This window comes from Bubalus bubalis, chromosome 19, assembly GCF_019923935.1.
Source record: "Bubalus bubalis isolate 160015118507 breed Murrah chromosome 19, NDDB_SH_1, whole genome shotgun sequence".
NCBI classification, from domain to species: domain Eukaryota; kingdom Metazoa; phylum Chordata; class Mammalia; order Artiodactyla; family Bovidae; genus Bubalus; species Bubalus bubalis.
The window spans coordinates 28,928,491-29,505,206 of NC_059175.1; the positions used below are offsets into that span (position 1 = coordinate 28,928,491).

The 576,716-nt window shown below is 37.1% G+C and overlaps 1 protein-coding gene, 1 non-coding gene and 1 pseudogene across 2 annotated transcripts; all 3 read left to right on the plus strand.

Annotated features, from left to right (window-relative positions):
- Nucleotides 1-5,698: 5,698 nt before the first annotated feature.
- Nucleotides 5,699-6,612, plus strand: LOC102409674 (annotated as a pseudogene).
- Nucleotides 6,613-29,455: 22,843 nt separating this feature from the next.
- HCN1 (hyperpolarization activated cyclic nucleotide gated potassium channel 1) lies at nucleotides 29,456-465,176 on the plus strand. Its single transcript, XM_006067715.4, has 8 exons — nucleotides 29,456-29,998; nucleotides 83,409-83,832; nucleotides 265,374-265,535; nucleotides 341,594-341,812; nucleotides 387,264-387,410; nucleotides 409,286-409,526; nucleotides 457,892-458,056; nucleotides 461,586-465,176. The coding sequence occupies exons 1-8, from the start codon at nucleotides 29,592-29,594 to the stop codon at nucleotides 462,452-462,454; spliced, it is 2,634 nt and encodes an 877-aa protein (XP_006067777.1). The 5' UTR covers nucleotides 29,456-29,591; the 3' UTR covers nucleotides 462,455-465,176.
- On the plus strand, nucleotides 316,512-316,614 carry LOC112580735. The gene has a single exon (XR_003105073.1). It is a non-coding gene; the product is annotated as a U6 spliceosomal RNA (small nuclear RNA).
- Nucleotides 465,177-576,716: the final 111,540 nt, after the last annotated feature.

The window sequence follows — 576,716 nt, forward strand, 5'->3', positions numbered from 1 at the left end:
CTTCTCAATTTGAGAGGATGCTTTTGAGATGTATACAAAGGTAAAGATGACTCAATAACTGTTAACTATCAGTAAACACTCTAGGGTGTAGCCCTAGATGGCATTATTCCAGATTTCCTTTACTCTAGCACAAATCATTTAAATTTTTCATAACCCAGTCTCCTCATCCACAAAATACAGAAGTTGCCCTAGACTGGTAGTGTTCAAGTCATGGTCTTTGGAGCCCTAAATTTCACAGAATGGGTTGGGGCTGCCTCAGGACACTGGGGTTTTGGGCACCCTCCCTTCACCAAGGAAATCTTAAATCTGTCTGGCTGTAAATCAAGATTTTCTATAAAATTTAATCTGAAAAATAAGTTCTACTTTAGAAAACAAGCTGCAGATCCCTGTACAAGATTCCCAAAGAAAGGCAATGCCAAAGAATGTTCAAACTACTGCACATCTGCACTCATTTCACATGCTAGCAAAGTAATGCTCAAAATCTTCCAAGCCAGGCTTCAACAGTATATGAACTGTGAACTTCCAGATGTTCAAGCTGGATTGAGAAAAGGCAGAGGAACCATAGATCAAATTGGCAACATCTGTTGGATCATCAAAAAAGCATGAGAGTTCCAGAAAAACATCTATTTCTGCTTTATTGACTATGTCAAAAACTTTGTGTGGATCACAGCAAACTGGAAAATTCTTCAAGAGATGGGAATACCAGACCACCTGATTTGCCTCCTGATAAATCTGTATGCAGGTCAAAAAGCAACAGTTAGAACTGGACATGGAACAACAGACTGGTTCCAAATCAGGAAAGGAATATGACAAGGCTATATATTGTCACCCTGCTTATTTAACATATATGCAGAATACATCATGCAAAATGCCGGCCTGGATGAAGCACAAGCTGGAATCAAGATTGCCGCCGGGAGAAATATCAATAACCTCAGATATGCAGATGACACCACTCTTATGGCAGAAAGCAAAGAAGAACTAAAGAGCCTCCTGATGAAAGTAAAGAGGAGACTGAAAAGTTGGCTTAAAACTCAACATTCAGAAAACTAAGATCATGGCATCTGGCCCCATCATTTCAATGCAAATAGATGGGGAAACAATGGAAGCAGTGTGAGACTTCATTTTGGGGGGCTCCAAAATCACTGCAGATGGTGACTGCAGCCATGAAATTAGGACACTTGCTCCTTGGAAGAAAAGTTATGACCAACCTAGACAGCATATTAAAAAGCAGAGACATTCCTTTGCCAACAAAGGTCCATCTAGTCAAGGCTATGGTTTTTCCAGTAGTCATGTATGGATGTGAGAGCTGGACTATAAAGAAAGCTGAGCACTGAAGAATTGATGCTTTTGAACTGTGGTGTTGGAGAAGACTCTTGAGAGTCCCTTGGACTGCAAGGAGATCCAACCAGTCCATCCTAAAGGAAATCAGTCTTGGGTGTTCATTGGAAGGACTGATGCTAAAGCTGAAACTCCAATATTTTGGCCACCTCATGCGAAGAGTTGACTCATTGGAAAAGACTCTGATGCTGGGAGGGATTGGGGGCAGGAGGAGAAGGGGATGACAGAGGATGAGATGGCTGGATGGCATCAGTGTGATAGGTATGAACTTGATTAAGCTTCAGGAGTTGGTGATGGACAGGGAGGCCTGGCATGCTGCGATTCATGGGGTCGCAAAGAGTCGGACACGACTGAGTGACTGAACTGTACAAGATTCTCTCTGGTTCTTCCTTGCTCTCTAGGTTATGATTTGCCGAGATTTCAGAGAGAGATACTGGTAAGGTCCCAAAATAAAATCCTATATCAGAACTAAGAGTCTAGATTTTTTTATTGTACCTTTAGAATTGTAAAATGAAGGATTTTGTTTGTTTGCTTTTTCATTTTGGTTTTTATATAACAGGAAAAAAATAGTGGTTCATGTGCTCTCCCCTTCAAATCATTGGTAATCCCAGAGGCTGACCCTGATTCTCTATACTGAGTCATCATATATCAGAACCCTCTTCTCCAACTCTAAGATAAACCAATCTCAAGTCTGCCCATAACTTAGGTTGACACTCCTTTCTGCACTTCCCTTTCATCAGTGTGACCCCCAAGTCTGTGCCCAGCTTTTCTCAATTTTTTTTGTTTGATTCTTCAAAGACTGGTTTGGAAGTTAAAAAACTCAGCATGATTCCTTCCTTGCTTATTTTTTTTCTTTTTGTCATTCCTTTGTAACAATCCTACTTCTCTTTGAAGCAGCTTAGATGGTACTGATGAACTAAAGAACTGGAGAAAAGAAAATAATAAAAATGTATATTTCAAACTAATTTTTCACCATATCAGTGGCAACCTGGAGACTGCATTCTAGGTCAGAAAACAGGATTAGCAAAGCAGAGTTTCAATGTAGCCTATTGATTTTTATTTGCTTAATAAACAGACACCTTGCTGTCCTCTGACAGCATCAGATGAATAATGCATGGCTCTTGTCCTTGTGGATCTAACAATCCAGGATACTTTAGATACCACACAAAAGGTGTGCTTGGGGTAGAATGGTACTTCTGAGACACAGCACTTTATCTGGGCTTCTTGAAAAGCATGTTGACGGTAAGAACACTAAAGCCGTGTCTTGAAAGTTGAGAAAGATTTTGTCAGGTTAAGAAAGGAGAAAGGGCATTTCACCTCGAAGGAGTGGCAAGAAAAGAATACATAGGATGAAAGAATGCTCTGGGCCAGTAACTAAGAGCAGCTTTGTATGATTTGAACCGAAAATACGATCTGAACAGAAAATACGATCCAAGAACAAGGGGGTAGCTTATGTGCTCATGATTTTTGACCAAGAAAGGTTTGGAGTGAAAATTACATAGCTGGATTTGTTTTTCAGGTAGTTTATCTGATTGTGTTAAAAATGAACTCCTGGAAGCAAAACTAAAGCCCTGGCAGAGCTGTTATCGGTGTGAACTGGAAAAGGGCTAAGGGGAGATGGAAAGGAGGGGAGAGATTTGAGGAAGAAACTGAATTGGCAAGAGTCCAGAGAGGGTCTAGGAATTGCACAGGCTCTCAGGGGTGCCATTCCCTGCCCCCATCACCACTACTGGCAAGAATGAATTAGAGGCCTTAGCTTTTCTCCTTGCAGGAAGTCCCCCCCACCTCCCCCCCACCGGCTTGCCCTCTCCCAGCACTGCTCGCGTCACCACCATTATCTCTGTTGACACCATCAGTAAAAATCTCATTATGCCCTTTATCCCCATTTACATCAGTCACCACCAGAAGCTCAGGGACTCCCAGGTCATTCTTCATCCCTAGACTCTAATCCCCATCTGGCTCTTTGAGCAGTGAGCCACTCCTCTTCCTTCTGGCACTCTCTGTGCTCTTTCCCCAAGACTAATTTTTTCTCCAAGCATTTCTGACATATTGTATATTTTACGTACTTATTTGATTGTCCCACTTCCTCATCCCCCCTCAACCCTCCACCGGTGCACACACCAGCATGTAAGCTTTACGACGACATCAATTTTTGTCTATTTATTTGTGTTTCTTTCTCCAGTATTTAGGACAGAATCAGGCACAATAAACATCTGTGGAGTGAGCAGATTTAAAAGGAAAAATATAACGAGGTTTGTCTATCAATTGTACTTCCAGGGTAGGGAAAAGAGACCAGTTGGGACTGATTTCAGGTTTTTGGCTTGGATGACCTATATATAATTTTAAACATTTGCTAAAATCAAAAGTAGTTTTCTTCTATATACTGTAATAATTTTGGCTTCTTTAATTTTGCTTGGAGAGCATTCCTGTATCACTGTGTAAACACTGTGTATTTTATTTGTTGCAACTGTTGAAATTTATGTATTTATTTTTTTGCAAAACATCACAGAAATTTAAGCATCACTATTTTCAGTACAATAGTCTAAAGAAATGATTTCCTAGTACCATCTTCCAAAAATGTAGAAATCATTATTTGTGTGTTATGTATCAGGGCAAAGCTATGAAGATAAATCTGTCTAAACAGTGCCTGGAACACTGGCATCAGAAAAGATGAATAAAATGAAGGAGGAGGGAAAGAGGCTTGGGGTTGGGAAAAAAAAAAGTGAAGAGATTTTCTCTGGACATTTCTGAGGAAAGAATAGAGGGCAACAGAGGGCAGCAGACAGATATGGAAGCACAAAACAGTTAACAAGAGGTACTAAACTTTGCCTCAGCCAGGGATAAAAGATCCATATTCTGAGCCATATTTCATGCTATTATTTTATTATTCCTTAAGAAATTACTTCATACATGAATTTTTAAAAAATCCCTCTAATGCCCTTCAACACCATTTACACACTGAATTTTACACTATACAAATGACCCAAACATACATATATACAATTTCTATGAAAGAGTTTACAGTTCAACTCCTGACTCATTTTGATCACTGCAGAAGCATTACATATAACTATGAATGACTCCATGGGATTCTCCAGGCAAGAATACAGGAGTGGGCAACCTTTCTCTTCTCCAGGAGATCTTCCCAATGCAGGAATCAAACCCAGATCTCCTGCATTGCAGGCAGATTCTTTACCTGCTGATTCACCAGGGAAGCCCAAGAAAACTGGAGTGGGCAGCCATTACTTCTCCAGGGGATCTTCCCGAGCCAGGGATCAAACCCAAGTCTCCTGTATTGCAGGCAGTTTCTTTACCATCTGAGCCACCAGGGAAGCTCTTGGATGACTAGCAGCGTGGAAAGATTTTAAAAATATATAGCCAGTTAGGAAAGGAAGCTAAATGGAAAAGTGAAAATGGAGCTCTCATTTATTGTCACACACGATGTTTATATAACTTAGATATATTCTCATTTGATTATGGGAAATTGTATTTCCCCAATTTTACAAGTGAGGACAAAGAATAAAGTTACTCAGCTGTAAGCAGAGGGAATGGAAATCTAACCCATGCAAATGGATTGTTCTTTGCATATATTGTGTACAATATCTCAAAAGAAAAAAATAAGTTCTGTGTATGAAGTTCTGGAAGTCTCGTACAAAATGAAGAACATGACCATCACATTTGGATTGCCAGCCCGCCCACGCTTTGTGGGCATTTATAAAATTCTACTAAATTTGGCTCAGAGGCAATGCACAAGCTACAAAGAAGTGGTTGTTTTGTGAGTGTTTTGGGGAAAGAAGGAGAGAAAGCAAGAATGCATGGTGGGAGTGCAGACAAAGAGCAGCTTCTTAGTGAGCAGTGGTGACTAAGAAAGACTTCAAGCTTAGAAAAAGAGTGGGAGAAACACAGCAATTTACAGGCCTAACCTTAAGTATAATAAAATGTAAAGACTAGGAGTTTCCACTCCATTTATTGTGCACAGATATTCTAAAAACATTGTTTCATATTAGTGTACATGCTTCTTATTCAGCGGCAACAACATATTTATCCACAGCCTAAAATTAAAGAAGGAAAAAATTTTCATTCAAAAAGCACTTTTCCACTGAAAAAAAATAGTGGATAAATCACATAGGTATACCATTTCAGAGACTGGAATGACGCCTTTCAGATGTGCAAGAAAGACATTATGAATCCTATTCTTCCATTATACTGTAAATTTAAAAGACTGACCTGCTTGTTATCTATTTTTGGCAAGGCATAGATCCGAGTCACCTTGTGAGCTTCCCGATGCTGCCCGATGGCGATATGCCCACGTGTGGAGTCAGAGATCTGGAGGGAGGTGCCAAGCTGGGGGGATGCTGCCATGCCTAAAGCACCAAAAGAAAATGGGTAGGGCAAGAAAAAAGTCATCTATCCTATAAGAGAAGTCCTCAAACAAGAAAAAATAAAAAGGAAAAATTGAAGAATGAAAGGCATTGTGCCTTAACCTTATTGGTAAAAACTACACTGGTTTCAAAGTCATCTTGATCCCAAAAAAGTAGGATATTGAAAGAGAGATGCTTGTAAATTAATTGAAAGGTATTTGCAACAATACAGCAGTGAGCTGGAGTGAATTGAGGTGCAGAATAGCATCAAGGAAATGACAGGGCCATGAGCACTGTGCCTGGGAGGTATTCATCAAGCAGACCCTGGAGGAGGATTGGGCACTGTACCAAGGCTGCTTGTTGTTGTTTAGTCGCTAAGTCATGTCTGACTCTTTGCAACTCCATGGACTGTAGCCCGCCAGCCTCCTCTGTCCATGGAATTCTCTAGGCAAGAATACTGGAGTGAGCTGCCATTTCCTTCTCCAGGGGATCTTCCTGACCCAGGGATGGAACAGAGGCTCCTGCACTGGCAGGCAGATTCTTTACTGCTGAACCTATGGCCTCCAGATTCCAGACATTTTAAATGCAGATAATCTGAAAACTGTTAGGGAATGGGATTTTGATCTGAGGAGTATTCTTACCTGGAGATTTCTAAGGACAGTACAGTCCATGGGGTTGCAAAGAGTTGGACATGACTGAGCAACTAACACTTTCACTTTCAAAATGAGAAAAATCTGTGCTAATGATGCAGTGCCCATGAGATGCAAGAAGAAAGCTGTTAAAGCTATAGACAGGAATTCAGGGGGAACTGGAACTGAAAGATGAGTCAGTTGACACAGATGAGGAAATGACGGCAGTGACCTTATTGTCTTTACTTGAGTTGAAAATAAATAATTTGAGAACTTCTAATTAAATGAATTTTGATGGTGATAAAGAATTGTCTTGATACATGAATTTGCTGTTTAGTTTATTCTCTTATTTTCAGTTTCAAAAACAAGGTTATAATTTTTACTCAAAAATGAATGTTGGTTTTCATTGACATCAATTTATTATAATAGGTGGAAGTGCTTTGCAAAATCCATTTAATCTGGATTTCTGGAGCTGGGAGAACAATATGAGAGCAAAACATGTTACAATTTTTTCTTCATGTTTACTTACAATCACCTAATCTCACATATTGGGGCATAGGCAGGAACTGTTTTGCTAGAAGGTTAATGTGGGTATTTCTTGAGTGATCAGTGATGTTAGAAAAATTTCCTTTGATCCCTAGGCTGCAAAGATCCCCTGAAGAAGGAAATGGCAACTTACTCTAGTATTCTTGCCTGGAAAATTCCATGGACAGAGAAGACTGGCAGGTTACATTCATGGGGTCACAGAGTTGGACATGACTTAGCAACTAAACAAAAACAAGAGAATAGAGTAATTTACAACTTAAAGATATCAATCATTGGATAAATGCCAGAAACAAGAGATACTAAGGCAAAGGCAGGCTTCTGCAGTGGAAGATGTAGAGAAAGTTTCATGAATAAATATAGCAAAGAGTCAGACACGACTGAGTGACTAACACTTTTTTATGGTTTGAAATGACCTGGTTCTTTTGTGATTGTTATGAGAAGCTCAAAAGCATCTAAAGCATTATTTTTTTTTAATGAATGGGAAGTAAGAAATGGAAATGGTTATTTTCCTGTAACATAGTAGTAGTGTACTGTGGTAAAAGTGGGGGTATTAAATACCATAAAGTAGATTTATTTCTAAAGACCAGAAATTAACAATACAAGAATGTTCAAACAAGCTTTGTAAAAAAAAAAAAATTTTTTTCTTTCCTTTCCCTATGTACCACATCTTTCATTCTATGAATTAATGAGAAACATGGAGATGATGAAGGACAGGAGTATACGTAAAAGGAGACTTTCATTCTGCATTTAATGTTTAATCTAGAAAAGAAAGGGCGAGTAAGTGTTTTATTGTTTGATACCTATAACCAAGCAGTAGTCCTCCCACTGTGATAATTTAAAAAAAAAAAGGTATATAAGGACTTATCTGGGCTTAGAGAAGCATAATGCCGTGGTCGATTGCATGTGTGCCAAGTTGCTTCAGTCATGCCTGACTCTTTGCAATCCTTTGGACTGTAGCCTGCCAGGCTCCTCTGTCCATTGGATTCTCCAGGCAAGAATACTGGAGTAGGTTGCCATGCCCCCCTCCAGGGGATCTCCCTAGGGAGTCTCTTATGTCTCCTAGCACCATAGCTAGGTCCCACTAGTGCCACCTGGGAAGCACCGTGGTCCATCAGTAATAGTCAAAGACATGGCTGAAAGGAGTTACTGGTTTTTGGCTAAGTATTTGCCACTCTGGCCTAGCACATTGCTGGTGTTTAACAACTTGAAAATTTCATGGGGCGATCAGCTTTCTACTCATCCAAAACAGGGTTTGAAAAAAAAAAATCACTTTTTAGATTTTGTTATATTGCTGACTACTAGTTTTCATGTTGTCTATAAAGACTATGATTTTGGTGATGAGCAAATGAAAAAAACAAACAGAGGATAATGATCTATCCTACTCGTCCTCTGGGATTTCTCTCCTTTTCCTCTTATGTCCCCCACCCTCCACATCTTCTTTGGTCTCTCTTCCTATCTGGATGGCATTATTTTAAAAATGTTCTTTGAAGCAGCTAAATTTGAACTGATATATGCAGCATAGCAGTTCCAAGTTTACCAGCAAACAGTCGGCAGGAAGCTACCCTGCAGAAGTGCACTTCGGGTTACTGGCACCCTCTGGGTTTTGGAAGGCTGCCTTTTCTTTTTCCTTGGTTAAATGATGCCACTTGGAAAGACAAATACCACTATAATTCCTGTTGAGTTGGGAGACCAGCCTTCATCTAGCACACTATGATTTCATGAAAGCATAAATCAGGCTCACATGATAAATCTCTGAGTCAGCTGTTCCTACTTTTGTATTGAATCTAATTAGAAGCATGAAACAAATGCTCGTCACACATTCTGTCTTACTGAAAAATAAAAAAATAAATACCAAGACAAAGACTTGGAAGATATGGCAATTGGAACGACAATAGGTAATTTTATCCAGAAGGGCCTCAGTCAGCTATCTAACATCCAGGAAATCAATTTAGCTAAAAGCAGATGAAATAGGCTAGTCATGTTCAATGCTAAAGGATTCAAATTAGTATCGTGAAAAGCTGTTAGGATAGATGGCTGTCAAATAAATCACAGATGCATCTAATGTCACAGGTATGCTAAGATAATAGCTCTCTGATTAGTGTTTTTCTCAGTTCATGATACAAATGAGCATTGAAAATGCTTCTGTGTAATGAAAATTATGTCAGAACACAGGGAAATATGCAGTCACAAAGTGCAACCGATTGCTTTGGAAGTATGAAGACTTCTTTAAATTGGACCAAGGAAAGAAAATATTCACTAGACTAACAGTTGGGTGGGCTTCCCACGTGGTTCAGTGGTAAAGAATCCAACTGCCAATACAGGAGCCACAGGTTCGATCCCTGAGTCAGGAATATCCCTGGAAAAGGAAATGGCAACCAACTCTGGTATTCTTGTCTGGGAAATCCCATGCACAGAGAAGTCTGGAGGGCTCTAATCCAAGGAATTGCAAAAGAGTTGGACACAACTTAGAGACTAAACAGTAATGACAGTTGGGTACCATGTGCTGGGGACTATGGTGATTTATTCCATCAGGGAGATTATAACTGGCACAGCAGCTAGGGCTGGCATCACCACACCTGGTTTAGCTTATTAGCTTACAAAGACCACCTCCTGTTCTCTAAGACCTGTTCTTTTTCTGCACTGGATAAACTTGAGAGGAAATTGGGATACTTATGAATCAACAGCCCTGCATCTTTCAAGTCTTAATTAGTGGCACAGAATCCTATGACCCTCCCCAAAATAGGACACTTTTTAATTTAAATATTTTATTGGGAGAAGAACTTCTAAAGATCTAGATTTGACCCTTCCTACCCAAATAGCTTATTTTATAGGTCAGGAATCTACTAAGATGCTCCTGCCTCTTGCCTAGGAGGTCTAATTCTAGCCAACCAGGTAATTAAAACACACATTGGATCCTTCATGAATGAATACTTTAACAAATAAAAGGGGCACTAAATTTTTTTAATACTTGATTTTCTGAGTATTTACTTATTAATTTACAAATTTATTATATTGGGCTTCCCTGGTTGCTCAGATGGTAAAGAATCTGCCTGCAATGCAGGAAATCTGGGTCCCATTCCTAGATCAGGAAGATCCCCTAGAGAAGGAAATGGTTACCCACTCCAGTATCCTTGGCTGCAGAATTCCATGGACAGAAAAGCCTGGTTGGCTAGTCCATGGGGTCAGCAAGGAGTCGGATATGACTGAGCAACTAACTTTCACTTTATTATATTGCTGAGCTTATAGTTCTTTTCAAATACTTTAAAAAAATACAATCATTTGTAAAATTTTAAAATAGCATATCTGTATATAGTACAAAATACTTCTGCCAACTATATGAATTTTAAAAATAAGTAGAGCAATAATTATTTGGGGAGGATTTTATCAATTTGATATGTAAGTGTGTGTGTGTGTGTGTGTGTGTGTGCACTCAGTTACTCAGTTGTGTCTGACTTTCTGGCCCTCCAGTCAAAAATAATGGAGTGGAGTGCCCTTTCCTTCTCCAGGGAATTTTCCCCACCCAGGGATTGAACCTGCATCTCTTGTGTCTCCTACGTTGACAGGCAGGTTCTTCACCACTAGCGCCACCTGATATGTAAATACTTCTCAAATATTTTTGAAAGTTCTATATTTTAACCATGCCAGCGTATCATTTTCACTTAATATTTCACAAGCTGAAACTCATTAATTCTGTCTGTACTTATGACTTACTTATGTTTAATTATTTTTATGTTTTTAATGTCTTGTTTCATCTAATTTTAGATGCTACAGCACCACAAAACCTCTCAATTTAATTCCATTTGTATTCACCATCACATTCATAACAAAAAATGTTGCATCTTATTACTCTGACTTCACCAAGTGCAGCTGGTGGTTTCCTGCATCTTGCAGTTCCTGTATGGTCCGAGGTGCACTGCCCAGTACAAGTGACTGTTGATAGCAGCATCATGGCCTGCTTCTTCTACTCTCACCAGAGATTGGAAGGTGTTTGATGTTCCTAGTCTCTCATGTCTAAGTAAACTTCTTTTATCAGTGAATACCTTCATGCTGTCCCTGAAAGGGAGGTGTCAGACGCATCATCTCTGAAACGTGCTGGGGTAAAGGGGCACATCATTCCAGGTCATCTGGCAGATTCAACCATGCACTACAGTAAGAACTCGCTGCACGTTTCACATGATAATAGACGAGACAGATCTAACACACACTTCCTGACCGACTCAGATGAAACTATTCATAATGTGCTCCATACTGCAAAGTGAAAAATTCAAGACGCATCCTGAATCTAAGAGCACGCTGGGGCAATAGGTGTGAACCATTATCTTTGGCCAACAGAAAATTCGGCAACAGTTAGGAGCTGGGAATTATCACATTCATGTTTCCATTGTGCCTACTGTCATATGGACTTGCTTTAAACCTCCCTTTACCAACTTTTCAGGGGAAAATCCATGTTTGGTGGGGCCTAAAGTTTATATGATACAAAGGTTGTTCAGTTGCTAAGTTGTGTATGGCTCTTTGTGACCCCGTGGGCTGCAGCATGCCAGGCTTCCTTGTCCTTCACTATCTCCTGGAGTTTGCTCAGACTCATGGCCATTGAGTTGCTGATGCCATCCAACCATCTCATCCTCTGTTGCCCCCTTCTTCTCCTGCCCTCAGTCTTTCCCAGCATCAGAGTCTTTTCCAATATGTCAGCTCTTTGCATCAGGTGGCCAAAGTATCGGAGATTCAGCTTCATCATCAGTCCTTCCAAAGAGTATTCAGGGTTGATTTCCTTTAGGATGGACTGGTTGGATCTCCTTGCAATTCAAGGGACTCTCAAGAGTCTTCTCCAGCACCACAAGTCAAAAGCACGAGTTCTTGAGCACTCAGCCTTTTTTATGGCTCAATTCTCCCATCCATGACTACTGGAAAAACCATAGCTTTGAATATACAGACCTTGTCAGTAAAGTGATGTCTCTGCTTTTTAATATGCTGTCTAGGTTTGTCATCACTGGAGAAGGGAATGGCAAACCGCTCTAGTATTCTTGCCTTGAGAACTCTGTGAACAATATGAAAAGACAATATAAACAGCCTTCTTAAAAGAAGATGAAAATACTTTATGTTTACAAATTTTAAAATATTGTGACTCATTGCTGGGGGTCCTCCCAAGGCTGGGTCAGGTAAGGGCCCTGAAACTTGTCAAGATCATGGTAAATCTGTGATCCTTTTGCTACCTTCAACCTCAGGCTGACCAAGTGACACTATGGGGTGTCTAAATCCCCAAGAACTGGGTTTGCTTGGAGATGATGGGCACAAGAGAAGAACAGGGGTCAGTGAAAGACAAAGTAGAAAAATAAGAAGAGGACCATTTTGTGAATAAGGGAGAAAACAAGCTAGCTGAAAAACCAAGAAGATCAAATCTCAAACTATCTAGTTAGCTCCATAATTTAGTCCTTCCTTAAATGGATGCTTTCTCACCTCCATTCAAGGACCTCAAGGTCTGGGAATTAGCTGATGTCTGGGAATCCTATGTGACTCTATTGTGCTGGCTTAAATCAGTTCTCTGTTTTGCAGACCTATAGTTGTGCTCCGGTAACCAAGATTCTTGCACACTGGAACTGTGGAAAGTAAGGACTGAAGATGACCCTCTTCTCACTCACCCTCCTGTGATGCTGGGATTTTAACCTGTGAGGAAGGGTAGGCACTCCACTCATGCTGGAACCTCTGACAGAGCATGCCAGAAAGTCCTGGGGTGTAAAAACATCTGCAAAGTAGCACACGCTGCTGCTACTAGAAACACGGTCAGTGTCACAGTGAAGAACCATTGCATGTGATGGTGACAGGAATGGGAAACATAGAAATGTGCTTCTTTTCTCCTTCCAGATTTCTAGTCCTTCTGGTAAACAGCCTACCTGCAATGCAGGAGATTACGTTCGATCCTGGGTCAGGAAGGCACCCTGGAGTGGGAAACGGCAACCCGCTCCAGTATTTTTGCCTAAAGACCTCCACGGCTAAGGCCATAGTGCCACAAATCATCCTACATGACTGAGCGAATGAGCACACACAGACACATACATCCTCCCTTTTGAGAGACTCTACCAGTGATTCAGCTGGCAAAAGAGAAATGAGTTTTGTGGAATCCCAGATATAAGCAAAGAAGGGCCAGTTTATATCTAGTAACAATGGCGTAATGATGAACACATCATCAATAATAGACATATATAATTGTTCAAGAATTATTTTATTCCTCTGCATATATTCTTTAATACTTACCAACCCCACTCCAGTACTCTTGCCTGGAAAATCACATGGATGGAGGAGCCTGGTAGGCTGCAGTCCATGGGGTCGCTAAGAGTCGGACACGACTGAGCGACTTCACTTTCACTTTTCACTTTCATGCATTGGAGAAGGAAATGGCAAACCCACTCCAGTGTTCTTGCCTGGAGAATCCCAGGAACCTGGGAGCCCGTTGGGCTGCCGTCTATGGGGTCACACAGAGTCGGACACAACTGAAGCAACTTAGCAGCAGCAGCAGAGATTAGAGTGGTGAACAAAATGAACTGAATCTCTGTCTTCATGGAGTTTATACTCTAGTGGGGAGAGGCCCAAAACAGCAATTTTGACAAATAAAAATAACATTTCAAATAAGGGTTGTGAAAACAACAAAATAGAAACTCCACATGCTATTTATATTGTGTCATAGCAAACCTAGTTACTTGGTAATCTGGTGGCTTGCTCTCAATAGGCAACTGGTTCCAAGTGGGCACAAGTGACCACTTAATTAGCTATTTGGCCACTTCACCTGGTACTGTGAGGTTCTTGATTCCATTACAAGGATATGAATGGAGTTCTGTTGCTTTTAGTTCTATCTCAGCCATTTAATCAGTTTCAAATATCTCTCTGTTGATTGTGTCTTTACCTATCCAGGCTGCTATGGTAAAACACAGTTCTCCATTTATGGATTCAACTGACTGCAAATGATTTGGGTCTGCACTTGGCAGAGTCAGAGGATGTGGGAACCCTGCATAAGGAGAGTCATTTTATATAAAGCATCCTTGGATGTTCAAGCTGGTTTTAGAAAAGGTAGAGGAACAAGAGATCAAATTGTCAACATCTGTTGGATCATTGAAAAAGAAAGGGAATTCCAGAAAAACATCTACTTCTGCTTTATTGACTGCGCCAAAGCCTATGACTGTGTGGATCACAACAATTAGTGGAAAATTCTGAAAGAGATGGGAATACCAGACCACCTGACCTACCTCTTGAGAAACCTGTATGCAGGTCAGGAGACAACAGTTAGAACAGGACATGGAACAACAGAATGGTTTCAAATAGGAAAAGGAGTACATCAAGGCTGTATATTGTCACCCTGCTTATTTAACTTATATGCAGAGGACACCATAAGAAGCACTGGGCTGGATGAAGCACAAGCTGGAATCAAGATTGCCGGAGGAATATCAATAACCTCAGATATGCAGATGACACCACCCTTATGGGAGAAAGTGAAGAGGAACTAAAGAGCCTCTTGATGAAAGTGAAAGAGGAGAATGAAAAAGTTGGCTTAAAGCTCAACATTCAGAAAACTAAGATCATGGCATCTGGTCCCATCACTTCATGGCAGATAGTTGGGGAAGCAGTGGAAACAGTGGCAGACTTTAATTTTGGGGGCTCCAAAATCACTGAAGATGGTGACTGCAGCCATGAAATTTAAAAGACGCTTACTCCTTGGAAGAAAGGTTATGACCAACCTAAACAATATATTAAAAAGCAGAGACATTACTTTCCCAATAAAGGTCTGTATCGTCAAGGCTATGGTTTTTCCAGTGGTCATCTATGGATGTGAGAGTTGGACTATAAAGAAAGCTGAGTGCCGAAGAACTGATGCTTTTGAACTGTGGTGTTGGAGAAGACTCTTAAGAGTCCCTTGGATTGCAAGGAGATCCAACAAGTCCATGCTAAAGGAGATCAGTCCTGGGTGTTCATTGGAAGGACTGATGCCGGAACTGAAACTCCAAAACTTTGGCCACCTGAAGCGAAAAACTGACTCATTGGAAAAGACCCTGATGCTGGGAAAGATTGAAGGTGGGAGGAGAAGGGGGCGACAAAGGATGGGATGGTTGGATGGTATCACTGACTTAATGGACATGAGTTTGAGTATACTCTGGGAGTTGGTGATGGACAGGGAGGCCTGGCGTGCTGCAGTCCATGGGGCTGGAAAGAGTCGGACACGACTGAGCAACTGAATTGAATGAACTGATCCTTGTATTCTGTTATCCACATGGGAAGGGGGAGTGATCTGGACTACTGTGCCATGAACCCCAAGTGTTGACTATACCACTGTATACTGTGTATATTCCAGTTGATAAAGAAGATATTTCTTTCTTACTATTGGAGAAAGATCACTGGGAATCCAAGATCAGGATGCAAGCACAGTAGGGTTCTGGTGAAGACCCTCTTTCAGGCTGAAGACTGCTGACTTCTTGGCTGTGACTGCCTATGGCAGAGAGGTCTAGGGAGTTATATGAGTCAGTATAGATTACGAGGTGTCCTTTGTTCTCTCTCCTCCTTTAGAAGGCACACATTCCATTTATGGGGTTTGCCCTCATGAACTAGTCACCTCCCGAAGACCACTTCCTAATTCCATTACCATGGGATTAGGATTTCAACACGTGAATTTTGGGGAATACAAACATTCAAACCAAGAAATTTCTATTTTCACCCCATTCTGGCACCCACTTCTGGCACTACTCATCGTTTGTATCAAGATAATTGGTTACAAGTCACAGAAACTAGAGCTTTCCAGGTGGCACTAGTGTTAAAAACTCACCTGCCAATGCAGGAGACATAAGAGATATGGGTTCAGTCCCTGGGTTGGGAAGATCCCCTGGAGGAGAGCATAGCAACCCACTTCAGTATTCTTGCCTGGAGAATCCCATGTACACAGGAACCTGGCAGACTGCTGTCCAAAGGGTCCCAAAGAGTTGGACATGACTGAAGTGACTTAGCAGGCATGCATAGAAGCTAACTTTATCATAAAGAAAATCCTATAAGATTGAAAAGAAAGCTGAAGAAATTAGTTGAAGAGTACAGAAACCAAGTATATCCAGGGTATTTTGAGACAGGAAGAGCTTAAAAGTCTCATTCATTTGCCATTGCTGGAATACGTAGGCAAAATCTTGTGTATTTTTTTCTGTCCTTATGGCATACTGCTTGGGATTCAAAAATTTCAAGAGAGAAAGAGCCCAGGTCATGTGTTCTTCCTTTGAAAGTTCTGGAATGGTGAGAAGAGAGATTTGTCTCTTAAACAGCTCTGCCTTATTTTATATTTCATGGGGGAAGTAAGAGAAACAATGCAGTGTACCACCAAGATCCCTCATAATTAGGGAGGCCACTTCTCAAAATGAAACTGGAAAGTTGATAGTGATGAGAATTGGATGCCAAGAAGTAGAAAAAAAAAAAAAATATTCACAGAAGTCAACTTCACCATTTAGCTGCTGTCTCCCATTAGTCCAAATAGGCTAGAGCTGACTTGATATTGAGGCTTCCCTGGTGATTCAGTGGTAAAGAACCCACCTGCCAAAGAAGGAAACACAGAAAATGCAAGATTGATCCTTGGTCTGGGAAGATCCCCTGGAGAAGGAGATAGCAACCCACTCTAGTATTCTTGCCTGGAAAATTCCACAGACAGGGAGCCTGACAGGCTACAGTCCATGGAGTTGCAAATGAGTCAGACATGACTTAGCTGCTGAACAACAATGAAAGACTTGATATTACTTTAGAATTCATTCACGATAATTCAAAGAAGAGTTTTGCTATCGTCTTAATTAAGTAAGATAATTAAAGATCAGAATTGCTATGCTCTTCTATTTGTCCCAGATTTTTCTTATACAGGAGGAGTAGGGGATGGCAGAGGATGAGATGGTTGGGTGGCATCACTGACTCGATGGACATGAGTTTGAGTAAGCTCTGGGAGTTGGTGATGGATAGGGAGGCCTGGCGTGCTACAGTCCATGGGGTCACAAAGAGTTGGACTTGACTGAGTGACTGAACTGTGTAACTCTTTGTACGAAGTTGGGTAAGGGTACAGCTGTACAACAGGAACTAACACTGACTCAGAATCACTGCATCCTTCATCACAGTTTTAGTGTTTTAGGTTTATGACACTTGCTTCTTTCCTTATAATGAGTTTCCCTATGAAGCTTCTCAGTCTTCAGAAAAGCAGTCTGATGGTGACTCATTCACCAACTTTCCATGCACTGCTTACTAACCCTGCCAATTTCTAACCAAAGTCAACAGACAGAAATAAAAATTATTTTTCCTTAATTCAAAATCCATAGTACTAATTACTTCAGTTGAAATTATAGGGCCAGTACTCAGGTTGCCTCAAGCTACTTCAGGCCCTGGTACTCTGTGAATCTGTGAGTTTCTGACTCTTTGGACCACCCTTGGAATGATTACTTCATTTTATTTCCAAGGCTTGCTATTCCTGAGAAGTTTGGTCAAGCAATGGTCCAGGATGAGTGACTTGGTATGTACCATAAGGCTGCTGATGAATAAACACCTTTCATTCATTTACTACATATTTTAAGACCTCAGTATAATGTACTATTAATTCCTTCAACTTCTAACATATGCTGTAATAAGCTGCCAGCTTCTATTTTTACAGAAAAATATAACTTTTCAAGATATTATTCATAAATAGTACTTTCTTTCTCAAATTCTACTTAGTGTCTGTGTAATAATATACTAATATTTCTTCTCCTTTTTTCTAGAAAAAAATATCATTAAATCTAAAGTTTAGAGTCAGTTTTCCTTTGTATTAAGTCATCTGAATTGTTTTCAATTATAATACTGACTTAATAATTTTATTGCTATTATATTATTTGGCATACAATGATCCTGGATCTGTAATGGATATTTCCACAGAAAATACAGATGATAGTAGAGCAGTAGTCTGCGAATTTTCTTCCACCTGGTAAGAGGATCTTAAGCCTTTAGTCAGTTGTGTTAAAAATAAGAATGTAATAATTGCTGCTAAGTTGCTTCAGTCATGTCCGACTCTGTGCGACCCCATAGACGGCAGCCCACCAGGCTCCCCCATCCCTGGGATTCTCCAGGCAAGAACACTGGAGTGGGTTGCCATTTCCTCCTCCAATGCATGAAAGTGAAAAGTCAAAGTGAAATCGCTCAGTCATGTCTGACTCCTAGCGACCCCATGGACTGCAGCCTACCAGGCTCCTCTGTCCATGGGATTTTCCAGGCAAAGTACTGGAGTGGGGTGCCATTGCCTTCTCCAATGTAATAATTATGCAGCTACTAATACATAATTAATTGTATTTGGTTATAAACTTCTTACCATGAAGGGAGAAAATAAGTCTATTACTTCATTTTTTTTCTAAAATAATTTATTGAATAACTATAGGTGCCAGTCAATTGTTCTAAACACTGGGGAGGGGACACAGCAGTTAATAAAGCCTATAGACTCACATTCTGATTGGAGAGACAGGCAATCAATAAATAAAGAAGTGAAATATTGAGCGTGTCATTTGGTGTCAAGATCAGAGCAGAAAAATAAGGCAAGAAAGAGATAGGAAAAAGCAGTAAAGGTTGCCTTTTATGTAAAATGTTCAGGGAGGATTTACTGAGAAGATCACCTCAAGCAAACACCTATTTCTGGTGTGAGAAAAACACTGCAGGCAGAAGGAACAGCATCTGCCAGTCCTGAGGCAGAAGTGTGCCTGGAAGTTCGAAGAAAAGTAAGGACATTTGTGAACCAATCAGTTGTTCCATACGGGGTTCTAACTGGTGCTTCTTGACCTGCATATAGGTTTCTCAGGAGACAGGTAAGATGGCCTGATATTCCCATCTTTTTAAGAGCTTTCCACAGTTTATTATGATGCACACAGTCAAAAGCTTTGGCATAGTCGATGAAACAGAGGTAGATATTTTTCTGGAACTCCCTAGCTTTCTCTATGATCCAGCCAATGGTGGCAATTTGATCTCTGGTTCCTCTTCCTTTTCTAAACCCAGCTTGGACATCTGAAAGTTCTTGGTTCCCATAATGCTGAAGCCTAGTATGTAAGATTTTAAGCATGACCTTACTAGCATGGGAGATGATTGCAATTGTCTAATGGTTAACACATTCTTTAGTACTACCCTTCTTGGGAATTGGGATAAGGATTGACGCTTTAGGAGAAACATCAAAGACCACAGATATGTGGATGATACCATTCTAATGGCAGAAAGTGAAGAAGAACTAAAGAGCCTCTTGATGAGGGTGAAGGAGGAGAGTGAAAGAGCCTGTTTAAAACTAAATACCAAAAAGACTAAGATCATAGCATCCAGTCCCATTACTTCATGGCAAAAGAGGGGGAAAAGGTGGAAGTAGTGACAGATTTCCTCTTCTTGGGCTCTAAAATCACTGCAGATGGTGACTGCGGCCATGAAATCAGAAGACGTTTTCTTCTTGGCAGGAAAGCTATGACAAACATAGTGTATTGAAAAGCAGAAACAATATTCTGATGACCAAAGTTTGTATAATCGAGGCTATGGTTTTCCCAGTGGTCTTGTATGATTGTGAGAGCTGGACTGTAAAGAAGGTAGAGTGCTGAAGAATTGATGCCTTCGAACTATAATTCTGGAGAAGACTCCTGAGAGCCCCTTGGACAGCAAGGAGATCAAAGCAGTCAATCTTAAGGGAAATAAATCCTGAATAGTCATTGGAAGGACTGATGCTGAAGCTGAAACTCCAGTATTTTGGTCATCTGATATGCACAGCTGACTCATTGGAAAAGTCCCCGATGCTGGGAAAGATTGAGGGCAGAAAGAGAAGAGGGCGTTAGAGGATGAGATGAGTGGATGGCCTCACCAATGCAATAGAATTTGCATTGGCGAACTTGGGCAAACCTTAGGAGATGGTGAGGTACCGGAAGGCCTGGTGTACTGCAGTCTATGGGGTCACAAAGAGTCAGACATGACTAGGCAGCTGAACAACATCAAGGACATTTGTGAGGGTGTCCCAGGTGGCTCAGTGGTAAAGAATCCACCTGGCAATGCAGGAGACATAGGAGATGCAGGTTTGATCCTTGAGTAGGGAAGATATCCTGGAACAGGAAATGGTAACAGAGGAGCATTCCATGGACAGAGGAGCCTGGTAGACTGCAGTCCATGGTGTTGCAAAGAATTGGCCACGACTAAGCATCCAGGTGCCCAAGGAGATTTGTGTGGCTGTAGCCGAGTTTGAGGGAGGGGATGGTGGCAATGGGGTCAGAGAGGTGACAGGGCTTAGGAGGCCACTGTCAACGCTGTGACTTTTACTGGGAGAGTCATCCCCTGAGAGGATTGGGATTAGAGGGATGACCTGGCCTGGCTTCTGTAGTGAACGACTCACCCTGGCTGCAGAGTCTGAATTTAAATTATAGACTCAAAGTAGTGAGAAGAGGTCTGCTTCAGAATGTAGAGAAAATAAGAATTGTTGACAAATTGGATATAAGGTGGATGTGAAACAGATATCAATGATAAAATCGATTTTAAAAATCTGAACAGAATTTAATGTAGAATGTATAAATTTATAGCTGATGTTTCACAAAGATTGTTAACAAAAGCCAACACAGGTTAAGAAATTTTTACAAAAACAATTGTTGCTGAATAATATTATTAGAGGATATTATTATGCATGTGTGTGCACGCATGCTAAGTCTCTTCAGTCATGTCTGACTCTTTGCGACCCTGTGGACAGTAACCTACCAGGCTTCTATGCCCATTGGATTCTCCAGGCAAGAATATTGGAGTGGGTTGCCATGCCCTCCTCCAGAGGATCTTCCTGACCCAGGGATCAAACCTGAGTCTCTTAAATCTTCTGCATTGGCAAGTGGGTTCCTTACTATTATAGCTACATGTGAAGACCCATATTATATATATATATATATTATAATAATATATATATATAATTATTAACTCTCTCTATATATATAATATATATATAATATATATATAGAGAGAGAGTTAATAATTTCACATATACACATAATAAAACTAAACAATTTTGATGAATATGGAGACAAAAGTATAGGCTAATGGATCTATGAATCCTCTGGTGTGGGAACCAGATGCCAACTCTCAGAATTCCCTCACAGTCCAATGGTTAGCACTCTGGGTTTCCACTGCAGGAGCATGGGTTGAGTAACTAAGATCCTGCACACCAAAAAAAAAAAAGACAGTTGCTAACTCTGATTAAGCAATTTGAAAGAAATTGTTAGACATATAATAGGAAGTTTCCCTGGTGGCTCAGCAGTAAAGAATCCACGTGTAATGCAGGATACGTGGCAGGAGCCACAGATTCCTGGGTCAGGAAGATCCCCTGGAGGAGGAAATGGCAACCTGCTCCAGTATTCTCTCCTGGTAAATCCCATGACAGAGGAGCCTAGTGGACTATAGTCCACGGGGTCGCAGAGTTGGATACAACTGGGTAACTGAACAGCAACAAGAACAGGAAGCCTAACCAGCCAAGATCCTGGCAAGAAAAAGGTGGCACATTCAGCAGATTTCATTGAATATATTTAATGAGAGAGCACATGGCAAGCAGAGATATGGGCAGAGTTACAGAGACCCACAAGGATGGTGGAGCAGCCACATGGGAACTAAAACAGCAGGAAAGCATCCCTGCTCCTAAAGTGGTAATTATTATTAACAAGCTATAGCCACTGAGAAGGCAGTAGGAGATGCGGCCACAGAATAAATCTGCCTAGGACAGCACCATGGTAAGGAAGGAACATGGCATAAGAGGAAGTTTTCTCCTCTTGCCTTCTGCTTTCTAGTTGTTCCTCCTATTTGTCTTGAAAGGTTAACATATATGGCATCCTGGTGATGAGCTGGCCATGAGTACCAGCCTCTGGGGCATAGAGAGATAAGAAGGGGACAGAGATCAAATCTGGAGGGAAAATAAAGAAGATACAACACAGAGTTTCATATAATTTAAATAAGATCTGGAAAGTGTAACCTGAAAGAGGGCAGCTCTGTGGAATTCCTATAGGAGAATCTACGGATTGCATCTCTTCCTTGTTATTGTAGAAAACAGCTCCAACTGCTCACTTTCTCTTAGTCTGTGTTTAGCAGCTCAGATTCTGGGGGAATAATATCCATGACATGGCTTGAGTCAAGCACCTACAGTTATGATGGGAGGAAGGAGTAGCAGGGTCCTGTGTCTGGAGCCTAATCCTAACCATGTGAAATTTGCAAAGAGATCCAATTCAAAGAAAGGGATTATAGACAAAGAAAGTCAGTAGAAGGCTCTCTTGCAATATTAAAATATTTATAACCAATACTTTTTTTTTTTTTTTTTTACCAAAAAAGAAGTTACTCTAAATGAACACCAAAATTTCAGAATACTGGCATATTGGTTAATTCATTTCTCAATTCCAATAAGATCAAAGATTTGTCCTTTTGTGGGATTCTTTACCCTCTTTTTTTCCAGCTAAAACTTTATCCTTAATTCTAAGTAATGTCTTTTAAAATAAAAATCTTTTGCTTACAATAATCTTAAGAAGAGGGCACATGAGTGGGATAGTGTAGAAATTGCCACCATTGGGATGTGAGGGGTGAGGGACAAAATAGGTAATAAAACCTCAAAATGTAGGTTTGCTAGAGACAAGAGTCACAAAAATTAACCTTCTTTAACCCACTTCTGCATTCTAATGAATTCAGAGGCAAAAACAATAGTAGTCTCATTTATAATAATATGCAACTTCATATCCAGACTTCCTCTGAAATTTCTTGCTAAAGAGGTGGAGAAAGTCAGCTCTGAGACTCAATTTGATCAATGGCCTCTTTGTTAGTGAGAGTACCACCTCCTCTCTCTCAGACAATGGGTCATGAGGACTGGCCTTGGAAATGAAAGGTTAAAAGAAAATACTTTAAAAAGGGAAGCAAAATCCATCAATTCAGCCATGGCAAATAATTAACCCCATTTTGTCTTGTTCATTTACTGGCTTATTCATTCATCTGGTGATGAGACAGTTAAAAAATTTTAAAGCTAAGATCTGTCTATCTATCATTTATCTATGTATTATTAAGATAAGAAGTGCATCATTTCAGCTAGGGGCGTGGGCAGCATTGGAGTTAGATGGACCATGATCAAGAGGGATCTCTGTCACATACAAGAAACGTCAAATTTTTATGTGATTAAAATCTTTGAACAAAGTAGGATGGAAGGAAATCACCTCAACATAATAAAAACCATGTATGAAAAACCTATAGAAAACATCATGTCAATGGGGAAAGACTGAAAGTTTTTCCTCCAAGATCAAGAACAAGACAAGGATGCCTGCTTTTACCACGTGTATTTAACGTAGTACTTTTGTTTTGTTTGGATAAAATTTGGCTATTAATTCATTTTATATATCACTATGCATTTCATGCTATAAGGATGATCACAGCCGGCTACACTTATCAATTTGTATCTTTTACCCAGAGTATGAGCAATATAACACCAGCTTACTCTGGGCTGGGCCATATGCAATGTGCTTTACAGATATCTATCTCACTTGAAGTACATAAGGCAAAGAATGTCTCCATTTTCTTACATGATAGGATGGACAGCTTGCTCACGTAAAAATGCCTCTTCTTCAATTGAAATGATGTGAGTTTTTTCCTTCATTTTGTTACTGTGAGGTATTACAGTGAATGATTTTTGTGTGGTGAGAGCTTCACTCAGGAATAAATCCCACTTGACCAGTGTATAACGCCTTTAAAATGCTGCTGAATTTATTATTTTATTAATGATTCAATTGTCTTACTAGTTATATATCTATTCAGATCTTTTGTTTCTTTGTATTTTAGAGTTGGTAGATTTTGGATTTCTAAGAATTTGTCCATTTCACTCAGGTTTCCAATTTGGTGATGTACAATTGTTCTTAGCACTCTCATAATCCTTTTTATATCTGCAGAATCAGTAGTAATGCAATATCCCCATTTTAATTTTTGATTTTAATAATTTACTTTTTTCTCTTTTATTCTTAGTCCATCTAGATAAAGGTTTGTTAGTTTTGTGATCTTTTCAAGTAACTAACTTTTTAAAAAAATTTATTTATTTTAATTGGAGGCTAATTACTTTACAATATTGTAGTGGTTTTGCCATACATTGACATGAATCAGCCATGGGTGTACATGTGTTCCCCATCCTGAACCCCCATCCCACCTCCCTCCCCATCCCATCCCTCTGGGTCATCCCAGTGCACCAGCCCTGAGCACCCTGTCTCATGTATTAACTTTTGATTTCATTTATATTCATTTATATTGATTTCATTTATATTCTCTATTGTTTTTCATTCTCTATTTCATTTACCTCTGCTCTAATCTTTATTATTTCCTTCGTTCTGCTAACTCTTGAGTTTTGTTTTTCTATTTCTAGTTTCTTACTTTGTAAAGTTAGGTTGTTGATTTGAGATATCTCTTATTTTTTAATGTAAACATTTGTGGCTATAAATTCCCCCCTTTTTGTTGTTGTTCAGTCACTCAGTCCTGTCTGACTCTTTGCGACCCCATGGGCTGCAGCACACCAGGCTCCTCTGTCCTTCCTTAACTCCTAGAGTTTGCTCAAATTCGTGTCCATTGAGTTGGTGATGCTATTTAGCCATCTCATCCTCTGCTGCCCCCTTCTCCTTTTGTCTTCAATTTCCCAGCATCAAGGTCTTTTCTAGTGAGTTAACTCTTTGCATCTGGTGGCCTAAGTACTGGCACTTTGATCATGTCCCATAATTTCTGGCATGCTGTATTTTTGTTTCCACTCATCTTAAGTATTTTCTAAGTCTTTTTGTGATTTATTCTTTGATCCATTGGTTGTTTCAGAGTGGGTTTTTTAATTTCCACAAATTTAGGAATTGTTTCAATTTTCATTATTGATTTTTAATGGCATCGCACTGTGTTCAGTTAAGACTATGCATGATGTCTATCTTTTAAAATCTACGGAGGCTTAATTTGTGGAGTAGCATGTGGTGTGTCCTGGAAAACATCCTCTGTGCACCTGAGAAGAATGCGTATGCTATTGTTGTAGCAAATGTTCTGTACACGTCCGTTAGATCTGATTAGTTTATTGTGTTATGCCATCTGTTTTCTTACTTATCTTCTGGTTGTTCTATCCATTGTTAGGAGCAGAGCATTGAGGACCCCACCTATTATTTGTGGAACTGTCCACTTCTCCTTTCAATTCTGTCAGTTTTTGCTTCGTATATGTGTGCATATATGCATACGTGGATGTGCAATCACAATATATATTGATGGTTTGTCATGAAGTGTGCATTTATAATTGTTTGTCTCTTTGCTGTACTGTACGTTCTATTAAAATACAATGTCATTTTTTGTCTTGTAACTTTTCTATTTAAAGTCTATCTTGTCTGATATTAATATAAAATGTAGCTCTTTTGGCTACAATTGCATGGAATATCTTTTTCCATCGTTTCACCTTTGATAAATTTTCCTTGTTTACTTTGTATCAACTTTTAAAATTCTGTTTATTCTAAATCCTATTATCAATCGTGATGGCTATGCAGTTGATTTTGATGGCTTTTTAGGGAAGCAATATTATCAACTGAAAATACTATGCATTATAGATGTACTGAAACTGAGTGCCTTGTTCTAACTTTAATAGTGCCAGTGTTTCACATTAAGCATGATACTGGTGTTTGCTTTCCAAACAGGTATTCAAGTTTGCCTGCACATAAGACAGAGAGGCTGTGAGATTGCCTTTGGACCTCTATTGTTTTCACTGTTCCTTACCATTGCTTTCAACAGAGGAAGATCTGACTTTACTTCCTTACATGTGAAATGTGTATTGATCATATTCCTTTATTTTAACAAGAGGACTAAAATGTTTTATCCCTTAAATCTTTAAATTACACTGAGATTTTTCCAATATGTTGTCAAACTTCATGTTGCCCATCTATCTTATTCTGGTCTCATTTCACAAGTGCTTGCATCTGCTGCATGGAGATTTTATTTTAGTTTCTTATCAATCTTTGGCTGTTGCCTGCAACTTGATCTCAAGCAGAGTATTAAAGGAAACACGGAACATTTAAAAAAGATGCATGATACTTGTATTTCCTGAACAATACTCATTTAACTACTGATGGTACATTCTCTGAAATGAGTTCATAATTGATACTCTCTGATGAGACCTCAGAAATCAGATTCCTTTGAAATACATGACACTCTGACATCATCAACATCTAATGACATGGAGTGAAACATGATAGTAGTCTTACTTTTAAGATGACTGAAAAAAAGGAAAAGCACTCTAACTGAGCCCTATGGATTTCAGCCTGAGATGGTTTATCATGAACAGACATGATGGTTTTTTCATGACAGACATGGAAACATGCTGAGGAAAGGTTCAAAATTCAGGTCTGTTCTGTATATGATACACATGTTTCTGGATTGATTAGAGGAAGGATAGGATGATGTGAAAAGAAGGGGAAAATGCTTTTTAGTCACTAAGTCATATCCAACTCTTTTGCAACCCTATGGACTGTAGTATTCCCAGGCTCCTCTGTCCATGGGATTTCTCAGGCTAGACTACTGCAGTGGGTTGCCATTTCCTTCCACAGGAGATCTTCTTGACCCAGGGACAGAACCTGTGTCTCCTGAGTCTCCTGCATTGGCAGGTAGATTCTTTACTATTCAGTTCAGTTCAGATGCTCAGTGGTGTCTGACTCTTTGAGACTCCATGGACTGCAGCACACCAGGCTTACCTGTCCATCACCAACTCCCGGAGCTTACTCTTTACCATTAGGAAAGTAAAATATGGGCCTGAGGCTGGAGAGTGGGAAGAGGGAGAAGAGCAGAGACTAACTTGCTGTGATTTCCTCAAGATCACTCTGAGCGAATAATCAGTCCTTAATATCTTCCTTGGTCAAACACTTCTCTAATTCATTCAATGAACTGAAAAATAGAACAATTAAATAATGAAAGAAATCTGTGTTAGCCACAGAAGTTTCATGATTGAGTCACATTCTAAACACATTTGGTAATTCTGTTGCTGATTGCTTTCGTTCTTTCATAGCTTTCACTCTGTCCTAATCTTTCTGCAATTTCTCTCTCTTTTTTGAGTAAGCTTTTTGTCAGTCCACATTATAAATGACTCTAAGACAACAATCTGAAGGAAAATGGAGAAACTTGACTTTTTCTATTGTTGGTAACTTTGCTAATGAGTGAATATAATATGCATATTCTCTAAATTTTAAAAAATAGTATTCTTTTTGAAAATTTAAATGAATGAAGAGTGGCCTAAAAGCTATACTTGGAACAACCAATGAATAATTTTTGACTGTATTTAAACACTTCTTTGTTCTATTTTGAAAATTTATTTTTCAGTAATTTTGTCATATTAGCTTAGTTCAGACATTGAAACAGAAAAAATTTTGGCAAAAATAACTGCCTTGATCATAGTTAAGATTAAGTCAAAAAAGAACAAAAAGAAGGATTGGCTTGAAGAAAAGAGAAAGTGACTTAAACTCAGTTAGCATAACATTTTGGTTGGTGTATTTTTAAATTATTATAAAATTTATGTTAAAATATACATTGTCACACTCATGACTGAAAATAGAGGGACTGGAGAAGCCTGCAGGATGGGAGAAAAGTAGGGAACATCTTCAATAAAGAGAAGCTGCCTGAGTAATCGGGCCTTTCTTCGGAAGAACTGTGCTTTAGGCAGAGTTGGTTTTTATCCATCTCCTTGGTTTCCTTCTTCCCTCAGCACCTGGTATCCTTACCTGACCTCCTGGGTTTTCAGAGTCCCTACTCTGATAAATCAGAGCACTATATTGTTCCCATTTTCCTTATTTCTTACCATTGGAATTTGGCCACCTATACTTATTTCTTAAGGTTCTGGGTTTTGATTAGCTAAAAACAGATGGTGTCTGAGTCAGGGTGGAGTGTGCTGAACAAGGAGATGCAGTATAGACTATGGTAAGTAGAATGGAAAGGGGAACTGTACAGAATTAGAGCACAGCTAGGCCTAAGGGAGTCTCATTTCTGCTTCTCTCTTCTTTTCCCTTCTGTTCTCTGCTTCCTTTTTCAGTCTCTGTTAACCCTGCATGAGGGCTTCTAGTTGCCTTCCTCTGTCTTTATCCCTGCCTCTCCTATTCTCAATTGGCTTCCTCCCTGTTCAGTTCCTCCCCGCACCCCTCCCCCCCCCCCCAGGAAAACACTGTAACTGGCCCTAGTCATTTTTCGTGCTAAGTCACTGGTTGCCAGCTTGTTGTAGATTTCCTCCCTGAGATGCCCACTCCTCTCATTCTGAAAAGTGGCTGTCGCCAACAGGACCCATGAGATCAAGGACTCCTGGCAGGGCAGGGATTCCTTTACTGAGGCTGCTGGCAGGGAGGCAATGCGTATAACTGGAACAGATGTTTTGGGACATTTGGGAGTCCTAAAGCTCTTCAGACTTTGGGGCTGCCCTGCTGAGTGACTGGTGAGTTTGGCAGCACATCTTGCATCCTTCAGCTAATCCAGTGGGTTTGGAAGACACCAAGGGAATACGAGGAATCTCAGAATGCTTTCTTCAGCATCAGCAGCAAGCTGTAAGTTTCACTTGAGAATACTTTCCCCATCTGAAAGGGTCATTACATTCTGTCTAGATTCCAAGGCATCTTGGCTTTCTCGTGAGGCATCATTGAACACTGACCAACACGCAAGCCTCTTAGTATGTTCTATTGATTATATAACTTGAAAAGTTAGGTCAGCTCTGGTGAGGTTTCCCTAACACACTTTTCTCTCAGTATTGGCTGCTGGAAGACCAGCGAATTGATGTGAGTGGCCTTGGGAAGGAAGAAATCCCATCTTCTGCATATGAAGCTCCAGAGAAAAATCAAGGATAAGTGTAAGGAGGTCAGCTGTCTGTCCCTAGGTGCAGAGCTTCATCTGCAAAGCCCCAGCTGATTACCCTGGGTTACAAAGAACCTAGTCTCTTTCCTTGTCTGCCTCTCTCCTTCAACTACACACACACAAACACACACACATACACATACATGCACAATTTCCTGTACTCATGAAATTTAGCATCTAATGTCAGCCGTTACTTTCTAATGCACAACTAGCTGTACGCTGAATTTTCTGCTTGCAGAGCCACCCTTTCCCCCTTTCCTGATCTGTAACATCATTCAAATAGGAGTTCAATGTGACAAGGTCTCAAGGAGTTCAAGGATGTTTGTGTCTTTCAGATGAATATATATCCGCTGGCTCAGTCTTTCTCTCACTCTCTCTTTGCCTCTCTCCTTCTTTTCGTGCAAACATACACCGAGTCTCTCACAACATGTACAAATGAATGTCTCCGAGGGCTCCCGAGTTCAATGTCACGCTGAGCAGAAGTGGAACGAGAGTGGAGCGACAGCGTGTCGCGTGCGGGCGGGTAGAGTCCTTCTCCGGCCAGCAGAGGGCAGCCGAGCGGAGGCGCTGGCGCGCGAGGGCTGAGCCGAGCCTCGCCTCGCTCGGGCAGCCTCAGCCTGAGCACCAGCCGCGCCGGAGCCCGGAGCGCAGCCACTGAGGGCAGCGGCGGCGGCGGGAGCGAGGCGCGCAGCAAGCAGCGGCGCGGGCGGGAAGCAGAAGCCGCCGCCGCCGCCGCCGCCGCCGCGACGGGCAGCCGGGCTCGGCGGCCGCCGGATCGGGCCCCTGCCCCCTTCGCCTCGTGTCCCCGGCGCCGGGCGGCCGGCGAGTCTGGAGCCCGCGCCGTCGCCGGCCCCGTCCCCCGGGCATGGAAGGAGGCGGCAAGCCCAACTCCTCGTCCAACAGCCGGGACGATGGCAACAGCGTCTTCCCCACCAAGGCGCCCGCGACGGGCGCGGGGCCGGCCGCGGCCGAGAAGCGCCTTGGCACCCCGCCGGGGGGCAGCGGGACCAGCGCGAAGGAGCACGGCAACTCCGTGTGCTTCAAGGTGGACGGCGGCGGCGGCGGCGGCGAGGAATCGGCCGGGGGCTTCGAGGACGCCGAGGGGCCCCGGCGGCAGTACGGCTTCATGCAGCGGCAGTTCACCTCCATGCTGCAGCCCGGGGTCAACAAATTCTCCCTCCGCATGTTCGGGAGCCAGAAGGCGGTGGAGAAGGAGCAGGAAAGGGTTAAAACTGCAGGCTTCTGGATTATCCACCCTTACAGTGATTTCAGGTGAGGACTCGCGCTCGCCGCCCCACCCTCCCTTCCGGGCGCGCCCTCCTTCGCGCTCCCGGCTCCTGGGAGAGGTCGCCCCGGGACTGGCGGGGAGGGGGCGCCCGGCCGGCCGCGGGAGGAGCCGCCGTGGCTTCTTCCCGGGCGGCAGGCTCGACTCTTCTACAACTAGTTTCCACCCAGGAGGGGGTTGACTGATGAGTTCCTGTTGCCCGGGGAACCCCGGGGAAGGTTCTCCTCCTTTGCCTCGGGAACTTTGGGGCCAGATCGGGGAAGAAGGCCGTGGTGACCCCCGGATGCGAGGATGCTAAGTTGTGCAGGGAAACTTTCACTTCGGAGAGATGAGAGTGTAAGAAAGTGGCCAGAAAGTCGTTGGGGGTGCCACCTTCCCTCGCGCTGTTCCCCCAAGAAGTGGGTCCCTCCCAAAGGGGCAAAAGGCGCTCCTGAGTTTGGGGAGAGGATGAGGCGACCCGAGACAGTGACTCACGGGTCCTGGCCGGTCCAGCCTCTCTCGCCCATAGGGGGTGTTAATCTGTTTCTCATCCGCTTATAGGCACTGGGGATCCTCAGTGCCTTTCTTCAGGATAGTGGCTGGCAGGCGGAGGAAGGGTAATTTGCGCTTGGATTGCCCCTGACTTGAGATTTCAGTGGAGCTGCGCTGCCTGGTGGGGCAGGAGCCTGACAGGAAGCCTCGAGTTCCCGAAAAGGAGACAGGGGGCGTTTTCAGAGCCCCCTTCCTGAAACAGAGGGGCACCCTTTCTTGACCTTGGCTACTAGTCTATTTCAAAAATCTCTTTCCCATTTCCCAACTCGGGGAACAAGGGCAGGAGAGCTGTCAGCTGTCAGGGAAACTCTGCTTCGGTGAATTAACGTTAAGACATTTCCTGATCTTATTTGTCGCCCAAGTTTTCATTGGGTTATAAGCGTGTTTAGAGATTATCAAATGAAGGTCGTGAAGTAGATCCTCTTATTAGTGTACGAACACCCTGCGGTCACGTTATATTAGCGCCTGAGGAAAGCTGAGCTTTTAATTAAACAACAAAACCCAGTAAGCAAAAGCCAAGAGTGGCATTTATGTATGTAGATATGTATATATGTATCCATTTACTGCTGAAATCGTTCGGAAAAGAAAAAGAAGAAAAAGAATGTGGTGCAAACTAAGCAATTTTTATAGGCGGCTGTTAAACAGCAAACAAATACAGCAATAAAAAGCAGCATTACTTTGAGTTGCTTGTAGAAACTAAGGGACAGTTGCCTTCAACTCCACGCCTTGATGGGAGCTGTCCAGAGTTCTGAATAACATTTGGTGGAAAACCCATACTTCTGCTGCACAAAGCCGTGGAAAAACCGTCTTCACCTTCTCTGAGATATACGTAAAAATACATATAGTCTCAGAAATAAGTAACCATGTTATTTATGCATAGGATGAATGTACTTTAGGAAGTGTAGAATGTTAAGGTTCTTATATGGAAAAACACATAACAAATTCCAAAGGAGGGCTTATAAAACATAACAACATTTATAGTGTATGGAAAATTAAGAGTTTGATTGAAAAAATGTTCATATTAAAATAATCTACTAAATAATCAAACACATGTCCTCCAGTAGGCTAATACTTATAGAAGCAAACTATGAATGACCTTATTCTAAGGTATATAACATTGTCATATTCTTTAGAATTTTAAGTTGAAATCTGATGTAGAATACTGTTTCTACTTCAGTCTTAAGTGGAAATATATTTCAACCCATATTGTTATTTCTTCATGAAAGAATGTTACAGAAACTGCCTTTAGTCTTAATAACAAAACTAAGCATGGTCTTTCCAGAAATATATGTAGTTCAATATCTACTTGCAAATAAAATGCTATGTTCTGTTTGTTTAATTTTGCACTCAATTAAATGGTTAATTATGATACTTTTATTTCTCAAGCAGTGTGAAAATAGACTACACTTTTTCAAAATGGTGGCATATAATAAAACTTTCATCATTTATTAGATAAAAAACATAGGGCCACCTTTCAGGAATTGGTATAGTGTGCCAGAATCTTTTGAATGAATGAAATTCATGAAATTAAAGATTCTCCACATTTTCCTAAGTAAGTCATATGAGACAGGGTATCTCTTTAAAACAAACCAATTAAATTTGTTACTAAACAGGAGGAAGAAATGGAAATCAGATGATAGTTTGACTTTATCATGCATTTGAAAGAAATGAGAGATGATTAAAAAGTGAGTTAATACTCTAAACAAACTGCTGTGGAACAGTTTGGAACATTTGATTTTCCCTTGCATAACTGGAAAAAGAAAATGGTAGAGGTAAATATTATAATTTAGATTTTTAACTGGAAGGAATCTAAAAAAAATTGATTTTAAAACTCACAATTACTATATATGCTGGTCTTATCAATAAAACAACAAACTAAGGAAGAAATGTAAATACTTGCTTGCATATTTTAAGTCATAATTATTTTATTGATGTCTTTATATCATTTCACCTCCAATGATAAAGTTTCTTAAAAATCTGTAATATGTCAGGATAATGTAATGAAAAAAACAAAAATAAAAAGCATAATTCAGTTAGCATTTTTCTTTTTCTTAAGGAAAAGCACTGTGGGAATAATCAGCAAAATACAGAAATGTTATAGTCATGAGCTGTTCACCTCAGACCTTTTCCTGATGAAGACACTTTAGGGGAAGTGCTTTGCTATTTTCCTACAATGCCAAAGTTAAATTCAATAGTAATTTAGTGACTGAGAAAGTGAGACTTATGAATATCTTTCCATGGAGAATGGGAGAGATACCAGAAATTAAAGATACTCAGTTTTTTTTTGGTTTTTCTTTTAACCCGCTTCACCATTCTAAGCCTTCACAGATCCAGGGAAGTTTCGTCAGTCAGTTCTTTGGTCCTGCACTGCTGAGTGTAGCATGAGCCCGCACTCCAGGACCTGTCAGGACTTTGACACTGCAGCTGGTGATCTAGTCCCTTCCCAGGATGATTGATTTCCAGGGCTGGCTCCCTTCTTCCCTCAGGCTGCGGGTCTGTGCTCCCATTGAGAGTCCAGAGACCCAGCTCCTACAGGCGCTCTCACCCGCCTGGGCCCAGGAGTGCTGTTGCTGTGTCTGGCGAGTAGTTTTCTCTGCCTCCGGTGTAAGTAGGGCAGAGGCACTGTATTTCCCTTTCTTCTCAGGGGAGGATGATGTTAGAAATCTTCAGGGACTAAAGAGGACTCAAATACCATCAATACTGTTGGAAATAACTGGGTGGGAGCTAGAGAATTCAGTTAAAAAAAAAAAGTATGTTTTTGTTTATACCATGGTATAGAATCACCCTAACTTCACCCAAATTAGGGAAAACATGGTTAAAAAATAAAATCACCCTGATTTTTGTGTAGTGAGGACTTGGTTTCCGTCTTCTTGAGTTTCGTGTGAATAGCGCATACAAACAAATAATTTGAAGGTTAAACATGATTTTGAGGTTACTAACAGTGATTGTATATTTATTAGCTAAAACTTTACTTTTCATTCACTTAATAAAAAAGTGGTCCTGGGCAAGCATTGTAATTTCATAGCCAGTCCATTTATGATATAATCATTCAAATGCATTGAAAGAATAGCTAGGGGACTCGTGGATGGTCGCTATTACTTGAGTAATTTGCCTTAGAAGAATTTATCAACAGATTATTTGTCAGTTCAAGAATTCTGACAGTATTTTGTTGGATCATGCTTACATAAGTGCCTTTTTAAAAAAATAACGCTCCCATTCCATATATACTGCCAGGAAACATCTTGCCTCTGGTAAGGGAGGAGATTTTATATCTTGACTCATTATTTCTTCCACTGTGTTTCATCAATTAGTGTGAATGACTGTGAAAAGCTTATTGTGTGGTAAGTACACAAGGACTCTAGAGACCAGAGTCACTTCCTGAAGATACTGCCATATCTGGCCTTGCCTCTCTGCTTCAGGCTACATCCACAACTGTGCTGATGTCAGAGGTCACTGATGTGTTCATTAGAGAAGGGAGGCTTCCTCTGTATAACAGTTAGTCCGAGAGAGACTGCTTGTTTCTAGGAGCTTCTCCCAGGAAAACAATTCAACCTTCTGGGGTTTAAGGACTAATTAGCCTACTGTTATGTTATCTTTGTGCAGAATGCACTGCATTTTCCTCAGCAATGTTCCTTTTATTTACTTTCTGTATCAACACAGCCAAAATTAACCATAGGAATTTATTTTTTTCCTCTGTTAGGTGAACCTTTTTATATCTTATACATTCAATTAAGTTCTTCATAGTGGCTCTAGCAACTGGTCAGCCCAATTATAGTGAAACTATTTGAAAAAATGTGGAGGTATGAATTTATTCAGTTACGTTTTCTTAGTATACATGTAAGTTATAAAACTTTAAATTTTGATAAATAGTTCACTATTTAATTGCATTTAATAGATATAGTGATCGGAGAAGGCAGTGGCACCCCACTCCAGTACTCTTGCCTGGAAAATCCCATGGATGGAGGAGCCTGGTGGGCTGCAGTCCATGGGGTCGCTGAGGGTCGGACACGACTGAGCGATTTCACTTTCACTTTTCACTTTCATGCATTGGAGAAGGAAATGGCAACCCACTCCAGTGTTCTTGCCTGGAGAATCCCTGCTGTCTATGGGGTCGCACAGAGTCCGACACTACTGAAGTGACTTAGCAGATATAGTGATTATACTATTAAAATATTACAAGATATTTTCCATTTTTTCCTGAGCAACTTTGCCTTTAAACCTACTTTGAGGGTTTATTATGTAAATTGAGAGTCAGGCAGAAGCACTTTTACCAATTCACATTTTATTATGTGGGCTTGTATTGATGAACTTGCATCTTGAATAATAAGGAAAGAATTTCAAATGCACTGGAACCATATATTACTTACCATTGTTATGATAGGCTCATTGAACAGAATTTAAACTATATCTGCTTGATCAAAAACCACAAACCAAAACAACACCAACACCAGGAAACAATTTAAATAGTATTTGTAATTTTGCATTATTTCACTCAATGAACCTGTGTCCCCAAGTGAGTATGAGGCAAGCAAGATAAATCTGTGACTTGGATGTGATCTTTTTTGCCATCTCAAGTGTAATTCTTATGTTTAACAGATTATTCACTTGTGCTCACTCGTGCTTAGTCCCTCAGTCCTCTCTGACTCTTTGCAACTCCATGGACTGTAGCCTGCCAGGCTCCTTTGCAGATGGGATTTTTTCCCAGGCAAGAATACTGGAGTGTGTTGCCAGGGGATCTTCCCAACCCAGGAATTAAACCTGTGTCTCCTGCAGCTCCTGCATTGCAGATGGATTCTTTACCTGCTGAGCCCATTTACTTCCTTACTTGGAGACAAAAATTGGACTTAGGATGAAGACTTTCAAATAGAGTTTCTTATAGGTATAATGCAAAATGATGGTAGACCATCAGCACTGCAGAAAGAGTATTGAACAAGTTCAGGGTCTGTGACAAATTTTCATTTCATCATTTTGAGTATAGAAGTAGCAAGCTATGAATTAGGCTGACACAATATATTTTAGGAGGAGAGTTAGTGGTGATGAAGAAAAAGTATGCATGCACTAGAATAAAAAACTATACTTACACTAAGTACTTCAAAAATTAATTTGTGTGTGTGTGTGAAGGTATCTTGATGTACAAATTAGCATTATTTTCCCAGAAGAGAAAAATCAGGGGAAAATGGTGATGCTCCTTGGTTCACTTGGAGTTGTCTATGTTTTTGCAAAATAAACCTCTTGGCTGTGTTAATTCTGTATGTGTGTACGTGCGCGTGCCCACATAAGCAAGCAAGAGAGAAACTGTTCAAGGGACATTTGTATATAAGCACATCTAATACATGCTCATTTATCAGACATACCTCACCCAAGTATGAGTGATAAAAATTGATTTCATGACCCTTTTCAAGTTTATTTGATAAGTTCCTGGTAATATTATGTTTCATTTAATAACGACCACTCGGTTAAAGCAAAGTATCAAAATTATGCATGCCTCAGATTTACAATTTAACAATCTTATTTACATAGACCTGTTTTTATTTTCAAGATGTTATAGCTCTAAAGAAGTAAGGCTAATTAAATCTAAAATAGAGTGGATTTATGTGTAAATATGACTGATTCATTTTGCTGTACAGCAGAAACTACCACAATATTGTAAAGCAACTATACTCCGATAAAAATTAATTAAAGAAGTAAGGCTAATCACACACACACAGAGTTAGCAACTGTTTACAAATTTTGTATGTTCAGGTTTCATTAAGTATTTCACTATTATCAGCAGTGCTGCAGTGAACAGCTTTGTCCAGTAGTCTTCATTATATTCTGTACATACTGATCTTATCAAGTAATACTGCTACCAACTAAGACTCTTCTTAAAATTTTAAGTGACATGGATACAGCACTGTTGATGTTCTTGTTTAGATATTCACAGGCAGTTTTAGGACAGAAAGTCAGAATTTGTCCTCCATTCTGTTCATCACAGAGTACTTGGAGTGGCAAGAATGATCTTATGCCATGTTATCTTATGTCTAATGAAGTTATCACTACTTAAAATCCTTTGAGGGCTTCCCATTACTCTTGAATATATTTGACAAATGAGCTACAAGATTGCATAATTTCAATTTATCTGGGCAACCTCGTCACACACCATTCGCTCCCTCACTGTCCTCAGCCACCTGGGTAAGTTTTCAGCTCCCAGAACCAGCTGAGTTCTCTCCTGCCATAGATTTTGATGTGACATTTAACCCCATTGCCTGAAATTCTCTTTTCACTTTAAGTCATTCTGCATTATAACAGTTTCTCTTCTCATGTGGATTTCAGTTTAATCACTGTGATCACATTCAACACCTCCCCCCTCCACTTTGTTTTTCTATCTGGGCTTTTTGTTTCATCAGAATTTATACTTCATGTATGTTTTGCTACTAGAATTTAAGCTCCCTCACTTCATCAGTATTATTTCATTTTATATTCCTCATGCCATAAGAATGCATGTAGTAGACATTTTTCCTGCTAAGCTTTCTCAGATACTTCAGTTTTTAACAAGTTTTTAAGATATTATTTATCTACCATACAGTTTACTCATTTAAAGGGAATGATTGAATGTTTCTAATATGTTCACAGAATTGTGCAGCCATTACCACAATCAATTCTAGAAAATTTTTATCACTCTAAGAAGGAATGCTGTATCCATTAGCACTCAATTCTCTTCTTTCCTTCCCTTCCTCCCCCAACACAGCTCTATCTAACCACTAATCTACCTTCTGCCTCTATAGATTTTTTTTTTTCTTATTTTGGAAATCTCATATCAATGGAATCATATAATATAGAATTTTTGTTAGCATAATGTTTTCATGTTTTATCCGTGCTATAGCATATTTCAGTTCTTTATTTATTCTGGTATGGATATACCAAATTTTGGATTTCCCTGGTGGCTCAGATGGTAAAGAATCTACCTGAGTGCAAGAGGTCTCCTGGAGAAGGAAATGGCTACTCACTCTAGTATACTTGCATGGAGAATCCCCATGGACAGAGGAGCCTGGTAGGCTACAGTGCATGGGATTGCAAAGAGCTGGACACAACACACACACGTACACTAAATTTTACTGATTCATCAGTTGATGGATACCTCAGTTTTTGGTCGTTGTAATTACTGCTGGTCTGAATGCTATTGCACAGTTTGTGTGTATGTGTGTGTGTGTGTGTGTGTGTGCAGAGATGCATTTCTGTTTGTCTTAGAAGTGAAATTTCTGGCCCAGTTTATTTAAAAAAAAATATTGAATGAATGCACAGTTCAACCAGGGTGTGCCTCATTTATTCTTTACATTAATAAATTCAGTTAAAGAAATCTCTTTCTTTTCCTACAGCAATACTTGGCATCCTTTCCCTGTTATCACCTGTAAGTACATGTCCCAGCTGTTGCATTTTCCTGCCCACTTTAGAGAGGACTAAATGAAAGTGAAAGGAGGTTAAGCACCATGAGCCTGGTGACATGGATGGATGATGAGAACTGGGCCAGGAGTTTAGCTGTCTGGAATCTTTTTTTTTTTTTTTTTTAATAACCTTTATTTTTCAGCAAATATGTTGTATTTTTTTGTTTGTTTGTTTGTTTGTTTGACTGTGTGACATGTGGATTCTTAGTTCCCTGAACAAGGGTAGAACCCATGCTGAAGTGAAAATGTAGACTCTTAACCACTGGATCACCAGGGAAGTCCCGGTTTGGAATCTTGATTCTGTCATTCCAGCTCTTTTACCTCAAAGAAACAAGGCTGCCAGTATAAATAATTCTCCGTATCTGCAGGAAAACATTATGTTAAACCTAATCATTTATTCTCCCTCCTTCTTGAAACCATCCCAAAATAATATGAAAAAAAAAAAAAAAACACACAAAGAAACACAGACAACTAGAAGAAAAAGGAGAAAGCAGAGAACAAGGGATCTGGAAACATTTTGGGAAAAAGAAAGAAAGCTAATGAAGTTACTTCGTTAACACTTACCCAATCTTTCACCACTGAACCCCAGAAGTGTTCAGGACATGAAATGACCCGTTAAGAAATAATTTCCAGGAAAACCAGTCTGAAACCAGGAGGATTAATTAAGGGTCTCCTTAGTGAATGCAGAACTCTTAATCCTAATATAGAAGGCTTTGTTGTGCTTGGTTAATTCTCCCCAGCCAGTAAACAGGAAAATTACCTTTATGGAAGATACTTCAAGGTCTTCCAGTAAAATTTCTTATTTATTACCTAATGACCTTGCAGAAAGCCTTAAATTTGTATACAAGACTGTATGTATATTTTGGTACTAAATCATCTAATATCTAAAAGAAAAAGATTATGAGACTTTTAAGAAACATCTTCATCATAAAATAGAAAAACTAAGTCAAACAGCAAAAGAAAGTCCCAAGAACAGAGAAGCATTTGGGATAAGGGGAAACTCAACATTACTTTAAAATACTCTAAAAATCATACCTTTAGCAAGGTATTTTATCTGTACAGTAAGAACAATATGCTATGAAGAGAATAGCCAGAATGTAATAAGTTGGCACATAAAGTCTAGCAAACCCCTCATAATTAGGGCCAAAAGAAAAAGAATAGAAAATATAAGCAAAAATAAAGGCTAATATATAAGATCAAACTTTATAAAAGGAGTTGCAGGATGAGAACATAGAGTGAAAATGGACATATGGAATTAACAGAGACATTTTAAATAAAATTTTCCAGGTGGCAGGATGTGAAATAGCATTTCTGAGAAACTCACAGAGTGCTCAGCACCATGAAAGGAAAAGACCCCACCAAGGGTCATCACACACCTTAGAATTCCTCTGAATCAGAGAAAAAAAGCAAAAAAGCAAGAACAACAAACGAAACCCTAAAACTTTCCAAAGAGAAAGTTACAAACTTATAGTATTTCTCAAGAAGTGAGAAAATACTGTAAGCTAACTGACAGTGTGATAAAGTCTACAAAATTGTGAGAGAAAGTGACCTCTAAAAAATTGTAAACCCTTCATAATCAGTTCAGTTCAGGCTCTCAGTCATGTCCGACTCTTTGCGACCCCATGAATCACAGCATGCCTGGCCTCACTGTCCATCACCAACTCCCGGAGTTCACTCAAACTCACATCCATCAAGTCGGTGATGCCATCCAGCCATCTCATCCTCTGTCATCCCCTTCTCCTCCTGCCCCCAATCCCTCCCAGCATCAGAGTCTTTTCCAATGAGTCAACTCTTCGCATCAGGTAGCCAAAGAACTGGAGTTTCAGCCTCAGCATCAGTCCTTCCAAAGAAATCCCAGGACTGATCTCCCTTAGAATGGACTGGTTGGATCTCCTTGCAGTTCAAGGGACTCTCAAGAGTCTTCTCCAACACCACAGTTCAAAAGCATCAATTCTTCGGCACTCAGCTTTCTTCACAGTCCAACTCTCACATCCATACATGACTACTGGAAAAACCATAGCCTTGACTAGACAGACCTTTGTTGGCAAAGTAATGTCTCTGCTTTTCAATATGCCATCTAGGCTGGTCATAACTTTTCTTCCAAGGAGTAAGCATCTTTTAATTTCATGGCTGCAGTCACCATCTGCAGTGATTTTGGAGCCCCCAAAAATAAAGTCTGATACTGTTTCCACTGTTTCCGCATCTATTTCCCATGAAGTGATGGGACCAGATGCCATGATCTTCGTTTTCTGAATGTTGAGCTTTAAGCCAACTTTTTCACTCTCCTCTTTCACTTTCAAAAAGTAAATAGGCTTTTTAGTTCCTTTTCACTTTCTGCCATAAGGGTGGTGTCATCTGCATATCTGAGGTTATTGATATTTCTCCCGGCAATCTTGATTCCAGCTTGTGCTTCTTCCAGCCCAGCGTTTCTCATGATATACTCTGCGTATAAGTTAAATAAGCAGGGTGACAATATATAGCCTTGATGTACTTCTTTTCCTATTTGGAACCAGTCTGTTGTTCCATATCCAGTTCTAACTGTTGCTTCCTGACCTGCATATAGGTTTCTCAAGAGGCAGGTCAGGTGGTCTGGTATTCCCATCTCTTTCAGAATTTTCCAGTTTATTGTGATCCACACAGTCAAAGGCTTTGGCATAATAGGAAGATTTAATAAAACCAATCAGAATTCAAGAACTCTAATGTTAATCACCCATGTATTCTTTCTTACAAAGTTACTGAATGATGTGTTCCAGTAAAACAAAGAATCACATCAAAATAGTATGAAAACAAAAGATGGGATATGGAATCTGACAGAGAAGAACGTTGAAAGAAAGTCCCAGGAGTTCTGAGTAACTGGGTGGTCTTGAAGGAAACCAGTAAACAGGGGCCAGAAAGCAGAGGCCCCTGGACAAAGGCTTTCAAGGGAGAGAAAAACGGTAATCAGCATTTGAAAAGCAATGTTACTAGGCAGATCCTTTGGAACAAGGTATCTATGAGTTTCATAGGAATACTTATGGGGTATGTTGAATATGAACCCCTCTGCCAATGCAGGAGACATGAGAGACACGGGTTTGATCCCTGTATCCAGAAGATCCCCTGGAGGAGGGCATGACAACCCACTCCAGTATTCTTGCCTGGAGAATTCCATGGACAGAGGAGCCAGGTGGGCTACAGTTCATAGAGTAGGACACGACTGAAGGGACTTAGCAGTCACTTAATACAAGCAAATAAACAAAAGACCTTTATCAACTCCAGGAAGAAAGTGTTAGCTGCTCAGTCGTGTCCGACTCTTTGTGATCCCGTGGGCTGTAGCCCACCAGGCTCCTCTGTCCATGGATTCTCCAGGCAAGAATACTGCAGTGGATAGCCATGTATTTAAAAGAAAAAAAAATTACATTACTTGGATCAGCAATAAATAACAGTTACCTGGCCATTGTAAAGTAAATAAGGATGATTTACACAAAGATTATGGTCCTGTTATTCTGGAAGGAAAGAGAAAGGTAGGTGAAGGTTGGATGTTCTAAGAAAGCTGAATGATTGAGAATGAGCAGGGTTTAAAGTTGATGTATCAGTTTCTTTTTGAAATTTAATGTCTTTTTGAATTTAATGTCAGAAGAAATAATTAGGATGTTTAAATTAAGGAAGTGGGTGTGTAGAGTGAAAGGAAGGGAGTTTATAATCCTCTTATAATCCTTTAATACTATTTTAATTGTTAAAAAAAGATTATGGATATGTTTTGAGGTGACATAGTTTTGTTAAGAACACAGATTCTGGAGCCAGCCTGTTTGGGTTAGAATCCGAATTCCACCACCTCAGTATCTGGGCCTCAGTTTCCTTAGTTATAAAAATGAGGAAAAAAGTATTGGGTTGTTGGGAAGATACATATTTTTGTGTTATGACTGTATAGTGTCTAGATGTAGTGGCTCAGAAAGGAAAGAATCTGCCTGCAATGCGGGGGACCTGGGTTCATTCCCTGGGTTGGGAAGATCCTCCTGGAGGAGACTGCAGTATTCTTGCCTGGAGAATCCCCATGGACAGAGGAGCCTGGCGGGCTACAGTCCATGGGGTTGCAAAGAGTTGGAACGACTGAGTGACTAAGCACAGATATGTAGTGCTTAGTCGTAGTATCCTCTGCTTCTTAATGCTGTGTGTTAGCTATTAGGAAAGTAAAATTGAAATGGAATTAAGAAGTGTGAACTATTTGAGAAAGGAGAATACTAAGTACATGCTTGTCAGTCTTCAAAATTCCTCCAGTGGATGTGTCTGTGAAGGGAGGGTCGTGTAAAGGATGTGCTGTTCTGCTTTCTTTTATCTTCAGGGAAGACTGGGCAGCAGAAACCCCGATGTGCGGTGGCAGTTTTTGTGTGTGCTCTGTGAAATAAGTTCACTCATGAGAGAATGAGCATTGAAGAACTTCTAATACAGCTTCTATCCGCAAAATTTTTTAGATATAATAGTATTATCTTCTAAGTTACTACAGAATGCTACAGTGTTTAACACTTAGAAATGGCTTTTGGGGAAAATTCTAATGGCATTGAGTTGTATACTCCTTCCCATTATTCTTTATTTTCATCAGGAAATGGCATAAACCATCTGGGGTCTTATTTCAAATCAGTTAAATGTTATCTATGAGCCAAATAATATGATTCATAACTTGCTAAATTCTTTCATTTTTCTTTTAATTGTCATTTTTTTTCCTTTGGAGTATAATTGATATACAATATTATATTAGTTGCAGGTGTACCATATAATGAGTCAATATATTTATTCATTATAAAATGATCATTATGATTAGTCTAGTTATCATCTGTCACTATACAAATGTATTGCAATATTATTAGTTATATTTCCCATGCTGTATATTATATCCTCATGATTTATTTTGTAACTGGAAGTTTGCACCTCTTAATCCCTGTCACTTTATTATTTATTGTCCAATTTAATAGCCTGTGGAAAATGGTTATTTAGAAATATAGTTTAAGAAAAAAATCTTTTTTACATCATTTTTCAGCAGATGTCACTTATTGCCCTTGCAGAATGTGTTAGCCTTCTTGTTTTTTTAAAAGAGTATATTTTATTAAAAATTGTGCAATCTTGATTGTTTGAGAGACATGAGCAGAGATTGAGAAAACGACTATCAAGGGTTATATGAATATACTTATTGGGAGAATGAGTATTCCTTTTTTCTGTAGAAGACTCATTAATTGTTTAAATAGTTTTTTTTTTTTTTTTTTTTTAAGGTTTTTTGTTCTGAGCATAAAATTTGGTATTTGTCTTGGAAAATCATGTAAGTAAATTAGGATGAAGATTAGAAACATATTGTCCAGGTTTTAGATGCATTTTTAAAATATATAAAATAGCAGAGATATAAAATAGCAATTACCTAGTTATGGTTGTACACATATTGAATAATATAAATAACCCCCAAATCCTATGAACTTCATTACTGTTTATATTAATTGTTCCTTGACTAACCATTTATGTTAGTGACGCTTAGAGTTCAGGCTCAGAGAATACTTTATGAATCAAATGAAATCTGTGGATTCTCTGCCTAGAAAAGTACATATATTCTCAAAATTTTTGACTGTAATTTTAAGAAGTTTTTGATTCCCTTCAGGCACATTTATTTTTGGACCCCAAGTTAAGGCTTCTTGAAGTATTTAATATTTTAACACAGATGTATGATACTAGAAACAATGCATGGAAGACACAGGGAGATAGAGTTTTGCTTGGACATTTAATCGTTAGAGCTACAGTTAGAAAAATTTGCCTTGAGAGGGACAGAATTCCATCAGCCAAGTTAGTTTTGAGGCTAGATGTGGCGCTATTGTTGAAGAACCCGTCTGCCAATGCAGGAGACATAAGAGACAGTGTTTGACTCCTGGGTCGGGAAGATCCTGGAGGAGGGCATGGCAACCCACTCCAGCATTCTTGCCTGGAGCATCCCAGAGACAGAGGGGTCTGGAGGGCCACAGTCCATGGGGTCGCAAAGTGTTGGACATGACTGAGTGCCTTAGCACGCACACACCTTGTCCACAGGGATTGAGCAAAGATCATTCTGTTGTTGGGTCAGTCAGTATAATCAGGCACAGAATTATATTTAGGGTGAGAAGAGGCTAAATTATTTTTTTGCAGATATGTTTATCTGCCTTAAAGAGCTTAAAGAACCAACTGATAAATGATAGAATTATCTGCAAAATTCACTGAGAATTTATTATAAGACAAATATATTTAAAAATATCAGTAACATTCCTATATATTAACAACTCTGAGGATAGTTAATAGAAAAATCAATGCCTATGAAAACCAAAAATACAAACTATATATAAAAAATGAGTTTTACAATAAATACTATTAATTGACAAAAATAATTGAGTAAAATCCATTGTTACCAGTTTATAGCAAAATTAAATCCAAATAGGTTAAACTTTATTAAAGGTAAAATAATTTAAATCAGAGTTCCTAAAAAATATTAGCAAATTATTTACTAATGTTGCTTTGGGGGAGAGCTTTCTAGCATATGGCTCCAAAGACCGTGTAAATTGTTGCAACTTTTCTAAATGTCAGTTTGACACTATATAAAAAGTTTTTGAAAATTTATAGGCCAGTGTGTTATTTTATAAAAAAAAAATATGATACATGTAAATACATGTATATAAGAATGATTCCTATAAATATTTTTCATAATAATAGAATTATAAACAAATATAACCTGAGTAAAATTTCAACCCTATTTTATACCCCTTGTTATCAGTTTTCCTCCGTATCTCTGCCTTGCCTTTTCTTCATAGTACTTCACATAATTTATTTATGCTAAATGTTTTGTTTACTTCATTTTATTATCAACCCTTATCTATAATTTAAGCCTGACTTAGGATGAGGGTTTTTTATTGCTTTAACCATTTTATTCTGAGGATACATGTGTGTGTGACACAAAGTACATGCTTAATAAATATGAATGAATGAAGAAATTCTAGGAACACTATGCTTAGTTTTAGTTTTTGTACATAATTTCCAACAACCAAATGGTATTTTCCCCTATATTTGCTACAAAAACACTGACTATTTTAATTTAGCATGGATATCTTAATCTGATATACAGAAACATATATTTAGAAATAAGATTTTATGTCACTTAATATAATACATACTTGTATTAATTCTGTTTGCTGTGATGCTTATTTTTATGTTGTTTAAAAGAATTTTGGGAATATATATTGTGGATCTTGGGGATAGCTCTTGTTTCACAGACTTATAAAACTATTTAAATGTCATTGCCTTTGGAATCAATGTTATCTTCATCGAAATAGATTTGAAAATACATTTCTCTGGGCAGTGACATTAAGGAAGAATGGCACATTTACTTTCCTGTATATATCTTTTTTTTTTTTTTTTTTTTGCTTTTGCCAAATTGTACTGCTTGGTATAACAGTAGTAAGCATTTCATTTCAAGCCCAGTTGTATAGACATAGAAAATTAGTACTATCTATGCTAAGTCACTTCAGTCGTGTCCGACTCTGTGTGATCCCGTAGATGGCAGCCCACCAGGCTCCCCCGTCCCTGGGATTCTCCAAGCAAGAACAGTGGAGTGGGTTGCCATTTCCTTCTCCAATGCGTGAAAGTGAAAAGTGAAAGTGAAGTCGTTCAGTCGTGCCTGACTCTTAGCGACCCCATGGACTGCAGCCTACCAGGCTCCTCAATCCATGGGATTTTCCAGGGAAGAGTACTGGAGTGGGGTGCCATTGCCTTCTCCGAGTACTATCTATAGCTATACCTAATAAAGGTTGAGTCAATGTTTTCAAAGAGGATTAATTTTGAATTTTAACTCTGTGGTAAATAGATACTTTTTTTGTGTGTTTGACAAACACAAAACACAAATTCAAGCAAAAATTCCTGATAAAGCACTAGTAAATTGGTTCTTGTATAGTTAATGGAAAGGAGATCATAGATCCTGATACAAGAAAATTGAAGTTGACATAATTTTGAGAAGGAGAGGGAACCTGAATCTTAGAAGACACTGATAGTTTGGTTTTTGCACATCGAGAGTGAAATGAAAAAAAACCTCTGACAACTTTCACAGCAAAACTGCCCCCATGAACCTAAAAGATAAGTAATTGGGACTGACCTGTGTGACAGCCGCAAGACTTGTGTTTTATAAACCTCCATGTAGGTCAAAGAAAGGAAGTAATGGGAAGCAAGGTCATCTGTTAGACCTGAGAGCAGATGACCCTTCCATATAACCCCCAAGTATTTGCTGGAAGAGTAGCTGAAACTCAGATGAGATTTGCAAAATCCAGTAGCAGGAAGTCTGCAGTTATTTGAAGAGGAGAAATGATGTCCCAGGTTTGGGGCAGGAAATGTAGGTTAAGGGCCTGGAACAACTGAAAGCCTCAGATAGTAGAGAAATTGTCAGAGAGAACCAGGATAATATAAAAAAGTATTTAAGAGTCAGCTTGTAGAAGCCAAATGGGCTTCAGAAAGCATAAGAATTTCAATGAATTCAAGCTTATTAGATGTTTAAATTTAAGTTCATAATAATGTAAGAAATCATTACCTACTGAAACTCTGCTGCTGCTAAGTTGCTTCAGTCGTGTCCGACTCTGTGCGACCCCATAGACGGCAGCCCACCAGGCTCCCCCATCCCTGGGATTCTCCAGGCAAGAACACTGGAGTGGGTTGCCATTTCCTTCTCCAATGCATGAAAGTGAAAAGGGAAAGTGAAGTCGCTCAGTCGTGTCCGACTCCTAGCGACCCCATGGACTGCAGCCCACCAGGCTCCTCCATCCATGGGATTTTCCAGGCAAGAGTACTGGAGTGGGGTGCCATTGCCTTCTCCAAGGGACCCAATTCATTACCTTGAAACCTAAGTTGAATAAAAGGAAAGAATCAAACACTGACCCTGCTTTTCCTCAGTTATCTGAACCAATGTATAACCAAATTAGTAGAGGAGGAAAAGATTGTTCTTATAAAATCATTAATGCTAATAAATGAAAAGCTAATGATACATTTAGAAATTCATGGTTTTACATTCCCAGTCAGTGAATACATCTAGATGTTTTATCAGTAGGTATCAAATACAAAGGGTGGGGGAAGGTGCTGAACTTTCACCTGGAGCATGTAATCAGCAAAATCCAGTGTTAGACAACTGACACGTCTGTATTAAGAACGGGATGGAGGGGAATTTCTAAATTAAGAGACATTCTGAAAATGGAGGCTTGGGCAGAGCAAAGTATACAGTCTAGGCATGTACAATTGTGATGAAATTATAGAAGGAAGCAACAAGTGAAAGGAAGCAGAGCTGTTATTTTGGAGGGTGGGAGGGGCCTGTGATTGGGACCCTGAACATGGATGGATGAGCTTCTTGGGTGGGTCGAAAAGTTTTATTTCATGTCCTGGGTGGTGATTTCAAGGTTTGGCTTATGATAAGTCACTGTTTTCTCCAGTTTTCTATATCTGTTTTGTTTTATAATAAAGAATGAAAGGAAAAAAGGTAAGAGGTCTTAATTTTCAAAAAGAAAGGTCAGGATATAATGAAAAGAAGTTGACTGTTACTGTTTATCTCTCTGTTTTACTCACAGACCTGTTTTGTATTTGCAACAAAACCCTAATAATGCTAAGGCAAAGCAATGGGATCCAACTTTATGGTAGGAAAATGACCCAGACATAATCTCAGAAAAGTCAGAACCTTTTAACTTGATTTGAGGAGATATTCAACCTCTTTGCAACTACTCTGTAAAATTCAAGAAAATAATATCTATACCCTTATGAATGTTATGATAATAATATGTGAAAAATGCCTGACACATAGCCCATGTGTGATAAATATTAAATTTCCTTTTACTTTCTTTTGTTATCCTGTTAATATTATATAGGTACAAATATATAAATTATAGTGGTTTTTCTAAAACACATGAGCTCACACAGTAAAGATTTATTGAAAGCTGAGTATGTTTTCAAGGACTATTAAGTATTCTAGAGGCAAAAAAGAATGACGCTAAGTCATAGCCTTTGAGAAGATTTTTGTCTGGTAAAAAGACAGTGTATACATAAGGATGTAATTTTAATGGAAGGAAAGAATGCCAGTAGAAAAATTGTATAAAATAGTATACCAGTGGAGAAAATCATGATGCCTTAATTCCATAATATTTAATCATCAGCTAAATTTTAGAATTTTTTCACTGTTTATTTCTCAGATTTCTTTTTGGTAAGCCATTACAAATAATCAATAGTTTTGCTTTTTTTTTTTTTTCCTATAAAAGGAATTACCCTGGTGGGGTAAAATCCTCTCAAATTTGTAACAATTAAATCTTTATTAGTTCATTGTTACACTGTTGTATTCCAAAAAGCATAACATATTTTCAGGTTTGTCTTAAAAGTCAGGCAAGTCAAGAATTATTTCAGAACTGTGTGCTTAAAAGAGAGAAAAATTCATTTGGAATGTAGCAAAGGGGTTTATTTATTGACTGTGGACTGCCTCTGTATCTCTTTCCTATGTAAAAATAAAGCTAATGGCTATCCTTCTGTATTAACAAATCATGTTGGAAAGAGAGAGAGAAGCTCTTAACCTACTTTCCTATCTTCAATTTTTAACTTTATCATGCTTGTTAATTGCCTGGGTGTCCTTTAACCATCTATTTCCATGATTCTTTCCCAGAGGCTTGGTTTAATTTTAAAAGTGCAGTGTATTCAGCCCTAATTATGTGAGAGTTCACTGTAGGCAAACAGCAAGAGATAGTAATGACCAAAATGTCTTCTTAAATCAGTGCCAGGATACCACAAGCACAAAGAAGTAAACATTTCATGACTAGGAAATACAATTATATAAGGTAATACTTAGAAGCAAGTAATGTTTGAAAATAGGATTTCTTCTTAGAAACATCACTGTGATGTTTTAAATATATAATTTTGTAGTTTTATACATTTTATTTCTCTTATCAAGTATTTAAACAAGCTGAACACTCACACAGTCTCACATTCTTTTCATAATCAATAAGTTTGTTGTTCAATTACTATGTCATGTCTGACTCTTAGCAACCACGTGGACTGCAGCACACCAGGCTCCTCTGTCCTCCACTGTCTCCCATCTCCCAGAGTTTGCTCAAATTCATGTCCACTGAGTTGGTGATCCTGTCTAACCATCTCATCCTCTGCTGCCGCCTTCTCTTTTTGCCTTCAGTCCTTCCCCTCATCATGAGTCAGCTCTTCTCAACAAGTGGCCAAAGTATTGAAGCTTCAGCAACAGTCCTTCCAATGAATCTTCAGGGTTGATTTCCTTTAGAATTGACTGGTTTGATCTTCTTGCAGTCCAAGGGACTCTCAAGAGTCTTCTCTAGCACCACAATCAAATAACTAGACCTCTACTTTATCTGAATTAGAATAAAGTTCACAAAATATGCAATCTGTGTGCCTAGAAATACCATCCATTGTTTTCTTTAGAAAGCATGCTATTATGTTGACTTAAATGTCCAGAGTAAATCAAGAAATTAAGCATTATCTGTCACTGTTCTTTTTACATTAACTTAGTTCACTTTTCACTTTCATGCATTGGAGAAGGAAATGGCAACCCACTCCAGTGTTCTTGCCTGGAGAATCCCAGGGACAGGGAAGCCTGGTGGTCTGCCATCTATGGGGGGGTCGCACTGAGTTGGACACGACTGAAGTGACTTAGCAGTAGCAGTGGAGGTGAGATTATTGTTGAAATGTTTTAACTGGTCACATATGGGAAAAGTGTTTTATTCTATGAATCATGGTCAAAACGCAGACGTATCTGCCAAGTTAAAATTGTGGGCCACAGTTGTAAACGTCTTTATATATATTATCTCACTGAGTCCTTAGAACAGCCCAACAGGTACTATTTGTGTCATTCTAGAGTTTAGAAAACCAGATTATAGAGAGGGTAAGTGGTCAGTTTCTAAATGGAGAAGCTGGGATTTGAACCCAAGGATCTGTGTGAGAGCTTAGGATATTAACCACTGTCCTTTGTCCCAGAAGAATTCAGTCATATCCTGAGCCAGTGATTCAGCCTTTTTTCTCTGACTTTATTAAAAAAAAATGTACTGTTAGAATTTATATATTCTTTTTCTGGCTATAGGAATCTTAGTTATTTAGCAGATAGTCTTGAGTGGGAAATGTTCCCTTAACAGCCAAAGATTGGCTGCAGTTTTCTGAGAGCTTCATTTCTAGTTCATCATGTTGAATTAGATCCTTTGTGTCAATACCTAATTATTTCAGAAGCTCATTTATTTTTCTAAGAAGCTAAATATTTGACAGTAAAGAGTTAAGGATAAATCTTGAAAATTGAAATGTTCTTATCCAGGCAGGCAAATAAAATGGAAATAAAACTATAATGATTCTTTCGACTCTACTTAAGTTTAATACTCCAGAAAATATAACAACCAGTGAAATCAATTCTACTTCCTAAAATTTCCTTCTAATTTCCTTTCATTATGTTTATTTGCCTTCTTTTAAATTAGTGCTTATATACCAAAATGAACAGACTATTCAAGTGGAAATAGCAACAAAGAGCTGTACTAGTAAAGAAGGCATTGAGGTGTTTGGGAATAGAAAGAAGCTATAAAACTTTAGTTACAGATAATCTTGAAGAGATATAGTTATTACACTAAAAGGTCAATGTTTGCCATTAGATTGCTGTCTACCACCATATAAATGTTATATATTAGATAGCTTACAAATTGGAGTTCATTAGGATAATAATGGACTACAATTGCTTGGGAAAATTTAAGAGGGTTTTTATTAGGCTTTGAGTCTACTGAAAAAAAAGGCAACTAATAAAGGCAAGGAGCAATGTGTAAGGTTTTAGGTGACTGATTCCCAAGAAATTCCCCTGAACTATAGTTCTGCTGTGGGCTTCCCAGGTGGTGCTAGTCTGTCAATGCAGGAGATGTAAGAGACATGGGTTCGATCCCTGTGTCAGGAGGGAGGAGGGCATGGCAATCCACTCCAGTATTCTTGCCTGCAGAATCCCATGGGCAGAGGAACCTGGCAGGCTACAGTCCATAGTGTCACACAGAGTTGGACACGACTGCAACAACTTACACTCCAGTACTCTTGCCTGGAAAATCCCATGGATGGAGGAGCCTGGTAGGCTGCAGTCCATGGGTTCGTTAAGAGTCGGACATGACTGAGTGACTTCACTTTCCCTTTTCACTTTCATGCATTGGAGAAGGAAATGGCAACCCACTCCAGTGTTCTTGCCTGGAGAATCCCAGGGACAGGGGAGCCTGGTGGGCTGCCATCTATGGAGTCGCACAGAGTTGGACACGACTGATGCGACTTAGCAGCAGCAGCAGCAACTTAGCACATATTCATGCATAGTCCTCCTGTATGTCAGAAATAATTTCTTGAGGTTTCCTGAAGTCTGATTAACAGGATAGTCCATCTAATGGAGTCATTGTTTCCAAAAACAGCTATTTCATAACTCACCATTACTTACTGAAGAGCTATAGCAGTAACCTGAGAAACTAAATCCCTGACAGAATTAGAACTAAAAAGAGAGTTACTGGAGAATTAGGAAAAAACTCCCTCTGAAGCTTATCTGTTTAAAAATATAAGTAATTTTAAATTTTTGGAAAAATGAGATGTGATATTATCACCAATCATCAAGATCGGAATTTCATGGATAATAATGGATATTCAAAAATGTTTCATCATTTGTCCTCCCTAAGTAAATTTAGATTATTTGTCTGTAAGAAACGTTTAAACTTTTAAATAACACAAAACAAAAGAAACCCTTGATTTACCAATTTAAACAACACAAAACAAAGCAAACCTGCAGTTTACCACTTACCTTTACAGACTTTTATAACATTGATTTATACTTACTCTCTCCCACTTGTTCATCGTTACTCGACCCTGCATTACCTGGGTTTCCATTTGAGCAGTGCACTGAGAAACCAACCAACAACCAAATAGCAAATCTTGTAAATGTCATTCAACCTCCTTGTTTCTAAATCTAGTGAACACTTTCCAGACCTCATTTAACTTCAGCCCTTATTGGCACTTGACCCTCCTTCTTGACTTCTCTGACCCTTCTCTCCTCTGATTGTCTTCCTACATCTCTGCCTTGTGCTTCTGCAGAGCCCTGTCAGCCTCTAGCTCTTTCACCCTTAGCTTAAATGTTACTGAGTCTAAAGGTCTAGCTTCAAAGCTCCTTCTCTCCTCTCTGTACATGTTTTCCTTGGGAAATGTTATCCATTGCCCTGTTCTGAACTACTGCTGCCTATATGCTAATGATTCTCTTGATGTAGTCCAGCCTAGAGTGTATTCCATAGCATCAGACCACATACCCAACTGCCTCTTTGATTTATTATGTTACCTTTGACCTGTTGGCCAAAAATGTTTTTCAGCTTATGTTTCCTTATGGATGCAGGATTAACAGTTACGCTTAACCCTGAATCTCATTATTATTCAGGGTTCCTACTTGTTCTTCCCTGGCACTCAGCCTCTGGTGCACTGGTGTGCATCTCGGCATGCATACACACATACACACATGACTCACCATGCCTTACTTATTCTACCTCCTAAATATCTCCTGAGTATGCCTACCACTACCATGGGTCACGTCCTCCTCCCTTATTTTTCTATTGTGATTCATCCATTGGCTTTTAGTGTGGCTCCACTTCTGTCTTCCAAACCAATATCATGTTGTACCTACTACATTTTGCTTCTTGCTCAGCATACATAGAATGGTCTTTCACGTCTCTATATTTTTTTCACATTTTCCCAACTATTTAACACGTGTCTAAGGACAAAATTAAAATTAAAAGCTAAATAGACAACTTATCTCGTTATCTATTCTTTGGAGTTAGGCAGAAAAATAGTGCCGGGTTAAACTAGATATAATAAACCAGAGACAGACAGGCAATGAAATTCAAGAAGCAGGGGTCTGAAGAAATTCTCTGAAACCCCACAGCTCTGCAGTTCAATTTATACTGATTTGCTAATCACCTAGGATGTGCCAGCCACTAAGCTAGACCCAGGATAGAGCAGTGAAGAAGGAGACATCACACTTGCCTTTTCTGAGCTTACAATCTTGTGTGAAAGACTTGCATTGAATGAGTTGAGATGATCACTGTAACAAACTACAGGGTAATATATGGAAGTATAGAGCTAAGGGTTTAGTCTAATCCAGAGGGTTAGGAAAAGCCTTCATGAAAATGTGACAACTGAGCTTAGAATTCAAAGACAGATGGGACTTAGTGAGGTAAACCAGTAGTTTCAGGCGTAAATGAGGATAGAACTAAAAGCCCGATAAATGACGTGTAAAGAAATAACTGCTGGTAATATTTTGAGTTATTTCCCATCAGTATTGTTTGGATAGATAAGATAAAAAAGTTGATAGCTAATATTTAAGTACCTCTGAAGCCTCATACTGCATATTTATTTCATTGGTAATGTGTCATTACAGCCTTTGCCCATTTTTTCTAGCGGTGGGGGTTTAGTCACTATGCTGTGTCCAACTCTTGCGACCACATGGACTGTAGCCCGCTGGGCTTCTCTGTCCATAGGATTTTCTAGGCAAGGATACTGGAGTTGGTTGTCATTTCTTTTCCAGGGGAATATTCCTGAGCCAGGGATTGAACCTCGGTCTCCTAAATTGCAGGCGGATTCTTTACTGACTGAGCTACCAGGGAAGTATTTGAATATACTCTCATTCAAGGTTCAGATTTCCCACAAATCTTTCAACACATAAATGACCATTCCTTTACTCTGCATTCTCTTAGAATTTATTTATAATTCATATTTCATTATCTTGAGACTGAATGCATTTTCTGGTTATTTTAGTCATTCTATTCTTTCCTTTTTTTTTTTTTTTAATTCCTTCCAGAGCATTTATGTCTTCCACATTTTCTTATTAGTTTTGTTCGCTCTCCTACCATTTATCTGAATAACCAGAGTGTCTTGTTCTAAAACATAATCCAAACATATCTTAACTGCAAACATGTTTCTCTTATCGAGAAACAGATATCAAAAATATTTTAATAGTGCAGTTATGGTTTTACTTTATTTTATTTAATGACCTCTAATGTATCTGATTGATGAATAAAACTATATAGGTTTATATAGATTTGCTTGTGTTTGTGTGTTTTTCTAGAGCAAATTATACCCTGTATTACTCTTTATGTAACGATAAGATGTGTATTATTATGTTATGTGGCAGCCTGGATAGGAGGGGAGTGTGGGGGAGAATAGATACATGTATATGTATGACTGAATTCTTTTGCTATTCACCAGAAACTAATACAAGATTGTTAATTGGCTATACTGCAATACAAAATAAAAAGTTAAAAGAATGTGGTTTTTCTGAAGATTTCATAGACAATCTGACTAATATTCCTGATAATAAGCCGATTAGCCTGGAAAAAGTTAAGTAACTAAATGTATTAATATATGAGAGTTTGAAATAAAGTGATACCTCAAGAAACACATCTTCTGGGCATAGAGCTTGTGCATCAAGTCCAGCCAGGTTAAGATCCTCACACTTTCACATTCATGCACGTGCATATTTTATAAAACATGTGAAGCATAGAACCACACACACAGCTGCAGTAGAGAGCTCTCTGTCTTGGTCTATTTTGGGACCAACATGGCAGAGTCTGGGCAAGTCGTGAACTATAAATAATGTGTCTTTTTCAACAGCATTTTCCCTTTTTACTCTTGAGCCTCTTTCCCATTAAAACAGAATGTCTCTGACATCAACTATTACTAATGATGTTGAGTTTTAAGTGTATGAACACTGATGTGACTTTATCCTATTTTTGTAGTTATATATTTTAATCTAATGGTACACTAGAAATTGTTCACAGTGAAAAGAAATAAGCAAATTACTTGGATGTGGGTGAATGATAGGACCTGCACAGAGATGACCCTTAAATCATGTTAGGCTTACTTGGCTCTTCCTGAAGGTAAAGCTGATTTAATGCTTTGGACTGATCCAGGGAAAGGTCAGAAAGTACAGTTGAGTATAACAAATGGGGCTGAGGTTGGAGAACATAAATTTATAGTGCCATCCTGGACATGGTTGTCTGGATTTTCTCTAACAATTCAGCATCTCTTTGTATACATAGAGAATTCAGATTGTAGCCTAGATCCACATTTGGGTTTGGATGGTGGATGTGTTTGAATGATCGACGGTGACTCAGTGGGCTAGAGAATGAATACTGGAAGTGAGTATTCTAGTATTCACAAGCTCTAGTTTGGGAGTTCAGTTCTGTTCAGTAGCTCATTTGTGTCTGACTCTTTGCAACCCCATGGACTGCAGCACACCAGGCCTTCCTGTCCATTACCTACTCCTGGAGCTTATTCAAACTCATGTCCATTGAGTTGGTTATGCCACCAGGGAAGTCCGAAAGGTAATACTAAATTAATTCTAAGCAGTGGAAGAGGACACAAACGTTAACTTATATCTAATAAAAATGCATTACTGTTAGTCCTGGTATGTCACAAAATAAGTATTCTCTATTTCATCCTTACAAAACTTTGTTAAAGTTCATAATGTAAGCTTGACATAAAATAATGAACAAATATGGTAAATTATGTAGATAGAAAATACTCTGAAGAAATATATTCTTTGTAGGATCTATATTTTCATCTTCTTATTCATTATTCTTTTATTGAACAGTGTTAATAATTGCCTTCTCAGAGAGTCCTGTGGCATTTAAAAAATATAGGCCTTTAAGTTCTCATCATGAAATAGTTATAAATAATTAGATTCTAACTGGAGATACTAAAGATTTTTGAGTATGTATCCCAAGGAACTAATTTTCATAATCAAAATGAGCAGCTTAATTTAAGGAACATTTGTGTATGTGTACAGACTAAAAGTCAATGAAAATTAACATCATATTTAAATTGCAAGCATAACTATCTTATGGAAAGCTTCATATAATACCTCAAAGGTTTTTAATTATAATTGAAATATACTAGTTTGTTGTTTCATCAAAGAGAAGAACAGTGTGGTACCCTATACGTTAAAAGAAATATAACTTAAAAAGTGAAAATAAATAATGGGAAGTGACTTGGGGGAATGTATTTGTTCATACTTGGAATTATGAGTAATGAAATAAAAGCTAGTACTTGAATGATTCAGCTGTGCCTTTCTTGTGGTGGAAAGCATAAGGTCGAATTTGTGACGGTTGCTTAGGAGTCTATTTTAGAATGTCTTATCAGTTGATTGTAGCTATAGAAAACTTTATTTGAAGACAAACACATTTCTCTATCACCTCTAACCCCCGACTTGCGACGCTGATATAAGCGAAGAATCGAGCTACTGGAAAAATCCTCTAATGACTAGGGTTGTCTGGTGGAATTTAAAAAGATAATCTAAAGAGCTCCCGGCAGCCAAAGATGGAACAAATTGAACAACTAAATAAATAAAGTAGTAGTGAATTATAACCCCAAGTGTAAAATAAGTGTTCATGAGTCAATACTGATGTAAATAAATAACTGAATCAATACATAAGTGGAGAAGAGACAAATCTCTCTGTCAAAGAGTTCCAAATAATTTATGTATCTCCTTACCCCTTAAGGAAGTACACTGTTCCTGCTTATTCCTTAATTGTGGGCTGTTAGTTCTTTCACAGTGAGAGTGAAAACAGGAGTAAATTTACCGTTGAGAAATGTGACCAATGTGACTAGCTAGGTGATCAAGATTAATATAAATAAGTTATGTTGCTAGTTATGTGCTCTTGACATACTCTCTTCTTTCTCCAGACTCATGATTACATTCTAATCATGAGAAAAACATCAGACAAATCTAATTTTGAGGCCTATTTTATAAAATATATGACTTGTACTTCCCTAAAATATCAAAGTCATCAAAGTCCAGAATAGTCTGAGAAACTTTCACAACCAAGAGCAGCTGAGACATAAGTAAGCTATAATGTAGAATCCTGGATAGGACCCTGGAACAGAAAAACGACATTAGGTAAATAATAGGGGTCTCTGAATAAATTGGAGACTTTGAGTAATTGTAATATATCAGTATTGATTCATTCCTTATGACCAATTTTAAGGTGTAAAAATAGGGGAAATTGGACATTGGGTAAAAGAGATCTCTGTACTATCTTTATATTTTTTAAACTTTATAATTATTTGAAACACATATTTGTTTGAAAAAAGACAATCAAAACAGCTTCTTAACAACCAGAAGTTCATAGAACATAAGAAGAGCTACAAGCCTCTCAAAAAAAAAAAAATGCTCTTTTGCATAACATTTTTCTTTTTTTTTTTTGGTGATACCGTTTGTAGTTTTAAATTGTTTGCTGTGACAACTTTCTGTTCCAGACACTTATACCAAAAGCAGATACTTTTAGACAGAATAAATCCACTTACTCTGGTCAGATATTTTGACTTATGTCCCTTAACCAGTTTTTAATTACTTTATGAAATTCATTTCTGTTGTTCCAAACTGGGTTGATAAGATATTTACTTATTATATCCGCAAGTGAATGCTAGTGATCTGCCTGTGATTACTAATCATACACTTAGTTTAGAGAAGTGTCCTGTGAAAAACCCACTGTGACCAGTCAGGCTTACTGAACTTCTAGCTTTTGAGGTTTATTTTCATGATGTTAATAATAACATTAAAAAAAAAAAACACATATCGAATTCTGAACACGCGTATACTATAACATTAGCATTTTCTCTGCAGATACACTAACAACTAAGGTAGTCTTTGTGCACAATAGATAATGTGGTTTGATAGGTCACTCAGATGTAGTTTGAGGCTTGTGATGCAAACCTTGTGATCCACAGTTCTTTGGCATTTTGTGACTGGTCAAGTGGATTCCAATAGTCAAAGCAGTTTATCCAAATAGATGCAGTATTGGATGACATCTATCCCATAGCAATCTTTAACTCTTTCTCTCCCCTTGTCCCATTTCCCCATGACATTTTTGAAATTCAGGAGAAAAATAATTTTAAAATATAGGCTTTAATTAGAATATATTAACTCAGTGTAAACATGTTTCTTATATAGTTTATATATTGTAAACTAAGAAAAAAATGTACTATCTCTTCAGTCAGATTTAATGACTTTGCAGAAAGAAAATTCTTAAATGTAACAATAGCAGGTTCTCTGCTCCCTCTGACTCATTTATATTAGTGGTAACTCAGAACTGAGACCACGCCAGTCTCATAGAGACGCAATCTTAATATTTAACTAATGTGTATAGTGGAACATTTCATTCCAAGCTTTACTACTGAAGGTGAATATATTGAATTGAATAATTATGTGACAATTGGAATTGATTCCACCTTCATAGTTATTTTTTTCTATGTGGTAATTATCAGATAATAATCAAAATTTACTCAACATACAAATGCGGGAGTTATATATAAAATCATGTACTAGGTACTGAAATATATTCAAAGACTTAGATATGATATATAGTATTATATAATTTGATTATATGACTTCAAATGTAATTTAGGGTAATTACACTTCTTGTGTCATGCATATGTATGTGTTACTTACTCTTGTAAAGTGAGATTTAAGAATATTTATTTGAACCTATTTTGTCATATGTTATTCACTTGGCATTTTTCCAATGATAACTGATTTTTTTTTTGGAGGAGACTCCTTATTGATAAATGCATTGTAATTAATTACCTTGTAGAAATTTGTAATTATATAGGTTGCTCATATCCTTTGAAAAATATACATTAAAAGGAGGATTTAATCATTTTCTAAAAAAAAAAAAAAATGAGATGTTTTTCGCCAGTAGATAAATCCTGAGGTAACAGAGTTTATGCTTGACATAGATCAAACAGAAATTTGCAGATTATTACTGTATTAATTATAGAGGTTTCCTTGGATTTCAGTAGTGTAAGAACCTGAGAGTTTACTAAAGTATTCCTATTCAAATGCATCATCCAGAATTATATTCCGATGGAAGATGATTCCCTGTTAGTGGCCTCCATCTACATCTCTTAAGGAAAATGCACTGCCATGTGTATAAGCTCCTTTGGGAGTAATATTTTAAGGAAGCCAAAGAAGCCCAGGGCCTGCACTAGGAATTAAAATTCTCTCCTCGATTCTGTGGTTTAACTCAAAAATATATAGGATGTGTTATATTTAGAATGTTTCAATTAACTTTCTTTTTTCAGGAAGAAAATAAACTTCAATAAAGCATAATTTGAAGATTCAGGGTTTTGGTTTTTTTTTTTTTGGCTATGTTCTTAAATTTGCCTTTCCTCCTTTTGCTTCAATCTGTGTGGACTGAATATATCACATTGATGACTCAAAGCAAATTTCTTCCCCTGTGGTCTATATCCCATTTTTATCCCTCATTGACAACTTCATTTCCTGTATATTTACTTTTCATATTAATTTTTAAAATTAATGGATTCTATACAATCAACTTTCAAGTATAATTAGATTTCTCCTAGTCTTGGAAAACAGTGAACAAACATACACTACCCCTCACTCCAATCACAGAGGGAGGTATCGCTCTTTATCTAGATAAGGAAAAGAATGAACAATTTGTAATTTGTTCTTCATAATATCTTTCTGCCATTACTTTTGTATTGGTCTTTGCATGAATAATCCAAAAATTTCTTCTCCCTCTCTCTCTTTCTCAAATCTTGTGCCTCATTCCTTGTGCATACTTCCTAGTTTTTTCTGTGCTTCTCGATCTTGAATTTTCTGCTCTCTATCCTTAACCTAATCTCTATTCATTTCCCCTACACTCACTATACATCCTCCCTACTCACATGATGCCTAAACCAGCACCTCTACTCCTGACCCCAGTCTTACTCTATACGTGAAATTTTTTTTTTCCAATTGAAATAGAATATTTTTACCAGAGTATTCTTTCAGCCTCCTTAAAATGAATATGTCCACATCTTACCATAAAACTAGATCGCCCCAATTGCTCATTTCTGTAGCTTTCCAGGTGGTGGTAGTGGTAAAGAACCCATCTGCCAATGCAGGAGACATGAGACATGGGTTCGATCCCTAGGTCAGGAAGATCACCTGAAGAAGGCCATAGCAACCCACTCCAGTATTCTTATCTGGAGAATGTCATGGACAGAGGAGCCTGGTGGGCTACAATCCATAGAGTCACAAAAAGTCGAACACAACTGAAGCAACTTAGCATGCACGTACCTATTATCATATTTATTCATTGTTCTCTGGCTGGAAATATTAGAATCAGCTTCCCTTTCCATCTTTCCTTCCATTTTTTACACTCTGTATTGGCAAAAAGCAGAACTTTCCCCCCTTTTCCTTTATTCCCACTGTCTTCAACCAAGTCAAACTCTCATCATCCTCATCACCTCATAATACCATTGTTGTTGTTCAGTCACCTAGTCGTGCCCAACTCTTTGCGACCCCATGGATTGCAGCATGCCAGGCCTCCCTGTCCCTCACCATCTCCCGGAGTTTGCCCAAGATTGTGTTCATTGCATCAGTGATGCTGTCCAGCCATCTCTCCCTCTGACATCCTTTTTTCCCTCTGCCCTCAATCTTTCCCAGCATCAGGGACTTTTCCAATGAGTCGTCTGTTTGCGTCAGATGGTCAAATACTGGAACTTCAGCTTCAGCATCAGTCCTTCCAGTGAATATTCAGGGTTGATCTCCCTTAAGATTGACTGGTTTGATCTCCTTGCTGTCCAAGGGACTCTCAGGAGTCTTAGCACCATAGTTTGAAGACATCAATTCTTTGGCATTCTGCCTTCTTTACAGTCCAGCTCTCACTACCATACATGACCACTGGGAAGACCATAGCCTTGACCAAATAGATCTTTGTTGGCAGAGTAATGTCTCTGCTTTTCAATACACTGTCTAGGTTTGTCCTCACTTTCCTGCCAAGAAGCAATTATCTTCTGATTTCATGGCTGCAGTCACTGTGCACAGTGATTTTGGAGCCCAAGAAGAGGAAATCGGTCACAACTTTCACCTTTCCCCCTCCTATTTGCCATGCAGTAATGGGGCTGGATGCCATGATCTTAGTTTTTTTTCATACTTAGTTTTAAGCAAGCTCTTTTACTCTTCTCCTTCATCCTCATCAAAAGGCTCTTCAGTTCCTCTTCACTTTCTGCAATTAGAGTGGTATCATCTGCATTTCTCAGGTTGTTGACCTTTCTCCCACCTGTCCTGATTCCAGCTTGTAACTCATCCAGCCTGACATTTCTCATGATTTGCATAGCATATAGGTTAAGCAAAAAGGTGACAGCAGACAGCCCTGTTGTACTCATTTGTTCCATACAGGGTTCTAACTGTTGCTTCTTGACCCACATACAGGTTCTTAGGAGACAGGTAAGATGGTCTGGTATTCCCATCTCTCTAAGAGTTTTCCACAGTTTGTCATGATCCACACAAAGACTTTAGCATAGTCAATGAAAAAGAGATAGATGTTTCTCTGAAATTCCCTTGCTTTCTCTGTAGTCCATCAAATGTTTGCAATTTGATCTCTAGCTCTTCTTCCTTTTCTAAACCCAGCTTGGACATCTGGAAGTTCTTGATTTGAATAATGCTAAAGCCTAGCATGCAAGTTTTCAAGCATGACCTTACTAGCATGGGAGGTGAATGTGATTGTTTGGTGGTTAGCACATTATTTGTTAGAGCTAGGGAAAGTACACTGACTGAAACCACCCATCCTGGCCAGGCACCATAGTAACCGTTTGCATGAGTTGTTTTATGACAGGAGGTCCTGGTAAGGAACGCGGAACTAATAAGCCACCACCAACAGGAAGAGTTCAGGAAAGGTCAAAAGGAGACACCAGAAGTCCGACTACCTCCCAGAATCCTCCTCTCTGGCCTCCACCTTGGCTGAACAAGGTGTGCACCACCAGGAAGGACTCTGAGTCAGAATGATTGGCTAAGGACAACCCGGAAACTAATCCCATCACCATAAAACCGGTGGCAGAGCTGTTCTCCTGGGTTCCTTTACCTTACTGCTCTACACCCGGGTGCCCTTTCCCAATAAAATCTCTTGCTTTATCAGCACATGTGTGTCCTTGGACAATTCATTTCTGAGTGTTAGACAAGAGCCGAGTTTCGGGCCCTGGAAGGGGTCCCCTTCTTGTAACAAATGGCGACTTTGGCGGGGACTCTTATTCAGTGCGACTGACATCCCGACCACTCGGGGTACTCAGGTGGGCAGCTTGCCTGCCAATGGACCAGACCCAGCAGCCACAACTGGGACCCTTTTGTCCCTAGTCTCCTCCTGATGCGGACAACTGGCCAGAGTGTCCCGACCAGTAAGGAACAAGAGACTTTATTGACCTCTCTCTCCTCCAATCTCTCTTTCCTCTCCTTAACCCTTCTTATTCTTCCCCTTTTATCTAGTCCACCGGTCCTGGACATAGAAATCTGGTCGAAGAGCCTCAGCCTGAGCTGAGGATTGGAGACTAATCACCTACTCTTGTCAGAGAATTCAAATTCTGGTTTTGTTCTGGTTGGGATTTGGGACAAGGAGTGACCTGTTCTAGTCCTGTGGCCACTGCTGGGTCTTCCAGATTTGCTGAAATAATGAGTGCAAAATCTTGATGGCATCATCCTTTAGGGATTTGAATAATTCTGCTGGAATTTCATCATATCCCCTAGCATTACTAACAGTAGTGCTCCCTTGACTTCATACTCCAAATTGTCAGGCTCTGGGTGACTAACCACACCATCATATTAATCCAGTACTACATAGTAATACCATATCTTCCTTCTAACTGAACTGTTTTCCATTCCAATTTATCATTTACATTGCTTTCAAAGCAATTTTGCAAAAGAAAAGCTCATATTTCATTATGCCATTTAGTTATTCAAGAATTTCCAAATTGTTTTATTGTATTGCACATTGACTCCAGATTCTTTCAGCTACTTTTAAATTGCTTTCTAATGGCTCCATTGTATGTTCAGTTTAGTTCAGTTCAGTTGCTCAGTCGTGTCCGACTCTTTTCGACCCCATGAATCACAGCACGCCAGGCCTCCCTGTCCATCACCAACTCCCGGAGTTCACTCAGACTCAACGTCCATCGAGTCCGTGATGCCATCCAGCCATCTCATCCTCTGCCATATGTATTTCTCTCTAATTCCAACTTCTTTCCAGGCTTTACTCTTCGGCTTTGCAAGGGTTGTTTTCTGCCCAGTCTTTCAAATATTTCCACTCTTCTACCATAGTAGCATATTTTATTTCCCCTGCCCCTTTGATTTTGCCTGTCCAAATCCCATCTGTCAGATCTAGCTTCATCAACTCCTTCTTTCTCCCTTCCAGCCTGGTGTGTTCCATTTTTTGTCTTCAAATAAATTTTTAGGAATTCATCACACAAAGTGTTAGTCACTTAGTCATGGCCGACTCTTTGCAACCCCATGACTGTAGCCCACCAGGCTCCTCTGTCCATGGAATTTTCCAGGCAAGAATACTAGAGTGGGTAGCCATTCCCTTCTGCAGGGGATCTTCCCAACCCAGGGATCAAACCCAGATTTGACCTGCAGACAGATTCTTCACCGTCTAAGCCGCCAGTAGTAGTTATTGGCTGAGTCTAGAAAAATCAGCCAGCTGTTAAGGTCAGTTATTCAGTTATTCTTACTCATTTCTTCACTCGTTTTACTTCTGTGTTTATGAATCTTCAACTGGCATCACTGCCCATGAGCCTGTTGTTGGATGAAGAACTAATCTGTGCACATGAAGATGAATGTAGTCTTTATACACACTTACTGTGCAAACAACATTAAAACTTTGGAAATGTTTAGATGATGAATAGGCACATTTTCAAGATTTTTCTGATACCATAGCCATTGAAGTGTCTGTAGTGTCACATGTAAGAAATGATGAAATTTCAGACCAAGTATTTTATGCACAGTTTTTAATAATTTGCAAAGTCAGGCTTCTGCAGTTTGAGTGCAGGTTTTTCAGTGAAGACAGTGATTCTTCTTAACTCTTCTATATGGGCAGAGAATAGTATTAATAACCAAAACTGCATCCATTCATTTTGATGCCACCTACATCCTAATTGTCCATTCTAAAGGAGATCAGTCCTGGGTGTTCATTGGAAGGACTGATGCTAAAGCTGAAACTCCAATACTTTGGCCACCTCATGTGAAGAGTTGACTCATTGGAAAAGACTCTGATGCTGAGAGGGATTGGGGGCAGGAGGAGAAGGGGACAACAGAGGATGAGATGGCTGGATGGTACCACTGACTCAATGCATATGAGTTTGAGTGAACTCTGGGAGTTGGTGATGGACAGGGAGGCCTGGCGTGCTGTGATTTCATGGGGTCGCAAATAGTCGGACACGACTGAGTGACTGAACTGAACTGAACATCCTAATTGACAAGACTTGCCTGCTAATTCATTAATTTACTCGTTCATCAATACAACAAATATATTTGATCACCTATTCTTCCAAGGATAAGTCAAATTCTGAAGTTATAGTCTCTGTATTTACTTCCTTTGGCCTTTCCTAATTCATTTCTTTTTCCATCTGAAATGTTCTCTTTAGCCCTGACATAGTCTTCACCTATCAAATCCCTGAGTCAGCTAAATGTCACTTCTCTGCAGCTTCTTCCAGTCCCCTGAACTAACTAAAGTACTTTCTCTTTCTGAGAATTTCCAGAGTGGCTTTGTTTATATTCTGTTAATTGTCATCCAAATTGATCATGTTGTATCTTGTTTATTAGTGACTTTCATTCATCTTATACTTGTTATGATTCCTTGCAAAGTATAAGACATCACAATTTTTACTGAATTGAAATAAGATTTAGTTGAAGTCAAAATATTCCACTACTAATACTAAATATTTCACACTGATCATTGTGATTATTACTACATGATTACTTGACTTTTTTTGGCTTATATTATTGAAATCTAGCCTAATGACAGACTTATGTAAATATGTATTTATTCCTAAAACTGAATCATATAAAATATTCAGTTTTCAGTTTAGAAAAACTTTCCTGTCACAATGGTGCAAGTAAGTGGCAGAGAAATATATTAGTTGTAAAGATTTGTAAAGAGATGTAAGAACTGAAGTTAGCTCTCTGTGGTTAGTCACTCCATCATTCTTGGAAAGATGTCCCTTTGTACTCTCCATGCCAAACACTACTTCCTTTCAGAGATTCCATCGCAGCCTCATTTACTGGTTCATATTCTTATTGCCCAAGAAGGGACTTGGCTCATGACCATCACTTTGGCTGTTTCCTCCTTCCTGTCAAAATGTCCTCTGTAAAGACTCATATTCTCCCATGGTTGCTGTTTCAAATCCACATAAAGATTCTTAAAGTTGTTTCCCCAGCTCTGACACCCCTTCTGAGTTCTAGAATATTACAGTTCCTGTCTTCTGTCATGTAAATATTAACCATACTCAACTCATTATCTCTAAAACTGATCTTATAATCTTTCCCACCTCTACTATCCAAGTTTTCATGTTGTCATTTTCTAGTTTCTCTGACATAAGATGCATAAGTTTCTCTGGCATATTTGACTCCTTCAACTTCCTTCTCCACAAATCCAGTCATATTTTATTTTTCTCTTACAAGGATTGTTTACTCTGCCTTTTTTTCTTAATTTATTTTTCATTGAAATATAGCTGATTTACAATGTTAATTTCTCCTATACAACAAAGTGACTCAGTTTATACACATACCTACATCCTTTTATATTCTTTTCCATTATGGTTATCCCAGGATATTGAATATAGTTCCCTATTCTATACAATAGGACCTTATTGTTTATCCATTCTATGAAATTGAAAGTGAAAGTCGCTCATTCGGATTACTGGTCCACATTGCAGGTGGATTCTTTACTAGCTGAGCCACAAGGGAAGCCCAAGAATACTGGAGTGGGTAGCCTGTCCCTTCTGCAGTGGATCTTCCCGACCCAGGAATCCAACCGGGGTTTCCTACATCACCGGCAGATTCTTTACCAACTGAGCTATCATAATAGTTTTTGTTTACCAACCCCAATCTCCCAGTCTTTCTTTCCTCCACTCCACTACTCTTTGTTTTCTTCTCTCCCTTTCCCACTTAGTTTTTATATTAAATTTCTTGAAGATGGCTTCAATTCTCTCAGTTCCTTGCTCTGATACAGAGATGAGTCCTAAAAATTCTTAGAGTTGAGAAGACTGTTGGTTCCCATCTAGGTTTACTTTCTATAGGGGAGAAGATAGAGACCCATCAGTTCAGTTCAGTTCAGTCGCTCGGTCGTGTCCGACTCTGCAACCCCATGAATTGCAGCACGCCAGGCCTCCCTGTCCATCACCAACTCCCAGAGTTCACTCAACCTCACGTCCATTGAGTCAGTGATGCCATCCAGCCATCTCATCCTCTGTTGTCCCCTTTTCCTCCTGCCCCCAATCCCTCTCAGCATCAGAGTCTTTTCCAATGAGTCAACTCTTTGCATGTGGTGGCCAAAGTACTGCAGTTTCAGCTTTAGCATCATTCCTTCCAAAGAACACCCAGGGCTGATCTCCTTCAGAATGGACTGGTTGGATCTCCTTGCAGTCCAAGGGACTCTCAAGAGTCTTCTCCAACACCACAGTTCAAAAGCATCAATTCTTCGGCACTCAGCTTTCTTCACAGTCCAACTCTCACATCCATACATGACTACTGGAAAAACCATAGCCTTGACTAGATGAACCTTTGTTGGTAAAGTAATGTCTCTGCTTTTCAATATGCTATCTAGGTTGGTCATAACTTTCCTTCCAAGGAGTAAGCATCTTTTAATTTCATGGCTGCAATCACCATCTGCAGTGATTTTGGAGCCCCCAAAAATAAAGTCTGACACTGTTTCCACATCTACTTCCCATGAAGTGATGGGACCAGATGCCATGATCTTCATTTTCTGAATGTTGAGCTTTAAGCCAACTTTTTCACTCTCCTCTTTCACTTTCATCAAGAGGCTTTTTAGTTCCTCTTCGCTTTCTGCCATAAGGGAGATGCCATCTGCATTTCTGAGGTTATTGATATTTCTCTCAGCAATCTTGATTCCAGCTTGTGCTTCTTCCAGCCCGGCGTTTCTCATGATGTATTCTGCATAAAAGTTAAATAAGCAGAGTGACAATATACAGCCTTGATGTACTCCTTTTCTTATTTGGAACCAGTCTGTTGTTCCATGTCCCCCATAGTGAGGGGATTTTTCTCAAGACTATAAGTGTGAGATAATATCAGATATCAGAATTTCAGCATTTCTGCATCCAATCTAGTCTTCTTTCTGATTGGATTATTCTTATAGGCTTATTCTTAAGTAGTTTTTTTTTTTCTTAGCACCAATAAATTTGTCTTGATCAATAATAAAAATACCACTGACAAGATAACAGACTACTATTTTTAGCTTAAAGACATAACTGTTATTATTCTATACATTTATTTTAAAAGAGCAGTTAGGTTGCAAAATATTAAAGCAAAAAAAACGAACATTATGCTTATTAAATAAGACTTCTGTTTCTCAATAGAATGCTTACCTGTCTACTAGTATCCATAAAAGTAGGAATTTAAGAAATGGATATTTAAGACTAATTTATGACTCTGCTCTCTAGGGTGCATTTTCAGTAGGACATATTTGGGATGGAGCCAGAGAGAAATACATAATTTTCCATTTGTGTCTATCTATTTTGATAATACTAACTATTTTTCAGTAAGTCATTCCTATGCTATAAGGAAAATTGTGCTATGGCTATGGCATAAACGATACTGTTTTTAGGTTTTCCAAAAAATTCCAAAAAAAATAACCATAAGTTGGGGCATTTTAAGTACTAGTACAGTATCAAACTTGCTGAAAAAAATATTAGACTGGTGTCCTCAACAAATTTACACTATATTAAATTGTAAAACACATATAGAAAAAAAAAAAAAACATGTCCAATATCAACATGAAACTTTTTACACGTTATCAACCTGAACATTCTAGAATTCTCTGAATTGTATTAGTAACTTGATGAAATTCTAGGAACTAACACTAGTAAGGGGAATCACCATTACAGTACTATTTTGTTAGCTTTCAAATTGGCTGTCAAACTACTAGGACACTGTAGGAGTTTGTCAGACGATAGCCATTTCCCTATTGCTATGAAACAACTTAGTATTCATGAAGTAATTTCACAATAATCATTTTCATTGTATTTACTCCACAGTTCTGTGGGACATACATAAAATGTTTTATTTGTTCTACATTTACAGATGAGAAATCTGAAACAAAATGGTATGTGTCTTAACCAAGATCACATGGCTAGTTGGAGGCATCTGAAGCTTGAAGCCAGATTTTCTGATAACTAACACAAGTTTCTTTGAGTCTTACATCATGCCTTTTTGGAAAACCCAATAGTTTTTAATGTGAATGGGTTTGTCTTTCTAAAATGGCATACGTTTTTAAGAGGGTTCAGGATGGGGAACACGTGTATACCTGTGGTGGATTCATGTTGATATATGGCAAAACCAATACAATATTGTAAAGTTAAATAATAAAATTAAAAAAAAGAAAAAAAATTCTTTTAAAATCTGATCTATAGTTTCTACTCAAAGGAGAAATAGTATGACAAATTTATATCATTTGTCTTATACTATAGTATAAGAAACAAAGTGTTTTCCCTTCGGTGTTTGTTTTACCACAAGCAATATGAGAATGGTAAGTTTCCACTCACTAGAAACCATCATAGATCTCTGGATGGGTTGAAGACCAAACAATCCTTGGGTTTTGATCTCAAGCCACTTGGATGCCTCAGGGGCCCAAGGTGTTTGAAAAATATTCTTCCAAGCACAACACACTTTCTTGTTTTGCCCTCTGTGACTGATTTCTTGGAAGCTGTTGGGGTTTGTGAGACCAGTCACTATGAGTTTCATGGCTCCTCCTCTATGCTCTCACTCTACTGTTTAAACTAAGTCCTTCTTCACTTTAAAAAATGTGTGGAATCTGTTCACATTTCTTCAGAGTTTTAATTTAGTCCAGCTTTGTGTATTCAGCTTTTTTAAGTCTTTCCTCACAAGGAAGGTTTTCATTTCTTTAATTTTCTTTTCCCCTTATTCTCTTTTGGATATCTTCTAGTTTGTCCATGTTTTCCTGATATTAAGAATGAAATATTCAAGGAACAGATACTTGTAGACTGAAATTCCGATACTGTGCCTTTATTTCTTAAAGCCCTGAGTATTCATGCATCATTTATTCAGTAGATCTTTAGAGAAATCACTCTAATTGCAGGCATTGAATTAGACAATGGGCACCCAGTGGAAAGGAGAAACAGATGTGGTTCCTGACCATGGCACATCCATTGTAGTTGGAGAAATAGACCTTAAAAAATTGTCCCTATACACATAAAAAATACAAAGCATTTTTTTCTGTGTGAAAGAAAAGCAAAGGTACTTAAGGATTGTATGCCTGGGGCACCTGGCCATGCCTGGAGGTAATTTCTTTATTCAGTCCATGAATGCTTCTCTAGGGCTTACTGCCTGCACTGCACTGTTGCAGATTTTCTTTAAATATATTAGAAGAATACATGATCCTTACCTTCCAAAAAAATATCAAAAGATGGCTTGTGAGAGTTTATGCCCACCCATATAAATGATTTTTGCAATCTTGTATGATGTGTGAGTAAGTCTCTTTGGGATATATTGTTATTTTTTTTGACCCATAATTAATTAAAAACAGTGTGCTGGCTAAGGAAATAGTTTTACTTTAAATTCCTCTTAAATCCCTTTCCCACATTGAAAACTTGCCCCCCTACTTCCAATCCGTAAAGGTATTTTGGAGATGCTATTGCTTGCTCTTAGATTAGGGTTAATACATTCAGCATATTAAAAAGCAGAGACATTACTTTGCCGACAAAGCTCTGTTGAGTCAAGGCTATGGTTTTTCCAGTGGTCATGTATGGATGTGAGAGTTGGACTATAAAGAAAGCTGAGCACAGAAGACTGATGCTTTTGAACTGGGATGTTGAAGAAGACTCTTGAGAGTCCCTTGGACTGCAGGGAGATCCAACCAGTCCATCCTAAAGGAGATCAGTCCTGCGTGTTCATTGGAAGGACTGCTGTTGAAGCTGAAACTCCAATAGTTTGGCCACCTGATGTGAAGAGTTGACTTATTTGAAAAGAGCCTGATGCTGGGAAAGATTGAAGGTGGGAGAAGAAGGGGATGACAGAGGATGAGATGGTTGGATGGCATCACTGACTTGATGGACATGAGTTTGGGTAAACTCCAGGAGTTGGTGATGGACAGGGAGGCCTGGCGTGCTGCAGTCCATGGGGTTGCAGAGTCGGACACGACTAAGCGACTGAACTGAACTGAAATGAAGGTTCATGTGCCACACAAGTAGAAGAAAAAGAAGAGAGACTGGCTTAGAGAATTTAGGACTGGGCTGGAGGAATTGCTGGTCCATTTGAGGATGGAAAAGATTAAGAAGAGAAATAAGGTGCTGAAGTGTATACCAGGCACTTGCAGGGAGGAACTAGGCAGAAGAAATCAAGAAAAGGACGCACGGAGGATTAGTAATTAGATTAGCTTGTCTAAAGCTCCGTGATCAGGTTGAGGATTAGTGAAAGAAAAGGTCAGAAACAGGTAGAAATGTAAATTAAGACATTTATACAAATTTTAAACTGCCAACAGTTTTGGCATGATTTAATTCTCATAAAACTATTCTATAGGTTAATATTTTCTTTTAATCTTTATATTGTCATATAGACCATATGGGTTTTGAAATAAAGACTTTGAATTAGTAATTGCAAAACACAACAAAATAATTATTCCTAGAATTGCTATCTTTGATGCATATATAAGATCAGTTCTTGAATCTTCAGTTTTTATTTTTCAGTTATCTCTCTGACACCAAGACAAGTCTGAGGTTTTATTTCTTTACAAGTTTCTTGTTTTGTATTTGCTTTTTAGCTGTTGAAGAAACTATAAACACCCAACCTATCACTTCTACCTGAAGGTGGAAGCCATGTCTTTTAAAGTGAACTGAAATGTGCAAAATGTACAAATCACAAAATCTTCTTGCAGAATTTAGTAAATTTTGAATAAGTGTAACATTTTCCTTCAAGTCACTGGGCTACAGAAAAAGCATACATGTATCTTCAACATGTTAATGGTATTCAATTATCTGCCGAGCAACCTCCTATTGCTTCTTTTTGAAGGGAAAAAAAAAAAAAAGGTTTGGTAAGTACCATTGAATGAAGAAGGGTGAGGTGAATGGAGAAAGGCCAAACATTTCTAGGTACAACTATGCAGAAAAGTACATATGTGAGTTGTTGGTGGGGACTGAAGTGGATTGGGGTGTATTTCATTCGCATACTTTGTAGGTGACTGAAATTTCTCATTAACCTGGCAATTCTGCTTAATATTTGTCCCAGTGTTTGTGTGAGTTGCCCAGACTATTAAAGAAATTTGGTCTTCAATTCTTAAGTATTCCACAACAAATGCTACTCTGCCCACACACCCTGATTACTTGTTACAGACCTGGCAGCATATGCTCCTGGTAGAAGTATTTTCTTCCTCAACACATCACTCCTTCTGCTCCTCAGATAACATGCAGCTGGAAGTGGGTGAAAATCTCAATGCAATTCAAGTAGGAAATAACATCTTTTAGTATCATTGTTTTAGGGAAAAATGTCAACTAAATGGAAGTATTACTCCTATTTATCCACGTAGAACCTAGAATCTGTGGAAATCAATCTTTACCTTCAGAAGTTGACTGTTAAATAAATGGATATTATTTTTTAAAGTATTTTGAGGAAAAAAATATGGTATTATACAATTTATAACTATAAACAGAACTTAGCATTTTTTAATTGAGCTTTGATTTGATCACATTCTTGGCTATCCTTGATCATGATCTTTCATTTTAACTGGGAAAGCCAAGTTTTAAAATTTATGAAGAGAAAACACTTGGTACTGCCTTGGAGCTAAAGCATTAACTAAGGGATTAAATACATCACCAGGCCTTTTAACTTTTCCATGGCATTTATTCCCTTGATCTCCCTTTTTGGTAACTATTTCTCTTGGCATTCCTGTGGCAAAGCTGGCAACTGCCTAGTGTCAGCCTAGAGAATGGTTTTGTTGCTCAATAAACGTTTGAGGTATAGTGCAGATGTCACCACCCTTATGGCCAAAAGTGAAGAAGAACTAAAGAGCCTCATGATGAAGGTGAAAGAGGAGAGGGAAAAAGTTGGCTTAAAACTCAACATTCAGAAAACTAAGATCATGGCATCTGGTCCCATCACTTCATGGCAAATAGATGGGGAAACAATGGCTGACTTTATTTTTCTGGGCTCCAAAATCACTGCAGATGGTGACTGCAGCCATGAAATTAAAAGACGCTTACTCCTTGGAGGGAAAGTTATGACCAACCTAGATAGCATATTGAAAAGCAGAGACATTACTTTGCCAACAAAGGTCTGTCTAGTCAAGGCTATGGTTTTTCCAGTGGTCACATATGGATATGAGAGTTGGACTCTAAAGAAAGCTGAGCACCGAAGAATTGATGCTTTTGAACTGTGATGTTGGAGAAGACTCTTGAGAGTCCCTTGGGTTGCAAGGAGATCCAACCAGTCCATCCTAAAGGAGATCAGTCCTGGGTGTTCATTGGAAGGACTGATGTTGAAGCTGAAACTCCAATTCTTTGGCCATCTGATGCGAAGAGCTGAGTCATTTGAAAAGAGCCTGATGCTGGAAAAGATTGAAGGCAGGAGGAGAAGGGGACGACAGAGGATTAGATAGTTGGATGGCATCACCGACTCAATGGACATGAGTTTGGGTAGGCTCCGGGAGTTGGTGATGGACAGGGAGGGCTGGTGTGCTGCAGTTCAAGAGGTTGCAAAGAATCGGATATGACTGAGTGGCTGAACTGAACTGAACTGAACTGTCTAGGCCAGACAAGTTTTTGCAGTTGTGTAGGGAAGGTATAAACTAACTGACTCTGTGAACCCTGCCCACTTCTCCTTCCCCCAAGGAAGACTTGATCATTCTCTCCTTTGTGTGCCTTAATAAGGCTTTTTCTAAGTCTGTTTTAGAAACACTATTGATTGTCTTTCCTAGTCCTTATTTTCTTGAGGACTGTGGTTGTGCCTAATTCTCTTTGTATGCATAAGGACAAGCTCAGGAAGCAGAATGTATGTGTTCATAAATTAATGTTTGTGCCACGAGTAAAAGGCAACCTCAGGAAGTCCTCAGCAAATGCTGTTTTTGAGTTTCTTTAATAATTGTAGTTTCTTTAAACAGATGAACAATGATTTTTCTCTTTTGAAAACCCATAGTACCTGCAGTGTACTATTTATGACCAGGTCTTAAATTCTCTTCTAGTCTTATTTAATAAGTACAAGTTTTCCTTTTTCCATTAAGTTGGAAGTTCTTAAGTATAGAATTTTTATGTCATTTATGTTTCCATTTCTCAGACTGTATCTTCCTGCTATGTGGAAGATATTTTTTGGAATTAGTATAATGTATTTGGAGAAAATATTTGCTTGGTACTAAATTTGACTCTAGTTTTCCAAGTGTTTTTTACCTATAGAGCTTCTGATCTGACTTTGCTTTATACACTAGTGAGGTATCTTTGTAGGCCAAGGTGAAAAGAGTTTGAAACAGGTAATCTCAAAGCTCTTTTATTTGATGTGTGCTACTGGACATAGGGACAGATGAGCTGTCATGTTGATTCCCTGGGGATGTAGCTAAGCTCTCAATGGCTTCTGCATTGAAAGGCACAAAAACCAAAGCCCATATCCAGAGCACCACAGTCTGCTCCCTGTTAGGGCTTACACTTCTTGTGAAAACAATTTTGTTCTCATTTCACATGGTGACTGATAAGGACAGGTGAATGTGTGGCTATATTGTGAGAAAGCATTTTTTTTTTTAATGCCACTTAAAATCCTTGAATCATTTATTCAGGCTTTGAATATTGTAGAAGGAGTGTAAACATGGGAATTGGTCATGGGTTCAAAGCCGTTTTTTCATTTACTGCTACATGAATTTAAGAAAGATCTTTCTCTGGATGAGATTGTTTCTTCTTGTTAAATTTAAATTATGCTGCCCATGTCTCTGGTTGTTTTGAGTATCAAAATAAATTTTGTAGTCAAAATTGTTTACAAAATGCCTGTTATCTAATGAATATTACTTACACATCAGTGCCTTTATGTTCTTTCTTTTTCAAAATTCAGTGAGGTATTATTATACGTAAAAATGAGAATCATCTGCATATTCCAACACATCCATAAAGTGGAGACATTTTGCAGCATTCCAGACACAATAATGTGCTTGGATATTCATTCTGAACCTTAAATCACATCCTCAAACTGGAGCAATAATGCAAAAAATCTACATGGCATCAGCAGGTTAGAGTGAACAAAGAAGATGAAGGCTTACCAAGATCTACTGAGCAATGAGAAACATGGGGGAAGTGACTTGCGTTATCAGCAACGAGAGAGACGAATGACCTGAAAATAGGCAGTGTGATGAGAAGATTATGTTAGCAATGAGGGAAGAATTATTTTGGAGTGGAAACTCCAAATCTGAATACACCTTAAGTTAGCCATGCATTTAGACAGGGAGAAATCAGTCACCTTTCTTCTTTTCAAAATTTCAGATTGGTCAGATGAAAGTGTATCATCAAATATAAAGCCCTTCACAACTGATAGTCGTTTAACTGAGCTTCAAAATAAAGTTGTGTTCATTGTCTATGTCATGGGATGATCCATCAGTGTGATCACCTAATGGTCTTTAGTCTGTCCCTGGAGACAGTTAAAGAACAGACTCAACTTAGTGAATCTTATACTGGAATAAATGGTACTAGAATACATTTTGGTTGACATGACTCCTGACAATATTTTTGCTTTCCTTAAAGAATTAAATGCTGAGAATCAAAGAGAGTAAAATTTTTATTGATTAAAAAAATACTAAGAAGCTAAGAAATAGTTTTAAATTAGACTTTTTAAGGGACTCTAAAAAAGAGTAGGAGCTATTTTATACATTTTATACTCACCTTTTATACATTTAGGATTTTTGTTTTTATGTAATATCTATATGTCATCATAAAGACAATACCACAGCATAGGATTACTTAATTCTCAGGGAGTTCTTCATTCTATAACTTCTGATGAAAGCTATAGACTTATAGAAATGTATTTCATATGGGAAATTTAAGGATAAGCAGATGTTTTGGTTCAGAGGAATAAAAGTTGTAGCCTTCATTTGAAGTAAATTTGAATAACATGAAAGTATCCTTGAATTACATCTTTTATTCCTGTTTTTTATTTTTTTATTTTATTTTATTTTTTTTTTTATTCCTGTTTTTTAAAGCAAGAAAATATGTGTAAAAATATGACATACCACTCAAGAAGAAGTAAAAAATAAATACATAGCTATTAATTTCCAAACCATACAAAAGAACAAGTAATCATGTGCATTTTAATTAAAATCTTACAATATTGTAATAAACACTCTAAGATAAATTGGATTTATTTGAAATTTGATCATTGGGAAATCTGAAACATATTTGCTAGGCAATTTAAGAGTAAAGAAAACTGGCATAGAGTTTGGCTTGGAATAAGCATGAAAGCAGTATTTTCAGACATCTTTTTTTAAATGGTCTTTATCAAATTATTGCTGACATCTCATTATGGTGTGATATTGAGTATTCACTCGTCGGTGCCCTCAAATGCTGGAATTCACAGAGAACTTGAGATAGGGGTTTGGGGAAGGAAGAAGACAAAATTCCAGCTCATCTGGGAATGGAATAAAAGAAGGTAATCTGAAGAAACTGGTATTTAAGCTGACCATTAACGTAGAGGTAGGGTGTGGGTTTTGGGAAAAGAAAATCCCAGACACTTGTTTGGCAATGGCAAAGACAGAGTCTGAAAAACAGTCTTTTTCTTAAGTTTATTTAATTGTTTATTTAATAATTGCTTTACAATGTTGTATTGGTTTCTACTGTACAATAGTGTTAACCAGCTATAAGTATACATAGCAGCTTCCCACTAGCTATCTGTTTTACACATGGGATTGTATATATACATGTCAGTGCTACTCTCAGCCCATCCTACCCTCTCCTTCCCCCACTGTGAATTTAGTTGAGGATCATCTGTGTACAAAAAGATAAGCTTCCAGACACAGGATTGGTGCATACTCTAGAGGATTTTGAATGATTACATTTCATTTTGCAAGCAATAGGAAAAGTCTGGTAGATATAAATAGGAAGTAATTTCCTGGGGCAGGTAGAAACAGAAAAATTAGTAAGCAGAATAATGATATAATATAAACTTCATAGAGAATGATGGCATTGGAACAAAGTGAAAAGCTGAATATGAAAACTATTGTATTAGAAGGAATGTAAGTCTGGGCAAATGACCAAAGGCCAGAATTGGGATTACAGAGGGATCAAGGATAATTTAAAAATTTTCTGCTTAGTGGCTGGCTAACAGAAAAAAAAAGAAGCTATGCTACAATAAGCAGACATAATATCAGGAGAATTATCTTAAGGCTGTAAGGTTCATTGGTTTGGATTTCAGTCTTTGAGATGGCTGTTCCACTGGGATACTCAGAGGCCGCTAATTATGCAGGATGTAATTAGAAATGCATCAGTTTATCTCAGAGGTTAAGGCCAGTGATAACCATTCACAGTACCATATCAGGTGAGCATGTGTGGCTGATGAGACCAATGAGAGAGTGAATAGAGGGATGAAATATGGGCTGACCTTGTCTTATAGAATGCCCACTTTATTGGTGGAAAAAGGGATGTCAGGTAAAGCTTGAGGAAAGTTAATTTCTGCTAATATATAAAAATGAGTGAAGAATTATGAAAATGCCGAGTCATAGAAACTGAAGGTTTCGGGGGAGGAGTGAACAGAATTTTAAAATGCCACAAATGAGAGTATATGGACCAATATAAGGCTATTATTGAAGAGTTTACTCTGGCTTAGAGGGTAAACCATCTGCCTGCAATGCAGGAGACCTGGGTTCGATCCCTGGGTTGGGAAGATCCCCTGGAGAAGGAAATGGCAACCCACTCCAGTATTCTTGCCTGGAAAATCCCATGGACAGAGGAGCCTTGTAGGCTATAGTCCATGGGGCCGCAAAGAGTCGGACACGACTGAGCGACTTCACTTTAACTTCACTTTAAGGCTATTATGGAAGAAAATTAACACACAAAGAAAAAACTGCAGTTTCAGAGGAAGGGGGAAGCAGAACAAACATGTTTACTTTTTCCTGGCCTGGGACAAATCCAATACCTTCTTAGGGATTAAATTTCTGTCCCTTTAGCTCATTTTAATAAATAAGATTAGCTAAAACATAATGTACCTCCCACCATACTCAAGTTCTTATTGGGTAAATTGTTGTTTACTGGAAAGCATTTGTCTTCAAATACGGTTTAAATTAATTTTATCCATAAGTTAAGCTAAACTTTCCTACAAATTGGGATATTTACTGTACTGAGAAAGCTAGTGTATTTTCACTTCAAATACCTATATTTGTCTGTGTTTTCTGATACCTTCATTCCCCACCCCGTTTAGACATGAATTTGTCCCTGTGAAACAACAAGGCATTAGACCCCATAATAGGGCTGACTTGGAAAATTTCTTTGCAAGGCTTAGGATAGGCATGTGTCCTACAAAATATTAACCCCAGTGTGAATATTCTGTGTGTAAGTAATGAGATTTGTAAGGTGACAAAGAATGTCCAGGAACTTGTCAGATCAAAGCTCAGGTATTGGCTGCTAAGACTTGGTGGGGTGAATTGCCACTGATAGTACTAGGAAGGAGACATAGCATTTAAGAGAAGACATCATGTTATTCAAGATATATATGCCCAATAATTAGGCTGTTAATTGGACTTCTGAAAATTGAATCCGTTTTAAATAAAATTTGAAATGTAATTGCAAAGACTGTTTTATAAAAAAGTAAATCCATCTGGACCTTTGTTTATTTATTTGTTTAGGTTGATAAACCTAGTAAGTTGGTTTACAAGTGTATGCCTAATTTATGTTTGACATCTAAAGATATAATTGTTAGGAGTGACTTTTAAGTGTGAGTAGGGGGACTAGTTTATCGTATCAACTGACTTCAACCATAGGTAAAAGAGATGTTGCTCAGTTGCTAAGTCATATCTGACTCCTTGCAACCACATGGACTGCAGCATGCCAGGCTTTCCTGTCCTTCACTATCTCCTAGAGTTGTTCAAATTCATATTCATTGAGTCGGTGATGCCTTCTAACCATCTTATTCTCTGTCACCCCCTTCTCCTCCTGCCCTCAATCTTTCCCAGCATCAGGGATCAGGAAAAGAACCAGCATCAGAGTCTTTTTCAATGAAAAAAGATGCGGCTGTTCGCATCAGGTTGTCAAAGTATTGAAGCTTCAGCTTCAACATCAGTCCTTCCAATGAATATTCAGGGTTGATTTCCTTTAGGATTGACTACTTTGATTTCTTTGCTGTCCAAGGGACTCTCAAAAGTTTTCTCCAGCACCTCAATTCAAAAACAGCAATTCTTTGGCACTCAGCCAAAGAATCATGGTCCAACTCTCATGTCCGTACAAGACTACTGGAAAAACCATATAGCTATGTGTACATCTGGTACCATTTGCAGGGTTTAACCAGAAGTTTTTTTCCTAAATGCTTACAGGGGGAAATTGATTAACATAAAAATAATTTTTTATGAATATCATTTATTAGTAATTAAAGTGATCATAGCTTTTAGTGATATATTAATTATTATTGAAATACCATTTTTAGTTTGTGAATTTTATCTACATTTAGTGTAAGGCAAAAATTATTACCTAGGTTACTATTATATTGTAATTATCAAGATTTGGTTTTCTGGTGAGTGTTGGATTTATAAGAAAGTTAGTTTTCTATATCACAAGTTCTATAGACTTTGCATAATGATTTTTATGCAGTCCTCCTGGCAGAGAAACTCTGAGAATAGGAGAAAATTGAAGGTCACAACAGTTAAATACCCTGCCCCAAACCATACAGCTAATGCTGCTGCTGCTGCTGCTAAGTCACATTAGTCTTGTCTGACTCTGTGCGACCCCATAGACGGCAGCCCACCAGGCTCCGCCGTCCCTGGGATTCTCCAGGCAAGAACACTGGAGTGGTTGCCATTTCCTTCTCCAATGCATGAAAGTGAGAAGTGAAAGTGAAGTCGCTCAGTCGTGTCCATCTCTTCCCGACCCCATGGACTGTAGCCTACCAGGCTCCTCTGTCCATGTCCATGGGATTTTCCAGGCAAGAGTACTGGAGTGGGTTGCCATTGCCTCCTCCGACAGCTAACGCTGCTAGGATTTGAACCCTAGACTACCTTCAAAGTCTAATCATTATCTTTGACAACTACTGTCTCTAAGAGCAGGATGAATAAGAGAGGGTTTTATAACATTCAAAACCAGATGTCAAATCCAAAACTGTTTGCTTGTAGGCTGTCTGAACTAAGAATATATTTTTAATCTCTTAGTTTTCTGTTTATTTTAATGTGTCCTGTATTATAAAAGTCCTCAATCAATAAAATCTAGAGTTATATAATATAAAAGATATAGTAAACATGTTAGTTGCCCAATCATGTCCAGCTCTTTGTGACCCCATGGACTGTAGCCTGCCAGGCTCCTCTGTCCATGGGATTATCCAGGCAAGAGCACTGGAGTGGGTTGCTGTGCCCTTCTCCAGGGGATCTTCCTGACCCAGGGATCAAGCCCGTGTCTCTTCTGTCTTCCGAATTGGCAAGTGGGTTTTTTACCGCTAGTGTCACCTGAGAAGCCCAAAAGGTATATTAGGAAAGTATTTACTACATTAATGACCTTAGACTTATTAAAAAAAGGATTTCTTTAAATATCTTCATGAAGTGTATGTTTCTACTTAAAATTTAATTAATATATCTTCTTAGCGTTTGCTGTCCTGGATACTGTCTGCATTAGTGCAGAAGTTAAACAGAAGACAAAATAGTTTTTTTTTAACTTTTTATTTCATATCAGGGACTAGCCAGTTAACAGTGTTTTGTTAGTTTCATATGAACAGCAAAGGGACTGAGCCATACATATATATGCATGTAAGGATAGGATAGTTTTGAACTTCAAATAATTAGTAACAAGAGCAAAAATGAAATAAGAAACATACTGAAAATAAATGTTCTGGGGGTTGTAAAGAAAAAAAAAAAAGCCTAAAAATTAATTGCCAGAACAGGACTTGAAGGACAGGTAAAATGCTGATAGGAAAAGGAACTCGTAGAATGGAAGTGACCATATCTCCTATATATGTACCTAGGTTATGATGATGGCAATTAAAAGTAAGTACTATCTTGCTTGAGTCATGAGGTACTTACCATAAAATGTTAAAGAAGAGATAAGAAGGGAGGAGGAAGCTATATTAGGGAGTGCCTTGGTGTTTTTACCTAAATGAGAGAGTCCATGTTGGTTTTTCACCTGTATGTTACATGTTAGATGGTTGCTCTGGAACTTGTGGGTTGAATTGATCGGATAACATAGACAGGAGACTTTTTGAGATATTCTAAGCAAAAGCTAGCTTTGCCTGAAGTCGAGACACAACAATGGGTATGCAAAAAGGGGGAAGGTAGGAAAGACAATTCTGTAATAAAATGTACAAGACATAGAAATTGAGTTAAGGGGAAAAGAAACTTTCAAAGCAAAGAGTTAAGAAGAGAAACTCATGGCCAGAGAGGTGTGTCTCATGAGGTCAGTTTTCAGGAACATCTTCATTGCTGTTTTTTAAAGCAACTTCTAGAGTGAGTGATAACTATATTTTCCTTGCTAGCTAAGGAATGAATCCATGTTAACCAAAGAAGTGTTATATTATGCAAAGTCTAAAGAATTGTGTTTATGACTGCAAAATAGGGTCAATGATACTTTAAAAGGAAATTATAAGGTTTAATCGAGCATCATATTGATATTGAGATATCTAATGGCTTCAGTCCTTACTAAGCACCACTAATAAAAAGCCACAGTGTGGTAAACATTATTGCTATAATAAAGAGTGGATGACACTTTATCCTTTTCATTTCTGTTGACTAAGAAGGGTAGAATATGATTTTCCCTTAAAAAAAAAAGCAGAAATATAAGCATGTTTTTAAAAATGAGTACTTTTCAAAAGGCTCCTGACTCCTCTCCCAAAATTGGATTTCTTTCGGTAAGCAAGGAAAGGTAAATGAATACTAAGTATAACTCCAGCATTGTGTGCCACAGCTTGTTATATGCTAGCATCTGTGATTTGCATATAGTACATAAAAAAACAACAACATTTGGTTCTATAATAATCTTTATTTTACAGATAAGAAAATTTAGGGTTAGATAATTTAAGTAACTTCTCTCTGAATTAAACAGTTGGTGAGAATTTCTGGTTGAAGACAGCTGCAGTGGGAATGGTAAAGGGCAAATGGATGAATTCAACTTACATTTACATGTTAGAACCAAATAGCCTTGGTAATTGATTGAATAATGAAATTGAGTAGATTTTTGGCCAGGGGTTACCTAGGCTGGTTCCAGCTATCTAGGATGGTTCCAAATGAGGTATAACATTGTACCATTTTCTGGCATAGGAAACATCTGAGGGATATTTGTGGGAGGGAAGGTGATGAGATTGAGCTTGGGTGTGTTGTCTGACATGAGTATGAGATATGCAAGGGGGTAGATTTAATTAGACTGTTGATTATTAGGATTGGGAGGCTTAGAAGACAGGAATGGACTGGAGATAGTCATTTTGTAGTCATCAGTTATGAATTAATCATGAAAGACATGGATGAGTGTATAATATTGCCCAAAGAGCATGTGTAGAATAGAAGATAAAAGGGCTATGTGTGACACCCAAGGGAACAGCAGCCTTTCAGGGAAAAGCAGAGTGGAGCCCTGAGAAGAGATGATAAGGGTCCAGTAAAGTGAAAATCCTCAGGGCACACATGATTTCATTTTAGAGTTCAGTGATGTCACTTTTTTGTGAAACATCTGTTACAGTATTGCATGTTATCTACATCTCTCCTCTGTCCTTAGTGTATTAAATGGCATATTTTGCATTTCCATTAGGAAAGGAAAAAAAAAAAAAGAGAGAAAGAATTTCGTTGTAATTACCAGTGCATGTTATATGATTGACATTTTGTATTTGTATACTTATCCATAAATCTATAGGTAAGTTATGACAGAAAAACTGGTGAAATCTTCAAAATGAGAAACATTAATCTTTTATATAATTCTGAGGTGAGAGTAGAAACAAGGGCAGAGTGAGACTATTATAGTTCTTTCTTGTACTACTACTTTTAACCAGAGTCACTCATAATTAGGAATGATAATAACTTTGAAAGGTTCATGCAAATGTATGCCTTAAAAAAATGTAGCCCAAATAGTCTAAGTAGGAGAACTAATATAAAATAAAAATGTCTTGGTTAACAGAAATGTCTGTCATGAAAATTTATACAATTTTTGTAAAAAATAACTGCTCAGAGACTACATCTTCAACCAGAATGCAGTAGCCCATGTTTCTGTAGACTGTTTTATGACCATAGAGTTGTATTAGTTGATTTGTTTCTTTACTTTTACAAGTCTTTACTGTAACAAGTGTGGTCTATTACCTAGCCTAATTACAGTGTCAATAGACTTTAAAGAAATCAAATGAAAGCAATATTAAAATAATCTTTGATGAATTTGTCATATATTGATAAATCTTAACTCTATGTTAGTACAATATTAACCTGGAATAAACTTCCTAATTTTAATATAAGGTGGGATAAGAATGTTTCAAAAGGTAGCTAATAATCACAGCTATGTTGAAAATGAAATCAGAAATTTTAAACAAATAATTGTTTGGAAAAATAGTGGTAATCTATTTAAAGTAGCTGTTCAATTAAGCAGTGTTAAAAGTGCAGATTTTAAGTAGATTCTGATTTCAAACCTAGTGTCTGTTCAAATATTTTTAGCCTCAGAACAGAATTAATAATGTTTTCTCTTTTCAAATTAAGAAAAATAGAGCATAAATATTTGGAGTGCTGTGAAGCTGTGGCAGTTCTAGAATTTGTGATTTACCTAATCTGTAGTTATAAATTTGCAGTACCATAGTTTTTATGTGCCCTATTTATTACTGTTTATTCTAATCTATGATTGAAGATTTTATATATAAAATACTTCAAAGTACCTCCAAAGAGTCTTTTAAAGTAGTTCTTTATAATATAGATCTCCCTGTTTTCATCCATATTGTAACTATAAAGGGAGTTTATTTTTACTTCTTTATGAGATAAATGGGGGTATGGGTCTTCATGAACTTATTTCTATAACTTCATCTCAAATAATTGTTAGAATTCTATAGTCACACTGCCTTGCTTTAGGAATATATTTATTTTACTTAGATTTAACTTTATGGCCATTGAAAGAGCTATCTTGTTTACAAAATGAGCAGTTTGTTCATTTATTTAACTTTGTGCTTGTGCTCAGTCATGTCTGACTCCGTAATAATTTTTATGGTGGTGGTGGGGGAGGGGGAGGACTGATTATTGTCTACGTCTTAAAATATGATTTCTTTTATTTATTGTAGGTTTTATTGGGATTTAATAATGCTTATAATGATGGTTGGAAATCTGGTCATCATACCAGTTGGAATCACATTCTTTACAGAACAGACAACAACACCATGGATTATTTTCAATGTGGCTTCAGATACAGTTTTCCTTTTGGACTTGATCATGAATTTCAGGACTGGGACTGTCAATGAAGACAGTTCTGAAATCATCCTGGACCCTAAAGTGATCAAGATGAATTATTTAAAAAGCTGGTTTGTGGTTGACTTCATCTCATCAATCCCAGTGGATTATATCTTTCTCATTGTAGAAAAAGGAATGGATTCGGAAGTTTACAAGACAGCCAGGGCACTTCGCATTGTGAGGTTTACAAAAATTCTCAGTCTCTTGCGTTTATTACGACTTTCAAGGTTAATTAGATACATACATCAGTGGGAAGAGGTAAGACATATCTTTTCCTTTATATAAAGTTTCTATATCATGAGATTTTAAACTTTAGTGGTTTTAAAATGAACAGCTATGCTATGTATAATGAGTTTTATGAAGTTCAAAAAGAAAAATTTCATTTTTTTTCTTTTTGGTACATAGTGATACATTTGCAACTTAAAAGATATGGTCGAAAATTGAATTTGAGTAAAGTGAAGAAGTTCGCGATTGTAAGGCAGTTGTCTTATGCCACTTCAGTCTTTTCAAAAGCAAATATACTTTAATCAGCAAATATTTATCTTAACCAGTGGCCGAGTGCTCCTTCACTATGGGAGGTTGTTTTTATATACCATGTAATATTAATTTGTTTTATCTAACACATCAAGTGCCATCTTTGACAAAATTGTAGGGTCCGATTGCTAGTTTGTATCATTAGTTCTGTGAAATAATGTGGAATATGTTTCCTCATTTTGAAATTTCAGAGAATCATGCTTGAAGAAAAAAGATTGTTTTGCGTATTTCCAACTTGTATATATAAAGACATTTTAGTGTAATAATTTTACTCATTTGTTATTCTTAGTGTTATGGTTATTTATTGTAGATTCTCCCTACTAGATCATTTCATAATACTGAAAAGCAGCATATCCTGAAGGGAAATTATTACATAGAAAACACAAATAATACAGTGAATAAAAACAGTGAATCTGGCCAATGTTCTGCTGAATAGGGCATCCATTGTTCTTAGGCAGTGGGTGGGACTTGAAAGGGCTTAGAAACTGGGTGGGACCTGAAAGGGCTTTGGAAACTGGAGTTTCTAAACATGTGAGTCAAATGTCCCATCACCAAGCAAAGGAGGTTAAGTCCCTAATTTCACAGTCTGCATATTAGTTTTTTGATTTTCTTTTCCTTCTAAACACACCTTAAAAATTAATTATAACCTGAACTTTATTGTCTGCGTAAAAATAAGGGTCAAAAAGGCCTCCAGAGTGACTAAACCTGCACTAAAGAAAGCAGCACATTGACTAGGCATTAATCGCCACTTTACTAGCTACAGAACTGCTTTTCAGGATGAATTATATGTTGGAATTTAGGTTTAACAAGTCATAAAGTGAAACTCCTGTGAACATTAGCTCTGCTTTCTGTGGGACTCTGGCAGTGTTTTGTGTGTGGTTGTTGATGGCATTTTGGTTCCTAGGATTTCAGGAAATGACATGCAGCAATAAAAGCCAGTATTAGACACTGCTAAAAGGCATAAAAATGGATACGAATTACATTTAAAATTAGATGAAGCTCATTTGATAAACTGGATTCATCTTGTAATGTATCTCTATGTAGCACATTCCATCTAACATGTAATAAATGTTTGGTTCTCAAACATTATTATGCTAATGTTAATATCAAAGCAAGGTAATTATTGATAAAATAGATAATATTTATTGATGGCTTATTATATGTCAAGTAATATATTTGATTCTTTACATGGATTAGTTCATCCAAGCTTCCTAACTTGCTCAGATTCACAGAGTAGTAGATAGAACTGGGATTCTGGCCTTGGCAATCTGACTCCAGATCCCAAGTTCTTAATCACAAAACTATACAGCTTCTCACTATAACATATATTCTTTTAGTGATAAATGATTTAATATTATACCATTTTATATGTATAATAAAATACGTGGGAAACTTTTCTTAACTGAGCTTTGTGGTCCAAGCAATGTATGATTTGAATATTTGCCTCTTAAAACATGGTCATAAAATTATTTTAATGAGTAGCCTGTGAGAAGAAAAGTCACTGATATAAATAGCCAGACAATTAAAAATACAGTGGACAATGTGACTATTTTCAGTGTCTTGTAGTTTGAACCCAATTACCCTAGAGAATGGCAGAAGGATGAACAGATGGCTTTCTATCAGATAAAATGGCAGGCTACGTAGTCATAGAAGAGCACGCTCCTGGACACTGTTGTCCTCTGGTTCCTGGCAGCGGTCAGAGGCACTTAGGTGTGTGTAACTCGATGGTGTTCTACAGATGCCATGATAGAATTCAAGAGCATTGGCTCATTGCCATCGTCACTGTAAAATGAAATGTAATATGCCATTACAGACATTTGGTAACCAAACCCATTCAGGCTCGAGTTGTGAGTTGGCATAATCTTACTTATAAATAAATGACATTGATAGTAAATGAACCATAAGCTCACTTCATGAAGAATGTTTTCTTGATTATATGATAGCCCCATATAATATCACATATATCATGGATATTTAATATCTGTTTGTAATACTGTTAGAGGAAAAAAACAGTAGTAATTAACCCCAAATTTATTACGGATTTATTATTTCGTGATTGCATTACCTGCATGATTGAAACCAAAGTCACCAAAAAAACGTGAATGGTTCCAAATTAGTATATCTCTACCTAAGTTTTATAAATGCCACCAGGATGTGTTTACAAGTAGAAACACAACAAGTAATCAGGTTTCTCTCTGAGCATTTGGAATAAGAGTACAGAGGAAGATGTGGGTTCACCCACATGTCTTTGAGTTCTGAGCGTTTTAGTACCAAGCTGGCTCATGCTAAATTCAGCAAATTTGGGGAAGTAATGTGTGAAGTCTGGAAGCTGCCACAGTTCTAAATGAATCATTCCCAAGGAAAGCGGCTGCCTTCTATAGGAAACTGCTTCCATCTTCAATGAAAAATTTCCCCCCCAGGTCTGAAGTAGTTCAACTGAAAAGCAACAAGAAGTTCCAAAGCCAGATAAATTCAAGAAATATTGTGAATGAAATAGAGAAATGTCAAATTTTAGCCCTTATGTTACTAGCCTGCTAAACTTAAACATAGTGGCTAATACTGAAGGAAAGAGCTGATTTGGCCAACAAATTTATGAAACATGGTGTTAGGGAGCATGGGGAGTTGTCTTCCAGAAGCAATGATAAGATCAATAGCTTTAGGATGCAAAATTAAAGCTCTCTGACACTGTACTGAAACTTTATATGTATGGCCATGTGAGGTGAAGATCTGGGGTGATTGTTTAGATAAATCAGATCAGAAAATTCCTTTTCCTATAATCTCCAGAAAATGGAATCTCTCTCAGTTTTGTATTTGGACTTAAAAAAAGCATCCCTTAATTCAGCATTGTTGTTATTGTTGTGAAGTCAGTGACCCAGTCCAGAGTGCTGGTTTGCAACCTATCACAGAAAGATCTCATTCTCTGTGATCCTCCTAAAAGAGACATATGGTGAGGAAATCCTCAGAAATTAAATGGAATGTTATTAACAATTTTGACATTCACCAGCCACTGAAGAGATAAAGGGTAGATTAAGAGCTTAGTAAATAGGAAATTATTTGGTTAGTAAAGGTGAAGAGTTCTAGGAACCTTGAATGTTACAGCTGCTGATCCCTGTTGTTTTATCAAAGGCAGATGATCCTTGAAATGATTAGATATTTTGGAAACAATAATTGAAAAGAGAAATATTAGTCTGCAATGGTTATCTGTTTGTAGGATTCAATGTCATAGAAAGTACAAATTCTTCATGGGCAGTATAATACAGGTATGGTAAACACGTGAAACTCCTGTAATAACTATGGCTTTGGAATACATACTTATAATATATATATTTTTTATTCCTCATTTACTATCCTCTCAACCATTTGGGTGTAGATTTTAGACCTATCACAAGCAACATGCCTATTTTGAGGCAAGAAAGAGGGCTGTGGTTCTGATTTTCATGTATGTCTACAGACATTTCAGATGAATAATGTGTCTGGAATATTGCAATGCTCTTATAGCAATCAGTATTAGATTTTTATGTTGGCTTAGAGGCAGATATATATACAAATTATGTTTAACAACAGGGCATTAATAAGGAAATGTATTCCACAGGGAGCTAATACAGACTGCAGTTTCTGTCTTTCATAATTTTAGCATTCTAATTGGTATAGATTAGAAACTAACTCTTGTTATAATTATGCCATGCATATTATAACTACTTCCATTTTTTAGACAGCACATAGAATTCTAAGACTTGCCATAAGCAAACATTATTGTTTTGATAAGCCTTCCCTCTGCTAGAATCCAGGGAGGCTCCCTGTTTGTGGTATCAGATCTGTGTTTCTTTGCTTGCCTTCAAGGCTCTCAACGAACCATTTCCCCATCTCACCACTGTCACTTCTTATTTGCACCAAACAGCTCTTTTCTGTTTGATTTTTAGTTTTATAATGCTTCTGGCAGAGAATGGATTTTTTTTTTTTCCTGCATCTGCTAATTTTGCATGTGTCACAGCTCAGGTTTGGAAAGCCTTCCTTTTCCGAAGGATTATTCATTATTCATTTAATGCTCAAACACCTCTGAAAATATTCTACATTGAGGGACTATGCTATAATGGTCAGTACTTTTACTTTGAACAGTTCTACTATCTCTGCTTGCATTTGTTCATGCTCATAGTCTGGTTGTAAATTCTCCTGTATGCATTTCTTTTCTTTACCTGGGCATAAATGTCTGTAGGGAACATCAGTGTCAACTTTTTGCCCTTGAATCTCCTTGTACCATAGTCCAGAGTTCTAAACACAATCGGTTGTCCAGGCACTCCTATCCGCTGAACACATGGCAGTCCTCCATGGTCTAAATCCATTAAATAATTGCAAAGGAAAATTAATTCTTCCCTCCCAAGCATATACTGAGTGCTTCTATATGCAGATGCTACACATGAGAATACAAAGCATACCCCAGCTTTGTAGGAAAAAGAGACATGTGAGAAAATAATCACAGATGGTGTGGTAAGTGATGGCATAAAAGAGGGAATGAACAATTACAGCTTATTTTTTTGCAGAAGAAAGCTTCAGGGATACTCACAAGTGAGTTTTGAAGCTGGAGCCTAGATTACCAAGATGAGAAACATGGGACAGAGGAGTGCAGTCAGTGAGACATGAAGCATAAGCAGTCAGCACAGTTCTGCATCTCCAGAATCTGGGTTGCAAAGGCAGTGAGTTTGGAGGTATAGGCAGGAATTTGTGCTGAGGACTGACTCAACCAGTAAGGTGTCAGTGAAGCTTTAGAGGCAGGGAGTTTGCATTTTAAAATGCTGCAGATTGAAGAGGATTGGAGACAACTGAGGATAGAACTAATAATATCAGTTAAGAAAGAGATTTATCACACAGTTGCATTTTTATATATAGCCAGCATCAGGCAGGATGCTTTTTAGATATTTAAAAGGAGGTTTATCTTTGCCAAATATTCTTGCCATTGAAATATTTATATCAAATAAAATATGATAAGACCTTATATGAGTTGTAATGTTCTACAATTTAAGTATTAATATTTGATATAGTTAATAATCATTAATAATATATTAACAGTGTGTTTATATAATTTTATTATTGATACAATGATACTTGAGATTTTTATTTCATACCACCAGAAACATGGTGGTGTAAAATGGACCTTATGCTCAAAATTAGCACTTATGGATGTTTATTCAATACATACCTTCTATTTCCTATTTATTCTAGGGAGAAATACTCAAAGTGACTTACTTATGCCTACAACCTTAAATTCTAATATTTTAATCTTAGCAAATGAGATACATGGAAATTATTTGAAATATTTAAATTTATGTATGCCTATAATATTTATAAATATAGATTCATTATGTCATCTTTCTCAGATTAGTGCATCAACTAACAAAAACATTATTGTGTTTGTGTGAGTTGCCAAACATTTTTTGCAGGCATATATTGATTCTGCTGAAGACCACTAGGTGTCCTCTATTGGTTGTTTTACTTCAGGGTTCTATATTTGGAAATACCAAACTATCTTCTCTTGAAATTATTCATTTATACACTCTTAGAATCACCTAATTGCTTGTCTATTTATGTTTAGCTAAAATGCATGGCAGTGGATATTCACATATGTAAAGATGATTTCTCTGTATTTATACTTTCTCCTCAGGTTAAAGAAAGAGTTTGTTTGTTCTCTAAAAATAATTCTTTATTTCAAGAGAATTGTTTTCAACATTGCCATATATTTTTTAAGAGGATATTTTAGCAGATCCTCTGGAGTTCTAAAGTACTGTATGATGAGTTCTATTTGGATAGGCAGTATTATTAAGTCTAGACAATTAAAAAGAAGTTGACGAAGTATGTGTTGGTGTATGTATATGTGTTAGGGGTGAGATATATACTTTTATGAATGCTTTTTGGCTAGAACCCTGAAGCTAATATGTATAATACTGATGCTTTTGATATGGAAATATCAGTTTAATGCTAAAATATAAGATCAATTTTGAAATGTCCAGGGTCCTATTTTAAGATTAAAATATCAGAATTTCTTAATGCCCCATCATTGCCCAATCTGTGTTCCCATTTTGCATGTGTTTATATGCTCCCATTGCTATATGTTGATAACTAGACTTGTAACCCAAACTTCCAAATTATGTATCCCTAAGCTTCAAAATTTACATGACATTGCTATAAAAATATCTCACGAGCTCCTCAAGCTCAGTATGTCCATTTCTGCTTCAGGTCTCTTCCTTCTCTCATTTCTTGTTACTCAATTCAGAAATCCAAGAAGTATCCCTGACTTCTCTGCTTTCAGTCTCCATAGTTAACAGTAACCAAGTTCTACTGGTTCTGCTTCTTGGAATGTGGTCTGAATTCTAATATTCCTTCAGTCAGTCCTCTCTGTCACCATCCTAGTCCAAGCCAACATCAGTCATTTCTTATTTGCATTTTCATAGTAGAGTCATTACTAGGTTTAAAAATCCTCTCTTGCTTGTCCTCCACGGGCCTCAAAAGTGATATTTTTGAAGAACAAATTTTACCATATCTTCCACCTGCTGAAAATATTTCCATGACATTTTGTTATCACAAGGACAAATTCCATAATTCAGGATCCTTTGAAATCTGAGTCTTCCCCACATCAGCCTGGAAAATTACTTTCTCATTAATTTTTAATTAGGCTGAACATATTTATGTTTATCATATATGCTTTTTTAAGGCCTTTACAAGTGTTGTTCACTTTTTCTAGAACTTTGTTCCTTTGGCCAACCCCAGTTCATCCACCACATTTTGTTCCTTTGACTTCGGCTTTAACTTAAGATACCCTAGGGTGGAATTAGTGAATCTCTCAGGCAGTGTTAGTTCCATCTGTAATGTGCTGGCATACCCCTATGCTTTTTGCTTTGTAACATTCTTCACCTTTGTAATTTCTCTTAAACCTTGCCTTCCCAACTATATATTAAACTCCAGAAGGGCAGAAACCATAGACTTCCTGTGTTTTTAGCTGCTGGCTCCATGTCTGGAAAATAATGGGGCACAAGAGTACTTACTAAATGAGTTAAATTATGACCTCAAGAAAATTTCAATTCAGCAAATGTAAACAAGCATAAGAAAAACAGTAGAGTGTCTTAAATCTAAAATTGGAGATTTTTATAGTATAGAAGAAAAACAAAACCAAAGATGTGCTATGAGTGTGATAGAGGGTAGAGGAGAAGCTCTAAATTAAATAAGGCATCCTGATAAAATTGGCCACTTTGAAAACCCAGCTTGAAAGTGTATGTCCTTCCAAGTGGGATAGGCCTGGGAAATATTCCAAGAGAATTGAGAAATTGTGGATAAATTCAATCTAGCTCATCATTTATGGGGATAATAATGATTTTCTGCTCCGTCTCTCAGAAGGGCTTTGAGGTTCAAATGATATGTTACTGTTGAACATACTTAGAGACTCTAAGGTTTATAGAAATGTGCATTATTGTTATCATAAAAGTCCCCACTAGTTTAAAACAAGTAAAATTTCAACAGAGAGTTCAGTAGTGTGCTTACTGCTTTTCCAAGTACTGGAAGCACTATAAATACTATTATGCATTATTTCTTTCCAATATATACCTAGTAAAAATTTGCAGCAGTAAATGAATCAGGCTAATTTAGGACAAAGCATATTCAGCCTTTCATTTCTCCAGAATTTCTGGAGAACTGTCTCAGTTTTCTGTTTCACTGTGTATGTCGACACAGCATGTATTACTTCTACTGCTATTTTAGACTCATCTGGGTGCTGTTAGAGTGCAAACTGGGATGTGGTTGTTTCCTGAGTAGTGGATCCAAAATTTGTAATGTGATTCTGTTTTAAACTGGAATTCTAGTTCAACTGCCAGAGTGTTTCATAAAAACACCTTGCTGTAGATTGTGTTACTTTAATTATCTGGGTAATGATCTTAGCTGAACAGGTCACTTTGCTTAGCCTTGTATTCTGTGATGCACGTATCTACAAAAGGGGAGATGTGAAGAGACATGACATAATAGGAAAATGGTACAGTGAAACCCGAGAAGATTTTGTTGTTTCAAATAATGAGGCAAAATTAAGCTGATCTCTAAAGGGAATGTTAAATGTAATTATCTACTCATAGATGGAAAACATGTGCTTTTTATTGTCAGTTTCTGACAAGTCAGTCTTTTGCTTTAGTCAGATACAATGTCAAAGTGTTTTTTATTAATTGGAAATATTTTAGAAAACAAAGTTGTGCTCGCATTATGTCAAAAGTAGTAGTTGATTCAGATTTCACTGGACAAACCATAGTATTGAAATATACGAGAAATTGTCACAGAAAGTCACCTTTATAAGATATTATTACTGTGTTATGAAGACTCCAGAATAAATAAAATTAGAGCCCTTGAATTGTACTGAGCAATGGATGAGCAAGACCTACTTTGACTTTTCTTTCTAACTTGCTGATGTGCGCACTTTAGATTTTGTGTTAGAGAAGTCATGTCTTAGTGTGAAAGGGAAATACATTTGGTTGGTTATGTAATTCTGGTGGCTATTTTGAGTTAAGTCTGCCATTTAGGCCATATTAAAAAAAAAAAAAAGATAAAATCTTTTTCTTATTACATCTTAAAGGGAAAGTAAACATTGAGTAAGGATTCTAGAAACTAGTCCCAGGATTTGTATTATTTAAAGCAGTTGTGAAGGAAAAAAATACTAGCTATTTTGAGATAATCATTATCTGTCAAGAGTGGTGGACTCCAAATGGTTTCCATTAAGGTTGGTGATGCTTCCCTGGTGGCTCAGACAGTAAAGCATCTGCCTGCAATGCGGGAGACCAGGGTTCTTTCCCTGGGTTGGGGAGATCCCCTGGAGAAGGAAATGGCACCCCCTCCAGTACTCTTACCTGGAAAATCCCATGGATGGAGGAGCCTGGTGGGCTACAGTCCATGCGGTAGCAAAGAGTCGGACACGACTGAGCGACTTCACATCATCATTATCACGGTTGGTCATCGGTGGGAATATTTGCAATGATATGCTGATTATTTCAATGTGGTGCATTTTTCGTTGTTACTGGTGTGGGATATGAACTGGGTGAACATATGAAACAAAAGAAATTCAGCTAAATGGAAAGGAAAATCAAGATTACCTTGCACAAGTTGTTTCTAGACACTTATATCAGGGGAAAAAAATGAGGACGAAAGCTTCTACTTAGGTCATATGGTTGTTTTAATCATCAAAAAGAAAATTCATGTGAAAATTCTTTGTAAACTCTAAAACTGAAAGTGTAAAGAGAATAGTAATGTACTATATAATTAGACAGTCAAATTACTTTACTATTTTTTTTCACAAACTCTCCTAAAAAAAAAAGAAATTCCTATCCTCCTCAATATTTGACATCATACCAGAGTGTAAGGGGGAAATTTGAATTGTGATAGTGTGTAAAATCTAATATAGATAGACTGAGAATCCAAGAGTTGTTAATTCCCTAATAATATCTAATCGAAGTGTTTGGGGAGTCAACTAATTTTGTGGAGGTTCTGTACTCTTTTTAGTATGGGAAGCAGTTCTTCACTGTGTAAAAATATTAATCTCTTGATACGGATATGTTCAGAGCAATTCCTTCCAACTGATTGACACTGAATCACAATCATTCAAGTTCAAAGATTTTAATAATACTGTGAAATTAAAAATGCTTCTCCATTTTTATTCAATATGAAATACAAACTTAGATAGTCCTTAATCTGGTGGAGGATTATCTCTCCCCTTCTCCCTGGCATGTTTGCTGGAGAAGCAGAATAATTTTTTAACGACAATAATTAGTTGTTGTGCAGTCACTAGGTCATATCCAACTCTGCAATCCTATGGACTGCAGAATGTCAGGCTCCCCTGTATTTGTTAGAAAAGAGTTTTTGAAGAACTTCTGCCAATAGAGTTATAATATATATATATATTAGAATAATACTAGAATGTGAATGGGTTCAAAAGTTATATGTGTATTTATTACTGTGACATGCAAAGCCAAGTTATGTATAGTGAACTCTGCAAGTTTTAAGTGACTAGTTTTCTGTTTCCAGACATACTTTGGGAATTGTGACATTAATGACTAAAATTTAACCATTGGGGAATGATTCATTTTTGTTCCTTCAAGAATATTTTATAGAACTTCAAATAAGTAGTTTAAGCCACTACCAGGTAATATTTTAGTAGGCTCTTGGTTGTTAGGTAGTGAGAAAAATTCTCAAGTAGTTGAGTAATTCTTAAAAAAAAAAATAGGTGTATGAATATGAGTTTTGCAACTTGAATGAGAGGTGCATTTGCATGAGAGGGGTTCTGCTTCATGTGAGAAGTTTAGTTGGGATGCAGGGGAGAAAGACAACAGAAAGTGATTGAAAAAAAACACAGTTTTGCTGAAGTCTTTCCTTGTTGCCAATTACCAGTTTTTGCCTCGTGTTGGAGATAAATGTGTTAATGTTTCCAAGTCTTATTGCTGGGAATTTTACCAACTAAATCTTCCATCCCTCTTTCCATTTAGTTGAATTGTTATTTCTGATGTTCCAAAAATCTCTTGTGTCTTGAAATTAGAAGATGACTATGTGGTTTCAGATGAAAAGATTTTTAGCTAGCACATGTCCTAGAAAAATTCTACTGTTTTTGAAAGAATTCTGCTTAGTAGCACATTTCTTAAGTGTATGATTCTGTACTTCCAATTAAATATTGTGAGTGTAATCACATACTAACCATTCGAACAAAAAATAAGAGACTACGTAATTAAATGCTTTGCTGATTACTCATTTGTGAACTTCATATCTTTATATTGTTATCAGATGTAGTATGTAATATAAATCAATTGGCTACCAACCAGATGCTGAGTACTGTACTACATACAGGAATACAAAAATGGATAATCAATGACTTTTGCTAAATAAGATTTTGTAATCTAGTGGAAGAATTAGAAAAGGAAATAAACAGTTGTAACATATCTATTCGAAATTGTTGAATGGGATATTCTGAGTAAAATTGTAAGACTACATCTCAGGCACAAAGAACTCCACAGTCAATTCACTAAGTCTGCTAAAGGAGCAGGAGTGGGGAGTGTTGGTGTCTGAGTTAGATATTTATCCTCCTTTGATTAATAAGTAGAAATAAAGCTGTAAAATGCCATGCCATTTAAAATTTGTTGAGTTTTACAAGCAGTAAAAGCAATTTTATGTATTAATAAAGTAATATCAATACTGTGTTGAGATTGCAAAATTACTTCCCATTACTGGACTATGAAACATTTTCATAACATTCAAACTGTACACATTTATGAAAGATTTATAAATGTAAAGAACTTTTTAGGAAGCAGAAAAAACATTATAGTTAAATTTCATACATAGCATTATAAACTCTGTAATTAGTGAGAGAATTTGACAGGAAGAACCTAGTTTCTCACTCGTTTACTCTCTTGTTCTCTTTTCTATAGTATGGATGCTTTTGCACAGACTCCTAACCAGAAAATGTTAATTTGCAAGACCAAACATATCAAAATTAATTTTTTTTACTCCATATGGATCTTCAGATGATAATATATTTTATTCATTTATTTTATTTGATGTGGAGAGGAAATGCTTCAGGTTAAAAATACAATTTAAATGTGATAAAATTTCACAGCTATTTATAAATATTTTATCCCAAATTATGCTGCTAACAGTTTCTTAAAGGAAAGAAACATAATAATTTCCTCACAGTTCAGTCATATAAGCATGTTATCATTAGCAAAAAACAATCAAGATGTCCTCAGATTTGGAAGAGGATTTCCTTAAAAGTGTTTCCCTCATGCTCTGAGATTTTAGAAATCATATTCAGTATTACTCAGTGTGTGGTCTCTGAGTTATTAATGGTTTTATGGAGACAAAATTTTTTCTTTTAATGTTGAGATGTTATCACTTGGCCCTAGATATCTTAGCAGCTTCTTATAGGGTCTTAATGGAGAATTCAATGATTCGCCTCAAAGTGATATATATATATATTACTTTCTATGACTCTTTGGCCAAAATCTGTCACATAACCTCACCTAGCCACCAGCAGTCAAGAAGAGCAATCTTACTATGCACTTGGGAGGCAATGAGCTGGAGCTATTTGCATATTAGTATTACTTAAGGAGTCGGAATAGCTTAGAGATAGAGACAGAGTTGTCTGGAATGGATCACTAAGTTGGCCTATTGCATATAAACTTGGATCTGTTATATTAAAAATAAAATTATGAGTCTACTTGATCATCCAATGTTTTCCTTTCAACAATATTTCTGGTCTTAGATAAACAACCTTTTAGGTAGTGAATAATGCCATTATGGAGAAAACATGTTGTGTGGTCACTCACCTACAGCCAGCCATCCTGGAGTGTGAAGTCAAGTGAGCATTAGGAAGCATTACTATGAACAAAGCTAGTGGAGGAGATGGAATTCCAGCTGAGCTATTTCAAATCCTAAAAGATGATGCTGTTAAAGTGCTGCACTCAGTATGTCAGCAAATTTGGAAAACTCAACAGTGGCCACAAGACTTGAAAAGGTCAGTTTTCATTCCAATCCCAAAGAAAAGCAATGCCAAAAAATGTTCCAAATACTGTACAGCTGCGCTCATTTCACATGCTAGCCAGGTTATGCTCAAAATCCTTCAAGCTAGGCTTTAGCAGTACTTGATCTGGAGAACTTCCAGATGTAAATAGGATTGTTATGTCCTCTTAATGAATTACTCTCTTGAGCACCATAAAATAACCCTTTTTTTCTCTGATATATACTTTGACATTAATATAGCTATTCCATCTTTATATGATTAATATTTGTATGGTATATATTTTTCCATGTTTTATTTTCAATCTGTTTTTACTTTAAAGTGACTGTTTTGTGTACAATTTTGAATCTTACTTTTTTTTTTATTTTCACATCTGACAACCTCTAACATTTAATTTAAACTATTTACATGTAATGTAAATCCTATAGTTGAGTTTAAGTATACCATTTTGATATTTGTTTTCTGTTTATCTCATATGTATTTCCTGGGATTCTCCAGAAAAGAGTACTGGAGTGGGTTGCTGTTTCCTTCTTCAGGGGATTTTCTTGACCCAGGGATGGAACCTGTGTCTCTTAAGTTTCCTGCATTGGCAGGCAGGTTCTTTCCCATTAGTACTCATGCCTGGAGAATCCCATGGACAGAGGAGCTTGGTGGGATATGGTCCATAAGCTTGCAAAGAGTCATCCTTCTTCCATCATTAACAGTATGTTTTTATGGATATAGGTAGAAATGTGCATACACATTTTGTGCCTCTATGTAGAAAAACAAATGATGAACTCCTCTGAAAAGTTAAAGTATATGAGACTTCATCCCTGCAATTATTATAGATTTATCCATTAACAATTGGTTTGGTTACTTTCTTCTAGAGTAGCAGATCTTCTTGAGCATTAAACTTCTCCTAACAAAGTATTATGGACATTTTCAAAGGTACAAATTTGAAAGAATTTCACAGTGACTACTAACAATATTCACTACCTAGATTCTTTAACATCTTAGTACATTTTCTGTACCACATGTTTATTCTTTTATTCATATACCATTTTTTTTCTTTTGATATATTTCAAAGGTAACTGCAAACCCGTTTTTCACAGTCTTCTTCCTCCAAATATTTTAGTATGCATCAAATGCTCCATCTTTAAGCTCTCAATTTTGTACATGTACTACAACATATAGAATGCTTTTTCTGATATAGTATAGTTTATAGCATAACAAAAGTAAAAATGATCAGATAATGAAAATAAAATTGTGAACATTAAGTAACCTTAAAAAGTTCAAATACGCGTTTTAGTAACAATGGTTCCACCATGATTATGTTTATCCAACAATCATACTTTTAATGCCTTTAGTTTCTTTAACCTTTAGTGATTTTTATGATTAAATTAGTGAGATTGTCTTTAGATTGGAACATATTCTTAGTATCCTTTTGGTCTTGGTTATTTCCCCTCTGGAAAGAAGAGGTTAAATTGGGTGATCTTGAATATCTTTTTTAGGCCTGGAATTCCCTGACACTCATACATCTCCCAACTCCTCAGATGCACCCTGCTATGATTTGTGAAAGCAAATAATTTGAAGATTTTTCAAACTAGTATTCTTTATGGCTGTATTCAAAATGTGTTTAGTTGGAGGACCAAGAAAATGATTTTCTACTAGTAAACATTTATTGCTTGCTTATTAACACATTTCTATTCATCAAATATGTTTACAAAAATGCAGAAAAAACTTTTGTGACTTTTCTATAGCTTAAAAAAATGTGCTTTTCTTTTTGTGACTTTTTTCAAAGTAGGTGATTTCTTGAGAGCATGTGAAAGGTTCACAGTGTAGAAAATAAAACACTAGTAGTAATAAATAGGGCTTCCCTAGTAGCTCAGCTGATAAAGAATCCACCTGCAATGAGGAAGACCCTGGTTCGATTCCTGGGTTGGTAAGATCCCCTGGAGAAGGGATAGGCTACCCGCTCCAGTATTCTCGGGCTTCCCTGATGACTCAAGACAGTAAAGAATCCATTCACAATCTGGGAGACCTGGGTTCAATCCATGGGTAGGGAAGAGCCTCTGGAGGAGGGCATGGCAACCTACTCCAGTATTCTTGCCTAGAGAATCCCTATGGACAGAGGAGTCTGGCAGGCTACAGTCCATGGGGTCTCAGAAAGTCAGACATGACTGAGTGACTAAGCAAAACACACGGCACAGTAACAAATATTCTCAGCAAGTAGTGCCATGGCCTCTGTTATTCAAGTGTGAGCTTTCGGTGGTCTGCAAGCACATGTGTGCCATATATAAAGTAGTCACTTATGCTAGAAAGACACTAACCTGTTCAGTTTTTGTTGTTGTTTATTTAACAAGTTCAAGTTGAGTCCCTATCTTAAAACAGTATAGGGCCAACTTTTATTTCATTCAATCAAGTAAAAAATTAAGTTTGAAAACACAAGTTGTCTGACATTTTATTGCATATTTATGCCAACAGGGTTCTAGTGCTTCTTATTGACTGAAGTGTCCAAGAAATTGCTACTTTGCCCATTCTCTGTTGTAATGTGACAACCCATATATTATTCTTTTTTCCTCAGTACTTTTATAGGTTCTATAAATAAAATGTGATATACTTAGATAAAGGTATTTAAAATTTTACAAATAAACAGAATACTACTTTGGCTATAAATGGTTTATAAAACCAAGGAATGATAATACTTTCAGGAAATATTACATTTGGCCTTATGTTATGACCTTAATATGTACACATACTCTTGGGAAATGGAAATCAGGAAATTATAATACCTTCTTTGCCGCTCAAAGTAAATGTAATTTTTCTTTTACCTATAGTTACACATTATATTCACATTATATATATATATATGTGTGTGTATATATATATATACACATTATATTCACAGATAAAAGTATACATGAAAGACTATATCTGTCTTGACTGTGCACCCTAAAACTGGTGGTTCTAGATTTTATTTCATAGACAATCTATTTTTTCTCAGAGCTTGCATGTGGTAAAAAGTAGTCATGTTAGTTTTTATTTTGACAATAAGTCACTTAAAAAATCTACAATCTACTATTATTACAATTTCTCATTACACTATAAATATAAGAAGCCATGATAAATAGTTGGCAAAAAATTCTTGCTTCCTCAGGTCAGTGAAAATTGTCACCATGGCTCCTCTTGGTCCACAGAGGAGCCTTTGGAGTGATGGCTCAGTCTAAAGTGAATCATCAAGAGGATAAGAGACAACTTTATGCATCCTTTTCACATGATGGAAACAATCATATGCAATAATATCCCAATTATTCTGGGAAAGAAATGACACATGTGTAACTTAGTAAGAGAAGACATTCCTTCTAGTGACTTGGAATAATAAATGGCTGATTTTGCAGGTTCTACATTTCAATGTCAGTTACCAAAAAGAAACCTGTCATTTAGACAGGAAGAATAAGATGAAATAAGAATTACTAGAATTACAGAATTGTATTCCTCTTGCCTGAAGGCACAGTCATCCTATTTAGCATCAGTTTTTAAGCATTTGACTTTGAGAAATCTATTTGAAGTAGAAGTGTAGGCAAATAGATAGACCCTGTTTGTCATTTATGCACATATATATGTTATATGCATACATGTCATATGACATATATAAGCATATATTTATATATGGTGTACATAGTAATGTCTTTGGTGATAGGTTGTTTTAACTTTCTTTTCCAAATTGGATCTTGTAACTCCTCTGAGTCCTCTGATTAAAACCTTCCAGTGACTTTATTAGAATAAAGTCTGAATATGCCTTACCATGATCTCCAGCACCTTGCATGATCTGACCCCCTGCTTCTCTCTCCAAAATTAGCTTGTATCACTTTCTCCTTTAAAAACTTCGCTGGTGGCCCAGATGGTAAAGCGTCTGCCTACAATGAGGGAGACCCAGGTTTGATCCCTGTGTTGGGAAGATCCTCTGGAGAAGGGAATGGCAACCCACTCCAGTATTCTTGCCTGGAAAATCCAATGGATGGAGGAGCGTGGTAGGCTATAGTCCATGGGGTCGCAAAGAATTGGACACAACTGAGAGATTTCACTTTCTTTCTTTTCTTTATACTCTCTCCTTTGCAGACTGTTCACTGGCTTCATTAGACTTCTTCTTGAAGCTGGATCCTTCATTAGGAATTTTTGTATTGGTTGTATTCTCTGCCTTCCTAAACAACTTGAACGTTATCTTTTCGGAGTGATATTTTGTGAACACATTTAGCTCAAGATGTTATTCCTCTATATTCACCTTCACAATATTGTGGATCTTTGCTTCTTGGCACTTAGAATGGTTTTGTTGGGACTTCCCTGGTGGTCCAGTGGCTAGGACTCCATGCTCCCAATGCAGAGGACCCAGGTCCCATCCCTGGTTAGATCCCACATGCCCAACTAAAAAGGATCCCGCATGCTGCAGTGAAAATTGAAGATCCTGTGTGCTGCAACTAAGGCCTGGTGCAGCCAAAAAAAAAAGAATGGTTTTATGTGTTTCATGACTTATTGCTCTGTGTGTCTCCACCAGGATGTTAGTTGAGAGTATAAACTTCAGCTTTCTCTGTTGGTGTTGAATTCCCAGTGCTTCAGTAGTTACTGGTATACAGAGAACACAGTAGAGATTGTTGAAGGATATTTCATGAGAGCAATCACTACTGATGGTAGTATTGAAATGATTTCCACATCAATATTCAGAACTGCTGGTCTAGACGGTCATGTAATTATTTTCAACAAAGAAGCATTATTAGATGTTTATTTGCAACTGGCATGAATAGTCTTTCACAATTATCATAAAATTAATAAATGATAACAGTGTCATGTGGCTGATGTACATGATTGTGTTGAAATTCTGTTTCGCTTCTTTTGAGATATGTAACTTTGCTAAGTTTTCATTTCCCAATCTACACAGTAGGAATAATAGATAACTCATGGGAGCATTGTAAATATTGAATATAATACATCTGTCATCTCACATGACAGTACGATACGCTATTAGACCAAGCATTTCCATGAGAGAAAAATCAAGGATGATATTTTAGCCCAGAACCTGATGACTCAGAAAACAGATTTTGTGTTAATACTTCCTTATCATCTAAGAGCATGACAGGTTTCTAGCAGAAAGAGGCCTCCTTCCTCCAGGACTGACTCATAGCCTCATCACCACAGTCTGCCTGAAACGTCATCCAGACTAATGCCAGTATATCCTGGATCCCAGTTTGCCTCTGCAAATGCAAGAATTCTCAGATTACCACATTTTCCCCACCCCATATGTTTCCATGCATGTACTACCCTAACTTCCTCTTGCAACTCTCTCCAACCCCATCTCCGGTACTGTCCACTGGGCCATAGGTATCTAACTCTGTCAACAAAATTCCTCTGTTCACTTTTTGTTTTCTCAAACTGAAACCTAATTTTCACTTGAAGACACTGTTTCTCCTGTAGCCCATGCAAGTGGTGATTTTTCTCTTTTCTTCTGCTTATTCTTGGTCCCTGCAAGTGAGAGAGGGTGTTGATCCTTCTCAGTCACACCCCACTCCCCTCCCTCTAGCCAGCTGCTTACTTGACTCCTCTTGCTCACCATATCCATATCCAATCCACTGAGTCTATTTCAAAATAGATCTGGAATGTGACCATTTCTGAACCATTTCCACCTTTACCATTCTGTTTCAAGCTATCCTCATCTCCCACTGGAGTTATTGAAACACCTCCTAAATGTTTTCTTTATTTCTATCCTTGCATCCTTTGGGCTAATTTTTCATATCGCTGTCAGTACATTCTTTTGAAAGCCTAAGCAAACCATGTGACTTCACAGCTCCAAACAATGTAGTGGTTTTCAGTCCCATGAAGAGGCCCATGAGGTCCTGCTATATTGTCTGACTCCTTGACTAGCCCCTGTAATCTCATCTTTTATTGGAAGGCTCTTTTTACATCCTTCTAGCCACACAGTCGGAGAAGGCAATGGCGCCCCACTCCAGTACTCTTGCCTGGAAAATCCCATGGACGGAGGAGCCTGGTAGGTTGCAGTCCATGGGGTCGCTAAGAGTCGGACAGGACTGAGCAACTTCACTTTCACTTTTCACTTTCATGCATTGGAGAAGGAAATGGCAACCCATTCCAGTGTTCTTGCCTGGAGAATCCCAGGCATGGGGGAGCCGGGTGGGCTGCTGTCTATGGGGTCGTACAGAGTCGGACACGACTAAAGCGACTTAGCAGCAGCAGCCACACAGTACCCCTTCAATATCTAGAACTTTGCCAAGAATATCCTTCGTAGCTTTTGGACCAGCTCTTTCCTCTATCTAGAAAGCTCTTTAACCAGATAAGTCTCTTGTTTTTACTTCTTTCAGGTCTCTACTCAAGTTATGGGTAGAAGGTCAAGTTATGAGTGAGCTCTTTTGACTACTGTATATAAAGCATCAGTCTTCTGCTCTGTTCTTTATCCATCCTGATCTAATTTTTATACATAAAACTTATTACAACTCCCTGTATTATATATTTATTTACTTCACTTCCCCTAAAATGAAAGCTCTAGGAGAAAGGAGACTTTGTTTTTGCACTTATTATTTTGTCCTCTTCACCTAGAGTGATTTTTAGGATCTAGTTGATTTATATTCATTATTTGTTGAATGAATGTTTAAACTGTCTCATTACTCTTCTGAATTAAAGAGGATGGGATTCTTCATTTTCATCACTAGGAGATGTTTCTCCTACTTACAAAGAATAGCTAACTTTACCAAGTTCTAATGAAATAACAGAGGATGGGCAGAAAATGAATATAGATATAATATCATAGTAGTTAAGATGAAAGTTTCTTGAAAATTTCGTATTTAACTCAAGAAAAGGACATTATATAACCTATTTATTAGAGCTTGGAGGTTTATAAATGGCTGTAATCTTAGAGGAGAGTTAGACATAAAGAGGCAACGTGAACTCGTCCAGGATAATGGAACTAATCAGTTGTCAGGCCGGGGTTGCATCTCTGCCTCATTATTTTCTATTCAGAATCCATTCACTCAACAGTGAATATTCACTGAGCTACTGAGGGTATACTGTGGTCAAGGAAACAGACAAAGATCTCCTCTGATGGATCTTAAAGTAGCAAAGGAGATTAATGTTAAAAATATTGAAGTTAAACACGTACATTCTTGGACCCTGTATTGTGAAGGAGGCAGCATTTAAAAAGTGATACATTTATGAGGAGACTGACCCAGTCTGAAGGATAAAGTGACCCTTCCCTGGGTAAGTGTAATCATGAAAGGAATGGACTTTTGAGTGATGAGGAGGAGCTAGCAAGAGGCAGAAGAACTGACTGTTTTTCTGGCAAAAAGATCAGACCCCTGTTCCTGGAAGAGGCAGGAAGGAGCACAGTGGTGTCACCTGATGGTGGAAAGGCTTAGGTGACCTTTGATAGTGCTAGACTCCTGATTCTGTATTATATTAACTGCTTATTAAAGCATAATAGCCATTGACAAATATATAGCCTTATATACAATTAACCACAAATAAAGCATTCCTTTGCCTTCTCTTTTCATTTTAGGAATGAGTTTGCCATTAGCTGAAAAGTTCACCTCTCCAATTGTTTGTGTTGATGGACTTATTTTCACTTCCTTATTCTTTCTTTCAAAGAGCCCTCTCCTGACAATCTAGTTCTTTGTAGCTCATCTTTTCTCATCTGCTGGTTTCCTATTTTTATTGCTGAGTCATCCAATCAAGCTTAATTGTCTCTCTCTCTACAGCTGGCTCTGTCTTTTGGAGAAAAAATTCTGCTCCAGGTGCACTTTTTAAAATTAGGGAAGTATGAGTGTCTAAATATGGACACAGCTAGTTTAATGGTGAATTCTGAAGCTATGGAAGATGATTAGGATCTTTTACCTTCATCATGGTGACCAATAAGATGTTGAACTCTCCTATCACAATCTACACATCACACCCACTAATATTTTTTAAAAATTCCTTCTACATGATTTTTATTTGTTGCTTGATGAGTTCTTTCCTTTTCAGAAATTTTAGATTAACTCAAAATTATTACACATTTTTTCCCCCCAAAGAAAATGTGGTTTAAAATAATAATAATACAGCTAAACTAAGAAATTACATTTTGGAAATAATGAAAAATCATTTGAATTTCCTCTTTGTTATCCATGACACAAAATTTCTAAGTAAATCCATTATTTAAATGTTGAAAGGGAGATGATTTAACCTACTTAAGAAAAAGGCTTATAAGACCTACCATATGGAAGTCTTGGATGAATAATAAGAAAAATATGAAGTTAAGACATTTGTAATGTTTCTAAAATACTTTGTTCCATGTTATTGAACATAAGAAATAATTTATTCTAGTATACTATATTGATCTTCTAAAATTTGCCCTAATTAGTGAACTATACTAATTGGTAAAAGAAACATCTGATCAGTTTATCAGATATTAATGTTTAAATATTTATATTAGGTTAACCTGTTTACAAAATTCCACTTATATTGTCCCAGATAATACATTTTTACCTATGTAGATCAAATTAAAGATTCAGATTATTTGATACTTTATGTTTCATGGGGGCTCAGCATCTATACTTACATGATATTCAAAATGTTTTCAAAAAACTTCATTTACCAGAGATTTCATTTTCCCTTTATTCATATTTTAGCTATACACATAACTCTTTCTCAGTTAACTTACATTCTAAATTTGATTTGTGGGGCTAAAATTGATGGGAAGATAGAGAGAAAACAAATTATTAATAGGGTGTATAGATATCATGCTAGCACTTCACATATGTTATATTAAATAATCCACACAGTAATTACAAAGGTAGGTATTATTTATCCTTTTCACAAGTGAGGAAACTCAGTTTCAGAGAAACTGAGAGGAAATCAGTGAAATTGTTCTTTAAATGAAAAGTGTTTGATGATATACATATTGTCAGTTTGCTAAGTATATTAATACTATGTTGAGATTTCCATTTTCTATCCATTACAGTGAAACAGAACACCTTACTGTGATAGTAAGAGTACTACAGAAAAATAAAATTTAATTCGGTAAGATAATCTGAGGTAAAATAAGGCAAACATGAGGAATTGGGGACTTCTATTTTCAGCTTTGTCGCTATCTCATTAAATGAACTCAGAAAAGCATTTAAGCTTTTGAAGCCTGACTTTCCACTTCTGAAGAAAAAAAATAAGTAGAACAATTATGAGATTTATCTAACAAAGCTTTTCCGAAGATTAAACTGTGTGAATGTCCTATTCCTGGAATAAAGAGTACTAGAAACTAGAGCTCTTTGCATATCTTTATAATGAGCTCAAATCACCCTTAATGTTTAGAGAATTTTTTTCCTAATCATAAGGGAAACAGACATTTTTTGTACTTTTCCCAGGGTTTTTCCACGACTCAGAATGATCCTTTGGATAAGAAGAAAATTGCTGAAGAGCCTAATTTCTAGTCTGCTTGTGTTTTTAACCAACTGTGTGACCTTGATTAAGTCATTTAAACTCTGAAACCTCAGGTTACTTATTCAAATAATCAGGGATGGGTTATCTAGTTCAACTTTAAATAACATCAGTGTATTTCAGTCTTCCAGAATAATGCTTGGCACATAATCAGTTCAGTTCCATTCAATTGCTCAGTCCTGTCCAACTCTTTGTGACCCCATGAATCACAGCACGCCAGGCCTCCCTGTCCATCACCAACTCCAGGAGTTCACTCAGACTCACGTCCATTGAGTCAGTGATACCATCCAGCCATCTCATCCTCTGTCATCCCCTTCTCCTCCTGCCCCCAATCCGTCCCAGCATCAGAGTCTTTTCCAATGAGTCAACTCTTCGCATGAGGTGGCCAAAGTACTGGAGTTTCAGCTTTAGCATCATTCCTTCCAAAGAAATCCCAGGACTGATCTCCTTTAGAATGGACTGGTTGGATCTCCTTGCAGTCCAAGGGACTCTCAAAAGTTTTCTCCAATACCACAGTTCAAAAGCTGGCACATAATAGAAGCTCAATAAATAGTAGGTGGAATGAATGAGTGAATGAATGGCTTTGGTATAATAACCAGGCAAATATGTCTTGTTTGATTTGCTCACATAATTTAGTCCCTTAATGTTCCCAATATTTGTGTTCTGATGCCAGTTATTTCTTTAAAGTTTCTTTTGAAGTAATTTTAGATTTACAGAAAAATTGTAAAGATAGTGGACAGAGTTGCTATATCCCTTTCACACAGATTTCCCTAATGTTAAAATTTAACACAACTATGGTACATTTATTAAAAATGAGAAATTAGTTTTGGTGCATTGTACATTGGTATGGCACTGTTAATTAAACTACAGGCTTTATTTTGATTGCACCAGGTTTTCTGTTCATGTTTTTTTCATATTCTAGGATTCTGAGATACCACATTCCATTTAGTCATCATGTCTCCTTAGAGAAATGTAATTTTCTTCAGTCTTTTCTTGTTTTTCATGACCCTGATACTTTGAAGAATTGTTATTTAATCGATGTCAAGTCTGACTCTTTTATGACCCCGTGGACTGTAGCCTGCCAGGCTCCTCTGTCCATGGGATTCTCCAGGCAAGAATACTGGAATGGGTTGCCATTACTTTCTGCAGGGGATCTTCCAGACCTCACCCATGTCTCCTGTGTTGGCAGGCAGATTCCTTACCACTGAGCCACCTGGGGAGCCCCACTTTGAAAAGTACTGGTAACTATTTTGCAGAATCTTTTTTCTGAAGTTGTCTCATAATTAGACTTGAGTAAAGAGAGGGTATCAGTGAAGTGAAATGTTCTCTACATCTTTTAGGGGTATATGACATCATCATGACCTATCACTGGTGGTGTTGACCTTAATCATGTGACTAAGGTACTATTTGCCAAGTTTGTCCAGTGTAAAGCTAGTATTTTACCTTTCCATACTGTTTTTTAGAAGCAAGACCCTAAGTACAGCCCATACTCAAGGGGAAAGAGAGAGATTTTTGCCACCTGGAGGGAAGGATATGGAATATTGAAGATTCTGTGGAAATGAGTTAAAATCATCCTGATAATTAATAGTATTTAAGGGGAAATAGCTTTAGGTGTGACTAGCTTGTTTACTTAGAGTTTGTTTCACTTATTTTTATCAGCCTTTAGTGGAGCTTGGTTGCAGCAGCTATTACTGTGGTGTTCTAATGCAATTTTGTCTATATTTATTATATTTGAAATTATTCTATAAGGACAATTTGCCTATTCTTCTCTACTTATTTATTTAATCACTTGTTTATATCAGTATAGTCTCATGAGTATGTATTTTATTCTTTGGGCTTTCATCCAATGCTTATTTTTGGTTATTGTTGTTGTTCAGATTGTTCCAGCTGTAGTCAGCTCTTTTGGAGTGGCTTCTGTATCCTTTCGAGATACCCTAACCATGTTTTCCCCAACATTGCTTTCTGACATTACTAGATGCTATGGATTCATCTTGTATTTCCTTTCTCTAGCCTTTGAATCTGTAATTTCTCCAACGAGCTCTAGTTGTTTTATTGAAATGCTATTTAGAAATTAAGATCTGAGCCTCAGTTGGGCTCATTGCCACCAAAGTATCATGGCTTCTAGTCCATTTTAGCAGTCAGACCATAGAAGCAGTTTTAATCCAGATGTGTCTTTATATGAAAACACTTCTTTGGATGCTTGGTTTCTACCACTTTTCATTACACCTGTTACTTGAAGACTTTAATATGATTGATTATAGATTCCCTATGTTTTTCTACTAATTAAATATTTTAAAAAATAAAGTAAATATCAGCAAGAGTAAGATTTCAAAGTCATGACTCCCAAAATTGTATGCTGACTCACTTCTGGGTTTCAGATTTATGTGTCCAGCCCCTTGTTGGGTGTTTTTACTTGAAAATCTACATGGTATCTTAAATTCAGTATGATGAAAGGTGCATTCTTCACACATCCTCTAAGCTAACTGTCTCGTTTTTATATATCTTAATGGCAGCCATCTAAGTTAGACTCTTCATCATCTCACTTAATCTAATCAATGACTAAGTCCTGCTGATCCTACTTTCTCAATATAATCAAGGTCCTTTCCTTCCGCCTGTCTCCCTTCCTCTCTTCTCCTCCTAATATTGTTCTAGCTCAGAAATTCATTGCCTTTCACTAGGTGAATTGTACCTGTTCCCTAACTGGTCTTGTTTATATAACCTTTTTCCTATATTTATTCTTCTCCTGGCTCTAGCAAAACTCTTATCATGTTACTTCTCTGCTTGTTGTTGTTTAGTTGCTCAGTTGTGTCTGACTCTTTTGAGACCCTATGGACTGTTAGCCTGCCAGGCTTCTCTGTCCATGAAATTTTCCAGGCAAGAATATGGAGTGGGTAGCCATTTCCTTCTCCAGGAGATCTTGACCTAGAGATTAAACCTGTGTTTCCTGTATTCGAAGGAGGATTCTTTGCTGCTGAACTAACAGGAAAGCCCACTTCTCTGCTTAAATCCTCTCAAATGAGTCTTAAATGAAATTTATTTACTGAAATAAGTCCAGCTCCTTAAAATATACAAAGTGTTCTAAACCTCATTGTTCCCAGTCACTGAATGCTTAACATTCAGGTAGTGACTTCTGTTTCTTTGTGACTTTGTGCTTTTTGCCAGTTGCATTCTCTGGGTAAGAAGAATGCCTCCCTGTCTCTTCCTTTAGCACCAGTCCCTACCCCTCATGACAACACACACAAGGCACACACGAGGCATACTCCTCATCAAAATTCCTTCTCTGACTTCATTTTTTGGGTGGCTGAGTGGATTTTCAGTGCAATTATTGCTCCCTGCATTTTTATCATTATTGTTATTATTGTTAGCTTAAAAATGCCAAGCAATATGCTTACCTGCTTTATCTTTTTCATCTTTCTTTAATTATTGTATCATAATTCCCCATCTGTTTCTACCTTCTCTAGTGGAGTGAGCACCTGAAGAATGCACCAGACCTTCCCTTTGTTTTAGCATCAGTGATGAGCACCGTTTCTGGTGGATGGTAGGTCTGTAGTATCTTTTGGAGTGAATGGATGAGTAGGCTGGAGCAGACTGGTGTGGAAGGAGGACAATTATAGTCTTCTTAGAATGTCCTTTCTTGAATTCTATTTCTAGAAATTCATTATGTTTGCTACTAAGATGGTATGGATGAGAACTAGTACAAAAACCAGCGCTAGTTGTTCCTTCAGTTCAGTTCAGTTCAGTCGCTCAGTCGTGTCCGACTCTTTGCGACCCCATGAATCGCAGCACGCCAGGCTTCCCTGTCCATCACCAACTGCTGGAGTTCACTCAGACTCACGTCCATCGAGTCAGTGATGCCGTCCAGCCATCTCATCCTCTGTCGTCCCCTTCTCCTCCTGCCCCCAATCCCTCCCAGCATCAGAGTCTTTTCCAATGAGTCAACTCTTTGCACGAGGTGGCCAAAGTACTGGAGTTTCAGCTTTAGCATCATTCCTTCCAAAGAAATCCCAGGGCTGATCTCCTTCAGAATGGACTTGTTGCATCATCTTGCTTAGTGAATATTTAAAATACTTTTAAACTTGTTACCTGCATTTTCTCAATTAACCTTCACAAAAAAACCCGTACAATGGCTTTTCTTTCCAGTTTTACAAGTGAGGAAATTAAGGCGGTGGCAGAGTTTGTTAGAACATCTTGGGTTCATACACCACTTTTTCTATTCTGCCTATAAGGTGGGCAATGAAATGTCAAGGCTGAGTTCTCACCAGTGAAATGCAAGTGAAAATAATGCACTTCATTTTTAAGCTTGGCACAGAAAACCTTCCCACACTCTCTTCCATTCTCCTTTCCTTTTTCTGGCTTGAGCCATGGTCTCTGCTTCGTGGAAGACAGTGGAACCACACAATGGAAGGAGCCTGAATCCCACAATTTTCTGTCTGGAGTAGACACTTGTTAATGAGAAACACCCTTTGGCTTTCAATGAGCATTGTTAACTTATATTTTGTTAGAAACCCTAGATTTAAAATTTAGTGGTTATCACAGAGACTATCATCAGCTATGCAGAGGTGAAAAGTGGTTATTTAACTTGTGTCATGTTCGTTGTCAAGCTACTGTTAAATATCAGTAGATATATTATTTAAGAAGAGGAGACTGTGGTGTGGAGTCTGACTCTCATAATTCCTGGCTATGTAAAGTGATAGAAGTTATTTAAAATCACTACAGTACCCTTATGCATTATCATCATAACATTTTTATGAGGAATAAGGTGAGGTAGTGTATATGAAAATTCTTTGAAATTTGTACAGACAAGCAAAAGCTAAGAGTTCAGCAACACCACAGTAGTTTTATAAAAGATGTTAAAGGGATTTATTTAAGCAGAAAAAACCACTACTAGAATATGAAAATTATGATAAAAAATGTCTTGTTGGTTAAAGGCGAATGTGTAGTAATCATGGTAAATAAGCCACATAAAAAGCTAGTAGGAAGGTTAAAAGACAAAAGTTACAACCTATACCTCAGAAATACAGAGAATCATAAGAGTTGCGATGTACAGTCATACACCAGTAAAATGGATGTAGAAATCGATGTAGAAGAAGTGGATGAATCCATACATATGTACAATCACTGAAGATTGAGCCAGAAATAAATAGAAAATATGAACAGACTAATTACCAGAAATGAAATTGAATCAGTAATAAGACAACTCCCAACAAATGGAAATTGTAAAACTCAAATGTTAATTGTAGTTATATATGTTGTGCACAAATGTTTGTTTCCCTACATTTAAAAACAGCATTATCTCATCTGTTTATTGATTTTATTTCTCATTTTTATTGAGCTATAATTGACATACAGTTCTGTATAAGTTTGTGATAGACTACATAATGACTTGACATAAATAAATTGTAAAACAATTGCCAAAATAAATTTAGTTAACATTCATCTCCTCATATAGTTAATCCCCTCAATTTTTTTAACCTGTGATGAAAACTTTTAGAAGTTGCTCCCTTAGTAACTTTCACCATCCTGCTGGGTAGGTTACAGTATCTAGGGTCACAAGTAGTCAGACATGACTAATGTGACTTAGCATACACATACATACAAACATGCTGTGTTAACTAGAATCATCATCTTACATATTATATTCCTAGAACCTTATCTTATAACAGAAAGTTTGTACCTTTTGTACCTTTTGATCACCTTCATTCAATTCCCCTACTCACAGCCCCCTCCCCCTGACAGTGAGAACCACTGATCTCATCTCTTTTCATGTTTTTTTTTTAATTCCACATATATGAGGTCGTACCGTATTTCTCTTTCTCTATCTGACTTACTTCACTTAGCATAATGCTCTCAAAATCCATCCATTTCGACACAAATGGCAGCATTTTCTTCTTTTTTAATAGCTGAATAGTATACACATACACAATTACAGGGACACACACACACACATACACACTCAGGATGTTTCCATGTCTTGGTCATTATAAGTGAGGCTGCAGTGAACTTGGAGGGTACAGATATCTCTTCAACATAGTAAATTTGTTTCCTTTGGATATATACTCAGCTTTGGAACTTCTGAATCATGTGACAATTTCAGTTTTAATTTTTTTGGGGAACCTCCATACTGTTTTCCACAGTGGCTGTACCAGTTTGTTTTTGGCACACAAATCCCATGTGCTGTAATTCATCCTAGTTTAACAGTTGTTTTGCATATTAAGGGTTAACTAACCTTTTAAAAGCAATTTTGATTATATTTTAGAATAGCATTGATAGCTCCTGTTTCCAGCAATGATCATGAATATTTGCTATTTAAATTACTACAAATAAAAGGACTGAAAGAGGCAATGCAAACACCTTGATATTAGTTAAATTTTGCACATTCTGTGTGAAGATGACTGTTGGGGATGAAGTGAGATCATTTGGAATGCGTAATGGAAATAATATAACACAGAAAATTGAAAATCCAAACCATATGGGCACGACTGCAATTCTTGAATGGTGCCCATTATATGTACTGGATTTTAGTGCTTTAGTTTCTTACCTGTTTTTGTCTAGCTCATTTAGTACTAAAAGGGAAATAGCCAAAGTAAACAAGGAGAAGAAAAACAGGAGACATATTTAGGTACTGATTGAGTAATCAGCCCTTAAATAATTGAGAGATGATTAGATTTGAAAGGCTTATCAATAGCAAGAAACCTTAAGGTAACCTTAAACCTCTGACCATTGTAAGCAGAAGGAGGTGATCTAGTTCAAATTTCCCCTTTCTCTCCTTCATCTCCTTGGCAGCTTTTGTGGCTGAATGTCATGGCCATGCCCATGCCCTCAGCATTAAAAAAAAAAACAAAAACAGGATAATCCTAGCTTGTTTTAAGACATTTATTTTACAAACAGATTTATATTTTCTTCATGAATGTTTATCACTGATTTTATCAAAATAATGGATTTATATTTCTCTAGGAAACTAAGAGATAGGTGGATAAATAGTTATATATGACGCTATGACATGAATAAATGAGAGAAATGCCTTAGGGCAGAAATGAAAATATGGAGTTTTTTTTTTTTTTTTTTTTTTTGATCTTCAAACTAAGACATTGAGAGAGGGATATTTGGAAATGGCAGTTTGGGCTCATTGAGTATTCCTGATTATAAATGAGCAGGAGATACCTATTGCTAGTATCCATCTAAGCTATAGGGGGAAAAAACATGATGTGGTATGCCATTAGTACATTTTCTCCTGCCTGCTCTACTTGAGAACAATAAACCTGTGTCCAAACAACTAAAAATACATTACTGGAACATTTTAATACAATAATCATATTTCCTTACACTTGGATTTGGTGGGCCCATAGATATTATATTATCCACAATACCCTGGATCATACTTGAGAAAATTTCTGCCAGAGTGCAAAACTTGCTAATTTGCTGCTGCTGCTGCTGCTAAGTAACTTCAGTCGTGTCCGATGCTGTGCGACCCCATAGATGGCAGCCCATCAGGCTCCACCATCCCTGGGATTCTCCAGGCAAGAACACTGGAGTGGGTTGCCATTTCCTTCTCCAATGCATGAAAGTGAGAAGTGAAAGTGAAGTTGCTCAGTCGTGTCCGACTCTTAGCGACCCCATGGACTGCAGCCCACCAGGCTTCTTCATCCATGGGATTTTCCAGGCAAGAGTACTAGAGTGGGGTGCCATTGTGATATAGCAGGAGTTCCCCACCCCCACAACCAAGGAATTAGAAGGTAAAATTAAATCACATCAAGTAATGGATTCTTCTACCAAACATTATTTGTCTTTCTAAATAATTAACTACTTGAAAATAATCATTAGGGCTAGTGGCCAACTGAAAATAGCCTAAAATAAAAATATGCATCTATCAACATTTTATTTCTTTCTCTTTTTTTTTTTCTGGAACATACTCAGTGTATAAAGCTAAGTACCCCTCTGTTTTCCAAGGTCATATGCATTTAGCCTATTAAAACAGAATAAGGCAAAGGTAATGTAATCAAGAAATGGCTATTATAATTGTCAATAACATTAACTGGTGCCTATTGGGTTTGAAACATGCAATCTCTGCATTCAGTGTTCATCAATGTTGGAATATTAGTAAATACACACAAACAAAGAAGTGTAAAAACTCACAAAATAACTTGACACAAATCAATAGAGTGCAAATTATACATACTTAGGTCTCTGAAAACAAATATTTATTTGGGTTACATCATAGTATTTAGAATTATATAAACTATAGTTATTGAAAATGAGAAGTATAAAATTATTTAAATTTTAATAAATATGTGTTAACTTCAATTATGATTGTAGTATCCTTTAAGCTCTGCACTGGAAATGAAATTGTTATAATACACACAGCCTGCCTTCAAGAGGCTTATAGCTCATTCAGTCAGAAACTTAGAACAATGTCTTTTATAGGCTAAAAGGTAAATAAGTATATTACTGGTGCAGATAACAGTTGCTATTAAAGATTGGAAGTCACTGACCATCAAAGATTAGTTCCTAAAGGAGTCAGGGCTTGATCTACTACATGAAAATAAAAACGTTATTTAGATAAAAGAGAGGAGACTGAGAAAAATAAGTCAAAACACCAGAAATAATACAGTGATATTTAATTATGAGAAGATTAATAACTGCAATTAATTGTGAGTGTAGTAATAGAGTTTGCTAGTTACATGTCAAAGGTTTTTAATCTGAGAATAAGCTTCAAGTAAAATTCTGAAAAAATTATTTAAGAATGTTGACCATACACATAAATATTTATAGGAAGTACTTCAGATCCATAATTTTTGCCAGCTTCATAAAGGGGTCTAACTTTCCTTAAAGGATGAAAACCTCTGCTCTGTGCTCAGACCTCTCTTCTACATGGGAAGAAAGGGACCTTTTCATAATTAAATTTTAGTGACAAAACTAAGGTAACAATCCTAAAATATTCATTGTATTTTTTGGTCATCTTCTACAAGTTATATTTTATCATTAAATGGAGCCAAAAAATGCCAGCTTATTGAACAGAAATACTTCTCTAGATAAAAACAGTCTTAAAGAATATAACAATTATTCTTATAGTAATTGTTTTATAGACACATACCAGTCCATCCTAAAGGAAATCAGTCCTGAGTATTCATTGGAAGGACTGATGCTGAAGCTGAAACTCCAATACTTTGGCCACCTGATGGGAAGAACTGACTCATTTGAAAAGACCCTAATGCTGGAAAGGACGGATGGCGGAAGGAGAAGCAGACAACAGAGGATGAGATGGTTGGATGGCATTACAGACTCAATGGACATAAGTTTGAGTAAACTCTGGGAGTTGATGATGGACAGGGAGGCCTGGCGTGCTTTAGTCCATGGGGTCACAAAGAGCTGGACATGACTGAGCGACTGAACTGAACAGAACTGGTTTTTTATCTATGCAGAAGTAAATTAATTATTACAAAACAAAGTAGGCATGCAATTTAAAGAATATTCCAAGTTCCCTATTCATCTAGCATTCTTTTTATTCCCCATTAAGTTGTTAAACTAATTATGTTTTATGAAAGTACAAATTAATATCTTAATTAATGAAAAGTAGATTATTAAAGTAGTAACATAAAATTTTAAAGCATGTTTTATCATAAGAAGCTTGGAGTTAGAACTTATATTGTGTGTGCATGCTAAGTCACTAAGTCTTGTCTGACTCTTTGTGACCCCATGAAATTCAGCCTTCCAGGCTCCTCTGTCCATAGGATTTACCAGGCAAGAATACTGGAGTGGGTTGCCATTTCGTTCTCCAGTATATGTTGCTGACCTAGGAATCGAACCTGTGTCTCCTGCATTGACAGGCAGATTCTTTACCACCGAACAATTTGGGAAGCCTAGAACATATATTAGTCAATATATATGTGTGTCTGTGTATCAGTTTATCTTTTTGAAATAGAATGAATAAAATTGAAATGGACTTTCAGCCTTCATTTCAGAATAAAGAGCCAACATATATTCCAGTATCACATTTCATATTTAATCTATTCTTTGGACATTCACAATTATATTGCTATGTATATTCATGATTTTATATTTTCACAGATAGTTTCATAGGGAGATAATTCCTTTAGTGTTCCTTATTATATATTTCCTACATTCTCAGGGTTATTTGCTGCCAGAATATCAAACACATTTAAGAAAAGGAAGAGTTCAAGCTATAGAGACCAATCACTGGAGAGGACATTTCTATCTGCAAGTCATGGCTCCTTTTATTATGTCCTCTGCACCACCATCAAATCTTCCTATAACCCAGGCCTTATCCTCTTACTTCCTTATTGACTCCTTTCCTGACTCCCCATCTTCTGCAGGATGAAATTCTGACTTTTTAGCATCATATACAAGACTCTTTTTGATCAGACCTCAAGTTTCATTGGAGGAAACTTGTGCTGCCACCTCCTGTCAGAGTCTTTTTATTCAAGTTTCACCCATTACTCTCTGTTTCTCAAAAGAGTCATGGCATTTCACTATCCCTCTCAGATGGAGTTACTTAGCTCTTCCTCTCTGCTCCTTTTCCAAAGTGCAATATTAAGACTGTGTGGTTAAATTTTGTTTACAGGTTTCTCCCTATCACTAAAGGATCTCAGAGGGTACAGGCTCCATTATTTACCGAGGCATGCCCTGGAACTGGTATATAGTGTGACACAGACAGGGACTCCATCATCATTCACCAAATGCATTCTTACCAGCCTAGCTAGAAATGATATTGAACTGAATATAATTATGTAGAAGATAATTTTATATTTTATAAATTATATAATATATAGTATTTATAATGTGTATGTAGTTCCTTTTTAATATGTTGAATTAATTATATGGGGGATATCTATCTAGTGCTGAACCAGTTTATTTCTGGAATAAATTCAATTTGCTCTTGATATCTTAGGCTTTTTTTAAGTTTATTTTGGTTTGCTATTACTTTGCTTAGTATATTCGCAGCTATTCGATATTTGAAGCTTCTTTTCTCAAAATGATCTTCTCAAGTTTTGTGATCAAGATTACAGAAACCACATAAACTAGGCTACCTGTTTTGTTCTGTTACCTTTAAAAAGTTGGTTTAATTGAATATGTATTTTCCTTGAATGTTTAGTGCAGCTTCCCTTTAGGTATCTGACCCTGAGATATTTTTTGACAATATTTTTTAATAATGATTCAGTTTTCAAATTGTTATTCAAGTTTTCTGTTTCTACTTAAATCACTTCTGGTCATTTATAATTATTTTCCAAAATACGACTTTACCTAAGTTTTTAAGTGTGAGGGCATATAGTTGCTAATAAGTCATTTCATACAATCATTTTAATATCTGTTCTCAATCATTGCATTTTTTCTTCCTACTTTCTTTGGTTTTATTCTGTTTATTTTTTGACAAGTTAGATGCTTAGTTCATTAATTTTTTGTTTTTTTTTTCCGAATATATAAAGTATATACATGCATATATGCACACACACACATCTAAGTACCACTTTAGTAAATCTGACAAGTTTCATATGTAGAGTTTTCATTATTGCCTAGTTTTACATTTATTATCTGGAGATAAAGATTATCTTCAGTTTTTAGATTATTCATAGAGTCATTCCCAAGAACTTATTTTATTTCCCTTTTTGCAGCTGTTTTAATATCTTTTAAAACTTTGTTGCTCCTGGATTTTAGTCCATCTTTTTTTCCTTTATATCCCCTCCCCCCATTCACTACTACATAACTAATCATTTAATCATTTTACCTGATTTTATTCTAAACCCAGGCCTTTGTGGGATGGGTTTTATTCTGATTTGTCAACTGGAAATGCGACTCTTGTACTGTATTTTGGGATATCCGCATCTCCAATCCAGCTGTCACCTGCTAAAGACTTAGCGACTAAACAACAATAGAGGAGGCCTGGACTTCCTCTCAACTCACCCACCTTTTTCACTAAGTATATACAGTCCTTTCAGACATATTCTAGGCCAGCAGGGTGTAGCTTAATTCCTCAGGATGAATTCCAGCTCCTATGTTTGCCATTGTGAAATCATATTTTATTATTGTTCCTTTCTTTTAATTATTTTTCCTTTTTCATCAGATTGTGTGTGTGTGTGTGTGTGTATGTATATGTGTATATATATATATGTATATATATATATATATATATGTATATATATATATATGGCTTCCCAGGTGGCTCTGTGGTAAAGATCCACCTGCCAATGCAGCAGACACAGGGCAATGCACGTTCAATCCTTGTGGTGGTAAGATCTCCGGGAGGAGGAAATGGCAGCCCTATTCAGTATCCTTGCCTGGATGATCCCATGGACAGAGGAGCCTGGTGGGCTATGGACGCATAGGGTCACAAACAGTCAGACACAACTGACTGAGCATATACTCACATACATACATGTGTATATCACCAGCCCCTGCTCCACATATAATCTATATTAAGTGCGGTTTCTCTGTTCATGCACTTTGTCATATTTTCCAAAACAAAAGTCAGTTTGTTCTATTTCTATATTTCATTAGCTTAAAACAAATGAAAATTTATTAAGGTATAGCTAGTGAGTCAGTTTTTCTGGCAATGGATGCTTAAATTGTGGAAGAGTAGTGGTGTATTTTACTGTGGGACCGTAACTGGAAGGACTGGCTGACTTACCACTTCTAACTTTGCCTTCATAAGAATTTGAGGCAAAAGTTTTATATTAAAAATTAAAGCACATTAAGCTAATTTTTCTCATCAATGATTATCTGTGAATTTGATTTTACTTCTTATAATTTTCATTGTTCACACACAAGTTAGAAATGTGAACTGTGCTCTTTCCTTGAATGTATTGATTTCTCTCTTTTAAAAAATTTTTCAAAAAACTTTTCTGTAATCTTCACAGGTGAATTTAATTCTTTTTTTTTGAAATTTTATTCACTTTTAAAATAATATTACAAGAGTGATGCAGCTATCTTATTTTCTTAAAAGGTTAGCAGAAACCATAAATATGCTAAGTAAAAATCTTCATACTTTAAATTGTATACATCAATGTATACAATTAAGATATAATTAATATGTATACATTAATGTATAGAACACATTAATTTATACATTAATTAACAATAACAACTATTAATTAATATATACCTTCCCAGATTCTGTATTGATGCAATCATTACAAATATAAAAGCTTTATACAATCTGTGCATTTAAAAAGTTCACCATACTGCCATATTATTCTGAAACTAGTTTTATTCAATTAAATATATGCTGTATATCTTTTCATACTAATCCTAATATTTTAAATAATGACACAATTGTTTTCTGTTTCTATACAATATAATTGATTCTTAACTAAGGGATAATTAGATTGATTTCATTTCATTCTATTAGTAATAATGTTATAGAAAATATTCTCATACACAGTTCATTGATAAGTTCTACAATTATTTTTTAGAGAAGTTCTAGAAGAAGAATTACTGAGTTAAAGTCATAAGTGTTTTCAATTTTGAAGATATACATTTCAAATGAGATATAAAATCACTAAATGTTTGGTTATAGTCACAGACAAATAGAGGTACCTATTTCACTTCAACCATTTGCACATCTCAAGCATCTGTCTCAAATATATGCCAACCGATAGGCAAATATTTACCTTGCTTTTATTGGCTGTTTGATTTAGATTACATACTTACCTGGTAAGATAGCATGTTCTTTTCATTTTCAATAGCTTTTGATAAGCCTTAAATGTAAAAAGTTTCAATATTCATGTTCACTTTTTATTTCTATGAAAATATAGCAGAAAATAAATCAGAAAATACAGTAATGCAAAATAAAGTTTTATATATTTGTTGGGACACAGCTAACTCCCTTCATTTTTCTGTCCAACTCAGTGACATAGTATTGCTTGATATATTGTAATTAAAGTAAATTGCTGTCTAGATGCAGGCTTTGGGTAATTTGCTGATTATAAAGCTATAGCCTCTTTGCCCGTATTTGTGAATTATGAAAGTTATTGATATTTTGAAGTGTTTTTGGTTTTATTGTTATTGCTTTTACAAGTATTCTGTAAATATCTGGGAAGATTGTCCACTTACATTTACTTACCAGTTCTTAATGTTAAAGCATTCATTAACTCAAATGTATCATTTTTTAAAAATTTGATATATTTAGCTTCTGTGAACATATGACATGCAATTTCTGTCCCTTTATTATTAATACGTTTTGAAAGGTCATTTATCAGCAGACCACGGAACACTATAATAGATATTTTGTCACCTATGTGACTGGCTCACTAATTTCTTACAATCCCACTATTTATTGATAGGACCTCTTTAGTGTGTCAAAAGCACAGATTTTTTTCCTAATGTTCCTGACTTGAGTGTTGAATAATGACATTACTAGCACAGTGGATAAGAATGTGTCATTGCCAGCCAGACTGAATGTGTCGGAACCTTGGCTCTCCCACTAGCTGGCAGTGCCATCTCAGATGGGCAACATCCTTATCTCCTGTGAGTAATGGCATCTGTGAAATGGGAGCAAGGGTAATCTCTTCCTTATTTTGTTGTTATGAAGAGGAAGAAAGAAAGGAAGGAAGGAAGGGAGAGATGGAAGGAGGTAATTTGATTAAACCACTTAGAAAAGTATTGATAGATTGTTTGTAACATTCTATTGTTATTCATTTGATTCCATATATATATATATATATATAGTATAAATAGATCACTCCATATAAGTTTTGAATTCATTTCAATGTTGTGAATGATTATTTTAGGGCCCAGGCCTTGTGGTTTTCCCTGAACCCTAAAGCAATCATTCACAACAATATTGAAATAAATTCAAAATTTTAAAGTATTTTAGATTTCTGGAGCTGGCATTCCTTGGTTTTCAAGTGTGAGATAGTTTTAAAACTTGTTTTAATAGAAAAATCTGTAAGAAAAATAGCTCAGGGAAGGAAAATAGCTCCAAAATATTTGTTTGAAGAGTCTCCAAAATAAATCATTTACCAAAAATGAGAAACAAAGAACACACTGTACTTAAAAATCTGAGTGGGTAGGAGGTCTGTTTTTATGTCATCCATGTAGAATATTGGCAGGTGCTGGAACCTTAACAAAGGTGAGGTGCATAAAAGAAGATAATCCCAGGGTGAGTGTGGTATCTGGGAGGCACAAAATTGGCTTTCTTCATCATATTATAGTTGACAGTTGAATATATACTATTGATATAGCATATTAGCACAAAAGAGCCAAAATCAAAGAAACACCTGTTATAATACTGAAACTTCAATCAAAGTAGCGTTATTACATGCAAAACAAAACAAAACACCCTGTGCTGTGCTTAGTTGCTCAGTCCTGTCTGACTCTTTGTGATCACATGAACTGTAACTCACCAGTCTCCTCTGTTTATGGGGATTCTCCAGGAGAAAATACTGGAGTGGATTGCCATGCCCTCCTCCATGGGAATCTTCTCAACCAAGGGATCAAACCCAGGTCTCCCGCATTGCTGGCAGATTCTTTACAATCTGAGCCACCAGGGAAGCCCAAGAATACCAGCATGGGTAATCTATCCCTTCTCTAGGGGAGCTTCCCAACCCAGAAATCAAACTGGGGTCTCCTTCATTGCAGGCAGATTCTTTACCAATTGAGATACCAGGGAAGCCCCTCCACCCCAACCAGTTAAAAAAAAAGAAAAACAGAAAAACAGCTATACTAAAATACATCCTTTCCCCTTTAAGAAAAAATAATTATATAAAATTGTTTTCAGCAATTATTTTTTAAACCATGTATAGATGGGATCTTAATGTTTCATTCCACTCATTGCTTTCCCCAGTCTAAGTCAGACTCTGTCTTATTGGCAGAGTGAGAGAGAGAGAGAGAGAGGTGATATTGATCACTATGGCTATCTGTCCTAGGTCACTTTAGTTGTGTCTGACTCTGTGCTACACTATGGACTCTAGTCCTCCAGGCTCCTCTGTTGATGGGATTCTCCAGACAAGAATACTGGAGTGGGTTGCATGCCCTCCTTCAAAGGATCATCTCGACCCATGGATCGAACTTGTGTCTCTTACGCCTCCTGCATTGGCAGATGTGTTCTTTACCTCTCGTGCCATCTGAGAAGCCCCGACTATGGCTATCTATACTGTCTCCAAAAACTTTTACCTGAAATTATCCAGAAATGATGACAATAAATGTTTTATTTTTACATTATCAGAATAGCAATCTTAATTATCCACTTCTTTAAACATGTAGCAACAATCCAAAAGTGATTTTGGAAAATGAAAAGACCATTCAATAACAAACATAATATTTATTGCAGTGATAAAAAGGAAAACCAGAGACCATTTATTTTCTTTAAAAAGGCTTAGCTTTGTAGCTTCAAGCAGTAACTAATATCAAAAGTTTGTCATACAACTAGTCATATTTTAAAAATCCATATTGGCAGTGTTTAATAATTGGCTAGGTTTCATTTTGTCTTTTGCTATTCCTTTGGGCATGGTCCTCCACAATCGATTACCACTTTAATGGTAGTAGAGATTTTGTTGGCAAGGCTTTCAGCTGTAAATTGCATGCAGGAAGCTGTATATCTGTTTTTCTCTCATAATAAATTCGATCATTTAATGGTATATTTAGAATCCATTTAAACGTTCTATACAGAGAACATAAAATAATTGTTACATTAAAAAACTACCTGGAAGATGTGTTGTTACTGACTTGCATCCAGTATTCATCTGTAAGAAGCAAGATTACATCATGTTTTAAATACTTTTCTAGGCCAAATTGTCTTGTTCATGTTTATTGTTGCATAACATTTTATGATTTTTTATATATTGTATTCAGAATATTACTGGAAACAAATTAGTAATTATTCTAGACATGAAAGTATCTATGAAAAAGTGTCTGCTTGAAAAGATACCTGAAAACAGATAATTGGTTCAAAAATATATTTTTGCAACACTAGAAAAGGAAATGGACTGAGAATACATCAGATACTGTGACAATATGGATTTATCGTTTATTATATTATCAGTTATGTGTCCCTGTCTTCCTAAACTTATGAAAGGATGAGAGGTAGGAACCCTGCACCACCTATGGAAAATGGTTAGTCAAGATCCATCCAAACAGATTTTTAAAATTCCTCTCTTTTCTGTATAACCACTTTGACTATTTTCCTCCACTGAGTTGGACAGATGTTTGTGTTGATATTTGTGGGCACTGATTGCCTCTAAACAATAGGAAAAAAGAGCTTAAACATGCATCTACTTTCAGTGATTGTTAATGAGAATAGAAATGAAATCTGATCACAACACATCCAAGCTTTTTGTGCCACTGTGCCAAAGCTGTGTGTATGTGTATTTGCCAGTAATGTAATGAACACTCAGAGAGAGTGCTTCTCAGACACTTGAATCTGAAGAGAGGATTATGAAGTTATAAATACATGTTCTATCTTAATCACAGGAGAAAGAAAGAGAAACTCTGGCACTGTTTTCCCAGTCAGCAATCACAAAAGTATTCAATAAGCAGCAGCCAGAATTTTTTAACCATTTTAGATAAATAGAAATCGAGGAAGACAAATGTATTAGTTCACTTGGGCTACCCTACAAAATGTCATGGAATTGAAGTCTTATACAACAGAACTTTTATTTTTTCATGGTTCTGGAGTCTAAAAGTCCATGGTCAAAGCATGCGCAGGCTTGGTGTCCTTTGAGGCCTTTCTCCTTGGTTTGCACGTGACCACCGTGTTGTGTTTCCTCACACGTCCTTGCCTCTGGGCGCTTGCTTCCCCCATGTCACTGTCTGTCTAGATTTCCTCTTCCTATAGCAGGACACCAGTCATATTGGATTAGAACCCACCCTATGGCCTAATTTTAACTTAATTTACTTTTAAAGGGCTTACCTGGTGCTTCAGCAGTAAAGAATCCACCTGCAATGCAGGAGACATGGGTTCGATCCCTGGTTCAGGAAGATCCCCTGGAGAAACAAATGACAACCCTCTCCAGTATTCTTGCCTGGGAAATCCCATGGACAGAAGAGCCTGGGGGTTTCAGTCCACAGGGTCACAAAGCGTTGGACACGACTTAGCAACTAAACAACAACAGTAACAACGACCTTTTAAAGACCCTAACCCCAAATACAATTGCATTCTGAGAAACTGGGGTTTAGGACTTGAACTCATGAGTTTTGGGAGAACAGAAATAAGCCCATGATAACACACATCCCATTCCTTCTTACTTTCTATTTGAAAAATATAGATGCATTATCAGAACATGTAGATAAAGGGTTTTCTTTTCATTTTATACAAAAATATCAGGCAGTATTAAGAATCCATGGATATTATAACTAAATAACTGCAATTCTACCACCATTTTTAAAAAGTTGCCTAGCAGCCAAAATAGATACCATGAAATCCATGTGCAAAAGATCATCTGCTTGACTCAGGAACATATTTTAGGCTCCAACACAGATCTGATTTATTTTTAATTTATACATATTTGTAAGAGAAATGATAATCTGGTTTCCTGGAATTGTAGCATCAGAAAGGGATTAATTAGGGTGAGAAGAAAGTTGATTTTCACTGTCATCTCCCAGCTGCTGATTTTACAAGTGAGAAATGCAGGCTCCAAAGGTCAGTGGCAGAATCCACGTTAAACTTGCCTTGAGTCATGTCCAACTCTGTGCAACCCCATGGACTGTAGCCCATCAGGCTCCTCTGTCCATGGGATTCTCCAGGCAAGAATACTGGAGTGGGTAGCCATTGTCTTCTCCAGGGGATCTTCCTGACCAGGGATCAAACCTGGGTCTCCTGCATTACAGGCAGATTCCTTAACGCCTGAGCCACCAGAGAAGTCCCAAGAATACTGGAGTGGGTAGACATCTCCTTCTCCAGGGGATCATCTTCTGACCCAGGGATCGAACGTGGGTCTCCTGCATTGCAGGAAAACTCTTAACCTGTCTTACTGGCTGCATATCTAGAACTCTCAGATGAGCTGCTTGCCAATTTGGAATTGGATTCCATCATCTCAGGTTCTAGAAGTTACTCCTTATTGAAAAAGACCGCTGAGATTACCTACCCAGAGTGGAACAGAGACTTCATTACATTTTTTTTTTTCCTGAACCATAGAAAAGAAATCTCAATGAGATTAAGTCAAATGCCATAGAGATATTTGACAAAGGTCAGACACTTACCCATCACCCAGGATGGACTAATCCACATGACTCCTTCCCTGCTCTAATTCCCAGAAGTGTTATTCATTTTTACCTCTTTCTGATCAGGGGACAGATATTAGAAATATTAAATAGGGAAAATAACTCTCTTTTGACAACCCTGTACCCATTTCCCATGCCCTTTATTATTTGTGTTATCTATTTAACAATAGGAGAGAAGTGAAGTACTTCAACTTTATTTTTCTGCTTCTTCCCATTTTGCTTTCCAGTCTTGCTTTTCTTTGCAGACAGAAATTTAGGCTATTTAAAGTATTTTTAAATATAATTTCCCTGTGAAGTGTTTCCTAACTTCTCTAACCCACAGAGCTCTTTTCTAGAGTCCTAAGTAATACCCTCTGGCTGGAACCGTTCACTTGGCACTAATCTTGGGTGCTGTGGGCCATTTTCCTTAAACGGACTGCAGACCTCTTGGCAGCAGGAAGTCTGTTCAATATCCCTATGAATTTGCTGTTTCTCAGGTCAAGAACTGGCAACAGAGTGCATCCTGTCTCCTCCAACTGTTTCCAGTCTGATAACTTCAAAGCAAGATGCCGTTAAGACCTCTTCTTTTGGAGCCAACCTGTAGATTTTTGGTAGGATCTGCTAATGGATATTATCATTTTTTAGTATAATATTAGATGGAGAAGAACATTTCCATAAGCTTTCAGTTTCTTATAGTTACTAAAACATTTCATCATAAATGAGAATTCCAATGATTCTACATTAGTCATTAATTTTATTGAAACATACCACAATTTTAAGAATGCGATTTACATATCTGATCCAGGGTATATAGAATTTTGGGTAAGAGAGGGGAGAATAGGACAAATATTTTTGGTTCAATTAAAAATTTTTGCCAAGAACTCACCTGTTTCTTATAGCTGTTGTGTTGATGTCAAAGGGGGAAACATCACACACACACACACACACACACACACACACACACACACAAATGGGTGAAGCGAGAGTGAGAAAGGGAGAGACAAAGACTGCATGATGGAAAATTGTTCTTATAACTCTTACTATTTTTACACAGCAAATCAGAGTACTTACTCAATCTGTCCTTCTTGTAAAATGACATGGCCACACAATCTAAACAAATTACAGTAACTACCTTTGCCAGCATGATGTTTCTTGTCTCTGTCCTGAAGCCAGTAGGTGTTGAGTTGTGAGCAGGCCTGGACAAATGGTAATGATCTAATTATCATTTCTAATAAGCTTATTGTTTCTGTGTGTCCTTTATTAGAGAGACAAGGAAGTTCCATGTTAAGTTCTGCAGTGGATTCAGTCTCACGTTTGTTTCAGTAAAATAAATAACACAGAAAATAAGAAAGTTTTAAAAAATAAAAAGTAATACTGTGCAGCTTGCCCACAGAGTCTACTCCCCCACTGATACCTGTTGCCCCCATGGAAACCATTATTATAATCTAAAATATTACAAAACATTTTTTCCCAACGGTGATAAAGCAACTTACTATAATTTTTCTAAGAATGATCAGATACCAGAGGAACTTCAAACTGTCCTAAACTGCACATATAAAAGATTTGTCTTTTGTTTTAAATGGAACTTAAGCAGTTTTTATCTGAGCCCCTAAGCAGTAACTTTCTCTTTTAAGATAAAGAAACAAATCATTAGCAGCCAAGCAGATCGAAGTACTATGTACTTTGATGGAAATTTTAAACACCTTTTCTGTTTCTAGCACTTTCTTATTTTAAATATTTTTCTGATTTTATTTTGGATGACTCAAAAGTTCCAGAGTTATTCTAATTTAGTTTATCCAGTCAGCAACTTTTCCTTCAATATTAATTCTCTTACAAATTATGGACTCCCCTCCATGAAAAAAATAATGTGCATAACAGAACATAGAACTGTGCACGAAGTTTTATAAGACTCATGGGCAACTTCAACCCCAGCTAGGGGTTTTTGTTTAAAAACTGTCTCTATATGGTCATTTGACAGGGAGAAAACACAGCTTCACCCTGCTGGTCCATGTTCTAATCCCTTGTTCTGAAAAATTAGCAGCTGGAGTTTAAGGCATTGATGTGTTTCATGTCTGTCTCCATGTGTACTGCTGACCCACGCATGACTGTGTACATAAACTATTTGTTCTTGATACTCCTATTTGGTCAGCTGAATTTCTCTTGAATAGGTAGTCAGATTGAATGAGTTGTTTACAGTTTGCAATCTCTATAAGGCATTGCCACACTGTATAGTTCCTATGATATGGCAACTTAGAATAGCTAATAATTTTGATCACCTACTATAGGCAAGGCTCTTTTTGTGCACTGTCTTATTTAATTCTCAGTAACCTCAATCAGGCAAATGCCATAATTATCCATAAGACACTGAGACACGGAATGGCTTTTAGTTGTTTGTTGATTATTTAAGTGTTTCAAATGGAGTCAAATAAAAACTAAAATTACCTGACTTATTCAGTGATAGAACCAGAATAAGATGCTGGACTAAAGGATCTCAAAGTGTATACTCATTCCACAAAGTTGTACTTTAAACACATCTTGAGAGTTACACAATGATTTGTTGAAGTTTAAATGTGGAATAATCAAGAGGTAAGCATATTTGATTTAACATAATTATATAAAACAATTAAAGCTCCATAGGATGTTTGGACATCTCTTTCTTAAGTTATATATCACTTTAATTATCCTTACAGCCCCCAACTAGACCAGAACATGAGTGAACTAACCAGGTTTGGTAATGTTGAATTTTTCCTTATGCCTAACTGGTCCTGGCAGCTAGGATGTTAGAAGGCTTCTGGCTTTTAGCTTTTATAAGTTTGGATTTATCTGCATTTATCTGCCTTTTGGACTCTATTATTAAAGCAAATCCTCCCCTCTCCCCACTATTATAGGCCTGTTTTGTCATTTGCATTTCTCTCCCAGGATAAACTCATTCCACATTTATAACTTAACATAATCAATTCCTGCATATATATTTCACCTCCAGTTTCTCCCCTGAGCACCAATTCCAGATTATTTTCAGATGTTTTAACTTAGGCATTCTACAGGCCAGAATTTCTAGGTAACTTTCCTGCCCATTTCTAATTCCATTCTCTACACCTTCACTGATGTGACTTCTAGCCTTCTGTCATTATTCAAACCAGAGAAGACAGCCAGGCAGCAGGGGGTAAAAGTGAGGTTTTCTGAGGGTGAGAGAGATGATGAATGAGATTAATGTAAGAATATATCTCTAATATGCAGTTGGAGTAAAGAGATGAATTTTGTATTAGATAAAGCTATGCTGCTGCTACTGCTAAGTCGCTTCAGTCATGTCCGACTCTGTGCGACCCCAAAGACGGCAGCCCACCAGGCTCCCCCATCCCTGGGATTCTCCAGGCTAGAACACTGGAGTGGGTTGCCATTTCCTTCTCCAATGCATGAAAATGAAGAGTGAAAGTGAAGTCGCTCAGTCGTGTCCAACTCTTAGCGACCCCATGGACTGCAGCCTACCAGGCTCTTCTGCCCATGGGATTTTCCAGGCAAGAGTACTGGAGTGGGGTGCCATTGCCTTCTCCGAGATAAAGCTATAGGCTAGAGAAATAGAGAATGTATGTATGGAATGTGTATCTATTTATATTTTATTTATCCCTACCTAGTTTCTTTACCTTCTTTCTTTTCTTTTCTTCCTTTCTCCTTTCCTTTCCTTCCCCTCTGTCTTTCTCTCTTCTTGCCTCCATCCCTCTCTCTGTGTCAGACTCCCTTGTAGCATTGCTAACGATGGGGTTTCATTGCCTAAAAGTCAGCTAATGCTACAGCTAGAATTTGCCTTAGCAATCATTCATCTGCTGATTTTGCCTTTCAGTTGAGAAAACTAGGACCCAGAAAAGTTAGGCAATGGTCCACATTTTTTTGAGCTAGTTTCCAGGGTTCCTCATGTTCAATAGACAAGTCAGGAATGCCTCAGTGGGCTGGTTTGACTAGAATTCCTATTATCTGTGACTGATTGACTGATTCAGTAAAACTGATGCCTTTTCTTTCATCTCAAAGAGAGGATGCCAGAAGCAGCAATTTATCTGAATTCAAAATAACAGAATCATACATCATGACATCTTGATGCATTGTTGGCTACTTGAAAGTGAAGAAGGTGCATCATTATCCAACAGCAGAGGAAACACGTTTTTTCTGAGTCTTGGGATGCTGAGGCACTTGGGGAGAGAGGCATAATGTCACTTTCCTTTCCCTAAAGGAAGCTGTTTAGTACCAGATACTCTTATTAGAGTTCCCTGAGAACTCTGCAAGTGTTAATATACTTCCCAAAGTGTCTGGCTCAGGATCAGGGCAGAACCAAGATACTCTAAATTTAGGGAAAATTAGGGAATGATAATAAAAATGGGATTCCCTGGTGGCTCAGTGTTCACGAATCTGCCTGCCAATGCAAGAGGCACAGATTTGATCCCTGGGTAGAGAAGACCCCCCTGGAGAAGGAAATGGCAACCCATTCCTGTATTCTTGCCTTTTGAGAAAGGACTGGGAAATCCCACAGACAGAGGAGTCCAGGGCTTACAAAAGAGTTGAAGATGACTTAGCAACTAAACAACAACAATAAGAAATATCTATACCTCTTGTAGCCTTTTAGAAAGCCTAGAATACATTTGTTTTGCTCCTCTTCATCTTTGTGTTGGCAGTAGCAAGGTTAAATGAGGTTTCTTGCCTGACTGTTAAATGTGTGGGTATTCCCATTGGAGCTCTGCCCAGGTGTTACAGAGATTTACCAGCTTTACTGTCTTGCTAAATATGGCTCACAGTCAGGGAGAAGTAAGTTTGCCATGAGGAGACTGAACTTGTGGTTTGCCAATAAGTACATTGCACACTGCGTCCTATATGTCATATATGTGTGTGTAGGTCTATGTCTTAGTCTGGCTGTCTCTACTCACATTTGTGTGTGTGTGTATGTGTGTAAGGGCTAATAAAGTCATTATTCTGAAAATAAGAAAAGGATGTATTTTTTTGTTTGGTAATCCAAAGGTTTGAGGTAAAAATCTATTATTTTAAAACTAACTTGCTGAAAATTAAACAAAGTGATTTTGTTAAATAATATTTAAAATAAAAACATTAGGGTATTTTAAGATGCCTTTTATCTCCTTACAATTTCCAAAATTTAAATAGTTTGATTGATGATATATTTTTTAAAGAAGTAGCCTGAATTTTCAGACAATGCCTAAATGAAGGTATCTCTTAGAGAAACAAGAGGAGAAGGCAATGGCACCCCACTCCAGTACTCTTGCCTGGAAAATCCCATGGACGGAGGAGCCTGGTGGGCTGCTCTCCATGGGCTCTCTAGGAGTCGGACACGACTGAGTGACTTCACTTTCACTTTTCACTTTCACGCATTGGAGAAGGAAATGGCAACCCACTCCAGTGTTCTTGCCTGGAGAATCCCAGGGACGGGGGAGCCTGGTGGGCTGCCATCTTTGGGGTCGCACAGAGTCAGACACGACTGAAGACTTAGCAGCAGCAGCAGCAGCAGAGAAACAAGAAAATTCTCCTTGTTTCTAAATCTTCAGTAACCTTTCTTTTGCACTTACATGGAGCTCTCCAGCTCCATGTCTACCTAGGATGGTTTGTAAAGTCTTATTTTATGAAATGCAAATACAGATTCCTCTAAGGTATTAGAAAATAATTGATTGCTTGAATTTGTATAGTTTTACTAAACCTAGCTACTGCTGCTGCTGCTAAGTCTCTTCAGTCGTGTCTGACTCTGTGCGACCCCATAGACGGCAGCCCATCAGGCTCCCCCATCCCTGGGATTCTCCAGGCAAGAACACTGGAGTGGGTTGCCATTTCCTTCTCCAATGCAAGAAAGTGAAAAGTGAAAGGGAAGTCACTCAGTTGTGTCCGACTCTTAGCAACCCCATGGACTGCAGCCTACCAGGCTCCTCCGTCCATGGGATTTTCCAGGCAAGAGTACTGGAGTGGAGTGCCATTGCCTTCTCCGACTAAACCTAGCTACATTTCTTTAAATCCATTTATATGTACTGAGTGAAGTAGAAGAAAATTAACAACAAAAAACACAATCAAAAAAAAATTCCACTCCTGAAAAAGAAAAGTTTCTAAGCAAAACCAAACATTAACATCTAGAAAATATGATATAATAAATAAAATGTATAAATAAAATGTATTAAAGCCATTGAAATGTGTGAAAAGAAGATTACATAGACAATTGAAAATGAACATTTAATTGAAATCCTCTATTATTTTTTTCTCTAAGATATTTTTGGCTCCTGTGAAAAATGAAAGATTATGCTAATAATTTAAATCAGTCAAATGATGACTGCCATTGATATTCTATGATCTGTCTCATTTGTGAAGTATTTTCAGTTATTTCATTTCCACTTAAGGATTCCTTCATTCTTTTATTTATTTATTTATTTTTTTAATGGAATAATTTTTAATTTTATTTTATTTTTAAACTTTACATAACTGTATTAGTTTTGCCAAATATCAAAATGAATCCGCCACAGGTATACATGTGTTCCCCATCCTGAACCCTCCTCCCTCCTCCCTCCCCATTCCATCCCTCTGGGTCGTCCCAGTGCACCAGCCCCAAGCATCCAGTATCGTGCATCGAACCTGGACTGGCAACTCATTTCATACATGATATTTTACATGTTTCAATGCCATTCTCCCAAATCTGCCCACCCTCTCCCTCTCCCACAGAGTCCATAAGACTGTTCTATACATCAGTGTCTCTTTTGCTGTCTCGTACACAGGGTTATTGTTACCATCTTTCTAAATTCCATATATATGCGTTAGTATACTGTATTGGTGTTTTTCTTTCTGGCTTACTTCACATAAGGCATTCTTTTATTTTTATAAATCCTAAACACTTTAAGATTTTAAAAGTTAAATATTTAAAAAGTATTTGGGTCCCTGTTCACAATGTATTATTTTACTTAATATGGCAGGAAATTTGACTAATGTATTTCAAAGGATGATTCCCTGGAGGAGGAAATGGCAACCCACTCCAGTATTCTTGCCTGGAGAATCCCATGGACAGAAGAGCCTGGTGGGCTATAACACATCAGGTCACAAAGGCTTGGACACGACTGAAGCAACTTAGCATACAGGTTAGTACAATCATGCATAATGGCCTGCCTCATAGAATCCTGTTCCTCTGCCTGTTTTTGGATATAGAAAGGTACAAAAGCTTAAACTAGCCTCCCAGGCAGACAGTGAGTTCTTCTGGAGGGAGTGACCTCTGAGATGAATCTGTAAGGATGAATAGGAAGTAGTCAATAGATAAAAGGCTTGAAAACGGAATCCCGGGCCTTTTCTTATTGTTTGAATGACTGATGGGAGTTGAGGGGAATGGGACTGATATCTGCAGACCAGGGCTGAGTATCTAGCCATCTTGCAAATGCAGCACAATTTAAAAATGGGGTTAACATACACTGCTTTTTAGTAAAATAATTGCTGTGCAAATCAAGAAGAGATTATATAACATTTGGTTTGGAACTTAAACAAGTATTGTTCAGTATCACACAAAATCACTCCACTCAGTGTTTGAGTGACCAGTGCAACAAATCTGACTGAGTGTGCAGTTGTATTGGTGATTCTACGTGTGGGGCAAAGGTTTAACTAGTGTTCTAGTGTAGTCTTGCCTGTGCATAAATGCACATTATTCCATTAATCTTGTAATGTATAGAGTTACCGTGTTAGTCACTCCATTGTGTCCGACTCTTTGTGAGCCCTCCAGCCTGCCAGTCTCCTCCATCCAAGGAATTCTTCAGGCACGAATACTGGAGTGGGTTGCCATTTCCTTCTCCAGGGGATCTTCCCAACCCAGGGACTGAACCTGGGTCTCCTCCCTTGCAGGCAGATTTTTTTACTGTCTGAGCCACCAGGGAAGCCCATCCTACATATTAACCTATAAAGGACTATGTATTTTAAAATATATGTGTATAGGTAGGTTAAATACTCTATTCCTTTCAATTGTAAGTTATAAAAATGATGCTAATATTTCTTACAAATAGAGGTGTTGATTTTATGGATTTGAAAGTCACTGAGCTATAACCATTTTGAAAATATAATGGGAAGACTGTAGTTAACTTTGGCTGTCGATGGCCAGTGGAATTGAAATGTCTGTTTTTTTTTTTCTTTCTTTTGATTTTGAAATTTATTTTTAAAATATAAAAGATTCCAAAAGGTTTACCAAGATATTCTGCTACAAATAGCAAAAGCGTGTAAGCTTAGGAGATCAGATATGTTTATTGATGTATTTTCTGGTAATTGTGCTAAAGGAAATCAACCCTGAATATTCATTGGAAAGAATGACACTGAAGCTCCAATATTTTGGCCACCTGATGGGAAGAGTTGACTCACTGGAAAAGACCCAAATGCTGGGAAAGATTAAAGGCAAAAAGAGGAGGGGCGGCAAAGGATGAGATGGTTAGATAGCATTGCTGACTCGATGGACATGAATTTGAGCAAAGTCTGGGAGATACTGGACCACAGAGAAGCTTGGCCATTCTGTAGTCCATGGGGTCACAAAGAGTCAGACACAACTAAACGACTAAACAACTGTGCTGACCTGTGTATTACCTCTGTTTTGCTGTTGTAACAGGTTACCACCAATTTAGTGGCTTATAGGAGCAACAAATATCATAGTTCTGTAGATCAGAAGTCTGATGTGGGCTTACTGAGTCAATATCAAGGTGTTGACAGGCTGTTTTTTTGTTTGTTTTTTTTTCTGGAGACTCCAGGGGAGAATTTGTTTCTTTGCCTTTCAGGTTACTGAAGGCTGCCTGAATTCCCTGGCTTGTGGTTCTCTAGCATTTTCAAAGCAGTGGAGTGTTGCATCCTTCTCAGTTTGAATTGTTTTGGTATAACTCCCTAGTCACATCTCTGTCTAACTCTCTTCTTCTGGCCTCTTCCACTTTTAAGGATCCCTGTGATTACATTAGGCCTGTCTGGGTAGTCTAGTATAGTCTTCGTATTATAAGATCCACTGATTAATAGCCATCCTACAAAGTTAATTCTCCTTTAACATTGTAACCTAATATATCCATAGTTCCAGAAATTTGGACATGGGAATCTTTTCAAGGCCATTATTCAGCCTTTCATACCTTTCACGTCATTGTGTGGATTGAATCCTTAAACTGTCAGCAGGACCCTGGCTTTAGCTAGGATAGTTAGTTAGTTCAGTTGCTCAGTCGTGTCTGACTCTTTGCGACCCCATGAATCGCAGCACACCAGGCCTCCCTGTCCATCATCAACTCCCGGAGTTCACTCAAACTCACGTCCATTGAGTTGGTGATGCCATCCAGCCATCTCATCCTCTGTCGTCCCCTTCTCCTCCTGTCCCCAATCCCTCCCAGCATCAGAGTCTTTTCCAATGAGTCAACTCTTCGCATGAGGTGGCCAAAGTATTGGAGTTTCAGCTTTAGCATCATTCCTTCCAAAGAATACCTTTCAAGTAATATTTCAGAGGAATGTGGTCATAAAGACTACCTACTCTTCTGACTACTAGCATATGTACATTTTATCCAAAAGGCAAACTGTCAACCTATAGAGGCACACTGAATGTGTGCTTGTGTGCTAAGTAGCTGAGTTGTGTCTGACTCTTCGCAGTCCCACAGACTATAGCTCGCCAGGCTCCTCTGTCCATGAAATTCTCCAAGCAAGAATATTGGAGTGGGTTGCCATGCCCTCCTCCAGGGAATCTTCCTGACCCAGAGACTGAACCTGCATCTCTTACGTCTCCTGAATTGGCAACTGGGTTCTTTAGCACTAGTGCCACCTGGGGGGCCCATGGAGGTACATTATCTCAGATACATTAATTCTTTACCAAAATGAGAAATTCTCTCACTTATTCTACCTGTAGCTGCACTGTTTTAAAAACAAAAACCATCATGTTTCCTTTCTCTCTTGTCTATATATATATGTCAGCAATTATTTTGAATTTATCATTCAGGTTGATGTGATATACCTTTCCTTCCTCCAAAATATGAAAATATTTTATTTTTCTTTCTGTATCTGATATCTAAACCTTGACCTGTAATATGAAAAATTAAAACCTCATTTGTAAATCAACACTTATTTAACTTCTTTCTTTTGGAGTGTGTACTCCTTTTGTCTTAATTGAGTATTCTTCACAGCTAAATTCTCCTCTTGATGAATTTATTCTTTGTTAATTTTTTTTTTCAGAATTTCTGAGGGACCCTGGCAGGTACTTGTAGGAGATAGAAGCATGATCAAAAGGAGGAAGGGAAGGTGTGTTCTTCCCTTCCTGTGTGTTCCTTGAGACAGGACATGGGAGCTTGTCTGAGTTGGTGTTAATGGGACCCAACTTATGAGATAGTATACAACCTAGAACTTGGTGACTGTAGGAAAAATATGACGTTGTACCCCACAGCTTGGTATAGAGGGAAAAAAAAGACTGACCCAAATCAGCTATGAGGAGTTTATTTGACCATCACAGCATTTCTGTTTTTCATTTGTCAACTTTGAGGAGTAGGCTCATTTTTTAGGATATCTTCAAGTTTTAGAATTAGTGACTTCATGCTTTATTTCTTCTCTGTTTATTTAGTAGTTCTCTGTATATTGACTTGGAGAAGAAAATGGCAACCCACTCCAGTATTCTTACCTGAAGAACTCCATGGGCAGAGGAGCCTGGTAGGCTACAGCCCAAGAGATGGTAAAGAGTTGGACACAACTTAGTGCCCAAAAAACAACATATAAACATACATATATATATATACACACACATATATTTATATGTAATATACAAATAATAAAGCTTGGCTTAAAGATTTCCTTTTTGATATGATAGGCTACTTTAGGAAGTTTAAAGTCATGAAATAACAGTGATTACATCTGCAGAAAATCAGTTGTGCATACTAATTAGCCCTGAATGGCAACAGAGTATAGTGGACATGTAACTCAAATGTTATTTTTATTTTGTGTATCTTTCCTTCCATCTCAGAATAAAAAAGAAATCGAATTTCCTCTTTTCACTAGAACAAAGCTAGCATGCATGAATCTCAATCCTATTGTTTTTATCTGTGTGGCATTGGCTAAGTTATTTTATTCATCTGTGCCTCCATATTCTCATCTATGAAATGGGGATATTAATAGTTTACCTTGTAGAGTACTGGGAGAATTTAATTGAATTAGTACATGAAAAGAACTTAGAACACTGCCTGTTTAGAAAAGCAAATACCTCAGTACTGATGAAATGTTATGATTCAGGACTCAGGCAGTCTCAAAAATTGGCTTAGAGACAATTTAGAGACAATTGTCTTGTAAGTGACACTTACAAGACAGTGTGGCACTGTAGAATGTTTCCCTCACCGCCTCCCACTCTTATCTAATGCTTCCCAGAAACACTGGAATAAATTGTGAACACACTGAAGTAGCGTTGACTACTAGGTGCATTCTCCTTTCTTTTTTCTCTATGGCAAGGACGGAGAAGGCAATGGCACCCTACTCCAGTACTCTTGCCTAGAAAGTGGACGGAGGAGCCTGGTGGGCTGCAGTCCATGGGGTCACTAAGAGTCAGACACGACTGAGTGACTTCCCTTTCACTCTTCACTTTCATGCATTGGAGAAGGAAATGGCAACCCACTCCAGTGTTCTTGCCTGGAGAATCTCAGGGGCGTGGGAGCCTGGTGGGCTGCCGTCTATGGGGTCGCACAGAGTCAGACACGACTGAAGCGACTTAGCAGCAGCAGCAGCATCAGCAAGGAAGGAACAATATGTACTGTGTGTGAGGTCAAACAGCTTCAGCTATTTTACTGACGAGCTTGAATCTAAAGTCAATTTATATCCATTGCCAAGATGAGACCACCTAATCACTGCCTGGAAGGCTCTCAGAGCCTGGTGTTGACGTCTCTGATGTACTTGCACGAGCCCTCTAAGACAGGTGTGCTGTATTAATCTGGGCTTCCTTTAGAACCTGTTTATCCCATTTGGATTCTCAGGACACAGTGGTGAGTCATAAAAGGACAACAGGGAAAAAACAGTAACAGTCAAAACAACCAAATCTTCCCTTACCACATTTGAGAGAGGAGTCCTTCCTACCAGGGGTTTAAGTCTGTTTAACTCTACTGTAACCAACCAGAGTATGCAATGTTTGTGCATCTCTTCACTTCAATGAGTTACAAACATTATGTTCCAGTACCGTGAGTTTGAGATGGAATATAAAAGAGCAGCTGCACCATTCCAACCAGGCTGATCCCTGGTCAGTGTGACTTTGAGGATTTCTAACATTTGATGTCAATCCAGAAAACAATATTTTTTTCTTAATTTCTAAGTTTTTTTTCCCTTCAAATTCATTTCAAAGGGCAGATACATTTCTTCATATTTCTAAGGAAATTAGATCTCAGACATAAAGATGAAAATACTTCATAAATAAGGTGTACATTGTCAGAAAGTTTTTTTATAAAGCTTATTTTATAATTTGCATATTAGTTGTCAATATAAATTTTAATATAACTAGAAAGTTATATTAATTATATTTTAAATGACTTTTTCTCCACATGAAGATTGGTTACTTAAGGACTGGAAGCAAAAGCTTTCGTAAAATTGAGCATTATTTATCTTATAAATAATCATTATAATAGAATGCTAGGCCTATAGTTCTATAGTTTCAACATTTTTATGTGACTATATTTAAAATTATAAGATGTTTTACAAATCAAATAAACAGTAATTTGTGAAGTTAGTTTTAGGTACATTTAACCAAATGCAGTATGATACAGCATAGCTAATTTCGCATCTTGACATTTTAAAATTATATCTAAGCCCCAAGGCCCAGTACAGATGTTACCTTGTTTATTAAACTTTCTGGATGGTCCCAGGCAGAAGAATTTCATCTTCCTCTGACCTCTAGCAATTCTTTCGTGTACCATTTATGTTGCTATGATTTCTATGTGTGTTTTTTCCATATAATAGATTGCAGTAACATTGAAAGGAAGAGTAATTTATTCACTTTATTTATCTTCCACAACACTATAATTAAAATATATTATTGTTAACAATATTGGTCAACTAACTGTCTTTGAAATTAGAGTACCTGTCAGTAAACAGTTGAGTGATACTCCAACCTAGTCAAAATACAGATGTAGGTTCAGGGTAAGAATACAATGTCAGTTATTCATCTGGTACAAAGACACCTAAAAACATGACTTGTAACATTAAGAATACTTCAGTTTTAAATACAAGAATAAATGCCTTAGTATATTTCCTTAGGAGTGGTGAGGTGAAGCATTAGGTTCAATGTGATTCAAGAATCTGGAGGATGGACTAATTGAGGAGTTTGGAAGAATTTATGTAAATCTTTTTCAGCTGTAAAAGCTATGTATTCTCATGGCATCATAAATAGGAAACAGTCATTTGGGTCATTTAATGGCATTTTCAAATGGAATATTACATTTAATGATCAGTGTAAGCTGTACCATTGAGTGTGTCCTATTGAGCATCTACTGAAATTTAAGTAATACTTATACATTTTAATATTATAGAAGAAGATCTTAAAAATATTTCTTATACCTTTGTTGTTCAGAAGCCTCATTAAATGGTTTTTAAAATCGCAAATTCTAAAAACATTTCCTATAAATACATTTTTTTTTTTCGCAGAAACTTCACTTGATAGTTCTTAAAACATGACTCAGAATGTAATTTCCCAAGGCTAAATGTTAGCAGTCAGAAAAATAGACATGTTAAATCAATCATCTTAACATTTTTCAGTCCACATAGATTTTTTCTGAAAAAGACTATAGTGAATGGAATGACACTTGGGGAGCAATTTGCAAGCCTATTTCTGGAAAGCAGTATTCCTCTTAGTAGCTTACAAAATGACATTTTTCCTCTTCTATTGGTTTTAGTTCTATGACATGATGAGCAAATTTATAAACAAAATATAAAGGAAGTTCACAGATAATGCCAGCAATGGGATTTTGGTAGTAGAATATGCATCACCCTGATGAGATAATACCTTTATCTTTCTGGGACTTTAGTTACAGGAAGGCTTTCTTAATGATGTCCAGATTTTTTAACTGAAATGCATGGGTGATTGTGTACAATACTAAGTTGTAAGAGGAGAGGAAGGAGAAATAGATTTGGGAGAAAATGACTTTAATTTTAAATGTTTTGAAGCTGAGGTTTTGTTGGGAAATGTGAATAAAAACCTTTATTTGCAGTCACAATTACATACACAGCAATTTTCGAAAGCTAATGAACCCCTATCATCAAACTCTTAAGCATGAGTTTCTGTGTGCCGAAATATTTTGCCCAACATGCCATAGCAATTGTTAATGCAGATGTTTACTCAAATATCCTTTTCATATAGACCTTTCCTGACCTCTTTTTATTAAAAAAAAAAGACAGCCCTTTTCTTTATCTCTACACTCCCTATTCTACTTTTCTGCATTTTTCTCCATATAACTAATCACTGTTTGACATTTTGTATATTGCACTTTTTAAAAATCTCTTCCTCAACCCACATCATTATATTGTCCCTTCACAAAGGCAGTGACTTGAGTTCAGTGCTACATCCTGAGCAGCTAGATTTGTGCCAGACACATAACACATGCTCATCTTTTTGCTGAATGAGTAAATAAATTCTGAGTCAATTATTAGTTCTTGAAATTCTTTATAAATACTCTTTACATGTGGTAAGACTATTTCACCATTAAAAGTGAATAAACATGTTTCTCCAATTAAACAATATGATTATATCACCCTCAATGTTGGCTATACATCAGTTTAAATGCAACAGTTGTACATAACCCAATACAAAAATGACAGGCCAAGTTTTTTGTGAGAAATATTTGCAGATGTATTCCAAATGAATGACTCCTTGATGTAGGCCTGAGTACCCTCCATAGGGCTCACAAAGAGTCAGACATGACTGAGCGAGTAAGCATGCACAAGACTACCTCAGATAAGCAGAAGACACCACTCTAATGTAGAAAGTGAAGAGGAACTACAGAGCTTCTTGATGAGGGTGAAAGAGGAGAGTGAAAAAACTGATTTAGAACTCAACATTCAGAAAACCAAGATCATGGCATCTGGTCCCATCACTTCATGGCAAATAGATAGGGAAACAGTGGAAGCAGTGACAGATTTTATTTTCTTGGCCTCCCAAATCACTGCGGATGGTGACTGCAGCCATCAAATGAAAAGATGCTTACTCCTTGGAAGAAAAGCCATGACAAAACTAGATTGCATATCCAAAAGCAGAGACATCAGTTTGCTGACAAAGGTCTGTCTAGTCAAAGCTATGTTTTTTCCAGTAGTCATGTACAGATGTGAGAGTTGGCCCATAAAAAAGTCTGAGCTGAAGAATTGATGGTTTTGAATTGTGGTGTTGGAGAAGACACTTGAGAGTCCCTTGGACAGTAAGGAGATCAAGCCAGTCAATCCAAAAGGAAATCAACCCTGAATATTCATTGGAAGGACTGTTGCTGGAGCTCCAATACTTTGGTTACTTAATATGAAGAGCTGATTCATTGGAAAAGACCCTGATGCTGGGAAAGATTGAAGGCAGGAAGAGAAGGGAGCGGTAGAGAATGAGATAGTTGATGGCATCACTGACTGAATGGATGTGAGTTTGAGCACACTCTGGGAGACAGTGAAGGACAGGGAAGCCCAGTGTGCTGTAGTTCATAGGCTCACAAAGAGTCACACAGGCACACAGGACTTAGTGACTGAGCAACATGAATAGACTGTAAGATATCCAAATTCATTCTCTTTAAATATATTGAGCACTCTTGACAGAACAAAGTTTTAAGGCCAAGGACTGGACTAAATATATAGATACCATTGGGAGAATATTAAGAGACAATGGAAAGTCCTTCCAAGTCTTTCATAATTCCTGTAATTTGTTGTTTAGATACTCCATTCCTCTCAGTTAAGGTCTGATTTAAAGTACCTTGTTGGAAAGGAAGTGCCTCTTGAAGAGTGTGTCTTTATTCCTTAGCCTTCAATATTAGTTAGTTATCAAAACAATGTATAGAGTGAGGAACATTTGACTGAAAGATATCAATGGATGTCATCTCTACAGGGGAATGGAAGGGAGAGTGGAAGATATGTCACTGCTTAAGCAGGCTTCTCTGGTCTGGTTGGCTCAAATGCCACAGTGCCCAAAGAAGAATGCATTTATTTCTAAATGCATCTGAAAGCATGCCTGTCTTATCTTAGGATATATCTAGTATGCTGCTACTGCTGCTAAGTTGCTTCAGTCGTGTCCAACTCTGTGCGACCCCATAGACGGCAGCCCACCAGGCACCCCCGTCCCTGAGATTCTCCAGGCAAGAACACTGAACTGGGTTGCCATTTCCTTCTCCAATGCGTGAAAGTGAAAAGTGAAAGTGAAGTCACTCAGTCGTGTCCGACTCCTAGTGACCCAGTGGACTGCAGCCCACCAGGCTCCTCGGTCCATGGGATTTTCCAGGCAAGAGTACGGGAGTGGGGTGCCATTGCCTTCTCCGAGGACAGGCATAGAATTTATTAAATCCGTGACTCAAAGTCTTCATCACAAATCCAAGTTTTTTTATGTCATCTCTCAGTCTTACCATCTTTAGTGTGTCTGGTTTGGTCTTCATTCCAGCTTGCCTTAGAGCACAAAATGGTAGAGAAATTACAGATAATATAATTCCCAGAAGAAGAGAGAAAACTAGCTTCTCTGGTTCTCTTTACAGAATCTAGAGATATTTTCAAAAAGCACCCATGAAAAGTTTCTCAAATGCACAATTTTATACCAGTTACTGGCAAGGGGAATGAGTACCAGATTTGTTTGCTAATCTGGATTCATATGAATGCAATGAGGACCTCTGTATGCATCAGTAGAATCAACTTCTCTATGTGCTTAGGAAACACTGAGAAATTGGTTGTAATTGGACAACCAATTGTGCCTGCTATAGGAAGCAAGAGGCACTAGAACTCAGGACTGTTTAATTGAATGTGTTGATAAGGACCAAACTGAAAGATGAAATAGACAAATAGCCCTCTGCTCTATTTTCTTCAACAATACAAGTAGAGCAGATATTTAGATATCAAGTGAGCAAGGTTGCCTATAACCCTCATCAGTATTATAATTATAATTCCAAGAGTATTAAAATCTGAGCGTGAGAGAAGAGGATGTTTGCTACAAGGACAAATTATTACACAAGAATTTGAAATAGCCTTAGTGGTTTTTTAGATATTAAATTTCTTTGTACATTTATGCTAGAAACAGTAAATAATTCTAGGATAAAGGTAATAAAACCCTCGAAGACTTAGTCTCCAATTTGTCTTTGGATTTCTGAAAGTTTTACTCTTTTTACAATGGAAGCAGTAATAATGTCAGGTATTTGGGGTTTTTATTTGTTTCATTTTATTTTGCTTACAGCTGGGTCAGTTCAGCTATCTAGTTTATAGTTTAGATTGGATAGGATGTAGGCAAAAGAGTTAGTTGAATGATCTAAGTAATGCTTCAGACATCTGGTGTGGAAGATATTTGGTCTGCTGATTTCTGTAACTTCTATGTAAACCAAGATAACAACAATAGATTGCCTTATCTCTATTTTAATTTTTGCTTCTCTAAAGTTTCTATAAAGAGCTAGTATGCCGATGAAAAGACTATTACTGAAATTCTTTTAATAATAGATTAACCTTCCTGCCAAACATAGACATAAGATGAAAAATGATTATGTCAGTGGATTCTATGCTCTCGATGACATAGAATCTAGGAAAATGTAAAAGAAAGAAACACAAGCAGAGACTGCAGAAGAATATGTCAGCTTTAAAAATGCAATAAACATTGCTTGGGGGTAGGGAAATGGAGAAAGGGAGAGGGTGAGAATGGAGGGAGGGAAAGAATTATTAGATTGAATTAAACATGGATAAAACATGATTATGGTTACATAATTAAAAATAAAATATAATTTTGATAATTTAAAATAATGATAGAACTTTAATTTGTACAAACCACTGCAGGTGGTGATTGCAGCCATGAAATTAAAAGATGCTTACTCCTTGGAAGGAAAGTTATGACCAACCTAGATAGCATATTGAAAAGCAGAGACATTACTTTGCCAACAAATGTCCATCTACTCAAGGCTATGGTTTTTCCACTAGTCAGGTATGAATGTGAGAGTTGGACTGTGAAGAAAGCTGAGCGCCAAAGAATTGATGCTTGTGAACTGTGGTGTTGGAGAAGACTCTTGAGAGTCCCTTGGACTGCAAGGAGATCCAACCAGTCCATTCTGAAGGAGATCAGCCCTAGGATTTCTTTGGAGGAAATGATGCTAAAGCTGAAACTCCAGTACTTTGGCCACCTCGTGCAAAGAGTTGACTCATTGGAAAAGACTCTGATGCTGGGAGGGATTAGGGGCAGGAGGAGAAGGGGACGACAGAGGATGAAATGGCTGGATGGCATCATGGACTCTATGGATGTCAGTTTGGGTGAACTGCAGGGGTTTGTGATGGACAGGGAGGCCTGGCGTGCTACGATTCATGGGGTCGCAAAGAGTCGGACACAACTGAGCGACTGAACTGAACTGAACTGAATACTTTATTGCACAACTTTAGATAATTCATTTGACAAGCACTGAAAATTCCTTACTTCAGTCAATGGGTTGCTACTAGTCAAATCTCTCTGGAAGATTTGGTAGTTAAAAGCAATATTACCATCAAGTTATATGAATCAGTCATCCTCTGTGTCTTAAGAATAAAATATACTCTTGTAAGAAGATATGCTTTATTTTTGGCCCAAAAGCAAATAATTAACAATAAAAGGTCTATATAACCGACTTGAAAAAAATATAAACTAAAATTGTACTTGTTATTCTTAAGCTTTCATTGACAGTAGTAAGACATTAGATATAATCTTATATCAGTGTAAAAACTGAATATTTTAATTTTATAAGAACAGACAAAAAGACTGAAATTTAGACAAATCACAGAATACTGAAGAACTTTATAGTGAGTAGTTTTTATTCTGTTGTAAAATATTAACAACCAAGACAAAAACATGATACTTAATGAAAAAAATAAATTAAATGTAAGGGTTAATATGGTGAAAAGTTATACACTGAAGTTTCAATTTGTAAAGCCACATAAACTTGAGGTTTCACATGTCAAACAGACTGAACTGTATATAACAGTCTTACCAGCATCTCTGAATTTCCAAAGCATCAATCTATCTTTCCACATGGGCAAACACTTCAGAATTACATAATTTAAAAGTCAAGCTACTTTTTCAAAAACAGTGTTTTGAATAAAAATTCTTTATATAGGACAACCAAAAAATCTTTGTCCTAATTCCTCTAAGGTTTTAAAGCACACTTTAAAACTTAATGAGGATTTTAACTTTTTTGTTGTTTTGCATACCAATTTAGTGAATAGTAGAGTACTTACTGGATTTGTTTTAAATAATAAGAATGGAATAATTACTAACAATTAATATATACTTACTCTGTGTACTTCTAAAAATTTTATACACTACACATATTAAATAATTTCTCACAATAACTGAGCACTGGACACTATTAGTGTAGTGTGCCTGTTAAATGATGAAGAAACTGAGGCATGGAGGGGTCATTCTAGACTAGTACTATTCTGGTTCAAAAGTAGTTTAAGGAAAAAAGTCTCTAAAATGATTTTTTTCTATGTACAATTAAAATGACAGTAATAAGCAGACTTGTAGAGATAACAATAACCCTGGCTATATGTGACTGTAGTGGAAAGAAAGATATGTCAGCTATTAGGATAATGCTGGTTTTAAGTCTTTACTGACAGTATAATTTTGGACAACTCTTTTAGTGAGCATTTAGGTACCATAATCATTTTTTGATAATTTATTAAAGTAATATAGAGATGATATAGGTATAAACACATAGGGTTATTGTATGCAAGCAAGTGGAACAGGCTTTTAAGAATCATGCCAAGAAGGCTGAATCCAGAATCCAGTTTTGTTTTAAAAACATGTCAGCTCAGTTCAGTTCAGTCGCTCAGTCGTGTCCAACTCTTTGCGACCCCATGAATCGCAGCACGCCAGGTCTCCCTGTCCATCACCAACTCCCGGAGTTCTCTCAGACTCATGTCCATCAAGTCAGTGATGCCATCCAGCCATCTCATTCTCTCTCGTCCCCTTCTCCTCCTGCCCCAATCCCTCCCAGCATCAGGGTCTTTTCCAATGAGTCAACTCTTCACATGAGGTGGCCAAAGTACTGGAGTTTCAGCTTTAGCATCATTCCTTCCAAAGAAATCCCAGGCTGATCTCCAAATGTCTGCTTCAGTGGAGTTCAGAGTTAGAACTTCGTTTTACCCTCAGCTGGTTGAGTCTTGTTTAGTCAATATTTCCCACAAAACACTTTTCCAAATCAATTATTTTGAGAAGTGGTGTTGTTTTGTGTCATCATGCTTTTTGCACTTTTTTTTCTTTTTTATTGCCTAAAATAAATGCTCTCTTCTCCCTTTAATTTTTAATTATTAATTAATATTTAAGATTTAGTTCTACATTCCAATGCTTGGTTCTGAGGCCAGCTCAGAGTTACCTGGCTCCCTCCTCGCCCAGCTCTTTCCCTTCTGTGGATATTCATCACAGTACTTTCACCTTGCAAGACTGTTTTATTACCAGATCTCTTCACCTTTATGTGAGAAAGGAACCTTCTTTATTTGACTGAATAAATTTTGAAGAAGAAAGGGAAAGAGAAAGGGAAAGGGAAAACCAAGAGAGAAAAACCAAAAAAGAGGAAGAAATTTTTGTAAGGCAGGCAGATGAGTGTTACCTGAGTATGCTCAGTCCTGTCCAACTCTTTGTGACCCCATGGACTGTAGCCTGCCAGGCTCCACTGTCCAAGGAATTTTCCAGGCAAGAATACTGGAGCAGGTTGCTATTCCTCCTCCAGGTTGATTTTCCTGACTCAGGAATTGAACCCATGTTTCCTGCATCTCTTGTATTGGCAGGTGGATTCTTGCACCATTACGCCACCTGGGAAAACCAGAATTACATTTCAACTCAAAATGTCTTAATCCATTTAATGCAATTATCTTAACTTGATTGTCTTAATTCTTTTGTATGCTGTGCATAATTTCTAAAGCAATTAAGTGACATTACCTTATGAATTAAAACATAGTATCAGTACCACAGCTTTCTTATCCATTCATCTGATGATGGACATCTAGGTTGCTTCCATGCCCTAGCTATTGTAAACAGTGCTTTGATGAACATTGGGGTACATGTGTCTCTTTCAATTCTGGTTCCCTTGGTGTGTATGTCCAGCAGTCTATTGTACAGAGTGAAGTAAGTCAGAAAGAAAAACACCAATATAGTATAATAACACACATATATGGAATTTAGAAAGTTGGTAACGATGACCCTATATGTGAGACAGCAAAAGAGACACAGATGTAAAGAACAGACTTTTGGACTCTGTGGGAGAAGGCGAGGGTGGGACGATTTGAGAGAATAGCATTGAAACATGTATATTATCATATGTGAAATAGATAGCCAGTCCAGGTTTGATGCATGACACAGGGCGCTCAGGGCCAGTGTTCTGGGACAACCCTGAGGGATGGGATGGGGAGGGAGATGGGAGGCAGTTTCAGGATGAGGGATATGTGTACACCTATGGCTGACTCATGTGAATGTATGGCAAAAACCACTACAATATTGTAAAGTAATTAGCCTCCAGTTAAAATAAATTAATTTTATATATATATATATATATATATATATATATATATATATATAGTATCAAATCCTGGAACATTTCATGAGCTTCAAGAGGACAAATCTTCAGTAGTAACTCAATTCCCCTGGAGGGTATGTCCAAATTCTTTGTTATTCTTGACCTGCATCAGAGAAATAACAATGAGGAGACAGATTGACCATTTTACTATTGGTGTGTATGGCTAAACACAATTTTGATGTGTCCTTATTCAAAGGGTGTCTGCTTTTGTAAAGCTCCTATTAGTTGCACAGTAAACTACCTGAGAGTTCTTGCTCAGGCATTTACTGTCATAGGGAGAAACCTACCCCAGAGTACAGAAGGCTCGATCTTACAGAAAGCCATTATGATGGGAAAATTACACTTAAGCATAGAGCCTGTAGTCAAAAGAATCCTTTATTTTAGTCTGCCTCTGTATTCTGCTTATTTATTCTTATTTTTTTGGGGGGGGGTATATTATCAATTTCTACCTTCTGATTACTGATTTGAATTGTGTCAGTAAATACTTTTTTTAATTCTGGATTTTGATTTGTAAATTTGTGGTTGTCCTTTATGACACAATTTAAAATTTAAAATTAAAATTTAAAAACACAATGCAAAATTTAATATTGCAATTAAAGATATATGGAAATATAACGACTTCCTTGTATAAGTAGAAAAATTCTCTGTATACTGAAGTATCAAAGTACCTAGTAGCAGAAAATTGTTGAATGATGAAAACTGAGCATTTGAATATTAACTTTTTCAGTTCAGTTCAGTTCAGTCATGTTTGACTCTTTGCGACCCCATGGACCACAGCATGCCAGGACTCCCTGTCCATCACCAACTCCTGGAGTCTACCCAAACTCATGTCCATTGAGTTGGTGATGCCATCCAACCATCTCATCCTCCGTCATCCCCTTCTCCTCCTGTCTTCAATCTTTCCCAGCATTGCGGTCTTTTCAAATGAGTCAGCACTTCACATCAGGTGGCCAAAGTATTGGAGTTTCAGCTTCATCATTAGTCCTTCCAATGAACACTCAGAACTGATCTCCTTTAGGATGTACTGGTTGGACCTCCTTGCAGTCCAAGGGACTCTCAAGAGTCTTCTCCAACACCACAGTTCAAAAGTATCAATTCTTTGGTGCTCAGCTTTCTTTAGAGTCCAACTCTCACATCCATACATGACTACTGGAAAAACCATAGCCTTGACTAGATGGACCTGTGTTGACAAAGTAGTCTCTGCTTTTTAATATGCTGTCTAGGTTGGTCATAACTTTCCTTCCAAGAGCAAGCTTCTTTTAATTTCATGGCTATAGTCACCATCTGCAGTGATTTTGGAGCCCCCCCCAAAATAAAGACAGCTACTATTTCCACTATTTCCCTATCTATTTGACATGAAGTGATGGGACCAGATGCCATGATCTTGGTTTTCTGAATGTTGAGTCTTAAGCCAACTTTTTCATCTCTCTCTTTCAGTTTCATCAAGAGACTCTTTAGTTCTTCTTTACTTTCTGCCATAAGGGTGGTGTCATCTGCATATCTGAGGTTATTGAGATTTCTCCCAGCAATCTTGATTCCAGCTTGTGATTCATCCAGCCCAGCATTTCTCATGATGTACTCTGCATATAATTTAAATAATCAGGATGACAATATACAGCCTTGACGTACTCCTTTCCAGATTTGGAACCAGTTTGTTGTTCCATGTCCAGTTCTAACTGTTGCTTCCTGACCTGCATACAGATGAACTTTTTAGACTTTGTAAATATGGGAGAGTAATGGCAAGGGAATTATTGTTTAAAATAATCGCCTTCCCCAAATTATTAGGCCTATTTCATTCTTGAAAAAGATGTGCATAGGTACAGAGGTCATAAAAGGAGGGTCATACATGTGTAGGATTAAGGAGGTATTATACTGATAGGTGAGCTTCCCTGGTGGCTCAGATGGTAAAGTGTCTGCTCACAATGAGGGAGACCTGGGTTTGATCCCTGGGTCAGGAAGATCCCGTGGAGAAGGAAATGACAACTCCAGTACTCTTGCCTGGAAAATTCCATGGACTGAGGAGCCTGATAGGCTACAGTCCATGGGGTCGCAAAGAGTCAGTCACGACTGAGCAACTTCACATTCATTCATACTGATTGGTGGTAATAGAATGTCAGATTAGGAGGGATGCAGAAAAATTATAGAAATTCAATTGTTAGGATGATATAATCAACACTGGCATCTGTTGGCAAGAGAATAATATTGACCTGTTATGAGAACTTTTCGATTTAATAGAACCACAGTGAAATAGCAGCATTCAGGTTCTGCTGCTTATCCACAGCTCATTCCACACCATATCAAGTTATGCCAAGGATGCAATTCAATTGTATTTTGTTGCCAGTATGAGAATTCTGGCAGTAATTCTTCAAAGTAATTTTGTCTCAAGGCTTTAGATCCTGTTTAATTGACACAATCCTTAAATTTAGTGATCTTATAAAATAGAATGCTTATTATTTTTATGACTTAACAATCTTATAATAAGTTGATTCCTTTACATGTAAAATATTACTTCTCAAGGAAAGTGTCTTCTGCATTACAACATTGTTTAGAGATGATGCAAGAGGCATAATTATACATGCAAATATATTCTACGGAGAAAATCATATCTTATTTGGGTTGATTTTGTGAGGTCACCAAGGGTACAGAATGAATATGCCCTGGAAAAGATGTCACTCAGTGATGACACTTCCTCCATTCATTATTTCCATTGGTTTCTCAGATTAAAAAAAAAATCTATAATGAATTTGATAACATCCCCCAAATAGAACATTAGTTAATGTAGCATAGGATTCAAGGGATCAAAGAAGAAAATATCTATTCTGTGTATCATAACTCATGAGTTTGTTTTTCACTTCTGTTGGGTTGATCCTTAAATATGACAGTTCAATTTTAATTTATGTTTTCATTGTCTCCCCCCCACCCACCCCTAACCCGGTATCTTCTTCTCATGATGAATTTCAGTTCAATTTTCTTTGACTACAATACACACAAGATTCTTCTGACAAGATAATTACTCTGGGCTATTTTATAAAGTATTTTTAGTTTACAGGGCAGAGAAAGAAAGGAAGCTTTTAACAGATACAAATGTGTAGCTCCAGTGTGCCTTACAAATCCCTTTATGATTTTCTCCTGCTGTCTTGCTTTCCTTTCCCTCTGAAACAGATTAATACCAGATGTAACTCAAGCTGCCACCTGTCTCTTGTTTATTTGAGATGATTCCTTTTTATCATCTCATATTCCTTCCTACCAATAATTATAGAAGGCTTGTTTTAAAATCATATTGTGACATATAATCCTTTATAAAGAATAAAAATAATGCTTGGGATATTTATTATAAAATGAGACTTAAAGGAATGTATAGTCAGACTTAATTAATTGCTATTTTAAGAATATACCATTAAAACAGCAGAGAAAAATATTGACCTTTTTAAATGTGAACATGACACTTAGTAGAACAGACTTTTGGAGTTGGAGGTAACCATTTCCTGTGGTTGCGCCTGCGCTAAATTTCCTTGTTCAGATTACTTATACTGAGTGGGAGATACATTTGTGAGATACCAGAATGGGATTAATCATTAAAAATGGCAGTGTGGAGCAGAATGAAGCAGAATTAACTGAGTGTTTAACCTTTGATTAATTAATTAACAAATTACCTCCTGTCAGATAAGAAGAGTTTTACTACATATATAAGTGAGTCTGAGGACCCAACTGGTCAATGGTGAGTTTGATACTTTCTCCTAGGTTCCTTATGTGTTTGTACAATTACAACTAAAAAGTTGCTCTAACCCAGAGGCAAAGATGGAAGAACCCCTAATACCAAATAAAAACTAAACTAACCTAGGCAGATATTGGAACAAAATTTATAGAAACTAGGAAAAAAACCTATATAGTTAACTTAAAGGACTACAGTTTTGAAGAGACCTGAATTAAAATCTCCCTTTCTGTTACTCCAGAGCTATATATTCTTTGTCTGTCTCCTCCCCTTTCTGAGATTCAGCTATTCATGTATAAAACAGAAATCAGAAGGCTTACCTTGAAGGATTATTGGTAGGATTCGAGATAATGTTTATAAGAAACCTCATAAAAAGTGCCTGGCATAATAGAAGTGTTCATAAACAATCATCGTAAGTTTCCTTAAAATTGTGAGTAATTTTGTCAGACTTTTGTTTATGAATTTATGTGAAAAGTCACTGGAATTTTTGCAGGATTAATTTATATGCTCTTCTGATTTAAGAATTCTTAAATCTGGCTCCTGGGCTTCCCAGGTGGCTCTAGGGGTAAAGAACCCACCTGCCAGTGCAGGAGATGTAAGAGATGCAAGTTCAGTCCCTTGACTGGGAAGATCGCCTGGAGGAGGGCATGGCAACCCACGTCAGCATTCTTGCCTGGAGAGTCCCATGGACAGAGAAAGCTGGTGGGCTACAGTCCGTAGGGTTGCAAAGAGTAGAACACGACTGAAGCGACTTAGCCTGAAGTTTGGCTTCTTAAAAATGTAGGAATTCTTTTGTTTGTAAATTTTATATTATTTTCATCATATGTTCAACTGATAAGTGCAGTGATGTAGGGATTTTATTACATATCATAAATTTACTACATGAATTCACTATATAAAAAATAAATCTATGTATGTTAAATTATTTAGCCTAGGTTGATTAAAGGAGTTTAAGGAAAAGGCATCAAAATATATAATTTTATTCCTATGAATTTTTCTCTATGAGCTAAACTGTTACAGTACAGTGTTCTGTATTATGCTATAATACAGTATATTCTCTTCTTCAAGTTCTAGTTTTATTAATGCATGATCCATCACATACCTTATGCTGCTGCTGCTAAGTCGCTTCGGTTGTGTTCGACTCTGTGCGACCCCGTAGACAGCAGCCCACCAGGCTCGCCCGTCCCTGGGATTCTCCAGGCAAGAACACTGGAGTAGGCTGCCATTTCCTTCTCCAATGCATGAAAGTGAAAAGTGAAAGTGAAGTCACTCAGTCGTGTCTGACTCTTAGCGACCTCATGGACTGCAGCCTTCCAGGCTCCCCGGTCCATGGGATTTTCCAGGCAAGAGTTCTGGAGTGGGGTACCATTGCCTTCTATGACATACCTTATAGCTCAGTTGATAAAGAATCCGCCTGCACTGCAGGAGACCCCAGTTCGATTCCTGGGTCGGGAAGATCCACTGGAAAAGGGATAGGCTACCCACTCCAGTATTCTCCGTCTTCCCTTGTGACTCAAGCTGATAAAGAATCCACCTGCAATATGGGAGACCTGGGTTTCATCTCTGGGTTGGGAATATCCCCTGCAGAAGGGAACAGCTACGCACTCCAGTATTCTGGCCTGGAGAATTCCATGGACTGTATAGTCCATGGGGTCGCAAAGAGTCAGACACCACTGAGCAAGTTTCACAGGCAAATTACTGTTACCTTTTATTATTATTATTTATCCATCCAAAAAACAAAATGTCACCAGTAGTGTTAAGATATCATTAAATTTATATGAAGTGTGATCAACACAAGAGTGTGTTTCATTTCATAAGCTATTCTTACTCTGAGGGAATCTGTAGGAAGGAAATGTGATCATTCTCCTTTTGATCTTTCTATTACTTTCATTTTGACATTTCTCAGTTAATATTTTAAATCACAGGCTTTATTTCAAAGCAATTACCTTTTGACTTTTTTTTTAAACTAAGATACTCATTCATAGCTTCTGCTTATGATGTGTGAATACGTGTGTGTGTGTGTGTGTGTAAGTGTAAAATTTGCTTAAATTTTAAGTCAACAGACTTTTCTGGGACTTTTTTATCTGATATCCTTCTGCTGTTGGATAGTCAGAGAAAGCAGTTTGGGAAACACACTCTGATAGATTAAGAAGCTATGACATGTGTACATACAGAGATAATAAGAAAACAAAACCACAAAAGGTGTGTTATTGGGTATATTTTAATACATTTGTGATATTAACTAACCATCTGGAGTTAGTGTCAGACTTCATAGGTTTAAGAACATGAAACCCAAGAAGCCTTCTGTAACTTCAGATGTCAGTCACAAATTTGGGCCCCCTTAGTTCACAAATACCTGTGACCAACTGGCCACAAGTCCAGGGGTTTCCATGATGCCCCCAAGATTTGATAATTCATTAGGATGACTAATAGAATTCATGAAAGCACTATGCTTATGATTACAATTTTATGACAAAGGATGAAAATCAGGTACAGCTAAATGAAGAAACACAAAGGAGAAAGTCTGAGTGTGTCCCAAACAAAGAGGTTTCCTCTGCATCTTCATGGAATCAGGTAGCATCACCCTTAGGTACATTGATGTAGTCACCTACCAGTAAGTTTTGGTGTTCAAAGTTTTTACTGAGTTTCATCAGGTAGACCTGAATGATTAAAATCCTGAATCATTGCCGATATGATTGAACTTAATTTTCAGCCTCCCCTTTCCTCCCTGGGGGTCAGACTGGCTTAAATTCCCCATCCTTTTTATCACCTGATTCATCTTTCTGATGATTGGTTCCAGTCCTGAGAAATAGCCTTAGAATAAACTCAAGTGTGATCCAACGTGCTCATAAATAACAAAGACACTCATATCACTTGGGTTCCCTCCCAGGAACCTGGGACAAAAGCCAGTCGATTCTTTATTTTACAATAGTGAAGAATCTGATATTAATTATAGAAGTATATATATATATATAAAATCTTGGTAATACGCCTATTATTTTCTTTACTTCCTGCTAGAGGTCTGGTTTACAAAATATACTAGCCTTTGAGAATGACTTTAGAAATTGACCTGAGTGTTATTATGGTATTAAATGTTTTGCTAATATGCCTTCTAAATTTCATTTGCTTTTTGTTTAAAATCAGTTGGAAAATTTAATCAAATAACTTGACAGATTATATACCAAAAATCTCATTTGAAAGCTTTCAGTTAGAAATAATTAAAGATAAACTTGCAAAGAGGAACGTCTTAAGATTTTCTATAAAATCAAGTAAACTAAACAAATTAAATGAAGATAGCTCAAAAGCCTTGGAATATCTTGCATTGTGGGAATAAATTTGAATGAAATTTATTTGTTTACTTAGATTATTTTTTTCATACCAGAGTGAAATGAAAATGGGAGGGTTTAAATTTTTGTAAAATACATATTTGGTGAACACTCAAAAAATCATGAACAGACAAATGATTTGTTTTCTCTTTTAAAAATATTTGTTGAAGAAAGGGCACTCTGAGTAGAAGCAGAGAGATAGGACTTGCAGAAATATTTGGGCTGAAAGAGTTATACATTTTTGATATGAAAAACTCAGAATATTCTAAAGTTATCAGAACTTTTTATGAGCTTAACAGGTTCCTTAAGCACCTGTAAAAGCACTTCTTTTCTCAGTTAAAATGCCTGTAGTCTATTGAGAAAGGTTAATGAAAAGTATAAGCACTTTTTTTCATGAAATGAATCCTTGAAGAAAAAATATAAAAAACAATATGACTATTAAAAAACAAACTCTTCAGAGTAATATTTAGATATTCAATATGAGGCTCAGATACAGAAATTAATTAGAGTATGTAAATATACTAAGAATTATTATTCTACTTTGTTTTTTTTCTGTTAGACATTTTAGTTTCTTCATTAATATACATGCATTTTTATTTGTTGGGCTTCCCAGGTGGCACTAGTGGTAAAAAAACCCGCCTGCCAATGCAGGAGACTTGAGATATGGTTTTAGTCTCTGGGTTGGGAAGATCCCCAGGGGAAGGAAATAGCAACCCTCTCCAGTATTCTTGCCGGGAGAATCTCATTTTATTTGCTAGAAATAATTTTAGTTTTGAAAACAATTTGGTAGGATTATTTTTAGTTCCATCAATATAATAAAACTAATCTATTGCCAGTATGTAAATATTTCAAAAATAGATAATTTTCATTGTTTTTATAGTTCACTTTCAGTTTTCAATTAAATTTTTATTTTTATTTTTTTTTGGTTTGGAAAAAAGATTTCATGGTTCTCCTACCTATAAATGCATGTTTGCAATCACCTACATAATGGTTGGTTATTAAATATAATTATTTATAAATTATAGGCATTCATTTTACCTAATATATTTTAATATGACAGTGTTTCTGTGGCATGATTATTGTGATTATGAACTCAACAGATTTTTATTGAAATAACTTAGTCCCTTCTATCAAGCAATAGTTCTAACAGCGATTTTTCTATCTTACTGTAGATTATTTGTTCAAGTGTATTATGAAAAAAGAATGTCTTTTACCTATAAGGTTATATCACTTTTGATCTTTTAAACATGTTGCATTTATCTTTCATTTCAGCAATCACTGAAACATAATGTAATTTGGAAATGGTCTCTTGGTAGATATTTTAAAAAAGATTGTTATACAATTATCAGGAAAAGATTATCATTGGTATCGTGATGGTGCCATTATCCTGCTTGATTTTTCCAGGTGGTAAGGCTAGAATACAGATTATTTGGTTTTGTTTTATTTAAAAGTTGGTCACTCAGTCATTTTAGAAAGAAATTGAGGCCCCTGAAAAGAGAACCCACTTATTTTTCTTAATTGTGTCAGATTCTCAATAGGTGTTCAAAATTTAGACTGAGTAGAGTACCAGAGGTACCCCGGAAGATTGTTCTCTGGACCCAGTTCAAATTCAGGGCCAGTGTTCCAAAGATCCTATAGCGATAAGGTAGGTGCCATGAACAACTCCAGATGGTTTTTTCAAAATTAAAATTTTCATGTGGCCCCTTTCCTAAATTTGGATACAAGAAGCGCTATGAACACATTTGTATGTTTGTGTTATTTTTGGTTGAGACCATAGACTGAGTGGATATTAAGCATTGAACACATGGAAACATAAATTCTGGAATAAAATCATGCACTTACGTAGCAGTTACTAGGCACTTAAGTATATTTTACTTTTGCTATATTATGCTAGGGCAGCTGGAACAAATACCACAAACTAGATGACTTAAATAACAGAAATTGGTTTTCTTACAGTTCTGGAGACTATGGTTTGTTTCTTCTTGAAACTCTCCTTGGCTTGTGGATCACCAAATTTCCCTTTGTCTACACATAGCCTTCCCTCTGGTGTTCTAACTTCTCTTCTTATAAGTCATATTGGAATAGGGCCCACACTAATAACCTCATTTTAACTTAATTACCTCTTTAATGATTTTATCACCAAATGCAGTTATATTCTGAGCTATTGGAGACTAGGACTGAAATATATGAATTTTGACATGCACAATTCAGTCTATAGCATGTATCAACTCAACTAGTCTCGTAACAACTGTATAAAATAGGCATCATTAGTATATTTGATTTATTGAGGCAGAACCCATGGCACAAGAAGGTTGAGTAGCTTGCTTAAGGTCACATGGTTAGTAACTGAAAGGAGCAGGGCTTTGAATTCTAGGCCATCTGTCTCTAGAGTCTGTGCTCTTAATGACTATAGAGTATTGCAGAGGGTCAACCCTGATAAATTCAGGTACTGCACTTAATGAAAAATTATATCCAGTGTTATTTTCCCAATATTACTTCATCCATGTGGTAATTTTATAAATCATATTAAAGTGGGAGTTTTCTTTGTGTTATCACTTCCAATATTATGCAAATATACATGAAATCATAGGCATAATATTTCAGTTTCTTACTAAGGAATTAGCATAATAATAAATAACAGTAATAAATAGAAAGTCCTATATTCCTGACTCAGTAGCAATGATAAGGTATTTCAAGCAATTTGCAAGAAGTATGCAATAGATTAAAACTTTTGTTAAGGTAGAACAAGTAGAGAAAGTCAGCAACACAAAAAATCTGGTTAGTTGATAGTAAAAGATTTAAAAGCTGCAATTCTTTCCTGTTGAAAAATTCAAGTGGTTCCATGAGGACCTTGGAGAATTTGGGCTTCTAGATCACTGTGGATTATACTGAAGTAACAGAATGAAATTGAAAAGGCAAATTAAGAATGAAAAAACAAAAAATCCTCAAATACTGGAAATGAACATTAGGAGACTGCAGTCCATGGAGTCGCTAAGAGTCGGACACAACTGAGCAACTTCACTTTCACTTTTCACTTTCATGCATTGGAGAAGGAAATGGCAACTCACTCCAATGTTCTTGCCTGGAGAATCCCAGGGATGGGGGAGCCTGGTGGGCTGCCATCTCTGGGGTCGCACAGAGTCGGACATGACTGAAGCAACTTAGCAGCAGCAGCAGCAGCAGAACATCTCTGGTGGATATGGGGTTTGATTCTAAATGTGATTTCGCCTCTCCAACCATCTTGGTGGGGCTTCTACTTTGCCCTTTGGACATGGGGTATCTTTTTTTGGTGGGATCCAACATTCTCCTGTTGATGGTTGTTCAGCAGCAAGTTGTAATTTTGGAGTTCTCGTAGGAGAAGATGAGCAGATGTCATTCTACTCTGCCATCTGTAGCAATGTGGGAAGAAGTGCCAATAGCAGGACTCAAACAGGGAGGACTCTCCACACAGAAAGGAAGGGAACCTCTGCAGAGCAGTGAAACCATTGTGCCCCACATGGCCTTGTAGGTCCTGCCAAGAAGGAGACAGTTTCCAAATGCTGGAAATAAGTCTGTTTCAGATCAGATCAGATCAGATCAGTCCCTCAGTCGTGTCTGACTCTCTGCGACCCCATAAATCGCAGCACGCCAGGCCTCCCTGTCCATCATCAACTTCTGGAGTTCACCCAGACTCATGTCCATCGAGTCAGTGATGCCATTCAGCCATCTCATCCTCTGTCGTCCCCTTCTCCTCCTGCCCCAAATCCCTCCCAGCATCAGAGTCTTTTCCAATGAGTCAGCTCTTCGCATGAGGTGGCCAAAGTACTGGAGTTTCAGCTTTAGCATCATTCCTTCCAAAGAAATCCCAGGGCTGATCTCCTTCAGAATGGACTGGTTGGATCTCCTTGCAGTCCAAGGGACTCTCAAGAGTCTACTCCAACACCACAGTTCAAAAACATCAATTCTTTGGTGCTCAGCCTTCTTCACAGTCCAACTCTCACATCCATACATGACCACAGGAAAAACCATAGCCTTGACTAGACGAACCTTTGTTGGCAAAGTAATGTCTCTGCTTTTGATTATGCTATCTAGGTTGGTCATAACTTTCCTTCCAAGGAGTAAGTGTCTTTTAATTTCATGGCTGCAGTCACAATCTGCAGTGATTTTGGAGCCCCCCAAAATAAAGTCTGACACTGTTTCCAGTGTTTCCCCATCTATTTCCCATGAAGTGATGGGACCAGATGCCATGATCTTCGTTTTCTGAATGTTGAGCTTTAAGCCAACTTTTTCACACTCCACTTTCACTTTCATCAAGAGGCTTTTGAGTTCCTCTTCACTTTCTGCCATAAGGGTGGTGTCATCTGCATATCTGAGGTTATTGATATTTCTCCCGGCAATCTTGATTCCAGGTTGTGCTTCATCCACTCCAGCATTTCTCATGATGTACTCTGCATATAAGTTAAATAAACAGGGTGACAATATACAGCCTTGACGAATTCTTTTTCCTATTTGGAACCAGTCTGTTGTTCCATGTCCAGTTCTAACTGTTGCTTCCTGACCTGCATACAAATTTCTCAAGAGGCAGATCAGGTGGTCTGGTATTCCCATCTCTTTCAGAATTTTCCACAGTTTGTTGTGATCCACACAGTCAAAGGCTTTGGCATAGTCAATAAAGCAGAAGTAGATGTTTTTCTGGAACTCTCTTGCTTTTTCCATGATCCAGCGGACGTTGGCAGTTTGATCTCTGGTTCCTCTGCCTTTTCTAAAACCAGCTTGAACATCAGGAAGTTCATGGTTCACATATTGCTGAAGCCTGGCTTGGAGAATTTTGAGCATTACTTTACTAGTGTGTGAGATGAGTGCAATTGTGTGGTAGTTTGAGCATTCTTTGGCATTGCCTTTCTTTGTGATTGGAATGAAAACTGACCTTCTCTAGTCCTGTTTACTAGTGATTAAAGAAATAGAACATGACTCATAGTATGAATTGCTATAGTAGGAGAAGAGAAAGAATTCCAAAGTCTGAATCAAATAAGTAAATATTAGTTTTAGTTACATGATTATACCAATGTTTGTGAAGTTTTTTGTTGTCTCTTTAAGAAAAAAAAATGAGAATTTCAGAATTTCTTAAGTGACTCAGGTGAACATTTTGCAAGATTTTTAAAGGATACTAATTGTGAAGATTTAAAAGGATAGAATTGGTTATTTCAAACAGAGTGTTTTAACTTGGAAGCTTTACCTTAGGGACACTTTGAAGGAGGCTCATCAAAAGAATTATAAAAATTAAAAAATAATTATTATTGAAAAGAAATCTCTTATCTATATTTCACGCCTGAGCTTCAGCTCCATCTCCGAGCCTCCATTAGATTCAGAGAAAAGAATGATATGTTCATGTACATATTATTAAGAAGAGTTAAACATTTTGTCAGACCAAGGATTGCGTTTTAAGACAAGTTGACCTTAGCAAATGCACATTGATAAGTCCGCAGTTTATTAGCTCCTTGCCCAGTGTTACTGATCTATTTGACTTTATGCCAGTTGCTTTCAGGATTGTTCTGAATCCCCACAAAGTGTATTAGACTGTTGTGTGTCCAGCTAAATAGCATTTGTTTATTGTGTTAACCTGGTTTTACGATCTGTAGGAAATAATCAATCTGGTAACCATGGACTGAGACCCTTCCTCTAGATTAAGCCTGAACTTCATTAAGTTCAAAGACTGTGTGTAAGAGAGTATTGCATTTGATTAAAAGGAAACTTCTGTATTAAATTTTATTAATATTGTGAAAAAACAGAACATTAAAATTGAAAGGAAACCTAGAGGTCTTCCAGTGCAACCTTCCTCCTAACTTGAAAACCCCCTTTACAAATTCTCTGATGTCTAATTTTGTATACTCACTGCTGGGGAGTCACAATTTCATGAGGATTGCCTATTCCACATTTCGGTGGGCCTGTGTGTTAAGTAAGCAACAGCTTCTTATTTAGTCCTCCAAAGTTGCAAACTTCTTGCCCTATCAAGACTGTGCTAGGCTTGGTTGCTATGAGCTATGAGTCAGATGGAGTAGGAAAAGTTGAAATTCAGGATAGTCCATGTGTCTAGGGAAAGGGCTGAGACCAGGTCAGGCATCCTATAACTAACATGGATATTTGGGTCTAGTAAGAATTTGAGGTAGATGGGAAAAAGCAGAGGTATCAACTACAGTGAATGAATAGAAGTGACAGAATATATCACTCTTGCATTCTTTTTTTTAACCTTTTATTTTGTATTGGAGTATAACTGATCAACAATGTTGTGCTAGTTTCAGATGGATAACAAAAGGACTCAGCCCACGTGGCTCAATGCTAAGCAATCCACCTTACTGGTAATGCAGGAGACACAGAAGGCATGGGTTTTATCCCTGGAAGATAAGATCCTGGAGTAGGAAGATCCAGGGGATCTTCCCAGATCTTGGGAAGATCCCTTGGAGTAGGAAATAGCAACCCATTCCAGTATTCTTGCCAGGAAAATCCCATGGACAGAAGAGCCTGGTGGGCTGCAGACCATGGAATCGCAAAGTCAGACATGACTGAGCAACTGAGCACTACTCTATTCTCCCCCAAACTCTCCTCCCATCCAGTGTACCACATAACATTGAGCAGAATTCCGTGTGTTATATAGTAGGTCCTTGTTGGTTATTCATTTTCAATATAGCAGTGTGTACATGTCTATCCCAAACTCCTATCTACTCCTTGCTCCCATCTTTCCCCAATGGAAATAATTTTTTAAGCCTATGAATCTGTTTCTGTTTTGTAAATACATTCTTTTGTATTATTTCTTTTTTGCGTCTGCATATAAGTGATGTTAGATGATATTTCTCCTTTGTCATTCTTAAAGATAGGATAGTTGCAGTGTACTTTCAGGTATATCTTTGACTGGGATTAATTTTATCATTCTTATGTGATCTTCTTTTAAGATCATATCCCAACATGTATGCCACCATCTGCTGTTAAGAGAAGCTACATTTGCTGTGCTTTCCACTTTTCATATACATTATATCATGTAGAATGCATTAAACCTTGAAATGAACCCAACCCACCTCTCTTTAATTTCTATTCATAGATACTAATTATGAAGACAGACCTGTAAAACTTTGCAATTAGTTTTACAGAAAAAGTTATTTACGACACTTGTTAATGCATTAATGCAGACTTTATTCAGGAGGACTGCCACCATAGGAATAAGGCCTATTGAAGTGAGATTTTGCAGTAGAGGAGAGAGATGGAGCTCAATTCCTAATAAGATGAGGACTTATTGGGGAATATAGCAAAAGATTAGTTTGGAGGGTCAGTAGATGAAAAATTACTAAGAGGAAACATTAAAATAGGCCTGACGGGAATCTTGTTGAAGACAGGTGGGGGTAATGAGACACCATCTGGAGGTGTTGGAAGATGGGGACTTTGATCAGATACCAAAGGTGGTCAGATATCGAAGGTGGGAATTCTGGATAACTTGATTTAGTAGGATTTTTGCTGAAGTTGGACAATGAGAAAAGGAACACGCAGGTCCAAAAGTAAGGGCCTACTTGAGAAAAAAGTTCAGAGACTCCGCACTAGGATTTGGTCAACAAGAAAATCTTTTTCATTTGTCATCGTGACCTTCCTGAGATTTTACTTTTGTCAGATAAATGAGTAGATGAGGAAAACATAGCATGTTTCTAAACTTTTCAAATCCTTCTCCGTGTCTTTGTAAGCGCTTACCTTCAATTCCTCCTTAAAGGAAAGATCTCATGAATAAAAACTGTTTTGGACATGGCATTTCCAATGAAATTAAATGCAATTATATCTTTGTCATAGAAATCTGCACTGTTTGTTCAAGGAGCATATTTCAAGGCTCTTACTTGATTATATTTAAGGGTAGAAATACTTAAGTAGTATAAAATACTGTGGACAGGGTAGTTTTCTTGGTTGCAAGGTTGCAAGATGTAACTACACTCCAAAGAACACTTCCAACTGCCAGGTAAAATAAAATGCTGTGAATATTTGTTGACTACTATATTTCTAAAATACTTATTTTATTATTTATTTATTTGGCTGTGCCAGGTTTTAGTTGTGGCACATGGCACTTTGATCTTTGTTGAGGCATGCAGGATTTTTAGTTGCAGCCTGAGGGATCTTTAGTTACAGCACACAGATCTTTGTTGCAACACGCAGAATATCAGTGGCTAAGACTCCTCACTCCCAAAGCAGAGGGCTCGGGTTCTATCCCTACCTGATCAGAGAACTAGATCCCACATGCTGCAGCTAAGAGTTCACAAACTGCTACCACTGTTTTTCTTTGTTTTGTTGGTTCAGTGCTGCTTTTTCTAAAGCTGAACTGTGTCAATGACAACAGCATAATAAATTCTCGGTTGCTAAGGGGAGTATGGCTCAAACATTAAAGTGGGAATGCACCACTGTGGAAGTTAATGGAGAAGTCAGATATAATGAAGCCTTTGCAGTTCTTCAGAGAAATGTGATAGATTTCACTAAAGATGTTATTAATAGAACAGCCTTTCCCTCGGCTGAAGCTCAGATGCAGAATTTCAGAAGGAATCTGCTTCTGTTAACCACCATCTTGTTCATGGATTTCTCTTGAAGAATGTAAGATGCTCTTGAGGTGTAATTAAAATTTGTGCAAAAGTGTCAGAGAGCAAGTTAGTGATCACTATGTATATATTCTAAATTTATTTTGGAATTCGAACATATTCTAATGTACAATTAATACCTTTATCCTTCTTAATCTGTTACCCTTTTGGCTACTTCTGTATGATAAAATTACTTCCCAAACATAGCCAGTTGTTATGCTTTATACATAATTGAGAAATAGTCCTTTCTTAAAAATTTTTCTCTACTAATTTCCAAATTATTTTTTATTATATTTCTTTTTTTTTTCCATCACCATTCTGGTCTTTAATGAAAGAGGTATTATTATAAATTCTTGATGGCATTGCTTAGAGTCCTCTTCCAGTTACTAAGCTGCATGGGCCAAAAAGCAAAAGATAATTGCCAGAAATAAGTATTACCACTGAGATGCATATAAGGTGAATGTTCTTTAGTAATGACATTTCATATCATGATGTTGTGGTCAGTGGTTGCCCTCTTTTGGAAAATTAAGATAACTTTTACCCATTTCCAGCTTTCTACTACATTCTAATTCTTGATGATTGTTCAGAGGTAACATTTAGTTGTGACATCTGAGAGTTCTATTAGTACCTTCGGATATTATTCTTTTTTATCTAGACTTGAATTTATATCCATTTCCTTTCATGGAATAAAAAAATTGTAATCAAGATTTTACTAAAAATTGGTGGTAGCATTTTGTTGTGTGTTTGATATGAATTAGATGTGTAATAGTAATAGCATGATACAGTTTTCACCATTTGCTTATAGATTAGTTGTTCATTATTGTTCACTAGCTATTTCTTCATCACAATAACCAACCAGGCATTTAACCAGAAAATTATGACAGTTAGACATGCATGTCACAGAATGCAAAGTGACTTCCCCAAATTTAGGCTAGTGAAGAAGATAGATATAATGGCTATTATAGAATGCTAGTGTGTATCAGAGTTTTGCTTAAGAATAGGGATAATGAGTTGCCATTTTGTGAATTATTAAGATCTGTATGCCAAAGATGATGTAATTTAGTTTTCTGTGCATTGCTTTCAAATGTAGTTTGATTCCTTTTTTCTTTTTCTAACAAATGCAAAAGCCATAGAAATAAAAATTAGCTGCAGCTGTGATTTTATGAATGGTTTCCTAGAAACCACATTGAAGGAAACTTCAATCCACAAATGAGTTTTTTACTGCTCTTCTAAGCACGTGCAGATGGGAGGTTGTGAATTCAAAGTACATTAAGTATATCTTTTGAAGATGATGGTCACATTTTTCAAGTTCAATGTAATGTTTAAATAAAGCTTTGGAAATCCTTATGGAATGAATAAATGTTAAGTGTTTTAGCAATGGATGCTTTCTATTAAAATGAAAAGCTCATTTAATACACTATTTACTTGTTTTTTAAAGAATAAAGCAAACTGTTATTGGTTTTTTTACCTCATTCACGCAAGCTACTAAGTCTCATATTATCTCTTAATGATGCATGATGATCATAACTTATTTCTTTGGTTAAATCTAGTCTTATAAAATTTATTTATAAAAATTGTATTGTTTAAATTTTTACTCTATGCAGGGGATAGTTATTTAGTAGTCTTTATGTAAAATCAAAATAATCCAGAAAACATGCTTTTTTAAGTTTATAAAGTTCTTGGGAAGATAAGAGATGCATATCAGTAGATTGATGATAGACTAGACAATTCTAAAACCATTTATTAAGTATATGATTTTTGAATGCTGGAGAAAGATAAAAGGAGATGCATATGACACCATACTATGTGAACATATCATTCAAAAAACCCAGTTTTTTTCTTTGAGAACATTTCTATTCTGTTTGAGCAAAAAAATAGAAAATGTATTATGTCTAAAATACAGTTAGGCAAAGCTTCTTTTACAAAGTTTCTTTTTTTTAACTTTTAATTTTATATTGGAGTATAGTTGATTTATGATATGGTGTTAGTTTCTGGTATACAAAGTGATTCAGTTATATATATGCATACACCTATTTTTTTTTCCATATTCATATTCTTTTCCCACATAGGTTATTGCAGAATATTGAGTAGAATTCCCTGTGCTATACAGTAGGTCCTTGTTGATTATTTTATATATAGTAGTGTGTATATGTTTATCCTAACCTAAGAATTCTCCCCCTACCTTTTCTCTTTGGTAACCATAAGTTTATTTTCTGAGTCTAGGAGTCTGTTTTATAGAATTTCTTTGGACAAGATAGTGAGATATGTGGAAATGATTGATAAAATATTGGATTCACATAATGTATCAACTTGAAAGACAATTTCTTTGCTTTAAAAAAAATTTGAAAGACAATTTCTGGAGTCTTTTCTGTGTCCTCCCTGTCAAAATATTTTGTAATTTCTTTGATGAAGACATTAAATATTTATTTACCAAATTTGTAGATGAAGATACTTGACATATTAAAAAATGGCTTGACATAAGAATCAGGACCTCAAACATTGCAGCAACCAATAATGATCCATCAACTCAAATCAGATAGATTTTAATAAACAGGGATGTATTTTCTGTACCATTGTTCAGCACATACTCAAAATATTAAAATATAATCAATGTAGATATATTCATATATACGAATGTGAAACCATATGAAGAATACTCAGTAAACAGTAAGTTCTGCCTGAATTTTCAGCCTGACAGAGTAGCTGCTAAGTCACTTCAGTCGTATCCAACTCTGTGTGACCCCATAGATGGCAGCCCACCAGGCTCCCCCGTCCCTAGGATTCTCCAGGCAAGAACACTGGAGTGGGTTGCCATTTCCTTCTCCAATGCAGGAAAGTGAAAAGTGAAAGTGAAGTCACTCAGTCCTGTCCGACCCTCAGCAACCCCATGGACTGCAGTCTTCCAGGCTCCTCCATCCATGGGATTTTCCAGGCAGGAGTGCTGGAGTGGGGTGCGATTGCCTTCTCCAACAGAGTAGGGAAACTGCTAATTTGATCTCAATAAACCTGCTTTCATGAATGTATACTCTCACTAGTATATTTTGTCTATTCTATGGTTTATATTGTTCCTGTAGTATCAATAACTAACTCATATCAACATGTAGAAGCCAGAAATTCACCATCCCAAATTTTCCACTTTTCTACTCTTACTATTCTGGAAGCTCCTTCTTTCTCATTTACTTATACAGGAAGCTTAGGAGTCAGCTTCCATTTTTGTTGTCCCTTCATATGATTATTCAGTGGGTCCAGTGTATTCTGTCAATACAATTGGAGTTATATAAAGCTGATTTGGAAGTGAGCAAAAATAATGATATTCATTCATTCATTCATTTGTTTACTCATTCTTTCCTTATCTAAAAATTGAAAAAATGGTTACCAAATACAAGCTATAAAACGGTATTTTCAATGGTGTGTATCCCCAGTAAAGAGATTAAAAATGTTAACAGAACTGGAATAAAGTGTAGAAATTTTAAGTGACAAGATATATATATATATATGTATATATATATGAAAAGTGAAAGTGAAGTCACTCAGTCGTGTTGGACTCTTTGTGACCCCATGGGCGGTAGCCTGCTCCAGGCTCCTCCGTCAATGGGATTTTCTAGGCAAAAGTACTGGAGTGGGTAAAATGATAATAACAGTTTAAATGATTTCTAGAGCAAGACATTCGTTTATCATTAGCTAGAAAAGTAACACACTTCCATAGAATTTTCCCCAATGTTTTCTTCTGAGTTTAAAACAATACCTGTCTTTTAATAGAGTCTTTGTAAAAAGTACTTTTTGCTTTGGGATACATCAGTTTTGATTGTCATTTTTTTTAAATTTTGAAATGGTTTCTTATTAATTTACCAGATATAGTGTAATCAACAATCATTCTGTTTTTCCTTACAGGAATAAGAAGAATCTAAAATTAGAAGAGTATTATTACTCTTCAGAGAAATATGTCACGTAGCAACTTTGGTGACTATTTAAAATGTAGTCATATTTGGCTTTTGTTAAAAACATCATGATACTTTAGAATCAAGTTAATTTAATTTGTGCCACAAAACCAGTTGGACTGGAGTTATTTTACTTAGATACAGGTTGAGATAAAAAACAATTATAATGCAAAGACACAAGGATAAGAAAGTTTGTATTTTTTTATTGTACACATTCTTACTCAATCAAGCATATCCTGAAAACACAGCCCAGCTCTCTTCAGTTTGGAACAAGTCTCCAGTTGCCTGAACATACACTGTACTCTAAATGGCCAGAACATTTTTTTTTGGAAGTGATGCTCTTCATATGTCAGTGTAATAGCTTCTCCCAACTTCATCAAGATCTGATTTCAGCTAAGCTCTGTTGAAAACACAAGCCTAACAAAAACAGCAGAAATTCTGTCAGTGAAGAATACACAGGACAGCTCTGAGCTCTCCAGTGCCTTTGCCTTGCTTATCGCTTGTCACAGTTCCTAGCTGAGTTTATTAGGGGCGCCTAGGTGCGCTTCTCCCCTCTGTCGGCACAGCACTAGTCATCAAAATAACACCTCAGAGAGAAAGCACAGCGGTGTCCCCAACGAACTGATAATCTGAAAAAAGTCTTTTTTTTTTAAACTTCTTTTTCCCTTGGCTAAAAAAACCATTAAAACTACATCAACAGATACTGTAAGAAGAAAAGATATGCCCTCAAAAAAAAAAATTCCAACATGCAACAGAGTCAGATATTGGGATATGATGTGATCTATGTACCCTAGGCTAAAATACAAAGAAAGGCATTAATCAACTTATGGGAAGGTATTTAGCAAAATGAATTTAGGCCATTATGAATAGTGCAGAACAAAATTGGTTATATTTCACAGTAACTGGTTATTTTAACATTGCCTATGTGTAGATTTAATCTTCAGAGTTCTAGTCTCCATGTGAATAATTAGGGAGGAAAAGATGAAACTGTATTCTATAATCAAACATACTAATTATTTTTTTTTTATCAATTAAGACTATCCATGTTCTTGCTAAAGTAAGGAAAAATTTGTGTTAAACCATAAAACTTTGATGACAATTTCTCATGGTTCTGCATATTTATGTTCAGGGTTATGAAACAGTAATACTCAGGAAAAGAATTAATTTTCATGACTTACCTGGCTCTTCAATAGAAAATATTTATTTTAAACTTCTTTGAAATTTCATGTTAAATGTGTTAATTTATTATAATATAGTTTGCAAAATGTCCACATTGTACCATTCTTTAAATAATACTGATAAATATCTAGGTATCCACATAAGCTTAAGAAATAGAACCATGTCATCAACTTTGAAGACCCTCTGCAATTGTATTATCTGTAATTTTATAGCCTGCAATTGTTTTACCATTTAATTGGAGGTAGCCTTTATCTTAAACTAGATTTCATATATGATCTTACTTTTCTTTGTATGTTTTTCCTCTGTCTTTTTCTTTTCTCATTCTCTATCTCTTATACACATACCTCCTATATTCTATTTCAAGCTTCAATAAATGCAGTGGTATTTATTGAACATTAAGTAATCCTTCTTTGGTAATTCGAACTCCTGTACCCTATAAGTGCTATCAGTCTATCAGTTAAGGTTTTATGGTACTGATGAAGTAGAGGGCTTCCCAGGTGGCGCTAGTGGTAAAGAACTTGCCTGCCGAGGCAGGAGATGTAAGCGATGCAGGTTCGATCCCTGGGTTGGGAAGATCCTCTGGAAGAGGAAATGGCAAACCACTACCATATTCTTGCATGGAGAATCCTCATGGACAGAGGAACCTGGCGGGCTATGGTTCATAGAGTTGCAAAGTGTTGGATATGACTGAAGTGACTTAGCACCTTGAGGTAGAAAATGTGGAAGAGTTTTGATTAAATGTGATTTGAACTTAAGGGCATACTATTTCTTCATTGGTATTTGACTAAACCTCTAATTTGTATTCCATTTTTAGTTATCTGCCTCTTTCACTTGAATTAATATAAATTAACTCCTTTTGATTATGGATAATTAAGGCTTAAACATCCTATGCTTCTTTGATATTTTTTGTCTACAAGTGTGTATATGTTCAGTTCAGTCGCTCAGTCCTGTCTGACTCCACGACCCCATGAATCACAGCATGCCAGTATATGTTACAATGTGTCAATTCAGGAGTCCATTTATTGTTTCACAGCTATAACTGTTCAATAAAGAGACTGAAAACTATTTATAATATAGTTATTCATTTTTATTCTGTATTTCAATTTAAATTTTGTAAATTCTGTACACTTTATCCTTCATTTATATATTACTGAGCTTCTCCCCAGTGAAAAATAAGACAAGAAGATAAGCCACACAGAATTCCTTTTTAAAAATATCTGTTTTATTTTAAAAAATTAGCATTGTGATGTTAAATTAACATAACATCATGCAAATTTTGCAGTCCTATTGAGCATTATATATGTTTTATGCTGTTGTTTAACCCACTTTCTATTGGGTATGACAGGCAAAAAAACAAGTAAAATAAAGTGTGAAAATGTAATGGTTTTAAATTCAGATTCAATGAGAGAATACAGCTGCCCTATTTAGCCAAGTCTAAAGGATCAATGAAGATGTCTTTAAGGGAAAAAACATCAAACTGATTTGAAGATTTCTAGACTAAAGCAGGGATGGGGTTGGGTGTTCTAGGCATGTGCAGAGATGGGCTGACCCTAGTCAGCAAATGGGAAGTCACATTCGGGACAGCTTGAGGGCAGAGCATAGAGGATGCCACTAGGTCATAGCTCGGGAGATCTGGTGATAGACTATTGCTGTGCAGTCATTCAGTTGTGTCTGACTCTTTGTGACCCCACAGACTGCAGCACACCAAGCTTCCCTGCCTTTCACTATCTCCCAGAGCTTGAACAGACTCATGTCCATTGAGTCAATGATTCCATCCAACCATCTCATCCTCTCTTGTCCCCTTGTCTTCCTGCTTTCAATCTTTCCCAGCATCAGAGTCTTTTCCAATGAGTCAGTTTTTCTCATCAGGTGGCCATAGTACTGGAGCTTCTGCTTCAGCATCTGTCTTTCCAGTAAATATTCAGGGTTGATTTCCTTTTGGAGTGACTGATTTGATCTCCTTGCAGTCCAAGGGACTCTCAAGAGTCTTCTCCAACACCACAGTTAAAAGCATCAATTCTTTGGCACTCAGCTTTCTTTGGTCCAACTTTCTTCTGGTCCAACTCTCATATCCATACATGACTGCTGGAAAAACCATAGCTTTGACTACACAGGGCTTTGTTGGCAAAGTAATGTCTCTGCTTTTTAATATGCTGTCTAGGTTGGTCATAGCTTTTCTTCCAAGGAGCAAGTGTCTTTTAACTTCATGGCTGCAGTCATCGTCTGCAGTGATTTTGGAGCCCCCCCAAAATAAATTCTGTCTCTGTATCCACTGTTTCCTCATCTATTTGCCATGAAGTGATGGGACTGGATGCCATGATCTTAGTTTTTTGAATGTTGCATTTCAAGCTAGCTTTTTCACTCTCCTCTTTCACTTTCATCAAGAGGCTTTTTAGTTACTCTTCACTTTCTGCCATAAGGGTGATGTCATCTGCATATCTGAGGTTATTGATATTTCTCCCGGCAATCTTGATTCCAGCTTGTGCTTCACCCAGCCAGGAATTTTGCATGATGTACTCTATATATAAGTTAAATAAGCAAAGTGACAATGTGCAGCCTTGATATACTCTTTTCCCGATTTGGAACCAGTATGTTGTTCCATGTTCAGTTCTAATTGTAGCTTCTTGACCTGCATGCAGGTTTCCCAGGAGGCAGGTAAAATAGCGTGGTACTCCCAGCCCGTTAAGAATTTTCCACAGTTTGTTGTGATCCACACAGTCAAAGGCTTTAGTGTAGTCAAAGAAAGAAGTAGACATTTTTCTGAAATTCTCTTGCTTTTGCTGTGACCCAAGAAATGTAGGCAATTTAACCTCTGATTTGTCTGCCTTTTCTAAGTCTAGCTTGTATGTCTGAAAGTGATAGATAGGTTTAGATAATCAAGAAGTTATTGCATGTTGTGCAGAATTAACAAAGCACTTATGGAATCTTTATCAATACAGCGTGCCACTGCCATCAATTACTTATATAGATTCATTTGTATAACAGACATTTTGTAGCAATATATGTGGATCACAGCCTATAGGTTTTATTCAATTTGTAATAGAGCATTATTTTAGACTTTATCCTCTTAGATTAACAATTTTTTTCTTCATGGATCTAATGAAGTAATTGTGGTATGCACTAACTAAAGTATGTTAACAAAAAATTATGTGTTTCATCAGAGCAAATCAGTGATATACATAATTGCTTTAGGGTTCTAATTATGTTTTATTATATTGAAAGGAGACCAATAGTTGGAATGAATTTTATTACTTCATGTAATAGGCATATATATAGTTTCCTTTCTGAATCTTAAGATCATGTGAGGTTAGAAATGACTACTAGAACTGAAAGGTAAAATACAGAGTGAAATATTTTCATCAAGCAGAACATATCAGTCAGATTACTGCCATTAGTATATGTAGAGTTTGAACAGCTTGATAAGAGAAAATAAAAACACCAGTAGCAAAATTTGTAAAATAAAAGCTGAAAAGTAAAGTGAAAATGTTAGTTGCTCAGTCATGTCTGACTTTTTGTGACATTATGGCTTGTAGCCCCAGACTCCTGTGTCCATGGGATTCTCTAAGGAAGAATACTGGCGAGAATTTCCATGCCTTCCTCAAGGGGATCTTCCCAAAAGAGATCAAACCCAGGTCTCTTAAATTGCCTTCATTGGCAAGAGGTTTCTTTACTGCTAGGGCCACCTATAGAAATTAAAAACACATGGTAAATTATGAAAACAGAATAATAAAAAAATCCAATAAAATAGTGACATTGCACATTTCACTATTTTAACAAATATGAAAATCATAGCAAAGATGAGATACTTTTTTGGGATAAATTCATCCTCATGCATTTTTTTGTTGTTGTATATGTTGGAAAGAACTCCTTCCCCAGTGACTCAGTGGTAAAGAATCTGCCTGCCAGTGCAGGAGACATGGACGAGTTCAGTCCAGGAAGATCTCTTAGAGAAGTAAACGGCAACCTACTCCAGTATTCTTGCCTGAAAAACCCCATGGACAGAGGAGCCTGGAGGGCTAAAGTCCATGAGGTCACAAAGAGTCAAACACAAATTAGTGACTGAACAACAACAACTCCAGGTTTAGCCCCTTCTTAAAATTGTTTCTGAGGACATTTAATAACCTTGATTTTCTTTGTTTCTTCAAATTGCTACATGAAGATTTTAAATTTGTGTGTGTGTCTGTTTTCTCTAAGTACTATGTCATTTTATTTACATTGACATTAAAGTATTACCTGACTTAGTGATATCAATTTGGTACTGCATTTTTAACCTTTGCTTTTTCAAAATTATCCACTGAATATTGCATATGTAGTAGATAAATTCAGACTAAGCCTTTTTATTGGGCATTTAGAACGAAGCATTGGATAGCAGATCATGGTGCTGCCGCTTGCCTCCTATGTAACTGAACAAATGATTAGATTCATGAAGCTTACCTTCTAAATAAGCAATATTGTGATAGATTTTATCTCATAGGGTTGTTGGATAAATTATAATTGATTTGTGGAGCATCTTAGGTATTTTCTTCCTAGTAATTATTTAATACATGGTTATTATTGTTATTATTAATGGAGTTACTATTTTTGATTTTATAATAAATAAAATAAAATATTACTTCATGGAAACTAGTAAATTATTATTTCCAACATGAGGAAACTCAGTGGTTACTGTTAAAGTGTGAATTCACTACTTCTAAATGCAGTTAAGATAAGACTTGGAATGACAAGGTCACTTCCATTTAGTTCATTTGGACAGACCAAGCCCCACCAAGAATTAACACTTTATGCTGTTAAATGAACATAGTGTTCATTTAACTGTTAACTACAGTATTTTTATACTCCTTCCCAGGTAAGCATAATTTAACTGTGTAATTTGATTTTTACTAATACTGCATAGGGGAATTAAAGTATAAACTCTAGCAGGACTATTGATTATTCAATGGCATTATTCAGTAGTTCTATTTTCGTATCACAGCTGAAGGAAGGTATCTTGACTATTTCAATGGTCTTTTGACCTTAGAATCTTTTACAAAGTTCAATTCAGTCACTCGGTCATGTCGGACTCTTTGCGATCCCATGGACTGCAGCACACCAGGCTTCCCTGTACCAACTCCTGGAGCTTACTCAAACTCATGTCCACTGAGTCAGCGAAGCCATCCAACCATCTCATCCTCTGTCATCCCCTTCAGTTCAGTTTAGTTCAGTTCAGTTCAGTCGCTCAGTCATTTCTGAGTCTCTGCGACCCCATGGAGTGCAGCATGCCAGGCCTCCCTGTCCATCACCAACTCCTGGAGTTTACTTAAACTCATGTCCATTGAGTTGGTGATGCCATCCAACCATCTCATTCTCTGTCATCCCCTTCTCCTCCTGCCTTCAAACTTTCCCAGCATCAGGCTATTTTTGAATGAGTCAGTTCTTTGCATCAGGTGGCCAAAGTATTGGAGTTTCAGGTTCAGCATCAGTCCTTCCAATGAATATTCAGGACTGATTTCCTTTAGGATGGACTGGTTGGATCTACATGAAGTTCAAGGGACTCTCAAGAGTCTTCTCCAACACTGCAGTTCAAAAGCATCAATTCTTCACACTCAGCTTTCTTTATAGTCCAACTCTCACATCCATATGTGACTACTGGAAAAACTATAGCTTTGATTCGATGGACATTTGTCAGCAAAGTAATGTCTTTGCTTTTTAAAATGCTGTCTAGGTTGGTCATAACTTTCCTTCCAAGGAGTAAGCATCATTTAATTTCATGGCTGCAATCACCATCTGCAGTGATCTTGGAGCCCCCCCGAAATAAAGTCTGCCACTGTATCCACTGTTTCCCCATCTATTTCCCATGAAGTGATGGGACCGGATGCCATGATCTTCATTTTCTGAATGTTGAGCTTTAAGCCAACTTTTTCCCTCTCCTCTTTCACTTTCATCAAGAGGCTCATTAGTTCTTCTTCGCTTTCTGCCATAAGGATGGGGTCCTCTGCGTATCAGAGGTTATTGTATTTCTCCCGGCAATCTTGATTCCAGCTTGTGCTTCATCCAGCCCAGTGTTTCTCATGATGTACTCTGTGTATAATTTAAATAAGCAGGGTGACAATATACAGCCTTGAAGTACTCCTTTTCCTATTTGGAACCAGTCTGTTGTTCCATGTCCAGTTCTAACTGTTGCTTCTTGACCTGCATATAGATTTCTCACGAGGCAGGTAAAGTGGTCTGGTATTCCCATCTCTTTCAGAATTTTCTACAGTTTGTTGTGATCCACACAGTCAAAGGCTTTGGCATAGTCAATAAAGCAGAAATAGATGTTTTTCTGGAACTCTCTTGCTTTTTCTATGAGCCAACCAGTGTTGGCAATTTGACCTCTGGTTCCTCTGCCTTTTCTAAATCCAGCCTGAACATCTGGAAATTTCATGGTTCATACTGTTGAAGCCTGGCTTGGAGAATTTTGAGCATTACTTTGCTAGCATGTGAGATGAGTGCAATTGTGTGGTAGTTTGAATATTCTTTGGCATTGCCTTTCTTTGAGATTGGAATTCAAACTCACCTTTTCCACTCCTGTGGCCACTGCTGAGTTTACTAAATTTGCTGGCATATGAGTGCAGCACTTTCACAGCATCATCTTTTAGGATTTGAAATAGCTCAGCTGGAATTCCATCACCTCCACTAGCTTTTTTTTATAGTGATGCTTCCTAAGGCCCACTTGACTTCGCATTCCAGGATGTCTGGCTTTAGGTGATCACACCATTGTTTTTATCTGGGTCATGAAGATCTTTTTTGTATAGTTCTTCTGTGTATTCTTGCCACCTCTTCTTGATATCTTCTGCTTCTGTTAGGTCCATACCATTTCTGTCCTTTATTGTGCCCATCTTTGCATGAAATATTCCTTTGGTATCTCTAATTTTCTTGAAGAGATCTCTAGTCTTTCACATTCTATTTTTTTCCTCTATTTCTTTGCATTGATTGCTGAGGAAGGCTTTCTTGTCTCTCCTTCCTATTCTTTGGAACTGCATTCAAATGGGTATATCTTTCCTTGCCTCCTTTGCCTTTCAAGTCTTTTCTTTTCTCAGCTATTGTAAGGCCTCCTTTGACAACCATTTTGCATTTGTGCATTTCATTTTCTTGGGAGTGGTCTTGATCAATGCCTCCTGTACAATGTCAAAGTTACAAAGATAGTGCTACTATTTAGAGCTGACATTTCCAGTTTTGTAGCTGATTATTGGAGAAGGCGATGGCACCCCACTCCAGTACTCTTGCCTGGAAAATCCCATGGACGGAGGAGCCTGGTAGGCTGCAGTCCATGGGGTCGCTAAGAGTCAAATACGACTGAGCGACTTCACTTTGACTTTTCACTTTCATGCATTGGAGAAGGAAATGGCAACCCACTCCAGTGTTCTTGCCTAGGGAATCACAGGGATGGGGGAGCCTGGTGGGCTGCCATCTATGGGGTTACACAGAGTCAGACATGACTGAAGTGACTTAGCAGCAGCAGCAGCTGATTATTGGTACATTGTTTACATGATTATCTTCAAATGGCCAAGAGCACAAAGGGCAAGAGGTGAAAAGGCAAGAAACATAGGAAGAAACCAAAACATTCAGGTTTAAAAGGAAGGAGGTGGGAAGGAACCAAGGGACCAAGGGATCTCATGGTACTTTAATTCAATAAAACAAACAGCAATGAAATGCCAATGTTTTGTCAATAAATCATGTTCCAACATATTTGACAAATGTATTCAGAGAGGGATACTGTTCATGTCACTTATTGATAATATCCTTCTGTCTGAATTGGCCACATGAGTATTAAGACAGCAATTTAAAATAATAGTGAAGCTTGCATCATTTGGTAAAACTTCAACAAATAAGAAGCCTAAAATCTGGGGAAAATATCTCTTTAATTGTTTGGAAGTGCTAGAGGTTAGTAAGAGACAGGATCTACTTTTAAAAGACAGAAATTGCACTTTAGGAGATTTTTACATTTGTTGTTTTTTTATGCCTCAGGATATTCTACCCTAATAGAGCCTTCAGAACAGAAACTGCAACTTGATGAGCCTCAGCTGTCCAGAGACAGAATTTGGGACTAAAAGTGAAGCTATAAATGTAAAGGGAAATCCTCAAAGGGAGATATTTCTTTAGAAGAGATAAAACACCCAAATCTTAGTACAAACTCTACCTAAAACCTTGTCTAACTTATAAATTATTCATGTTGTTTAAGAAAAAGCAGCAGTTAGTACCTGAAAAAATGATTGGGGATTTAGCTCCTGTCAGCCTCAGGGAAGGTTTAAGTTCAGATAAGTTGACTATTTTGTGGGGGAAAAAAAAATAGATTTTCAAAATAATGTAACAAAATCCAGATTTTCTTCAACTTATCATTTTATACACTCAGCATATAAACAAAACTCAGTCAACTTGAAGAAACAGGAAAATGAGAATCAAGAATATAAGCAGTTAGAAGACCATGACTGATACTGGCAAGATTAAGTTGTTTCAATTAGTTGATAAAATTTCAGAGCAGCTATTACATTTTCAAGAACTTAAAGAAAAATAAGCACATAATGAATGGATACCAGATGGTATTTTATAAAATAACATGGAAATTCTAAAGCTTGAAATTCATTAGCCACAATGAAAAAACAAACAAACAAACAAACAAACAAAAAAACCCCACTGGTTAGGCTTAACAGAAAATTGGAGGAGGTGACAGAAACAAATTGTCAGTTAACTTGAAGATGGAATTTATCGAATCTGAAGAACACACACAAAAAAAAAAATTGAAGAAAAATTGACAGAGACTTACAAACAATTCTTGTGGTATAACATAGTGTTATTGGAATTCCAGAATAAAATGAGACAATAATTATGGCAAGAGAAAAACTAAAGAAATAATGGCTGAAAATTTCCCCAAGGACATCAATTTACAGATCCAAGAAATGCAGTGAACGCCAAGAGTGATGAATACAAAGAAAGAAAACCACATCTTGGGCACATCATAGTCAAACTGCTGAAATACAAAGTTAAAATTTTTTTAATTATGTAGGGAATATGATAAATAAGAAACAAAAATAACTGTCAATCAGAATTCTGTGTACGGAGATCTCTCCTTCAGAAATGAATATTAATGAACAATTTTTGATAGATAAAAACAGAGAATTCATCATTCAGCTGTCTGTACTATAAGATATTAAAAAGTAAGTTCTTAAATCTAAAGGGAAATGGCACCAGATGGAAACCAAATCTACAAGGAGTAAGACTACCAGATGCAATCAATGTATATACATATATATTCATATTGCAGACTGTATATTTTCAATTTTAACACGAAAAAGTTGATGATGGAAATGCTTTAATTTTAAAATTTTAATATTTAATGTAAAACAATGAGATTCATTGAATTATACGTAACATTTTTGAATGATCAGTTTTGCTTCCCTATTTTCTGTCTCATTAGGGAGTTAAGATATTTGTATCCATAGTATGGATGAGGGCCAAACAAGGCTCTTAAGTTTGTACTGAATAGTCTGCTGTTTCATATGTTAATGTGAACATCATTTTTTGTGTAAACATCATTCATCTTTTTGTTTTAGGTTAAGATTATTTTCTTTATTCATAGTGTTGCTTGGTTTGTGTTCTTTTACACAAAGGGCATGATGCTTTTGTGTTCTGTTTTGTAGTACATGGTTTAGTTTCACAGCAGGTAAATTGTGGCACTGAACAGAACATGTATATTTCCTTTTGAAAAGATGGGATTGCTAGGTCTTAGTGTTTTAATAGCTTTCAAGTCAAGCATATAATTTATGTATGTGTATGTTAAAATATGCATTTATGCTTAAAATGGGTTTTCACATTTTGAATTTTACACTTTGGAAGAAATGTTTAATTTAGACTGATACCTTTCCTTCTCTTTGCTCTGAAAAGAAACCATGTGTTACTAACCATTAAAATGGGCTATTTAGTAAATTAATTCAAAGCATAAGATTAGTTCTGTAATTTCCAAAATCATTCTTCCCAACTAACTTTGGCAAACTAATTGATGCATGCATGTGGAGCCTGATTCTTGCTTTTTTTTCTTGCTTAGAAAAGCCTCACATCTCCACCCATATCTCCATCTTCCTTAACTCCTGTCAATGTCTTATATATTTTATTTCTTTCCCCTTTTTTGGAGCATCTCAGGACTGCCCTAAAATTTCAAGCAGAAGCAAACCCCTGGAAAGCACACCAGTTTCATCTGGAGTCATTGATTTATTACTTCCTATATTTAAATAAGCATCTCAGAACATACGATGTGTTGGGGTCCTTTAATGGACCGGAACCTGGTGGTCCGGAGTTGACGATAAGAAAGTAAAGAAGAGAATTGGCTCATATTCCTTGGTTTACACAGAAAGCCAATAAAGCCCCTGCATGGGGCTTGCTCTCTTCATGAAGGCCTCAGGCGCCCTCTCGATGGGGTGAAGGTGCAGAGAGCCTTCTCGAGAGGGTCTTAGAAGCCCAGGCAGGAAAGTGAACTCAGAGAGCCTCTACACTCCAGGGGAATCAGCCTGAAAAAGAGGGAGAGGGAGAGAGAGAGAGAGAGAGAGAGACAGAGAGAGAGAGAGACACGGGGACCAGAGCTCTGATGGAGCGAAGGTGTTTTATTCATCATTGTGTACATATTTATACTGTCTTACAAGATAGCTATTTTCAGCAGAGATAAAATCAAAACTTACAAGTTATCAAGAAAACATGAGGTCATCCATATGAAAGAGAGAGTTGTAAATAACCACTTTTATCATATGGTTCATAAAAAGGAAGAGGATACTTATCACCATATAGAAAAACTGACAAAGGAAATGCCTGGATTCCTCAGTCCCGGGAGAGGCTTGCCTCTCCTCTTAATTCCTGAATATTCAGGAATTAATAAGGAACAGAGAATTCCTGACAGATCCAAAACAGCACACAGGAAGCCTCCTGTTAAATGCTTCCTGACACGATGTACATATTTGCTAGTAATTCATAGGTGGGCTGAGAGCTAAAATCTCTGCTCAGTAGAACTGAATCTTCTTATAAATTTCACACTTTTAGACAGTGCATCTTAAAAGGATGCTAGCATTTTATCACTGCTTCTTCTCTCTTTTCCCCTCCGCTGGTCACTTAGCAGATGGCTTCAAGCCGACAGAACTGCGAGCTCCACAGCCATTAATAACTCTATTGTCAGCACTCTTTATTTTCTGAGGAATCCTGTAGTTTGCACAGTACACAATGGCCCTTGGAGTGGTGAGTAGGAGCTGAATTCTAGATTGGGTTCTGTTCCCCAAGTTTTATTCACTTGGCAAGCTGCCCAAAGGGAAGGCTTTTTTGTTTCTTCTACATCTACTGGTCGGGAGTGGGAGTCTCTCTCCAACTCTTGCTATGCTCCTATAGCTGTGCACATATCATAGGGTACGTGTGAACTTTCGGTGCAGTGAAAATGCTGCCTATTGCTTTCAATAGTGCAATACATCGATGAGGATATGAATCAGCCAATTATCACCCACCATAAAAAGGCAAATCAGTACATGTGAGATTGTCTGTTCAGTCTGCAAAGCAAGGGCTTTACCATATTCCTTGAGTTAGAGAAACTTGAAATGACATTTTAATAAGACATTTCACTGGAATAAGCCTACATTTGAAGGAACTGACATGGAATCTTTTAGTGAAATGATTTTGCTTTTGCTTGTTTATTGCCTGTAATTTGAGTTGCCTTGAACAAGTAGGGTTTTTATTTTTCTAAACAATTCTCATTGGGCAAATGTACACGTTTACTAAAAAGAAAAAGACTTCATGTACAAAAAGACACCCCTTAAACCAAGAGCACCTATTCTCCAAAGCTTGTTCTGAACCTGACACCATTTAGAATTGTGTTCACAGTGCAGTAGCTCGTCCCTTAGAGCTCAAAATCTTAGCTGTCAAACTTCCCCTAAACTCATTAGGACTCATTTGTCTCTGTCAGTGACATGTTCTCAAGAGGCAGTTCATGCCAGGCTTTGTCTCACAGCCACTTTGAATAAGATGAGTTTTCAAGAAAAAAAGAGAACCTATGCTTTAGAATGTGTTATATTTCAGGGAATTACATAAATTTTTCTTTATAAACTTCCATTTGCAAGGAAAAGTACAGATAAAGCACTGTCTAAATAAATAGTGTGTAGTAAAAATATCCTTTCTTTAAAAATTCAGCTCAGAATACTGTACACTAGTCCAAATGAACATAGTAGAGAGATTTTGACCACCTTGGCTGAAGGACAACAAATACTGTAGGTTAATCTCTTAATACCCAGTTGAGAAGTGCCTGAGTACCATATGTTGGGATAAAAATAAAACTTATAGCACTCTGGTTATTTGTTTTAATTCAAGGGTAGATTTTCTCTCATTCTCAGAATAGGTGATAGAATTAATACCTAGAGTCATGATTTATAAATGTAATTTTTCTCAATCTAGCTTTTTTAAAAATACAGTTGAATGAAAATTATTCTTGCTTATATTTTAGTGGCTTTATTTATAGTATTAAATTTTAATAGCTGAAGTATAGTTAATTTACAAGGTTGTGTTAGTTTCAGAGGCACAGCAAAATGACTCAGTCACACACACACACATTCTTTTTCAGATTCTTTTCCATTCTAGATTATTATAAAATATTGAATATAGTTTCCTGTGTTATATAATGGGTCCTTATTGTTTATCTATTTTGTATATAGTTTTATGTATATGTTAATCCAAAACTCCTCATTTGTTTTCCTGCCCCCATTCTCTTTGGAAACCATAAATTTGTTTCTAATGTCTGAGTCTATCTGTTTTCCTATAAATAAGCTTATTTGCATCATTTTTCCAGACTCTAAGTATAAATGTTGTCATATGATATTTGTCTTTGACCTCATTTAATTCAATAATCTCTAGGCCCAGCCATGTTGCTGCAAAGACATCATTTCATTTTTTATTATGATTGAGTAGTATTCTATTATGTGTGTGTGTGTATATATATATATATACACATATATATGTATGTATATACAGAAGATATACCCCATATCTTCTTTATCCATGCATCTGTTGTTGGACAGCCAGGTTGCTAAGTTGTGTCCAGCTCTTGTGACCTCATGGACTGTAGCCTGCCAGGTTCCTCTTTCCATGGGATTCTCCAGGCAAGAATACTGGAGTAGGTTGCCATTTCCTTCTCCAGGGGATTTTCCTGACCCAGGAACTGAACCCAGATCTCCTGCATTGCAGGCAGATTCTTTACCGACACTGAGCTATGAGGGAAACCTTCCATGCCTTGGCTATTGTAAATAGTGCTGCTGTGAACATTGGAGTCATGTATCTTTTTGAAACAGAATTTTCTCCAGATGTATGCCTAGGAATGGGATTACTAGATCATATGGTAACTCCATTTTTAGTTTTTTTTTTCAAGGAACTTTCATACTATTCTCTATAGTGGCTGCACCAATTTATATTCCCACCAACAGTATAGGAGGGTAAATATGCAAAGTGATAAGAAAGTCCAGAAATTTGCCTTACTGTGCTCTGTGTATCTTTATTAAGAAAAAAAAAACAACGAATCTAGACTGTCTACATGATACTATAAAATTGTCACATCTATAACTTTCACATTGATTTGGGAAGATTTGGCAATTTTGTTGAAAATACTAAAAGTTAACTCAATTTTAAATATCGAAACATTTATAATTGCTTAGTTGCAGTTAATGAAGCTATAAAATTGCAAACCACATCTTAATACAACATAAAAAGTGATTTGGCAACTGTGGAGAATACTAGATTTTCTTAAGAGTTATTTTATGAGAAAATGTTTATCTTCAGCTGTTTTATCATTCAAGTGAGTACTTTTGATTTTGCCTGTTTCCATTTGGTGTTCTGCCCAAGATACCATTTGGATCTGATCACAATGACTTGATTTCAGTACACTCCTCATTTCTGGATTTTTCCAGTCACCATCAATTACATGCTGCTTTCTCCCAAACTACACAGAATTTCCTACATTACTTTGACACATTTTAGATGACTAGGTGTCTGTGTCTCAAATGAAATACATAGGTCAGCCTCACTATTAGAATAAACCTCCACAAAGGCCTTTGTACTCACCTTCACCTCTCAACTGTCTTATGAAATCATGAAAATTGGCTTTATCTGATCTCTGGGTTGCTCATTATTCATTATCTACCTAATTAGTGACTAGTTAGCTCATACATGTTGAAAGAGTAACATAAAATCTAATGTTTATGTTTATAATGAAGTGAGAAAAGTGCATTTTGCTTTCTTACAATTCAGTTCAGTTCAGTTCAGTTCAGTCACTTAGTCATGTCCGACTCTTTGGATCCCATGAAATCACAGCACGCCAGGCCTCCCTATCCATCATCAGTTGGATGAACCAGGTGAACTCCCCCAGTTCACCCAAACTCATGTCCATTGAGTCGGTGATGCCATCCAGCCATCTCATCCTCTGTCATCCCCTTCTCCTCCTGCCCCCAATCCCTCCCAGCATCAGAGTCTTTTCCAATGAGTCAACTCTTCACATGAGTTGGCCAAAGTATTAGAGTTTCAACTTCAACATCAGTCCTTCCAAAGAACACCCAGGACTGATCTCCTTTAGAATGGACTTGTTGTATCTCCTTGCAGTCCAAGGGACTCTCAAGTCTTCTCCAACACCACAGTTCAAAAGCATCAATTCTTTGGCGCTCAGCTTTCTTCACAGTCCAACTCTCACATCCATACATGACCACTGGAAAAAACCATAGCCTTGACTAGACAGACCTTTGTGGGCAAAGTAATAGCTCTGCTTTTGAATATGCTATCTAGGTTGGTCATAACTTTCCTTCCAAGGAGTAAGCGTCTTTTAGTGTCATGGCTGCAATCACCATCTGCAGTGATTTTGGAGCCCCAAAAAATAAAGTCTTGCCACTGTTTCCACTGTTTCCCCATCTATTTCCCATGAAGTGATGGGACCAGATGCCATGATCTTCGTTTTCTGAATGTTGAGCTTTAAGCCAACTTTTTCACTCTCCTCTTTCACTTGCATCAAGAGGCTTTTTAGTTCCTCTTCACTTTCTGCCATAAGGGTGGTGTCGTCTGCATATCTGAGGTTATTGATATTTCTCCCGCCAATCTTGATTCCAGCTTGTGCTTCTTCCAGCCCAGCGTTTCTCATGATGTACTCTGCATAGAAGTTAAATAAGCAGGGTGACAATATACAGCCTTGACGTACTCCTTTTCCTATTGGGAACCAGTCTGTTGTTCCATGTCCAGTTCTAACTGTTGCTTCCTGACCTGCATATAGGTTTCTCAAGAGGCAGGTCAGGTAGTCTGGTATTCCCATCTCTTTGAGAATTTTCCACAGTTTGTTGTGATCCACACAGTCAAAGGCTTTGGCATAGTCAATAAAACAGAAGTAGATGTTTTTCTGGAACTCTCTTGCTTTTTCCATGATCCAGCGGATGCTGGCAATTTGATATCTGGTTCCTCTGCCTTTTCTAAAACCAGCTTGAACATCTGAAAGTTCACGGTTCATGTACTGCTGAAGACTGGCTTGGAGAATTTTGAGCATTACTTTCCTAGCATGTGAGATGAGTGCAATTGTGCGGTAGTTTGAGCATTCTTTGGCATTGCCTTTCTTTGGGATTGGAATAAAAACTGACCTTTTCCAGTCCTGTGGCCACTGCTGAGTTTTCCAAATTTGCTGGCATATTGAGTGTAGCACTTTCATAGCATCATCTTTCAGGATTTGAAATAGCTCAACTGGAATTCCATCACCCCCACTAGCTTTGTTCATAGTGATGCTTTTTAAGGCCCACTTGACTTCACATTCCAGGATGTCTGGCTCTAGGTGAGCGATCACACCATCCTGATTATCTTGGTTGTGAAGCTCTTTTTTGTACAGTTCTCCTGTGTACTCTTGCCACCTCCTCTTAATATCTTCTGCTTCTGTTAGGTCCATACCATTTCTGTATGAAGAGAGAATAATGACTTACAAATGATCTGTTTTTATTTTAAAGCTTAAAAGAATATATCAGTCTTTGTTGTGCTTGAATTTATATGAGTAGGATATTTCTTGCCTCATTTGTCTCTTTAAATATGTAGATTATGTACGGCTAATGGCACCTTCACTAAATTTTACTTGGCTTTACTTTCATAATCATGTCTATAATCTTTATTTACCATGCCAATTAAATTTGCCTTCAAAAACTTTGCTTTCAGTTTTAATGACATGGTCTATAATTTTCTCATTATTGAGACTCAAAATCACAAGCAAAGACATTTCAGAAGAGTTTTCTTGTCTTAGTTCAGAGATCTTGCCCTAAGGCAAGATTTGAAGAGACTGTTTTCTTTGGTGTCTTTCCGTTTCCTCTTTCTGGAGATCTTTGCTTACTTTTTAAGTTTATTACCCAGCATGAGTTTTTGGAAGGTTACCTAACCTCCATGAAATTTGCATTCCACATTGATAAAACTGCTATAATGATGCTTGCTTTTTCTTCCTCTTAAACTTGTTTTAACCACCAAAAACCAAAACAAAAAATTCTGTATTAGAAGAAAAGTATTATTATTAGTCAGCAAAACCCAGTAGTAAAAGTCATTGATCTACAGTCCTGGTGCATATAGACTAAATGTCAGTACTGGTCTAAAATATTTGGTATAATTCTAATGCTATACATATGAAATATAAGCTGTTAATAATATTGTTCAAAGGAATATTGTAGGTTACTCCCATAACAGAGGAACTTTATAAGCAATAATTTTTAAGTACAAATAAATAATGGAGGGACTTAAGAAAGGGAGGTCAGGTATTTGAAGGAAAAGTGTTCTTCAAGAATGTACCATGTCAATTTTCATAGGTAGTGAATTGTTCCATTTACTATGTTTGAGAACACTGGCATATAGGTAAAGATTTGATTTGCTTAGTTTTAATGTATTTACAAGATTAAAACACCAGAAAATCCACTTACATATTGGTAAAGAAATAATTAAAGTAAAGCTAACTTACTGATTTTATTTTTCATTTAAAATTTATTCCTTTTAATAGGACTATGGAGTATCCTTGCATTAAAAACATAGTTAGCCCTGAATTTGGATCAGATGTAGTTTGTCTTATATGCCATCAACATGATTATGAGTCACATCATTTTCAACAATTTAAACTCCTAAGTATTTATTAAATATATAGTATATATCATATAATGTAAATAAATTAGTGTGACCCAGCATCTACCTGCAGTCTTCTCAGATTTTATTCCTAGAGATAAACAAGAAAAGACATAATAAAAATGTAAAGGTAGTTTTTTATCCCAAAGGAAGAATATCTGTCTTAGTCTAGGAGTAAAATGATTTGAAAGTCAGTCTCTGTGTGTGTGTGTGTGTGTGCGTATGTGTATGGTGAGCAGAGATTGAAAACTTCCTGGTAGAGAGCTGAAACCCAAGTTGAGCCTTCAGCAGTTTAGCTTTCATTCTATTTTTTATAATTTGGAAGAGAAAGCACTAAGGGTACTTCTGGAGACTAGGAGGGTTAAACATGATAATACACTGGAAACCCATCTGACTGAGCTTGACAGTTTGTCTTGGAAGAGGCTAGAAACTAAACCAAGGCCTACAGTAAGAAGATGGGGAACTAGGAAGTAAGGCTTGTGTAGAATGGCAATCAAAGGGATGCTGGTACAGAGTTGGGGATTCCCAACTCTGGGCCCCAGAAAGATAGAAATTTGGTTCATTAGATGAGTCAAGGTACCTAAAAGACAGGGGCAATAGGAAAACCAAAAGAAGGCTATCTCTAGGAGAGAGAATTTTTCCAAGACCAAGGGATCAGATAAAATGGTAATCTACAGAAGAACAGGTTGGAAAGCCCAGAGTCACCAGGCTTAGATAAAGGAATAGCAGTATCTAGCTTTTGGGCAGAAGGAATGGTAGAATGGAACAGTTCAGTTCAGTTCAGTTGCTTGGTTGTGTCCGACTCTTTGTGACCCCATGGACTGCAGCACACCTGGCTTCCCTGTCTAGCATCAACTCCTGGAGCTTGCTCAAACTTATGTCCATTGAGTCGGTGATGCCATCCAACCGTCTCATCCTCTGTTGTCCCCTTCTCCTCCTGCCCTCAATCTTTCCCAGCATCAGGGTGGCCAATGAGTCAGCCTTTCGCATCAGGTGGCCAAAGTATTGGAGCATCAGCTTCAGCATCAGTCCTTCCAATAAATATTCAGGACTGATTTGCTTTAGGATGGACTGGTTGGATCTCCTTGCAGTCCAAGGGATTGTAAAGAGTTTTCTCGAACACCACAGTATCAATTCTTTGGCACTCAGCTTTCTTTATGATCCAAGTCTCATATCCATACCTGACTACTGGAAAAACTGTAGCTTTGACTAGATAGACTTTGTTGGCAAAGTAATATCTCTGCTTTTTAATATGTTGTCTAGGTTTGGCATAACTTTTCTTCCAAGGGGCAAGCGTCTTTTAATTTCATGGCTACACTCACCATCTGCAATGATTTTGGAGCCCAAGAAAATAAAGTCTATCCATGTTTCTATTGTTTCCCCATCTATTTGCCATGAAGAACTGGAACAGGCAAGAGAAAGGTGGAGTCAAGGACCTAGAAGGCAACAGACATATTATATGATGAAAAGTTTGACATAATGCAGGGTGGGCAGTTGTAGAAACTGGTACTTACAGTCAGTGTCAAGTAAACAGTGGCCACTTACTGCTATATCCTTGAGAATTTAGCCAAAGTTCCTTTATCTTACCATTTCAGATAGGCACTAATCCAGAAGTTGAGGTTGAAACAAATCTGAAGGTGGATCTCAAGTGACCCCCACAAGTGAGAGATGTGGTTGGCCCAAACTGAGAAATAGAATCTGATAATTTATTACCAATTCTCTAACTCATTGAAAATTAGGCAACCAGGAGACCAAGGCTTAATACTATGAGAACATCTGTGGGCAGAGCAGAGCAGCAGAGGACTTTAAACCCTGCCTTGTGCTCGTGACTAGTTCTGTGACTTTGACAAATGAGTTCACCTCTCTTATTTTCATACTCCTTATGTGCATTTGAACTTGTTTGGAGGACTTAATAATGATTTTTTAAACATATTTCATTTACTTTTTAATTACTTGCTAATATATTTTCTGGCCATTTACAAATGGAATTTAAAGAAGCAACTGGGTTTGTACAGGACTTCATCTGTTTACTACTATGTGAAAGAACACAGGACTTTATCTTCATCATTATCTTCATCTTTATCTTCATCAATGTCATGTCATTACATTTACTTGAGGCAGATGTTCTATTCTCTCTAACTTAGATGCAAAATACAGCATTACCCTTTTTTTTTTTTAATCTCAGAGAGGCCAGTTTTCTTTTACGAGTATAATTGACTGTGAAAAACTATTACACTTGTTATGTTTTCTTTTGTTAGGAAAAAAGGGAACTTTAATCAAGATTAAGATAAGTGCTTGTATTTTAAGTTTTTCTTTTCAGTTTGCTAATAAAAAGAGTCTCACATTTTAAATGATTTCTCCTAAATCAAAGAATCTTCTGGGTAAAACTGCTGGCAATGTCAGCAAAAGAATTGTCCCTTCAAGTTGCATTTCCTTCTGAATCATGGTGGTAGGGGAATTGAACCGATTAATGCTTGTAAGTTGAGATTACTGCTGAGGGCCACACTGTGGGTCACTGTTCACAGGTTTGCAAATCCATGCATGATTTCATCCAAATGAGCAATTATAACATTGCTTTTTAAGACAGTGGGAGTTTTGGCAAAGATTTTCAAGATCATTTCTTTAACCTGTTAAAATTGTCACAGATATTTAATTATTTATATATAGTGAAGTTGTAATGTGGACTAAAATGAAGCTGAAGGTAATAAAAGCAAAACCATTTCTGGATAGATGACTGGACAAATTGTAATAATTTAAGGGAATTAAATTAGAGAAACTGTTAAGAAAATAAATTTCTGTATTTTAAAGTATTGAAATAAGATCAAGGTTTTTAGCTGTATGACCATTATGTAAGATAGGAAAATACAGTTGAATGAAATTTCAAAGTCATTCAATTTACAGAGTTTTAAAGTTTAAGAATAAGTTGAGTTAAATAAGTCTAATCCATGAACAGCTAGACTCTAGAATGTTCTTAAAATCACCCGAGTTTTAGTTATATTTTAAAAATCTCTAGTACTTTGTAATATTTTTCTGCCAAAGGTAGCAGTTTCCTTTTTTAATAATATGGTTGATTATTGAAAACTGGGTTGTATCTTTGCTGACAATGAGTAAGTCAAATTACAAAAATCATTTAATATCTAGACCACTTTAGTGAAATTATTTGCTGTGAAGGATTGAATTGTGTCTCTTTTAAAATATGTTGAAGTCTTGTGCCCCGGTACCTGAGAATGTGGCCTTGTGTGGAATTGGGTCGTTACTAGGAAATCACATTGAAGCGAGCATGACCCCTAATCCAATGATTGATACCCTTTAAAAAGGGAGAGTTTGGACATGGAGACAGAGTTGCACAAAGGTAAGAATGGTAGGAGGAAACAGAGGATGCTGAGGCTGGGAGAACCCAGGAGACAGGTCTGCAGCAGGTTCCCCATCACAGTCCTCAGGAAACCAGCCCTGAGGACACCTTGATTTCAGAGTTCCAGCTTCTAGAACTACGAGACATCACATGACCATTGTTCTAAGCCTCCAGTTTTGGGCACTTTGTAACCACAGCCCTTGGAAACTGATCCACTGCCCTCTGACTTCATGTTAAGTTCTGCCAATGGGAGGCCTCAGAAGATGGGAGGAGAGGATGAGGCCAGCCAGGTCAGGGCATTGGTTCTCCAGGCTCCCTCTGGACAGACTGTTGGGTTGGCTGGCCTTTCCTCTGGGGTACTCTCTCCACACAGTTATCCTCTGGATTCCTGAAGCTGCCCTCCCTCCTTGCCCCTTCATGTTCATATGTTCAAAGGGCTCCTTGCTGCTGCAAGGCCCAAACCCAGGTATCATCTCTGTGCACCAAAATCTTTCCCACATACTTTGAAATAATCCTTCTATTAAACTCTTATAAAAACATCTGCTTTGGATGTGATATCTTTATCTTGGCACAACTTTGAACTAATTCAGCACCTCTCCTCCTTGCTTTATACTGCTTTCTGTCCATGGTACATAAGATAACACTTAGCGTATTATAATTATTTGCTTGAATAAAGGTTTCCATCTAAAAGGGAAGTTCCCTGGAGCTATTTATTCTTTATTTGAAAGCCAACACATTACACAGGTTCTGTCATAATGTAAGTCTTCAAAATATACTTACTGAATAAATGCATACATGAATGTTTTAAGATGTTAGCATTTCCTATCTTGTCCACAAAAAAGGAGGCTTTAGGTGGCTAGCAAAAATGAGTGTCATATAATACCAAGATTTCATCGGTGAAGAAATTAATACTAAAGGATAATAAGATTAGAAAATAGAATAAGACTAATATATGGAATGTCGCGGGCTTCCCAGGTGATGCTAGTGGTAAAGAACCAGCATGCCATTGCTATGAGACATAAGAGATATGGGTTCAATCCCTAGGTTGTGAAGATCCATTGGAGGAGGACATGGGAAGCCACTCCAGTATTCTTGCCTAGAGAATCCCACAGGCAGAGAAGCCTGGTGGGCTATGGCCCATAGGGTCACAAAGAATCGGACATGACTGAAGCAATTTCACGCACACACGCACGAAAGGTCATAATATGCTATATACTTGCATGAAGTAGATAACGCATATGGTTCTGTGTTTTCTAATGGACAATATGGAGGCAAAAAAAAGACCGATTACATGAATCATAATGTCCATAAGTCAAATACAACTAATCAGTTACACAATATACACATATTCTAAACACTGCTGCTGCTGCTGCTAAATAGCTTCAGTCGTGTCTGACTCTGTGCGACCCCAGAGACGGCAGCCCATCAGGCTCCCCCGACCCTGGGATTCTCCAGGCAAGAACACTGGAGTGGGTTGCCATTTCCTTCTCCAACACATAAAAGGGAAAAGGGAAAGTGAAGTCGCTCAGTCGTGTCCGACTCTTAGTGACCCCATGGACTGCAGCCCACCAGGCTCCTGCGTCCATGGGATTTGCCAGGCAAGAGAGCTGGAGTGGGGTGCCATTGCCTTCTCCATTCGAAATACTGAGACTTATGCAAATACTAAACTCCACTGAATCTTCAGGAACAACCCAGCGTGTCATATAGTGAACGATAGCTTCAATATTCTTCAGATAATTGGAAAGTGAGTTTCATAAGGATATTTTTGTACCATGCTCTCTTGTGACCAATGGTGCGATGCCCAGTAATGCTCAGTAAGGTCAGTTCCAATAAAGTGGGCTAAGCAAAGCAATATTAATTAGGTACCCTGACAGAAGGGATTAGTCTAAGTATACATTCAGAAGACCTAGAGTATATGAACTGCCTATAGTTTTGATAACATTATGATTCATGCCCAAAATATCTGTATCATAAATTTTACACATAATATTATTTTTCTCATTATTATTTCTATAAATACTTTGTAGTGATGAATTCAAGTCTTACAGGTACTTTGAGCCTGATGCTGGGAAAGACTGAAGGCAAAAGGAGAAAAGGGTGGCAGAGGATGAGATGGTTAGAAGTATCACTGACACAATGGATGTGAATTTGAGCAAACTTCAGGAGACAATTAAGGATAGGGGAGCCTGGCATGCTGCAGTCCATTGGGTCCACAAAGAGTCGGACACGACTCAGCAACTGAACAATAGTAACTGTTACAGATGAACCTGTGTTTTTACAGAAAGCCTGACTGTGAGGTCAAAACGGCATATAAATATTTTCAATCACCTTGTTAAGTTGATTTTGTATTTAACAAACAAAGTAAGAGATAAAAGGGATAAAAATAGAAATACATATCAAAATGAATGAATACAACAAGTTTGTAAAAGTCAGAAAATATAATTTTCCCTTTTGTCCTTACATTTTTCCAAAATAGGTTTCAATGATTAATTAGATGTTGAGCCCTGAATCAGTTATATGAGGTAAAAAATATTATTGAATAAATAATCTCTAGAAAGTCTATGTGATGAAAACTCACACTCCATATGTATTTCTTTTTGCTGTTCTGGAATAAAACATATCAGGGAGAAGTTCACATAATGCTCACTGCATGTCCTCAGTGAGAAAACTGCATGTTGCTTCCTTTTAAAACATTACAAATCCAAGGCTAACAAATCTTAGCACATAAAATGTAGAACTACTATCTCTCAGTATTTGGAACTGTTGACTTACAAATTAGCAAGCCCATACTGAGGAGTCAGTGTGTGTGTGCGTGCATATATGTGTGCAGACCCTTGGTTTATAGTATAGCCTATACTTGACAAAGAAAAAAAATGAAAACTTTTTTTTAGGATCCAATAATTTTCCTTAGTCTCAGATGGGTAGCGTACACTTTTCATAATGCCAATGATCAGTGGTCTTATTTTTAAATTAATATCTTGATGAATTAGAAAAGGAAAATTTTTCAGCCTCAGGATCCAGGCTTTGACTATTGTTTATCCCTGTGGAGGCATTAAACTCCTTGTAATAAATTAATTATACTGTCTGTGATTAACATGACTATGATATGTGGTAGCACAATTTTGATGACTTCTTGTCCTGTCTACTACACAACCACCAGGATGTTCTTAGTACTCTCTGTGAAAGTTATATTGAAATTTATATGTATATTATTTTTTAAAACATCAGTACTTATGCCCACATTTTGGACCACTCACCATCTGTACGAAGGCATTTTCTTAATTTTTCTTAGTTTAGGAAACTTCACATGTCTTCAGTGTGCTTTTTGCTTCTCTTTTTGCTCAAAGTACATTACCATATGATTCTTTTTGTTGTTTCTTGGTGAATAATTACCATCAAGTTGAATTTTCCCTATTCCCTAATCCATCCTTACATGCAGTTCTGTCTTTATCTCTTGAAGGAAATGTCCACAGAACTGTCCTGCCGCTTCTTTTCTTGGGCCTTCTCCTCAAGCAGTATGTATCTTAGGTTAACTCTACTTTCAATGTGACCTCCTCCATGTGTTTATTTTGCTCAGACCCCTAGTGATCTCAGTGGCACCAGCAGCCAGTGAAACTCTGCCAGTTCTGTGATTGACTTGCCATCCCAGCATGCCTGCACCCAGGGACTGACTTCTTGAACACTGAAAGGACATTGGCATGCACTTGAGCTTGAAAAGAAGGCTCTTCAAGTGCTTTGTAGATGTGGAAGAATGGGATATATACAAATGCAATTGAGATTTTTGTCCACAAGAAACTCAGATCTGCTTTAATGCAATGAGAAATCAATGATTAAAGTGCCAAATCTTCAGCATTGTAGATTATATATTTTAGCTTGGAAAAAATTTAAGAGATTTTACCAAATGTACTAGTTATCCAAATAAAGTGTTAATCAAGTGCTTAGAAAGGCTCTAATTTAAAAGGATGTATTCTCCCGGTAAAACCTCTAAGATTAACTTGTCTCTATGTCACTTGTGGCAACTGAATTAGTTAATTTGTGGTATGAGCCTTTTAGTGATGAACCAATTAAATGCTGTCTCATCAGCCAAAACTATTTAGTTGAATTTAACATGAGGTTATTTGAAGTACATATTTCTGGTAATACTTATGAGAGTATATCAGTAAGGATTGCCTTAGACTACATATAGCAAAAATATCCAGATTACAGTAGGTAAAAGATTGTTTTTGTTTGTTCCCCATCCTCTGGAGAAGGAAATGGCAACCTACTCCAGTATTCTCCCCTGGAGATTCCTATGGATAGAGGATCCTGGCAGGCTACAGTCCATGGGATCACAAGAGTCAGACACAATTTAGTGTCTAAACCACTACCATGCTGAGACAAGTCCAAAGATAAGCAGTTAATAGCTGGTATGATAACAACACAGTTTCATTAGAGATACATTGATCTTTCAGCCAAATGAGCCACCATCTCCAGGTGTGTTTTTTTTTGCCCTCAAGTATACCAGATATTTGGAACTCAAACCATTATGCCCCATGCCATTTTTTCCTTTTAAAAGAGCTAAAGAGCCAGTGGTAATAGCATGCAGACCACTTGAATCAGTTCCCTGGGAACCTCAGTGCTGACACTTTGACTTACATTATTACATTCTGTTTATTAGAATTAGAGTGAAATATACCTGGGCAATAAGTGAATCCCTAACAAAAATCATTGTTCTGTTTTTAAAAAAGGGGCCAATTGGGAATAGTCTCTACCACAGAAGAGCAAATAGCATTTGAGGCTATATGATAATCTGTGTATAGGAAAAATATCTCTTTGTTTTCCACAGTACAGATACATGTGAATTTGCATTTATGTTTGTTTGTGTGGAGGATAGGGTGGCCTGATGCAGGTCGGGGGTACTGAGTGCGATAGTGCGGTAGTGCATGCATGGGACCTTTTGAAGGTGGTCGACATTATCTTCATTACCTCACCAAAATCTAAGAATGGTAGCGTAGAAGGACGTGTGATCATCTTCTCCTTAGAGAACTCCAAAATTACAACTTGCTGCTGAACAACGATCAACAGGAGAATGTTGGATCCCACCAAAAAAAATACCCACATCCAAGGGCAAAGGAGAAGCCCCAGCAAACGGTAGGAAGGGCAAAATCGCATTTAGAATCAAATCCCATACCCATCAGAAATCCACAGAGGGCTCAAACAACACCTTGTGCACACCAGGAGATCCCACAGAGACTGAGCCAGAACTGTGTTTGAGGGTCTCCTGTGGAGGCATGGGTCAGCAGTGGCCTGCCACAGGGCCAGGGGCTCTAGGTGCAGCAGACCTCGGTGTGGCATAAGCCCTCTTGGACAAGGTCACCATTGACCCCACCATAGAGCCACCAGAACTCACACAGGACAGGGGAAACAGATTCTTGGAAGGCACAAATAAAATCTTGTGTGTATCAGGACCTAGGTGAAAGGAGCAGTGATGCCACAAGAGACTGACCCAGACTTGCTGGAGAGTGTCCAGGAGTCTCTGGGGGAGGTGTGGGTCAGTGGTGGCCTGCCACAGGGGCACTGAGTACAGCAGTGTGTGCATGAGACCTTTTGAAGGAGGTCACCATTATCTTCATTACCACCACCATAGTTTGGCCTCAGGTCAAGTAATAGAGAGGGAACACAGCCCCACCCATCAAAGAAAATTGGATTAAAGATTTACTGAGCATGGCCCCACCCATCAGAACAAGACCAGTTTCCTCTTCAGTAAGTCCCTCCATCAGAAAGCTCCCATAAGCCTCTTATTCTTATTCATCAGAGAGCAGACAGAATGAAAACCATAGTCACAGAAAACTAATCTAATCACGTGGACCACAGTCTTTTCTAATTCAATGAAACCATGAGCCATGCTGTGTAGGGCCACCCAAGACAGACATGTCATGTTGGAGAGTTCTGACAAAACGTGGTCTCCTGGAGAAGGGAATGGCAAACCACTTCAGTATTCTTGCCTTGAGAACCCCATGAACAGTATGAAAAGGCAAAAAGATAGACACTGAAAGATGAACTCCCCAGGTTGGTAGCTGAACAATATGCTACTGGAGAACAGTGGAGAAATAACTCCAGGAAGGCTGAAGAGACTGAGCCAAAGCAAACACCACCACCCAGTTGTGAATGTGACTGGTAATGGAAGTAAAGTCCAATGCTGTAAAGAGTGATATTATATAGGAACCTGGAATGTTAGGTCCAGGAATCAAGGTAAATTGGGAGTTGTCGAACAGGAGATGGCAAGAGTGAACATTAATGTTTTAGGAATCAGTGAACTAAAATGGACTGGAATGGGTGAATTTAACTCAGATGACTATTATACCTAGTACTGTGGGCAAGATACCCTTACAAGAAATGGAGTAGTCCTCATAGTCAACAAAAGAGTCCAAAAAGCAGTATTTGGGTGCAATATCAAAAACGGCAGCATGAACTCTGTTCGTTTCCAAGGCAAACCGTTCAATATCAGGGTAATCCAAGTTTATGCCTCAACCAGTAATCCTGAAGAAGTTGAAGTTGAACGGTTCTATGAAGACCTACAAGACCTTCTAGAACTAACACCCCCCAAAAGATGTTCTTTTCAATATAGGGGACTGGAATGCAAAAGTAAGAAGTCAAGAGATACCTGGAGTAACAGGTAAATTTGGCCTTGGAGTACAAAACGAAGCAGGGCAAAGGCTAACAGAGTTTTGCCAAGAGAATGCACTGGTCATAGCAAATATCCTCTTCCAACAACACAAGAGAAGACTGTATACATGGACATCACCAAATGGTCAACCCCAAAATCAGATTGATTATATTCTTTGCAGCCAAAGATGGAGAAGATCTATACAGTCAGCAAAAACATGACCGGGAGCTGACTGTGGCTCAGATCATGAACTCCATATTGCCAAACTCAGACTTAAATTGAAGAAAGTGGGGAAAACCACTAGGCCATTCAGGTATGATCTTAAATTAAATCCCTTACAATTATACAGTGGAAGTGAGAAATAGATTCAAGGGATTAGATCTCATAGCCAGAGTGCCTGAAGATCTATGGACGGTGGTTTGTAATATTGTACAGGAGGCAGTGATAAAGGCCATCCCCAAGAAAACGAAATGCAAAAAGGCAAAATGGTTGTCCAATGAGGCCTTACAATAGCTGCAAAAAGAAAATATGCGAAAGGCAAAGGAGAAAAGGAAAGATGCCCATTTGAACGTAGAGTTCCAAAGAATAGCAAGGAAAGATAAGAAAGCCTACCTCAGTGATCAGTGCAAAGAAATAGTGGAGAACAATAGAATGCGAAAGACTAGAGATCTCTTCAAGAAAATTAGAGATACCAAGGGAACATTTCGTGCATAGATAGACACAATAAAGGACAGAAATGGTATGGACCTAACAGAAACAGAAGATATTAAGAAGACATGGCACAGTACACAGAAGACCTATACAATAAAGATTTTCATGACGCAGATAACCACGATGGTGTGATCACTCATCTAGAGCCAGACATCTTGGAATGAGAAGTCAAGTGGGCCTTAGGAAGCATCACTTCGAACAAAGCTAGTGCAGGTTAATGGAATTCCAGTTGAACTATTTCTAATCCTAAAAGATGATGTTGTGAAAGTTCTGCACTCAATATGCCAGAGAATTTGGAAATCTCAGCAGTGGCCACAGGACTGGAAAAGGTCAGTTTTCATTCCAATCCAAAGAAAGGCAACGCCAAAGAATGTTCAAACTACCGCACAATTGCACTCATCTCACATGCTAGGAAAGTAATGCTCAAAATTCTCCAAGCTAGGCTTCAATAGTAGGTCAACTTTCAGATGTTCAAGCTGGATTTAGAAAAAACAGAGGAACCAGAGATCAAACTGCCAACATCCTTTGGATCATCGAAAAAGCAAGAGAGTTCCAGAAAAAAAAATCTACTTCTCCTTTATTAACAATGCCAAAGCCTTTGACTATGTGGATCACAACAAACTGTGGAAAATTCTTTAAGAGATGGGAATACCAGACCACCTGACCTGCTTCCTGAGAAATCTGTATGCAGGCCAAGATGCAACAGTTAGAACTGGACATGGAACAACAGACTGGTTCCAAATCAGGAAAGGAGTTTGTCAAGGCTGCATATTGTCATCCTGCTTATTTAACTTATATGCAGAGTACATCATGCGAAATGGTGGTCTGGATGAAACACAAGTTAGAATCAAGATTGCTAGAAGAAATATCAATAGCCTCAGATATACAGATGACTCCACCCTAACGGTAGAAAGCAAAGAACAACTAAAGAGCCTCTTGATGAAAGTGAAAGAGGAGAGTGAAAAAGTTGGCTTAAAGCTCAACATTCAGAAAACTAAGATCATGGCAGCTGGTCCTATCTGTTCATGGCAAATAGATGGGGAAACAATGGAAACAGTAAGAGACTTTATTTTCTTGGGTTCCAGAATCACTGCAGATGGTGACTGCACCCATGAAATTAAGAGACACTTGCTCCTTGGAAGAGAAGCTATGACAAATCTAGACAGCATATTAAAAAGCAGAGAGATTACTTTGCCAATAAAGATCCATCTTGCAAAGCTATGGTTTTTCCAGTAGTCATATTTGGATATGAGATTTGGAGTATAAAGAAAGCCGAGTGCCAAAGAATTGATGCTTTTGAACTGTGGTGCTGGAGAAAACTCTTGCAAGTCCCTTGGACTGCAAGGAGATCCAACCAGTCCATCCTAAAGAAAATCTGTCCTGAATATTCATTTGAAGGGCTGATGCTGAAGCTGATGCTCCAATACTTTGGCCACCTGATGTGAAGAACTGACTCATTGGAAAAGATCCTAGGCTGGGAAAGATTGAAGGTGGGAGGAGAAGGGAACAACAGAGGATGAAATGATTGGATGGCATCACTGACTCAATAGACATGAGTTTGAGTAAGCTCTGGGCACTGCTGATGGACTGGGAAGCCTGTCATGCTGTAGTCCCTGAGGTTGCTAAGAGTTGGACATGACTGAGCAACTGAACTGAACTGAAGGTGATGCTTAGAAAAAATGCATGCAACCAACTTATGCAAAAATATCTACTAATCACTATAGTATTAAGAATAAAGGGATTATCAGAATATATCCTCCTTTTACCCCAATGCAAATTATGTTATTTAGAGGCTATTCCTGCTAATTCTGATTATCATGGTTGATTCTTGATATATGTTTTTATTAACCATCAATATCCCAGAGTCTGTATTGAGGTCATACATGCCCATGGCTTATTCTTGGGTAGTTCTATAGTGATTCATCCATAATATTTTTGTATGAGTTGGTTGCATGCATTTCCTTTAATCTCCACTCTACCTCCACAGCAACATGCATATATCCAAATTCACAAAGGCTCAGAATATGTTAATAGAAACTCCAAGAAGTCTTATACTTTTGTTCCTAACAAAGGTTTCCACAAGGCCATAAAGTTCTCTTTAGAGTAATTTAGAAATACAAGATATGTGTCAAACCCACATACTTCTACTCTCCAGTGTTATCCTGATAAATTTCACAAGAAGAAATTTATTTACATCTTAGATGAGATAAAATAAGTTAATGAATCTGTAATATGGGACATGATGTAGAGAACTTTAAATACATAATAAACTTTGACTCTAATAAGATTGAATCCTAATGTGATAATATGGAAAAAAAAATCACAGTGTAGGAGAAGGGGGCTACAGTAATTCTCAAGACAATACTCATTCCCCAGAGGCATTATTAGCTTGAGCTTATTTATCAAATTACTCTATGATGGAGTATTCCATGAACCTATTTGCAAATCACCCTGGAATTGACAAAGTTTAGAGCAGTTTATAATACATGAAAATACAGTTACATAAAAATCTCTGTTACCATAAACTCACTTGCTAAATTCAGACTATGACTTTCTCCAGTTGGAGGAGGTTTTACTTGTGAATTCTTAGCCATCTTATCTTTGCATCTCAAGAAATGCTTAAATGACTAGAAAAGAAGCAAAAAAAGTAATGTCACTTCTCAGTTTTTATTCCTTTTTAAAAAACAAATTTAACACATGTGTTACTTTCCATGAACCATTCTTCTGGGGATATAGATGGTATACTATATTTAATCAAAAGTCATTTTTTTTTTCCAATTTCAAGTATTTTCATAATGTAAACAGATGAAAATTTTCAGTGTCATAATGCCTATGAAAGGCTGCATTAAGGAGAAAAGATGTGAACTGAGCCTGAAAGAATGGGTCAGATTTAGAGAAGTCAACTCCAAAGAGGAGACACCTCACAGAAGGGCACACATGGGAATGATCTATGTATTTATGTAGTGAAAATAAACCTCATTTGATGAGGTATAATTGATGGACACTTATATCAAATAAGTAGTGCTGAGATATTAAGAAAATAGCTACTTGGAAGTTCTCAACTTAGAGTCATGAATAAAAAGTTGACTTGGATTTGTATGTCATGGAAAGACACCTGTCTTCGTGTTTTGTATTTGTCTTAGAAGAAAGAAAGAGCAATGTTTGGTAGTCAGTTTAATAAAATAACTTATGGATTCATGGGGAATACATTTTAACATTACTTTTTTAAAAGTTACATCTCAAAGTGTATATATTTACTATTTGAAACCAGTAGCAGATATTATTAGAATCTGAAAGAACATGGTATTTCATAACATGGTTATGATTGAGTATCTAGTATGTGGCTGGACTGGTAAACTCTTTCTTTTCATCCACTCCATGTGAGACTTTAGTAGAACTGTGACCTCACTTACTATGGTATCATTGAATAAATACTGTATCTATTTATACATTAGACAATCCTAGCTGTTATAATATTTTCATATTTAGCTTACCTGGTATGTGATAAGAACCATGAAGACAAGTGATATCATTTTAAGCAAGAAAGTGATTTGTATACAGAAGAAGCTTGATACATTTTTCTTGAATTGAATACTCTGTATTGTTACAGTATTTTGTTTACATGTCTATAAGACATCAATAGATACTCAGGTCCATTCTTTGTTGAATGGATAAATTAACGGACTACAGTAGTTTTAACAATGACTCTGCTGATAGCTTTTGGCAAGTTCTTGAAATCCCTTAGTCTGACACCATGCAACTAGGTAGCTCCCATTATTATTTTCTTTTAATTAATTTATTTTTTAATTGAATGGTAATTGCTTCACAGAATTTTGTTGTTTTCTCGATACTTAGAATATCTTTGGACAACTAACTAGGTTTTCAGCAAGAAAAAAGTCCTAGAACTAATACAGAATGATGGACTTCACAGAATATAACAGCACTTGTCATGTGTTTTGACATCAACTGTGATTCTCCTTATGCCCTCCATATGTTAAACTGAAAGCACATATGGCCTATATACCATAATAAGGTTTTGTAGGCATACATCTGTGAATAGTTCTTATCGCTAAGCTATCACTGGATAAACAGAAAATAAATAAGGAATTTTATTACTGATAACACATAATACGAAGAACATTTAAAAACAATCTAAGCAAAATTTTCAGGATAATTGGATGGAAATTTCAAAAAGACACATTTCAATTCAATAAAAAGTAAAGAAGAATACTTTTCATTGAATTCTTCATGAAACAATGACTTATTCTTAAAATATTCAAGTAGAGGCTGAAATTGGTGGCTCAGATGATAAAGAATCTGCCCGCAATGCAGAAGACCCAGGTTCAATCCCTGGATTGGGAAGATCTCCTGGAGAAGGGAATGGCAACCCACTTCAGTATTCTTGCCTGGAGAATTCCATGAACAGAGTAACCTGGCGAGCTACAGTCCATGGGATTGCAAAGAGTAAGACATGACTGAGTGAGTAGCACACATAAGTAGAGGCTGAATTTTTGGCCAGGAGTTTCTTACTTGAATAGAGGGAATAGGTTTCAAATCAATTCTGCAAACTTTCAGCAGGGGCTTCCCAGGTGGCTCCAGTGGTAAAGAATCTGCTTGCCAATGCAGGAGATGCAAGAGACACAGTTTGATCCCTGGCGGCCCAACTCCAGTATTTTTGCCTAGAAAATTCCACAGACAGAGGAGCCTGGTGTGCTTCAGTCCATGGGGTCACAGAGAGTTGGACACAACTGAGCGACTGGGCACAAATATTCATGAAATATTCTGTTCAAGGCTTTATTGAAGACATCCTTCCTAGTTGGATGTTGAAAAATGGGAAGAAATTCAGCAGCTAGGGAGAGATGAGGCAAAGGTCATTTCAACCTGTCCCATTAAGAAGAAGGAAATAATTGGGGGAAGGATTGTGTCCTGATAACTAATTATTAAATACGGAGGGAAAAATATCCCTGGGGGAAGCAACTTATATTGACTTGAAGTCAGGAAGAAATTTAGACTTAATTCTTTTTTGAAGCATACTCTTTGAAGGTTTTGAATTACATGATCAAGTTAATGTTTTATAGTGAGGTCATTCTGGTTGCTATATGAGTGTTGGATTGCAGCAGATATTCTGGACATGAAGAGAAGTTTAGGAGGCCATTTTCATGATCCAAATAAAGGATGATAAGAGGTAGTCAGGAAAATGAAGGCAAGACAGGAAAGGGTATTTGAGGTAGAATTTTTAAAACTTAACATATTGATTCCTAACGATGTTGAGTATTAGCATAAGATATTTGAGCAGATGTCACAGGATATGTATATATCTGTATGAGCAGATATAGGATTTTGTTTTTTGAACTTAGAAAGTGAGGAGGATACATAATTTTGAAAAATTTTATTCAGCGTTCTAATATTTTATCTGTTGGGCTTAAGATAGCCCTATTGTTGGCCGTTCAGTAATAAAAATCCTCACTTGTCCTTTTCTGAGAACAACTTAGCAGGTAAAAACCTATTAGCAAAGAAAACAAGGAAGTTGATCAATATGCTGGATGTTTTGTTCTTATCTCTTGGTGTCATTTTAGCCCCAGAATTTGTGCCACCTTAAAATTTTTATCCTATGGAGAGACTTGCAAGTTTTTAATATTTATGTATTTCCTTAATGTGATCCTAATTATATGGAGATTTTTAGATGCTGAGGGACTTCCCAGGTGAAGCAGTGGTGAAGAATCTGCCTGCCAGGCAGGAGGCTTGGATTTGATCCCTGGGTCAGAAAAATCCCCTAGAGAAGAGAATGGCAACCCACTCCAGTATTCTTGCCTGGGAAATCCCACAGACAGAGGAACCTGGTGGGCTACAGTCCATGAGGTCACAAAGAGTTGGGCATGACTTAGCCACTAAACAACAACAACATAGTGAGTCTGTATAATTGTTTATTCTAACCTGAATGGTTTTATATATTTGAAAGAAGTTTTTTTTAATGGAGGTGGAGATTATTTTGATTCTTCAGTTTAATCATGTAGGAAATGTAGTTTTTACATATTTATTTGTCACCTTTCCTCTACATTCCTTCCTTCCTTTTGAAAATTTAATGTACCCTCCCATGAGCCTTCATTCCAGGCGTCTTCTAAATTATTTACATTATAATTTTACTTCTTGTTTTCTAAAGCAGATGTAGGTAATGTACTTGGTTCTTGATTCCTTTTCAAAATTTAATCTCCAGTCATTTTCTTGATGTATTCATGTTTCATTGGTGACACCAAAAGCTAAGGCATCTGTTTTGAGTACTGTCACTCTGACATATGTTTTCTTGATATGTTTTCTGTGGACTTTTCTCAAATGTAATCCACAATATATCCCATTGTAATGTTATATTTACATCAAGATATTTCACCAGAAGAGTAAGTTTTTTTGAAAGATTGGGCTGTACTGTATCCATCTTTTAGGTCTTTGTCCCTGTGTGGCTTGAGTTGGAATATAGTAAATAAGTACTGATAAATAAAAAATGTTTTTATTCTATTAAGTGTTACTTCACTCTATAAAACCTCACATTCACCTTCTATATCAATCAGGTGTACTTGTCCGTGTGTGCTCAGTAACTCAGTCATGTTTGACTGTTTGTGACCCCAGGGACTGTAGCCCTGTGCTCCTCTATCCATGGAATTTTCCAGGCAAGAACACTGGAGTGGATTACTATTTCCTCCTCCAGGGAACCTTCCAGAGCCAGATATCAAACCTGTGCCTCTTTTGTCTCCTGCAATGGCAGGTGGATTCTTTACCACTGAGCCACCTAGGAAGATACTTGTTGTCTATATTTTGGCAAATCAAGATTGCTTTACTGCAACTTGGTACAATTTATAGTTTCTTCAATATCTTCTTCTAGTTCATCTTAAGTCTTCTAAATTCCTTTGTAAGATTCAGAGTACGTTTTATAGAATCCTTTATATGAAAGTGACCATGTCTACTGTGGAATTCAATACTAGAGCATTTTTCCTCTAGAGTAGTATATATATTTTTTTAAGAGTGACAACAAAAAATATAAAAGCATGTCTGGAACATGACTTTTCTAAAAATGTTGAGTCTTAAATAGAAAATTAGATTATATTACTCTACATTTTATCTAAATTACTGGCTAGATTAAGATCAGCAGAATTATATTATTGTATTCAGTTCAGTTCAGTCGCTCAGTTGTGTCCGACTCTTTGCGACCCCACGAATTGCAGCACACCAGGCCTCCCTGTCCATCACCAACTCCCGGAGTTCACTCAGACTCATGTCCATTGAGTCAGTGATGCCATCCAGCAATCTCATCCTCTGTCGTCCCCTTCTCCTCTTGCCCCCAATCCCTCCCAGCATCAGAGTCTTTTCCAATGAGTCAGCTCTTCACATGAGGTGGCCAAAGTACTGGAGTTTCAGCTTCAGCATCATTCCCTCCAAAGAAATCCTAGGGCTGATCTCCTTCAGAATGGACTGGTTGGATCTCCTTGCAGTCCAAGGGACTCTCAAGAGTCTTCTCCAACACCACAGTTCAAAAGCATCAATTCTTCAGTGCTCAGTCTTCTTCACAGTCCAACTCTCACACCCATACATGACCACAGGAAAAACCATAGCCTAGATTAGACGATTATTGTATTAGATGTATGCTAATACTAAGTTGGGTCTGAAACAAGCCATATGGAGCTAGAGTTCTAATATTTTAGCCTGAAGTCAAATCTTGAACCATAAACTGGGAAAAGACAAAAGAGATAGATTACATCTGACACAAGTGCTGTTCAACAATTTTCTAGAGTTTTCAGTCACATTAGCCATATCATTTCCTAGATGTCATGGTTTTTGAGTCTTCAGAAAACATTTAGGTACTCTGAAAATGTAGCATTTTGCCAAAAAAAATTGACTTTGACCAGTGGAATATACAGTACTTGGGTGCAATGCCAAGAGTGATAGCATGATCTTGGTTCAAGGCAAGCTATTCAACATCACAGTAATCCAAGTCTGTGCCCCTACCAAGGATGCTGAAGTAGCTGAAATTGATCAGTTCTATGAAGACCTAGCGGAGAAGGCGATGGCACCCCACTCCAGTACTCTTGCCTGGAAAATCCCATGGATGGAGGAACCTAGTAGGCTGCAGTCCATGGGGTCACAAAGAGTTGGACACAACTGAGCAACTTCACTTTCACTTTTCACTTTCATGCATTGGAGAAGGAAATGGCAACCCACTCCAGTGTTCTTGCCTGGAGAGTCCCAGGGACGGTGGAGCCTGGTGGACTGTCGTCTATGGGGTCGCACAGGGTTGGACATGACTGAAATGACTTAGCAGTAGCAGCATGAAGACCTAGAAGACCTTCTAGAACTAACACACACACACACACATACAAAAGATGTTCTATTCATCACTGGGGATTGGAATGCAAAAGTAGGAAGTCAAGACATACCTGGAGTAACAGGCAAGTTTGGTCTTGCAGAACAAAATGAAGCAGGGCAAAGGCTAACTGAATTCTGCCAAGAGAATGTACTGGTCATAGCAAATATACTTTTCAACAACACAAGAGATGACTTTACACATGGACATCACCAAATGGTCAGTACATGTCAAATTGATTGTATTTTTTTTTTAGCCCAAGATAGAGGAGCTGTATTCAGTCAGCAAAAACAAGACCTGGAGCTGACTTGTGTCCCTGATCATCAGCTTCTCAGCAAAATTCAGGCTTAAACTAAAGAAAATGGAGAAAACCATCAAGGCAGCCGGGCATGAATAAAAACCCTATTAATATGCAATGAGGGTAGTGAATAGAGTCAAGGGATTAGAACTTCTAAACAGTGTGCTTGAAGAACTACAGATGGAGGTCCATAATATTGTACAGGAGTCAGCAAACAAAACCATCCCAAAGAAAAAGAATAGCAAGAAGGCAAAGTGGTTATCTGAGGAGGCCTTACAAATAGCCAGAGAAAGAAGAGAAGTGAAAAGCAAGGGAGAAAGGGAAAGGTGTATGAAACTAAATGCAGATTTCCAGAAAACAGTACCGAGAGGCAAGAATGCCTTCTTCAACGAACAGTGTATTAACCTAGAAGAAAACAACAGAAGGGGAAAGACTAGAGATCTCTTCAGGAAAATTGGAGATATCAAGGAAACATTTGGCTCAAATATAAGCACAATAAAGGACAGAAATGGTAGAGACCTAGAATAGATGGAATACACAGAAGAACTGTACAAAAAAGATCTAAGTGAACCAGATTACTACAATGGTATGGTCCATCACCCAGAGTCTGGAGAGTGAAGTAAGTGGGCCTTAGGAAGCACTGCTGTTAATAAAGCTAGAGGATACAATGGAATTCCAGTAGAACTATTCAAAACCCTAAAGGATGATGCCATCAAGGTGTTGCATTCAATATGTCAGCAAATCTGGAAGACTCAGCAGCAGCCACAGGATTGGAAAAGGTCAATCTTCATCCCAATTCAAGAAAAGTAGTTCTAAAGGATGTCAGCAAAAGAGACACTGATGTATAGAACAGTCTTATGGACTCTGTGAGAGAGGGAGAGGGTGGGAAGATTTGGGAGAATGGCATTGAAACATGTAAAATATCATGTATGAAATGAGTTGCCAGTCCAGGTTCGATGCACGATAGTGGATGCTTGGGGCTGGTGCACTGGGACGACCCAGAGGGATGGAATGGGGAGGGAGGAGGGAGGAGGGTTCAGGATGGGGAACACATGTATACCTGTGGTGGATTCATTTTGATATTTGGCAAAACTAATACAGTTATGTAAAGTTTAAAAATAAAATAAAATTAAAAAAAAAAAAAGAATGTGCTAATCATTTGACAATTCCATTCATCTCCCATGCTAGTAAGGTCATGATTAAAATATTACATGCTAGGCTTCAGCATTATGCAAACCAAGAAATTCCAGCTGTCCAAGCTAGATTTAGAAGTGGCAGAGGAACCAGAGATCAAATTGCCAACATTCGGATCATAGAGAAAGCTAGGGAATTCCAAGAAACCTCTACCTCTCTTTCATCGACTATGACGAAGCCTTTGACTGTGTGGATCATAATAAACTGTGGAAAGCTCTTAAAGAGATGGGAATACCAGGTCAATCTTATCTGTGTCCTGAGAAACCTGTATGAGGGGCAAGAAGCAACAGTTAGAACCCCATATGGAACAACAGATGGGTTCAAGATTGAGAAAGGAGCAGGACAAGGCTGTCTGCTGTCTCCTGTTTGTTTAATCTATACACTGAGCACATCATGAGAAATGTCATGCTGGATGAGTTACAAGTTGGAATCAAGGTAGGTGGGAGAAATATCAACAACCTCAGATATGCAGATGATACCACTCTAATAGCAGAAAGCGAAGCGGATTTAGAGCCTCTTGATGAGTGTGAAGGAAGAGAGTGAAAGAGCCAGCTTAAGACTAAATATTAAAAAAAAAAAAAAAAAAAAACTAAGATCATGACATCTGACCCCATTACTTTAAGGGAAATAGAGGGGGAAAAGCTGGAAGTAGTGGCAGATTTCCTCTTCTTGGGCTCTAAAATCACTGCAGATGATGACTGCAGCCATGAAATCAGAAGACGTTTGCTTCTTAGCAAAAAAGCTATGACAAACCTAGACCATTGTTGAAAAGCAGACATTACTCTGCTGACAAAGGTTTCTATAATCAAGGTGATGGTCTTAGACCCTGTGGTCACATACTATTGTGAGAGCTGGAACGTAAAGAAGGTAAAAGGCCAAAGAATTGATGCCTTTGAACTGTGGTGCTGGAGAAGACTCAGGAGAGTCCCTTTGACAGCAGGGAGACCAAACCACTCAATCTTAAGGGAAATCAACCCTGAATACTCGTTGGAAGGACTGAAGCTCCAGTATTTTGGCCATCTGATACCAATAGCCAACTCATTGGACTGATGCTGAAACTGAAGCTCCAGTATTTTGGTCATCTGATGCCGATAGCTGACTCATTGGAAAAGTCCCTGATGCCAGGAAAAATGGATGGCAGGAGAAGAGGGTGCCAGAGGATGAGATGGCTGGATGGCATCTCTGATGCAATGGACATGAACTTGGGCAAACTCCGGGAGATGGTGAGGAACAGGGAGGCCTGGCGTGCTGCAGTCCATGGGGTCACAAGGAGTCAGACAGGACTGGGAGACTGAACGCAGTGGAATATACAAAATAAACTACATATAATTGAAATACTTTTGGTCTGAAGCCAATGAGAAAAATAAAATAGGGTTTTGTAAATAGAATGGAGTGATTGGGAATTCACCTAGGGAAGTCAGCTCATTGTTATACACTGTTATACATTGTTATACACTGCTATTGTATATACACCAGATGTTGGTACCTGGTGTGAAGATGAAGATCTTATCCTTAACATTTCAGGCCGCAAATTAAATTTGGCTTCTTTGTGTGTAACTTTTTAAACTCAGCTTCAAAACTTTTAAAGTAAACTTAATTTTATAATAGTTTTATATTTACAAAAAAATTCCAAAGATAGGAGAGAATGTTTCCCTATCCCACACTGTATCCCTGCTTATTAACATTTTACATTGTATGATACATTTGTCAGACTAATGGGCTAATACTAATACATTATTATTAACCAAAGTCTATATTTTATTTCAGATTTTCTTGATTTTAAAAATTTCTTCTGTTCTAAGATGTCAAGCAAAATCCACATTAAGCCCTCATGTCTCCTTAGGTTCCTCTGGACTGTGACATGTTCTTAGACTTTCCTTTTTTTTAATGACAGTTTTGAAAGTTTTAAGGGTAATATTAAATAAACTGTATGATATTTTTCTTATGATAAGAACGGCAAGTTTCAGGAAAGAAGACCACAGAGGTAAGACACTATTCTCTGATGGTACATTTATATCAAAGGTACATGCCATGAATATGACTTATCCCTGGTGTGTTAACTTTGATCACCTGGCTGAGGAAGCATTTTTCAGGTATCTCCACTATAAAGTTTCTTTTTTTCCCCCTTACTCTGCCGTGTTCTTTGAAAGAATATCACTCTGTATAGCCCACACTTAAAAAGTAGGAAGTTATGCTTTATTTTTAAGAGTGTATTTATATAAATTATCTACAAGTCTTCTGCAAAGGAGAGTTTTCTCTTGTCTGACATTTGTTTATTGATTTAATTATTCATTTATATTATTAAGGACTCATGGATATTTATTTTGTAGCTTGGATTATAGTCCCATACTAAATATTAAAAAAACTAAGATCTTGGCATCCGGCCCCATTACTGCATGGCAAATAGAAGGGGAAAAGTTGGAAGTAGTGACAGATTTCCTCTTGGGCTCTAAAATCACTGTGGAGGGTGACTGCAGCCATGAAATCAGAAGACAATTGCTTCTTGGCAGGAAAGTGATGACAAACCTAAACAGTGTGTTGAAAAGCAGAGACATTACTCTCCCGACAAAGATCTGTAGAGTCAAGGCTATGGTCTTCCCTGTGGTCATGCACAGTTGTGAGAGCTGGACCATGAAGAAGGCAGAGTGCCAAAGAATTGATGCCTTAGAACTGTGGTACAGGAGAAGACTCCTAAAAGTCCCTTGGACAGTAGGGAGATCAAACCAGTCAATTTTAAGGGAGATCAGCCCTGAATATTCGCTGGAAGGACTGATGCTGAAGCTCCAGTATTTTGGTCATCTGATGCCAACAGCAGACTCATTGGAAAAGTCCCTGATGCTGTGAAAGATTGAGGGCAGAAGGAGAAGAGGGTGCCAGAGGATGAGATGGCTGGATGGCATCACTGATGCAAGGGACATGAACTTGGGCAAACTCCAGGAGATGGTGAGGGACAGGGAGGCCTGACATGCTGCAGTCCATTGGGTCACAGAGTCAGACACTACTGGGCGAGAACAACAACTTAGTCTCATATTATGCTATTTATTTTGTTGCTTAAATTGTTCCATATTTTTATGTCACTGAAAACTCATGGAAAATGATATTAGAAACCAATATCTAGGCACTGGATGTGATCATTGTAACAGGGGTATACTTAACATTTGTATACTTCAAAAATTTTCACCAAACTTTTTGCAATGTAGGATACCTGGGTTCGATCCCTGAGTCAGGAAGATCCCCTGGAGGAAGGCATGGCAACCCACTCCAGTATTCTTGCCTGGAGAATCTCCATGGGCAGAGCAAAGCCTGGAGGGCTACAGTCTATGGGGTCGCAAAGAGTTGAACACGACTGAAGAGACACAGCACAAGCAACTGACTAAAATATATTTCTCGTACGTTAAAATCCAAACTCCATTGAATGGGTGGCAGGGTCTATTAGTTGTCTGCTACTGTTGGGTTGGCCAAAAAATTCATTTGGGTTTTTCCATATGGTATAACAGAAAAATCCAGACTAACTTTTTGCAAAATCAATATTTATTTTTTATTTTGTTCTTTTTAATAGAACTCCTAAATTTTAACTGGATCTGGACATCAAAAATAAATCCTAGGTTTCTAAGGCCGTTTGCAGTTGGGTGTCATCCTGTACAGTTATTGAAGACAGGATGAACCTGAAATCTTTATGTATCCTCTTGTCTTTAAACTGAGGAGGCATACCCTTCTGTCTCTTTATTTGCATAGCTGGAATATGGATATGATGGTGGGATAAAGAGCAGCTGTGTTAAGTATGATGACATGATAGGAAGTATCAGGACCCTGTTCTGTGTAGTCTTCATACAATCTCTGGGATGCCAAAACATAAAAAGCCAGAGACATAAAACTTTCTCCTTTAATCCCTTGTTATTTGTGGTTTTCTCTCATTCACACTCAAACCTAATACTAATTATATTTGGTATATCATATTTTTATGATATGAATCTTAAATACATCTTGGTCTGTTGCCCAACAGCTTCCCACTTCAGATGATTGTGTGTTCCAGCTACTTATGTCTTATTAAATAAAGATTAATAAACACCTTCTGTGAACCAGGCTCTGTAGTAAAGGGTAAGAAGAAATTTTTAAATGAACAAATTAAAAAAGTCCTTGCCCTATGGAGGCTGTAGTCTAGTTATATTATAAGAAGTTTCCTGAACACACAGTTTGCTTCTTATGTCCTCTTTGTATACAGGCTTCTACTTGAGATGCCCTTCACTTTGTGAGATTTTATGTGTGTGATGTATTTAGTCACTCAGTCGTGTCCGACTCCTTGAGACCCCATGGACTATAGCCCGCCAGACTCTGTCCATGGGGATTTTTCAGGCAAGAATACTGGAGTGGGTTGCCATGCCCTCCTCCAGGGGATTTTCCCAACCCAGGAAATGAACCCTGGTCTCCCACATGGCAGGAGGATTTTTTACCATCTGAGCCACCAGGGAAGCCCGTGAGATTGCATGAAAACCTCCTAATTGTTAAGACTAAACAGCAGCATCCTCTTCAGGAAAATCTTCCCTGATTTCTCCTAAGAGTCTTGCATGTTTTCTTTCAAGCATTATTGTCATCTGACAAAATTCTGGGAGATGAAGGATACTGGTGTAATTCAACTTTATTAATTTACAATGGATGTCATTCCATTTGAAAGATGGTGATATTAATATCTACTGTACTATTCAGGGAATTCCCTTTTCCTTATCTAGGTGGCAGGAAGATTACATTAATGGCCAGAAGTTTGCATGATGATTTTAGAATCAAAATACTGCTTTCCTGTATTTAAACCAGGTAGGTATTTAAACCAGGACATGATGAAGTCTGAAGAACAGTTACTGTCCACAAAAAAATACATTGCAAGGAACATCTATTTTAGATTCCAAGTTAGATCTCATTATAGTGAAAAAAACAAATAACCTTGAAAATCCCTCAAAATAGCCGCATAGATAGTATTTGCCAATAGCTTTAACACAGCCAGTTTTCTATCTTAGTTGAACACTCTATTTTAGTTGAACTCAAGTTGAAATAATTGACCTGGATTTGGGGGCCATATTAGATGAAGAAGTCTTATCTTTAAACACTGGAACCATGTTTGACCCACTGAGATGCTTGTACTGCAAGAGGCACATATAAACTGAGAAGGAAGAGCCTGGACGTTCGTGAGTGCAGTGCATATGCTCACATGCAGTATACAGGCCTGGAGTGCAGCAATGACTGGCGTCTTCTCAACTGTTACAGTGGTTTCTGCTGCTGTTTCCTCCTCTCTTCCCAACTTCCCTCCTTTCCTTCATTCTCCCCTTCCTCTTTTCCCATGCCTTCCTTCCCTGTTTCTTCCTTCTTTCCTTCCTTCCCTCTCTCTCTCTTTCCCTTTCTTTCTTCCTTTCCTTCCTTCTTTCCTTTCTTCCTCCTTCCCTTCCATTTTTTTCTTTCTTCATTCTTTATCTGTCTTTCATTCCAAGCCTGTGAACATGTATACTTGAATTTGTTAAGTTTAATATCCACGGAAGGTACTCTATCTTGCAGCATTATGTTACCCAAATAGCCTAAATGTGTCTCACTCCCCTGAACAACCAATTCAAATCACTTGGGTTATTTTAATTTCTGGGATATTACATTTATTGAATGGTAATCTCATTGGTGGTTCTTGTTTGTGTGGAGGTACCCTCATAGATACAAATGTAAAAGATCAATTTAGCAGAAAGTGATACAGTGTTAAGGACATGTTAAATACTAGCATTGATAGTAATTTATAAGACTCAAAAAAGAAATATGTTGTGTGTTGATAATGTTTTCAGACCTTGAAAGTAAGGAAATTTTCTTTTTTTATTCAGTTGCCTTAGGCAGGATGGACATTCAGTGAATATTTGCAGGGTTGACAAAACAGAGTAGTGGCATTTTAAAAAAAGCAGGCTGAGCACTCAGATAAAATTATATCCAATGAGATGAGGATATAAATTATTTGTTCACCAGCCATAGGAATTTTGACTTTGACTTTTGAAAGGCTTAAATCTGGAAGGAAATACTTTAGCATTGTAAGTGAGCTGTGTGGTTTATCTGTTAGTTTCTCTAGCTATTACTGTAATTCAGCCCACTTGTATTGTCTGAATGTCTCAAATTTACTCATTGTCAGTAAAACCATTACTTCTTTTGTTAGTAAAGTTACATTATTGGCTAATATTAAATCTATATAGGAAAGTCTGACCTTTCATGAGAATGCTTGAAAATGTCAGTCTTTTCATTCAGGCTGCCCTGTGGACTGGAGCTGTTCAGTCAGTGCTGTGATTTTTAGATTATACAACAAGGTCCTTATCTTTCTCTTTTTCTAATTCTTCCCAGAAATGACAATGCACAAGTTTGATAATAGAAACAAAAGTAATGTTGACTGTCTAAGGAAAAATTGGCCATCTACCTTCTGTTATTTAAATTACAAAAAATGTGAAAATCGCGAACATGGAGAATAATATGGGTTGTAAAACAGGTGGCATAATCTGACTCCCTGTGACTTTCAGAAGTAGAACAGGGAGACCTTTTCTGAGGTTTTTTCTGTAGTATTTTGGAGGGAGGAGATAGACAAGATGACCTTTCAAGACATATTTCCAACTCAGTAATCATTACATGAACCTAAGTGTTAGTAATATTCCTACTTGTCAAAAGCTTTCACAGCAAAGTTTTTTAAAGCTAAGAATTGAATTCATTGATTTTTATTGTCCTTTTAGTTTTCAGTGCTTGGTTTTTATGACCTGTTACCTTTCTGCACACAATGTTTGTATATTCCTTTAACTACCCTTAGAGTAAAAATAGATGTTTGGTGAAATTCTGATAAGACATAATTTTCTGGAAACTGAGACTGTACTATATTTCTCCTTTAAAACCAGGAATTAAATATTGGTGATAGTGATTTTTAACATGGAACTATAGTAGCTAGAAAGTGTTTACCTTACATTATTCAGATTTTGACATAGCAATTTGAAAAGTCAGTGCATGATTTTTAGTTAAAAAGAGATTTCCAAACATTGATCTGACACTTTTGCTTGTAGCTTGTCTTTCTATTCTTCCATTAATAAAAGCTTAAAAACCCTCCTTCATCACTTTCACCCCTTCATCATATAATCCATGGTTCCCATTTTGAACATGTGAGGGTTTTCCTTAACTCTCAGTTTGCAGGATTAAAACATTTCTCACTAGTACACGTTTAGTTCCCTTTGGAAAAGGTGTTTCTCTATCATGGATATCTTTTGTAAAGCTGTTTTGTTTGTTTGTTTGTTTTGTTTTGTTTTTTTCCCTGTCACATTTTCAGTGGGTCCTTGGAACCATTTCAATCTCACCAAGGAGCAAGGAATAAAGTGTGCTTTCCTTCTTTCCCCATACTGTCAAAGCCCTCTTAGCGGCTGCTATGGCAACAGACTGGCAATAGTTGTAGAGGAAACCATGCTCAGACTAAGGCCAGATGGAGGGAGTGGGCGCCACTGGCAGCGTTGCGGGGAAGCTGCGTGTGGCTGTGATGAATTGAACTTGGCTATGTTCCTCTCCAATAGATAAGCAAGATGGAAAGAGAAGGGAAAGGGCAGAAACCATGGAACATCACGTAAGCTGAGTAATTGTTCACTTGAGGGTGTCCACGTTAATGCAAAATCTAGATTTTCTAGTTTTTTTTTTAATTGATGTAAAACATGCTAATGTCTATACTCTATTAAAAAAAAAAAACTTCATGATAAAACTAATAGACTTGCTATGAAACATTTCCTCTACAAATTGATCTTTTATCTTATCTCCTTAGTCTTATGACTAATGATCTCTTGAATGCTTATTATTAATAATATATCTGTTTAGTGTTGATAGTGACACTGAGGATATTTCTTTTTACTAGGCGATATCACCATTAGTTTGTAGTTTTATAGCTGCTAAATGTATAACATGTTCTAAGTATTTTTACAGATGTTTCTTTAGAGTTAAGAAGGATTTTCTATTCTCAAAGAGCTTTCTGATGTAATAAGATTAATATTAAATGAATGGAAAGGAAGAGTAACAATTGATTTAGTAATAAAAAACAGATCTCTAAAGAGAGCTATACTTTTAAGCAAATAGTTCTAAGGGAGAAGTGTTAAAGCCTTTCCTATTCATGAATAAAGATGAAAATAAAATATATTTGAGCTATAATTTCTTATTAATAAAGCACAAGTTATATTTGGTATTGCTTTAATTTTTCTCTTTATTAAAATGAGAAAATATCAAAACCAGATACAAACATGTAATATTTTCAATAATTATTTAATATTCCAATACTATTTTATTTCTTTAAATTGAAGATCAAATTTGAGAGGGATTTTGTTTCCCATGCACTGGTATCAGTCAGTTGCTAACCGGCACCTTTGATTTACTTAACAAACACGAAAATGTGATTTTTCATACATTGATTCCTAGAAGTAAAATGTGTCACTTGACTTGAGAATAATAAAATGATTTTTTTTCCAAAAAATTTCCATTTTCACATAGAAAATGGGACTCTTACTGTCTAAACTATATTTTAGTAGGTAAAATAGGTGTAATAGACTTTGTTTCTTTGTGTATAAATTGCAATTATTTTTTATCTAATAGGGTGAAGAAATACCCATTTTATTTTTTTCTGACACACATAATTATACTATCCTTGTTACTTCAACAAAATGAAGATGTTAACCAGGTTATTAACCTATTGTAGATAACCCAAAAATTACACTTTATGTTATTTACAATAGATTACTTGAAATTGCTAAGACATAATAGCTCCTAAGTTCAAGATGTTGATGTATTGACCAAGCTCCATTAACCAACATTCCTTGTTTCTACTATGTGCTCAGTTATAGTCATATTGTATTGATGAAAAATCAAGTTATCATTTGAGAATGGTAAAATATTATTATGTATTTGCTTATACATATAAATTATATATAATTAATATCTATTAATACACATTTTAATGTGGAAAGTATAGAAAATAATTTAAATTTCTACATGTGTACTTTTCAAATTGGTCTTTTAATGTTTTTTTTCTGCATACATATGCATCCATCCATTTATAAAAAACTTTTTATTAGAGAAGTCTTAAACATGTTAAAAAGAAATGGTATAATTAACTTTAATTTATCCCATCCCAGTTCTAACAATTTTCAAGACTTGGATGGTCTTGTTTCATCTGTAGGCAAAACTCTCTGTCCATGATTGTGAAGAAAACCCCAGATATAATTCCATTCAGTTTATAAACATTTCAACACACAACTGTTAAAAATTAATATTTTAGAAAATATAAAATGCTATCATGCTTAGCAAATCAACATTTATTTTCATTAAATATTTACTGCTCAAATTTTCCACATTGCCTTCCTTTTTTTCACAGAAAACTTTTCTCTAATCAGAATCCAAATAAAGATGTCTCCTAAATATTTTTTAATATGAATTAGATATAAAATCAATATCTGTCTTTGTTGCTCTCTGTCTCTTGCTGTTTGTTTGTGGGAGAAACCTACTCATTTACCTTTAGAGTTTTCTAAAGGTCTGCTGCTGCTGCTGCTGCTAAGTCGCTTCAATCGGGTCTGACTCTGTGCGACCCCATAGACGGCAGCCCACCAGGCTCTGCCATCCCTGGGATTCTCCAGGCAAGAACACTGGAGTGGGTTGCCATTTCCTTCTACAATGCATGAAAGTGGAAAGTAAAAAGTGAAAGTGAAGTGGCTCAGTCCTGTCCGACTCTTAGTGACCCCATGGACTGTAGCCTACCAGGCTCCTCCATCCATGGGATTTTCCAGGCAAGAGTACTGGAGTGGGGTGCCATTGCTCTAAAGGTCTAGAGTTTGCTAACTTCAAAATGTTCTTTTTTTAATCTTTATTTTCTTCAAATTGGTAGTGAGATTCATATTTGTTTGTTTGTTTTCTTGGCAAGACTAAATCACAGGTGGTGGTGTGTACTTACTTCAGAAGGCACATAATGTCTCTCTCTTTGTGAAGTTAACAGCCATTGCCTAAATTCATTCTTTCAATAAAGGTTTCAAAGCAGTGATATTCTAATTCAAGTACTCTACTTATTTCCTGAATACCTAACATCTTATCAGATATTGTGTTAACCTACATGGTTCATGTAGGAAAGAAGAGGATTGTTTCTATTAGTTTACATATTTCATTTCAACTATTACAATGTATTATATCATTATAACATTTGCATTGCTTCCAATTTTTATAGATTTAAACAATGCTTCCATGTAAATGCTAATACATTTGATAATTTTTACTTTAATATTTCCAAATTTTTCTCACATGCAGAACATAAAATTCTCTCGTGACCCAACATTCTCTCAGTTTTGTCTTTAATTAATTTACTGATTTATGAAATGTTCATTCTTCTTCTTCTTAATTTCATGGGTCACTTGTCAATAATAATTTGTCATTATTATTGGGTAACATTTTCTGAGTGATTATTAAGTTCTAATTTTAGATATTTTGATGGCATAATCTTGTTTAATTTTATAGCAGTTTTATTAAGTAGATACTTATTCTGAGTTAAAAGTGGCAAAATAAAGGCACAAATATTAAATAACTTGTATATAGCTAGTAATGAGTAAAATCAAAATTACTTGATTCAGGATTGTCTTAAGCATTAAACAGTGGTGAATGCATTCCTTGGTTACTGCTGATATCGAACCTCACTTCATATATTTATTGGCCATTCTGATTTATTCTTTGATATTTACCTGTTCATATCCTTTACCTTTTTCCCCCTTCTTAGATTATATTCATTTATACAAAAGCGAACAAAACCTCAGTCCATTTGTTTACCAGAAGTAATTTTGCCGTTCTTAAAGATATAAATATTGAATAAAAGTGTAGTTGTACTAAAATCCTTCCTATGTATTTGAATTTTATTTTGTGAGATCCTATCTTTCTGAATCTTAAAGAGACTATTCAGATATTCCTTGAATGTGACTGTTAAGTGCTAAATGGTATTGTAGCTTTGGGGGCTTCCCTGAGGACTCAGTTGTAAAGAATCTGCCTGCAAAAGCAGGAGATGCTGGTTTGATCCTTGGGTCAGGAAAATCCCCTGCAAAAGAAAAAGGCAATCTACTCCAGTACTGTTTCCTGGGAAATCTAATGGATAGATGAGCCTGGCAGTCCATAGGGTTACAAAAGAGTCAGACACGACTTAGTGACCAAAACAATTGCAGCTGTTGTAAAATAGTCCAAGATTGCAATTACTTTTAATATAATACAAACATATATTGTAATTTAAACTTCTTATACGTCTAAGATAACTACATGTTTTCACCACTATGGCACACAATATGGGAAAACCAGGAGGCTGATAAAACTTTGTTTCTATCCTAAAATTTACAGTATGTTTGTGCAGGCAATTTCAATACAAATGAAATTCGAGAACAATTTAAAGGAGCATATAATCACAGTTTAGGTAATGTGGTGCATAATGTAACTATACTAAAAAAATATGAATTTTTGCATTTCAGAAGAGTTTTTAAATATTTTAATACTTTTATAGGAAAATAAACATAATGGGAATCTAGCATTAAATTAGCTCTTAGCTATTTAAAATAAAAGCTATGTCGAATTTATTTTCTGAATATTCCTTCTGTCCTAAACCCTGGAGAGGTGATGAATAAGATATGATTTTCTCTCAAGGATTGTACTATTTGGTAAAACAAAGTAAATGAAATTGAACTGAACTGATTTTAATAATACATGAATAATTTTATCTCATGGTAATTTCCTTACACTACTATAAAAATATTGTAAGGTCATGTATTAGAATGTTAACTGTGAGTGAATATTTGAAGATGGAAATGTGTGTGTAGTTCAATGTCTTACTTTCTTCTTTCATTAGGTTTATATTTTCAAAATGCTTTCCTGATATTGCATTGTGAACTAAAAGTCGCTCAGTCATGTCTGACTCTTTGCAACCCCATGGACTATACAGTCCGTGGAATTCTCCAGACCAGAATACTGGAGTGGGTAGCCTTACCCTTCTCCAGGGGATCTTCCCAATCCAGGGATCAAACCCCAGTCTCCCGCATTGAAGGCGGATTCATTACCAGCTGAGCCACCAGGGAACCCTAAGAATACTGGAGAGGAAAGCCCAATAATACTGGAGTGGGTAACCTATCCCTGCTCCAGCATATCTTTCTGACCCAGAAAAACCGGAGTCTCCTGCATTGCAGGCAGATTCCTTACCAGCTGAGCTACCAGGGAAGCCCATTGTTTTAAACTAAAAATTACATTCATCTGAAAAATACTGGTCAAATGAATGTTAGGACATACATAGTAAAACACTATGAAAATGTTAAAACTCGATTGAGGCAAAAAATATTCTATGTGTTAATAAAGAAAACCTTTCAAGACAAAATAATAGAGACAACAATATCATTAACGTGGAAGTATTCTTGTTTATGTTTATTTTAAAAAGACGTGTATGCTTGTATGTGCTTGTGTGTATGTGTATATTATTTGCATAAAAAGTTCTAAAAACATGAACTATTAACAATGGTTACCTATGGGAAATGACTTTAGAGTTACCTTTGAAAAGATACAAACGTTCGAACTGTTTACACTTTTAAAATCATGTGCTATCAGTTATTTCATCATAAAAGTACAGTATAATAGTCTATAATCAGAAGGAATTTAAAGCATTTGAAATATGTATTTTATGGAAACTATGTTATTAATGTAGAGACAAAGATATGTTTGGGGCTGCTGCTGCTGCTAAGTCACTTCAGTCGGGTCCGACTCTGTGCGACCCCATAGATGGCAGCCCATCAGGGATTCTCCAGGCAAGAACACTGGAGTGGGTTGCCATTTCCTTCTCCAATGCAGGAAAGTGAAAGTGAAGTCGCTCAGTCATGTCCAACTCTTCGCGACCCCATGGACTGCAGCCTACCAGGCTCCTCCGCCCATGGGATTTTTCAGGCAAGAATACTGGAGTGGGGTGCCATTGCCTTCTCCTTTTGGGGGCTAATGTATTTTTAATTTGTAAGCAGTTATTACTACTGATCTTAATGGGAATATACATATATTTCTTAATGAGCTGTGAAAAATACAATTCTATGGTCCTATACTATGTGTACTTGTAAAAGATAAAATGATCTAGGAGTCCCTGTAATTTGCCAACTTTCAGTTTAATTCCTGGTTATTTCATTATTTGATATCCCTAAAAATTATTCAAAATCTCAAAGCAACACATACTAGTTTTGTTTCCTAGTTAGTAATATTCTTAGGAATATAAATGCAAAATTATTCTTTTAAAATAAGAATCAGCAATGATGTTCAAAGTGTTTGATTAAGGATAAAATTTGAATTGGTGAAAACATAAAGCACATTGTTATATTCTTTTGTAATAATATAAATTCGAAAGGTATCCAAGAACCTTTAGATAGCACCAGATGCTTCAAAGTTTTTGAAAAAAAAATTTCATATTAGAAAATCATATTAGGATTTAATATAATAGTATTTTTTCTATATCAATTGTAGTAAAAGTATCCTTTCATATGTTGATTTGCCTCAAATATGTTCTAAGATTCCTGATATTAATTTTAGAATATTTTTTACTGAAGTGATGTGAAGGATTAAAATAATAAGCTGGACCTGGAAATGATTGTAAGGACCTTAATACTTTTTTTCCTATTAATACTAGGTATCCTTTTTCATTATACACCTCTATCCATTATATTATTTGGCTCGCAATGAGATTATTTTGAATGAAGGTTTTTTTTTTTTTTGCTATTCATTTTTAATAAAATAATCAATTAGTAGGATATTTATAAATGGCAATACTCTTGTAAAAAAGTATTTTAAAAGTATAGTTTTTATGAATAATTCTATACAATAAAAATGTTATTAGCAAATACAGAATGAGTGTAGTATATAAAAAGTTTCATCTTATACAAAGTTTCACCAAAAGAATCTTTTTATATAATAATAAGCTGTATTGTTTAATTATATTGTTTAACATAGTAATTACATTTGATATAAAAAAGCTTTTACAAGTATATTATGCAAAAACTTTTTATATATGTATTATAGTATATTAACAATCAACTGTCCTTTAAATATCACTTTTCTCATTAATTTATTATCAAGCATTTCTGTAATAGATAAGCAGTTCTGTTAAATCCACTTGGTTTAAAGTACAGAGTAATTTAAAAAACTAATCAAAATAGATTTAAAAATTTGCAATATTCATTTACTCTTTCAAAAAGACAAACATCACTTTCAAGTAGGATACTAATTTTATTTCAGAAAACTTAGAGTAACAACTGCAGCATATTTGACATTTAATTAAGATGTTTACATATACATATGTAATGGGGCTTCCCAAGTGACTCAGATGGTAAAGAATCTGCTTGCAATGCAGGAGACCCAGGTTCGATCCCTGGGTTGGGAAGATCCCCTGGAGAAGGAAATGGCAACCCACTTCGGTATTCTTGCCTGGAGAATTCTATGGGACATAGCAGCCTGACGGACTATAGTCCATGGGGTTGCAAAGAGTCGGACACGACTTTAGTATTGTTAATTTGCATATCTCATTTTCCCACAAACAAATGTAGGATATAGTTTATCATGACATGTGGTAAGCACTCATTACATATTCATATATGTCAGTTGCTCAGAGTTCCAGAAAAACATCTATTTCTGCTTTATTGACTATGCCAAAGCCTTTGACTGTGTGGATCACAATAAACTGTGGAAAATTCTGAAAGAGATGGGAATACCAGACCACCTGACCTGCCTCTTGAGAAATCTATATGCAGGTCAGAAGCAACAGTTAGAACTGGACATGGAACAACAGACTGGTTCCCAATAGGAAAAGGAGTACATCAAGGCTGTATATTGTCACCCTGCTTATTTAACTTCTATGCAGAGTATATCATGAGAAATGCTGGGCTGGAAGAAGCACAAGCTGGAATCAAGATTGCTGGGAAAAATATCAATGACCTCTGATATGCAGATGACACCACCCTTATGGCAGAAAGTGAAGAACTAAAAAGCCTCTTGATGAAAGTGAAAGAGGAGAGTGAAAAAGTTGGCTTAAAGCTCAACATTCAGAAAACAAAGCTCATGGCATCCGGTCCCATCACTTCATGGGAAATAGATGGGGAAACAGTGGAAACAGTGTCAGACTTTATTTTGGGGGGGCTCCAAAATCACTGCAGATGGTGACTGCAGCCATGAAATTAAAAGATGCTTACTCCTTGGAAGAAAAGTTATGACCAACCTAGATAGCATATTCAAAAGCAGAGACATTACTTTGCCAACAAAGGTACGTCTAGTCAAGGCTATGGTTTCTCCAGTGGTCACGTATGGATGTGAGAGTTGGACTGTGAAGAAAGCTAAGTGCTGAAGAATTGATGCTTTTGAACTGTGGTGTTGGAGAAGACTCTTGAGAGTCCCTTGGACTGCAAGGAGATCCAACCAGTCCATTCTGAAGGAGATCAGTCCTGGGTGTTCTTTGGAAAGAATGATGCTAAAGCTGGAACTCCAGTACTTAGGCCACCTCATGCGAAGAGTTGACTCATTTGAAAAGACTCTGATGCTGGGAGGGATTGGGGGCAGGAGGAGAAGGGGATGACAGGATGAGATGGCTGGATGGCATCACTGACTCGATGGACGTGAGTCTGAGTGAACTCCGGGAGTTGGTGATGGACAGGGAGGCCTGGCGTGCTGCGATTCATGGGGTCACAAAGAGTAGGAAACGACTGAGCGACTGAATTGAACTGAAAGTATAATATTTGGTGAAAAGAAGAGCTGCAGAAAAAATAAAAACTGGGTAATGTTTTTGTGTAGTTAAGAGAGATAAGCAGAGAGAGAGAGACTGATTTTTGTTGAGTCTGTCTAAGTTGCTTATCCTCGCTTCCATAGCAATGATATTTTCTGGAGCAAAATTCTCTACCTTTTAATCACAATAGATTAGATTTCACTTTGCAGAGTTTCAGATGTTTAATCAGTCGTTATGTCGAATGCATGCAGATCCTTTCAATTTGCATTTTATAAGCATTATAACAAATCCCAAATGGAAGGCAGTTTTCTTGGGTACAGAGAATCTGTGCATATTGTTAATCATAAAAATTCCAGTGGCTAAAAGGCTATCTGACATTGTTGATGCTTAATATATGTTTGTTCACTGATTATTCCACTGTTTATAAGCTGTAAGACATAGAAAATTTGATATTGTTCTTGACTTGAGAGAGACCCTAAAGCAAATTTGAGCCTGATATTGAATGAATTAACAAGGAAGCCTGAGTGGCCATCGCTTAGCCAGAGATGGCATGGAATTTAGGAGATACAGTCAAAGAAGTAAGTGGTACCAGACATTCTAGTGCAGGGCAATTAGGGAGACATTGTGCAAATAGAGAGCAATTGTTACCAGCTCTAGATCTCATATAATTTTAGCAAAGGACCCTGGCATACTTAGATAGAGAGTGTTTTACTTAGAAATACATAGTCTTCTTTCATTTAAAGAAGTCTAAGGATCTGGGTTGACTTATTTATCAAAATTACTGAAGACATTTTTTTTTTTAATTTGAAAGGGCTCCTTGTCCCTGTGCTTTTTTTCTGTGCTGAAAGGACTCTTCTAAGAAATGCTTTGTGGTTAAATATCTGTTAAATACTATATATGTGTGGTGACTACTTATGATATGAAAGACCAGCTGGTCTGACACTCATTATGGCACATTGATAGGTGCGAGAGTAATCTGTTGCTTGTGCAGTGTGATAACTCGGTGCCCAGAAATTCAGTGGTTGTCTAAAATTCTCAGGTGAAAAAGTGAAATCAATTGAAGAGCTTTTGTTTGTTTAACTGTTATTTATGTTATGAAAACGTACTAAGTGTCAGACAGATTTTATAGGTAGGTCAGTCAGTTCAGTCGCTCAGTCGTGTCCGACTCTTTGTGACCCCATGAATCGCAGCACGCCAGGCCTCCCTGTCCATCACCAACTCCCGGAGTTCACTCAGACTCACGTCCATCGAGTCAGTGATGCCATCCAGCCGTCTCATCCTCTGTCGTCCCCTTCTCCTCCTGCCCTCAATCCCTCCCAGCATCAGAGTCTTTTCCAATGAGTCAACTCTTCGCATGAGGTGTCCAAAGTACTGGAGTTTCAGCTTTAGCATCATTCCTTCCAAAGAAATCCCAGGGCTGATCTCCTTCAGAATGGACTGGTTGGATATAGGTAGGTAGTGCTTATTAATTATCTAATAAGTCTATGGCAGATCTTGAATTCATGAAAAGTAATGAGTTTGAGCCTACTTCCTTTCCTTCTTTAAGAAATTCTGTATCATTTCTGTAAGAAATACAATTTTATTCCAAAAAATATCTGCATACATTATTTTTCTTATTTGTTCCATTATTTTTCTTATAATACTCCTTTGATTTTCCCAGCTAAAATGAGAGATCCTGAGGTTCTGAATTCAGAACCACATTATTCAAATTAAGATAATCTGATAATCCGTACCATAGGGCATGTATTATACCAAAGGGCACTATGTGGGCAGAATAAATGCTTAAGCATACAGGAAGTCAAAAGAATTCAGGGAGGTTAAGCAATTTACCAAGGGACTCAGCATGAGACTGGAGCATCTGTGAGGAAATGGCAAAGGTTTGTACAGTGTGAAGACCTGCACACCAGAAATGAGGCTAAACACCCCAGGAAAGAAATCCCAAATTCAGTTTTTGAGTATCTCAAAGGATTGCCTAAAATGAGAATAGGTTTCCTAAAGTATTACATACTATTTAGAGCATCGATAATGTTTTGTGTAAATCTTGGAAGAGATTAAGGGATGATGTTTTATTTTACTTTATTGAAGTATAATTGACTTACAATGTTGCGTTAATTTCTCCTGTACAGCAAAGTGATTTATAGTGCTTAGTTGCTCAGTCGTGTCTGACTCTTTGAGGCCCCATGGACTATAGCCCACCAAGATCCTCTGTTCATGGGATATTCCAGGCAAGAATACTACTGTATACATATATATATATATATATATATATATATATATATATATATCAGATCAGATCAGTCGCTCAGTCGTGTCCGACTCTTTGTGACCCCATGAATCACAGCACGCCAGGCCTGCCTGTCCATCACCAACTCCCGGAGTTCACTCAGACTCACGTCCATCAAGTCAGTGATGCCATCCAGCCATCTCATCCTCTGTCATCCCCTTCTCCTCCTGCCCCCAATCCCTCCCAGCATCAGAGTCTTTTCCAATGAGTCAACTCTTCGCATGAGGTGGCCAAAGTACTGGAGTTTCAGCTTTAGCATCATTCTTTCCAAAGAAATCCCAGGGCTGATCTCCTTCAGAATGGACTGGTTGGATCTCCTTGCAGTCCAAGGGACTCTCAAGAGTCTTCTCCAACACCACAGTTCAAAAGCATCAATTCTTTGGCGCTCAGCCTTCTTCACAGTCCAACTCTCACATCCATACATGACCACAGGAAAAACCATAGCCTTAACTAGACAAACATTTGTTGGCAAAGTAATGTCTCTGCTTTTGATTATGCTATCTAGGTTGGTCATAACTTTCCTTCCAAGGAGTAAACGTCTTTTAATTTCATGGCTGCAGTCACCATCTGTAGTGATTTTGGAGCCCAGAAAAATAAAGTCTGACACTATTTTCCCCATCTATTTCCCATGAAATGGTGGGACCAGATGCCATGATCTTCGTTTTCTGAATGTTGAGCTTTAAGCCATATATATAACAAGATATTATATTCTCTGTGCTATATTATAGGATCTATGAATTTCAGGCTGATTTTGAGTAGAGTTTGACATGACAAGATTTATCAAATATGAATTAACTTCTATGTATCTTTATGGAAACAAAAATTTATTTCCAAAATATGTGTGAAAATTTTAGAGTTCTGGGGCAGTATATGCAAATTTTAAATTTTCATATGTAGACTCTTAGTCTTATTCACTTATTATCTTGCTGAAGGATGGCTCATAATAGAGGAGAATTGGCAGAAACCTGGTCTCAGTGAGTTCAAATGAGAACGGGCTTATACAGAAAAGATTTATAAGGTAGGGAAGCCACTAGGTGGGTAAGGTGGGCAATATGAGGAAGGGTTTTCTGTTTAAGATGGAAGATTCTGTTTAAGATGGAAGATCCTTGAATAAGTCCTTATGCGGAACAGAGTGGCACTTGAGAAGGATAAGTTGAATAACTGGGTGGGCAGCGATGATATTGGTGGGAAAAGGTCAAGTGTGATTGGTAAAGGAGGTCAATTCTAGAGCAAAGTGTATATTAGATAAAAGGAAAGTTTCTCGGGAATTCCCTGGCAATCCAGTGGTTAGGACAGGGTACTTCCACTGAAGAGGCCTAGGTTCAATCCCTGGTCAAGAAACTAAGATTCTGCAAACCATGTGGCATGGTCAGAAAGAAGCAAAGTTGGTCAAACAATTCAGTGATGATGGTTATGGTTATGTCTGCAGCAGCAATGGCCACTGTGTGTGGGTGAGATTGGGAGGAGGGGTAATGGATAGGGGAGGACTGGGAGCTGTGGCACCACAATTTATTTCTGAGAAGAAAAAAAGCAAGTCTTTTTGGTTAGAATTCTGAGACAGAGGAGCACAAAAGGAAGCTGGAAGAAAATGCAGAAGTTTGAAATAACTGTTTCAAAAACAGTAATAGTATTTTTAGATATATTAAGCAAAGAGCCCATGACCAATACATTTGTGAGGCATCACTGAGGGACCAATCATCTCAGGAAAGCATGACTTCATAGTTAATCTATCAGCAAAGCCAATTCCAACATGATCAGACCCCTGACTGTCCTTGTATTAATAAATTATCTAAATTAGTTCATTGCCATGCACGGTTGGAATTTTGTGACCTAGTCATGTTTATATTTCCTTGCGATTTCCCAACTGAGTGATTCTTCCTCATGCTACCATATGTTACCCAAGTTGCCATTCTGCTCCCTCAGTTCCAAATTTTCTTTTTACCATGTTTTATCTGATTAGTTCTTATCCTTTAAGATACTATCCCAGAAGCATTTTAAGAAGTGTTTTCAGTAGGGTTGCCAGGTAAGATCCCCAGTTACATTTGAATATTTGGGATTATACTTACAGTAAAAATATAATTCATTATGTATCTGCAACTCAAATGTAATTGCATGATCTGTATTTGGATTTGCTAAACTTGAAAACCTTAATCATAAGCCCCAGATAGACTAGGTTAGTTGTTTTTTTATGTTCTATTAATAATATATCACCCACTATAATAGCCTATATATTGGCTATTATATGCTGGCTTATAGTGTATGCTGGCATATACTATATGCTGGCTACTCTGTATCTTGACTGGCTGTCTTTCCCATTAGATGATCAAATTTATTTAGACTAGAGACACATTTTGCTGGACTCATCACATAGACAATGCCTGATGCATTGTAGGTTGATTTATCATAGGCTCCTCATGCTAAATAGTTTAGTACCTTCATTAGAGAAATTCAAGCTGGCTGTCTTAGTGCTGTGGACTTAACTAAAGAGCAACCAGGGTGAAGCTGACCATGCCATTGATCATCAATTTTAGGGACAGGGGATGCCTTTGTCCTCTGGGTGGATTAGAGTGTGGGGAATGTATTACAGAGCACGAGATGCTGGGATGGCATCACAAACTCAATGGACGTGAGTTTAAGCAAACTCTGGGAGATAGTGAAGGACAAGGAAGCCTGGAGTGCTGCGGTCCATGGGGTCAAAAAGAGATGGACTCGACTTAATGACTGCACAAAGACAATAGTGATATATGGCATTTCTGAAGAATCACCAATCCTCTGTATTCCTGTGGTTCTTATATACTTGTCAAACTGCGTATTTTTGGAAGAACAGTTTTTTTTTTCCTGAAATTGTTCCAAATATGATTTTATTTTCTTGTTAAATGCCTTTAGGGATTCCAGAATAAAATCTAAATTCTACTACATATATTTCATGGCTCTTCATCTCAACTTTTCTTTTCATCCACAATGCTTATTTTTTTTTCCTACATGTGTGACTTCTCATCAGACAAAATTATTAAATCTTCCCCACAGCACAGTGAAACTTTACATCCCAACAACTTTATGCTGTAATTCTTCTTCCTTTTTTCTTCAGAAATCCTACTCCAAACTGCAGCTCCAGTAAAGCAGCATACATTCTGTGATGTCCATGCACATTGCGCTTCATCTCTATTTGGGAATTTCTTGAGGCCTTACCTGTGTTAGAATGGATTCGGTACATGCCAACCTTTCTCAATAACTATTTGAAGACAGAGATGTGGTCTGATGTGATTTTATGGCAGACATTCAGTAAATGTCTTACCCAGTGAATTGTACAGTCAAGTCTTTAGGGCTAGAACCTGTCATAACACAAAGGTTGTTGCCTTTGAGATGAGCTTTGAAGGCTTCTGGTTTCTTAATTTCTTGAGAGAATTGTGGGTACAACAACTGCTATGAAATCACAGACTAAATAAACATACGTAAGCATTAATTGTAGGAATGGAGGGGGGAATAACAGTTTCTGTGATATTATTTACTGCAATTACAATGGTTCTGGGTATCTTATATTCTCAGACTTACCTACCACATGCCTGAAAGCCCACTAGGACTGCAAACTTTGGAGTTTCTGAATTGCTTACTTTTTTCCCTGAGCATAAAGATTGTTACAGCAGATTTCAAAAGACTGGCTTTTATGAACTCTGGTAACCTCCAAGGATATTTTAGTATATTTTATGACAATATGTAAATCCATATATTTTTCAAACAATATTATTCTGAATGCAGTGAAAGTAAAACTGACTTGTGCTATTATTTTTGTATTACAGTGACTATAAGCAGTCTGTTCTTTGATAGTTATGGATTTCTGTAACAGAAAAGTATTTTTGTCCAATGTTTCTCAATGCCAAGTATTATTTGTTTTCTAACAAATATTTATTGAGCTATAATGAAGTGCCTTTTAGAGTTTAAGTGCTTGAGATCTATTAGTGAAAAAAATAGAACAAAAAGTTCCCTTTCTTATGAAGTTTTTATTTTAGCAGAGAGACATACAATACTGAATAAACACAATAAAAAGTAAGTGACATAGTTTTATGAACTCAAAAAGTTTTAGGTAAAAAATGTAAAAAGTTAAAAAGATGAAGAGTAGTGGGAGGAGGGTTGTTGGGAAGTTGAGAGAAAGCAGGTTGCAGTAGTAAACCAGATGGTCAGGGAAGGCCTCAATGAAATGTAAAATTTGAGCTAAGACTTGAACAAGGAATAATGGCAGATGTTGATGGTAAGTCCTGTGTACATTCATCCAGATTTAGACAATCTTAATTTAATATATGTTGCATAGTCTCCAGTCAAGATTACTATATTTTCAGTGTAGCTCAGCTTCTCACATGAGTGTGAAAATCATTTGTGTTCTATCTTTTAAAAATATAATAGAAAAAGTCAAATCGATATTTCCAGTTCAAAAACTTGCTTTTCTCCTCTCTCTCTCAGCCTTTGGGGTCTATGACTTTATTTAACCCAGACTTCCAGGATTAATTCACCCACATGGTACACAAACAATCTTGTATTTTCTAAGACCTTGGCCTGAATATGTTAATTTTATTTTTTGTCTATCTAGACATGTACATCTGGAAGAAATAATTTAATTAAGTTTTCAGTGAATTTTTCTTCAAATCTTGATATACATAAAATGCTACTTTATAACAATAATATTCTTAGATATAGATTATTTTAAAAAGATTATAAAACATTCAAGTCATAGAAATTGGAGAAAGAACTCACATTATTTTGCCTGTTTTCTCAGGAGGAATAAAAAAATCACAAGGAAGTCCTTGTGTATGCGCATATATCTTTAAAAAGGCACATATGATAACAGACTTTCATATTTGTGATGCTTGCACTAGGACAAAGCTCTGATAGAATATGTCTTTTAATTTTGAAATGGCCTAGATATATCAAAAATAGTGATAGGCCCACCATACATTGCTCTAACCAAAAGAATATATAGAGCTGATTCTGCACAATTTCCATCATCTTACTGATCATTTAAATGTACAGTGCTGTTCTCAAAAATGTAGTTAATATTGAACAAGAAAGATATTTAAGAAAACCTCAGTGTGTGTCACCACATAGAACTTGTATTCTTCCTGTGTGAACTCACCAAGTGCGGAGAATGGCAAAAGATATATGCTTACCATTTTCAAATACTTTATAGAATTTGATATTCTTTATAGAACTGATATTATGACTGGATTTTCAGTTTAAGCGTATTAATCAGAAATATTTACAGGACCCCAAATTATTATTAAATATACCATGAATATTAAGGACCTGAAATTATTAATGCAGTGATTTTACTGTTTCAACTCCATTTGGCATTAGGTAGAAGAATGTTCAGTTTTAATATATTGGTTACAATTGTTCAGTTTAAGAAAGTAAAAAGTAATTACTGTCAGAGGGAATGTAAAACTTCTCATGAATTATAGGCGACCTTAATGGAAATTAGAGAAGGAAACGGCAACCCACTCCAGTATTCATGCCTGGAAAATCCCATGGACCGAGGAGCCTGGTGGGCTACAATCCATGGGGTTGCAAAGAGTCGGACATGACTGAGTGACTTCTGTGTATGTGTGTTTAATGGAAATGTAGATGAGATGCTTCTTAAAAGTAGACAATAGGGATTGAAATTTATACAACTAGGATAATTGTTTCTACTTTAGCAACTGAAATAGATGGTTTGTTTGGTTATTACAGTAAGTGCCCTACATATTTAAAGATATATATTAGTTATCTCTTAATTTAAAAAACATAAAATTTTTATTTTATATATAAATATAGTTTTTATATATCTATATTCCTATATTTCTTACAGTTATTTTCCTTTATAATATTCCTAAAACATTTCACTTAAACTACACATTAAAGATTTTGATGAAAAATTATTCTTGTACATGGAGACACGTCTACTCCCTGTAGTTAGGTTGAGCTATGAAAGTATAGTGAGATAATTTTTCATCATCTATTTGTTAGTGCTTCATTTTATTTTTTAATAATTTTATTAAATAAATTTTATTTATTCACTCTGTTAAGTGGCTTACAAATTCACCATGGAATATGTGTCATAAATGATGAAGAACGAATGACTCCTATGTAAAGGATTGAGATATAACTGGTACAACAATAAATGATGGTATATAATTCTGGATACGTTCCTGAGTGCTTTGTTTTATATTTTAATTAACATCATATGTAATATTTCTCCTTCATATGACTCTTAGAAAAAAAATAATTCTTGCTCCCTGAGGTGTTGGTTAAAAAACAAGTTTTTAGCAATAGATAGAATGGATTTGAAAAATGGCTTCAACAATTCTTTGCTGTCGTTTTCAGTCACTAAGTCGTATCTGATTCTTTGCGACCCCATTCTTGGTAAAATTTGAGAAATTACCTAATTTCCATGACCTAGGCTACGTGGGGTCCTGAAGAGTCTGACACGACTAAGCAACTTCACTTTCACTTTTCACTTTCATGCATTGGAGAAGGAAATGGTAACCCACTCCATTGTTTTTGCTGGAGAATCCCAGGGACGGGGGAGCCTGGTGGGCTGCCGTCTAGGGGTCGCGCAGAGTTGGACACGACTGAAGTGACTTAGCAGCAGCAGTGTTTGCTTATCTGTGAAATGGAGATATTGGATGATATAAATCTTGAAGCATTTTTGAGGGTTAAAAGTATAAGCCCTGACAATTAAAAAATATGAGGTAACTATGCTTCCTCCTATCACAAAATCCATGAAGAAGGATAATTTCCCAACCTATTTCTGAACACATGGAATTACCATGGTTGACATCATCTACCCATGCTACTTCTATTACTAACTTTCACTCCTACACCACACAGAGGAAAATAGATTAATTACTCAGAAATACATGTTTTGACCCTTTGAATATTCTCTAGTATGTAAAGTTGTGAATCACAGCACTATCATCTTTTGCACATTTTCTTTTCTAACCCTGAATTTTATTTTATATATATATGTGAATAGATTTTCTTTTGACTCATCTTCAGAGAAAAAGAGGTAATAACTTTCATAAAAAATAAATTACAAATTACTCCTTAGTCTAAGGTACCACTGAATACTGGCTTCATTAAAATATATTAATATTTCTTTAATGAAAAAGTTATTGGGGATTTATAAAATAGAAACCATTTGCAATGATTCAGACAAGATGAAAGCAGTTTTATTTCTTAATAAGCAGTGAAAGTGTGAAAGTGTTAGTCTCTCAGTCGTGTCCGACTCTTTGTGACCCTGTGAATTGGTTAGCCACCAGGTTTTTCTTCTGTCCATGAAATTCTCCAGGCAAGAATACTGGAGTGGGTTGCCATTCCCTTCTCCAGGGCATCTTCCCCACCCAGGGATTGAACCCACATCTCCTGCGTTGCAGACAGATTCTTTACCATCTAAGCCACCAAGGAAGCAGTAGGACTAAAATTTTACTTTGTTATCATTATCTCTACTTGCTTTTTTATTGTAGTAATCTCCCTTGATTTTTTGTTGTACATCCAAAAGAAAGAGGAGATAAATCTGAAAACCTTGGAAGAGAGGAGGAGAGGAAAAAGAACACGGTTTTCATTCAGAGTTTAATAATATTGATAGTCATTTGCCTAAGTAAGAAGGACTGGAATAAGGTGTGCATAGGAAATATCCATAGGGCAGAAAATCATCACTTACTTGAATTAAATGAATTATTTTAGAGCCTGCATTGATATACACACCAATCAATTGCCTTGGAATATTTTCTTAGAACATATTTTCCATTGACAAATGTAATAAGTGATAAAGGACACCAGAAAACACCATAAATGAGTGAAATCTACCAGGAAATTAGGGCAGATGTACAGGTAATGAGTTTACCCAAATGGAGTTTTGGCCATAACTCAAAAGGCCGGGCTTACAGTTGCCAGACTGCCACCTGTGCCCTATATAACAAGGTGTTCAGGTCGTCAGAGCAGCTTCACTCCCTAATGACTTCTGGGCCAGCAGTGCTCCCATACACTTGGCACTAGCTCATCAGGGAATCCGTACTCACTTTGGGACCAAGCACTGACTTTCACCTTGACTCTAAACATTTTCTAATCTCTTTTTAAAAAGTTCTAACATGATAAAAGTATAAGCCCTTCATCAGTTAGGAACAGGTTCAGGGATTATTATCAGAGATCCCAAATAACACTAGAGTCCACGGGTTATGTGACAGCTCTGTGGTCCTCAGGGACCCAGGCCATTTCTTTCTCTCTGTTCCACCAACCTACTCTGTGGTTTCCATGATTAAGGTCACATTATAATCACAATATGACTGCTGGAGTCCTCATCTTCTTGTCCTCATTGTAAAAGGAAGAAGAGGAAGGTTCAGAGATGAGCCCTCTCAGAGTCACTTCCTTCTTAAAGACCTTTTCTGAAAGCCACAAGGAAGCACTTCTGTTTACATTTTATTGCCTACTTCTATCTATGAGGGAACCTGAAAAATGTTATTTATAACTAGAAACCTTTCTGACACTTTCAAAATGAAGTTGTTTTAAGGAAGAAACTATTAAGGGCTCTTGGATAGGAAATCAAGAATCTTTTTCTTTTTCTTTTAATTGAAATATCATTGATTTATTGGTATAATATTGTGTTAGTTTCAGGGATGCAGCAAAGTGATTCAGTTATATATATATATATATACACACATATACATTTTCAGATTATTTTTCATTATAGATTATTACAAGATGTTGAATTTAATTACCTGTGCTATACAGTATATCCTTGGTGATTATCTATTATATGTATAGTATTCTGTATCTGTTAATCCCATACCTCTAATTTGTCCTTCCCCCATCCCTTACTCCTTTGGTAACTATAAATTTGTTTTCTGTGTCTGTGAATCTGTTTTGATTTCATATATAAATTTATTTGTTTCAGCAAATAGGTACCCATAGGAGCTTCTGTGGGTTTCCCAGGTAGCTAAGTGGTAAAGAATCTGCCTGGCAGGAGATGAAAGGGATGCACGTTCATTCCCTGGATTGGGAAGATCCCCTGGAGGAGGAAATGGCAACCCACTCCAGTATTCTTGCCTGAAAAATCCCTTTGACAGAGGAGCCTGGTGGGTTACAGTCCATGGGCTCGCAAAGAGTTGGACACAACTGAGCACACACACACACCCAGGAACTTCTATATACTTGAGGGTGAGCTTCCCTTGTGGTTCAGATGGTAATGTATATACCTGCAATGCGTGAGACCCGGATTCAATCCCTGGGTTGGGAAAACACCCTGGGGAAAGGAGTGACTACCCACTCTAGTATTCTTGCCTGGAGAATTCTATGGATAGAGGAGCTTGGAGGGCTACGAAGTCAGACATGACTGAGCTATTAACACTTTAACTTTTCACTTTAGCTTAGGGACAATACATGCATAACAGTAATGTTCAAAGTTTAGTTTACATGAGGACACAGCTTGCGAGGTTCTGGTCCACAGGGCTGGTGATGCTCAGCCATCTCTTTGGAGGTCCTGGAACCATCTTAGAGTTGTTGATGGCCCCCATCTGTGTCGCTGTAGAAAGTCTTCTTTTTGAATTTTTTCAGTGGTAATAGATCCAACATTACTTTTGGAGATTAAGGGTGGGAATCTTTTTAAGGGGGCTGAAGTACAGAGTGTTGACAGCTGCAGAGGCAAAGCCTTTTACATAAAATGGAGACCTGCCTCTAGTCTATATCAGAAAATTGGGCAGAGCTTGTTTGTGAGTTGGGAACATGAAGTTCCCTTCTCTGCCGTTTGGTGCTGCCACTGTTTGTGAACCTGCTTACCTTCTATTCTAAACATTGCAGCACATGGAAGATCAATAAATCTCTGAAACACTTCAGACTCAGCATTTGTTCTCTTTTTTTCATTTATCAGATGTTAATTTATCAGATGTTAGCAAAAGAAGGAGAGCAAATTGAAGAGAAATGGAAAGCAATTTTAAAAATCTAATCAAGATATTGTTTTGAGTGCCTATCAAATGCTTATCTTCAATGCTTGTTTTTGAAGACATCAATTAATCCTCAATCACAGCCTTTCAAAACAGACATTTTATCGACTCTTTTCTATAAATTAAGAGAGACCCAAAGAGTAAACTAGCTATTCAAAATTACAGTTGGTAACAGAAAAAGATTCATACCTGGTTGAATGAACGAACTTCAAAGCCATGTTCCTTTGGCTCCACCATGAAATTGAAAGTCGCTCAGTTCTGTCTGACTCTTTGCAATCCCGTGAACTGTAGCCTGCCAAGCATCTCTGTCCATGGAACTTTCCAGGCAAGAATACTGGAGTGGATGCCATTCCCTTCTCCAGGGGATCTTCCCGACCCAGGGACTGAACCCATATCTCTTGTACTGCAGTCAGGTTCTTTACCATCTGAGCCATCAGGGAAGCCCTTACTCTGCTATTCTGATTCCTTTATGGGAAAAGGAAAGAGACAAAAAAACAAAAACCTGATGATCCCCCCTCTCCCTACCTTAATTAGATTGTGTCCACTTCCTGATTAATTAGCATAATATAAAAGGAAAATGAAGTAGATGCATATGGCAAGAGAAAGATAGGAAAGCCAATGTGTCAAAAACATACCTCCCCAGGAGAGGCCTTGTTTCACTCTTTACTCCAGATTCTTCCTCAGTATCACTGATTATTTCCTTTTATCCTTAGCGACAATGTCAGGGATTGAATTCCTTCTCATCCATCCATCTTCCAGGATTTGCCCAGCCACAATCTTCAGTCATGTCTGAAATCAATCCTCTTTCCTCTTCAAACTGTCACCTTCTCACTAAACCCTGTCTGATTAGATCCTATCTTGTTTCATCATCTGCTTCCCTGTTTTCCCTCTGACTGAAATATGAGAAGATACAAATAAGAGATATGTACATAAGCAGATTAATATACAATTTTAAAACTTTATTAGAAGAGTCTTTGAAACACAAATGACTCAAATCCCTTATTTTTCTGACAGGAAGAAAAGTTTATGTATATATCCTTGTTGGTGTCATGATAGATGTCAGCAGTCATGAGTGTTAGTTTCTTTTCTGCCACTTACATCACCTGCATTGTTCTTCTCTTGGTCTCCTAACGGGATGGGTCAACACCAGGTTATGCTTTGCTGCTCTGTAAGGCAGGATATTGTGATTATTCAACTTTTTTCTCTGTCATTAACAAGCTACGTAAATCTGCAGACAGTATTTAAATTCTAAGCCTTATTTTCAAACATTGTAATGTTTAAAAACTGAACATTGGAGTTTTCTGAATATGTAGAAAAATAATTCTCAAAGCCTACCTGACAGCATTTGAAAAGTTCAAGTTATATTGCAAGAAGTTTCCTCAATTCAATTGTGTAATTTCTTAGGATACTTCCAATAGTGGCATTGAATCCAAAGTTCCTAATATTGCAGGTCTCTCTTAATTATCTTCCTTTTTAACTCTCTTGTAGCTGACTAATTGTGAGGGAAAATGTCAGGGGTGATTTCCCTCAAGCTGAGTTAAGAAACATGCTGTTAATGACATTGGATAGTATCACACTCAGGTTTAAAAACTTACTGTAGTTCATCCTTGGACTTTTATTCTTGACTTTTCAGAGAATTTTATGTCCATTAAAGGCACTGTCCAAGAGGTAAGGCATGATCTCTATTCGTTCTTCTCATTTTAGACTCAATCCTGGAACAGATCACCAGTTTTGACATGTCCATCTTCTCTTTCTCTGATGCTTGGCTTGCAAATGCTGTCCCTCCCAGTGGACTCTTGAATGCTTAAAGAACTTAGCAGTTTTCAGTGGATGCCTAGGTCTAACCTCTTTATAGTTCATTATTTAACAAATATGTATGAAGAACTAGAGGTATGCCAAGTGATTAAAATTTAGAGATATGTATAGGATTTTTATTTAAAAAGTGGATTCCAAGTCAGCATATGAAAACTATAGAATAAAAGTTCACTGAGTCAAGAGGGAAACGACTGATGATCTTTGTATTATAGTTGGCTTTAGGGAAGAGATTTCTAGACCTAGAAAAATGAGTAGGCTTTTAGTAAGTAAGGTTTGGTGATGTGGTTTTACTAAGAATGGTATAAACTGTAGGAAGATGTAAATATGTGGGAAGGTGTAAACATTTTTGTGAGAAAACAAATAACTCAGTCATAAGCAAAGAGGACATCTAAGGGTTTATTTTGGCATTTTGCCAGTTGAGACATGGGTGCCTTAATTGATAGGCTAGGACAATTTACTTACTCCAGAAGACAATGCTAAATCATGGGACTTAGGGCATCAGTCAACCACAGATGTGTTTTTGGAAGTTTGATCTGTCATTGATCTTGTCATGGATTTCCAGAATATATTGAGGTAAAATGTATGAGTGTATGAATTGACTAGTTAGAAATATAAGACAGCTATAAAGGAGGAAGAAAACATTTGCTTTTTATTCTACATGTTTCTTTAGTTTTAAAGTAATTTTTATTGGAGCTAGTTGCTTTATAATGTTGTATTAGTTTCTATTGTAGAGCAAAGTGAATCAGCTACATGTATACATATATCCCCTCTTTTTTTGAATTTCCTTCTCATTTAGGTCACCATGGTATTGTCTGAACTTTTATAAAGAGAAAGTGTTTGTGTATTATTTTGCAATGCCAAAGTTTAGCAGACCTAAAAGAAAAACAAAATGAACAACAAATTTCACACCGATCTCAGTGATTTTCAACCCAATAATGGTTAAAGAGTTATCACAGAATGAAGTTAAAAATACAAATGGTATTTGGATAACTTTAATTTTAAAAACCATGAGTGGACATTGAAAAAAGGAGTAGGCTATGAGACTGGCTTATTAGTAAATTATAGGTAGCTGTGAAAACTCCCATTACAGAGCTAACTTTGAAAATTCATTTCAGAGATTTTGCATTGTTCTTTTTCATTTCCTGTCATAAATTGTAATTAAAAATGTGTAGCCACTTGTGTAGTTCATCTAGCAAAGCTACTCCCTTCATGGAATACGATGTTTTATGTACTGCCCTCATCACTTTTTACATTTTTCTTACTGTTTTTTTCTACTTCCCCTTTTCCTCTAAATCAGTTCATTATCATACTTACCTTGTGTTGTAAACCACTTTAAACTTTTTAGGATGAGTGCAATATTAAATAACTAAATATATAAATAAATCAGATATATAGAGATTATCAAACTCTAACATGCAAAGAGAGGTTTATTAGATCTGCAGATGCCCAGGAGTTTTTCCTGGAGATTCCAGTAAAGTGTTAATTGTGTGAGTCACACCTGTGTTCACTTTAACATGAATCACAATGATTCTAATGTAAGCAGTTTGTTGACCACACTTTTAAAACGCCAAGTTTAAAGTGTCTTTACTCCAATAAATATATGAGGCACTTTTATTGTGGCAAGGCAGGAATATTTTTGATGTTGAACGAGCTTTTGATTTGTTTGTTTTGGGCTTCCCTTGTAGCCAAATCAGTAAAGAATCTGCCTGCAATGCAGGGGACTCAGGTTCAATCCCTGGGTTGGGAAGATCCCCTGGAGAAGGAAATGGCAACACATTCCAGTATTCTTGCCTGGAGAATCCCATGGACAGAGGAGTCCATGGGGTCGCAAGAGTCAGACATGTCTTAGCGTCTAAACCAGCAACCAGCAAGCTTTTCAAACATGCAAATGCATGCCAAACTGAGAATTAACTTGTATTTTGTCTCCTGTTTAGCTTCCACTCATTAGTGAAGTATCATTCTAGTGACAGTTATGGAAATTAGGAGAAGGAGATGATTTGGAGATTGAAATAGATTTTTATCAAAGTTTTCCACAGGATGAGCTTATTGGTCTTTAGGTGTATTGGGATAGGCATTTTATAGTTTAAACAAGGAACTTTGATATATAGCATATCCTAAAGATCTTTAAAGTTATTTTTGACAAATACTTAGGTGAAGAATGTGAGTGTTATGAACAGCGTGGTGAGGTGTCAGGCAGCAAAGAATGGAACAAGGGGTGAGGGCAAAGGACAGAATACCATAGATCTTCTCTGTGGAGAACTAACTGGAGGCTGAAATGAGACCAAGGTGAGAGTACAGTTTCAACAAAGATAAATTGGGGATAAAAGGGGTGAATCAAAGAGAACAGCATGACAGCTAAAAAATATTAAATTATTACCTTTTGTCTTTATCTTTAAATCATTCACACTTACATTACCATACTGAAATCAATTACAAATGTTAAAATGTTACTCATGTTAAAATTACTCCTGGGATATGATGTACTTACAAGATACAAGCGAGCCATCAATCTAACTCCTGTTATAAATAAACACTTGGTTTACATGTAGCAAAATAAATTTCTGTAAGCTCCATCAAACATTGAACTTCTTGAATTTTTAAATCAGCTTCTGTCTTTACTTTCTAAAGATAAATATTTTTATGGGTGATGGACTGCTTCCCCTTTTGTGATGGTTGTCATTGTAGCTTGGGGGAAGTGTTTGGCAGTTTCACTTAGCACCACGTAGTCTTTCCTCGAAGATTCTTCTATATGTCAGGACAATATTCTTTGCTGAGGAAACAGACTCTGAAAAATGAAAACTTGAGTGAAATCAAGCCAATATGGGGAAGTGGTGGTTAAAAAAATATTCTTCTTAAGGTAATTCATTTTGCTTTTAAGAAGGATGATTTTAGAATGCCTTAAGTTTTATTCACAATGAATGTACCAATTGTCTACTTTGTATTTTAGAAAATATTCTAGCATTATCTGGAAGGGCAGAGTTGAATTGTCTTATTTTTTTCTATTCGTCAAACAGGATAGTACAGACTAAAGATAATTATTACCATGCCATTGTAGCTTACTTTGATACTTTGTCACATATTTCGGCCTACCTTGAGTATTTTTTAAATGTATAAATTTATTCATAATTTAAATAACCATAGAACTAAAACTCGGAGAAGGCAATGACACCCCACTCCAGTACTCTTGCCTGGAAAATCCCATGGATGGAGGAGCCTGGTGGGCTGCAGTCCATGGGGTCGCTAAGAGTCGGACACAACTGAGCAACTTCACTTTCAATTTTCACTTTCTTGCATTGGAGAAGGAAATGGCAACCCACTCCAGTATTCTTGCTTGAAGAATCCCAGGGACAGCAGAGCCTGGTGGGCTGCCGTCTATGCGGTCGCACAGAGTCGGACACGACTAAAGCGACTTAGCAGCAGCAGCAGCAGAACTAAAACTATACTGCAGGGGGAAAATGTGCCTTTTGTTAGATTCCCATTTTGATAATCTTACACTCATTTCAGCTTCCTGAGCAGTATGATAAACTAAGAGTTTGGTTTATAAGTTTATTGCATTGATGCTACTTCAATTCTAAACTTTTCCCTAAAATGAAAGAGACAGATAGTTTAGAAAAAACTTAATTGCTTTTTTATTATAAATTATAAAACATTTTTCCAATAGTCATGTACAGATGTGAGAGTTGTACTATAACAAAAGCTGATTGCCAAATAATTGATGCTTTTGAACTGTGGTATTAGAGAAGACTCTTGAGAGTCTCTTGGACTGCAAGGAGATCCAACCAGTCCATCCTAAAGGAGATCAGTCCTGAATATGCATTGGAAGGACTGATGATGAAGCTGAAGCCCCAATACTTTGGCCACCTTATGCGAAGAACTGACTCATTGGAAAAGACCCTGATGCTGGAAAAGACTGAAGGCAGGAGGAGAAGGGGGACGACAGGATAAGATGATTGGATGGCATCACTGACTCCATGGACATGAGTTTGAGCAAGCTCTGGGAGTTGATGCTGGACAGGGAAGCCAGGTGCGCTGCAGTCCATGGGGTCGAAAAGAGTCGGATATGACTGAGCGACTGATCTGAACTGACTGATAAAGCATTAAAAGCATCTTATATTCTATAGAAATAGAAAAATACTATAAAGAAAAGTGTTATTCTCATTCTAATCATGATTATCATATTCATTTTTTGTATTTTCCAGTCTTTTGTTCTAGAAATCCATTTACATTTTTACATCACATTGCTAGTCTTCAGGGATATGTCTTAGGTTACCTTTTCTCATTCTACTCTCTCCTCATGGATATCTCCTCATTAATTCTCACAACTTTAGGACTGAGTGGGAAGTTAGAAGTCAGGTTTCATAGAGTGTGTCTTTAGTCCCCCAGGCTTTGAGGGGTCCTATGCTTGGCTTCCCTGGTAGCTCAGACGGTAAAGCGTCTGCCTACAATGCGGGAGACCTGAGTTCGATCCCTGGGTCAGGAAGATCCCCTGGAGATGGAAATGGCAACCCACTCCAGTATTTATGCCTGGAAAATCCCATGGACCGAGGAGCCTGGTGGGCTACAGTCCATGGGGTCGCAAAGAGTCAGACATGACTGAGTGACTTCACTTCACTTCACATGCTTGGCTTAATGCCTGGTTGACACCATCTTGAAATTCTTAAAAATGTTTGACCAAGGGCCTTGTATTTTTATTATTCACTGGGTCCCACAAATTACATGACAGGCACTGGGTGTCGGTGATAGTAGTAAAATCCAACCTCTTCCATTTCCAAAGTCACGAGCCTTGTTACAGTTTCCCTCAGCCAAAGAGGAGGCAGACCGTTTTCTTTGTGCAAAGTTGTCTGCAGATTCCAAATCTCGTGTCTGTGGGGCTGAGACCTCATTGAGGGGTGACTTTGTCTCATTGTCCAGAAATGTCGCACTTTAATTATGAATTTTAAACTACCAGAGATCTTGACCACAGAAACTCCACTGCCTTCCAAATTCTTACCTCTTGCCAAATCCCTTTTCTGAATATCATATCCACACTTCTGCCTTGAATATTTCCAATAATAAGCTATGGGCAATTGACTGTCAGATTGTACAAAACTGAAATTCTGCTATTTTTACTCTGAAAACTGCTTTGTATTTTCTATGTTAGATGTTAGATACTTCTACTTACCTCAATACCCACGCTAGAGTCATCTTGTTTCTTTCCTGCTCTGTCTTCTGCATCCATCCAATTCATCATCAAGCACTGTTAGTTCTGCTTCATAAATTGTTTTTAATCCCTGTGCCACTGATTTGGACTGCATTATCTTAAGCTTGAGTTAGTCCAACAACAGTTAGAAACTGATTTCATTTTAGTTATATTTTCTCCTTTACAAACCATTCTCCAATATAGTTCCCAGAGTGATGTTTTAAAAAAGCTTGTATCTGATCATTTCATCCCCTTTTTTAAAACTCATGGATAACATTCTTACTTTCATAAATAAGGCTTATGGTCATTTATATTTGAAGCTTTCAATATCATCTTTCATCACAACCCATTCTTTCCGTCCCAATTTCCTCTCCTTTTCATTATTATGCAGTTTGGTATTTTATACTGAATGTCTTTTTAAAAGTTTCATGCATACCAGGGTCTCTCACTTCCAGGCTTTTTCCCAGCTCATCTCTCTGCTTAGCTCATTTTTCCTCAGTGTTCGTTCCCATCACCATTTGATTTAGCAAACTTGTGGATTGCAGACAGGTTCTTTTTTTCCTCCACAAAATCAACACACATATGCACTCCACAAGCATTACTTCTTTGAATTTATTTTCTAGAAAAGCTCTTCTACTCCCTCTGTTATAGCCACGTTGCGTGTGTGTGTGTGTGTGTGTGTGTGTGTGTGTGTGTGTGCATGCGCATGCGCATTGCATGCGCATCCAACTCAGTTGGAACATTTTTGTGACCTCATGGACTGTAACCCACCAGGTTCCTCTGTCCATGGCAATTCCCAGGCAAGAATGCTGGAGAGGGTTGCCATTTCCTTCTCCAGGGGTTCTTCCTAACCCAGGGATCGAACCCATGGCTCCTGCATCTCCTGCATTGCAGGTGGATTCTTCTACCACTGACCCACTGGGTCACCTAGCAATTTCTTAACATGCCAGATATGCTGCCACTTTAGGAATTTTCCATTCATTGGTTGAGGTCTCTCACTGTGATTGTTTTCTTCCAGAATCAACTAATTCTGCCACTTCATTCAACAATTGTATACTGAGGCCTGCCTACCCTGATGATCCCAGTTAAATTGCAATCGCCCACTTTTGCTCCACTCTAGCCAAGTCACTTCCCTTTACTGATCTCTAGGATATGGCTCTTCTTTTCCTACTTGGCAGTAAAACTTATAATCTCCTTTCTAATATACTACGTGGTTTAAATTTTTTGTTTGTTTGTTTGTTTTTATTGTGTGTGTACCTCCTAGTCCACCATTAGAATGTAGGCTTGAAGAGTATGGACATCTTTGTTTTGTTTGTGAATACATCATGAGAGCCACAGGTAAATATTTTAACACAAGCCTGTGTATTTTCACACAGCTGACCCTTACATATTACGTTATTATTTCAAAATACGTGGAATATTTTGAAATATTGATGCATTGTCATCAATGTTTTGCATAGGTATTATACCAGTTTATACACCAAAAAGAAGTGAATGAATCCATTTTTCCAAATCTTCAATAGAAGAAAATTCTGGATTAACCTATATTACTGTTGAGAAATGACATTTTATTTCAAATTGTTTTATAATTTTTCATTATTCAGAGATTGAGTGAAAGTTGCTCAGTTATGTCTAACTCTTTGTGACCCCATGGACTATACAGTCCATGGAATTCTCCAGGCCAGAAAACTGGAATGGGTAGCCATTCTCTCCTCCAGGGCACCTTCCCAACCCAGCAATTGAACCCAGATCTCCCGCATTGCAGGCAAATTCTTTACCAGCTGAGCTATCAAGCAAGATTCAGAGATTGAACATTATTTATATTTTTCATCCAAAAAATTTATTTTTCTTTCACAAAAAACTATAATTATAATATTTGCATAATTTTCTATATGAATAGTAGCATTTTTCTTGTATGTTTGTAATATATTTGTGCACATTAATTGCACTATCCCCTGAACTTAAAAATATTTGACTAAAAATTCATTGCTATTTTTCTCATAATTTGTCTTCTGCCTTTTTTTGTTTATTGCCTATGCTAGCTTCATAAACACTTTTTAACAAGTTTACTGACCTCCTTACCAACAAAACAAAGGGGTATATCTTTTCTCTTTTACTTTTTCTTTTTATTGTTCTTTTGTACAAAATCTGCTTTTGATTTTAAAAGAATTAGTCTTGGCTTTGCCTGTTATTTCTCAAAACACTTTCTAGGTACTTCTTTTGTCATATTTCTTCTGTAGATGAACTTTGGATAACTATTCTGAATGATTAGATGTTTTCCTTAAGAAGCACTCCATGAATAATGTTCCTGTGCCCATAACCTTGAAAAATATTGGTGTGATAGCATAGTCTACTTATGTCCTCACTTTGTTGATTCCAGATCTTCTCAATAAAGTGATAAAATGAAAGTTTTCTGTCATCATTCTGGAAAGAATGATTTAGTTGACTTTGGGAATGATGGTATAATGCAAAGTGTTGTCACTGATACAGTACAGATTTATACTATATGGTGAGATTTTGAAATTAGGTTGAATGTCATGTCCTGGTGTGCTTATAATGGCTTCTTTGAGTACGTCTTAAAGTGGTAAAAATGTTTTCTGGAAATAGCATGCAGTGAAATCAGCTAAATTTGTTTAAATTCTAAGATTTTCAATTCAACAAATGTTACTCAACTATATGCAAAGCTAAAAATACATTAAAATACTAGAAATAAAATGAAAAACAAACCATAGCCCTTCTGTACATGAGCACATGGACTTACGAAGAGGATAGACAAAGTCAATTATGCCTCTTCATGTGCCTTGTGTTCAGTAGTGTCTGACTCTTTGGACCTCATGGCCTGTAACCTGCCAGGCTCCTCTGTCTATGGGATTTTGCAGGCAAGAATACTGGAGTGGGTTGCCATTTCCTTCTCCAGGGAATCTTCCCCACATAGGGATCAAACCCGCATCTGCTGTGTCTCCTGCATTGCAGGCAGCTCCTTACCCGCTGAACCATCCATCAGGGAAGCCCATGATAAGTGCTAAAATAAAGCTTAAGAGTGCTGTGAAACATATAATGAAGGGTTTCCAATATAATTCCAAGGGGCTCAGGGAAGATTATTTAGGGGAAGTAAGGCTATTCTGAGACCAAGTTTGTAAAGGAGTTAGAGTTGTGGAGAAGATGAAAACAAAGGCAAGAAATTCACAGGCAATCATGGCCACTTTAAAGCTGTTTGTTTAAATGATGAAATAATGAACTATTTTAAAGAAATAAAAAAAAATAAGTAGTGGTGCAAATATAATTCATGGTAAGCACTGTTTATTGTTTTTATTTTTGAGCTCATTCTATATGCATGGATATGTCATTTGAATATTTACATTTCTGTTTGCTAATATTACAGATTACCCCTGTGTTCACTTTTCATTATTAATAAGGAAGGCTATTAGAAAGAATACAGTTCTACGTAATAAAGTATAGTAAAAAGCCATTTTGTTTTTCTAGCCACTTATATTTTTATATAAATATAAATTATTTTCCTTGAGTAAAGAAAAATATATTTTGCTGAAAAATATAATTAAGGTTTCTGCACATTCTAATTTATAGCTATTGTTTCCTGTCTTTAGGGAAATCTATATATAGTATTATATATAAAATGTTTTATATATATTATAGATATAAAAATATAAAATGTAATAAAAGGAATGCATCACAAACCATTTCTATTATTGTTTCCAGTTTCAGTAGAGATGATATGAGAGATTTAAGGACAAGTTTATATAATAAATGTAAATAGTTATAAATTAAGACAAAACTATTAATAAAGAACAAGAAATATTTTTAAGCACAAATTACATTATCTTTATCTGAAAGAATGTTGATTCCACTTAGAATTAAACAGAATCATACTTTGCAGTAAATTCTGGTGTGTATATTTTATAATATCATTACAATTCTGTCACAGTGGAAAAAATATTTTTTAATCTTTCATAGTGACAAATAGAACATGAATTCTCTGTCAAAAATACATCATCTGCTTTAATTGCCAGGAAGACAAGTCTTTTTCTATTAACTTCAATGAATAAATGTCTAAAATATTTTTATAGATCATGATTAGCAATTTGACAGGCCTTAGGGTTTGTACATTTTAATTTTAATACTTCAAAGAGTGAATAAATTCTTTCTCAACCTAGGTTTCAATTTTAAAAAAGTGTGCATTAGCCAAAATGTGTTAATATGCTCCTTATGCAACTTACTACCTGACTAGGTAAGATATATACATATCAGTGTAAGGGCACTGTAAGAGATTTGACTAGAAGATTATATTAATTAAAACTGTTTTAGACAAAATATAAATATAAATTCCCAAATTTCTCTGTTATTCTGGAGGATAAGGATGTCAAAGATAACAGATATATTTCAAATTAAAGACAAAAAATACATATGCACACACACCTCTTGGAGTATTTTGAAAATAAAAGCCAGTGGCAGAGTCAGAGAAATTCATCATAGTGATAAGAAAATCATTTAAGGCAGTGGAAATACTACTTCTTGATTTTTATAATTGTGATGGTCGAGGTATTTATTCTCTTTTGCTACCAGAAATTTCCAAAACAATGTTGAGAATAAAGCACAAAGTTGGAGGTGTTATGCTCACTGATCAGACAAAGGTACAGGAATCAAAACAGCATGGTGTTGGCACAAGAAACAGACACCTAGATGAGTAGAACAGAATAGAGAGCCCAGAATTCAATCCATGCCCACATGGTCAATTAATCTACACCAAAAGAGGCAGGAATATACAATAGAGAAAAAAATAGCCTCTTCAATATGTAGTGCCGAAATCTGGACATCTACATGTAATTGAATGAGATTAGAACATTCTCTAACATCATATACAAAAATAAGCTTAAAATGCATTAAACACTTAAATTTAAGACCTGAAACCATAAAACCCCTAGAAGAGAATATAGGCAGATTACTCTTTGACATAAGTCTGAGCGATAATTTTTTGAATCTGTCTCTTACTTGAAGCAAAATAAATAAAATCAAAAATAACCAAAGGGAACCTAATTAAACTTAAAAGCTTTTGCACAGCAAAGGAAACCATCAACACAATGAAAAGGCAATATAGTGAATGGGAGAAAATATTTAAAAATGATATGACTGATAAGGGGTTGATATCCAAGATATATGAACAGCTCGTATAACTCAATATACAAAAAACAAGCAGCATATTAAAACATGTACAGCAGAATTGAATAGACAGTTTTCCAGAGGAGACATACAGTGGTCAACAGGCACATGAAAAGATGCTCAACACTATTAATCATCATCAGGGAGCAGCACTGTTTATAATAGCCAGGGCATGGAAAAAAATCTATGTCCATCATTAGATGCATGGAAAAAAGTGTGGTGTGCATGTGTGTATACACACACATATATGATGGAATATTACTCAATCATAGAATGAAATTATGCCATTTTTTGCAACAGAATGGATGGGCCTAGACAGCATTGTGCTTAGTGAAATGTCAGATAGAGAAAGACAAATAATCCGTTGTTACTTATATGTAGAATCTAAAAAGATACCCAGGTGAATGTATATAACAAAAAAGGAACAGATTCATAAATATAGAGAGCAGATATACCTCAACAAAAACATTTTAAAAATAAAATAGAGAAGATGTGTCCTATAAGAGGGGCTTTTGCAGGGGCTGAATGAAAGAAGTTAACTAGGGAAATGAATTTTCATTAAAGGGCAACTACAATAATAATAAAATCTATTAATGAGGCTAGAATAAGCAGTACTATAGAGTAGATTTCTTGAAAACCAAGGGAATAGAAAGTTTGAGAAAGACAAAAATCAAAAGTGTTAAAAGCAATAGAGATGCTAAAGGAAATTATGGACTGCAAAGCATAAATTGGTTATAACAGAGGTTATTGATGTAGACTGCATCAGGAAAAGGTGATGGGCCCAACTAGACTACATGATAAGGTAGTGAGTAAAAAATTCATTTCAGTTTAGTTGCTCAGTACTGTCCGACTCTGCGACCCCATGGACTGCAGCATGCAAGGCTTCCCTGTCTATCACCAACTCCTAGAGCTTGCTCAAACTCATGTCAGTGATGCCATCCAACCAAATAAGGAAGTATAAATAGCCAGCATGAGCAGAGTTTTTCATAGGTTTGTGAGAGAAAAAGAAAGAATAATACCCAGATGAGAATTTGAGTGAAGTTCTTTCCAATGTTATTTTTGTTGTTACTTCTCTTTAATTTTATTTTTTGAAGGATGATTGAAACATAAATAGGTTTATAACCTAAACTGCAGAAATTCTTCAAATTAAGGGAAAAAAATAGAAGAGGATATCACATGTGATTAAATTTCCTTTGTTTCCCCCAACCCTATCCACCCCACACACACACCCCCTGCCAAATGGTGCTTGGCTTGGGGCTTGGGAAGCATAAAATTTTGAAGTCTTGACACACACCAACTGACTTTAGAAGAGACAAGCCAAGGTGTGAGGTAGATCATAAGGAAGATAGTTTAAGACTGAAAACTTCATATGGTGCCATCTGTCCATGGAATTCTCCAGGGAGAAAAATAGCCATTCCTTTCTACGGGGGACCTTCCCAACCCAAGAACTGAAGCTGGGTCTGGTGCATTGCAGGTGGAATTTTTACTATCTGAACCACCAGGGAAGCCCTCAAGAAAAATTAAATGGTGAAAAAGCCAGCTAAGGGACAGGGAAGCTATTTAGAAAGCAGTTACTCCCACCCAATCAAGAATTATATAGGTTCAGAATATAAATAAAGCAGAAGGAATGGGAAAAGAGAATAAATCCACTGGTTGCTAATTGAATGATTATGAGTCTCTAAGCATCTTTTCTGGAGAAGGCAATGGCACCCCACTCCAGTACTCTTGCCTGGAAAATCCCATGGATGGAGGAGCCTGGTAGGCTGTAGTCCATGGGGTCACTAAGAGTCAGACACAACTGAGCGACTTCCCTTTCACTTTTCACTTTCATGAATTGGAGAAGGAAATGGCAACCCACTCCAGTGTTCTTGCCTGGAGAATCCCAGGGACGGGGGAGCCTGGTGGGCTGCCGTCTATGGGGTTGCACAGAGTCAGACACGACTGAAGTGACTTAGCAGCAGCAGGAGCAGCAAGCATCTTTTCCAGTGTTTTTGAAACAGTGAACCCCCTGAGTGTATGAAGCTGGTCTTTGGTCCTGCCGGACTTGGAAGTGTCTCATACTTCCAGAGGCTAGGAAGTCCAAGATCAAAATGCAGGCAGATTTGAAGTCTAGTGAAGGTCGTCTTCCTTGTTTCCAGATGTTAGCCCTCTTGCTGTATCCTTGTATGTCACAGAGAGAAAGCAAGCTCTCTGGTCTCTTGATATAAGAACACCCATGTATTCATAAAGGACTCTACCCTCAGAGTGATTAACTCCCAAAGATTCCATCTCCAAATACTATCACATCCAGGGCTAGTGCTTCAAAGTAAATTTTGGGAGGACACAGTTCATTACAAAGCATTTCCTTTGAAAGCATGGTTATGTATAAATTTGGTTGATGGGTAACCGAGGAAGAGCTTTGTGGTACTGACTGCATCCATGGGAATCTTGACGATGCTTTTGTCTTACTTCAGGGTAAAAATGCTCCTATATCAGCTGCTGCTCCTTTCAGCTAAAAAAAATGCTTTCTAGATATTGATATATGGCAAAACCAATACAATATTGTAAAGTTAAAAAATAAAAAAACATTAAAAAAATTAATTATAGGATTTGTCTCATTGTCTATAGGAACTGGGCCCTTGAATATATACCTATATGCTTTAGATGCTGATTTTTTTTTCTTTTTCAGATTATTTTTTTTTAATTGGAGGATAATCGCTTTACAGTGTTGTGTCATTTTCTGCCATAAAACAAGATAAAATCAGCCATAAGTATACACATGTCCCCTCCCTCTTGACCCTGCCCCCTACCCCCTGCACCATCCCACCCCTCTAGATTGACACAGAGCACCAGGCTGAGCTACCGGTGTCATACAGCAGCTCGCCACTTGCTGTCTACTTTACTAATGTATGTGTTTTCATGAGATTCTCCCTCAATTTGCCCCACTCTCCTGGTGGCTCAGAGGCTAAAGTGTCTGCCTGCAATGTGGGAGACCCGGGTTCGATCCCTGGGACAGGAACATCCCCCCTAGGGCAGGAAAATCCCCTGGAGAAGGAAATGGCAACCCATTCCAGTACTCTTGCCTGGAGAATCCCATAGAGGGAGGAGCCTGGTAGGCTACAGTCTATGGGGTCGCTGAGTCGGACACGACTGAGCGACTTCTCTTCACTCCTTCCCCCACTGTGTCCACAAGTCTGCTCTCTACATCTGCATCTCTATTAGGAAATTCTGATTCTTTGTGAAGAACATTAGGAAAAGGGGTTGCAGAAATGTAAAAAACAGAGGTAGATATATTAAAACTTTTCATCCTTGTTTGTCTTAAATGAAAATGGATGTTTTTTTTTTCTAAATAAACTACTGAGCATAAAACAAAAATATTCTATAAACACTCATACTACATAAATATACCAAATGAATCAAATAATATGGAATCCAGAATCGATGCTGATTTTAGCAGAAAACATGAGAGTGATTTGTAAGTTTGAATGCTGGGTGAAAGCCCAGATAATAATGATAGTAACCTTTTGGACTCTTCCATTTAGAATTTGTCAGAAATACTGAATTCTATTGAATTTAACTTATGCCAACTCAGTAGGAATACATCCAAATCTGCAATTTTTTTAGAGTGAGTTTTGGCTCAGTCTAGTTGACTGTTACAGGATTAGCCCATTAGCTCAAATTCATAATGATTCTGGAATGCCTTAAAACACAGTGGAATTGATGTTGTTGAACCTGATATCACAAGTGAACAATATTTTTGGTTAATTCAAAACAGTCTCAAAAACTCAAAATAGTCTGTACCGTCAAAAAGAGAATATTGACAATTCTGCAATATTTTAAAAATTATTCTAACATATCATGTAATCAGAACATAGAAACAAAGTTCTTCTGCTTAATAGCAATTTTATTATTATAGAATATATGAAAATGACCATGAAGGTAATTAAAACTATTTTCACACACTTATTTTGTGGAATCAAAATTTAATTAATCACTAGTTTATTTTACACCCTCTTTATACAGATCACTATTGCTTTATTGATACTCAAACAACAAAAAATCATAGATTTGACTAGTTTCTACAAAATTAATAGGAAAATAAAGCACTAGACCATTCAGGTATGACCTAAATCAAATCCCTTAGGATTATACAGTGGAAGTGACAAATAGATTCAATGAATATAGATCCAATAGAGTGCCTGAAGAACTATGGATAGAGGTTCATGACATTGCACAGTAGGCAGTAGTCAGGACCATCCCCAAGAAAAAGAAATACAAAAAGGCAAAACAGTTGCCTGAGGAGGCCTTAACAAATATCTGAGAAGAGACGCTAAAGGCAAAGGAGAAAAGGAAAGATATACCCATTTGAATACAGAGTTCCAAAGAATAACAAGGAAAGATAAGAAAGCCTTCCTTAGTGCCCAGTGCAAAGAAATAGAGGACAACAATAGAATGGGAAAGACTAGAGATCACATTAAGAAAATTAGAGATACCAAGGGAACATTTCATGCAAAGATGGGCACAATAAAGGACAGAAATGGTATGGGCCTAACAGAAACAGAATATATTAAGAAGAGGTGGCAAGAAACACACAAGAACTATACAAAAAAAGTCTTCATGACTCAAATAACGATGATGGTGTGATCACTCACCTAGAGCCAGACATCCTGGAATGTGAAGTCAAGTGGGTCTTAGGAAGCATCACTATGAACAAAGCTAGTGGAGGTGAGGGAATTCCAGTTGAGCTATTCCAAATCCTAAAAGATGATGCTGTGAAAGTGCTGCACTCAATATGCCAGCAAATTTGGAAAACTCAGCAGTGGCTACAGGACTGGAAAAGGTCAATTTTCATTCCAATCCAAAGAAAGGCAATGCTGAATAATGTTCAAACTACTGCACAATTGCACTCATCTAACAAGCTAGCCAAGTAATGCTCAAAATTCTCCAAGCCAGGCTTTAACAGTATGTGAATTGTGAACTTCCACATGTTCAAGCTGGATTTAGAAAAAGCAGAGGAACCAGAGATCAAATTGCCAAAATCCATTGGATCATCAAAAAAGAGCATTCCAGAAAAACATCTACTTCTGCTTTATGGACTAAGCCAAATTCTTTGACTGTGTGGATCACAACAAACTATGGAAAATTCTTCAACAGATAAGAATACCATACCACCTGACCTGCCTCCTGAGAAATCTGTATGCAGGTCAAGAAGCAACAGTTAGAACTGGACATGGAACAACAGACTGGTTCCAAATCAGAAAGGAGTATGTCAAGGCTGTATATTGTCACCCTGCTTATTTAACTTCTATGCAGAGTACATCATGAGAAATGCTGGACTGGATGAAGCTCAAGCTGGAGTCAAGATTGCCAGGAGAAATATCAATAACCTCATATATGCAGATAACACCATTATTATGGCAGAAAGCGAAGAACTAAAGAGACTCTTGATGAAATGAAAGAGGAGAGTGAAAAAGTTGGCTTAAAACTCATCATTCAGAAAACTAAGACCATAGCATCTGGTTCCATCAGTTCGTGGCAGATACATGGGGAAACAATGAGAGACTATTTTGGGGGGCTCCAAAATCACTACAGACAGTGACAGCAGCTATGAAATTAAAAGATGCTTACTCCTTGGAAGAAAAGCTATGACCAACCTCAGTCAGTCAGTCAGTTCAGTCGCTCAGTGGTGTCCGACTCTTTGCGACCCCATGAATCTCAGCACGCCAGGCCTCCCTGTCCATCACCAACTCCTGGAGTTCACTCAAACTCATGTCCATCAAGTCAGTGATGCCATCCAGCCATCTCATCCTCTGTTGTCCCCTTTTCGTCCTGACCCCAATCCTTCCCAGCATCAGAGTCTTTTCCAATGAGTCAACTCTTCGCATGAGGTGGCCAAAGTACTGGAGTTTCAGCTTTAGCATCATTCCTTCCAAAGAACATGCCAATCTCACTAAACAGCTTTGACAACCTTGTTGATGTTAAAACCATGAGCTAGCCGTACATTTGGGGACTTCTATCATATATAGAAGTTCATATACAAGAGTGATCTTGTGGGCAGTCAGTTAATTTTGAAACAGTGTATCACCATGAGAACAGAGTGGAGGAGAAGACAATTAACTATTTTGAGAGATACTGGTTGAAATAATAGATTTTTGTGTCAGACTGGATAATGATGGAAGTGATGATGAGCAGGCAGAGAATGAAAGAAAATAGAACTTTTCCAAGACTGCTTATCTCAAGCAATTGAAAGAAAGTTCAGTGAGAGTAATACAGTGAGGGGAAAAAACTAGATAGAAAAATGCTGTTAGAGAAGTAAATTTTTGTAATTAAAGCTTGAGTGAAGGACAAGCTACAGTGATGAAAATGTCTCTATCAACATTGATTGTGTAACCAGGATGTGACAAAGATTGACAGATATTCTGGAATTACGTGAATTTGATTATCAATTTATTTCATTACAAGCACATGATGATGATTCTCTTCAAATAAAAATTCCATTGTGTCATAAACACACACATAAAAATTGGAAAAATATACAATAATCCTAAAGTTCCCATATAGTAAAACGAGCCACTTATTTCTAAACTGTCAACCCCTTCCTTTTTCCTTCCCTCTGTCCCTCCTTCCTTCCATCCTTTCCACTTTTCCTTCCTCCCTACCATCCATTCTTCTTTTCCTACCTTTTTTCCTCTCTTATGCACTTCATTCTACTTTGTAAACATGTATTAAGGTTTTGCTTTGTGAATACAGTCCTTGACCTCTAGGGGCTCACAATCTAGTGAGGACACAAATATATAAACACATAATTATAGTCAAGTATTAAATAACTTGAAGAGATGTGGACTAGATCCTGTGGGAGGAAACTCTTAATTCTTTCCCTAGGGAGATTAAACAAGTCTTTCCTGAGCAAGTGATGTTTGAGCCAAGTTTTGAAGTATGAATAAGTTCATCAGTTAGAAAAGGGATAGAATGAAAGAAACCAAACCAGGAAAGAATATTATATAAGTCAAGGGATGCAATCATGTTGTGGAAAGGGTGCATGCATACTAAGTCACTTCAGTCGTGTCCAACTACTTGTGACCATATGGACTGTACCCTCCAGGCTCTTCTGTCCAAGGGATTCTCCAAGCAAGAATACTGGAGTGGGTTGCCGTGTCCTCCTCTAGGGGATCTTCCTGACACAGGGATAGAACCTGTGTCCCTTACATCTACTGCCTTGATAGGTAGGTTCTTTACCACTAGTGCCAGTACTACTATAACATTTTTGTCTTCCCAAAGCATGGAATACTTTCAGAGGAAGGATGAGAGATGACAGTGAAATGGTAGACAGAGGGCAGATCATAAGGAACCTTTAGAGTTTGAACATCATAAAGCTTCTCTGGATTTCTTGCAAAAGTTCAAGCAGGGAACTTCTATGATCAAGTTCGAACAATAAAATGATAAGTCTAGATACCAAGTAGACTATATTTTCAAAGACGATGAGGCTAGAGTTGGAGATATGAGGTAAGTAATATTGAAAAAACAATGAGGGAGAGGGTGGGAAGATTGGGGAGAATGGCATTGAAACATGTAAAATATCATGTATGAAATGAGTTGCCAGTCCAGGTTCGATGCACGATACTGGATGCTTGGGGCTGGTGCACTGGGACGACCCAGAGGGATGGAATGGGGAGGGAGGAGGGAGGAGGGTTCAGGATGGGGAACACATGTATACCTGTGGCGGATTCATTTTGATATTTGGCAAATCTAATACAGTTATGTAAAGTTTAAAAATAAAATAAAATTTAAAAAAATAATAAAATAAAAAAAAAGAAAAAAAAAAAAAGAAAAAACAATGAGAAACACAAATTCAATCAATTACAACAAAGCCTAACATGATTTTGTGAGTGGAAGAGGGACTTGACAAAGTGATTCTAAGTATATTTTTAAATATAAGTGTGTGAAATATGAATTATTTACAAGGATACTCATTGATAGATGGCAACTTAGGCTGAAAAATATGCTACAAAGATAAACTAGTCAGTATTTTTTTGGCATTTGATTAGATTGACAGATCATTAGAACAAATCAGTCAATCCAGAAAGAATATGCAATTATGATTTGGTTTGTGTAAGTTCTTTTATCTGGAGTAGGAAATGACAACCCACTCCAGTATTCTTGCCTGGGAAATCACATGGATAGAGGAGCCCATTGGCTTCAGATCAAGGGGTCAAAAAAGAGTCAGATACAACTTAGTGACTAAAACAAGTTATTTGATATTAGAGGTTCACAGAAAGGCACATTATAAAATAAAGAATTCTGATTCCAGAAGATAGATAAGACACATAGCTGGGCCTTTTGTCTGTCTTAAACTCCAACACAACCGAAGAATCAAAATGAAAAAAAGAAATGCATGTATAACACAGAAGGGAACAAGAGCTGAAGACTCTTATTGAGAAGAGAAAATACTCAAAATTTTTAAAAGATTGAAAACCAAAGGGGGCAGAACGAGAGATAGCACAAAGAGAGAAAATTGCATTCTGGAATGTGCTGCAAAAGAGTCTGCAAAGGACATGAGAGCCAGTCTGTACTGTGAAAGCTTTGAGACATTTATAGTTGGAGTTAGAAAGCATAATGCAGAATGTAATTGAGCAATAGGGCTATCACAAGAAGGATGCTTCACTTAAGGTCTAACCCATCTCTCACAATGTGCACCCCCCCCCTACACACACACATGTAAAGAATTGGGAAAGTTTTCATTTATTCCGATAAAAAATTTATCATCTTTTCACTCAAGAGATTAAACCTATAATTGGAGAAAGATACAGTTTCACTATTCTAGGAGAAATGGAGTCAAGTCTTCAAATAAAGTGAAGGAAGTGCTTTTCAATCTAGAATTCTATACCCAGACAAGCTATTCTCAACAGAGTAAGAGAGAAAGATAGACCTACCCATGTGCTTACTGCCCTTACCACACTCCCCGCCCCCAAATAAAAGTATGTGCTCAGTTGCTCAGTCATGGCTGACTTTTTGTAACCCCATGGACTGTTGCCCACCAGGCTCCTCAGTCCATGGAATTTTTCCAGGCAAGAATGCTGGAGTGGGTTGCCACTTCCTTCTCCAAATAAAGGTATAAACTGAGATTAAGTATGAATACTGGAAGATGCATTAAAGGAAACAATAATTATGATATCACTTCAGCAGGTATAGAGAAAAATGAGTCCTTCTTAAAACAAGTGGAAGGAGTCTGGGGGGTGGGGGGAACAAAACAGGTGTGTGTGAGTGTGTGGTGGAGGTGATTGATGAGCACCAGAGAATTCTGAGCTTAGCATTGTTTTCTGCATAGGGCCATTATTTGATAGGTGGTTTTGGGGTGATAAGAAAAATCAAATTTATACAAAAATAGCTTATTGGTTTTAAGGTTATTTCCACATATATTGGGCTTTCCTAGTGGCTCAGTGGTAAGGAATTGGCCAGCAGTGCAGGAAACAGGAGAGACATGGGATTGATCCCTGATCTGGGAAGACCCCCTGGAGGAGGGCATGGCAACCCACTCCAGTATTCTTGCCTGGAATAGTTCATGGACAGGGGAATCTGGTGGGCTACAATCTGTAGTATTGCAAAGAGTCAGACACAACTGAAGTGACTGAGCATGCCACATATATCAATTTATGTGATTCTTACAATAAATCTGATACTTAAATATTTTCAACACTTCATGTGGTCTACCAAATATCATGATGTAATATCCTGTGAATTGATGAAGCATTATAATGCATATTTAGTTCTGAAAGGTGTCCAACTAGTTAATATGAAGTCATGCTATTTTCCAATAGATCAAATCTTACTCAAATGTTTCTTATAGTTGCTAACAACTTTGCCAACTCTTGTTTGTTTTTAGTTTAGTTTCTGAGAATTGCCTGGTGGTCCAGTGGTTAGGACTCAGCACTTCCACTGCAGGGGTGACTAAATTCAATTCCTGGTCAGGGAACTAAGATCCCACAAGCCACGTAGCATGACCCAAAAATAATAATAGCGTTTTAGTTTCTTTTTAGGAAGTTGCAATAATAATATATCTTTCTTATTTATTGTGTTTGTGCTTAGTTGCTCAGTTGTGCACAACATTTTGCAACCCCATGGACTCTAGCCTGCCAGGCTTCTCCATGGAGTTTCTCAAGCAAGAAATGTGGAGTGGGTTGCTCTTTCCTTTTCCAGAGGATATTCCTGACCCAGGAGTCAAATCCACATCTCCTGCAGCTCCTGCATTGGCAGGAGGATTCTTTACCACTGGGAAGAAGAGCCACAAGGAAAGCCCCTTCTCACTTATTAGGTTTCATCAAATGGCACAAGGTGTGGTTTATTCACTAAGATTCATAGTTCTATTTTATTGGCTTCATGCCACAAATCATGTATTTAGTGATTTCTTTCCAAGGCATTTGCCAAGACAGTGAACCAGCACCACTTTCTTTTCCAGATCATCACTGACACAAATCCACTCAAATAAATTAGTAATTTGAACTTAGCTGGCTCATCTAATTAGCTAGATGACATACCAATGCATGATGTAACTGATGGCCACTATTAAAAAATTATGAAGAAGCATTATTTTCATCTTAACAGTTTTTTTTTTTTTTTTTCCAGAAGCTAGCTTCCCTTTATCTTGCTTCCCTTGTTGACTTCTGGCAAATGGGGGTATATGCTGGTTGCACATGAACTCTCTAGACTATGATTGATGAATAGAGGCTGCAGATATTGAGAAGCACATTATGCAATTTATCTAAATATGATGGCTTCTACCTTGTCTTATTTTACCATATATTTGTTACCATTAGTTTTTTTTTTTAAATTTTTATTTTTATTTTTTAATTTTATTTTTATTATACTTTATTTTATTTGTTTAATCAACAAAGTACGTATATAAAATAGTATTTTACCTCTGGCTTCTCTTTGATGTGATGTGTGTGTGTGTGTGTGTGTGTGTGTGTGTGTGTGTGTGATGTTGACTTTCTTGTGTGTTTCACTTTTTTAAAAATTGTACTTTTTAATTTGTAAAGTAAAAGTTTGTGGAATTTTGCATATACTATGTATTTCAGAACTATTTTACCCCATTTTTTTAGCGGAAAAGTCAAGGCAAATCTTGCCTGGAAAATCCCATGGACAGAGGGGCCTGGTAGGCTGCAGTCCATGGGGTCGCTAAGAGTCGGACACAACTGAGCGACTTCACTTTCACTTTTCACTTTCATGCATTGGAGAAGGAAATGGCAGCCCACTCCAGTGTTCTTGCCTGGAGAATCCCAGGGACAGGGGAGCCTGGTGGGCTGCCGTCTATGGGGTCACACAGAGTCGGACACGACTGAAGCGACTTAGTAGCAGCAGCAGCAGCAGCAGCAAGGCAAATTTTTAGAAACTGATTAATGCAGAACTTCAGTCTTAGGAAGTTATGCATTTGCCCAATAGACAAGTTCTTTAAGTCCTTTACTTGGCAAAAGTAAAGGTCTTTTACTAGTCCTTTTGGCTAGTAAATGTAATTTGATTTCATATTAACTTTATTATTTAATAATTGCTTAAAGATTTGAAAAGCATATATTATATACCAAGCAATTTAACATTCCATGCATATGTACATGACAAATTTTAAAGATTTTTTATCACACTTTGAACACTGCAATTTTCAATATTTTAAGCCAAAAAAGTAGTTTGAGATGCCATTCATCATCACTTGTGAATTTAACAAATTTCATGATTGTGAGGCCAAAAATATTGAAGTAGATTCTTTCTCACAGAATGTATAGAAGATGGAAGCTATAACAATATATAATATTATTTGGGAGTATACTTAAAATATGTTAGCAAGAGACCACTGAAATATATTATGCATTTTATACATGTCAGGTGGACAATTTAATAGAATTTATTTAACTGGGGATTAGTACAAAAATTCTTTCTGGATGATAAATGAGTAGAATGGAAAAATATGTCACATTCTTACTTCGTAATTTTTAAGCAATTCAGTAGCTGTTTATTGACTGTGTAATATTTATAGAATAACTACCTATGGGAAAACAGCTTACAGAGTATATAAAATGAGTTGAAACATCCCTTGCTTCATTTGCTTTTATTGTTCAGTTACCAGAGATTGTACACTGAAGTGGTCTTCTCTCTGTTTTAAGTGTGTTCATTATTTAGATGAATTTTAACACACAAATTACTGATTTGAAGCCTTCAAAATAAAGCATTTGTTCTTACTAGTATTAGGTACATTTCTCTATTTCTTTATATGGTATATTTTTACCCTTCAAAAAGCATAAATTCATGCGATGGATTTTGTATGCTGAGGAAATGAGCTACATGGTAATAAAAACTAGAATACTTCTAACTATCTGTGCTCAAAATGCAGAGATAACTACATTTGTACTTATTGAAGCATGTAAGATATTATGAATTTGATAAGACAGACGAAAAAGAGAGAGAGCAAACAAAAGATTGACAAGAAATTATAAAAATATATATGGGACTGTTACTAGCATTATGTTAGTTTTTAAATGAAATATTCCCTAAACCTCTCCCCAAAACACAATGTTAGGGAAATATCATTTAAATTAATTCACAGGAGCTATGCAGAATTGATAGAATATTCCAATTAGTCTGACTTTTTTCACCTTCATTCTCTACACATAAAAAGACACATAGCCACTTAATAATGTTCTTGATTTTTGTTATACCTGTATACTAGACAATAAAAATAAATTATTAAAATTTTTATTAAAAATAACTATAAATCTTTAATTTTATGGGAAAAAGTTCTGAAGAATATTAAACGTTTCATTAAATCAATATCTTAGTGCTAACTTCATGAAAATAATTCCTGACTTAATGAAATAAGGGTGTATTAAGCAGAAGATAGTCTGCACACAACCGTCATTAAAATAAGGTTTAAAGATCCATCATACAATACGTGTTTGTTTTTATTTTCTTCATTTCTGTATTTTAGTAGTTGCACAATTTGTATATATTGTCTACATTTACAGTCATTTGAAATTTGTAAAAGAGGAATAATGATCTTAAATTGCTTAATTTTAATTAATTTCATTTTTTTCTGTAGTACTAATCCATTCAACTCTCTTCTTAATAGGGTCATTTTCAATATTCATTCGTAATTTTATTTTCCCAATGTGTAAGCTACTTCTTATTAAAGTACATTATGCAAATGGGGATTATGCTTGCTCTTTCATTTCTCTAGGGCCCTGTCCAATAATTAGATGTTCTGTTACACTATGCAGTCCTCATATAAGTTAAAAAGAGGTACCATTTTTTCCTAAGGAGTTTTAAAATGTGAAGATTTGGGTATATTCAATTAACAAAATGTAACCTATCATAAGCATTTTTGTTTCTGACCTATTTCCATTTGTGAGATTATATTGAGTTTAAATTCCAAGGAAAATGAGTGATCTTAGAAGAAATGCTTCATCTCAGTTGGGTACTCATTAACACTGACCCAATTATGCAAATTCATTGTTAGAGGAGTAACCTCTGTGGGAGAAAAAAAAAAATTTTGCTGAGCAAAACTCTGTACCACTAGACACTGTGCTTCCATTTTCAAGGTTTGTCCTTTCATAGTTTACACTGTAACTGTTTCTTATCATTGTTTCCTACCAAAAATCTTCAAAGAATTCATATTATTATATTACTTTTCCCATGTTTTCTTCAGAATTCATAATCTCTGCTTTTTCTCAGGCTAGCAATGCTAACAAAGAACAATTTATGCATGAAGAAATACTTTTTCTAAATTTTGGGGTATAAGGAATTAAAATCCTGTGTAAAAATATGTACGATAGGAAATGGCTGATATATTTTACAATATCAAAGAAATGAAACAAATTCCTACAATCTAGTCAAGCTAGACTTCGATAGTGATAGTCAAGTTTATCTTAGTCAAGATAAAACATAGTTAGGAAATATGACAATTTTTTTACAACAGCAATGGCTAAAATTTATTTCTTTTTCATTATATATAATGAGAAACATATATATATATATAAATTAATATATATATGTTTGTTAAAGGAATACATGGATATGCTCAAAATAAGACGTGCAGAGTCAGCTGTGTATTTTTAGTGACAATGACTGATGACTAATACAGTCTATTCCATAACTATACTTCTGTAAGTATGTAGTTGTTCTGACTATATAAGTACTATTAAGTTCACTGTGCAGTCATGTGGTAAGAGATAACTTCTCTATAGCTGCAATGATAGGATATCTGTACAACTTCAAAAAGAATGCTCAAATAGATGCACATACTTTTTTAAAGTTTCAATTCACGTGAAGGGAAATGGAGTTAGCTTTAAATATCTCTACGTTCCCCTAATATGTGGGGAGGAGAGAGAGGGAAGAAGCACAGTGTAGCTATGACAAATATGTCCTTCAGGAAATCAGATTTTGCACCAGGTGGTAATTTGCATGTGTAACTATGGAAAGAAAACCAGTTTACCCACTAGAGCAGGCCAGATCTCTTTCTGTCTCAAAGTTTCAGTGAAGAGACTTTTTTGAGAAGATGAACCAAGAAGGCTATAAAGGGAAAAAAAAAAAAAAAGTAGGAAAGTACCTGGGAAGTGAAGATTCATTTTCAATTTAAAACATTTTTGAGGAGATGAGAAATTTTATTATTTCTAAATATGTGGAGTATAATCAATGTATAAGTTAGCAATTCTGAAGAAAGCATAATCTAGTAATTATAGTAATTTAATATTCCTGAGACATCCAAGAGGATTTGCAGTTGGCTGTTATTACAGATGTCTTTTCTTTTAAATTTTAATTTTTACATTCATTCATTTTTTTCAGTGTTTAACAAAAATGTCCACTCATAGATTAAGAGCTCTGAACTAATTATTTAGGCTCCTGAAGAAGAAAAGAAGATCAGATTAATATCAAAAGACACATCTTTTGATACTAGGAAAAAGTCAGTAAGAAAAGCTGTTGATATATGTCTGTTGGAAAGCATGAGGGATCAGAAGTGAGGGACCTGAAGCATAAGAATGTGTCTCCTTTGGAAAGGTAACATTTAAGCTGAAATTCAGCAGCATGGTCATGGTCTTTGGAAACCTGAGAAATGAGGGGAAAATATAGGATATTTTGGTGGTAAGAGGGAAAAACATAGGTACTAAGAATAAAGAAGTACATAACCATAGCTGAAGTCTTCAGATAGGGTTACAATCCTCTAAAAAATATTAAACAGAATCTACAGTTTCCTATCCAGTAATTTTCACTGGCTTAGGTATAGAAAGTGGCTGTTTTGATTTTTCAGAAATTGACATTTTGCAGAAAAAAGACAGTGGAAAAACACAGCCTTTAATAAATGGAGATGTGTGGAGAGTAGAGGTTGAGAGGTTGTTAAGATGCTAGAAATGAGGAGAAGGTACAGGTGGAATAGCCAAATACAGCGGGCACTGAAGAGAAGGAATTTTTTTTTTTTTTTTTGCTATGCCTAGAAAAATAACTACCTGAAAGTGGCAAAGGAGACCTGAGAAAAAGAGGGCATCGTCATCAAAATCTAAGGCTTATGGAGTATGAAAGAACTGAATCAACTCTATTTGAGAAAGTTACCAGAGAAGCTGAGTCTTTAAGGAGATGATGAGGTGCAGTCATACATCTCAGGAAAAGTAGAGAAGGAGAGGAAGAATTCTATAATGAGGCTGAGGGTATGAGAGAATTCATGGATAGTGTAGGAGTTTGGAAGTAACAGTGGAAAGAAGAAAGCACCACCCCCTCCCCCAAAACAAAACAAAACAAAAAAACACTCAAGAGCATGAGGATCTGATAATAGGTATGGGAAACTGAGGAGGAGGTAACTGCATTTTGACTATGGACACAGACCGATAAAGATGAGAGGCCAATTGGTTGACTTTTCTGAAGGTTATGGGCTGGCCATTCAAATAAGATCCTGGTTAGAGTAGGAACTGATAAAATTACTCCAATGACTATAGTCATTGTCAGTGTTCAAAAAGACCTCTGTGAAGCATACTCTTCTCTCATATACCAGATGAAACCTTCTGCACTTTGCCTAAAGCATGGTAGGCTAATCTGGATAACTTTCAAGTTAAGAATTACAAAAGGTGCAAAAGGACTCTTAAAATTCTTATTTTACTATTGATTAGGACTACCACATATTGAATTCTGGATATATGTTAGGTGTGAAATGAACTGAGTAGCTAATTATTTGTGTTCTTATATTCTGTGTCAACATGACATAGAGATTCTCCCATCTTAAAAGATGTGACAGGTTATGCAAGTACAAATATATAAAGATAAACCAAAGAACCTGACCTTATTTTAATACCTTAAAAATAAGAATGTTCTGTGTCAAGAGAGCCTCTTCTGGCCCATTTGATTTTCTTAATGTTAATTGTAACATTTCAGAATAAGAATTCTGAAAGCATATTTGAAACCTTCAATTGATAACTGAGATCACAGAAGCAACCTAACCTCTAAATGATTCCCATCTGTAAAACCAAAAAGAAGAGATCAATATATCCCATGAGAAGTCTTGAATTACTCTTGATGGTTTTTTGGTTAAGTAAACCATAGTAAAGTAAATCAAATACCTTAAGTATTTGATTTCATAGATGATTATTAGATTGAGAGGACCCTGAATTCAACTTATCAAGTATGAATGTGGAAGCTCTGTGGAATTACTCTGCTAATTTATGGATATATGCATATAGCACAGTCTACGATTTGACCTTTTTAAGAGCAGAGTGGATTATGCATTGCTCCTGGGGAAAATATTACAAAAAATTATACTTCTGGTGGACAATTATGCAAATATTAGGGCAGGATTTGGTATTCTGAATCAACTTATCTTAATCAAATATTCTTCCAGCTATTCTCTCTAGAGTTATTAGACTCCAACTGGACAGAATTCTAGAATGATAATATTATAAAAAAGAATTCAGTGAGTATTTGTAACCAGTTCATTCCTCACCTTGAAGTCATATGAACAACATAATGTTCTGATCTGGGCAAATGTAAAGCACAGTAGTCTTCCACTGACTTATTTTGTAGTTTAGTTTGGTGAAAATAAAATTAAAGCACTACCTTTAAAATGTATTTTGATTATTTTTTATTCTGCTGACTCATAAGTACCACTTAAAACATATTGCTAGTGGGTCAAAATAGTCTGTCTTTCTGTTACCCACAACTCTGGAAATCAAATCAGTTTCAAATTCAGATTACTTGGATGGTAGCAAATAATGATTTTTTTTTAATTCCTATCTTAAAAGACAAAAACAAAAACTTTACACTCTCAAAGTCACAGAAGGTTACTTTTGCTGTTATTATTAACTCTGCAAAATTCTCATTCATTCATTTAACAATTCACTGAGTAGCATCTATAGTGTGGTTTTTATGTTTTCTGGCTTTCATGCAGTGGCACTAAGAATAGATTTAGATAGGAATTTATCACTTTAGAACGTCTACCTCATAGATGGAAAAAAAACTAAAAATATTAATCATTGATATTAGCCACTTGTTCAAGAAGTTGAGTAAAGTTTGCACTGAGACTTACCCTACAAGCTGTGCTGTGCTTAGTCACTCAGTTGTGTCTGACTCTTTGTGACCCCATGGACTGTAACCCGCCAGACTCCTCTGTCCATGGGGATTCTCCAGGAAAGAACACTGGAGTGGGTTGCCATGCCCTTCTCCAAGGTATTCCCAAACCAAGGATCGAACCCAGGTCTCTCGCATTGCAGGCAGATTCATTACCACCTGAGTCACCAGGGAAGACTCTTAGACAATAAGAAGTTGTGGCTTTGTTTAAAGTAGACCAGGTGCTTCCTTCTCTGGTTAGCGTGACTGTCTGCAGATATATGTGCTCCATAAGGAAGCAGTCTTCTCATTCCAAATCTTCTGTGAGCAAGGTTTTAACAGGGCCATTAATAATCTACCATGATTCAGCTATCCCACTTCTGGGTATTTATCCAAAGAATATGAAAACCACTAATCTTAAAAGATATATGCATCCTATATTCAAGCAATATTATTTATAATAACCAAGATGTGGAAACAGCCTAAGTGGCCATCCATGGATGAATGGATAAAACAGATGTGGTATACAAATACAGTGGGATACTGCTCAACTATCAAAAAGTTGAATTCTTACCATTTGCAACAACATGGATGGACCTTCAGGATATTATGTCAAGTGAAATAAGTCAGATGAAGCAAGATTAATATCATATTATTTCATTCTTATGTGGAACATAAAAATAAATAAATAAACAAAAAATAACAAAACAAATGAACAAACAAAGCAGACACATAGATACAGAGAAGAATAAGGGTAACCAGAAAGGACATAGCAGGGGATAGGCAAAATGGGTGGAGAAGGCAATGGCAACCCACTCCAGTACTCTTGCCTGGAAAATCCCATGGACGGAGGGGCCTGGTAGGCTGCAGTCCATGGGGTCGCTAAGAGTCGGACACGACTGAGCGACTTCACTTTCACTTTTCACTTTCATGCATTGGAGAAGGAAATGGCAGCCCACTCCAGTGTTCTTGCCTGGAGAATCCCAGGGACGGGGAGACTGGTGGGCTGCCGTCTATGGGGTCGCACAGAGTCGAATACGACTGAAGCGACTTAGCAGTAGCAGCAGGCAAAATGGGTAAAGGTGATAAACTTTATGGTGATGGATGGAAACCAAATTTTGGGGATAGACATGTTGTAATCTATACAGAAGTAGACATATAATGTCATATAGATGAAACATATGTTACTAACCAGTGTTATCTCAATAAAAAATAAATATTAAATAAATAAATATCTCAGCAACTGTTCACATGTGAAGTTTATACCTGCTGAGGTGTATTAATTATAAGAGCTCAGTTCAGTTCAGTTCAGTCTCTCAGCCATGTTCGACTCATTGCAACTCCATGAATCACAGCACGCCAAGCCTCCCTGTCCATCACCAACTCCCGGAGTTCACTCAGACTCACGTCCATCGAGTCAGTGATGCCATCCAGCCATCTCATCCTCTGTCGTCCCCTTCTCCTCCTGCCCCCAATCCCTCCCAGCATCAGGGTCTTTTCCAATGAGTTAACTCTTCACATGAGGTAGCCAAAGTATTGGAGTTTCAGCTTCAGCATCAGTCCTTCCAATAAACACCTAGGACTGATCTCCTTTAGGATGGTCTGGTTGGACCTCCTTGCAGTCCAAGGGATGCTCAAGAGTCTTCTCCATCACCACAGTTCAAAAGCATCAATTCTTCGGCACTCAGCTTTCTTCACAGTCCAACTTTCACATCCATACATGACCACTGGAAAAACCATAGCCTTGACTAGATGGACGTTTGTTGTCAAAGTAATATCTCTGCTTTTTAATATGCTGTCTAGGTTAGTCATAACCTTCCTTCCAGGGAGTAAGCATCTTTTAATTTCATGGCTGCAATCATCTGCGGTGATTTTGGAGCCCAAAAGACAATCAAATTGGGCCCAGCCAACTACACACAGTCCTGTATACATCAAAAGTAATACTGCATACATTATGGTGGTTTTTTTAATCAGGTAAATAAATCAGGATGGAGCTACATGGATTTGACTATTTTTAATTAGCCTCTTTTATTAACTGGTGTCAAAATAGCCAAATTTCTGTGTTTCTTCCCATGTTAGGTTTTGAGATAGCTCCAAAATGTGAGATCACTTTAGAACACACAATGTTAAAGGTCAAAAAGGGAGACAGTTTATGAAATTAATTCTGTGAGCACTATAGAATAGAGTTAGTATATAAATCTAGCATGGATAGTCTACTGAAATTGGTAGTATTCTTAACTTTTAAAAAATTGATTATAAGAATTGATTTGATTTTGGTCAACAGATTTTCCACATGACATATGATCTTGCCAGCGCTGTGGTGAGAATTTTTAACCTCATTGGCATGATGCTGCTCCTGTGCCACTGGGATGGCTGTCTGCAGTTCCTGGTACCACTGTTGCAGGACTTCCCACCAGATTGCTGGGTGTCTCTAAATGAGATGGTTGTAAGTAATTCATATGACTTTATACTGTGTTTTCTACATTTTGCCAAAAAAGTTCTAAATATTTATGTTAGAATGATCTAATTATCCTCCTTAACTGGTAAGATAAAATTTTGCTCCTGTGGATATAAAATCAGATGTTATGTTCCTGTTTCTACAACTAAATTTTATTTACAGGAAATGTTCTGCACGGCAGGGGTGGAGTGGTGGTGTATATGTTATAGCATCTATTTTTAGATCTTACTCTGTGTATATTGAGACATTTTATTTCAAAGGTACACATCCAAACACACACACACACACACACACACCTAAATCATAGTCCGATGTTCTTTTAAAAATGCCTATTACTTAGAATAACTTCTCCCTTTCAACATGATTTTAACGTTTACTGTGCTCAAGACATGCAATTTTAGGTGTGGTTAAACATGAAGACGTGTTACATGAGTATGAATGCAAATGAGATATGTATGACATGCAATGCTATTTCAGAGTGTACTTCCATCTAGTGAAAGTATCTGAAAAGATATCCCTTTAAACGTTACCATAGAAAGATGTAAATATAAAATAAAATCTGTGAAATAGAAGTTTGATTTCCAAAGTTAAGTGTACTTAACTTTATTTTAATTTAAAGAGCATACATTTTGATACAAATGCATAATTCTGCACTCACAAAGAACTGAAACAATGATGAATATTTTTAGCATATATATTCACAAAGATTCTCCTTTGTGTTTTCTCCTTAAGATCTCATATTTTCCTTTTATATTATATTACATTTAATAAAGTATTAGTTAACTGTGCATTAGAATTGCCTTCTCTTATGTTTCACATTTTATAAGAGGCAAATTTTATGAGACTTTCACAAAATTTTAACTTTGACATAAGTCAAATACCCTCCTCTTTCCCAGACTGTTCTATTAACCATTGTTTATTATTGTGCAAATGACACGGACATCTTAATATACATTTTTATCTCCTAATAACTGAAGCTCAGGCTTTGTGTTTGAGGGCTAGAGGGGTTTATAGCATGTGTTAAGAAGAATGTCTTTTCTTCTATCTTTTTCCTTATTCTATGTGTTATTCCTTATGTGTTTTCCTCCCTACTTTCTTCCCTCCCTTCCTTGCTCCATTCTTTATTCTTTTCACTCTTTTCTTTGAGACTTAGTGTCCACCTGGATCTGTCCTTCATTTCATTTATATCTGCTTAAACATCTCTGCCTTACAGAAGCCTTCCCTCACCACCCTAATATATTACTCAATTGGTTTATATTTTATCTTTAAAGGGTTTAACAGCAGACACACACACACACATGGGCCAGCAGAAACACACATACATTTGTCACTTATTATTTGTCTGTTTCCCCCCACTGGAACGTAAATGCTAATGCCATTAGGTCAACGAATTTGTCTGGATTTTCTTCTCTACTTTATTTCCTGTGCCTTGAACAGTGCCAAAAACAGTAATTTGTTATAACCTAATTACTTATCATCAAAAACTTGAGAAATGTTCTAGATGTAACTTCTGATATCTAAAAAATAAGTCAAGGAGTTTGATCAACTCACTTTTTAAATCTATGTTTCCTCATTGATTATTGATGTCACTTTTCTTGTCACTGAAGAAGCAAAACATAAAGACAATACAAAGAGAGTAGGGGGTGAGGAAAAAAACAAAAGCTCATATAAACTCACTACTGACTGAATGAATAGTTATAAAAAGCACTAAATAACACTGCTGCCAAGATATGATTCATCATTGACGCCAACTAATATTTAAGTTTGCAAATAATTTTTATTTTAAATTCTCTCTAGCTATCTTCCAAAAATAGAAATTGTCATTATTAAAAGAGTAAAGGGATTATTTTTAGGTATCCATAAATAGAATATAATTGTATAATTATAATGTTAGGAAATACACTACTTAATATGTGTAGTGGTAAGCACATTTAATGAAGAAAAATTGTAATGTCTTACTCGTTTTTCTTTAAATACCACTGGATGTACTCATTTGGGTCTGTGTGTGTATTTAATCTATCAAAGTCAAACTTGTTACATTATGATGTTGAACAAAATACTTTTCCTGGGACATCCCTGGTGGCTCATTGGCTAAGACACTGAGCTTTTAATGTCAGAGGCCTGGGTTCTATCCCTTGTCATGGAACTAGATCCCACATGCTGCAACTCAACCTGATGCAGCCAAATAAATAAATTATTAAAATTTTAAAAATCCTCTTCTTCATTTGCAATATGCCTCTTCTAATTTTTTTTTTCTTTTTGGCTACAGTTTTGCTACAAAATTGGCTCCTGTTTTCTTTCATATTTATTTATTGTATTTTCCATGTTTAACTCTAATGTAGAACATAGAAAATAATTGTCTTATGTTCAACTATAAAGACCAGAAATTTTTTCTATATTGTGAATATAAATGATATAAAGAGATAACAACCATAAAAGATAATTCTTAGTCAATAGGGAATCTCAACAGTGTCATTTGACCTTGGAAATATGAAAGATGATGCTATGAATGTGCTACACTCAATATGCCAACAAATTTGGAAAACGCAACAGTGGCCTCAGGACTGGGAAAGGTCAGTTTTTATTCCAGTTCCAAAGAAGGGCAAAGTCAAAGAATGTTCAAACTACTGCACAATTGCACTCATGCTAGCAAAGTAAAGTGTGAAATTCTCTAAGTTAGGCTTCAACAGTATGTGAACCAAGATCTTCCAGATGTTCAAGCTGGATTTAGAAAAGGCAGAGGAACCACAGATCAAATTGCCATTATCCATTGGATCATCGGAAAAGCAAGAGAATTCCAGAAAAATACCTACTTCTGCATCCTTGACTACTCCAAAGCCTTTAACTCTGTGGATCACAACAAACGGTGGAAAATTCTTACAGAGATGGAAATACCAGACCACCTGACCTACCTCCTAAGAAATCTGTATGCAGGTCAAGAAGCAACAGTTAGAACTGGACATGGAACAACAGACTGGTTCCAAATTGGGAAAAGAGCACGTCAAGGCTATATATTGTCACCCTGTATATTTAACTTGTATACAGAATATATTATGCGAATGCTGTGCTGGAGGAAGCACAAGCTGGAATCAAAATTGCTGGAAGAAATACCAATAATCTCACATATGCAGTTGATACCACACTTATGGCAGAAAGAGAACTAAAGAGCCTCTCGATGAAGGTGAAATAGGAGAGTGAAAAAGCTGGCTTAAAATTCAACATGTAAAAAGCTAAGACCATGGCATCTGGTCCCATCACTTCATGGCAAATAGATGGGAAAACAATGGAAACACTGATATATTTATTTTCTTGGGCTCCAAAATCACTGCCGATGGTGACTGCAGCCATAAAATGAAAAGCCGTTTGCTCCTTGGAAGAAAAGCTATGAGAAACATAAACAGCATATTAAAAATCAGAGGCCTTACTTTGCTGACAAAGGTCCATATAGTCAAAGCTATGGTTTTTCTAGTAGTCGTGTATGGATGTGAGAGCTGGAGCATAAAGAAGACTGAGTGCTGAAGAATTGATGCTTTTGAACTGTGGGGTTAGAGAAGACTCTTGAGAGTCCCTTGTCCTGCAAGGAGATCCAACCAGTCAAATCTAAAGGAAATCAACCTTGAATATACATTCAAAGGACTAATACTGAAGCTGAAGATCCAATACTTTGACCACCTGATGCAAAGAGCTGACTCATTAGAAAAGCCCCCGATGCTGAGAAAGATTGAAGGCAGGAGGAGAAGGGACAACAAAGGACGAGATGGTTTGATGGCATCACTGACTTAATGAAGATGAGTTGGAGCAAGCTCTGGGAGATGGTTAAGGACAGGGAAGCCTGTTGTGCTGCAGTCTGTGGGGTCGCAAAGAGTTGGACATGACTGAGAGGCTGAACAACAACAATGTTAAAGTTCTCAAAAAATTTTCATCCATCTCAGCAAAGCAAAGTATATTTACGTACAAAGAAAGTTATAAAGAAGTGAAAAGCCATTATAAGAAAAAAGCACCCTATGTTTACATTATCATACTTATAGTATACAAGCCCTAGCACTTTGAGAAATGCTATTTTATTTATTTCTTGCAGCGTAAGAATGCGGTAAACACTGTTCTCCATTTTGCAGTTCAGAAAACTGAAATCTTTAGCGATTAAATCAATTAATCATTCTCACACCTTTAGTAGATTATAAAATCAAGGTTAGACTGCATATCTATTTGACTCTGTAGTTTCTGTTTTAAACCACATTTTAATACCTGATGTTATATAGATTATAGAAAATAGGAAAGAGAAGTTCCAAGAAAAAGAGACCTATAGTCACAGCACACCAATTAAAGTAAAAAGTCATTTATAAATCAGTATTTGAACTCATGACAATAAAAAGTGGCAAGACTGATAAGAGACACAGCTGTAGAAAAACAGAAGTCAAATTGGGAAGGCCAAAACTGAGAAGCCAGATTAGGAGGATGCAGGACATGACTGGTACTAGTCATTTTGGGGTATGGGGTTAACAGCTGTGCTTTAACATTTGACATTGGTACTAAACAATTTAACATGATGATTATGTAGAATGTTGAGTGAATTCCTTATATCTTCTTTCTTTTTCATGTCATGTTCTTAAATGAATTATATTTTTAAATACTATTTTGAATCCTTTTTAACCACTTTTGCATTTATATCTATGTTCTTATTTACATATGTATAATATATATGTATTAAGTCTTCCTTAAAAACATAAGCATGTATTAATATATCTGTACCCTTCTCTCTATATATTTAAATCCTCCTTAATAATGTTTGCAGGCTTCCCAAGTGGCTCAGTGGTAAGAATCTGCCTGCCAAACAGGAGATGCAGGTTGGAACCCTGGGTCTGGAATATCTCCTGGAGAAGGAAATGGCAACCCACTCCAGTGTTTTTGCCTGGTAATTCCCATGGACAGAAGGAGGTTACAGTCTATGGGGTCACAAAAGAGTGGGATAAGACTTAGTGAATCAACAACAACAAATGATGTTTGCATTTTAATTTATATCCTTATTTATACATCTCTAGCTACTTATCCATATATGTGCTGTGATGAGAAATTCAGAGGCATTGCCATAACTATGCGACATCCCTAACTGGTAATTTGTTCAGTAAATTTAGTGTTACATTAGTCTTTTTTACCCAGTTCCTTTCCAGTCCTTATAAATTCCACTAAAATTATTCCTTAAATGCTATTTTTTAAAAAGCCAACTGCTAAGCATCCTGGACTACTTGAACTGATGAGGTAAGAGATACTGACTTACAAAAACCAACCTGAACAGGGATTAATCTTGCTGTTCATTTGTAATATTTGCTTTTGTTTCTTTCAAGAAATGTCTCATTTCTTAAAATTCATTCAAGAAATTATTTTTGCTTGAATCAAACAAAAATGTTTGATTTTTGTCTGGATGAAGATCTTCAATTTGCCAGGTCTTAATGTTTGATAAGATTAATTTTGAAAATCTTGTCATTCCCATGATACTCTGTGACTACTTTGTGACTATGTGTTAGGTATATCAGTTATACTAATATTGTAACAGTTGATTTTTAAAGGGATCAGAGGCAATGGGTTTGGGGGTTAAAATATGAAATATTATAAAATATTTATTTGAGAATCTAACTAAAAAAAATATGTATATATATTTGAACTTGCATGTTAATCATGACATAATTTAGGGAATGATTTTACAGAATAAATAAGAATTTGCAACTAAGAAATACATTCCTAGAGCAATGTTTCTCTAACTAAAAGTCTGAAGATTTAATTTCAGAGAGTATACAGGTTTTCTCCTAGAAATCTTGTAAATAAATATATGGACACATGTTGGCAACAGTTTGAAATGTTTCAGTATAAACATATTATGAGTTTAGTATTGCCTGCCCAAAATCAACCTCTAGATTTACTTTTGTAGTTGAAGTGAATTGTGTCATGAGTTGCTATATATAATAATTATAGCATATAGGTTTAATAAATAAGTGATCCATTTATAGTGGGTGAAGGCTAAATGACATAAAATTAGACATACAAATTCATCACCATAGACAAATGGAGAACTAGGTTTGAAAACTAAGTCACTAATCACAACACACATAGTTTATGTGTTAAACTACATACTCCAGAAAAACTAGCACTATAATTGTTTTTTAGTTGCTGAGTCCTATCTGTGTAGCCTTTCCCTTCTCCAGGGGATTTTCCCAACTCAGGGATCAAACACAGGTCTTCTGCATTGCGGGCAGATTCTTTACCAGCTGAACCACATGGGAAGCCCAAGAATACTGGAGTGGGTAGCCTATCCCCTCTCCAGCAGATCTTCCCAACCCAGGAATAGAACCAGGGTTTCCTGCATTTCAGGCGGATTCTTTACCAACTGAGCTCTCAGGGAAGCCCTTTAAACTACATACTCTAGAAAAACTAGCGCTATAATTGTTGCTGTTTAATTACTAAGTCCTGTCTGACTCTTTTGTGACCCAATAGACTATAGGCCACCAGGCTCCTCTCTCCATGGAATTTCCCTGGCAAGAATACTGGAGTGGGCTGCCATTTTCTCCAGGGAAACTTCCCCACCCAGGGATTGAACTCACATCTCCTGCATCACAGATGCATTTTCTTCCACCAAGCCACCAGGGAAGCCCTGTGATATATAATAATCAGCACTATATTTACCTTGTATACAACTGTTTGGTTTCAGAAAAATAAAAATTATCCATCACAATAAATTTAAATTGAAATGTGCCTATTAACTTATTTTTTAACATTTTATTTATAAATGTACATCTGTTTCAACTTTACAAGAACTTTAAGGACAAGAAACTTATATCTAGTTTTTATACTTGTATTTGAGTAATAATCATAATCAAAATGATTTAAACCAACTCAAAGATCATTCCTTATAATATTTTGTTTTGTTATTTGAGGGAGTCTGTGTATTATTTCATTTTGAGAGATGCTGTTCTAAAGGGCAAGCAATATGCCTTCTAAGTATCTGTGTACCCCACATGTCCTATACCCATCCTGTGCACATTGCTAAATAAATATTAATTGTTTATAACCAAACAGGAAATTAACAACAGCATTTGCAAAGTGTGTATAAAGGAGTCTATTGTGCATTTTGAATGTTATTCCTTGGAGTTTGTGTTATATAATAATTTGTACATCAAATTATTTCTTAAAAGATAAGTACTCACTTGACCAATTTGTGGGCAATACAATGTACTCAAAAGTCACACAATCCAAATCAATAACCTTTTAGTGCCTTTCATATCTATATAAATAATAATACCTTTAGAGAAAAATTAGGATGCATGAACAATATTAAGATTATAAGAAGGAAAAAAGAGATAAAGTGTCTGGAAGAGTCTAATTAATAAAATTTATGTGGAGAAAATATGAGATTTGATTGAAAAATTGCAATTACTGAAAAATTTTGTTTTCATTTGAAATAATGTATTAGGGACACAGTACAAGAACCAAGAAGCCACACACTGTGCATATTTTCCAGCTCCCTTCCAATTGGGTGGAGCCCTTTGGGAGGGATGGGCCCTAAGCATTGAGTGACAGTATCATTGTTCTTCAGTTGTTCCAACTCTTTGCAACCCCATGGACTACAGCACGCCAGGCTTCCCTGTCCTTCACTGTCTCCTGGAGTTTGCTCAAACTCGTGTCCATTGAGTTGATGATGACATTCAACCGTCTCACTCTCTATCGTCCCCTTCCCCTTCTACTTCAGTGTTTCACAGTATCAGGGTCTTTTGCAGTGAGTTGGCTCTTCAATTCAGGTTGCCAAAGTATTGAAGCTTCAGCTTCATCAACAGCATCAGTCCCTCCAATGAATATTCAAGATTGATTTCCTTTGAGCCAGGAACTTTCAACAAAGTTTGGGGATTGAGGCTCTTCAATCACTTCTAGCTCAAAAATTGTAGTAGTCAATACAAATATGTGCTTAGGGGCCACAGTGGAAAGAGCTGTTTATTAATTTTTAGAGAATAATTTGAAAAAAAGGAATACATATTATTCATATACAAGCCCCCATATATAAGTTAATATTGAAACTTAGCATGAGTATATTATTATCTCTTGATATTCTAGCAAATGTATGAAGATAAAATAGACTCACTTTTTGTTTTGCAAAGGCCATAAAAGTAATTAGACAGTGATTGATTGAAATAATATAACTAAGAAATGAAACTAAGCATCTCAATTAAAAATATATTTATCCTCTCTTGAGGTCTAGCAGTGTATTTTAGATTTGAATTCTATAAATTATAAATTATTATATTAGGTGACTGATTTTTTTTTCTAAAAGAAGATGTGTTGCCTTAACAGAGTTTTTTAAAGTCCTATCAAAAGGTACCTAATTTGTTGACAAGTCACTATGTAGCTTTACTGATAAAAAAAATACATTCGTAGCTCTAATGAGTTATAATAACAAAGTAGGTCAGCAGACTACTGAGTGCTCTGATTCTCCTTTGCCATCCTCATTCTGCCTATTAGGAAAGCCAGCCTGGTGACTCTTCCCTATTTTATGGAAAGACAGCCTCGTCACAGAAGTGAAGCAATTCACATGCTGTCTTCTTCCTTGTCAGATGTGTATTCTTTTATTGGAACCAACGTATGGAAATAACATAATGTGATGTTTTGTTTTCAAATGCAATGTACTTTTTAGAAAATTTTTAACGTGAATTATAGTCTCCTAATAGAAAATAATAAAGGATATTACTTAAATTATATATTAGCTATGACTATAGCAAGATGTGACAGTCGCTCAGTCATGTCCGACTCTTTGCAACCCCATGGACTGTAGCCCACCAGCTCCTCTGTCCATGGAGTTCTCCAGGCAATACTAGAGTGAGTAGCCATTCCCTTCTCCAGGGGATCTTCCTGATCCAGGGACTGAACCTGGGTTTCCTGCATTGTAGGCAAATTCTTTACCTTCTGAGCCACCAGGGAAGTCAAGATGCTTCAGTGATAACAAATCCAATCTGTAAGTTCCAAAATTTTTTTCTTAGATAGACTAGATTTTAAATTTTGAATGACCAATGGCTAGGTGAAGCACCATTCATGAAATTAACTTATCTAACAAGTGGTACCTATTAAATTTGGAAAATATCTTACTGTTCATAATTTCTCCAAGATTAATTTTACTTTGTTCTCCATCTCTACTTATTATATTTGTATGAATACTTTGGAGACTTTCACAGATGAAATGTAATAGTACACATAACACATCATCTCATTTTTCTGAATAAAAGGAAAACACATTAATTCCTGTTTTGCAGATGAATAGTCTAACTGAGAGAATTGTTATTAGGTTTATATGAAGCCAGAAGCAGACAGAATGAGAGCTGATGTACGGGCACTGATGTATGACAGTATGGGAGCTGATCAAATTTTTCCCTTGAATTAATACTGAACTTACCATAACATCTTATTTATCTCACTTCATGGGCCCAAAAGAGCTTCATCCATTACTAATTGTCAATTCAGGTTTGTAGAAAACAACTATAAATCGATTGCCCCAGTGGAAGACCTTGGAATACATATGAAAAATATTTAAGAAACTCATTGCGTTTTGTGTCTCTTGGTTTTTAAGGTTTATTGTTTTACTACTTTCATAAAGCTAAAAGAATCTGGCAAAGAAAGACATTTTAACTCCCCATTTATTCTGAATTCGTCATTTAGCAAAGTTTTGCATGACATGAAGAAAGCCATGTGATGAGTGAAGGATATAAAAAAACAACAGTGGGAACATTTTCTGAATATTTGAACATTTTCATAGTCCCGCTATATACTCCATTATTTCTGAGAAGTATTTTCTTATTTTTAAAGATGCAGTATATTCTGGAAATGAGTGGTTCCTATGAAAAATTGAATTTGGCTTGTGAATCTTTAGTTTATTCCAGTTATATATATTCTTACAGTATGCCAAAAAACATAGGCATTTTATCAAATAAGATATTAAGAATTTGTGCTAGAATCATTGGCTGGTCTTCTTTATGTTTTGAGACTATAGAGTGGGTGCAGTGTAATCAGCACTTAAATACTTTTCTAGTATTACCAGCCAGGAGCCTGAGAATCATAGCTCCAACAAAGTGAGAGTTAATTAACACCTGGCTCAGCTGTACAACCTGCTGACTCATACTCCATGCATAGAGTTGTGAGCACATTCATCTCTGGATTGTAGCCATTTATCCTAATTGAATAGGTTTGACAATGATGAAAAATCACATAGGAAAATTTGAGAATTCACTACCACATCTTTGTAATTTATAAAAAGATATATAACAACAAACCATCATATAGTCTGTATAATCCAATAGCATTTTCCAGAGCGTAACATGAAGTCAACAGAATTTTTCTTTAAATACATTCTGAAGATAGAAATAAATATTGATTATAATATCTATTTATTAGTGTTACTATTATTATTATTATTACTACCCACCAAAGCAATTGATTTATACACACAGAACATTTTGTGCTAGCCTTTGTCCTTATGGTCAAGGTGATACTCTAAGATCCTGATTCATGCAAGTTTGGAAAGACCTTCTAGTATAATAATAATAATTAATAGTAATAATAATAATTTCAGTTGTTTAATATGAGGATGTAATTCAGTTTCACCATTTTAATTAGTCGTAAACTATGTTTTTGTCCTTTAGATGATTTTTAAATTTATGTATTTCTTCTAAGGTCAGCTATTGATTCATATTTTAAAAAATATTTAGATAAAATTATAACATGATTGGGAAAAATACCATTTCAGGTGGTACCCACTACTAGCTCGCTACTACTCCCAAGCTAAAAGTAAAGCATTAATACTCCATTAAAGGATTACATTCTATCTAACACTGTTGTAATTATGCTCTCAATGGGGTTGTTGATTCTTAAGGAAGAAGAAAAAGCAAAAAGAAATTTGACAGAAATATGTAATCAGTAAATCAAGTTAAAATTGATATTATTCTACAGCAATTATGAAAGTCATTCTTCTGAGGCTAACTTTCCATTTCACTCATGGAGGTTATATTTTGTCTCTGAGATTTTGTTATTATTTTACCCAGAGATCAGAAGTTTTTAAAAAATAGCTCTTTAGGAAAGTATGGAAAAGATTCCATGCATTAATTTTTATATAATGAACTATATAAGCAAGAAAACCTTATAGATGATAGATCTGGATGCTATTTATATACAAAAACTTATGAGAATGACTTTCTAATGCCTTCTAATATATTTCTTGATAATTTAATTTGTATCATAATGCATTGTGTGAATAAATTATAGTGGTTTAGTATTCTCTAAGAATTAATTAATTCGAAATAAGTAAAAGCCAAAGAATTGATGCTTTTGAGCTATGCTGTTGGAGAAGACATGAGAGTCCTTTGGAGTGCAAGGAGATCAAACCAGTCAATCCTAAAGGAAATCAGTCCTTAATTCATTGAAAAGACTGATGCTGAAGCTGAAGCTCCAATACTTTGGCCTCATGATATGAAGAACTGATTCATTGGAAAAGACCCTGATGCTGGGAAAGATTGAAAGCAAGAGAGAAGGGGATGGCAGAGGATGAGATGGTTGGATGGCAGCACTGATTCAATGGACATGAGTTTGAGCAAGTTCCGGGAGTTGGTAACGGACAGGGAGGCCTGGTGTGCTGTACTCCATGGGGTTGCAAAGAGTCGGACGTGACTGAGCGACTGAACTGAAAAAAATTAAATAATCACAGAATTTGAAAGAGAAAGAAAGAGGAAGCTAAACCCATTATTTTGTTGTTTTCACTCAGCCATGTTGGACTCTTGTGACTGCATGGACTGTAGCCCACTAGGCTCCTCTGTCCATGGAATTTTCAATGCAAGAATACCAAAGTTGGTTGCTATTTCATTCTCCAGGGGATCGGGATCTTCTTGACCCAGGGATCAAACCCATGTCTCCTGCATGGATAGGTGGATTCTTTACCACTGAGCCACCAGGGCAGCCCAACCCATTATTTTACATAAGAATAAAACATACAAAATAGAAGTAGGAGATAAGAAACAAATGGCTAAAGCAGTAAAAGATAGATTACCTTTTCTCCTTTGGGCTTTCTGCTCACCACTGAGGCCATCTACCATTGTCACTAGACGTCTTTGAAGTCTGTTCTTAGTCAAAGGAAAGGAAATGTATGCCTTTAGCATCAGCAGGGATTGTGTAAGATAACTGTTTTCTTTTGCTGATATAGTCTCATTAAGATCTTTTATTTCTCATCTAGTAAGTAAGCAATATGTTTATGGGCATATTTCTACCCACTTCTTTCTAATAAACTACTATAAGAGTTAAAACTTCTATCCGGTATCTAACATTTAGTATGTGCAATCAAGTATTATTATTATTTGGTTCTTTATGCATCTGTCAGTTTTGTGACATTCATTCACAATTATAGATAATTCATGTGAATTATCTATATTCAGTGATGAATAAAGAGCTGATTAATTTCAGTGTCCTAGCTTGCAGTACTTCTTTACCTTTTAAAGATACTTTTACATGCAATAAGCAATGTTATGAATATATTATGACTAAAGAAGGAGATATTGAGAAGATCTGTCAAAGTTCATGCAGAAAGTTGGGACAGAACGAGAGCTAAGGCAGCAGGATCCTGACTTACACTCGCCCCTGATTTCCATTAATGTATGAATGAAGACTGGCTGAAAACTTTGAAGAAATCATATGTCCAGATGATTCAGTAAAATAAATTCCTGTCCCAGGACTTCTCTATGGGAAGCAGTTTGAATGATATAAGTAAAACATATGGGCCTGGATTTCTAATATTCTAATACATAAATATGGGCACAATGGTGTAAATTCTAAAATATTATCAGTTTTGGGCTAAGATTTGCAGTTGAAATATGTTTTTTTAAATATGAATTTCACCCAATTGGAATAGACCATGTGTAAGGTAAGTGCCCATCTACTGGAAATGTAGTGTGTTAGAGAAGATTGAAACAAAGAGGTACAGAGAAAACATTAATAAAATGGTATTGTTAACTTCCCAACCCAGGGATCGAACACAGGTCTCCCACATTGCGGACAGATGCTTTACCATCTGAGCCACCAGGGAAGCCAAATACTAGAAGGTACTGAGCTAGTTAAATGGGGGTGGGTTTGTGGCAAATCACAACACTGGGAAAGGAAATCAGTTCTGGAGGTACACACTTACTCTCCATAAAGCAGAATAATGACAAATTCTTGGTTTACCCAATAGACAAAATTATTTTGCAAAGCATAATAGAAGTGATGAAAGTTTACTTTAAAATTGTTGATTAAGGTGAAGTGATAAGAATCTGAAAGGAAGAATGCAAGTAATCTTGAACTAACTATGAGAAATGGTATGATTGTAAAGTGGCTAAGCATGCTCAAGCTCTGGAAATAGATTGATTAGATTCATCTTCTGGTTCTCTCATACTTTCTAGCTGTGTGACCTTGGAAAAGAGACTTAGCCTATTTGTACCTTGGTTTTCTCATCTATAATGTGAGAATTACAGGAAAAGGAAATGTGGGGATTATTGGGAAAGGAAATGGCAACCCACTCCAGTATTCTTGCCTGCAAAATTCCGTGAACATAGGAGACTGGAGAGCTACAGTCCATGGTGTCACAGAGTCGGATGCGCCTGAGCGCACGCACAGTATGGGGATGGAGATTATATTTACTTCACAGACTTTGGAGTGAATGAAGGAACTTATATGTGCCAAATATTTAGGACAGCTCTTATTATGTTTCACAGCTCAGTACACATTATTAATAGTTGTAGTTGCATGTGAACTAGAGTTGATTTTTTTTCTATAAATTTATATCTAACCCTCCCATTAAAAAAAAAGGATGATTTGAGAGATTGAAGTAGAAGCTGATATACCATATACCTAGAAATATTAAATGGCATGGAAAGAAAAATGTTTGTAATACATAAGCCTGGGTAAAGAAAAAAAAAAAAAAGAATCTGAGAGTAAGACCTTGCTTTTGTTTTCCTACCACCTACAGAAATACTAAGGAAAGTGGTATGAACCCACAATGATATCTGTAAATAAAATTTAAAATAAGAGAAACATTAATGACGTTTATTAATACTTGGACCAAACCAAGGAAATAGATGCACTCTTCACCTGAGATTCATGGAATGGTAATATTAATAAATGACAAAATATGGAATATTTTCAGTTCAGTTCAGTCACTCAGTCATGTCTGACTCTTTGCAGCCCATGGACTGCAGCACGCCAAGCTTCCCTGTCCATCACCAACTCCCAGAGTTTACCCAAACTCATGTCCATTGAGTCTATGATGCCATTCAACCATCTCATCCTGTGTCATCCCTTCTCCTCCCACCTTCAATCTTTCCCAGAATCAGGATCTTTCCCAATCAGTCAGTTCTTCGCATCAGGTGGCCAAAGTATTGGAGTTTCAGCTTCAACATTAGTCCTTCCAATGAAGACTCAGTACTGATCTTTTAGGATGGACTGGTTGGATCTCCTTGCAGTCCAAGGGACTCTCAAGAGTGTTCTCCAACACCACAGTTCAAAAGCATCAATTCTTTGGTGCTCAGCTTTCTTTATAGTCCGACTCTCACATCCATACATAACTACTGGAAAAACCATAGCCTTGACTAGATGGACCTTTGTTGGCAAAGTAATGTCTCTGCTTTTTAAATGCTGTCTAGATAGGTCATAATTTTACAGTAGTCATGTATGGAATATTTTCAATTTTGTTTAATAACTTAGCTTATGGAGTGAAATATTTTGAACTGAATAGATGGAGTAAACTACGAAAATTGAACTCCAAGTCAATACTTTGGTACTCCACATGGACTGGACCCATGATCCATGTGAATTGCTCCTTAAAATGGTGATATATCTGAGAAGAAATGATGGATTGATTGAATAGGTTCTTTTATAAACCACAAAATGGGGAAAGCCCTGATTACCCATGGTATATGTAAATAATATGTGAATTGACAAAGAGAGAATGCAGAAAAATGCCGCTAAAGACAACCTGATGTTTCAGTGATTAAGAACTCACCTGCCAAAGCAGGAGACACAGGAGATGCTAGTTTCATCTTTGGGTCAGGAAGATTCCCTGGAGAAGGAAATGGCAACCCACTTCAGTGTTCTTGCCTGGGAAATCCCATGGACAGAAAAGCCTCACAGGCTACAGCCCATGGGGTCCCAAAAGAGTTGGACACAACTTAGGGACTATAAACAACAATGACAACAATATTTCATGTTAATTTCAAACAAAACTCTGCACTAAATTATAAAATAAATTCTTTGTGAGCACTGAGAAAAGGTTGTGTTTGGTTAGAGAAACATTTAACCAAAGCAAGTCATAATAGCACAGACTTTTCCTCATTTTTCTTCTTTTATATGTATGATATATATTAAAAAAACAAAATGGTTTCTTGAAAACTTTGCTAAGGACTTATGAAAGTCCATTCTTTGCTCTTTGAGATGGGCATTAGACTGCTATATGCAGTTTATATAGAGTTTTCTCCAAGTTTTCTGTCATGTTCTTCATGACATTTTATGAAATATTTCAATTAACAAAAATAGAATTGGACAGGGCATGTTTTCTGCTCTCATACACTAAAATGCAGATTAATAGCCTGATATCAATATAGAAAATGTTTAGTGGATGTCTGTAAGGTATTGACGTCTTTTTAACATATTGATGTGATCTGAGGTGTTTTCAGCATATTAGCAATAACCTGGTTGAAGCCTCCAAAGATGCAGCCAACACAAAACATAAAAGAAATGGCTAATATACAATATTATAGATTAATATTCAAGAAGATCTTGTTATATAGGAAAATGAACTGAGTCTAATAGAATGGATTTCTTATGTGGCAAAATATAAGGTCTTATAATAATAATCAAAAAGAGGAAAGGTACAGGAATCAAACATGCTGAGTCAAGGATGTAAAAAATGCATAGGATTTTGATGACTGTAATTTCAGTATGTGTAAATAATTGAGATATTGCCCATGTTAAATAAATATAAAAATTCTAACTGACAATAATTTTATAAGAAAAATATTTAATTTTATTTTGGACATCAGATTCTAAGACCTGGTAATTCTATAGGCAATTATTTTCTGACCTGAAGATACACAATTAATTATCTCTTGGAAATGTAAATGCTCACAGGTTATCTACTTTTATTCCTGAAATTATAACTAATTTTGATCCATTTATAAGTTCATTTGTATGTAAGATAAATTAAGGACATCATGACACATTAATAATTAACTGATTTTTTCAATAACCACTTTTCTCAAATAACTCACTTGATTATTTAACAGAGTATTTTGGTGTTAAGAAAGCATTAAAGCTCACTTACATATTGTAAAAACCTAGTGAGAGTGCAGATCAGAAATGGAATTACATAAAATGACCAAAGGAGATTTCATTATTTTCACAGTTAATCTTTTCAATTATTAATATGTAAACGGGAAACAAAGGCTCCTTGTTGTGCAGTGTTTTTGTAGTGCGTCACTTCCTGTGTAGCTGAATATAGTTCATAAATTATTATCACTCATTTTGACAGATCACTCCGATGAATCCTTGACTGAGAAACTTAGAAGTAATGTGGCTCTGCTTCCACAAACCATTAACATCTTGTCGTATTAGTCCTATTTTTCTTTATTACTTATAATATGAAAAATCTCTAAAATTGTAATGAAATATTCTCCTAGATTAAATTAGTCTTTTGCCAGTTTCCATTTGGAGCACAATCAGAGCAAGAGATTACTTACTAAGTTGCAAGAAGAAAGTCAGAAGCCTCGCATTTCACATTTGACTTCACCAAAAATAATGCTATTCCAAATATAATTATAATGCATCTGCTTGTTGGTTTCACTGTTGATTGTTTTCATTACAACCAAGTTATGGAAAACTGAACTTAATAGTGTCTTAAATTTGCTTATCTCTTTATTTAACAGGTAAAAGAGATAATAGATTATAAGTTAACTCCTCTATAAATCTTTCATTTCTGAAATTACATTTCTTTAGAGAATCCAGAGCAAACATGGGGGAAGGGTTATAAAATAAATAACCAATCAACCAAACAACTATAACTAAACCCATCAATATAAATAGAACACAGTTATTCAACACCTTTATATAGCTTATTTTCACTTATTTCCCAATATTTTCATTTATTTCCCAATAATTTGGTACAAGAGTTCATAAGATAAAATGGGGGTAATATCTGAAAGTTATTTAAAAAAAAATTCCTGACTCCATTGGAATTAATTGAAGTTCAACCCAATTTAGCATATAGTGTCCTATGCTATACTTCACAGCATGCCACAGTTGAATATACATAATCCAACAAAGTTTGATTATCAAGCAGTAATTTAATATATTCTGTAATATTCTGTTTAAAATGACAGGAATAGAAAATAATTCACCAACTTTAAAAATCAACAATTGCATGTTACTGTAAGAATCAACTCCATCTTTGGCTACAAAGAATATAATTAATCTGATTTCAGTATTGACCATCTGGTGATATCCATGTGTAGAGTCTTCTCTTGTGTTGTTAGAAGAGGGTGTTTGCTGTGAGCAGTGTGTTCTCTTGGCAAAACTCTTTTAGCCTTTGCCCTGCTTCATTCTGTACTCCAAGACCAAATTTGCCTGTTACTCCAGGTAGCTCTTATCTTCCTACTTTTGAATTCCAGTCCCCTATAATGAAAAGGACCCCTTTTTTGGGTGTTAGTTCTAGAAGGTCTTGTAGGTCCTCATAGAATTGTTCACCTTCAGCCTCTTCAGTGTTACTGATTGGGGCATAGACTTGGATTACTGTGATATTGAATGAATGCCTTGGAAACAAATAGAGATCATTCTGTCACTTTTGAGATTGCATACACGTGCTGCATTTCAGATTCTTTTGTTGACTATGAGGGCTACTCCATTTCTTCTAAGGGATTCTTGCCCGCAATCGTAGATATAATGGTCATCTGAGTTAAATTCACCCATTCCAGTCCATTTTAGTTCCCTGATTCCTAAAATGTCGATGTTTCCTCTTGCCATCTCCTGTTTGACCACTTCCAATTTGCCTTGATTCATGGACCTAACATTCCAAGTTCCTATGCAATATTGTTCTTTACAGCATCAGACTTTACTTTTATCACTAGTCACATCCACAACTGGGTGTTGTTTTTGCTTTGGCTGTATCTCTTCATTCTTTCTGGAGTTATTTCTCCACTGTTCTCTAGTACCATATTGGGCATCTACTGACCTGGGGAGTTCATCTTTCAATGTCCTCTTTTTGCCTTCCTTTTTATACTGTTCATGGGGTTCTCAAGGCAAGAATTCTGAAGTGGTTTCCCATCCCCTTCTCCAGTGGACCACATTTTTTCAGAACTCTCCACCATGACCCATCCGTCTTGGTGGTGCTGCATGCCATGGCTCATAGTTTCACTGAGTTAGACAAGTCTAACCTTGCTAAGCAAGGTAAAAGCAAGACTGGGAGCTGACTGTGGCTCAGATCGTAAACTCCTTATTGCCAAACTTAGACTTAAATTAAAGAAAGTAGGGAAAACCACTAGACCATTCAAGTATGACCTAAATCAAATCCCTTATGATTATAGAGTGAAAGTGACAAATAGATTCAAAAGATTAGAACTGAAAGAGTGTCTGAAGAACTACGGATGGAGGTTCATGACATTGTACAGGAGGCAGTGACCAAGACCATCCCCAATGAAAAGAAATGCAAAAAGGCAAAACGTAAGGCCTGAAGAGGCCTTACGAATAGCCGAGAAAAGAAGAGAAGCTAAAGCAAATGAGAAAAGGAAAGATATACCTATTTGAATGCAGAGTGCCAAAGAATAGCAAGGAGAGATAAGAAAGCCTTCCTCAGTATCAATGCAAAGAAATAGAGGGAAACAGTAGAATGGGAAAGACTAAAGATCTCTTCAAGAAAATTAGAGATACCAAGGGAACATTTCTTGCAAAGATGGGCACAATAAAGGACAGAAATGGTATGGACCTAACAGAAGCAGGCAGTATGAAGAAGAGGTGGCAAGAATACACAGAAGAACTGTACAGAAAAGATGCTCATGACCCAGCTATCCATGATGGTGTGATCACTCACCTAGAGCCAGACATCCTGGAATGTGAAGTCAAGTCGGCCTTAGGAAGCATCACTACAAACAAAGATAGTGGAGGTGATGGAAGTCCAGTCGAGCTATTTCAAATCTTAAAAGATGATGCTGTGAAAGTGTTGTGCTCAATATGCCAGCAAATTTGGAAACTCAGCAGTGGCCACAGGACTGGAAAAGGTCAATTTGCATTCCAGTCCCAAAGAAAGTGGAAAGTGAAGTGAAAGTGAAGTAGCTCATTTGTGCCTGACTCTTTGTGACCCATAGACTATAGCATATGAGGTTCCTCCATCCATGGAAATTACCAGGTAAGAGTACTGGAGTGGTTTGTCGTTTCCTTCCTCAGGGGAGTCTTCCTGACCTAGGTATTGAACCTGGGTCTCCAGCATTGCAAGCAGATGATTTTACCATCTGAGCCACCAGGGAAGCTCCCAAATAAAGGCAATGCCAAAGAATGTTCAAACTACCACACAACTGTACTCATCTCACACACTAGTGAAGTAATGCTCAAAATTCTCCAAGGCAGGCTTAAACAGTTTCTGAACCATGTCCAAGCTGGATTTAGAAAAGGCAGAGGAACCAGAGATCAAATTGCCAACATTCGTTGGATCATTGAAAAAGAAAGAGAATTCCAGAAAAATATCTACTTCTGCCTTATTGATTATGCCAAAGCCTTTGACTGTGTGGATCAGAATAAACTGTGGAAGATTCTTCAAGAGATGGCAATACCAGACCACCTTACCTTCCTCCTGAGAAATCTGTATGCACATCAAGAACCAAGATTTAGAACTGGACATGGGACCACAAACTGGTTCCAAATTTGGAAAGGAGTATGTCAAGGCTATATATTGTCACCCTACTTATTTAACTTATATGCAGAACTCATCATGTGAAATGCCAGACTGGATGAAGCACAAGCTGAAATCAAGATTGCCAGGTTATCAATATGAGGTTATTGATAACCTCATATATACAGATGACACCACCGTTATGGCAGAAAGCAAAGAGGAACTAAAGAGTCTCTTGATGAAAGTGAAAGAGGAGGAGGAGTAAAAAAGTTGGCTTAAAACTCAACATTCAGAAAACTAAGATCGTGGCATCCGGTCCCATCACTTCATGGCAAATAGATGGGAAACAACAGAAACAGAGACTTTATTTTGGAGGTTCAAAATCACTGTATATGGTGACTGCAGCCCTAAAATTAAAAGACACTTTCTCCTTGGAAGAAAAGCTATGACCAACCTAGACAGCATATTAAAAAGCAGAGACATTATTTTGCCAACAAAGGTCCATCTAGTCAAAGCCTTGGTTTTTCCAGAAGTCATGTATGGATGTGAGAGTTGGACTATAAAGAAAGCTGAGTGCCAAAGAATGATGCTTTTGAACTGTGGTGTTGGAGAAGACTCTGTGAGTCCCTTGGACTGCAAGGAGATCCAACCACTCCATCGTAAAGGAAATCAGTCCTGAATATTCATTGGAAGGACTGATGCTGAAGCTGAAACTCCAATATTTTGGCCACCTGATGCCAAGAACTGAATCATTGGAAAAGACCCTGATGCTGGGAAAGGCTGAAGGCAGGAGGAGTAGCAGACGACAGAGGATGAGATGATTGGATGGCATCAACAACTCGATGGACATGAGTTTGAGTCAACTCTGAGAGGTGGTGATGGACATGGAAGCCTGGCATGCTGCAGTCCATGGGGTCACAAAGAGTCGCTTATGACTGTGGACTGAACTGAACTGAACTGATAAGTTTCAACTAAATCAATAAATAAGCAGAAATCTTTGCTTTCTAAAAATAGAATTTAATAAATTAATTTGACCTCACATAGAAAATAATAATTGCATAATAACTTAAGGCTATCAAATTAACTTGCAAGCATTTTAAAAATAAATAAAAAGGAAAACACAGTTTCATTGTAAAGTGTTACCCAGACATTATCTGATCTAACCAAACTGACTTCAAGTGAGTCACAAGCTTAAATGTCTATACCAGCCAATCCAATAATATTGATACCTATATTAGACCAGGTTTAAAATACAAAGCAGCCACTTGCCTCTGGTCAACCAGGCAAATCTTACCTTGTCTAAGGAACACAGCTGCTTCTCCATTTCATCTGATAATTATCACTTGATGACTATATCCAGTGTTGCCCAGAATGATAAAGGAAAGCTGGATATTCAGATTTTTATGGGACATGCCAGAATCTTTTAGATATAGCAACTAATACACACAGACACACATACAGACTTGCACACAGATACACACATACACAGCATACCTCATTTTATTTTGCTTCAGGTTATTACATTTTGCATTTTTGGGTTTTTTTTACAGATTGAAAGTTTGTGGCTACCCTGTATGGAACAAGTCTATAGGCACCCTTTTTGCAGCATTATTTGCTCACTTTGTGTCTCTGTGTCACATTTAGGTAATTCTTCCAATGTTTCAAACTTTTAAAATTGTTACTATATTCGTTATGGTGATGTGATCAGTTATTTTTGATGTTACTATTGCAAAAGGGTTACAACTCACTCAAGGCTCAGATGATGATTGGTGCTTTTTAGCAAAAAGTATTTTTTAAATCAAGGTATACACATTTTTTTTAACACATAATACTGCACATACTTTATATGTACTGGGAAACAAAATATCCCTATGACTCACTTCATTGTGATACTGGATTTATTTCAGTGATTGAAAACCAAGCCCATAACATCGCTGAGGTATGCCTGTAAACACAAAAGATATATATATATATACATACACAAGTATACATGGATATATATCAACTACATATTATTTAATTATATATATATATATTATTTTACATAATTATTATTTTTTTAAAATGATGTGCCGAAAGAAAAAAAATACCAATAAGCTTTATTTAGATCCAATAGGCCATCAGTTTCCAGCTTCTGAAATTAATCATTTAGTTCATAGAGTTGAAACTGGAATTATAGGCTTCCTGCCTGCATTCATTGGTCTTTTCTTTGCAGACTCAGGCCCTAATAGAATTTCTCCTCTCTACTCCATTTACAAAAGGGAAAAAAAACCAATTAATGTAAAAGGACCCTGAGGAACATGGGAGAAAGGGAATTTGACCACATTAGTGAGTCAGCCTTATGGTAGTGATAAAATCAAAAACATATTCAGCATCTTAAATTTATCACTAGAGATGTTTTTCAGTTTTCAGTATGAAGTGTCTTGGCTGGACTAAAAATGATTTGGAAGAATATCATACATGGAATTAAATATAAGACTTCCTCTCCCCACACCACAATATCTATTTGCGTCCACTTATTTGCATGAGATTAGGATGCATTAGTAGCATTTTTATCTATTCTCTTTCTCTCTCATTTACCTTCTTACCTATTTATTTATTGTGTGGCTATTCATATACTCCAGCAGGAAAATAGATTGATAAAACAAAATCTTGCCCTAATAGTTGTCTATTTTTAGCCAGGAATGTACAAAATAAACAGCTGTAAAAGATAATCTCAGGCAGCACAAATCCTACTAAGAAATCTAAAGAGAGAACAGAGTACAGTGACCTGGGTCAAGCAGATCTATTTAAAGGCGAGTAGTCCTGGACGAAGGGACAGCTGACTGGTGGCCAGAGTGGCGTGTGAGAGGAATACAGAAATGATGTTGGAAAGATAGGCAGGGGCTAGCCAAATCACAAAACGTCTTGTAAACCGCAGGAAGATGTGAGGTTTTCTTCTCTGTGAAATGGAGAAATGAATGAGACCCAGTGAGAAGCCCTACATTGTGAGAAGCCCTTCCAGGGCAGAAAGCAGAGGAGGAAGTCCTACTTTCTCATTTTACAGAAAAAGTTACAGCACCAGGTGCTAAGGGGCAAGGGTGTGAGTGCATGTCTAAGCAAGGTGACAGAGGTTGGGGCAGCGGAGTCCAGAGCGGTGCAGAGGTCAGCTGTGTGTAATGAAAGCTCCAGTGGAGCAGGGCAAAACCAGCAGCGAGGGAGTGTGACCTGATTAGTGAGGTCCGGCCATGGGGCAGCAGCTGCCCTCCCTCCGGGGAGAGCAAAGGAGCACAGTGGCCTACATAAATAGATCAGACTGCTCTGAAACACGTGACATATTCCTTAGCATTTCAGGTGGAAAAGGGGGCCCAAGTTTCTTCAGTCACATAGGTGGGAGAGGCAAACAACTTAATTTAGGTATAAATACTAAGCTGACCTTGTGTTTTTGTAATGAGAAATAATTTGGTTAGACTTGTTCTTTTGTTATGTCAGTCAGTCAACGAGTATTTATTGATTGTCTGCTTTGTGCCAGGCACTGTTGATGGTACTGTTATTCCTGCCTTCGGAGTTCTACATTTGAATGGAACTTGTTACTATACAAGGAATAATTGGGGCTAAGCTTGATTTCTTCAAGTTTCATGTTCAAGGATGAAAAACCAAAACAAAGGTTTGATTTCTGGCAGTCTCGGACCTTTTGTGATGCTTGAGTTCTTTGTTTTTGTTTTATTTATTTATTTAGGCTGGATCAGGTCTTAGTTGGGGCACATAGGATCTTCATTGCAGCATGTAGGATGTTTCATTGTGGCCCACGGACTCTCTAGTTGTGGCATGGGGGCTCAGTAGCTGTGCCATGAGGGCTTAACCATCCTCCCTTGAATGCAAGGTGGATTCTTAACCACTGCACCACCAGGGAAGACCCTCTTTGATTTCTTTCTGACTTCATTATTTGCAGTATTCTCAAGCACAAATTTAAGCTGAGGCTTTGTTGATGTGCGCTGTAACAACTATTACATTTTGTTCTTTTTTGTCATCCCTTTAATCTCCTTTAATATCACTACTTCTAAGAAGTCTTTGTAAAAGCACTCTGTATACTTGCATTTATATCAAATAAAATCATTAGGGATCCATTTTAAAATGCTTAGACTACACTTGTAAAAGTAATATACTGTTTGTCCACTTGCTGTCTTTAACTCTGGGGAACTTTTTTTTTTTTTTTTTCATTTCCATGAGCCATTTGCTCTATTTCCCTCCACTTATGTAGTGATACAGGATGACTGGAATAACTTAATGGAAGCCAAACTCTCTTTGAATAAAAGGGAAATTTGTGTATGGTGTTAAAGACTGTTCTAATTTCATTTTTTACATGTAGCTGTACATTTTCCCCAACACCATTTATTGAAGACACTGTTTTTCCACCATTGTATAGTCTTGCCTCTTTTGTTGTAGATAAATTCACCATAAGTGCAAGGGTTTATTTCTGGGCTTTCTATTCCGTTCCATTGATCTATATTTCTACTTTTGTGCCAGTACCTGTTTTGATGAATGGATTAAAGACCTATATGTGAGATCAGACACTATAAAGCTCTTAGAGGAAAACATAGGCACTCTCTGACATAATTCATGGCAATATCTTTTTCAATCTGTCTCCCAGAGTAATGGAAATAAAAATAAACAAATGGGACCTAATTAAATTCAAAAGCTTTTGCACAGCAAAGGAAACAATAAACAAAATGAAAAGACAACCCACAGAATGGGAGAAAATATTTGCAAATGATGTGACCAACAAAGGATTAGTCTCCAAAATTTAAAAACAGCTCATGTGACTTCATATCAGAAAAACAAACTATCAAAAAATGAACAGAAGACTTAAATAGACATTTAAGATGTATAGATGGCTAATAAGCCCATGAAAAGATGCCAGCATCTCTAATTCTTAGAGAAATGCAAATCAAAACTACAGTGAGGTATCACCTCACATCAGTGAAAATGGTTGCCATCCAAAAATTCACAAACAATAATGCTGGAAAGCATACAGTGAGAAGGGAGCCCTCCTATACTGTTGGTGAGAATACAGATTGGTACAGCCACTATGAAGAATAGCTTGGAGGTTCCTTAAAGAACTAAAAATAGAGCTACCACGTAGTCCTGCAATCTCATTCCTAGACATATATTTATAAAAAATATCATCTGAAAGGGCACATGCACCCCAGTGTTCATTGTAGCCCTTTTTACAATAGCCAAGACATGAATGCAACCTAAATGACAGAGGAATGGATAAAGAAGATGTGGTTCACATATAAAAATGGAACAGTACTCACTCATTAAAAAGAACAGAACAATGCCATTTGCAGCAATATGGATGGATCTAGAAATTGTCAAACTGAGTGAAGTAAGTCAGAGAAATATCCTATAATATGGCTTATATGCAGAATCTAAAATAAATGATATAAATGGACTTATTTACAAAACAGAAACAGACTCATAGACTTAGAGAAGAAACTTATGGCTGCCAGGTGGAGGGGTAAAGGGAAGGTGGAGGGAAGGGATAATTAGGGAATTTTGATTGACATGTATACACTGCTATATTTAAAAATGGATAAACAACAAGAACATACTATATATTACAAGGAATTCTGTACAATATTAGGTAACAACCTAAACGGGAAAAGAATTTGAAAAAGAATAGGTAAATATTCTTTACCTATACTTTACTATGTGAGTTTCACTGATGGATCAGCGGGTAAAGAATCCGCATACAAGGCAGGAGACACGGGAGATGCCGGTTCGATCCCTGCATCAAGAAGATCCCCTGGAGGAGAAAATGGTGATCCACTTCAGTATTCTTGCCTGAAAAATCCCATAGTCAGGGGAGCCTGGTGGGCTACAGTCCAAAGCGTCACAAAAAAGTCAGACACAACTGAATGACAAGTACACATGTATATGTATAACTGAATCACCTTGCTATACACCTGAAACTAACACAACGTTCTTAATCAACTACAGTCCAGTATGAAATAAAAAGTTAAAAACGAATCAATAAATAAAAGAGAAATTTGAATATTTCCTTCTAAAAAAGACAAAAGTAACATATTTACAATATTTATCACTTTAACTTATGCCTCATTGTTTTCTTTTCCTAGAAGAAAAACTTATCAGAAATATTAAGTTATTCTATGTATTTAATGTGAAGGCTAAGATATCAGTTGGTTCATGATGTTTCCCTGATAATGATATAGTTTTCTTATCTGAAATTTGATTTTATCAAATTTGAACAATAGCCACTCTGAAACATATATGAAATGATATTAGAGACAAAGAGAGGTTTTCTCTGAGTCATATACTTCAGTTTAAGAGAAAAAGTTATACTCAGGCTCCTATTTGTTTTTCTCTCCTCACTCCATTACCTAACACTTGTGAAAGAGAAAACTACAGTTCAATTTATAGGGAAACTATTTCTTATTGACCTTCCAGTGAAATTTTAATTGATTACTGGTGGTTTAAAACATAAAATAATCAATTTATTAAATGGAGATAGGGATTCATAGAAAAAAAAGTGAGAATGCACACAGAGCGTTCATTGAATTATATCGTCTAGTCCTGTATGAGAGTCACAAATTTTCTTTTAATGAAAGAAAGCTATTCATGGGGCCTAAGGGGTATTCTGCTAAGTCACTTCAGTCGTGTCCGACTCTGTGCGACCCCATAGACGGCAGCTCACCAGGCTCCCCCGTCCCTGGGCTTCTCCAGGCAAGAACACTGGAGTGGGTTGCCATTTCCTTCTCCAATGCAGGAAAGTGAAAAGTGAAAGTGTAGTCGCTCAGTCCTGTCCGACTCTTCGCAACCCCACGGATTGCAGCCTATCAGGCTCCTCCGCCCATGGGATTTTCCAGGCAAGAGTACTGCAGTGGGTTGCCATTGCCTTCTCCAAAGGGGTATTCAGAATATCTTAAAATTCTTTCAGGGCAATTGCTGTCATATTATGTATATGATAGGTTGTCCATGATTGTTTTCACAGGGATTGCTATGAAGAAAGACATAATTTAAGTGCATACTCTTTCTGTAGCTAGGACTATAAGAGACATACTCAGCACTATTGTGGACGAAACAGGGAATTTCTCATTTTACTTGGCCTCCTACTTAATATCTGTGCTCACTATATATTAGGAACTGCAGTGTTCACACCATCTCATTTAATCATCCTCAACTCTAAAGTGTGAATTGCTAGTCTAAGTTTTATATGAAGACACTGGAGTTCTGAGTTCTTAATATCTCTATTGTAAGTGGTAGAGCTGAGATTTAACTCAAGTTTGCCTAATTCTGAGCTGCAAAAGCTCTTTAATGGCTTAGTCATTCTGTCTTAACATCTAGGACTTTATTGATTAGTGTCTTAGCTCAGGCTACCATAAAAAATAATACCACAGACTAGATGGCTTAAACAATAGATATGTATTTCTTACTCTTCTAGAGGATAGGAAGTCCAAAACCAAGGTGTCTCATTTTGCTTCCTGGTGAAAGCTCTCTCTCAGGCTTGCAGATGACCATTTTCAAACTGTCCTTTTTGGAGCAGACAGACTAAACCCTCTGGTCTCTTATTATACGGTCTCATGACTAATCCCACCATGAAGACCTCATCCTCTTGACTTCATCTAAGCTAATTGCCTCCCAAAGCTCCATCTCCAAATACTATCACATTGGGAGTTAGGGCTTCAACATACAAATGGACAAAGTGTATGTGTGAGGGGCAAGGAGACACAATTTTGTACATAGCCTCTAGCCTGTTTTAATTCTTAATTCCAGCTTAACCCCAACCTGGGACATTTTTCAGGTGATAAAAATTGGATTTCACCTGGTGTGGCAGCCAGTTGTTGATGATCCAGCCTCCTAAGACTCACACTTTCCACATTGTACCAGGGTTGGTCTGTGTTATCAAATACACACACACACACACACACACACACACATATGGTAGAAGTGCATCTACTATTTTCTGTCTTTCTGTGTCTCTCATCCATTGCACAGGGTTGGGAGAGAAGGAGGGTGTGGGAAGCCAGCTGCCATGTGTGAGCTGCCCTGTGGAAAGGCACTAAAGCGTCCTGCCAGCAGACATATGAGGAGGTGAAAGTGAGTCCTCCAGTAGTCCTTTGGACCATATGTGCCTGTCTTATTTTTGGACTGACCCTCTCAGGAGAGATCCTAAACCAGAGTTACCCAGATAAGCAGCTCCCTGATCCCTGATTCTCAGAGACTATGAGAATAAAGGTATTGGTTACTTTAAGCTGTTCAGTTTTTGAACAATTTGCTGCACTACAATAGAATACTGATAATCTTGGCATTATATTTTTTATTTTATGCTAATCTAGCTGAAGTAGCTTTCAAGCCATTTCTCTTCTCCACTAGAGCATCCCTTAAAACCTGCATTCTTTATGAAAGTTTTCATTCACTTTGCTACTCTCAGACTTTAAAGTTGTGTCCTGAGTTAAGTGCATGGTATGACAAAATTGTCATATGAATACCATGAATGTCAATGGAGGTCATTAGGAAATATTCTTGGAAATAATACAATGCCTTCACTATAAATTAAGAATTTGTGATTACTTGGAACCAAAATAAAGTTTGTCTTTTCAGTACTTTGAAGAAAGTATTGCTAAGCAAATTAAAAAAGCATGTGTATGTAAAAATAAATATATTAAGTAAAAATATTTCATACTTTATACTTTGTAATCATGTTTACATTTATTTGTGTCAATGGTTACAACACAATGGTATTGATTCTCCTCTGTGACTTGAGCATATCCCATTTATTTATATCTACAAAAAGCATTAAGTTAGCATATTTTGCTAGTATAATTCCCAATTGATACTTAAATTGGCATCAAAACTGCATTTCTTTCTGTAATACACTGATTCTGACTTACCACCAATTTTTAAAAATATATGTATAGTTTATTTACAATGCTGTGTTAGTTTCAGGTGTACAGTAGCGTGATTCAGTTATACCTGTGTATGTCAACCCTATATAGACAGATAGATAGATTAAAAAAGAAAAAATATATACATATATATTTTTTCCCTCAGTTTCTTTTACATTATAGTTTATTACAAAATATGGAATATAGTTCCTGTGTCTCTGTCCTATGTAGTAAGTTTTTATATATTGTATATGTAGCAGTATATATCTGTTAACATCAAACCCCTGAACATATGCACCTGGGTCTAGAGCAGGGATATTCGGTGTTTCAACATGAAGAAGACAACATCATTCCAAGCAGAGTACTAGATAGGAGATTAGAAGCACTAGGCTTTAATCCAAGTTTTCCCTTTCTGCATTGTTTAATCTTATAAACAGAACTTATTTTCCATGCGTTCTCTTTACATATCTGTAAAATGAGGACGTTGGACTATTAGGTGTTAGCCTTAGAATTCTTAGTATTCAGTGAAAAACTGAGGACCAATATGTTAAATAAATGAATATGTATTTAAAAGAAAATGTTGCTGATCTGGCTAACCTAGGGGTAGGACCCTGGAGTTCAGACTTTCATCTCCCCACATCCTTCAAAGGCTCTTTCAGTGTTGGTGGAAACATGGTGTGACATCCCAATGAACTAGATGCTCTCTAGAAGGCAGTGGCACCCACTCCAGTACTCTTGCCTGGAAAATCCCATGGACGGAGGAGCCTAGAAGGCTGAATCCATGGGATTGCTGAGGGTCGGACACGACTGAGCGACTTCACTTTCACTTTTCCCTTTCATGCATTGGAGAAGGCAATGGCAACCCACTCCAGTGTTCTTGCCTGGAGAATCCCAGGGACGGGGGAGCCTGGTGGGCTGCCGTCTATGGGGTCGCACAGAGTCGGACACGACTGAAGCGAGTTAGCAGCAGCAGCAGCAGAGCTATTGTATTTATAATATTCCAAAATTTTATTCAGTAGAACCCACTTAACGGTTATGTTATCTTCAATGAAAAATGAAATTTGAATAAAGTGCTTTTCTTTTGGAGCTCTTATCAATTCATAAACACTTTTTACTGGCTCATAAGTAAATTTTTGTTGTTGTTGCTGTGGTTGTTTAGTGGCTAAGTCGTGTCTGACTCTTTGCAACCCTATGGACTGTAGTCCACAGGCTCCTCTGCCCATGGGCTTTCCTGGGCAATAATTCTAGAATAGATTGCCATTACCTTCTCAAGCCCAAATAAATATTACCATTTCATTATCAGTATATCATAATTAGTGACCTCTATACATAGGCCCGTATAAGAATTCAGTGGGTTTAAACAACCTCTCATATGAAATAAATAAATGTAACTAGTAACTCAGGTGTGGTAAAATGCAGAATCTCCTCTCTGCCTTCAACATCAGATGTTTGAGCTAAGAAGAATATCTGAAGCATCTCTTATAGTCTGTTGGGTTTAGGTAACAAATTTGATACTGACTGTGTGTGCTGGGCTTAAAGCCCATTGGACAAACCCTAAAGCTCTAAGTAATCTACTTGCCAAAATAAAATAAAAACTGTGGGAATGAGCAGATCTGCACCATAAGGAGGACTTATCCATGGACATTCACAGAAGCCATACAGCATGTTACACACAAGTACTGTCACTGCATGCTCCAAGTCATGTATTTATATGCACATATATGTTACATATTTGTAAACATAGAGGAAATTGAAGTTTAGTCTTTTTTGTTAGCGTGCATGAGATAATTTGGGAAGTCCAGATAAAATGCTCAAATGTTGGAATCTTCAGTATAATTAAGTTTTCTAATGAGCAAGAACTTCATTTTGGTTTCTGGAGGGGCAGGGTCATGTGAAGCAAATCTGAAATGCACATTCTCTTGAAAACAGGTCAATATTTCACTTTCACAGATTGCTTTTCCTTAAATATTCTATTGAAGAAAATAGTAGCTCTAATGTTTATTCATTTTATCATGTTCGGGTGACTTTTTTTTCTTTTATCTTTTTGGTGTGAATTGACATTTCTTCAAAGAATGTTACTAGGAAATGTCATTGAGCATTTTGACTACTGTTGGTAGATTCCAGATTGCCAAAGTCTCATATAATTTCTTTTATTCTTTTCATGGATTTTTAAACCCACACCCCATCTCCAAAAGTGTTATAAACAGTTTATTCTTTTTTATGTCTAACTGATCCTTTTGATTTTTTTAATGTAGTCCATGTCATTAATAAAACCTAGTTGCCTGAGCCTTTTCTAGAGTATAATTATGATATTATTTTATTGACAGATTTTTCTAGTTCTTTTTTTCTAGAATCTATTTACCAAAGAGCCAGATCTGTCTCATCTTCTTTCTTAATATTTTACTTTACTGAAAAAATAGAAGTATTATATAATGGGATGAATAACTTTTCAAAGAAGTTAGAAACAAATCGACGAATGGGTAAGAAGGCTGTGGTACATATACACAATGGAATATTACTCAGCCATTAAAAAGAATACATTTGAATCAGTTCTAATGAAGTGGATGAAACTGGAGCCTCTTACACAGAAAAACACCAATACAGTGTACTAACGCATATATATATAATTTAGAAAGATGGTAACAATAACCCTGTATGGGAGACAGCAAAATAGACACAGATGTATAAAACAGTCTTTTGGACCCTGTGGGAGAGGGCGAGGGTGGGATGATTTGGGAGAATGGCATTGAAACATGTATGTTATCATATGTGAAACAAATCGCCAGCCCAGGCTTGATGCATGATACAGGATGTTCGGGGATGGTGCACTGGGATGACCCAGAGGGATGGGATGGAGAGGGAGGTGGGAGGAGGGTTCAGGATGGGGAACACATGTACACCAGTGGTGGATTCATGTCAATGTATGGCAAAACCAATACAATATTGTAAAGTAATTAGCCTCCAATTAAAATAAATACATTTATATTAAAAATAATAAAAATAAAGTGAAAAAATATATTTTTACTAGTTCTTTTCTTCAAAAGATAAATCAGAGCAATAAAATTCCTTGATAATATTAAAGCTTCAGCCATCAAATTCATATCTTTAAAAATTTTTCTGCAGTAATAAATTTTCCCTTTTCAATACACAAATTAGTGATTTCATTATATACTTTATAAATTCATAATATAAATTATATCTCAAATTGTTTATTTTCTTACATCTTGCAAAAAAAATACAGTTAATGCTGTTCTTAGTCTAATATGATGGCTATTTTTCATTAACCTTGATTTTGGATCCTCTTGCATTAGTTTTAACCTAAAAATAATATAGTAAGTCCCATTTTAAGAGAAATAACTGTGATCTGTAGTTACAATTGTTTGTAATGGTCTGTTGGCTCTTTTGATGATAAACACTATAATTCTTTTAGAAAATTTGCATATTACTAAAACTAAATTTTATTTTGATTAATCTATATTTTCCTTTTCAAAGCCAAAGACCCAGCAATCCCCTCTCCGTTGGATTGTTGTAAGATTTATAAACACTGTCTACAAAATGCTTAGCATATGCAGCATATAATCAGCACTCAGAAATACTAGCCATTAGCGATTTAGCCCCCAAAGTTTGCCAAACTATTTTAAATTTATCCACATTCTTCATCATTGTTCAGGCTTTGACCAAATACCTTCTCAGCCTTTTGATACTGAGGATCTAATTCTCATTTAATTTAGTCTCAGGAAGATGTCAAATTTATCCCTTCAGGTTGTGTCTACTTTAATTTCTGTTTTCTGGTTTTTGGAATTCTTCAGTTCTACTTTCTTTCTAGAGTCCTACTGACTAAGGTTTATCGAATGTGAAAAATGAAATGTTTATCCAAAATGAAATGTTTCATTTCAGAAGGCTGCCTGGGGATGTTCATTTCAGTAGTGTGTAAGCCTTTGAACTGAAATACTTCTAGGGCAGATGTTTCGGGGGAGGACCTCAAGTGTCTCTCCAGGGATATTGTCAATAGCTCGGAATCCACCATTTTATACACCTTTATAAAAATGAAAACTTTACCACTTTCTCTATAAATCCTTACCTTGTATCACAAGACTCAAATATTAAGTCTATAAATCCTTCATAACCAACTTAAATTCATTTCTTTTTACTCTCTTCAGAGAAATGAAAAACACTCTGAGCTGTAACTGACACTGCTATTAAATCACCTTTACTGAATACACCTTGTAGGGGCCAGCGATTCACCTTCATGTTTCACTAACCTGGATGCCACTCCCATTTGATTGACTAGTGCACTGTGCATGAATGAATCCTCCCTCTCGGATTACATTCATTTTTGTATCAATGTAATTTTTTGTATTTTTGTATTTTTTCCATGTGTGATATTTTATCACTTTGAATAGAGTCATTTGACAAACATTAATTGAACACCTAGTGTAAATCAGGCATTGCCTAAGTCTTGCAGGCACAGTGAAGAAAGACATGTTTTACATTTTGGGTTCACCTCAAGAAAGGAAACCAGCTAATCTGAAAAAGGTATGTATCCTGAGCATTTAGCTTTCAGAAAAGCACATTAAGTTTGCACACTTTACTAGGCTAGCCACAAAATAGGAGAAAGGAAGAGAAATAAATACAAGCAGCTGTGTCTTAGTACCTGGAAAAGAAACACTGACTAAAATATGACCGCATCACAAATAAGCAATTTGTTCTGGATAGCTGATGTCATTGTTATCTATGCTTTATGTAAAATTTCCCTAATTATAAACCAGAGTATTTAATGAATATTGAATGTTCTCCTCTTCTATACTCATTTAATTATCCAGAGATTTACAAGAAACAGTATCTATTGGGGGAATTTTTATGTATTTGTTTTTGGTTGACTGAACACGCACACACACACACATGCACACACAGGGTAAAAATAAATATACTTTGCACTTATAATTGGCTCAATTCTTGTCTATATTGCTGTTATTGCTGTTTATAGTTCATTCTCTTGCCCTGTTTCCTAACACATCCAGCTTCAATCTCCTACTGTCATTAACTACCGCTTCTTGTTTCAGTCTTTGCCCACTACCTCTCCTTCCCATGTAAACTATTTCCTGTGTTCCTGGAAGGATTCAGCTTCATACTCAGTATCCTGTGTCTACTAATAGTCCTGATACTTTTCTTGTGGCTCTCCATATCCAAACAGGTGACTCTTCCAGCAACTCAGATTCATCTCCTCCAGTGAAATTATCCTCCACTCTACCACAGCTAGTCTTCACACGTAGTCTTTTTATTTTTTTTTTTTTCTGGTTTGCCCATCTTGCAGGATCTCAGTTCCCTGAGATTGAACCCATGACCCCTGCAGTAGAAGCTCAGGGCACTAACCTCTGAACAAACAGGGAATTTCCTCTAAGAGCTAGTCGTTAAGGCAGTTCCATTACCCACCTACATCCCTTTGAGAATTTTGACCGCAAACATCCTGCTCTCTGACCACTACCCCACAGCTTTCCAGCTCACTGCATTTTCTACAATTGTAAAAATGCCAACAATTTTTACAATCCACTGGGAACTTTAATCAGTTATTGATTGTACCTTCTTTCCCTTATCTTTCATTCAACTCATATCCTCATTTTCCCTCCAAAATAAGAGTTCTCTTTCCCAGGTCATCCGCTCCAGGTGATGTTTTAATAGACAAATAGCATCAACTTGTCAGCTATATGTGTGTGACAACCAAGAAGTGTATTATCTAGTCCCAATTGAAAGACCTCAAATAAAGCTGCATAGACCAGCAATGAACCATTCTTGCTGATCCCTGCCTGCATTTTAGATACCTGAGCAAAATAAATGATTGTTGTATTTTAAACCAGTAAGTTTTACAATGACTTGTTAAGTAATAATACATGATATCACAGGTGATTATAGGGACAAAATCTTGATAATGTAATTGCTGTCATTTCTTACAAATTCTGTGAACTTTGGAGTGCCATTTAGCCTCTTTAAGCCTTTCATCATCTGGCAAAGAAGAGAGCTATAATCCCAATCTCTTAAGGTTATTTTGAGAGTTAAATGAGATAACGCATTTAAAGTTCTTAGAATAATCATTTCAGTTCAGTTCAGTCGCTCAGTCGTGTCCAACTCTTTGCCACCTCATGAATTTCAGCACGCCAGGCCTCCCTGTCCATCACCAACTCCTGGAGTTCACTCAGACTCACGTCCATCGGGTGGGTGATCCCATTCAGCCATCTCATCCTCTGTTGTCCCCTTCTCCTCCTGCCTCCAATCCCTCCCAGCATCAGAGTCTTTTCCAATGAGTCAACTCTTCGCATGAAGTGGCCAAAGTACTGGATTCAGCTTTAGCATCATTCCTTCCAAAGAACACCTAGGACCCATCTCCTTTAGAATGGACTGGTTGGATCTCCTTGCAGTCCAAGGGACTCTCAAGAGTCTTCTCCAACACCACAGTTCAAAACCATCAATTCTTTGGCATTCAGCTTTCTTCACAGTCCAACCTAAATCCATACATGACCACAGGAAAAACCATAGCCTTGACTAGATGGACCTTTGTTGGCAAAGTGCTTAGCTTATGATAATTTCTCATTAATTTTTGGTAATTATTATTACTTTGTATAATAAGTATTTCCTTCAGAGTATAAAATATTCTTGTTTCCAATCTTTCTGCTCAATCCTCCATTCCTTTCTCTCTCCTTTTCAGATTATATGTAAAATAATCTGTCTGTTTTTTGTGTTATATGTGTGCATGCACATGTGCTAAGTCAGTTCAGTAATGTCAGGCTCTTTCTGACCCTATGGACTGTAGTCCACCAGGCTCTGCCGTCCATGTGCTTCTCCAGGCAGAAACACTGGAGTGGGTTGCCATTTCCTCCTCCAGGGGATCTTCCCAATCCAGGGATCAAACTCACATCTCTTATGTCTCCTGGCAGGTGGATGTAGTGACAGTGTAGATGGCCATGATAGATTTGGTAGTGATAGAAGCAGTTGGGAGGCGGTGGAAGCTACAGTGATTTTTGGCAATTACAACAATCAATCTTCAAATTTTGGACCCATGAAAGGAGGACACTTTGGAGGCAGAAGTTCTGGCCCATATGGTAGTGGAGGCCAATAGTTTGCCACACCATGAAACCGAGGTGGCTATGATGCTTCCAGCAGCAGCAGTAGCTACAGCAGTGGCAGAAGGTTTTAATTACTGCCAGGAAACAAAGCTTAGCAGGTGAAGAGAGTCAGAGAGGTGAGAGGAAAGCTACTGATTACAACAGATTTGTGAACTCAGCCACACAGTGGTGGCAGGGCCTAGATGCTACAAAGACGTGTTTTAGTCAATACTCATGTGTATGGCTGACTTAATGAACATGAATTTGAGCAAACGCTGGGAGATAGTGAAGGACAGATGCACTTGGAGAGCTGCAGTCCATGGGGTTCAGAGTCGGACATGACTGGCAATTGAACAATTGCCAGGTGGGTTCTTTGCCACTAGCACCAACTGGGAAATCCATTATATTATATATCCACATTGTATTAATATGTTTTAAGCTTTTTTTGATCCTTCCTATCATTTCATTTCTAATCCAGCTTTTCTATTTCATTTTAATGGACAATTTAATTCATTCTCGCTTTCCTATCTTTCTTCTGTACTGGACCAAGGCCAGATCTGATTTTTAAAACTGTGGTAATAATGTGGTAATAATGCATGAGTTTAATAATACATGAAATATATTAAATCATTACAAATCAGAAAAAAGGTTTAACATAAAAAGGTGCAATAGCTTTTACCTCTAGTAAATCAAAATTAATAAATATATGTATAAATTAGCTATTAACCAGTTAAGTATAAAGTTTACTAATATAATTTATTTTTATAGATTCATAAAGTATGAAAGTTAAATTAGTGACTTGAATTTTTTTTTTTAAATGAATGTTTCTGTATTGCTTCAAGTTAGTGCTAAAATGATCTAAACCAGATATCCTGATAGAGAGGAAAGAAAAATAAACACCTAAATGACCCTTGACATGAATAATCAAAATTTTAGGAGAAAATTCAAAGCAGAAATGAACTCATAGTAAAAAATTTGAAACTGATTAAAATCATGTCTAAAATCAAATTGTGCAATGTTACTTAATTTACATATAGTGAGGATGTGTAGATTTTTTTAAAGTATATACTGTTTTTTTCCCAGTGTGCCAAGTGCTTTACGTTCATTATCTCATTTAATCCTTGTAATGATTCTGCAAGTTTAATCTGCATTTTTATACAGGATAATACAGGCTCAGAGAGATTCAGCAGCCTCTTCAATGTAAAACAGCTAGTGAGAAGCCAAACACACATTTTAAGACCATCTCATTTTAAATTATGCCTCATCTTTCCACCATACTGCAGAGCTAATAGGCTAAAGACAAAATGTTCTCCCTCAGATAATGCCCTGAAATTATGAAAATGGAAAGTAATCAAGAATTACCTCCATACAATCTTAGTAAAGTAGGATTTGTTCCCAGAACCAAAGATTAGTTAAGCAAGGACATGAAACACTCCCTTGTACTTTAAATGACTTAGATACAATGTCATTACATACTGAACCATAAATCCAATCAGGTAATTTCATCAATGCTAAATAATAGAAGTTTATATGGATTAATTCTTAAGTTGAAAGTGTTTTTCTAGTTTATATATCAAATTCCAAGGTGACCTTTATTCTTTATAAGTATTTTACACTTTGCTTTAATTGTAAAGCTTTAAAAAATAACTTATAGCCAATAAGCACAAGTGAAAATAAAAGTAATTTAGTGGAACTATGCTTTTGATATATGTGTCCATGTATTAGGAATACCACACTTTTTCCAGCACTAACTGAAACAATACAACATTTAAACAATAAATTTTCTTCACAGACTATGGCATCAAAATCTACAGCTTGGTCAAACCTGATAAAATACCCATATATTTGCAGGCTAATTTGCAAGAGAAGCTAAGGCTATCTAAAAGAAAAGGCTGAGTAGATTATGGAGCAAAGATAAATATTTAGATATTTTTTAAAAAGCAAAAGAATTTCAGCAGAGTAAGTTTAAGGCTTAAATGTTAACCCTAACCATGGAAAACTGTGGAGGGTGAAGGTCTTTTTTTTCCTTATTTATTTTAGTGTTTTTAATAAACTAAAAGCTGGATTTTTAGACCATTGGTCACAAAAACATTTTTTAAAAAGATAAACCAGTGAACTAAATTCAAGCAAGAGTTATTAGGGCTTTTGTTGTTGTTCTTTGACATCTAAAGGTAGGAAATTGCAATGTACTCAACTCTTGGTATCTTGGAAACGGGCAGCTGTAAAAAACACCTTAGGAAGTAAACATTTTTAAAAGTATAGAGCTGGCCAGTGTCAGTTAGCTGTGTAGGCGTCAATTCATAGAAAATACTGATATGCCAAAGCAATTTAACCTTATTTCATTTGCAGCACAGCAAGAATGCATGAATATGCCTTTCATATTATAGCATAATTCACATTATAAATTATAGACATATAAAATGAATCATAGACATGTACTATGAGGCACAGCATGACAATGAGAATATGACTTTCATAAACTAGGCATATACACTGCTAAGTTTTTGTTATTTTGTGAATTTAGATTATATTTTCCTTTTATATGCTCTGTAGTTTAAAAAAAGTTCCTTTTCCATCATTAACAGGTGATTGAAGAAGAAATATTTTTTCCCCCTCTGTAGTTAATACAAAAACACATGAACCTTTTTAGGTTCATATGGTGAGCAGATTTTAGTGCTTCTGAATTCTCTTTAGGGAGTAGATCCTATTAAAATGTGTGCTCCCATGAAGAAAATGGGGATCTTGACATGGCCAATCATTCTCATTTGCTTCATAATCCATTTGTTTGTTTGGTGCCTAATTAATAATCCATAAAGGAGATGGAGTGGAATGGCATTCAGAATACATGTAAATGTTTCAGTGAAGAATCACACCCATTAGATCTGTCACACTCATTAGATCCATCACACTTTATTCTAAGCAAATTTTCCCTTTTCAAACTGTTAAATAGAATTAACTGTAGGGAGAGATGAAGCTATTCTTTAGATGAGGAGGAATGGAGGAATCTTGCTTGTTCAGGCTCTGGAAAGTAAATGTATACTATTTTTATCTCATTCCTACAGAATCACAGCAACACTATTCATCACTCATTTTGGATTCCACATCATCAAGTTCTAAATCTTAGTCATCAGCTTTGTGTGTGTTCCTTCTGCTATTTCCAAGCATAGGTCTGCTTCATGTCATCATGATTTCATTTTTAAATTATAGGTGAAACCTGCCAGTGTCTCCCTCTCTCTTGGGATGATTCCATATCCTCCTTCTGGTAAAATCTCTTAATCAATCCATGAATCAATTAAAAAAACAAAACAAAACAAAACAAAAACAACCAATCACTTTTTCCAGTCCAGAATCCTAGTGATTCTAATTCATTTCAAACTCCACAGCATGGAATTGATTCAAAGCTCTCTCCCAAATGCTTCAAACAAGTCATGTCTCACTGGTCTATTACTTAGTCCTTTATGTGCTTAGTTATTCCTTTGCTCTCTCTTACATGGAATTAGAATATTCTCTTCTCTGAGTAGGCCTTCTCCTTGTTTTTCCTTTTCATCACTACTATCTATATATGAAATATCTTCTGCCATATTCTCAGCTAAAATTACTAAATCACTTTGTAGTACTTGAAAATACTGTTTGACATCATTACTAATGTGTTTCCAGAAATTAGCTTATAGTTCTTTCATGCATTTGTATCCCTTTATCTCCAAGGATTTAATGCATGATTTTTGAGTCTGTCAAATGACCCAATAATTGGATTACTTAGTATTGAATGAAATGCCACACAGAAGGTGTTAATTATTATTACATGAATGTAAATTGTATAAGTGCTTTATTGTATGCTGCAGAAGGTAAGAAGGTACAAGCTGTTAATTGTGAGCATACATCACTGCATTTGAATTTATGATAATGATCTCATGCTATTCCAATCAACAAGGGGCAAGAAAAGCTCAAAGCACCATGCATGAATTATTAATGTCTCACTGCATGCAAGAAATAATATGCTAGTAATTATAATAAAATATCAATGGCATCTTCCTTGATTTCATTATGTTTACATAGTAAACACTAAAGACTGTTAATGAGAATTATAAGCAATGACTCCTTGATTTAAAGCGTCTTTATCATTAGTGATGATGCAGATAATATCCTATGAGTAACACATCTGCCATATATATGTGTATATCTGCATATATAATATATACTTTATATTGATATAATGTATAAAATATGCACAGTATTTTAAAAGTGAATATGTTTTCCATGATAAACAGTAGCAATAGAGGGCTTCCCTAGTGGCTCAGTGGTGGAGAGTCAGCCTGCCAATGCAGGAGACATGGGTTCAATCCCTGACCTGGGAAGATCCCACATGCCATGGAGACACTAAGCCCATGCACCACAACTATTGAGCCTGTGCTCTAGAACCAGGGAGTCACAACTACTGAGCCACATGCCACAGCTCTGAAGCCCCTGTACCCTAGAGCCCCTGCTCTGCAGCAAAGAAGCCATTGCAATGAGAAGTCTGCACACTACAACTATAGAGTAGCCCCCACTTCACACAACTAGGAAAAAAAAAGAAAAAGCCTGCGCAGCAACAAAGAACCAGCATACTGCAAAATAAATAATAAACATTATATAAAGAAGTCACCCTTTTCTGTTATTTGTTTCAATAAATGTGTTTACTAATGAAGACCTAAAATACTGAGATTGCACTCTATATTTGGATAAATTTTCAACATTGCCAGCAATATGCAAAGTGAAAATAATAAGTTACAGTTTATAAAGGAAAACAAATCCCTGAATGCAGTTTATAATATAACTTAATAGTATTTGTAATTTAACAGTGGCATTCCACCCCATCTATTAGTGAAAGTAATATTTTCTCCAAAATCGTTGGAAAATTTTAGTAAATTTGTTTATAAAGAGTTGTTTTTTGTCCCTGGAACTTTTGATTCTGAACCTTAGATGCCTTACTCAGAAGATAAATATTAATTTCCTAATTTCTATAGAAGTTATTAGCACTTGGTTGGTTTGTATATTTTTTTTAATGGAGCAATTAATATAAATTCAATCCCAATTCTATTTTTGTTTATTCTTTTGAAGTAAATCAGATTTTTAGGAAGTACTTTTTATAAGCAATCAAATTGGCAAGATCAGGGGAAGCATGGGATTGACATAGTTCTCACTCTCTAAGAAGTTCAGCTGAGAAGAAAAGAGAAAGAAAAAAAAATACGTAATTTAAAGAATAGCCCAAGTGAGTAATTGAAGATATTTTCAAGTTCTTATATTCAGAAGCTCTTTATTCAACCTCCATCACAGGCCAGACCCTGGGATAACTCTGGGGCTACGACGGTGAGCAAGAGAGACAGGAGCGGAAGAAGATGGAGTGTGCATGTGTTAGCCAGTGTTTTACCAATGAAAACTGTCATAGTGATTCTTAGGAAATATTGCCATGGAAGAGGCAAAAATTGAGCTGAATTTTGAAGGATGGATAGATTTTAAATCTATAGACAGTGAGGAAGAGAACTTCCCAGACACCCAGAATATAGCCAACCAAAAGATTCCTTGGGAGGAATTCTGGTTTAGGAAAGTCTTCAGTTTATTTGGGAATGAGAAGGAATTCAGCTGCAGTGGAGAGTTGTGGAGAAGCGTGGAGATAAGCTTAGAAAAGGTAGGAAAGTAGGCTGAGGCCTGGCGGGGTGGGGCTTGAATGCTGATCTGAAGGAAGCTGAGTTTAGGAGATAGTCACTGAAAGATTTTGTGTCTCTTAAACTGCAGGCAATAATCAATGCCTAGTCCCTGTTTAGGGGCTCCCCTGGTGGCTCAGGGGGTAAAGAATCTGCCTGCAATATAGGAGACCCACTTTCAATCCCTGGATCAGGAAGGTCCCCTGGAGAAGGGAATGGCTACCTAAGGCAGTATTCTTGCCTGGAGAATGTCATGGACACAGGAGCCTGACGGACTACAGACCATGGGGTTGCAAAGAGTCAGACATGACTGAGCAACTAATTCTTTACTTTCAGTCCCTGTCTGAGCACAATATTTCTTCTTAATATCTCAGCAATGCAGAATGGCTGCAAATTAACTGAGGAAATTTGTGTGTGGCAGAATTGTGAAAGGGGTGGGATCATTGATTAATACATGTATTTTCAGGTTGATAAATTAAGTCAAGTGAAAGGACAGTTTGCTCACATTGGAAGGTTATCTGGAGTAGTTTGAGTAGTTTAAAAAGTGAGCTTAAGCCCCCATCCCTCCCCACCGCACCTGTAACAAATGTGAATGTACTTAGTGCCACTGAAAGTGTTAGTAGCTCAGTTGTTTCCAACTCCTTGTGACTGTGACCGCCATGAACTGTAGCCCACCATGTTCCTCTGTCCATGGCCTCTCCAGGCAAAATACTGGAGTGGGTTGCAATTCCCTTCTCCAAAGGATCTTCCAAACCCAGGGATCGAACCCAAGTCTCCCACATTGCAGGCAGATTCTTTACTGTCTGAGCCATCAGGGAAGCCCTAGTACCATTGAAATGTACAGTCAAATATGACTAAGATAGTATGTTTTATAACATGTGACTTTTGCCACAATAAAACCAATTTTTTTAAAAAAAGAAGTGAGTCTAAAAAATATTTATGGGATAGTTATTAGACTTTTTGCCTGTTTAAATCATACCATATGCATACATTTCAAACTGATATGGAAGCTATCTATCTACACATACATACCTATAGTTATAATTATTTAATAATTATAAATTAAAAAGTGTATATTCAATATTGAATTCTGTATTTTTCAGTCCCTTGCCTTTAAACTATAGTTGTAAAAACATGTGCATATCTAAGCAGTACTGTTGCCAAAATTCAACCTCTGTTTACCAGTGCCAAATGGAAACTCAGGCAGAATTTTGGATGTAGTAGATAAAAGTAGCTTTTATTGCTTTGCCAGGCAAAGAGGGTCATAGCAGGCTTATGCCCTCAAGACTGTGTGACCCACTGGAGTGGGTATTGAGTCTTAGGGTACAGATTAAGCAGGGCGTGATCAGCTTGTGGACCTTTTTATGATTGGTTGGCAGTGAAGTAATTGGGAGTTGGCTTCATCAGCCTTTGGTTTCCAACCAGTCTGCAGTCTACATGCTTGTAGGCAGCATACAGTTAACTTCTTCCACATGTCTGGATTTTCAGTCTCTGCAAAACTGTTCAAAGGACATGGCATCAATTAAGTCTAGTGCTTGAGGAAAAACTAAAGGTCCTTGACTTTGTTTAATCCCTAAAGTATTATTGTTTTGTCTTGCTTGGCCGTTTTCCTCTCTCTGTATTTTTTCAGTTATATGATTCAATTTATTCCTTGACTCAAGTTTTTCTACAAACAAAAGGCAGGTAGAGGACATAGGTAGGGAACTATTCAGAGGGTCTTGCTCAGTGACATTATATTTTTAAACACATACTATTTGGTTTTAGTTGTTTTGTTTAAATTTATGAAAAGGTTAGTAAGTTATATATCTTGTTGGATATGCTTCCTTCACTCATTATTTTGTTGACATATCCATCCCTGTGATTGCATGTTACTGTAACTCATTTATTTTCAATGCAGTATAATATTCCACAACGTGCATGTACTGCTTCTAGATCTTTCCTGTTACAAGCCATGCTGCTATGAACTTTCATCTTTACACACAGGAGTTCCTGTGTGCAGGAGTTCCTCTTGGATATCTAACTGTAAGTGAAACTGAGGAATTGTAAAATAAGTGAATCACATGAATTAAGTTAGCTGTCACTTCTGGGTTTAAAAATTAGAGTCACATGTGATTTTAGCACAGTCCTTGTGAAGTTTGAGGGATTAAGTTGGATACAGGATAAGGAAAGGGGAAGCAAGGGTTTACTGGGGCACCAACTAGTGCTCTGACCTGAGTTATCCAGGACTACATGGTTTGTATGTAACTTGATTATTTTCTGAGTTAGAGAAATATAGAAGACTTTACGTTACAGAAACATGAGACTAAATTAAGTAAGCTCTACCATGGCTCAGGGGTAAATAATCTGCCTGCAATGTAAGAGACCCGGTTTTGATCCTTGGGTTGGGAGGATCCCCTGGAGAAGGGAATGGCTACCCACTCCAGTATTCTTGCCTGGAGAATCCCATAGACAGAGGAGCTTGGCAGGCTGTAGTCCATGAAGTTGAAAAGAGTCGGACGTGACTGAGGCAATTTAGCACGCGCCATGTAGGTAGAAAGGTAATATCCATGGCTGTATTGCCACTTCCATGGTGCTATCAGCTCCCAGCCTCCATCTGCCAGAGGAAGCCTGTGCTGTCAGTCTAGGGAAGACTTCCCTACCCCAGTCATCAATCCACGTTTCAGACAAGAAGAAGAGAAAGGGCAAAGGGCAGAAAAGGGCAACTCCAATGAGATGGCCTCTTAGATTTCCAGAAACTCTACCCAGTAACTTGGACTTTCATCTCATTAACCAGTAGTCAATCACTTGGTGGTCCCATCCTTCGCCAAGAAATATGAATAATGTCTTTTATGAAGCTAGGCATATTGTCACCCCAAATCATGTGGGGTTCTGTAGGGAAAGGGGAATGGATATTGATAAAGCGATCAGCAATGTGCCCTGGGATGCAGAGAGTGTGAAATAGGCATTCGTGGTCTTATAATCAAACAAATTGTTTCTGTGTCTAGAATAAGAGAAAGAATTTTAGAGGCAAAAATAAAATTTTCATCCCAGAAGTACAAATTTAGTTTTTAAAAATGAAAGGTACCCAGAGAAGGGGAATAACTATTCAGTTCACAGAATCACTAGTGACTGATCTCTTAAGCCAACATGTCTTGACTCTTGGGCAAGTTTATTTCTCTTTCCTTGTGTATTAACATTTCTTCCCTTTCTACATGAAACACTACATAGCCAGGGTCCACACAAAGTACACTTGGTGTTCTCAAGTTACAAAACTGAGGGAAGTTTTCAAAAGGAGACTATTTAAGTTGTAAATGGAATTTAGAGACCACAAGAAATAGCAGAGTGCTCAGGATGGTGATCAGAGAACTGCTACCAACACTAAAACCCAGAAGACAAAGTCTTGTAGGTGGGGCTGCTTTGACAGGAGAAGTTACCTTTAACAAAAAAACACAGCCTACTCACTCTCTTTGAAGTGAAAATCCAAAATACTGACCACATTCTTCTTCTTCTCTCTGATCATCTGTCAAGGTTTCTTATTAACTTAATCCAACTGGAAGTCAGACAAGTTACTGTGTTATCCAAATGGGTCAGTTTTCTGGGCAAAAGGCAGAGCATAGAGAGCTGAAGGACAGATATGGAAGGGTAGACAGATTTCCAACAGGAAAGCTTATTCCAAGGTCTCTAATAAACACTTGCTTATCTACTCAAATATCTTAGGGAACGTCTGGCTCTTGATTTTTCCAGCAGCCTGGTTATCAGCACTTCTTTGGGTTTCTGGGTGACATCCAACTATTGCCTTCTTCCTAGCTCATTCCCCATGATATGAGGGTATCAACCTCTCCCAAGGGGAGAGGATTTCTTGCATTTGAGGTACCTCCCAATAACTATTTGTAGGTACTGGATAAACAGCCACTTGGTAAACTGTTCCAGTGTTTCCATGAGAGTTTTCCATCCTAGTAACTATGCCATAGTTCTTTCAGGATATGAAATAATAGTTCACAGTCTTTAAGTTTGTCTATCAAAGGAAGCCTGTATAGTGTCATAGTGAACCACACTCTAAGCTCCCCCAAACAAGGCACAAGATATTTGCTACCTTAAAGCAAACCCAGACTGCCACAATATGATATTCCTTTTAAATTCCTTAAAGTGTCCAAGGAGAAACCAGGCAAACATATATTGTGCATCACTGGGGCTTCATGACACAAAGGGACGCTTGCCTCAGGAGCCCAAGGACACTGCTATTGACCTCCTAATATTTTGTGGTGAAGACAAGTACCTCCAGTGTGAATGTGCAATTTACGCTTTGGTAACACTTCTGGGTTGGGTTCTGCCAGTGACTTATAGAATTAGATAAATCTCCAAATTAAAATAAACTTCAGAGAAGGCAGACTGACTTGATTTACAGCTTCTCCTCAAAGAAACAATTCCCAGATGGCTGATGTCCTTAAGCACCGTGTTTGCTTCCATTTCCACGATTGTTTGCTTTCTCTTTACACATCTGCGTTTATCTTAGGACCCAGCTGTTGACAGTTATATTGATTTATCAGCATCAGAATCTAACTGGAAACTTACTACTATTTTCCTATGGACTTGCCAGCCTACACTCATAACCTTTTTCCTACCATAACGTCATTTAGAAAAGATCAGCCTTCTTGGTTTTAAAAGCTGCAATATTAAATAGATCACAAGTCCATTAATGCTATCAGCATTAATTTTTAGCTCAGATGAGCTCTGATAGGTAACTATCCTCATTTTATATATTCAGGTATAATATATATGATATATAGTTAAGTATGTATTAAAGTAGATAGAGGCATGTATAATGGGGCATATATGTTTAATATTTACATTTATTATTCAATAAATACAATTTAATTCAATAAATACAGATTATTTAATACATCTTTGCTTGCATTTCAACATTATAATCACTTTTCTTCTATCATTCAAAATATGACAGGACAGGATTAAAAGATGAACAGAAAAATGCATTATTATCTACTCATAAGGACAATTCACAAATCACTGTTGTTTTTTTTCTTTCCCTAAGATGTAATTCACATGAAAAGGTCACTTTAGAATTCTGAGTTGCCCACTCTTCCACTTTCACATTTGTGTGGAGATAATACTAAGTTCTGCTCATTATAATAAGAGACATTCGACACCCGCCTTCGGCCTTGTCAACCTTACTTTGTAAAAATGTATACCTCAGTATATTTAGAATTTCAGCTTTTTTCCTAACTTAGTATTTGTCCAATGGTCTGAACGAGATTTTGAAATCTGCCTGACAGTTGTTGTTCCTCTTGCTTTTCGGTTTCTTACCCGGAGGTGTTTGGAGGATTGAAATTTTCCACCATGAAGTCATACACCTTTAGCATGACCTTGATTTTTTTTTTTTTCATCTGCACTAATGAGACCCTGGGTAGCTCTTATTTAAGGAAGCTGCTTTTGTATGCTTGGCCAAATTAAATTGATCATAGCTGACTATGAGTAACATATTGTTTTATTTATTTATATTTCTCAGTGCATTCAAAAGGCCTTGAGAAAAACTCTTAGTTGTGTTTTGGGTGTCAGAATCAAGAAGATTATACTGTATGCTTTCCAGTCACCTGCTGGAGGCAATGACCTTGTATTTATTTTAGCAATGAAACTGGATATAACAGGATCACTTTCTCTGCAATAGCTATGGCATGACAAAACAGCAATTTAAAGGTCAAATACTACATGACTTGGTAAACTCAAACTATAGATTCTGCCCCTAACTCTGACCTTGATCTAGTAGTGCCAAAAGCTGATAGAAATGGGTTCCCCTGGTAATTGCTCTTTTTCAGAGAACAATATATTACAGAAATATTGCCTTAATGTACTAGGCAGAAAAGTAAATTATTAATGGCAATTTTCTTAATACTAAATTATAAGTAGCTACATAATACCTCTGACCACCCACTAAACATAGTCAGTATACTGATACTTAATGACTATGTGCCTGACACTGCACTGAGAGAAAACTGCATTTGAATCTTGAGTCGTACAGAATGTCAAACTAATTCAGGGATACTGGCAAAGCACCTTAAAACTTTAGTGTAATCAAGTGTATTCTCTGCTACTTGGTCTTTACATGGGGAATGATTCTGGCAAGCCCATGGGAATTCTAAGATTAGGCAATATAGACTGTTTGAATTGCTTTTGTCCTAAAATATGTTGGGGGAGTAATGGGGAATAGTGGGACTACCTTGGTGGCTCAGACAATATCTGCATGTAATGCAAGAGACCAGGGTTCGACCTCTGGTTTGGGAAGATACCCTGGAGAAGGGAAATGGCAACCCACTCCAGTATTCTTGCCTGGAGAATCCCATGGACAGAGGAGCCTAGTGGGCTACACTCCATAGGGTCTCCAGAGTCAGACATACTTAGCAACTAACCCACTAATTGGAGATAATAAAGGACAGGATAAAATTCAGTGCCCTTGTTCACCAAAGACTCATGGTTTATTCTTATGTGGAAAAAAGCCTCTGCCATTTTATCTACCCTCAAGAGACAATTGGAGCATATTGAGAACAATCATATCTGATTAATTATGTTTTAGAGGAGAGTGAAAAAGTTGGCTTAAAACTCAACATTCAGAAAACTAAGATCATGGCATCCGGTCCTATCACTTCATGGGAAATAGACGGAGAAAATTCAAACAGTGAGAGACTTTATTTTCTTGGGCTCCAAAATCACTGCAGATGGCGAGTGCAGCCATGAAATTAAAAGACACTTGCTCCTCATAAGAAAAATTGTGACCAACCTAGACAGCATATTAAAAAGCAAAGACATTACTTTACCAACAAAGGTCCATCCAGTCAAAGCTATGGTTTTTCCAGGAGTTGTGTATTGATGTAAGAGTTGGACTATAAAGAAAGCTGAGTGCTGAAGAATTGATGCTTTTGAATTGTGGTGTTGGAGAAGACTCTTGAGAGTCCCTTGGACTGCAAGGAGATCCAACCAGTCCATCCTAAAGGAAATCAGTCCTGAATATTCATTGGAAGGACTGCTGCTGAAACTCCAATACTTTGGCCATCTTATGTGAAGAAGTGACTCATTTGAAAAGACCCTGATGCTGGGAAAGGTTGAAGGCAGAAGGAGAAGGGGACTACAGAGGACAAGATGGTTGGATGGCATCACCAATGCGATGGACATGAGTTTGAGTAGTCTCTGGGAGTTGGTGATGGACAGGGAAGCCTGTTGTGCTGCAGTCAGTAAGGTCACAAAAAGTCAGACATGAATGAGTGAGTGAACTGAACTGAGAAAGTAAAAATAGTGGGGCTTTTTTGTATATAGTTTTTTATATGCACAGGGATGATTGGAAGCTAAATGATAACACCATATAAACAATACTGCATATTCGTATTTATGCCTATCATGCTTGTCTCAGAAAACCTGTAGGGACTGTCTTCATTCACAGATGACGTTTCCACATTTGCATAATCGACAACAATTTTTACCTCCTTTGTCAGTGTTAGGTGTGTCATCCTCATCAGAGGAAACCAAAAGTAGTCTCTGTGAAGTTTCTTGTCAGTTTCTATATACTGAGTATGTGTGACAACTTTATTTCCTGAAAAAGATATATAAAGGATGATACTTGCATTCTTAGAGTGGTGCTTCAAGTTGAGTCCAGAAAAGCATAAATGTAACATTGCATTACATTAGAAAAGACCTTGATGCTGGGAAAGGTTGAAGGCAGGAGGAGAAGGGGACAACAGAGGAAGAGATGGTTGGATGGCATCACTGACTCAATGAACATCAATTTGAGCAAGCTCCAGGAGATGGTGAAGGACAGGGAGGCCTGGCATGCTGCAGTCCATGGAATTGCAAACTGTGAGACACAACTGAGTGACTGAACAATAGCAACATTGCAATGGGGCATTTGCCTTCTTTCTGGAAGAAGAAAAAAAGTGAAGAGGAGAGAAATGTTTGAGAGCATGTCTGAAAATTAGTCAGGGATGACAGTCCCCTGAAAAGGCACTCATGAAGAAATAAATCCCTAATAAATTGGAAAGATTTTATGTTATTTTAACTTTATATCAGTATTTAAATATATGCTGAATTGTTTATGCCATCTGTTATACAGATATCTGTTGGAAGAATAGTTGATCAAACTGCTAAGAGCATCTGTTTGATTTCATTAAGTTTAAAGTTCACATTTCAATCACAGTGGAAATACTCTAAATCTTAAAGAGAGATTTTGGTTTTCTTGTGGTTCAGGTGAAAGCATCTGGCTTTTCAACTTCCAGCACAATTCAAGGTAGCTATGATACCATTAGGGCCTCTCAGGGGGCGTTAGTAGTAAAAAACACATCTGCCAATACAGGAGACTTAAGAGATGTGGGTTTGATCCCTAGGTCAGGAAGATCCCTTGGAGAAGAGCATAGCAACCCACTCCAGTATTCTTGCCTGGAAAATCCTGTGGACAGAGGAGCTTGGGAGGCTACAGTCCATAGGGTCACAGATTCCGATATGACTGAAGTGACTTAGCACACACATGCATGGTAACATTATAGAGTAGAATACTATTCCAATACTGTTTTGAAGTCAGTTAGGTAGTTTTCCTAGATTCCATTAATATCAGTCACTGCTAGATGTTTGGATATAAAGATGGTTAGGATATGATCCCTGTTCTTAGGGAGCTTTGGTCACACTGGTGAAGGCTACCAGAGAAACAGGTGATACAGTGCAGTCACATGTAAGTGATGGGTTGTACAGATGAGAAGATGGACCTACTGGGAGGGCTGATTTGCAGAGATAAAGGTAGATCTTTGAGAATGTTGGAAAATGAACTGCATCTTGAAAGACTAGAGAAATAGCCAGCCAAAGGGGAAAGAAGCCAGAGCACATACTGAGTCAAAGAAAACCACCTATGTAAAGGCATAAAGGCATGGAGGAGAGTGAATTGGCTTGTTGGGGAATTGCAAGTAGTTTAGGGTGGCAAGAGCTGTCTGGGTTTTGGTATAGGGCATAACAAAGTTAAGGAGTGGGACTGAAAATAGAGATAGGAGTGATGTCAGCTTGGTGTGATCCCTTGGTACGTTTGACTTAATTTTGAGGCTATGAGAAAGCTTTAAGCATGTGTGTACCTAGATTGAATGTGCTGCTGAAGAATGGACTAGAAGGGAGATAAAGTAGAGATAGTAAGCAGTTATTTGTGTCATGTGTGTGTTAGTTGCTTAGTCCTGTCCAGCTCTTTGCGACTCCATGGACTATAGCCTGCCAGGTTCCTCCGTCCATGGAATTCTCCAGGCAAAAATACTGGAGTGGGTTGCCATTTCCCTCTCCACATTTGTGTCTTAATTTGTAATAATCCAGACAATAAAAATGTAGTAAAATGAAGCATTTTTTCATCGAGGTGAAGAAAGGGAGCTTTAGTGTTCACTTCTGTAGCACACACATAAAATTAGAGGGATACAGATATTAGCATGGCCCCTGCACAGGGGTGACATGCAAATTCCTGAAGCATTCTATATTTTTGCAACTGTGTGGGGTGGTGGATGTTAACTAACTTATTTTGATAATCACTATATATATATCTCATTATTTTGTACATCTTAAATCAATGCAATGTTATTTATCAATTATCAAATTTGTTCACTGAAGTAACTTAGCAGCAGAAGCAGCAGTCCTTAAGTTGCATCTGGCTCTTTTGCAAACACATGGACTGTAGTAGCGACCAGTCTACTCTGTCCATGGGATTTCCCAGGCAACAATACTGGAGTGCGTTGCCATTTCCTTCTTCAGAGCATCTCCCCAAACCAGGGGTCGAACCCATGTCCCCGCCATTGGCAGGTGGAGTCTTTACTGTTGAGCCACCAGGGAAGCCCTGATTATCTCAATAAAGCTTGAATAAAAAGAAAGGAGCTTTATGTTCTGTTCAAGAGAAAAGTAAAATAGACAATAAAAGAGACCCTAACCAGCTTTAGGAATAAAGCAGCAGAATCGAAGTCTAAGGATGGTGAAAGAACAGAAGGGTCAGTTTAACATCAACTACCACTTAAAAGATGATAACATCTAATTATGAGATAATGTCAATCACAGAAGTATAATTTGGTTTTTAAAAACTTAGGAAGGGAAACAACTGGCCAGGGTCATGATCCTGGAAGAAGTACACAGAAGCATGACTATTAATGATGATAGTTAATAGCATGACTATTAGCGATGTCAAGTTGTTTTCCATATTATAAAAATGTGATGATAAAAAAAAAGGATTTTTAAAAATTGTTGTTTATATGTGTTTGGTTGGTTGTTCTGTAATAAATGGGCCTCCCTGGTGGCTCAGATGGTAAAGAATCTGCCTGCAATTCAGGAGACCCAGGTTCAGTCCCTGGGTCAGGAAATACCCCTGAAGAAGGGAATGGCAACCCACTTCAGTATTCTTGCCTGGAGAATTCCATGGACGGAGGAACCTGGCAGGCTACATACAATCTATGGAGTTACAAAGAGTTGGGCATGACTGAGCGAATAACACTTACACTTTTTCTGTTATAAATATGTACTTTCAAGCCTGCTGGCCTGAGAACTATGGTAAAGTAGATGATAAAGTGGAAACAGGTACTGCTTAGCTGCTGTCTCTCTTTTTAATATTTATTTGGCATCATCAGGTCTTAGTTGTGGTGATAGCAATGGCACACAGGTCCAGCTGCCCCACAGCATGTGGAATCCCAGTTCCCAGAGCAGGGATCAAACACAGGTCCCCTGCATAGGAAGGCAGAGTCTTAACCACTAGAGCGCCAGGGAAGTCTCTTAGCTGGCCTTCTGCGTGGATGCTTTGGGTTCACCCAGTGGACAGATAGGAACTACAATATGGAGTCAGTAAACTGAGCAGGGGGATTTGGGAACAGTGGGTTTCCATGCTGGTAGGCTTGGTTTAGATGAGTTCTGTTTGGACACACAGAATTTGGGACATCTGTTTAAAGCCAAGTAGAGGGCATCCCTGTAAATTGTTAGGGCTAGAGGAAAGGGGAGTGGCCTCTTATTTTGATAAATCATATTCAACTCTGTTCACCTAAGTATTGAGAGTAAACTAGATTTGTTTGGAATTTGTTGCTTATTTTATGGGAAAAGGCATCATGGAAGAGAGAAATAGGTTAATAAATAAATAAGTTCTTGATTGAAGTGAAACCTGTCATGTTTTACTTGTGAATAAAAATACGTGAAGTGAAACTCCTGCTTAGTCTAGTAAATGGCATCAGTGTCCCTGTGATTTATATTTTGTTATTTATATGTTGTTAGGATAACAAGGGTCCATTGCTCATGAACATTTGTTTTCTGGAACTTCTTTCCTTTTCAGGTGGTCCACTTTATTAACATCTGGAGTACATGATAAGGCTCAGTTGTTTTCCTTGAACTTTGGGGGCAACCTGTTGGCTTTGAGATATGTGAATTGTTTCTATTTTATCTTTAATCCCTTGTGTTTTGTGTTCATGGGTATATCTTTATCATTTTTTTAAATTTCAGCATTAGACCATTGCCTTTAAAAATCCCTTAGTTCACTATGGAATTTGTCTTTAGAAATGTCTTAGTTCATTCTGAGATAAAATTTTTCCTATATCAATATTGTTATCAAAATCAGTAATTTAACCAAAATTTCCTGTCCCTTCTTATTCCTGTGATTGTATTACCACTCTAAATACTAATTATTCTTCACCTTTTTTCTACCTCTGAAAGTTCTGTATTTATACTTTGTCAAAATATTGATCCATTTTACTTGTGCAATTTACTCCTGCATAATGTGGCTAACAAAATATGGAGAAAAATGCATAACTAGAATCAACTCTGAATATCTTCAAATTGGCATATATAATTGAGATCCTCAGGGAACCATGTCATTATCAATGTATAGTTCTGACTAATACTAACAATAATAGTAATACTATCATTTATACTTTCATGGCACCTATTGGTTTACAAAGAATGTTGATACATTTTGTGTCTTCTCATAAAGCTACATTATGTCTCTATGGTGTTAATGTCAGGTGAGTTTATAAATATAATTAAAATTAATATTTTTTCCTTTATGACTTCTATTGCTACTCTCCCTACCCCATTGCTCAGATTCCACCTTTATCCTAAATGATGCTCTGGGATTTACTTTCTTGAGTGCTATTCATTTTCTACCCCAAGTTTCTATAAACTTTTCTATTCCTTATATGGAGATGATAAGGAGTCTGCATGCAATTCAGGAGACCCAGGTTCAATCCCTGGGTTGGGAAAATCCCCAGGAGAAGGAAATACTCCAGTATTCTTGCCTGGAAAATCCCATGGACGGAGAAACCTGGCAGGCTACAGTCCATGGTGTCTAAAAGACCCATTCCTTATATGGAGACATATATTTTTTATTTTTTATCCTTTTCCAACCTTCAAGGGTGACTCTTCACTAACGCAGCATGCCACTTCACTCTAAAAAAAATAAAGGATAGAAAAAATCCTTTGAACCATTACTTTCTAACCAATAATACATTTCCAATGATAGCCAAAGGCAAGCCATGGACCATTCCAAAGCAACAGCAATCTGTCTGCACCTCATCATTCATACCTGACTCCAGTCCTATATCTTTTCAATTGAGAGAGTCTACTTCTGACATTTGCTTTCAATTTTATGGCATTCAAGTTTTATATTTCTCTAAAGAACTCATCTTGGGATGTTCCTCTTGCCTTCTGTGCTTGGGGCTATCCAAAACATATCCAGTTCCAGTATTTGAGAGTCAAGCCTGAACATTATTGGGGCCAGCCAAGGGAACTGCAGGCCACAGGAGGAGGATATACTGACTTTAGGTAGTGTGAAAGTCACTCAGTCGTGTCCAGCTCTTTGTGATCCCATGGGCTGTACAGTCCATGAAATTCTCCAGGTCAGAATACTGGAGTGAGTAGCCTTTCACTTCTCCAGGGGATCTTCCCAACTCAGGGATCAAACCCAGGTCTCCCACATTGCAAGCGAATTCTTCACCAGCTGAGCCACCAGGGAAGCCCTGGTATACAGCTAGTGTAGCATACAGGCATTTAAATCATGACCATCCAGAAAATGTCACTGATTTTACTTTCTTACCTAAAATAGAGAAACTCAAGGTAATTTCTAGCATCTTAGAAGAAGATGTGGGAGAGACTTTTGAGTAGGCCATTTCTTGTCTTGATTCTCGGTTGGAGAATTTGGAACTCTCCTTCCAAACCTCATCTGCAATCTGGTGGAAGTTGGTACCACTGAGGTTTGCCGCTGCTTCTCCACCGTCTGGAGAACCTAGTGTCACAGTACTCCCTGGGACAGCACACAGGTTGCACACTATGTTATACCCTTTCTAGGCAAGCCTTGGGTCCACAGACACCTATACCCACAGCCAAACTCACACAGATGGTTTTGTTAACCCATGTCACTAGTGACCAAACCAGTTGAAGGTGAAAGACCATTTACTCATCAGAGCAGATTAACCATTTTAGAACTAGCTTGGGAAAATTTGGCATGAGTCATGGAAGTGATGCACAAGAGAAATCATTAAGCTTTGCATGCTTACTCCTTTTTTTCCTGAACAGTCCCTGTTGACTGAGAAATACATGCTGTTAATTGCTAAGGCCTTTTCTAGCTGTGCTAGTAAGCCATGGTGTTGTTTCCTTCCATATCAGAGGAAGTTTAAGAAGACATATCTACATGAACTGTCTGGTTGTGTTCCTTCAAGTCGGCCAGTTTGTAACAAATTTGGCAAATTTGATTAAGATGATATAGATCAGTGTTCTTCAGGAATTGTACTAAGCAATGTTTCTTAGGAAGCACTGATTATCATGTCCCACGTCCAAAGTGGTTAAAATTGTGGATTGCATTGGCATTAGGTAATTTTAGAATTAGAAATAGGTTTGGAAAAGACTCTGATGCTGGGAAGGTTTGGGGGCAGGAGGAAAAGGGGACAACAGAGGATAAGATGGCTGGATGGTGTCACTGACTCGATGGACGTGAGTTTAAATGACCTCCGGGAGTTGGTGATGGACAGGGAGGCCTGGAGTGCTGCGATTCATGGGGTCGCAAAGAGTCGGACACGACTGAGTGACTGAACTGAACTGAACTGAAGAAAGAGATGGGAATGCCAGACCACCTGCCCTGCCTCTTGAAAAACCTATATGCAGGTCAGGAAGCAACAATTAGAACTGGACATGGAACAACACACTGGTTCCAAATAGGAAAAGAAGTACGTCAAGTCTGTATATTGTCACCCTGCTTATTTAACTTATATGCAGAGTACATCATGAGAAATGCTGGGCTGGAAGAAGCACAAGCTGGAATCAAGATTGCTGGGAGAAATATCAATAATCTCAGATATGCAGATGATACCACCCTTATGGCAGAAAGTGAAGAGGAACTCAAAAGCCTCTTGATGAAAGTGAAAGAGGAGTGAAAAAGTTGGCTTAAAGCTCAACATTCAGAAAACGAAGTTCATGGCATCTGGCCCCATCACTTCATGGAAATAGATGGGGAAACAGTGGAAACAGTATCAGACTTTATTTTTGGGGGCTCCAAAATCACTGCAGATGGGGATTACAGCCATGAAATTAAAAGACGCTTACTCCTTAGAAGGAAAGTTATGACCAACCTAGATAGCATATTGAAAAGCAGATTACCTTGCCAACAAAGGTCCATCTAGTTGAGGCTATGATTTTTCCAGTGGTCATGTATGCATGTGAAAGTCGGACTGTGAAGAAAGCTGAGCGCTGAAGAATTGATGCTTTTGAACTGTGGTATTGGAGAAGACTCTTGAGAGTGCCTTGGACTGCAAGGAAATCCAACCAGTCCATCCTAAAGGGAGATCAGCCCTGGGTGTTCATTGGAAGGACTGATGCTAAAGCTGAAACTCCAATACTTTGGCCACCTGATGGGAAGAGTTGACTCATTGGAAAAGACCCTGACGCTGGGAGGGTTTGAGGGCAGGAGGAGAAGGGGACGACAGAGGATGAGATGGCTGGATGGCATCACTGACTCAATGGACATGAGTTTGGGTGAACTCTGGGAGTTGGTGATGGACAGGGAGGCCTGGTGTGCTGCAGTTCATGGGGTCACAAAGAGTCAGACACGACTGAGCGACTGAACTGTACTGAACTGAAAAATTCTACCAAAAAATTAGGGACACTTCATTTCTTGTAGCATTTGCCTTTTTATTTTATATTTTTTGTGTGTGCAGAACTAGAGTAAAAACTACTTCTTTCCTAAAACTAAGATAACCTTGGTTTCCTTCTCCATGCCATAAGAAAATAGCTAGAATATGCTCATTAGCATATTTTCAAAGGAATCTCCTGAAGTTCAACAAGAACTTATTTCACATCTACATTTTCTATGGATAGTAATGCCATGTTGAATATGGGATGATCGTGCATGTATTTTTGTTCTGATTTAGAGAATTGAAAGGAGCTTATCAGAGATGGGAATCATGTCTAAATCACCATTTTCCTAGTCTTTTTGTAAGTTGGTAGAACCAAAAACTGGAAGAAAAAAAAGAAAAGGAGAAAGTAAAACAAGCTGTTTCAAATTATCTCCTTTTTTTTTTTAATTATAGTTTGTTTGCTTACAGATTTCCAAGTCAGTCTGTATGTGAATTCAGGGATATGGCTGAAAGAAGATAGTCTAACCCTTGCAAAGAAACTCTTGTCTCTTCTCTCTCCCTTTCTCATGCCCTCCCTTTCTCTTTCTAATATACGTAGACGCACACATACACACATACTCACAATGAAATGTAATGTGACTGGAGAATTGATTTATTATACAGAACTAAGACTCTAGCATTTAACCATTCTAGTACTAGTAAAAAGTGTATTTGGTTTGATTCTATTGATCAAGAAATAAGTTTTGCCTTAAGTACTATTTGATATTTGCATTTTATGTGAAGTTGTTGGTAAGATCAAGGAGTCCACATGTTATAATACTTACATTTGTATAAGGCTTGTGTAGATTTAGAAGCCAAAGCAAGAGTATTCTTTCAGATCAGTAACTGATGCACAAGCCATACATGCTGCAAAAACACTGCAAAAATACATGTCATGGGATAAGAGCTTTAAGTTGTGGACCTAGAGATTGTCATACTAAGTGAAGATTGTCATACTGATCAAAGTAAGTCGAGCAGAGGAAGAGAAATATTGCAGTATGATATCCCTTTTATGCAAAATCTACAAAGAAATGATACAATGAACTTATTTATGAAACAGAAACAGACTCACAGACTTATGGAAGGAACTTACAGTAACCAGCCGGGAAGAATGGGGTAAGGGATAGTTAGAAGTTTGGGATCAGCATGTACACACTGCTATATTTAAAAATGGACCTACTATATAGCACAGGGAACTCTGCTCAATGTTCTGTGGCAGCCTGGATGGGAGGGGATCTTGGGGGAGAATGGATACATTTATATGTTTAAGTGAGTCCCTTTGCTGTCCACCTGAAACTATCACAATATTGTCAATTGGCTATGTTGAAATATAAAATAAAAAGCTGTTTTTAAAAAGAGCTTTAAGCTGTGGATTAGACTTCTAAAAATAAGTGCTCAATAGCTTCTCCCTTTTGCACAGCCTTACACAGCAGAGGATTTCGTAGGCTTATTTTATTCGATTGCATAATCAATACACCAAGTTCTAGCATTGATTGTAATTGAAGGCTTTATTTGTTTGTCTGCAATTTAAGGTCTTCTGTTTAGAATTAAATAAGATGTACTGTTGCTGATTTATGTAATTACTACTTTGCTGTAAATAAGATGAATTTTTAAAATATTTTTCTAAAGTAACACAATAATTTTAACTGATGTCATTTATCTTTCAAACTTGTGATTGAAATAGCCTGAGCATAGGGAAATGGTTTTCTGTATAATTTAATTAGGCATTAATCTAATAAGAGTATATTTCCCTGAAATAGATAACTTGAGGACAATGCTGAGCAATACAGATTATAGTGGATGGCCTTATCATTTTACCTAGATATATTGTAATAATAACTTGAGTTATACTATCACTTTCAGAATGGAAATAGTTTAACCAGATCATGATTGATTTTTTTTTCCTCTTAAATACCCAAATATGAACCGAGTACAGAATAGCAATTATTAAGCTATAGCTTAAAATACAGTGTATTTGCAATGAGCAAATGGAGAGGTACTGCTTCTTGAACTTCATCCTCAACAGTAAAATGAATATAATGAAGGCTGCTCTAGCTACCATAAAACTGTTGTGATAATGACAAAGACAAATTAAATTCTAATTGTAAGAGATCTATATAAGCTGAACTCGGTGGTTTTGTTGTTGATGGTGGTGATGTTATGATTATTATTGTAATTATGCAACTGTAGTGGAAGTGATACTTGCAAGCATGTAGAGACATGAGAGCTTCATTTTGTTTTTCAGTTCTTAGACAAATGAGTTGAGACCTTAGGTATATTGTTCCTTGGATGTTAGATTAAAATGAAATTGGATAGCCTGAGTACTCTCATTTATGTAACTATTTGTTTATTTACTTATATGTTTTTACATTTTTACCTTATCACCTTGGAGATTCTGAAACTCAGTTTGCTTATAAGGGGATAGACTAAATTTTTGCCCAAGTTTCATACAATTATAACTTTCTATGAAGCTAGGGATAAAAGTCAGTCTACTGTAGATAAATATGTTTAATGGGTTGAAATTTTTATTTATTTCACTGTCCCTTCTTACAAGTGGTGGTGGGATCCCTGGCCCAGTAGCAAATCCCGATATAAAAAGAAAAAGCAGAGAAGTTTATTTACCCTACCATCCAAATTACATGGTTAAATGTTAAGAGCAAATTTTACTATGACTAAGGTGGGATTTCAGAGTAAAAAGTTAAAGCCTGACTTTTGTGTTAGTGGAAAAGCTCTGTTTTAACTTTCACATAAATAAACAATTATTAAGTAAGCTTCTTGGCAGCTTACACATTTCTTTTTCTATGGTCTAAATTTTTTTAATATTTTAATTATACTTGTTTCTGAACATTATATTTCAATAAAATTCTTCATGACTTACATGTTTGTAAAGAGGTTACAATTGTACCTAGCAATAGAAAATGTTATAAGACACACACACACATACACAGCCTATTCATAAATTTAGAGGACTATGTTATGTGGAAAACACATAAACATCTTATTCCGTATCCACCTTTTTATATACAGCTACTTTATGAGTCAGTCTTTTGAAACTGATTGATTTAACCTGAATAAAAAGCAGATTCTTTCTACAGTCCACCATCTGCCATACAAATTGACATATGTGCAAATTATCTAGGAAGAAAATCTAATTCCTTGTTTTTATATGGCAACATAAACAGAAATTGCATATTTAGTAAATTTTATAATCTAATAATTAATAATAACCACCCAAAGACTATGCTCAGACTGGAAAAATGTTCTTTACTCTCTGCTTCTTTTACGTCTCAGGTAGCTACTTTTCTTATTAAGAGTAGAAGTTTGAGCCTAGCAATAGATTATGATTCTCCATTTCACTTTAATTTTAGTCATTTTTAACATTAGTAAGATGTGAAAACCTCTCATTAGCTGAGTTAAACATCTTAAGAATGCCATAAAAAGGAGATGATCTACTAATTGGAAGATAATCAGTGCAGAGCTGCTTTGCTAAAACCCATACAATTAATTTAATGCACATTTGTTGTTCAGTCACTAAATCATGTCTGACTCTTTGCATGCATATTAAATAAAATCACTTAGAAAATGACATCAATTGCTTATTTTATTTCAGCCAGATGTTGAGTGACAGTACACAGCATCAGTTACTGTTTCATGTTGAATTTGCCTCCCAATGTCACGGGCACCTTCCAACTCTCCGGAGGATTAAGTCTCAGACAAGGATTTCCTTTCAAAAGACTCCTTATTAGACACCAAGATAGTTTGCTCCATCCTTGGCTATGGGGATAGGAGGAAAGCAGGAAAAGCCTTTGAGAGTTCTTGGCCAATAGGAAAATATGAAAGTGAAATACAACCATATAACCAAGCCATCTTTATTGACCTCAGATGCTCCAGGGAATTTTCCCTCAGAGGTCTTCTCTGATGAAAACCTGAGATAATTTTTCCTCTAAATTCCCTTAAGGTGCAGTAGAGATTTCCTTTTCTGTTTGCAATGAAAGTATATACATACTGTAAAGAATTTCTGTGCTACAGTTATATTCTTAAAATGCTTGAAAAATCTGCATAATAATTATCATGAATTTTACTCATATAATGGTTATGAAATACATGGCTATTATATTTGGAATGGAGAGGATTATACTATACTTCAGCAGACTTGTGGTTTCATTCCAGCTTTGTCACCTACAAGTGTGTAACTTTGAAAAAAATTTCTTTTTTCAAGAAATTTAATTTTTCCAAGCTTTGTATTCCCTCCCTGTAATAACAATATCAGGTTTCAAGAATTTTATAAGGAACAACAAGATGATGTAATGCTGGTGATTTAGTCACTGAGGCATGTCTGACTCTTGCAACCCCACGGACTGTAGCCCACCAGACTCCTCTCTCCATGGGATTCTCCAGGCAAGAATACTGGAGTGGGTTGCTATTTCCTTCTCCAGAGGATTTTCCAGACCGGGGATTGAACCCAGGTCTCTTGCATCAAAGGCAGATTCTTTACCAACTTAGCTACAAGGGAAGTCTGAGATGATGTAATAGTATCTTGCAAAGAGTTAAATGTTCTGTTTATGCTAATCTCTTCCATTGTTCCTTTATATTAGTGTGTATATAAAATATATCTACCAATATTTATATATAGAAAATGTGTAAAATACAATTCCTTATATTGGGCAAAGAGATACAACAATGAAATATTTTTCTTGAAATGCTAATTCTAATAAAAAATCACTTTTAAAATCTTGAAATAATGTCCAATTAGTGCCTTTCTGTAAGTGTTAATGAATTCTTAGTACAAAAACTGGAGTTAATAGACATGCCAAATTTAAAAGTAATTTATTGATTTGTTTAACTTTTATTTTAAAATAATGCATCAACATTCAAAAAAATGTGAGGAAAATATCCATAATCTAAATCACTGTTAAACTTTAATTTATGAACCTACTTAATTCGGATTTTGTATTTTGTCACCTCTAATGAAACAAGAAAGAATTCAAAGGATTAACTGACCAGGGAACATGCCTAAATCAAGCTCTTAAAATGACCAGCCATCATTCTGTTTATGTTAGCAACAATTTAGTTATTCAGTTACTTTATATTTTATTGCTAAAAATAAAGTGTTTAAACTCTCTTGTAATGCAAAAGGTTTGATGCCAAAGGTGCAAATGTTTGTAAGCATTGTAAGCAGATCATAACACTACAAATAAGAGAAATAAATTTCCCCAACTGAAATAAATACATGTGACTATATATCTGATTTTTTTTAATGTCATTGCTAAAATTCATGGCTTTGGATTTATTTGGAAATATTACTATCAAGAGTACAAATATATATTCCAACAATTCAAGATCTTCTATCATGTGACTGGAATAGAAATGATTCACTATTTCCTGAAACTGAAAGTCACTCAGTTGTGTCTGACTCTTTGCAACCCCATGGACTATACAGTCCATGGAATTCTCCAGGCCAGAATACTGGAGTGGGTAGCCTATCCCTTCTCCAGAGGATCTTCCCAACCCAGGAATTGAACCAGGGTCTCCTGCATTGCAGATGTAGTCCTTATCAACTGAGCTATGAGGGAAATCCACAGTACTTTTAAAAATACAATGTTAATGTTACATAGCAAAGTTGATAGGTCACAGAATTAACAAAAGGACGGTGTTGGTAGGTCTCTATCTTCTTGTGAACTTTGGGGTTAATATTTACTTTGCACCACACCATGCTATAAGGGAAATGTTGCTATATATATATATATATTTTTTTTTTTTTAAAGAAGTATTTATTTTGGTTATCCCCATTTTGACATTACACCTACCATTGCTGGCATTCTTTACCACAGATCTCCTTAGAAATGGCATGTACAATATTCCTACTGAATAATTCAATGTGTGATGGGCTCATTGAGTTGAGGGTGGACTCACAGAGTTGAGTGGGCTTCCCAGGTGGCACAGTGGCAAAGAATTTGCCTGCTAGCGCAGGAAGCACAGGAGACACACATTCAATCCTTGGGTTAGGAATATCACCTGAAGTAGGAAATGGCAACCCACTCCAGTATTCTTGCCTGGAAAATACATGGACAGAGGAGCCCAGTGGGCTACAGTCCATGGGGTTGCAAAGAGTCAGCCATGACTGAGCACTCACATTGAAATGATCTCTACTTGTCTTCCTACTGACATTATCACTTAATATGATCTGTAACAAAAAGTCACTGTGTTTCATTCAACTAAGACGGGACCTCACCAAAAATGTTGTTTAAATGTTTGGGTTTGTAATAAATATATGAATCCACTAATTCTAGGGGACATATTTCAAAGAAAAAATAACTAAAATTAATACTTAAAAACTGAGTTAATTCTATTCCAATTACTATTCAGTATAAAGCTTCCCCAGAGAAGGCAATGGCACCCCATTCAAGTACTCTTGCCTGGAAAATCCCATGGATGGAGGAGCCTGGTAGGCTGCAGACCATGGAGTCACTAAGAGTCGGACACGACTGTGACAACCCACTCCAGTGTTCTTGCCTGGAGAATCCCAGGGACGGGGGAGCCTGGTGGGCTGCCACCTATGGGGTCGCACAGAGTCGGACACAGCTGAAGTGACTTAGCAGCAGCAGCAGTATAAAGCTTCCCAGGTCGCTCAGTGGTAAAGAATCCGCCTGCCAATACAGGAGCTACAGAAAACACAGGGTCGATCCTTGGGTCGTGAAGATCCCCTGGAGGAGAAAATGGCAATCTTCTCCAGTATTCTTGCTGGGGTAGTCGCATGGACAGAAAAGCGTGGCAGGCTATAGTCTATGGGGTTTCAAAGAGTTGGACGTGACTGAGCACTCAGGGAAAGCAATAAAGCTTGCACCCAAAGTCTGTTGATGGTCCTTCTTCAGCACTGTGAAATCGATGGAGAACAACTGTTTACTGCCCTAATTCTGTTTTTGTAAATACAGATAAAGTAAAATCATAATGTATTCAAGTGAATACAGTATATTTGGAATCGGTGACCTATTTTACTGACACTTGTTACGACTTCAGGCATATTATATTGTGTTATATTCCTTATCTTGGAGATTCTGCAACTTTTGGTCTGATTGGTATTGATATAATTGATATAAGTAATAAGTTTATTCAATAATCATGAAAGTAATTAAACACATTGATAGAAATTTGGTAACCTAGCTGATTCTCTACCTGGGTTTCTAGTTTACTACTTCGTTATCCCTCTTCTTTAATACCTTAAGAATACATGTGTGAATTTTTGAACCTCTAAATTCTGTGTATCAGATTTTGCTAAGATTTTACCTACTGAACATATTTATATTCGCTTTCAAAAGATGAATAGTTATTTCAGGTATTCAATGATGGAATATTTTGGCCTCCTAACTTAACAAAAATCTAATTCATGCGAAAGATGCTGAACTGGAAAAATTCTGTTACCATGTTGTGTTACTAAGTGGTTTAGTTTGAATTTGAATGTCCTGTGTCAGGATATCTTAGACACTCTAGAATAAATATTTCTCTTTTTGCCACATCCCTTCACTCTGTCCCTGATTCAATAACACTACAAACAGGGTGTCAAATCAAATGCTTACAAAGGATTTTAAGTAAACCTAGAGAAAATTCAAAATATAATTTTTCTATATGAAATTTCCCTGATAGTATAATAAAATTATCATATATATGTATATTTTCCTATAACTTGGCTCAGTACATTTTCCTCAAGAGATAATCAGTTTCAGTGATATCTCAATGAAGTGATGAATTAGATGAGTGAATACTTTGAATAATAAAAAATAATCTATAAGGAGCAATTTGTTAGTAAATCATTACTTGAAATGAAAACAAGATAAGCCCTAATTAAATCAGAGCTCACAGACAACTTATTTACTTTCAGTAGGATGCAGATAACATGTAAACTGGTAATATTTAGATGGTATGGTAAAGCACTGTCGTATACAGTTTCTTATTCATGTTATTGTTGATGTAGACTAAAATATGATAGAATCATTTTTAAAAGATGAAAAGAAAACAGCCACATAATAAAATAAATACAATGTATTGGGAATAGAAACGTTCTTGGATTTTTCACAAAAGCCTCTAATATTCTCTTTTCTTTCTTTATGCCTATTCTTTGCCTTATTTTAATTTGCTCTATTAAATAAGGGCTGAAATGTGAAATTTGAGCTGGTCAGTTAGTCTTTCTCCCTCAATATTTTGCCTGAAGTTGTAAATATAATTAAGTTTACAAAGTCACAATCAGTATCATATAGAGTGGTTAATAATGTGGTCCCTAGAGCCTGACTGCCTGGGTTAATAAAGTGGTTAATAATAATATGGTCCCCAGAGTCTGACTGCCTGGGTTATAAAAGTGGATTATTCCACTTACAAATTGGTAACCTTGAGCAAGTCACTATGTTTTCCACCTCAACATCATCTTAAGAATTGTATGATGATAAGACTAAACTAGTTTAGTATAATAATCAGTGCCTTGAACAATTTAGAGCTATACATGCTCTTTTTATCATATTAGTTTTCAAAGATAATGCTGTATTTGTATTTTATCACAGTCAATCTAATTTTCCAACTTGAATTTTTCCTCTTAGGATTGCAGTAGTGGGTCGGTGGGTGGTGGGAAGGATGAGACGGGATAAAAGACGATGGAGGTACTGGCATAAAACACTGTTCCTCCAGGTGCGATTCTTTCAACAACAGCCTCATAATCACATGGTTGCCATCTAAACACTTTCATACCACTGTGAAGGCTGTTTGGGTCTTGTAAATGCAATGTGTGCAGTGGAAATTCAATGATACTGGTCTCATAGAATAATAGAGAGGATCCCATCACCTGATTAGGTGGTGGGATCCACTCTCCTCCATAAAGAAAAGCATATATTGCATGAATCTTTCTAAAAATTTTATAACCCCCTGAGTTATTCTAATATCCTCTTTCTTTCATGGGCACACTCAGTTGTGAAGTTGTGTTCGATTCATGGCAACCCCATGGTCGGTAGCCCTCCAGGCACCTCTGTCCATGGGATTTCCCAGGCAAGACTACTGGAGTGGGTTGTCATTTCCTTCTCCAGGTGATCTTCCCAACACAGGGATCAAAGCCACATCTCCCACATTGGGAGGTGGATTCTCTACCAGTGAGCCACCAGGGAAGGACACCTCTTTTGCCATTTTATGAAAAACCTGATGTTCTTGTTGTTTTATACTTTACACCTTTATATGATTTTTGCTCTCATTTCACCTTTCTTAAACTTGTAATAGCTTTTAAATTGACTTCTGTATGCACTGTTTGGAGAAGGAAATGGCAACCCACTTCAGTATTCTTGCCTGGAAAATCCCATGGGCAAAGGATCCTGACAGGCTACAGTCCATGGGATCACAAAGAGTTAGACACAACTTAGTAACTGAATAGCAGCAACAACAATCCATTGTTAAGTCTGTCCACCACACTAGGATTTCTCAGTTCATCATTGTTGGCATTTGGGGCCAGATAATTCTATGCTGTGGGAGAACGTTCCTGCAAATTTAGGATGTTTAGCAGCTTCACTAGCTTCTGCCCACTAAAAACAAAAAGGTCTCCTTATGTTGCCACATGTCCCTTAGGCAGAAAAAATCATCCTCAGTTTAGAATGACTCTGCAACAATGCTTCCTGATAAGTCTTCTTAAAGTATAAATTTTGTCCTTTCAGATTGTATCATTCCCTGTTGAGAAACTTCAGTTTTTCAGTTCAGTTCAGTTCAGTTCAGTTCAGGAGCTCAGTCATGTCCGACTCTTTGCGACCCCATGAACTGCAGCACGCCAGGCCTCCCTGTCCATCACCGACTCCCGGAGTTCACCCAAGCCCGTGTCCATCAGGTCAATGATGCCATCCAACCATCTCATCCTCTGTTGTCCCCTTCTCCTCCTGCCCTCAATCTTTCCCGGTATCAGGATCTTTTCCAATGAGTCAGCTCTTCTCATGAGGTGGCCAAAGTACTGGAGTTTCCGCTTCAGCATCAGTCCTTCCAATGAACACCCAGGACTGATCTCCTTTAAAATGGACTGGTTGGATTTCCTTGCAGTCCATGGGACTCTCAGGAGTCTTCTCCAACACCATAGTTTAAAAGCATCAATTCTTCAGCGCTTAGCTTTCTTTACAGTCCAACTCTCACATCCATACATGACCGCTGGAAAAACCATAGCCTTGACTAGATGGACCTTTGTTGGCAAAGTAATGTCTCTGCTTTTTAATATGCTGCCTAGGTTGGTCATAACTTTCCTTCCAAGGAGTAAGCATCTTTTAATTTCATTGCCGCAATCTCTATCTGCAGTGATTTTGGAGCCCTGAAAAATAGTCAGCCACTGTTTCCACTGTTTCCCCATCTATCTGCCATGAAATGATGGGACTGGATGCCATGATCTTAGGTTTCTGAATATTTTCTGAATCAGTTTTTCATATTATACTAAAAAACGATTGTGATGTCTTCAGATCTGGCCATCGATATGTTTGCTGGTGTAGTCCTTATTTTCTTACATATCATTCTATATTTTAGACTGGCTAATTCATGAGTAACTCTTTTGATAGATAGGTAGACAATGAATTTTCTGGATTTGATGACTGTTCCTATAAGAGTTTTCTCTCAAATATCCTGTCCCACATCTGCAATCATCTATCCACATTTTCTTTTTCTGCTTAAAACATGGTATTGCTCAAATTCCTTTACTCAGTAACTCAATTTAAACTCCCGTTAGGATTGAGAGGGGCCTTTGCTTTATGGATAGGTAGATAGATAGACAGATAAATAGATTCTAAGGTTACTGTATTTTAAAACCACATTCTATCAACATGGAAATAGTCAAGTAGGTTAATGGAGCAAAATATGGTGCCAAGAAACAAACACCCATGGTGTAAAGACAGTATATAACAAAGGAGACAATTTTTCTGTCAGTGGGGATTAGGTTAGAAGTCAGATGCTGTCTCAAGAGAGAAACTTTTTAGAATGAAAGAAAATGTGAACTTCGTTCTGTGGACCAAAGGCAAAAAACCTTACTTAGATAAAAGATGTAAATATAAGTAAACATAAAATAACATAATCTCAAGAAATTTAGGACATATGAATAATCTCTGATTTAGAGAGTTTTTTAAACCAATACAGGAAATTTGTAGTTGTCAAAGTGAAAGAAGTAAAGTCACTCAGTCATGTCTGACTCTGTGTGACCCCATGAACTGTAGCCTACCAGGCTCCTCTGTCCATGGGATTTTCCAGGCAAGAACTGGAGTGGGTTGCCATTTCCTTACAATTTATTTTTCTACATAAAATGATAACTTTGTATGGCAAAGAGTAAATTATATGTAAATATTTAAACCAAATAAAGAATTGATATCCAGTCTTCAAAATACTACAATATTTTAAAATAAAGAAAAATAATAAGAATTTCATCAGAAAAGAGGTCTAATTAATTAATAAGTATGTGAACACCTTCTCAAATTCCCTACTCAATGAAATATAAAAATAACAGTAACAATGGGTAGCTTTTCTCACTATAGAAAGTGATGAGTATATTTTTACGTGTGTTTGGAAAACTTGTTTTGGGAAACATGGCCACCCAAAACGGATGTGTCTTGGTGGAGAATTCTGACAAAACATGGTCCCCTGGAGAAGGGAATGGCAAACCACTTCAGCATCCTTGCCTTGTAAACCCCATGAACAGTATGAAAATTCAAAAAGAATACACTGAAAGATGAAGTCCCCAGGTTGGTAGGTGCCCAATATGCTACTGGAGAAGAGTGGGGAAATAACTCCAGAAAGAAAGAAGAGACAGAGTCAAAATGAAAACAATGCCCAGTTGTGGATGGAACTGGTAATAGAAGTAAAGCCCGATGCTGTAAAGAACAATATTGCACAGGAACCTGGAATGTTAGGTCCATGAATCAAGGTAAATTAGAAGTGGTCAAACAGTAAATGGCAAGCATGAACATCGACATTTTAGGAATCAGTGAACTAAAATGGACTGGAATGAGCGAATTTAACTCAGATAACCATTATATCTACTACTGTGGGAAAGAATCCCTTAGAAGAAATGGAGTAGTCCTCAAAATCAACAAAAAAGTCTGAAATGCAATTCTTGGGTGCAATCTCAAAAATGACAGAATGATCTCTGTTCATTTCTAAGGCAAACCATTCAATATCACAGTAATCCAAGTCTATGCCCCAAACAGTAATACTGAAGAAGCTGAGGTTGAATGGGTCTATGAAGAACTACAAGATCTTTTAGAACTAACATCGAAAAACATGTGGTTTTCATTATAAGGGACTAGAAGGCAAAAGTAGGAAGTCAAGAGATACCTGAAGTAACAGGCAAATTTGGCCTTGGAGTACAGGGCAGGGCAAAGGCTAACAGAGTTTTGCCAAGAGAACACACTGGTCATAGCAAACACAAGAAAAGACTCTACACATGGACATCCCTAGATGGTCAATACCGAAATCAGATGGATTATATTCTTTGCAGCCAAAGATGGAGAAGCTCTATACAGTCAGCAAAAACAAGATCAGGAGCTGACTGTGGCTCAGATCATGAACTCCTTATTGCCAAACTCAGACTTAAATTGAAGAAAGTAGGGAAAACCACTAGAATATTCAGGTATGGCCTAAATCAAGTGACAAATAGATTCAAGGAATAGATCAAGGGATTAGATCTGATAGAGTGCCTGAAGAACTATGGACAGAGGTTTATGACATTGTATGGGAGGCAGTGATCAAGACCATCCCCAAGAAAATGAAATGCAAAAAGTGAAATGGTTGTCTGAGGAGATCTTACAAATGGCTGAGAAAAAAAGAGAAGCAAAAGACAAAGGCAAAAAGGAAAGATATACCCATTTGAATGCAGAGTTCCAAAGAATATCAAGGAGAGATAAGAAAGCCTTCCTCAGTGATCAGTGCAAAGAAATAGAGGAAAACAATAGAATGGGAAAGACTAGAGATCTCTTCAAGAAAATTAGAGATACCAAGGGAACATTTCATGCAAAGATGGGCACAATAAAGGGCAGAACTGATATGTACCTAACAGAAGCAGAAGGTATTAAGAGGTGGCAAGAATGAACAGAAGAACTATACAAAAAAATATCTTCATGATCCAGATAACCACAATAGTGTGATCACTCACCTAGAGCCAGACATCCTAGAATGCAAAGTCAAGTGGGCCTTGGGAAGCATCACTACGAACAAAGCTAGTGGAGGTGATGGAATACCAGTTGAGCTATTTCAAATCCTAAAAGATGATGCTGAGAAAGTGCTGCACTCAATATGCCAGCGAATTTGGAAATCTCAACAATGGCCACAGGACTGGAAAAGATCAGTTTTCATTCCAGTCCCAAAGAAAGGCAATGCCAAAGTATGTTCAAACTACCGCACAATTGCACACATGTCACATGCTAGCAAAGTAATGCTCAAAATTCTCCAAGCCAGGCTTCAACAGAATGTGAACTGTGAACTTCCAGAGGTTCAAGCTGGATTTAGAAAAGGCTGAAGAACCAAAAATCAAATTGCCAATATCTGTCGGATCATCAGAAAAGCAAAAGAATTCTAGATAAACATCTACTTCTGCTTTATTGATTATGCCAAAGCCTTTGTGTGGATCACAACAAGCTCTGAAAAATTCTTAAAGAAATGGTAATACCAGACCACCTGACCTGTCTCCTGAGAAATCTGTATGCAGGTCAAGAAGCAACAGTTAGAACTGGACATGGAACAACAGACTGGTTCCAAATAGGGTAAGGAGTACGTCCAGGCTGTATATCGTCACCCTGCTTATTTAACTTATATGCAAAGTACATCATGCAAAACCCCAGGCTGGATGAAGAACAAGCTGGAATCAAGATTGCCAGGAGAAATATTAATATATTCAGATATGCAGATGCTGCTGCTGCTAAGTCACTTCAGTCATGTCTGACTCTGTGCAACCCCATAGACGGCAGCCCACCAGGCTCTCCCTGTCCCTGAGATTCTCCAGGCAAGAACACTAGAGTGGGTTGCCATTTCCTTCTCCAATATGTGAAAGTGAAAAGTGAAAGTGAAGTCGCTCAGTCGTGTCTGACTCTTTGCGACCCCATGGACTGCAGCCTACCAGTCTCCTCCGTCCATGGGATTTTCCAGGCAAGAGTACTGGAGTGGGTTGTCACTGCCTTCTCCGGATATGCAGATGACAGCACCCTTATGGTACAAAGTGAAGAAGAACTGAAGAACCTCTTGATGAAGATGAAAGAGGAGAGTAAAAATGCTGGTTTAAAATGCAATGAGGATCATGGCATCCAGTCCCATCACTTCATGGCAAATAGATGGGGAAACAATGGAAATGGTGAGAAATTTTATTTTCTTGGGCTTCACAATCACTGCAGATGGTGAGTGCAGCCATGAAATTAAAAGACCCTCCTTGGAAGAAAAGCTATGACCAACCTAGACAGCATATTAAAAAGCAGAGACATTACTTTGCCGACAAAGGGCCATCTCATCAAAGCTATTGTTTGTCCAGCAGTCATGTATGGATGTGAGAGTTGGAATATAAAGAAAGCTGAGTGCTGAATAATTGATGCTTTTGAACTGTGTTGTTGAAGAAGATTCTTGAGCGTCCCTTAGACTGCAAGGAGATCCAACCAGTCAATCGTAAGGGAAATCACCCTTAAAGATTTATTGGAAGGACTGATAACAAAGCTGAAACTCCAATATTTTGGCCACCTGATGCTAAAAATCTCACTCACTGGAAAAGACCCTGATGCTTGGAAAGATTGAAGGCAGGAGGAGAAGAGGACGACAGAGGATGAGTTGGTTGAATGGCATCACTGACTCAATGGACATGAATTTGAGCAAGCTCCAGGAGTTGGTGATGGACAGGGAAGCCTGGTGTGCTGCAGTCAATGGGGTCTTAAAGAGTTGGATATGACTGAGCAACTGAACTGACTCACAGTATTTTTCAGTCTGGCAGTATATTTTAAAATCAATTGAAAACTTTGCTTTTTGACCCAATAAACACTTTTCTGGGAATCTGATTGATCAAAATAAGGGTTATATGTATTAGATTGTTTATTATAGAATAATTTGTCATGGAAAAAACTAGGAAACAGTAGAAAATGGGTGAATTAGCTATGTGGCATCACTAGACTTTTGGAGGGGTATTTCTGTGAGAAAAGCAATATACAGAAAAAATGTATATAATATAATTCATTTTTGAAGGATTAAAAAGCCGCAATCTCAGAATGTGTGTGTTGTGTGTGTGTGTCTTTTGCATGTATTTATGTTAACATGGAAAAAGGTACAGAGAAAACCATGCCTGGTTTAAGAAGTAGAAATGGAGAGAAAGGGAGAAAGGGATGGATAAAACAAGAGTTGAAAAGTTTTCCATGATTCAAAGGAATCATGAAGCATGTATAATAGACATTTATTTCAACTCATTTAAAAGGGAATATGTATGTCTGTTGTGTGTGCCTTAGGAGATAACTGAAAATGAACATAACACACATTCTTGTATAAAATAGTTTGGCAGCTATCTAGTTGCATTATTTAGGGAAACTGGTTTAAACTTTACTCTCTAGCTCCTCATGCCGCTTCTCCTAAAAAACCAACATGAACAGAAAGCGCAACCTCCATTGGACACCTTTTTGAACTTTTTAATTATTTCCATTATATCTAATTACCTCAAGATGCCTAAACAACATAAAGGAAGAAATTTTTGTTCTAGTTTTAACTAATTATAGTCAAAATTTATTTATTCACTCCTTTTCACAGTAATAAAAAATGTTGAGTATCTCTACTGAATTATGCTATTTAGACTCTAATCTATGAGAAAATATAAGTCCATGAGATGATCATCATATACAGGGTAGAAGTCACCATGACAGGTGAATACCTGCAGTTCTCTAGGAGCTCTAAAGAGATTTAAATCCAGTAAGAAATTAGTCAAGCTTGTTTTCTTTCTATCCATTCTTTGAATGGATCACAGGATAAAAGACCTTTGTTTATTTTGTAGTTTGGTTTGTAATGTATCCAATTTTAGTATTATCAGTATGAAACTGAGTCAAATTTCAAGAATTTAAGTATTTTAAATAATAGGCACATTCAAGATTTTTATAGAGCATGTTGCTCTGTTAATTAAATATTCCATTTCTTGTTTATGAAACATCTAGAATTGGGGAACCCTAAGTGTATTCCTGAGAGTATGAGCTCTGTTCATTCCCCAAAATGCAAACTTGTGCATGAGTTCATTATACAATTTGCCATGTATAATATCATAAATAATTTTCTTTCTTTAAAATTAAATTTCATTTTATACTGACAGAGACAAGGGGTAGCTTAAAATGGCAACATGATCTATTGTATAAAAAAATAAAATGAATTTCACTTTAAGAACCTTAACTCTTTCAACTAAATGAGACTGGTTATATTTTATTTGTCTGCAGACTCAACCAGTTCCAAAGTTTATGAGGTTGGATTTTTCAAACTTATCATGTTCTGTTTTAATCTATAAACTTAACTTTAGAAAGCTGTATTAAAACAATAAACAAAATATCTGTACATATATTTAATATTAATACATTATTTTAAAATTTATGATTATTTAATAGTTAGTTTGACAGACTCAAGTTAATTTGACAGACACTGTATGTACATGTGGTTTATGATCTGGGAGTTGTAAAAGGACCTACTTTAGGAAGGACTCTGCACTTGGATTCATGCTCTGCTGCAGCCATCTTGAAATTCATAATAGCGTTATCTTTGAATTTATGTTCACAAGCAAAGTCCACTGGGACATGGAACCATGAATATGAGCATTGGCACTGCAAGGTAGCAGCTGTGCATATACAGGTTCAAGCCTACAGGCACAGCAGGAAGTACAGAAGCCAAGCAGTTGGCCTGGCAGCAAGGCACAGATATGCACGCCTCAGCAGTCTTGGATGCTTTGTGTCTCTAATGTGGACAGGCCTGAACTGGGTCCAGGTTAGCAGTGGCAAAGGCAGCAACAGAAGCAGCAGTAGTAACACTAGGCAGCAGAGACACACAGGAGGACTTCCCCTGCCAGCCAGGAGAAGACCATGGTAAGATTCACCTATCAGGCCCAAGAACCCATCTCCAAAGTATCTACATAAATATTAAATCTCTTAAGTTCCAAGACAGACCCTGTGGAGCTCAAACAGTAAACTTTGTCAATAAATTATTACATGATAAAAGAATTCATATAGCCATTTCAATAAAAATTATCAGGTAGTTATTAGAATTCTTGATTTTAAAATCTCCAGATTTAACAACTCCTGCGACATTGAGATGCAAATATGCACCAGCCTAGCAATAAGAAATTTAAAGATCATCACTTACAGTGGAAAACAACACTATTTTCATATGAAGTTTTAAATGAGCCAGTTATTATCAAGGAAGACAATTTTTAAATTAAATTTTCCTTGTAATTGAAAATACAGGAAGATAAAACATAATCAGGCATTATGGGTTATATACAAATCAGGAAGATATTTTTGGCTTCTTGCATTGATCATTCTTTAATTAAAAGTTACAGGAAATGTCAGAGGAAACATTAAAATATCATTGCATACATTTACATTTAACATTAAGTTCAATAGAAAAACAGTGTAATGGTTCTTTGTTGTGATAGAATTGTTCTGTATCTTGACAGTGTTAATGAATATAGGAACCGATACATGTAATAAAACTGAATAAAACTAATTTGTGTATACAAAGGAGTACACGTTTAGTGAAATATAAATGATATTAATGGATTATATTCATGTCAGTTTCTTGTTGTAACATTGCTCTATAGTTTGCAGGATTTCACCTTTGAGAAGAACTGATGAATCGTACATATTTCTCTATTATTTCTTAACAATGTCCATATTCATTTACAGTTATCTTAAAAACTGTAATTTAAAAATAAGACAGTTTCTTGAATATGATTTTTATGGAGTTAAATCATTTATTAGAAATTATTCCATGAGAATCATCAGCTCCAGAAGTACTAAAATTTATGTATTAAAATAATTTATCAAACATTCATCCTAATGTTGTCCCCAGGCTATAAAATACTCCAGTTCCAGTAAAGGTTGCATCAACAGAAAGCTCTTCCCCCAAATTAAAAATGTATCAGAAATTATTTGTGATCTTGCATTAGCCAAAAGGAACTGATGTAACTTTCAGTTTTATCATTGAAGATGAAATTATTAATCATATAAATTTTTATGACATAAAGAATGAATATGTCAGAAAACTAAGCCATAAAAATTGTATGATCATTCAAGATATCACAATAGTATAGTATTACTTGTATTATATATAATTATGATACCAGAATTTAACTTTTTGAAATGTATAAGTTTATGTTGTTACTCAACTAGCACTATTATCCCAAGTTTTATAATGAATTAAATATTTTAAGGAAAATTCTTTATATATTATCTTCAACAATACTTTCCCCCCCTACATTTTAAACTAAAAGGCCTCAAATTTTTATTTTACCCTGAGTCTCATAAATAAGGTAAATCCTGGACTAGGCAGTTTGATACATTGATCAAAAAAGTTCTCTAAGTTTTATCAGACAATATATAAGATATATTGAATAACTTATTTTTGTAGAATTGAGTTTAAGATAGAGTTTTGAAATGACATCAGAAATTGCATCTAATAACTAATCTCAGAAGTCAGCGTTTTTGTTTTTTTTCGGTGTCCTCCAAGATATTATTTTGCTTATTTTATTTTATTATTCTACAGAAAGCCAGTAAGATTCATCCATCATCAACTTTGACATTTGAATTTCAATATACGTTACTCAGAGAAGGCTTCAAGGAAGTCTTTTCACTTATCAGATCTGTATTTCCAAATTATGTTAATTTTTCATTTAAGGTATTGAGGTATTCATTGAAGTCTATACAAATATATCATTTGGACTTTCAAAATTTTAATATGATAGCTTTGATAAAAATTCCTATACTTAGGCCTATGTGCTTCATATCAATCAGCAGCATTTCTCAATTTGCAAATAATAATATATTACTAGAGAATGACACAGATTTCCTGGAAATTTTAAAATGAGCTTATCAACATTCATTCACACCACTGTCCCAAAAGGAATTTTTAGTTTTAAAAACATATAAAACTGACCAGGATTGCGTATTTTAACATAGACTATTTCTATTTAATTATATTTAGCAAGTTTTGAAAAACATCCGGTCTTTTGATTAACTATTGGGGCGAAGTATCTGTGTAAATGCTCTATTACAAGAATGTTATAATGCTTCTGTGTATCGGTCATACTTATTTTTATTCTGCTATCCTAATGGTTCACTCTATTTCCTTTTTCTCTTCTGTTGCAGAATGATTCTTGGGGAAAGCAGTATTCCTACGCGCTCTTCAAAGCGATGAGTCACATGCTGTGCATCGGCTATGGAGCCCAAGCCCCAGTGAGCATGTCTGACCTGTGGATCACCATGCTGAGCATGATCGTCGGGGCCACCTGCTACGCCATGTTTGTCGGCCACGCCACGGCTCTAATCCAGTCTTTGGATTCCTCAAGGCGGCAATATCAAGAGAAGGTAATTGGTTTTATCTCTAATATATTCAACCAGCTAGTTTGTCAATTTAATTAATAGTATTCAGATAAATAAACTATGCCCAGTAACGAAACTATAATGAGCTGAAATGTTCGAAGGAGGAAACCACAATGTTTCCATATTTTGAAGTTTTTTCAAGATGGTCCTCATAGCTTTTGTTTCCAGTTTCTCTCTTAAATACATATTTTCTTTAAAAAAATCTGATTTTCATTCACAAAAAAATAGCTCCATGTTTCAAATGTATGAAGCTGATTTGAGGTGTTGTCATGGTTTGTGTTCTGTAATTTTTAAACAGTTACGATAATATAAAGACTTCTCGTACATGTTAGAAAAATGTGAGCTGATTAAATGCAGAGAGACGGCCATTGTACATGTCTCTTTTTGCCTCTTTGCATATTGCAATCATAATTTATATTAAGTCCATATGCATAGCTGAACATATGTTGTCCTTATATCTAGATAAGTCACCACACACCCTCCAGTCTTTAAAATGCATACTAACAGCTGCTATCATGCATTCTTATGCACAGTGTGTTAATTGAAATGATTGCTGTGCTAAACTTTTCTCAAAAGAGAGAAAGTAGATTTGTGCACTGATTTATTCATTGGATTTTGTTTTAATATGCTGAATTATTTGGTTGGTACTAGACCTTGGATAATCAGACAATACTTATATTCTTCACAAACATCATTAACTTTCTGACAGATAAGAATGTTTTATAATTGAAGGAAGAATTTCTAGTGTGGGAGCTCTGTTGAATATGATAGAATATATAATATATATGCACCTTGCTAAAAAGCATATCTGAAAGTAATGGTTCAAACAATTCTAGAATATGTCTCCTGATGAGTAATAACAGCTTGGACTCATAAATTCTTCACCAAACAGGCAAAGATCATTTCATTTGTGACTTTATTGACAGAGGTTTTCAACACATTATGTTTGCTGTAATTCATCATCAAATTCTTGATCTTAGGAGGGTTTGGTAGAGGATAAAGGATACTGGAATAAGTTTTTGTTACTTTCTGACATTTGAAACAATTTAGTCAGGAACAGCTGGTCATTTAGGTGAGCGGCATTGAGTCCCTCTCCTGCATCTCCCTAAGAGAGGCCCGAGAACCTGGCAGCCATCACCAGCCTCTTTCTGCTGAGGGCTCTGTGCTCTGCCAGAAGCTGCTCTTGGATGAGACCCAAGATGTCAGGCTAGCCCTGCTGCATCACTCAGATCTGGTCCACAGAGAAGCCCTCAGGCATCCATCTCATAGCCCATCTCTCAGCACTACTGCGTCCTCCACCAAAGCAACGAAGAGCCTGTGTCTAACCTTCAGATTCTTGGCAGAGTCACACCCCAGTGTCCACAGGCTATTTGCATGTTCTCATATGTGAACTGGACTCCAGACTCATGTCTCTTAACTGTGTGAACTTATTTCAAAGATCTCCAAGCGACTTTCTTGTTGTACCCCTGAAAGGTCAAGGGTTAGAAGGTAGCCCTCCCACAGCCCTATCCCAAAGCAGGCTGGACTCACATACGAGCAGTCATTCCCTTCAAAGAGGTCTGCTCACTATTGTTGTCAGGAAAGTTCTGTTTCTGCTCTCTGACCCCTGTAAACCTTCAGTGAGATTGACACCTTTAGAAGTCTTCTTCATTGGATCCACATTTACAATTGTAAACCTGTATAGGAGGGAGCCTCTTACATAACCAGCATTCTGATATCTCAGGTTAGCAGCTTAGTAAACATGAGGAAGGAAGAGTAAATCCTAATCTAGTAGATTTTTAGACCTTTTATTTTAAAATCTCAGTTCTTCTCAAAACTTACTCCACAGATAATATAAATAAATCATAAACATACACATTTATATATATATATATACACACACACACACACACACATGAGTATATTTTTTTAATTTATTTATTTTTAATTGAAGGATAGTTACAATATTGTGTTGGTTCCTGTCATACATCACCATGGATAAGCCATAAGTATACATATGTCTCCTCCCTCTTGAGCTTCCCACCCTATCCCATACCTCTAGGTTGTCACAGAGCTGGTTCATTGTTGAATTACCTATTTAATTGTTTCCTGGTCAGATAAGTTTGTACATCTTGATTGAAGCAATGAACTGAAAAGATTTTTGCTATTAATGTGTGTGCTCTGAACATTTAACATTTTGTCTGCCCTCTGCCAAACCCCCTTGTGTTTTAAGTGATTGATGAACACTTGGGAAATGCCTTATCTGGATATACTCCCCACAGTGAGCATTCCATTTTCTTAAGTTGACCTTGGGTAGGTACTACCTTTTCTAGATATATCCACAGTTCATCTAGTCTTTTTAAATGAAAAAGCTTTAGATCACTCTGTATCTTTATACTGTTGTGTCTCAGTTCTTACACTTCAGCACCCCTGGGAAGCCTACTATTATTTCGAAACTTGTCACTCTCTTTCCCGTCAAATAATTCTAGTAAAAGCAGCATTTAGGTGTGCAATTTCCTTTGTAATAAGCAAGAATTTTAACACAAAGCACATTATGAATTTAGAATAAGAAATTGTCAACTCACCTTGGTGTACCTGACGTACATGAATGATTTTTAGTGTGAAATTTGAACATGACAAATATTTAATTGTATGAGGAAATTATCAAATTGAAATAACTATATACTGAATAGCTTCTGAATCCAAGAAGCGAAGTGTATATTAATCTAAGGCGGGTTCAGCAATGAATGACTTGTTTAAATAAACTGTGCTCTCTAATGATAGAGCATGAGGCAGTAAGCCAGTGCTGCTCTGGGCTTCAGATATTGTGTATGTTGCCTAAAATTGTAAAAAACTACTGATTCTTAGTTTAATAATGATAATAAATTTAACATTATAAATTTATCCAAATGGACAGAATTTTATCATATCAGCACGTGTTTATGATCCCTTTGGAATAAGAAGGTATAGTTTAACATAAGTAGTCTCTCAACCGTGAAGGTGAATTATGTAATCCTGAATGAAATCATGCAGTTGTGCAATTTTATGTAATCATATCAAAAATATTATATTCTAAACCTAGTCAGTTCAGGCAAGTGGGTTTTTTTTTTTTTTGGTTTTAATGAATAATCCATAGATTCTTATTCTTTTCTTGTAATGAAAGACTGTAATCAGGGCTGTCACATAAGCTTCTTATTCCATAGAAATATGTTTAATCAATCTAGTCTCCCAAATTTGTAAAAGGTAATGTTATGAACAAAGACAAAAGACTAGGCACTAAGACCTGCTCTCATTTTTTAACTAGTCAAATCCCATTTATAGTGAAGCAAATTTCAGGTCATTTAAAATGAACTGATTATGGGTAATATGCCCTTCAAAAATAATTTGTTGGAAAAAGAATGGTGCCAAATCAACTTTTAAACTCATGGATCTCATTGCCAAATCCCTCTTCCAACAAGAAAATTATTTTTCTCAGAACAAATCAAATGATTCTGATCTGCCCCCATACCTTTCATCCTACTCCTGACATACTTTTACCCCTTTTCCTGTTTACACAGGTTCTACCCTTCCCTTTGGAAGACTGTGACACCTTCCCTGATTATCCTAATCTATAATAATCTGTTTATTGTGTATATTCTATCTGTTCCAGAGGAATATAATACTCTAATAGGAAGATCTATGTCTTTGTTATTGTGTATTTCCTCCCCCATACACAGAAACCTCAGTGCTGTGCTGCTCAGAGGGGACAGTAAGGATTAAGAATACTTATAGTTGTCCAACTGTGTTTTCTAGCAAATAAATGGGAGTAAGAGTTTATCCTTCGAAATTTTTGAACTCTGTCACTTGAATATACATGAGAGCATCTTTTTCAAAATGTTGATCCCGTTGTTTATTTATATGTGTGTAAACATATTGCTTCAGCTGTTACAGCAAATTCTTATGTATGTATGTATGCATTTGGCTTACATACAGGTCATGTTTTGGAAACTAAATTTTCAATATGCTTTCCCTTCTGCAATTCTGAGATTGGTTTCCTGTAAGTGAAAGATACATTATCAAAATATCTTTCACTGGGTTGAAGCCATTTCTTGATTCCCGGATTGATCAGTAGGGTACTCTGCTTTAAGCCATGATGAAACCCTTTGTTTCAGAAAGAAGGATGGGAGAGATTGTCAGGACTGTCATGTGATTCTGAGTCTTCAATTTCGAAAAAGCATTCTATGACTAGAGTAATGGCAGATCAAAGGGGAAAAAAAAATTGGAGTAATGGCCATTGGCCATGATGGTTTATAAATAATACTTAATATTTAATGATACTTTAATATTCCATTAAAAAGAAAAAAGTTGCCTCTTATTTTGCACCCCATCTTCATTATGTAAAGAAATTAGTCAGTTGAGCTTCTAATTTGGTTTGCTGGTTGTGTAAACTTGTGATAGTGTTTGTTGTGATAGCATTTGTCTTCAGAAGAACAAAAGGTCTTAGAAGTTTTAATGATCTTGAAAATCATACTGACCCAGTATTTAAAGGAAAACTGACTTGATGCCCTCATTTTTATTGGAAGCATTCTTAGTGGGAAGAGGTAGCTCTAAAATTCATGTGTATTCAGCAAAATATTTCATATGATTTTCTTCATTATTTGTAAATGTATGTCTTCCTCCACTACAAATGAGAATGCTATGAGCAGAACTCCCACATGGTTCCTTAATTGGTTGGAAAAGTTTCCAAGTCAGCTATTCTATATACTTTTGCTTCCCAGGAGCTGAATTTATTGTACTCAGATATATTAAAGTGGTAGTACTGCCAAACATTCTCAGGCCAGGACAGTCCTCGGACTGGGAATATTTGTGAGATTTTCTCATAGAAAAGTAACCCTGCCACAGCCCTTGGGTTAGCTTCATGTTGCCGCTTCAGCTGCTAACAAATTGGGCTCCTGGCAAATAATACTTTACGTGTTCCACTGGGAGAAATATTTTTACATTAACTGTAAGTACTGTTTTAAAGATAGGTCAGAGCCAAAGAATATTCAAACTACCGTACAATTGCACTCATTTCACATGCTAGCAAAGTAGTGCTCAAAATCCTTCAAGCTAAGCTTCATAAGTATGTGAACTGAAAATTCACAGATGTACAGGCTGAATTTAGAAATGGCAGAGGAACCAAAGATCAAATTGCCAACATTCATTGGATCACAGACAAAGCAAAGGAATTCCCAAAAAGCATCTATGTCTGCTTCACTGATTACACTAAAGACTTTGACTGTGTGGATCACAACAAACTGGAAAATTCTCAAAGAGATGGGAATACAAAACCACTTTATCTCCTGAGAAACCTGTACGCAGGTCAAGAAGCAACAGTTAGAACTGGACATGGAACAAAGGAGTCGTTCAAAATTGGGAAAGTATTGCATCAAGGCTATATATTGTCATCCTATTTATTTAACTTATATGCAGATTACATTATACAAAATTCTAAGCTGGATGAATCACAAGCTGGAATCAAGATTGCTGGGAGAAATATCAACAACCTCAGACATGCAGATGATACCATTCTAATGTCAGAAAGCAAAAAGGAACTAAAGAACCTCTTGATGAGGGTGAAAGAGGAGAGTGGTAAACCTGGTTTAAAACTCAATATTCAAAAAACTTAAGATTATGGCATCTAGTCTCATAACAGCATGACAAATATAAGTGGAAAAAATAGAAGCAATGACAAATTTTATTTTCCTGGGCTCCAAAATTACTGCAGACGGTGACTGCAGCCATGAAATGAAACAATGCTTGTTTACTCCTTGGAAGGAAAGATATGACAGACCCAGACAACATGTTCAAAAGCACAGACATCACTTTGCCAACAAAGGTATGTACCATCAAAACCATGGTTTTTCCATGTACAGATATGAGAGTTGGACCATAAAGAAAGCTGAGCACTGAGGATTGAGGCTTTTGAACAATGGTGCTGGAGAAGACTCTTGAGAGTCCCTTGGACTGCAAGGACATCAAACCAGTCAATCCTAAAGGAAATCAGCCTTGAATATTCATTGGAAGGACTGATGCTAAAGTTGAAGCTCCAATACTTTGGCTATCTCATGTGAAGAGCCAGCTCTTTGGAAAAGACATTGGTGCTGAGAAAGATTGAGGGCAGGAGGAAGTAGGGGCGACAGAGGATGAGATGGTTGGATGGCATTATTGACTCAGTGGACATGAGTATGAGCAAATATCTGAAGATAGTAAAGGACGGTGAAGCCTGATGTGCTGCAGTCCATGGAGACATCATTTAGCAACTGAGCAAAATCAATGAGAAAGAGAGTTTGAGGCTATTAATTTAACCAAGAAGAAAAATAGAATTTTGCCAGTTGTAAATTTTTATTCTACCACTGATTTTCAATCTTTGTATTTTAATATATCCCACTGGTACCTCTTTCATTCAGTGATAATTTCTGTATGAAACTCCATATTAAATGCTGAAATTTCCTGCATCTTTGTTGTTAATAAGGACTGTAAAATTGCTAAAGATTTGTCCTTACCAATCCTTCATTTAGTTCTTTGCAGGTAACATTTACCATTGGCAGTATATCTGACAGTTTCTTGTAATGGCTGTAAAATAGAGTTGCATTTTCTATCATTTTCTTTTATTGATTGATGTATGGATATTATCTTTTAGAAATGTGTGAATTTTCATTTGAATGTCTTCCTTTAAGTTTTTTTTTAATTAAAAAAATTTGGGGGGTATAATTAATTTACAGTGCTATGTTAGTTTCAGGTGTACAGCAATTCTTTTGCCTTATAGGTCACTGCAGAGTTTTGAGTAGAGTTCCCTGTGCTATACAGTAGGTCCTTCCTTATTAGTTATCTCTTTATGTATAGTAGTATGTATGGGTCCATCTCAATCTCCCAATTTGTTCCTCCCTCTCCCCCTTTCTCCAGGGACCATACATTTGATTTCTACATCTGTGACTTTATTTCTTTTCTGTAGATTAGCTCATTTGTCTTTTATATTCCACATGTAAGGGATATCATATGATATTTTTTTTCTCTGACTTACTTCACTCAGTATAACAGTGTTTCAAGTATTTTGATGTATTGTATTTGGTCCCTTATATGTCGTAACACATAAATACATTATTAAGCATCTTTATAGGGCAAAAGCTTGTCACTAAGATTCAGTAATCTGACAAGATCCCACAATGTACAAAAATCACTGCATGGATTTGCATTTGTTTAATTAGATCACTGAGATCCATTTGAAATTTGCCTTGAAGAATGCAGAAGAAATCAGCAGACAGAGGTAGTCACCATGGGGGAAATGTCCTAGAAAAGAGCACTAACTGTGAGAAGATTCCTGACAGACAGGAACAAGAGGTGCAAAGGCCCAGAGGTGGCTTTGTGTGGTAGATATTGAAGTGTCTACTTTGAATGCAGTGAAAACTACCTTGATGGGCAAAGTATGAAATAAGATTGGGTTATGCTTTGCCTAAGAATAATTTTCAAGGCTGGAATGATGAGACTGTTGTGTTAGGAAAAAGATATCCCTTGCAAAATTTTAGCAATGGGAGGTAGTCATTAAAACTGTCATTTAAGAAAGTGAATCACAGTAGTACATGAAATACGCTGTACTCCTAACTGAGACTGTAAGGGTCCAAGAGCAAGATCACTTCATAAATGCTTACTGTTAGAATCACTAGCACAAACATATTAACAGGACAAGAATGCCAACCTTCTAAGTAGGTAGGGACACTTGGGTCAATAAAATTGCTGGAAACAACAGTCTTTTCTAAAGAAGTAGGATCCAGAAAGCCTTAAGAGTTAAGATGTCATGTGAGTTGAGTCTCACAGAATCCAGTTTTTATCCTTTTGATGTGTATTTATTGAATGCTTACTGTGTGACAGGTCTGGTACTGGATGTTTTGCATACAAAGTGAGCAAGTATATATGGTATCTTCTCTCATCATGTTTCTTGAAGTACAATGGGGTGGGGGGAGGGCATGACACAGTAACAAGATTCATTGAGAGCAATCAATTATTATAAACATTTTAAGTGCTCAGAATGGAAATGTATATTAATCTCTCTGCTAAGAGATTTCAAGTCTTTGGCTTGATTCATGTGGGATGTAGTGGGAGTGAAGAAAAATAACATTTAGGAAGAGATCTAAAGAATGAATAGAAGTAAGATAATGAAGTAAACAGCATGGGAAAAAGCACTGAGTGTAAAAAGATTTGTCAGGATTCAGGAACAGACAGAAGGAATGTGTGACTAGAGCTCAGAGATAAGTGAAACAGCTCTGGATGAGACTGGAGAGACTGACTTAGGTCAGGGTGGATGGCACCTCATAGGCCTGCTTAACCATGTTGTGTTTTAGCTAAATGCTATGAGAGTCTGGTAAAACTTTGAAGCAGAAGAGTGGTACATTAGATTTAATTTTTTTAAAGAGTGTTCAGTCCTCAATGTGCATAATAGATTAAAGGATAGCAAACATATCGTAATGTTCTTTGTCATTAAGTAAATGCACCATTGCTATCTTGCAGAGACCCAGGTAGGATTTCAAATTTCCAGATAAAAGTATTGGATGGGATGGAAATACTAAACAGGCCATTACACATTGAATAAATACTACTCAGGGCAAATGCTGAGCTGCTGTAAGAAGAAGATCCAACAATTTAGTGACCTAAAGGAACTATATCATTTTGCTAAAAAGCTCTGTGGGGTGAGACGCCAGGTGAGTGGGATGGCACTGCTCCAGGTGGTCATCTTCTTCCAAGTTGTTCCTCCACTGTCACCTGGACAGTATTTCCCAGCATTTCCTCTGAATCATCATTACCTGGAGAGCTTGTTGAAACAGATTCATGGGCCCTACTTCCAGAGTTTCTGATTCATTAAGCCTAGGGTGAAGCCTGAGAGGTTTTATTTCCAACAATATCTCAGCTGCTGCTTCTAATCCAGAGACCAACCTTCAAGAACCACTTCCCTAGGATATCGTTCTAGTTTGAATGTTTAAAGCTATGCCTTGGACATGTCTGCCTTCCAGATCATAATAGGAAAGAGGTACACATACGTGACTTCAACTCACATCTCATTGTTGAAAATTTTCAATTGATGAGAATTTCTCAAGGAAGAGGAGACATTTAGTCTAGCTGGGCAACTTTGCAATCAGTTAGCAACTCTGTACAATATGGAAGAGGCAGAAGATGGATTTAGGTATGAAATTCATGGCCTCTGCTACAGATACTAGAGTAAAAATGAAGAGTCAGAAAATGCTTGGGATTTTCTAGGAAGCATACATTTTGGATGGGTTATGAAGTACTTGAAAAATAGTAGTAGATCCAAGGCTTAAAGCCATTTGTACTGATTTGATAAGTAATGGAAAGCCATTGAGATTTTAAATATGTCCTGACACTATAAGACAGATGGAGAATGAGGAGATATATGGAACAAGAGATGATAAAGAAGAATAAAGAGATGAACAAGAAGAATAAAATGGAGGGAAGAACTTATGTCTTCCATTAAGCCATCTGTTGGTAAACTTGGAATGTGTTATATAGAATGCCTCTTATGCACCATAACTTATCTACCAGGGGTAATGAAGTATCTTTAAATGAAACATTAGTGGAATGTATACCTTATTAACAGATGCATTACTGTTAAAAATCTATTATTTCAAAAATTAGGTACCAATCATTTTATTTACTCTTGATTTTCAGTTGTGGTCTGATTATCATACATACTGAATTATCAATGTGGATTTTTCTGTCATTTTCAATGAAAAACAATTCCTATAAAACAGAGTTTCACCAGATGTGTCATAACATGGCATTCACTCCTATCTAACGTCATAATTTTTTTTTTCTGTCTGAAGAATGTATTCAATGAAATTAGAACTCATGAATTTAGAATTGAGTATACTGATAGTCTGAACCTGAAATACAGTTTTAGAACATTTGATATACAAATGAAAGAAGTATAAACCACTTCAATGCAAAAAAAAGTTGGACAAGACTGAGCAACTGAACTGAATATTTTACTTAAAAGATACATTATTCTATTTAAATTATATATTTACCAAGAACAAAATGCAATATGATTATTGTGTGTATTATTATGCTACTGTTAACAATAACAAAACACAAAAACAAAAATTTTACTTAAAGTATATCTTATGTTATTAACCTAATATATAATGATAAGATATTGAGCATTATCAGGTAATAATATAAGACATAATACAATTCAGATGATAGCATAAGATAGATGATCATGTTCCACATTCACTACTTCAGCTTTGCCAAGTGAAATTATCTTAGAATAGTATATTCATTTTAAAAGATTTCTTGCTGTCCTAATTCACCAAGTTATTATTAAAATTAATGAAGTAAAATTGTGAAAGTTATTTTAAGCAATTGAGGAAAAGTCACTATTGAAATACTTAGCATTAGCATATTTTATAAAAAATGATTTTCAACATTAGCATTGTATTTTTATTAATTGAAAATTAAAGAGGATCTATGATGTCTATTAAATGACAGAAATAGATTATTTTAACTTTTTTCCCAATGAGAACATAAAATACTGAATTTCATTTCAATGGTATGATTTCTTCTTTACTTTCTCAGGGGTCAGATGATGATTAGAGCATCAAATTATTTTTTGTTTATTAACAGAAATATCTCACTTACTTGGAGCTCAAATTAATAGTAATCATGACTTCCTGAATTAGGCTCCAGCCCTGAATTTAGTGAAAAAGCAACACATTAAAAGTAGATGAAGAGCTGCTAAATTCCTCCCCTATTCCTCATGGGGAGGAATGGGGGACAAAAGCTGTAAACAAGATCAGGAATAAGAAAAGATAAAAGCCGCATTCAGACCTGTGGCACAGTGCAGTGTCGGACCAAACTTGCTTGTCTGCCAGGGTAGCTTTCAACTGATTTAGATCAGGCTATGATTGGAGGACCCCCATCCAGCATCTGGGCTCCACCAAATTTGGATCAGTTTATAAAATGTGCTTCCCTGGTGGCTCAGATGGTAAAGAATCTGCCTGCAATACAGGAGACCTGGATTTGATCCCTAGATTGGGAAGATCCTCTTGAGGAGAAAATGGCAACCCACTCCAGTATTCTTGCCTGGAGAATTCCATGGACAGAGGAGCCTGGCAAGCTACAGTTCAGTTCAGTTCAGTCACTCAGTCATGTCTGACTCTGTGACCCCATGAACTGCAGCACACCATCCTTCCCTGTCCTTCATCAACTCCCGGGGCTTGCAGAATTCATGTCTGCTGAGTCTGTGATGCCATCCAAGTACCTCATCCTCTGTTGTCCCCTTCTCCTCCTGCCCTCAGTCTTTCCCGTCATCAAGGTCTTTTCCAGTGAGTGAGTTCTTCGCATCAGGTGACCAAACTATTGGAAATTCAGCTTCAGCATCAGTCCTTCCAACAAATTCAGGACTGACTTCCTTTAGGATTGACTGGTTTGATCTTCCTGCAGTCCAAGGGACTCTCGAGTCTTTTCCAACACCACAGTTCAAAAGCATCAATTCTTCTGTGCTCAGCTTTCTTTATAGTCCAACTCTCACATCCATACATGACCACTGGAAAAACCATAGCTTTGACTAGATGGACATTTGTCAGCAGTGCAATGTCTCTGCTTTTTAATATGCTGTCTAGGTTGGCCATAGCTTTTCTTCGAAGGAGCAAGCGTCCTTTAATTTCATGGTTGCAGTCACCATCTGCAGTGATTTTGGAGCCCCCCAAAATAAAGTCAGTCACCATTTCCACTGTTTTCCCATCTATTTGCCATGAAGTGATGGGACCAGATGCCATGAGCTGCAGTCCATGGAGTTGAAAACAGTTGAACACAACTAAGCGACTAACACACACACATATAATGTGTTTTACAAAGAGAGTGTTTTGTTTTGCTGGCATCTGGCATACAGATTGTAAAGCTCAGCTGGCCCTACAGACATGAGAATTTGGAGTCATAGGTGCTGTTAGAGGTGACGAGGTTCCAAATCATACAATGTCAGTACCCAGACAACAATACACAGTTCACACTTCTCCCAATAGGGTATACATTCTCAGACAGCCCTCATGGAGCTCTAGTGGAAGATGATGGTTGTGGCATTTTGTTTTCTAGTTTATCCAACCTTCCTTTTTATTTTTAGCTGCATTTTCCTTGTAATCCATTCATATTTTCAGCCACAATATTTGGTACTTAAAAACAAACCAGAAATTCTACAAACAAACCAACCAAAAAAAAAAAAAAAAAACCACAAAACTGAAGGACACTTTTTTGAAGGTGGCAAACATTGCTTGGGATTCCCAGGGGGCTCAGTGGTAAAGAAATATATTGCCTGCCAGTGCAGGGGACATGGGTTCAATCCCTGGGTAGGGAAGATCCTCTGAAGGAGGAAATGACAACCCACTCCAGTATTCTTACGGGGAAAAATCCCATGGGGAGAGGAGCCTGGTGGGATATAGTCCGTGGGATCACAGAGTCAGACACGAGTGAGTGACAGAGCACACACACAAACACACACAAACAAACATTACTTAAAATGTTAGAAAAATTTACGAAGAATAATTATTCTAAAATATGTCTAAACTTTTTAAAGGGTGAAAGGATTAAAGCCTTAATCATCCTGGAACTTTTCTTTATTGAAACATGTTCCCTGATTGAATGATTCATTCTTCCCTTCTTCTTGGCAATATTATAGCGTTCTAGTCATACACGCTCCAGGAAGTTGTATGTTGGAGAAATCACAAAATTTAAGACATTAAATTTACAAATCAGTTCTCTGTTCTTTTTATAAATGAGTCAGATAACTAGATTCCAAACTTTGAAACATTAATAAAGTATTTATGCAGCCACAGTGATTGAAATTAGCAATATAAAAAGTCTAGCATAAAGAATATCACCATATTTTATAAATATATTATAAAATAACATCCCCTTATCATCTCAGATTTACATATTAATAACTGGAAAGTGAATCTACACAATTATAATGAATCATAACAGAGAAAATTGTATTCTGAGAATGAGTGTGCAGTGGGGCTCATCAGTATTAGAATATATCTAGGAGAACTACTGGAACTTCCATGGTGGTTCAGTGTTCAAGAATCCACCTGCAATGCAGGAGATGCGGGTTCAGTCCCTCATCTGGGACCGATCCCTTGGAGGAGGAAATGGCAGTCCGCTCCAGTATGCTTGCCTGAAAGATTCCATGGGCAGAGGAGCTGGGCAGGCTGCAGATCATAGGATCTCAAAAGAGTTGAACACAACTTAACAACTGAAAAATGACAACAGAGCTATTAAAAACCTAACAAACAGAAACCTTAATTAAATAGAGTTGGGAGACCAGAAATGGGATCTCTCACACTCCAGAGCAATAGCAGATTCCAAAAGGAAGAAGAGTGCTCTTCTTTGCTGTCTATGTATCAGCCACGAAAAGCATGCACCCTTGGTTTACCCTAGCCACCCCACCTTCCTTTCAATCCCTTTGTTATGCAGGGACTTGTGCACGGCTCCTCTTGGTAGCAGACCCCAAACTGCAGTTTTCTGCTGATCCTCAATAAACCCATCCTTGCTGGAGAAGTACCTGGCAGTATACGTGTTTCTGATCAACAGGACATATCTGCATTTTTAAATGGCTAAATTATCATCCAGATCTTTAGTACTATCTAGAGAAATTAGCATAAATATTTTCTTAGTTTAAAAGCTAAATTATTTGCTTTTAACTGGAAAGAAGGAAGATTTTTCTAGTTAGAGATCTTTATTATGGTTTTCAAAGTGTTAGTCACTCAGAGTCCTGATCGACTCTTGCACCGCCATGGACTGTAGCTTGCCAGGCTCCTCTGTCCATGGGATTCTCCAGGCAAAAATACTGGAGTCGGTAGCCATTCCCTTGTCTAGAGCATCTTCCCGACCCAGGGATCTAACCCAGGTCTCCAGCATTGCAGGTGAATTCATTATTGCCTGAGCTACCGGGAAAGCCTTTATTATGATTTTACTCTCAATCAATTCACGTTTTAGAGATAAGAAGGTTTAGATTGAGAGATGTTAAGTTACATTTCATATTCACACATCTAACAAAAAACGGTATTCTTGTTTTTCAATTCACTGTGCTTTGAAGGGATGCTACTAAAGAGGATAACATTTTCAGAAGTACTTTGAAACTAAGTCTTTGTGCTTTTCTTCCAACTCCAAAAGCAGACTATGACATCCAAAGAAGACCACACTATGAGCTAAAATTACTACTCTAAGACTGTAACATTTATATAAATATTTTTTTTGAAAAAGGCAGAAGTGCTTAGGTCAAATGTTTGATAAGCAGATTAATTACATTCTTCCTTGGTTCAGACCTTGTGTTTGGTGAACTAGAGTGTAAATGAGCATTGAAACCAAATATAAATAGCTTTTCACTTAAAAATTATTTTGCCAGTGCAGTCAGCTTTATACATAGTTAATTTACACTTTAGGAAATCAATTTTCTGATTTTTATTGACAATAAAATAATATCCCACAGATATCATGTTCCAAAGTTTTTCTTTGGCCAAGTTTGATGCAGCATACACATTTGATGTCTGTGAGGGTTATTAATATCTTATTACATTTGTCATTAAGTTTTAAACACAAACCTTGAATTTATCTGAAAGAAGATGTATTTGGCACTGTGTGTAGCTTTACAAAAACCCTAAGTAATATATAGGTTAAAAAGATAAACTGTTTGCTGTAGCTGTTAAGCATTTATCATAGAATTTCACAACAAATATATAAAAGAATTATTTTACTATTTTATTGGCTGGAGAAACAGTGGTATAAATGGATTATAAAACATATCAGGACACAGGCATTTCACTGTTTTAGAATGTAAATAAGCCAATTCATGAGTTTTGCTAGCAACATTGCACATGTTTCTGAGATACTGTGTAAGCTGATTTTTTTATCTAGAAAAATCTGTGGAAATATTATGTTAGTATTTTACTATTTTATATTTTAAAATATTAAGTAATTTTGACATTAGCTGGAAATAGCCAATTATTGTAAATGAGTGAAAGTTAATTTTTTTTTTTAATTTCCTCATGGAATTTGAAACTTAGTTGCAGATTTTGAACTTATATACTCATGTTATCAAATAGTAATTTTTTTTCAGGAAAATTATTCCACATTTTACAATAATTTAAAAGAAGACATAGTGGCATTATACACACAAAATTTATCATGGCATAGTAATCTCTACAATTTACTAGAATATTTGAGTGATAATGTTGGCCCTAATGTTTCTACAGTGATAGAAAGGGCACCCTAGGATCTATTACTTCTATAGAAACTTATCTGAAATTCTTATAGATTAGACTTCTGTGAGTTCTGAAATTTTCTCTTGAAATTTTCCAGAAAAAATATTAAATTATTTTCAGAGGTATAAAGTTTTAGGAAGAATATATACCATTAATAAACTACTTATTTTTATGCATCTGATAATCCTATACTTAATAAAGATTCTTAAAGAAATTAATTTTAGGAAATTGTGTAAGCAATCTAGCTTTGTAACCTTGAAAAGAGCTTTGCAGTATCATAACAGCTCTTTTCTAAAGGAAAACACTGTATGATTCAGTGAAGCTGAAGATAGCTGCTAATAATTACTGTGCTCACAGCACACTTCTCTTGACTGTGCTGTGTTCTCTAGAAAAGGAAATAACATTTAATATTTTCTAATTTTACAAAGAATAAGGAAATTAACCTTAATTTGAACAAGCAACAGGATGTCTTAATCTCTTAGTCCCAGAAAGTTTCCTGTGTTGTAAATAACAAAAAAGTTTCCATTATGATCATCTGACTCCAAAATAAAATATAAATATATCTGTAGTATGTATGTGTTAGTCACTCAGTTGTGTGTGACTCTTGGATTGCAGCCCACCAGACTCCCCTGTCCTGGAGTTCTCCAGGCAAGAATACTGGAGACAACAGCTATTCCTTTCTCCAGGGGATCTTCCTGACCCATTGAATTGAACTTGAGTCATTTAAGGACTCCATCCTCCCAAAGGCCCCATCTCCTAATATTATCACCTTGAAGTTAGGTTTCAACATGAATTTTGAGGAGACACACATATTTAAACCATAGCAAAAGCTTTAAGAATTAGACTCAATAATTATTTTTTTCAAAGTACCAAAGAAGAATAAAATATGCTGAATGGTATGGTGGCCATGGAGATAATAGAGAGGCACTACATTAAGAACTGTGAAACCTGGTTTTACTCCTGACATTTACTAACTAGATGTTAAACTAGTATAAATGAACTTGCCACCCTAGACCTCTTTTCTTCATCTGTGAAATGACAGGATTGGAACCTATTATCTCTATGTGCCCTGAGCTCGGAGTGTCTCCTTTTGTACTAAATTTATGTTAATTTCCCTTGGATGACCCAAAAGAAGCTTTAGATGCCTGTTGGGTCACCCTTATAAATGTAATTCATTAATACTTTGCACTGGTTTGGGAGTATATATTGGGGAAAATATTTGGGGATATAGGGTGAGTAAATTCTCTTTCTTAAATTGTATTCTATGTAAATTACTTTCAGGACTTATGCTAACATTTTTAATATTAAACATTATATTTCGATATACCCCTCTTGGGGGATTTTCTTCCACTAGTTTTGGGTTTGTAGCTGCAACCTAGCTTGTTATGGCATTACACAATTATAGTAACACCCAATCACACAGCTACCTGACTTCCAACTGTCTTAAGTAGGTCATTCACAAAACCAAAAATAATTAAGCTAAAATGCTCCTGAATCTTAGATAAGTAGGTGTCAACATGTAGGTAGTGTTTGCATAACTGAATCACTTTGGCTGTACACCTGAAACTTACACAATATTGTAAATCATGTATCCTTCAATTATATAAATAAACATTTTTTAAAAAGAAAAAGAAATGTTTGCATCTCTTGCCTTCTCAAATTCTAAATAATGTATCTTTATCTGTTTTTCCAAAAGCCATTGTTTCTAGGTTAGTTTGAGCAAGAAGTCTGACAAGTTAGGCCTTAAAGTTTGCGGGTGATCGTGTGCAATCCAGACCCCTAACTATTTGGAAAGTTACAGTTTAAAATAGATCAGATCACAGAGAAAGGAGGTAGAAAAACACCAATAGCGGCAGGCAAGGACAATTTAATGGAAAGCCAACAGTACTACATAATGAACCTCTGAGATGAGAAAGGAAGCAGACACCCTGGGAAAAAGCAATCCAGAAATATGGAAAAATCCAGGCAGTAACTACCAAACTATGTATAGTATAGGAAGCATTTTTTATAAAGATTACCATGAATCATCAAGAACACTTTAAATTATGTTCAATATGCTCTGTTTTACTCCCGATCAGGAAGTAAATGGTTTGAGAAAGATTTAAAACCACAGAGTTTTAATATTTGTGCAGAGATTTTTAAATTTGAGATTTGGGGGTAAATGAAGTATCTTCATGTTCCCTTGTAGTTAAACTTTTAGTATGTTTATGTAAATAATTTAATTTTGTGCCCTTTTATTGTTGGAACTTCACTGGCCATATTTCATGGTGTCTTTATGCCAGTTCAGGAGCTTGTTACTAATTAGGTTGGACATGAGGCATTCTCATCGGTCCACGGAAACACATTTCTTCCATAAATTTTATGACTGACTTCAGAAGCCATTTTTAAAACAAACACATTTATTTTTAACACATTAACTAATGCACAAAATTCAACTAATCATGAACTGAAGAATGGAAATTAGGTTTAAGAAAATGAGAAACTGCTTAACTATCTCAAAACCTTGAGTCTTTTGAGTGATGCCGTATCTTTCAATTTATTCCTTATTGGTATCTGCCATTTCCCTTGACCTATACTGGTTCATTTTTGCTTGAGTACTTTCCTTGAGAGAGAGTTGATGACTTCACAAGGCACACATTTCTTTTGAAATGTTTTAATTTTATGAACACCAAGCCATCTATTAATTTGGCATCTCTCTCTTCAGCTCCTAACCACAGTCCCTACTTCTGCCCAGGACTGCTAAACAAAGACATCAAACTCTTTCTTTCCAAAAATTTTTCTTTTCCAGGAAAGCGGGTTTTTCTCAACAGCTCCTACTATGTATATTTTTCCTCACATTACAAATTCCTGATTGCTTTCTTGTTGTTTTAGACCAGTAATTCTCAACCTGGGCTGCACATTTGAATCAACAGAAGCCTTCAAAAATAATATCAGGAAGCTACAACATATTTTCACTGGCTTCATTAACATGGAACACATAATCCACAGAAAACATGGCATCTATCTTGCATGTGAAGGACACGATCCAGTTTCAGCTCCTCAAGAAGATTATTGTATGGCCTTAGACATCCTTTTTACCTCCTCAATATTTCCATGAAGATGGAAACATAACCAGGTTTGCTCTGCCTACCTCATGTGGTAGATGGAAAGACAAATGTTTTTTTGTAAACTTTTCAGTTCAGTCACTCAGTCAGGTCCGACTCTTTGCGACCCCATGAATTGCAGCACGCCAGGCCTCCCTGTCCATCACCAACTCCCGGAGTTCACTCAAACTCATGTCCATCAAGTTGGTGATGCCATCCAGCCATCTCATCCTCTGTCGTCCCCTTCTCCTCCTGCCCCCAATCCCTCCCAGCATCAGAGTCTTTTCCAATTGTAAACTGTAAATCATCATAAAAATGTTATTATTATTATCATCACCCAGTAAGTTTAAAAAACATGGATTGCTTTCTAATAATTCATTTTGTCCACATGTCTGCTGACTCAGTATGTTCTCTTCTCTAGTCTTTCCTTTTTGGTCTTTTCTAGCCTTTAGAGAGTTTTCCCCTCTTCCTTATGTACTTGAATGAAATAAAACAACCATGGGACTCCTCAGCAGGTATACGTTTGTGGAATGTCAATAAAAAGAATAAAAAGGAGAATCTAAGTTATTAAATGGCTTACTTGGCTTAGTCACCGTCCCTACTGCTTTTTAACTTTTTTAAAAATACATGAAGAATAGTTATCTTTAGCATTTTTATGTGTTTGGCTAAGAACATATTCTGCAATTAAGAGAAAATTTTTCTGGTCTTTGTTCTTTCACTAACAATTTTCTTCAATCTAACAGAATTCTAGAGAAATTACTTGGAAAAGAATAATGTGGCATATGAATTTAATAAATAGTATTAGTCTGCTTTAGGAAAACAATTTATAATCATAAAATCTTTGAACAGCAAGAAAAATCTATGTAGTTTCTATTATTTAAGCATTCATGTTTTCATTTATTTATAAGCTCCAGTTTCCTTTTCCTTCTTCATAAACTTGATGCTAAAGTACAGAAGATACATGAAACAATTTATACTTCAACAATTTTCCTCATCTGAACTATAGTATGCTATTGGAGATGTACTCAGTGTTTTCTGAAGCACTAAAAATATCTGTATTAGTACAGAAAAATATTAAGTACTGGAATTTTTTAAGTTTGGAAAATTGGGAATCTGAATGAGTTGTATTATAGTTAACGCTTTATTTTATGGTAGTTTGCAGATCCCAAATTTACTTCCATTTTCAAGGGTTTTATTCCATTCTTTTTTTTTAATATTTTGATAATATTGATATTTTGATATTGATATCAAAATTTGATATTTTGATAATTTAATATTTTGGTAATATTAGGGAAATATATTTGTTATTAAATAAATATGTCAGTGGTTGTTTTTCACACCGTAATATTTTAATATACTCTATTAGTAGAGAAATAGAACCACATGAATATGGTGTTATATTTTTGAAGGAAAAATAAATCTCATACCATTTTTATTATTCTAAAATAAAAACTAGCTGATTTTGTTTGAATTCCACACAATGAAAGAAAAATTCTCATCAAACATTGACTCCACTAACATAGTATTATATTAACTTGCTGTCATTGTTGTTATTAACTTGGAAACTTGATTGAACAACATTCAGAGTTAACATTATCTGTTCCTGGAGGTTCTCCTACATAACCTTAGTTCAGCTTAAGCTGTAATTAAATTTTGTTTTGCTCATGTTCCAGAATGATCAATTAAGTCCATGATTTTTACACTTCTTTACCAAGTACAATTAAAGTATAGAGAAACTTAAACACATACACTAGAATGTTTTGGAGTATAAACTAAAGCCACCTGTCTCAATGTGAAAGTTTATTGTGAATTCAAATTTTATAATATATTCTACAATTTATCTCATTTTAGTATTACAAGGCTTTGAATTTCTCACCATTGAAGGAAACTTATGATTCAGGTATATATGATACATAATTCTGTGTCTTCTCTGATACTCTTGTACTCTGTCCTGTATCTCCAGGTTTAAGGTACAGTCAGATCAGTTCAGTGAGCAAGGAGAATGGTACTAGGAGAAGCAGAAGGGAAGCCAGGACTCATATGAACGTGTAGATCACTGAAAGCTTTCAGCTCCCACTCTAAGACCAGAATACTTGGAGGATTTTAACCAAGGCCAGACTTTATAAAAACAAACCAGATTTTATTCATGGTCAGACTTACATTTTAGACAGTACTAGTTACTGGCTTACGAATAGATTATAGTCAAAAGTTAACTATTATTTAGAGACCAATTAAAAGTTTATTGAAATCAACTACATAAGAGATAATGATGACTTAGACTAAGTTTGTATAGGTAGGGATGAATGGGTGAACATATTTAAAAAGCACACCCAGGATTATTACTTGGCAATTTTAAAAACATTTACTGACATATTCAACAAAATGAATGTACTTCAGAAACATCACACTGTGAAAAAAGTGCCAGATGCAAAAGATTACATATTGTATCATTGCATCATTGTAAAATCATAGAAAAGGCAAAACAAGAGACAGAGAACAGATTGGTAGTTTTCTAGGACCAGGGGTGGGAGTGTTAGGATGACCACAAGGGAGAATGAGGGAGATTTTTGGAAGTGTTCAAAAATTTGGATATGGCAGTGATCTTTCAAACCCAGGGATGGAACCCAAGTCTCCTGCATGGCAGGAAGATTCTTTACTGACTGAACTACCAGCTACCAATACTACCAGAGTAGCTACCCTACTCTCTGGTAGGTATTTACCAAAAATTATGGTAATAGTTATATAATGTAACTTCTTCATCATATTAAAAGAGATACTTAAACTTTCCATGTTGAAACTGACAACATATCAGTACTTGGGTCTGAAACATGGGTTTTGACTGGCTGTGCTTAATTTATGTGTGTGCTGATTCATTGCTTCTTAATACCACATGATGTCAGACTTGATAAGTACTATACTAACATCTATTTCAATCTTCTTTTATATTACGCTTCTAATCTGTGTAGAAGGAATGATATCTTTGTTAGAACTGTTCACTTTTGAAAAACAAATTAATCCAAAGGAGTGTAAGTTTTAACCATTGTAAAAGCTCCTTCTCTGAATATGTTGCTTCTCCATGGTAATTTGCTGGTGAGTCATTAATTCATTGTCTTCTTTTAGTTATTCTCCAGATGATATTTACTCTTAGCAATTGTTGTGTGTCCTCAGATTTTCCGTTTTTTTTTTTTAAATTCGGAAAGCTAAGCACAGTGAAATGGAAACAGCTGTATTAAAAACAAACTAGAAAGACTTGCAGAAATAAATCAAGCTATTACTAATACTAAGAAATATTTTGACCAGAAATAATGAAGAAGCGTATCAGTGATATTTAAACAATGTCCTTCACTTCAAACTATTAATCTTTTTAATGCACTTATAGAAATCTTATGTAAATAATTGTTGTTATTTAGTCACTAAGTCATGTACGATTTTTTTGACCCCTTGGGCCCTAGGCTACTAGACTCTTCTATTCTTGGGATTTCCCAGCCAAGAACACTGGAGTGGGTTGTCATTTCCTTCTCCAGGGGGTCTTCCCCACACAGGGATCAAGCTCACGTTTCCTACATTGGCAGGCAAATTTTTTACCTTTGAGCCACCAGGGAAGCCCCCAAATAATTTATTACCCATCAGTAAAAGCTGAAAGATTTGATTGGAAGATTGGAAATACACTATTAAAAGAAATGTTCAACTCCGCATTGCAGAGTGACTATATCTTCCCATGGAGGCACAACATAACTAAAACTGCATTGTTCGATTGAAGAATCATACACATACACACACATCAGACATAATGCACAACAATCAATGCAGCGAATATTTTTAAATTTTTATGATTTTAATCATTTTAGCCCAAATTATTAGTCTAAAAGCAGCAATCATGGGTAACCTATAAGCTTCAAGTGAAAGTTGCTCAGTTGTGTCTGACTCTTTGTGACCCCATGCACTGTAGCCCGCCAGGCTCCTCTGTCCATGGGATTCTCCAGGTGAGAATACTGCAGTGGGTATCCATTACTTTCTCTACGGGATCTTCCTGACCCAGGGATCGACCTGAGGTCTTCTTCATCTCAGGCAGATTCTTTACCATCTGAGCCACCAGGGAAGCCCATAAGGTTCAAACTTGGGGTAAAATATAACCTCTAGATTTGTGACTGACTAATAGGCTCATAGTTTAGGAAACACTTTGTCCTTCACCATGTAATTTTTAAAAATTAAATGATGGATCATTTAAATTAAAAGTGGAAGAACTGTATTATGGATCTTTCAACTCTTTTAAATATGGCATATTATCCTCTGGAAAAATACAAAAGACTAGGCATTTTGTCACAGTGAATAAATATTTGTTTTTCCTTTACAATGTATCATTAGCATTTAAAAAAGAAGGAAAACAGTTTGAATGTTTAATATACACTGGCCTTACCAAATAAAAACAGTTCTTTTGTTAGTCCTTTTAAAAAGTACTTCAAATCTGATACCAAGGAGAACTAAATAATATATTTTGCAAAAAGAGAATATTTTAGAATATATGTAACTAATTAATTCAGCAAATATTGAACACTTACTGTATGTGAGTCACTGTGCATAGACAGTACGCAGTAAGAACAGATATACAGCAGTAAGCAAACATCACAAGTTGCTTATGGTCTAGTATAAGAAATTTTGATAGTAGGAAAAGAACCAGGTTAAAGCTTGCTGTTATCAGAGCACGAATGGCCCATCTAATCTACTCTAATCTGATCACTACTGTGATTTTCTGTTAGCCACCAGAAGCATCACCTATGACATTGTTGGGGCTTCCCTTGTGGCTCAGAAGTAAAGAATCTGCCTGCAATTCAGGAGACTTGCAGGAGACATGGGTTCAATCCCTGGCTTGGGAAGTTCCCCTGGAGAAGGATTGGCAACCCACTCCAGTATTTTTCCCTGGGAAATCCTGTGGACTGCAGCCCACCAAGCTCCACTCTCCATGGGTCACAAAAGACCTGGACACGACTTAGAAACTAAATAACAAACTCAATGAAGTTGTTAGAAATACCTAGTCTCAGTTCCAACCCCATGCATACTGAATGCTCATCTGTAGTTAACAAGATCCCCATATTATCTGAATGCACATTCAAGTTCAATATCCCCAGATATTAGGGAAAAGTATTCAGAGAAAGTAACATTAAAAATGAATTCCCAAGGGTCAACATGATTAGTTTGTGGAGGATAAAGGTAAAATGTGTTGGAAACAGAGAGGATTGTCCTGTAAAGAAAACAATTTAATCTGACCTAAATCAAATCCCTTACAATTATATGATGGAAGGGACAAATAGATTCAAGGGATTAGATCTGATAGACAGAGTGCCTGAAGAACTATGGATGGAGGTTTCTGTCATTGTACAGGAGGCAGTGATCAAGGCCATCCCCAAGAAAAAGAAATGCAAAAAGGCAAAATGATTGTCTGAGGAGGCCTTACAAATAGCTGAGAAAGGAAGAGATGCTAAAGGCAAAGGAGAAAAGGAAAGATATACCCATTTAAATGCAGACTTCAAAAGAATACATAGGAGATATAAGAAAGCCTTCCTCAGCGATCAGTGCAAAAAAATATAGAGGAAAACAATAGAATGGGAAAGACTAGAGATCTCTTCAAGAAAATTAGAGATATCAAGGGAATATTTCATGCAAAGATGGGCGCAATATGGGACAGAAATGGTATGGACTTAACAGAAGCAGAAGAGACTCAGAAGAAGTGGCAAGAATACACAGAAGAACTGTACCGAAAAGATCTTCATGACCCAGATAACCATGATGGTGTGATCACTCACCTAGAGCCAGATATTCTGGAATGAGAAGTCAAGTGGGCCTTAGGAAACATCACTACGAACAAAGCTAGTGGAAGGGATGGAATTCCAATTGAGCTATTTCAAATCCTAAAAGATGATGCTGTGAAAGTGATGCACTCAAAATGCCAGCAAATTTGGAAAACCCAGCAGTGGCCACAGGACTGGAAAAGATCAGTTTTCATTCCAATCCAAAGAAAGGTAATGCCAAAGAATGTTCAAACTACCACACAATTGCACTCATCTCACAGGCTAGCAAAGTAATGCTCAAAATTCTCCAAGCCAGGCTTCAACAGTACATGAACTGTGAACTTCCAGATGTTCAAGCTGGTTTTAGAAAATGCAGAGGAACCAGAGATTAAATTGCCAACATTTGTTGGATCATTGAAGAAGCAAGAGAGTTCCAGAAAAACATCTACTTCTGCTTTATTGACTATGTCAAAGCCTTTGACTGTGTGGATCACAACAAACTATGGAATATGCTTAAAGAAATGGGAATACCAGGCCACCTTTACTGCTTCCTGAGAAATCTGTATGTAGGTCAAGAAGCACCAGTTAGAACCGGACATGGAACAACAGACTGGTTCTAAATTGGGAAAGGAGTACATCAAGGCTGTATATTTTCACTCTGCTTATTTAACTTATATGCAGAGTACATTATGCAAAATGCCAGGCTGGAAGAAGCACAAGCTGGAATCCAGATTGTCGGAGAAATATCAATGGCAGAAAGCAAAGAAGAACTAAAGATACTCTTGATGAAAGTGAAAGAAGAGAGTGAAAAAGTTGGCTTAAAACTCAACATTCAGAAAACTAAGATCATGGCATCTGGTCCCATCACTTCATGGCAAATACATGGGGAAATAGTGGAAACAGTGAAAGACTTTCTTTATTTTCCTGGTTTCCAAAATCACTGCAGATGGTAACTGCAGCCATGAAATTAAAAGACACTTACTCTTGGAAGGAAAGTTATGACTAACCTAGACAGCATATTGAAAAGCAGAGACATTACTTTGCCAACAAAGATCCATCTAGTCAAGGCTATGGTTTTTCCAGTGGTCATGTATGGATGTGAGAGTTGGAATGTGAAGAAAGCTGAGCACAGAAGAATTGATGCTTTTGAACTGTGGTGTTGGAGAAGACTCTTGAGAGTCCTTTGAACTGCAAGGAGTTCCAACCAGTCCATTCTAAAGGAGATCAGTCCTGAGTGTTCATTGGAAGGATTGATGTTGAAGCTGAATCTCCAATACTTTGGCCACCTGATGAGGAGAACTGACTCATTTGATAAGACCCTGATGCTGGGAAAGATTGAAGGCAAGGCGGGATGAGAAGGGGATGACAGAGAATGAGATGGTTATATGGCATCACCGACTCAATGCACATAAGTTAGTAAGCTCTGAAAGTTGGTGATGGACAGGGAAGCCTGGCATGCTGTAGTTGATGGGGTCACAAAGAGTTAGACACAACTAAGTGACTGAACTGACCTGAAAGGTAAAATGTGTTGGAAATAGAAAGATGATTGTCCTGTAAACCAGATCTGTAGCCTAGGCTGCTGGTTACATACAGAAGGTGTGGATAGAGAAGGGAGTATGTTTTCATACTGAAAACAGTATGAAAACTGAGTTGAGTTTTATTGTGTTGTTTTCTAATGTGAAAACTGAGTTGAGTATTTATTGTTTTCTAATGTGAGCAAGTGTGACTTAGTGTTACTGAGACCCTCTGACTAACCATGCAGAAGAGAAGTAAGTTTTCAGGTTTGAGTATGTTGTATCTCATATGCTTTTGAGCCATGTTTTGAAGGAAGGTCCTTAAGGGTAAGGCGAACTTATTAAGTCTAGAGATCAGGAGTTAGTTTGTTACTGGAGTCGTTGATTTGGATATTGGTATCTTGATAGTGACTGAATTCATATGAGCAGAAAGGGTTTGCTTAAGAAAATATGTTAGGTGAAAAATTTTTTAAAGGCCTTTGGCACAATTCTTGGAAAGACCAACAATGAAAAATGTATCAACAAGTAAGACTTCAGAGGGAAGCCAGAGAGAAGAAAGAAAATAGGAAGAGAAGATACATGGAGATACTAAAGGATAAGATATGTCTAAAAAAAAAGGAATAAATAGTAATGTCTTAGTTTGGGTTGTCCTATAAAAGCCTAAGAAAAAGATTTGGGTGTAGATAATTCATTTGGGTGTGTAGTAATTTCAAGAGAAAAAAACAGGGATACAGGAAGAGTAAGACTGAAGGAAAAAAGAAAACCAATGGCATGTATTTTATTGCTTTTATTCACTTATTTGTGTCCAGCAAGAATACTGGAAATGGGTTGCCATTTCCTCTTCCAGGGTATCTTCCTGATCCAGGGATTGAACCCATGTCTCCTTCATCTCCTGTATTGGCAGGCGGATTCTTTACCACTGAGCCACCTGTGAAGCTCCACATTTTATTGAGTTGTTTTCTAATGTGAAAACTGAATTGAGTATTTATTGTTTTCAGTTGTGGGAAAGTGTAACTTAATCTTATTGAGACTCTCTGAATGTTCCTTATAATTGTCTTTTCAAAGGTTAAGGAGTTGATACACACACACACACACACACACACACACAAGTCGCTCAGTCGTGTCCGACTCTTTGCGACCCCATGGATTGTAGCCCACCAGGCTCCTCGGTCCATGGAATTTTCCAGGCATGAATACTGGAGTGGGTTGCTGTTTCCTTCTCCAGGAAGGAGGTGATATACAGTAATCATTAAACTCAAGTCCCTCATTGGTTGAATATTACCTACTTCTTTCCCCATCTCCAAACTGCCATGCAACTCTAGCCAGAGATAAGCAAGTTTTCTAGGATTCTCAGAAAGCCGTGAGTCAGAAATCTTGAGTGGACTCTCCACTATAGTTACAGGTGAGGGCAGAGTTGTCCAGCTTACAAGAATAGAGGGGTTGCATGGGGCATCATTCATGTCTGCTACTAGTTTTCAATGCTGTTCATATAACAATGAGAAAATCTTTGCAAAGTATTGAATTATTGGTAATCATTGGGAAATTTTGGAAACGTAAGAGGATTATTAAGGAATAGAAGGAATGGAAGCTATTTAAAGTTTAACATTTCAGTGTTTAAACTTTCAATGAAAAGAAGACAATGAAATAATGAGTGTAGACCAGTCTTTCAATAAATTGATTGAGAAAAGGAAGGAGGAAAATAGAGTGGTAGATGGAGAGCTACTTATGCTCAATTGAGAGGAACTTTTTGAAGACAGGAATATCATGTAGTGAATTAACAGCAAGAACTTTGGATCCAGATTGCCTGGGTTCAAATCCTGGCTACAATACTAACTAGCTGCTTGACTTTACATATATTATTTAAATTATCTGTGTGTCAGTTTCATCATCTGTAGCATAAACATAATGGGAATAACTAAATGGCAACCCACTGCAGTATTCTTGCCTGGAGAATTCCATGGACAGAGAAGCCTGGCAGGCTACAGTCCATACAGTTCATGGTGTGGCAAAGAATCAAACACAACTGAGTGACTGATACTTTCACTTTCCTAAGGTTGTTGTAAGAATTAAACAAGTAAATGTGAGTACTGTTCAGTCGAGTTTTGGGGAAATAGTTTGTTATATTCAAGGATTAGATATTATTTTTATAACTATTAACTGAAGAGGTGGTTGTTGTTTATTTACTAAGTTGTGTCCAAATCTTTGCAAACCCATGGACTATAGCATGCCAGGCTTCCCTGTCCTTCACTGTCTCCTGGAGTTTGCTCAAACTCATGTTCATTAAAATGGTAGAGAGGTGAGTTTATTTAAAAGCTATTTGGCTGGAGCCAACAATACAGAGAGAACACCGAACATACCAGATAGAAAGTATAGCGGATGGGGTAATGGTTCTGTGGAGGGGTGAGGAAATGATATCCGAACACAACTGAACAGTTAGTTTCATATGAGAGAAAAGACACTTTTTCCATTATGGCAAGAGAAAGAAGGAAAGAGGAAAAAATATAGGTAAGTTTCTAAATGAGTTAATAGATATCCTTGTGTGAAGGCTCCTATTCCTCTGAAATTTTAGGTAAGGTGATTATCTATGAATGAAAGAATTTGTCAGGGGAGGGAAGTGAAAGTGTTTTGACAGCATAGAATGCTATGTTGTCCAATTAAAAAATGAAAAATAACTGAAGAAAGAAGTGAAAGTCAAGGGAGAAAGGCAAAGATATACCCAAGGCAAAGATATACCCAAGGGAAAGATGTACTCTGCATTCGCAGAGTTCCAAAGAGTAACAAGGAGAGATAAGAAGGACTTCATAAATGAACAATGCAAAGAAATAGAGAAAAACAATAGAATGGGAAAGACTAGAGATCTCGTCAAAGAAATTGGAGAAATGAAGGGAACATTTCATACAAGGATGGGCATGATAAAGGACAGAAACAGTAAGGACCTAACAGAAGCAAAGAGATTAAGAAGATGCGACAAGAATACACAGAACTATACAAAAAAGTCTTATGACCTGGATGACCACGATAATATGTCACTCATCTAGAGCCAGCCATCCTGGAATGTGAAGTCAAGAGGGCCTTAGGAAGCAATGCTGCAAACAAAGCTAGAGGAGGTGATGGCATTTCAGCTGAACTCTTTCAAATCCTAAGAGTATGCTGTTAAATTGGTGTACTCAATATCCTAGCAAATTTGGAAAACTTGGCAGTGGCCACAACACTGGAAAAAGTCACTTTTCATTTCAATCCCAAAGAAGGGCAATGCCAAACAATGTTCAGACTACCAAACAGTTGCTCTTATTTCACAAGCTGGCAAAGTTATGCTCAAAATCCTTCAAGCTACACTTCAACAGTATATGAACAGAGAAGTCTTGATGTACAAGCTGGATTTAGAAAAGGCAGAGGAACAGTAGGTCAAATTGCCAATATTTGTTGGATCATCGAAAGCAAGGGAGTTCAGACAAACATCTTCTTCTTCATTGACCATGTTAAAGCCTTTGACTGTATGGATTACAACGAACTGTGGAAAATTCAAAATATGAGCATACCAGACTACCTTACCTGTCTCCTGAGAAACCCATATGCAGGTCAAAAAGCAACAGTTAGAACTGGACATGGAACAACAGTCTGGTTCAAAATTGGGAAAGGAGTATGACAAGCCTATGTGTTGTCACCCTGTTTATTTAACTTATATGCAGAATACATCATGTGAAATGCTGGGATGGATGAATCACAAACTGGAATTATGATTGCTTGGAGAAATATCAACAACCTCAGATAAGTACATGATATCACTCTAATGGCAAAAAGTGAAGACAAACTCAAAAGCCTCTTCATGAGGGTGAAAGAGTAGAGTGAATAACATCAATTAAAGTGCAACATTCCAAAAACAAAGATCATGACACTGGGTCTCATCACTTCATGGCAAACAGGGGGGAAAAAGTGGAAGCAATGACAAATGTTATTTCCTTGGGCTCCAAAACCACTGCAGACAGTGACTGTAGCCATGAAATTAAAAGACACTTGCTCCTTGGAAGGAGAGCTTTGGCAATCCTAGACAGCATAGTGAAAAGCAGAAACATCACTTTGCTGACAAAGGTCCATATGGTCAAAGCTACAGTTTTTCCAGTACTCATGAAAAGATATGAGAGTTAGATGATAAAGAAGGCTGAATGCCAAAGAATCGATACTTTCAAATAGTGGTGCTGGAAAAGACTCTTAAGAGTCCCTTGGACAGCAAGAAGATCCAACCAGTCAATCCTAAAAGAAATCAATCCTGAATATTCATTGGAAGAATTGTTGCTATAGCTGAACCTCACATACTTTGGCCACCTGATGCAAAGAGCCAACTCAGTGGAAAAGATGTTGATGATGAGAAGGATGGAGGGCCGGAGAAGAAGGCAGTGAGAGAGGATGAGATGATTGGTTGGCATCACTGGCTCAGTGGACATGAATTTGAGCAAATCTGAGACAGTGGAGGACAGAGGAGCCTGGCAAGCAACAATCCATGGGGTTGCAGAAAGTTGAACATGAATTAGAGATTGAACAAAACATTGAAAAATAACAGAGTGATTAGATGATTATGGTATGTTGCTCTTTTCAGTTCAGTTCAGTCACTCAGTCGTGTCCGACTCTCTGTGACCCCATGAATAGCAGCACTCCAGGCCTCCCTGTCCATCACCAACTCCCGGAGTTCACTCAGACTCACGTCCATCGAGTCAGTGATGCCATCCAGCCATCTCATCCTCTGTCGTCCCCTTCTCCTCCTGCCCCCGATCCCTCCCAGCATCAGAGTCTTTTCCAATGAGTCAACTCTTCGCATGAGGTGGCCAAAGTACTGGAGTTTCAGCTTTAGCATCATTCCTTCCAAAGAAATCACAGGGCTGATCTCATTCAGAATGGATTGGTTGAATCTCCTTGCAGTCCAAGGGACTCTCAAGAGTCTTCTCCAACACCACAGTTCAAAAGCATCAATTCTTCGGCACTCAGCTTTCTTCACAGCCCAACTCTCCCATCCATACATGACCACTGGAAAAACCATAGCCTTGACTAGACGAACCTTTGTTGGCAAAGTAATGTCTCTGCTTTTGAATATGCTATCCAAAGAACACCCAGAACCGATCTTCTTTAGAATGGACTGGTTGGATCTCCTTGCAGTCCAAGGGACTCTCAAGAGTTCTCCAACACCACAGTTCAAAAGCATCAATTCTTCGGCACCCAGCTTTCTTCACAGCCCAACTCTCCCATCCATACATGACCACTGGAAAAACCATAGCCTTGACTAGATGGACCTTTGTTGGCAAAGTAATGTCTCTGCTTTTGAATATGCTATCTAGGTTGGTCATAACTTTCCTTCCAAGAAGTAAGCGTCTTTTAATTTCATGGCTGCAGTCACCATCTGCAGTGATTTTGGAGCCCCCCAAAATTAAGTCTGACACTGTTTCCACTGTTTCCCCATCTATTTGCCATGAAGTGATGGGACCAGATGCCATGATCTTTGTTTTCTGAATGCTGAGCTTTAAGCCAACTTTTTCACTCTCCACTTTCACTTTCATCAAGAGGCTTTAGAGTTCCTCTTCACTTTCTGCCATAAGGGTGGTGTCATCTGCACATCTGGGGTTATTGGTATGTCAATCTGTACTCTTGTTGAATTAAGGATGAAAACCATTTTCTTATATGCACCCACAAAGAGAGGCACACAAACACACAGATTGAGAAAAATTGCAGTGATAGAGATCAAAGCATTCAGAGCAGGAAGACACTCTAAAGGATTTCTGAAGTATCCAAGCACGTATTTTAACACTGTTATAATGATAATAATGACTGTTTCAATTTCTGGCAGTCATCTATCCCCCTTGGCCTTTATTCTATAATTGCTAAAAATTAACTTTGTAAAATCACTTAATGGGAAATAGATGGGGAAACAGTGGAAACAGTGTCAGACTTTATTTTTCTGGGCTCCAAATTTACCGCAGATGGTGATTGCAGCCATGAAATTAAAAGACGCTTACTCCTTGGAAGGAAAGTTATGACCAACCTAGATAGCATATTCAAAAGCAGAGACATTACTTTGCCAACAAAGGTCCATCTAGTCAAGGCTATGGTTTTTCCAGTGGTCATGTATGGATGGGAGAGTTGGGCTGTGAAGAAAGCTGAGTGCCGAAGAATTGATGCTTTTGAACTGTGGTGTTGGAGAACTCTTGAGAGTCCCTTGGACTGCAAGGAGATCCAACCAGTCCATTCTAAAGAAGATCGGTTCTGGGTGTTCTTTGGAAGGAATGATGCTAAAGCTGAAACTCCAGTACTTCGGCCACCTCATGCAAAGAGTTGACTCATTGGAAAAGACTCTGATGCTGGGAGGAATTGGGGGCAGGAGTATAAGGGGATGACAGAGGATGAGATGTCTGGATGGCATCACTGACTCGAAGGACGTGAGTTTGAGTTAACTCTGGGAGTTGGTGATGGACAGGGAGGCCTGGCATGGGATCATGAGATCGCAAAGAGTCAGATATGACTGAGCAACTGAACTGAACTGAAAATTATTTTACCTAAACAATTTATTTTGTAGTTAAGCATTTTCTTCTAATTGCTAAGTACATTGAATTCTCATTACTACTATTATTTTCAATTACTTGCTCAGTTAACTCTTAAACAGTTTTTCTCTGACTTTTGTCAAACTTTTTTGAAATCTGGCCATTTTCAAACCAAAAATATAAAAAGAAAGAGAGAGAGAGAGAGAAAAGGAAGAAGGAAGGGAGGAAGGAAGGAAAGAAGGAAAAGGTATGATACACAATTTCCAATTTTTTAAAAATCTTGCATTTATATTCAAATATATTTTGTGAAATATCTAAATAGATACTGCTAGTTTCCATACACAAGAGGTCAAGTGTCTGCTTGTAATGGAAGATCATTCTGGGTGGAAGAATAACTATTTTTATCTAGTAACATTTTCTGTAAGAATTTTAAGATCACCCATTAGGTTGTAAATTTGATAGATTTCCAGGTCAAATTGATACATATTCATTACCACAAAAATCTTTCCCCATATTCTTACAGCTGAAGAATTCACTTTCTTATAGTGAAACCCATATTTGATTTCCAGCTTTCCAAAAAGACAAAGTAAAATGAAGAAAAAAAATAAAGTATTTCACACAGATTTTTGCAGGGAGAAAAAAAAAAAGCAACTTTACAACCATGGAAAATGTACCATTAGCTTTTAATTTTGTTTACATTTTAACATGTTGAAAGTCAAATTTAGGTTTATTTGGATTCATTTATTATTATTTGACTTAATCTATTATGCTGCTTGAAAGGATTTCACATAATAATGAGGAATCCATTTTTGCTAAAAGAAACCTTTTCTTCAGTAAGTGTCAGTTGAACATTTTGCTGTTTATAACATTATTTTTGAAAATGATTCAATATCCGCTATAAATATTTTAGAAATACTACTTGGTAAACTCACTTACATGAAACCTAGCTTTTAATGTCTATATAAAAAGGGATTCTTTTATTTAAAAATATAATAACACAATAGATTAATTTACCATGTAAAGAAATGACAATGTTGAAAATATCTTTGGAAAACTTATGATACCTTAGTAATAAATCCAATGATATTGGATTAAACATAAAAAAAACAAAAAAGTTTGGTCTTTATAGGAAATTTTAAATATTTTTATGGATTGTTATTTTTCTCAGTATATTTAAAATTTGCAACATCTAATCATTTAAAATAAACCTTAAGTTAATTTTTATTCTGTAAGAAAAGCATCATTTTTATATGTTGTATTTATATTGCACATAAGATGTATTTTAATTCAATTGGATTTTTAAACTATTTGCTATTTAGTGATTTTTCCCAATAATTACTTGTAAGTAGAATAATGTTTTAATAGCATGACTAAATTATACAATGGTTTATACTAATGTGTAATGCATTTTTTGTTATTCATTGCCCTTTATTGTCATTTACAAAGGTGTTCTATTCTTCTATTTTTCCAAATAAAACTGTTCTGAAGATAACAGTGAAAAATATGTTTTTAGAAATAAGAATTGCAGCCATGTTATTCTGAATATCACAATAAGTATAGAGTTTTTAAGGAGGATCTTATGGTAATAATATCTATCTCTGTAGCAAACCTGTACTATGTCAGGAAGTGAGGGCTGTAAAAAACCCTCATGTTTTAAGTTTAAATGGCAACCCACTCCAGTGTTCTTGCCTGGAGAATACCAGGGATGGGGGAGCCTGGTGGGCTGCCATCTATGGGGTTGCATAGAGTCAGACACAACTGAAGCAACTTAGCAGCAGCAGAGGCAACACTAAAGGTGTTGAGTGAGTTGCACCTTTTTTTCTTTCCTCTTGTTTGTATTTGAATTAAAATTTTATTTTTGGTGTATGCTGAAAATGCATAATACAAAGTATATGTAATGATAAGTAAAACTTTAAAAATCTTTTATTTATTTTGCCTATATTTGGTATAATGACCTATGTAATACTTTTCTTTTTTGCCTATTTGTAAGACAGTTAAATGAACCTTATGAATTATGTGAGTAAAATAGAATATTCTGGAAATGTATCATAAAGTAGCTATTATCAAATATATTCTAAAAAGAACAAGTGTGCTAAGATGCTTCAATCATATCCCACTCCTTGAGATTCTAAGGACTATATCCCTCCAGGCTCCCTGTGCATGGATTTCCCAGGCAAAAATACTAGAGTGAGTTGCCATTTCCTTCTCCAAGGGATTTTCCCAATGTAGGGATTGAACCTTAGTCTCTTACTCCTGCCTTGGCAGGCATGTTCTTTACCACTAGCGCCACCTGGGAAGCCCTTAATAGCAATGTTTGTGCATGCTAAAGAGAATAACTTATTTTGGTTGGCGTATGTTTTTGAAACTCACTTTATATATATGTATGCCTATATATTATATATACATATATATATTCACAGATATCTATTGATGATTATCATAGTCAGTTTCTTATTTGAAGCACTGAATATTTTAAATCATTTTATTAAACCAAAACTAAATTTGTTATCTAATAAAATTCCATATAAATAGCTTGAGGAATGTAGTGTTTGTATATATTAATATTAATTAAGCTAAGTATATTCTTGGCCATAAAACTGGTAGAGCTTTCATATGAAACATGAAAGATACTTACTCTACCAGGGCATAGTGACAAAAGAGAATGCAGGAGGCAGAGCACGAGAGGCCCATATAGGCCAAGGGAGTTGGACTTGACCTGAGAGGCCATTAAAAGGCTTTAAGGTAAGGAGTGACAATAAGCCTAACATTTTAAAAAGATTTCTCTGTCTGGATTATGAAAAATGAATTAGGATTGTAAGAAGGCATGTGCAAATAGATACAAAGAATGTGGTTGGAAAGCTAGGAATTAGTTTAAAGGATAAAGTTACTTTGACTAGAATGATAATAATAGTGATGTAGGGGAAAGGCAAATTATTAAAACTTTGGCAGGTCAAATTTACATAATTTGGTAACGTCTTGAGGATTAGGATGAAGGAGTTATTTTTGTTTAGTCGCTGCTCCTCTGTCCATGGGATTTTCCAGGCAGGAATACTGGAGTGGGTTGCCATTTCCTTCTCCAAGGGATCTTCTCACCTAAGGATTGAACTGGAGTCTCCTGTTTTGGCAGACATATCCTTCACCACTGAGCCACTAGGGAAGCCCAGGATAAAGGAGTGAAAGTGAAAGTCACTCAGTTGTGTCCAATTCTTGGTGACCCCATGGACTATACAGTCCATGGAATTCTCCAGGCCGGAATACTGGAGTTATACTGTCCTTTCCCTACTCCAGGGGATCTTTTCAACCCAGGAATCGAACCCAGGTCTCCCTCATTGCAGGTGGATTCTTTACCAGCTGAGCCACAAAGTACTGGGGAATATTAAAATACGAGTGATTCAGTTTTCTGGTAATGGTATTATTTCATGAACAGAAAAACAATATAAATGTAATTTAAAGGTTTTTTTTTTAATTGCTTACCTTTACTGAGCCATCATTCTAGTTCACTGCTTTTAACTAGACGATGTCAGATAGATGATCACATTTGCAATTTCCATCTTCACTTCTTATTTCCAGTCACTCTCAAATCATTTGCAACTTGTTTTGAATTGTTCCCGCTCCTATTGTATACAGAGTCCAATGAAACCACCAACTGCCAAGTCACCAAAAACTTTACTGAACCTAACTCAGTGGATACTTTTCAGTTCCCCTCTATTGAGGCATCCCAGATTTTTCAGGAATAAAAGGATGCCTTTAAATTACTTCTTAATTTCATATATCGATATATTTCTAATCTGAACACAATAAACTTAAGAAAATAAAAGCTCAAAGGAAATGAAAAAATGTTTGGAATTAAAATGAGTTCTAGGAATTTCAGGAAATATTCAAGAGTGCAGAAAAATGTAGAAAAAAAATTAGGGATTATAGGGAAATGTGGGGGTAAACACAGAGAAAAAATATATGAAATATGTGATAGGAAACATGGACCATATCCAGCTAAGTGAATTCATCATCCCAAAGCCCCACATCCAACTAGAGGAGTTCAGCCTAGAATTCTGTCATGTAGTCTGAGTCTAACAGAAATATTTTCAGACAAAAAAAGTCATTCCAAAAACCTATATTCCCACTCAATAGTTCTTAGTTGTTTACTTTGGGATTGGTTTCAGCAACCTGAATAAATAAACCAAAAGGAAAACATAGGATCTAGGAACAGTGAACCCAACCAGGGATGTTGTAGGGAAATCATAAAGGAAAATCTCTGAAGAAAACTCAATAGATATTGGGTAGGATAAGGAAACTGGGAAAATATGACACTAAAATAAGAGCTATTTGTGCAAGAAATAAAAGTCATTTAAAAATCCATGAAAGAAAAGAAAATGTCATCAAATGCTCCACTTATCATCATGACACATGATCAGAATAATGCAGACACTATGGGTTTGGTAGGTTCAATTATGAGTACAAAATTATATCCACTTTTACATCTTAAAAGTAGAGACAACCAAAGTTAGACAGTAGGATGAAGGAGAGAGTTTGTTACTTTCATCTAGTAAATTTGCCTAGGGTTCTCTGAAAAAAAAAAAAAAAGGTATAAATAGATTATGTCAAGTTATAAAGGGATAGGAAAGAATTAGCACTAGTAACAGAATTCTAGCATGAGAGAAGAACTGAAAAGATACGGGACTGTAAGTAGTTAAACCTCTTTCCTATGGCAAAAAGTCAATAAATGATACCTATAATTAATCCGTATGAGAAATAGAGACAGAAGCATATTGCTTAGAAATATGGACTAAACACCTTTGGTCGCAGGACAGGAATAGAGATGCAGACATAGAGAATGGACTTGTGGACATAGTGTGGTAAGGACAGGGTGGAATGAATTGAAAAAGTAGTATTGATATATATACACTGCTGCTGCTAAGTCACTCAGTTGTGTCCGACTCTTCGTGACCCCATGGACTGTAGCCTACCAGGCTCCTCCGTCCACGGGATTTTCCAGGCTCAAGAACATTGGAGTGGGGTGCCATTGCCGTCTCCAATATATACACTACCATGTGTCAAATAGATAGCTAGTGGGAAGCTGCTATATGACACAGGGAGCCCAACCTGGCACTCTGTGACAACCTAGAGGGGTGGGATTCAGGATGGATTGGAGAGAGGCTCAAAGCTCAAGAAGGAAGGGGGAGATATATATATATATATATATAATATATATATAATATATATATATGCTGCTAAGTCGCTTCAGTTGTGTCCAACTCTGTGAGACCCCATAGATGGCAGCCCAACAGGCTCCCCCATCCCTGGGACTCTCCAGGCAAGAATACTGCTGTGGGTTGCCATGCCCTCTCCATATATGCATATATATCTATATCTATCTATCTATCTATAGATATATATAGTTAGAGCTGATTTGTGTTGTTGTATGGCAGAAACCAACACAACATTGTAAGGCAATTATCCTCTAATTAAAAATAAATAAAAATGATGACATGGGAGAAGTGAGACTGCTGGAAGTGACAATGAATATTTGTAATTGTTATAAACACTCTATTTGAGCTCATTTCTATTATTGTCAGGGAGAAAGAAAATTCCTTCTATCCTTCTAGGTTCTTCCTTTTGGTCTAAGAACTAAATTAAGTTGAACCAGTTAACAGGTGAAAACCACATTTAATTTTTGGTATGTATATGAATTCCACATAATTGCTAGGATCAGAGACCCCGCATACAGGGGAGGTTCAGAGACAAAGAGGTAGACTAAGGTGTATATACTATCCTGGGAATGGGAGAAGGATCTGGAACTCTCAAAGACAGGAGAGTAACTCACAGAATGATTAAAAAAGAAGAGGGTTGGTGGGTAGTTAGATGTTTATCCACTCATACTGATGGGGCCACTTAGATAAAACTCTCTGGAAATAACTCTTTCTCTGGGAAAATTCCCCAATTTAAATTATCCTAAGTAATTAAGCAAAGGGAAATAATTTATCTTGAGCCAACAGGGTCTCCACTGCCTGTAGCAAAAAATAGTCAACATGAAAAAGTGGTGCATATTGGGGTTGCCTCTTCTGAAACCCTATATTATCATGTACATGCATTATATATGTCATATACATGTGTATTATATAATTGTTGCTGCTGCTTTTCATTCACTAAGTCCTGTCCAACTCTTTGTGACAACATGGACTCTAGCATGCCAGGCTTCTCTGTCCTCCACTCTCTGTCAGAGTTTGTTCAAATTCATGTCCATCTCATGCTCTGTCACTCCCACCTCCTCCTGCCCTCAATCTTTCCCACCATAAAGGTCTGTTTCAGTGAATTGGTTCTTCCCATCAGGTGGCCAGAGTATTGGAGCTTCGCCTTCAGAACAGTCCTTTAAATGCATATTCAAGGTTGATTTCCTTTAGGATTTTGATCTCCATGCAGTCAAAGGGACTCTCAAGAATCCTTTCCAGCATCACAATTTGAAAGCATCGATTTTTTTGGTGCTCAACCTTCTTTAGGATCTAACTCTCACACCCATTCATGACTACTGGAAACCATAGCTTTGACTATATGGATCTTTGTCAGCAAAGTGGTGTCTCTACGTTTGTTTAGTGATGTCTCTATGCTGTCTAGGTTTGTCAAAGCTTTTCTTCCAAGGAGAAAGCATGTTTTAATGGATGTGAAAAAGCATCTTTTTCATGGCCGCAGTCACCATCCACAGTGATTTTGGAGCCCAAAATAATGAAGTCTGTCACTGTTTCCACTTTTTCCTCATCTATTTGCCATGAAGTGATGGGACCGGGTGACATGATCTTAGTTTTTTGAATGTTGAGTTTTAAGCCAACTTTTTCACTCTCCTGTTTCACCTTCATCAAGAGGTTCTTTAGTTCCTCTTTGCTCTCTGCCATTAGGGTGGTACATCAGCATATCTGAGGTTATTGATATTTCTCCCTGCAAACTTGATTCCAGCTTGTACTTGTCCAGCCCAGCATTTCTTATGATGTACTCTGCATATAAGTTAAACAAGCAGGGTGACAATATATATAGCCTTTTTGTACTCCTTTCCCAATTTTGAACCAGTTCATTGTTCCATGTCCAGTTCTAATTGCTGTTTATTTACTCTCGTGCAGGTTTCTCAAGAAACAGGTAAGGTGGTCTGATACTCCCATCTCTTTAAGAATTTTCCAACTTTGTTGTGATCCATACAGTCAAAGTGTTTAGCATAGTCAATAAAGCAGAATTAGATGTTTGTCTGGAACTTCCTTGCTTTCCATGATCCAAAGAATGTTGGCAATTTGATCTCTTGTTCCTCTGACTTTTTTAAACCCAGCTTGTACATCTCAAAGTTCTTGGTTCACATACTGCTGAATCCTAGCTTGGAGGATTTTGAGCATATCTTTACTAGCATGTGAAATGAGAGTAATTATATGGTAGTTTGAACATTCTTTGGCATTGCCCTTCTTTGAGATTTGAATGAAAACTGTCCTTTTCCAGTCCTGTGGCCACTGCTGAGTTTTCCAAATTTGCTGGTATATTGAATACAGCACTTAAGCAGCAGCATCTTTTAAGGTTTGAAATAGCTCAGCTGGAATTCTGTCACCTCTACTAACTTTGTTCATCATAATGCTTCCTAAGGCCCACTTGACTTCACACTCCAGGATACCTGGCTCTAGGTTAGTGACCATACCATCATGGTTATCTGGGTCATGAAGGTCTATGTTGTGTAGTTCTGTATATTCTTGCCACCTCTTCTTAATCTCTTCTGCTTCTCTTAGGTCCTTACCATTTCTCTCCTTTATTGTGCTCATCCTTGCATGAAACTTTCTCTTTATATCTCCAATTTTATTGCAGAGATATCTAGTCTTACCCATTCTATTATTTTCCTCTATTTCTTTGCATTGTTCATTTCAGAAGGCCATCTTACTTCTCCTTGCTATTCTTGGGAACTCTGCATTCAGTTGGGTATATCTTTCCTTTCTCCCTTGCCTTTTGCTTTTCTTCTTTGCTCAGCTATGTGTAAAGCCTCCTTATGCAACCACTTTGCCTTCTTGCATTTCTTTTTGTTTGGAATGGTTTTGGCCGCTGCCTCCTATACAATGTTAAGAACCTCTGTCCATAGTTCTTCAGGCACTCTGTCTACCAATTATTGACTTGGCCCTGTTTGTACCTCTACTGTATTATCATAAGGGATTTTATTTAGGTCATACCTGAATGACCTAGTGGCTTTCCCTATTTTCTTCAATTTTAGCCTGAATTTTGCAATAAGGAGCTCAATAAGGAGCCCCAGTCAGGACCAGGTCTTATTTTTGGTGACTGTACAGAGCTTCTCCATCTTTGGCTGCAGAGAACATAATCAATCTGATTTTGGTATTGACCATCTAGTGATATCCATGTGTAGAGTTGTTTATTGGATTGTTGTTTAAAAAGATATTGGCTATCGCCAGTATGTTTTCTTGACAAAGCTCTGTTAGCCTTTACCTTGCTTCATTTTGTACTTCAAGGCTAAACTTACCAGTTATCCCTTGTATTCTTGATTTCCTACTTTTGCATTCCAATCTCCTATAATGATAAGGACATCTTTTTCTGGTGTTAGTTCTGGAAGATGTTGTAGGTCTTTATAGAACCAGTCAACTTCAGCTTCTTATAACTTTAATTGCACAGAACATTTAAAATATAGAAGTACATTACACTTTTAAATGGCACCTCTTTTATAGTTTGTAAATCTTACAATGAATTTTTGATTTTGTATATTCCAGAAATAATTGTATTTGAATCTTTGCTTTTCAAAAATTTATTGATTAGTTATCTATTATGCAGGTTATCTTTTATATACATATATGTATACACATCACTAGAATTAACAGAACCTGTTATTTTATTTTTCATTTTTATTAATACTTTGCCAGCTTATGCATAATTTTAACACCTAGTTTATTTCCCTGTCCCCCTACCATTAGATATCCTCTTCAAAAATTTGCTTATTATTTTTATTTCTTCACTTCACATGAAAGTGATATTTTTATTCATAAGAAATAGCTTTTCAGTAAGTGTTGTGTTCCAACATAATTCCCAAGTTCTCGGAGCATGGTTCAATATCTCTTCTCTCCAAATATACTCATTTTGAGTGGCCCCTTATCCTTTGAAACTTTATCCTTCTTTGGATTTTGTTAACCAGGCTTTTCTGTCTGCTCTTACATCTTGCTGGCTAATATGAGTTCCCTTAACTTGCTCAAGGTCCATGACTCAACTGCTTTTAAAATATCGGTCCCACTTTTTGTCTTTTTATGTCTTCATTTGACGCATCCTTGCTGATCCCTTAGTCACTGACTCTGTGCGTGTTTTATCTTCTGAGTGCCTGACCTACATATAAGCATTAGAATGTGCCATGAGCATCTTAAACTTAGCTTGTCAAAAACTGGATTTCTTTTTCTTTCCCGTACACTCCCTCAAATGTACTTCCTTACGTCCTAAGATAACACAGTACTTGGCATATAGAAATGGTTCTGATATTTTAGTGTATGGAGGACCTGTTAAAACACAACTGCCAGACTTTCTAATTCAGAGTTTCTTATTCAGTGGGCCTAGGATAGAGACTACGAATGTGCCTTTCTAAGTTCCCAGATTATACTGATGTTTTGGCAACCACACCTTGAGAACCACTGGCACACAGCAATCAATTAATACTTGTTAGATAAATCATTTCTGTGAGTGAATGTTTAAAATATGTAATATATGCTCAAAGTCAACTGAACTCAGTAATGAACTGAACTCCGTAAAAGACAAAAAAATATTCATAGAACTTCTGTCTGAAGAAACAAGGAAGATCCATTGGTATAACACCCTCCTACTGTAGATCATTAAGTTGAAGTCTAAAGGGATTGAAAAGAAGGAAAAATAAGTAGACTCAACCCATCTTGACTTTCTGTGAAAATTAAGTAATTTTATAGGTCACATTTTTATTTAGCTAATCAAGTATTAGTTTTTTAACTTCAGAGATTATTCATATAGCAGATTATTTTTTTTTCTCTAGACGAGTAGACTTTTGCATACAGGCACAAATTTTCCAAAATGATTAAAATGCTGCTAAATTTTAATGCTGCCTCCCATACCCCAGAGATGCATGTAGAGAGGGGAGAAATCTAGAGCTCAGTATGCCAGTTAACATTCAAGATTCTCATCACCCCAAGCACTGTATTGGCAAGCAGTCAGCTGAGAAAAGTGAGTAGAGGTTACCTGACACATACTGGTCCTACAGAAAGAATTCTGCAGGTTAGAATTCTTCATTTGCCCAGAATCAAAAGGACTTTCATCAATGTTGTAAGTGTCCAAACTGTGGCAGCTCTGTTGTCTGAAGCTATTTTATTGTTTTCCCAAGTTTGGATATTTGATAGAACTGACCAGTCTTCAGGTTTCCCTGGTGACTCAGTGGTAAAGAACCTGTTTGCCAATGCAGGAGACTCGCGTTTGATCCCTAGGTTGGAAAGATCCTCTGGAGAAGGAAACAGCAACCCATTCTAGTATTCTTGCCTGAGAAATCCTATGGACATAGGAGCCCGGTTGGCTATAGTCCTTGAAGTCACAAAAGAGTCGGTTTGGGGAGCGCTCACCAACAAAGCTCTCAGTAGGTCTTTAAATAGTCCACTCAAATTAGTCGAATCAAGTAGGCTAGTTGCTAATCACTCATGCAGAAGTTAGCTTTGTGGATCTCCAGTGGTATTTTGGATCCTAAACAGTTCATCAAATATCCCACTGCCTTCTTCTTGGCTATAAGTAAAAATCAGATGCACAAATGTTGCTAAAAATAAGCATAGAGCTTTTCCAGTCCAGCTGCAAATGAACTTTATCCTACACAGCAATCTTGTAGGATAGAGAAAAGCTGACACTTCTTTCCTTAGAACCAGCTGCACAAGGGGCCAAGCAGGCTGAATCCCAGGTCTCTAGCTAGGTGTAGGCTACCAAGATTAAGTAGGCACACAGATTCTGACTTCTTCAGGAAAAATTAACCCAGTCTTCTCAAGTACATACAAGAAGCCACTTACACACGATGCCAGTGACAGCATTGGTGCCTAAATTCAGAGCCTGAAATCACAATCAATTTGCTTCATATAAGTGTGTGTATACATATATCTGAAGCCCATATTGGCTTTCCAGATGGCTCAGCAAGTAAAGAATCTTCCTGCAACCCCAAAGACCCAGGTTCCATCCCTGGGTCAGGAAGATCTCCGGAGGAGAACATGGCAACCCACTCCAGCATTCTTGCATGGAAAATCCCACCAACAGAGGGGCCTGGCTTCAGTTCATAGGGTTGCGGAGAGTCAGACATGACTGAAGCGACTGAATATGCACACACGCATATGCATATATATTTGTTGTGGTTCAGTCGCTAAGTAGTGTCTTGACTGGTTTGCGACCCCATGGACTGCAGCACACCCAGCTTCACTATGTCCTTCACTGTTTCCTGGAGTTTGCTCAAGCTCATGTCCATTGAGTCAGTGGTGCCATCCAACCATCTCATCCTGTCACCCCCTACTTTCCTGCCCTCAATCTTTCCCAGCATCAGGTTCTTTTCCAAGAGTCGACTCTTCATATCAGGTGGCCATAATGTTGGAGCTTCAGCTTTAGCATCAGTCTTTCCAATGAATGTTCAGAGTTGATTTACTGTAGGATTTACTGGTTTGATCTCCCTGCTGTCCAAGGGACTCTCAAGAGTATTCTCAAGCACAACAGCTCAAAGTCATCAATATATGTGTGTGTGCATGCCTACAGTAGTAGTAAGCCTGCAGGCTTTACTTTAATATGTAAATGTGTGTGTATATATGTGTGTAACCTACTAGGGTTACTGTAGGTAACACCCACAGTAGTTAGGCCAGCAGGCTTTACTTTAAGGAACAGCCTGGTGACAAAGTAAAGGGATCTCATGACAAAGCTGTATTTCCTTTGAGAATACTAATCTCTAAAAGAGAATGTCCCCAAAATATGAATTTTATGAGTAAATAATGTACTTAAAAATATTTGAAGAAGTACAATACAATGGGTTGCTGTTTCCCATTAGGTATATTTATTAATTACCAGTTATATTTACATAATTATGGGCAAGGAGTCCAGTCATCTAGATCTTCTGGCTTGAGTTCTGTTATCAGGAAAAGATTTGAAACAAAAATATTCATAGATAATACACCAAATGTGTCATGTTTAAGGAAAGATTTTTTTCCATTATCTTCATCCAGTTTTATTACCTACCTTTTTATTTGTACTCAGCTTTATCATCTGCACAGTGGAACTAATTTAGGGGGTTCTAACCAATTTTTTTCAAAGTATAGTCTTATGACTGCCTGCATTTGAAATATCAAGGGAATATTTCTCAAATTTAAATGTGTGTGAGTCATCCAGGGCATCTTTCTTAAGATGCAGATTCTGGTTTTTTAAAGCCTGAAATTCTCTAATAAGCTACCAAGTAATATACGTGCTTCTGGGTTCCTGTTTGATTTGTAGGGACTTTTTTTAAAGTGTGTGTTTATGTATATGAGTATGTATATAAATTTACAAAGGCAGGTACCTCAACAGAATCAATATCTGGAGTTAGAAATGCAAATCATTCCCCAAAGACCACCTCATCGCAAGTTTTCTAAACAATCAGGTTTAAGAAGTACTTATTTAAATAAAATTGTGTCTAAATTAAGTTTCAGCTATAAAACTATGTGGATCTAGTCTCATTCTGATATTTTTCCACATCCTAAATTCAAGTCAAACATAGTCTCTTAATTTATAGGGCATGAGTGTCGCTTGAGGATATATGACTTACAAACGGTTGCCAAACTTTGTGCCTCCAGATTAAAATTTTAATTAGGTCTTATCTTTGGCCATAAGATCTAAGATAAAACCTTTGTACTATCCAAAGTTATGAGATTCTTTCTCCAAATGCTAAACAGCAACTGCATACTTCTTTTAGAACTGCTTTTTTTTTTTAATGGTGTTACATTTTTTTTTTTTCTTGGCTCATCACTGGATTTTGGGGGCTACACCCAGTTCACTCTGAACTCCTTCCATGCTTCCTCTCCATAACTCTTCAGGTCTTTACAGGAAATGTTTACCTAAACAAATACCATCCATAGTATGTGACATAGAGTAGGTACTTTACAACCTAGTACGTTAATTCATTCACCTTAAAGAATTTCTTCATTTTGTTACTGTTACTCAAAAGTTGTTGAATATAGCATAACAAAATCACATCATGGTTTCTCATACAGCCTAACAACGTTTTCTAATTTCTGTTTTTTCCTTTTCTTACAGTATAAGCAAGTGGAACAATACATGTCATTCCATAAGTTACCAGCTGATATGCGTCAGAAGATACATGATTATTATGAACACAGATACCAAGGCAAAATCTTTGATGAGGAAAATATTCTCAATGAACTCAATGATCCTCTGAGAGAGGTAAGATTTATTGTCCTCAGTCTCCACGAGTGTGATCATTGTTTACTTTCTCTTTTCCTGGGAAATCCTGAATTCCATGTTTTGACATTACTCAAAAAAAATTAAAACAATTTTTCCCTTTATTCACCCTTATGTTCTCACATTTACAGGCTCTGTGTTTTCAAAAAATGACTGGAGAATTGTTCTTCTAATTATGATTCTCAAGATACCAATTTATTTTCTGTATCCCTGGTTACAAGTCCTTTCTTTGATACTCATTGTCCATAGCCTCCCTGTCTTCCACTTTCTCATCTCATGCTCACCAAATTGTTTCATTAACTTCCTTGTGATTTTCACTTTTTTCCTATTTTTGTTTTTTCTGTTCATCTCCTGGGCCCTGATCACAGGCTGACTTGACCCTTGTGAGTCATTCATTTCCTATTACTTCGTTAAAACACTTTGCAACATCTATAACCACCTCTTTTCTCAAGTGGCCCTTCCTTCCCTCCCTAGATGTCTTCCCTCTGCCCACTGGAATGTTCAGGTCACCCCTAGATCAAAAGAACATTCTCTTGATTGTGTTTCTTACACTGGTTTTCTCTTTCCTTTTACTACTAATCTGGAAAGATTACTCTATATCTCCTACTGTGGTTCAATCTCCAGTTCTTCACCAAAATTGTTTCCTTGAACATTTAGTGATGACAAATCACAAACAAATATCAGTGAACATTTAGTGATGACATCATTTGTCTTGGATCCGTCGGCAGTTCTTTTAAACACTTAATAACACCTATATCCTGAATCTTTTGGGGGAGCTCCTTTAACACTAAACCATTACTGTCTTTGGCTTTTCACTTTCCATTTCTGGATTTATTTTCTTATTTATTTCATCTAGCTCTTTAGTTCTGGAAATTTGACCTCCAAATTCTTGACATAATCTCTGTTGTCTTAAAAGCTATATGATTTCCCTTTGCCATTGCTACATGATTTCCATTTGCCATACATATATAGTAAACTATGTATTAAAGTGATTATCTTCCATCACTAAGCCATTTATCCTTTGAAGTCTCTCTCTCTGTAAATATTTTATTCTTTTGAGTCATATAGAATGTAAAACTTTAGTCTTTTTTAATCTTTCTCTGCTCTGCACATCCAGTCAATCACCAAATGCTATCAATTCACTGTAACAATGTATCTTACAGCTATGTCATTGTCTCTTTTACCAAGTTCATGACCCTAACCTTATTGCTCTCACATGGATTATTTGCACTATCCCTTTAGTTTATCTTGCAACCTTTGGTCTGTTTTCTCTAATTACCACTTAAAGCAGTGATGCCAAATTAATCATTTACATGTATGAGATAGTCATGTATCTGCTCAGAAACATTGTCTTTACAAGTTCATCAAATAGAGCCTCTTTGGACTCATATTCGAGCCCTTCTATGCTCTGATCCTTGCTAAATTTCCAGCTTTATTTTTCCCTATTGCTCTATATTTTCCAAAGTGGCCTATAGCCAAATTGTGCAACTTACTGTTTTGCAAAAAGCAATTCTGGTTTCTCAACTTGCATCATATGTTTTCCAGATATGTTTCTCATCTGTTGGCAAATGTAGTTCAAATAATATTTCTTTATTTTTACTTCCTTTGATTGTCCAGATTAGATCTGGTCTCTTTTTTCCCTGACCCCCAGGGCACCGAGTCCATAATATTTGAGCACTACTTTCCATTTTGTCTATTATCACGATTTTTCCACATTAGTTTCCTCCACTTTTGTCTTGAAAGTTCCTTAAGAGCAAAGGTCACTTCCTCTATATTTTAAATTTTTATTGAAATTCTTACTATATATAGCAAATATAAATACTCAATAAATATGTCCATCTCACCTAACATCTTTACCATTTATAACCATCCCTAAGTATCTACATCCATAAAAGTTATTTGTATTTTTTAAGCCTTAAGACATCAGTTAAGAGTTTTGGAAATAGAAGGAGCTGAATATCTGCTATTGATTAAATTATTTTCTCTACAAAGTCCTCAATCAATAACGTCCAAATCTTTTTGCTTTGAGAAATAGAATTAAACTTTTGTATTTTTAAAAAAGCTATATATCATTTCTTTAATTTATTAATGTGTTTTGCTTTATCTCTTTGTTGGATTATAGATTTTGTTTTAAATACAAATCCTCTTCACTAAGAGGCCGAAGCTCAGGATACTGAAACCAGGTTAGGTTCTCAAGGGCCAGGCAGGATTCAAAGGTGGGGTAAGATGGGCCATAGTGTAGAGACAAAGATAACTGAATAGACAGTATCAGGGATTAAGATGGAATCAATAGGCAGATGGATACAATAAATCTAAGGTTTTATTTGAAAGAAGCAGAAAAGTAAGGATTCCAACAGAAAATGTCATTGAGGGACTATAGAAAGCCAACAGAAAATGAGAATAAAAATGAACCCTAAAAAGCTGAATGATTAAATGAGAAACATTTCTCCATGCTAAAAATGCTTAATGTAATATAAAGGATAACAAGAAAATTTTCTTAATCATGTGTTTGTTATTAGTTACTGCTACACTTTGACTCTGATCTTAAGTGGAAAAATTCCACTTTTCATTTTTATCCCCTTCAGTTCAGTTGCTCAGTCGTGTCTGATTCTTTGCGACCCATGGACTGCAGCATGCCAGGCTTCCCTGTCCTTCACCAACTCCCAGAGCCTACTCAAACTCATGTCCATCGCATCGGTGATGACATCCAGCCATCTCATGCTCTGTCATCCCCTTCTCCTCCCACCTTCAATCTTTCCCAGCATCAGAGTCTTTTCCAATGAGTCAGCTCTTCACATGAGGTGGCCAAAGTACTGGAGTTTCAGCTTTAGCATCATTCCTTCCAAAGTACACCCAGGACTGATCTCCTTCAGAATGGACTGGTTGGATCTCCTTGCAGTCCAAGCGACTCTCAAGAGTCTTTTCCAACACCACAGCTCAAAAGCATCAATTCTTCAGTGCTCAGCTTTCTTTATAGTCCAACTCTCACATCCATACATGTGCCCCCAATTCCCTCAGTTCCTACAACTATCTGTCATTCACTTATAATAAGTTTTTCCTTATATTCTCAAAAGCCATGTTCTTGCCTGGAGAATCCCAGGGACAGAGGAGCCTGATGGGCTGCTGTCTATAGGGTCGCACAGAGTCGGACACAACTGAAGCGACTTAGCAGCAGCAGCAGCAGCAGCATAGTTCAAAGCTTCAGCATCTTTTTCTTCACTTTCTGATGTGCACCCACCACTTTTCTCCCTGCCTTTGGTCTCAGTTAGCTCAAATGCATCCCATCCCTTGGCTATCATATTGAATGATATACAACACAAGTTCAGTGTTACTTTCTTGGAGTCTAACTATGGCCTCCTATCCCCTCTAAGAAAAAGGCCAAGCTGCTTGAATTGCACTGGAGAAGCTCTGTGGTCTGCCTCCATCTTTGCGTTCATGATTCACTGACAGAAAATTGTTGGTAATTTCCCTGAGAGGAAAAATGTTGCTGATCGTCTCTTGGCCTTTCTTTATGCTACCTTCTCTATCTTCAATCCTTTCTACCCGACTTTCCTTCAGTTTTCCATCAAACATACCAGGTATGAGTTTCTTCATAAATTTTCTCTGAAAACCCTCCATCCCTGTATTTTCATTTGTCAGTTTACTCTTCGTCTCTTTCTAGACTGTGAGCTTCTTGAGGGTAGAGACTGTGCCATAGTATCTCTGTATCTCTAGTGACTAGTATTTGATAGGAGCTCATTAAATATTTATTAGAAAAATGGTCTTTTACTGAATTATGAGTGAAAAGCAGGGTGAAAAATTATGGCTACTTAATCCAATTAGAGATCTTAGAAGCAGAAGCATGAAATACTGAAATATTTAACACCCTAAAAAGGTGAAAACAATGTTTGTTCCTTTGTTCTTCAGTGTTTGCTCTTCTGGCATCAGAGTCACACAAAAGCCAAACTTTAATGTGAACTAAAACTATAGAAACAGGAAGCGTAGCATAGGAAAGTAAGCAAAGACATTGGCCAGCAGGTAACAGAAGTCATTATTCAAATGAAACCTGAATCTAAAAAACCCAGATATGTTTTACAAAGAAAAGTTTAGTAAGAACAATGGGAAGTATATCTTGTTCTCTGTTAACTTGGAGTATTATGTACCTGCTATATTTAGGTCATAGTGGTAGATCACAAGAAATGTTTTAAAATTAGTAAAATACATCATTCTGTCTTTCAAAAGCTGTATTCCAATGTAGAAGATGAGGTGTTAATTTATGCAAAGATGTATTTTGGTCCCTATTGTGCCTCTTGTGTCCAGAAAGTGCCTGGCATATAGAAGACATTGAATGATTGATACTATAAATATAAATGAATAAACCAGGATACTTGGGAAAACTAGATTATTTGATATGTATATTTTAATAAAAGGTAAAAATATAAGATGTGCATTGTATGCACAAACACATGCCACATGTAATTGTTAATCATATATTCAAGTTTGAGCCAACAACTATCTCACATTTTAATACGACTTTTAACTTAAAATGCTTCGTTGTCCAGAAGCCTCTTTTTTAGGAAAGTATTTTGCATAATATGAGATGCTGATTTATACTGTAGAGCAACAATTTCTGCTAACACAAGTCTGAGTACTCACAAATGTACAAAAGTGAAAGGTTAGATTCTAAAAAGCTTATTAAAAAAAAACCCATGTTTTGAAAATAGAGAAAGAAAATAAAATGTGGTTCTTATGAATGTGAAATTATTCCTTAATCATAATCAATTAAATCTGTGTTATACCTATTTTATTCTCCATCCTTTCTTTTCAATGTGTTTGAATATTTTTAAATATGAAGGATCTCTAAGATGTAGAGTGGCAGGAAGAATTTCATTTGTGTGACCTTTGAAAGCTCTTACCAGAAACTCATATCATGCATATGCAAAATAATTTAGCTAGTAGATATTTTGAGAGCAAAACTTTATGGAAAGAATTCTTGTGCAGAAACTAGGTGATTTATCTTTTTCGTACATTGAAGACAAATTGCTGAAATGCCTTCAACAAATACCTGACTCATTGTTGAGGTCTCAATACAAATGCTACCTCCTTAACAGGGCCTCCCCTGAGAAGTTCATCTGGATTTAATTTCCTTGCATTCTCCATCATAGGAGTTTTGTTGTTGGTACACATCACTTTGTTGTCTTGTTGTCTCTTTTCATTTATTTGTTAACTGTCTGATCTACTATAGGAACTCAGGACCCAAGAAAGTAAGGACTTCTTGATTTCCGCCATAGCTCCAGCCCCTCCATAGTACATCTTTAATAACTGCTTGTTGGATAAATAAATAAAGTCAAATTGTTAGATTACTAGATGATTAGAACTTGAAGGGAGCATTTTGGAGACACAATAGAGATGCTGGCATGAAGAAAAGTGATGCCCAGAATTATGACATACTGTGGCCACTTACCTTTCTTCATATCACTTTAGATTGTACTATGGAGAATGTGGTTTCTAACATATAACTAAAGGATGCTGGTATCTTTAGATTCCTCTGTGAGTTTGTTTTGATATACACACAAAACCCCCAGAAGGTCCTATTTTGCACGCAGTTGTTTTTATTTTCTTTTTAACTTTCTCAACATTTATATACATTAGTGATTTATTTCTGAGTAAACCTGAGGGGTGGGGGAGTATGCCAATAGAGTATAGTTATTAAAGGTTTCTGAGTATTTTGTCCAAACTCTATAATATTAATAGTATCCATGGGACAGATAGAAAATAAATACAATTTTTCTTACATTGCTATGCCAGGTGTGCGTAGGGTAATGTCAGTGGTTCGTAAAGCAGAAGTTGCTGGATTCCCTGTCTGAACCTAAGCAGTGAGCCACTCAAGGTGGAGAAAATTCAGGATGGCACATAAATCTGTGTGTTCTTCATCCTCGAGCTAGGCCATGTGACCACAGCGCTGGCCCCACTGGCATTGGCAGCATCCTGAGAAGCGATTGGAAAGTCATCTAAAAAAATTATCTTTGTTTCACTGTCAACTAATATACATGGACCCAAGAATACAGGAACACCTACAGTTTTCTGAAAAAATTACTTAGAATAGTACCTAGAAACTTGGCATTTTAAATTAAAGCCACTATAGTGATGCATCGGAGAAGGCGATGGCACCCCACTCCAGTACTCTTGCCTGGAAAATCCCATGGACGGAGGAGCCTGGTAGGCTGCAGTCCATGGGGTTGCTCAGAGTCAGACAGGACTGAGCGACTTCACTTTCACTTTTCACCTTCATGCATTGGAGAAGGAAATGGCAACCCACTCCAGTATTCTTGCCTGGAGAGTCCCAGGGACAGGGGAGCCTGGTGGGCTGCTGTCTATGGGGTCGCACAGAGTCAGACACGACTGAAGCGACTTAGCAGCAGCAGCAGCAGTGATGCATTAGTTATCTGTCGTCTCTGTTCTTCACTCTCTTGTTGCTCTGTGACCGTGTCTGGTTAAAATTCTGAGTCTGCAAAGATGGACTTCAGTGATCTCCAGAAACCTCCTCTCCCTCCCAGTTGTGCCCAGTCCTGGTTTGCCTGGAGAGCCCTCCTATTCTTCTTCCATCCACTTAAAATATGCACCTGTTTTGCCTTGTGGGCTCAGAGGTCTTCTGTTTCATTGTTTTGAATGGCTTAAATTGCCTTTATGATATTCTCAGTGTTTTGAATAGCATCATGTGTGAGTGAAAGCCAACTATGGAGGGGCCATGCAGCGTCAGGGGGAGAGTATGGCCCTGCTTCCACTGGCTTCATTTTTTGTTTGTTTTATTTTATACTGAAGTTTACTGATGGCTCAGTGGGAAAGAATCTCCCTGCCAATGCAGGACTTAGAGGTTTGATACCTAGGTCGGGAAAATCCCCTGGAGAAGGAAATGGCAACATACTCCAGAATTCTTGCCTATAAAATCCCATGGACCGAGGAGCCTGGCAGGCTACAGTCCATGAGATTGCAAAGGGTCAGATGCAACTGATCAACCAAACAACAAATAGTTGATTTATAACGTTATGTTAATTTCAGGTGTACAGCAAAGTGATTTAGTTATACATATCAGATTAGATCAGATCAGATCAGTCGCTCGGTCGTGTCCAACTCTTCGCGACCCCATAAATTGCAGCACGCCAGGCCTCCTTGTCCATCACCAACTCCCGGAGTTCACTGAGACTCACGTCCATCGAGTCAGTGATGCCATCCAGCCATCTCATTCTTTTTCAGATTCTTTTCCCATATAGGTTATTACAGAATACTAAGTAGAGTTCCCTGTGCTATACAGTAGATCCTTTTTGACTATCTATTTTAATATAATAGTGTGTATATGTTAATCCAAATTTCCTAATTTATAGCCCCCCTCCCCACCATTCCCCTTGGTAACCATGAGTTTATTTTTAAGTCTGTGAGTCTGTTTCTGTTTTGTAAATAAGTTTTTTGTATCATCTTTTAGACTTGTGTTTCTCTGTGTGACTTAATTTAGTATGATAATCTCTACGCCCATTTATGTTGCTGCAAATGGCATTATTTCATACTTATTTTAAGGCTGAATAATATTTCATTGTATACACACAGACCACATCTTTATTCATTAATCTGTGGATGGACATTTCGGTTGCTTCCATGTCTTGGCTGTTGTAAGTAGTTGTGAAATGAACATTGGGGTGCATGTATCTTTTTCAAGTATGATTTTCTCCAGATACATGCCCAATAGTGGGATTGATGGATCATATGGTAAGTCCCACACTGTTCTCCATAGTGCCATTCAGTTCAGTTCAGTTGCTCAGTCGTGTCCGACTCTTTGCGACCCCATGAATCGCAGCACGCCAGGCCTCCCTGTCCATCACCAACTCCCGGAGTTCACTCAGACTCACGTCCATCGAGTCAGTGATGCCATCCAGACATCTCATCCTCTGTCGTCCCCTTCTCCTCCTGCCCCCAATCCCTCCCAGCATCAGAGTCTTTTCCAATGAGTCAGCTCTTCGCATGAGGTGGCCAAAGTACTGGAGTTTCAGCTTCAGCATCATTCCCTCCAAAGAAATCCCAGGGCTGATCCCTTCAGAATGGACTGGTTGGATCTCCTTGCAGTCCAAGGGACTCTCAAGAGTCTTCTCCAACACCACAGTTCAAAAGCATCAATTCTTCGGCGTTCAGCCTTCTTCACAGTCCAACTTTCACATCCATACATGACCACAGGAAAAACCATAGCCTTGACTAGACGGACCTTTGTTGGCAAAGTAATGTCTCTGCTTTTGCATATGCTATCTAGGTTGGTCTCGTATAAATGCAGCACCACAACTTAGTATCTGTACAACTTTGGGCTCTTTCATAACTTGTACATATTTTACTTTCTTTATCTTTAAATATAAATGATGATGATGATAAGTACCTAACAGAGATGTTTTAAAATTAAATGAGAAAAAAAAAAAAACATTAAAAGTTTGAAAAATGCCTGGTACATAGTAAGTACACAGTAAAATTTGATTCTTAGTATTACTATGATACTGTGAAAAATAGTGTATAGTTGCAGCCCACAAGGCTCTTACAACTTGATGAGAGACAGAAATTTAAACCAGCAATTATAACTGTGTGTTAGTGCTGTGAGAGGTCATTCAGAGGATGTTAGACCATACCTCAGAGGGACACCAACTCAAGGTTTATCGTATGTCTCATTTCTTTTGGAATTTATTCAAACAATCTGCTAACAAGCCCTTCCTCCAGTTTAACAACCAGCCTTCTGGAGACAGCATCTTAGCATCAAAACTTGGCATTGGAATTTTAGGATCAGAGACTGATGACGCTTTAATGCAGGAGTATATTTAAAACAAAAAACTAATTAGAAAAATTCAGTGAGCCATACCCCTCTGCTTATGAGAGCCTGTTGGAATGTGTACAAAGTAAGAAGGTCTATTTTTATCATGATCAGATTTATACTGATTTGATTAGTGCAAAATGGCAAACTTAACAGTCGAGAAAGAGGTTAATGCACTTCTAAGTCTGTCTCCAAAGTTCAGAACTGATCTATTTTTAAACAATGGCATGTGAAGAGCTGTGTGCTGAAAATAGGTACAGATCATGTGTCCCAGCAGAATATAGGACGTCAGTATATTTCATTTTCACAGAACATGAATTGGGCTGAGAGTATAATACTGTCCTTCTGACCTTTAGTTTCTTGAATAGAGTGTTAGGGGAAAATATCCTAATTTGCACGCATATATTTAGTGTAATTCAGAATAAGTTCTTAAAGTACATACTTGTTGGTTTTTTGAATGTCTCCTAAAAATGTGTTTAGTTCAGATTAATTAAAATAGCCTAGACACGTAGTATTATAAAGCTATACAGGAATCGTGTGTCATATACTCACGTAAAAGGCACAGTAACCAAAGGCTAGAAAATATATGTAAGTGATCTAATCTTGGTCACATTACCAAGGAAAGAAATTAAGTCTTTACACTTTCATCTTAGAACTTTTCCCTTGCATCCCTAGTTTTTAGAAAACAAACAGACAAAAAGCATTTATTGATTTCTTAATGTGTGCAAGATACTGATGCAGGCATGATGAGAAGGGAAATCGTAAAATGTCCTTTATAGTCCCGCAGTGCTTTACTGTGTGTTTGTTGAGTAAAGATAGAAAAACATGAAAAAAAAAATGAAGAAAAAGTTAAAATACATTACTAAAAATACAAGAAATGTAGGAAGTTACATATGGTTAATTGCCAGAGCAAAGCAGACATTACTCACTAAACTTTGAAATGGATTAAAGACTTAAATATATGGACCTAAAATCACAAAACTCTTAGAAGAAAACATAGGAAAAAATGCTTCTTGACATGGGTTCTGAAAATTATTTTTTTGGATGAGACCTAAAACACAAGCAATAAAATAAAAACTAAGTTAGTTGAACTACATAAACTAAAAAGCTTCTGCAGAACAATCAACACAATAAAAAGACAACCCATGGACTGGAAGAAAATACTTGGAATCCACACATCTGAGGAGAGGTTAACATTCAAAATATATAAACAACTGACATAATTCAAGAACATGAAAGCAAGCAGTCCAATTAAAAAGTGGGCAAAGGACCCAAATAGACTTTTTTTTCCCCCAGAAAAGACATTTAAATGGCCACGAGACATATTGAAATGTGCTGGATTTAACTGATCATTAGAGAAATGCAAATCCAAACCACAGGGAGCTATCACCTCACACCTATTGGAATGTCTGTTATCAAAGGACAAGATATAGCAAGTACTGGGGAGGACATGGAGGAAAGAGAAACTGGAAGGGTCAGGAGGAAGACAGTTTGTATAATTGAGCAAGAGCCAGATCCCTGAACCTTTTCCTTGATTTTTCCTAACATCCCTTCAGTACTCTGCTTTATTGACTACGCCAAAACCTTTGACTGTGTGGATCAAAACAACTTGTGGAAAACTCCTAAAGAGATGGGAATACCAGACCACCTGACCTGCCTCTTGAGAAGCCTGTATGCAGGTCAGGAAGTAACAGTTAGAACTGGACATGGAACAACAGACTGGTTCTAAATCGGGAAAGGAATACGTCAAGGCTGAATATTGTCACCCTGCTTATTTAACTTACGTGCAGAGTACATCATGAGAAACACTGGGTTGGATGAAGCACAAGCTGGAATCAAGATTGCCAGGAGAAATATCAATAACCTCTAATATGTAGATGGCACCACCCTTATGGCAGAAAGTGAAGAAGAACTAAAGAACCTCTTGATGAAAGTGAAAGAGGAGACGGAAAAGTTGGCTTAAAACTCAAATTTCAGAAAACTAAGATCATGGCATCTGGTCCCATCAGTTCATGGCAAATAGATGGGAAAACAATGAAAACAGTGAGGAAACTTTATTTGGGGAGGCTCCAAAATCACTGCAGATGGTGACTGCAGCCATGAAATTAAAAGACACTTGCTCCTTGGAAGAAAAGTTATGACCAACGTAGACAGCATATTAAAAAACAGAGACATTGCTTTGTTGACAAAGGTCTGTCTAATCAAGGCTATGGTTTTTCCAGTGGTCATCTATGGAAGTGAGAGTTGGATTGTAAAGAAAACTGAGCGCAGAGGAAGAATTAACAGTTTTGAACTGTGGTGTTGGGGAAGACCCTTGAGAGTCCCTTGCACTGCAAGGAGATCCAGCCAGTCCATCCTAAAGGAAATCAGTCCTGAATATTCATTGGAAGGACTGATGCTGAAGCTGAAACTCCAATACTTTGGCCACCTGATGCAAAGAACTGACTCTTTGGAAAAGACTTTGATCCTGGGAAAGATTGAAGGTGCAAGGAGAAGAGGACGACAGAGGCTGGATGGCATCACCGACTCAATGGACATGAGTTTGAGTAAACTCTGGGAATTGGTGATAGACAGGGAGGCCTGACTTGCTGCAGTCCCTGGGGTCACGTAGAGTCAGGCAAGACTGAACGATGAGAACTGAGCTTCAGTACTCATCGCTACCCCAATATTTTTCTGGATGACAATGATTCAGTTCAGTTCAGTTCAGTCGCTCAGTCGTGTCCAACTGTTTGCAACCCCATGAATTGCAGCATGCCAGGCCCCCCTGTTCATCACCAACTCCTGGAGTTCACTCAGACTCATATCCATCGAGTCAGTGATGCCATCTAGCCATCTCATCCTCTGTCGTCCCCTTCTCCTCCTGCCCCCAATCCCTCCCAGCATCAGAGTCTTTTCCAATGAGTCAACTCTTCGCATGAGGTGGCCAAATGACTGGAGTGACAATGTTTAGGACTTCAAAAATTAGTCCTGTGGTAGTGTTGTATAATTCTACTTATGAGGCTGGTGGAATAAGCACATTCATAGCAACAGAAAGTAGAATTTATCAGTGATTTGAGTGAAGGGAGAAAGTTATAGTTTAAAGGTTACAGAACTTTGGTTGAAATTGATGAGAATGTTCTAGGTATAGATACAGAGGAACTTCCCAGGTGGCGCTAGTGGTAAAGAACCCACCTGCCACTGCAGGAGACATAAGAGATGCCAGTTCGATCTCTGGGTCGGGAAGATCCCCTGGAGGAGGGCATGGCAATCCACTCCAGTATTCTTGCCTGGAGAATCCCATGGACAGAGGAGTCTGGCAGGCTACAGTCCTTTGGTTATCAGAGTCAGACACGACTGAGGTGACTTAGCACGCACAATCACTTATGGCAACGCTCAGACAACATTATGAACATTCTTGTGAATTGTATACATGGAAATGCTTAAACTATAAATATTGTTGTATATATTTTATAAAAATCTAAAAAGTCAAGCTTATAAAATTGCACCCATTATTATAACTCTCGTCCTGCCTCTAAAGTCATTTCCATCTGCCTGTAGCGCTTGTCAACTAAATGCCCATGATACTTCACACTCAATACAAAAATAAAGCAAAATCCTTTTTTTGTGTAAGTAAAGTTCTTTTTGTTTTCTGTTTTTTAATTTATTTCACCCCAGACTGAAGAGCTCAGAAGTTGTTGAAGTGTGTGGGCTGTATTCTACAGCTTCTCAGACCCATCTGAGCTGGATCATGTGTATTACCCCTGCCCCTGCGGTACTTCCGGAGCTGAGGTGCTGCTGTGTCTTGACAGATACTCCAAGGGGGCAGCTTCGTCCTTCCTGCCACACTTTAGCCAGCCTAACTCGCTATGTTAATTTGTTAAGGCTGTAATCACAAAATGCCATCATGGCTTAACCAACAATCATTTTCTCATACTTCTAAGGGCTGAAGTTCAAGGTCAAGGGTCAGCAGGTTTGGATTCTTCTGGGGTTTCTCTCCTTTGCTTGCAGATGGCCACCTTTCTTTTCATGTGCTCAGTTTTTTCTTCTCATAGCAGGCGGACTAGATTAGGACCCACTCTCACAGCTTTATTTTAACTTCATCCTCTCGTTAATAGTCCTGTCTCCGAACACAGGCACATTCTGAAGTACTGGGAGTTAAGTACTGGGAGTTAAGACTTCAACATATGAATGTAGAGGTGTCACCGTTAAACCCATAACGTTTGCCGACATGTGCAATGCTTAAATCTAACTAATGTGACAGACAAATGTGCAGCTTAGAATGCCTGCTTAGTTTTAGGGAGTAGCCTGATTTCCTCATGTCCTTTGCACATATACACATACTGTTATTTCTATTGCTGACCTATTAATGGTGAAAAAGAATTTATGTGGATTTTATTACAAAATTTAATGAATAGATTTTTATCAAATTCTCCAAATCCCTTCTCAGATTTTTTTTAACTCATTGTACTATCCACTGGTCCTGTTTGAATAATATTTTTTAGTTTAGCTGTTTGATGTATTCATTGTATTTGACAGTCCAGATTAATCTGTTTTTATCCTGCCAAGGGGGCTTCGATCCTGTTCTGTAAATCACTCTACAACTTGCTCACAGTTTGCAGACCACTGGAGCTGCACTCCCTGGTGTTTACACAAATCCTAACTGAGCTTCAGCCTAGGATTCCAGAGTGGGACAGTGATACTAAGTCTCTAATGAACACTGTCATTGTCAGTATACAATTTTTTTAAAAATTTATTTATTTTTGGCTAGCCTGGGTCTTTGTTGCAGCACACAGGCTCTTCATTGCTCCTTGCAGGCTTTCTCTAGTTGTAGAGAGTGGGAGCTCCTCTTCTATTTGTGGCCAATGGGCTTCTTATTGCAGCAGCTTCTCTTGTTGCAGAGTACAGGCTTTAGAGCTCATGGGCTTCAGTAGTTGTGACACAAAGGCTTAGTTGCCCTGCTGCAAGTGGGATCTTAGTTCCTGGACCAGGGATCAAACCTGTGTCCCCTGCATTGGCAGGCAGATTCTTAACCGTTGAACCACCAGGGAAGTCTCAATATACAAAATTTTGATTTAGGCTTTTTGGTCTGTTTCTACATTATTTTCTTTCCTGTACAATCAAATTTAAGTGACTGTTAAGAGAATTTTATGTCATCTGCTGACATCCTGCATGGTACCTAATATGTTCCTGTGTTCTAGGAAGGCAAAACAGTAGGAGTATGCAAAAAGCCAAATTAATCTCAAGCTTCATTTGCATTCGTCTGGTAAAGTTTAAATGTGATTTAATATCTCAGAACCAAATTAGATGCATATGAGAACTGTAACTACAGAAAACATTTAAATTTTTGAATCTGTAGCTTTCAAAATTCACCATGTTCTGATGTATTCTTTACAAGCAGGCAGATTTCATTTAAGCCACTTAATCATAATTTCCATTTATATATGCAGAGACTTTAGGCTAGTTACCTTTTAACTCATAAAATGAAGAGACTATGAACCTAGCAATTAATGCTATAGCTAGATTTAAAAATAAGAAATGGTGAAAAATATTAAAGCTGGCCAGTATTTAAGAATCCATTGCAGACTATTTATCTCTTTATCTCTATTGGGTTTTTCTTAATATAACTACGATTAACACAAGATGAAATACTGTGTGACCATTAAAAAGAATGTTATTGAAGACCATAACTCAAAATGGCAAGTATTTTATGTTATAAATGTGGGGAATAATAGATATTCAATGTTATTATGATTTCAATTAGGTTAAGGTGAATAAGAAACCACATTAAAAGAATACATCAATTACTTTCAGTGATGGAAATACAGTGATTTTTTTCTTTTATTATTTTAAGGGATATGTGTGTATTCAGTTTGATTTTAAAGATTTTAAAAAATATAATTGCTTTCTAATATAAAAAATTTTATTTTTTTATAAGATGTAAAACTGCAATAAACTAAAATTGAGGCACCCTATACGTTAATTCATCAATCCTCTAACTCCTTATCTTACCTCTAACTCCTTTAACTTCCCCCATATAAATGTTAATCATCTCAGCTCAGTTGGTAAAGAATCTGCCTGCAATTCATGAGACCCTGGTTCGATTTCTGGATCAGAAAGATCCCCTGGAGAAGATAGGTTACCCATTCCAGTATTCTTGGACTTCCCTGGTGGCTAGATGGTAAAGAATGCACCCATGATGTGGGAGATCTGGGTTCGATCCCTGGGTTGGGAAGATCCCCTGGAGGATGGCATGGGAACCCACTCCAATATTCTTGCCTGGAGAATTGCCATGGATAGAGGAGCCTGGCGGGCTAAGACCATGGGGTGGCAAAGAGTCAGACACAACTGAGTGACTAAGCACATAGCACATCTCTAACCAAAGTTTTTTAAAAGACTTCACTTTCTTATCTCTAACTCCTTCAAATTCCCCCAAATAAATATTAAATGTATTTATTACCTTTAATTTTATTACATATTTTTAATTTTCAGATTATTTAGGAAGTATAAAGACAGTTAAATACTCTCTTTAAGAAAAAGAATAAGACAGATTATCCCAACTAAAGAAATAGCTCTTCATAAATTCCCTGTAGTAGGGACACAGAAATCAAGGGAAATGCTTTGACGTGCAGAAATTAAAGCAGTTACCTAACTTGTTAGTCAATGTTTGCATAACTGTTTAAAACATTTTCAAGCATTAAGGTTTGTATGGGGTGATTGGTTATACATGCAGTCAACCATCCTGCAAATTAAAATACAAACCACCAGATCAATATAAGCCTGTTGGAAATGCTGAGGGAAATTTTTTTTTTAATTTCAACTATGTGCTTCTTTAAAAAAAAATGGGTTGTCTATTTAATTTGCAATTCAATTTCTAAATTACTACATCATTAGGGAATTATAAGAATTTTTACTTTGGCCACAGGGAATATCACTGTGCTCAAAGAATATCTTGTCATTTTTATCTTCTGAACCCCTGCTCCTATCTTGACTTTTGTCTTTAATAACCAGTACTCAACTCAACATTTAGAAAAAAAATCTGACCAAATATATTCTTGGCTTCCCTGATGGCTTAGACAGTAAAGAATCTGCCTGCCAATGCAGGAGGCCCGTCAACCCCTGAATGGGGAAGATCCCCTGGAGAAGGGTATGGCAACCTACTCCAATATTCTTGCCCAGAAAATTCCATGGACAGAGGCACCTGGCAGGCTATTCTTACCAAATTACTCTGAACTCTTTTTTCTCTGAAATTTTATAGAATATATAGTCTCTACCATTACTTTGATTTTAACATTCATTTGTTTTATAATACAACTGTTACTTATAATGGTAAATGATAGATAGCACTTCGTGAAATTAAATATTTTCCTTGTATCTTTAATTTAATCATTACAGTTATCTAGGTAGAGTTGCTTACAAGTGAAGAGTTCAAGGTATGAGTCACTTTGTACAGGCACTGAGTCAGTTGGTTTTGGTATCAAGGACTAAGCCCAGATACATACACAGCAAGAGACACACAGAGTCTCACCCGTGTTTAGTTTACTTTTTACAATTATCTTACACTGAATATATACATATATATCTTCCTTCCTCAACTTGCAGATACTTCTTTATTTTAGGGACCATGGTTTCCATATCTGACTGCTTATGACTTGAAATGTGTTATTAAAAACAAGGATTTTTTGAGTCATATCCCTTAAAGATTTAGATTCAGATTCTCTGAATCTGGACTGGAGCCTGGTAAACTGTATCTTAGAAAAAGTATTATAAATACATCCAAGTAGGAAAATGCTGTCTTTGGCAGGCCATCAAAGCTTTTTTTCTTTTTCCTTATTGACGCTGTCTTCATAAGAGCAATGATTAGTCCCATAGACTAATCCTGAATATATTCTGTTATTTCCCAAGAATGGTTCTACATCATGGGTAATTCTTTTCTATGATGCATCCCATATTCAGGTTCACTACTGGAGCTGCCTTGATTATATTACTGTGAAAATAATTTTATATTATTGTTAATTTGAAGGAATCCATTCATTTTCTCTCTGTGGAACTTTTACCTCCTTGTGAATTCTTTCCGATTTAAACTGTAAATTCTAATAGAACTTGGACAGCAAAAGCCATAATGGGACAGAAAGTTATTGGCATTTAAAAGCTCTTCCTCTTCCCATGAAGTCTGCTTGCTTTGAGAGCATATAGTTTAATGGACTTTCCTGGTAGCTCAACTGGTAAAGAATCTGCCTGCAATGCACGAGACCCCAGTTCGATTCCTGGGTTGGGAAGATCCCCTGGAGAAGGAATAGGCTACCCACTCCAGGATTCTGGCCTGGAGAATTCCATGGAATTGCAGAGAGTCAGAAAGAACTAAGTGACTTTCAGTTTAATGGAAACAATCAAGTGAGTCTTGAGGTTAGCAAAATTTTTAAAAGCTCTTCTCCATCAATCATATTTCTTTATAGCACATTTTCTTAGAGAGAACATATTTAGTTAAGTTATTAATATCACTCTATTAGTAAAACAAAACTTTTAACACTCCTCCTCTTTAATCACAGGTCCTTATAGCACATTCACTTAAATAAAACACGCAGTTAAGTTATTAATATCTCTACTCTCCATCCAGATTCTTTATGGCAGTTGTTCTAATGAGAGTCTTTAGTGACATGTCTGGCTTGAGTTAGGAGTATTGTCTATATGCAATACATAATGAAAAGGATATTTCAAAGAGGCCTACCAAAAGAGCTATCATGCCAGTGCAGTAACAACTCGAGTAACAAAACAAATAATTGGTTTAACCTCAAAGTGTAAGATAAATATGAGCCTGAAAAAAAAAAAAAAAAAAAGTGAAAGAGTTGGTTACTCAGTCGTGTCTGACTCTTTGTGACTCCATGAACTGTAGCCACCAGGTGCCTCTGTCCATGGGATTCTCCAGGCAAAAATACTGGAGTAGGTAGCCATTCCCTTCTCTAGGGGATCTTCCCAACCCAGGAATTGAAGCTGGGTCTCCTGAATTGCAGGCAGATTCTTTACTGTCTGAGCCACCAGGGAATCCCCAAATATACATATATACAAAAATAATTTATACATATATAAATAAATATATACATATATACATATGTATGTGTACATATATAAATAAATAAATGAGTAAGGTAAAAAGTAGAGGAAAACAGACAAATCTCCTTTTTAAATTCCAAATAAATCAACTTTTATATACTGAAAACACAGCATAATATAACAACAAGACAATGACAAAGAAGAATCCTACATTTGCCTTTCTTTTTCAGCAGTCCATCCCAATATTTTGCTAAAGTACAACAGGATTATTCACGTTAATTGTTAGTGTAGAGAATATTTTTTTTAACTATAATATGGATATTGTTAAAGTGCACAAGTCTTAAACATACACAAATCTTAGATGAATTTTTAAAATATATATGAACCTACATAACCTCCTGGATCCATGTACAGAACAATTTTTAGAAGGCTTCCTTTTTTCCTTTTCCAATCAAGCCCAGAGGTTCTCACTCTTCTGACATATCACTATAAGCAGTTGTGCTTGAACTTCACACAAATGGCGTCACACACTGCAGAGTCTTTAATGTCTTCCCTCTTTTGCTCATCATCATGTCAGTGTGATTCATCCATGCTGTTGTGTGGCAGCAGTACTTTCTTTTTATATTTCAGGCTGTGCTTCATTCTATGACTATGTCACAATTTATTTCTCCATTCCACCTTTCATGACACTTGGGTTGTTTCCAGTTTCAGGCTAATAAAATCAGCCTGTTATGAACATTCTTGAAGTGCCTTATGCACTGATTTCTCTTGCATATTTACCTTATGTTGGAACTGCTGGGTAATTGGATAGTCATGTTTTTAACTTTGGTAGATACCACCAAAAGTTTTCTAAAATGATTATATTATTTTTCACATATACCAGCAGTAAGTATATTGAGTTGCCTTACATCATTGGAAAAACTTTGTAACTCTTAATTTTAGCCATTAGCCATTATGGTTCAGATGGTAAAGAATCTGCCTGCAATGTGGGAGACCTGGGTTAGATCCCTGGGTGGGGGAGATCGCCTAGAGAAGGCAACTCACTCCAGTATTCTTGCCTGGAAAATTCCATGGACAGAGGAACCTGGTGGGCTGCAGTCCATGGAGTTTCAAAGAGTCAGACATGACTGACTGACTAAGACTTTCACTTTCACTAGCTATTAGGAGATACGTGGTTTCACTTTACATTCTGCCAGTAATTACTGTTGCTGTGCGCATTTTCATAGGTTCATTGGGCAGATGAATATTTTGTTTGGTGAAGTGTCCAGTCAATAGTTTTCCTTGATTTTTCTATTTAAGGAGTTCTTTTTATATTCTTGACAGGAGCTCTTTGTTGGGATATACACTGCAAATAGCTTCTTCCCATCTGTGGTTTGCCTTTTCACTCTCAATGGTATCTTTTATTGTTGGTAATTTGATTTCTAGTTTGTTTAACTTTATGACAATAAGAAAAAATGGGATTTGATATATTTAGATTGCTTCAGGGATTTATTTTAACCATAAATCTGTGCTTTGGAATCACACATATTCTGTAACCTTGGGAAATTTTATGCAGTATTTTCTTTGTTATTAAAAAGAATAGCAGTATTTTAAGGTTCCTTCTAGCACTACAATTCTTTATTGACAACTTAAGTATCATTCTGGAAAATTTTGTAAAACATTTTGTTCTCCTCCATTCTACAATATTTTATTTCACACAGTATAGCTCTAAAAAGTTTTAAGCGTGGTCGCTATAAATATAATTACCATCATTGCAATAATGAATCATAGAGTAATCTTAACAAAACAGAGTTGCTGCCTCATTGCTAAATTCTTACACCCAGCACACTCTGTATTTTTAGACTGTATGGAGCTCACAAGGTTTTCCTTCTAAGAACTTATGTTAGACAGCCATTCAAATGGCATCCTAAAGACCAGTTTAATTTCTTGTTAAATATGCTTTCAATTATTTTCTAAAAGTGAGAAAACAAGGAAGAGAAAAATCTGTATCCTTCAAATCAAAGAATATGGATGAAAAGATTATTTTATTATTTTGTTTGAAAATTTATTTTCTCTGCAACCTGGCTTATTTTCAATTTTCTACACAGGATACTTCTATGTCATTCTACACTCTATAATATCATTAACTTTCAAACAAGCAATCTGATCATTTTAATAGTATATTTCTGTCTCCTTTTAATTCATGTGGTTACCTTGGGTACCTTGAATGGTTCACCTTTATCTTCATGTGTTTTTTTGTATGGAAGAGCCAATATTTTGAATAGTGAAAAAACACATTTTTTATATATATAAGGCTTGTTTCTCAAGCTATTGACTTGAGAAAGCATGTTAAGAATTTTAAATAGCCACTTCCCAATAGGAATATAAACCAAGTTTTGCGAGCACTTTTTTTCCAGTGCCAAAACTCCATCTTCCTTCTTTCCCTTTTAGCCCCCTTCCTCCCTTCTTTTTTATCCCTTTGTTCTGTCTACTCATACATTATGCATATAGATTGAACACTTACTATGTGCTGAACTTACTGTAACCCCCCACTCCAACCACAGGTCTTCAACACCAGTTAAATTTGATCACAAATGCCCCTAGATATAGCCACCCAAATGTCTACTGTGCATTACAGAGCTTGGATGATGCTGTACCAAGTACCACATGTAATATCCTTCTCTTGTTTTTGTCTTTATGTTCACTTTCTGGTTATTGCTTCTGATTTTTAAATATTTTAATCAGTTCCCATGAAACTCCACTATTAGAGATACTTATCTGCTTTGCTGAATTCGCAGCATATTGTTGAGGATGAAACACTTTCTTTTCCATGTTGGACTCAAAATTCTGTGCCTTCTGCATCAACTGGAATTTTTTAACTATCCTGGAGTATTAAATATCAAATTATTTTATGAAGAAGATTGAGGAAAGTTTCTTTCCCCATATTGGAATCTAGAAGTTTGTATTCCCAAAGCAGGAATTCAGATCTCTTTCTCTTTTAATACCTCTGAATCTTTTTGCCGTTTTTCCATCTCTTGGCAGAGGTGACTTCGTTTTATATGTCTCTTAAGCATGCTCACAAATTCAGGTCCAATCCTGTTCTTTGCGGGCGGCGGGGAGTGGGGTGCGGCATTGGAGAAGGTATTTCTAAGAAATGGCATTGAAGTGAAATTTAGATTCCCATTGTTTATTCTGTTCCATATCTAACTTTCAGCATTAAAACTGGTTGGTCCCATATCCTTGTTTTGGTTCATGGTGATAGCACTGTGTCTAATCTGGTGTATAAATCTCCTAATTTAGAACTGACCTGATCCCATAAAGAAAGCAATTTAGAAAAAGGAAAATATGGCCTCTGTCCAGTCCAAAACTTCCAATGATAACCCAGGAGGTTTTGACAGGGTAATTTTCTGATCTAACCCAGAAACAAATTGAATTTATAATTATAGATTATAGTCAAATTAGAGTCTCCTTTGTGTAATGTGAACAATATCAAGTTTCCTTCCTATAATATGAATGACATTAAGAAAAAACATCAGAATGCTGTTGGCATTTTGTTGGCAGCTGGGCTCTTGTTTCAGAATTCCAGTCAGTAGGTACAAATTAGGTTGTTCAACACAATGGACCACAGAAGCAGTACCATCAAGGTTAATAGGAAGTGATGTGGTTTCTTTTCTTCATAAAAACAGATAAAAGGGAGACTAAAACACTTCCACATTTTAATTCTAATTTTGTATAAAGAATGATAAAGGAATGGGAAGTTATAAAAGGTGAACTTGTATATATTTAATTAATATTTATTGATGTTTAATACATGCCTATACTACTCTATGTACTAGGAATACAACATTTCAGCTCAATAATAAAACATAATCCCTGACTTTTAAGAAATATGTGGATTATTAGAATTTATGTATTTTTGTTTCTTAATTTAAATTACAATGTTATGCTGTATAGAGATCTTAATTTCAGCACCTGTTTTGCTTCCTGATATGATTAATCTCTCTTAATTTTTGTTTACTCTTGCCATCTGTAGGAGATAGTCAACTTCAACTGCCGAAAACTAGTGGCTACAATGCCTCTTTTTGCTAATGCGGATCCTAATTTCGTGACCGCCATGCTGAGCAAGTTGAGATTTGAGGTGTTTCAACCTGGAGATTATATCATACGAGAAGGAGCTGTGGGTAAAAAAATGTATTTCATTCAACATGGTGTTGCTGGTGTCATCACAAAATCCAGTAAAGAAATGAAGCTGACAGATGGCTCATACTTTGGAGGTTAGTAAAAAAGAAAATGTAACTCAGATGAAATCTAATTTGCTTGCAGTATGTATCTTTATCAGAATTTTGGAGATGTCAGAATGTTGATTTATTGGGTTTGAATGTGGACTTGTATTTGAATTCTGATAAAAGTGTCTATAGTGTGTCGACTGAAAAAAATGCATAACTAAAAGTTGAGAATTATGTTTTATTTGGCAGACAAAACTGAGGACTTAAGCCCAGGACACAGTATCTCAGATAGCTCTGAGAGACTGCTCCAAGAGGTAAGGGAGGAGCCAGGGTATATAGCAGTTTTTGCAACAGAGACCAGGTAGTTGAAACATGGAATGATTACTGTTGGTTAGAGAAAACCAGATATCTCAAATTAAAGAATTTAGTGCTTTTCTTTGTATGAAAAGATGCAAGAGTCTGGGCTCATTGAAATTATTCTTTTGATATGCACTTCAGTTGTCTGGGGCTGGTATCCATGCTTTCTCATCCTTAGTCTCCTCTGAGGGCATCATCTGGGGTGGCTGCAGCAGCTGACTGGTAGGTGGTGGGCATCCTGTTTCTCTCCTGAGTTTGCTCTGGGCTCACCATTGTGTGGCTGTAATGTGTTGGATTGATGGCTGAACATCATTTGTTTACTGATATGGCAGGCAACATTTTTTCACTGAAAACTGGTATGTTTTCACATTTCAGTGTCACACGTTCAGTGCATATGCATTTACTATTGTATTCCTTAGAATATCGCTTCAGCCTCTTAAACCAGAACCAAATAACAGTGGCTTAAGCAGATAGAAAGTATGTTTTCCTCTCACACAGAAGTCCCAAGAGGCTTTAATGACTCTCTCCAAGACAGTTTTTAGGCATGCAGATTTTATTTATTTTGCTGGGCTGCCATCCTCTAGAGTATTTTCCTTATTTATACCAGAAAAATTGATTCCTCTCCACAATATGGACCACAGGAAGGGAGAAGGGGGCAGAGGAATTGAAGAATGAGCAGTTTCTCTTTAGATATGTGCCCAGAATAGCGAACTTCACCTCTATTCACGCATGATTGGCCAGAATTTAGTTAAAAGGGTACCTCTAGGTATAAGGAAAGCTGGGGAATATAGCTTCTAGTTGTGTGATACATTAGTCAGGGATTTCTAGAAAAAATGGAAGCAATAGGAGATATATATCTCCTATTGTGTGTGTGTGTATTTATATATATTCACACACATACAGAAAAGGAGATTTATTATGAGAAATTGACTCATATGAGTATGGAAGCTGACAGATATTATGATCTGCATCTGAAACTGAAGAACAGGAAAACAGGTGATTAAATTCAGTCTGATGTAAATAGAATCTGAAGGCAGATGAGTTGAGATGTTAGCTCAAACAATGAGATAGGAAAAAAATATTTGTCTCCCCTTCTTTTTTTTCTCTATTCAGCCCCCAGTGGATTTGGAGGATGCATACCCTGAAGAGGGCAGACTACTGAGTCACCTGGTTGAAATACTAATCTCATCTAGGGACACCCTCATAGACATATCCCAAATTATATTTTTCTGGGCATCCTATGACCAGTCAAATTGACACATAATTAACCATCACAAGGGGCTATTTGCCTTGCTGAAAATTCTGACATTTTGAGTTGTTTCCAGCTTTTTACTGTAATAAGCTGTATATATTTATATTTGTGCAAATGTACAAAACTTGCCTATGAGTTGATTTACTGGGCCAAAGTCTATGCATACATTTAAACTGAAAAAAATATCAAATCATTTCTTTGATGAAACTGCTGATTTCTACATTGCTTTACCCATTGATTTTTACATTTTTCTTCCTAATAAGTAAAATTGGCATCCCCTTATTATTTGCTTTGTACTTCCATTATTAACAGTGATACTGAGGCATTTCTTTATAGATATGGATTATTTTTATTTGATTTTCTATTGCTATTTTTGCATTTTTTAATGTGTTGTTTGTCTTCTTAAAGCAAATTTACAGAAATGTCCCTAATGTATTTTTGATATAACGTAACTGTTTTCTCCAAAATTATTACTTCTTTTTAAACTTTCTTTCTAATTTTTTGTTTTATCATTCTGATCTTCATTATTGTCTATTCGATTTGAATTTTAGAGCATTTGTGTTTCTAAAGTGGGTTTTTTGCACTGCAAAATTATGAAAATGTTTCCATATTTACTTCTATTTTGTTTAGTTTCACTACATTGTTATTACAATTTTAACTTGTTAGAACAAGTGACGGGGAATGACTATTAATGTCTCTTAGTGCCAGTTCTGATTTAACATTAAAGACAATGATTAATACTACAGTGTCAGACATTGGCAAGTTTAATAGTTAAATATTACTCAACAGTAGGAAACTGAAATATTTTCTTTAGAGAAAAAGTCAGGAAATCTGCCTTAATGTATCAGGCTTATTCTACAAGACAAATTCAAGTGAAACTTTTTCTTATCGTGGGTGAGGTATTCATAAATGGCTCTTATTACTTGGTATTAATTCTTTACAGACTTTATAATATGCCTTTAGAATTTTTCTCTGTCAGAATTAATGTCTCCCAACTCTGTGTCTCCATACTACTTCTCAATTCCAGTATTGACTTCTTTCTGCCTCATACTGAACATGGTTGCTAGTTACCTGTCTTCCTTCTGATATTAGATGGCAAAAATGTGTGCATCAGAATCATTGAAGAAGCTGTTTAAGTTCAGGCTCTGCCTATCAGAGATTCTAATTCAATAAATCCAGACTAGGGATAATACTTTATTTGTTTGTTCAATTAGATAATAAATAACCAGTATATTTGAGCCCCTGAAAATCAGTGAAAAGAAAGTATTCAAATCAAATTAGTGATGTTGGCTAATCTTAAAGCTAGGCAATATATTCATTTTTATTTTAAAATAATGATTATAAAAGCAACAATAATATGCTGAGTTTAAGAAGTTTTCTTCAATAACAGCTATAAAATTTATTGGGAAAAGTTTTAATTTTATTAAATGCTTATTTGGAATATATCAAATTAACCATAGGTATGAAAAGTGAAAGTCACTCAGTTATGTCTGACTCTTTGCAACCCCATGGACTATACAATCCATGGAATTCTCCAGGCCAGAATACTGGAATTGGTAGCCATTCCCTTCTCCAAGGGATCTTCCCAACCCAGGGATCCTCCCAGGTCTCCAGCATTGCAGGGAGATTCTTTACCAGTTGAGCCACCAGGGAAGCCCAAAATAACCATAAGGCTCTCATTCATTAACCTATTGCAACTGAGTAAAACCTATCAGCTCAAAATATTTGGCCAGTTTTTGGTTAACCCAATGATTAGCTTCTTTGACTTTCTCCACATTCATTAAGGATGATTTTTAATTCTTCATCTTTCTCTTTGTTCCTACTCTTCTTCCTCGTCATGATTCTGATTGCATCAGCCCCTTACTCTTGAGCCGATTATGCTAAGAAAAAAGAGGAAATTAGGGAAAGCTAAGAACTTTAAAAAAATCTACTTTAGTAAGCTCATAGAATTAGTGTTCACATGAAGAAAAAGTAGAAATTGAAAGTTGATGAAAATAAATAAAACCTGGTGGTAAAAAATAAAAGTATAATCCAGCTTTGGGGGAAAGTGTTTTGGGGGACAAGGTTTTTGAAGTAATTAATGTAAGTGTGACAAGTACATAAAAGTTTAGAAAGGAATTTCTGAAAGTTGTTATTATGCAATAAGAATGTGTGTGCTCAGTCACACAGTCATGTCCAACTCTTTACAGCCACGTGGATTGTAGTTCTCCAAGCTCCTCTGTCCATGGGGTTTTCCAGGCAAGACTACTGAAGCAGGTTACCATTTCCTCCTAAGGGGATCTTTCCCACCCAGGGATCAAACCCAGGTCTCCTGTATCTCCTGCATTAGAAAAAAGGATTCTTTACCACTGAGACACCTGTATTTCCTCATATGTGTTTAATCTCCACTCAATCTCTATGCCTTTTCTCTCCCTAATATTGTTTTTTTTTTTTTATTTTCTTAACTTTTTTCAGAGCTATTTAAATATTTGTTATTTTTGTGGTATCTCAAAGAAGGAGTTTTTATTTTCGCTTTTCACTTCACTAATTTCTGTATTTTTTCTGTATAAAATCTGTTCTACTTTTTACTTTAGTTTTACTTCTTTTAGCTTCTTGAGTTTAAAAGCTAGTATATTTATTTTGAACTACTCTTCATCTTTGATGACTGCAATTTATAATACACATAGTCTGTCTATACTGCTTTGGTTAAATTCCACTGCATTTTTAATATAGTGATTCAATATTACTTTGTAAAAATAGATTGCACTTTCCATCTGGATTCATTGTATAGTACATGAGTTATCTTTTATTTAAATTCTCTTTAAAAATTTTAAATGGAAACATTTGGGGATGGAATGGTGGAGAGAAAAAAAGCACATATAATGTTTGAATAGGAGAATTACAGAATATCAAAGATGTTAAATTATATTGACAATAAGTAATGTGTAAGAAAGATAAGATTAAATGAGATTTATTTAAAGAGGAATGAGGTGATCTTCAATTACTAAACCTAGTTATAACTATCAAAATGTAATTATACATAAAATAAAATTTTTCTCCATCCTTTTTCTAAATTTCTTAAGACATAAATGATCATCTTTAAATATAGTTTTACAAAATTACTGATGAAGTTATCCCTCACTTTAACCATTTAACAAATATTTCACCTATAGTTTATTCCTGTGAAACAAATATCTACTTATTCAATCCAACTCACTTCAGTAAGAAATTCTCCAAAATAGCAATTGGTTTGGGTTCAGTGCTTTTAGTGTCATTCATATTTTCATTATGGTGATTTGAAATGGCTATTAGTGGGCCTGTTCTTTGATAGACAGTTTATGGAAAAAAGTAGATCTGCATTACTTTCAGTTATTTTACACATACAATTGATATTTGTTCAATTTAAACACCAAATAAGATAAAGAAAGGTTGTTAGAATCTAATAATAAGAACTGTACTTATTTAACATGTAAGGGTTTAAAATTTATACCCCTTTAGGTATCTAAAATGAAATTTTAAAAGTGATAGAGCATACTTTTGTAGTATATTAATTTTATATTTTGCATCAGCTGGACATGGCAAGTTCACAGTATTTTTAAGCAGAAGAGCCTGAGATCAACTTTGTCATATTCTTTCCACTCTTCCAAAGTGTCTTAAGTGAGTAAGCATAATCAATGCACAGAAAACACTCCAACTAAATGACAAGCAAAATAGTGAGATATGGAGACATTCAAAGATCAAATTCAGAATTTCGTGTTCTGTACCTAACTTCCTAACTTGATTTATTTCTACAATAATACAGGACTGTTTCTAGACATACATATATGTCTAGAGAGGTTAACTTCATTAAAATTCCCAATAAAGTATCTCTGTATCCGTAGTTCATGATTTTAAACAAAAGCTTTTTTTCTGATATAATGTTTCATTATTAATATTTCTGTCCACTCACCTTGTAGTGGTTGTCTCTCCACATCAAGTGTTTTAATTGATTCAATCCCTTGACTTTACATCTTTCAAAATGTTTCTCTCATAGGTTCTTCTTATAATATATTGAAGTTAAGTGAAGTGAAATTCACTCAGTCGTGTCCGACTCTTTGTGATCCTACGGACTATATATACACTCCATGGGATTCTCCAGGCCAGAATACTGGAGTGGGTAGCCTTTTCCTTCTCCAGGGGATCTTCCCAACCCAGGGATCAAACCCAGATCTCCTGCATTGCAGGTGGATTCTTTACCAGCTGAGCCACCAGGAAAGCCCCCCAAAAGTGGTGTATAATAAACCTACCAGAAAGAAAATACTTCCCTTGATGGTTGCCATGATAAATCATTTAGTATTGAATGCTATTTAGACATGTCTAACATTTTGACAGCCTCAAGGAGACTGTCAGCCACTTTATATAGCTAAAGTGCATATTTATGGTTTTATGCCCAAAATGCATTTGGCCAGATTACAATGATCTGGCATTTTTAAATGTAGAGCTGCAGGTTTGAAAAACCACAGGCTATCCCTGTCATGGTGATCATTCATTGTTTGTAAGAGGACTAAAAACATCTGCCAATCCACAGTTTACAGTTTACTCCATTTCTAGTCCATTGTGCATTTCTAAAAGCTGACTGATTTTCTAGGAGATGTGAGGAATCTGTTGATAACAAAGTTACAATTGGATTAGTTCAATATTAATTTAACTACTATAAACATTCTCACAAAATATAAGGAAGATGAGGTGGCAGCAGGGAAAAGCAATCAATCTTCTTCAAGATTTTTTATTTTGTTTTGTTTTCCTTTGCTTCGTCATTCATTCTCTTCTTAGGTCAGGTTAATGAAATATTTGATTCTATGATAAGAAGACAACTCCACTGGATCTTTTTGTAGGTTGTGTCCCACCTAGAAATACCAGGTAATGTACAACCACAGGATGAATCTTTGCTAAATCATTGAGTTGAGAGGGGTGTTAATCCCCATCTAAATCTTCACCTTCTAGTTCTTCAATTCAGTAGTGTCATGTATAAATACATGAATGCGTGATAAAGAATTATATCCATATGTCTGGGACACTTATGAAAATCAGGATGAACATTAAGACATTTTACTTTGAAGTCATCATGTCTTTCCCTCTTTAATAAAAGAGACAAAGAAGCAAAGGTTAGAGAGAAGGAAAAGGAAAAAACAAAAACGTCCTTATTACAGTTCTGGATCTTCCCGTATTCCTGTGATTATTCACAAGTCACCGCTTTTGAAGTATTTATAATTAGAGAGGTATGGCCTCTCTAATTATAAATGGCCAGGCCATATCTTGAACCTAGTCAAATAAAAACTCCTTAAGGCAAATGTACTTTCTAATTCTAATTTCTAGTGTGTCATTCTAATTCATGTACTTAATTTCTAAAATGTGCCTCTACCTAGCTCCTAAGTTTCAATGTCTATCAAAAACTGGGGTAATTGATTTTAGTGAAAAGTATGGGGTTCTGTTGCAAGGTAAAACAAATCTAGCAGGTTATGATTCACTTTAGAATGTACAATTGATTTGACTATTTTGACATACTCTTTATCATTCTCTTGAAAGCAAAAATTGTGACATTTTGATTACCAGTTTTCTTTGGTATTCATATTTTACTTGCTTTATTGGTATATGCATTTTACTTGTATTATTCAAATGCTACCTTCTGTAACAATAAACTCGGTATATGCTATTAAGGGAATGTCTGATAATAAAGAACAGATGGAAGATTTTTTTTTTTCATTTTGCATGCATAGCTCAAAGGTAGAAAGAAGCAGGGCTTTCCATCAAGCATAACTGGAGGAAAAAGGGTTTTAGGCAGAATATACATCATCAATAGGATAGTCTTAAGAAAGAACTATCTCCTGGACTGATGTTTTTTTCTTCTTTCTTTTAAAGAGAAATCTTTTTTGAAAAATTATTTTGTTTATTTATTTTTGGATGTGCTGGGTCTTAGTTGCTATGAAGGCTTTCTCTTCTCTATTGCACTGAGCCGGGCCTACTCTGTAGTTGCTGAGCAGAGGCTTCTCACTGCAATGTCTTCTCTTGTGGTGGAGCATGGGTTCTAAGGCACACAGGCTTTAACAGCTGCAGTGTGGGCTCAGGAGTTGTGACTCCTGGGTTCTAGAGCACAGGGTCATTAATTATGGCACATGGGCTTAGTTGCCCTGCTTGGTATATGGGATCTTTCCGGATCAGGGACCAAACCCATGTCTCCTGCATTGGCAGGTGGAATCTTTACCACTGAGCACCAGCAAAGCTCTCATGTTTTCTTTAAGGGTTCTCCTTAAAGTACACATGCATTAGTGAATTGAGAGTGACCAATTGGAGAAGGAAATGGCAATCCACTCCAGTGTTCTTGCCTTGAGAATCCCAGGGACGGGGGAGCCTGGTGGGCGGCCGTCTATGGGGTCGCACAGAGTCAGACACGACTGAAGCAACTTAGCAGCAGCAGCAGCAGCAGCAACGGGCCTCTTATTTTGAAGCCCAACATTGCCCATTCATGCCTGTTTCCCAGGATTTTGGAGAGGAGACTCCAGACCTATAACTCTTTGTGTTTTCATCCTTTTGCAGCTATTCATCTTTTAGGAAGGCTCATCTGAATTATGTCCCTAGCTCTTTGGATGAAGAAGAAGAATATCCAAATTTTTAAACAAAACCTCCATAACTGTATACAATCTGGCCCAGTTTATTTTCCTAATCTCAGTGCATATCTTCCCCTCTAGATGTCCTTAAATCAACCTCAATTTATCCTTAAATCAAGGCTGCTAGCTCTTACATTAGCAAAGAATGAAAGTTGCCTTTGTAAAGATTAATCTCTTTAGTTTAAAAAAAATAAAGCAAAATAAAACAAAAAACCCTCTCCATTCTTTAGGCTGACACTTTGCTTCCCATATGAAGACGTCACTGAAATGTAATTTTTTTAGTCTCCCCCCGGCAGATTTTTTTTTCTGCTTTCCTACCACTTAACCTATTATTGAACTGTTTTTGTTATAATTTATATGTCAGTCTTCTATAATGGATTATGAAATTTCTGAGCTTTGACACAATGACTTTTTCCAGTTTAAATCTGCAACTCCAAAGAATAGTGCTTGAATTCTTACATAAACTCAAGGAGAACTCGTACAATGAGTCAACGGATGAATGGATGAACAGATCTGTTTTCCCTCATCGCTACTCCTTATTCTATCTCTTTTGTTTTCTTTCCAGCTCTAAAATATAAAAAGCTTGTTTTTTTTTATTTTAGATGCATGTTGATACATGGCAAAACCAATATAATATTGTAAAGTTAAAAATATAAATAAAAAAGAAAAAAAAGGAACCAAACATGCCATTCACTTTGGTACTATACTGTGCTAAACTCATTATCTTTATGTCAAGACAGGAAACTAATACAAATAATAATGATAAATTATAAACTACACTAAATGAAACACAAAGCATTATCTATTTCTGAGAAACTCAGGACTAATATTTGAATTACCTTCTATCTAATTTAAATTGAATCTCACTATATGAAGAATCAAATAATATGGCTCTAGAATTTCAAACAAACAGAATCTAGAGTAGTGCCATTCACTAGAACTTTCTGTGGTGATGGAAATATTCTTTACTTAATACTGCTCAAACACTAGCCATATGCAACTATTGAACATTTGATGCTAGTGTGACTGAGTAATTGAATGTTTAATGTCATTCTTTTGCAGTTATTTTAGATTAAATGTAAATAGCCACATGTGGCTAGTGCCTGCCATACTGGATAAAACTATTCTAGATTGCTGTAAAAAGAGGATGAGAGGACCTCATCAGGCCTTGTGTTGCAGTACCAGGACCTTGTCAAGCATGATGACTCAAATGCCTCAGAGCCTGCAGGTACAGGAAAGCGGTGAAGTGAACCCAGTGTGATGTGAACATTAGAACAAACATGGTGACTGATGGCAGCCAATTCTGTGTCTTGGAGACACAAGGATTGGCTCTTCTAAACCCAGATGAGAGGGATGGTGGCTACGCAGGTCTCCCCATGACCCTCACTCATTAAAGAGGCCCTGTTTTCCAGTACTCCCGTCTGTTTAGAAAACCAGATCTAGATCTTGATGTGAAGACTCAAGTGTCGGTTATCTCAGTTGTTAGAAACACTGTGCGTATATGTGGAAGATAGAAAAGTGATACAAAAGAACATATTTAAAAAACAGAAATAGACCCTCAGACATAGAAAACAGGCTTATAGTTACCAGCAGGGAATTTTATTCAATACAGTAAATCCCCTACATAAGAACACGTTCTGTTCCAAGAGCACGTCTGTAAATCCAGCAAAGTTAGCCTAGCTAACAAAATTAGCTAACACAATGGGCTATGTAGCATGGTAGTGTAATAGGCTTATAATATTTTTCACCCAAGCAATACATGAAAATAAACAAAAAATAAAGAAAACATCTTTTATCTTCTAGTATAGTACCTTGAAAAGTAAGTAGGTACAGTACAGCAGCTGGCATACAGGGGCTGGCATCCAGTGAACAGGTGAGAAGAGTTGACTGGAGGAGGGAGAGGAAGTGGAAGATGCTGGAGCTGAGGGAGTGTCAGCATGGGAGGCAGAGGGAAAACTGCAACTTCACTCACACCTTATGTGGTTAGACGTGTGAACACACATTCACACCTTGAAAGTTCGCAACTTGAAAGTTCATATGTACGGGACTTACTATACCTTGTATAAACTATAATAGAAAAGAATCTGGAAAATTATATATATATATATATATATATATATATATAACTGAATCACTTTGCTGTACACATGAAACTATAAATCAATTATACTTTAATGAAAAACAAAAACACTATGCAGATAAAAAAATGGGGTGAAAGGGCAAGGCAGATGTATCTAGAATAATATAGAGGGCTGTCATCTCTCCCCATTTTTGCTTTCTTAGAAAGTTTTCAATCTTCCAAAAAAATCATTATTTCAACTTATGCCATAAATGGAGCAAGTTATGTTTCCTTCCTTCCTTCCTTCCCTTTTTTCTTCCACATCAGTTCAATTCAGTTGCTCAGTCGTGTCCGACTCTTTGTGACCCCATGGACTGCAGCATACCAGGCCTCCCTGTCCATCACCAACTCCTGGAGTTTACTCAAACTCATGTCCATTGAGTCGGTGATGCCACATACAGCTATTGAAAATCTTCAGTGCTCCAGAGTTCTAAGTATTTGTCATAGAGTAGCAAAGAAGATGAAAACCCTAGAATTCATGAATTTTACGCTCTTAATACTTCTTTCTCTCATATATTATTTATACTCATTCCCTTATTTTCTGTTTATCCCTAAGTTTTCTCTGTGATTTATTTGGAACATTTATATAAATGATGCACAGAAACTATGGAGCATAAAGATTTGTATTATACTAATCACTTTATGTTTTTATTTGTGTTGTCATCCTTAGCACATTTCCTGGTGTATCCTTTTTATTGAATAAATATTTGTGGCATTGAATCTAATTTTGAAGTCATCTTTAATTGAATAATATTTTATATCATGACATCAGTGATAAAGTTTTTAATAAATGATCTTTATTTATATTTCCTTTCAATTTTTCAAATGAAAAATCACGATGACTGCTCTTTTTACTCCTGTAAGTTTTTAATAGAAGTCATAAATGTAACTTTATTTAGTGCTGAACAGAGAAGCTAGATTCCTTCTTGGTTGCTTCTTTTAATGCTCTTGGTTTGGTTCTTTTATTTTGCTCTCCAGCCTCACACTTAGCTTTCAGAGCCTCAGTACAAGATTGCTGACTAGGATTTTCTTGCCCTACTTCAGTAGATCTGCTTATCCCCTGTCACAGGCAGGCGCGATGAATGAGCTAACATTAGTAAAGTACTTTGAGTTCTGTGGATGAAAGTTGTGCAAACTATTATTCTGTTGTGACACTTTCTTTAAGGATCATTATCATACTTCATCATACTTGTGGAATCTCAGCACAAAAAGGAGGAAGAAATGTGTCTTTGAGTAGGCACACTTCAGTAAAGTATAAAAGCATAGCAATTGCATGGGAAGGGTGGAGGTTCAAATTTTTATTTTTAATATTAGCTTGTTTCCCTCTCACATTTTCTATTCTATACTATCAGCCCAGAGTGGGATAAGGTGAAGTAAGACCATCTTTCTGTGGAAAATATATGTTACCTTTTGAGGCATTGGTTATACATATGAAAGTAATTAAAACTTTTATAATGCTACCAAAGTTACATTTTTATCCTATAAAAGAGTTAACAGGTATGCATATAAAACAGGCCCGGCTGTTTACCATAATATAGTATTTTAGTATAAATCATAGTTAAGGTCTTTGATAAATGCCCCCAACCTGTAGTATTTATGGCCCTAAAAAATTCACTCTTTGAACAGGTTCATTTGGAGTGATGTCCTGTGGTGAGTTTATGTGCGTAATTGCTGGTAGACAGATGGATAGGTTCTCACTGTGTCCTTATTTCAACTCTAGCATGCTCCTTGTCCATGTCCACTTAAGCTGATAACAAAGGCTTTTTATTCTGTGCCCAGGTTTTACTTACTCTTAAGTTTAGATCCTGTCTTCAAATCTGAATGTCCACGTCACTGAAACTATGCAACTTCACAGTGGCATGCCTTCTTGAGCCTTGTACCATGTACCATTTAAAAGGTTCAGGATGGGGAACACATGTATACCTGTGGCAGATTCATTTTGATATATGGCAAAACCAATACAATATTGTAAAGTTAAAAAATAAAAAAAAAAGGTTATGTCTGAGTAGCTTAAGCATATTTCATTGCATGGTTGTTCTACTCTCATAAAATTGCAAATTAAATTAACAAATTCTATCTTTAGGAACAAAACTGTAAGAGGATTAGGAAACAACACGATATGGCAGAGTACTCAGCATCCACAGAGTCAGGAACCAATCCCATCTCTGTCAATAAGACCCCAACCAGCTGCATGTCCCCAGGCAGTCTGTTTGACATTTTAGGGCTTAGGTTCATCATCTGTAAAAGGAGACTATTAAAATAGACACTATCTGCACTTTTCCGGGTCTATGATGCTGTTGGAATGGGACTCTTGGGGACATATTCTCTTTTGCCAGTGTGCTTGTTTTAATACTTTTCTGAGTATTTGAAATGTCTTCCTGCTTATTCTAGAGTTCACAATATTTTTGAAGTATTACCATTGAGGATATTTTCTAGGACAAGATCCCAGCATTGAAAAAAATGGAGGAAGGTGATATTTGTGATGATTCATGTTCTAGTGGATGAAAATTAACTACAACTCTTTTTCATGAGTAGTGAAAAATAGAAAGTGTCAGGGGCTGGTTGTGAAGTTCTTTGAAATGTGACAGAAGGATGCTGCTTAAGGAGTGTAGGCGTTAGAGTTGGATCTTGAGGTGCTATTGGGTTTTGAGAAAGTCACTGATCTCCTCTATGCCCCTGTTTCCAAATTGGTAACATCAGGATAATAATAATTTCTACCTCATTAGGCTTGCTTAGAGGACTAAATGACTTAACATGTACAAAATGCTTATAGATTTGTGCTCTGATGATAGGTAGTAACAGAAGCCATCAGCTGGCATCAAACAGAGCAACAGACACACGTGTAAGACATTACTGAAGTATTCTTGAATCAGTGCTCATGTTGAGTTAACAGAGAATCTAATAATCGATTTGTATATTCTCCCGAGTCACTGTTAGTCTTAATGCAATAGCAATTAAATTTATGAGAAATCAATTTGTGTGTATGGTAGGGGTGGGGATGTGAGGATGAAATAAACAGTCTTGAAAGCTCTTTAAAATTAAAGGCCACCTCAATGCTGAAAAATCTTAATTGCCTTATTGTATACATATGTGTGTTTATGTTTATGCACACATACACCCAAGAAATAACACTTAAGATTTCATAAAATCCAAATTCTTCAAATAACTAGACTTTAATGTGTCCCGCATTGTACTCATTTCAAGTATATCATATAATTCCACATTAGGTTAATGTAACTACAAAAATGCATAATCTTTATCATTTTCAATATCAATTTCCCAAATGCATTAGAAGGGAAATGGGAGAACAGACATATATTTTTCAAAAGTTAAATTATTTAGAAACATTTTTGTAAAATTTGGAATTAAGAAGGAGGCATCATTTCATTCTTTTGTGCAGTTGAAGAGCCTGAGAGGTGCATGGGCCACAGAGATCAGTAGTGACAGAGATGGACTGACTTTAGGCCACTGCTCTGCACGTCGTTACAGTGTCATTAGTTTATAGCATTTTGGAAAACAAAGATCCTTTCCTATCAGTCTGAATGATAAAACAAACACATTGCACACACACACACACACCTACAATTGCTTCCTCCTAGCCTGTTGCTAGAAAATCTGCATTTCCTAAGTCTAAGCTATCCATATAGTCTAAGCTATATGCTTCTGCTATCCATAGAGACATTTCTCCATGGTTGAATTTACTTAGAAGGGAATACTGAAATTACCCATCAGAATAGTTCAGCAAAAAGATAATGAAGTAGGAAAAGTTTAATCACTTTAAATTGCTTTTCATCACCTATTTTGCAAAATACACTAAATTTATTGAAATGTTTTAATACCCTTAGCAAATTTAAAATGCCAGAAGTATTTAAAATGTTTCTTTGTACTTCATACTGTAAATCACAGGAGAAACACATTAACAAAATGATGTTTTAGTGACATGCAGTGAGTGGTTCTCTTTTCTGGGATATGTAGGTGCACCCCAACAAAAGGAATAGTAGGTTCCAAAGATGTGTCTAAATATTATTGATGTTAGCAAGTCAATAATAGCCACTCACACTTATACATTCACACTAGACATGAATGAGAACATTAATTAAAGTCTAGACTGCTTAAAGGAAGAACATTTGAAATCTTAATTGAATCCATTGCACATTACAACTGTTCACTTATTAATTCAGTTCATATTTATTTATGCTCTTATTGTAAGGACTTAATATGAGTATATTAAAAATTCTCATTTTCTTGGAGTTTACAAGAAACTTGTAATTGTAAAACAATCACCACTGCTTCCTGCTCAATAGGAAACTGGAAACATTTGGTACTGAAATCACTTTTATGTGAATAATAGGCATATTTTTGCATGTATTGTTGTAAGTTGAAGAAGAGAGATGCTTGGACTCATAATTTTTAACAGGTTATCTTTTTAAAGGAACAATATAAATGGTGAAAGTAGCTTAGTCGTGTCCGACTCTTTGTGACCCAATGGACTATACAGTCTGTGGAATTCTCCAGCCAGAATACTGGAGTGGGTAGCTGTTCCCTTCTCCAGGGTATCTTCCCAACCCAGGGATCAAACCCAGGTCTCCCACATTACAGGCAGATTCTTTACCACCTGAGCCATCAGGGAAGCCCGTAAATGGGTAGAGGTATCATTATTATTATCATTATGAAGTTTCCAGTGAGAAAAGAACCAAATTAGTACTTCCATATATTGTGTTCTATATATCTATCTCTTTTCCTATCTGATTATGAAGTACATGCTCTAGAGAAATGGGCTTCCCTGATAGCTCAGTTGGTAAATAATTGGCCTGCAATGCAGGAGACTCTGGTTCAATTCCTTGGTCGGGAAGATCCACTGGAGAAGGGATAGGCTCTAGAGAAAAGCTGGTTCCAAGTTTCTGAGAATCTTGACCTGGTCTAGTTTGCTTTTTTTGTTTTAGTGCCTTTACTATCAGGGCATTCTGGTTATAACTGTATAATTCAGAGTAAAGAAAGGACTTGAACTAAGCCATTTGCTCATTCTAGAGTCTTAATTTTCTGACTTGACTTTATCTTGGGTTAAATTAAACACACAGTTGCCGGCTCACATCCTTACACTGTGTGGAAACAGCTTTACCAATATACTGTATTACAGATGGAGATTAATTTTCTTACTAGATGTGACTTCTTTGAGCTGCAATAAGATTATCTGTGGAAGGACAAGAGAGTGTTACCATAAAGAATAATATATAACAGGATTTCAAAATGCTTGTGCTCCAGACAGATAATTTTACATGGAAAATTTTAGGCAAGTTAAATCAGGGAAAATAACTATAGTTGAACAAATGCGTTGTGGAAGTATCATTTTGCATGTTGGACTTCTATTGAAGAATATGTTCCTATTTCAGGAACATTAGAAAAAGAAAGAAACATTAGATAAAGAAAGAAATTTTTTTTTCTTTTTTTAATATAAATTTATTTATTTTAATTGGAGGCTAATTACTTTACAATATTGTGTTGGTTTTGCCATACATCAACATGAATCTGCCACAGGTATACACATGTTCCCCATCCTGAACCCCTCTCCCACCTCCCTCCCCATACCATCCCTCTGGGTCATCCCAGTGCACCAGCCCCAAAGACAATTTTTAAGTTGAATCATAAACTCTTTCTCTTAAATAGGAATTTTATCCAGTGAAAGTTTTCTGTTGTGCAGAACCTTAGTTGTTTTAAAGTCCTAAAATAGGTATTTTTTTTCTTTTTTTAAATTTTATTTTATTTTTAAACTTTACATAATTGTATTAGTTTTGCCAAATATCAAAATGAATCCGCCACAGGTATACATGTGTTCACCATCCTGAACCCTTCTCCCTCCTCCCTCCCCATACCATCCCTCTGGGTCGTCCCAGTGCACCAGCCCCAAGCATCCAGTATCGTGCATCGAACCTGGACTGGCAACTCGTTTCATACATGATATTTTACATGTTTCAATGCCTTTTTTTTTAAATTTTGTCTTTTGTTGTTCTCCCCCAAACAATAAAGACTTTTCAGAGAAAATTGGGAATGTGTGGTATCTAGTATCTTATATATCAGGGAGTCAGAATCCAGCTGAATAAATTGTAGATCATTTCTGTTTTATGGAGCCCTTCTAGATCACTCATTTGTCATAATTCCCGTGTGTTTAAGTGGATGTAGCCTTATACTTTGCAGTTTTGCTGGAAGGTATGTATTGTTTTAGGGGAAAAAAATCAACTCCCTGCCATCATTAATTTGAACCTCTTGGACCCAAGCCCTTTTGTCACTAAAAGTGTGAAGAAAAAAAAAGAGGAGTGATAATTGTTCTTGGCTACATTTTCAGGTTGTTGTCTTGAGATTTTGCTCAGAGACCATGGCAACAAATAAGAAATCAAAACATAGAAACCTTTAATAACTGAAAGCTGAAAAGATTCAATAAAAATGTTTTGGTGGACTCCCTTCTTAATGAAATTTGTTGTTTTTAAAGAGTCTAAGTCTATAGGGCTTCAAGAATACCTAAGAATAAACCTAATTCCCACCGGCTTCTGAGTGAGAATTCTATAATGATATAAGAAGAGTGAAAAATGAGAGAAACAAATGGCACCAGGGAATGTGAAATTTTATTTCCAGCCCAGAGGATAACTTTTTAGAAAGAGATCTTGGATTTAATGCTCAGTTTTTTGCATTTGCTGTTTTCATTGGCCCACTTGTGCCTAAACCAAATGCCTGAGGTTCTGAGAGAAGCCAGGAAGAGGGATGAGGTGGAGCCCCACAGGAGAGAGAAGTGATCATTTTGTGAAAGAGATGACCTTCAGGGGGCTGACTCTGCACGTGACTCTGAAGGAGTAGATTTTCCTTCTCTCAAAAATCCCCATCAGTAAGTCTAAGAGCATCATCATCATTGCGGGGATTAGTACTAGAATTTGCTACAGCAGCAGTGGGGAGAGAAGATGAGATTGTGAACATGTCAGTGAAGAACCTGTAATCTATATCACAGCTTCAGAAACTTCTAAGTGTTTTGAACTCAGGAGAAGAAAATCTTGCAAGGAAAACCTAAGCATTAAAACAAACAAAAATGATTCATAGAGATATCAAAAGTCCTAAAACACCCACTGTTCTGCAGTTATCACATCATTCCATCACATTACCTTGTTTTATTTCTCTATAGCAGTCAGTATCATACAGGTCATCTACTTATTTATTTAGAGTGTGAGTTCCATGAGAATAAGGAACTTGTTTTATACCTGAAACACGTAGGATGAAATCTGACACACACTAGTTGTTGTAAAGTTGTTAGGTTGTGTCCAACTCGTTGCGATCCCATGGACTGCAGCACACTAGGCTTCTCTGTCCTCGGCTGTCACCCAGATTTTGCTCAAATTCACCACTAGTCTCTAATATAAATTTCTTGGATGGATAATTGAAGCAATTTCTGTAAAAACTGGGCAATTGTGTGCTGAGTCAATTGGGGTGGAGATAGCTCATTGAAAGGAAGGGTGACCTGTTTTAGAGATGGAAATGATGTGGAACCACTTCTGCCTTTTCAGCTCAAGAAACCCACATCTGATGGTCTGAAATCTATCCAGCTCATTCCAAAGTGAAGTACAACCCTAAATGTAGACTTGGAAAATTGATTGTAAAGAAGCATTTTCCTCTCTGTTATAGAATAGAAACTTCTGGAAGTCGTATTCATAATGTGATGTATTTAAGGTTAACCTACACTGTTTTTTCAACTTAAAATGTACTCATCACTTTTATGGGGCATAGGAGGGAAGAAAAACACCTTAGGGGAAATAAATCACTAGTCCATATCTCCAAATTAATAACTGACATCAGACTTAACAGTTTGATTGGAAGGTCTCTCCTCTTCTGCAAAGAGAAACTGCCATATGGCTGACATTGTGGTCTTTCCACTTACACAACAATTTAATATGCCTAGTTCATGATGAAATACCAGCTCCCGGCTGGGAAATTAAAGCAGCATTCAGCTCCTCTCAGCAAGAAAGCTGCAGTTTGATATATTCTGTAAACTGGATGCTGCATTAGCCAAGGGAAAGGATTGGCATAGTTAGGAAACACAGTTGGACTTGTTAAAACAAGCGTTTCAGTGCACAGATGCTAAGTCTCTTTGGAACTATGCTTTGGATCACTTTGCTCCTTCTTAGCTATCAACTAAATATATTTTTGTTTCAGTTTCTTTTAATTTTCATCCTTACAGTGATTTATATGAATGTGATCATCTACCTCTAAGATTTCAAAACATGTTTTTTGGGAAAAAAAGAGCTGACCATATATTAAAATAGTCTTTTTTCCTTAAGAGTAGCATTTTAAGCAGCTCAATGCAATATCTGTCAAGGTGGCATAACAGAACAGGATTGACCTCACACAGACAGAGAATCAAATGTTGAATCTGTTACCAACTGGTCATTCGGCCTTAAGTAGTTTTATTCAGTTCTTTTAGCTGAGTGTGGTAGCATATAAAATCAGGATAATACTACTCACTTTGTAGGGCAGTTGCAAGGAATATTTATATATACATGTGTTTGGGGGGTGTACATGTGTGTAACATACCAGACGTGGTTCGGTAAAGTGGATGCATGTGGACACAGAAGTAAAATTTAAACATTCATTTGTTACAATAGTCCATACATATTCACATGCATCTGTACATCCATTTTATAAAATAATTATTTGCCATAGCATGGTGTGCTTGCAGTGTCTGACCCTATCTTTCAATGTCTTTTCATTCTCCCAAGGTCTGAGTAACTCTAAAAAAATATCATTTTCCAGTGAAATTCTTCAGATAGAGTTCATGATTAAAGATAATATAGCTAGTTACATTTTCACATGTGACACAAACTTGTCATTTCTCATCTTTACTTGTCTACTTTGAATTTATTCTTCAAAATATTTGCTCCTCCAACAAGCCTGCTCTGAACCTCTAAGCTGGTCTATGGTATTCTCAGCGCATTTCTATCTTTTTATTGAATATATTACAATTAAGTTATCTGTGCTTGCCAACTGGACTAGATCCTTTTAAACTTTGTAATTCTATTTTCTGACTCTGGATTTTGTAGTTCATCAACAATGTGTGTCAAAATAGCCATCCACAGACACATACATATGTGGACACAAACATATTTTGTTTCTCATTCATCATTTGCTTCCCCAGTCCATATCAATATCTTCCTAACTGACTCATTATGATAAAATTATTTTCAATCTATTATTATACACTAATAATCATTAAAATTAAACATTGATTGTTTTAAGTAATATAATCCACTAAATATTAACAGTTTGTGCTTTGACTAATATTCATTTGTTCAACAAGCTTTATGGAGACTCCAGTTATGCCAGTCACTGTGTCCTATAATCAGTATGTTGTTTAGAAAGTAAACATGTAAGAAGTCAAAACAATATGCAAATCACCACAATTCAATGCATTAACAGCATAAGATGAAATAGCCATTTAAGATGGAGGAATCTGTTAAAAATTCTCTGTGAAGGAGGTATTGAGTTCCAAAGGCTGAGTAGGAGGTGGTGGATTGAGAGGATGTTTGTGGAGTGAGCATTCCCAGTGGAAGGAGCAGCAAGTTATAAAAGCAGAGGCTGGCGAGAGCATGGCCATTTGAAGAAAAGCACACACAGTATTCAAAATTTGGGGGATGCAGAGTGGGAGGAAGGCAGCCACAGGAGATGAGTAAATGTGGATCTGTGTCTTTGCAAGAAATTAGGATTTAATCCTACAGGTAATAATTAGACAAGAATTGAAGGTGTTTAGCATGAGGACTGGCATGATGACATTTGCTTTTGGAAATAAGTATCCTCATAGACATAGGTGCTTGAGCAACTAAACAGATAGTTAGAAAGGTCTTCAAATAACTCAGACAAGAAGTTATGAGGATTTAATCTTCAACAAAGGATTAGAAAAACTACTAAAAAAGAAAGTAAAGGATTAATAGAGCTTACATTCCTGCTTTCTATGAAGAATAAGATAAAGAGAAGATCCACAAATGGTAGCATATTTGTGGTTTGATAACTGGGTAAATGTGATGCCACCATGATACTCAAGATCAGTCGCTAAGTCATGTCTGACTCTTTGCAACCCCGTGAACTGTAACAGCCTGCCAGGCTCCTCTGTCCATGGGATTTTCCAGGCAAGAATACTGGAGTGGGTTGCTAGTTCCTCCTCTAGGGGATCTTCCCGACCCAGGGATTGAACCTGCCCTTCCTGCATCACAGGCAGATTCTTTCCAACTGAACCACCAGGGATAGTGAATATAGATAAAGCAGGTTTGCAGAGTTTGTGGTGGGAGGAAGTAAGAAATGAGTTGGGTTTTGAGCTTGCTGGACTACACATTCAAAGACTGAATTGTATTTACAGTCTATACCAAAATCTGCCATATTTACAATTATTTAATACATGTGTTTGCCTAATATCTATTTGGTGAGTAGATGAATGAGTACCTGTGGAACAAGCAGCTTGTAAAGGTCCAGGAGGATCAATAGTCTGTTTGCAGTACTCCGGGCCTGAAATCGTATAATGAAGATTAAGATGAATGTGGTTCAGAATAAATTAAGAAAACTAATTTCCCTGCTGAAAGCTGCCACTAACATGAGAACAGAGAAGATGATCACTAGCCTCATAAACATAAGGAATTCTTACAAAATTATGAGTGTATATTGTTCCTATCATAACTTATTTACTCCTCTCCCAATTTAGTCTACTATTCTCCAGTGCTTCTCAACCAGAACTTAGACAGAATCAAGCCCTATTGTCTTAAAGCATATATTACAAGTAATGAATTAACTTATCACTTATGTATCCACTTATGTACCATGCTTGTGAGAATTCATAAAATAGTCACTGAAATAATTTTCTGTGTTATATTGCTTAGATTAGAAGCCTTAACTGAGAAAGTCTGTCCTCCTCCACTTAATACTAGAACAACCAGTTCCCATAGAAAGTGTTCTGAGCTATAGACAGGGAAAACAAAAGAAGCTTTTGACACACCTCTCACTAGGGTTACTATTCAGTTTCCTTACCCACCTCTTATAAGTTTCTGGATCCACATTTATAACACATTTTCTATAACTAGTCTCATATTACTAGATGTGTCTGTTCACAAAAAGGCCAAGTCTATACCTGAACTTTACAATATCCAGAATTCTTATATAAAATACTGAAGTTACATAATTCTTACATTAGAGAGAAGGAACAGAGGTCCCTATCCAGTTCTGCTGTCTTATATTCTAATTGTCAATTAGTCTGTGAAAACAAACATTCGTGATAGAATACCTCTGGTTGTCTCTGCAGAAGAAAAGACAATTTATTGAGATGGTAGAAAGATACAGCCCATCTGTAAACTTTTATATAGGAGAATGAAGGGAGCTGGGAAGACATACCAGACCTTAAAGAAAGTTATTCAGCAAGAGGAGCTTCGGCAATGAGGACAAGAACAAAGACAAGTCTCTGACTCTAAGAACAAGGAGAATGAAGACAAACCTCTGACCCTAAAACCAATTACCATATATGTATATATATATATATATATATAGTTAGTTAGTCTAACTCAGTAATTTGGAGCTCAGAAGAAACATCTGAGTTTATGATAAAAATAAAAATTAATAGTTATTCATTTCCATGTTTCCTGATGGAAAGCCACTTTTTATAACTGTCTCTCTAAAACCCAGTGAACACGCTGCTGTGTCACTGATCTATGATGAAATAAGTAATATAATAACAATGGGATGAGTTATCCTTAGAGATGAGTTTATTTAGCTGTCTTGTTCTGGGACTTCCCTGATGGTCCAGTGGTTAAGACTCCATGCTTCCAAGGCAGGGGTCACAGGATCCATCCCTTGTTGGGGAGTGAAGATCCCACATGCCATTTAGTGTGGCCAAAAATAAATAACTGTCTTGTCCTTTATTCTATGCCTAATTTTTATTTTGAAATTACTCTTGCTATTTCTATGTTAAATTTTTTTTCTTTTATGCACTGATGGTGTTGGTGGATGATTATTTCATTTATTTTTCTTAATTTTTTAATCTGTGTCCAAACCTAGTAAAAAAGTACTAACAGCTTCTTGGTCCCAATTAAACAATTTTTAACATTATTGATCAATAACATCTAAATGTAGCATAACAACTTCATTCATTAAATTATTAATTCTTTATTCAACAAATATGTTTGAACAACTGCAAAGTGTCAGTTACTATTATAGGTAATGAAAATACAGTCATGAGGAAGAGAAACAATAGCCTGCTTTCCTGCAGCTTACATCTTCATCAAGAGAGACAGACAATACAAAAGGGAAATAAATAATAAGATAATTCCAGATAGTTGTACATGCATTGAGAACAAGAACAACAAAACAGTTTCTCGTAAGTGTTTTCCATGGTTAGTTATTGCACCAGTACTGCACCATTTTTAACTGGACTGACATGGATTCCCCCCCATCTACTCCATGGAATCAATCATCGCCATGACACTATGCATGTTGCTGGGGCTCTTCCTCATGGTATCACATGATAGTGCTATGTGACACATACTGGACATATTTCATTCATTTTTCTCTTCAAACACACACAAACACACACACACAACAAAACTTTCTGCCTTTTTATCAGATAAAATGCTATGAAAATTTTTATTTATTTTAATTGGAAAATAATTACTTTACAATATTGTAATGGTTTTTGACATACATCAACATGAATTGGCCACAGATATGCAGAGGACCCCACCCTTATGGCAGAAAGTGAAGAGGAACTAAAAAGCCTCTTGATGAAAGTGAAAGAGGACAGTGAAAAAGTTGGCTTAAAGCTCAACATTCAGAAAACTAAGATCATGGCATCTGGTCCGATCACTTCATGGCAAATAGATGGGGAAACAGTGGAAACAGTGTCAGACTTTATTTTTGGGGGCTCCAAAATCACTGGAGATGGTGATTTTAGCCATGAAATTAAAAGATGCTTACTCCTTGGAAGGAAAGTTATGACCAACCTAGATAGCATATTGAAAAGCAGAGACCTTACTTTACCAACAAAGGTCCGACTAGTCAAGGCTACGGTTTTTCCAATGGTCATGTATGGATGTGAGAGTTGGACTGTGAAGAAAGCTGAGTGCCAAAGAATTGATACTTTTGAACTGTGGTGTTGGAGAAGACTCTTGAGAGTCCCTTGGACTGCAAGGAAATCCAACCAGTCCATTCTGAAGGAGATCAGCCCTGGGATTTCTTTGGAAGGAATGATGCTAAAGCTGAAACTCCAGTACTTTGGCCACCTCATGCGAAGAGTTGACTCATTGGAAACGACCCTGATGCTGGGAGGGATTAGGGGCAGGAGGAGAAGGGAACAACAGAGGATGAGATGGCTGGATGGCATCACCGACTCAATGGACGTGAATTTGAGTGACCTTCGGGAGTTGGTGATGGACAGGGAGGCCTAGCGTGCTGCAATTCATGGGGTCGCAAAGAGTTGGACATGACTGAGCGACTGAACTGAACTGAACTGAACTGATATGTGTCCTCCTGATCCTGAACCCCCTCCCTCTTCCCTTCCCACCATATCCCTCTTGGTTGTCACTGAGTACTGGATTTGGGTGCCCTGCTTCATGCATCAAACTTGCACTGGTCATCCATTTTACATAAGATAATGTATATGTTTCAATGCTATTTTCTCAAATAATCCCACCCTCAACTTCTCCCACTGAGTCCAAAAGTCTGTTCTTTACATCTGCGTCTCCTTTGCTGAAAATGCTATAAAATTTAACCAGACATCCCAACACTAGAGAAACACCTTCATATGTGAACTCTGTCTGCATAAGAGAGCTTCCCTCTATTTTTTGTTTCCATACCTTCAGATGTTTTTTGTCCCCACAACTGTCAGAAAACCCCAACTTAATGAAACTTTATCTGTTATAAGCAATTTGCACATTGGTTGCTATTTATTGACATTAATATAAATTTTATTTTCTTTTTTTCTCATTTTTGTTTCTGTGTCTAAGTCCATGGATTCTTTTGCAGATCTCTTTTCCTTTTTATTCAATAATTAAAGTAGTAAACCAGTGGAGTTACCTGAGACTTGAATGGCGGAGGAAAATCGATGGAGCTTTCAAAAAAGGATTTTTAATGTGTTTAAATAGCTTTCTCTCATCAACAAAATGATTAGCATTCATGTTACAGTGTTCCAAGATTATCGAAAAAAGACTGCATAATGAAAGCAAATGTCCCAAAGAGTTTAATTATGAATGCTTTGATGTCAAAAATATAATTTTAAGCTTCTGTTGTAGAGTTGATGTGAAGTTGTACAGACACACAAAGCAATATCGTGTTTGCTACCTTAGATTTTTAGAGCAGGGTTTACAGAGACGTGAGCCCAAAAATATGTCTTCCTCAATACTATTGTCATCCCGCAGTGATGGTGCTTCTAGTGTGAGAGGTTTGCTACTGACATCTGGTAGGCAGAGACCAAAGATGCCGGGAAACATTGCTCAACACAGAGGACAAGTCCTGGAATCTAAGAATTATCCAGACCCAAATACCAGTAGGGACAAAGAGACCCTGGTCTAAAGAGCCTCATTCAGTTTGATATTTTAGTAAACAGGTCCAATATTTAATACAAATTCAATAACAAGAATAAGTAGGTTTCTTGCATTTGTTTTGTTTTTCTCCTGCATTCCTTTCAGCTCTTCGTTCTTATGTGATCTCTGAATTGTCCACTGTCATCCATCCTTCCATTTAGGGATTTCCACTAATGATGATAATAATGATGCAAAAAAAAAAAAAGAGAGAAAGTAGATAAGGATATACCTTGATAAGTCTATATTCTAGGTCTAAGTTATCTTAGTTATATTTTACTGGTGTCTAACAACAACAAAATCCCTATTTGTTTTCTATTGATATTCTTTTAAAATACGTTGTTATAATTTTTAGAAACACATTAATAAGCTTTTCTTGTGCTGGTACAATACTATAATGGATTGCATGTCTTTAATCCTACAAAACTTATTTTTAATTATTTTACATGTATAGGTTCTAGGGGACATTTCTATTTAGGCTTCTCAGAAAGGAGAAAGAGTTGTGACATAATACAGAAATTGCCCCCATACTAATTGAATGCTTGATAATATTAAGAAATAACTGTTAACTTTTATGGTGATTTTTATTGAAAGTTTATATGTTAGTAATGCATACAGAAATTTAAAGCTGAATTAATATATTTGCAGTTTACTTCAGAATAATGAAGGAGATGAGAAATAAGTGAATATCAGTGAAACAAGTTTAATTGAGTCAGTAATTGTTTAAGCTGGAAAATGAACATGTGGGGATTTATTTTACAGTTATTATTTATACTACTATACAAGTTTATTTGACTATGATATTATGCTATCCTACAGTACTTAATATGCTGTTCTTTTATCAACTTAAATATTCCACAATGAAAACAATCAAAATAATAAAATATTAGCCATTTTTATAATTTTGTCTTTTTAGATGTGTTTCCCCTGCTCCAAGGGGCTTCCCATGTGGCTCAGATGATAAAGAGTCTGCCTGCAGTGCAGGAGACCCAGTTTCGATCCCTGGGTCAGGAAGATTTCCTGGAGAAGGGAGTGGCTACCCGCCCCAGTATTCTTGCCCTGGAGAATGCCATGGACAGAGGAGCCTGGCGCGTTACAGTCTGTGGGGTCGCAAAGCGTCAGGCATGACTGGCCCTTGCACTTGCACTTTCCCCTGCTCCAGGCTTTTCTTCAGACCTGAGAAGAAAACACTGGTTGACTGAGTGTGGTTAAGTGAAGCTTTCATTGGATGTGATTTGAAAATTTATAAAGCTCTTCTCCATGATGAGCCAGACCATCTCTGGTGGGAAAATATCCTGATGTCCATTTATCATACTGACCAAGTAGGTCAGGGAGGAATTTTTAAAAATGTAGTTCAGATAAACTGTTGGGGCATCTGACCCAATTCTTCAGTTCACTTTGCTTAAAATAACAAGCTAAAATGTGGTTCATACATCTTTAGCCCACTGATTTCTACTCCTTCTAGACTTTGTTATTTGATAAAGTTTGATCCCTGGGTTGGGAAGATCCCCTGGAGAAGGAAATGGCAACCTGCTCCAGTATTCTTGCCTGGAGAATCCTGTGAACGGAGGAGCCTGGCAGGCTACCGTCCACAGAGTCACAAAGAGTTAGACATGAGTGAACAACTAAGCACGCACATATGCAAACTCATAAGAAAAGTTATCTATTTAAAGGAATAGAAAAAAAATATTTAAATTAGGGGTTGACAAATTAAGGGTTGCTTTTCCTTTGAAGAGCCAAATAGTAAATATTTAAGGCTTTGTGGGCCACATGTGGTCTCTGTCATATATTGTTTTACAAACCTTTAAGAATGAGAAACTATTCCTAACTCAGTAGCAAAAAAAAAAATTATGGTTGGATTTGCCTGTAGGACTCCAGATATAACCTCTTATTTTAAAACTAGCTTTTCTTTCAAATTTAAATCTTTCTGAATAAGACAATACAGGTAAAATCATTCAGTAAATTATATTTTACTTTTTGCTATTATCACTTTAATACATTTTAGCTCTATCAAGTAATACATGCTGCTAACTAGACAAACTAATTAGATTTAGATTAGATGTATGTTATATTTTGTCATCTATAATACATACTTGAGCCTACACACAAACTTTTAAATTCAAAACTCAGTGTCATTTTTATGATTATAATTATTACCTTAAATTTGCTCATTTATTGTCACATAGAGTAATGTTTCTTAGGTTGGTAAAAGATAAACAGATATTTAGTTTTGTTAGGATTAATTTTTAATGTATCTAAGTTTTTGTTTTTGTTTTGTTTTCTTTTTGGTGAGGAGATATTAGTAGGATTGCATTTTTGCCTAATACATTTTTGCTATTATCTTGCACACAAAGAGATTTCTGGCTGACTTGTGTACAGAGACTTTGGATTATGCAGAAGTAGAAAATGAAAACTCCACAATAATAGGATATAAGTTTTCAACTCAGTTCAAGACCTCTCTATGGTACTCATGCACTGGACTTGCAGAACTCACTGTAACCTCTCAAGAGAGGGAAAGAAAAGGAAAGGGAGATGCTTTTAGCAAAATGGATGGCTGTGCACATCTAGAAAGAGGTCACAGATGGGAGTATGTATGAGTCAGGCGCTTTTGAGCTGAATGGCACAGAGTCAAGCGCAGGTCACCCGAGGTGACAGAGTCTATTGTAAGTGAGCACATGAAGAAAGAAAGAACAGCAAACTACCTCCAGTCAGAAGCCAACTTGATGGCAAGTGGGAACACCCCTCAAGAAACAGTGATTCCAGTGGTCAAAGCACCACTGTAGGGATACACCAGTCCGGTAATTTATGCACTCTCTGACTTTTCTAGCTGTTCATTCGTTACTGTCAGTCTCCTCATAAGAAGACATAATCAGGCCTATTAGTCACAGCCCAATATAAAGCATTCCCATCAGGAAGAGTTTTCCAGTCAGGCCATCCTGTGGGCTTCTAAGTGGATTACAGATTACCATCTTTCAGATAAGCGTCAGTCTTGGAATCAGTTATTACAGATTTTCAGTCAGAGGATAAAAGTTTACCAGTTGGCACACACAAATAAATACTTTGTTGTTTTTCAGTTGCTCAGTTCAGTTCAGTTCAGTCGCTCAGTCGTGTCTGATTCTTTGCGACCCCATGAATCGCAGCACGCCAGGCCTCCCTGTCCATCACAAACTCCCGGAGTTCACTCAGACTCACGTCCATCGAGTCAGTGATGCCATCCAGCCATCTCATCCTCTGTCATCCCCTTCTCCTCCTGCCCCCAATCCCTCCCAGCATCAGAGTCTTTTCCAATAAGTCAACTCTTCACATGAGGTGGCCAAAGTACTGGAGTTTCAGCTTTAGCATCATTCCTTCCAAACAACACCCAGGGCTGATCTCCTTCAGAATGGACTGGTTGGATCTCTTTGCAGTCCAAGGGACTCTCAGGAGTCTCCTCCAACACCACAGTTCAAAAACATCAATTCTTAAGTGCTCAGCTTTCTTCACAGTCCAACTCTCACATCCATACATGACCACTGGAAAAACCATAGTCTTGACTAGATGAACCTTTGTTGGCAGAGTAATGTCTCTGCTTTTGAATATGCTATCTAGGTTGGTCATAACTTTCCTTCCAAGGAAGAAGTGCCTTTTAATTTCATGGCTGCAGTCACCATCTGCAGTGATTTTGGAGCCCCACAAAATAAAGTCTGACACTGTTTCCACTGTTTCCCCGTCTATTTCCCATGAAGTGATGGGACCGGATGCCATGATCTTTGTTTTCTGAATGTTGAGCTTTAAGCCAACTTTTTCACTCTCCTCTTTCACTTTCATCAAGAGGCTTTTTAGTTCCTCTTCACTTTCTACCATAAGGGTGGTGGACTCTCTCAAGAGTCCTCTACAGCACCACAGTTTGAAAGCATCAGTTTTGCGGCACTCAGCCTTTTCTGTGGTCCAGCTCTCACATCTGTACATGACTGCTGGAAAAACCACAGCTTTGACTATATGGATCTTTTTTGGCAAAGTGATGTCTCTGCTTTTTTAATACTCTGTCTAGGTTTGTCATAGCATTTCTTCGAAGGAGCAAGCATCTTTTAATTTCATGGCTGAAGTCACCTTGCATAGTAATTTTCGAGCCCAAGAAAATAAAGTCTCTCACTGTTTCCATTTTCCCCCCATGTATTTGCTATGAAATGATGGGACTGGATGCCATGATCTTAGTTTTATTGAACGTTGAGTTTTAAACTAGTGTGTTTACTCTTCCTCTTTCACCTGCATTGAGGCTCTTTAATTCCTCTTTACTTTCAGCCATTAGGGTGATGCCATCTGCATATCTGAGTTTATTGATATTTCTCTCAGAAGTCTGGATTCTAGCTTGAGCTTCATCCAGCCCAGCATTTTGCATGATGTACTCTGCATATAAGCTAAGTAAGCAGGGTAACAATATAAAGCCTTGACGTGCTCCTTTCCCAATTTTGAACCAGCCCATTGTTCCATGTCAGGTTATAACTATTGCTTCTTGACTTGTAAACAGGTTTCTCAGGAGGCAGGTAAGGTGCTCTCTACTCACATCTTTTTAAGAATTTTCCACAGTTTGTTGTTATCCACACAGTCAAAGGCTTTAGTGTAGTCAGTGAAGCAAAAGTAAATGTTTTTTCTGGAATTCTTTTGCTTTTTCTGTGATCCAATGAATGTTGGCAATTTGATATCTGGTTCCTCTGCCAATTCTAAATCCAGCTTGTACATCTGGAAGTTCTTGGTTTACATACTGTTGAAGCCTAGCTTGGAGGGTTTTGAGCATTACCTTGCTAGCATGTTAAATGAATGCATTTGTGTGGTAGTTTGAATATTCTTTGGCATTGCCCTTATGGGATTGGAATGAAAACTGACCTTTACCAGTCCTGTGCCCACTGCCCAGTTTTCCAAATTTACTGGCATATTGAGTGCAATACTTTAATAGCATCATCTTTTAGGATTTGAAATATCTCAGCTGGAACGCTATCACCTCCATTAACTTTGCTCATAGTAATACTTCCTAAGTCCCACCTGACTTCACACTGCAGGATGTCTGGCTCTAGGTGAGGGATCACACTATCATGGTTATCTGGGTCATTAAGACAGAAGAACTTGCCACCTCCTCTTAATATCTTCTGTTAGGTCCATATCATTTCTGTAATTCCATAATAGTTCCTATCTTTGCATGCAGTGTTCCCTTGGTATCTCTAATTTTCTTGAAGAGATCCCTAGTCTTTCCTATTCTACTGTTTTCCTCTATTTCTTTGCATTAATCACTGAGGAAGGCTTTCTTATCTCTCTGTGCTATTCTTTGGAACTCTGCATTTAGATATATGTCCTCTCTTTTCTCCTTTGCCTGTTGCTTCTCTTCTTTTCTCAGCTATTTGTAAGGCCTCCTCAAAAAACCATTTTGCCTTTTTGCGTTTCTTTTTTGGAGGGATGGCTCTGATCACCACCTCCTGTACAGTGTTATGAACCTCCGTCCATAGTTCTTCAGGCGTTCTCCCAGATCTAATCCTTTGAATCTGTTTGTCACTTCCACCATATAATCGTAAGGGAATTGATTTAGGTCATACCTGACAAATACTACTTCTAACCAGTTTGAGAGAAATGAGTTACTAGTAGGTTTAATGTCAGAAAGGTTTCTCTGGATGCCAAAGTTTTGCTTGACTTTTTTTTTCCCAAACAAACTTCATCTTACATTCACTTAGAGGACAGTTACCCTTCTGTGATTTTCCTTTACATCTACATTCAAAATCGTGGGTGCATCATCACCTTTCAAATTCGTTTGAAACTTCATTTCACACGGCTTCTCAGAAGAGATCATTTCTTGGTGCTATAGCTTTATTTCATGTGAAATCCCATCATCTCATACCCCTGATTATTGTCAAAACTTCTTTTCAACTCTTTATTTTAACTGGTAGGAATCTCCTTCTTAGTTCATTTTATAAGAAAACCCTAAATCAATATCCTTGTGTCATAAACCAGAAAATTTGAAAGAATAAATTTGCCTTCAAGAGAAAAAGGGGTTGAATGCCTTCCCAAAATTTGGCATGATATCTAGAGAGTTAGTGCTCTCCATACTATTCTATATAATCTCCTTTTCCAAGACAACATTTTATAAACAAATTTCTTCCTTAAAAGCATTGCAATCCTACTGTGGATCAAAACCAAACTTCTTATCTAAGGAGGAATATTCTCTATGCCCAATCAAAACCCTATAATCCTGTAAAACTGCTATCTTTTCAACTCCATGAAAATCTCCTTATAAATTCTTCTCTGAACCTGTTCTCATGATTATTTCATTCCAATGTCCTTTGTTTCCCCTCCCACTCCCTTTTTCCTGTCCTCTCCATCCTCATGGCCTAAGCACTATAATTCCTGTACTTCTTTTGGAGCCTACCTAAGACCTTCAATGCCACCAAAGCTGTACAAACTGAACTTTTTAGATTTTTATAAACCAGCAGATGATTTAGCTTTGGGATTTTTCTCAAGTTGTTGTTACATACTGTACTTGAATATCTAATTAATTATAAAAGTTTTGAGTCAGGATCAGTGTCTTTCATTTCTTTTGTAGTTCCCACAGTTTCCACCAATGTGCTGGTACGAGAAACTCATTTAGTGACCTGAATTTATTCTATCCCTGAAATTCCTTTTCTTTTTGCCACCTTTTCCCAACTTATCTTAAAACAAACAAACAACAAAAAAAAAACCCTATTTTGTATGCAAATCTGACTGCTAGAAGAATTAATTTCCCAAAAAAGTCCATTATTGCCATTACCTAAGACATTTTAGAAATGTGCTCTATGGCCCCACTCTAGACATATTATATCTTAATATGCTTTTTAGCAAGACACTAGCATGCATAAAGTGATTTTTATGCATATTAAAATGTGGAAAATATTGCACTAAAGAATCCAGTCTGAATCAGTTGGAAACATTGACACTAAAGAATTCATTCTGAATCAGTGATCTTTGATTTTTACATTCAATAAGCCAGGAAAATGTGTATTTAAATCTCTTTTTTATCATCCACATGTATATGTGTGTTGTGTGAAAAGGAGAGGAAGACAGAGAACCAGGGGAAAATTTGGGGGAAAAGCAATTTTTTGCTTTAGTAGACTCACCTCATAATTTATAGTGAATATATTTTCTATTTAGACTATTATTTCTGCTGTACTTTTTTTTTCCATTTTGTGTTAAACCACATAGGAAAACAAAGCTGTCAAGATATTACTTCAAAAAATACAATTGAGGTATCTAAGAGCAGAAATCATTTGATGAATTTTTAAAAAGCTGGCTGCTTTTTAAAGGCATTTATAATTCAAAGTGTTTGATTAACTTTTAAAGAGTTGAGTGCTAGTAGATTTAAAATCAAAAGGAAAGATTTGGAGCAGTCTGGTAGATTTTTAAAGAAGGATATGAGCAGGAAAACTGTGGCCTTATTCTTCTTAGCTTTGATATTTTTATGTGATTTTTGTTCCAATCACAAAACACATCCTTTTTAATCTTCTGTATATCATGTGATCAACCATGGGAATACCAGTGATGGTTTCTTATCTACCCAGTAGATATTCTGAAAATCATTGCAGTACTTCATAAAGTATCCTAACTTGCCAGTGACAAGTGGTATAAATGTATAGTATATATCAGTTTATAAATAGTATCATGTAGAGCTGAAATTATGCAGACATTAGGCGATTGAAGAAGTCACACTGAAAAGACAGATATCCTTAGGTAATCCAAGTCTATGCCCCGGCCAGTAATGCTGAAGAAGATGAAGTTGAATGGTTCTATGAAGACCTACATGACCTTCTAGAACTAAAACCCAAAAAAGATGTCCTTTTCATTATAGGGGACTGGAATGCAAAAGTAGTAAGCCAAGAAACACCTGGAGTAACGGGCAAATTTGGCCTTGGAATACAGAACGAAGCAGGACAAAGGCTAATAGAATTTTGCCAAGAGAATGCACTGGTCATAGCAAACACCCTCTTCCAACAACAAAAGAGAAGACTCTACACATGGACATCACAAGATGGGCAATACAAAAATCAGATTGATAATATTCTTTGTGCCAAAGATGGAGAAGCTCTATAGAGTCAGCAAAAACAAGACCAGGAGCTGACTGTGGCTCAGATCATGAACTCCTTATTGCCATTTTCAGACTTAAATTCAAAACAGTAGGGAAAACCCAAAGAAAGGCAATGCCAAAGAATGCTCAAACTATCGCACTATTGCACTCATCTCACAGGTTAGTAAAGTAATGCTCCAAATTCTCCTAGCCAGGCTTCAACAGTATGTGAACCGTGAACTTCGAGAAGTTCAAGCTGGTTTTGGAAAAGGCAGAGGAACCAGAGATCAAATTGCCAGCATCTGTAGGATCATCAAAAAAGCAAGAGAGTTCCAGAAAAACATCTATTTCTGCTTGATTTACTACACCAAAGCTTTTCACTGCGTGGATCACAACAAACTGGAAAATTCTGAAAGAGATGGGAATACCAGACCACCTGACCTGCCTCTTGAGAAATCTGTATGCAGGTCAGGAAGCAACAGTGAGAACTAGACATGGAACAACAGACTGGTTCCAAATTGTGAAAGGAGTGCATCGAGGCTATATATTGTCACCCTGCTTATTTAACTTATTTAACTTATATGCAGAGTACATCATGAGACATGCTGGGCTGGATGAAGCACAAGCTGGAATCAAGATTGCCGGGAGAAATATCAATAGCCTCAGATATGCAGATGACACTAACCTTGTGACAGAAAGAGAAGAACTAAAGAGCCTCTTGATGAAAGTGAAAAAGGAGAGTGAAAAAGTTGGCTTAAAGCTCAACATTCAGAAAACTAAGATCATGGCATCTGGTCCCATCATTTCATGGGAAATAGATGAGGAAACAGTGAAAACAGTGAGAGACTTTATTTTTCTGGGCTCCAAAATCACTGCAGATGGTGATTGCAGCCATGAAATTAAATGACACTTAGTCCTTGGGAGAAAAGTTATGACCAACCTAGACTCCATATTAAAAAGAAGAGACATTACTTTGCCAACAAAGGTCCATCTAGTCAAGGCTATGGTTTTTCCAGCAGTTAAATATGGATGTGAGAGTTGGACTGTAAAGAAATCTGAGTGCTGAAGAATTGATGCTTTTGAACTGTGGTGTTGGAGAAGACTCTTGAGAGTCCCTTGGACTGCAAGGAGATCCAACCAGTCCATCCTAAAGGAAATCAGTCCTGAATATTCATTGGAAGGACTGATGCTGAAGCTGAAATACTTTGACCCTTTCAATACTTTGACCACCTGAAGCGAAGAACTTACTCTTTTGAAAAGACCTTGATGCTGGGAAAGATTGATGGTGGGAGGAGAAGGGGACGACAGAGGATGAGATGGTTGGATGGCATCACCGACTCCTTGGACATGAGTTTGAGTAAACTCTGGGAGTTGGTGATGGACAGGGAGGCCTGGTGTTTTGCGGTACATGGGGTCGCAAAGAGTCGGACACGACTGAGCAACTCAACTGAACTGATCCTAAGGAAGGGGAAGGGGAGAGGGGTTAAGGAGTGAAAACTATAAACCTTAATAGAAACTTCCACATATCCAACAGAATAAAACAATAGTGTTCTAAAATATTTGAGATCATTAGGAACCAGATAAAAGAGAAGAACAATGTAGCATCTGGTGAATAGCATCAACACTCCTGAAAAAGGTCTAGTTTTTTGGGCTGTTGTGTTCAAATGTGAGTACTTTGTTTTATGAAGAATGCTTCCAACCTGGTCTAAGTCTTTCTGCTCCTTATCAATTGACTCATTCTCATTTCGTGAACCAGGTTATATTGCATCACTTAGACTATTGTGTGATACTGTATGGTAAGGGCTTGACATTGCAAATTAGATTGGTGTACTTTTCTTAAAATACCTCATAGTTAAGCATTGAGAAATATCACATAAACAGATAAGGGCAATAATGTGCTGTAGAAGCTATGTTGTAACAGGATCAAAACTGTGTGGAGACACAAAGGTGAATTCTCCCTGGGTAATTAAGAAAAAGATATCCATCAGTATGAAGCCATCTTATTTGAGACAAGTCTAAAGAAATGGGATGGTTAGATTATGAACAAATTGCTTCATAAACAGTTTGGTGGGTGTGGGAGATGGTCATTATCTTTCACCAATTTAGAGGGTTATTGAATATATGAAACATCACTTTTTCCTGGTTCTAGCACTTAGAGACAAAATCACAGGAAAAAATTCAGTGATAGGAAAAGCAACATAAAGGAAAAGGGAAGGGAACTCATGTTGTGAGAGGGTCCATACTGTACGAAGCTTGCACCAGGCACTATATGGACATTGCTTTAGGTAAACCTCGTAACAATTTTGCCAAAATGCATAACTTGCCTGAGGTGTCACTGCTAGAGTCAATACTCACAGCCCCAAGCGATCAACCTAATCCTGGTTTTTAAAAGAAATAAATTAACCAAACATATGGGGAGAGCTCATATTAGAAAGCAATAACTTTAAATGACTAAATAACAGAATAAGCAGCAGTAGAGAACACTAATAACTGCAAGGATGACTGTGTCTCCAGGATTGAAATAATCAGATCTTTAGAAATAAAGCAAAATTAGGTATTTGGTTTCTTAGGATATTTATCATGCTGTAAAATCTATCTACATATAATATAATACAATCTGTATATCAAAATACATTATATCTAATCTGTTTCAGAAAATTATAAAAAGTGAAAATTTTCAAAATACATTAAATACCACAAATTTTACATCTATTTTATGTTTTCACATGCATGCATGCTCAGTCTTGTCTGGTTCTTTGTGACCCCATAGACTGTAGCCCTCCAGGCTCCTCTGTCCCAGAATTTCCCAGGCAAAAATATTGCATTTTCTCTAGAGGATCTTCCCACCCCAGGGATTGAACCCCCATGTTTTATCCTATTTTGAATTTCTTTAGCTCCTTATTTTCAGATCCATTTGACACTTAAAGTACTTCTATCACCATGCTTGATATACAAATTTATTTATGCCAGATGTTACCATATCCTATGACAATTTACTAATTCACTAATATGAATATGGAGAGATTATAAATACATATAGAAAACAAAGAAGTGATATTTCCTCTCACGCATTATTATGAGACACTGGATTAGAAACCCAAGTAATTTCTAGGAACTTAGTATTTTAAGACACAACAGAATTACTTTTATTTCCTCATATTGGGTGCAAAAGAAGGAAGCAATTCTGCTTAGGTTAATAAAAGGTTAATATAAGGTTGATATTTTCCTGTGGTCATGTATGGATGTGAGAGTTGGACTGTGAATAAGGCTGAGCGCCGAAGAATGGATGCTTTTGAACTGTGGTGTTGGAGAAGACTCTTGCGAGTCCTTTGGACTGCAAGGAGATCCAACCAGTCCATTCTGAAGGAGATCAGCCCTGGGTGTTCTTTGGAAGGAATGATGCTAAAGCTGAAACTCCAGTACTTTGGCCACCTCATGCAAAGAGTTGACTCATTGGAAAAGACTCTGATGCTGGGAGGGATTGGGGGCAGGAAGAGAAGGGGACGACAGAAGATGAGATGGCTGGATGGCATCACTGACTCGATGGACGTGAGTCTGAGTGAACTCCGGGAGTTGGTGATGGACAGGGAGGCCTGGCGTGCTGCGATTCATGGTGTTGCAAAGAGTCGGACACAACTGAGTGACTGAACTGAACTGAATATAATCAACCAAGTACAAATTTTCCCATAAATTCTAGAAACTCAGGTTAAAAATTTTCATTGACTTAGAAATTTCCGTCATGAGTTCCTGACTAACTCTATTTACAGTGATGTCAAGTTCTGTTTTAGAGATCAGAGAAATAGTGCTGAATTGCAAAATATTTGAGGCCGTGACTTACCTTATAAAATGACTGTTTATATAGGTGATAGTAATGTCAGGTGGACTGAAATGTTTATAATCAGGATTAACTAATGTGTGCAAAAATAGCACTGGGTGGTTGATATATACCCTAAAGATTATTGAAAGTAGGTGTGCTGTGCTGTGCTTAGTCACTTAGTAATGTCCGACTCTTTGTGACCCCATGGACTATACCCACCAGACTCCTCTGTCCATGAGGATTCTCCAGGCAAGAATACTGGAGTAGGTTGCCTTGCCCTCCTCCAGGGGATCTTCCCAGCCCAGGGATTGAATCTAGGTCTCCTGCATTGCAGGTGGATTCTTTACCGTCTAAGCCACCAGGGAAGCTCATTAAAAGTATACATATGTATATATGTGGTATATGGCTCAGATGGTAAAGAATCTGCCTGCAATTCAGGAGACCCAGTTTCAATCTCTGGGTTGAGACAATCCCCTGGAGAAGGGAATGGCAACCCACTCCAGTATTCTTGCCTGGAGAATCCCATGGACAGAGGAGCTTGGCGGGCTATAGTCCATGGGGTTGCAAAGAGTCAGACACGACTGAGTGAATAACACACACACACACACACACATATATATATATATATATATGGGCTTCCCAGGTGGCACAAGTGGTAAAGAACTCACCTGACAATATAGGAGACATAAGAGACATGAGTTCAATCGCTGGGTCAGGAAGATCCCCTGGAGGAGGGCATGGCAGCCCACTCCAGTCTTCTTGCCTGGAGAACTCCATGGACAGAGAAGTCTGGTGGGCTATAGTTCATAGGGTCGCAAAGAGTTGGACAGGACTGAAGTGACTTAGCAGGCATGTGTGTGTGTGTGTGTGTGTGTGTGTAGTGTGGGAGGCCAAATTTAATCTCCTTGGGCACACGTCTTATGATACTGAAATTGGAAACAGAGATTTCTAATACTCCTGTAATGGGATGCATTACTCTGTTTCCCTCTTGCTGTACTTAGTTGCTGTTGTGTCTGATTCTTTGCGACCCCATGGACTGTAGCCTGCCAGGCTTCTCTGTCCATGGGGATTCTCCAGGCAGGAATATTGGAGTGGGTTGCCTTACCCTCCTCCAGGGGATCTTCCCAACCCAGGGATTGAACCCAGGTCTCCTGCATTGCAGACGGATTCATTACCAACTGAGCCACCAGGGAAGCCCCAGTTATTTTCTTAGATAAGTGAAATAACTTAACCTGTAAATAAAATAACTTATTTTGTAAAGAAAAACAGGAGAATCATGCAGAATTAAAATTAATATTCCAAGTTTCCATTACTTGTGCACTTAATTATCATTTAGAAATTGGGATCCTGATGAAAGGGTGTATTTCCAAGTAAATTTGCACTGAAATTTTAAAAGCAGTGATTACACCTCTAGGAAAATCCTAGTTGAGTACTCAGAGAGTAAACAAACAAGGAAAATAAGCAGAAAGGTTGAATCAAGCAACAGGATCTAGAAAATATGCTAGAAGAATCTGTTTTAAAAGGTTACATCTGTAAGCCACACTCTGCTTATTATTTTGGAGTTCAATTTTATTTCATTTTTTAATTCCATTTTGTTTTATTTTATTTTCCTTGTACAATAATCTGAGCACATAAGCAAGTTAATTTTCTACTTGGTGAGTAGGAACATATCTACATTGAAGAAAACATTATCAAACCTTCTAGATACTCTCTCCATTATACACATTGCACAAAAACCCCAAAGATATATCATGTTGTTTACCTGGTAGCTCAGTGCCAAAGGGTCTACACAGGATTCTCTTCATTTAATAAGTGGATACCCAAAATAACTTAAAATCAAGAGAAAATTAATTTACAAAAAAAAAAAACCTACTCCATTCATATGGAATCTGGAAATTCAATTCATGCAATCTAAGACTTTTAGAATCAAGTTTAATTTTTCTCATTGCTAAATGTGTGGCATTGTTTATTTCAGTTCATGAAACAAAGTGTCTGGAGGCATTAAACACAAAGAGCACTATTTAAATTGTTTTTTTTTTTTTTCTTCTCTCACACTAACCAGTGACTATTTCTAGAATATACCTCATGAATATACTCTAATTTGTTCTGTTTCTCACTAAGAAATTATTGTGATGCTGAGAGAGAATGGCAAAGGAGTTTTGTGCTGGGAATGAACACAGTTCATTAGATAACTTCTGAAAGGACTTTGCTAGTATAAATCTATCTTTAGCCCTTAGTTTTTCCATGGGTGATTGAAATCCATTTTGTAGAATATGTTGCATGTTGGTTCAGTGATTCAATTCAGCAAACATTAAGCACCTAACAGATGCCATGGAGGAACTAAAGATATAAAAACCAATGGAACTTTAGATAGAAAATATGACTGAAGTCTGAAATTATAGATTAAATGTTGATTTAACTATAGAGATGCAACTGAATTTTACATTTTACAGATGAATAGATGAAGGTCCAGAGAATATAAGTATTTGTTCAAATCTTCACACCCAAGATCAGTCAATTTAAGAGAGTAACACAGGACTTCTAATTCCCAGGCCAATACTCTTCATTCTACATCCCCCCCAAAAAAAAACCTCTAATAACCTAGGAAATCGAATGCATGTATATAGCTGAATTGGGGCTTCCCTGGTATCTCCGTGGTAAAGAATCCACTTGCAGTGTGGGAGATGCAGGCTCAAAACCTGGGTCAGGAAGATCCCTGTCAGAGAAAATGACAACCCACTCCTGTATTCTTGCCTGGAAAATCTCATGGACAGAGAAGCCTGGCTAGCTACAGTCCATGGGTCCACAAAGAGTTGGACATGAATATGACTGAGCATACATGCATATAGCTGAATCAGCAGGTGACCCTCACTGCTGCAAATAATCACCAAGAAAGCACTCTGCTTCATGAGTTGGCAAGAAATCGACCAAACTGAAAAATCACTTTTGATTCAAAATTTACAAAAGATAAAGAATTACATAATTGCATTTATTTTCAATAAAATTTAATTAAGAAGTAAGAGGAACCAGAGATCAAATTGCCAACATCTGTTAGATCATCGAAAAAGCAAGAGAGTTCTGGAAAAACATCTATTTCTGCTTTATTGACTATGCCAAAGCTTTTGACTGTGTGGATCACAACAAACTGTGGAAAATTCTTAAAGAGATGGGAATACCAGGCCACCTGACCTGCCTCCTGAGAAATGTGTATGCAGGTCAAGAAGCAACAGTTAGAATTGGACATTGAACAACAGACTGGTTCCAAATCAGGAAAGAAGTATGTCAAGACTGTATATTGTCACCCTGCTTATTTAACTTATATGCAGAGTACATCATGAGAAACGCTGGGCTGGAGGAAGCACAAGCTGGAATCAAGATTGCTGGGAGAAATATCAACCTCAGATATGCAGGTGACACCACCTTTATGGCAGAAAGTGAAGAACTTAAGAGCCTCTTGATGAAAGTAAAAGAGGATAGTAAAAAAGTTGGCTTAAAACTCAACATTCAGAAAACTAAGATCATAGCATCTGGTCCCATCACTTCATGGCAAATAGATGGGGAAACAAAGGGAACAGTGACACAATTTATTTTTGTCACTGCAGATGGTGACTGCAGCCATGAAATTAAAAGACGCTTGCTCCTTGGAAGGAAAGTTATGACCAACCTAGATAGCATATTCAAAAGCAGAGATATTACTTTGCCAACAAAGGTCCATCTAGTCAAGGCTATGGTTTTTCCAGTGGTCATGTATGGATGTGAGAGTTGGACTGTAAAGAAATCTGAGCACTGAAGAATTGATGCTTTTGAACTGTGGTGTTGGAGAAGACTCTTGAGAATCCCTTGGACTGCAAGGAGATCCAACCAGTCCATCCTAAAGGAAATCAGTCCTGGGTGTTCATTGGAAGGACTGATGCTGAAGCTTAAAATCCAATACTTTGGCCACCTGATGAGGAGAACTGACTCATTTGAAAAGACCCTGATGCTGGGAAAGATTGAAGGTGGGAGGAGAAGGGTTTGACAGAGGATGAGACGGTTGGATGGCATCACCAACTCAATGGACATGAGTTTGAGTAAACTCTGGGATTTGGTGATGGATAGGGAGGCCTGGTGTGCTGTGGTTCATGGGGTCGCAAAAAGTCAGACACAACTGAGAGGCTGAACTGAACTGATGGAACTAAAGAAGTAAGATTTGCTGGACATCTCTGAAGTTTTACCGAGATAGCAATATAGGAGCTTTTAGGGTTAAAAGAGACTGAAAAGGGAAAGTCACTCAGTCATGTCCAACTCTTTGTGACCCCCATGAACTGTAGTCCATGAAGTTCTCCAGGCCAGAATACTGGAATGAGTACCCTTTCCCTTCTCCCGGTGTCTTCCCAACGCAGGGATCAAACCCAGGTCTCCCACATTGCAGGTGGATTCTTTACCAGCTGAGCCACAAGGGAAGCTTAAGAATACTGGAATGGGAAGCCTATCCTTCTCCAGGGGGTCTTCCCGATCCAGGAATCAAACTGGGGTCTCCTGCATTGCAGGCAGATTCTTTACCAACTGAGCTATCAGGGAAAAAGACTGAACATCATCATAAAAAGGGTAGGGTCTCATAACACATGTATTTATTTCTATTTAAAAAGCATCCTCCATTAAGATTTCTTTTCTTACCAAAGGCAGTGTTTAACTAATTCATCAGTAAGTAATGGGGACCTTTACCGTATAATGCATGTCCCTTTGCTTCATTTAACTACATATATTATACATTCATTATATGAAAACTCCAGATGATAGAGGCCAACAATCATTAGAGAATAATTTAGAGAAATCATGAATACATTTATATCTATGCTGAAGTAAAACTATTTTTACTGTATCTCCAAAATGAGTATAAGTATTGAGTAGCTATATTTTTTCTAATCTTTATATGTATTTTTAAATACAAAATACAGAAATATATACTCATTGTAAAAAGTGTTCAAATAATTTTTCAGCATACAGAAAAGTAAATAAAAATCCGTTTCTTACTTAAGATGTTACCAAGTCTTTATATGTCCCTTTCTAGAAACCAAATTAACAGTAGTAATTAAAAGAAACAAATGTGGGAAGGAAGTCTTTCCCTGTACGGACACGGTTTATGTGAAGATGTAAACTGCTGCTTTCAGCTTGTGATCGTGAGAAGTCAACCAAAAAACAAAGTCATGTTACACAGTGTGTTGGCATCCCTGAGATGCTAACTTAGCACTAGCCCCGCCTACTCCCAGATTTTTGCTTTGTAATATAATTAAGATATTTTATTGGTAAACCAGTGTAATTCAGGTATTCTGTAACATGCAATTGAGAAAACTTGGAAGTGAGAGGGTATGCTGAAGTTTTCAGAGGTACATGTAGATGTCCAAACTCATCACACCGTATGCATTAAATATGTGCAGTTTTTTTGCATATCAATTATACCTCAATAAAGCTGGATTTCTGGTTTGGGTTTTTTTTTTTTTTTTTAAGAACAATAAGGATGTAAATTGTATTTCAAGACAAGAGAAATGATGTTACGAACTCAGTGTCCATGCATCCAACCAAATCCAAATTCAATAAGTTGAGCCTCTACCCTGCAATGAGATGGAATTTGGAAGTGGAAACTTACATAATGAGAGTTAGATGAGGTGATAGGGGGCTTCTCAGGTGGTTCAGTGGAAAAGAATCTGCCTGCCATTGCAGGAGACTCCAGAGACACGAGTTTTGATCCCTGGGTCAGGAAAATCCCCTGGAAAAGGAAATGGCAACCCACTCCAGTATTCTTGCGTGGGAAATCCCATGGAGAGAGGAGCCTGGTGGGCTGTAGTTCATGGGGTCGCAAAGAGACAGACATGACTGAGCACACTGAGTATTTGTTGAGGTGATAGGCGTGGTATCTTCCTGATGGGATTGATGAGCATATTCATCAAGGAAAAGATGGGTGCTCTCCGCATCTCTGCCATGTGAGGACACAATATGAACGTGGCCATCTGCCAGCCAGGAAGAGCGCTCTCACCAGAACTCAGCCATACAGTCACTCTGATTCAGGACCTCCAGCCTCGAGAACTATGGAGAAATAAATTTCTGATGTTCAGGACATTTTTTTTTCTAATTATGCTGGTGGTTACTGATGAAACTTGAAGGAAAAGTAGAGGGAGCTTGGAATATATAAGCTCAGAGCTGTGACCAAAGAGAGAGCAAAGCTCCTGGCAGAACACTAGAAAAGCTGCTACTAAGAAAGAGTATGATGTCAGAGGGCTACCTGAAAATTGAAGGACACAACAGTGATTTATGGAAGGTCTGTGTACATTACAATAGACTCTCTGTCCCTCCCTCCACATTGCAGAACAGCCTGTAACCAAGCATTTCTTTTCCTGAGGGGAGAAAAAAGCCAGTGGTTCTTCTCTAAAGCAATTGTACAAAACAGAGAACTAGAACAAGTAAGTGAGATATGGGTAACCTTGGAGTACAGCCTTCCTCATTCTCACATTTAGGGAAATATGAGAATAAACTTCACCGTTAAAGAAAAACTCCAAATTCACCTATTCTGCCACATCACTGGAGTTTTCATCCTCAAGTAGAAATGGACATCAATAGGTTCCTTGAAAAAAACATTCAATATATTACAAGGGGAAAATCTAAACACAGAGACAGAAATAATGATTCTAGAGTAAGAAGAAAGAATTCAGAAAACAGAACAGAAATTAAATATAATATAATATAATAAAATATATTTTAAAACTTCTTGAATTTTTTTCTTTTACATTGTTATTGCAGCCTGTTTTACATATATAATTCAGTCACTTAAACAATTCAATCTTTTTATAAATTTCCCAAAGTATGAAGCCAACACTGCAAACCAAACAGGTTCAGGTTTTTATCATCCCCATAAGGTTCTTCCTTTCCACTTACTGTTAATCTCCTTTTCCACCCACTTCCTCAAGCAACCATTAATCTGTTGATTTAGTCGCTTAAGTCCTATCGGACTCTTGCGACCCCATGTACTGTAGCCCTCCAGGCTCCTCTGTCCGTGGAATTCTCTAGACAAGAATACTGGAGTGAATTGACCTTTCCTTCTCCAGGATTAATCTGTTATATATCCGAATAGATTTGCTATTTATATCAGTGGTAGCATGCACTATGTGGACTGTCATGTCTTGCTTTTTTCATTATGTTTGTGAAATATTCTGAGGTTCATCAATATTGTAGCATATATCCATCATTCAAAACTAGAACTCTTAACAACTACCAGAAGATAGATGATATTACATCCCCAACAAAAGAGGAAGATATAATGAAAAAGCCACAAACACAGGAAAATGAAAAGCATTTGTAAATTAAAAATGTAAGTGCCAAAATAAAAATACATTAAAAATAATGAAAGGTAAAAATGAGGAAATCTCCACACTAGTAATTCACCATTATTAGGTTTGTTTCTATTCCTTCCTATCTTGTTTTCTTTTTCTGTTCTGTGCACTTTGATATTAATTTATAAATAACATTTAAAAAATAAAAGTTATTTCAACCTAGAAGGGTGGGATGGGGAGGGAGATGGGAGGGAGTTTCAAAAGGGAGGGGATATATGTATACCTATGGCTGATTCATGTTGAGATTTGACAGAAAACAACAAAATTCTGTAAAGCAATTATCCTTCAATAAAAAAATAAATTAAAAAGAACCAATTTAGATAAAGGAAAGTCAAAAAAAGAAAAAATATAAACAGTATATATACATAAAAGAATACTTTCCAACGAGAGCAGTGCATATTGGAAGATTTTATTGTCATTGGTAGATTTTATTACTCACACTGTATGTGATCATTTTTATCATGCTATAATTACAAAGTTGTATCCTAATTTTCTCACTTCAGCTTTCATGACCATTCAATTATTAACTAAGACTTGCTTTACTTTTAATAACTACTACATTGTTGATTCTGATTCTTGATTTATTTAAGGCAATTCCATATTTTCATATGCATTCATAAATGCATAGTGTATATCACCATATCAGTGTTCTGATTACAGATTATTTCCTTAGGCTAGATTGTCAAGTGAAATTTCTGGTTAAAGCATGGATACACTTTAAGGTCTTTGTTATGTGTCATTGAGTCATTTTCCATGAGGCTTATAATCATTCCATATGACAATACAGATTGGAAAGCAACACATGGCAATAAAAATATTTCTAATCAGTTTGTTTGACATAATTTAGCAATACTAAGTTGTATATAACACTAGCACTATAGTGACACAGGAATTTAATTTTAAGATAGGGTTTAAAATACTTTTATTACATTTTTTAGATTAGAAAAGCCTAGATTCAATGATATAATAATATACTTTACACTTAAACATTGACCAGTAGAGATCTGTCTTCCTACACACACCAAAGGTACACACACACAAACATGCACACAATTGTGAACAGTTCACAATATTCTTTTTTTCAATTTTAATCACATTTACTTCTTTCTAATTTTACAAGTAAGGAATGTTCATTGCAGACACATAGAACTACATAAAAGCATGGCGTAAAAAAGAACAATCACCTAGAAACCCCATCCTCCAGAAATAACTACCATTAGCATGTTGAAGCATTTCTTCCATGTCTACATATTTTTTTAATAATTGAAGTACAATAAACTTACAACACTATGTTATTTCTAAATGCACAATTCTTTTAACATTTCTACTAGATTTATGTTTGGTTGATCTACTATCTTTATTGTATATTTGCCTTTATGAATGAGATTTTTTTCTTTCATAGCTTTCATATTTATCTTTCTGTCCTTTTCTTTTTCACTTAGAGAAGTCCCTTTAACATTTCTTGTAAAACTGGTTTGTGGTGCTGAACTCTTTCAGCTTTTTCTTGTTTGTAGAAATATCTATTTCTCTTTCTAATTTGAATGATAGCTTTGCTGGGTGGAGTATTCTTGGTTGTAGGTTTCTTACTTTCATCACTTTAAATATATGTGTCACTCCCTTCTGCCCTGCAAAGGTTTTGCTAAAAACTCATCTAATGATCTTATGGGAGTTCCCTTGTGTGTAAGTAGTTGCTTTTAGTTTGCTGCTTTTAATCTTCTCTCTGTATCTTTAATTTTTGCCTTTTTAATTATAATGTGTCTTAGGGTGGTCCCCCTTGGGTTGATCATCCCTGGGACTCTCTGTGCTTCCTGGACCTGGACTGTCTATTTCCTTTCCCAAGTTAGGGAATTTTTCAGCTATTATTTCTTCAAATGTGTTCTCTGCCCCCTTTTCCTCTCTTTTCCTTCTAGGATTCTAATAATTCAAATGTTAATAAGCTTAATGATGTCCCAAAGTTCTTTTAAACTATACTTTTAAAAAAAAAACTTTTTTTTTTCTTTTTTTTTCTGTTCAGACTGGGTGATTTTTTACTACTCTTTTTTCCAGTTTGCTGATTCAGGCCTCTGTATCATCTAATGTACCTTTGACTCCTGCTACTGTAGAGGTTGCTGGCTGCTGCTTTGTCTAGGTTTGAGTGATCCCAGAATGGCTGGCTGCATGGCCCAGAGAGTCCCAGGGTTAGTGCTGACCAGTTAGTGGATGGGGCTGGGTTCTAGTGTTAATAAGATAGAAGGAGGATTCCAAAGTGGTGCTTGCCAGCACCAGTGACCTTAGGGTATAATGAGCTCTCAAAAATGGATGCCACCAGTATCTGTGTACTCAGGGTATGTCCCACTTGCCTCCTGCCAATCCAGGAGACTCTACAAGATGAGCTAGTAGGTTTGACCCCGGATCCTTCAAATTACTGCTTTTTGAATGTTGGTGGGTATGAGGTTTTGCAGATACTCTTAAAGAGTAGAGTCTGTTTCCCACAGCACCCCCACTCTCCAGAATGTAAGTTCCACTGGCCTTAAAAAAGCTAGACTTTCCGGGGATCTATTTCAGGACTCACAGGCTACGGAGCTTATCATCAGGTTCAGGCTCCCCTCTCCTTAAAAGAATCTCTGCCATTTTGATTATCGTGTTTGTGGGTCATTTACCCAGGGTTATGGGACTTAACTGTACAGCGTGTCTGCCTCTTCTACCCATCTTGCTCTAATTCCTTCTTTATATCTTTAGTTGTAGAAGATCTTTCCTGCTGGTCTTCCGGTCATTCACATCAATAATTGCTCTGTAAGCAGTTGTAATTTTGGTGTGCCTGAAGGAGGAGGTGACTTCAGTGACTTCCTCTTTTGCCACCTTGGCCACACCACAATATTGTTTATTAAATTTGAAACATCTACCAGTATGAACAAGAACAGTGCAACTGGTGGCTTAGGTGGCATTTCCTAAAATCTTTTCAATTGCCAGATTGGTTCAGATGCACATCTTTAGTACTCCCACAGTGCCTGCATATTATTATTCTTACCAGATTGAGTTTAAATGAATTCTTAACTAAAATGAATTTTTTCTTTTTATTACCAGCATATAATTAACACAAAAGAAGATATTGTTTGATTAATGCTTCCAATTCTAACATCAAGGACATAATGCCTACCACATAATTTACTTATGATGTTTATCAACATGAACTGAAATTCTTTAAATAAGTTCAGAGGAGTGTGAATTTAGGCCCTTTGCAATAATGATTTTGCTATATTTTCCTTTGTTGGGAGTGTGTATTTCAGAAATACTTCCATTCCTTTTTTTTCTAATACGTTATTTTGAAGCAATGTTTTTCTATTACTTTAAATTTTTTAGAGAAGTAAAATCTACTGGATTTTAATAAATAAATTTTGGAAAATGAAATAGAAAATCATCACTTTTATCATTGATTTTACCTAATATGAAAACCCAAATTTGCAAATATTTGCTTACCATATATTGGGAATCAAAATTTCAACAAAGGATATTCCTTAGAAATTACATAAATGAAAAATTCTTCTATGCATTTGGAACGTAATTTTTATACTGATCTTATTTGGAATATATGAACTACTTAAAGCATTCCTATAATGCATACATCTGACCCTGTGATCCAACTTTGCTTGATCATAGGACTTTCTAAGCCAATGATTTGATGCTCACTTCCCTGGTGGCTCAGATGGTAAAGAATCTGCCTGCAATGTAGGAGACCCAGGTTCAAACCCTGGGTTGGGAAGATCCCCTGGAGAAGGGAATGGCAACCCACTCAAGTATTCTTGCCTGGAGAATTCCATAGACAGAGGAGCCTGGAGGGCTACAGTCCATGGGGTTGCAAAGGGTCAGACACGACTGAGCAGCTAACACTTTGAGCACTTGGTTTCTGTCTATAAGATACCATCTCCTCTCTGCCTTCCAAAATTCATAAAAAACTTTTATCTGAGCATGGTCTCTTCCTGTTTTCAACTCCATTTTATATTTATTATTCTTTTTTCTGCAACTTTTTGTTATTTGAGGGGAATTGAAATGACAGCTGGGGGAGATAAATTTGTTTCAGCTTTTCTCAATTGTTTAAAAAAAAGAATATTTTAAGATTAAGTATTATCAATTGGGTACTTTTAATTATCAAAAGGGATTTTCTGATAAAATATAAAATGTGGCTAATCATTGGTTTCTCAAACCATGAAACCTTTTTTTTCAAGAAAATTACCTAACATATCTTTCTTCTTTCGTTTTATAGAGATTTGCTTGCTGACCAAGGGACGGCGCACCGCCAGTGTGCGAGCTGATACATATTGTCGTCTTTACTCGCTTTCTGTGGACAATTTCAATGAGGTCCTGGAGGAATATCCAATGATGAGAAGAGCCTTTGAGACGGTTGCCATTGACCGATTAGATAGGATAGGTACTGTTTATTTTCTTCTTTACTTAGAATTCACTTTTAATCTAGTGATTGAGTATATATTTGCAGTCATAAGTCCCAAATGCTAGTTTACAGATTGCTTATTAACTAGCATAGAAACAGCAATTAGCTGTAGCCATATTTCTAGAAAGATCTGACGGGCACTAACTTTCTCTTCTAAGTATTCTAGGTTTGTTTATTCATCTCTGTTTTTACTAGCTTCACAGTCTGATTTCCTCAGTGATACCAAAAGGTAAAAACAATGATTACAAATTCTAGATGGCATTAAAATAGAACTAAAAATACAATAGTATGAGTCTACATTACAAACTATATTTTATCACAAGTTTTTTTTTTAATTTTAAGGATCAACCTTACATTTATTCTTATATTAAGAACTGAAAAGAATTGTGCATTTTACTGGTCACAGTAGAAACTTTAATGTTTGTAATACAGACTCAAGCAGAAAAAGCCTTAATAGAAATGCCCACATAGATGCTTTATTTTGCAAACATCAACTTATTTTAAAATCTTTTCTGCTCTCAAATTAAAATATTGATATATAAGGCCTTACTAGTTACACTAGTTTAAACATTTGAATAATTGCCATTGTAAAATTAGATCAGATTGGCTTGCTGTTAACTTCCCAAGATATGCTGGAACATTCTGACGTCAGAAGGTGGTATGCATTCATTTTCCACACCCAAATTCTCCTCCCCCACCAGACCCTTCTCTGCTCCCTTTCCCAGCTTAACTCTACTAGCCTTCATATTTCAATTTAAACATCATTTCCCTGTAGAAGCCTATGACCTTCCACTCCTCCTTAATAGTATGAGCACCCTGGATATGTTCTCCCATACCCCTGGGATGTTCCTCCATCACAGTACAGCTTTTATTATTTAAATTGCTCTAGAGATGCTAAGCTTTATGAATGAAGAGATCATGTCTAATTCACTATTACATTCACAGTACCTAGTACACAATGAATATTGTTGAAGAGAGTTAGGGAGGGATGAAGGAATCAATGAACTCAAAGGAGATGGGGTTGGGATCACTGAAAAGTAAACAAAGAGGTACTTCAACTGCTTCATTCTTATGAAAGGTAAGGACTTTTGATTGATGTTACAGTTATGTTAGCTTTTCTTCTGCACTTTACATCTTTCTTTTCCTCTATATTAGTAGGACAGAAGACTGCATAAGGATCTGAAATTTGGTTAGGAGAAGTAAAGGTAGTATTTGGACATTACCATTATGGACACAAGAAGGCTTCCCAGGTGGTACAATAATAATGAGTAATAGAATCCACCCGCCAATTCAGGAGACACAAGAGATGTGGATTCAATCCCTGGGTCAGGAAGATCCCCAGGAGAAGGAAATGGCAACCCACTCCAGTATTCTTGTCAGGGAAGTCCCATGGACAGAGGAGCCAGGAGGGCTACAGTCCATGGGGTTGGAAGGAGTCAGACATGACTGAGCACACATGCACACTAGACACAACACACATATTAAAAACCTTATTGATAACTTAGAGGCTGTAACAGGACGGAGTGTCCAGGAGACAGTGCCCATGAAAGACATGAGTATTCCTGAAAGCATCTTTACTTAATTTGAAAATAACTTCCCTCTTTGTGGTACGTGAGTGTTCATGGTAGAACCAGAGACTAATTTCTGAACATACAAGTTTTTTCCTAAGCCAACTAGCCATATTTTGAAAAGCATCAAAATCAAGGTATCTCAACAGAGACTTTCTGTTACTCTGATAGAGCATCTCTCTCATATAATTTACTACAATTAATTTTTATAAGAAAAATTTGCATGAAATTATTTTCATTCCATAATACAGGCAATAAAATTGCAAGTGAGCAGCAGTATTTGCATTTTTAATCTTCACAAAATTCCAACAGTGCATTAAAAGTTATACTATTTTTCCACAAGGGCCCAGATACTCAGATTATGAAATGTTGACTATTCACATGACCACAAAAAAGTATCCTTCTCAGTTTTGGGGTCATTGCTTATAAATGCATCTACTGTAGATAAAGGGAATATGCTAAGTAAGAATTTATATTTTCTACTAATATAGAAGTCTTTGTTCTTTGGGAAATTAGGACAATTCTGTAAAAAGAGAAGCAACTGTTCATATTGACAGTCATTTTAAATGACTGCCTTTCCCAGCAGCCAAGTAAAATATAACCACATTTCTATTCAAATATATTCCTTGTTAGTTTAGATGTGATACTTTATTTAGTGATATGGCAAATTGATTTACTTTTCAGTTACCATATTTACAAAGGTATTATTTTATTGATGTCATTTAAAAAATCACTATTTTTCCCCCTTTTCATCACCCTACAATTGATGCTAATTGTTATTTTTCCAAAGAATGTCTTATTAATGCAAACCAAAGACAATAGCAAGAAGAGACAGTGCTTATTGAGGTTCTAGAAGGAGCTAAGCACTTGCCATACATCGGTGCCCCTTGATCCTCACAACAACCTCTCAGAAGAGGAAAGATTATGAAAAAGTTCTCTATCTGGCTGCACATAAGAATCCTCTGACAAAATCTGATTATAAAATACCAAAATCTGGACCCTTGTCTGGCTATTCTCATTTAGTTGTTAGGGTGCAGCTGGAAATCAGTAACTCTTATCATTCCAGCAATGAGATAAATACACAGATAGAACAGAGAATCACTGGTATAGGGCACTGGTCAAAAGCAAAGGCCTTTCTTTCTCAGACATGCATGTAATAGTCCCCCAAACATCAGAGTAAAAGGCAGCACCTGGTGCAACAAGTGGGTGAGACCCAGGAGACTTCATTTCCAGCAAACACTCACATGACACAGATGCTGCTGCTTCATAGTCTGTAGACAATCTGTTGTCAGATCTACTGGTTTCCTTGCCCAGCTCTGTCACTTATTAACCATGTTTTGTTGGGCATTGGTCTTAACCTTTCTATGTTCCAGTCTCCTTTTAGGTGAAGTAGAATTATAAGCACACCTACTTCAAAGAGTTGAGGATTAAATTTAAAAAAATCTGCCTAAAGACAGGGAAGCCTGGCGTGCTGCACTCCACAGGGTCACAAAGAGTCAGACAGGACTTGGCAACTGGAGAACAACAAAAGCCTTGGGCAGAGTGCTTGTCACATAGTATGTTTTCCATTGACCTTGCTTGAAAAAGGAACTTGAAACTGAAATCTTGCTGTCAGACCCATCCTGTTCCAAATGCCCTGTTTTGTCTCAGGGTAGCCCTCAGGCTATTTCTTCATTTCTCCATTTCTTCAGTAAGATGGCTTTTGCCATATTATAGACTTTTCAACTTGACTCCTGTGGAAGGTAAGACTTACCAGAAAGATACAGGAAGCATGAGAGGCAGGAGGCACGTTTCTATTTGGTGTCTAAAGGTAAGTGCTCAACTTTTAAGCTTCTTCAATGAAACACTGCCATCGTCCTGTTTGCAGTTGCCACTGGTGCTTGGAGTTGTCATCAGTCATTTGTAGACTTTCTAAGTGCCTATCTTCCTTTCGCTGACAGGGAAGAAAAATTCAATTCTCCTGCAAAAGTTCCAGAAGGATCTGAACACGGGTGTTTTCAACAATCAGGAGAACGAGATCCTGAAGCAGATTGTGAAACACGACAGGGAAATGGTGCAGGCAATCCCTCCCCTCAATTACCCTCAAATGACAGCCCTGAATTCCACCTCTTCAACTACTACCCCGACCTCTCGCCTGAGGACACAGTCGCCGCCAGTGTACACAGCCACCAGTCTGTCTCATAGCAACCTGCACTCCCCCAGCCCCAGCACCCAGACCCCCCAGCCGTCAGCCATCCTCTCACCCTGCTCCTACACCACCGCTGTCTGCAGCCCTCCTGTACAGAGCCCGCTAGCCACCCGAACTTTCCACTATGCCTCCCCCACGGCTTCCCAGTTGTCCCTCATTCAGCAGCAGCAGGTTCAGCAGCCACCGCAGCCCCAGCAGCCACCCCAACCTCCACAGACCCCCGGCAGCTCCACACCGAAAAACGAAGTGCACAAGAGCACGCAGGCGCTTCACAACACCAGCCTGACCCGAGAAGTCAGGCCCCTCTCGGCCTCGCAGCCCTCGCTGCCCCACGAGGTCTCCACCCTGATCTCCAGACCGCATCCCACTGTGGGCGAGTCCCTGGCCTCCATCCCTCAACCCGTGACCACGGTCCACGGCTCGGGCCTGCAGGCAGGGGGCAGGGGCACCGTCCCCCAACGAGTCACCCTGTTCCGACAGATGTCGTCGGGAGCCATCCCCCCCAACCGAGGAGTCCCCCCGGCCCCCCCTCCACCAGCAGCCGCTCATCCGAGGGAGGCGCCCTCAGTCTTAACTACAGACCCAGAGGCAGAAAAGCCACGATTTGCTTCCAATTTATGATCCCTGCTGATTGTCAAAGCAGAAAGAAATACTCTAACGAACTGAGGCGCTTCTCAGATTTGATTTTATTCTATCTCCTGATAGATCCCTCTAGCCTACTATGAAGAGATATTTTAGACAGCTCTGGCCTACATGCAAAATGTAAAATATATATATATATATAAATATGCTATTAAATCTATATCTGAAAATCTCAAGAGAAGTTCAAAAGACTTGTTTAGCATTCAGTGTTATATGTCTTCCTTTCTTTAAATCATTAAAGGATTTCAAATGTTGTTGTAAGATTATTTATTTTTAACCTACTTTTACTTAATTCCTTTGATATATGTATTTCTCTATTTTATGAAGAGTTCTTGGATTCCGTGGAAACAAAACTCTGATTTTAAAAAGGCAACTCAAGTGAGCTGAATAGCACCAATCAAAACTGTTCTCATTAGCTGTGTCTCTGCATCTAAATTGTTAATCATTAATTACAGAGGATTAAATAGCAGATCCCATTTTCTAAATCTAAATTGTATTTTGGTGCTTTGAATTTTGAATTAGGTTAAAGAACACACCATATGCTTGGCCATGGTAGGAGACTAGCATTGGCTATGATCTCCGTAGTCATAGAGATGTGACTATCTCTAACCTCAAACATGTTCATTGATCTTTTAGAAAGCTGAAGGGATATTTCTCTTCAAGCGTTATCAGACTTTTACCAAGACTCAATCAATGTTAGCTGTAAATAACTGTTTCAACCCAAATAAAAATAGTTCTTCTGTGCTGTATGAAGGTAAAAGTCATTGTTTAAGAATTTAGTTTTACTGCTTCACTTCAAAACTTAGAGTTTTAAATTTTACAAAACCTAATTGTGACAATTATTCAACTGTAATGCAATGGCTTGAAACCTACAATATTCTTTTAACCTGCAGTGTTTTATGCAAAATTGTATGCTTGGTTCTACAAATTGCTTGTATTATACCAAAAATCATTACTTTTCTTCTTTCTTGCCATAATCAAGCATCTGAAAATAGGCCCTGCATGCTTTGGGGGAAAAAAGTAGGTTCAAAGCAGTCATTGTAGGGGAAAGCTTACAGTATTTCTCATTTCTAGAAAAGTATAACCATTCATTAATTGCCTATCTTAAAATTCCTGTAAGGCTGACTTGGATCTCTGACTTAAGTCTAGAAGTGAGGTTTTCACTTTCATTTAATGTTATTATTATCTTTATCATTTAAATGACAATTTGTAAACTACAGCTTGATTTGGAGTTGCCAGTTTGTTCTGTGTCTTTCACTGTAGTTGGTAGTTTACTGTGGTGTTAATTAAAAAAATAAATACACTATAGCATCATCTGTTTGGGAACATACACTTGCTCTTTGTGTATTGTTAACTAAACGGTTAGTAAGTCTTAAGGAATGTGGTGACTAACATAGTCCTTAGAAAGGAGCTTTGTTATTTTAGATGTGCTGAAGAAAGTACAGACCTGGTGACATTAAGCAGGAGGTCAAAGTCAATGTCTGCGAGCATCGTTTTGTTTTTGTGTTGTTTGTATGTTTCCTTAACTCTGTTCGTGATCTGTGAACATCTGCTTCTTCTCAAAGAAGTCCCTTAGAAATCATTTGTGCCTAACACACCCCTCGAATATGGTGGATGACTGGAACACAATTGGAAGATTCCCAATAACAGACTTCTGTAAATAACCCGAGTTAAGAGAATGACCTAAAGTGGAGATCTTCCGTATCTCTGACACTGGCGATGCATTTAAGAAGAATTTAACAAAGATCATGCACTAAATGGGGCAGGGCCTCCAGACAGACTTGAGGACAGAAAACAAAAGCAAAACTCTAAAATGGATCCATGCTGCCTGTTATGCCTTTTATGGATATAATACTTATAATACCAAAATGAGTTGTTATGTTTAATTTCTAACAAGTTCTAGCTTGTGTGAAAGGAATCAACAATGCTAGACAATGTGTAATCATGAACATGCTGGTGACCTATGATGGAGTGTCAGAAGTGGTGTAAGAAAGGGATTGTTCAGTCTACCTAGGACCTATGGGGAAGCTGCAAGACCATTTACATATCAGTACAAAACTCCTTTATTTTATTAAAATACTGATAATTAACTTCAATTTATTAAGATCATTATTGGTCCTTTAAATTATTAAAGGTTTACATTTGATAGAACTAATGGGTTTGGTAGTGAAATATTTTTATATATATAAATGTTTGGTTTTTTATTTTGAGCACTATTGAGAAACATAAGCAAAATTGAAATGCATGGTCTTTCAGTGCAACCATAAAGTTTTTATTCACTTTGTAATAGAATGGACAAAAAAAAGAACCCTAAGGTTTATATGTTAAACTAATAAAGTGGTACAGGGTAAATTATATACATATATATGTATGAATATATATACTTAGGTTAAGAAGAAAATTGACTCACATTCCTGTAACATAAAAGTTCATTACTAGTTGAAAAGTGACCACTTTTCTATGTACATAGTTAAGCCCATAAGTATGGAGTTTTAAACTGTACAGAAAGAAATGTATTACTGAAAAGATTGATCTTTCTGCTGCTGGGAAAATAGTAGAATAGCTGATTCTCACAACAACTGTATGATCAGGGATGATTAGAGAATTTCTTTTGTCTTTGCTCAAAGCCATACATATATAAATATATATAAAGATTGTTAATAAATTCAACAAAAAATAAACTAAAATCATGAACATTTTATTTTATCAATATACACTAGTCAAACATTTTATTTAAGACTATAGATTTGCCTCTGTCTTTCTGTCTTTATATCATCAGATGTCCAAGAGAGCTTTTACTTGATAATTGTCATAAAATTAATTATAGGTATTCTCTAACTATAGAAAGAAAAGCACTTAAATAGAACATGGATTTTCCAGCTATCCCTGTGTTTTTTTCCCCTTCTATACTGTACAAGTTGAGTTTTTTTTCTTCTTCACGCTGTACTTTCTTAGCATGTGGTTTTATCCAATTTCAAAACACAAATATTTCTGTGCTTTATTGGATATGGGGATGAGAAATAATTGCCCTATAATTTACATATACAAACCTATTTTATGATACCCATCAGTCTTCTAAAAACTGGATAGTGACAGAATCTCCATATGCAAATGAATTTTGAATCAGACCTAAAAGCTTGAGACAGAGTATATTACAATGAGTGAAGGATTCTCAAAAGTGTTAAGCAGAAATAGCGGGAGTGGAAATAGATTATAGTCAGCAAATAAATGGCCTGTCTCCCTGTCTCTGTCACCACTCCTTAAGTGAATGCTGCCTTACTTTCTGTAGGTGGCTGTTTTTCCATTTACAAAAAAAGAACATAACATCTGCAAGACACTACAAAGTACTCAGTCAAATTGCTAGAATAAACTAATGGACTTGGGTGATCTAAACAATGTGATGTGTTTTGAATTTTAGATGTATTATTTCAAATCCTGAATTATTTACACTTCAAAATGCAAACAATCTGTACTATCTTTCAAGCCTATTTTTAAAGACTCCACACCTCCTTTTTCACCTTGTGTGTTTATATGTGTTAATTTCACTATGCTACTTTGCTGCTGTGGATCTCACTATCATCATTTCATCATTTACAACATTAAGCTCTTTAAACAAGGTTTCTGTCCCTTCTGCCTCCATCCTTCCAGAATGCCATGCATACCAAGTCGCTTCAGTCGTGCCCAACTCTGTGCGACCCAATGGACAGCAGCCGACCAGGCTCCTCCATCCACAGGAGTCTCCAGGCAAGAATACTGGAATGGGTTGCCATTTCCTTCCCCTCCTTCTAGAATATGTGCCATGAAACCCAGGTGTGATTCTTTTGTTTGTAACTACATGCTCTATTTGAAAAATTACTTATATTATACAATATGAATGAAATGAGGTGCTTACAGGATAATTGGATGCTGAGCGTCAATAGCTGAAAGGAATGGTCAGAAATTTTTTAAAGTGTGACTGGCTTTGTTACTTCTATAACTTTATTTACTCTCTCCTTTTTCCAGGAAAACAGGATGAAACAAAGATTTGCTGTATTCAGGGTTAGGTATACCTGCTACTGGAACTTGAAAGCAGTGACTTTCTTACATAATTTTGATTCCTTCCATTTTATAAAAATAGCATCTATGATTTATATACTGGCCAACAGTGAAGTTAAGCATGATGAGAATCTCTGCTTTTAAAAGTGAACAAAGAAAGTAGGAAGTACCTTGCCTAAATTCATGAAGGATTTAGAAGCAGACTGGCCGTATTGCTCCTCCTCCCATTTTGGAGTTTTTCACCAGAAGCCACATTCCTTCCTTCGTTGGGAACAATTGACATTTCCATTAATATGTCATTCTGTTCTTCATCATTTCCTTCATAGCTTTAGGGTGTGAAAAGCATGAACTTTTCTTTACAGGAAAAATTTTATGGCATATTCACAAATCTGCCCCCCAAAAAATAATTTTATTACAATTGTTTAGAAGAAAATCTTAGTGATTTTGTAATACTTGATTGCTTTTCAGACTTGATTATCCCCTCAATTGTATTGAAAAGGTACATATAGTTCTGAGTTGCTCAAAAGGTGATATTCAGCTATTTAACATAATGAAGTATTTCATTTGAGAAATATTAAATAGTATTAAATGGATGAAAAACTTACATACACTATATACCATATAGTCTGCCTATAACTCCATGCCAAAAATCAAGTCTTTATTAACAATATTGGCTTGTAAACAAGCATATGGAAAGATTCAAGTGATTGTCCTTTTCACAGTAATTACCTTAAAACATTAAACATGTATCACAAAGCCAGTAGAATGAATCAAAATATGTTTGACCCCCAGTTCAGAACAATCTAAGGACTGGTAGCAAGTTGATGTGAATATCCCCAACTGTGGTTTACCTCTACTTGATAACAGTAAATTCCAATTTGGAAAGCAGTCAAAACTCATTTGAAGTTCAATTTTCTTAATACAATAAATCACCTAGTTTGGCATTACTTTTGTGATCAAAAACAATTGTGGTTACTTTTGTGTGTGTGGCTCAAAAGTGATCTTTAAAAGCCTTCTAGGCATGTTCCATGACTCTTTAAATATGTATAGCTTCCCAAATTCAGACTGTCTAGATTCTAAATGTTTGCTTCCCTGGTGGCTCAGTGATAAAGAATCTGCCTGCCAATGCAAGAGACATAAGAGTCACAGGTTCAATCCCTGGGTTGGAAAAATCCCCTGGAGAAGAAAATGGCAACCCACTTCAGTATTCTTGCCTGGAAAATCTCATGGATAGAGGAGCCTGGCCAGCTACAAGTCTGGGGTCTCAGAGTTGGAATGACTTAGCAACTAAACAACTATAGCTTTAAATACAGCATAAGCATCTGTTTTTACACTAACAGAAAAACAATGATCAAATCTATTGATTTGGACTTATTTTGCATGGTTCTTTTTGAAGGGATAATTATTTACCATACATATGACATCATATATTTCTGTGAATAAATGGTATTGAATTTTAATTTCTTCATATTTGAAACTCTCAGATAATAGCTTCTTAAACTGAAACCTATAATGAACACTTAGTCTTTCCCAAGTTAGTTTATTATTAGCCTTTATATAAACAACATAAACAGAAATCTACTATATGATTTTTCTAATTACTCCAGTATATGAATGTTGACAAACTCTGAGACTTTATATTTTTATTAAAATAATTTGTCATATAAATGAATAACAAATGTATGTCAAAATTTTAGCTCAAACTTGACAAGAGAGTTCTGAGTAAACCAGTTCAAAGATTCCATCTAGATAGAACTATTTTGTAAACAAAAATTAAAATATAATTTCAACAATAATTGTTTTTAGAAAATTATCTGGTTAAATAAAGATTGTGTGTATGTGTGTTTGCATGCTAAGTCACTTCAGTCATGTCTAACTCTTTGTGACCCTATGGACTGTAACACACCAGGCTCCTTTGTCCATGGAATTCTCCAAGCAAGAATTCTGGAATGGGTTGCCATGCTGTCCTCCAGGGGATTTTCCTGACCCAGGGATCAAAGGTGTGTCTCTTATGTCTCCTGCATTGACAAGCAGATTCTTTACCACTGGCGCCACCTAGGAAGCCCCTGGTTAAGGGTTATTAACCCCTTTATAAGAACCAGAGATCAAATTGCCCTCTGCTGGATCATGGAAAAACCAAGAGAGTTCCAGAAAAACATCTATTTCTGCTTTATTGACTATGCCAAAGGCTTTGACTGTGTGGATCACAATAAACTGTGGAAAATTCTGAAAGAGGTGGGAATACCAGACCACCTGACTTGCCTCTTGAGAAACCTGTATGCAGGTCAGGAAGCAACAGTTAGAACTGGACAAGGAACAACAGACTGGTTCCAAATAGGAAAAGGAGTACATCAAGGCTGTATATTGTCACCCTGCTTATTTAACTTATATGCAGAGTACATCATGAGAAACGCTGGGCTGGAAGAAGCACAAGCTGGAATCAAGATTGATGGGAGAAATATCAATAACCTCAGATATGCAGATGACACCACCCTTATGGCAGAAAATGAAGAGAAACTAAAAAGCCTCTTGATGAAAGTGAAAGCGGGGAGTGAAAAAGTTGGCTTAAAGCTCAACATTCAGAAAATGAAGATCATGGCATCCGGTCCCATCACTTCATGGGAAATAGATGGGGAAATAGTGGAAACAGTGTCAGACTTTATTTTGGGTTTCTCCAAAATCACTGCAGATGGTGACTGCAGCCATGAAATTAAAAGACGCTTACTCCTTGGAAGGAAAGTTATGACCAACCTAGATAGTATATTCAAAAGCAGAGACATTACTTTGCCAACAAAGGTCCGTCTAGTCAAGGCTATGTTTTTTCCAGTAGTCATGTATGGATGTGAGAGTTGGACTGTGAAGAAGGCTGAGCACCAAAGAATTGATACTTTTGAACTGTGGTGTTAGAGAAGACTCTTGAGAGTCCCTTGGACTGCAAGGAGATCCAACCAGTCCATTCTAAAGGAGATCAGTCCTGAGTGTTCTTTGGAAGGACTGATGCTAAAGCTGAAACTCCAGTACTTTGGCCGCCTCATGTGAAGAGTTGACTCATTGGAAAAGACTCTGATACTTGGAGGGATTGGGGGCAGGAGGAAAAGGGGACAACAGATGATGAGATGGCTGGACGGCATCACTGACTTGATGGACATGAGTTTGAGTGAACTCTGGGAGTTGGTGATGGACATGGAGGCCTAGTGTGCTGCAATTCATGGGGTTGCAAAGAGTCGGACACAACTGAGCAACTGAACTGAACTGAACTAGTGGGTGATGACATATTCCCAGTAAAAATCTTAATTTCCTGAAAGTCTGTCAGAAAAATAGTCATTTTACTATGAATATTAACTGCTTTCCAGAAGGACAGTAAAATATGTCCCAGAAAAAGTTCTGGTCCTAAGTGTTAGTCACTCAGTTCTGTCCGACTCTTTGTGACCCCAAGGAGCCCACCAAGCTCTTCTGTCTGTGGAATTCTCCAGGCAAAATTACTGGAGTGGGTTGCCATTTCCTTCTCCAGGGGATCTTCCTGACCCAGGATTGAACCTGTGTCTCCTGCATTGCAGGCAGGCTTTACCTAAGTAGTTTTGAGAAATATCTTTAAGTTGTAAAATATATTGTATGAGAGTAAATGATAAACTTTTCTGCACACACTTTAAAGTGACATCAGTCTATAATATCTACCTAAAGGAATTAGTTTATAGCTTCAAAATGTTAAGTATCTGCAATAATCCATAAGTAATTCCTACCTATTGTCTCAGCTTATTTCTGAAAACATATTCCTCTAATGACAAAAATAGCAAAGTTTCTTAACCAAAAAAAAAAAAAAAAAAGTTGTGACATTTCTAAAGATGCTTTATCTCTCCAGATTATGAAGTTATTTGCCAGACTGAAAGGCTTATGTTATATAAGGATAGCATGACTGGGAATTTTGAAAACTGACTTTATTCATTTATTTTAGATCTGAGAGCAAGAAAAATTAGAATTGATCATCAGCCAAAAACTAAGACACTTCACATCTCAGTTCTTAAGCTATCCTAATATAATCTTCTGTACATAAACACAATTCAAGACTTCTACATCCCCACTTTATATTGTTTTAAGATTCAAAGGGGCTACAGGGCCTTGTATCCATAAAGAAACAAACTTTGCCATCAATATACATTGGAGAAGCAATTCAAGTACAGAGCATGAAAAGAGGAAAATGACACTGAAGGAGATCAAAAATATACATGAAAAGAGTTTTAAATATTCATTTTGATAGTGAAGAGTGTCACCTTATTAGTTCTAAATAACAAAAAGGAAAATGACATTGAAGAGCTTGTGAAGATCGACTTTAGAATATGTGGCATACAATTTGGGTCATTATGAGATTGTTGTCTTCATTTAGTACCACATTTTTTCCTACTTTCCTTCTGTTATATTTTCATAGATTGCTCAGTCTCTTTAAAGATATTTCCTTGGACCTTTTTAACAAATACCTAGTAATCTTATTTTTTTATGACAAGTGGCTTTTTTTTATGATTGTTATCTCAAATAATCATGTGTTCTTGTTTATAATGTAGCTAAAAATGTATGCCTCAAATGAAGATATACATTTCAAAGGAAGTCATAAAGCTTTTACAAGTAACAAATACAACTATGAAGCAGAACTAGTTAGCTTATAATGGTGAAAGTGAAGGAAGACGTCATAGGTTGTAGGAATTCTGTTTCAACATATTAAAAATCTAGGATACATTAGGAAGGAAGAAAATTTTGGAAAACGTTGAGTTATTTTTATGCCTATGTTTCAGAACTAATCTTAATTCTTATCTATGAGATATTAAGAATAGCATCAATATAAATACTGGGTACTTAAAAAAAAAAAAGGTGACTATTGGAAAGGAGAGGATGTGGATTGAACTATGAGTATGAAAAGGTCTGAAAATACAGCCTATTCAGAAATAGGAAAGAACCAAAGTGCAGCTTTCAACTGAAAGAGTAGCAAACCCACTGGTGGACAAGAATGACTCAGCAGAAAAGGAAATCTCTAGGAGATTAGGGCAGGATGCACAGAAGGTTTCTGCTACTATTGGAGCACACTTAAAAGTGAAAGGTTGTCAGGGGATTACAGAATTTAAACAAGAAATCCACTAATCCTAGGTATACTCACACAAAACTGCATGCTATCAAAGATATGTATCACAGGTACTAACAACAGCAGAAATCTTTTTGTAAAGAGTTCCAGTCTAATGGGTATCAATCCTTAGAGTGTATGCATTTGTATAGGGAGAAAGAGAAATAAAATCTGCTCTAACTATGTATTATTATTTATACATTAATTTTAAAGTTCTTTTACTACAAACATCTTTTTATTAGGTCTGATTCACATTACACATAAAAAATAACATGTTCATTTAATTTTTTTATTCTAGCAATAACACTCATTTCAGAAGAGTAATGGGGTTATTACAAAATATTAGTTATAAAAAGAAAGTATAGATAGGGTTAAGAATCATTGTCCTAAATACTGATGTGTATAGGGATTTGTGGAGGAGGGCATGGCAAGCCACTCCAGTATTTTTGTCTGGAGAATCTTATGGACAGAGGAGCCTGGCGGGCTACAGTCCATGGAGTCACAAAGGGTCGGACACAACTGAAGTGATTAAGCAAGCAGCATGCATGCACAGGGATTTGTGCTGCATTCTCTGTAACAGCCTCACTGCTGAATGGACTTTAATTTGTATATAATTGTGCATTTTATAATAGAAAGTATTAATAAATATTTGGAATTAAGAAGAATAAATGTGAGTAAGCATAGGCAGCAGCAAAGGAAAAGTTGTCAGATTAATTTGAAAATAAGAATTGGACTCTATTTCCTATAGGTTTCCTATTTTCAGATTTATAAAATTTAAAATGCAGAATATAGTTATTAAAAATAACCAAAAATAGAAGAAACAACTGGATTGAGTAAACATTTTTACATTAAAAAAAAAGAAGGAACATGGGACTTATTTTGCAATAATTAATTAAGCAATCAACCATTCAACCTTGCAGACTGCCCAGTAGCAGCTGATTCTTTGAAGAGCCAGAGGACTTACCTTGAAGGTGACACCTAAGGAAGGTCTGTTAGTCCTTTAATCCATAGTATTTCCCCTGTGTTCCTTAGAATCCTTGCTGTTTAATCACTCCATTTGCTTGCATTTTTTGTATACATGTTGCCATAATGGTTCAATCACACTAAGCCATTAGTTCTACGTATAATTTAGATGGTCTATGAGTTCACCAAAATCATTCCCTGAGCACCTATGCTGTGGTGAGAAGTATTCTGGATAATGTGGTATGGCTGTGGACAAGAAGGACATAAATGTGTTCCTTTGTGAAGCTTGTATCCTTCTGGAAAGGAATACATCATAAATAAATAAGAAAATACATAATAATTCAGATGGTGAAAGAGCTTTAGAGAAAAACAGTGCAGGAAAGAGAGAAGGGAACATCAGGATAGGGGTTTGGGGAGGGTTTGCTGTTTTAAGCAGCATGATCAGCAAGATTGTCATTGAGTTGAATATTAAACAATGGCCAAAAGGGATTTATCAGTCAATATAATTAGGCATCCTCCTGTGCCTTGCTACTTAAGGTAGATTCATTCATCTGTATCATGTGGGAGATTGAAAGACATACAGAATCCTAATCCTACCCTGTATCTGCAAGCAAGATTTAGGATTTTAACAAGATCCCCAGGTGATCCATATGTGGATTAATATTTGAAAAGTACAGGGCAAATAAAGTTTTAGAAGAGGTAAGTAAATTATAAGGGCATTTTAGAGAAATGCCAGTAAGTAGATTTCATTCAGACAAATAGAGTAGGAGAGAGACTCAGTGTAAACTGAGCTCACTCAAACTCCACCAGGGGTAAAGAAAAAGGTGGGAGGCTTTTTAAATGCCAAAGTGTGCTTCCAAGGTTGCTCAGTGGTAAAGAGTTGGCCCGCCAATGCAGAAGATGTAAGAGACATGGACGGATTCGATCCCTGGTTGGGAAGATCCCCTGGAGGAGGAAATGACAATCCACTCTGGTTTTCTGGCTGGGCTAATCCTGTGGACAGAGGACTACAGATCATGGTGGACTATAGATCTTGGGGTCCCAAAGAGTCGGACATGGTTAAGCAACCGAGCCACGTACATATACACATACTTGCTAAAGAAAAACAGTAAAGATGTTAAGAGGGGTGGAGGTAGTCAATGTACTTTGCTGATTGGCACTTATTTGATAGAGAAACAACTTTTATATCTTCAGGAGAGAAGTTAATTTTGCGATTGAAGCCAGGTGCACCATAGTTCTTACCCTCTCACAGGAACTAGGAGAGACAAGAGTTATGTCTCTAGATGCCTACATTTCAAAGAAATGACTTCTAAGTCTTTGAGGAAATACGTCTGGTTTGGTAGAGCATTAACGTCTCGAAGGGGAGAGAAAGGATTTATAGTTGCAGGTTGTTTGAAGTAGCTACTCTAAGAAAAGGGAAGAGAGAGGCCCATAGTCATGTTTTGGCTGGAACAAACAGTAAATTCCTTTGGCAATGCTGAATTTTCTCAGGCAGATATTTTGAAAGGACCTGGAATGCTTCTAGGGAGATGAACTTGGGCCAACAGAAGTCATACTGGAGTTTATTCAAATCTCAGTGTAAAGGGTTATGAGGTTGATGGACAGAGTCATCCATGCCAAGAATTTTGAAGTTTTTGTGAAGACATTGAAACTGATGACAAACTCCCTATTTAATAATTTTACCCATGACTATCCCTGACCTGTCTCTTGAGAAATCTGTATGCAGGTCAGGAAGCAACAGTTAGAACTGGACATGGAACAGCAGACTGGTTCCAAATTGGGAAAGGAGTGAGTATGTCAAGGCTATATATTGTCACCCTGCTTATTTAACATATATGCAGAGTACATCATGAAAAATGCCATATGTGCTGGATGAAGCACAAGCTGGAATCAAGGTTTCCAGGAGATATATCAGTAACCTCAAATAATGCAGATGACAACACCCTTATTACAGAAAGCAAAGAAAAACTAAAGAGCCTCTTGATGAAAATGAAAGAGGAGAGTTAAAAAGTTGGCTTAAAGCTCAACATTCAGAAAACTAAGATCATGGCATCTGGTCCCATCACTTCATGGCAAATAGATGGGGAAACAGTGGATACAGTGGCTGACTTTATTTTGGGGGGCTCCAAAATCACTGCAGATGGTGACTGCAGCCATGAAATTAAAAGATGCTTGCTCCTTGGAAGAAAAGTTGTGATCAACCTAGACAGCATATTGAAAAGCAGAGACATTACTTTGCCAGCAAAGGTCTGTTTCATCAAGGCTATGGTTTTTCTAGTAGTCATGTATGGATGTGAGAGTTGGATTATAAAGAAAGCCGAACACCAAAGAATCGATGCTTTTGAACTGTGGTGTTGGAGAAGACTCTTGAGAGTCCCTTGGATTGCAAAGAGATCCAACCAGTCCATCCTAAAGGAAATCAGTCCTAAGTGTTCATCTGAAGGACTGAAGTTGAAGTTGAAACTCCAATACTTTGGCCACCTGATGCGAAGAATTGACTCATTTGAAAAGACCCTGATGCTGGGAAAGATTGAGGGCAGGAGGAGAAGGGGATGACAGAGGATGAGATGGTTGGATGGCATCACCAACTAAATGGATATGAGTTTGGGTAAACTCTGGAAGTTGGTGATGGACAGGGAGTCCTGTTGTGCTATGGTCCATGGGTTCGCAAATAGTGGGGCACAACTGAGCAGCTGAACTGAACTGATCCATGGACTTAATGTTGGTCACACTGACTTTCCTAGCCTGCCTCCTGGCGCTTCTTAACTAGAAATAGGAAGCAATTCATACATGTTAGATATTACCATTTCCTTTTTGGGGATGAATTTTGGTGCCATAGCCAGCCATGTTTCTTAACCTCACATTAATCCAGCATGTTTATTGCTTTTTGTAATATTTTTAATGCTAACAATACCATGTTAACATTGTAAAAATAAATAAATTTGGACAATGCTTTATAAATGAGCTTCTATTCATGCCATATCTATATATCTTCAGTGCTTTCTCAGTTTTCAGGTACAAAAACTGGCTCTCCTCACTGTGGAGCCATGGTAGAGTTATATAAACTGTTATATTTCAGTTTCCATAATTGAACAAGTAAGAATTGAAATAGTTTCTGCTTCCCAGGGTGATTAGGAGTATTATATGAGTTAAACTTTTCAAAAAAGTTTATCCCAACTTTTGACTCACCTCAAACATTCTAGTTGCAAAGAACAGAATTTTCTAAGTCATGCTGCTGCTGCTACTGCTGCTAAGTCACTTCAGTCGTGTCCGACTCTGTGCGACCCCATAGATGGCAGCCCACCAGGCTCTCCCGTCCCTGGGATTCTCCATGCAAGAACACTGGAGTGGGTTGCCATTTCCTTCTCCAATGCATGAAAGTGAAAAGTGAAAGGGAAGTCACTCAGTCGTGTCTGACTCTAGCAACCCCATGGACTGCAGCCTACCAGGCTCCTCCACCCATGGGATTTTCTAGGCAAAAGTACCGCTAGGCTACTTGGAATATGAACTAGATGAATCTGATATCTCATGCCCAGCTTTCCCAGAGGAAGGAACTACATATGCAGGCAATCTTAATTTTCTATGGGAACTCATGTTTCTAATTACTGTACCTTTCCTCATGACCCAAGACTTACAGGCATTGTGTGTGTGTTTTGGGTTGCATAGTTGTGTCCAACTCTCTGTGACCCACCAGTCTCCTCTGCCCATGGGGATTCTCCAGGCAAGAATACAGGAGTGGGTTGCTATGCCCTTCTCCAGGGTATCTTACAACACAGGGATTGAAACCAGGTCTCCCACATTGCAAGTGGATTCTTTACCGTCTGAGCCACCAGGGAAACCCAGGTGTTAGGCAGCTGGTATTTTCAGATGGCCTCTGTAAACAGCTGACAACTGTATTTCCAGTGTTTCCAACATCAATCAATCCTACTACTGGTTAGGTTTCTTCCTTATATCTGTCCTGCAATAGGTAATATAGCAGAAGGGCAGTGAACCTCCACTGTCACACCGGTCCCAGAGAGATTCTCCATGGAACATGAAACAGAGATGGTAGCATGCACCTGATCCTAACAAAAACCTCGTGACAGTAGAATTCATCCTACGGCCAGATAGGCATGGTGCCTGAGAGGAGAAGCTCCAGATGGGACAGCATGTATGACAACATGGGATGTTTTATACATTATTATAATCTTATCTCTTTAAAGTAAGAACCTGTAAAACGATGCCAGTAGTCACCATGTTGTCATTAAAGTTGATGATGATTAGAATGTGAGAGTACATACACACACACACATACACACACAGGAGTTTGGTTACACATATAAAGCCTTGTCTTTTATGACGTATTTAGGAAGAGTAAGGTTTCTGAAAGACATCACACCCCAGGTACTCACCTCTTTGAAGTACAGATCCAATTAAAGTGTCTAGTGCCTATTTCTATTTGATGTTCTGGGGGAGATTACAACTGTACAACTGGAGCTCTGTAGGTGTCTAAGTGTAGCTCAATTCATCTAGCATAAGGCAAGCATCCTGCCCCTAAGAATTGGACCTTTTGTCCCGCCCTTTCCTTTAAACTCAGGCTCTTGGCTGGGCAGCAAGTTCGTCAGGGTTAGTTATAAGTCCATTTTTTAGAACTGATACTTTAAAATCTCCTACTATAGTTACAAAACCATAACATCTTTTGAGCGGGTAAACTCTGCAGGAAATTATCTGGACTCAGTCCTTAAAGCTTTGTTCCCAGCAGGAGCCAAGATCTAAACTTCTCACTATTATTTTGTGATATATATATATATATATATGAAAAAATCCATCTCATGTCAGAATGCTTTAGTGTTACTGGGTGAACATTGTGTTAGAGATCTGTAGAGAGGTGATAAAAGTATAGAACGAACATCAAAAAATTATGCAATTTAAAAATTAAAACTTTCAGGAATCTCAAATTAGCTCCATTTAGTGAATCAGATACTTGACCTGTTGGTAGAAGACCAGACCTGTTCACTTCATGGACTGTTTGTTGCTAAAATAGACTTTAAGGTTTAATAGATTAGGGTGGGGAAAATGGACCTCTGTTAGGGCAAGAAGAGATTAGGGTGGGGAAAATGAACCTCTGTTAGGGCAAGAAGAGAAGAAAGTAAATTTACCTTTACTTCTAAACATTTAATTTAGTTGCTATGTAACTATGAACTATGAAAGAGACATGCTATTTTAAGGGAGGTAATTTACTACACACACTAATCACATATTGTGTGACTTTTTTTTTTTTGGCCTTTTTTTTGTCTTAAAATAAAGTGCTTGTACAGGCTAAGTAGTTTAGCTTAACGTAAAACCTATAGATGTGAATTTTTGACATTAAGCATGATATGAAAAGCTTTAATGTTTCCTGTGCTCTGAACATGTCTGATACTTCTTGGCACTAGCCAATTATTACCGCTTGAGTCATTTTTTTTAGCACACTTCTTAGCTCAGTGATAAGTTCCTTCTTGTCATGCATAAGCAAAACTTACAATTTATATTTTAGTGTAGAATTGATAAAAGTGAATTCATCTCTGAATCATCAAGCTACCCTGTTCTGTAGCATTTCGCTGTTCTGCAGTCTTTCAGTATTTTTACCAGCAGTAAAATAGATCTGCTATCACTAAAGACTTAAAGTGAGTTAATTAGCTCTTAATTTTTCCAGGTGTATTTGACTGGATGGAAGAAATTTTATAGAGAAGGGGTATTAGACTAATAAGGAAAGACTTCATTATAACCCTGAAAACTTTCAATCTTGGTAGTCAAATGCCTTTGAGTAGAAAACCAAAACCTTTTAGAAGCAATGTCATTCCACAGTCATCCCTCTATATCCATGGTTTCCAAATCTGTGGACTCCATAAATTTGGATTAAAATATTTTTAAAAATCCAGAAATTTCTAAAAAACAAAACGAATTTGCCACATGCTGGCAACTATGTACATAGCATTTACATTGTATTAGGTGTTACTTTACATTAAAGGTAATCTAGAAATGATTTAAAGTATACAAAAGGAAACTGTATAGGTTATACTCAGATACAACACTTTTATATCAGAGACTTGAGCATCTTCCAAATTTGGTTTCTGCTGGGGATCCCTGGAACAAATCTCCCACAGATACCAAGGGATGACTGTAAAGGACGAATTAGGGGGCAGAGGCCTGAATATTATGGAAAAGTTAACAGATTTGGGCAGAGCTCCTGAATGTGCAGAGCTCCTGACATGAGGTTCAATTTGTGCTTCAAACTACAATGAAGTTGGTGATTTATACAAATGATACTGTGATTTGTATAAATCACAAATTTTAAAAACCGGAGCCTGTGTCAACTACATAGTTAGCTACTCTTTATATAATGATTGGTTGAATGAATGAAGGATAACTATTTAAATATCATACTAGAAGAAATTAAAAAATATTTGGTGTATGTATTAAAAATTTTTGCTTCTTTCTCTTAAAGAATAACTGGAGGGATATTGCCATGTAAGATATTATCTATAAAACCAAAATTCTTTGAGATAGTGTACAATCCTTTATTGTTCAGCATTTTTGGCAACACAAGTTAGCTTCCAAAAATTGTGTCTTGAATCTGAAATAATGGGTAAATCTGAAATTAAGTTCTTCAAAAACAGCTATGTATAAAATAATAATAACTTTCTGTAACTTGAGAACTTCTAGAATAATATCTGTTGAATCATCTCATGGAATTATAGCTTCTAAGTTTTTGCATCAAAGAAAATTATCATTAGTCAGACATCACCATGCAAAGTTAACTATAGAGTTATATTTTTCATCTTAAATAAAGCAAATATACCTGTGGCTCCCAATTGACTAAGATATCCTCAATGTCCTTCTTAAGCTTAACTAAACTTTAATTAGCCTTCTTCCTAATGGTGGGCCCCTGACTTTCTTTTCTAAGAGCATTGCTTTGTTTTAGAAATCTTTGTAAATTCTTTGTCTCTCTTTTTGAGATGTAAATCTACAAACCTGGAATGTCTTTCTCAAGAAACTATCTCTTTTGAAATATAATCATTAAGAAAATGGGAGCTCCTGCCTCCTAGTCTCTGAGGAAGGGTAGGAACCTAATTTCAATAAATGCCAGCTAAGAAACACACGGATGGCCTAATCATATTGACCAAACTTTCTGCAGTACTTCTTTTCCAGTAGCTTACCCTAGCATTTAAAAATGCTCCCGCCTGTTCTTTCAGCAAAGTTGTGTTCATTCTCTCCTCTACTACAATAGTATCAAAGTTTAACTTGACCAGTTCACTGGTCAGGTGAAATTTTTCTTGTATACATTATAGCTGCAATCTAGTTCTGTTCCTTTCCCTCTCATTTCATTTCAGACTTGTTTCCTTTGCATTTTCATCATCTTTCTTGCCTCATTTTCTAAAATGCTACTGCTACTGTGTTACAAAAGATTCCCTATTGCCTCATTTAGTTTTTTTCACAGTTTGCATGTTCATCAATCTCTCTTTTCTTTTGAAGCTATCTTATATTCCACCAATAAAACAATACACTTCTTTCTCGAAATTTCTCCCTTGACTTCCATGATTCAGTTTTCTAATACATTAGTTATAGCACCCCTTCTGTTGTTGTCTTTTATCCCCTTCAGTTTAAAGCATTAAAGTTTGAATTATTTCACTCTCCTCAACCACAAGAGTTTCCCATTCAATATTCCTACATTTTTTAGTGGTACGAGATGTTTACTGATCCCCAAGCTAGAAACTAGGTCTACAATTACTCTTTTTACCCTTCCTGGTTTTATGCCTAAATACAATTTGTAACATTTCCTTTTTTACTCTTATCCTCCAAATTGTCTTATATTCAGTCAGCCAACTCCATTTTCACTGTTGTTCTCCTAAATCAAAGCCCTTGTCTCTAACTGGCTTTTCATCTTCAGTTTCTGTAAAACTTTTCCTCCACCTACACCACCCCACCGCTTTCCATTCCACATATAGCGCTTGTGTCACTTTGATGTCCAGGTTGGAGGAGATCTCCAACTTAATTGAGTTAATCTCTTTAAGTTATTCTGTATAGACATACTCGTATCTTCCTTTTTTATTGATTCTACCCAACAATTTCCACTCCCATCGCCATGTCCTACCTCAATGATTTACAGCAAGTTACTCAACCTCTCTGAGCCTAAATTTGATCATCTTTGAAATGGAGATGATGCTAACAATAATGCACCTTTTTCACAAGATTCTGTACTGAAATGACAGGATCTCTGATGGGAATGTTGTGAATGTTACTGGAGTAACAGTACTTAAAACACAGCACAAACTATTCAAGTGTTAATTGTTATGATACTGAAGACTCCCAAGTCTCCAGCTCTGCTTAATCTTTCTGACTTCAGACTCACCCACCCAACTGCTTTCTTCATATGTTTATTCCACAATTATCCAAATACATCCAAAACTAAACTCTATATTTTATACTCAAACCTACTGTTCTTCCTATATTTTTCATTTTAATATTATTATACCATGATAGCTTCCCAGGTATCAATAGTGGTTAAGAACATGCCTGCCAGTGTACGAGACGTAAGAGACATGGGTTTGATCCCTGAGTTGGGAAGATCCCCTGGAGAAGGAAACGTCAACCCACTCCAGTATTCTTGCCTGGGAAATCACATGGACAGAAGAGCCTAGCGGGCTACAGTCCGTAGTGTTGCAGAGTCGGACACGCCTGTAGCAACTTAGCACACATACGCACATACCGTAGCTGCCCAACCCATGAATCTGAAAATCATACCCACACTTCCTTTCCTTTGGCCTCATAGAGTCAACAATTCCATTAGTATAATATTAGCAGTTCTACTCTATTACTGTTTTTTGGATTCCCTTTCTCTACATCAAGACAACCTCTCTGAGCAAAAGCTCTTTCCAAATTGAAATCTACTAATCTTTTGTATTTTCCTCCATCACCCACTAACTTGAGTCTGTATAACAAAAACCCGAGTGATCAAGTACTAGCAGAAACTCTCTTCTATGAGGGAGGGAATTATAAAAACTCATAATTTATATATTTATTTTCTCCCTCTCACAAAATAAAGAAAAACAGGGTTTTTAATCAAGCATTTAATTTTCCTGAGGTGTCTCCCCACTAGTCTTCCCATATCTACTCTTTTCATATTGATCACTAATTAGTTCAAAATAATGGGAAAGTCAAATGATACCAGCAAACAGCAAGTTAAATAGTTGTAAATATAACTGTGTCACTTTGCCTGTCTCTTTCTGAGTCTAGGTGGGTGAGTCTAGGTAGAAGATCTTTTTCATTCTTGATTATGAAATCTGAAAGTCCTGAATCAAGTTTGACACATTTTAAAGCTGCTGCTTATATTTCCTGGTCTTTGTGAGTAAGGACAATTTTTTCTTTTCGAGGACATCAGTCCTTCTCTGGCCTTTTGTTAATATACCTAACTTGGTCTTTATTGTTGCTTTTTACTTTTTTACTTTGCTGCTGCTGCTGCTAAGTTGCTTTTACTTTGAGGGAAGTTGAAACAGTACAATGTTTACTGAGTGATGAATTAATGTTTTTTTAAAGTGTAGGTCAAATATGTATAAACACATACTCCACCTACAGACACTCCTACATAAAGAAATCTTCTATTTGCCCTTCCTCCTTATTCTCTTATCTACCATTATTCTCCAGCTACAGAAGACATGAGTACTCAATGTAATAGGAGCAATGTCTCTTTTCTTTAAGCAAATATATTCCAAAGAAATAAAGACAATTTTTCTTGTTCTCATTCCTCTGAGGGAGTTCAGATTGTATATATGTATGTAAATTTACTTTGACTGTATAGTGATTTCTTTTTCTCCTGTGTATGTGGGAGGAATAGAAGAATATTCAGTGAGAACAATTTTGAAATATTTTACCCTGCTATCATTGTGTGAAATGACTTAGCAATTCAAGTCAATCATTTCTTCATCTACTGCTACTGTTAAGGAACATTTGTATTTTAGAATTGATTTCCTGCTTAGCTGAATATTGTTTTCTAATGTCTGGAGGCAAGTATAACTCACATTTTTCTAGCTATTCATGCTGCCATTGCAACAATCAATGTTTGATTCTATGGAAGTTTTATATATACAGCAATTATTTGTAATCTAGTTAAAAATGATTTTTTAAATATACCAATAAATATATCAATCACTTAGCACTATGCTGGGCCACTGAAGGGAATCATTGCAAAGAAATGTAAAATAAAGACTTCCTGCAATGTAATAGTAGTTGGGAAGACAAAATCAAGTATATCTATGTGAAAAAAAAAATAGATTTGCAAACAAATATATTAAAAATACACATCAGTTTCTTAATGTTAAAAATTTGGTTGACTTTACAAATATTTCTGAGAAATTAATTTATCTACTGACTTTATAAAATATGCTATGATTTTTGAAAAGATGCTTCATTTAAAATTTATATGACCATTTTACATTATATTATAAAAATGGATCTTAATTCTAGCTCACTTTATCAGCAATCCCATATTGAGTGCCAGCTAGGTACAAGGCAACAAGCAAGATACCTGCCCTAAAGAGCTCACAGTATAAAAGGAAACAAACCATTGTAATCCTGCATTGGTAATTAACAAATGAGTAACTTTATCAGAAATTATTCTAGAAAAGGGGCTTTCAACCTTTGTTGTACATTAGAATCACCAGGGGAGTGATGATAGGATCTCTTCTCCCAGAGATCCTGGTTAATTGGTCTAAGGTGTCATGTAGGGGCTTCCCAGGTGGCTCAGTCATAAAGAATCTGCTTGACAATGCAGGAGATACAGGAAACGTGGTTTCGATCCCTGGGTCAGGAAGATCCCCTGGAGAAGGAAATGGCAACCTACTCCAACATCCTTGCCTGGAGAATCCCATGGACAAAGGAGCCTGGTGGGCTACAGTCCATAGAGTCACAAAGAGCTGGACATGACTTAGCAAATAAACAGCAGCAGCAATAACCTAGGCATTAATTTTTTTCCCACAAAATTCTAATGTGCCACTGAAACTGAGAGCCACTACTACAGGTCCTGAGGAGAAAAAGTTACCTTCACCTGGAGTAATCATATGAAGTTTCCCAGAGGTGGTGGGTTTTCCATAGACCACCACTCAAAGTGAGTTTAAAGGCCAGAGAGCTAACAGATATGCAGCGAGGTGTCAGGGACATCAGAAACATGGGCAGTTAGTCAAAGAACAGTACTAAGGCAGGAAAGCACTAATAATATTTGTTGAGCAATGCATGTTATTGTTGTTTTTCAGTTGCCCAGTTGTGTCTGACTCTTTGCAACCCCATGTACTGCAACATGCCAGGCCTCCCTGTCCCTCACCATCTCCTGGAGTTTGCCCAAGTTCATGTTCATTGTATCGGTGATGCCATCCAGCCACCTCACCCTCTGATGCCCTCTTCTCCTTCTGCTGTCAATCTTTTCCAGCATCAGGGACTTTTCCAATGAGTCATCATAGAAGAAGATAGGTGACAGAAACAGAAATACAAGTGAAGCTGAAGGGATTATCTCACTAGCTGTGTGCGGGCTATGCTACTTCTCAACTCACTACCTCTGTGGGTGACTGCATAGATGGTGATAGCCTTTGCTTTTACCTGTATCTTCACTAGTTGCAAGTTCTGCCATTAACCTGTCATTAAACCTACCTCTTTTCCCCTCGTCAATCTGACCTGGCCTTATGATATTTTTGACTAATAAGACACAGTACAATTTGGTAAAGTGCAGATCCAAGCAGAGGCCTCAAGAATCCTTGCATATTTCTACTCTCTCTTTTGGAGCCCTGTCCAGTTACAATATATAAGCCCAAAATATCCTGCTAAAATATGAGAAACCACATTCAGCAGAGACATCACATGTTAGTTGAGGCCAGTGTAGGCCAGCAAGTTTCCAGTGATCAGCAGCTGACCCCCAGCTATATACATAAGCCCAGCCAAGACCACAAAAACTACCCAGTAAACCCAATTCAAAATGACTGTGCTACAGAATTATATTAGAAATGAATGACTGGAATTTAATCCACTAACTTTTGGGGTTGACTGTTTTACATCAAGAGTTAATAGGTAAAATCTCACTTCCCCAGCTACTGTGACTGACTCATGAGTTAGACCAAGCCAGATCAGCACAAGTTCTTCCTTGGAACATATTCAACTGGAACTGGGAGAAAGATACTGTCTTTGTCTTGGATTGTCAAATTGGTAGCATATGAGCACATGTAAACCCAAGTGTCTAACTGTGCAGAGAAAAAAATTTGCAGGTAAAACAGAATAAAGCTCAAATACAAGGAAAGGACCCTGGAGAAGGGACTGGCAACACATTCCAGTATTCCTGCCTGGAAAATTCCATGGACAGAGGAGCCTGGTGGGCTATAGTCCATGGGATCACAAAGAATCAGACACAACTGAGCTACTGAGCACACACACACACACACACACACACACACCCACCCAAAATCTTTATCCAATCATCTGTTGATTGACACTTAAGTTGCTTCTGTATCTTGGTGAGTATAGATAATTAGATAATGCTGTTATGAAGTTTGGGATGCATATATCTTTCTGATTAAGTATTTTTGTCTTTGTTTTGGGTATATATACCCAGGAATGGAACTGCTTGGTCATATGGTAATTCTATTTTTATTTTATTTTTTTTAAAAACCTCCATACTGTTTTCCACAGTAGCTACACCAATTGACATTTCCACCAACAGTGTAAGAGGATTCCCTTTTGTCCATATCCTCCCCCAAATTTGCTATTTGTATTAATTTGATGGTAAGCATTCTGATAGGCATGAGGTGATATCTCATGTGGTTTTCAGTTGCATTTCCTTGATGATTACTGATGTTGAGCATCTTTTCATTTGCTTGTTGACCATCTGCATTTTCTCTTTGAAAAAAATGTCTATTCAATTATTCTGTCCATTTTTTAAAATGTGAGTTTTATTTTGTTTTTTGATATTGACTTGTATGAGTTGTTTTATTTGTTGAGCTGATTACATATTTTGTATACTAACTCCTTAGTAGTCATATCATTCACAAATATCTGTCCTGTTTACTAGGTTGTCTTTTTGTTTTGCCAATGGTTTCTTTTGCTGTGCAAAAGCTTTTAAGTTTATTTAGGTCTGATTTGTTTATTTTTTGTTTTTATTTCCTTTACTTTAGGAGATGGATTTAAAAAAAAATATTCATGTTAAAGAGTGTTCTGCCTCTATTTTCCTCTAAGAATTTTATAGTATCTGGCCCTACATTTAGGTCTTTAATCCATTTTGAATTTATTTTTGTATATGGCGTTAGACCTTGGAGAAGGCAATGGCAACCCACTCCAGTACTCTTGCCTGGAAAATCCCATGGGCGGAGGAGCCTGATGGGCTACAATCCATGGGGTTGCAAAGAGTCAGACACGACTGAGCGACTTCACTTTCACTTTTCCTTTTCATGTATTGGAGAAGGAAGTGGCAACCCACTCAAGTACTCTTGCCTGGAGAATCCCAGGGATGCGGGAGCCTTGGGCTGCCGCCTATGGGGTTGCACAGAGTCAGACACGACTGAAGTGACTTAGCAGCATGGTGTTAGACCTATTAAAATGCTCATCTGAACCACGAATCTCTGTAGTTTCCTAAATATTCTGAGTCAGGGAATCTAAGAAGAATTTGTATTATCTCATATTTTCACAGCAATTGAGTGTAGCTGAAGGAAAAAGTATCTTAAAAAGTGAAAGGAGATGGAGACATAAGTGCTAGTAGAATTGATAGGTGACATTTTCCATCGTAACAAATGAAAAAAAAAATGATACAGGCACAATTGCTGTTGTTATTGCTGATGCCATTACTAGCATAGTCATTGATGACAGCGGTGATGATGTTGTTAATGGTTATGTCCAGGGTGGCCTGGAGATGCAGATGATTTCTGTTTCCATAATGAACTTTGAGACCAGCCTGTCATTCTTAAGTGAGGGTGAAGAGGGAAAGAGGATTGTTTATGGGGCAATAATATACAAAACATTGGAATGCAGAAAAGGGAGACTTGTAGAAGATCCATTACTATGCTGGTCACATTCAAGTGTCTTTTGACTTTTTCTGATGACATATTTCATTAGAAAATATTTGACATAGTTGTATCATTTTCCTCAGCAAATATCAACTACTACCTGTAGGTATGGAGAAGTCAAGATAATATGGCTTATCTAGTGTTGGTATTTTACCAAGTATGGTTGATGTATGGAATGTTTACTTACACCTTGTCACTATGATCATCCTGGATTAGATGATCCAGGGGTAAACACTTGTCAACTGGACCAATTCCTCGCCTGAGACTGGCTATATAATTTCTGTTGGGTATTTGATGGGATAAGTATGTCACGATTCCACTTTTATTGAGTTTCTCAAATAATCAGATACATGGGGACAGAAAATAGAGTTGGTGATTTTTCTCAGGGGCTGAGAAGAGGAGATTTGGAGTTATTGTTTAATGAGTAGAAAGTTGCAGCTTTGCAAGATGAATAAGTTCTAGAGATCTGCTGTACAACATAGTATCTATAGTTAACAGAATGTTTGTGCACTTCAAAATATCTTAAGATAGATGTCATATTAAGTATTCTCATGCCACCCACCCACTTACAACACACACCAAACAAAGAACACAAGAAAAATTGTGAAGGTATTGGCTATGTTTAGTACCTTGATTGTAGTGATGGTATCAAGGATATATGCAAATATCCAAACTCATCTAAAGATGTAAATTAAGTGTATACAACTTCTTGTGTATCAATGATATCTTAATAAAGCTTTAAAAAGGCAAGATGAAGCTGGAGATGGATTCATCCTTTTTAATAGAGTGAAGACTGTGCATGAGCAGAAAGAATAAATGCATCTGCCACGTGAACAAAGTATAGATCAGAGACCTTGATCTCTCAACATCTGGACCCAATATGAGTTCTGTTACTTGAGAATAAAATGACTCCTGCCTAAGACACTTTGGAAACCATTCTATACAAAAGACTGCATTCTTTTTCAGTATATACTCAATCAATGTCCTCAATATTTTTATTGCCCTCTTTGGGAAGAATCTAATTCCCGGACTACTTTAGCTGCTCTATCAATGACCCTCTGATTTTTGAGCTTGGACCACCAGAATTTTCAGCTGACTATAAGATTAACAGAACAAGGCTGGTGTGGTTGCCAATGATGCTAGCAGCCTAATATATGTGTTTGTCCAGAACAGAAGAGGTGCTATCATTAGCAAATCATTATTGATGACTATGAGAAGGGAGTAACCAGGATGACATGTCTTCCATTCAATTCAAGCTTTACTAAATCATTAAGAATTTTCTCTCTTGTTCACCAGTTTCCCCAATGCCTAGAGAACAAGTACCCAAAAAATTTTTGCTGAACTGAAAATCATATGGTATTAAAAATGCTAGTCATAACTGGAACCATCTCACTCATAGATCTGGACAAAAAGTACAACTATCTAGGAAGTAAGTTTACTTCTACTGGCTCAAGAGAGCAGAATTATAAGACTAAATATTCATTTTATTAAACTATATACAATCCTCCCACATTCAGAGTATCTAGTAATGTTCTTTGTCTTATTAGGGACCTGAATTTTTACACTAAGCTTTGTACCTACATCTGAGCATAGGTTGCTACCTTATGACCATGCAGTGTCATCTTAAAATATAACTGATGAGACAAGCAGATCTTCCCCTAACAAATACTCTCTAATTGAACACTGTTTTCTATGATGCCCCCTCCCCAACCCTGTGATCATGATAGGAAGGCTGGCAGTTTTACCTTAATAATTTTCATACAGCCTGTATGAAGCCAAGATGTATATTCAGTCAAGTTGATTACCTGATGCACACCTGCTAGCATAATTATGGCTAGAATATGATGTTTTGCTGATTTACTAAACAAAAAATAGCTTAAACCAAGTGTATCATCAGGATTTCAACAGTCAGATGTCTTTGGGTACTTTGAGCATTAGACTCGTAGCTCTACTACCTTAATTGAGGAATCTTTTGTTTTGTTTTGTTTTTATGTTCTAGGTCAGTGATTCTGTTAGACTTAGGTAGAGCTTAGAAACCCACATCTTTAACAAACATCCAGGGTGTAGCAGGTAGGTGGTAGACAACACTCTGAGAAGCAATGCCTTAAGGAGAAATAAAATGGAGTTGGTTTCCGGATATTGATTCTCTTGAATTGTGCATTTTCATTTGAGTTAAAACTTTCTGGGCTTAATTATGCTCTATGGGAAAGCCACTAAAAAGTTCTATTGACATTTACAGGCTAATCTTTTAATGTGGTAATGGCAGAAATTCCACAGTACTTAAGATCTACTTCTGTGCAATCACAGAAATTATTTTAAATGGCTACCTTTCAACCTTAGATATACAACCTGGAGTTATAGCTTCTATAGGGCTTCCCTGATAGTTCAGTTGGTAAAGAATCTACCTGCAATGCAGAAGACCCCAGTTCAATTCCTGGGTCGGGAAGAGCCACTGGATACCCACTCCTATATTATATATTCTATAGGTATCCTATAGGTTATAATTCTATAGGTATCCTATAGGCTACCCACTCCTATATTCTTGGGCTTCCCTTGTGGATCAGTTAGTAAAGAATCTGCCTGCAATGCAGGAGACCTGGGTTCGATACCTGGGTTGGGAGGATCCCCAGGAGAAGGGAAAAGATACCCCTTCCAGTATTCTGGCCTGGAGAATTCCATTGACTGTATAGCCCATGGGGTTGCAAAGAGTCGGACATGACTGAGCAACTTTCACTTCACTTCACTTTATAGCTTCTATATGTCTTTCTAATCAGAACCTCAAATCATGCATGGCAGAACCTTTCCATGTTGGACACAACCCACACCTTAAATGTTAAATATGCTTTATTTAGACATTCAAGAACTGAATCAGAAGCTATGCAGAAAAACCTATTTTTCCATGACTCCAACAGTTTCTTCTTTTTATTCCTGTAATTCCAGTCTTCTCTTTACTAGTGAATGCTCTTAAAGTCCATTTTCTCTGCTCCAAGTTCTTAGCATGTTTTCTTGCTGGCATTCTCTGTCTCTCAAACTTCCCTCATAACATGAGCCCCTATTTTTTTAATCTTCACTATTAAGACAACTTTAACTTTTGTTTCTAAAGAGGAGTGATTCTCTTAGTCAATCTCTGATCACCTAAAATTTTATAAATGTATGCTTATAAGTGAAAATATGTTTCATTCTGAAGAATATTCAGCATGAATCCACAAGGATACAAAATAAACCTAGAGAGATAAACTGAAGCTAAGTGCAAAGTCAAAGGATTGAAGGTTAGGGGACTATAAAAGATAAAATGAGTCAACAAATAGGTAACCCTAGAACTGAGTTAATTAAGCTCTCTGTGAGTCAGAAGACAGAACATTAATGAGGCAAGTGGAAAATATATGAGGAGTTGGGACATTAAAAGTTAACTGAAGTGTCCCATAAACTGCAAACTCTAGAGTGAGAAATTGACTTAATTTTATCTTAGTGACATAGGAGAATGAAGACACGATATATATATATATTTTCTTAGTCCTTCATGGACCAGGGAAAAAGGAAAAGAAAAAGAAATATTTGTAAAAGGAATGTGTTTATTGTTGTTGTTTTCATTCATAGTTGCCTTTGCATTTGAGGAAATAATCCACTTTTACCCTGTCAACCACTCTTTAAGGTAATGATACTGGTCTGTTAAATTAATTAAGCAAGGAGGTCATTAGACAGAGGTGGTTCTAATACTGTAGCAGCCTAGCAAGCAAACTGAAACTTAAATGTGTCAATGACTTAAGGTTAAAATTCAAAACCTAAGGACAAACAATCACAGACAATGAGGCTTTTCCAAATAAGGCAAATGTTGAAGATGTAGCCAATCAGATTATTTCCTGGCTTTGCTTACTCTTCCTCTCTATAAGTCTTTCCACTAGCTTCTGTCCAGGAAGTGCTCCTAACTGCTTCCAGTTTTGCTCTGTTGAAACTGAAACCATTAGTAGCTCAGTCATGTCTAACTCTGTGACCCCACAGACTCTAGCCAGCCAGGCTCATTTGTTCATGGAATTCTCTAAGCAAGAATACTGGAGTGAGTAGCCATTCCCTTCTGCAGGGGATCTTCCTGACTCAGGGATCAAACCCAGGTCTCTTGCATTGCAGGTGAATTCTTTACTGTCTGAGCTACCAGGGAAGCCCCTTGGCTCTGTTACCCAAACCCAGTAATTTTTGCCCAAATAAACTCTTAAATTTTTAAAATATACATTAGCTTATTTTTAAACAGTTTTCTATTTACAATGAGGAATCTAAGATTCAGTTAAGTTAAACAATTCATTCAAGATCATGTGGCTACTACATGTAATTTCAGCAGATGAATGGATAAGAAAGCTGTGGTACATATACACAATGGAGTATTACTCAGCCATTAAAAAGAATACATTTGAATCAGTTCTAATGAGGTGGATGAAACTGGAGCCTATTATACAGAGTGAAGTAAGCCAGAAAGAAAAACGCCAATACAGTATACTAACACATATATATGGAATTTAGAAAGATGGTAACAATAACCCTGTGTACGAGACAGCAAAAGAGACACTGATGTATAGAACAGTCTTATGGACTCCGTGAGAGAGGGAGAGGGTGGGAAGATTTGGGAGAATGGCATTGAAACATGTAAAATATCATGTATGAAACGAGTTGCCAGTCCAGGTTTGATGCACGATACTGGATGCTTGGGGCTGGTGCACTGGGATGACCCAGAGGGATGGAATGGGGAGGGAGGAGGGAGGAGGGTTCAGGATGGGGAACACATGTATACCTGTGGTGGATTCATTTTGATATTTGGCAAAACTAATACAATTATGTAAAGTTTAAAAATAAAATAAAATTAAAAAAAATAAATAAAATAAACACAATTTTCACCTTTATTCATTTCTACCAAAAAAGAACTAGAGTTAGGATTACAAATTCATGGGGCATGAAAGAGAAACTACAACTTTGAAACTGTATAAACTGTAATCTAAGATTCATTCGTTTATTCAAAATTAATTAAGCAGCATTAAACATTTCATGAATGCTATAGATTTGGGGGAACTAGCAATGGACAAGATAGATTTTTTAAAAAACCAAAAAACTGGCAACAAACACTCTGTCTCCGATTTGTTTATCTGTATTTGGTTCTATTTTCATTTGTTTTCACTCCAGGGCTTCCCAGGTGGCACAGTGGTAAAGAATCTGCCTGCCAAGGCAGGTGCATTCCTGCATCAAGAAGATTCCAGGAGTAGGAAATGGCAACCCACCCTGGTATTCTTGCCTGGAAAATACCATGGACAGAGGACCCTGGAGAGGTACAGTCCATTGGGTTGCAAAGAGTCTGATATGACTGAGTGACTGAGCACACCACACACACAGTAAAGTAGGTGAAGTAAAATGCACCCTGTCTGAGGAAAAGAATATAAATGAAAATAGTAAGGCTTGGAAATATAACCAAGGTCAAACTTCCCCTTTGTGTGGGTTAGTAGCAACAATAGTAACATGAGGACAAGGAGACTTGGGATATCAAGGAAGGAATTTTCACTCCACTCTTCTGTTACTCCAGGATCAAGAAAGACTCTTAAGAAGCTATCAACACTAAACAATGGAGTTGTATAAATTTGCATGAGCCCACCCACTCTAAATACTTTGAACTAATAAACAGAAAGTACATAGAACAAAAATCTATCCAAGGAGCTAAAATGGAGGAAGATGGAAAGTGAGAGCTTCTGATATTACATTTAGTTTTACTGATTTTCCCCTTTTATTGCTTTATTTTGGATTAAGTCTCTCTGATTGTCTTTCATCTCCTCTTTTGGCTTACTAACTTTATCTTTTTGTTGATCTACTTAAGTGGTTGCTTTATGGTTTGTATTTATGATATATATTTATCTAATCACTTACACTTTCAAGTTTTATTACACTATTTCACATATAGTGAAAAGTGAAAAACATGAATGTTTTAGTCACTCGGTTGTGTCTGACTCTTGCAACCCCATGGACTGCAGACCACCAGAAACCTCTGTCCATGAAATTCTCCAAGCAAGAATACTGGAGTGGGTTGCCATTCCCTTCTCCAGGGGATCTTCCCAACTCAGAGATACAACCTGGGTATCCTGCATTGCAGGAAGATTCTTTACCATCTGAGCCATCAAGGAAGCCCCTCACATATAGTAGGGAACTCACGTAATTGTTTCATAATACTCTCATAATACTGAGCATTCAAAACTCTCATAATACTCTCATTTCTTTTCTCCAAGAATGTGTGCTCTTATTATTTATACTTTTAGCTTCTATATATGCAATAAACTACCCAGACATTGTTACTGTCTTTTCTCTGAACAGTTGATTATCTATGGAAGGGATAAAATAAGAAAAAAAATGTAATTATGTATGCATTAACTATTTCTGATTCTCTTTATACTTTTATGTGGATCTAGGTTTTCATCTTTTATCAATTTCCTTCTGTGAGAGCTTCTAGTACTTTTCCCTCTAATCTTTTCAGCTATGTATCCCCAGCCCAGAGTAGTTTGTCACCTGCAAGCTCTGATCTTTATCCGAGTGCTTGAGGGTGACTCTGCAATTGTCTGCAGTTGTCTTTGGGTGCATCTTCCTTCTCTCCAATACTCTGACCAGTAAGTTCTAGCCACCTTGTCATCCCCAGATTCACAGCGCTATCTCCTAAACTGAAGAGCTCCACCTGGCTCTGTCTGGGATCTCCTTTGAGAGGCCTTACTGGGAAACTTTCCTCAGGCAATAATAGTGGGCAATTGCATACAGGTCTCACCTACTTTGCGTCCCATTTCTCAGGGATAGCTGTCCTTGCTTGCCTGCTGTTCAGTGACTTGAATGGGATTTCTCTCATATAGTTTTCCCAATATTTTAATCATTTCAGGTGAGCAGATGTATTTGGTACTTGTTACTCTATCTTGACCTGGAGCACAAGTCCAAAGCTATATTATTTTATTTAACAGCTCTCTTATACTGCTTACTATATATATGTCAGTCATTTTTATGTGTTTTGCAAATATTAATATTAATTTATATAATTCTCATGACACCCCGGTGAGGTAGCCACTATTACCCACCCACTTTATAGATGAGCAAACTGAAGCAAAGAGGATAAGAAACTCATTTAAAATTACAACAATAAATGAGACAACCTGTTTTAACTACAAAAGAGTGCTGGTGTTTAGAGAACAGGCACTAAAATGTATTTCACAGATGGGAGACTCCCTAGTGGAGAAGGCAATGGCACCCTACTCCAGTACTCTTGCCTGGAAAATCCCCTGGACGGAGGAGCCTGGTAAGCTGCAGTCCATGGGGTCGCGAAGAGTCGGGCATGACTGAGCGACTTAACTTTCACTTTTCACTTTCATGCATTGGAGAAGGAAATGGCAACCCACTCCAGTGTTCTTGCCTGGAGAATCCCAGGGACAGGGGAGCCTGGTGGGCTGCTGTCTATGGGGTCGCACAGAGTCAGACACGACTGACGCGACTTAGCAGCAGACTCCCTAGTCTTATTAAGGTACTTCTCATGGTCATGATTGGGAGATGGAGAGAAGAGCAATGCAGGATTACTCTGCCTTAGCATCCAAATTTTTAGATCTGTGTTTCCATAATATAACAAAAACTTCTGAGATTTCAAATTCTTTTAGAGTAGGTCACTACTGAATCCAGGTTTTGATCAATCAATCAAGATGAATATTAGAGATATTTTTAAACTGCTTAGCAAAGATCATTTGACCTATAATCTCAGGTAATATTTCAATAAGCAAAAGTCACTTGACAATTGCATTCTCCTTTACCAAGATCAACACTTTCTGAAATGAATTAAAAGACACTTGCTTTTTGGAAGAAAAACTATGAAAAACTTAGTGTATTTAAAAAAAGAGAGAGATATTACTTTGCCAGCCAAGATCTATATAGCCAAATCTATGGGTTTTCCAGTAGTCATGGGCAGATGTTAGAGCTGGACCATAAAGAAGGCTGAGCGCTGAAGAATTAATGCTTTCAATCTGTGGTGTTGAGAAGACTCTTGAGAGTCCCTTGGACTGCAAGGAGATCAAACCAGTCATTCCTAAAGGAGATCAGTCCTGAATATTCAATGGAAGGACTGATGCTGAAGCTGAAGCTTCAGTATTTGGCCATCTCATGTGAAGAGCCAACTCATTGGAAAAATCCGTGATGCTGGAAAAGACTGAAGGCAGGAGGAAAAGGGGACAACAGAGGCCAAGATGGTTGGATGGCATCGACAACTCAATGGACATGAGTTAGAGCAAACTCTGGGAGATGGTAAAGAACAGGGAATCCTGGCATGCTGCAGTCCATGGGGTCACAAAGAGTTGGACAGGACTGAGTGACCGAACAATAATACTTTCTGAGCAAGTTACACATGTATTTTCCTGATTTAAACTAAAGGAAACAGTAACCCACTCCAGTACTCTTGCCTGGAAAATTCCATGGATGGAGGAAGCTTGCAGGCTACAGTCCATTGGGTCGCAAAGAGTTGGACATGATTAAACGACTTCACTTTTACTTTCTTTATCAATGTCCTAGATTCTTTTTGATGTGAATACTTCTTTATCTGATGTGGGCTTTACTGGCCACATACACACTCAAACACACTCACACACAAACACACACACACCACAAGGAGATCTAATAGTCAGTCAGTTCAGTTCAGTCACTGAGTCCTGTCTGACTCTTTGCGACCGCATGAACCACAGCACGCCAGGCCTCCCAGTCCATCACCAACTCCTGGAGTCACCCAAACCCATGTCCATTGAGTTGGTGATGCCATCCAACCATCTCATCCTCTGACATCCCCTTCTCCTCCTGCCCTCAATCTTTCCCAACAGCAGGTCTTTTCCAATGAGTCAGCTCTTCCCATCAGGTGGCCAAAGTATTGGAGTTTCAGCTTCAACATCAGTCCTTCCAGTGAACACCCAGGACTGATCTCCTTTAGGATGGACTAATTGGATCTCCTTGCAGTCCAAGGGACTCTCAAGAGTCTTCTCCAACACCACAGTTCAAAAGCATCAATTCTTCCACGCTTAGCTTTCTTTATAGTCCAACTCTCCCATCCATACATGACCACTGGAAAAACCGTAGCCTTGACTAGATGGACCTTTGTTGGCAAAGTAATGTCTCTGCTTTTGAATATGCTGTCTAGGTTGGTCATAACTTTCCTTCCAAGGAGTAAGTATCTTTTAATTTCATGGCTACAATCACCATCTGCAGTGATTTTAGAGCCCAGAAAAATAAAGTCTGCCACTGTTTCCACTGTTTCCCCATCTATTTGCCATGAAGTGATGGGACCAGATGCCATAATCTTAGCTTTCTGAATGTTGAGCTTTAAGCCAACTTTTTCACTCTCCTCTTTCCCTTTCATCAAGAGGCTCTTTAGTTCTTCTTCACTTTCTGCCATAAGGGTGGTATCATCTGCATATCTGAGGTTATCGATATATCTCCCAGCAATATTGATTCCAGCCTGTGCTCCATCCAACACAACATTTCTCATGATGTACTCTGCATATAAGTTAAATAAGCAGGGTAACAATATACAGCCTTTACATACTCCTTTTCCTATTTGGAACCAGTCTGTTGTTCCATGTGCAGTTCTAACTGTTGCTTCCTGACCTGCATACAGATTTCTCAAGAGGCAGGTCAGGTGGTCTGGTATTCCCATCTCTTTCAGAATTTTCCACAGTCTATTGTGATCCACACAGTCAAAGGCTTTGGCATAGTCAATAAAGCAGAAATAGATGTTTTTATGGAACTCTCTTGCTTTTTCGATGATCCAGCAGATGTTGCAATTTGATCTCTGGTTCCTCTGCCTTTTCTAAAACCAGCTTGAACATCTGGAAGTTCACAGTTCACATATTGCTGAAGCCTGGTTTGGAGAATTTTAAACATCTGACAGAATGTGGTCCACTGGAGAAGGAAATGGCAAACCACTTCAGTATTCTTTCCTTGAGAACCCTGTGAACAGTATGAAAAGGCAAAAAGATAGAACATTGAAAGATGAACTCCCTAGGTCCTTAGGTGCCCAATATGCTACTGGAGATCTAAAAGTATTTAGTATTTAAAGCTTGAGATATTGATGGATGATACAGTTTAGTCATATAGGAAATAACGTTATCTTGTAAAATAATTATCTCAATCAAGATCTTAAGATAAAAGAATGATTTTAGTTGACAATGTATTAAATATTTGGGGTAGTTAGATTTGTTCTCATTTTTTCCTATATATTTTCCACTCCAATTTTCAAGGGCTTATTTCCTAATTATTGCTTTAAATTAAACAAAACTAACAAGCCAAGGAAAACAGTAAATTCAATTGACATTGTTATGAGGTAACATAACATTTAAATTTTGTATTTGGATTTGAGCTACCTCATTCCTCTAGTTTTAAATGAAGAAAAATTATTTAATATACTTTTGGACATTTATTCAACACTTACCTTTGACTTGAACCAAAAGTAAGGAAAATTTCTGGATTATTATCTTTTGTCAAGCTTTACAGAGCAATTAGAAGAAGTCAGCCTATCCAAGAGACTGAATTTTTGTCATTTTTTCTTTTAGGTGTGCACTGATTGGTCACCTTAAAGCCTTGTGCCTGATGGCATTACATCCCAGAAGACCATGGGTAATAATATAATTAGTTCAGTTCCGTCACTCAGTTGTGACAGACTCTTTACGACCCCATGTACTGCAGCATGCCAGGCTTCCCTGTCCATCACCAACTACCGGAGTCTACTTATACTCATGTGCATCAAGTTGGTGATACCATCCAACCATTTCATCCTCGGTCATCCCCTTCTCCTCCTGCCTTCAATCTTTGCCAGCATCAGAGTCTTTCCAATGAGTCAGTTCTTCACATCAGGTGGCCAAAATATTGGAGTTTAGGCTTCAGCATCAGTCCTTCCAATGAATATTCAGGACTGATTTCCTTTAGGACTGATTGGTTTGATCTCCTTGCAGTCCAAAGGAATTCAAGAGTCTTCTCCAACACCACAGGTCAAAAGCATCAATTCTTCCGTGCTCAGCTCTCTTTATATTCCAACTCTCACATCTGTCCATGACTACTGGAAAAAACATAGCTTTGAGTAGATGGAGCTTTGTTGGCAAAGTAATACCTCCGCTTTTTAACATGCTGCCTAGGTAGGTCATAGCTTATCTTCCAAGAAGCAAGCATCTTTTAAATTCATGGCTGCAGTCACCATCTGCACTGATTTTGGAGCTCAAAAAAATAAAGTCTCTCAGTGTTTTCAATATTTCCCTACTATATGCCATGAAGTGATATGACTGGATGCCATGATCTTAGTTTTCTGAATGTTGAGTATTAAGCCAACTTTTTCACTCTCCTCTTTAATTTTTATCAAGAGGCTATTTAGTTCATCTTTGCTTTCTGTCACAAGGGTGGTGTCATCTGCATATCTGAGGTTATCGATATATCTCCCAGCAATCTTGATTCCAGCTTGTGCTTCATCCAGCATATCTAGCATTTCTCATGATGTACTCCGCATACAAGTTAAATAAGTATGGAGACAATATACAGCCTTGATGTACTCCTTTCCCGATTTGGAACCAGTGTGTTGTTCCATGTCCAGTTCTAACTGTTGCTTCCTGACTTGCATACAGATTTCTCAGGAGGCAGGTCAGGTGGTCTGGTATTCCCATCTCTTTCAGAATTTCCCACAGTTTGTGGTGATCCACACAGTCAAAAGCTTTGACACAGTCAACAAAGCAGAAATAGATGTTTTTCTGGAATTCTCTTTCTTTTCAATTTGATCTCTGGTTCTTCTGCCTTTTTAAAATCCAGCTTGAACATCTGGAAGTTCATGGTTCATGTACTGCTGAAGCTTGGCTTGGAGAATTTTGAGCATTATTTTGCTAATGTGTGAGATGAGTGCAATTGTGCGGTACTTTGAGCATTCTTTGGCATTGCCTTTCTTTGGGATTGGAATGAAAACTGACCTTTTCCAGTCCTGTGGCCACTACTAAATTTTCCAAATTTGCTGGCATATTGAGTGTCGCACTTTCACAGCATCATCTTTCAGGATTTGAAATAGCTCAACTATAATGCCATCACCTTCACTAGCTTTGTTCCTAGTGATGCTTTCTAAGGCCCACTTGACTTCACATTCCAGGATGTCTGGCTCTAGGTGAGTGATCACACCATCATGGTTATCTAGGTCATTAAGCTTTTTTTTTGTACAGTTCTTCTGTGTATTCTTGCCACCTCTTCTTAATTTCTTCTGTTTCTATTAAGTCAATGCCATTTCCCTCCTTTATTTTGCCCATTTTTGCATGAAATGTTCTCTTGATATCTCTAATTTTCTTGAAGGGATCTCTAGTCTTTCCCATTCTATTGTTTTCCTCTATTTCATTGCATTGTTCACTGAGGAAGGCTTTCTTCTCTCTCCTTGCTATTCTCTGGAACTCTGCATTCAAATGGGTATATGTTTCCTTTTTTCTTTTGCCTTTCACTTCTCTTCTTTTCTCAGCTATTTGTAAGGGCTCCTCAGACAACCCTTTTGTCTTTTTGCATTTCTTTTTCTTGGGGATGGTCTTGATCCCTGTCTCCTATGTAATGTCAGGAACTTCTGTCCATAGCTCTTCAGGCACTTTATCAGATCTAATCCCTTGAATCTGTTTGTCACTTCCACTGTATAATCATTAGGAATTTGATTTAGGTCATACCTGAATGGTCTAGTGGTTTTCCCTACTTTCTTCAATTTCAGTCTGAATTTTGCAAAAAGGAGTTCATGATCTGAGCCACATTCAGCTCCCGGTCTTGTTTTTGCTGACTGTATAGAGCTTCTCCATCTTTGGTTGCAAAGAATATAATCAATCTGATTTCGATATTGACCATCTGGTCATGTCCATGTGTAGAGTCTTCTCTTGTATTGTTGGAAAAGAGTGTTTGCTATGACCAATGTGTTCTCTTGGCAAAACTCTATTAGCCATTGCCCTGCTTCTTTTTGCACTCCAAGGCCAAATTTGCCTGTTACTCCAAGTATCTCTTGACTTCCTACTTTTGCATTCCATTCCCCTATAATGAAAGGACCTCTTTTGTGGGTGTTAGTTCTAGAAGGTCTTGTAGGTGTTCATAGATCCATTCAACTTCAGCTTCTTCAGCATTACTGGACAGGGCATAGACTTGGATTACTGTGATATTGAATGGTTTGCTTTGGAAAAAAACAAAGATCATTTTGTTGTTTTTGAGATTGCATCCAAGTACCGCATTTCATACTCTTTTGTTGACTTTGACATTTCTTCTAAGGAATTCTTTCCAAAGGGATCAGATCAGATCAGTCGTTCAGTCATGTCCGACTCTTTGCGACCCCATGAATCGCAGCATGCCAGGCTTGCCTGTCCATAACCAACTCCCGGAGTTCACTGAGACTCACGTCCATCGAGTCAGTGATGCCATCCAGCCATCTCATCCTCTGTCGTCCCCTTCTCCTCCTGCCCCCGATCCCTCCCAGCATCAGAGTCTTTTCCAATGAGTCAACTCTTTGCATGAGGTGGCCAAAGTACTGGAGTTTCAACTTAAGCATCATTCCTTCCAAAGAAATCCCAGGGCTGATCCCTTCAGAATGGACTGGTTGGATCTCCTTGCAGTCCAAGGGACTCTCAAGAGTCTTCTCCAATACCACAGTTCAAAAGCATCAATTCTTTGGCGCTCAGCCTTCTTCACAGTCCAACTCTCACATCCATACATGACCACAGGAAAAACCATAGCCTTGACTAGACGAACCTTTATTGGCAAAGTAATGTCTCTGCTTTTGAATGTGCTATCCAGGTTGGTCATAACTTTCCTTCCAAGGAGTAAGCGTCTTTTAATTTCATGGCTGCAGTCACCATCTGTAGTGATTTTGGAGCCCAGAAAAATAAAGTCTGACACTGTTTTCACAGTTTCCTCATCTATTTCCCATGAAGTGGTGGGACTGGATGCCATGATCTTCGTTTTCTGAATGTTGAGCTTTAAGCCAACTTTTTCACTCTCCACTTTCACTTTCATCAAGAGGCTTTTGAGTTCCTCTTCACTTTCTGCCATAAGGGTGGTGTCATCTGCATATCTGAGGTTATTGATATTTCTCCTGGCAATCTTGATTCCAGCTTGTGTTTCTTCCAGTCCAGCGTTTCTCATGATGTACTCTGCATATAAGTTAAATAAACAGGGTGACAATATACAGCCTTGATGAACTCCTTTTCCTATTTGGAATCAGTCTGTTGTTCCATGTGCAGTTCTAACTGTTGCTTCCTGACCTGCATACAAATTTTTCAAGAGGCAGATCAGGTGGTCTGGTATTCCCATCTCTTTCAGAATTTTCCAGTTTATTGTGATCCACACAGTCAAAGGCTTTGGCATAGTCACTAAAGCAGAAATAGATGTTTTTCTGGAACTCTCTTGCTTTTTCTATAATCCAGCAGATGTTGGCAATTTGATCTCTGGTTTCTCTGCCTTTTCTAAAACCAGCTTGAACATCAGGAAGTTCACGCTTCACATATTGCTTAAGCCTGGCTTGGAAAATTTTGAGCATTACTTTACTAGCGTGTGAGATAAGTGCAATTGTGTGGTAGTTTGAGCATTCTTTGGCATTGTCTTTGTTTGGGATTGGAATGAAAACTGACCTTTTCCAGTCCTGTGGCCACTGCTGAGTTTTCCAAATTTGCTGGCATATTGAGTGCAGCACTTTCACAGCATCATCTTTCAGGATTTGGAATAGCTCAACTGGAATTCCATCACCTCCACTAGCTTTGTTCATAGTGATGCTTTCTAAGGCCCACTTGACTTCACATTCCAGGATGTCTGGCTCTAGGTCAGGAAGAATACTATAATTCCCAAATTATAGTAGGTATAAAGGTCAGCTGAGTTAAATTCACCCATTCCAGTCCATTTTAGTTCTCTGATTTTAAAATAACAATGTTCACTCCCTTCATCTCCTGTTTGACCACTTCCAATTAACCTTGATTCATGGATGCAACATTCCAGGTTACTGTGCAGTATTGTTCTTTACAGGATTGGACTTTACTTCCATCATCAGTCACATCCACAACTGAGTGTTGTTCTTGCTTTGGCTCTGTCTCTTCATCCTTTCTGAAGTTATTTCTCCACTGTTCTCCAGTACCATATTGGGGACCTACTGTTCTAGGGATTTCATTTTCAGTGTCCTATCTTTTTGCCTTTTCATACTGTAATAAGTTAATAATGCAATATAAGTTAATAATGTAATTTACTTAGCCCCTAAAGATCAAGGGTCTCCAGAACCCTTTCCTTTTTACTATCTCCAGCCCTAACTGAAGCAGCTAACAAATCTTGAAACCACACTGTGGTAGGTAGAAGGGTCTCCAAGATGTCCACAACCTAATTTTGGCATCCTATGTATACTTTGTGTCATGTGGCAAAAGGGAATTTGCAGATATAAGTAAGGGTATAGACATTAAAATACAGAAATTAACCTAGATCATCCAGTGGTGGTTGGCAGATATGAACTCTTAAAAATAGAGAACTCTCTCCAGCTGGAGTAAGAGAGATTCAGGAGAAGTTAGAAAGATCTGAAGCATGGGAGTTATGTATGTGACCCATTGTTGCTGAGTAGGGACCACAAACATAGCAAAAGAAGGAATGCAGGCAGCCCTCAAGGGTTAAGACCAGTCCCTAGTGGACAGCCAGCAAAGAGACAGACATCTCAGTCCTACAACCTCAAGGAACTGATTTCAGTCAAACCCTAGATGAGCTTGGGAGCAGCTTTATTCCCAGAACTCTAGAAAGGAATGCATCCGTGACAATGCCTTGATTTCTGTTTGATGAAACTCTAAGGAGAAGCCCTAGCTGAGCTATACTGTACTCTGACTTGTGACCTTCAGAACCGTGACATAATAAATTTGAGCATTGTAAGCTGCTAAATTTATGACAATTTGTTATGATGAGGGCAGAAAATGAATACCATCATTTTCCTGAAAATGTGTGTCTGAAACTAGTACTTATTCCAATTCCTATATCACTCTGAATTCTTAATCTGATAAACAGAAACTTATTCAGCCTTATTTAAGTAGATTATTAATTTAGATTTATTAAATGGATAATAGTATCGAACAATATCAAGAAAGGAAAAGAAACAGGTTCAGAAAATGACAAAGAACGAAAGTTAAATGTCGGTTCCTTAGCCAAAAACATGCCTGAGAACCAACATGATAACGACATCATTGCTATCCATCCCACAGGACAATATGGCTTGCTCCACTGGTTTTGCAAGCTCTGGACACTGAACGACACAATCTTAACCATTAGCCCCACTGCTCCTAGCAACTGCTTGCAAGTGCCACCACCACCTTCACGAGACATTAGTCTTCATTGTCACTTTTAAATATCATTATCTTTTGAAGTGTTAGTGGCTACATCATGTTTGACTCTTTGCAACCCCAGGGTCTGTAGCCTGCCAAGCTCCTCCATCCATGGGATTTTCCAGGCAAGAATACTGGAGTGGGTTGCCATTTCCTTCTCCAGGGGATCTTTCTGACCAAGGGATCAAACCTGGGTCTCTCACACTGCAGGCAGACTCTTTATCATCTAAGCCACCAGGAAAGCCCTTTATGTCATTGTGTGCTGTGTGTTTAGTCACTCAGTTATGTCCGAATCTTTGTGACCTCATGGACTGTAGCCCACCAGGCTCCTCTGTCCATGGGGATTCTCTAGGCAAGAATACTAGAGTGGGTTGCCATGCCCTCCTCCAAGGGATCTTCCCAACCCAGGGGTCAAACCCAGGTCTCCTGGATTGTCGACGGATTCTTTACCTTCTGAGCACCAGGGAAGTCCATGAATAATGGAGCTATAGTCTGTCCCTTCTCCAGGGGATCTTCCCAACCTAGAAATTGAACAGGGGTCTTCTTTACCAGCTGAGCTACCAGGGAAACCATTATTATGTCATTATTGTCTTTTAATTCAACATCTGGAAATGGAGGCACTTGAATGGTTAGTTATACCTAACTCATGCATATACTTACATGCCCTGGTGACTAAAAATGACATCTGCTCTTTTCAGGCTTTATCAAAAGAGGAGAGCTCTGCCAACTACCTTATAGCTGGGAGTATTTGTAAAGCAGAGAGGAAGAATTTTAAAAGGATGGGCAAACAAATCCCCTGTATTATTTAGTTCACTTGCCTAAACCTTTTGGAAGTCCTATCTTAGATTCCTTCGGATCCCTGATACAAGTTTTAAAATCTTTCCTCAATTTCTGAAATTGTCTGAGACCTCAGACAGTAACACTGAGAACACTTAGTTAAAAATCTGAATTTTGCCTTTTCCCCAGTAATACAGTTGTATCATTAGAACATAGTTTCTATTTTCAAAACTAATAAATAGTGACTGAATCAAAAAAAAAAAAAAAAAAAAGAACATAGTTTCTAGAAGCACAGTGAGTGTGAGCTAAGTCCTTTCAGCCGTGTCTGACTCTTTGAGACCCTATGGACTGTAGCCCATGAGAATTCTCTGTCCATGGGATTCTCCAGGCAAGAATACTTGAGTGAGTTGCCATACCCTCCTCCAGGGGATCTTCCTGATCCAGGGATTGGACCTTCCTCTCCTACATCTCCTGCATTGGTAGATGGGTTCTATACCACTAGCGCCACCTGGGAAGCCCCAGAAGCACAGCAGTGGAACAAATATAAAATGTTCTCTTTTAATCTCAAGTGTGGTGACCTTGGCTATGTCTCTAGTTAGCCATTTTACATTTGTTTCCTCAAGTGTAGAAAAGGTAATGAGCCTACTTCAAATGGGTATTGATCAGTTAATGCAATACTATAAAGCTATTTAGAGAAACCTCTGAAGAGCTAAATATAGATGTAAGACAAATTGTGAGTAGGTAGTGGACAGGGAGTGTATTAATTATGACTGTAAGCCTAGGTTTTATAACCCAGATAATGCCTTTTGAAGCATGCCTGTTGAAGAACATGTCTTTTGAAGAATATATGCTCTGGACAGAATGTTTTTGTCTCCCACAAATTCATACTTTGAAATCCTAATCACTACTGGGATATATTAGAATGTGGGGCCTTTCCAGGTAATAATGAATGGTACAAATGCCTCATTAGAAAACCCAGAGAGCTCTCTTGCTCTGTCCACTATGTGAGGTTATAATACATCAGCAATCTGCAGCCCAGAAGACGGCCCTCCCCAGATCCAGACCATTCTACCATCCTGATCTCAGAATGCACAACCTCCAGAACTGTGAGAAATTATTTCCTGCTGTTTATAAGCTACCTAGTGTATGGTACTTTGTTATAACTGCCCAAACTGACTAAAACAGTATGTTAACAGACAAAAGTAACATGGAAAAACAATGTACAAGTTCATTGCCATGACACCATGTAAGCCTTCCTGCTTAAGATAAAAAATAATTTATATATAAAAATTTTTTTTCTCTTTTGTTTTTCCCTATGATGACTAGTGGTGTTTCTGTCTTTCTCTTATACCAAATATTTAATTTTAAAATAGAAGAAAATGACTTATTTAATAAAGGTAAAAGCATCATAGAGTGAGCCATGATATACTTACCATCTAGATTCTTTAGTTAATAGTTTAAGACTCTATTAACTAAAGAATTAGTTCACTGTGTGATGCTTTTACCTTTCAGTTCAGTTGCTCAGTTGTGTCTGACTCTTTGTGACCCCATGAACTGCCGCACACCAGGCCTCCCTGACCATCACCAACTCCCAGAGTTTACTCAAACTCATGTCCATTGAATTGGTGATCCCATCCAGTCATCTCATCCTCTGTCATCCCCTTCTCCTCCTGCCCTCAACCTTTTCCAGCATCAGGGTCTTTTCAAATGAGTCAGCTCTTTGCATCAGGTGGCCAAAGTATTGGAGTTTCAGCTTCAATATCGGTCCTTTCAGTGAACACCCAGGACTGATCTCCTTTAGGATAGACTGGTTGGATCTCCTTGCAGTCCATGGAACTCTCAAGAGTCTTCTCCAACACCACAGTTCAAAAGCATCAATTGTTCAGCGCTTAGCTTTCTTTATAGTCCAACTCTCACATCCATACAAGACTATTGGAAAAACCATAGCCTTGATGAGATGTACCTTTGCTGGCAAAGTAATATCTCTTTTTTAAAATATGTTGTTGAGGTTGGTCATAACTTTCCTTTCAAGGAGTAAGCATCTTTTAATTTCATGGCTGCATTCACCATCTGCAGTGATTTTGGAGCCCTGAAAAATAGTCAGCCACTGTTTCCACTGTTTCCCCTTCTATTTGCCATGAAGTGATGGGACTGGGGAGAAGGCAATGGCACCCCACTCCAGTACTCTTGCCTGGAAAATCCCATGGATGGAGGAGCCTGGTAGGCTGCAGTCCATGGGGTCTCGAAGAGTCGGACACGACTGAGCGACTTCACTTTCCCTTTTCACTTTCCTGCATTGGAGAAGGAAATGGCAACCCACTACAGTGTTCTTGCCTGGAGAATCCCAGGGACAGGGGAGCCTGGTGGCTGCCGTCTATGGGGTCACACAGAGTCGGACACGACTGAAGTGACTTAGCAGCAGCAGATGGGACTGGATGCCATGATCTTAGTCTTCTGAATGTTGAGCTTTAAGCCAACTTTTTCACTCTCTTCTTTCCCTTTCATCAAGAGGCTCTTTAGTTCTTCTTCACTTTCTACCATCTGCATATCTGAGGTGATTGATATTTCTCCCGGCAATCTTGATTCCAGCTTGTGGTTCCTCCAGCCCAGCATTTCTCATGATGGACTCTGCATATAAGTTAAATAAGCAGGGTGACAATATACAGCCTTGACGTATTCCTTTTCCTGTTTGGAACCAGTCTGTTGTTCCATGTTCAGTTCTAACTGTTGCTTCCTGACCTGAATACAGATTTCTCAAGAGGCAGGTCAGGTGGTCTGGTATTCCCATCTATTTCAGAATTTCCCACAGTTTATTGTGATGCACAGTCAAAGACTTTTATCTTTATGAAATAAATATTTTTTTCTATTTTAAAATTAAATACTAAGTAAAATAGAAAGAATGTAGGAGCTAGAAAAAACATTGAAGTCTATAAGGGAAACGGATAAATCGCATAGTGTTGCAGAAATACAGCTTAATTCAGATTTCTTGACTACTAGAAAGGTGACCTTTTTATTAGTCTGTGTTTACATTTGGATAACTAGTCCTAGTCTCAATTAATATGAAGCAAGTCCAGCTTGAAACAGACACAAGTTCTTAGGATATGGTATGTTATTTGGCATAAATAAGTAATTACTCTTCTCTTATCAAGAAACATCATTCATGGAAATTCAGTATACTTTGAAATTTGATCTCTAATGGATAATCGCTTTTAACATTTCCTCTTTCTAAGTGCTAACTTTACCATTTATTCATTAGGACTTCCCTTTGTGGTGTATGCATGTGTGTTTGTAGGTGTATATGTTGGGTGGGGTGAGAAGAGAGGATTGATTGTGAGGAAGAGACAAAGTGATATCTTCTCCCCTTAAAAAGAAGATATAGTTATCTGCCCTCTTCCCTTTCTTACATTAACAAGCCACTTGCTGATATTCAAAACTTTGGGACTGAATATGTTTCAGAATTCAGAATATTTCAGATTTTAAAACAGTGTCCTATTTATATGTGCATTAAATATATATGCAAAGTGGCATGGATGGTGCCCCAAATCAAATATCTTAATATATCTGAAGTGAAATATGTGGACATTACAACAAATGGGATAAATAAAGATTATAATTAATTAACTTCCCATTAATTCCTATCAAGTCAAGCTTTTCTCTTAAGGGAAAGTGACAGTCGCTTAGTCGGGTCTGACTCTTTGCGACCCCATGGACTATGTGGTCCATGGAATTCTCCAGGCCAGAATACTGGAGTGGTTAGCCTTTCCCTTGTCCAGGGGATCTTCCCAGCCCAGGGATCAAACTCAAACCCAGGTCTCCCGCATTGCAGGTGGATTCTTTATCAGCTGAGCCTCAAGGGAAGTCCTTTCTCTTAAATGAGAAACCAAAATATTTCAGAGCTTTGTTAATTTCACACTGCAGATGAGAGACTGTGGGCCTGAATCTTCTATCTAGGAGTGTTAAAGCTCTGATACTTAGGAAAACGAGCAGTGACCCAAGCAAGCTGCATTCTCTTCAGGCCTGATGAAGTCCCTGTTTTTACTGAGAAGAAAATGAGAGAAGACTGACGTAGATTACAGAAGAATTGAAATTAATAGCATGCACTTTCTTTCTAAATTGCTCTCACTAGAGTAGCAATTCTGTAGTGTTAAACAATATACTTTGCCTATAGTACATGTGAAAAGAAGGCAATGGCACTCCACTCCAGTACTCTTGCCTGGAAAATCTTATGGATGGAGGAGCCTGGTGGGCTGCAGTCCATGGGGTCGCGAAGAGTCGGACACGACTGAGCGACTTCACTTTCACTTTTCACTTTCATGCATTGGAGAAGGACATGGCAACCCACTCCAGTGTTCTTGCCTGGAGAATCCCAGGGATGGCGGAGCCTGGTGGGCTGCCGTCTATGGAGTAGCACAGAGTCGGACACGACTGAAGCGACTTAGTAGTAGTAGTAGTAGTACATGTGAAAAGTTGGTGTTAAAAAATGGCATGGCTAATTTACCCAAGAAACACCCCTTCTTCACGGGTTGTTATCAAATCCAAGCTCTCTCTGCCCGCCAACTGAATTGTAGACAAGGTGTTGAGACCAGGAAGGAATACAACTATTTGGAAAGCCAGCTGACCTAAGAAGATGGCCGGCTAATGTCTCAAAATAACCATCTTATGGGGTATCTGGATACTAGGTTCTTTTATAGAACAAAGACAAGGAGTTGAGGAAACAAAGTAAAAAGGCCATTAATCTTGCAATTATCTCCTAGAATGTCAAGCCTGAGGCAGGGATTGTGTTAATTTTTTCCTTCCTGCCATCAACAGGTGGACAGAATCCTGAACAATGACACTTTTAACAGTCCGGCAGAGGAACAGGATTCTATGAAGGAGGTCATTATGTATGATTGTAATAACAAAAGCAACAAAAAGCCAGTCAAAAAACAGTTCTAACATGGTCAGAAGTGCTTTTTCCCTGCAACTATGTGACCACTCTGCATCATTTTATTACCAGTTTAGATGTCATCTCCTCCAGAAATGCTTCTATCACTTTTCATTTCAGTTCAGTTCAGTTCAGTCGCTCAGTCATGTTCGACTCTTTGCGACCCCATGAATCGCAGCACGCCAGGCCTCCCTGTCCATCACCAACTCCCGGAGTTCACGTCCATCGAGTCAATGATGCCATCCAGCCATCTCATCCTCTGTCGTCCCCTGCTCCTCCTGCCCACAACCCCTCCCAGCATCAGAGTCTTTTCCAATGAGTCAACTCTTTGCATGAGGTGGCCAAAGTACTGGAGTTTCAACTCTAGCATCATTACTTCCAAAGAACACCCAAGACCGATCTCCTTTAGAATGGACTGGTTGGATATCCTTGCAGTCCAAGGGACTCTCAAGAGTCTTCTCCAACACCACAGTTCAAAAGCATCAATTCTTCGACACTCAACAGAGGAAGTTAAATATCCATTCTATGTATTTCCATACCAGTCCATGTCAACTTTCAACATACTACCCTTTCCCACTATATTTCTTTGTTTCCTTATCTGTCTTCTACATTTTGATGACAAACACTGACACTTTTAACCTAAATTTGTTCTCAGCATTGAGGTTTTAATTGAATAAGTAAATAAATAGCTGTTCATTAAATAAGCATACTGACTGATGTCACAGCACTCCTGACCCAATGAAAAAGTTTTATTGTTTGATTAAATTAAATTTTGGTCTGTGATAATCTTGTTACTAGAAGCAAGTTTCTATGCCTGGCTGACAGTGAAGTGAAAGAGTGAAAGTGTTGCTCAGCTGTGTCCAACTCTTGGCTAACCCATGGAGTGTAACACTCCAGGCACCTCTGTCCATGGAATTATCCATGCAAGTATACTGGAGTGGGTTGCCATTTCCTTATCCAGGGTATCTTTCTGATAAAGGTATTGAACCCAGGTCTTCTGCATTGCAGGTGGATTCTTTACTCTCTGAGCCACCAAGGAAGCCCACAGTGAAGTGAAACAAACTAAAAACATCAGAGTTTGAAGCAGATTGTTTCACTGAAGTGCCATGCAAGGAGATGGGTGCTGAGTGCCCTCAAACCCTTCAAGGGCTTCAGCAAAGCACTTTTAACAGCAAGAAGAGGGAGGGGCAGGGTTAGGTGTTGAAAATTTCTTGGTGACACAATCGTTTGTTCTTGCAGCAACCCATGTTCCTATAAACCTCCAACAAGAAAATTGTTCTTTGTTCTGCAACTTTTTATCTCTATATGAGGGGACCATTAAAGGTCAGAGCACCTATAATGGAGTATCATATATATTTCAGGATATAGGCAACATTCTTTTATAAAAGGTGCAAAGCCAACATGACAAATCACAGGTAATAGAACACATCTAATTTGGAGTCAGATTTGTTCTTCCCTATTACAGTATCTTTCAGGTAACAGGGACAAGAGGATCAGAACACCTTTATTTAGATGATATGAATATTTTTGTGAGTAAAGATATTGTAGAACTGGCCTCCTTTTCAGATTTTCCAAGGATGTAAGTCATTTATCAGAATACTCTACTGGTCTTTACTCCAACGCTCTGCCTCCATGGGCAACTCAGTCACTCTTATCTCAGTCTACTGTTTATATTGCTCTCACTACCTCTAAATAACTTGTCTCACTTTCTCTTGGCTTCATATTTCTATTTCCTTAAGTTTTGCAAAGCTTCATGTTTCTTTGGTTCCTCTAGAGAATTTTTACCTTGGTCTCACCATTTTAAACCACAGGAAAAAAAGATTAAGTTAAATTTAATTAAATTTCTTATCTTGTACATAGATACCAATTAATACTGAGAATTTCCACTTAGCAAATTTATTCTAACAAGTCATGAGCACTGTTCAGAGAAGGAAGCAGTACCCAACCACTTGAGTTATGGTGAGGGAAGTAGAGACAAGTGGTAAAAAGCAAACATAAAAGGTAATCCTGGTGGCTTTGATCAGATTGTCTAATCACCATTGCCTCTTTATCATATAGACTTACATGATATGACTCATTCTAACTAATATCAGTACATTCCATTATTTTTTCAGTATCGTTGCCCCACTACTGAATAATAGCTCTCATTTGCTTGGCATCCCCTTAACACATATCAGAGTTCAAAATATGGCCAATTACTCTTTAGATAACCCTTTTAAAAAGCATGATATTACCATTTCAAGAGCTTTAATCAGGGTTGTTGGTTTTGTTGTTTAGTCATTAAATCGTGTCCAACTCTTTCTACGACCCCATGGACTATAGCCCACCAGGCTCCTCTGTCCATGGGATTCTCCAGGCAAGAATACTGGAGTAGGTTGCCATTTCTTCCTCAAGGGGATCATCGCAACCTAGGGATTGAATCCATATCTCCTGAATTGCAGGCAGATTCTTTACCACTGAGCCATCAGTGGTAAAGTTATGAAACAATTATTTTTGTAAGATCAAAATCACTAGTCAACACCATCACTCCACTGAGTAGGAGTGATAAAACATTATGGGAGATTTAGATTCAAACTGGAGGCTTAAGGATCTGAGGAAGTTAAGGACCTCTTACAACCAACTCACCTTTAAATAGGAGAAGAAAGAGGAATAAACTAAGAAAATTTCTCTCTCAAACTAACCATGAAACAAAATTTTCAAACACTTGAAGAAATGTAATGGTAAGAAATTCAAACTGATACAGAATTATGTACTCAGTATTCCTGATAAAATGTATGTTATGGAGTAGCCTGACAGGGATTTCAAAATAAATATGTTTAAGATATAAATGAGGGACAATCCATACATTAAAAGTGATCAATACAATAAGCAACAGTATGGATTCATCTCACAGACACAATGGTGAACAACAACAAAAAAAAACACATAAAAGAGTATATAATGTATGATTACAATGATAAAAATGCAAAAATGTAAAATACAAAACATCAATTATAATACTAATAATCATAGTTAAATTCCAGATGACTATTAAAATAATGAAAGCTCTAGAAACTGAGTAAACAAAGCTGACTTGTTCTCTGTTCCCATTATAGTTAAGCACATCAATACCAAAGTGAAAAACAGCTTAGTAATAGAAATGTAGTACTCTTTATTTTTGAAATAAACACAAGCAAACCAGCAAACAGGAACAGAGCCATCCTATCTAGAACTAGCCCCTAAATTACTGAAGGTTTGAGCCTTTTTTTTTCCTTGAAAGATACTAATGCCCTTGTAAAAACAAATCTGTTCTTTAATTCTGCAATGTATTTTTGAAGATATACAGCTCTTCAAAATATATACATCATAATCACATGAAGAGACTGATATATTTGTTTGTTATTTTTTTTAAATTACTAACAGCACCCTGGTATATTTATGGTTTTATTTCTTCTAGTGATTGCTGTGTTTCTTTTGTTTGTTTGTTTGTTGAGGGAATGGAAGGATGGTGATTGGTTCTTTTAATAGCTGGACTTTATTTTTTTATTTATTTCTATCTTTTTGTCTCTAGAGACAGGGTGCCAAGAGCTGGGAAGCTAGGGCAGGGTTGATAAACTTTGTGAAACATTTGAGGAATTGGCAGGAACAGAAGTAGCATATGGGAGTAGATGTGAACCATCTATGGAGGAAATAGCAGGAAATAAATCATGAAAGTGACAGGCTCACATGTGTCAGTCTAGGTTACCTGGACCACAGGTTTCATGTGGTAGCAGAAAGGCAATAATGTGGGAAAGACAATATTATCACCTCAGATATCATGCTACCATTAGTGCTGTTCAGTAAAGGAGCATTGATATACACCACGACTAATATTCAGCTGCACACACTTATGTAAGTAACCTTAGAGGTCTTTTGTGATGACTATTTTCCTGGTTGAAAGCTTTCTTAGAGGGCAGTATGAGACATGCAAGGAGCTTCAATACACAATACATAATTTCTACATCTTTTTCTCCTGCTACATTTCTTAATGAAATAAAAAGGCGTACCATACTTAGTGTTGTTTTCTTTTTTCTCAGAAACCATGCAAACTTCAATGGACGTATGAGGAGTGAAGACTATTTTGGTTCACAGTGTGTCAGGATGCCTTGTTTCTACAATGTGCTTTAAAAGTTCACTCTGAGATGAATAGCTTCTGTAAGTTTCAAAGTTAAAATAGTAAAAAGGGACATTTCTCTGTGTCACATATAGGAATTAAATATAAAAAAATCTGTTAGCAAACCACCCGAGATAATAGATGCACTCTTGCCTGGAAAATCCCATGGATGGAGGAACCTGGTAGGCTACAGTCCATGGGGTCGCGAAGAGTCGGACACAACTGAGCGACTTCACTTTCCCTTTTCACTTTCCTGCATTGGAGAAGGAAATGGCAACCCACTCCAGTGTTCTTGCCTGGAGAATCCCAGGGATGGGGGAGGCTGGTGGCTGCCGTCTATGGGGTCACACAGTCGGACACGACTGAAGTGACTTAGCAGCAGCAGCAGCAGCAGCAGTGATCTTGTACGGAATTTATCTACCCACCACCTGCCTCTCTTGTGGGAATGGATTCCTCTTAAAATTGGTTGTGTTTCCTGATGTGGATAAGTATCCATCTGTGGGCCTGATTACCACCATCATTATGTGTTATTAACCAATGTGAAAATTATCAAGTTACATAATGATAGCAGTCAGTTAGCACCACTTGCCTTCATATCCTTACTTGAAACTTGTTTCCTGCAAATGAAGAGTTTAAAATTTGAACTGGTCTTCTAAGTAAAATAGATAAAATTTTTTGGTGTATGTTTCAAATGTTACTTACATTATTAATATTATATGTAACATATTACATATAATACTATTATTAAATTGTTTATTTTTCTAAAGCCTCCTTCAAATGTGAATAATGATCATTAATTTACTATGGAAAGAAATACAATTGTCTAGGATGATAATGGCTCTAGAAACCAGATTTGGCTAGCCTTGAGGGTAATTAAAAGAGTGATCCGTTCAGAATTTCAATTTCAGGCTTTCTCACTGAGTACATTATAAAGATGTACCCCAGGAAACCTTAAGGAACTAATGAGGCTTTCATTTCCATATGTCAAATTACTTTTTTTCTGGTGTACTTATTATCGGCCATGAGCTAATTTTTTGGCTCACTCAAAGAAGAGAAGACCCCAAACAACATTTTCCAAAAAAAGGCACAAGGAAAAAGTCAGTGCTGATGGGAATTTGCTGCCAGAGTATTTTTCATGCTTGCCATGTTTCTATAGGACCATCTGTGGGCAATCATGCAAATGGAAAATAGGTATGTGCTGAAGAGAACCCATCTTCAAAAGTGATATGACATTGTCTATCCACACTATGTATAACTCTACCAATGTCAAGGCTATTTGATATATCAAAGATTGGAAAACACATTTTGAATTATCTTATTTCATAGTATCTTCAAATTGCTCATTTAAACTGAAGTTCACCAGATCTCTCCAGCTGGATGTATTGAAATTCTTATTTTTAGAACAGGATTCTAAAATAAGAAGATCTAGTTTTGAAATGCTTTGGCCTGCACATGCTATAGATCCAGATGGTAGAGCTAACTGCTAGTAGGGACATCTTATAAATTTGAATGGTGTCAAAGGCTGGAACTACATCATACTCACTATGTCATCTTCCTTTTTGTCAGTATATGATTACATGCTCCTGGGTTCCCGTTCACTCTAATATTGGTGATGTTTTATAAACTAACCTGCATTGCCATTTTATTTACAGGAGCTGGAACTACTTTATATGGATTGAAATTTTGTTTCTTAGGGAGGCAAGTTTTGCTGGTAGACCATCCAAATATGACAAGGAGTCTCTGCCATTTCATATAAGAAGCAAATTCTGATTAATAGATCTCTGGTGGCACCAGGCCACAGAGTTAATATCAGCATCTCTGATTATGTCTGCAAAGTGTGCAAGTTAGTAAAAGTTGATCCAAAATTTTAAAGCTTCATGAAATAGACTTTTGAGCACTCTGTGATGAGTGGAAAATTATTTCTACCATCACATTTTCTAAAAGAGTCAGATTATACAGAAAATGATGAAACTAAATATGTATAGAGCTACTTCAGCTGAACGTCTAAGACGGGCATGATAACCAAATTAGGATCACCAATATAGAGAATGTATTTTCTTTATTTGAAAGGGAAAATAAATATAGAACTCTCAGAAAAAATGTTCTCTATTTTTATTCCCAAGTTTATTTTGGTTTTGATCAAGTTTGGAATAAATGAACTTAAAAGAAACAAATAAAACTTCTACTCCTAAATTCACTCTGTACCCAAGAAAATCCATTATTTGGGCTTATAAGTGGATTACATGGGTAGCAAGGCATCTTTAAAGTCTAAAAGACCTCAGTTAGCCTATGTATTATTGTTACTGCTCAGTCTCTAAGTTGTGGTCTCTTTGTGACCCAATGGGACTGTAGCCTTTCAGGCTTCTCTGTCTATGGGATTTCCCAGGCAAGAATACTGGAGTGGGTTGTCATTTCCTTCACCAGGGCATCTTCCTAACTCAGGGATACAACCCACATCTCCTGCATTGGCAGGCAGATTCTTACTGCTAAGCCACCAGAAAATTATATAAAGTACATATTATATTACTAAAGTCATGAACCTGTCAAAAACACTGCAAAACTTGATTTCATAAACCAGGATAGACTTCACCTTAAGAAACATTTATAAAATCAGACTTCCCTGGTGGTTCAGTGTTGAGAATACATCTGCCAATGTTGAAGACATGGATTCTGTCCCTGGCCCAGGAAGATCGTATATGCCAAGGGGCAACTAAGCCCCTGCATCGCAACTACTGAGCCCCATTGCCCTAGACCCCCTGCTCTGCAGCAAGAGAAGCCACCACAATAAGAAGCTGGCACACCTCAACAAAGTGCGGACCCCCTTGCTGCAACTAGAGAAAACCCCGCACAGAGCAAAGAAGAGTCAGCACATTCAAAAATAAATTTAAAAAAGAAGTATTTATAAAATAAATATATTTAAATATAAAGTATATATTACCCCTTTAAAATAATTTGTGATTGTACATTCTCTTAATATTGAGAACATGTTTTACCTTTGATAGAAGTTAAATTTAGAAAATAAAAATACTATTTTATCACTTTATTTGGTATCTTTTTCTAATTTTAAGTACTTTAGTCACTGTAATCAGTCATTGTCAAGCGAAGCAACACCTCATTTGATATAAAGAAGTCAATTATGAAAGCTATAAAAGTTGCAGTGGAGTAAATTGTAGCAGATTATTGAGAAAGTTTATACGTGGGAAACAACTGGTAGTAAAATTGATCAATAAACATAATATATGGAATGGAAAAGAAAAAAATCTCTTGATCAGTATTTATCATTAACATGCAAATGTAATCCCAATTTCAAGGCTTTCATACAATTACATTTCAATCAAGTTGTATGGGAATAGAATGACTGTTTGCTTATTAAGGCATTATTCATGTTAATCACCACTAACAAAGGGAAGAACAAAATTTGATTCTTTCTACTACACTAACGGGCTTCCCAGGTGGCACAACAGTAAAAAATCTGCCTGCTGATGCAGGAACCACAGATTTGATCCTGGAAGTAAGGAATCTATATGAGCTACAGCCCATGGGATCGCAAAGAGTCGGACACAACTGAGCACATGTACATACTACACTAAATATTTCACATCTGCTTACTTATTTAATTTTCTCAACACTATCATAAAATATCACCTCAGTTTTTCAGATAAAAAAAAGAACTAACAGATTTAGAAACCAAAGAGTGTACTGGAAACAAGTGGCACTAAAACAAATTCAGGTCATTTTTGTCTACTTTTAAAATACAACCTAAGCTTTCTACACTAAAAGTTGGGAAGGTTGGTGCATGCTCAGTTGTGCAACCCCATGGACTGTAGCCAGCCAGGCTCCTCTGTCCATGGAATTTTCCAGGAAGCAATATTGGAGTGTGTTGCCATTTCTTACTCCAGTGGATCTTCAGGACCCAGGGATGGAATGCACATGTCTTGCTTCTCTTGCATTGACAGGCAGATTCTCTACTACTCTGCCACCTGGAAAACCCTAAATTAAAAATTTGTTGTCTACAAAAAAGCAGAAGACATAGCCTTTGACCTTGAGACAATATTCTAGCAAGTGAAATAAAACTACCAACAAATATCCACAACTGAACTTAACAAATAATATAAGCATGCATGCTCAGTCATTTCAGTAGTGTCCAACACTTTTTGACCATATGCACTGGAGCCCAGTAGGGTCCTCAGTCTATGGGATTCTCCAGGCAAGAATACTGGAGTGGGTAGCCAGTCCCTTCTCTGGGGATCTTCCTGACCCAGGGATTGAACCCATGTCTCCTGCATTGCAGGCAGATTTTTTACTGACTGAGCCACCAGGGAAACCTGAATGACATAAGACTTTATATAAAATAACCATATTCCTCATATCAGGGCTTCCCAAGTGGCGCTAGTGGTAAAGACCCTGCCTGCCAATGCAGGAGACATAAGAGATGTGGGTTTGATCCCTGGGTTGGAAAGATCCCCTGGAGTAGGAAATGGCAACCCACTCCAATATTCTTGCCTGGAGATCCCATGGACAGAGGAACCTGGCAGGCTAGAACCATAGGGCCACAAAGAGTTGGACACAACTGAAGCGAATTAGCACCCATGCACATTCAGCATATCACAGAAATGTCCACAATATTCTATGGCATCAGAGAAAAATGAAACAAAAATCTACAAAAGGTATCAAAAAAGTCGTGATGGCATAAATCAACATAGGCAGTTAAGTACCAAACATCAGAAGAAATGACAAGTTTGTAAGCAGGCCACAAATAAAAGGAATTTGAGTAGGGTGATAATGTACTTAAATGTACTATGTGCCATATAGTAGAGTTTAACTTTTCTTGTAAGCATTGCAACATTATTGAAATATGTTAGAGAGTAGTAACATAATATTGCTGTTTTATAATAAGAGTCTGGCAATGATATCAAACTTGCATTTGAGGGACTTAAAATGAAGACCAAGCTCTCGAAAGATTCTACGTAAAAAAGAATGAGAACATCTTCTATGGCAGTGAAGATGAAATGATGATTTAAAAGATATTTAGGAAAATCAAATCAATAAGATTTGACTATACAGGATGACAGAAAAAAATCTGAACTTATTGGAAAGTTTTTGTTTTAAAAATGGGTTGAAATATTTCAAATAGACTAAAAAACACCAAAGTTTTATTTTGTGCTTTCTGCTACAGATACTTTGATGCATGCAACCCATGAAGGCATTTTAAAATAAATTAGAATCAGAGCATGATTTTTGTCATAAAATCAGATATCAATTCTAAGATAGGTTAATTGGTAATGAGGATGGAATAATAGAGAGCATGGAAAACAAGTCCTCACTGTCACCAACATATGTGGAAAAAGTAAATTACCTTCTTTGGACCTCAATTTCAGTGATTACATGTGGGAAGATTAAGGAAAATGTCATTAAATTCTCTTTCAGTTCTTAATCACGTGTACTCTATTTTTAAAGTATTGTTCTGCATTTAAATTTTTAAAATTTTATTAATTTATTTATTGGCTATGCTGGGTCTTCATTGCTGCGTGTATGCTTTCTCTAGTTGTGACAGGGGGTGCTATTCTCTAGTTGCAATGTGCAGGCTTCTCCTTGTCACAGCTTCTCTTGTTGCAGATCACAGACTCTCAGGCAGGGACTAAGTAGTTATGGCACGTGTAATCTTCCTTGACTAGGGATTGAACTCATGTCCCCTTTAAGTTCTTGGTAGGTGGATTCTTAACCACTAGATCACCAGGGAAGTTCCACTGGTACTATTCTTAAAATAACACTCTCCGGTTGTGAAGGCATGTGAGTGAAGGCAATTATTCCTGCATCATTAAATTAGCAGTAACCATCTCACAGAAAAAGAAATGCAAGAAGGCAAAGTGGTTGCCTAAGGAGGCCTTACAAGTAGCTGAGAAAGGAAGATAAGCAAAAGGCAAAGAAGAATGGGAAAGATATACCCAACTGAAGGCAGAGTTCCAAAAGAGAGCAAGGAGAGATAAGAAAGCCTTCTTAAGTGAACCATGCAAAGAAATAGAGGAAAACAACAGAATGGGACAGACTAGAGATCTCTTAAAGAATATTGGAGATACCAAGGGAGCGTTTCATGCAAAGATGGGCACAATAAAGGACAGAAACAGCAAGGAACTAACAGAAGCAGAAGAGAATAAGAATAGGTGTCAAGAATACATGGAAGAACTGTACAACAAAGGTCTTAATGACCCGGATAAACATGATGGTGTGGTCACTTACCTAGAACCAGGCATCCTGGAGGGTGAAGTCAAGTGGGCCTTAGGAAGAACTGCTGTTGAACATGGCTAGTGGAGGTGATGGAATTCCAGCTGAGCTATGTAAAATCCTAAAAGATATGCTGTTAAAGGGCTGCACTCAACTTTAGAAAACTCAGCAGTGGCTGCAGGACTGGAAAAGGTCTGTTTTCATTCCCATCCCTAAGAAGAGCAATGGCAGAAAATGTTCAAACTACCATATGTTTGTACTCATTTCACATGCTAGGAAGTTAATGCTCAAAATCCTTCAGCCTAGGCTTCAGCAGTATGTGAACCAAGAAATTCCAGATATATGAGCTGAATTTAGAAAAGGCAGAGGGACCAGAGATCAAAATGTCAACATCTACTGGAACATAGAAAAAGGAAGGGAATTCCAGAAAAACACCTACTTCTGCTTCATTGACTTTGCTAAAGGCTTTGATTGTTTGGATCACAATAAACTGAAAAATTCTTGAAGAGTGGGACTATCAGACCACCTTACCTATCTCCTGAGAAACCTATATGCAGGTCAAGAAGCAACGGTTAGAAATGGGCATGGAACAACAGACTGGTTCACAATTGGGAAAGGAGTATATCAAGGCTGTATATTGTCACTCTACTTATTTAACTTATATGCAGAGTGCATCATGGGAATTGCTGGGCTGTTTGAATCCCAATCTGGGATCAAGATAATTAGGATAAATATCAATAACCTCAGATATGCAGATGATACCACGGTAATGCAGAAAGTGAAGGGGAAATTAAGAGCCTCTTGATAAGGGTGAAAGAAGAGAATGAAAAAGCTGGCATAAAGCTCAATATTCAAAAAACCAAGATCATGGCATCTGGTCCCATCACTTCATGCAAATAGATGGGGAAAAATTGGAAGCAGTGAGGGATTTTATTTTCTTGTGCTCCAAAATCACTGCAGATGGTGACTGCAGCCATGAAATTAAAAGACATTTGCTCCTTGGATGAGAAGCTATGACAAACCTAGAAAGGTTATTAAAAAGCAGAGACATCACTTTGGCAGCAAAGGTCCATATTCAAAGCCATGGTTTTTTCAGTAGTCATGTATGGATGTGAGAGCTGGAACATAAAGAAGGCTGAGCACTGAAGAATTGATGCTTTTGAATTGTGGTGCTAGAGTAGACTCTAGTGAGTCCCTTGGACAGCAAGGAGATCAAACCAGTTAATCATAAAGGAAATCAACATTGAGTATTCATTGGCAAGACTGATGCTGAAGCTGAAACTCCAATACTTTGGCCAGTTGATGTGAAGAGCTAACTCATTGGAAAAGACTCTGATGCTGGGAAAGATTGAGGGCAGGAGGACAAAGGGGCAACAGAGGATGAGATGATTGATTGACATCATTGACACAATGGAAATGAGTTTGAGCAAACTCCAGGAGATAGTTAAGGCAGGGAAGCCTGATGTGCTGCAGTTCATCGAATCATAAAGAGCTGGACATGACTTTGTGAGTGAACAATAACAAATAATAAATATTTGAGTTTGTTTAAGATGGTGGGATATATAAATTAAAAATTAAGACTCCCTTCAGTAATTCATTTTCATTATCTGCAAAGGCCAAAACAGTTCAATAGTTTGATTATTTGTTTCAAAGGATTTCATAATCAAATAAGTTAATACATGTAAAAGTGCTTTGAAAAGAAGAAACATATTAACATCAGACAGTTTCTTTTTAGATACAACTGTTGTGTAGAAGACTCTTATGGTACCAAAGACTGGACTTACATTCAGTATTTATTCAACAATATTTATTAAGTATCTGCAGCCACTATCTTAGGTATTGACTAAAAATTAAAAAAAAAATACCAGATTCTTATTTCCAGGTGTTTTAATTCCAGATGGGATAGTCAGACAGAATTCAAAATATCAACTAGTGATAAGTTCTGTAATTAAAATGTAGTAGTAGTGTTTTGTCTTAGGGTCTGAGAAACAGCTCTACAGATGTAGTCAAGAAAGACCTTTGAGGTTGGAGCCAAAACTTGGATAAAAAGGAGAGTATCATATAATAAAGACAAAGAAGTAAGTAGGATCTAGACTATGTAAAGCCAGAGAAAATTAGGAATTGAGACTTCATTCTTGGCAGTTTTGGGTAGGAGAGCGAATATCTTAGCTTCCATTTAAAGTGATTTTATTACTGTTCCGTTATGAAGAATATAGAAGGATAGTATTGAAAGCAGAAAAGAGTTAATTTATAGATATTAAATATATAACATATATCTAGATGTATATTATTTATTATATATTATTTTATATATTATTGAATATATTTAATATATATTAAATATATAATATATTTATTTGTATTTATATTTTATATATTATATTCATATATTTATATTTATAAATAATATATATTATGTATTATATTTTATATACACAATAATTTGTATATATCAAATAACAAACATATTAAATATAATTAAATATATTAAACTATATATTAAATAATGTTCTTCTAAAATATATTTAATATATTTTAATATAGATATCTATAGATATATGTATATAGATGTATATATTATTTAACATATAGATATTAAATAATGGTGATTGGGTCTAGGTTCAGTTCAGTTCAGTCGCTCAGTCGTGTCCAACTCTTTGCGACTCCATGAATAGCAGCACGCCAGGCCTCCCTGTCCATCAAAAACTCCCGGAGTTCACTCAAACTCATGTTCATTGAGTCGGTGATGCCATCCAGCCATCTCATCCTCTGTCATCCCCTTCTCCTCCTGCCCCCAATCCCTACCAGCATCAGGGTCTTTTCCAATGAGTCAGCTCTTCGCATGAGGTGGCCAATGTATTGGAGTTTCAGCTTCACCATCAGTCCTTCCAATGAACACGCAGGACTGATGTCCTTTAGGATGGACTGGTTGGATCTCCTTGCTGTCCAAGGGACTCTCAAGAGTCTTCAACACCATAGTCCAAAAGCATCAATTCTTTGGCGCTCAGCTTTCTTCACAGTCCGACTCTCACATCCATACATGACCACTGGAAAAACCATAGCCTTGACTAGACAGACCTTTGTTGGTAAAGTAATATCTCTGCTTTTGAATATGCTATCTAGTTTGGTCATAACTTTCCCTCCAAGGAATAAGTGTCTTTTAATTTCATGGCTGCAATCACCGTCTGCAGTGATTTTGGAGCCCTCAAAAATAAAGTCTGACACTGTTTCCACTGTTTTCCCATCTATTTCCCATGAAGTGATGGGACCAGACGCCATGATCTTCGTTTTTTGAATGTTGAGCTTTAAGCCAACTTTTTCAGTCTCCACTTTGACTTTCATCAAGAGGCTTTTTAGTTCCTCTTCACTTTCTGCCATAAGGGTGATGTCATCTGCATATCTGAGGTTATTGATATTTCTCCCGGCAATCTTGATTCCAGTTTTGCTTCTTCCAGCCCAGTGTTTCTCATGATGTACTCTGCATATAAGTTAAATAAGCAGGGTGACAATATACAGCCTTTATGTACTCCTTTTCCCAGGGCCTAGGGTAGTTGGCCTTAAAACAGAGGGAAGAGAACAGATTTAGGATGGGTTTTAGAGGTATTTAAAATTTACAATTACAGGACTGGCTGACAGTTTAGAGGTTGAAGTAGGGCAGAGAGAGAAAGAAACAAAGATTATCTGATATGTAGCTTCTTAATAAATAACTTTTGCATGGATTAAAGAATTTTAGATCTGACTACTGGGAGTATCAAAGAATTTGCTAGGTTGACAGAGAAATGGGAATTTAAAAGCAGCATACAAGGAGGTAGGAGGGAGGATCAAGAGGGAGGGGATATACATATGCCTACAGCTGATTCATGTTGATGTATGGCAAAAACCAACACAATATTGTAAAGCAATTATCCTCCAATTAAAAATAAATAAATAAATAAGTAAGTAGTGTAAACTAAGGTTTGCCCCTCTTCTTTGTATATGTCCCGTTAATACCTTCACTCTCTAGCTAGCTGAAGATTCACCCTGGAGTTGGATTATTGTATTTTCTCAAACAGCAAGTGAGCATTTTCTCTCTGAATGGGTAATGGGCAAGCCAGAAGTACTGACTCCATTTTCACTGTAATCTTCAAGTCACTGTGACTTTCAGCCTTCATATTCGCTAAGCACTTATAAGGAATGACTCAGTTTTTACTTCTAATATACACTAATATATAGCATATATTAGAATATATTAGGGTCTGCCTTGTAAAATATCTTAAATTAGCATTGGCAGGTGAGTGATTAGGGTTCCAAAATAATGCCTTCTCTACGTAGAACCAAACAGATTGAATTTTCCTAATGAAATTTAGAATATCAGTGAAATACATATAAAAAATAAACTTTTTCATTAAAGGAAACATAGTATGAAGGCATTAAATGTTCTTCTAATAAAATAATTGATGGCATTTATAAAAAGATTTACAAATGTCTCTCTTTGAGATATGAAGTTGAAGGATTTGAGAAATTGAATTGACCCAACATTTCTCACTTTAGGAATGGGCTGGTGATTTCATAGTTTCCTAATTTCTTGAAATTTTAGAATAAAAATTTGAGATATAAATGATTGTAAAGGGCATTTACATTATCTATCTGTATTTATTTGGATTGTTTAGAAAATATGCAATTCATATGTCAAGTTGAAATGGAATCAGGCTGTTCTAGTATATTAGAGATAGCCTGAGATTCTCTAAACTAGTCCTGTCCAATAGAAATTTAAGATAAGCCACACATGTAATTTTAAATTATCTGGTATCCATATTAATGTAAGTAAAAAAGAAACAAATTAAATTAATGTAAAAATATATTTATTTAGCTAATACAGCCAAAATATTATTACTTCAATATGAAACCAGTATTGAAAATTGTTGAGATCTTTTACAGTCTTTTTTTGAAGGGGTAACTTAAAAGTTCAAAATCAGGCATGAATTTTATATTTACAGTACATCTCTGTTGGAACTAGTCACATTTCAAGTGCTCAGTAGCCATAAATGGCTAGTGACCATTACACTGGAATCCATATTTAAGAAATGAAGGACATAAGATTTTAGCTGCACTAATAATTTGGCACAGATCTTTACAATTTAACTTGCATATCTCACTCATGTAATGTTGGGTTTATGAGTAATAACGGTTGACTTTTTTTTTTAAGTCTACTTCTGAGCATTTATCACATGCCAAACACTGTTGCAAGCCCTTCACACTTATTAATTCATCTAATCATTATAACAATACAGAAAGTATTCTTTTCTCTATTACACTGATGAGGAAACCAAAGCATGAAAAGGTTAAAATACCAGCGAAAAAGGAAGGATTTAAACTCAGGGTCTGCGTCCGTTTTTTTTTTTTTTCTTGACCATGACAGTTTTCTGGCAGAGGGTAAAATAAATTACTCTCTTTTGTAGTTGAAAGCAAAGTACAGAAAAATACCATCAGTCAAAGGCAGTTATGTGCCTAATATTTTCATCAATAATAATGCTTGTTGTACTCAAATGAACTCTTGAAATAATGTTGCTCTAGAGAGCAGAAAGCATCTTTTACAGCAAATCCACTGCATTTCTGGCAAAATATGTTGTTATGGGCTTATGTCTGGCACCCCTTCCAGACAAGTTTCAGGATATTTCACTTTTACTTCCCGACATTTCAAGTTGGTGTATTTCTTCTTGCCTATTGCTTTTGTTTTGATTTTTGTTTGCTTACTTTGATATTTTCATAGGAAAATGGTGGATTTGTATTTCTCTATAGTTCAGAACGTTTATTAAGCATCTCAGTTAATAAAATGTCTTTACATATTTACGTCAATTATCTTGTCCTTGTTACAGAATGCTGATATGAATGGGGCTATCTTTGAAATACAAAGAAATAACCAATCAATTGCTGTCTACCAAAATTAGCATTGCCAAACTATTTATAAACATTTTAAGAGAAATTTGATAGATCAGAGACATATCTTACAAATTGATGAATACCTAATCAATGTCATTATAAAAGAAGCTGATCACACATAGACAAAATTAAAATTGATACATCATGAGTTACACCTATTTATTTTGGACACTACCAAGGTCAAAGTATTGGTGCCAAATATAGAAATGTCCTTTCTTGTGCATTCCATCCACTTAAATCATTTACGAATTGAAGTTGAGATTCTCTTTGTCAGATAAATGCCATAAGATATTGCTTATGAAAAGTGAAAGTGTTAGTCTCTCCGTCATGTCCAACTCTTTGGGACCCCATGAACCATAACCCACCAGGCTCCTCTATCCATGGAATTCTCCAGGCAAGAATACTGGAATGGGTAACCATTCCCTTCTCCAGGGGATCTTCTGGCCCAGGGATTGAGCCTGGGTCTCCTGCATTTCAGGTAGATTCTTTACCCTCTGTGCCACTTATGTGGATTCTAAAAACTACAACAAACTATTTTGAATGTAACATAAAATAAGCAGAATCACAGACACAGAGAACAAACTGGTGGTTACTGGTGGGGAGGAGAAGGGGCTGTATAGGGGTTGGGGAGTAGGAGGTACAAACACTACTAGGTGTAAGATAGGTCACAGGGATGCATTGTACAGCATGGGAAATCTTAAAAATTATATAGAAAATTTAAAAAAGTCCTTTCTCTTTCCCTGAGAACAGACAAGATGCATTCCTGTTAAAAGCTATATCATACAAAGTCTGTTGAACTTAGCCTGTCAATTTTTGTTTCCCAAATTAGATTAAAGGTCATGCAGGTTGGACAAGTTATGATTATCCATGTTTTACTATGATCCCTTTCCTACTCACTGCTGACCATTTATCAGGCACTTCCCTTACTTCCTGAAATAATGGCTCTGATGACCCTCTGCTCCTCATCACACAACCTTCTACCCTAAGACCCCAGATTGAAAGAAACCAAAGGCATGTGCTGAAGAGATGACAGCTATTGTGGATCATGCTCACTGTAACGCAATGATGCCCGCAATCCTTCGACATCTTAAGTCAAAGGATGTTTAATATAATTTCTTTATTTTAGAGAGAAGCTGGACTGTCCTCTCTACCACAGTGCTTCAAATATGCCTCAGGTCACCACAATTAACGAAAAGCATTTTTTACTCTGGGTTTAACTTGAAAAATAAAATGATAATAATTATTTGCCTCAAGGTTTCATGTTAAGAGTCAAGCAAATATTGATTTCTTTTAAAAGTGGCTGCACAGATGCAAGTAATTTTCCTGATTATTTCACAGCATACCAGCTTTGGATGCACAAACACAACCCTTGTGTCAGCAGACTAATGATATGCATTCTGAAAACGCTTCTCTAGGAAGTATCGTGACTTTACAGCCACAAATGAATTTCATTTCCCTGTTATGGCTTCTGCAATTCTTGTTCTTACAAGGCTGTATTTTACAAAACAAAAATGGCCTATATTTGGTTTAAAAAAAAATGCTTATTACCAATGCTAAACAGCAGATCAAACATTGTTACTGAATAATGCTGTCATTACTTTCTTTTAGCCTTAAAGTGTTTCACGTTTAACTCCTTCTCTTCCTACTGGTACTGGGCTCAGACAGTAAAACATCTGCTTGCAATGCAGGAGACCTGGGTTCAATCTCTGGGTGGGAAAGATTCCCTTGAAAAGGGAATGGCTACCCACTCCAGTATTTTTGGCTGGAGAATCCCATGGACAGAGGAGCCTGGCAGGCTACAGTCCATGGGGTTGCAAAGAGCTAGACACAACTGAGCAATTAACACTCCTATTCTATGTCCTGAATAACTTAAGTTCAACTTATATGAAAAATAAACCCTAATTTAAACCTGAACTGAAATGTCAACTTATATAGAAAATGAGTAGAGAGCAAACTCTAGGTTAGTTTTGATTATCTTAGAAATAAAGTTTCTAATAGTTCCCTATAGGCTTAGATCTTAGAGATTCTATTTGAAAATTTTAAATCTTCAACTCTGCCAGGAAGGCTATATTTAATTATAAATTATTAATTATAATTGAGCTTCTTAAATATTTTAATTGTGACAGTTTCTTAAACATTATTGTAAGAGTTACTTAAATAAAACACAGAAAAGATTTTATTGTTATTCTTGTCTTAATAAAATAAAACAAGTAAAGTCTAGCTTCAATTCTATCATTTTCCCTGATTAGAAACATGCAGTCACTCTCCAGTTACCTATAGAATAAAATGTTAATCCTCTCAGCTGTATTTAAGTCTCCCATACTGTGACTAGACCTAGGCTACCTGTCTTATCTTTCTGTTACATTCCCTACTCCCTAATCAATCTTGCTCTTAAAAATATTCAGAAATAAGATTAAAGAGCTTCTCTTGATAACCTATGTCCATGTTAAGCATTCTTATCTTACTCTAATTTCTTTCTGCTGTATCACCGCATAGCTAAAATGCTTTATAAAAATTCTGCTTTCATTCAAGACAGGGTGAGCTGTCTTGAAGAAAGTAGACTATATCAATTTCATTAATATGCCAAAGTTGCCAAAAAGTGCAATATTACTATTCCATAGAGAATTCCCCACACATACATAATCCTTATACCTTCATAATGGACTCCATTTTGAAAATATTATTATTTCTAAGGTAACCTCCTTTTTTTCCTCTTCACTCCAGCTCCCAATCAGTGTTACACTTATCAAGGTATGCTTATATTAACCCTTCCATCACATGAAACCCTGTGGGAGATGTTAGACTGACTGAGGATTTTTCAGTGGTTGAGTTTTTACACTAATAGGTTAAGTACCTTGACAATAATATTCTTAAACTATGGCTGTAACAACTAAAAAAATAAAAAATAAACAACATTCTTTCCTATGTAGAATGATATATCTTCCTTTAACTACTTTAAAACCTGTAAAGTTATATTATGTACTCTTATCTTGGAATACGTCCTCACCTCATAATTACTGTTTACCACATAACTCATTGGCCAGAATAATCTGTGATCCTTCTCAATTGGTTGGGATTGTGTTAATCAACAACCTTAACATTAGCATCGTAAATTCATTTCAAAGTGGAATAATCTTGTTTACAACTGATTTGAAACTATATTTCAAGTAGTCTTTAGAGGTGATACAACAACATATATATGTGTAAGAGTTTGGAAATATCAGTCCTCAACACCTGACATTTATAAATCTATAAAGGCAGGAATGATGCTTAAAGTGATCTACTATCTTCTTGGGATTCCCCAAATTCAAGTAGAGAAAGGTTGCATGCAAATTTACCCAGGAAATACTAGCAGTACTGAAGCACAAGTGACCCTGTACTTCTAAAAATTTAATAATGTGATTCACTTACAGCCTCTCCTTTGAAGCTGTCCTTGAATTCCATCACTACTACCATACTTCAGCTCAGTTCAGTTGCTCAGTCGTGTCTGACTCTTTGCAACCCCATGGACTGCAGCCCAGCGAGATTCCCTGTCCATTACCAACACCTGGAACTTGCTCAAACTCATGTTCCTCGAGTCAGTGATGCCAACCAACCATCTCATCCTCTGTCATCCCCTTCTCCTCCTGCCTTTAATCTTTGCCAGCATCAGGGTCTTTTCTAATGAGTCAGTTCTTCTGATCAGGTGGCCAAAGTATTGGAGTTTCAGCTTCAGCATCAGTCCTTCCAATGAATATTCAGGACTGATCTCCTTTAGGATGGCCTGGCTGGATCTCTTTGCAGTCCAAGGGACTCTCAAGAGTCTTCTCCAACACCACAGTTCAAAAGCATTAATTCTTCAGCTCTCAGCTTTCTTTGTGGTCCAACTTTCTCCTCCATACATGACTACTGGAAAAACCATAGCTTTGACTAGATGGATATTTGTCAGCAAAGTAATGTCCATGAACAGTATGAAAAGGAACTACCACCACAGGTACAGATAATCTTTCCCTTCTCTAAGTTCCCATAGAATTTTGTTGATATTATAGCATTATTTTTTACTTTAAATGTTCATCTTATATTAGCCTAAGAATTTCTGAAAGTCAGACTTTTTGTCTGATTCTTTCCAGATTCCCCCAAACTAGATTCACCAGTGGTCATTGCTGTTTAGTCACTAAGTCATGTCCCACTCTTTTGGGACCCCATGGACTGTAGCCCACCAGGCTCTTCCATCCATAAATTTCCCCAACTAGAAATCCCATGTACAGAACCAACTAGAGTGGGTTGCCATTTCCTTCTCCAGAGGATCTTCCTGACCAAGGGGCGGAACTCGAGTCTGCTACATTGGTAGGCTTCCCATCTGGAAAACCCTTAGCTTCACCCATACTAGGTGCTTAACAATGGATGAGAGTGGGCTTCCCTGGTGGCTCAGATAGTAATGAATCCACCTGCAATGTGGGAGATCTGGGTTCAGTCCCTGGATTGGGAAGATCCCCTGGAGGAATGCATGGTAACCCACTCCAGTATTCTTGTCTGGAGAATCCCATGGACAGAGGTGCAGGGCAAGTAACAGCATCTGGGGTCACAAAGAGTCAGACATGACTGAGCAACTAAGCAGAATGGATGACTGGGGGCTTTCTTAAACTTTCAATCACTTAAAAAATAGTTATAGAACTGATGAGTAGGTAATGCTTCAATTTCTAGTTAATTTAGTCATTTACTGAATAATCACTGTGCCAAGGACTGATTATCATCCTGAACATATCTAAGAGAGTACTAGTCCTAAGGTAAGGATTATTTCTTGAAAAGATGATTTCAAGTATCATTTCAAACTCACTGAATCAGAAATTTCAGGGAAATAGCTGAGAAATCTATGTTTTGAAAACTTACAGGTGATACTGAAATCACAGGAGTTTGCAAGAGGGAAAAAAGAACGAGATTGAAGATAAAGAAGATATAGGCTGTCCCGTCTTCATTGCCTGAATCTGGACATATAAAGAACCCTTCACTAGGACTCCCCCCCACCACCAAAGAAGAATAAATGTTAAAAACCAGAACTGTCTTTACAAATATAAATTCATTTACTCACACAATATACATAGTTCAGTTCAGTTCAGTCGCTCAGTCGTGTATGACTCTTTGCGACCCCATGAATCACAGAACACCAGGCCTCCCTGTCCATCACCAACTCCTAGAGTTCACTCAGACTCACGTCCATCGAGTCAGTGATGCCATCCAGCCATCTCATCCTCTGTCATCCCCTTCTCCTCCTGCCCCCAATCCATCCCAGCATCAGAGTCTTTTCCAATGAGTCAACTCTTCACATGAAGTAGCCAAAGTACTGGAGTTTCACCTTCAGCATCATTCCTTCCAAAGAAATCCCAGGGCTGATCCCTTCAGAATGGACTGGTTGGATCTCCTTGCAGTCCAAGGGACTCTCAAGAATCTTCTCCAACACCACAGTTCAAAAGCATCAATTCTTCGGCACTCAGCCTTCTTCACAGTCCAACTCTCACATCCATACATGACTACTGGAAAAACCATAGCCTTGACTAGACGAACCTTTGTTGGCAAAGTAATGTCTCTGCTTTTGAATATGCTATCTAGGTTGGTCATAACTCTCCTTCCAAGGAGTAAGTGTCTTTTAATTTCATGGCTGCAGTCACCATCTGTAGTGATTTTGGAGCCCCAAAAAATAAAGCCTGACACTGTTTCCACTGTTTCCCCATCTATTTCCCATGAAGTGATGGGACCAGATGCCATGATCTTCATTTTCTGAATGTTGAGCTTTAAGCCAACTTTTTCACTCTCCACTTTGACTTTCATCAAGAGGCTTTTTAGTTCCTCTTCACTTTCTGCCGTAAGGGTGGTGTCATCTGCATATCTGAGGTTATTGATATTTCTCCTGGCAATCTTGATTCCAGCTTGTGTTTCTTCCAGTCCAGGCTTTCTCATGATGTACTCTGCATATAAGTTAAATAAGCAGGGTGACAATATACAGCCTTGATGTACTCCTTTTCCTATTTGGAACCAGTATGTTGTTCCATGTCAAGTTCTAACTGTTGCTTCCTGACCTGCATACAGATTTCTCAAGAGGCAGGTCAGGTGGTCTGGTATTCCCATCTCTTTCAGAATTTTCCACAGTTTATTGTGATCCACACAGTCAAAGGCTTTGGCATAGTCAATAAAGCAGAATAGATGTTTTTCTGGAACTCTCTTGCTCTTTCCATGATCCAACAGATGTTGGCAATTTGATCTCTGGTTCCTCTGCCTTTTCTAAAACCAGCTTGAACATCAGGAAGTTCACGGTTCATGTATTGCTGAAGCCTGGCTTGGAGGATTTTGAGCATTACTTTACTAGCATGTGAGATGAGTGCAATTGTGCGGTAGTTTGAGCATTCTTTGGCATTGCCTTTCTTTGGGATTGGAATGGAAACTGACCTTTTCCAGTCCTGTGGCCACTGCTGAGTTTTCCAAAATTGCTGGCATATTGAGTGCAGCACTTTCACAGCATCATCTTTCAGGATTTGAAATATTTTTGAAATATATATTTATATAAATATATAAATATATGTATATTTGAAATATATTTTCAACTGGAAAATATACATAGTATGTATACACATATGAAGATTTTAGATCATGGACTGGTTTCCTGACACTGAGATATAAGACTGAAAAATATTTAATAGAGTATTGTCTGAGGGAGAATAAAGTATTCATGATAATACATGTGCAAAGTGAATCAGGGAATTTAGGGGGAAAGCAAAGACAAAAATGATAGAATGGCAGAAATACTTCTTAATCAGAACAGTGTGATAGCAAGTGAAGGTATATAACTGTGATTCTATGTGTGGTTCAACATTTTATGTGGTCATAGAAAAGTCAAATGAATTTTGAGTCTCATTCCTGGATTGACAGAAAATTTGCTTTTTGAAACATTAGCAAGTGTGTTTGGCTAATTTCTCAAGGCAGCCCTGTGAGCCCTGTGAACTATTAGAAGGATAAACTAGGAGAAACCTGTTCTAACCAGACAAAATAGTTTAGAGGGGCATTATCAATCTTTTATCAGTTATAATCTGTAATTTTACATCCATGTAGAAACTAGGGGTAAAAAAAATCCTTGATAAAATCAAACCAGTATGGAATTATACACACAGAACTAATTAGCATCTACATTGACATACAAACAATTCTTAAATCATAAAAGGCAGATGGGAAATTTTTAATGGTTACATCCTCTCATTTTCCAAATGAAAATATACATCATCTGTGGACCTGATATCCTGATATTTTTAGGCTAAAGAGAAGGCTTTCTAATAATACACTAATTATTGATGGGTTAGTGTCTGAAAATAGTTTAAAGGAATATTTATGCCTGGGCATTCATTAAAGAGCTGCTGAGTGTTCATAAGTTATTCTGAGCAGTTAACTTAATTGATCTGCAAATGGATGACACTAAGAAAGTCTGGCCAGAGGCCTAGCAAATAGTTTTATAAAACTTGAATTTATACATTTGAGTTGAAAATGTTATAATGCTGACATCCTAAACTTAGTAATGTGCTTTTATACTCAGTGGCTTTAAGGAATATTTGAAGTCAGGGGTTTTTCATTTCACTGCTTTCCAGTCTGAAAATGAGAGCAATATTTAAACTGATGGGTGTAATATACAAGCAAAAGCACAGAAGATATTTCATGACCTTAAAAGACAGCAGGATAACTTTATTTGCTTCCCACCACCATGTTTTTTTCCTTTCTGCTCTTATTCTATTTCAACACTCTAGAGCCTGAAAAGAACCACACTACATTTCTGTTTTCTTCTGATTTCTCACTGTGAATTCCTGATACAAGTATTTTACTTCATAAAAGTAAAGTAGTACTTGTAAAGACCTGAAAAGGGAAAACAGAAATTAAACCTTTTACTCCATATTGTTCAATCAATGAATACACACATTTATTAATTACCTACACTGTCTCAGTGCTATTGACAGTATAACCTCCTCTCAATGAGCTTTAATAGACTCAGAGCAATGATACATTTAACCAAGAATTAATTAGGTAACTATACAATACAGCATAGTCTTAAGTGTTGAATTATAATTTGTTGATGCTCAATTCACATCAGGATTTTAGGTAAGTTGAAAAGAAGAAAAGTGAAAAGGCTTAGGGTTTAGTAGAATGATAAGTACCTGCAGGGATAGATACTTAATGGAAATGATGCTTTAGGTTAATTATTGAATGTCCTCCATACTGAAGTTATCCACAAATAAGCTTTTCAGATAAGTTCCCGTTCCAGATGCTTTTATAGTGAGGCAGAAAGCAAGTGAGAAATGGAAAGAGTTGCATAAAGATCAACAAGGCCACTTTGCTCTTCCCCTCTCATTTCATCTTCTATCATTTCAGCATCTGAGTTCTTCAAGGGAAATAACAAGACTAGAAATGAGGAGTTCCTAGGAAGATTCCAAGATAATTATTTGCTTCATTGGGATTCATTTATTTTGAAGAAAGCAGACACAATATCTATATTAACCTTTTAACACCTAAAGAGATGGAGGGCATTTTAAAGGAAGACTGAGAAAAAGCCAAAGTCTAAGATTGTTTACTTCTAGGAGTAAATGTGTTATATGTCTGCAAGCTAGTTTGTATGATTTTGCTCCCATACTTTACATGTCATTTTCAGGAAGTGCTTACTCTTTATCAGATCAGATCATACAATTAATTCAACTATGTACAGCTGCTGCCTAGTTTACCGCTTTTTAAAGTGGATTGTATGCCCACATGCACTAAAGAAATGGATGCGGTAGCTTTACACTCTCAATGGATTAAAATTCAAAACTGTGCATTTATGTCACTAAATTCTTGATCATTTCTAGGACAAGTAATTTTTGGCAAAATTCCTTGCAATTAATTTTGTAAACTTCCCAACTAGTCAGACTTATTTTGGGAGTATAGTAGTTGTTTTCATTAGCATGTCCAACTATGTGCAGGAAGGATTTGAAAATAACCAGGAAACCAGGTAAATTAAGGTCAAAGCTTGTAACATTTAAATAAATGCTTTATCTTATCCTGAGCTCTTAAAGGAACATTTATTATTTTAATCAAAAGTCACAGTATAAATGTTAGAGCGTGGTGGCTGATGGAGTGAGGGTGAAGGGGAAAAAGGAGAATCAAGCCTGTGACAGATTTCTAAACTTGGCTCAACATCCATTATCTCAAAGGTGACTGTGTCATAATGACAGATCACAAAGGGGTAGTACAAACGATGAGCTGGGGTTGGGGAGTGGGGTTTATACACAGGCACGGAATGCTCATTAGTTACATTAATCTTGACCTAATGGAAATCTTGGCTTAGGAAGGTGGCATGAATGAGACTGATGTTCTAAATGCAGGATGCTGGCAGAACAGAAAGTAAGTTACCAGAAGGTCATGGGCCATAAGCTCAATATTAGTTTATGGATTCTGAGAGATGAGTGGTGAAAAATAACTATTGCTTAAATAATATTTGGTAATGAAAATTGATTTAAAGTGCTATAACATGCATACTCACACAGATGCACTATAGCTCTATGATAAAAGTTTAATTTTGGATGAGTGCTAAATTCACTTGCTTGATCTCCTTGGAGATGTCATTGTGTATGGTCAAACATACTCTCCTTATTACCTACGCACAATATTTTTAAAATATGGGGAGTGAAAGAAGAAGAAGTTGAAGGACTAAAAGTAAAATTGTATGTGCTAACATTCTCCTATCAGTTAACTATATTTGGACCCCAAAGCACTCAAAAATAAATAATGGTTGAACTGCAGGGAGGTCCAAGATTAAAATTTACCATTTCCTTCGTTTAGAAAGTAAATTAGAGTTGCTGTGGACTATTTTCACTGCTGCTTTTTTTAGAATTGGAATACTAAAGAGACTTGATAATGATAATCTGATATTGAGTTATCAATGAGTATCAATAACTCACTGATATCAATGATAACTCAATCACTTGGCTTTGTGTCCACCTTCCCTACCCAGGAATCGAGCCATGGTCTCCTGAATTGCAGGCGGATTCTTTACCAACTGAGCGATCAGGGAAGCCCAGTAAAGAATAAGTAGGCTACTATTACATGTTATGAGGTATGGCTTGAATGAATTTTTATAATTAAAATTATACTGAAACTACGTTATATTCTAGGGTGTCAATTTCATATTTTGGTCAGTCTAAGGTATGAACTATGTCACTCTCCAGAAATTAGTCTAGTTCTTGAATTCTTGCAAGGTTTATTTCAGATAACACTTAATATATTGACTGGCAGGCTGAAGGGAAGGCAGGGGGTGAAAGGAGAGAGGATAAGAAATATTAATCCTTTACAATCAACTAGAAATTGGATCTCCTAGATTGTTCACATGATAATGCAAGGGTCCTCTATCCTATATTAGAAAGATTAAAGAAGTAGACAAAAACAGAGCTCTTGCTAAAGGTATATGCTCATATTTTAAGCTCTATATCTACAGGCAAGGAAAGCTAAATCTAAGCAAAGACAAGCCCGAGGAAAAGCATGCCAACACAAAGGACTTTTTCTCCTTTCAAAGTTTATCTACAGCTTTAAGTTTTCCTGACAACCAGTTTCTTAGATTGTAGACTGAACTAAGTTCATTTTCACTGTATCACCATGACACAAGTGGTAGTAAGAATTTCAAGAGAAGAATTATCAAACAGATTGTTCCCTAAGCATTTGAGCTCAATCAGTATCTTTGAAACTAAACTACTGATTATAATTAGTCAGCAAAGGGACTTGCCTGGTGGCCCAGTGATTAAGAATCCATCTTCCAATGCAAGACACATGAGTTTGATCCCTGATCAGGGAACTAACATCTCACATGCCTTGGGGCAGCTAAGCCCGCTCACTGCAACTACTGAGCCAGTGAACTGTGAAGCCCACACACCACAAACAGAGAGAAGCCTGCAACGAAGATCCCGTATGCCACAACCACGACCTGCTGCAGCCAAATGCAACAAACACATAAACAAACAAATAAATAAAATTAGTCAGCAAAGTGTTCTAGGCATTCAGAATACAACACTGAGCAAAACAGAGAAAATGCCTCTTTCCTGAAGCTTACAATCTACTGGTGAAAGGCAAACAATTTTCAAATGTATGTATATATTAGCAAGCAAACAGCATTTATTATGTGTCAGGAGCTATTCTAATGTTTTACGAGTATTAACACATTTGACCCTTGCTACAACTCTGGAGTTGATATTGAAAGTGTTGTTTGGTATTGAAGGTAGACTATCACAATAGGTTAAATGTTTGTCTACCACAAACCGTGAAGCAAACACTGTGAGACTGGTAACACTCTGATACCAAAGCCTGATAGAAATATTACAAGAGAAGAGACGTCAGGCCAATATCCTTCATGAACATACTGAAAGATACTTTTAAAATTTTAGCAAAAGCAATCCAATGTAAAATTGAATATTTTATAAAAGTGTATATATACCGATAATAATACATTATGGGCCAGTGGGGTTTATCCCAGGAATGCAAGGTAGTTTCCCCCATCCTACTACTCTCTTGCTCTCCAACTTTAGTACCATTTGCTAATTGATGTTCATTCTACAAATATTGCCTTGTCAAAGGAGTTTTTTCTTTTTTTTAATTTCCAAAGCTGATTAGTTTCCTTTTCCCCATTCTTTAGCAATCTTTTATACTTCTCTACTCATTATGGCAATTATAATATTATGTTATAGTTGCTTTTGTCATTAGATTATGAGTTGTTGGAAGCTGGAACTAGGTTGTACAGATCTCTGAATTTTCTAAACCTGTCATTTTCCTATTGCTCAATATTTATCTGTTGGATTGAACAGACCTAGAGGATCACCTGGACAGACACTAACTAGAAAATTGTCCTTATTTTCCTTCTTCTTAGATTCCTACATTAAAACTTACGTCTTTTGGGAAAATGCTCTGTTCTTTATTATCATGCAAATATGTCTGACTGGGTAACACATTTCAGGTTTTGTCAGCTATTTACACCCTGTGTTAATTGCTTTAACAGAGCCTTTCTACTGCTATTGTTTGCTGCCATCAAGATTTAACAAGGAATATGTATGTGTGTGTATGTGTGTGTGTGTATGTGTGTGTGTGTGTGCGCGTGTGTGTAAAAAGAAAGGAGAAAGAGCCTAAGTTTAATTAATTCCTGGAGGGGAAGATGACTGATGAAATTTATCACAACAAAGAAGGGGACAAAACAAGTGAAAACTCCAAACAGACTAATACTTTGGTGCCTGGGGCAGCTGAAAACTTGAATTGATTACATATTCTTTAAATATTTGTTCAAATATCCATTAAGAGAATGCTAGGACAATGAAATATTATTCAGCCTTAAAAATGGAGATCTTGTCATTTGAGACATCATGGTTATTGATCTCTACTAGACACTTCTATCTTCATCTGTGTTTCACATAAAAACTATATAGAACAAAGCACCAAATCCCAAAAGACATGATACAGTTACTATTTAATGCATTTTAAGAAACAAATATGTGCTTTAGACCTTCTTTCAACACATGTACAACTTCAATTTGCAGAAGATTCTGCTGCTTTTTCTAATGACCATTGTTATAGCATACACAGTAAGATGTTGAGATGAAACTTTTTTCTCAGTTTAGCCAAGATATGAGAAAGCTAAATCAACAAAAATATGTCAACTTAAAAAACAGTCACAACCTAAAAGATGAGAGTCCTAGTTTACTCAGAATTCTTAGGACTTCAAGCCCAAGAGACAACATCTCAAGAGAGTTAAGAGAGAACTGATCTGAGGTGGTTTGGGGGAGGAATCAGGTTATACAGAGGTTTGCAACAAAGGGCAAGTAGTCTGAACATCAAAATATTTTGTGAATTAAATAAAACCAGATATCCCAAGCAGAGAAATTTAGCAGTTTTCTATGTATGGGACGAGTCTGGGCTCACTGCAATCATTCCTTTCATGAGCATCTCAGATATCTTGGGCCAGTATCCTGCATTTTTCACATCCTGAGTTCCTCAGTGCCTGATGGCTGCCAGATTTTGCAGGTATTCTTTTTCTTCCTGAGTGCCCTTAGGGCTCAGGAACTCACATTTGGAGGGCTGAAATTGCTGATGACTGTGAAGTAATTGTTTACTGAAATGACAGGAAATACTCTATTTCTCAAATAGATGGCAACTATTCTCATATTTCGGACAGAGGTGGTAGAAATCTTATGCAGTATTGATAAGACAAGACAGAAGATAGTTTATGAGATTACAAATCAAGGACTTTCATTTCATGGAAGAATATGGAGGGACTTTAAACCCCGCTTGATAGTACTCCTAGGATATGGGATGTAACATCAGTATACATGTTGAAGTACTAAATTTCAGGGACTGAAAAAAGAAATGTACATAGTCAGCTAGATGAAAATGCACAGCCCCTTCTTCAGAAGCACACTCAAATGGTCCTGGAGGAAGGTTTCCAGTGAAGTGATAAAAGCATCTGTTCTCTCTTGAATCCACTAAAACCAGAAAGCGTGAATGCAGATTACACTGGTAGCAATTTAAAAAGATGTTATTTGTCCCTTATATCATTCCCCTCTCCTGTTTGATCCCTGGTAGAGCCAAAGGCCATTTCTTAGGTAGAGAATAAACAAGGTAGAAATAAAGATGCTGACCATTCCTTATTTCCTAAACCTGAAGCAGACTTTTCCTAAATACTTCAATGTATATTTCTTAAAAACAAGGACATTCTTGAACATGATACTACAATGACAAAATAGGAAGTTACTTGATACATCATTAGTATCTAATCTATTAGCCTTATTTAAAATCTCCACCGATTATCTTACTAGTCACCTTTATAGCAAAAGAATTCTTGGTCCAACTTTCAATCTGAAATCTAAAATCACAAAAGGCATTTGTAGGTCATGAATATTTACATGTTTTTAACCTGGAAAAATCTTCCTTGATCTTACTTAATCTAGACAGTTTTTTAAAATTTTATTTATTTTTTAATTGAAGGATAATTGCTTTACCAAATTTTGTTGTTTTCTATCAAACATAAACATGAATCAGCCATACATGTACACACATTCTCTCCCTCTTGAACCTCCCTGACATGTTTGATGAGTTCAGACCAGACTGTATGTAGACTATCTCTTATGGTGTGTGGGGTTCTCTTATGATTAGATTCAGTATCTGCAGTAGTATTTTCAGTAATATTCAGTAGTATTTTGGGCAAGAGTATCCCGCAAGTGATACATGTCCTTTTTAGTGAATGATATCAGGCAGCACCTCACATTGATTGTCTCATTATTGTGTGACTTTGCCCACTTGGTTAGGTGGTGTCTACCAGATTTGTGCACAGTAAGATTGTTATGGTGTTGTTGTTCAGTCACTAAGTCATTTCTAACTCTTTGAAACCCCATGGACTGCAGCACACCAGGCTTCACTATCTCCCAGAGTCTGCTCAAACTCATGTCCATTGAGTTGGTGATGCTATCCAATCATCTTATCTTCTGCCACCCCCTTCACATTTTGCCTTTGGTCATGGCTGACTCTTTGCAACCCCATGGACTATATAGCCCATTAGGCTCCTCTGCCCACCTGATTCTCCAGGAAAAGATACTGAAATGGATTGCCATTTCCTCCTCCAGGGTATCTTCCCAACCCAGGGATTGAACCCATGTCTCTTAGGTCTCCTGCATTGGTAGGCGGGTTCTTTACCACTAGCACCACCTGGTCATGTGAAATGCCAGGCTGCGTGAATCACAAGATTGTTATAACTCTTTGTGATTAACAAATACTTTGTGAAGAGATTCTGTGTGATGGTAAATATCCTATTTCTTATCACAAGTTCATCCACTAGAGTTCACTCACTTAATTCCCACCTAAATGAAGGTTATGATTTTTAAAAGCACAGATTATTTCACTCATCGGTTTTTCATTTTCAGATTTTCTCCTAACCTGGATAATTGTGTTTGTTCTAATTCTTTTACATTTTTTGAGTATGTGGAAAAATAACATGTTTCTAACACTCAACACTGTGCAAAAAGGAATTCAAACAAAAAGTGTCTCTCATTCTATTCTTTCTATCCTATATCCTTTCCATCCTTCATTCTTTCCACCTCATTCTTACAGTTTATGGACAACATATTTAATTAATTTGTGGTTTATCTTTTCTGAGATTTTGGACAAAGGATAAATATTTATATTTTTTCATAATTTTTTCCTTTTACAAAACAGCTTATTTTGGTATTTTTTTTTACCTTTATGTTTTTCACTTTAAAACATATCCTAGAAACTGTTCCCATTTATTTATAGAAATGCACCATTTTTCATTGCAGAGTGGCATTGTATTCTGTTGAGTGGATGTACAATAGATTATTTAAACACTTTCTGGAAATTCTCATTGTTCCCAACATTTTTCAGAAGCCTTATCCTTCAGATTTCTGTTAATTATAGGGGAGTGGACAAAATATTTACTGAAATAATTGAAGCTAGGCATACAACTGGACAATAGCAATAATAGGAACTATTGTTACTTAAGAAAAAAGTAAAGCAGCCTATATCCAATTTATATCCAAGTTTATATGTGTGTGTATATATATATTATATATTACACTGTATATTACAGTAGTCATGTAGTGTATTAAGTATATTTCATATTGTACATTTTATATATTAATACATATAATGCTTCTACAAATTAATAAAATAAAGTCTGAAAAACAGGTTAAAGACATTAAAATTAAAATTAAGCTGAATTAGGACTTTCCTGATGATCTGGTGGTTAAGACCTTACCTTCCAGTGCAGGGGTGCAGGTTTGATCCCTGGTCAGGAAGCTAAGATCCCACATGCCTTGCAGCCAAAAAATCAAAACATAAAACAGAAACAATTCAATAAGCAGTAACAAATTCAATAAAGAATTGAAAAATGGTTCACATCAAAAAAATTTAAATGGTAAGCTGAATCATATCACCTATATTACCAAATTTTAAAAATCTCTTCATTAGTTAAGGGATTCTTAAGTAAGAATTCTGTAGGGTGAGGTGACCCCACAGACAGATAAAGATAGGGCAAGATCACTGCTCTGGAAAAGTGTCTTCTAGCTGGGATCACTAGTCTATGCCCATTGTATAATAAAGATACAAGCATCTTCAAGTAACAACACAGAACACAAGTCAGATTAAACAACAACAACAAAAAAATGGAATTTATTGGCTCAAATAAGTCTGATGCTTGAGCAGAAACTAACCCTGTATTGTAAATCAACGATACACCAATAATAATTGGTTTTAAAACAGACGATCTTCATATACACACTGCTTTATTCAAAATGGATAACCAGCAAGGTCCTACTGTACAGCATGAGTAATGTGCTCCATGTTGTGTGGCAGTCTTGATGGGAGAGGAGTTTAGGGAGAATAGATACATGTGTATGTATGCTCTGAGTCCCTTTGCTATTCACCTGAAACTAACACAACATTGCAAACCAGGTGTATGCCAATATAAAATTAAAAAAAAAGAGGATCTTAGCTGATGGTGGGAAAATAAAAAGAAGTTTCCATTTTGGGGGAAAAAATTGATCCAATGAACTAATTTCTGTTTCTCTTCTTTACTGTAAATAGTATCCTTTTTTTTTTAAACTCAGATATCTCCAAACAGTAAACATGACTCACTACCCACCTTGTTCTTGGTTGTTCACCTTGCGGGAGAGACTACATCCCATACATTCAACATCAAGCAATCGTTTCATGCTTCACTCTGGGTCAACTTAGATTTCATTTCTACATTGAATCAGACAATATAGCCGGATGATTGCATACACTTGCTGTCTTCAGTTCGGTTCAGCCACTCAGTCATCTCCAGCTCTTTGAGACCCCATGGACTTCAGCATGCCAGGCTTCCTTGTCCTTCACTATCTTCCAGAGTTTCCTCAAACTCATGTCCAAGGAGTCAGTGATGTCATCCAACCATCTCATCCTCTGTCATCCCCTTCTCCTCCCACCTTCATTCTTTCCCAGCATCAGGGTCTTTTCCAATGAGTCAGTTCTTCACATCAGGTGGCCAAAGTATTGGAGTTTCAGCTTTAGCACCAATCCTTCCAATGAACATTCAGGACTGATTTTCTTTAGTGTTGACTGATTTGATCTCCTTGCTGTCCACGAAACTCTCAGGAGTCTTCTACAATAACACAGTTTAAAAGTTTAAATTCTTCAGCACTAAACTTTCTTCATGGTCCATCTCTCACATCCACATAACTACTTGAAAAACCATAGCTTTGACTAGATGGACCTTTGTCAGCAAAGTAATGTCTCTGCTTTTTAATATGCTGTCTAGGTTGGTCATAGCTTTTCTTCCAAGGAGCAAGTATCTTAATTTCATGGCTGCAGTCACCATCTGCTGTGATTTTGGATCCCAAGAAAATAAAGTCTGTCACTATTTCCATTGTTTTCCCATCTATTTGCCATGAAGTGATGGAACCAGATTCCATGATATTCGTTTTTTGAATGCTGAGTTTTAAGCCAACTTTTTCACTCTTGTCTTTCACCCTCATCAAGAGGTTCTTTAGTTCCTCTTTGCTTTCACCATAAAGGCCGGTGTTTCCTGCATATCTGAAGTTATTGATACTTACCCTGGCAATCTTGATTCCAGCTTGTACTTCATCCAGCCTGGCATTTCGCATGATGTACTGTGCATATAAGTTAAATAAGCAAGGTAACAATATACAGCCTTGACATCCTTCTTTCCTAATTTGGAACCAGTCCATTGTTCCATGTCAGATTCTAACTGTTGTTTCTTGACCTTCATAGAGATTTCTCAGGAGGCGGGTAAGGTGGTCTGGCATTCTCTTTAAGAATTTTCCATAGTTTGTTGTGATTCACACAGTCAAAGGCTTTAGCATAGTCAATGAAGCAAAAGTAGGTGTTTTTCTGAAATTCTCTTGCTTTTTCCATGATCCAGCAGATGTTGGTAATTTGATCTCTGGTTCCTCTGCCTTTTCTAAATTCGCCTTGAACATCTGGAAGTTCTGGGTTCTTCGTTCACGTACTGTTGTTGTCTTAGGCTTACTTAAAATATCTCTCGCTAGAGTTTATGTTGGGGTCACTCTCAGCCAAACAACAAACAGCTATGCAGCAGGGGTGAAAATGGACCAGATATTGCTAAAACCTTCTACAATATACAGAACACAGTGATCACTCCATATGTCCCACTCTACTAACTGAAAGCAGGGAAGTAAATGAGGCACTCACCTGGTTTCATAGATCATTTCCACACTTCCCCTTTAGATTTCTGTGAGGAATATCCCTTTCCCTTAACTTGAGATGCCAAGGCTTCCAATAACTATAGGGCCCTTTTCTTTGAGCCAAATTAAAAATAACATTTTAAGTCCTCTTCCTATCCCATGTATTTTTGTTATAATTGTTTATTGGATAACAAGAGGGAGATGAGTGGAGAAAATAATTATAAATATGTTCTTACGTTTCAAGAAAACTTGAGGTAAGATTATTTGTTACAAATAAAAAATTGGTAAAAATCTTACTATATCTTTAGAAATTTAATGTATTTTAACTTAGAATTGGATATGGTCCTTTCTTTCCATTATGGCAGGAAAAGTGGAAAAGATGTCACTGGTTTAATAATGAAATGTTTCCAAGGTTACTTGTAGTTTCAACTTTTCTATTTTCTCTTTACAACACATTATATGACTGTAGTGTGGGAAAATTGTTTGCAGAAATGAAAACAGTTAATTTGACATTTTTTGTTTTTAATTCCTTCCTGTTTAATGTGTGTTCTTGTTCCTTAAAAAAACTAGGAGAACTGTTTAATATGATGCGTATCAGCCAAGAGAAGAAAAGACTCATTCTTGGGAAAATAGACAATCACATTAGGATAGCTGTATAAAAATGAAAATTAACTAATTGTGAGTCTTAAAGGAAATCACTAGTCTAAACACGAATGCCAAAAGAACATACTATATAAGGAAAAAGGAGGGTCTTTTCCCATCATACTAAATTACACAGAAAGTAAACATAAATACAATGATCATGGTGTATTTGTTTCTACTGCACTATTTGAATTCATGTCCCAAGGAAGAGACAATCAAGTGAAATCAGAATTGAGCACCTTTCTTGAATTTATAAGTCTCACATTAGCATTAGACATGTTATTCAGGATACCAAATTTCAAAACTATTTTAATGAAGTTTTATATATATATATATCAGATCAGATCAGATCAGTCACTCAGTCGTGTCTGACTCTTTGTCGGACATGAATTGCAGCACGCCAGGCCTCCCTGTCCATCACCAACTCCCAGAGTTCACTCAGACTTACATGCATCTAGTTGGTGATGCCGTCCAGCCATCTCATCCTCTGTCGTCCCCTTCTCCTTTTGCCCCCATCCCTCCCAGCATCAGAGTCTTTTCCAATGAGTCAACTCTTCGCATGAGGTGGCCAAAGTACTGGAGTTTCAGCTTTAGCATCATTCCTTCCAAAGAAATCCCAGGGCTGATCTCCTTCAGAATGGACTGGTTGGATCTCCTTGCAGTCCAAGGGACTCTCAAGAGTCTTCTCCAACACCACAGTTCAAAAGCATCAATTCCTCGGCGCTAAGCTTTCTTCACAGTCCAACTCTCACATCCATACATGACCACAGAAAAAACCATAGCCTTGACTAGATGAACCTTCGTTGGCAAAGTAATGTCTCTGCTTTTGAATATGCTATCTAGGTTGGTCATAACTTTCCTTCCAAGGAGTAAGCGTCTTTTAATTTCATGGCTGCAGTCACCATCTGCAGTGATTTTGGAGCCCAGAAAAATAAAGTCTGACACTGTTTCCCCTGTGTCCCCATCTATTTCCCATGAAGTGATGGGACCGGATGCCACGATCTTCGTTTTCTGAATGTTGAGCTTTAAGCCAACTTTTTCACTCTCCTCTTTCACTTTCATCAAGAGGCTTTTTAGTTCCTCTTCACTTTCTGCCATAAGGGTGGGTCATCTGCATAGCTGAGCTTATTGATATTTCTCCTGGCAATCTTGATTCCAGCTTGTGCTTCTTCCAGCCCAGCGTTTCTCATGATGTACTCTGCATAGAAGTTAAATAAGCAGGGTGACAATATACAGCCTTGACGTACTTCTTTTCCTATTTGGAACTAGTCTGTTGTTCCATGTCCAGTTCTAACTGTTGCTTCCTGACTTGCATACAAATTTCTCAAGAGGCAGATCAGGTGGTCTGGTATTCCCATCTCTTTCAGTATTTTCCACAGTTTATTGTGATCCACACAGTCAAAGGCTTTGGCATAGTCAATAAAGCAGAAATAGATGTTTTTCTGGAACTCTCTTGCTTTTTCCATGATCCAGCAGATGTTGGCAATTTGATCTCTGGTTCCTCTGCCTTTTCTAAAACCAGCTTGAACATCTGGAAGTTCATGGTTCACATATTGCTGAAGTCTAGCTTGGAGAATTTTGAGCATTACTTTACTAGCATGTGAGATGAGTGCAATTGTGTGGTAGTTTGAGCATTCTTTGGCATTGCCTTTCTTTGGGATTGGAATGAAAACTGACCTTTTCCAGTCCTGTGGCCACTGCTGAGTTTTCCAAATTTGCTGGCATTCCCTATCATTTTTTCAGTGTTTGGAATGTAATTCCTTGAAGAAAAAAAATATGGGAATGAATTTGCTAATTAAATTGCCACAAAGGATGTAAGAAGAACAGAGACTGTATTTCTATCCTGAGTTGAAGCTCAGTCCACTGCACAATGACACCGAGAGGGAGACAACAGACCTTACCTTCTGACAGGCTACAGGCAGGATTCTGATAAATTAGATGAGTAGCCCCAGGCAATGTTAGGACAGGTAAGGATCTCAGCATCGTAATGGAGAAAATAGAGCTTCTAGAGTGGGGTGGGGTTGAGGGAATGAGTCGAAGCCTATAAAAAATTGGAGGAGGCAATGAGCTATTCTGACACTTCCATCTTGTTGCCTCCCATAGACGCTGTACAATACAACAGACTAGATAATCTTCAGACAACAGTGTGAATTTCTGGCTAGATGGTAGTAATAGTGATGTCTATACACTGCCTTTACATGTGAGAACTCTAGCATCCTGGGAGGGATCTGAAATTATAAGCTATTTGATGACACACTCTAAGACCTTTCCTCTCTCTTCCAGTTACCACATGGCAGAGTCAAGAATTTGGATACAGCTTGGCTATTTGCATTTCTGCAGGATGATGACCCAGAGACATTATTTTACTTCTGGGAATTTTTTGGTGTGACTTCAATATACTCAGGACTGATGAACAAAAGTCATATGTGTGTATTAAATACAAATATCCTTTTACACATTTTTCTTTACTTCTTTATCAATATCCAGAATCTGAAACTGCAACCAGCAATATATGATCAAATCTCAGGTATTAATATGAAGGATGTCAAATTTTCAGGTATTAATATATGAAGGGTGAACTTGAAAAAAATAAAATTTGCCTCATAAATAAACAGAAACATTCTGTTTCATTCATGACTGAAGTTTTAAAAGCATTATATTTTTAAAGAAGAATGTCAAAATTATCCACAGTGCTCTCACTGATGAGGTGTGACTCCTATGATCCTTGTTGTCCTGTAGTCAATTGGCTTCTGCCCTGGATTTCCTGGCTTGATCCATCTTCCCGTCCATTTCCACTCCTGTGACTTCTGTGCAGAAATGAGTGGTTTGGAGGAGAACCTGGAGGCAGAGATTATGGTTGGAGATTTGGGGGAGAAAGATTCTGAAGAACTCTGGAAGCAGGTAAAGAAGTGGAAGGATGCATTGAGCAAATGCTCTTCTCTAGCACCAGCTGGAAGCATCTTTTTCAACTGTTATCAAAAGCTAATTGTTCCACTCAGTCTCCCAGGTATGCTAACTGAACAGTGTTGGGTTGTTGCTCCAGTCAGATGGCAGAAAGCTCCAAAATTCCTTCATTCTCTAGGTGTCCAATCTGGTTACTTGGTTATTTTTCTATGTGGATATTTTTCCAATATGGTCTCTGTCCAGATGGTTTTTATTCTCCCTTATGTCTCAGATCAGCAGGTACAGATTTCAATGTTACAAGGCTTCAACAGGGAGCTCTGACCGAATCTAGCAGTGTTCTTTGTCTTATGCGAATATATTTAATTCCTAAATCAAGATGGACAGATGTTGCAACAGGACCTCATTTTCAGGATAGTCTAATATGTTTGTATTTTATAGAAAAGTTACAAAGCAGTAGATGGGAGCTAAACCAGTTATAAGAGGAAGAAACTGGACAAGCAAGATAAGAAGCAAAGCAACCACAGAGGTATCTAATGGTGATGCAAAGCCAGAAATTAAGGGGAAAAACCATTGACAACTATGGATGGCAAAGTTAAAAATGGACACTAGGGGTCAGAACACCTAGATTTGGAACCAAGCTTACATCTTAATGGGTTTCCTTGGTGGCTCAGAGGGTAAAGCATCTGCCCGCAATGTGGGAGGCCTCGGTTCGATCCCTGGGTTGGTAAGATTCCCTGGAGAGGGAAATGGCAACCCACTCCAGTATTCTTGCCTGGAGAATCCCATGGATGGAGCAGCAGTTGTATATCTGAGTTTGAATCTGAACAAGCAGAAGGAATTTAATTGGACACAGACTTGAATCATAATATGGAAAAAATTTTATTGTTTTCTAATATAAACATTGAAAGTAATAAAACCAATAGTTATATATAGCAGAAATTTTGAAAACTTCAGAGAAGTTGAAAGGAAAAAGAATTTTGCATAATCCCAGGGATATGAAAACATTTTCCTCTGGAAACAGTTAAAAGTTGTTTATTAGAATTTATTTCATTGTTAGAGACTCTTCACATTATTTTTCACACTCAGTTTTCTTATTGAATTTGAGAACAGATGAGAGGTTATATTCCAGCTATCACTAAACTAAACAAAAATGACAGGAAAATTTGAGAATGCCCATGATAAATGTAATCATCCTTATTAGCTTGTCTTATCACAGTGGAGTCTACTTTAAGTGAGAATTATTTTGTTCCTGTATATCATTAAATATGCAATTATTGACCCTCAATCTCACCAAATGAATTAAAATGATGTTTTTATTCTCAGACAATAATCCTGTATAACATATATTTGTTGTTATTTCACTGCTTAGTTGTGTCCAACTTTTTGCGACCCCATGGACCATATGTAGCCTTCCAGGCTCCTCTGTCTGTGGGATTTCCCAGGCAAGAAATACTATAGTCTGTTGCCATTTCCTTGTCCAGAGGATCTTCCCCACCCAGAAGTTGAACCCAAATCTCCTGCATTGCAAGCAGATTCTTTCCCACTGAGTCACAGGGAAGCTCTATAAAATATATATCCTGTATAAAATACATTATAGTTTAGAACAGAACACTAATATTCTGTCATTGAGAACCCATTTTTGTCTTAGTTTAAAATAAAGATTATGATAATGTAAGTAGAGGTGCCTCCCAAGATAATCATTAACTAAAAGTATGTCACTTGAGGTTCTATTGCACTAATTCATTGTATCCACCACCCACCCCGAACCCTGCTATTGTGTTAATTGGATACAATTTGTGCCAGTAAACACTTTTGTGTGTGCTAGTAACTCATCAGAGCTCTTACCCAAGCAAAGTTAACAAATCATTTCACAGGTGCTGAACCACAGTTTTAGTTGCCTTTTCCATGCTTAACAGACTTCTTTTTCTTTGTGACAATACTTGAAATCATTCAAGAACAGGTTTCCTGTTTTTTGTCATTTTACACCCATTATCTTGTTCCTTTGCTATCTTGACATGTTCCCTTCTCACAGCTTTGACTCAGAAGACTGAGATAATAAATGAGTTTAGTCTGTGTTTGGAAGAGACTAGAAATTCTCAAGAATGACTTGTCCTCGGCAAAGCTTGCACAGCTTCACTCTGCCCCTGTTTGGCTCTACAGGCTAGCCAGGACTGGCTTCTCTGACTACCATCAGCATTTCTTCCCCAAGAGGAATTAACATTCACTTCTCTGGCGAAAGAAGAGATTCTTGCTCAGAATAATGCTACATTAATAGTGAGATCTCGTTGCTCATGTGAACTCCCTAATAACTCAGACAGGAAAGGATAACCATGCATAACCTTGTTGATCCCCTTCTCAGGAATAATTCTGGACATTGGATGAGGATCTAATTCCATTCTCACTACCCTAGATTATGTCACTTTAACCTTTGTCACCTTGCCTTGTCAGCCATTCTAGAATAGAATATCTTCCAATGAAATATTCTATTTTAATAATCTAAGGAGATATATGATTCTCTATCTCCTTACTCTGCTTTTATGTTCTTAGTATTTTCATGATCAGATCTATTATGCTATATTTTGTTATTCAGCTATTATTTGTCTCCATCCTCCCCTCCCTCAAAATAAGAGCAAGGACTCGGCTTTTATCTATTATTGCAATCCCAGTGCCTAAAGCAGTGTCTCGAATTCTGTGGACATTACATAATATTTGTTGAATAAAGGATAAATGACCTAGCTGGAGAGACGAATTACAAAAACAGCTGAAAAATATAATGGTTTGCTTTGTCATACACATTTGTTTTCTTACTCCCAGCATAATAAGCGCACACATAGACCTACAAGCACAGAAATCAACATTGGCTTGTATGATCATCTTCTCCCCTGAAAAAGAATCTACACTCAATTAAATATCTGTTGAATGAATAAATGCATTAATGAAGGCATGAATTTGACAACCAGTCAAAATTTGTTTTTCTAATTAGAAGTTTGAAAACCAGCCCCCCCCCACCAAAGAAATAAACAAATGGGACAGCCTTATTATACTTTCTTGTATAACTGTGTGGATGTTTTGAAAAAGGCAGTAGACTTTTCCTTCTAATCATTAAAAATGAAATTATGAGAAAGCCTAGATCCAAAAATCAAATAGAAAGCCAATGTGTCCTATTGGATGATAAATAATTTGAAATTTAATAGAATTATAAAAAAATCAATTTGCTCTTCATTTCACTGGAGACACAATTTTAACTTTTTGGTCCGAGGGGATGACAATTTTCTCATCAAAAGGGCACAGCTAAATGGAACAGTAAGGCCTGCCAAAGTGTCTTCCATCTCAAGGTCCAATTTAAAAATAACTTTCTGTCTTCTCTAAAGATATAGAAGCAGTGTGAAGAGGGCCTTGAGCAGGCTCCATGAGATACAGGTTTTTTTTCCCCAACCCATTAATAAACACTGACTTGAACTGTCTTTTAAAGATTGACTGTGGCTCCAGGACCTGTTAAGGCTTTCTGTGGATAATCTGGACCACACAGAGGTCCTTGGACAAAGAATCAGCTTCCAAGATCCCAAGAACCCAGCGGCATCACACTACCCTCCAGCTTCCGGGAGGGGCTTCTTGATTTAGTCCTACATGTAAATGTACAGATGCTCTCAACAGCCTGGCAGGGTACCCAGTGCAATAAGAAGTGTTATACTTCTTTTTACAAAGTACCATTAAAAGCTATGTACCATGCCCAGACTGAGTTATCAGATGCTCCTTAGATTTTGTCTTACTTAGTGTGTCTTTAGTGTTAGTAAAAAGTTTCTCTATATTCATTTATCAGTTCTTAAATTTTGGGCAGTACAGTTTGGGGAATAATTTTCCCCCACTCTCAATAAGTAATAAAATATAAGAAAAAGTACAATTCAGGATGCTAACTTAAAAACCAACACTTGTATCTAGTACTAAGTAATGTTGTTCAGTCGCCAAGTCACATCCAACTCTTTGCAACTCCAGGGACTGTAGTACGCAGGGTTCTCTGTCCTCCACTATCTCCTGGAGTTTGCTCAGATTCATGCCCATTGAGTTGGTGAAGCTATTTAAACATCTCTCTAAGTATGCAAAGTGCTATCTCTCTGTGGACATCTTTAGGAAAAAAGAAACGAAGTTCTAATTTCTGATAGCTTTATGTGACAGTCCCTTCCCTAATTTCCTTCTTGTACAAGAAAAAGAAAATTTCAACTTTTCTTATCAAAGTTTATCTTGACATTTTACCTTCTTGCATCCATTCTTGCTCATCAAGCTAATCAATTCAACAAGCCATCTGTTTATCCCTGGCTAAAATAGTTCTAAAGAGATCTGTTGTACCATAGCCCTTACTGAACTATCAGATTGTTATTCATTTTGATGGATTATCAAATGGGATGGATCATTCAGAATTTAGTGCCAAAAGAATAATCATACTGATGTTAACTGCTGCATTTATCAAAAGTTTATTATACAGGGAAAAATATTAGACACTTGACATATATTAGGTCATTTAACCTTCACAACAGTTCTATGAAGGATGGTTATATTTTTATTGGTGAAGAAGCAGAAGCATGGAGAAATTAATTCCCACAGCTAGTAAATAGTGGAGTTGAGATTCAAAATCATGTAAAAGTCATTCGTTACTCCTTAGTAGTGTGTGTGCAGTACGCCCTCAAATATTTACTGAATAAACAGCTATCTGTTGAGTGTAGAGTTGTTAGGGAGCTAAGTGTAGCCAACAAGATCATAATCCTCCAAAGTAATTCTGGAAATACACACAGTTCATTTTATTAGCATTTTCATAGCAAGTCTTTCCTAGTAGCCTCCCAGAAGCCTCATTGTTTATATCCAGTTTTGTCCACTCCAGTCCAGTTTGGCTGGTGCCACTGTTATTTATCAAAGAAGAAGTCCTATTTGGAGTGTCTGGAGACATGCTCTAGTGCACCTTTGGGTGTTTCCTTTTTTTTTTTATTTTATTTTATTTTTAAACTTTACATAATTGTAATAGTTTTGCCAAATATCAAAATGAATCCGCCACAGGTATACATGTGTTCCCCATCCTGAACCCTCCTCCCTCCTCCCTCCCCATACCATCCCTCTGGGTCGTCCCAGTGCACCAGCCCCAAGCATCCAGTATCGTGCATCAAACCTGGACTGGCAACTCGTTTCATACATGATATTTTACATGTTTCAATGCCATTCTCCCAAATCTTCCCACCCTCTCCCTCTCCCACAGAGTCCATGTGTTTCCTATCCTTTGAATCTTAATCCTATCCCTTGAATCCTAATTCATAATATTTGTTGTTGTTTTTCAGTAGCTAAGTTGGATCCAACTCCTTGTGACCCCATGAATTGCAGCATGCCAGTCTCCTCTGTCCTCCACTATCTTCTCAAGTTTGCTCAAATTCAGGTCCATTGAGTCGGTGATGCTATCTAACCACTGATCGTCTGCCATCGTCTTCTCCATTTGCCTTAAATCTTCCCCAGTGTCAGTGTCTTTCCAGTGAGCTGGCTGTTTGCATCAAGTGGCCATGGTATTGGAACTTCAGCTTCAGCATCAGTCTTTCCAATCAATATTCAGGGTTGATCTCCTTTAGGGTTGACTGGTTTGATCTCCTTTCTGTCCGAGGGACTCTTAAGAGTCTTCTCCAACACCACAGTTCAAAAGCATCAATTCTTCGGTGCTCAGCCTTCTTTATGGTCCAGCTCTCACAGCTGCACATGACTACTGGAAAATCCATAGCTTTGATTATATGAACTTCTGTCAGCAAAGTGATATCTCTACTTTTTAATATGCTATCTAGGTTTGTCATAGCTTTCCTTCCAAGAAGCAAGCATCTTTTAATTTTTTGGCTGCAGTCACTGTGTGCAGTGATTTTGGAGCCCAAGAAAAGAAAATCTGTCACTGCTGCCACACTTTTTCCCCTTCTATTTGCCATGAAGTGATGGGACCAGATGGGATGATCCTAGTTTTTTGAATGTTGACTTTCACGCCAGCTTTTTCACTATTCTCTTTTACCTTTATCAAGAGGCTCTTTAGTTCCTCTTCACTTTCTGCCTTAGAGTGGTAACATTGCATTTCTGAGGTTGTTGATATTTCTGTTGGCAATCTTGATTCCAGTTTGTTATTCATCCAGCCTGGCATTTCACGTGATGTAATCTGCATAGAATTTAAATAAGCAGGGTGACAATATACAGCTTGGTCATACTCCTTTCCAATTTTGAACCGGTCAGTCGTTTCATGTTCGGTTCTAACTGTTACTTCTTGACCTGCATACAGATTTCTCAGGATACAGGTAAGTTGGGGTCCTTTAATGGACCGGAACCTGGTGGTCCGGCGTCGATGATGAGAAAGTGAAAGAAGGAGAGAGGCTAATATTTCCTGGGTTACACAGCCAGCTTTCATGTTCCAGGAAATCAGCCAGAAATAGAGAGAGAGAGAGAAAGTAAGACACGGGGTCTCAAGATCTGATGGAGCAAAGGTGTTTTAATCAACATGGTGTGGGCTATATACTGTCTTACAAAGTAGTTATTCTCAGCAAAGATAAAGATTTAAATTTCAGATTTACAAAACATAGGCTATCCATATTAAAGAGAGAGAGTTGTAAACAATCACTTTTACTGTATGATTCATAAGAAGAAAGAGGGTACTTATCACCATATTGAAAAACTAACGAAAGAAATGCCTGGATTCCTCAGCCCCCGGAGAGGCTTGCCTCTCCTCTTAATTCCTGAGTATTCAGGAATTAATAAGGAACAGAGGATTCCTGATAGATCCAAAACAGCACACAGGAAGCCTCCTGTTAAATGCTTCCTGACACAGGTAAGGTGGTCTGGTAACCCCATCTCTTTTAGAATTTTCCACAGTTTGTTGTGATCCACACGGTCAAAAGTTTTAGCTTAGTCAATGAAGCAGAAGTAGATATTTTTCTGAAATTTCCTCGCTTTGTCTATAATCCATTGAATGTTGGCAATTTGATCTCTAGTTCTTCTGCCTATTCTAAACCCAGCTTTTACATCTGGACTTTCTCGGTTCACATACTGCTGAAACCTAGCTTCAAGGATTTTGAGCATAACCTTGCTAGCATGTGAGATAAGTCCAACTGTACAGTAGTTTAAACATTTTTGGGCATTCCCCTTCATTGGGATTGGAATAAAAACATCTTTTCCAGTCCTGTGGCCACTGCTGAGTTTTCCAAATTTGCTGACATATTGAGTGCAGCACTTTCACAGCATCATCTTTAAGGATTTGAAATAGCTCAGCTGGAATTCTGTCACCTCCACTAGCTTTGTTCCTAGTAATGCTTCCTAAGGCCCACTTGGCTTCACACTCCAGGATGTTTGGCACTAGGTGAGTGATTATACCATCATGGTTATATAGGTCTTTGGATATATCTGTGTATTCTTGCTATCTCTTCTTAATCTTTTCTGCTTCTGTTAGGTCTTACCATTTCTGTCCTTTATTGTGCCCATCCTTGCATGAAGTGTTCCTTCAATATCTCCAATTCTCTTGAAGAGCCCTTTAGTCTTTCCTGTTCTGTTGTTTGGGGCTTCCCAGGTGGCATGGTGGTAAAGAATCTGCCTGCCAATGCAGGAGACACAAAAGATGGGGGTTCAGTCCCTGGGTAGGGAAGATCCCCTAGAGAAGGAAATGGCAACCCACTCCAGTATTCTTGCCTGGGAAATTCCATGGACAGAGGAGCCTGGTGGGCTACAGTCCATGGGGTTGCAGAATTTGATGTGACTGAGTGACCGAGCACACACATTCCATTGTTTTCCTCTATTTGTTTGCATTTTTCATTTAGGAAGACCTTATTTCTCCTTGCTATTCTCTGTAACTCTGCATTCAGATGAATATATCTTTCCCTTTCTCTCTTGCCTTTCATTTCTCTTCTTTTCACAACTACTTGTAAAGCCTCCTGGGGCAACCACTTTGCCTTCTTGCATTTCTTTTTTCTTGGGGATGGTTTTGGTCACTGCCTCAGATATAATGTTATGAGCTTCCATCCATAGTTCTTTAGGCATTATAACACTTATTTACTCCTGTTTCTATGGATGCCCTCTTCTTGTACTCTGTAGAGATACATAATTTTTTCCTGACATTCTCTGCTCTTGGGCCATGTCATTTCACATGCAATCTGTATGTTTTTTTTTTTCTTCCTGACAGATCTATCTTGCCCAAATTCTCAGTGTAATCTTCAAAAGTACATAGCTGGAAGGCCCTATTGTATGGGAAAGATCAGTTGGCCATGAGATCAAAGAGACAAACAGTTCATGGTCTGCCGCCTTAGAATTAAGCAAAACCCACTAACTCCTGAGGAAAGCTGACAGAATCTTCTAAAATGCATCATGTTCCCTCAAAGTGAGAACTGGCTGCCAAGGGTCAGAAGCCTGAGACACCATTGTAGCAGTGCCACTCTGTAATGTTTTTTTGGTTTTTTTTTCTTTATTTTATTTTTATTTTTTTTAATTTTATTTTATTTTTAAACTTTACATAATTGTATTAGTTTTGCCAAACATCAAAATGAATCCGCCACAGGTATACATGTGTTCCCCATCCTGAACCCTCCTCCCTCCTCCCTCCCCATTCCATCCCTCTGGGTCGTCCCAGTGCACCAGCCCCAAGCATCCAGTATCGTGCATTGAACCTGGACTGGCAACTTGTTTCATACATGATATTTTACATGTTTCAATGCCATTCTCCCAAATCTTCCCACCCTCTCCCTCTCTCTCAGAGTCCATAAGACTGTTCTATACATCAGTGTCTCTTTTGCTGTCTCGTACACAGGGTTATTGTTAACTCTGTAGTGTTTTTAAAAGTGACTGGAAATTACAAATATCAGCTTTTTGATTTTTTTGTACTAACCATCACCAAATTCTCAGAATGCAGTCATTAGCTTATTTTGCAGTTCAGTGTTTTAGGTAGGTACCAAGTTCTTAGAATGGAGTTATTAGTAGCTTAGTTTGTAGTCCAGTAATTTAGGTAGGTGGTTGAATTAGCCATTCATTACAAATCCCAGTATATCATTTATGATAGGCAATAGAAAGGCCACATATATAAAGGTTTCTCCTTTATATGGGAACCATAACACCACCAGCATTTAATATCTCTTCTGTGTTTACTGTGTGTAGACATAGCACTAAGCACTTTGCATGTATTATTAATTTTAGTACCTGAGATAGTACTGACAGTATCATCTTCATGTGAGGAAATTGGGGCTTAGGAAAATTAGGCAACTCACTCAATTCCACACAATTAAGTAAATGGAACTAAGATTTGAACCCTGGCAATATAACTATTTCATGGTTTTTTGTTTGCCTAATAGGATCCAGGGGAATATCCCTGGAAATATATTGGGGTGAAAGGGCAGAATATAAGACTGGATAAGCAATACTTTATTGCCTTGAGGGTGCCTTCTCAGGATACAATACTATTAATAGAAACTCTGGCAAAAACCTGCAGAAATGTGGCAAGCTTATGGCTAACATGGCCCTTAGAGGTCTGAAGAAAGACTGGGCCAATGCTGAGCCAAGTAGGAAGTCTGAGCTGCCCAGGAAGGTGGTAGTGAAGGAATAAAGAGATTGATGAAGAGGGTAAGCAAGAATATTACACAAATCAAGAAAATTTTCCAGAGGATTGTGTGCCATGGAAGGGCTCGGAGGACACACCATGTCATCAGAAACGATCTGGTGTAAGAGGAAATTAGCAGCACTAAGAAATCTAGTGGCGGCTCTGGGTCAGGGCTGATGGTACGGAAAGCGGTTACAGACATGGGGTCATTAATATCCACGGAGATGATGAGGCCCCAGAGTAATGGAGGACAAATGTTGGCACATAACTCTCCAACAATTTCTGTAATGACCAACAAGTTTGAAAGGACATCAGTGGGCTTTGCTGACTCACACAGAGTTGTGGGGGTGGCTCATAGAACTTGTGCATATATGCTCAGTCATGTCTGACTCTGTGACCTCATGGACTGTAGCCCACCCCGCTCCTCTGTCCATGGGATTTTTCAGACAAGAATACTGGAGTGAGTTGCCATTTCCTATTCCAGGGGATCTTCCAGACCCAGGGATCAAACCCAAGTCTCCTGTGTCTCTTGTGTCTATCTTCTGCATTGGTGGGTGAATTCTTTACAACTGAGCCACCTGGGAAGCCCCCAATAGAACTTGATGTCCCTACAAAAAGTAGAGGGCCAAGTATTTTTTTTAAGGTTAGCATCAACAACTTAAAAAAAAAAAATGCTAGAATGGAGGAACAGGAGACTGAAGTGATACAAAGTGGTAATATCTTGCTTAGACCATAGAACTAAGCCAATTTTCAAGTCCAGAATCCACTGACAGAAGAGGTGGTTGGTTAACTAAGAAGAAGTAACATGAAACACCATGGCAAAAAGATTCTGTGAAGATTCTCCCAGTTCTTCATCAAAGGACCCTATGGTTCTTTACTTAGGTGACTTTACCTGGGGAAAGAATATCCAGACATTCCCAAGATGATTAGACCCGGTGTCTGAGTTGATACACAGAGAACCAAAGCACCATTATAGTCACCCAGTTAGAATAGGGGCTTATAAGAGCCAGGTGATAAATGGATTTCTGGCATATACACGGTCAAGTGTTCTCTCTTTATCAGGGTCTGCTTATACACCAGGAACTGTTTCTTAAGAAGGGTATACTCCAGCAATAACACCACATTTAGGGCAATAGATGTAACCAGGGCTTCTACTTAGTTAAGCCTATACTAGGTTGCATTCCATAGTCACTGTCTTGGATTCATTTAGATTCTACAGAGGCAGAACAGTGAATTAAATCTATGTGTAATGCTTAATTTTGTGTGTTAACTTGATTGGGCCATGGAGTGTCCAGACATTTAGCAAAACATTATTCTAGGTGTGTCTGTGAAGATGTTTCTGGATGATAGTAACATTTGAGTCAGTAGACTGAGTAAAGAAGAGTGTCGTTCCCGGTGTGAGTGGGTCCCAACTAATCAATCAAAGGCCTGACTGAAAAGCTCATACATTAGGCTTTCCCTGCCTTTTGTCTCTGGAGAAGGCAATGGCACCCCACTCCAGTACTCTTGCCTGGAAAGTCCCATGGATGGAGGAGCCTAGTAGGCTGCAGTCCATGGGGTCGCTAAGAGTTGGACACGACTGAGCGACTTCCCTTTCACTTTTCACTTTCATTTACTGGAGGAGGAAATGGCAACCCACTCCAGTACTCTTGCCTGGAGAATCCCAGGGTCAGGGGAGCCTGGTGGGCTTCCATCTATGGGGTCGCATAGAGTCGGACACGACTGAAGTGACTTAGCAGCAGCCTTTTGTCTCAAATGGAAACAGGTTCTACTGGGGTTCAGAGTGTGCAGGTTTTCAGACTGTAACTTAGATAAACTGCTTTGCTTCTCAGGACTTTGACTCAAAGGAGAACTACATCATTGACATGTCTGAGTCTGTAGTTCACTGACTGCCTGGAGAGCTTAGGGCTTCTCAGCCTCCATAATTATGCAAAATGATTCCTTATAATAAATCCCTTTCTCTCTATATATATATACAGATACAGATATATGTATAGATATAGACGTTTTCAGATACTTTGTTTGAGAGTATCTGAAAGTGTCTATACTTTTCTTTCAAAAACTCATTAGTGAGTTTGCAACAAGGCTACATTTCTCAAAGGCTGATAATTCTCAATAACTATCAGGAAGAGATAGTATGGCAGGCCTATTCCTAGGCAATATAGGGCTCCTTTGGCTCCAACCTTGGCTCAAGTACTTATTGACTTTATCAAAATGTTCTTAGAACTGCACATCAGTCTTAAGTCTAAGAATTTTCTGACCCAAACTTTGTCACTGGGGTAAGAATTGTATCAGAGTGTATCAGCCCTCTTTACATCATAGGCATTTTCCCTAAGAAATCCTTTTACCATCTCATCATATCTTAATGTCATCTTGAAGGACCTGAAAAGAAGAAACGAGGCTTACCTCTCAGTTTTGCCTTGGTTTGGATTCTCCCTAAAGGAACACTTGAGAGAACTCTATGCCGTGCTTTGCTTAGGTGCTCGGTCATGTCTGACTTTTTCGACCCCATGGACTGTGGCCCACCAGGCTCCTCTGTCTTTGGGGATTCTCCAGGCAAGAATACTGGGGTGGCTTGCCATGCCCTCCTCCAGGGGATCTTCCCAACCCAGGGATCAAACTCAGGTATCTCACATTATAAGTGGCTTCTTTACCATCTGAGCCACCTGAGCGGGGGGCATTTCTGGGACACTGCCAAGGTTCTAGGCACAGGGGCCAAGGTGGATTACTTGGAGCAGTTTGGGGCATCCTCATTGAAACAGTCAAGAATACTGGAGTAGGTAGCCTATCCCATCTCCAGGGGATCTTCCTGACCTAGGAATTGAGCCAGGGTCTCCTGCATTGCAGGTGCATTCTTTTCCTGCTAAGGTAACGGAGAAGCCCAGAGAATTCCATCAGATCAGTCGCCCAGTCGTGTCCAACTCTTTGTGAACCCATGAATCGCAGCATGCCAGGCCTCCCTGTCTATCACCAACTCCCAGAGTTCACCCAGACTCACATCCATCGAGTCAGTGATGCCATCCAGCCATCTCATCCTCTGCCGTCCCCTTCTCCTCCTGCCCCCAATCCCTCCCAGCATCAGTCTTTTCCAATGAGTCAACTCGTCACATGAGGTGGCCAAAGTACTGGAGTTTCAGCTTTAGCATCATTCCTTCCAAAGAAATCCCAGGGCTGATCTCCTTCAGAATGGACTGGTTGGATCTCCTTGCAGTCCAAGGGACTCTCAAGAGTTTTCTCCAACACCACAGTTCAAAAGCATCAATTCTTCGGCGCTCAGCTTTCTTCACAGTCCAACTCTCACATCCATACATGACCACAGGAAAAACCATAGCCTTGACTAGACGAAACTTTGTTGGCAAAGTAATGTCTCTGCTTTTGAATATGCTATCTAGGTTGTTCATAACTTTCCTTCCAAGGAGTAAGCGTCTTTTAATTTCATGGCTGCAATCACCATCCGCAGTGATTTTGGAGCCCAGAAAAATAAAGTCTGACACTGTTTCCACTGTTTCCCCATCTATTTCCCATGAAATGATGGGACCGGATGCCATGATCTTCGTTTTCTGAATGTTGAGCTTTAAGCCAACTTGTTCACTCTCCACTTTCACTTTCATCAAGAGGCTTTTTAGTTCCTCTTCACTTTCTGCCCTAAGGGTGATGTCATCTGCATATCTGAGGTTATTGATATTTCTCCCGGCAATCTTGATTCCAGTTTGTGCTTCTTCCAGCCTAGAGTTTCTCATGATGTACTCTGCATATAAGTTCAATAAGCAGGGTGACAATATACAGCCTTGATGTACTCCTTTTCCTATTTGGAACCAGTCTGTTGTTCCATGTCCAGTTCTAACTGTTGCTTCCTGACCTGAATACAAATTTCTCAAGAGGCAGATCAGGGGGTCTGGTATTCCCATCTCTTTCAGAATTTTCCACACTTTATTGTGATCCACACAGTCAAAGGCTTTGGCATAGTCAATAAAGCAGAAATAGATGCTTTTCTGGAACTCTCTTGCTTTTTCCATGATGCAGTGGATGTTGGCAATTTGATCTCTGGTTCCTCTGCCTTTTCTAAAACCAACTTGAACATCAGTAAGATGTTCCATAGAAGTCTTGATTGTACATGTTAATTTATACATGGGATTGTTGGAAGAGAACCTATGGAAGAGAACCTATAGAAGGGAATTCCATAGGTTCAGTTTATTTGGGAAGCAACCCCAGGATGCTGGAGTAGGGAAGAAAAGAGTGACACAGAAAAGGAAGCAAAGCCAGTATAAGGATGTAATATAAAGATAACCACAGTGGGCAGTGGAAATCCATTCTGCCACAACCTGCTGAGAAGGAAATAAATAGGTCCTAGATTTTTCATCCTAAAAGACAGGAACTGGATCATTTATCCATGAGTTATTGTCTCCCATTCTTGAGGGTTGCTCCATAACTCCAAACTTTGCTGAGTTGGCTCCTGTACATCAGATACTACTCTAAGGGTGGACTGTAAGACAAATGGAGAATTGGAGAGCAGATGCACTATTTATCTTTTCCTCTTTGAATTTCTAGTTCTTTATACACAATTGCACTCATCTCACATGCTAGTAAAGTAATGCTCAAAATGCTCCAAGTCAGGCTTCAGCAACATGTGAACCGTGAACTTCCTGTTGTTCAAACTGGTTTTAGAAAAGGCAGAGGAACCAGAGATCAAATTGCCAACATCCACTGCATCATGGAAAAAGCAAGAGAGTTCCAGAAAAGCATCTATTTCTGCTTTATTGACTATGCCAAAGCCTTTGACTGTGTGGATCACAATAAAGTGTGGAAAATTCTGAAAGAGATGGGAATACCAGACCCCCTGATCTGCCTCTTGAGAAATTTGTATTCAGGTCAGGAAGCAACAGTTAGAACTGGACATGGAACAACAGACTGGTTCCAAATAGGAAAAGGAGTACATCAAGGCTGTATATTGTCACCCTGCTTATTGAACTTATATGCAGAGTACGTCATGAGAAATGCTGGACTGGAAGAAGCACAAACTGGAATCAAGATTGCCGGGAGAAATATCAATAACCTCAGATATGCAGATGACATCACCCTTAGGGCAGAAAGTGAAGAGGAACTAAAAAGCCTCTTGATGAAAGTGAAAGTGGAGAGTGAACAAGTTGGCTTAAAGCTCAACATTCAGAAAACGAAGATCATGGCATCCGGTCCCATCATTTCATGGGAAATAGATGGGGAAACAGTGGAAACAGTGTCAGACTTTATTTTTCTGGGCTCCAAAATCACTGCGGATGGTGATTGCAGCCATGAAATTAAAAGACGCTTACTCCTTGGAAGGAAAGTTATGAACAACCTAGATAGCATATTCAAAAGCAGAGACATTACTTTGCCAACAAAGTTTCGTCTAGTCAAGGCTATGGTTTTTCCTGTGGTCATGTATGGATGTGAGAGTTGGACTGTGAAGAAGGCTGGGCGCCGAAGAATTGATGCTTTTGAACTGTGGTGTTGGAGAAAACTCTTGAGAGTCCCTTGGACTGCAAGGAGATCCAACCAGTCCATTCTGAAGGAGATCAGCCCTGGGATTTCTTTGGAAGGAATGATGCTAAAGCTGAAACTCCAGTACTTTGGGCACCTCATGGGACGAGTTGACTCATTGGAAAAGACTCTGATGCTGGGAGGGATTGGGGGCAGGAGGAGAAGGGGACGGCAGAGGATGAGATGGCTGGATGGCATCACTGACTCGATGGACGTGAGTCTGTGAACTCTGGGAGTTGGTGATGGACAGGGAGGCCTGGCGTGCTACGATTCATGGGTTCGCAGAGTCGCACATGACAGCGACTGAACTGAACTGAACTGAACTGATACATACTTGTTTCTCAATAAATATTGAATGAATGAATGAATTGATTGATTGTTAAAGATCATTTACTTTACTCCTCTGAAGCTGAAATTCCACTACTTTGGTCACCTAATGTGAAAGGTTGACTCATTGGAAAAGATCCTGATACTGGGAAAGGTTGAGGGAAAGAGGAGAAGGGGGTGACGCGGATGATATGGTTGGATGGCATTACCGACTCAGTGGAGATGAGTTTGAGTATACTCTGGGAGATAGTAAAGGACAGGGAAGCCTGGCATACTGCAGCTCATGGGTCGCAAAGACTCAGACATGACTGAGTGACTGAACTGAACTGTAGTTCTCAAGTACCAGTCTGTGAATGGACCATAACAGAATCACTTGTGGAGACTTAAAAAAATCAAATATGTTATAGTTCTATCTTCTGAGGACTAGTGATTCTATTGGATGGCATCACCAACTTGATGGACACGGGTTTGGGTGAACTCCGGGAGTTGGTGATGGACAGGGAGGCCTGGCATGCTGCGGTTCATGGGGTTGCAATGAGTCAGACACGACTGAGCGACTGGATTGGACTGAACTGAACATTTGAATATTGTGTTTAAAAAAAAAAAATTCCTGTGATTTAAAGACAGAGTCTACACTGGGATCTATTGACCTGATTTTATCAACTTTTGATTCTAGAGGCAGGTGGACCATACAGTAAAGAATTTTCCTGCAATGAAAGAAACTGGGCTCAATCCCTGGGTCAGGAAGATCCCCTGAAGAAGGGAATGGCAACCCATTTCAATATTCTTGCCTGGAGAGTTCCATGGACAGAGGAGCCTGGCAGGCTACAGTCCATAGAGTTGCAAAGAGTAGGACACTACTAAAGTGACTTAGCATGCACAGATGAAGGTATTTGAGAGATGATCTCCCAAATATCTGAACTGTAGCTTTTTAGGTTTTGTATGTAAGCCTTTCACTCAGTTTGGCATCTTCCATTTGCCAGTGTCTGAGGATAGTTTTATAGACAGAAATAAAATCTATAATTACATATCATTTTAGATATAGACTTAATATTTTCCCATCATAGATGAGTACAGTGGATTGATTCAAGTTTCTCATCTTTCCATTTCCAACTTAGGAATCACCAGGAGTCAGTAATGACAAACCCATCTTAAATACAGGGTATCTTCAAAAGATATGTCTCAGTGCTCAAGGGCTCTGGGGTTATGATTGGAGATGAGCTCAAGAGAAGACACAGACATGATCAGAGAGGCCAGAATTTCAGCATTGCTCATTATCACTTCTGATAAGTTTTAATTCTGTCATATAAACACATAGACTAAGAGAGAGAAAAAGGTCCCCCCCCCCCATAATTTCAGGGACCAAAGTTCTAAAGAGTGAGGAAAATAGATATAATAAAAAGGTTTTAGAAACTTCGAGATATAAAAGCAAGAATCACATTTGTCCTAGAATCTCATGGGCAATCTTTTTAGTTTTAATACACATGGTGGAACAGCTGCTTTGATGTCATCTTTTGGCCATTCAGAGCCACTCTCTGCTGGCATTCTTCCTCAGAGGCTCCTTCCAAACAATCCCATGTACAAATTAACATGTACAATCAAGACTTCTATTATCTCTTTCAGGCTGAACCATCTCAGAATAAGATGACAGTAATAATGGAGCAGGGAAAAGGATGTGACCCATAAACATCTTAATACTGCCTTTGACAAATATATTTTTACACTATAAAACACTGTAGACATAAAATTCAAAGGATTCTAAAAAAGAGCAAGTAGAAGATAAAAGCATCTCTATTTCTACCAACCAAAGAAAAAGTTTTGATGTGCTTGTTGTTGTGAGTGAGTCTTCCCAATCCTCCTGTTAAAGCAGGACATGTTAGTTCAATCCCTGGGTTGAGAAGATCCCCTGGAAGAAGAAATGGTGACCCACTCACGTATTTTTGCCCGAAGAATCCCATGGACAGAAGTGCCTGGTGGGCTAGAGTCCATGAGGTCACAAAGAGTCAGACACAACTGAGTCACTGAGCACTCACTCATGTATTTTTATTTTGCTGTGCACATATTCTTTATTTATTTAGCCATTTCCAAGAGATCAAATTGCCAACATCTGCTGGATCATCAAAAAAGCAAGAGAGTTACAGAAAAACATCTATTTCTGCTTTATTGACTATGCCAAAGCTTTTGACTGTGTGGATCACAATAAACTGGAAAATTCTGAAAGAGATGAGAATACCAGACCACATGACCTGCCTCTTGAGAAACCTGTATGCAGGTCAGGAAGCAACAGTTAGAACTGGACATGGAACAGCAGACTGGTTCCAAATAGGAAAAGGAGTACGTCAAGGCTGTATATTGTCACCCTGCTTATTTAACTTATATGCAGAGGACATCATGAAAAATGCCAGATGTGCTGGATGAAGCACAAGCTGGAATCAAGGTTGCCAGGAGATATATCAATAACCTCAGATATGCAGATGACACCATCCTTATTACAGAAAGCAAAGATGAACTAAAGAGCCTCTTGATGAAAGTGAAAGAGGAGAGTAAAAAAGTTGGCTTAAAGCTCAACATTCAGAAAACTAAGATCACAGCATCTGGTCTCATCACTTCATAGCAAATGGATGTGGAAACAGTGGAAACAGTGGCTGACTTTATTTTGGGGGGCTCTAAAATCACTGCAGATGGTGACTGCAGTCATGAAATTGAAAGACACTTACTCATTAGAAGGAAAGTTATGACCAACCTAGACAGCATATTAAAAAGCAGAGGCATTACTTTTCCAACAAAAGTCTGTCTAGTCAAAGCTATGGTTTTTCCAGTAGTCAGGTATGGATATGAGAGTTGGACTATAAAGAAAGCTAACACCAAAGAATTGATGCTTTTGAACTGTGGTGTTGGAGAAGACTCTTGAGAGTCCCTTGGACTGCAAGGAGTTCCAACCAGTCCATCCTAAAGGAGATCAGTCCTGGGTATTCATTGGTAGGACTGATTTTGAAGCTGAAACTCCAATATTTTGGCAACCTGCTGTGAAGAGCTGACTCATTTGAAAAGATCCTGATGCTGGGAAAGATTGAGGGCAGGAGGAGAAGGGGACACAGAGGATGAGATGGTTGGATGGCATCACTGACTCAACGGATATGGGTTTGGGTGGACTCCGGGAGTTGGTGATGGACAGGGAGGCCTGGTGTGCTGCAATTCATGGGGTCACAAAGAGTCGGACACGACTGAGCGACTGAACTGAAATTGTTATCTAGATTCACCTTATCCTTCCTGGTATCACTCACATTGCTGCCATCATATACGTACAGAACGTTTTTCTTATATTATTTCTTTAACTTTAAAGAAGCGGAATCATGGTATCAAAAAGAGTTTTAATGTTTTTCAATTTCTTGATGTAGTCTTTCCAAACCCTTGAGGAAAAGCCAAATTAAAGAAAGAAAACACATGTTGAGATACATGTGGATTCCACAGTGTTTCTATTTTTAGTGTATAATTGTTTCAATTTTGTTGTTCAGGTGCTCAGCCTTGTCTGACTCTTTGAGATCTCATGAACTGCAGCACATCAGGCTTCCCTATCCTTCAACATCTCCCAGAGTTTGCTTACTTATTTCCATTGAGTTGGTGATGCCATCCAACCATCTCATCCTCTGTTGTCCCCATCTCTTTGTGCCTTCAATTTTCGCAGCATCAGGTTCTTTTCCAGTGAGCTGGCTCGTCACATCAGTTGGCCAAAGTGTTGGAGCTTCAGCTTCAGCATTAGTCCTTCTGATGAATATTCAGGGTTGATTTCCTTTAGGATTGACTGGTTTGATCTCCTTTCTGTCCAAGGGACTCTCAAGAGTCTTCTCCAACACCACAATTCAAAGGCATCTATACTTCAGTGCTCAGCCTTTTTTACCGTCCAGTTCTCACATCTGTACATGACTACTGGAAAAACCATAGATTTGACTATGCAGACCTTTGTTGGCAAAATAATGTCTCTGCTTCTTAATAGGCCATCTAGGTTTGTCATTGCTTTTCTTCCAAGGAGCAAGCGTCTTTTAATTTCATGGCTATAGTTACCATCTGCAATGATTTTGGAGTTCAAAAAAATAAAGTCTTTCACTGTTTCCATATTTACCATGAAGTGATGGGACTGGATGCCATGATCTTAGTTTTTTTTAATGTTGAGTTTAAGCCAGCTTTTTCACTCTCCTCTTTTACCTTCATCAAGAGGCTTTTTTGTTCTCCTTTTTCTGCCATAAGTATGGTGTTATCTGTATATCTGAGATTATTGATACTTCTCCCGGCAATCTTGATTCCAGCTTGTTCTTCATACAGCCCAGCATTTCACATGATGTACTCTTCATATAAGTTAAATAAGCAGGGTGACAATATACAGACTTGACATATTCCTTTCCCAATTTGGAACCAGTCCATTGTTCCATGTCTGGTTCTAACGGTTGCTTCTTGACCTTCTTTCAGGTTTCTTAGGAGGCAGGTAAGATGGTCTGTTATTCTCATCTCTTTAAGAATTTTCCACAGTAAAAAGCTTCAGGATAGTCAATGAAGTTTCCCTGATGGTCCAGTGGTTAAGACTCTGTGCTCCCAATGCAGGGGATGTGGGTTCAAACCCTGGTTGAGGAAGATCCTGTATGCCGAATGGTGAGGCCAAAATAAATAAATAAATAAATAAAAGGTTATGCATAGATAAACTTTGTGAACTAGGTGCTTCACAGGTGGTGCTAGTGATAAAGCAACGGCCTGCCAGTTCAGGAGACATACGAGATGCTGGTTTGATCTTTTGGTTGGGAAGATTCCCTGGAGGGGGAAATGGCACTCCACTCCAGGATTCTTGGGATTCCCTGGTGGCTTAGATGGCAAATAAAATCTGCCTGCAATGTGGAAGACCTGGGTTTGATCCCTGGGTTGGGGAGATCTCCTGGAGGAAGGCATTGCTGCTGGAGTAAAGGACAAAGAAGAATGAAATACATGTGTCTAAAAAAGTGTTTTCTACTGGAGACCATGATGGCAGCATGCTGGTTTTTTTCTTCTTTTCCTCCCACTATGCATTAGCCTTCTTGGATTATCATGGAGTAATTTTAGGGAGCAGCTGGGACCTCTAGGTCACAATGGGAAGATAACTGCCCATTTATTCATCCAACAAATATTCACTGAGTTACTACAACATGTCAGGAAACTTTCTAAGTATTGGAGGTATACAGGTGAAAGAGACAGACCAAACTCATTGAGGAAAGGGTAAGTGGCAAACAATTTAGGGTGGGTCATGTATAGGGAGTAATTGAATTGCTGCTTTAGTTTTGGAGTCAAAGAAAGCCTCTCTGAGGGCGACAAGCTGAAGCTCAGATGTGAAGGGCAAATGGGAATCAGTTCTACTGATTTTATAGAAAGACCATTCAAAGCAGGATGAACAGTGAATACAGTTTTTTGGTGAGGAACTTTTTTTGTCATAGCAAATAAAAGGAGGGCAGCACACCTGAAATCTATCATTTTCTTCAATTATGAGCCTAAGAAAAAATAAAGCAATGATTGTTTGAAGTGTCTTATTTTGTTATCATTAGAAATCACACTCTTTCTTATTAAATTATGCTTTTTGCTGCTTTATTTAAATAATATTTATACTCATTACTTCAAAATTAGAGTATGTATTATGTCTGTTGCTAAGTATTATTATTTAATGTTTTAATAAAAATAGCATATATATTACTGTTAAAAATATCTTAAAATATTTTGATGATGATATCACTATATTTGGTTTATATTCTTGACTTTATGCCTTTAAGGCTTCCCTGGTGGCTCAGCTGGTAAAGAATCTGCTTGTACTGAAGGAGACCTGAGTTTGATCCCTGGCTTGGGAAGATCCCCTGGAGGAGAGCATATACTGGAGTGGCAAGCTACTCCAGTATTCTGGCCTGGAAAATTCCATGGACTGTATAGTTCATGGGGTCACAAAGAGTCGGACACAACTGAAGGACTTTCACACCCACTTACTTATGCCTTTAAAATATTGATAAAGAGCTTGTAGTTTCACAAGGGGGCTGAAAGGACTTATGGCACCAAAAACTTTATGGGCTGCTTTTTAAAGAAAAGAAGGCCTGTGGAATTTTTGTCAACAATATCATAGAGGGTGTATTGTAGTCCATGATTTACCCATGCCAGTAAGTCCAAATATTTGCAGCAAAAAATTAGCAGATGCTTTTTTCCTTTTCGTTTTACAAATTTGACTTTATTTCTTAGATTTACAACAAATTGAATGGAAGATGTAGAGATTTCCCATATATGCCCTGACATCATCCATGTATAACTTCTTCCTTTTCTGAACACACCCCCTCCATCAGAGTGGTATAATTTTTACAAAAGATGAACTCACCTCACACATCATAATCACTTCCAAGTCCATAGTTAGCACTAGGGTTAATTCTTCATGTTGTATATTTTATGAGTTTGGATAAGTATATGAAATCCTATATCTACAATTACAGTAACATACAAAAGTTGTTTCACTGTCCTAAAAATCCTCTGTGCTCCACCTATATAACCCCCTTCCCCATTAACTCTTGGCAATTAATGAACTTTTTACTGTATTCATAGGTTTTACCTGTTCCAGAAAGTCATATAGTTGGAATCAATGAAAGGCCTTTTCAGATTGAGTTCTTTCACTTAGTAATATACATTTAAATTTCCTCCATGTCTTTACATGTCCTGATAGCTCATATCTGAGTAATATTCCATTGTCTGGATGTATTTTGGTTTATCTATCTATCCACCTCCTTAAGGATATTGTGGTGGCTTCCAGGTTTTAGCATTATGAATAAAGCTGCTAGAAACATATGTGCAGGTTGTTGTGTCGAGATAAGATTTTAACTCCTGTAAATAATGAGTGAGGTTGCTGGATTATATGATAAAAGTATGTTTACTTTTATAAGAAGCATTACACTGTCTTTTGAAGCAGCTGTACCATTTTGCATTCCCACCAGCAATTAATGAAATTTCCTGTTGCTTCACATCCTTGCCAGCATTTGGAGTTGTCAGTGTCCTGGATTTTGGCCATTCTAATAGGTGCATAGTGGTATTTCATTGTTGTTTTAAATTGAATTTTTTGATGACATATGATGTAAAGCATCCTTTCATGCATGTCATTGCCATCTGGGTATCTTCTTTGCTGATTTCTTAGCTCATTAAGGTGTATAGTTCCTGCCTAGCAGAAGTAGTTGTTAAATGTTTGTTTAGGTAATTGAATTTGGCTGCAAAGAATGCACAACTCATCTCACGAGTGACTTCCCAACTCAAAAGTTAGATGCAGTTCACCAAGGACATCTTCGAAATGTTTCAGTACTTAAATATTTAAACAACTGAAACTTTTCCTTTAGAATGTATTGAGCAAAATAGACTCATAGGAAACACTTTTAGTAGACATGTTTTGAGGATCATAAAATGTATCATTAAATGAAAAGGAAATTTCTCAGCCCTCTCACTGCCATTTTGCAGTTGCTCAGAAATCTTTGAGAGGGCTTCACCCTTCATTAGAGGAAATCTCACTGGATTGTGGTGATGTGACAAGTAATTTGGCCTCTTCAACCGTGTCAACACATCTAGACAACTGGGTGAAAACTGAATTACTATAAATCAACCTCTTACCTCAGTTTATTTTCCCTGGGCAAAGTCAGCATTTTTTACTTACTCAGGGCAAAAAATAATCTTTTTGAATTGATTGTAAGAGTCTTCACTAATTAAGTGATCCCTAGAGTCACCACTTTAAATGTCTAAAGATAATTTAGTGCAACATGTTTAGCACTTACCCAGAAGATGGAATGCACTTATTTGATAACCAAAGAGCTTGAACTGTGCATGCTTTAATCAGAAAGTCATGACATTTGCATTTAAATTTTACCCTCACAGGTCAGAATAAAGAACTAATTATGAATATGTATGACTAGAGGTATTTGGAGATTTCATTATTTATTTAGTCATCCTCAAAAATTATTGTTGTTCTCTATTGAGATTTTCAATACATTTTTAAAAAATAATTGAGACTTTTTCATGTATAGCAGATGTTCTTTTCAATATCAAATATATATTAAGATATTCTTGTATATTAAATAAATTGGAAATAATTATTTTCTAGTACTTTTGGAATTCTAGTCTGTGTTTTTAAACAAACTGCCTTATAGAGCATAACCACAGTTTTATTTATTAATACATTTTTATTTAAAAAGTTTTAGGTCTATAGAAAAGTTACTGAGACATTCTTTATACCTCAAACCCAGTTTTCCCTGTTATTAACATCTTGTATTATTAATACTATGCTGGATCATAGAGAAAGCTAGGGAATTCCACAAAAACATCCACTTCTGTTTCATTGAGTACACCAAAGCCTTGACTGTGTGGATCATAATAAACTATGGAAAGCTCTTAAAGAGATGGGAATACCAGACCATCTTAACCTGTCTCCCGAGAAACCTGTATGCAGGTCAAGAAGCAATATTTAGAACTCTGTATGGAACAACTGATTGGTTTAAGATTGAATAAAGAGCACAACAAGGCTGTCTGCTGTCACACTGTTTATTTAACCTATATGCGGAGCATATCATGAGAAATGCTGGGCTGGATGAGTTACAAGCTGGAAATAAGACAGGAGAAACATCAATGACCTGCGATATGTTGATGATACTACTCTAATGGCAGAAAGCAAAGAGAAACTAAATAGTCTCTTGATGAGGGTGAAGGAGTAAAGAGGCGGCTTAAGTCTATATATTAAAAAAAACTAAGATCATGGCGTCTGGCCCCATTTCAGTTCAGTTCAGTCACTCAGTCATGTCCGACTCTTTGCGACCCCATGAATCGCAGCACACCAGGCCTCCCTGTCCATCACCCACTCCCGGAGTTCACCTAAACTCATGTCTGTTGAGTTGGTGATGCCATCCAGCCATCTCATCCTCTGTCATCCCCTTCTCCTCCTGCCCCAAATCCCTCCCAGCATCAGAGTCTTTTCCAATGAGTCAACACTTCGCATGAGGTGGCCAAAGTGTTGGAGTTTCAGCTTTAGCATCAGTATTTCCAAAGAACACCCAAGACTGACCTCCTTTAGAATGGACTGGTTAGATCTTGCAGTCCAAGGGACTCTCAAGAGTATTGTCCAACACTACAGTTCAAAAGCATCAATTCTTCGGTGCTTAGCTTTCTTCACAGTCCAATTTTCACATCCATACATGACTACTGGAAAAATAATAGCCTTGACTAGTTGGAGAAGGCAATGGCACCCCACTCCAGTACTCTTGCCTGGAAAATCCCATGGACAGAGGAGCCTGGTGGGCTACAGTCCATGGAGTCGCTGAGTCGGACACGACTGAGTGACTTCACTTTCACTTCTCACTTTCATGCATTGGAGAAGGAAATGGCAACCCACTCCAGCGTTCTTGCCTGGAGAATCCCAGAGACGGGGGAGCCTGGTGGGCTGCCGTCTATGGGGTCGCACAGAGTCGGACACAACTGAAGCGACTTAGCAGCAGCAGCAGATGGACCTTTGTTGGCAAAGTAATGTCTCTGCTTTTGAATATGCTATCTAGGTTGGTCATAACTTTCCTTCCAAGGAGTAAGCGTCTTTTACTGTGTGACAAATAGAGGGGAGAAAAGGTGGAAGTACTGACAGATTTCTTCTTCTTGGGCTCTAAAATCACTGCGGATGGTGACTGCAGCCATGAAATCAAAAGATGTTTGCTTCTTGGCAGGAAAGCTACGACAAACCTAGAGAGTGTATTCAAAAACAGAGACATTACTCTGCCAACAAAGGTCTGTATAGTCAATGCTATGGTCTTTCCAATGGTCAGGTTCAGTTGTGAGAGCTGGACTGTAAAGAAGGCAGAGCGGCAAAGAACTGATGAATTTGAACTGTGGTGCTGGAGAAGTCTCCTGAGAGTCCCTTAGGCAGAAAGAAGATCAAACCAGTCAGCCTTAAGGGAAATTGACCCTCAATACTGTTTGGAAGGACTGATGCTGAAGCTGAAACTCCAGTATTTTGGTCATCTGATGCGAACAACAGATTCATTTGAAAAGTCCCTAATGCTGGGAAAGATTGAGGGCAGAAGGAGAACAGAGCATCAGAGGATGAGATGTCTTTATGACATCACCGATGCAATGGACATGAACTTGGGGAAACTTCGGGAAATCATGAAGGACAGGGAGGCCTGGCATGCTCCAGTCCCTGGAGTCCCAAAGAGAGTTGGACATGACTGGGCGACTGAACAACATATTTGTCACAACTAGTGAAACCATAATGACATATTATTATTAACTAAAGCCCATGCTTTCCTTTGTTTTTATCTACTGTGCCCTTTACTTAATGATACCACATTACATATTATCATCATGACTCCTTCAGACTCCGCTTGACTGTGACAGATTCTGAGTTTTCTTGTTTTTGATGAACTTGACAGTTTTGAAGCATATTGGTCAGGTATTTTGTAGAATGCCCCTTAACTGGAATTTATCTGATATTTATCTCATGATTACAGTGGGTTTATATGTGTTTGTGTGGATGACCACAGAGATAAAGTATCATTCCCATCACATCATATCAAGGGTACATATTTTCAACATGACATCACTGTTGATGTGCACTTTGACCACATGGCTTGAGGTGGTGCTTGACAGATTATTGCACTTTTTCTCCTTTCTCATACCGTCCTATATGGAAAGAAATCACTATGCATAGCCTACACTGAAGGAATGAGTAGCTATGTTCCACCTTTGTGAGAACAGAACATTTACAAAAATTTGTTTGAATTCTTCTTCATGGGAGATTTGTTTAGTCTCTCTATTTATTTATTCAGTCACACATTTATATAAGTATGGACTTATGGACACTTATACTCTGGTTTATAATTTACTGCTACTATATTTATTTTGTTGCTCAAATTATTCCTCCTTGGCCAATGAGAGCTCTTACATTTGATTCCTGTGTTCTTTTGACATACTCCCATCAATGTAATTTTTTGAATATGTCAATGTTTTCAGATAATGTCTGATGTTTCAGGCCTATTTCATATATTTATTGCTCTGGCATTAAAATCAGCCATTTCTTCAAGGACCATTTGCTTACTTTTTGGAAAATGATATTAGAAAAAGATTTGAGTGAGATCTGTGTTTGTTGCTATGGAGGTATTGTTTCTAAGACCCTCTCAGGTAGCAGAGACAAGAAGTTTGTTATCCATTCAACTATTGAAGGACATCTTGGTTGCTTCCAGTTTTCATAATTTTAATAATTTTAATTTTCAAGGAAGCCCACTTAAAGCACCTGTGAAAACTAACCAATATTCTGTGGAACCTCTTCTCTTATGTCCAACATGTCTTTTGTTTTCTTTTGATCCTAATGGAGGGGCTTCCCTGGCAGCTCAGCTGGTAAAGAATCCTCCTGCCAAAGCAGGAGACACAAGACATGTGGATTCAATCCCTGGCTTGGGAAGATCCCCTGGAGCAGGAAATGGCAACCCACTCCAATGTTTTTGCCTGGAAAATCCCATGGACAAAGGAGTATGGTGGACTCCAGTCCTTAGGATCACACAGTTGAATACTACTGTGTGCACACGCATTGTCTTAATGGGAATGAAGTGGTGAACAGATTTGAGATAAACCAGTTCTGAAAATGGACAGTGAGGGAATTAGTCCAAAATATATGGCACAATGATAGGGATTCTGCCCTTGTCTCCAGGCTGGATCTACCTGCAATTTAAAGACTGCTTTCTTCCAGATACTGAGACATTCCATAACTTACCTAAGATTTAGAAATATGCAAATCTAATAGTCCACTGGTGCAATATGCAGTTTTGCTAAATTTTTGTATCTCTCTCAAGTCCTGAAATTATAATTTGCTGCTGCTAAATTTCAGGGAAGTATCTAATTCCCTCTCTCTTTTTATTAACTCACATTGTTTTGGACACTGAAATATATACCTTATATACCTTATTCATTTGTATCATTTTGTTGCATTTGATCTCTCTTTTTTACTAGAACTTCAGAATTATTTACATACTTTATATGTCTAGTTAGTGTATAGCCCTACATTTAAAAAGAAACAATCAATTTTATTGAGTGCAGATGAACTACAGAATCCCATAGGAGGAAGCATAGCATTTTGGCCATCATTCCAGACAAAGTTTCATAAGTAATTATTGATTGAAAAAGCATATTTTATTACTTTTCCTATATTTCCCATCTCTGTTGACCATTTAGATTGGTTGTTAGGAATAATTTTTAGGTAACTTTGTGAAAGAATTTGCTAGCATCAAATGGGCTCAAGATGATGTTCATTTACACTTAAATTTATTTTTAATTTCTAAAATTAAGATTAACAAAATGTATTCATATTAACATGACTTCTGAAGTTTAACAAACCTGTGTATCTTAGGTCCATTTTTTTTCTTTCCTAAGCCTATAATCCTGTATATTTACAATTTTTTATTCTTTGAGCCACAGTTTAATATTTATACAGTTAAATTGAATATATAAAGTTCAATAAACAATGTAAAACCAATTTCATGTATTTCTACTTTATCATGCAATTGTCAAAAGTGCATTTTGTACCATGGGTCAGCTGAACATCAGCAAGGTTTCCATCCTTCCCGAGTCTCCCTAACACTTGATCTTACTTGAGTTTGAATTCTTACCTTTAGTATTAAAGCTGTACTTATTGTTCTCTTTACTGATTAAAAGTACAAATAAAATATACATATTTCATGATATACATAAAATACACATATTTCATGATAAATTCTTGTTAGAAATGAAATAAATCTCAAACTTCTTTGGGGAAATTTATTTGAGTCATAAATAATCTCTCATTGCATTGTTTATGCTGCCCCTCTGGAAAAAAAAATGGTTCTGTCAACTTTTGACATGATATGAACTAAGAGAAAACAGTATTGCTCTGTATTGACTTGCTCAACTCAAATGTAGACAAGTAAGAAAATTCAAACTTTCATAGTTTTAACTATGTGAAGAATACATGCCTCATATATGATGTGCGTCTGGAGCATGAGTGTGTATGTTAACTTTGGAGAAGAGATACCATTTTTTACCACCCAAGTGAAAGTGAAAGTTGCTCAGTCATGTCCAACTCTTTGCAATCCCATGGACTATACAGTCCATGGAATTCTCCAGGCCAGAATACTGGAATGGGTAGCCTTTTCCTTCCTCAGAGGAATCTTCCCAACCCAGGGATCGAACTCAGGTCTCCTGCATTGCAGGCGGATTCTTTACCAGCTGAGCCACAAGGGAAGCAAAATAATGCTGTCCCAAAAATGCATAATATTTAGATGGATGTTAATTTATTATAGTAGCTATAGGAAGCTAATGCAATGAGCTTCTAGGAAGACTTGACCTCTTTGCTGTTTCTCAAATATGTTAAGCTCCTCTTTAGGACTTGTTATTCCCTCTGTCTGAACATTCTGCCCCTGTTATCTGGGGGGGGGGGAGGGGGGGCGGGTCTTCCTCACTCATTCCATTCAAAGTTCTGCTCAAATACCACTTAGTAAGAGAAGCTTCCTCTGACCACCTAACCTAAAATAGCAGCTCCATCCCATACCCCTTGCTCTATTTCTTTTCTTAACTTTGACTATCACCTAATTAGAGGTAATAGAATATCACCTATAGAATATAAGCATCCCGTGGATGTTCCTCTCTCTTTTTTACTGCTATAGTTTCTCCAGAAACTTTTTTGCACATAATAGATAGTCAATAAATATATATTAAGTGGTTGAATGAAATAGAGATCAACTCTTTGTCTGTTTTCATGGGGATGCATGGTGGACATGAAATAAAACTAATTTCCAGTATGCTAGTGAAATACTTTATAAAGGTTACGTGAGTGTTGGCCTCTGGTTAGCTGTTACAAACTTATTAATTATAAAGCAGAGAGAGACAAAATTGATACTAATGCCAAAGTATTAGAAACTGTACCAACTTCACCCTCTGTAAAGTTGGGTATAAATAGACTCTCTGTGAATTTACTCTTTTTAACACTACGAAGCACTATATGACCAATTGCTCGCTTTTATCTCTACATAGCAGTGGTTCTTAATTTTTAAATGTTAAGTTTCCCTAGGCCTTACTTTCTTTCAAGCAGTTAATGACGTGTAAACATTTTTAATACAATAGAAGAACATGCTATTTAAAGAATCCCTGCTGGTTGAGTTCTTTTTAATGTGATGAAATGGTCAGTGTTCAATTTTTCCAAATCAGTTGTTTTAACAACATATCTGCCACTTTAATGATAGATAAGCTTGATTCTATTCATGGAGCTTTTTTTCTTTTTGCCATGAATTGGAGAAGATATGAAAAGGGTAATATCTTTTTTTAATTTAAGTGAATTGATGTACAATATTATATGTTGCAGGAGTACAACATAGACTTTAACAATTTTAAAGGTTATATTCCATTTATAGATATTATAAAATGTTGCCTTATTCCCTGTGTTGTACAATATATTCTTGTAGCTTATTTTATACTTAACTGTTCGTAACTTTTCATTCCTAAGCCCTTTATTTCCCCTCTATCTTTCCCTCT

Coding starts and splice junctions, on each gene's coding strand:
- HCN1 (XM_006067715.4), top strand. CDS start 29,592: ATGGAAGGAGGCGGCAAGCCCAACTCCTCGTCCAACAGCCGGGACGAT. Junction 265,536..341,593: donor TGTCTCTAAATGAGATGGTT/GTAAGTAATTCA, acceptor CTTCTGTTGCAG/AATGATTCTTGGGGAAAGCA. Junction 387,411..409,285: donor TCAATGATCCTCTGAGAGAG/GTAAGATTTATT, acceptor TGCCATCTGTAG/GAGATAGTCAACTTCAACTG.